The sequence below is a fragment of the Bufo gargarizans genome, chromosome 1, assembly GCF_014858855.1.
Source record: "Bufo gargarizans isolate SCDJY-AF-19 chromosome 1, ASM1485885v1, whole genome shotgun sequence".
NCBI lineage: Eukaryota > Metazoa > Chordata > Amphibia > Anura > Bufonidae > Bufo > Bufo gargarizans.
In genome coordinates, this window is record NC_058080.1 from 295660225 (window position 1) to 296236940 (window position 576716).

At 43.6% G+C, this 576716-nt stretch overlaps 3 protein-coding genes and 1 long non-coding RNA gene across 11 annotated transcripts; 3 read left to right on the forward strand and 1 right to left on the reverse strand.

The window, feature by feature from the left end:
- The first annotated feature begins 130093 nt into the window (after positions 1-130093).
- On the forward strand, positions 130094-382627 carry TMEM150C (transmembrane protein 150C). Of its 5 annotated transcripts, XM_044304729.1 has the most exons (10): positions 130094-130276; positions 206166-206259; positions 297566-297680; positions 362007-362088; positions 365379-365429; positions 369031-369063; positions 370309-370376; positions 372838-372965; positions 377498-377675; positions 378658-382627. In XM_044304729.1, the coding sequence occupies exons 4-10, from the start codon at positions 362009-362011 to the stop codon at positions 378873-378875; spliced, it is 756 nt and encodes a 251-aa protein (XP_044160664.1). In that variant the 5' UTR covers positions 130094-130276; positions 206166-206259; positions 297566-297680; positions 362007-362008; the 3' UTR covers positions 378876-382627. The 5 variants fall into 5 exon arrangements, with proteins under 5 accessions (XP_044160664.1, XP_044160672.1, XP_044160688.1 ...); XM_044304737.1 differs by lacking the exon at positions 206166-206259; XM_044304753.1 differs by lacking the exons at positions 130094-130276; positions 206166-206259 and adding an exon at positions 246967-246996.
- Positions 382628-401735: 19108 nt separating this feature from the next.
- On the forward strand, positions 401736-414686 carry LOC122927334. Its single transcript, XR_006387778.1, has 4 exons — positions 401736-401841; positions 402368-402442; positions 402618-402731; positions 413869-414686. It is a non-coding gene; the product is annotated as an uncharacterized LOC122927334 (long non-coding RNA).
- Positions 414687-480784: 66098 nt separating this feature from the next.
- On the reverse strand, positions 480785-531815 carry ENOPH1 (enolase-phosphatase 1). Of its 3 annotated transcripts, none has more exons than XM_044304782.1 (6): positions 531691-531815; positions 522214-522315; positions 499846-500038; positions 493369-493501; positions 484279-484402; positions 480785-481110 (listed from the first exon to the last, which is right to left on the reverse strand). In XM_044304782.1, exons 2-6 carry the CDS (start codon positions 522245-522247, stop codon positions 480974-480976), a joined length of 621 nt encoding a protein of 206 aa, XP_044160717.1. In that variant the 5' UTR covers positions 522248-522315; positions 531691-531815; the 3' UTR covers positions 480785-480973. The 3 variants fall into 3 exon arrangements, with proteins under 3 accessions (XP_044160717.1, XP_044160709.1, XP_044160726.1); XM_044304774.1 differs by having other exon boundaries at positions 499846-500042; positions 531691-531809; XM_044304791.1 differs by having other exon boundaries at positions 531639-531757.
- Positions 531816-532178: 363 nt separating this feature from the next.
- LOC122945661 (heterogeneous nuclear ribonucleoprotein D-like) lies at positions 532179-536529 on the forward strand. Of its 2 annotated transcripts, XR_006391132.1 has the most exons (9): positions 532179-532336; positions 532638-532806; positions 532881-533042; positions 533398-533529; positions 533615-533723; positions 534915-535079; positions 535291-535382; positions 535734-535837; positions 536277-536529. XR_006391132.1 is itself a non-coding variant. In XM_044304804.1 (8 exons), exons 1-7 carry the CDS (start codon positions 532260-532262, stop codon positions 535359-535361), a joined length of 885 nt encoding a protein of 294 aa, XP_044160739.1. In that variant the 5' UTR covers positions 532179-532259; the 3' UTR covers positions 535362-535382; positions 536277-536529. The 2 variants fall into 2 exon arrangements, 1 of the variants encoding a protein (XP_044160739.1); XM_044304804.1 differs by lacking the exon at positions 535734-535837.
- Positions 536530-576716: the final 40187 nt, after the last annotated feature.

Sequence of the window (576716 nt, forward strand, 5' to 3'; positions counted from 1 at the left end):
AGGGGCCGGTGTCATGCAAATGCGGCGGGGCCGGTGCGGTCACTATACTCCGGCCCCACCGCTCACTCACTGCTTTATTGCCTAAACATTTTATAATAGCTTTCATTGAAGTTCCGATCCCCAGCCCCATCTGTACTACTTACTAAATGTCCTGTAGCAGGCAGAGCAAGGCGGGCGGTTGTAACTCACTGATGTCACGTGCCTGCGCCGCCTACTTAGTTCATAAGGTAGGCGGCGCAGGCACGTGACGCCAGTGAGTTCCAGCCGGCCGGCCGCCCTGCTCTGCCTGCTACAGGACATTTAGTAAGTAGTACAGATGGGGCTGGGGATCGGAACTTCAATGAAAGCGATTTTAAAATGTTTAGGCAATAAAGCAGTGAATGAGCGGTGGGGCCGGAGTACAGTGACTGCATTGGCCCCACTGCATTTGCATGACACCGGCCCCTCCCACAGGTTTAGCTCCCGTATATTAGGGCATCTGTGGATGCCACTATTATGGGGTGGGGGATATGTGGATGGCACTGTTATGGGGGGGGGGATCTGTGGATGGCACTGTTATGGGGGGTGGTCTGTGGATGCCACTATTATGGGGTGGGGGATCTGTGGGTGACACATATATAGCAGTGCCATCCACAGATCCACCCCCTCCCTAACAGTGCCATCCACAGATTCCCCTCCATAACAGTGCCATCCACAGATCACGCTCCCATAACAGTGCCATCCACAGATCATCCCCCCATAACAGTGCCATCCACAGATCACCCTCCCCATAACAGTGCCCCACTGTTATGGGGGGTGGTCTGTGGATGCCACTATTATGGGGTGGGGGATATGTGGATGGCACTGTTATGGGGTGGGGGATCTGTGGGTGACACATATATAGCAGTGCCATCCACAGATTCCCCTCCATAACAGTGCCATCCACAGATCACTCTCCCATAACAGTGCCATCCACAGATCACCCCCCCCCCATAACAGTGCCATCCACAATTCACCCTCCCCATAACAGTGCCATCCACAGATCACCCCCCATAACAGTGCAAACCACAGATCACCCCCATAACAGTGCCATACACAGATCACCCCCCATAACAGTGCCATCCACAGATCACCCCCCATAACAGTGCCATCCACAGATCCCCCTATAACAGTGCCATCCACAGATCACCCTCCCATAACAGTGCCATCCACAGATCACCCCCCCCCATAACAGTGCCATCCACAGATCACCCTCCCCATAACAGTGCCATCCACAGATCACCCCCCATAACAGTGCCAACCACAGATCACCCCCATAACAGTGCCATCCACAGATCACCCCCATAACAGTGCCATCCACAGATCACCCCTCCATAACAGTGCCATCCACAGATCACCTCCATAACAGTGCCATCCACAGATCCCCCCTTAACAGTGCCATCCACAGATCCCCCCATAACAGTGCCATCCACAGATCACCCCCCATAACAGTGCCATCCACAGATCACCCCCCCCATAACAGTGCCATCCACAGATCACCCCCATAACAGTGCCATCCACAGATCACCCCCCATAACAGTGCCATCCACAGATCACCCCCCATAACAGTGCCATCCACAGATCACCCCCCCATAACAGTGCCATCCACAGATCACCCCCCCATAACAATGCCATCCACAGATCCCCCCATAACAGTGCCATCCACAGATCCCCCATAACAGTGCCATCCACAGATCCCCCCCATAACAGTGCCATCCACAGATCACCCCCCATAACAGTGCCAACCACAGATCACCCCCATAACAGTGCCATACACAGATCACCCCCCATAACAGTGCCATCCACAGATCACCCCCCATAACAGTGCCATCCACAGATCCCCCTATAACAGTGCCATCCACAGATCACCCTCCCATAACAGTGCCATCCACAGATCACCCTCCCATAACAGTGCCATCCACAGATCACCCCCCCCATAACAGTGCCATCCACAGATCACCCTCCCCATAACAGTGCCATCCACAGATCACCCCCATAACAGTGCCAACCACAGATCACCCCCATAACAGTGCCATCCACAGATCACACCCATAACAGTGCCATCCACAGATCACACCCATAACAGTGCCATCCACAGATCACCCCCCATAACAGTGCCATCCACAGATCACCCCCCCATAACAGTGCCATCCACAGATCACCCCCCATAACAGTGCCATCCACAGATCCCCCTATAACAGTGCCATCCACAGATCCCCCCATAACAGTGCCATCCACAGATCACCCCCCATAACAGTGTCATCCACAGATCACCCCCCATAACAGTGCCATCCACGGATCACCCCCCATAACAGTGCCATCCACAGATCACCCCCATAACAGTGCCATCCACAGATCACCCCCCCCATAACAATGCCATCCACAGATCACCCCCCATAACAGTGCCATCCACAGATCCCCCCCATAACAGTGTCATCCACAGATCCCCCCCCATAACAGTGCCATCCACAGATCCCCCCATAACAGTGTAATCCACAGATCCCCCCATAACAGTGCCATCCACAGATCCCCCCCCCATAACAGTGCCATCCACAGATCCCCATAGTAGTGTTATGCACAGACCACCATTAGTTCAAAACCCACCAAAAGCACACCTTTTTTTTCTTATTTCCCTCCTCAAAAACCTAGGTGCGTCTTATGGGCCGGTGCGTCTTATAGGGCGAAAAATACGGTATATTGTATATCATCTATTTATTTCTGAATTTTTAAAATTATTTATAGACTCTTTTTATGAATCTTGTTATTAATCTTACACGTCACATATGAAATATATTGTATTATTTATTTATTCATTAACATATAAGGTATTGTAATATTTTTTCTTTGTTCATTATGTATGTTACAATTGAATTAGGGTACTTTGTAGAGGCTTCTTAACTCTGTAATCAAGTATAGTATGGACTTTGTATGACAAACACTTGCAGCAGCTATGGAGGGAACTACTGGATGATACTTTTTAAAACCAGTAGAGGGAGCCTAATCCCTTTGGAGATTTCTTATTTCCCTCACCCGGGTGCAAGCAGGCGATGCGCGGTGCTTCGTTTCGTGCCTCCCATCCGTACGTCTTTACGTCGATTCCGCCGCATCACGTGACTATGTCAAGTTATTGTGGACATTACGACATGATGCCAGATTGGTGGGTGGTCCGACACGGGCCCTCATGCGTCGCGCTGCCGCTTACACAGCCAGGTGATTGGAATTGTAATTTATCGGTGATGCATCCTATTGGTGGGGAAGGGGTTTAAAACATCAGGTTTCACAGTGATGGCGTTACCCCCGGACGAAGGCACGCCGAAACGCATGTCGGGGTTCGCGCCATCCTGGTTTGCACACAGTATCTTGGGTGAGTTCCATGCAGCATTTTCTAGGACTTTTATGTATGGGACTGCATGTGATTTTGCTCCCTGGTACTATCTTACTTCAACCTCCTATTTAACCGGTTTTGATTGTCATTATGAATACTTGACACTTGGAATTGCTGCTGCTGCATCATATATATATTATTTGGGACATGCCCGTATAATAAAAAAAAATATATATTATGTATGATTTTGCAATATACTCTCATATTTATTCTGTGTGCTGCCAGGATGGTGCTTTCTTCTGCCACCTTTCCTTTTAATGTGACATTTGTTTTACATATTTTGTGATTAATAACATACTATACTTTTTATGTGTACATTTTGGGCTCCATTATTTGTTTAAGTCTTTGGGTCAGCTTTATGTAGAGGAACAATTCTTTTTTTCAGATCCTCAGAGAGTTATTTGCCATGAGGTGCCATGTTGAACTTCCAGTGACCTGTATGAGAGAGTGTGAGGCCGATAACAACAAATAACTCTTATAACGAGTCACATGACACTGGGGAGAGAAAATTGCCAATTGGGCACAATTTGGCTATTTTCACTTAGGCATGCACTCACTTTTGTTGCCAGAGGTTTAGACATTAATGGCGGTGTGTTGAGTTATTTTGAAGGCACACCATATTTACACTGTTATACAAGCTGCACACTGACTACTTTACATTGTATCAAAGTGTCAGATCTTCAGTGTTGTCTCATGAAAAGATAAAATAAAATATTTTTATAAAAATGTGAGGTGTGTACTGTATAGGGGGTCATTTACGATCAGAAATACGTCTATATTAGGCATATTTCAGGCGCAGATTGCAGTGCAAAGGTTATTTACGCTGCCATCTGTGACTTTATCCCGCTTACACCAGCTCTAAAATGTGGGCGTGGAGTGGGCGGGGAAGTTGGGCACGTCTCATTCATCATTTACTCTGCCTGTTTTGGGCATAGAAACTGCTCTAAATGTAAACCAGCAAGGAGCTGGCTTACATTTAGACCGGCGCTGGATATGCTGAAGATATGTAGAGGCTGATGACTCTACATAACTTCAGCGGTTCCACCTCCAACACAGGGGCTTATTAAGAATGGCGTCTAAAGTGCCAGTCTTAATAAATTACCCCCATAGGTTTTTTTTAGGTTTTAGCACTTTTCCGAGATAAACTAGTTTTATAGAAAAATATTTAATTTCCTTTTTCATTTCCTTTATTCTCTGAGTTATTGCCTTTTTGAAGGGTAACTGACCTTTTATTTAACTTTATTTTAAGCTATTCAAGACGGTCTATAATTTTCTTTTATTGTACTTTATTTATTTTACAGTTTTAATGACAAAATTCATGCTGTCTATAGCACTTTGGAATCTGTACACTTGTACACTGCTGACCTGTATTAGGAGTACAGATTCCACTGTACTGCAGGCATAGAGGCTACAGTGTGCGATGTACAGGCAGGAGCACACATCACTGCTCCTGCCTGTGCCCACTCTGCTCAGCTAAAGCATAGCGTTTGGTGCAGGGTCTCCTGTTCCTATGTGCTATGCAGAGCTTTTAGCTGAGCAGAGTGGGCACAGGTAGGAGCAGTGATGTGTACTCCATGCCTACATTGCACACTGTAGCCTCTATGCCTGCAGTACAGTGGAATCTGTACTCCTAATACATGTCAGCAGTGTACAAGTGTACTTGTTTTCTTTTACTAGAAAATAGATCTGGCATCATGAACTAAGTAATTTTGATTTAGGTTGACCATTTACAGTATTTGGTCGGAAGCGTTTTAGTAAAAAAATACATTAAGTACTTTATTCAAATGTCTAGTGATATTTAACATGTATGTCTTATCACAAATATAATTACTTAGTAATTTGAGCTCACACTGCTAACAAGTCTTTGCAGGAAACAGATTAGTTACACTAGATATATATATATATTTTTTTTTTTTTTAGTCACTGATATAACCTGAAGTACATCTATAAAAGATTATATTATCAGATGGGACTTTCCAAAGAATTATAGTTCTCCCCCCCCCCCCCTCAAATATAGGTAACCTGACAACTTGCAGGACACAACCCAGATTTACTAGTGGATTTCCAACAAATAAATTACAAATTATAATATCCAGTAAATATATAGATATGCGGTGGATTTGGAAAGTCTTCAGATCCTTTCACTTTTTTTACATTTTATGTTGTGGCCTTCTGCTAAAATGTAAAAAAAAAAAAAAATGTTTTTCCCTATCATTCTGTAGTTCATAATGACAAAGTGACAACAGAATGTTCAAAATCTTTGTTGTTTTATTGAAAAGGTAAAACTAAAACATTGCTGTTACAGACAATGGTTGTGGAACTACAGTGCCAACTAACCGGTTTGACTTTGGGCTAGATCTGAGGGTGTTATCCTGGCAGTCTCCTGGTTTTCACTAGAGATAAACAAACCAGTCGAGATTCGTTTCAGGTCCAGTTCGCCAAATTTCTAAAATGTTTGGTTTGGACCCAAGTCAAAGTTGATCCAATTCAGGGCCGGCCTTTGGGGTGTGCGGGCTGTGCGGCCGCACAGGGCGCCATAGCAACAGGGGCGCCGGGCGGCCGACAGCCCGCAATGTAATATGGGCAGGCGAGGCGGCACTTATGTTTTCTCCCCCCCCCCCCCCTCCTCCTATATTCAGCAGGGGGCGCCCGGCGCCCGTTGCGGTTTAAAAAAAAAAAAGTTACTTATATAAGTTGGGGGCGGCTGGCGGCGCCCCTCATTCTGCGCCGCCTGAGTGGCTGAGGCTGAGCGCTTGCCGCTCTAAAGAATCCTGCGCCTGTTAATGTAGCGTGGCCGAGCTCTGTTAGGTCCGCGGTACAGGAGCTTTTGTTTCCTGTACCCGGCCGGACTGACAGGAAGTGCTCACTTAGTGTGCACTTCCTTTCAGTCCGGCCGGGTACAGGAAACAAATGCTCCTGTACCGCGGACCTAACAGAGCTCGGCCACGCTACACTAGAGGTGGAGGTGGGAGTAGAAAGAGAGTGACAAGGGGGGAGGGGGGAGGAAAGAAAGAGAGTGACAAGGGGGGAGGGGGGAGGAAAGAAAGAGAGTGACAAGGGGGGAGGAAAGAAAGAGAGTGACAAGGGGGGAGGGGGAGGAAAGAAAGAGAGTGACATGGGGGAGGAAAGAAAGAGAGTGACATGGGGGGGGAAAGAAAGAGAGTGACATGGGGGGGGGAAATAATGAGAGTGATGGGGGGGAAATAATGAGAGTGATGGGGGGGGGAAATAATGAGAGTGATGGGGGGGGGGAATAATGAGTGATTGGGGGGAATAATGAGTGATGGGGGGGGAATAATGAGTGATGGGGGGGGGATAATGAGTGATGGGGGGGGGAATAATGAGTGATGGGGGGGAATAATGAGTGATGGGGGGGGGAATAATGAGTGATGGGGGGGGAATAATGAGTGATGGGGGGGGGGAATAATGAGTGATGGGGGGGGGAATAATGAGTGATGGGGGGGGGGAATAATGAGTGATGGGGGGGGGAATAATGAGTGATGGGGGGGGAATAATGAGTGATGGGGGGGGGAATAATGAGTGATGGGGGGGGGGAATAATGAGTGATGGGGGGGGGGAATAATGAGTGATGGGGGGGGGAATAATGAGTGATGGGGGGGGGAATAATGAGTGATGGGGGGGGGAAATAATGAGTGATGGGGGGGGAAATAATGAGTGATGGGGGGGGGGAAATAATGAGTGATGGGGGGGGGAAATAATGAGAGTGATGGGGGGGGAATAATGAGAGTGATGGGGGGGGGGAAATAATGAGAGTGATGGGGGGGGAATAATGAGCGTGACAAGGGAGGGCGGGTGGAATAATGAGAGTGACAAGGGAGAGGGGGGATAATGAGAGTGACAAGGGAAGGGGGGGGGGGAAAGAGTGACAAGAGAGGGAGGGGGGGGGGGAAGAGAGTGACAATGGAGTCCCCAGAGCCAGACTGCAGCCAGAGTCCAGATCATCTATTGTCCTGGCGGTAAGTAGACAATGCAATATGTTTATTATTTAATTGTTTAGTTATTAATACTACATTGGAAACGAATTTTCTCAGCTGGACACCGGCCGACACTGCGCATGCGCTGGGAGCCTCACCAGCGGTTAGGGTAGGGAAAAAGCACTGGCCCGTACGTAATTTTTCCCTTCCCTAACCGCTGGTGAGGCTCCCGATGCATGCGCAGTGTCGGCCGGTGTTCAGCTGAGAACATCCATCCGATCACTGCGCCTGCGCATTGGCCCATAGTTTTTCCCTACCCTAACCGCCGGCGAGGCTCCTGGCGCATGCGCACTCTGCTGTGAAATTTCCCTAACCTGTCGTTGTGCGCCTGCGCGGCACACCTCCTCACGTCATGTCCGGTGCGACCGGAAGTGACGAGGGTAGGGAAATCTCACGAACTAGGGAAGTATAACATTACACCGGCCTTTGGGGTGTGAGGGCTGGTAACTACTTGGTTGGATAGTCAGCCAGCCTATGCCATGATGCCAGCAACAAGCAGTGTTTTTTTTTTTTTGGGGGGGGGGGGGGGGCGCCACAAGGTTATCTCGCACAGGGCGCCTGAACACCTAAGGCCGGCCCTGATCCAATTGCCCTAAGAGTTGATATATAAATAACTCCCTCTAGCCTCTTAAGACTGATAATTTTTAGGAAAGCTTGTATCTCTTTTCATTTACTTTTTATTATTATTTTTTTTCCCCCCTCTCCAAGCAGACCAAAGCAGCAGCCATATAGAAAGTGATGGTAGGTAGACAGACAGGAAGAGTGGCAAGATGGGGCACTGGCAGCAAGGAGAAGTCTATTAATCACATTCAGCCTACCTGGACTGACTAACCCCCTAAACAGTGTTAATCCCTCCTGCAAAAATAAAAATAAAATTTCAACCGTGTGGAAAGTGAGTACACGGAAACTGACCCTCAGGCATTAGTATCATGACTTGGACTGTGACAAAATGTTGTTATTGATACAGTAATCACGTACATTTATGCTGCGCCTTAAAAAAAATGTAACCCTCCCACCCGCAAAATGTATATATATTTTTTTTATCTGTAAGCAATGACGTACAGAACTTTAAAATTTCGACCGTATGGCAACTGAATACATGTTGTAGGAGAGTCCCCGGAATAATAATGGACGGACGATACGTGCCACCAGAGGTCCTGGCCTCGGTGGAGTAAGAACCGGATCATTGCGGTTACAGCGGCGAATGCTGCTGGCGCAGCGTGTCCGGGCCGGTTCTTACTGGGAACAGGTAAAGAGTGGGGGGGTGCCTGTTCCCCACGGCCAGCCCAGGTTTTTGGTGGAGCTGGGCCTTTAAGAACCCAGCCTGCTGATGATGGGGGTGGGGTGTGTCTTGCTGAGCTGGAGATTTTCCACAGACAGAGTGAGTGCTGATGGAGGAGAGTCTGGGCGCAGCACACATTGAAGGATAGCCCTGGGACCTGTGGTGCGACAAGCCAAAGGGGCTCTGGCCTGAGGGAGACAAAGGCAGATAGCCTAGAAGCCTGCAGAACTGCTGTGGTCTGTCCAAAACGAGGTGACTCAAACCTGCTGTTTATTTTCTATGGAAGGACTTTTGTTCTATGCACTATGTGGATATGCACCTGTGTGGTCTGCACATTGCCTGTTATGCCGTTGGTGTGAATAAAGTCACAGTGTATCACAAAGACTGTCTGTGATTGCCTCAATACTGCCGCCGCTACCGTAGCCTACCACGAGCACATCCCCACAATTGGTGGAGGATGCGGGCATTCCTGCAGTGAGGCAGGCCTGAGGCAAAAGTTGTGTTGGACTGCATGTCATATATCAGGCCTGCAAGTTTTATGGTTCCTGACAAGATGGAGGAGGCCATTAAGCACCTGATTCAGAGTAATGTACAGCAGCAACATGCATTGCAGGCTCAGAAGGAAAGACATGATGAGGCTATGTGTGCACAGCAGCAAACAAACACCCTCCTAATGCAGCAGCTGGTAGCCATGCAAGAGTCGGTGCGAACATCCCTGCAAGGAGTTTTAACTGCGACAACCCCGACTGTGTCTACCGCCAGGGACAAAGTCCGATCCGCCCTGAGGAAAATGGGTCCGGGAGATGATATAGAGGCATTCCTGATGGTATTCGAAAGAACCGCGGAGCAAGAGAGGCTGCCGTTGGAGCAGTGGGCTGAGGTGGTGGCGCCTTTTCTGGTGGGGGACGCACAAAAGGCCTATTTTGACCTCAGCTGCGATGAGGCCAAGGACTATGAGAGGCTAAAAGCTGAGGTGTTGGCCAGGTTGGGGGTAAACACCTATGTGCGAGCGCACAGGGTGTATCAGTGGGTGTTTGCCGAGTCCCGACCCGCCCGGTCACAAGCCTATGACTTACTTCACCTAGTAAAAAAATGGCTTCAGCCTGAGATATTGAGCCCTTCTCAGATGGTTGAAAGGGTCGTGGTCGACAGGTTCGTGCGTACCCTCCCGAGAGCCATACAGCGCTGGGTGGGACAAGGCGATCCAGGCAACCTGGAACAACTGGTTAGCCTGGTGGAGAGGTATATGGCCACTCAGGATTTGGGGCGGGACTCAGCGGTACTACCGAAGTCACGTCAGCCCCCGCTGCCGACCCGGGATCCTGAAAAAGGGATCCCACCACATAAGGAGGGGAGTGGATCTCCAGTCCGTGGGAGGAATACCCTGGGGAGGAGGGAGGCTGCGAGGATCAGATGTTGGCATTGTCAGGACTGGGGACATGTGGCATCCAACTGCCCTAGGGCATCCGAACTCATGGACTGCGGGTTCGCTCGCCGGTCCTCTTTTTATGCCCAACCGGTGTATATAGCTGACCCCCTGCTGGCGGCGGACAACCCTCCGGTGTGTGATGTCGTTGTTAATGGACACTCCGTGCAGGCCCTGCTGGACTCTGGGAGCCTGGTAACTCTGGTCCATGAGTCGCTGGTAACGGAAAAACTCCCAGAAAGGCGAACCCTTACCATTGTCTGTATACATGGGGATCGCAGGGAGTATCCCACCACTAAGGTTACCCTGGCAGTGTGTGGAAAGGAGGTACCACATGTCGTCGGGGTGGGGAGACGGCTCCCTTATGCCGCAATATTGGGGAGGGACTTTCCCCTGTTCTGGACTTTGTGGAGGAACGGGTTGCCTACCTATGGGGAAGGAAAATGTCCAGGTCCCGAGCCCGAGGACCCCGAGGCAGGGACCCCAGCTGTAGGGGTCACCGTAGAGGAGGTAGAGTGTAACCCTGACCGGTTTCCCCTAGAAGTATTGGCGGGTGAGACAGTAGAAAGTTCGTCCATCCTGGATCTGGAGGTACCCCGAGAAACCTTCGGGACCGCACAGCTCCAGGATTCGACGTTATTGCGGGCTAGAGAAGGTGTGTCGGTGGTTAATGGTGTTGCCCAGCGTCCCGGCGCCGATACCGTATTTCCTCACCTGGCCTATAACCAGGACCTGTTATATAGGGTAGACAAGGTGAGGCAGGAGGTGGTGGAACAACTGGTGGTGCCCCAGCCTTACCGGCGAATGGTCTTGGATTTAGCGCATGCGCATGTGTTGGGTGGTCATCTGGGGGTTAAGAAAACGCTGGAGCGAATTCTACAACGGTTCTATTGGCCTGGGATATATGAGGAAGTCCGGAGGTTCTGTCAGTCCTGTCCAGTGTGTCAGCTGACTAGCCCCCAACCTCACTATCGCAGTCCACTGGTACCTATGCCCATTATAGAGGTGCCCTTCGAAAGGATCGCCATGGATCTGGTAGATCCTGGGGAATCATCCCAAAGCAATTTAGGACACATTCATGGGAATTAAATCCCAATGTACTGCCGTTAGTATCATCACAGCACCTTTAAATTTTAAAAAGTTTTTCTTTCTTCTCCTTCTCCTGTTTTGTATTAGTTTTATTGAGAGAAATAAATGTTAAGTTTTATTTGACCAGAAACAGGAGCTTTGTAGCCTTAGGCTATTTGAACAATATTATTTCTAAATCCTGGGTCCAAAGGGGTCTATGAAAAAGAATGGATCTGGTAGGCCCCATTATTAAGTCAGCCCGAGGTCACCAACACATCCTGGTAGTGTTAGACTATGCCACTCGCTATCCGGAGGCGGTCCCATTGCGCCATACGTCGGCCAAGGTAATAGCTAAAGAGCTCATGAGTATGTTTGCCCGGGTGGGGATACCAAAGGAGATTCTGACGGACCAGGGGACACCCTTTATGTCCAAAATAACAAAGGAATTGTGTAAGCTATTAAATATTAAACACCTGCACACGTCCGTCTACCATCCCCAAACCGATGGGTTAGTAGAACGGTTTAATAAGACCCTGAAGTCCATGCTAAAAAGAGTCGTGGCTAAGGACGGGAGGGATTGGGACTTACTGTTGCCCTATGTTTTGTTTGCGGTACGGGAGGTGCACCCAGGCGTCCACGGGGTTTTCGCCCTTTGAGTTGTTATATGGGCGACATCCCCGTGGGCTACTGGATATCGCTAAGGAAGCATGGGAGCAACAGTCTACGCCTCATAAAAGTGTGATAGAGCACATAGGGAAAATGCAGGACCGAATAGGGGTCGTGTTGCCGATTGTCCGTGAGCACATGGAAGCGGCACAACTGGGCCAGAGTCGGGTATATAACCGAACCGCCCGGGTAAGGACATTTCACCCGGGGGACCGAGTTCTTGTACTCGTGCCCACGGTCGAGAGTAAATTCTTGGCCCGGTGGCAAGGACCCTATGAAGTTAAGGAGAAGGTGGGCCCAGTTGATTACAGGATATACCAGCCAGGGAGGCGGAAGCCCGAACAGGTATATCATGTGAATCTACTAAAACCTTGGAGAGACAGAGAGAATTTGTTTGCAGACAGCCCGCCCTCTGTCGGGACGTCAGGGAGTGACCCGGGGTCACCAGGTGTTCCGGAGAGCGCCGCTGGGGTGACGATAGGGGACGGACTGTCGACCAAACAAGCACAAGAGGTGAAAGAATTTGTTAGTCTGAATAGGGACGTATTCTCTGACCTTCCTGGACGTACCACCTTGATCGAGCATGACATTGTCACCGAGCCCCGGGTGAAAGTCCGCCTAAGACCATACCGAGTACCGGAGGCTCGGCGACAGGCCATTTCGCAGGAGGTAAGATCGATGCTACGTCTAGGGGTCATAGAAGAGTCAAAGAGCGAGTGGGCTAGCCCGATTGTCCTTATTCCCAAACCGGATGGTTCATTACGGTTCTGTAATGATTTTAGGAAATTGAATGAGGTATCAAAATTTGACGCCTATCCCATGCCTCGGGTAGACGAGTTGATAGAGCGGCTGGGAAAAGCCCGGTATTTTTCGATCCTAGATCTCACGAAGGGCTACTGGCAGGTACCTCTGACGGAGGCGGCAAAGGAGAAGACGGCCTTTGTCACCCCGGAGGGGCTTTTTCAGTATAGGGTGTTGCCTTTTGGGTTGCATGGCGCTCCGGCTACGTTCCAGCGTCTGATGGATGTCGTCCTCAAGCCCCATCACCAGTATACCTCCGCGTATCTGGATGATATAGTCGTGTTTAGCCCAGACTGGGAGGGTCATTTGTCAAAACTTCAGGCAGTGATAGATTCTCTAAGGAAGGCGGGGTTAACTGCCAACCCAAAAAAATGCTCGGTGGGACTAGAGGAAGCTCGCTATTTGGGGTATGTGATTGGACGCGGAGTCATTAGGCCCCAAGTAAATAAAGTTGAAGCAATCCGGAATTGGCCCAGGCCTCGTACGTCCAAGCAAGTACGGTCATTTTTGGGCCTGATTGGGTACTACATGAGGTTCATTCCCCATTTTGCCACCTTGGCAGCCCCGTTAACCGGCCTCTTGAAGGGTAGAAAGTCGGTGATGGTTCGCTGGGGGGAGAAGGAGGCGTTCTCCCGTTTGAAGTCGGCCCTATGTGAGTCCCCAGTTCTGGTGACGCCCAACTTCAAGCGGGAGTTTGTAGTTCAAACAGATGCCTCGGGAGTAGGACTAGGGGCTGTGCTTTCCCAGGAGCTCAACGGGGAAGAGCACCCCGTGGTTTTTCTAAGCCGCAAGCTTACCCCAGCAGAAACCCGGTATAGCATTGTGGAGAGAGAGTGCCTCGCCATCAAGTGGGCACTCGAGTCTCTCAGATATTACCTTCTGGGGAGAAGGTTCCGTCTGGTGACCGACCACTCCCCTCTCCAGTGGATGAGTCGGGCTAAGGAGGGGAGCGCTCGGGTTACCAGGTGGTTCTTGTCCCTCCAGAACTTTAAGTTCACTGTTGAGCACAGGGCCGGCCGCTTACAGGGGAACGCAGATGCCCTGTCCCGGGTACACTGCTGTGCATGTGTTCACCCCCTCAGGCTTGAACAGTATGTTCAAGCCCTCAGGGGTGAACAAAGGGGGGGGATATGTAGGAGAGTCCCCGGAATAATAATGGACGGACGATACGTGCCACCAGAGGTCCTGGCCTCGGTGGAGTAAGAACCGGATCATTGCGGTTACAGCGGCGAATGCTGCTGGCGCAGCGTGTCCGGGCCGGTTCTTACTGGGAACAGGTAAAGAGTGGGGGGGTGCCTGTTCCCCACGGCCAGCCCAGGTTTTTGGTGGAGCTGGGCCTTTAAGAACCCAGCCTGCTGATGATGGGGGTGGGGTGTGTCTTGCTGAGCTGGAGATTTTCCACAGACAGAGTGAGTGCTGATGGAGGAGAGTCTGGGCGCAGCACACATTGAAGGATAGCCCTGGGACCTGTGGTGCGACAAGCCAAAGGGGCTCTGGCCTGAGGGAGACAAAGGCAGATAGCCTAGAAGCCTGCAGAACTGCTGTGGTCTGTCCAAAACAAGGTGACTCAAACCTGCTGTTTATTTTCTATGAAAGGACTTTTGTTCTATGCACTATGTGGATATGCACCTGTGTGGTCTGCACATTGCCTGTTATGCCGTTGGTGTGAATAAAGTCACAGTGTATCACAAAGACTGTCTGTGATTGCCTCAATACTGCCGCCGCTACCGTAGCCTACCACGAGCACATCCCCACAATGTAAACTGACAATTGAGAGGCATTAGTAGCAGCCATACAAAACATGATAATAGGCAGATAGCCAGCATACAGACAGCAACAGTGGCAAGACGGGGCACCGCCAGCAAGGTGAGGTGGCCAGGTCTATACATCGGAATCAGCAGGAGGAATGTTAAAACCCTTCTGAATCCAGGTTATGTTAATTTTGACAAAAGTGATGTTTTGGACACTGGCTGAGGACAACTTGGTCAGTTTGGGTGTCACCACGTCTCCCTCGGCGCTGAAAACCCTCTCCGTGATGACACTCAGAGGCGGGTTGACTCTGTGGGGGGTGGAGGAGGCCCCCCTTTCAGATATGCTGGCGCCAGGTATCTGCTCGCTATTAGGTGTGTACACCGGGTCTAAAGGCATGGCTATCCAGTCATCAGACTGCTTTCAACGATACACCTGTCACCGTGTAAGCAAGTGAGCATACAGATGGACATTCTGGCCAGCGTACCCAAGGTGCCACTACTTTAAAGCTCCGCCCCCCCACTGACACGATTAGGTCTTGGCCGATGCCATCCTCATCATCATCCTCTTGCTCCTTCACCTCCGACTCCCTTCCTCTTGCAGTGTCAGCTCCTCATCCTCACCTTCCTCCTCCATGGTAGATTCCCATTGTGTGTACCCAACAGTTATAGCCATGATACCCTTCTGCATAAGTGTCAGGGTCTCTTCTAAGATAAATATCAAACTTTGTGGCCTCTTCGAAGGGCTTCGACACCCAACAGGCATCTTGAATGAGTTGACACTACCTGATCTCGAAACAAAACACATACTCCTTGCTGCTGAGACTGTCTGGTGCATGACAAAATCGCTCATGGATTTCCGCTGATCATACAGAGACTCGAGCATGTGCAAGTGGCTGAAGTGCTTGGACAGTCTCCTGGACCCATTGTCGCTGACCACGTTGCCCAGTTGGAGTCACTGTGTGACAGGCAGCGGGATGTTTGCTGCTTGATGTACTTGAGCAACTGCTTGCCGATGTGGCTACTCTCTGCCAGGCTAATCAGCTCCAACATGGTATGGCAATGCTTGACCTGACACATAAGGGGTAGTGCAAGGAGGGTTAGTGCAAGTGACTCTGTGCGCAGCTTCTGTTGAGGACGGGAACGTGTCCATGGAGAAGGCGGATAATTGCCTGGTGTGGGAGCCAGGCCGGCACAATCTTGGGGGGGTTAAAAGGACTTGGTCTCATTGCCGGGCTGCTGCCTCGCCACTGCCAGAAAAAAAATTGACCCAGTGGGCTGTGACTGCTAGGCGTTTACAGTGGTTTCCTGGCCACACATACCGTTATCAATGGCTGGCGAACCGGAAAAGGAGGGAACTCCTGCCACGGTGGCTGGCTGCCACCTCTGTTTGCCCACGGGATGGGGGATGCTGCTTCATCTGGTTTAATAGAGCTGTGGTGCCTATGTTTGCCTCCCCATGTTTTATTTTCCTCTTGCACAGCTTGCACCAGGCAAGGCTTTGGTCTTCCGGCAGTGTGGAGAAAAACGCCAGACAGGAAATACTCGCAAAGGGGTAGAGGCAGCTGAGCTGGGTTTAGCTCTGGCATGTTTTGGGCCCAACCCACCCACTGCTTCATCACCAGATCCAAAAGCAGACATGGCCTTGGCTGTTCTTTGGGAGGTATGTGGCCTCTATATTGCTGCCGCCATCACTGTCCTCCTCTGATGCTGCCTCCTACTCAGCACCCTGATCCAGCTCTCAGGTCCTGTCCAGCACACAATCATCATCGGAGTCTTCACCCACCCTTTTGCTTCTTTCTATCAGACTGTGGGATATCATGTTTTTTTTGGCCCCCTCCCCTGCTCTTCCCCAACTGCCACTGCTGCCCCCATGCCAATATTGTCAGACCCCCATGATTAGATACTGATGACCTATCACTCATATAGGGCATAGCAAAAGAGAGTTAGACCAGCACCTCCAAACTATGTATAAAGGGAGTTATGGGCGGATTGGCCATAGACCTTACAGGGAAATTTCCTGGTGGGCCGATGCCCAGGGTGCCACCCAAACCCTTCACTCTGCGGCAGGCCGGGTAATTAAAGCTCTATCCGGGGTAATTAAAGCTGGGAGAATCAGGTACTCATGTACCTGGCCAGCGATCACACATGCCCTCCTGAATTCAACTGCTGTGGCCCACCTCTCACCTCATAAGCCCCTTGCTCCATATTATAGTCAGAGAAAACTGGAGAAGAACAGAAAATGGCATTTATTGATGGCCACCACAGAGGGACAGCTTTTGGGGCAGTATATTGTGCTGCACATTGGTATATGTACCCGGGGGACGGTATTTTGTGCTATGGTATTGCTGGCCCCGCCTACTTTTGCTAATCCCACCTTCTGTCAATTTAGACCCGCCTACAACATGGGGCCACTTTTATGGTTTTCTTTTCCAGGGTCACGCTGAACTATGGCAAGGACTAGAAATAGCAGCACGCTGCTCCATGCACCAAGACACATGCAAACATTGAAAACATGAATAAATGTAAACTGCATTACTGCTATACTTACTATATGGAAATTAGAAGCTCTTTTTCATTCTACATTTTGGAGAGTGGCTTCCCCTATTTACAGCATACACTCCTGCCCATCTGCCTAGTGCTTTTAATCAAAGTATCTAATACTTGGATTTTAAATTTGCCTTAATGTTGTAGGCCAAAAGTCTAAGTGAGGCAAGGTCCTCTTTGTTAGAAGCCTCCTATCTCTGGCAGATATGCTCAACGTATTCTTGATCAAAAATGTGCGTAAAGAGCATCTAATTTTCATATAGTAAGTATAGTAGTAATGTAGCTTACGTTCATTTATGTTTTCAATGTTTGCATGTGTCTTTCTGCATAAAGCAGTGTGCTGCTACTTGTAGTTCTTGTTTGCTATCCATCGGATAAGTCATCAATAATACTCTCAGAAAAAACCTTTAACGGCATTTAGAAAGCATTAGGAAAACTGCTTTACAGCAGCCCCATGGGCCATAGACACAATGGACAGGAGGAGACCTCATTGACTTCTATGAGAGAGTTTTCTAGGCATGCTTTGTGACCTGTGCAGAGGTCAGGAGGGAGCCTATAAGCTGTGATATTATATATTGTGAATGGTGGATCCTGTGTTGTCTGTACACAGAGGTGATATAATGAGACTGTAATAATAAGATAACAGCAGTTAACCCCTTCCCCTAGTACGTCATGGGAACCACTGAGTTCCCGCAATTAGATGTAATAGTACGTCATAGTGATGCAGGGGCCCGGCAGTCCGTGGTAGCTGGGCCTCTGCTGTATCCGCAGACATCGCTGTAAAAGCCGATGCTGGCAGATTAACCCCTTCTATGCCGCAGTCTGCGCTGTACGCGACATAGAAGAGGTTTGTGTCGGCTGAACGATCGCATCGAGTCCCCGCGATGCTGTAGCAGGGACCCGATGTGACACAAGGCAACCCGATGCCGTGCAGAGGCTGCCCAATGCCTTGCATGGCATCGGGAACTGCCTTCTACGGGAGCCGAGGAGATCCAGCCTCAGGCTGGGTCTCCTAGGCAACCTGTTAGTGTATGACACTGAGTCATATAATAACAGGCAAGCATTACAATACAGATGTATTGTAATGCATTGCAGAGGGGATCAGACCCCCAAAAGTGAATGTCATAAATAAAGTAAAGTAAAAAAATTAAAAATGAGTTTTTAATAAAATTAAGAAAGTAATAAAATTAAGAAAGTAAAAAAGAAAAAAAACGCCCCTTTCCCCATATTTTATAATAAAAAACAGGGCAAAATAAAGCAAAACCCCCACACATATTAGGTATCGACGCATCCGTAATGACCGGCTCTATAAATATATCACATGATCCACCCTGTCTGATAAACACCATAAAATAAATAAAATAAAAACTGTGTAAAAAAAAAAGCACTTTTTGTCAGGATGCATGACAAAAAGTGCAACACCAAGTGAACAAAAAGCCCCCCAAAATGGTATAAATAAAACCGTCACCTCATCCCTCAAAAAATGAGCCCCTACGTAAGACAATCGCCCAAAAAATAAAAATAAATATAGCTCTCAGAACATGGAGACACTAAAACATGCGTCACGTTCATAACAACCAGCTCTATAAAAATATTACATGATCAACCACTCAGATGAACACCGTAAAAAAAAAGGTGTAAAAAAAAAGGCAATTTTTGTTACATTACATCACAAAAATTGCAACAGCAAGTGATCAAAAAGGCGTATGCCCCCCAAAATAGTACCAATCAGACCGTCACCTCATGCCGCAAAAAATGAGACCCTACCTAAGAGAATCGGTCAAAAAATAAAAAAGCTATGGCTCTCAGACTATGGAGACACTAAAATATCATTATTTCAGTTTCAAGAATGCTATTATTGTGTAAAACTTAAATAAATAAGAGAAAGTAGACATATTAGGTATTGCCACTTGCGTAACGATCTGCTCTATAAAAAAAAGGCACATGACCTAATCCCTCAGGTAAACGCTATAAAAAAAAAACTGTGCCAAAACATCAATTTTTTGTTACCTTGCCTCACAAAAAACGTAATATAGAGCAATTAAAAATCATATGTACCCCAAAATAGTACCAATAAAACTATCACCTTATCCCATAGTTTCCAAAATGTGGTCACTTTTTTGAGTTTCTACTGTAAGGGTGCATCAGGGGGGCTTCAAATGGGACATGGCATCTAAAAACCAGTTCAGCTAAATTTGCTTTCCAAAAACCATATGGCGTTCCTTTCCTTCTGCATCCTCCCGTGTGCCCGTACAGCAGTTTACGATCACACGTGGGTTGTTTCTGTAAACCGCAGAATCAGGGTAATAAATATAGAGTTTTGTTTGGCTGTTAACCCTTGCTTTGCTACTGGAAAAAATGGATTAAAATGTAAAATCTGCCAAAAAAGTGAAATTCTGAAATTCCATCTCCATTTTCCATCAATTCTTGTGGAACACCTAAAAGGTTAACAAAGTTTGTAAAATCAGTTTTGTATACCTTGAGGGTGTAGTTTATAAAATGGGTCATTTTTGGGTGGTTTCTATTATGTAAGCTCACAAAAGTGACTTCAGACCTGAACTGGTCCTTAAAAAGTGGGTTTTGGAAATTTTCCGAAACATTTCAAGATTTGCTTTCAAACTTCTAAGCCTTGTAACGTCCCCAAAAAATAAAATGTTATTTTAAAAATGATCAAAACATGAAGTAGTCATATGGGGAATGTAAAGCAATTACTATTTTTGAAGGTATTACTATATATTATAAAAGTAGAGACATGTTTCCACATTTTTGGTAAATTTGGTATTTCTTTATGAATAAAGATGATTTTTATTTACTTATTTTTACCACTGTCATGAAGTACGATATGTGAGGAGAAAACAATCTCAGAATGGCCTGTATAAGTAAAAGTGTTTTAAAGTTATCAACACATAAAGTGACACTGGTCATATTTGCAAAAAATGGCCTGGGCAGGAAGGTGAAAACAGGCCCGGGGTTGAAGGGGTTATGTGATCGGTACTGACCAAGAAGAATCTGTCAGGATCTTGCCCGATTCCTCAGGTCGTAGTACCTGATCAGACTGGGATCCGGTATCAGCGGTCAATCGGGACAAGTACTGACACTACACACACTATCGACTTTGATCACCCTGCTTCCTACAATCTACCAGATTGCACGGGAGATCAAATTGTTACCGATTCCTTCTAACAACTACTAAACTTCAGAGATTTGCATTTTAAAGCAAACAGGTAGCTGAAAATTAGGAACTCTAATTGCCTTAAAAAATATTGCTCGTGCTTGGTTAAATAATTGGTTTTAATGAAAATTGAAAGATGTAAAAAACAGAAGCATACAAATATACACAGAACAGTTATTAAAATAAAAGGATGAAAGAAAACTGACGCCTACTTTACTCACACAGAGACTTGCAGCTATCAGGTCCTGAGGCAAGACAAGAAGACACGGATCCTCATTCAATCAGATTGGCCTCAAAATGGGGAACACTGTACAATCTGCTCTGTCCAATTTATGAGAATTGGTCCAGGCAGTCTGTAAACCCACCTTTAGGGTGTGACATATGGGTTGGCTGTGACTTTTATGACCGGTCAGTCACACTAAAATCTGGTCTAAAATGGATTTCTGCCCATAACTCTACACAGGAGAATGCCCGCCCGATAATTGTGGGCTCATTTTTCAGCTCTCAGTATTGGGGTCACAGGGGCACCAAACACGGGGTGTCCACGTGACCCCAATCAGAAGAACGGATTTCCTGAGCCAGGATTTAACATAAGTGGTTGGATTTTGGTATGTGTGGCACTGTCACCTCCTGGCATACCTCAATAATCTTTATTGAGCTGTATTTTCCAGTTATGAGCGGAGTGAGATTTTTGGATTTTCCCACTGACAGCGAGGAATGGAGAGCAGCTTGCCCCCACCCTCCGGAAGCGTGCCCCTATCATAAAGTAATAAACCCCTCTGAAGCTGTCCACTATACAGGCATGTTTACATAAAGTGTCCTGGAGGCTAGTGATCGTTGTCACCTCTGGGTCAGGGACTAAAAAGTTTATGGCGGTGGTCTGGTTTTGGATGTGGGGGAAGATGGAGAGGGAGAGGAGGGACAGTTATTTGTTTGGATAAGGGGGAGCTCCGAGTCTGAGAAGGGACAGTTATTTGTTTGGATAAGGCCTCATGCACACGACCGTTGTGTGCATCCGTGGCCGTTGTGCCGTTTTCAGTTTTTTTCGCGGACCTATTGACTTTCAATGGGTCCGTGGAAAAATCGGAAAATGCACCGTTTTGCAGCCGAGATCGTGATCCGTGTATCCTGTCCGTCAAAAAAATATGACCTGTCCTATTTTTTTGACGGACAACGGTTCACAGACCCATTCAAGTCAATGGGTCCGTAAAAGAACACGGATGCACACAATATTGGCATCCGTGTCCGTGATCCGTGGCCGTAGGTTACTTTCATACAGACGGATCCGAAGATCCGTCTGCATAAAAGTTTTTTCAGAGCTGAGTTTTCTCAGATCCGACAGTATATTCTAACACAGAGGCGTTCCCATAGTGATGGGGACGCTTCTAGTTAGAATATACAACAAACTGTGTACATGACTGCCCCCTGCTGCCTGGCAGCACCCGATCTCTTCTGCACCTGAAGGGGTTAATTGTGCGTATCATAGCCTCCTGTAAGAGATCCGGGGCTGCCAGGCAGCAGGGGGCAGACCCCCCTCCCTCCCCAGTTTAAATTTCATTGGTGGCCAGTGCGGCCCCCCCCTCCCTCCCTCTATTGTAATAATAACATTGGTGGCACAGTGTGCGCCCCCCTTCCTCCCTCTATTGTATTAATACGTTGGTGGCACAGTGTGCGGCCTCCCCCGGCCCCCCCTCCATCCCTCTATTGCATTAATCACATCGGTGGCAGTGTGCGGCCCCCCCCGGCCCCCCCTCCCTCCCTCTATTGCATTAAAAACATTGGTGGCAGTGTGCGGCATCCCCCGGCCCCCCCTCCCTCCCTCCCTCTATTACATTAATCACATTGGTGGCAGTGTGCGGCCTCCCCCGGCCCCCCCCCCTCCCTCCCTCTATTGCATTAATAACATTGGTGGCAATGCGCCGCACAGACCTGTCACTTACCAGTAGGAGGAGCTCCCGGCCGGACACAGACATCGCAGCAGCCAGCAGGTAAGTATGATGCTTCTACTATTGCTAAGTAACCATGGCAACCAGGACTACAGTAGCGTCCTGGTTGCCATGGTTACCGATCGAAGCCCCAGCGATTAAACTGGGACTCAGATCGGAACTCCGCTGCCACCAATGATGGGGGGGGGGGGAGAGAGGGGAGGCCGCACACTGCCACCAATGTTATTAATGCAATAGAGGTGGGGGGGCCGGGGGAGGCCGCACACTGCCACCAATGTTATTAATGCAATAGAGGGAGGGGGGGCCAGGGGAGGCCGCACACTGCCACCAATGTTATTAATGCAATAGAGGGAGGGAGGGGGGGCCGGTGGAGGCCGCACACTGCCACCAATGTTATTAATGCAATAGAGGGAGGGAGGGGGTCGGGGGAGGCCGCACACTGCCACCAATGTTATTAATGCAATAGAGGGAGGGAGGGGGGCCGGGGGAGGCCGCACACTGGCCACTAATGATATTCAAACTGGGGAGGGGGGGGGTCTGCCCCCTGCTGCCTGGCAGCTCCTGATCTCTTACAGGGGGCTATGATACCCACAATTAACCCCTTCAGGTGCGGCACCTGAGGGGTTAATTGTGCTGATCACCACCCCCTGTAAGAGATCGGGTGCTGCCAGGCAGCAGGGGGCAGTCATGTACACAGTTTGTAGTATATTCTAACTAGAAGCGTCCCCATCACCATGGGAACGCCTCTGTGTTAGAATATACTGTCGGATATGAGTTTTCACGATGTAACTCATATCCGACAGTATATTCTAACATAGAGGCGTTCCCATGGTGATGGGGACGCTTCAAGTTAAAATATACCATCGGATTGGAGAAAACTCCGATCCGATGGTATAAAAGAGACTCCAGACTTTACATTAAAAGTCAATGGGGACGGATCTGTTTGCAATTGCACCATATTGTGTCAACGTCAAACGGATCCGTCCCCATTGACTTGCATTGTAATTCAGGACGGATCCGTTTGGCTCCGCACGGCCAGGCAGACACCAAAACGACTTTTTTTTCATGTCCGTGGATCCTCCAAAAATCAAGGAAGACCCACGGACGAAAAAACGGTCACGGATCACGGACCTACAGACCCCGTTTTTGCGGACCGTAAAAAAAAACGGTTGTGTGCATGAGGCCTAAAGGGAAGCTCCGAGTCCCCAGAACACAGGCCAAGCATTCATGCTCAGTGTGCCACAGTGCCTATTATTATTTTTAGTTGCCACTGCAAAAACTGCTGGATTTTATGTTTATTGTTTAAATATAGATAGGGACATGTGCAACACGCCAGACCTGCAGGGTATAGCGAAGTGAGGTCACGGTTATGGGCAATCGAGGGTTGCTCACTGTATTGGAGAACCCTGGGCAGGCATGTGGCAGTGAAGGAGAGGTAGACACGGTTCCTCTGGGGCACACTCTGTATGTAGGGACCAGGCCTGATGGTGGATGAGGTGCCCTGGATGTTACGGGTATTTTGAGTGCCTGGGGCAAGGTCCCTTTAAGGTTCGTGACGCCAGTGCCTGTGACGGTGGCACACCGGTTGATAGTTGGAATAAGTGAGGTACACAGGTGGTATAGTGAACCAAACGTTGCTTTACTTAACAGTCCAACTTTATACATCAAGTGGGTAATGCAGTTCCTTATATCAAGTACTTGACAGGCAGGCCTCAATACAAATACTGGCAGGTATAATTCGGTGCAAGATACTCAGAGGGTAAATCCACAATACACTCAGAATCAGGTTGTACCTTTCCTCAGAAATAGTGTACACTGTTCTTTTAGAACTCCTGTCTGGTTTCAATCCCAAGGCCCGGATGCCTAAATGCTGGCTTAAATCCTTGGTAAATATATATCTTCCTCCCGTATTTAATCCTTGCTTTGCTTTATAGTTCCTCTGCCTATTAGTGTACTTATCTTGGCTGTAAATATCCTTACTTGACTTGAGAATGACTGCAGGTGGGTGCTGTCCTACCACTGGGGTGTCTCAACTGAGCTATCCTTAGCCTCAGGAGCTTCAGGCTGACGAGGTAACTCCTCTAGTCCCCTGGAATACACTCGGTCTCCAAGCAGGCTGTACTTCATCTAGCCCCCTGGTGCAGCTAGAAACCAGGACTATCCAGCTGCATGTCAGGAGGAGGCCCTCAGCATATCTTGGGCTGGTGCCTTCTCACTTCTGTCTCCACAGACTCCTGACTATGACCTCCCCACTCCCTGTCTGGGCCTGGACATTTATACTAGGGGCTCCCTATCTCCCTCTAGTGTCTGGGATGTCTAACTACACCCAACTAGGCCTGCAAAGCATATGACAGGGGAAATATTGCATGTAAAACACACAGTAAATTACATTAAATGCATAGATCAATACAATAGCACTGTCCCTTGTGAGTAGAAGTAACACACTACCCATTCGACCCTTGTGTAGTGCCCACTCCTACCTAGTGGGACACTACATACCCCCACGCTATGACGTTGCCCGTCCTCGGGGCAACATGGAGGGTCCTGCCCAGCTGGATACTGCACCTGTAATAGGAAAACAATGCAAAGCAGGAAAATACATCTACATTTGCGAAAAATACATTATATGTATATATCAGGCAGTTCCACTGGCTAAGGCGCAAGTTCGGTGAAAAGGGGCGTCGTTCTCTTCTCTCAGGATCATGTAAGGGAACAGGGGCGCTGACCTGGCACAGCGTATCAATAAATACCAGGATAGTCCATAATAATACTTTAGGTGCAAATTGTCCATAATAGAACAGTAGAAGAAAAATGTAAAACAATTTAAAAGTTCTTGGAGGCTCAAAGAACAAACATGAGTCCGTACCCAGGTTCCTTTCTTATCTGAAGCAGGTATCAAAGACAGCTAGGTTGGAGGTATAGGATCACAGAGGCTCGCATATAGTGGAGTCCAACTCTGGGCACATTTTCCTTAAAATAGTAGCAAAATCTCAGAGGCTCTTGTACGGTAGAGTCTATCCCTGGGCGCATTCCTTTCAATTTGGGTTGCATAATAAAAGTGACAGCACGTAAAATAGTCCACATTATTTAAATGGCTTACATATAAAAATAAGTGCTGTAATACCCTTAATCAACCTGAAAAGGGGGTTAAAGGGTTAAAGGTGCAACATTCACAAATAGGCACAACTGGGTTTTTCTTCACTCTGAGAAAAGCAGGCAGGGGGTCCTGTAAAACAATATGGCCTTGCTGCACTTGGTATTTCAGTGGTTTGCCGCCTCCACTGAGCCGCGGGTAACTGGCAGCAGCAACAGAGGGCCAAAACAACAAAGGACTCCTGTCCCGGAAAGGGTTAATACACTTTATAGGGTCCCTTGGCAAAAGTAAATCAAATCAAGGGCCTAGCAGGCCAATTCACAGGGGCAAGTCATATCCACTAGGCATCTCAGTGGTGCTCCCTGGCTCCATTTGTATATTGGGCCTGTACTGAGGATCAACAGGCGGATGTGCCCACAACACAGTATTGGGGGGCAACTGCAGCATGAACGGACCCCTAATAGGTATTGGCCCCATAGGCCTAGGGGTAATCAGGGTTGCTGACCGCACCGGTGCAGGCATGACAATTGGAGGTTGCTGCCCTGGCCTGGGTACCGCTGCTGCAAGCGGTCCGGTGGGTTCCTGGACGACTGGCTCTGTGCGCCGGTGCACAGCGTAGGAAGACCTCACCGCAGGTGCTGACACTAAAGAGGGCCGGCTGGAAGGGACAGGTACTCTCACCTCAGACCCGGAGACGTCCGAGTCCTTAAGTCCACTTTCTTTCAGGTCAGGTGGAGTCTGGATCCTGGCGGAGGCAATCTGGCGCAGCTCACGCAGTTTCTTCTCCAGCCGCACGATCTGGTCGTCCAGGCTTTCGGAGTCGGGATCGCTGTCCTCCGCTGTCGCCGCTGGCACTTGTACAGGAGTTGGCGCATCCTGCGCAGCCACTGCAGGTTCAGGTGAGGCGTCCGCTTTTGTTCCTCTTCTGATGTTGTCCAGGGCACCACGGAATCTTTCGGCATCTTGCAGTTCACGGACAGTCTTCTCCCTGCGAGGCAGCTCAGGTGAGGGCCATGGGCTTACCCTCTTCTCCACCACTGTAGGTTGCCAAAAGACGTTCAGGCCAATGAAGGAGCCCCGTTCTTGGAAGGCATGATGGGCCGGTTCTGGAGAGCGCACCGGTTCGCGCTCGCAGCCAGGGTGGTCCTCATCAAGATCCCAGTCCTTTGTTTTCTTTTTAGGACGGGACACGGCAGTGGCGTAGGGGCCTCGCAGGCCCTCGGCAGGGGTGAACTCTACTTCCTCTCCCTCGCGGAGGTTATGCAGATGCTCTGGTAGGTAACTCCGCTTGACGGACCTCCGATTCACGTATAAGTCTCTGCCGGTGATATAGTCTTTGATGAAACCGAAGCCTCGGTCCTTGTCAAAGGCCACAACCAACCCCATTCTCCTTTCCAGGCGGGGTTGGGTGTCAGTGTGGCACTCATGAACGGTCTTTGCCAGTTCTTCATAATATATTTTGGTCTTGGTAGTTTTCTTTATTGCGGTCTCCCGAATCTCTGCCATCAACGCTGACCACTTGAATGAGGGCTGGAAAAAGTCTCTCCAGGAGCCATAGTAGGTCTCCGGTTGCGTCCTCGGTGGCGGGCAGGTGGGTCTCTCCGGTCCCGGAGAGTAGGCCGGAGGAGCGTCCTCTTGCTCTACACCAGTACAGTTCATTTGTAAAAGATCAGGCGCAGACATCCCAGCAGAGCAGTCTTCACTCTTCAACATGCTCGATCCTTCTCTGGAGAGCGACAGGGTGGCGCCAACAATTGCAGACAGATCCTCCCATTGCACTGGGAGGCCGCCCCCCAGGTACTCCAGTATGGGGGAGGCGGAGTCCGTTTCAGCAGACATGCAAATGTCCAGACAGGGCGGTGGCGCCGACATATAGCCTTCCCGCACTTTTCAGCAGAAGGCGCCAATTTTTACCGCCAATTCAGTATGAAGATGACGCAGCAAACAATTCCAGTCAAGCTAAGCGGCCATCTTTGTGCAAAATCGCTGTCTATCCACTGACAGCAAGCGGTGGCTTAAATAAGCAGAAAACAGTCCATACAATACAATCTTCACACCGCAATTATTACAGTTCACTTTGGCCCAGCAATTTTCAATAAAACAATTAGGGCTTGTCACTTTAAGGCAATAAACAGCACACAGTTTTTGTATCCGCAATGGCGCAGGAATGTTCGTATCCTGTTCGTGACGCCAATTTATGCAACACGCCAGACCTGCAGGGTATAGCGAAGTGAGGTCACGGTTATGGGCAATCGAGGGTTGCTCACTGTATTGGAGAACCCTGGGCAGGCATGTGGCAGTGAAGGAGAGGTAGACACGGTTCCTCTGGGGCACACTCTGTATGTAGGGACCAGGCCTGATGGTGGATGAGGTGCCCTGGATGTTACGGGTATTTTGAGTGCCTGGGGCAAGGTCCCTTTAAGGTTCGTGACGCCAGTGCCTGTGACGGTGGCACACCGGTTGATAGTTGGAATAAGTGAGGTACACAGGTGGTATAGTGAACCAAACGTTGCTTTACTTAACAGTCCAACTTTATACATCAAGTGGGTAATGCAGTTCCTTATATCAAGTACTTGACAGGCAGGCCTCAATACAAATACTGGCAGGTATAATTCGGTGCAAGATACTCAGAGGGTAAATCCACAATACACTCAGAATCAGGTTGTACCTTTCCTCAGAAATAGTGTACACTGTTCTTTTAGAACTCCTGTCTGGTTTCAATCCCAAGGCCCGGATGCCTAAATGCTGGCTTAAATCCTTGGTAAATATATATCTTCCTCCCGTATTTAATCCTTGCTTTGCTTTATAGTTCCTCTGCCTATTAGTGTACTTATCTTGGCTGTAAATATCCTTACTTGACTTGAGAATGACTGCAGGTGGGTGCTGTCCTACCACTGGGGTGTCTCAACTGAGCTATCCTTAGCCTCAGGAGCTTCAGGCTGACGAGGTAACTCCTCTAGTCCCCTGGAATACACTCGGTCTCCAAGCAGGCTGTACTTCATCTAGCCCCCTGGTGCAGCTAGAAACCAGGACTATCCAGCTGCATGTCAGGAGGAGATCCTCAGCATATCTTGGGCTGGTGCCTTCTCACTTCTGTCTCCACAGACTCCTGACTATGACCTCCCCACTCCCTGTCTGGGCCTGGACATTTATACTAGGGGCTCCCTATCTCCCTCTAGTGTCTGGGATGTCTAACTACACCCAACTAGGCCTGCAAAGCATATGACAGGGGAAATATTGCATGTAAAACACACAGTAAATTACATTAAATGCATAGATCAATACAATAGCACTGTCCCTTGTGAGTAGAAGTAACACGCTACCCACTCGACCCTTGTGTAGTGCCCACTCCTACCTAGTGGGACACTACACATGGAAAATTAAAACTAACCACTAAAAATTATTTTAAAGAGGACCTTTCATGGGTCCAAACATAAAAAACAGGGATCTAACTGCACTTACTATTTTTTCTGGGCGCCGCTCCCTCCAATGTTAAACATTAAAATGTGATTTAAACAATAGGTCATTTTCTGAAGACACATTCTCAGTAGGAATACATGATACAAACAGCTATGGTTTGTTTCACACTGAAACAGATCCAGTAGGCTATTCCAGCCGGGAACAGCCTGTCGGATCCATCCTTGCTATGCAAACATGCCGAGGAGCTGATCGTGGAAAACTGCTGCATGCAGCGGTATTTGTCCAGATGCTCCTCGGCATTATTGGTGGGTCGCGGCTTGATCTCCTCTGGCCCCCATTATAGTGAATGGGGCAGGACGGAATGACAGAAGCACACGGCTGTGCCCTGCAAGGACGGATCCTACAGGCAGAAACAGCCTGACGGATTTGTGTCACGCAAGTGCAAAACAAGCCTAAACTACTGTTTCAAGACAAAATATATGCAATAGAAAATAGATTAAAAATGATGCAGTAAAAAAAAGATCCAAAAAGCTGTAGTAAGAAAATGAGATGTCTATGAATAACCCGTAGGTAATATGATACATGACATAAGCTGTAGTCTGGTTAATAAGCATAACGACATGGAAATAGCCGACAGAATATAGTTCCTAAAGTGTATACAGAGAGTGACGCCAGGGAAAAGTGTATTTACACTATATTATGTACTGGTAAAACTGAGGTGATGGGTCAAACAAATAGCGCACCCAAAATAGCCGGAGTGGGCATGGAAGCAGTATGTCGGAAGTACAAGAGTTCATATGTCTGACAATGGCATTCTTCTTCATAAAAATGGAGCATATGTAAAGCAAATCAGAGCTGAATTACCACATATGTTTGTTCTATAAGCAGATTTTCAGGTTACTTCCTTACTGGGGCTGATTTATTTCAGGATATCTGTGGAATGTATCTAATTTGCCATGCAACTGCAGCGAGCACCAGAGGATGGGAGTGGTAGTGGCCCTGATGAAGTGTTGTGTCACAGAGTACTCCCTCAAGCCGTTTGTCCCTAGGGACTGGGGCAGTGGAAATGTAGTACTGAAGAATGAGGCCAGAATTAAATGGATAAAAGTATTTTTACTAAGTGCAATGTAAAACTTCAAATATACACCGCCTGTCCAAAAAAAAGTCGCCACCCAAGAAAAGCCTTTAGCTTTGATTACGGCACGCATTCGCTGTGGAATTGTTTCGATAAGCTTATGCAATGTCACAAGATTTATTTCCATCCAGTGTTGCATTAATTTTTCACCCAGATCTTGCATTGATGATGGTAGAGTCTGACTGCTGTGCAAAGCCTTCTCCAGCACATCCCAGAGATTCTCAATGGGGTTAAGGTCTGGACTCTGTGGTGGCCAATCCATGTGTGAAAATGATGTCTCATGCTCCCTGAACCACTCTTTCACAATTTGAGCCCGATGAATCCTGGCATTGTCATCTTGGAATATGCCCGTGCCATCAGGGAAGAAAAAAATCATTGATGGAATAACCTGGTCATTCAGTATGTTCAGGTAGTCAGCTGACCTCATTCTTGGAGCACATACTGTTGCTGAACCTACTGCCCAACTGCAGCAACCCCAGATCATAGCACTGCCCCCACAGACTTGTACAGTAGGCACTAGGCATGATGGGTGCATCACTTCATCTGCCTCTCTTCTTACCCTGATGAGCCCATCATTCTGGACTCATCAGACCACATGACCTTCTTCCATTGCTCCAGAGTCCAATCTTTATGCTCACTAGCAAATTGAAGCCTTTTTTTTCTGGTTTGCCTCACTGATTAGTGGTTTTCTTACGGCTACACAGCTGTTCAGTCCCAATCCCTTGAGTTCCCTTTGCATTGTGCTTGTTAAAATGCTCTTATTTTCACTTTTAAAGAGGGCCTCTCATGGGTCCAAAGAATATAAACTAAGTAGCAGACTACATAGAGCGGCACCAAAGGATCTAAGAGCACTTACTATTATTCCTGGGCAGGGGCGGGCTGGGCCGGGGGGCAGGGAGGCAATTGCCCCCCAGGCCGCCCTAAAAAAACGGCCGCTGGGCCGTCATTAACAAATCATTTTTTTTATTTTATTTTATTCCTCAGGTCCGCACCGCCGATCACCACAGGTGGCGAGGCCCTGGATATAATTGTGGCAGGCAGCAGTGGCAGCGGGCAGTAGGAGATGAGCGCTTCCATTGTGGAAGCGCTCATCTCCATATTCATCTGCATCGCCGTCCTCAGGACAGCGATACAGATGACTGTGCTGTGGGGCAGGGGAGGGAGAGGCGTCTCCCTCCCCTGTTCTTCTGATAGGCCGCAGGCACTAATGCCTGCAGCCTATCAGAGGCTGGCTCAGGCAGCGCGATGACGTCATTATTATCGCGCTGCCTGAGCCGGGCAGCACACAGCAGGGACACAGGCCGGAAGAGGCCTGCATCGCATCGCTGCTGATGAAGGTAAGTATTAGTGTATATTTTTTTTCTTTGCAGGGGGAGCTGGCACTATGGAGGGAGCTGGCACTATGGGGGGAGCTGGCACTATGGGGGGAGCTGGCACTATGGGGGGAGCTGGCACTATAGGGGGGCTGGCACTATAGGGGGAAGAGGGCTGACACTATGGGGGGCTGGCACTATTGGTGATCTGGCACTATGGGGTGAGCTGGCACTATGGGGGGGCTGGCACTATGGGGGGCTGGCACTATGGGGGCTGGCACTATGGGAGGGAGCTGGCACTATGGGGGGGAGCTGGCACTATGGGGGGGAGCTGGCACCATGGGGTTATCTGGGGGCTCTAAAGGGGCTTTTTTTTATTATTGGCACATTATGGGGGCACTATAGGGGTGAGAGGCACCATGGGGCATCTGGTGTCACTATAGGGGCATTATTTGGGAGCACTATGGGGAAGTGGGGGCTCTAAAGGGGCCTTTTTTATTGGCACATTATGGGGGGCACTATGGCATTTGGTGGCACTAAGGGGGCATTTTTTACTGGCACATTATGGGAGGCACTATGGGGGAGTGGAGCACTATTGGGGCATCTAAGAAGGGGCATTTTTTACTGGCACATTATGGGGGAGAGGAGCACTTTAGGGACATCTTCTGAGGGGACTAAGAAGGGGCATTTTTTTACTGGCATATTATGGGGACACTATGGGGAAGGGGGAGAGGAGCACTATGATTTACTGGGGCACTATATAGGGGTATTTTATACTGGCATACATTATGGGGACATTAGCTCAACATGGGCACTAAGCGGGGGTATTTCATGTACTGTCATATTATAGGGAGAATTATTACTACTAGGGGGTATTATGGGGAGCTTTACTACTACTGGGGGGCTATGAGGAACATGATTACTAGTATGGGCACTATAGGGGCACTATTACTACTAAGTGTGCTCTGGCAGAGAATTATTTCTATTGGTGGGATTTTGGGGAGCACTGTTACTTTGGGGGCACCCTGGCATAGTATCAGTTTTGCACAATTATTTTTGGGGGACATTATCTTTATACTATTAGTGTCTGGGCGCAGTTATTTTTTAGAGCACTGTGTGCCAATAATTGTTTCTGCAGTATAGTATTGGGGGTGGCAGGAAAGGGTGTTCAGAAGATGTGTGTGAAGATGATGGAAATGTGGGAAACTAATATCTGTTTGTCAATCTCTGCAGAGACGGGAGATGGCTGAAAAATCATCATGGCGGTCTGGTCTGAATGGAGAAGATGTGGAAAGAGAACGTCTACAACAAAGATGACATCACTGGATGTAAGAGGTATGTAATGCTATGTAGGAGAGGAGATGCTCCGGCTCCTCCCCCTGCCATTTGCAGAAGGAGGATTCAGAGCTGGATGAGGACGGCCAAAGGGGGCAGCAGGCCATGGGCGGGTGGCAGATGGTGGGGGGGGGGACCACAGGCCTTGAGCAGGATCTGGGGAGGGAGGAGAGCGGAGGAGCTTCCTGGCTGTAGCCTGCTGTTGTTTATTGCATAATGTAAAGCAGGCAGGTCTCCCCTCTCCTTATGATGTGTAGAGACAGGCCTCAACTATAGAATTTCAGCTGTACAGTGTTTGTTGGGCGTGGCCTATTATATGTAGGAGGGGCTTTTAATAGTGGGCGGGGCAAAAAATGGGCCACTTGACTGGATTTGCCCCCCAGGACTAAGGCTGCCAGCCCTCCCCTGTAATCCTGGGTAATTTCTCAACATTCAGAGCAAGTGGGAGGAGACGCCAGTGTCTTAGAGCCAGGGAGTTTTTTTTTCACTCTGAGCTCTGCCCTGCTGTCAGGGAGAAGGGGAGACACTGGCGTCTCCTCCTACTTGCTCTGAATGTTGAGAAATTACTGGGGGCCACAGCGGGCAAACGGAGCGGTGCCCAGGAATAATAGTAAGTGCACTTAGATCCTTGGGCGCCGCTCTATGTAGTCTGCTACTTAGTTCATATTCTTTGGACCCATGAAAGGTCCTCTTTAAACATAGCCCTGAGTTCTACTGTTTTTCTTCGATTTTACCAAACGTTTAAGTGATCGCCGATCATGATCATTAAGGATTTTTTTCCAACTACATTCCTTCCTCAAATACGATTGGTCCCCACTATCATTCCAGTTTTTAATAATGCGTTGGACAGTTCTTAACCCAATTTTAGTAGTTTCGGCAATCTCCTTAGATGTTTTCTCTGCTTGATGCATGCCAATGATTTGACCCTTCTCAAACAGACTAACATCTTTTCCACGACCACGAGATGTGTCTTTCAACATGGTTGTATAAGAAATGAGAAGCAACTCATTGCACCAGTTGTGGTTAAATAAATTATTGCCAGCTGAAAGATAATCGCCCATGCAGTAATTATCCAATAGGAGGCTCATAACTATTTGCTTAGTTAAATCCAGGTGGCGACTTTTTTTTGGACTGGCAGTGTATTTGTTAGCAGCTTATTTCAAGTACAGTTCTTTCTAGTACAAGTAAGGAATCTGGAGGCAAGTTTGATTACTGCAGTTTAGCACTTTGTATTACTGGCCTAGTTGTAATTGTCACGCTGGCGGTCCGTGCCCGCCACGGTCTTGCTTTCTTGGGCATTGGGATTGAGATTAGAGCTCTGTGAACTTTCCTTCAGCACTGCGAGAGTTAATGCTGTCCAGGTGCTGGTTAAGTTGCTGGTCAGTCTCCCTATTTAGCTGGGCTGTGGTTCCACCTCCTAACCTGAGCTTTGAGGTTATTCCTCGCTAGTAACCAGTGAAGGCGATCTCTTCTGGATATCCGTGTATCAAACATTGTCTACTGATTCTACTACTTGCTGCCTGCCCCGACCTTGGAACTGTGACCTGGATTATGCTTGTACTCAGCCTGCCTTGACCTTGGAACTGCTATTTGGAATATATGAGCACTCTGCCTTCCCTGACTATTAGACTGTTTTCAGACTACACTTTTGCCTGTATCCTTGGTGCTTTGCACCGGTGACTCTGACCCCTGTGGGTCAGCAGCCAACTACACCAGGACTACTCCAGGAAGTAGCAGCCTGGTTGGTTCCTTGCGGCGAAGTCCAGATCCCTGTACAGGTGTTAAAGGGTGGATACCAACTGCTAGGACAACGCTGATAGGTTTAGCCCAAAGCCAAACTGGTTAGTAGGCACAGCGGGTCCACATCCACTGTCTGTAACAGTAATTTGGTAATGGGTGTCTATCAAATACATTTTCAATGGAGAACCTCTTTAGGAGCAGGAGCTCTGTAGTGTGCTTCCTTCCTCCTCTCTACCCTGACTGGAACTCCCCCTCCTGGCAGGAAGCAGGACCAGTCCATTCCTAACAAGAGGGGAGGAACAGAGTGGTTAGCTCTGTTCTTTACCAACAATAGCCTTCCATTCCTTACGTGAACAAATGGCCCGATAACACATATAAAATACATAACAATATAATAAGATACCAAACTATTTGCAAAATTGTAGTACTCCCAAGTCTAGAGTACTACACATTGACTTGTTGAGATTGTGCTTATATGGAGAAGCCAATCTAAAATATCAGAAGTGTGCAGAGACCGGGCCACAGGGGCAACACGGCAGCTACGGTGGGCCGATTGGGGTAGTAGTTGTTTGCACTCACGGTCAGCAGAGCCTCCCTGGGCCTGCGTGCAGGGATAGGTAAGACAGCACTAAATCCTCTGGGGCACTCTCTAGTACAGGGATCACCATGGTAGTTGAGGTGCCCTTGATGGTATAGGTGTTTAGGGTGTATTTGAGGCTGGGTCCCCAGTTGTCCGTGACGCTAGCACCGTTAGGTGCAAAGGTTGGTGGTGGGAAAGATGAGGAGTTGAACTTTACTTGATCAATTCTTTGTCTTCAGGAAGTCAGTACAGTTAATTTATATGGTAAAGAAATAATATAAATATTGGTTCAGCTGTATTCCTTGTAACAGGCTTGGCAATTGTAACTTTAGGAGTTTTCCCTCTTTCTATATCTGTCTATGCTTTGTCCACACTCTAGCACTCAGGTACTGGATATAAATAATAATAAATAAATAAATATAAATAAACTTTTTAGGCAACTTTCACACTAGCGGCACGGACCTCCGGCAGGATGTTCCGTCGGGTAAACAGGCTGTCGGATTATAGTCAATGGGGACGGATCGGCAGTCCGGAGGCACGCGTTCACTAGCAGCAGGACAGATCAGACAGGCTGTTCACTCGACGGAACAGTCTGCCGGAGGTCCATCCGAGGCACGGTAGCACACGGTGAGAGGCTGCCGGAAAAAAAATACGACGTGCGTGCCTCTGCCCCATTATAGTCAATGGGGATGGAGCAGCAGTCTGGGGGCACACGGTCACTAGCGTCAGGACGGATCCGACAGGCTGTTCACCCGACGGAACAGCCTGCCGGAGGTCCGTGCCGCTAGTGTGAAAGTAGCCTTACTGGTCAGTAGCAATTCACAGGGCGGCTCCCTAATGGCAGGCATCAGTCTTCTGCTCCATTCTTTGGAAAGTATGCTCACTGAAGAATTACGGTCCTCTATGTCCATAGAGGCATGTTGTAAAGGATAATTGTGCGCATTAATAATCCTCCCGGTCACTGTTGCTCGTGAAGTCCATTGGCTAAATTAGCTCCAACCTCCATTAGACTTTCTCTATACCAGACGTAGACTCACTGGTCTGTGCTATGCTGCTTTAATGCTGTTCTTGTTTCCTGTGCCACCTTGACCTGGCCAGAGCCAAGAGGCTGATATGGCAGCTACATGGTGGAAAATACTTCCAGTACTGCTTCTGACTACACTGCCCTCAACTCTTCTCTACCACTACAACAGACATCTACTCACTTCCTTCCTATTAGCATACCCCAGACTTTGGCCCTGATTTATCATACCTTCACTCTAGAATTCTGGCATCAAAAAGTCGCAAAATAGGGCGTTTGCAACTTTTTTGCACTCGCTTGCGCAAAAGTTTGCGACTTTTTGCATGTGTACACCACTCACTCCAGTTTTGTAATATGTATGGGAAAGTGGGCGTGATGAGCTACAGTATGTTAATGAGTTTCACTCCAGATCTATCATTGAGACTTTTTTTAAAAGTCGCAATCTCACTCCAGGAGCAGGGTGGAGTAGGAAAATTGGAGTAACTTCTCTAGACAGAAGTGTTAGGGTTAAGGAAAAGCCAAATTTATCAAACAACATGCAACATTTGATAACTATTGCACAAAGTACTCCAACACTGACGCAAAACTGACATCAAATATTCTCCTAATGATAAATTCCCATATATATATTTATATATATATATATATATATATATATATATATATATAAATAATGCAAGCACCACTTAGGGGCGACTAAATGTAATGAACTCTAACAGCCTGTTAATAGGAATTGCAGCTACATACAGAAATACAATTAATAAACATATACAAAAGTTTGAAGTGCCCACGACCATCACTGAGTGGGACACTGCAAGTGCAGTGTAAAACAAGAGGGATAGGGCAATAACTTGAACCACTGATGAAGCATGAGCTCTTTTCCATACTGCCTCAGACTTCCCTTGCAGCTTAACAGCTTTGCCAAAACTAAAGAAGGATGCAAACTCTATTTGTGACTTTCATAGTGTTTTCTTAACTTATACCATAATTCCAATGAAAGGCTCCTGTATGCCACTGCATAGGGTCCAACTGTAAAAAATGCATGGTCTGCTGTGCTTTCCTATGCTGAAGAACAGGTATACCATCACATAGCACTCTGACGAGGTCAAAAACATACTCTCTGGTGAAAGGAGCATTTTGGATACATTTAATGTATGAATGGGAAGTTTTCTTGGAATATATACTAAACTTTGGGCTCTACGAATTCGTAGCCAAGGCGTAGTTTACAGCATAGGCACAGATTATGCACCGAGCCACACTGACATTCTAATAAAACATCACACATCTATCAATAGGCATCAGAGAAGTAAAAGGGGATCGGAGAGAAAAGAGGTGAAAGTGAGATCAGTCACAGGCCACACTGAGGGGAGAGTGGTAAGTAGAGGAGGTTCAATCCTCTTCTTCATCAACGTCCTGCCTGCCCTACACATTGCAAAGGGTTAAATCCATGATGTAAATCTGCAGAATAAAAGGACATGCACTGCAGGGGAATGATATCTGGCAAAACTGCTACGGCAAGCGCTTTGGATTTACCACCTACAACTCTGTGGCTTTTCTGTGCCATGTGGACATACCATAAAAGATATCCTAAAGAGCATGTCATAAATCAAGATGAAATCCATGAAAATGTTGGTGTAGTCTCCAACTCTCTACAGCTGTCATGGCAAAGTGGGAGGAGTGGTTTCACAACAGCTGTACGGCCAAGCATTAAAGCCCATTAAAGTGTTCGAAAAAGCAGGGGCATAGTGCCTACTTCCATCATTTCCGTAATTTACAAGCTCACACATCTTGAAATTGTCTATGGCTATGAACTGTCACTGGTTCAGAAAAATCATTTTATCGATGTGAGTTCTAGAACCATAAGCTGCTCCACAGGGGGCTGGAGTGACACTACTTTGGTGATATACTAGAAATATATTTGGTAGCCATATGGACAGTGAGTTTATACCATCTCAGTTCTTCCTAGTCCATGAATATAAATCAAGCGTTTACAACTCCTCATACTACATGTTAAAGAATACTACATGTTATAAAAAACTGATCTTTAACCCTTTGAACTCCTTTCAGGATGCTTTAGGGAGGATACTGCGCTCTGCTCATGATCGGGGCATTATCAGTCAAAAGGAATTAAATTGTTTACTTGTTACTTACCACACGATACCCACGTTCTATCTGCTACCCAAAGTGCACAAGCAGCTGTCAACCCCACCAGGCCGTCCCATCGTGGCAGGTAATAACAATATGTGTGAACCCATATGCAGATTAGTTGACCATGTCTTACGACCTCTGGTTGAGAGTCTTCCCTCCTATCTTAAAGATACTGGCGACATTCTGCATAAACTAAACGGCATACAGTTGGAGGAGGACATGCTAAACGTGACCTGTAATGTGGAATCACTATATACCTCCATTTGTCACAAGGATGGAATGACAGCAGTGGCCCAGTTCTTGGCAATGTCGGGTGTTGAAGGTAACTATGCCTCTTTTATTTTGCAGATATTGGATTTTGCTCTTAGTCATCATTTTTTTTATGTTTAAGGGATCCTTCTACCTACAACTCCAGGGAACGGCCATGGGGGTGGCCTGTCCGCCGTCCTATGCTAACCTTTTCCTGGGGTTGTGGGAGAGGGGTCTCTTCCTTACTGACCCTGTCCCCTCCATTGATAGGGTGCACTTGTGAAATCGTTACATCACCGATGTGCTCATGATCTGGCAGGGCACGACCGCTGAATTGGATTCCTTTATGACGAACCTGAACAAGAATCATCTCAACATTCACCTTACATACAAATCTGGTCGAAGTGATATGGATTTCTTGGACATACTTTTACAAGTGGACCAGGGCGGCTACATTTATACTGATCTCCATCGGAAACCCACCTCTGTTAATAGTCTTTTACATGCTGGGTCTTCACACCCAAGGAAACTGATTGAAGGTATCCCTACGGGTCAATATTTGCGATTTAGGCGAATATTCTCCAATGACGATCTCTTTGAAAAGCGAGTGCAGGAACTGACCAAAAGATTTAGGGAGAGGGGCTACACTGAATCTTCATTGAAGAAATACTACTTCAGAGCTAGGCCGAAGGGGACAAAGAATTCCCAGAGGAGTATGGTACGTTTTATTACCACTTTCAATTCAGGCCATAATGCTATGTTGAAATCGTCGAAGAAACATTGGAATATTTTATATATGGATCCGATTTTGAAACATCTACCCCCCAGACCTTCCCTTACTTTCCGACGAGATAGCAATATCCGGGATGCTCTGGTCCACAGCCACTACCAGGGGCCCACCCCTCCCAGATTATTTGGTTCCAAGGGCCCTAAATGGGGCTGTCGTCCATGCGGCAGCTGTGTTGCATGTGCCAACATCCTAACTACGACCTCTTTTACAGATTCCACAGGCCATAAGATCTACCAAATTACTCATACGATCCCCTGCAATACCATTGGGGTGATCTATATTGCAAGCTGTCCGTGAGGTCTTCAATATGTGGGTCTCACCTCACATGAACTGAAGCGCCGGACCAGAGAACATGTTCTGGGGATACAGTCTGCTGCCAATGAGGAGGACGACACCTATCTCAAGACGATTCCACGTCATTTTAAGGCCCACTATGCTTGTGATGGTTCTCTCTTCGTGGGAAGTAGGGGTGGGAATTGGAAACGTATACTAGCCCAACGCGAGGCCAAATGGATTTTCCAACTCAACGCGGTCACTCCTCATGGTCTGAACGAGGGTTTTAGCTTCGCCCCCTTTCTATAATTGCTCCATCATACGTATAGACGTAGGGATTCCTGATTCTTATATATTTATTTTTGGTGTTCCTTTATGTATTGTTTATATGTGTGTGTTCATACACATGTGTGTGTGTACGTCCGGCCGGTATACATACACACATGGTTGCTTTTAGGTCTCATCAATCTGGAGGTATGACCACTTTGCAGGTTGTTACCTGTATGCTTGTATATTTTTGTTTTATCTCTGTGATTCTTGGTTTTTAATTATGATTTTTTTGTTAGTTATCTAGGTGTGGCCGCCCTCTATGCGATCGATTTCTTATCTGATACTAATCCCCCTTTTGGAGAGGACTTTTACGGAGGAACCTATATACAGGGGCCGTTGACTGTACTTGCATTTGCATTTGTATTTTCATGTGTTCCCAACATCTATATAACCATACTATATTATATGTATTGTTATCTGAATTCTTCTATGTCTTTGGTTGTACTAGATCAGTACTTTCACTTACTGTAGATAGTAGATCTGTGTATGTTTCATTGATATGGACTTCTTACTGTTATTATGTCCACTTTGTTACCGTGCTTACCCCTTTACTATGCACTTCTCACACATCCCTTGTGTGTGCGCTTCTGCACACGTGTTCGCGGTGTTGCACTATCGCACACACTCTATTCCTCTTCTTTAACCACTTGTTCCTCTGCACTAGTAGTGTCACCACCAGACATCTGAGAAGCTCTGACAGACGTTCTTCAGAACCTCCTGCTTGAGGTTCCTTTTGTTTTGCTTTCGTTTTCTCATCTCGTTAGCCTCTCTCTGCTGTCATGTAGTTGCACTGATTGCATCCCTTTAAATCCCTTCCCATACTGCATCACTTTGCGGTTTATACAACTTCCTGGAGTGTGTGCATGCTGGATGCTACTACTGAGTCTTCTACAGATAAGTTTGTTCATTCATTTGTGTTTTCCTGTTTGCTGGATCCTAGGTGACCCTGACTCCCTCCGTATTAAGTGTAGGGAGCCGGTGGTCGTGTCCACTCACTATTATAGGGTGTTCAGGTGTCATACAGTCGAGAAACGAGGATATGCAATCATCTACCATAGAGATTTTTGCATAGGCTGAGCAGTAAGGGAGAGAGCCAGGTCTGTTACAGGGCTTACCCTCTGGTTCCTTCGTTTTGGATCCAGTCAGTCGGATCTTAATTTTGTGTCTTCTAGTTTCTGTACACCTTCCGTGACAAGTAGTGTGCAGGGTCACACACACATTTATTCAAACTTGTTTTTTTTTATTTTTTTTCTATTTCTCACGGTTTACATATACACTAACTATTATGCACATCTCATATGGATTTTATACAATATTGTGTTTGCGCTTCACTAGCTTTACCTACAGCACTGTATTGTTTTGGCATCCCGATTTATGCGTTCCACATGGTCATGTGATAATTTTGCGTTCCATGCCTGCGGTAGGCATTTCCGGTATGTCCGATCTTATTATTTTATATCATTATTTTATATCTTTATATACTATTTGCATATAATCTCATAATGATGTTGGTATGCGTATGGTACCATCCCCGTTATTTTATATACACTATACACCTATGCCCCTATGTTGTTATCCCTCCCCTCTCCTCTCCTCTTGAACCGGAAGTGACGCATTGCGTTCCATGACGCGGCGCATTCCTCCTGATGACCGGAAGTGACGCGGTGCGGCCACACATGTCCCTCTTCAGCTGCCCATAGTTTTAATCAACTATCCATCTATAAAAGATCCCTATTACGTAGCTTGACCTACATACACACTTCCCTGAGGAATCTTACACGAAACGTGCGTTGGGGCTCCCTGGTTCACCACCCAGGTATCTATTCTATGGCTTTTCAGTAACAGTTCAGTATATTATCTATGTACTTTGCAATTTGCACTCTGCACTTTATATATTCATGTACTGTATTTGGTTTTAATACTGTGCTGATGGCCCTTGCTGGGTCTATATACTATATACCTATTTTGGGTTATTTATACAGGGAGTGCAGAATTATTAGGCAAATGAGTATTTTGACCACATCATCCTCTTTATACATGTTGTCTTACTCCAAGCTGTATAGGCTCGAAAGCCTACTACCAATTAAGCATATTAGGTGATGTGCATCTCTGTAATGAGAAGGGGTGTGGTCTAATGACATCAACACCCTATATCAGGTGTGCATAATTATTAGGCAACTTCCTTTCCTTTGGCAAAATGGGTCAAAAGAAGGACTTGACAGGCTCAGAAAAGTCCAAAATAGTGAGATATCTTGCAGAGGGATGCAGCACTCTTAAAATTGCAAAGCTTCTGAAGCGTGATCATCGAACAATCAAGCGTTTCATTCAAAATAGTCAACAGGGTCGCAAGAAGCGTGTGGAAAAACCAAGGCGCAAAATAACTGCCCATGAACTGAGAAAAGTCAAGCGTGCAGCTGCCAAGATGCCACTTGCCACCAGTTTGGCCATATTTCAGAGCTGCAACATCACTGGAGTGCCCAAAAGCACAAGGTGTGCAATACTCAGAGACATGGCCAAGGTAAGAAAGGCTGAAAGACGACCACCACTGAACAAGACACACAAGCTGAAACGTCAAGACTGGGCCAAGAAATATCTCAAGACTGATTTTTCTAAGGTTTTATGGACTGATGAAATGAGAGTGAGTCTTGATGGGCCAGATGGATGGGCCCGTGGCTGGATTGGTAAAGGGCAGAGAGCTCCAGTCCGACTCAGACGCCAGCAAGGTGGAGGTGGAGTACTGGTTTGGGCTGGTATCATCAAAGATGAGCTTGTGGGGCCTTTTCGGGTTGAGGATGGAGTCAAGCTCAACTCCCAGTCCTACTGCCAGTTTCTGGAAGACACCTTCTTGAAGCAGTGGTACAGGGAGAAGTCTGCATCCTTCAAGAAAAACATGATTTTCATGCAGGACAATGCTCCATCACACGCGTCCAAGTACTCCACAGCGTGGCTGGCAAGAAAGGGTATAAAAGAAGAAAATCTAATGACATGGCCTCCTTGTTCACCTGATCTGAACCCCATTGAGAACCTGTGGTCCATCATCAAATGTGAGATTTACAAGGAGGGAAAACAGTACACCTCTCTGAACAGTGTCTGGGAGGCTGTGGTTGCTGCTGCACGCAATGTTGATGGTGAACAGATCAAAACACTGACAGAATCCATGGATGGCAGGCTTTTGAGTGTCCTTGCAAAGAAAGGTGGCTATATTGGTCACTGATTTGTTTTTGTTTTGTTTTTGAATGTCAGAAATGTATATTTGTGAATGTTGAGATGTTATATTGGTTTCACTGGTAAAAATAAATAATTGAAATGGGTATATATTTGTTTTTTGTTAAGTTGCCTAATAATTATGCACAGTAATAGTCACCTGCACACACAGATATCCCCCTAAAATAGCTAAAACTAAAAACAAACTAAAAACTACTTCCAAAAATATTCAGCTTTGATATTAATGAGTTTTTTGGGTTCATTGAGAACATGGTTGTTGTTCAATAATAAAATTAATCCTCAAAAATACAACTTGCCTAATAATTCTGCACTCCCTGTATACTATGCTGTATTCTCATGACCCTGCCAATGTGCAGATTACCTAGTGGTGTCCCATTTTTTATCCTGTGTGTTCTCTATTCACCAATGTATTTATATATATATATATCTTTCATTGTATTTTATTGGGTTTTTCGTCTCTTTCTGAGACTATAATAAAGTTTATATTCATTGCTATTTGTGCTAGCCTCTCTCTCCTTTGGTGTTGAACTCCTCATCCAGCTGCGGTTTTATGAAACACTCACAGAAACCTAGGTGGATTATTCTTAATGTCTTAGGTACACAGATATACTTTGAGACCTGAAAAATGCTTGAAATCCTTACTTTAAAGAGTAACATTGTGAAATAACATCCACATGATGCACAGTGCTTAATACTTTCAGATAATAAACATCCAGAATGCCAGATTTTGTCTGGATAGTTATTGAAGAAGATGGGTTGGCACTGCAGTTTGCACATGGTGCACGCGTCCAGGGAAGGTATCCCACTAGTAAATAAAGAAGTAGGACCGGCACTCACTTTCTTGACGATATGAAGAGACTTTTAGTCAAAGCATAATAGCATCATCAGTGACTAGTTTTGGCTCAAGCCTAAGCCTTTTTCAAACTGCAGGAAGCTGTTCCTTGGTGGTGATCGGCCAGCGCCTGTAGAATGCTACCAGGCCTATCACAGGTATGTTCTAATGTAGGCCTGTAGGTAGCAGCACTTCATTGGAATAAACTGAATGTCCTATCAACTAATAGGGAACCCGTCTTATAGAGATCGCCTTGACGTGCGGCAGACGGGCTCAAATAATTTTGTACAAAATGTATAGCACTAGCAATTATTATGCATTTTTGTACTTTATTTGGTTTGCAGAGAGCTGTTACATTGCATGTTTTGTTTTACAGTGTTTTCAGCCATAGCAACGTGCCCCTGTGCATTGGGATGTGCTGACTGACCCCCTTTTCTTTCCTATCAACTAATGTATTGAATTAAATTAGTGTATAGGAAAAGCAATCTGATGATTGTATGTTCAGATCCTCTAGGGGCTTAAAAAAAAGTTTCAAAAGTTTTAAAAAATATAAACAAATGCAAAATATAAAAACTGTAATAACCCCCCTTTGCCCATAATTAAAATAAATATACACCATTTAAAAAAAATCATAGTTACATATCACTTCATTCGAAAATGTCTGTACTATTAAAATATAAAAATATTAATATATTTATTCTATATGGCGAATTCACCTTTTTTTTGTTTAACCTCCCCCAAAAATTTATAAAAAGTGATCAAAAAGTCATATCCACCGCAAAATACAGCTCCATAGACAGAACTATAAAAAAGTTACGGGGCTCCGAATATGACGTTCAAAAGAAAAAAATAATTTCAAAGTAATTTTGTTTTTAATATTAAAACACGAGAAACAATGGCTCGCTAAAGCGATTACAAGCTGTGTTAATTGCCAAAAGGGGTGCTACTAGGTACTAACCATTCAGGCTGCCCAAAGTTTGTATTCCTTTTTTCTTATTTTGTAAATAATAGTAAATAATAACAGTAATTTTGACCAGCGGTGCTCAAACTTTTGAAAGTCAGGGTTAGCTGTTGGCCAATTACTTTACTATTGAAGGTATATGAGCACCTAAACACAGTCCGATCAGTGCTGACAGACTGTAAATGTCTATGTATAGTTTGTAGATATGCCATAAAATATCTAAGACTTAAAAGTGATTTCTTTCTAAAGTGAACGTACAGAAGTAGGCCCAAAGATAACATGATAAACTGGTTTCTTTTAAGCAACTCGGCCAAGTGGAATGAAATTACATTTTGCTGAGTTCATAGTAAAAAAAAACAACTGTATATGATAAAGAAACTTAGAAAAAACTTCTCTAAAACACTTATACAAGCTTTAACAGAGAAGTAAAAGGCGTGCCCCATCCTTACGTCTTGTGAAACAGCCAGCCTCATGCGAAGGGACATGAAGCGTGTAATAGTAATGTCCCATGACAGATCTTAACAGATAAAAGAATATTAAATCTCCTCACCACATAACTATGTAAGAAAGGAAACAGAGTGGAAATTATTGATAGGGTTGCTTTTCTATGCATGAACTTGAGAAGTAACAGTACATATGATCCTTTGAGACACTACATGGTGTTATCTTATAGGTATGTCATTAATCTGTACGAAATTGTACTTTGTACACTATTCTCATCAGTTTCCTCTGAGTGAGATATATCCATCATCAAAAATCTTAAACTATACATATACACTATGCATTTTACATATTGCACAACTGCAAATGTTAGAAAAAAAAAGGAATTATTCGCATGATTCCTACAAAAAAAAGTAAGAGATGTTATTATCATGTCTGACGTGCAGCGCAGAGGGGAGGGAAGAGGAGAACCCTTAGACTAGGGAGAGGGAGGAGTAGTGACCCCTAGCTCGCCTGGCACTGGCACCTGGCTGCACTGATGTTCCTAGACGGGCTGCACACCCGTACACCGATCACGTTCCTTGTCCCTGTCTTACCTTGAAATAAGCCCTAGGTAGTGAGTAGGGCAGTGAGAGCACTTGTCCTCACCACTGACACCTAGGGTAACAACAGGGAAAGGACAAACAACACAAACACCACAAACAATCCCCAAAGGGAGACAACAACTACAGGAGTGAACCGGAGATCCAACAGCTCCACAGCAACAGTTGTCCACCTGAGGTCAAAATAGAAGATCTGGAATGAAGGTCTATATCTGGCAACAAGGGAAGCAGAAAGGGAGAATATATAGTAGCTGGGAGTGGCTGACAAAGAACAGCTGAAAAGAAAAGCTACAGATTCCTAAATGGGACAAAAAGGATCGCAAACCTAAGCAGGAAAACCTGGATCAGAATTAATTCCTACCACTAGGTCATGGAGCGAAATTGCGGAACGAATGCGGACCCAGAATTACAGTTGTGTGAATGCACCCTTAGAGTTTTGGTTAATGGGTGCTACATACCAGCTCCAGTTAAGGACAGGGGTTTAACCTTTAAGGCCTCATGCTCACAGCAGAGGATGTACAGAGGGACAGCCCGAGGTTCTGTATTACATTATTTATGGTCCATTTCTGAGCCACTGTGTTATGGAGCCAAAGTATTTAAACTGTTGTCTCACCATAACAAATTTTAACCTATCCTATTTAAATGGAGTGACAGTCATGTGTAGGGAATTTTGCTTCATTTATTCTCTGTAAGACCAATGGAGTTAGCTGAGTGTTGTATTCCGTCAGTCTACTGGAGCATACATGAGTGACTATAGCTCAATTTTAACAGGAAACTTGAGACCACTGTTCTTGTGATTGGTGAGGTGGCCAACAGGGGGTCTTAAAATGATAAATCCCTTCAGATAGGTGATAAAAAATAACAGAATAAGCAGCACTCTAACAAATGTGGATATATTCAACCAATGCACAAGCAACATTTCAGTTCCTCAATGGAACCATTTTCAAGCCTGTTGAGCAACGGCAACATTACCTGTGCAGTAGGCGAATAAATCCATATTGTTTTAAGACGTTGGAAGTCTGTCGTTCCCATTTAGTTATGTGCTAGAATTGTAGGGTCTGGTGTTCAACTTTCTTGAGGCCTGTACCCATTGAGGCTTTCACTGCTCTGCTCTGTTACAGGATCTTCTGGACAGGTGAGAAGTTGTCATGGTGAGACAACTACAAATTTTCAGTTTTTAATATTTCCTCTTTTTAATTTGATATGTATGAGATCTTGTTCGTCTGCAGGATATATTTCAGTTATAGTGAGTAGAAGTCAAAAATAATATATAAGTCAGTACCAACTATGTATATTCCTCTGATCTTGCTCCTTGGATGCCGTTTAGCAAAGTTCCATTAGGGCAGAGTGATGATCTGTGACTACTGTTTAGCTACAGTGTCTACAAATGGAGTTTGAGGTAGTCTATGACAAACTCATCTCATCATTGGTGCAGCCTGTTCTCTGTCCATCCCTTCAGCTCTGTCTCCTGTGAATAAACTGACTTCCTCAGTAGGAAGTCAGTGCAGGGAGAGCAGATTACATTACAAAGAGGGGAAATGATTATAAAATACAAGCAAACCACCAGTGAAAAAAGAAGATTCTGGGGTAATTGCTGCACCCGGGGAGTCGTTTTCATTCAAACATCATTTTAGATAGAAATACATAAACATTCAATTAATATGGATTTTATTTTGAGGCAAAAAAGAAGAATTTTTTATGATACAATAACCAGTATGAAAAAAAGTGTCTGAAGGGTCTCTCGTAGCCATTTTTATCAGGACATACACGTACAGTGTATGTTGTGATATAGTAAAGTTGGTCTTGCTAGAAACATAATGCTATGTGTATCCAATGAGGTTATCTCTCACCATAGATATTTTACTCCTGGATTTAACCCTTTCTGCCGTATCATGCATCATTCAGCAGAATATTTCCCAAACCAGTGCTGCTTAAGGCATCATTTTGCCCAGCATGCCCTTTTTTTTTTTCATAGAAATGAATGTGACCGTTGGAAATAGCCAATGTGAGAGCTTTACTGTGTATACCAAGGAAAGGTTCATAGCTATTGTGTATGATTTCAGTGGATACTTTGGTTTTATTGGCATTTTTAGCATGGAGAAAGGAATAGTATGGCCGCCCAGCTTGGTTTATTCCCTCTCCTTCCTTTCTATCCAGTTTTGGAACCAATCATAAAGTTTTGTATTAAATGATCAAAAATCTGTATAAAGTAATTGAGGTGCACACTTCAACCTCAGTTATTTTGAAATCTTGTTTTATCTCATATAACTGGGGTTTTATATGTCAGATCTTTTGCAATATAGGCATCAGTCAATTGTACTAACAGATGACAATTGCTCTAGCAGTTTACCGGACTTTGGAAAGTGGAACATATTTATCAGTGTATTGTTTACTGACGTTATTTCAGCCTTAAAAGTGTTGTTTTTTGTTTTTGTTTTTTTTTCACCCCAGCCTGGACTACCTGTGGAGAAATACATACTTACCTGCTTCCCACTACTGCATGGCTCCCCGCCTCTCTTCACTTGTCCTCCGAACCTCATCTGTCTACTTTCAAATGGACGGGGTTATGTGCACCACTTCAGCCAATGACTAGCCTCAGTGGTGATGAGTCACTGAGCGGCATGTGACCCAGCAGTAATGTGCCAATCATCAATGCTGATGCCAGTCATTGGCTGCAGCATCACATGGGACCCTATCTATGTGGAAGTTGACAGACAGGGACTAGAAGACCAGTGAAGATAGGCAGGGAGATGTAATAGAGCAGTAGTCCATTATAGATTTCTCCACAGGTATTTCAGGCTTGGGTGAAAAAAAAAAAAAACTGGAAACCCCCTCTAAGTATCGTTATCACATCAAAAATACTGGTAAAAGGAATATATAATCTGAAATGGCATATTATTTATATGTTTTATTAAAGATCTACTAGAGATATACTCTAGAACACACATTATAGGGTGACATTTCCTGCCTCTGTTACTTGTCAGCTTTGCTGTGTAGGTGGGAATAGAATTAGCAGAGACATTTCATCATCATCACATAATGTGGGCATTTAATAGATGACAGCTCTATTACACTGCAAGAAAATTTAGACTAGAACCTTCAGAATCACAGGTGCATATCCATAAAGCAAACATAATTACAAAAAAAACAAAATGGCTGCACACCGTTATATATGCAAACAATAGAGCTAAGAAATGGGGGTCATTCTAGATAAAAGTGGTACAATACCGACTATAAATGAGTAATGGAAGCTCTTAGCGCACATACGTGTCGGGCCCATCTACCAGGCATCAAGGTTGCTTCCGCAGATGGGTCCCTATCACTAAATATACTGCCTCACTTTTGCACTTTTCTTGCAATATATTGAGGGTAGCACCTCTTTTAGACTGAACACGCCCATCTACCTGGGACTTCTGAGCAGAGTATGTTTGTAGCTGGTTCCTACACTGCCCTGAATATTATAGGCTTAAGTAAGTCCAAAAGTGGCTAGGGCACTGGCTCTGATGGGCGTGCTTTAGCGCTGCCCTAGCCTTTTTACTGGCTAGGGCAGCGCTAAAGCCCGCTCATCAGTGCTGGTGACGTCACTGGGCTTCCTGGCAGCCCCATGGAGAGCCCGGTTCATCACCGGAACTCTTGAAAATGCCTTTGCCCTGCGCGATTAAGCGCAGGGCAAAGGAGAGCATCGGAGCATGAATTGCTCAAATGCTCAAGTCAGGGGGGCTGCCTGAGTGAAAATGGAGGTATGTCCCCTTTAATATATGGTTTATTTGGAATGGATCGGTGCTCTCTGAGAAACCTAAATGTCGGCAAGACTTAAAAAATGGTGGTTGAGTTTATCCTAAACATCTGGCAATTTTTATCAATATTAGCCAGGTTGAGATGGTTAATTTATTTGCCATTTTTTTGTTTGATGATTTATTTATTTTGATGTATTTTGAAGTATAAGTTTAGCACTAAATTGTTGGACATCTTTTATTTGGCTGCCATTGAATGTGTGCAACATATACCAGTGTGGTTTAGCTCAGTGACATTCCATGGCAAGAAACTGCAAAGGTACCTTATAATGAAGTTATTGCCCCTGGATTTTACCATCAATGACATTTTTTTAAGTTTGATGTACAAAGATCACAAAGCTCCTTGCAGGTGTATCTTTCATTACAGTCATATTCTTTTCAAGAAACTTATGTCCGACAGAAGGGAATAGTTTTTATCCCTTAGAAACTTGCTTTTTTAAATGAAGGTACTGTATCACAACTTGATGGCAAGTTAATGTGATATGCCAACACCATCTAAAATTATATTGTTGAAAATTCCCAGTCATAATGGTTCTGCATAGCTTATGAATGCAAGAGAAGTGGAGGAAGGGATATGGTTTTCATAGGAAAAGTAACGTAATGTACTGTAATGACATGCATAAGTCTTATTCTGTGGAATTAAATTATATTTTAAAGGAATTACGGTATCCACTTTGGATTATTCTTTATTATAGAAATATGTCAGCAAGTGTTAATTTTCCCCCAATATACACAGAGAAAAGATCTAAGTAAGGCCAAACATAAAAAGTAACACATCCAATATATTCACTAATATATTGATTTAATTGTAGCTAAAAGTCACAAACGTTCAAAATTACATGGTTGGGTACATGATGAGTACCTTCCCCAGTAGTACAAGCATTACCAAAAATGCAGTAACAGGAACCAGACCAATAAAATAACCTCAATAAACCTGCCTAGGTTTATTACCATAGTGCAATTGTGTTGCATATCCTAAATAAACTGTAAAGCGAACAATACATAAGTAACATCCATTGCAAATCAAAGAAGTATTATACCAATTATTTGAAGTTGGAGGTCCAAGGGTTTGCACTATGCCCTGCTCCGCGTGTATCGCTTCACCAGGGGTTAATGATTACACACATATCTTACTGAGTATATATACAAATGCTATGACAAACCAACCAATAAAGTTAAATCTATTACTAATGATTAGTTACGAACACACAGAGACATAATATGCCTGTGCAGTAAATGGAACATTTCCCCCACAGTACAACTGCAAGTGAAATTAAAGGGGTTGTAATAGCATTTATTATGTAGAGAAAGTTAATACAAGGCACTTACTAATGTATTGCTATTATCCATATTGCTTCTTTTGCTGGCTGGATTCATTTTTTTCGTCACATTATAAACTCGTCTCCATGGTTACATCAGCGATGTGCGTTCCGCATTTTGCGGACCGCACATTGCCAGCACTTAATAGAAAATGCCTATTCTATATAGGACATGTTCTATTTTTTTCGGGATCAGAATTGCTGACCCGGAAGTGCGGATCCGCAAAATGCAGAAATAAATTGCGGATGTGTGAATGAACCCTTAGGGAGAGGCCTGCAAGGAAAGCACACGGTGCTGTGAATACTGAGGACCAGTGAGCAAACTACCTGCTGTGTGAACGTCAGCCTAACAACTGTAGCCTAGGTGAGACAAACTCTTTGTGTTATTAGTTAGTTCCAGACGGAAAGGCTTTTGTTTTGTGATTTGTTTCTGCAATACTGGAAATCCTGGGTTCCACTAAAAAGCATGTGTTGATGTAACCCTCCTGAAATCGGACCCTAAATAAAAGTGACTTGAACTTTATATCATCTGTGCCTCCATGAATGTCCAGAACCGTACGCTGCCCCCCCTTGCAGGCATACAATTGGTGGAGGATGCGTGCATAACGGCAACGTTTACCTCTCTTCGTTTGTTCTCTGCAAGAACTTTTTGCTCCAGTAGATGTCATGGGTAAAGCTCGCTATCGGCCTGCAGGAGTCACGCGCTAATATGGAAGCGGCTATAACCCAATTTGTTAAAGCGCAGGCTGAGGTGAACCTACGACAACAGGAGACGAACCGCCTTTTATCAGAACAAATGGCCTCTCTTACAAAAGCCCTGCCGGTTGTTTCCCAGACCACTCTAACATCTCCCCGGAATCCCAGGAAAATTGTGCAACAGTTGCTACAGAAGTTAACCCCGGTGGACGATATTGAGACATATCTAACCATTTTTGAGCGCACAGCAGAGCGGGAACACCTTCCGGTGGCCGGTTGGGTCGATGTCTTGGCACCTTTCCTATCAGGGGAGCCCCAGAAGGCGTACGATGACCTTGGCCAACAGGAGGTCCGGGACTATACTAAGCTACGAGCGGAAATCCTGGCACGGTTAGGAGTAACCCCTGCTGTCCGGGCCCGGCACGTGTATACCTGGCGCTTTGATGTAACCAAACCTACTCGGTCCCAAATGTTCGACCTGGTTCACGTCACGAAAATGTGGCTGGAACCTGAGACGCGCACAGCAGCCCAAATAACTGAACGGGTCGTAATGGATCAATTTATGACTGCATTACCTAGGACATTACAGCGCTGGGTGGGGCGGGGAGACCCCAAAGACCTGGATGAGCTGGTGAACCTGGTTGATTGGTATCTCACCACGGAAGACTATCTTCGGGATAATGCCTTCCTCTGTGCTTCTTCCAGAAGTGACTGTCCCAAATCTACAGGGGCTACGAGACAGTTCCCAACGGGGGAAGCAGAAAAAATGGCACTGGAGAGTCCCCAACAATTTTCCCCAAGCGTGCCCTGATTTGCTTCTCCGAAACCAGGACCTCCCTAATGTTGGAGGTGTCGGGAAGTGGGGCATGTGGTCGCTAATTGTCCCCTCACTTCCGAACCAATGGAGTGCGAGGCCGGCCAGCGGATGTCCTTGTTTGCTGAACCGGTCTGTGTGGCTTCCCCGGAGGTGAAACTTGAACCCCAGTTCTGCAGTACTACTAGACTCAGAACGTCTCGTAACTTTGGTGCATGCCTCTTATGTAACCAGAGACAAAGTCCAGGGAGAATCCCTGAGTGTGCTGTGTATCCACGGGGATGTTAAGGCATATCCCGTGGCCATGGTGACTTTTGAGACTACCTCTGGCTGTATTGACCATAATGTAGGTGTGGTGGAAAACCTCATGCATAATGCCATCCTCGGGCGTAATTTTCCCTACTTCTGGCAGTTGTGGGAGAGGGGCCAACCCCTTAGAGCTGCAGAGCAGTCATTTGTAGAAGAACTATCTGAGGTTGAGCCGGAATTGTTGCCAAAAGTGCCTGAGGAGAAAAGTTTTCCTTTACAGGTACTGGCAGGAGATGAGGAAGCCTCCTCCTCTGAGCCAGTATTGTCTGACTTAAGAGTATCTAGTGAAAATGTTGGCACTGCGCAATTAAGGAATCCCACCCTTGTACATGCCCGAGAAGGTGTTAAGGTCATCAATGGCGTACCTCAGGAAACAGGGGCTGGTCGACAATTTCCCCATTTTGCCGTGAATAATAATCTTTTTTACCGAGTTACCCAGCGTAGCAGAGAGGTTGTTGAACAGCTCTTGGTGCCTCGATCCTCGACGCATAGTTGTCACTACCAGAGCTTTGAGACGTTCTCACAGCTCTGTGTCTCCACCCCTGTGATGATGTCACTTAGAGTTTGGAGGTGTTCTCACTGTTCTGTTTCTCCGCCCCTGTGATGAGGTCTTTACTCCCAGCTGTCTCTCCTGCGTTTGATTTCCCTGCCTTTAAATCACCCCTCCTCCTATTGCAGGGCGTGGATTATACTTCTCTTTTCAGTTGTAGCTCTGCCTTGAGTATCTTCACTTCTTTAGCTACTAGTTCTCTGGACCTGTGTTCTGCTGCTGCAAGCACTCAGGATATTGCCAGCGGCCCTTGGATCCGTCTTCTCTGCGGCTACAGCTCCATCAGCTAAGTGTGCAGATTTTGTTGTGTACCTGGTGATTTCCTGACTGGATCTGAGGTGGCCACGGTTCCCTCCATATTCTGAGCAGGGCATCGGTGGCCGTGCCCCTTCCACTATTGTAGGGGTTACAGGGCTCATCAGTCTAAGGTACGCGGGCATGCCTCGTTCCACCATTTGGATCCGGGCATGTGCTTTAGCAGCATAGGGAGAGTGTTGAGGGTCTGACAGGGGTCACCCTTTCTCTTCCCTAGTTTGGGTCCGGTCAGTAGCTCTTCTTACTGTGTATGCTCTGGTTACCCTTAAACAGCCGTGACAATAGTCTTAGACCTAGCTCACAGTCATGCTATAGTGGGGCATTTGGGGACAGAAAAAACCCAGGAGAGAATTCTCCGGCGTTTTTTTTGGCCTGTCCCATGTGTCAATTGAGTGCACCCGTGTCTCACTTCAGGAGTCCCCTGGTACCACTACCGATTATCGAAATTCCATTCGAGAGAGTCACTACAGATCTCATAGGGCCGGTAATAAAATCCGCTAGGGGACATCAATATATTTTAGTCGTGGTTGACTATGCCACTCGTTATCTGGAAGCTGTCCCCCTAAGAAACCATTGCCAGAGAGTTATTTTTTATGTTCTCTAGGACTGGAGTCCCCAAGGAGATCCGTACCAATCAGGGAACTACCTTTATGTATGGGGTTATGAAGGATATGTGCAAGCTATTAAAAATTACGCAATTACGCACTTCGGTGTATCACCCACAGACTGATGGCTTAGTCGAAAGATTTAATAAGACGCTAAAACGGATGTTGAAGAAAGCGGTAGAGAGGGATGGCCGAGATTGGGATTGCCTACTACCCTACCTCATGTTCGCAATCCGGGAGGCACCCCAAGCCTCCACAGGGTTTTCCCGATTTTAGTTAGTTTATGGCCGACATCCCCGGGGACTTCTTGACATAGCCAAAGAAACGTGGGAAACCGAGACTACCCCTTTCAAAAGTGTTATTGAGCATATAACCCATATCCAAGCCTCCCAAATTAGGGTGTATAATCGCTCTGCAAGAATTAGGAGTTTCAACCCTGGGGATAGGGTCTTGGTATTAGTTCCTACAGTGGAAAGTAGGTTTCTCGCCAAATGGCAAGGTCCCTATGAGGTAGTGGAAAAAATGAGTGATGTTAACTATAAGATACATCAGCTGGGGAAAAGAAAGCCTTTCCAGGTGTATCATATTAACCTTATTAAACCCTGGAAGGATAGGGAGTTCCTATTGGCAGAAGTTCCCCAAAAAATTTAGAAGGAATCCCACCCCATTCCTCCTGTGAAATGAAAATAGGTAAGACCCTGTCAGGGAAACAACAAGAGGCAAAAGAGTTTTTGCAACACAATCGGGAGAAATTTTCTGATCTACCAGGACAGGACAAACCCATCTAAATAGCCATCAGATTATCACTGAACCCAGTAAGATCGTAAACGTAAAACCTTACCGTATCCCGGAAGCACGTAGGAGGGCTGTGTCAGAGGCGGTAAAGAGAATGTTGGAGTTGGGAGTGATATAAGAAACTAGGAGTGTGTGGACCAGTCCTATTGTCTTAATCCCAAAACCCAATGAGACCTAGAGGTTTTGTAATGACTTTAGGAAGCTTAATGAAATTTCAAAATTCGATGCATACCCCATGCCTAGGGTGGATGAACTAATTGAAAATCTAGGGAGGGCTAGATTCATTACAATCTTAGACCTTACCAAAGGTTATTGGCAGATCCCATTAACACCAGAGGTGAAAGAGAAAACAGCATTCCTTATCCCAGAGGGTTTATTTCAGTATGTGGTAATGCCGTTTGGGTTACACGGGGCTCCAGCTCCTTTCCAGAGATTGATGGCTAGAATCCTGCGACCACATTGAGGATACGCGGCTGCATATCTGGACTATGTGGTCATTTATAGAGTCACTTAAAAAAGGTGCAAAAAGTTCTGGACTCTATAAGTGAGGCAGGGATAACCATCAACCCCAAGAAATGTGCCTTGGGATTAGAGGAAACCAGGTACCTGGGATACATTATTGGCCTGGGATTGATTAAGCCCCAATTGAATAAGGTGGAAGCCATTCAAAACTGGCCCCGACCTCTGACAAAGACACAGGTCAGGGCATTCTTAGGCATCGCTGGGTACTACCGGAGGTTTGTAAAAAATTTAGCCTCCTTTGCAGCCCCCCTAACAGCCCTAACTAAGGGTGGAAAGTTTGTAATGATAAAGTGATCCCCCCAAGCCGAAATGTAATTCCAGACATTGAAGGCTGGCCTCTGTCAACAGCCGGTACTGGTGACCCCGGACTTTACAAAAGAGTTCCTAGTTCAGACGGATGCTTGTGACTCAGGATTAGGGGCGGTGCTGTTCCAAGAGCTAAATGGGGAAGAGCACTCTGTTATGTATTAAAGTAGCAAACTGACCCCAGCAGAGAAAAACTATGCAATAGTTGAAAGGGAATGTTTAGCGGCCAAATGGGCACTGGAATCCCTTAAATATTATTTGTTAGGGAGGAAGTTTAAGTTGCTCTCGGACCATGCCCCCCTAACATGGATGAAACAAAACCAGGAGAGAAATGCCAGAGTCACAAGGTAGTTCCTGTCTCCAAAATTTTAATTTTGTCTTGGAACATAGGCCAGGGAAACTACAGACAAATGCAGATGCATTGTCAAGAGTGCATTGCATGTGGAGAACAGGTACCCAGTCCTCCGGTCTGGAGAAGAGGGGGGGGGGGGGGGGAGATATGTGGTTATGCAGGTGGAATACTGGTGGAAGGAAGGTATATTTCACCTAGATTTCTCACCTGGGTGGAGTAAGTGTAATCCAGGGAGTGCTGTGGACTGAACAAACTTAGTTGTTTAGGCAGGATTCTTTCTGGAAATACGTGGGGCCTGTATTGTGCGGAACAGTTGTTAAGGTTGGTAGAGGGAGCAACCGTTCCCTTCCTTCCAGGCCAGGTTGTTGGTATGCTTTGAAACACCTTAAGGGAGTTAACCTTGTTAGGTTACTATATACAGAGTGCTGTGGCTCACTTAGGGAGAGGCCTGCAAGGACAGCACACGGTGCTGTGAATACTGAGGACCAGTGAGCACTTAATAGAAAATGCCTATTCTATATAGGACATGTTCTATTTTTTTTCGGGATCGGATTTGCGGACCCGGAAGTGTGGATCCGCAATTCCGGATCCGGGCAGCACATCGTGCTGCCCCATAGAAATGAATGGGTCCGCAATTCTGTTCTACAAAATGCGGAAATAAATTGCGGACGTGTGAATGGACCCTTAGGGAGAGGCCTGCAAGGACAGCACACGGTGCTGTGAATACTGAGGACCAGTAAGCTAACTACATGCTGTGTGAACGTCAGCCTAACAACTGTAGCCTAGGTGAGACAAACTCTTTGTTATTAGTTAGTCCCAGACAGGAAGGCTTTTGTTTTGTGATTTGTTTCTGCAATACTGGAAATCCTGGGTTCCACTAAAAAGCATGTGTTGATGTAACCCTCCTGAAATCGGACCCTAAAAAAAAGTGACTTGAACTTTATATCATCTGTGCCTCCGTGAATGTCCAGAACCGTACGCTGCCCCCCCCCCCCTTGCAGGCTTACAATATATGTATATATATTTATATAATACATATATATATATATATATATATAGTTAAGGCTGCGTGCAGCCTGTAATTGTGGGAGAAGTGCCCTCCCCTATTTAAACCCCCTGGTACAAACAGGAGGGCGCCCGTTCTTTGCATGCCTAGTACCTGCGCTGTGATGCCACTTCCGGTCGCTTCTCGTGTTGTCATTTCCGTGTTGTCAGTTGTCGGTCCGAGAAGTTCCCCATTTCCGGTCCGAGAAGGACGAAGCCTGCCACCGGCCGCTCGCTTGTGCCCCTGCTTCAACTACCCCGGCCGGAAGCTCCATGCAGGCTCCCGGCCTCCCGCCGAGGTTCCGGCTGCGGGATCCCGCGTCAGCCACAGTCGCCTCCCCCTCCAGGTACTGGGCCCCTCCGGCACATGCACCACAGGCTAGCACGGCTCGGCCGTCGGAGGCACGGCGTCTCAGGCTAGGATCGGGAGTCTGGCGGCCGTGCTGAGTCCTTCAGTGGTCAGGCTTCTCAGCATTCGGTAAAGGGTTACTGCTGATTAAATTAAGTAGAGATTCTGCATTCTCAGAGGCAAATATAGATGCTTGGTTGGGGCGGCTGGTTGCGGGGGCCCTGGGCGGCAGGACTAGCAGCACAACCACCCCTGTCCTGTCAGCCAGTTCCTGCGGGCGCCGCTTCTCCGCTGCGAGTCGGCGGCTGGTTGTCTGCCTGTTGGCCTGCTGCCCTTGACCCCCGCACTGCTGGACAAAAAAAAAGCCTTTTATTTGCTTTATTGAGGTTAATAAGGAGCTGGTCCCAATCATGTTTCATGGTCATGGGTCTGGCGTTTCCACGGTATCACGCCGGTGGCATGTTCCGGTTCGCCACGTGCTTCTTGATTCAGCCACATTGTGGCGGCCATCCCCTGTATCAGCCAGGTGCCACATCTCCGCGGGTCAACGTGTTCCCTTTATCGCTCAGGTACACCAACCAATTCGCACAGATATCGCAGGTTTCTGTTTGCATTCCCTGGGTAGGTGTTCGGTTTCCCTGAATCGCTCAGGCACTATGTGTTTGCCAAATCACTCAAATGTTACGTGTTTTTGTTTTATTTTTATCCCCTGGTTATTTAGGTATGTGGTATTCCTTGAATCACTCAGGGGTCATATGTTCCCTGAATCGCTCAGGCGTTTTGTTTTCCCTGAATCGCTCAGGTGTTATGCCTTCCCTGAATCGCTCAGGTGTTATGTGTTCCCTGAATCGCTCAGGGGTCATGTGTCCCCTGAGTCACGCAGGTGTCAAGTGTTTCCTGATTCGCTCAGGTGTCATATGTTTCCTGATTCGCTCGGGTGTCATGTGTTCCCTGATTCGCTCAGGTGTCATGTGTTCCCTGATTCGCTCAGGTGTCATGTGTTCCCTGAATCGCTCAGGTGTCATGTGTTCCCTGAATCGCTCAGGTGTTATGTGTTCCCAGAATCGCTCAGGTCCCCTGAATCACTCAGGTGTTATGTGTTCCCTGAATCGTTCAGGTCCCCTGAATCACTCAGGTGTTATGTGTTCCCTGAATCGCTCAGGTCCCCTGAATCACTCAGGTGTTATGTGTTCCCTGAATCGTTCAGGTATGGTGTATTCCCTGAATCGCTCAGGTGCCGTATTTTCCCTGAATCACTAAGGTTCTACGTGTTTCCTGATTCACTCAGGGGCGAGGGGTTACCGGGATCGCGCAGGTCTGATGTAGATCCCGAATCGCTCAGGGGTTATGTATTTCCTGTTTTTCTCAGGTATCCGGTATTCCCTGATTTCACCCGGGGCCCTGTTTCCCTGATCCACTCAGGTGTCCGGCATTTCCTGGGTCGCTCAGGTGTCATATGGTTTCTGTGTCACTCAGGTGTCATGCGTTCTCTGATTCGCTCAGGTATCATGCACTCCCAGATTCGCCAGGTTCATGTGGTCCCTGATTAGCTCAGGCTTCATGCTGTCCCTGATATCACTGAAATGTTATGTGTTCCCCAGATCGCTCTGGTTCAGGTATCCACTGAATTCGCCCAGGTTCAGGGTCCCCTTTTTTCATAGGTTGTCTTCCCAAAAATAGCATTGGTCTGGGTCTCGCAGTTTCCCCCTTCGCTCCATGGGGGACCGGTTGTTCACACCCATCGCCGGGTCTCATTCCAACACAGCTTATTTCTCCACGTAAACAGGGCCTCAGGCCACCAGAACTTCAAGCAAGCCGCTATCGTGTCGCCAGGCTCCTCCTTGTCCAGGTAAGGTCCAGCCAAGAGGCTGTTGTTGCACCCTGGCCCAGCGTTAAGTATGCTTCTTCACGAGCTTCCATTCATAGGTCTCCAGCTCACCACAGAAATTAGTAGCGTGTTTCGTTTCGATTCGGGTAAGTAGCGATCCTCACTCTCTGTTCAAGCCCGTCCTCCTGCGGCTCTCGTTTCTTGCTGTCCGGGGGGGGGGGGGGGAAGAAATTTTTATTCATCTGTTGTTTTTCATACCTTCTCCATACAGTGTAAAGATGTCTCAGGCACCAGAATCAGACGATAGCCTGTCTTTACCCGGGACTTCTGTGTCAGGGCGCGCCAGTAACCCCTCTCTACGGAGCTGGACCATCCCAAAGCTCGTCGCAGAGCTCAACAGGGGGGAATCCGTCATCCCGCTTCCGCGAGGAAGGAGGAGCTGTACCGTCTCCTGATGACAGAGCCGGAGGGCTCCAGCGACCAGCCCTCTCTCTCGTCAATCCAGCTGTCCCTACTGCAGTTGCAGGCTACCATCGGCAGTCTGGCGGGTTCGGTAGCGAATATTCAAACCGGGATGGGGGAATTGGAGTCCCGGCCTCCGGCGGCACCACCTTCCCCAGCCCCTCCTGCCTTGCCTTCTACTTCCCAGGACACGGCACCAGGTACGGTCCGTGCCAGCCCCCAGATTGCTCCCTCGCACTTCATCCCGGAAAATCTGAAAAGGGACATTCTGGCAGGGAGGGACGTCAACCTGGCATCCATTCTCATCGCGTCTCAGGACGTGTCAGAGAATAAGGTGATCAATTGCGGGGAGGTCTCGGTAGTTCTCAGGGCCAAGGACACCCGCCTGAACCGTAAAAACTGTCAATCCCTGAGTTTGTCCTAGTATTCAGCCTCTACCGGGACACCATCTGCGGCGTCCAGCCACACAGGCGTGAGGAACTGGACTCGTACTTGTACCGAGTCACCGACTTGGGGTACAAGTACGGCGGAACCAACTTTTACGACTATCACCGGTCATTTTCGGCCAAGGCAGCCGCTGCCCTCGCCCAGTTTCAATTCATCACGGACTGGGCGAACCTCGACATGGAGTTGTTCTGTCGCCATTTCGCGGGGTTACAGGCTCCAACGTGTGCGGCATGTCAATCCATTCAGCATACTGCCGACTGGTGTCCCAACCTCCCCACCCCGGCCCAGGAAGGTTCCCTGCCAGGCCCCTCTGGCGCCCAGTGGTTCCAGGGTTCTACTGATAAGCTGGGTAGGCCCATCACATATTTGGGACAGAGTCAGGTGTGCAATAACTTAAACGCGGGGGGTTGCGGTTTTAATAGCTGCCGAGCATTGCACATCTGCTCCCTCTGTTTCAGGGCCCATCCCCGCCTCAGCTGCCCGAAGAGACAATGCAAGAACTTATGACTGGCCGACATTAACATCGAGCTCTTGGGCGTCCTATTGCAAGACCACCCCGATCGCCAGTCAGTCCAGTTCCTTCTCGCCGGATTCAAGAGGGGTTTTCACACAGGCTTCATTGCCCTCCCTCAAGTTTCCTGGGAGGGAAGGAACCTGCAGTTGGCTAGTCAAGATCCGGCGGCAGTAGCCACCCTGTTGCAGGACGAGGTTCGGAAGGGTTTTCTGCTGGGCCCGTTCAAGTCCATCCCCTTCGCCACTTGGAGGATAAACCCCATTGGTTTGGTCTCCAAGCAGTCCTCTAATAAAAGGCGTTTGATTTATGACTTGTCGGCTCCACACATGTCACCTATCCCCATCCTTCAACTCCCTGATCCCATCAGAGGAGTTCTCCATGTCTTACGCATCCATCGATGAAGCCATCCAGTACGTCCTGCTGGCCGGGGAAGGGGCTTGGTTGGCCAAGGCCGACATCAGCGGACTGCCTTTAAGCTGCTCCCCATCCTTCCCCAGTTGTGGCAATATTACGGGTTGCATTGGGCGGACAGGTACTATTTTGCCAACCGGCTCACCTTTGGGTCCAAAAGCAGCCTGTGGCTGTTCGACAAGGTTTCGCCTGTGCACTGCATTGGATCCTTGTCCATCACGGGGGTCTGGACATGGTCATCCATTATCTGGATGACTTCCTGATCATCGAGAGGCCCCAAGGCTCCCCCTCGGGGTTGGCGAGCTTGCTCCAGCTTTTCGCCAGTCTCGAGGTTCCCGTGGCGTCTGCCAAGACGGAGGGTCCAGGCACCAGGGTCACCTTCTTGGGCATCACCCTGGTTTCGGTCCGCATGGAGGCCAGCCTCCGTGGCCTCTTCCAGGGTCCTGTCCAAGCGGGAGCTCCAGTCCCTGTTAGGGTCCCTCAACTGTGCCTTCAAGATCATGCCCCAGGGCAGGTCCTTTACTTCCCGGCTCCTCAGTCTCCTCCCGGCAGCCCTGGATCAGGACTCCACCGTCCAACTAGACAGACACGCCATGGCGGATCTCCAGATGTGGCAGGCTTTCCTGGCTGGGCGGAATAGCATCTCCTTGTTTGTACCATCCCCGAATGCGGCGTCCCCAACGGTTTTCACCGACGCCGCGGCCTCCCCGCGTTCGCGGCCATCTTCCATCCGCAGTGGTTGGTCGGCAGTTGGCCGGTGGAACTCATATCCGAGGCTGAGGCTATGAAATCCTCCCCGCTATTGGAGTTGTACCCAATAGTGGCGGCCGCCCACGTATGGGGTCCACTCTGGGCAAACAAATCGCTCATCTTCAGGACAGACAGTCAGGTCCTGGTAGAGGTCATCTCCAAGGGGAGGGCCAAGTCTCTCAAGATCATGTCTCTGCTGTGTAGACTTGTCTGGCTGTCCCTAACGTTCAACTTCCATATCTTCACGTTCCATATTCAGGGGGCGCAGAACGTGGCGGCTGACGCCCTGTCTGGTTTTAATTACGATGTCTTCTTTCAGGAACTCCCAGAGGCAGACCCCGTCGGTGTTCCAGCTCCGCCAGTTCAGCTCCCTCCTGTTGGACTACAGCCCCTGATAGCGACCGCATGGTCGTTAGTCCAGCGTTCGCTAGCCGCCAACACCGCCAGGAACTATGACGCCGGGTTCAGAGTTTACAGGCAGTTCAATGACACCCATCCTCGGGGGGAGGTGGACGAGGTCACGTTTATCATGGCTTTTATAGCCCATTGCCACGCCCACCGCCACCTGTCATTTAACACCATCAAGCTGTATTTGGCCGGCATTCAGCACCATCAGATGCTCGGCGACCCCTCTGCCAAATCCATTTTTTCGAATCAGGCCATCAAAGCCACCCTCAGGGGCATTCAGAAAGTTAGCGCGGCGGTCCAGGTGCGCAGGCAACTAGTGTCAGGCGAGCTTTTCCGCAGATTGTCCGTAGCCCTAGACGGTCTCCCTTTTGGGCACTCAGCGAGCATCATAACCAAAGCAGCCATGTACCTGGGGTTCTATGGGTTTCTTAGACCCGGGGAGTTCTCCTGCGGCGCTGTCAACCGAGCGACCCTGCTCAGGCGACATCTCGCCTGGCATTCGGACCACTTCATTCTGTCCATCCCATCCACCAAGACCAATCAAGCAGGTCCTCACACCGAGGTAGAGTTCTTCCCTACAGCCAACTGTTGGTGTCCCATCAAGGTGCTCAAGGAGCTTCTGGCCTCACTCCAGTCTCCCGCGCTAGACGACCCGTTGCTCCCGATTAACGGTAGGCCCCTTTCTTCGGCCCTGTTTGTCTCCAATATCCGCACCCTGGCGGCAGGGTTGGGGTACAACCCTAGCACGATATCCGGGCACTCCTTTCGCATAGGGGCCGCTTCCGCAGCATCCAGTCATCAGGTACCGGCACACGTCATCCGCAAGATGGGTCGTTGGCGGTCGTCCTGCTACGCAAGGTACATTCCCAATCCGCGGGTTGAGATCTCCAGAGCCTTTTGTTCTTTGGCTTTATAGGTCTCATGATGCTCTAATAAATGCATTGCACCCTACTCCGTGCCAGTTCTCATTTTTGCCCACTTATTTAGGCCTTACCTCGTCACTGGCTCCGGGCACACTCCAGCCAGTTAGGTCAGGGCAGTACAAAGGCTTAGAACCGAAAAAAGAAAGAAGGCCTCACTTTAATACCGTAAATAGGGGCAAACAGAGAACCAATCATATAAACCTATAAATGCTGCTATAAAAACAACCATAGAATGCCCAGTAGAAATATAAATACTTTATTAGATCATCAATGGATCACAAAAATTCATAAAATATTTTTTACACAGATTTGCTATGGAGAATAATCAGCAAAACAGACTGGATGCAATAGTCCCCCCCGTCGGTGCCTCAAACACCCGCCAAGCAGATGAAAAACATGTCAGTGTAATATGCAGTGAGGTGATTCACCAGTAGAAAATGTCAGTGAACATCCACTACAAGTGTCTGTGATATTCAACTCACTGCACAACCCAGGGGAAGATTATTGTATGAAAAAATGCAGCCCAAAAGTAATGATACAATGGAGCACAAAGTCACATGACATCCATCAAATACATCCAGATGCAATCTGCCCATATACAATAAATCAAGGATACCAGGCTGTAAGATCAAACTCCCACACAAAAAAAAATATCCACTGGGGACGTGAACATACCCACAGACATGATGAAGGGTGGAGGCACCGGACACAGGGCTGGAAGGAACCCCGACGCGCGTTTCGCCTCAGCTTCGTCAGGAGCCTCCTGACGAAGCTGAGGCGAAACGCGCGTCGGGGTTCCTTCCAGCCCTGTGTCCGGTGCCTCCACCCTTCATCATGTCTGTGGGTATGTTCACGTCCCCAGTGGATATTTTTTTTTGTGTGGGAGTTTGATCTTACAGCCTGGTATCCTTGATTTATTGTATATGGGCAGATTGCATCTGGATGTATTTGATGGATGTCATGTGACTTTGTGCTCCATTGTATCATTACTTTTGGGCTGCATTTTTTCATACAATAATCTTCCCCTGGGTTGTGCAGTGAGTTGAATATCACAGACACTTGTAGTGGATGTTCACTGACATTTTCTACTGGTGAATCACCTCACTGCATATTACACTGACATGTTTTTCATCTGCTTGGCGGGTGTTTGAGGCACCGACGGGGGGGACTATTGCATCCAGTCTGTTTTGCTGATTATTCTCCATAGCAAATCTGTGTAAAAAATATTTTATGAATTTTTGTGATCCATTGATGATCTAATAAAGTATTTATATTTCTACAGTACATAGGCTTGCCTATTCTGTTCTTCGCTCAGCTCCTACCACAAATATAGATATATATCGATATATATAGATATATATATATATATTCAGTACAGACCAAAAGTTTGGACACACCTTCTCATTCAAAGAGTTTTCTTTATTTTCATGACTATGAAAATTGTAGATTCACACTGAAGGCATCAAAACTATGAATTAACACATGTGGAATTATATACATAACAAAAAAGTGTGAAACAACTGAAAATATGTCATATTCTAGGTTCTTCAAAGTAGCCACCTTTTGCTTTGATTACTGCTTTGCACACTCTTGGCATTCTCTTGATGAGCTTCAAGAGGTAGTCACCTGAAATGGTCTTCCAACAGTCTTGAAGGAGTTCCCAGAGATGTTTAGCACTTGTTGGCCCTTTTGCCTTTACTCTGCGGTCCAGCTCACCCCAAACCATCTCGTTTGGGTTCAGGTCCGGTGACTGTGGAGGCCAGGTCATCTGTGGAGGCCAGGACAGTTGGACCGGAGAAATGTGCATTTGGGGAAGGGGGGGGCCGGGCAGTTACTGGTAGTACCAGTAACTGCCCCCCCCCATACACATTTTTCCAGTCCAACTGACTCCAAACACAAACAGAACCAGGGCCGCAGGGCGGGCTAGTAGTACACTGGGACGGCCCGGACGGGTGAGATGGTGCCGGACTAAGTAAGTCAGTGAGTGGGAAACACTGGGAATGGATCATGGATCATGGAAACGATCCAGTTTAATTAACAACAAAACAATATAAACAATTAATTGTGAACCTACCAGTCAGTGGAAGTTTGGAACTTGGCTGTGGGCTGGCTGCCTTATGACTGTGGGCGGCGGGCCTTCCCTGGCGCTGCTGGCAGAGTCAGACTAGCCTCTGGGCTGTGGCTGACTGGCTGCCAAATGCCAATGGCGCTTACTTTGCTCAATGCCTCCTTAAGTTCAATCCAAGTTCTCTGCTCTGGACGGGGGGGAGCCTGTGGCAACGTACGTCAGCCAGATGCTAGACGTGCCTGTCTGTGCCATGCATGCCACTGCTCCAGTCTCGAATCTCTTAAAGAGACAAGCAGCGGCAGCGCAGCGTAGGCACAGTCAGCGGGCCCTCCACTTGACTCCAGCCCAGTTAGTTTTAATTACCGACCCCTCTCTCCAGACACAGGCACACAATAGAATTATTCAATTAGAGATCATATAGTAGTTGCGGCCGGGCCGGCGCTGGGGGACCCTAAGGAGTCGGGGGCCCGGGGCCAATTGCCCCTTGCCTCTATGGTAGCGCTGGCACTGGTCCTCTTCACTCCAGCAGAATCTTCAGACATGCCCCGTCTACACAGGAGGTGCTGCCTGAGGAGGAGAGAGATCCCAGCAGAGCAGAAGGGTGAAGACAGTCTGTGAGTGAGTCTGCACTGTGAACTGTCTCTTTTCTGTGGGACTGGTGGGGGGTGAGAAGGGAGGGGGGAGGGTGGCAGGAAACTCTTTAAGCTGCTGCTGGATGCTGTAGTAGACTAGCAGCTTCATGCTATTTAGTTCTTTTACTGCCTCATTAAGCAGTTTGCCTCCATGACACCTGTCCCTGCCTCCTACATCCTGTCCTTCTCTTATCTCATCCTCATGGAGCCCCTGCTGTCTCCTTTCCTCCATAATTTATCCAGAGCTCCTGTTCCACCCTCCTATCTCCTATTGAGGAAGGGGCCAGGAAAAGACCCCGAAACACGTTTGGTTGTTTGAAGACCCGCACATCAGCTGATGGACAAACATCTGTCACTTTGGAATTGGACCCCCGTTTATGTGGAACCCTTGATTATAGAAGTTCGACTTTTACCTGGTATAGCCTCGATTTAATTATTCGCTCCCGAAATCGTGATATTCTATTTGAATACTTCCCACTGTTGGAGACAGTTCGTAAGGTAACTGGAGATCGTGAACACAAGGGACCGTAAAATCATCTGAGCCGTTCCAGCTGACAATCTGTAACCAGGTACTGCCACATTCGACATTACTAGCCACGTAGGACACCACTGTGTGCGCAAAAGATACTGCAATCTAACTATTCCACATTAGCAGGTGTAATCACAGCACCCCAGTTAGCGAATGTATACCAAACTGTCGATAATATATATACAATCTAACTGAGAACATTATATGTGTCTTGAATCAGACTGCTATTTTCGAATATCCATTGGCTATTTTCAAACATTCACCGTCTATTCCAATCGGCGAAAGTTTCATTGAATTGTTTACCACCGATAATATACAATCGAATGGGTAACAATTCATGTCATAAAAGACAAAATCACCAATTTTCACCACTGATGGTACATTCTATTAAGTAGATTTTATTGTCATATATTTGTATGGTGATTTTACAACCTCAGCCATTATTTTAGTTCCATATATTTTATTATAGTAGTTGTTACATATTGGGTATATTTTAACTATTATTGTCTTTTAATTACTATATGTTTTAGTTGTCATATCTGCATCTGTGTAATAATAAATTATTTAATAGATACCATTGCCCACATTTGTACGTCTCTCTGTGTGGGCCAAGTGGTGAGTGCTCAGCCTTTATAGCTTTTTGTATTCAATTTTCTATGACTGGGTGAGTCATTAGGCCTATTAGCACCCAGTCCACAGCTATCGTCAGAGTGAGCCACCATACCCTTATAATCTCCTATTACTGCCCTGCACAGACTTCCTGCCACTACTTCTTGTATAATCCCCCTCAGAGCCCCTTCCACATACTTCCTGTGCCCACCCCTCCTGTCCATCCAGGGCCCCGGTCACCTGTCTCACTCCTCTGCCTCTCATTATGGTGGTGTCTAAACTCTATGCACGATAAGGACCTTCCACATCACAGTCACCTAACTGTGCCCCTCACCCACCCTGTTATATGCCCCCTTATACCCTGCATTGTGCCCTCTTACCATACCCTGTACAGTGCCCCTAGTCATTCCCTGTACTGTGCCCTCTTATACCCTTATACCCGGTCACTGTATGATGGTGCTACCCAGTCACTGTATGGCTGTGTTATCCAATAACTGGATGGCCATAACTGTATCCCCTTCCCTGCCCACGCCACCTTTTTTAGACCTGGCATGAGTAGGGAAAAGTTGCAGATTGCAGACCACTAGGAGCAGGTTGTGCGCTCTGTCAGTACATGGCGGCCTCCCCTCTCTGCTCTGCTTTGTACTATTGCTTATTCTGACACTAAGGCTGGGTTCGCATCACATTTTTGCCATCCGTTTAATGTACAGTATACCAAAAACATGCACATTAACAGATGCCTTAGACTGATGCTATACAGTGGCGGCCGTTCACCATAGAGTTCCATAGTAAAAAATAAACATATGTTAACGTACTGAACAAACAGAGAGAAAAACGTGATGTGTACAAAAATTCGCTGTAGGGCCCAGTCAGTTCTAGCTAGTGAGGGCCCCTTACACATTATAATGACCCCCAGTGACCCCCATACAGCATAATGACCCCCAGTGCCCCTCCATACAGTATAACCCCAAGTGTAGGGGCCACTGGGGGGGTCATTATTCTGAATGGGGGGTGACTGGGGGTCATTATTCTGAATGGAGGGCCAATATGGGTTCATTATACTGTGTGCGGGGCCCACTGAGATTTATCACCCAAGGGCCAAAATTAACCTAGAGCTGGCCCTGTAACTATATCACTATGGTTAATAGACAAGGTACTGCATCAGCCTTAGTACTGCATCTGCTTTTAATTTTATGATTTTTACCTAATAAATAGCAAAATACTTCTTGCCTAAACACGTTTCTGAAATGTTCTCCAGACTTCAAGAGAAGCTTAAGCCAATACATATTACAGACATATATCATTTCAGGAAGCAATTTTTTTGTGAATGAATGAACAAAGAGGATTTAAAAAACATAACTCTAGTAATTAAATATGCCTATGTACATGCAGACAAAGAGCCATCATTGCTCCCATTCCAAAAGCAGGAACGGATTGGCCATAAACCTTATAGGGAAATTTCCCGGTGGGCCGATGCCCAGAGGGCCGTCCAAGCCCTTCTCTCAGTTGGGTGCATATTAAAGGGACACTGACAGGCCCAATAAGCATAATTATCTATATATATGCATGCACAGGTCTTCTAATGTGTATTCAAAACATATAAGTATAACCCCTGTCCACCTTATAAATACAGCAAACTCATGTTTTATAACCAGATGTAATCGCTCTTCTTTCTGCGCAAGGGCCGGCGTTTCAGCTTCACTTGTGCCCAGCCAGCTACGCCCCAACCACCGTTTTGAAGCGCCGCCCAGCTCATTAATATTCACTTCGCTGGGCGGCTTCTGCTGTCCTCGACGTTCCGAGATCCCATAGCTTTCTACTGGGCATGCGCGAGATCTCGGAACCTCGGGGACAGCAGAAGCCGCCCAGCTCATCAATATTCACTTCGCTAGGCGGCTTCTGTTGTCCCCAACGTTCCGAGATCCCATAGCTTTCTACTGGGCATGCGCGGGATCTCGGAACCTTGGGGACAGCAGAGGGCGCCCAGCTCATCAATATTCACTTCGCTGGGCGGCTTCTGCTGTCCCCAACGTTCCGAGATCCCGCACATGCCCAGTAGAAAGCTATGGGATCTCAGAACTTCGGGGACAGCAGAAGCCGCCCAGCAAAGTGAATATTGATAAGCTGGGCGGCACTTCAAAACGGCGGTTGGGGACAACATCTGCATGGAGTTTGTATGTTCTCCCCATTTTTGCGTGGGTTTCCTCTGGGTACTCCAGTTTCCTCCCACACTCCACACCTTAGATTGTGTGCCCCATTGGGGACAGTTGGATGCTAATGTCTGTAAGGCTACTTTCACACTCTCATTTGATGCGGATCCGCTCAGATAATACAAACGTCTGCATCCGTTCAGAACAGATCTGTTTGTATTATCTTTAACATAGCCAAGACAGATCTGTTTTGAACACCATTGAAAGTCAAAGGAGGACGGATTTGTTTTCTATTGTGTCATAGAAAGCAGATCCGTTTGGCTCAGTTTCGTCAGACGGACACCAAAATGCTGCAAGCAGTGTTTTGGTATCCGCCTCCAAAGCGGAATGGAGACAGAACGGAGGCAAACTGATGCATTCTGAGCAGACCTTTTTCTATTCAGAATGCATTCGGGCAAAACTTATCAGTTTTGGACCGCTTGTGTGAGCCCTGATCGGATCTCACAAACGGAAAGCCAAAACGCCAGTGTGAAAGTAGCCTAAAACACTGCGGAATATAATAGCGCTATATAAGTGAATAAAATAAATAAATTACTGAAATATTTATAACATTGTAAAAATCTTAACCCTCTGTGCTCACTTTACTATTAGATCATGCAGAAATATATGAAAGAGAGATTTATCTTTTATACTAGAAAGTGCCGAACGTAACTGAAAATACCAAAACCAAGATAAATATATGTATATATTTTCTCTTTGTGCTAACTCCAAAATAAAGAACATATGCCCATTCCCAACCACCTGTGCAAGATAACAAATATTATTATTTTGCCAATACTGATCCCCAACCAATTAATCTAAGGCCTGTAAATAATAATTATGCCAAGGGGGCGTACAACAAAGGGATCCCTTTATCCCCTACCAATCTCTAAGGGTACTTCAGGACTTAGTAAATAACTTCACAGCAACCCTATATTCCTGTTGGGAATTGATTAGTTGGCCGTATTTCAATAATGCAAGGATTGTAATGGATCTCCTGGCACCCTGACCGGGTACATCCGTCTATGGATGCTCCTAGCGCTTCCCGAGGACTCCAAGCACTCCACTTGACACCGTAAGCACTGCAGACCCCACGAACCGCCAAAGCTTGGTTGAGGTCTCACCGTCTCCTACCCACCCTGGACCTACGACAAGGCTCCAGTCTCCAGAGGGTGAACCTCTCCTAAATCCAGAGAGCAGGAACAGCTCTTAGAAGAGCTAGTAGTTATAGCCAGGGGAGTATAGCAAATCTTCAGCGTATAGCAATCCCCAGTGTCGATCAGTTACCCAAACACCAGCCTCAACATGATGAAGGGTAAAACAGGAACTCACTTTATTGGAGATCAACTCAGTATATATACAGTTCAAGAAGTCTAACAACATAACGCAATCAACCATGAACAACATGCAAACAGACATCTTCACCCCCTCCATAATGAATGAATAGGGAGGGAGGAGACACATGTGATGGGATTATCTCCTCAGTGTATCATAAGGTGATCTACTCATCTAGGAGTTGGCTGCTCCTATAATCAGCTACTTAATTCCATCACTAACACACTCAGTGGGAGTCTCAGTGCAGAGTTAACCTTTTTTGTGTTGCTGGATCCACACCATGCACCTTTAATGGGCAATAGGAAATATGTGGCATATACATTCCACACATAAATCAGGGTTCATAGTTCCTTGTAACCTCAAAAGGTCTGAGGGGGTCTCCATAGTTCTGGGTACATAGTCCGTAGGAAGGAGGCTGGCCCTCAGGCTTCTCCAGCAGCCCCAGTGACGGTCCAGTCCGTCACATGGATATTATCATGTGGCGAATTCTTCACCAAAGTTCTACAAAGTGGGCTCGTCTCCCGTTCGTAGTACAGCCATAGCTGTGATGCTGTAAAATAACCCTTGAAACAGGGAAGATTTAATCCTCCCTGTTTCATCAGCTAATAAAAATGCTCCAATTTAAGCCTCACTCGCTTTCTCGCCACAAAGTAGATCATTAATAATTCTCTCAATCAATTTAAAGAATCTGTCTGCAATTCACACTGGGGAGTTCCTAAGAATATGCAGTAGTTGGGGCAAAATCACCATCTTCACCAGGGATAGTCTATCAGCTCTAGATAACAGGAGTCAAAGCCATATCTTTATTTTAGATCTCAATTTTATGATCAATAAGATCAAATGAAGCTGTAAAAAATCTTAGAAGAAAGGGTAATCCCCAAATATTCAAATGAATCAGAGATCCTCAAGTTACTAAACAACTCCATAGTAAGAAGTTCTAATCTGTCTAAAGGCAAAAGAATGGTTTTAGACCAATTGATATCAAGGCCCGAGACCACCAAAAGAGTTAACAACTCGAATAACCCTCAAAAGTGTGGTGTTAGTATGTTGTATATAAAATAGAACATCGTTGGCATATAAAGAAATACGATCTTCTGTTCCCAATGTCCCAAAGAGATAGGCCTAAATAAACTCATATCTAAAGGATCTTTACCTTTTTTTAATATTAATACTATTACAGCCTCTGTCATAGTTGCCGGAAGAGTAACATCCACTATTGTCGCAATAAATACCTTCAGAAGACGGGGGAGAACAACCTTCCTATATTGAGATAAAACTCATATGGGAATCCATCAGAGCCTGGAGAAGAGTTTCCCACACAAGCTTTCAAAGCGGCCTCTAGCTCTTGTAGGGAGAGGTCCGCATCAAGGGATTATCTTTGAATATCTGTAAGGGCTGGAAAAGAGATATAATCCAGATATAAATCAATCGCTTCATCTGAAACACTATTTTCTGATTTATACAGTTCCAGAAAGTATTTCACAAATGTTTCTTTAATACATTCCTGATCTTGAATAATTGTGCTTTCAGAAGAACGAATACTAACTATCTCTTTTTTTGGATCCTGATTAGAGATCACCCTAACCAGCATTTTCCCTGGGCGACATGATTCAGAGAAATATTTTTCTCCCCTAAAAAAAGCCTTTGCTAAGCCTTATCCAGAAAAAAGTCAGAACGAGCCTGGCTTGACCTCTGCATAATTTCCCTAGTTTGTTCTGTATTTTTACTGGAAAACTCATCCATACTGGCTGCCGCTGCTTCTTGCAGATCTCTCTTTCTTGGAATAGCCTTCTTTAAATTGGAGAGGTTACTAATAAACACCACCCCCATAAAGGCCTTAAATGCATCCCATACCAAATATGTCCTTGCTGAATTATAATTGGTATCTCCTGTTTAATCAGTTCATGGTTATCCATTATAAGGATCCAATGGGGATTTAATCTAAATGGAGGCCTATAAATTTGTTTATCATCCAGCATACATAACTCAATAGTGAGAGGTAAATGATCGGATAAAGATAGCCTTATATTTCAGACATTTTATGTATTTCAAATAGTTTTTATTTATCAGGGCTAGATCTATCCTAGACATACTGTATACAAAGGAAAAGAAGCGGAGTGGCACTGCAGTGCTAAGAACACACCCCTTTAATCTCTGGTGTCACGGGCAGGTCAGTAAGGAAAAGATCAAGTGTGCCTGCTGTGTGATTGAGAGCGCTGGCCGGCGGTGCTCTGTCCGACGTGTAACTAGCAAGTTACTTCCAGTGAATGTCGATACAAGTAAGAAAAAAGGACGGCACTCACCCCTTCTTTGCGCTGAATCAAGACTTCTTTATTTGCAGTGGTAAGCGGACACAGACAACGGAATGCAACCAGGTGAATGGGCGACGGCCGTTTCGCACCGAAGTGCTTCCTCTGGCCCGTAATCATGTGCTCAATTCACCTGGTCCTTTTAAAACAATCAGGTGAATGACGTGGAATTGCATGCGCCTGACCGGCATTACACCTTAACGGCGCTTACCGGTGTGCGTCATTGCCAGCCACGTCACAACTGAGTGAGTAAATCACATGTAACAATTAAAAACAATGTTTCAATGCTATAGCCATAGCACACATTGAATGGGCATCAGGTATTTACAGGAATATGCTCATGTCAATCTTATCATTTAACCCTAGGGGTCCCATTGCGTTGGAGCGCAATATCCATCTGCTCTCCCGTCTAAGGAGTTCTTTTTGCTTGTCACCCCCCTGTGGTAAATTGTGCAATATTTCTATGCCTGCAAAGCTAAGCGCTGATCTGTCCCCTGCATGCTCTTCTCTCATATGTTCTATTAAACGCATGCAACCTCTCCCTGAAGACAGTGAATTTAGGTGTTCTCTAATTCTCTCATGAAGGCCCCTAATCGTCTTTCCTATATAAAACCTGCCGCAACTGCATTTCAGGAGGTATACAACATACCTACTTTTGCATGTAATGAGAGAAGTGACCTTATGTTGAACCCCACCAAATTCCAAGACCTTCCATTGGGGGTTAAATTTGCAACAGGAACAATGCCCACACCTGCGGTTGCCTTTTGGGCCCCAGTTTTCCAGCCATGTGGCGTTTTTTTTTTTCTATAAATCTACTGCGGACTAGCTTATCTCGCAAGGTGTGGCATCTCCTGAAGGCTATGATGGGCATCGTACTGCACACCTCTTTTAGAATCTCGTCTCCCTCAAGTATGGACCAATTGTCCCTAATGACCCTCTTGATGAGGGGGGCCATTGGTCCATACTTGAAAGAGAAGACAAAGGGGTGTGCTTCCCCCATGGGGCCCGTCTGTTGCGAGCCTCCATTGTCACTGGGTATAGGGCACATTTGTGGTTTTACTCGTGCGGCCTTCTTCATGGCCTGGTTAAGTAATCTGAGGGGGTACCCCCTTGCCAGCAATCTGTTTTTCAAATCTTGGGCCTGGCGCTGATAGTCAGTCTCAAACTTATTTATGCGCCGTAATCGCACAAACTGGCCGTAGGGTACCGCCCTCTTGACACTTGGATCGTGGTAGCTGGAATAATGTAACAGAGAGTTGGTGGCCGTGGGCTTACGATAGCCCTCGGACACCAACTCACCATCCCTTACTGAGATCTCCACGTCTAGGAACTCCAGACGATCCCCCCAAAATTATATACGTGAATGACATATTCATGTCATTCACCTCATTGAGATATTTTACGAATCTCAGGAAATCTGGTTCCGTCCCTGTCCATATAATCAGTACATCATCGATATACCTAAGATAAGTATGGATATACTGGGCAAAAGGATTTGAGACAGTATATACATATTTGTCTTCAAACTTGGCCAGATATAGGTTTGCAAATGTGCATGATACTGGCGTGCCCATTGCAGTGCCGAACTTCTGCCTGTACCACGCATCCCCAAATCTGAAGGCATTATGCTTCAGAATAAAACCACAATTGTGCCCTATACCCAGTGACAATGGAGGCTCGCAACAGACGGGCCCCATGGGGAAGCACACCCCTTTGTCTTCTCTTTCAAGTATGGACCAATGGCCTCCCTCATCAAGAGGGTCATTAGGGACAATTGGTCCATACTTGAGGGAGACGAGATTTTAAAAGAGGTGTGCAGTACGATGCCCATCATAGCCTTCAGGAGATGCCACACCTTGCGAGATAAGCTAGTCCGCAGTAGATTTATAGAAAAAAAAAACGCCACATGGCTGGAAAACTGGGGCCCAAAAGGCAACCGCAGGTGTGGGCATTGTTCCTGTTGCAAATTTAACCCCCAATGGAAGGTCTTGGAATTTGGTGGGGTTCAACATAAGGTCACTTCTCTCATTACATGCAAAAGTAGGTATGTTGTATACCTCCTGAAATGCAGTTGCGGCAGGTTTTATATAGGAAAGACGATTAGGGGCCTTCATGAGAGAATTAGAGAACACCTAAATTCACTGTCTTCAGGGAGAGGTTGCATGCGTTTAATAGAACATATGAGAGAAGAGCATGCAGGGGACAGCGCAGCGTTAAGTTTTGCAGGCATAGAAATATTGCACAATTTACCACAGGGGGGTGACAAGCAAAAAGAAGTACTTGGGTTGGACGGCACTCCTCTAGAGTCCTTTTTGTACGGTGCTCAGTGGTAATTTAAGACGATATATAGTAAAGGAGACCACGGCACTCGTTTTTCGTATATATGAAAAAATATTTTTATATTTTCATTATTTTCATTTCATGATATTTTTATCTTATTTCATCATTTCATCATTCATAATTTCATTGTTTGTTAGCATCCAGGAATGCATAGACTTGGCCAACGTTTAACATTTCGGTCCTTGTATGGGACCTTGATCACGGCCTTTGTCCGGGCTGCATGTTGCCTGCATCCTCACGCAGGCAACATGCAGCCCGGACAAAGGCCCGTGATCAAGGACCGAAACGTTAAACGTTGGCCAAGTCTATGCATTCCTGGATGCTAACAAACAATGAAATTATGAATGATGAAATAAGATAAAAATATCATGAAATGAAAATAATGAAAATATAAAAATATTTTTTCATATATACGAAAAACGAGTGCCGTGGTCTCCTTTACTATACAAGCAAAAAGAACTCCTTAGACAGGAGAGCAGATGGATATTGCGCTCCAACGCAATGGGACCCCTAGGGTTAAATGATAAGATTGACATGAGCATATTCCTGTAAATACCTGATGCCCATTCAATGTGTGCTACATATGGCTATAGCATTGAAACATTGTTTTTAATTGTTACATGTGATTTACTCACTCAGTTGTGACGTGGCTGGCAATGACGCACACCGGTAAGCGCCGTTAAGGTGTAATGCCGGTCAGGCGCATGCAATTCCACGTCATTCACCTGATTGTTTTAAAAGGACCAGGTGAATTGAGCACATGATTACGGGCCAGAGGAAGCACTTCGGTGCGAAACGGCCGTCGCCCATTCACCTGGTTGCATTCCGTTGTCTGTGTCCGCTCACCACTGCTAATAAAGAAGTCTTGATTCAGCGCAAAGAAGGGGTGAGTGCCGTCCTTTTCTCTATCCTAGACATAGACCTCCCAGATTTACTAACACAGGAATATGCTTGTTTCCCCTTCCCTACATATCCCCATATATCCACAAAGCCAGATTCCTGGCAAAAATGGGACCAGGGAGAACCTTGGTGCAGGATGTACATATCTCTCTTCATGGAAACCCTATCCTTTTCTGGATTAATAACACAATTAAAATCCCCTGTCACAATGACAGGGTATTCAGGCCACTGGTCCATAAAGGTTACTAAACAAATAAAGGGAACCTGTACGGAGGGCAGTATAAAGTAGTGACAGAAATGCTGCATTCAGCGGTGTGTTACAAATCAGCTAAAAGTAAGTGGTTGCTGAGAACGAGCATCTTAATCATTGCAGCCCAGGCCTCAAAAAGAGTCAGATCTACCTGAGAAGAGTCCTGGTTATTCATACTCTCCTGCTCTCCTGCCCATCTGCTGATGATTAGCAGTTCTCTCCTAGAGAGAAAGGGAGAAAAGTAGGTAGAAGCCTGTCACTCATCAGCAGGTGGCAGGAGAGCAGGAATTCATGTATAACCAGGACTCTTCTCAGGTAGATTTGACTCTTTTCCAGGCCTGGGCTGCAAGGATTATGATGCTGGTTCTCAGCAACCACTTACATTTTGCTCATGAGTGACACACCGCTGAAATCAGCATTTCTGTCACTATTTTATGCTGCCCTCAGTATGGTTAGCACAAAGTTGATGACGGGTTCCCTTTAAGTACATGAAGGGAAAAAGGGGGAAGAAGATAGATAAAGACCAAAGTGCATGATTTCCCAAATAGGTTTACATAAAGAAATACACTACGTGCAGAATTATTAGGCAAATGAGTATTTTGACCACATCATCCTCTTTATGCATGTTGTCTTACTCCAAGCTGTATAGGCTCGAAAGCCTACTACCAATTAAGCATATTAGGTGATGTGCATCTCTGTAATGAGAAGGGGTGTGGTCTAATGATATCAACACCCTATATCAGGTGTGCATAATTATTAGGCAACTTCCTTTCCTTTGGCAAAATGGGTCAAAAGAAGGACTTGACAGGCTCAGAAAAGTCAAAAATAGTGAGATATCTTGCAGAGGGATGCAGCACTCTTAAAATTGCAAAGCTTCTGAAGCGTGATCATCGAACAATCAAGCGTTTCATTCAAAATAGTCAACAGGGTCGCAAGAAGCGTGTGGAAAAACCAAGGCGCAAAATAACTGCCCATGAACTGAGAAAAGTCAAGCGTGCAGCTGCCAAGATGCCACTTGCCACCAGTTTGGCCATATTTCAGAGCTGCAACATCACTGGAGTGCCCAAAAGCACAAGGTGTGCAATACTCAGAGACATGGCCAAGGTAAGAAAGGCTGAAAGACGACCACCACTGAACAAGACACACAAGCTGAAACGTCAAGACTGGGCCAAGAAATATCTCAAGACTGATTTTTCTAAGGTTTTATGGACTGATGAAATGAGAGTGAGTCTTGATGGCCAGATGGCTGGATTGGTAAAGGGCAGAGAGCTCCAGTCCGACTCAGACGCCAGCAAGGTGGAGGTGGAGTACTGGTTTGGGCTGGTATCATCAAAGATGAGCTTGTGGGGCCTTTTTGGGTTGAGGATGGAGTCAAGCTCAACTCCCAGTCCTACTGCCAGTTTCTGGAAGACACCTTCTTCAAGCAGTGGTACAGGAAGAAGTCTGCAAGGTAAGAAAAACATGATTTTCATGCAGGACAATGCTCCATCACACGCGTCCAAGTACTCCACAACGTGGCTGGCAAGAAAGGGTATAAAAGAAGAAAATCTAATGACATGGCCTCCTTGTTCACCTGATCTGAACCCCATTGAGAACCTGTGGTCCATCATCAAATGTGAGATTTACAAGGAGGGAAAACAGTACACCTCTCTGAACAGTGTCTGGGAGGCTGTGGTTGCTGCTGCACGCAATGTTGATGGTGAACAGATCAAAACACTGACAGAATCCATGGATGGCAGGCTTTTGAGTGTCCTTGCAAAGAAAGGTGGCTATATTGGTCACTGATTTGTTTTTGTTTTGTTTTTGAATGTCAGAAATGTATATTTGTGAATGTTGAGATGTTATATTGGTTTCACTGGTAAAAATAAATAATTGAAATGGGTATATATTTGTTTTTTGTTAAGTTGCCTAATAATTATGTACAGTAATAGTCACCTGCACACACAGATATCCCACTAAAATAGCTAAAACTAAAAACAAACTAAAAACTACTTCCAAAAATATTCAGCTTTGATATTAATGAGTTTTTTGGGTTCATTGAGAACATGGTTGTTGTTCATTAATAAAATTAATCCTCAAAAATACAACTTGCCTAATAATTCTGCACTCCCTGTACAAATCTCCCCAGCTTGTCGGTGGAGGAGGCCCGGCAGACGAAATCAATCCCTTTATGAATCAATACTGTTACTCCTCTTGAATAGCTTGTAAAAGTGGAATTGTAAGTCTGTATGCCCCATCCCCCACTGAGTCCAGGAATCTCCCCCTCAGTAAAGTGGGTAGTAAAGTGGGTCTCTACTAAGCTAACAATCGCAGGAAGATGTCTCCAAAGCCGATCGCAAACTGCCTGTCTTTTTAGTTTATCGCCAAGTCCCCGAACATTCCAGGTTAAGAGTCTAACCGACAGCAATCAACAACAAAAAATACAGAAAATAAATATATATCCCTCTTCTACCCCCCACAACCGGGGAGACGCGTCGCAACCCACCCCACAAACTACATACCTCCCCCCAACCCACTAACTCTTCATCCGCCACCATCTTAGGACAGATCTCTCAACCCAGGGCACTTTCACACTAGCGTTTAAGTTTTCCGGTATTGATTTCCGTCATAGGGGCTCAATACCAGAAAAAACGCTTCAGTTTTGTCCCCATTGATTGTCGTACAGAGAGAATATCCAGAACATCTAGCTTCTGCCTCTCCATGATCCTTTATATATACCCAACAGTATTATATGTGCTTGTATGTACTTGATTATATTATAGGGAATGTGGGGATTCGCTTTGGTAGGCAGGGTAAGCGGACGCAGTACAGAGGCAAAAAACAAGGTTTAAATCAAAGTTCAGTGTTTATTCACACATAGCCAGAAAACAAGCCAAAAGAAAGTGTTCAGTCTTGGTGCCTGTTCACACCACACAAAGTTCACAGTGCAAAAAGACGTCACCTGGTCAGCAGATGATTTTCACCCAGAGTCCGCAGCAGTCTTTAGTGGCCTGTTTCCCCAGCCTATGGCTCACACAAACAGATCCCTCAGTGTCTCAGACCACAGACTCCTCAGCTCCTCTGTCATGGAGGATAATCCACCACCTGAACATGCTGGCTGGGTTTTTTATATTCCAGCCAAAACCCGGCCTGGAACCGTGGGGAACAGCCACCCACCCTGCTCTTTGGCTGCTCCCAATAAGAACCGGCCCGGATTGGCTTTACAGCCATTCTAACAGTTGAAGTGTCAGATTGCACTACAGACCTGACACTTCAGGAAAAAACCCGGTTCTTACCTCACCGAGGCCAGGAACCTCGGTGACACGTATCTTCCGTCAAAGACGGCTCCTTGTTCCTTCTTACATACCTCCCCCCTTTGTTCAACCCTGAGGGGGGTGAACACTTGCCAGACAGTGTACGCGGGATAGGGCATACGCGTTTCCCTGTAACCTGCCTGCCCTGTGTTCCACGGAAAACTTAAAATTTTGCAAAGATAAGAACCACCTGGTGACCCGAGCATTCCTCTCTTTGGCCTGGCTCATCCATTTCAAAGGGGAGTGGTCGGTCACCAGACGGAACCTTCTCCCCAAAAGGTAGTAGCGGAGAGACTCGAGTGCCCACTTGATGGCCAGGCACTCTCTCTCCACTATACTGTACCTAGTCTCGGCTGGGGTGAGCTTCCGGCTGAGGAAGACAACGTGATGCTCCTCCCCGTCAATATCTTGAGATAGTACAGCACCGAGACCTACCTCAGAGGCATCGGTCTGCACTATAAACTCCCTTTTGAAGTCGGGCGCCACCAAAACCGGGGACCCACACAGGGCCGACTTCAAAGCGGAGAAAGCCTTTTCCGCCTGCTCATTCCAGTGGACCGTCACTGACTTGCGTCCCTTCAAAAGGCCTGTCAATGGTGCGGCGACTGTAGCAAAATTGGGGACAAACCTCATATAGTACCCCACCATACCCAGGAACGATTTTACTTGCCGAGTAGAGACAGGTCGGGGCCAATTCCTAATTGCCTCAATTTTGTTCACCTGAGGTTTGATCACTCCGCGCCCAATGACATACCCCAGGTACTTGGTCTCTTCTAACCCTATCGAGCACTTTTTTGGGTTAGCGGTTAAGCCAGCCTTCCTAAGGGAGTTCACTACAGCCTGGACTTTAGGTAAGTGACTTTCCCAGTCGTTGCTATGGACAACGATATCGTCCAGGTACGCTGAAGCGTATCGACGATGTGGACGGAGTACAATATCCATTAACCTTTGAAACGTGGCGGGAGCGCCATGTAGACCAAAGGGTAATACCTTGTACTGATACAGCCCCTCTGGTGTGACGAAAGCCGTTTTTTCTTTGGCAGCCTCCGTCAAGGGTACCTGCCAGTACCCTTTGGTGAGGTCCAACACAGAAAAATACCGGGCTTGGCCCAACTTTTCAATAAGCTCATCCACTCGGGGCATGGGATACGCGTCAAACTTGGACACCTCATTAAGTTTGCGGAAGTCATTACAAAACCGCAATGTCCCGTCTGGCTTGGGTATTAATACTATCGGACTGGCCCACTCACTTTTTGACTCCTCGATGACACCCAGCTGGAGCATTAGCTGCACTTCCTCCGTGATGGCTTGTCGCCTAGCCTCGGGTACCCGGTAAGGTTTTAACCGGACTTTCGCCTGAGGCTCAGTGACAATGTCATGCCGGATTACGGACGTGCGTCCAGGGAGGTCTGAGAACACATCCGTATTCCGACTAATGAACTCCCTGGCTTCCTGAGCCTGTTTAGAGGAGAGGCTGTCAGCAATTTTCACTGTGACAGCCGCTTCCCCTGCTTCAGACTGAGGGGCCAAAACCGCTTCCCCTAGGAACCCTGGTCGTGGGCTGTCTTCCGTACAGGTTTCCCTTTCCTTCCACGGCTTGAGCAGATTCACATGGTACACCTGCTCCGGCTTTCGCCTCCCTGGCTGGTGTACTTTGTAATCTACTGGTCCAATTTTTTCTAGTACCTCGTAGGGCCCCTGCCACCTAGCTAGGAACTTACTATCTACCGTTGGTGCCAGAACCAACACCCGATCACCCGGGTTAAAGTTTCGGACCCGAGCCTGCCGATTATAGACCCTACTCTGGGCTCGCTGCGCTGCCTCCATATGCTCCCTAACCAGAGGTAACACTGTTTCCATCCGTCCCTGCATCTGGGTGACATACTCAACTACACTTTTGTGCGGTGTGGTTTGTTGTTCCCACGCCTCTTTGGCGATGTCTAATAAACCACGAGGGTGTCTGCCGTATAGTAGTTCGAAGGGCGAGAACCCAGTAGAGGCCTGGGGCACTTCTCGCACTGCGAACATGAGATAGGGCAGAAGAAGGTCCCAGTCCCTCCCATCCTTAGACACCACTCTTTTCAGCATATTTTTTAACGTCTGGTTAAACCTCTCTACCAGGCCATCCGTTTGCGGATGATACACGGATGTCCGTAACTGTTTTATTTGGAGCAACTTACAGAGTTCCCTCATGACCTTGGACATAAATGGGGTCCCTTGGTCAGTTAGAACCTCCTTAGGCAGACCCACTCTAGAAAACATTTCCATTAACTCCTTAGCTATGAGTTTGGCTGACGTATGACGCAATGGCACCGCCTCCGGGTACCGCGTGGCGTAGTCGAGGATGACCAGGATGTGCTGGTGCCCTCTAGCTGACTTCGGTACTGGGCCTATAAGATCCATAGCGATCCGCTCGAAGGGAACCTCAATAATCGGGAGAGGGACCAGAGGACTACGGAAATGTGGCTGGGGGCTGGTTATCTGGCAGGTTGGGCAAGACTTGCAAAACTCTTCTACCTCTCTGAACACACTGGGCCAGTAAAACCGCTGTAAAATCCGGTCCTGCGTTTTCTGCTGGCCCAGGTGTCCCCCAAGAACATGTTGGTGGGCTAATTTCAACACGAGCTTGCGATATGCCTGGGGCACCACCAGCTGTTCAATATGTTCACCCCGTAGTTTATTTACCCGGTACAGCATCTCCTGTTGAACCACAAAACGGGGGAACATAGATTCGGCCCCCAGTTGTTGCGGCTCACCCTCAACTACTACCACATTTTCCCAGGCTCGAGATAGAGTCGGATCCTGGTGTTGTGCTGTACCGAAATTATCCCTAGAGACATTGAGGTCTGCCAGCTCAGGACCCGGCGGCAAATCCTCTACATCTCCCACCATCACACTTAACGGGGTTGTCTCCCCCTCTTCCACCGAAGTGGCGGTCACCCCTACAGCTGGTCCTTCTGACTCCGGTTCCCAAGGTTCTGGCCTCCCCCCTGAGTCAGGCCGCTCTGCTAGGGGTACATCTGTCTCCCGGGTAACTTTCGTATCCGGCCAGAGTGCCGGGAACCCGGGGAAGTCTCTCCCAATGATCAATTCATATGGTAGCTTTGTGGCGACAGCCACCTCATGCATCCACCTGCCGGCCACCATTGACAGAGAGACCCGGACGGTGGGATACTCCTTTAAGTCCCCATGTATGCAAACAACACCGACTTTTCGGCCAGTATACTCAGCCGGCCGCACCAGGGCAGCTCTTACCAGGGACACCAGGCTCCCTGAATCCAGCAGAGCCACCGCCAGAGTGCCCCCCACTTCCACCTGGCACAGGTGGCTATTGTCCATAGTCTCTGAAGTTCCTGTGGCACACAACATCCTGGCATATAATGAGTGGCGGAAGCCATAGTTGGTGTCCATGGGTTCCCCCCGATGGGGACAGTCCGCCCTTATGTGTCCAGGCTCCTGACAACGCCAGCAGACCACCGGGTTTAGGTCGGCAGGGGGTACATCCCGGGCGGGTCTAGCTGGCACCGGCCGCCGGGTCTGGGGCGGAGTTTTCCGGGGTTTGACTGGCCCCCTCCCAAAAGAACCCCCCTGTAGATTTCTGGTGGCCTCATAGCGCTCCACCAGGTCGACCATCTCCAGGGCATTATTCGGAGACACCTGGCCGATCCAGTGCTGGAGAGGGTACGGCAAAGCCCTCCAAAACACATCCGCCAACAGCCGATCCAACATAGCAGTGGGAGTCAACATGTCCGGCTGCAGCCATTTTTGCAAACGGTGCAGCAGATCATAATATTGTGGTCTAGCGGGTTCAGCCGGGTTAAATTCCCACTGATGCACCCTCTGGGGAGATCAAACAATACTTGCTGGGGACCGGACGCTAGGAACGGAGCAACGACCTCAGCCCACTGGTCTCGGGGTAACTTTTCCCTCACGGCCACTTTTTCGAAGACCGCCAGATAGGTCTCGACGTCATCCGAGGGGGTCATCTTCGGAATCGCCGCGCGGACAGCTGTCCGGGCATCGTGGACATTCTGGGACGCTCCTGACGCCTGCAACGCCATCACATGTTGCAATAGCAGCTGGTTCGTTTCTTGTTGCTGCTTGTTAGCCTCCCGCTGCTGCAAGTTAGCCTCCACGAGGGCCTTCACGACCGCCTCCATTTTGTCAGGGGATACGGGTCGTAACCTTGCCGGCTTAATGTAGGACATGCACTTGTGCCCGGATAAACTAAAAAACTTTTCGGCCTTCAGGCCTGCCTCACTGCGTTTGCCCGCATCCGACACCAAATGTGGGGATTCGCTTTGGTAGGCAGGGTAAGCGGACGCAGTACAGAGGCAAAAAACAAGGTTTAAATCAAAGTTCAGTGTTTATTCACACATAGCCAGAAAACAAGCCAAAAGAAAGTGTTCAGTCTTGGTGCCTGTTCACACCACACAAAGTTCACAGTGCAAAAAGACGTCACCTGGTCAGCAGATGATTTTCACCCAGAGTCCGCAGCAGTCTTTAGTGGCCTGTTTCCCCAGCCTATGGCTCACACAAACAGATCCCTCAGTGTCTCAGACCACAGACTCCTCAGCTCCTCTGTCATGGAGGATAATCCACCACCTGAACATGCTGGCTGGGTTTTTTATATTCCAGCCAAAACCCGGCCTGGAACCGTGGGGAACAGCCACCCACCCTGCTCTTTGGCTGCTCCCAATAAGAACCGGCCCGGATTGGCTTTACAGCCATTCTAACAGTTGAAGTGTCAGATTGCACTACAGACCTGACACTTCAGGAAAAAACCCGGTTCTTACCTCACCGAGGCCAGGAACCTCGGTGACACGTATCTTCCGTCAAAGACGGCTCCTTGTTCCTTCTTACAGGACTTATAAACTCACCTAAAGAATTGTTAGGAGCACCATACTAATACGGTGTTGGACCCCCTTTTGCCTTCAGAACTGCCTTAATTCTACGTGGTATTGATTCAACAAGGTGCTGATAGCAGTCTTTAGAAATGTTGGCCCATGTTAATAGGATAGCATCTTGAAGTTGATGGAGATTTGAGAGATGCACATCCAGGGCACGAAGCTCCCGTTCCACCACATCCCAAAGATGCTCTATTGGGTTGAGATCTGGTGACTGTGGGGGCCATTTTAGTACAGTGAACTCATTGCCATGTTCAAGAAACCAATTTGAAATGATTCGAGCTTTGTGACATGGTGCATTATCCTGCTGGAAGTGGCCATCAGAGGATGGGTACATGGTGTCATGAAGGGATGGACATGGTCAGAAACAATGCTCAGGTAGCCCGTCGCATTTAAATGATGGCCAATTGGCACTAAGGGGCCTAAAGTGTGCCCAGAAAACATCCCCCACACCATTACACCACCACCACCAGCCTGCACAGTGGTAACAAGGCATGATGGATACATGTTCTCATTCTGTTTACCCCAAATTCGGACTCTACCATTTGAATTTCTCAACAGAAATCGAGACTCATCAGACCAGGCAACATTTTTCCAGTCTTCAACAGTCCAATTTTGGTGAGCTCGTGCAAATTGTAGCCTCTTTTTCCTATTTGTAGTATAGATGAGTGGTACCCGGTGGGGTCTTCTGCTGTTGTAGCTTACCTTTCTTTCCCATTCTGACATTCAGTTTGGAGTTCAGGAGATTGTCTTGACCAGGACCACAACCCTACATGCATTGAAGCAACTGCCATGTGATTGGTTGACTAGATAATCGCATTAATGAGAAATAGAACAGGTGTTCCTAATAATTCTTTAGGTGAGTGTATGTAGTGGATATTCATACTCAGTGCACTTGTTCATTCCCTACTTGATTGCCTTCATTTCTCCAGTGACCTTGACGCTCCATAATTATTCTTATGTATACCCAATTGTACTATATATACCTGAATATAACTAATTACACAGTTTGGACTTATATACAGAGGACATTTATGCACACTGTACAACCATTCATTCCCAACTTTATTTGCCCTTTTTTCCTCTCCTCTTCTCTGAACCATTTTTACCTGGAGTGATATATGATTGCTAATCCAGCCAGCATATATATGTATACCTTCCCTATTTATATGGAAAAAAGCATCTACCATTTGATTGCGTGTTAATGCTACATCCTCATTATTTTTATTTTTATTATCATTTTGCAATCCAAGATATCCCATGAGATATTGTTTTATATTCCTTCTAGATCCATTGATAAAGGTCATTACCCGACCGAAACGTTGGGGTTTCTTTTATGGCCGGTTACATTGACACTTTCTCTGGATGGAACAAAATGATGTAAAATAAAATGTTATGTATTAAAAGCATCTTCTGAAGAAGAAAAAAATTGGTGTGCCGTGGATTTCTCCTTTGAAATGGGGACAAAACTGAACTGAACAGAACGGAATGCTCCAAAATGCATTCCGTTCCGTGTAGTTGCGTTCCCAGATCGGAGAGCACACCGCAACATGTTGTATTTTGCTTTCCGTCCTGGGATGCGGATGCAAAAAGGATCCGGTATTACCCCAATGCAAGTCAATGGGGGCGGATCCATTTTCTCTGCCACAATCTGCCACAATAGAAAATAGATCCGTCCCCCATTAACTTAAAATGGATGTAATGAAGGATCCGTCTTGGCAATGTTAAAGATATGTTAAAGATAAAATACAACCAAATCTGTTCATAACGGATACAGATGTTTGTATCATCAGTAACAGAAGCGTTTTTGCTGGACCCTGCCGGCTAGTGTGAAAGTACCACCTCTCCTCATCCCCCCACCCACCCACCACAATGAAAAAAGAGAAGAAAAAAAGGATCAGATATTATTCTGATCAAGCCAATCTGCCACAAGATCAGGAGTATCAAAAAACAAGGTCCCAGTATTGAAAATGATCCGCAATTTAGCCAGATAAACAAATGAATACTTGATGTTTTTCTCACAAAGTCGTTTTTTAACCTTGGTATAAGTATCCCCTCTTTTCTTAAATGTCCTTTGAAAAATCAGGAAAAAATGACAATCTATTTCCATTATACAGAATGGGGGAGCACTCCCTTGCCCTTTCTCAAAATCATGTCCCTGTCACGTGAAACAAGGATCTTCGCCAAAAATATCCGCAGGTAACTTCCAGGAGTTGGTTTATCCCCTGGAGCCGAATGGGCCCTTTTCCACATAAAAGAAAAGTGCTCCCTTCCGAGCCTCTCCAGAATTAAGTTCTGTATCGGATCAGCAGGATTGTCCCCTTCCATGCCCTCCGGAAGGCCCACAATTTTGACGTTACATCGCCGAGACCTATCTTCCAAATCAATATCTTTTTTTTTTAAGATATTTCCCTCAGATCTCAAAATAGGGATTTCCATTTTAAAAACGTTGGCTTCCTTCTCCAGGACCGCAACAGTTTTTTCTATAGTAGTTACTCTGTCCCGTATTTCAAAAACGTTGTCTCTTATTGAATTTAGATATCTTTAATTAGCTCTCCATTTTTTTTTTAACCGCACCCAAAATTTCATTCAGTGTTGAGGATTCATCTTTAGTTAGGACATCTGCATTGTCTCTCTCCACCCCCGCCTCCCGAATATAATGATAAAATACGTCTTACATTCTGGATCTGCCTTTTTTTCCTATATCCAAATCATGCGACCCTTTTTGTCCCGCTCTTGTAGTTTCAACCTTAGGGGACTTTAAGAATTGTTCATTTACAAATTTTGGCCGAGTCCGAAAATTTCTGACCTGTTTTAGATGAATTTGAGCAGAATGCCTATTTTGCTTTGGGAGCATTTTTTTTCTTTCCCTTTCCCTCTTTTCCTCCCTTCTTTTTCTTCTCCTCTCCTTGTCCTCCTCCTTTTTTTTTTTTTTACTTTAGTAAATACCAGCTCTTCACACACTGCGACAGTAGAAATGAGATATATATATATATATATGTTATACTTTTTTTTTTCTCTCTTTCTATAAATTCTTAACCTAAGGGTACTTTCAAACTAGCATTATTCTTTTCCGGCATTGAGTTTCGTCCTAGGAGCTCAATACCGGAAAAGAACTGATCAGTTTTTTCCTAATGCATTCTGAATGGAGAGCAATCCGTTCAGGATGCATTAGGATGTCTTCAGTTCAGACTTTTTGACTTTTCAGGACGGAGATCATACCGCAGCATGCTCCAGTTTTATCTCTGTCCAAAATTCCGGAACACCTGCCGGAATGCATTTTTTCCCATTGACATGCATTAATGCCAGATCCGGCTCTGAGTATCTATCAATATTTTTTATCCTTATCTAAAGCATTAAATGAAGTAGATGAAATATACCCGTGAGAAGCCGGGTCCTTCTGCTAGTGTATATATACACAATATATATATATATATATATATATACACAATATATATATATATATATATATATACACACACACATACACACACACACAGAATAACCTCCAAAATACATACTGATAGGGACCTTAGATTGTGAGCCCTGTTGGGGACAACTTGATGCTAATGTCTGTAAAGCGCTGCGGAATGTAGTAGTGCTATACTGTATAAGTGTGTAAAATTATATATATATATATATATATATATATACATACACACAGAGCACACACACACACACATATATATTATAAAAACCATTGACTTGATGGCAGTGAGTCTGAAAGGCATGTATTTTTGCATATTTTAGCAAGAATACAGGGGCCAGACCTATATAGTGCACTGTCAACTATATAAATAGAAAATACATGCGTAGATATCTTCATCCAAGATGACAGATGATATTACATCTGGCTCCTTAGCTACTGAGCTGCTTTCTTTCCTATTAAGTTTCACACATTATACATTATCCAGTCAGTGTCATATATTGCACATAATAAATGTCTAAGATACAAGCTGTATGTGAAGGTCATGTCTAATGCTGTAAATACATATAGACAGCATGCACCAGAGAGGCTGTACATTTGAAGGACAACTCATGAGCGGCAGGATGAAATGAACCTGTGGGAATAAACAATCTGGTAAATCAGATTACAGTGGATACTACAGTGTGCAGGTAAATGTAATGTTTTCTCTCTGTGTACTATACAGATCCTTAGTGATAATTGTAGTCAGAAATATAGCCAATACAATCCGAGATACACACTATACATACTTGTGAATTGCATTAGTTATAGACCCTAAATGAGATGATCATGTTTTCAAAATCTTTAATATCATAAAATTAAATACATTTTGGGGATAAAGCAAAACAGCTTATCATCAAAATGTGTTATAGGCATATGAAAAGCACTAGACTGCAGGTTATACTAAGGGTCAGTTCACACGGCTGATTTCTAAAATACACTTATGGGAGAGGCTTAACTGTGATGAGTGGGTGAAGTGCTTCCCCTGACCTAGCTGGCTGTGTTGTGCCGGAAGCCAGGAGCGAGGGTAAGCCTAGTAGTGGGCAAAATAAACGAGGAGAGCAGAGTAGTGACCAAAAGCCTTCAAAACCACCCAGAGAGCAAGATTACAAAATGCCTGGGAAATCTCAACATGCGGGTTCGGGATGTATCTCGTGAAGCAAGAAGAGCGCCACCTACCCATGCATTTAAACCCGTGCGCCGGGACCCCGTTTTTGATGCTGAGGACGCGGTTCCGGTTCGGAGCGAGTGTCCCGAGACGGCCAGCGGGTTACGACCGAGACCTGAGGCCAGCGTTCTGATGTGGGACACAAAACTGGATTGACGACAGGGGCCCCCCAAGCCAGGGAAGCAGCGGGGCCTCTGGGGAGGCCCTTGCAACGGGGCCAGCAATTGACGCGGGACCATGACTGGGCACCAATCGTTGGAGGTTTTAAAACCTGACCTCCGAGGATGGTCCATGCTGATTGGCCTTCGTGGAAGGGAGCCAGAGGCCACAATGGTCATGGGCCCAGGACAACTGTCGCACCTGCGACCCCTGACGTTTAGGGGAGGTGCTGGTGAACTCACCTGGCCCGAGGAACCCGCAAAACCCGAGATACACGGCTGCCCTAACAATCAAACTAGGAGAGTGGCCAAAAAGGAAATCCATCCAGCGCGGACGAGAGTCGCCCAAACATCTCACGGGAGACAGGCTGCGCGCCACCTACCCGCATGGCGCAGTGCTGTCTCCCCGCTAGGTACAGCTTGATGGGGTTGAATGACAGCCTGAGATTGCGGTGACAGTGGGCTATAAATGCCAGGGTGTAGGAGACATCGTCCAAGCCACCCAGCGGGCGGGACCTGGCGAAACCCTCGTAAACCCTGACACCGGCTTGGTAGCTCCTGATGGTATTGGAGGAGGGAGTGCTGAACCAGGTTCCTGGCGTGAGCAAGGAGGGATACGGGATCGGAACGTAGTACGACTGGTGCCTACGAGAAGGCTTGAGTCGGTCTGGACAACTTACCTGGCTTAGAGGCTACTACCTGTATCGATGTGATGGGTCACCTGACCTTGATCCGAATGTCGCATAAGTGAACGAACAGGACACGTTCCTGAGGGAGCAAATCCTAAGGTTCGGAGGAAAAAGAGAACATAACTGAGGAGGGTGACGGGACTGGGTGAACCAGGAGACAGAAGTAGGTGCGTGCCTGGGCGATCCAGGAGGCAGAGGTAGGTATGAGCCTGGACGAACCAGGAGACAGAGGTAGGTGCATGCCTGGGCGATCCAGGAGGCAGAGGTAGGTGCGTGCCTGGGCGATCCAGGAGGCAGAGGTAGGTGCGTGCCTGGGCGATCCAGGAGGCAGAGGTAGGTGCGTGCCTGGGCGATCCAGGAGGCAGAGGTAGGTGCGTGCCTGGGCGATCCAGGAGGCAGAGGTAGGTGCGTGCCTGGGCGATCCAGGAGGCAGAGGTAGGTATGAGCCTGGGCGATCCAGGAGACAGAAGTAGGTATGAGCCTGGGCGATCCAGGAGACAGAAGTAGGTATGAGCCTGGGCGATCCAGGAGACAGAAGTAGGTGTGAGCCTGGGTGATCCAGGAGACCGAAGTAGGTGTGAGCCTGGGCGATCCAGGAGACAGAAGTAGGTGTGAGCCTGGGTGATCCAGGAGACAGAAGTAGGTGTGAGCCTGGCGAACCAGTAGATGAGACAGCAGCATATAACGTGAAGTACATACATATAACCCATGGCACTGTTGCCACCATAGAATACCTGCTGCGGCACGGCGGGAGTGCGTATGAAATGGCTGGTGATTGGAACCTACCGATTTCATTTTATATATATATATATATATATATATATATATATATGATAAAAAATTGGACTGCACTCCAGACGGTTCCTTATGGTAAAACGAGTAAAGTTTATTCACACATGTGATGGCAGCAAAAAAGCGACGTTTCGGCTCAACATGAGCCTTTCTCAAGCATTGATACAAGTGTACAAACCAACATATATAGGTGAACCAATCAAATCATTAGACATATCCACATAATTGATACTTAGTACAAAACTGTGTATAATTTCATATATAAGTTAAAAAGGGACACATCCCAGTGATCATGAATAAAGTGACTAGTGCTATCAGAAAAACAAATATATAATAAGGCTGGCTATTGCATATAAATACATTTAAGTCCATATAAATACATTTAAGTCCATAAGTATGGCCAGCTATTCCATATTTTTTCATTAGATTTGTTAATCCATTAATTGTGCACATGTGTTACGGGGTACAATGATGAGCTTATACCTGGCGGAATGATGTAGCCCACATATGCCATCATGTTGCTGAGCGCGTCTCTCAGGAGCCATGTCTGGATCGCATACTTGTCATCACTAGGCGTCCTCGCAACTCCAGCTGATTTCAATGCCGTCGATTCCTTGTTACGTAGCAGACGCACATTGATGACTCGTGTCAACTCACGCTAGCTATCCATAGAAGAAGGAGCGCATGCGTGCTCGCATGTTTGAGACTCTATGTCTCCATTTTTATAAAGGGAATTTGGCCAATATACGTTCTCTTTACTGAATTAAAGTTCCTGCATTTATTATCAGGTCACAGTGGATGATTTCCACTCAACTCAGCCACGGGGATCGTTCCCACTTTTCCAAGTCGGAAAAATATCCCCTACATTGCGACCCAATGCTGTGAGCACGTCAGAGCCCCCAGCATCATGGGTCGCATACAAGCTGCAACTCGTGACCAAGAGGGTTCTCCTCAAAACTACATATTATAAGCAGTCAAAATAGCCAATCCATATATTACCATGCCTTGTATGCGATCGAGACATAAATAGCACTCCCCGAGAGAAGAGCACAAACAATTATATCATCAAATGGAAAAAATATATATATATACACTGCGGAACATTGTGGGCTCCTCATCCACCATCAAGGCTCATCATTGCTCTTCCATTTCTTTCCCCGGAATCCCAGTGAACCTGTAACAATACACAAAATTAGTGATAATAGTGACACTCAAAAAAGCCATTAACTTTGTTTTACTGATTTTTGTTAATTTTATAATCTTTTAAATTTTTTGTATATTTTTTATCAATGAACTTATCTTCAGTAAGAGAATACTCGACACAATCTCATCAACAGCGTATCTTAGGCAAACTTATTTCCTCACAGCCCGCCTCCATGTCTATAATCAATATTCAAACCGTTAGGTTGTAGAGTATTAAGAGTTTGAATCCAGAATGATTCTTTCTTTTTGAGTAATAATATGCGATCACCCCCCCTACGAGGCATTTGTATCAGATCAATGATCCAGCATCTTAAGTCCTTTTCACTATGTTGTTTAAGTGAAAAATGCTTTGGTACTGGAAGATCCATCCGGCCCTTTCTAATAGTAAACCTGTGATTGTTGAGCCTAGTCTTCAGGTCAGTCGATGTTTCCCGTGCCTACATTGTGTCAATTGTCAGTTTATTAAGAGATCCAGGTCTTTCACACATCCTAATACTGGTATAGCATATCCCATCAAATTCCATTTATCCTGTGACTCTACTTTTGTAGTGTATGTCCTCTCTTGTCCCTGTCATCTATTGTATGTAGGGGAAACATCGACTGACCTGAAGACTAGGCTCAACAATCACAGGTTTACTATTAGAAAGGGCCACAATGTTCCGCAGTGTATATATATATATATTTTTTCCATTTGATGATATAATTGTTTGTGCTCTTCTCTCGGGGAGTGCTATTTATGTCTCGATCGCATACAAGGCATGGTAATATATGGATTGGCTATTTTGACTGCTTATAATATGTAGTTTTGAGGAGAACCCTCTTGGTCACGAGTTGCAGCTTGTATGCGACCCATGATGCTGGGGGCTCTGACGTGCTCACAGCATTGGGTCGCAATGTAGGGGATAGTTTTCCGACTTGGAAAAGTGGGAACGATCCCCGTGGCTGAGTTGAGTGGAAATCATCCACTGTGACCTGATAATAAATGCAGGAACTTTAATTCAGTAAAGAGAACGTATATTGGCCAAATTCCCTTTATAAAAATGGAGACATAGAGTCTCAAACATGCGAGCACGCATGCGCTCCTTCTTCTATGGATAGCTAGCGTGAGTTGACACGAGTCATCAATGTGCGTCTGCTACGTAACAAGGAATCGACGGCATTGAAATCAGCTGGAGTTGCGAGGACGCCTAGTGATGACAAGTATGCGATCCAGACATGCGCAATGGCTCCTGAGAGACGCGCTCAGCAACATGATGGCATATGTGGGCTACATCATTCCGCCAGGTATAAGCTCATCATTGTACCCCGTAACACATGTGCACAATTAATGGATTAACAAATCTAATGAAAAAATATGGAATAGCTGGCCATACTTATGGACTTAAATGTATTTATATGCAATAGCCAGCCTTATTATATATTTGTTTTTCTGATAGCACTAGTCACTTTATTCATGATCACTGGGATGTGTCCCTTTTTAACTTATATATGAAATTATACACAGTTTTGTACTAAGTATCAATTATGTGGATATGTCTAATGATTTGATTGGTTCACCTATATATGTTGGTTTGTACACTTGTATCAATGCTTGAGAAAGGCTCATGTTGAGCCGAAACGTCGCTTTTTTGCTGCCATCACATGTGTGAATAAACTTTACTCGTTTTACCATAAGGAACCGTCTGGAGTGCAGTCCAATTTTTTATCATATTGAAGGGGGTAAGATCCAGTTGCCGTACTTGGACTTTGCACCCACTAGCTATTGCTTCAAAGGTGGTGCTGCCAGTTATTTTTTTCTGTATATATATATCTATATATATATATATTATTTTTTTTCTTATTCTTTTTTTTGTTTTTGTTTTTGTTTGTGGACATGGGCCGTCGTTGCCCAGGGGCTAGATACCCCTGCTTGCCGCGTGTGGCCTGTTTCGACGGGGGTGCCAGTCTGGGGGCCGTAGACCTAATAGTAAGGCCGACAGATAATTGCAGTGAACGTTTAGTGACAGATGATCGCGTATGGGGTGCGATAAAGACCTAACCTACACCTGGTGAGACCCCAGCTCTCTTCGGCCTCAGAACTAAGGCTAGTGCCCTACCAGACCTAACGGGGACCCAGGAGCCCTCCCCCTGATCCCCTAAGAGTGGGGACGGAGGATAACTTTTTCTTTATCCCACCACGGTACGGCGGGTGTGCGCTTCTGACCGTTTTGGTTGCTGGGTAACCCTGCTGAGTTTTTTTTTTTATGCCCACAATTTATAAAATGGCCGCTTAAAGACATGAACAGTTGTTGCTCAGGAGCTAGACACCCCTGCCTACTTCGTATATGGACTTGTTTGACGTGCGTTACACGCCAAACAAGTCCAGCCAGAGGACGGGACGGGTGAAGCCCTGTGAAGGGGGAGACCCAGATTTGGGAGCAGCTATCGGCGTGCGTTCCACGCTGGAACGCACGCTAACACGATCAACAGAAGCCCGGGACATGGGGCCCGGAGGCTCCTGTAAGGGGGAACCCAGTGGGGACAGAGCCTACCTGCCTTGGAGCCGCCTGGCCGATTAGAGCTGCCGGGCCTGAGTGAGTATTCCGGCGTGCGCTCCACGCTGGAACGCCCGCTGGTCATGTGACCGGAAGCCTAGGCCTGGACGAGGGTTCCGGCGTGCGCTCCACGCTGGAACGCACGGCGGCCTTGCGACTGCGCCCAAGCCAGAGGACGGGACGGGAGAAGCCCTGTGGAGGGGGTGACCAGCAGGCCATACCCTGCCCATCCCGCCGCCGCATGAGCGAGGCGAAGCGCTCGGATCTGGAGCGAATATTGACGTGCGGACACCCCTACCTATACCATATGTGGGGTAGTGGTTTATCTGACGTGTGTTCCATGCTGGAACGCACGCGCCGGCCTCCCCCAGAGCAGGGAGACATGTGAAGATGGCTTGGGGGGGGTTATGTGGTAGCTGTGACATGAGTGGTGGGCTTTGTAGTAGTTGGTTGCGTTATGGTTGGGGGTGAACTGCGGGACGAGCCGTGTGTGGGTAGCGGGGACCGGGTCTGAGAGCAGATATCGGCGTGCGTTCCACGCTGGAACGCACGCCGGACCCGCGACCGGAAGCCTGGAACATGGGGGCCCGGGTCGGAGGGCTCCTGAGAGGGGGAAATACCTTTTGGGGACAGCGCTTACCTGTCCTGAAGCCGCCTGACCGTGGAGAGACCGCCGGGCCTAGAGTGAATTCCGGCGTGCGCTCCATGCTGGAACGCACGCCGACCTCGTGACCGGAAGCCGGAGCCTGTGCCGCTGCTCGGGGAGCCCAGTGTAGGGAACAAGAAGTGCCTGCATACGATACCTTCCCTGGGGAGAAAACTGCGACGTACAAGGCGGCAGCAGCTATGGTACTTCTTATCCAGCGTGTGAACAGAAGCGCCCTGAGGAGCTGGGGGCTGGGGCTTAAGAAGGTAATATGCCCCTCCCACAAATTCAGGCTGACTTTTCAGCCTTCCACGTGTATAAAAAAATCAGCACTCAACCCAAGCAGATTTTTCTGCCTCAAAATTAGGCGTGTTTAAAAAAGCATTTTTCTGCTTTCCATTAATTACAATTGGGAAATCAGTGCTGATTCTTCCCGAAGATAGGGGACGCTGCTTTTTTTTTACACTTGTAAAAACGAAGCAACTGCTGACTCCAATTAAAATGAATGAGAGGCAGTTTACAGGCGTATTATATGTCAAAATACGCACAATAAACAGTCATGTGAATTAACCCTAAGGTAACATGTTTTTATTTTACAACAGGATATAAATATTATGTTTATATTTGTAACTTAAATATCCTTGAAGGATTGGCCCAAGACCACTTAGGCTTGGCGATCACATGTCGTTACTGTCACATCACTCCTGAGGCCTTTGATTGCCCAGTGGGGACGTGGGAGAGAAGGGATTGTGGTGCTGGACCCAGAAGGATTTGGAGAGTTGAGTCCTTTTTTAATCACCTTAGTGACCAGCCTGTTTTGGGCCCCAGTGACCAAGCAATTTTTTTTTTTCAATTTTTTCATCGTCTTCTAAGAGCTACAACTTTTTATATTTCTTCATCGATGTAGCCGTATGAGGGCTTGTCCATTGTGGGACAAGTTGCAGTATTTAATGGTACCATTCTGGGGTAAACATAACTTACTGATTAACCTTTATTAACTCTTTGTGGAGGGGGGATTGGAAAAAAACAGCAACACTTTCACAGAGTTTTTATGTTATAAATTTTGCATTTCATTTTTCAGCATAAATACCATGATAATGTTATTATCTGGATCAGTACAATTATAGCAATATAATGGGTGGAGATATATATATATATGTATAAGTTCAAAAGATGAGGCAGCACTCCAGACGTAAAGTGAAAAAATGATGGACCCTTTATTACCCCTCTGCAACGTTTCAACCGCTCAATGCAGTCTTTATCAAGCATAAAAGATGGTGTCTCACAGGGGTATATATACCCAGAATACATAGCAGCAAATTAAGTGATAATCAATTAATAAATAATATAATTCAAAATCATCCAGAAACATGCGCAGTCTGACTTGGAGGAAGTGGATTTTGGCGCCACTATTCTGTCCCCGCTGAGTGAGTTTTTATCTTTATTAACTATAGCTATTGCTAACACTTATTATTGCTAATTAGTACAATTTACACAGTTTATGGTATATGTTTGTACTAATCATGAATATTATTGATTTGCACATTGGAACACATCATGTAAATGATATTATTGATACAGTGTTCACTATATGAAGATATTGTATTTTTGCACTTGTTCTTATGATTATATTATTTATTAATTGATTACCACTTGATTTGCTGCTATGTATTCTGGGTATATACACTCACCTAAAGAATTATTAGGAACACCATACTAACACAGTGTTGGACCCCCTTTTGCCTTCAGAACTGCCTTAATTCTACGTGGCATTGATTCAACAAGGTGCTGATAGCATTCTTTAGAAATGTTGGCCCATGTTGATAGGATAGCATCTTGCAGTTGATGGAGATTTGAGGGATGCACATCCAGGGCACGAAGCTCCCGTTCCACCACATCCCAAAGATGCTCTATTGGATTGAGATCTGGTGACTGTGGGGGCCATTTTAGTACAGTGAACTCATTGTCATGTTCAAGAAACCAATTTGAAATGATTCGAGCTTTGTTACATGGTGCATTATCCTGCCGGAAGTAGCCATCAGAGGATGGGTACATGGTGGTCATGAAGTGATGGACATGGTCAGAAACAATGCTCAGGTAGCCCGCGGCATTTAAACGATGGCCAATTGGCACTAAGGGGCCTAAAGTGTGCCCAGAAAACATCCCCCACACCATTACACCACCACCACCAGCCTGCACAGTGGTGACAAGGCATGATGGATACATGTTCTCATTCTGTTTACGCCAAATTCGGACTCTACCATTTGAATGTCTCAACAGAAATCGAGACTCATCAGACCAGGCAACATTTTTCCAGTCTTCAACAGTCCAATTTTGGTGAGTTCGTGCAAATTGTAGCCTCTTTTTCCTATTTGTAGTGGAGATGAGTGGTACCCGGTGGGGTCTTCTGCTGTTGTAGCTTACCTTTCTTTCCCATTCTGACATTCAGTTTGGAGTTCAGGAGATTGTCTTGACCAGGACCACAACCCTACATGCATTGAAGCAACTGCCATGTGATTGGTTGACTAGATAATCGCATTAATGAGAAATAGAACAGGTGTTCCTAATAATTCTTTAGGTGAGTGTATACCCCTGTGAGACACCATCTTTTATGCTTGATAAAGACTGCATTGAGCGATTGAAATGTTGCAGAGGGGTAATAAAGGGTCCATAATTTTTTCACTTTACGTCTCGAGTGCTGCCTCATCTTTTGAACGTATGTCTATCTGTTAGCCGTTGAGCCTGCGGCTGGGAGGATTTTGCACCCGTACTACTGGACTAGTGCTGCTGTGTATTTTTTGTTTGATATAGATATACAGGTCCTTCTAAAAAAATTAGCATATTGTGATAAAGTTCATTATTTTCTGCAATGTACTGATAAACATTAGACTTTCATATATTTTAGATTCATTACACACCAACTGAAGTAGTTCAAGCCTTTTATTGTTTTAATATTGATGATTTTGGCATACAGCTCATGAAAACCCAAATTTCCTATCTAAAAAAATTAGCATATTTCATCCGACCAATAAAAGAAAAGTGTTTTTAATACAAAAAAAGTCAACCTTCAAATAATTATGTTCAGTTATGCACTCAATACTTGGTCGGGAATCCTTTTGCAGAAATCACTGCTTCAATGCGGCGTGGCATGGAGGCAATCAGCCTGTGGCACTGCTGAGGTGTTATGGAGGCCCAGGATGCTTCGATAGCTGCCTTAAGCTCATCCAGAGTGTTGGGTCTTGCGTCTCTCAACTTTCTCTTCCCAATATCCCACAGATTCTCTATGGGGTTCAGGTCAGGAGAGTTGGCAGGCCAATTGAGCACAGTAATACCATGGTCAGTAAACCAATTACCAGTGGTTCTGGCACTGTGAGCAGGTGCCAGGTCGTGCTGAAAAATGAAATCTTCATCTCCATAAAGCTTTTCAGCAGATGGAAGCATGAAGTGCTCCAAAATCTCCTGATAGCTAGCTGCATTGACCCTGCCCTTGATAAAACACAGTGGACCAACACCAGCAGCTGACATGGCACCCCAGACCATCACTGACTGTGGGTACTTGACACTGGACTTCAGGCATTTTGGCATTTCCCTCTCCCCAGTATTCCTCCAGACTCTGGCACCTTGATTTCCGAATGACATGCAACAGTCCAGTGCTGCTTCTCTGTAGTCCAGGTCAGGCGCTTCTGCTGCTGTTTCTGGTTCAAAAGTGGCTTGACCTGGGGAATGCGGCACCTGTAGCCCATTTCCTGCACACGCCTGTACACGGTGGCTCTGGATGTTTCTACTCCAGACTCAGTCCACTGCTTCCGCAGGTCCCCCAAGGTCTGGAATCGGTCCTTCTCCACAATCTTCCTCAGGGTCCGGTCACCTCTTCTCGTTGTGCAGCGTTTTCTGCCACACTTTTTCCTTCCCACAGACTTACCACTGAGGTGCCTTGATACAGCACTCTGGGAACAGCCTATTCGTTCAGAAATTTCTTTCTGTGTCTTGCTTGAGGGTGTCAATGATGGCCTTCTGGACAGCAGTCAGGTCGGCAGTCTTACCCATGATTACGGTTTTGAGTAATGAACCAGGCTGGGAGTTTTTAAAAGCCTCAGGAATCTTTTGCAGGTGTTTAGAGTTAATTAGTTGATTCAGGTGATTAGGTTAATAGCTCGTTTAGAGAACCTTTTCATGATATGCTAATTTTTTTAGATAGGAATTTTGGTTTTTCATGAGCTGTATGCCAAAATCATCAATATTAAAACAATAAAAGGCTTGAACTACTTCAGTTGTGTGTAATGAATCTAAAATATATGAAAGTCTAATATTTATCAGTACATTACAGAAAATAATGAACTTTATCACAATATGCTAATTTTTTTAGAAGGACCTGTATCTACAGGTCCTTCTCAAAAAATTAGCATATTGTGATAAAGTTCATTATTTTCTGTAATGTACTGATAAACATTAGACTTATATATATTTTAGATTTATTACACACCAACTGAAGTAGTTCAAGCCTTTTATTGTTTTAATATTGATGATTTTGGCATACAGCTCATAAAAACCCAAATTTCCTATCTAAAAAAATTAGCATATTTCATCCGACCAATAAAAGAAAAGTGTTTTTAATACAAAAAAAAGTCAACCTTCAAATAATTATGTTCAGTTATGCACTCAATACTTGGTCGGGAATCCTTTTGCAGAAATGACTGCTTCAATGCGGCGTGGCATGGAGGCAATCAACCTGTGGCACTGCTGAGGTGTTATGGAGGCCCAGGATGCTTCGATAGCGGCCTTAATCTCATCCAGAGTGTTGGGTCTTGCGTCTCTCAACTTTCTCTTCCCAATATCCCACAGATTCTCTATGGGGTTCAGGTCAGGAGAGTTGGCAGGCAAATTGAGCACAGTAATACCATGGTCAGTAAACCATTTACCAGTGGTTTTGGCACTGTGAGCAGGTGCCAGGTCGTGCTGAAAAATGAAATCTTCATCTCCATAAAGCTTTTCAGCAGATGGAAGCATGAAGTGCTCCAAAATCTCCTGATAGCTAGCTGCATTGACCCTGCCCTTGATAAAACACAGTGGACCAACACCAGCAGCTGACATGGCACCCCAGACCATCACTGACTGTGGGTACTTGACACTGGACTTCAGGCATTTTGGCATTTCCCTCTCCCCAGTCTTCCTCCAGACTCTGGCACCTTGATTTCCGAATAACATGCAACAGTCCAGTGCTGCTTCTCTGTAGCCCAGGTCAGGCGCTTCTGCCGCTGTTTCTGGTTCAAAAGTGGCTTGACCTGGGGAATGCGGCACCTGTAGCCCATTTCCTGCACACGCCTGTACACGGTGGCTCTGGATGTTTCTACTCCAGACTCAGTCCACTGCTTCCGCAGGTCCCCCAAGGTCTGGAATCGGTCCTTCTCCACAATCTTCCTCAGGGTCCGGTCACCTCTTCTCGTTGTGCAGCGTTTTCTGCCACACTTTTTCCTTCCCACAGACTTCCCACTGAGGTGCCTTGATACAGCACTCTGGGAACAGCCTATTCGTTCAGAAATTTCTTTCTGTGTCTTACCCTCTTGCTTGAGGGTGTCAATGATGGCCTTCTTGACAGCAGTCAGGTCGGCAGTCTTACCCATGATTGCGGTTTTGAGTAATGAACCAGGCTGGGAGTTTTTAAAAGCCTCAGGAATATTTTGCAGGTGTTTAGAGTTAATTTGTTGATTCAGATGATTAGGTTAATAGCTTGTTTAGAGAACCTTTTCGTGATATGCTAATTTTTTTAGATAGGAATTTTGGGTTTTCATGAGCTGTATGCCAAAATCATCAATATTAAAACAATAAAAGGCTTGAACTACTTCAGTTGGTGTGTAATGAATCTAAAATATATGAAAGTCTAATGTTTATTAGTACATTACAGAAAATAATTAATTTTATCACAATATGCTAATTTTTTGAGAAGGACCTGTATATATACAGTATACAGTACAGACCAAAAGTTTGGACACACCTTCTCATTCAAAGAGTTTTCTTTATTTTCATGACTATGAAAATTGTAGATTCGCACTGAAGGCATCAAAACTATGAATTAACACATGTGGAATTATATACATAACAAAAAAGTGTGAAACAACAGAAAATATGTCATATTCTAGGTTCTTCAAAGTAGCCACCTTTTGCTTTGATTACTGCTTTGCACACTCTTGGCATTCTCTTGATGAGCTTCAAGAGGTAGTCACCTGAAATGGTTTTCACTTTACAGGTGTGCCCTGTCAGGTTTAATAAGTGGGCCAAGACCAAAAGTCACCTCTGCTGCGGAGGATAAGTTCATCCGAGTCACCAGCCTTAGAAATCGCAGGTTAACAGCAGCTCAGATTAGAGACCAGGTCAATGCCACACAGAGTTCTAGCAGCAGACACAGCTCTAGAACAACTGTTAAGAGGAGACTGTGTGAATCAGGCCTTCATGGTAGAATATCTGCTAGGAAACCACTGCTAAGGACAGGCAACAAGCAGAAGAGACTTGTTTGGGCTAAAGAACACAAGGAATGGACATTAGACCAGTGGAAATCTGTGCTTTGGTCTGATGAGTCCAAATTTGAGCTCTTTGGTTCCAACCACCGTGTCTTTGTGCGAAAAGGTGAACGGATGGACTCTACATGCCTGGTTCCCACCGTGAAGCATGGAGGAGGAGGTGTGATGGTGTGGGGGTGCTTTGCTGGTGACACTGTTGGGGATTTATTCAAAATTGAAGGCATACTGAACCAGCATGGCTACCACAGCATCTTGCAGTGGCATGCTATTCCATCCGGTTTGCGGTTTAGTTGGACCATCATTTCTTTTTCAACAGGACAATGACCCCAAACACACCTCAAGGCTGTGTAAGGGCTATTTGACCATGAAGGAGAGTGATGGGGTGCTGCGCCAGATGCCCTGGCCTCCACAGTCACCGGACCTGAACCCAATCGAGATGGTTTGGGGTGAGCTGGACCGGAGAGTGAAGGCAAAAGGGCCAACAAGTGCTAAGCATCTTTGGGAACTCCTTCAAGACTGTTGGAAGACCATTTCAGGTGACTACCTCTTGAAGCTCATCAAGAGAATGCCAAGAGTGTGCAAAGCAGTAATCAAAGCAAAAGGTGGCTACTTTGAAGAACCTAGAATATGACATATTTTCTGTTGTTTCACACTTTTTTGTTATGTATATAATTCCACATGTGTTAATTCATAGTTTTGATGCCTTCAGTGTGAATCTACAATTTTCATAGTCATGAAAATAAAGAAAACTCTTTGAATGAGAAGGTGTGTCCAAACTTTTGGTCTGTACTGTATATATATATATATATATATATTCAAGGGAAAATGTCGCACCAAAATGAGAAGGGGATCCAAGCAGAAGTGCACCCACTAACAGACAGCACCCAGTCTGATAGAGACAAATAGATAAAAAAGTAGAAGTGGGGCACTCACTTAAAAGTATAGGGATCTTGTGTTTATTGGGGTAATAATAGTAGTAGCAATAAAGCAGTAAAATATCACAATAACTCAGTAAAATGGCATATATTAATATTACATCAAGGTATCAGAATATTCATAAAAGTGGAGCAGAATAAAATTGTGGTACTATCGACAATAGACAATAAATGTAGCTATAATAGGTACAATAAGAAAGCGCAATAAAAAAGCATTAAAAAGTGCTATGATATGTAATTAAATATAGATCCCAATAGATATGAATAAAATTGTAAATTCATATGTCGGCCATAGGGACATTCACTGATTGAATCCTGAGGGATAATTCCATATAGGGCGATTCGTTCCGACAACCAGTCTTTCAAGGTATTCTCAAAGAAGTATATCAAAGTCCCCAGCGTATGCAGCTAATGAATTTTTACTGTGTGTCAGTTTGGCTGCTACTACGCACAGCGGCGTCCCGCTGTAATTGCGATCGCTTTTGAGTGGGGCATACAAGTCCTTACCCGAGACTCCTGGATAACGATTCCTCGACACGGTGCGTTGGTGTGCTGCTCCGGTCTCAAGGATAGGTGTCCTGTTTCGAAAATTCGCGCCAGTTGAAATGTTTGTTGCACGCGGTATGAGTGACCTGCGTGATGTAACACCGATAGTTCCGGTGATGACTTCTGGCGCACAGGGGATAATTTCCAGGTTTCTCGGACTTGTGGACCCACTCGTCCCGGAGGGGGGGGGGATACCAAACGCGTTTCGGGGATTTACAAGGCAGACCCCTTCTTCAGTGGTTGACGACCCCCTGTTCATGTTTCGTTTTTATAAGGCATGAGAAACAAGGAAGATCTGGTTCGGAATCCGAAATTTTAAGGATTAGAGTCATTTTGAAATGGTTGTTTCTTTATGTTCGGCTTATCTATATGTTCGGCTGTTACTTTATTTTCGGCTTATCGTCAGATGTGTCATTCCCATAATCAGATGAATAATATTAGTGCCTCATATAAATAAAGAATATCGAGATAGAATATCAATATAAATCCATATAAACATATATACAATTACGGGATCTTCATCTATAAAAACTTACATAGCTTATACATATTATGACAGTTTCTTTAAATCACAACGAATAAAATCGAATCAAATCAGAATAGTATCATTCTTGCAAATAAATCTGTGCGGTTCTGTTGCGTTTTAATGTACTACGGGTGTTCTGTAGGGAAATAAGATAGTCTTTTCAGTATGTGTTGCTTGTTTGGATACATTCATTATTAATCTAGTTGAAAAGGAAAGCAATACCTAAATATGGTAATCTCGAATTGCAAAGGTTACATTGTGTTTAAATCTCTTTTTAGTAAGATTCTCATTGAGGACACATATGGTCATCCGGGGGCCATGTGGAATGTATATACACAGACAGCAGAATAATTATAAGCAGTCTCCATATATATGCAGAGCTGTCATGTATGGTTCCAATGTTAATTTTGCAAAAAGGCGCACCAATCGTTGCAGATGTTTTAATGCGTCTATGGTGCGTTTTTTAATATGGCCTTTTTTATTTTTATTTTTAGTTTATAGTTTATTAGGGGAATTTTTATATAAAAGGATTTTTTATATATCAGGTTTCTCAGAGTATAAAAAAGAGAAACCTGATATATAAAAAATATATATAAAAAATCCTTTTATATAAAAATTCCCCTAATAAACTATAAACTAAAAATAAAAATAAAAAAGGCCATATTAAAAAACGCACCATAGACGCATTAAAACATCTGCAACGATTGGTGCGCCTTTTTGCAAAATTAACATTGGAACCATACATGACAGCTCTGCATATATATGGAGACTGCTTATAATTATTCTGCTGTCTGTGTATATACATTCCACATGGCCCCCGGATGACCATATGTGTCCTCAATGAGAATCTTACTAAAAAGAGATTTAAACACAATGTAACCTTTGCAATTCGAGATTACCATATTTAGGTATTGCTTTCCTTTTCAACTAGATTAATAATGAATGTATCCAAACAAGCAACACATACTGAAAAGACTATCTTATTTCCCTACAGAACACCCGTAGTACATTAAAACGCAACAGAACCGCACAGATTTATTTGCAAGAATGATACTATTCTGATTTTATTCGATTTTATTCGTTGTGATTTAAAGAAACTGTCATAATATGTATAAGCTATGTAAGTTTTTATAGATGAAGATCCCGTAATTGTATATATGTTTATATGGATTTATATTGATATTCTATCTCGATATTCTTTATTTATATGAGGCACTAATATTATTCATCTGATTATGGGAATGACACATCTGACGATAAGCCGAAAATAAAGTAACAGCCGAACATATAGATAAGCCGAACATAAAGAAACAACCATTTCAAAATGACTCTAATCCTTAAAATTTCGGATTCCGAACCAGATCTTCCTTGTTTCTCATGCCTTATAAAAACGAAACATGAACAGGGGGTCGTCAACCACTGAAGAAGGGGTCTGCCTTGTAAATCCCCGAAACGCGTTTGGTATCCCCCCCCCCTCCGGGACGAGTGGGTCCACAAGTCCGAGAAACCTGGAAATTATCCCCTGTGCGCCAGAAGTTATCACCGGAACTATCGGTGTTACATCACGCAGGTCACTCATACCGCGTGCAACAAACATTTCAACTGGCGCGAATTTTCGAAACAGGACACCTATCCTTGAGACCGGAGCAGCACACCAACGCACCGTGTCGAGGAATCGTTATCCAGGAGTCTCGGGTAAGGACTTGTATGCCCCACTCAAAAGCGATCGCAATTACAGCGGGACGCCGCTGTGCGTAGTAGCAGCCAAACTGACACACAGTAAAAATTCATTAGCTGCATACGCTGGGGACTTTGATATACTTCTTTGAGAATACCTTGAAAGACTGGTTGTCGGAACGAATCGCCCTATATGGAATTATCCCTCAGGATTCAATCAGTGAATGTCCCTATGGCCGACATATGAATTTACAATTTTATTCATATCTATTGGGATCTATATTTAATTACATATCATAGCACTTTTTAATGCTTTTTTATTGCGCTTTCTTATTGTACCTATTATAGCTACATTTATTGTCTATTGTCGATAGTACCACAATTTTATTCTGCTCCACTTTTATGAATATTCTGATACCTTGATGTAATATTAATATATGCCATTTTACTGAGTTATTGTGATATTTTACTGCTTTATTGCTACTACTATTATTACCCCAATAAACACAAGATCCCTATACTTTTAAGTGAGTGCCCCACTTCTACTTTTTTATATATATATATATATATATATATATATATAAATATACAAACCGGATTCCAAAAAAGTTGGGACACTATACAAATCGTGAATAAAAACTGAATGCAATGATGTGGAGGTGCCAACTTCTAATATTTTATTCAGAATAGAACATAAATCACGGAACAAAAGTTTAAACTGAGAAAATGTACCATTTTAAGGGAAAAATATGTTAAATCAGAATTTCATGGTGTCAACAAATCCCCAAAAAGTTGGGACAAGGCCATTTTCACCACTGTGTGGCATCTCCCCTTCTTCTTACAACACTCAACAGACGTCTGGGGACCGAGGAGACCAGTTTCTCAAGTTTAGAAATAGTAATGCTCTCCCATTCTTGTCTAATACAGGTGTCTAACTGTTCAATCGTCTTGGGCCTTCTTTGTTGCACCTTCCTCTTTATGATGCGCCAAATGTTCTCTATAGGTGAAAGATCTGGACTGCATACTGGCCATTTCAGTACCCGGATCCTTCTCCTACGCAGCCATGATGTTGTGATTGATGCAGAATGTGGTCTGGCATTATCTTGTTGAAAAATGCAGGGTCTTCCCTGAAAGAGATGACGTCTGGATGGGAGCATATGTTGTTCTAGAACATTAATATATTTTTCTGCATTGATGGTGCCTTTCCAGACATGCAAGCTGCCCATGCCACACGCACTCATGTGTAGTGTCCCACTAGGTAGGGGTGGGCACTACACATGGGTCAATTGGTGTGCGCGTTGCTCCTGCTCATAAGGAACAGAAATGTTATATTTAATTGTGCATTTTATGTATGTTCTAATGTGTTTTTACATGCAATGTTCCCCTGTATGATGCAATAGCAGGCCTAGTTGGGTGTAGTTAGACATCCCAGACACTAGAGGGAGATAGGGAGCCCCTAGTATAAATGTCCAGGCCCAGACAGGGAGAGTGTGTGCAGAGTCAGGAGTCTGAGAAGACAGAGGTTAGAAAGCCTGCTCCTGACATGCAGCTTGATAGCCCTGGCTGCTAGCTATGATCAGGAGGCTAATGAGGAGATCCAGCCTGCCTGAAGCCAAGAGAGCCTTAGTTAGCTCTGAAGTCACCCCAGTGGCAGGACAGAACCTCCTGGGAGAAATCCACAGTCAATCACCAGCCAAGTGAGGAAACTCCAGGGAAAGATAAGTAACCCTAATGGGCAGATGCAAATAGAAAGGAAAGCAAGGATTTAATTAATACCAGAGGAAGATAGAATAACCAAGGATTTAAGCCACCCTTTAGGCATCCGGGCCTTGGGATAGAAAGCCAGACAGGAGTTCTAGAAAGAACAGTGTACACTAATTCTGAGGAAAGGTACAACCTGCTTCTGAGTGCTTGTGAATTTACCCTCTGCGTATCTTGCATAATTAATACCTGCCATTTTGTGGAGAAAGCCTACTTGTGGAACTGTGATTTGAAAGACTGTGTTACCACCTGCTGTACAAAGTTGGACTGTTCAGTAAAGTAACGTTTGGTTCACTATACTACCTGTGTACCTCCATCATTCCAACTACCAACCGGTGTGCCACCGTCAAAGGCACTGGCGTCACGAATCCAACAGGGACCTTGCCCCAGGCACTCAAAATACCTGTAACATCCAGGGCACCTCATCCACCATCAGGCCTGGTCCCTACATACAGAGTGTGCCCCAGAGGAACCGTGTCTACCTCTCCTTCACTGCCACGCGCCTGCCCAGGGTTCTCCAACACCGTGAGTAACCCTCGATTGCCCATAGCCGTGACCTCACCTCGCTATACCCTGCAGGTCTGGCGTGTTGCACATGCAACCCCATACCATCAGAGATGCAGGCTTCTGAACTGAGCGTTGATAACTTGGGTTGTCCTTGTCCTCTTTGGTCCGGATGACATGGCGTCCCAGATTTCCAAAAAGAACTTCGAATCGTGACTCGTCTGACCACAGAACAGTCTTCCATTTTGCCACACTCCATTTTAAATGATCCCTGGCCCAATAAAAACGCCTGAGCTTGTGGATCTTGCTTAGAAATGGCTTCTTCTTTGCACTGTAGAGTTTCAGCTGACAACGGCGGATGGCACGGTGGATTGTGTTCACTGACAATGGTTTCTGGAAGTATTCCTGAGCCCATTCTGTGATTTCCTTTAAAGTAGCATTCCTGTTTGTGGTGCAGTGTCGTTTAAGGGCCCGGAGATCACGGGCATCCAGTATGGTTTTACGGCCTTGACCCTTACGCACAGAGATTGTTCCAGATTCTCTGAATCTTCGGATGATGTTATGCACAGTTGATGATGATAGATGCAAAGTCTTTGCAATTTTTCGCTGGGTAACACCTTTCTGATATTGCTCCACTATCTTTCTGCGCAACATTGTGGGAATTGGTGATCCTCTACCCATCTTGGCTTCTGAGAGACACTGCCACTCTGAGAAGCTCTTTTTATACCCAATCATGTTGCCAATTGACCTAATTAGTGTTAATTGGTCTTCCAGCTCTTCGTTATGCTCAAATTTACTTTTTCCAGCCTCTTATTGCTACTTGTCCCAACTTTTTGGGGATTTGTTGACACCGTGAAAATTTGAATCAACGTATTTTTCCTTTAAAATGATACATTTACTCGGATTAAACGTTTGATCTGTCATCTGCGTTCTATTACAAATAAAATATTGACATTTGCCATCTCCACATCATTGCATTCAGTTTTTATTCACAATTTGTTTAATGTCCCAACTTTTTGGGAATCCGGTTTGTATATATAGTGGGGATTTGCTCTGGTAGACAGGATTGCGGACGCAGTACAGAGGCAATGACAACGTCTTTAACTTAAGCAGTGCAGTGTTTTATTCACACAGACGTAAAGTGACAAAATAACAAGTTCAAGGAAAAACAGTCACCTTGAGTCTGGTGTTTGTTCACACCAGGCTGCAGCACATAAGTCTTTGAATGAAGCAGTAGTCCACGTGCTTTTGTCCGCAAACAAGGTAGCATGCCTTAATCCCAGCCCAAACTCTCAGGCTCCAACACCGAGCTTGACAGAGCTCCACTGTTAGATGGAGAATAATCCACACAGCTGAACATGCTGGCTGGGTTTTTATATCCCAGCCCAAAACCCGTCCTGGAACCCTGGGGAACAGCCACCCACCCGGCTCTTTGGCCCAGATTAGCTTTACAGCCATACTAACAGCTGAAGTGTCAGCCTGCAATTGCAAAACTGACACTTCAGGAAAAAATCTGGTTCTTACCTCACCGAGGCCAGGAACCTTGGTGACACGTATCTTCAGTCAATGACGGCTCCTTGTCCCTTACAATACATATACACATTTTACACCTTTTGCATAAAAACTTTTCTGAAAAAAGAATTTTTTTTGCATCGCTGCATCTCAAAACCTATAATTTATATTTTTCTTTCTACTGAGTTATTTGAGGGATTGCGTTTTGCAGGATGACTTGTAGTTTTTCTGGTCGTTTTTATTCCTTTTTTTTGTGACTATTAAATGGGTTGTCTCACTTCAACAAATAGCATTTATCATGTAGATAAAGTTAATCCAAGGCACCTACTAATGTATTTTGATTATCCATATTGCTTCCTTTGTTGACTGGATTAATTTTTCCATCACATTATACACTGCTTGTTTCTATCGTTATGACCACCCTGCAATCCATCAGTGGCGGTCGTGCTTACACACTATAGAAAAAACACCAGCCTATGTGTGCTCCCATGGTCATGGCCACCTTAGAGGCTGATGCTTTTTCCTATAGTGTGCAGGCATAACCACCGCTGGAGGATTGTATGGTGGTTGGAACCATGGAAATGAGCAGTGTATAATGTGATGGAAAAATGAATCCAGCCAGCAAAGGAAGCAATATGGCTAATAACTGTTCTGTCTTCATACACGTTCACACAGTGTGCAGTCTGGCATTCAGTATAAACCATCCCTGTCTTCCAGAGGACTGTTTTCTGTAGTCTAACTTTCTTTTTGGTCAACAGGATTGTGAATTGGTAAAACTACAAGAATACAAATTGCTTGTATAAGTATAAGGCATAACATGAATCAGCAGAAGCATAGAACAGCATGTATTATAACATTACATTAAGGCCTCATGCACACGACCGTTGTGGAAAAATCGGAAAATGCACCGTTTTGCAGCCGCATCCGTGATCCGTGTATCCTGTCCGTCCCAAAAATATGACCTGTCCTATTTTTTTGACGGACAACGGTTCACGGACCCATTCAAGTCAATGGGTCCGTGAAAAAACACGGATGCACACAAGATTGGTATCCGTGTCCGTGATCCGTGGCCGTAGGTTACTTTCATACAGACGGATCCGAAGATCCGTCTGCATAAAAGCTTTTTCAGATCTAAGTTTTCACTTCGTGAAAACTCATATCCGACAGTATATTCTAACACAGAGGCGTTCCCATGGTGATGGGGACGCTTCTAGTTAGAATACACTACAAACTGTGTACAAGACTGCCCCCTGCTGCCTGGCAGCACCCGATCTCTTACAGGGGGCTCTGATCCGCACAATTAACCCCTCAGGTGCCGCACCTGAAGGGGTTAATTGTGCGTATCATAGCCCCCTATAAGAGATCCAGGGCTGCCAGGCAGCAGGGGGCAGACCCCCTCTCTCCCCAGTTTAAATTTCATTGGTGGCCAGTGCCGCCCCCCTTTCTCCCTCTATTGTAATAATTTGTTGGTGGCACAGTGTGCGCCCCCCCCCCCCGGCCCCCCCCCTTCCTCCCTCTATTGTAATAATTCGTTGGTGGCACAGTGTGCGCCCCCCCCGTCCCCCCTTCCTCCCTCTATTGTAATAATTCGTTGGTGGCACAGTGTGCGCCTCCCCCGGCCCCTCCTTCCTCCCTCTATTGTAATAATTTGTTGGTGGCACAGTGTGCGCCCCCCATCGGCCCGGTACAATAGTAGAAGCATCATACTTACCTGCTGGCTGCTGCGATGTCTGTGTCCGGCCGGGAGCTCCACCTACTGGTAAGTGACAGGTCTGTGCGGCGCATTGCTAAATGAACTGTCACTTACCAGTAGGAGGAGCTCCCGGCCGGACACAGACATCGCAGCAGCCAGCAGGTAAGTATGATGCTTCTACTATTGTACTATTGCTAAGTAACCATGGCAACCAGGGCTGCAGTAGCGTCCTGGTTGCCATGGTTACCGATCGGAGCCCCAGCGATTAAACTGGGACTCCGATCGGAACTCCGCTGCCACCAATGATCAGGGGGGGAGATGGGAGGCCGCACACTGGCCACCAATGTTGTTAATGCTATAGAGGGAGGGGGGGGCCGATGGGGGGAGCACACTGTGCCACCAACGAATTATTACAATAGAGGGAGGAAGGGGGGGGGCGCACACTGTGCCACCAACGAATTATTACAATAGAGGGAGGAAGGGGGGGGAAGGGGGGGGGCGCACACTGTGCCACCAACAAATTATTACAATAGAGGGAGGAAGGGGGGGCTGGGGGGGGGCGCACACTGTGCCACCAACGAATTATTACAATAGAGGGAGGAAGGGGGGGGCGGGGGGGCCGCACACTGTGCCACCAACCTATTATTACAATAGAGGGAGGGAGGGGGGGGCCGCACTGGCCACCAATGATATTAAAACTGGGGGGGGGGGGGGTCTGCCCCCTGCTGCCTGGCAGCCCTGATCTCTTACAGGGGGATATGATACGTACAATTAACCCCTTCAGGTGCGGCACCTGAGGGGTTAATTGTGCTGATCACGGCCCCCTGTAAGAGATCGGGTGCTGCCAGGCAGCAGGGGGCAGTCATGTACACAGTTTGCAGTATATTCCAACTAGAAGCGTCCCCATCATCATGGGAACGCCTCTGTGTTAGAATATACTGTCGGATATGAGTTTTCACGATCTAACTCATATCCGACAGTATATTCTAACATAGAGGCGTTCCCATGGTGATGGGAACACTTCAAGTTAAAATATACCATCGGATTGGAGAAAACTCCGATCTGATGGTATAAAAGGGACTCCTGACTTTACATTGAAAGTCAATGGGGACGGATCCGTTTGAAATTGCACCATATTGTGTCAACGTCAAACGGATCCGTCCCCATTGACTTGCATTGTAATTCAGGATGGATCCGTTTGGCTCCGCACGGATCCTCCAAAAATCAAGGAAGACCCACGGACGAAAAAATGGTCACGGATCACGGACCTACGGACCCCGTTTTTGCGGACCGTAAAAAAAAACGGTCGTGTGCATGAGGCCTAACACTGAGCATATTTCCAAAATAGCTGCCTATACATAGATTGCATGGCTAGCTAACAGAAATAACTCCCTGAGTGACACTTATACCTAGCTAAACATCTAAACAGCTCTGCATAACATAATGTCCCTGAAACAAGGTAGATCTCACTCACCAGATATACTTGCACAAAGATGGTGGAGTTTAAGAAGGAGAACTGCATGGAACAGCTCTGCTGATGTCCTGTAGTCTGTATATAGACTAAAGACTGGGCTTCTCCTTCCCAGAATTGCTTGCTCTACCCACAATGCCTAACACCTCCCACAAAGCAATAATCTTTATTAACAAGAAAACAACGTGCAATACATTTTTACCACCGCTAGATGGTGCCTTTACCTAATAACTACAGGAATACAGAAATTGCAGCAGAATGAATTAGAAATGAAATTGACATGAGCTGAAATGAATCTCTCTCTCTGCTGGAGGCAGAACAATAACAATACATTAGTAATTGACTTGTATTAACGTTCTCGACATTATAAAAGCCACTTTCTGAAGTGAGACAACCCCTTTAAGGAGAAAACAGCAATTTTGGCATTTTTTTTACACTTTTGCACTCACCATGCACGATAAATTCCATGATAAATGTGTAGTTCGGGTCTTTATGGGTGCAGCGATACCAAATATGTGGAGTGGATTTTACTTTATTTTCCATTGAAAAGCATTTGTATAATAAAAAGATGCATTTTTTTTACTTTTTTTTTAATTGAATAAAACTTTTATTAAATAACTTTTTGTATATATAACTTTTTAAAATTATTTACAAGTCCCACAAGGAGACTTTCACAGGGGATCTTTTGACAGCTTCTATAATACACTGTACTGCTTATGCAGTACAGTCTATTATACTGTCGATGCTATACTGACAGGCATCATAAAGCTGTGCCAGAGAGGCACAGTCTGATGGGCATTCACTGCATGCAAGCCAGCTGCCATGCTAAAACCATGGTACTGATACCTGACAGAAGAAGCTTCCTCCTTCTAAACTGCTTAATTGCTACAGTCGTTATTGGAAGCTGCATCTAAGGGATTAAATGGTCTGGATCAGCGCTTCTGCTGGTCTGGGTTGTTAGAGCAGGAGCCTGACTTTCATGTGAGAGCTGCCCTCCTGCTCTGCACTGCATGGGAGACCCATGCAGCACTTAGACAAGGCTGCTTTAAAAAGGCTGCCAATTAATGACCTCCATAAAATAGGCATATTGGCGGTCAGTAACACTTTAATATAAAATATAAATGGAAAAAGGCGGCTGGCACTCACTATGTGGTTTCACATCAAACAACAATTTATTAGAATCACTATACCGCTAATATGGCAATATAATACATACAATATAAAAGTGGTAATTAAAAAATCCCCTAAAAAATAAATAATAAAATGCAAAGTATCTTATTATATTGAGTCATAAACCGCACCACAAATGACTAAAGTCTCTGTTGGAGAATAAATCGCTCTTTGTCTATTTGGGCAGTAATGTCCACTTTGATACCAATGCTGTCACTTTAAATGCAAAATGTAGCCCAGTCCACAAGCTGTGTGAAATGATGTTGAGGAGTAGTATCACTCACTTTATGTTTCTCTTTCACAGTCCGTATAACAATCTTTTCACTTCCAATTTGGGATATATGATCGATTTCTAGGGTAAATGTTTGTAGCTTACCCTCCCAGACGAATCTCCAGCCGTCTGTTTGTACTGCTTCTGCTCGCTCTCGGCGTCTCCGCTCTCCGGCGTTTGTCACGTGGTGTACCGGAGTTATCGCGGGATTTGAGTGTTTCAGTCCGAGGATCTGATGAGAGCTGCAGAGTAGGTAAAAATGGAGCGCTCCACTTGTAGAAAATAATTCAGATATCGTCGATCATGTAGAGAGCTTGTATAAAGCTTGTTGTTGGCAGGGATATAACGCTAAACGCGTTTCGAGGACTTCAGTCCTCTTCCTCAGTAGCTATATCCCTGTTGTTGAATCCCCTCCTTTTATATCTTCATCAACAATCCACAAAATCTGGACTGGAATCACTTTTCTTCCCATTGCGGTTTTTTGGTGCGATTTTTGGTGCGGTTTTAAAATCGCATATGCGTTTTTTGTGGCATTCAAACCGCAACCTATTTGTTAGTATAAATGTATCACTTCACAGTTCTTCACAAATATAAAATCACAACAGTAATGCTCAATATAAGATAGTATGAAAAAGTATAAGAATATAAAAATATATATAAATATATATATATACTATAAGCTATGTTCCAGGAGATCAATGTTTTAATAAAAAATGATTAAAAACCAACATAGTAAATTATGACAAATATTCATTCATAGAAGGCATCTATATCCTCGAGGGCCTCATCCTCTATGGATTTTCTTTTTATCTTTCTTATAATATTCGTATCAATGTTGGAGAATAACGACATTGGTGGTGTGCACATCAAACAAGAGGAGACCACAGAGCCGATAAACGGCTAGACATGTGATCTCCGCTTGAATAAGGGGCACACCACCCAATCTATAAGAATCCAAAAATCTCCAGTTCTGCATTTAAACCACCTGGCATTAAACTTCCAAAATTGTATATTTGTTTGGATTCTGCTCTAGACATCCGCTCGATATGGTTTCCACCTCTCCAGTGTCTATCAATTTTTTCTAGTGCTACAAATGACAGGCCTGATGGATCTTGTCCGTGGGCTTCTTTAAAGTGCCTTGAGAGTGAGTGTTTATCGTACCCCTTTTTGATATTAGAGATATGTTCCGATATCCTCACTCTCAAGGTCCTTTTTGTACGTCCAATGTATTGTCTTGCACACGGACATTTGACTAAATAGATCACACTCTCTGAGTTACATGTTAAAAATTGTTCGATCTCCCATGTAAAAGAATTCTGTGTGGAGGAAACTGTCTTAACATTCCTAGGGATTTTTGTGGTTTTACAACATATACAATGTCCACATTTGTAAAAACCTTTTAAATTCGTTAATCTCCCAGAGTTTGATGTTATTCTTTTCCTAGTTTTGATCGATGGGGCAACTTTTATCCCTAAATTGGCTGCTCTTGTATATGTTATTAATGGTCTGGCTGGTATTAACCTACCTAGTATTTTATCTTGTAGTAGGTGATGCCAATGTCGTTTAATAATTTCCTCCACCTTTCTTCTCTGTGTTGTATATGGCAGAATAATCCTGAATTGGGAATCCATTTCTTTTGGTTCTACTGTTTTTACAGTTAGTAATGCACTCCTAGGTAATTTCCTAACCTTTTCCAATGCATTTTCTAATAAATTGGTTGGGTATTGTTTCACTAGGAATTTGTCCTTCAGGTGCATTGCTTCCAATTCGAATTGCGCTTCTTCGGTGCAATTCCGTTTCAGCCTACGGAATTGTCCGAAGGGTACATTTAACAGCCAGTTAGGCAAATGACAACTGGAGTGCAAAATAAAAGCATTTCGAGAGGAGGGTTTTTGATATGTCTTGCAGATGTATTTATCCGCTGCCCTCGTAATTGCCAAATCTAAAAATTCTATTTCTGTCATATTGATATTTTGGGTAAAAATTAAATTCAAATTATTGTCATTAAGTCCCATTAAAAAACTATTCAGACTATCTTGATCTCCCTTCCAGATTAAAAGGACATCGTCGATATATCGACGCCAGAGCACCAGGTTACCCCCTCTATGCTGATCAATAGTTTCCTGTTCCCATTGTGCTAGGAACAGGTTTGCATAGCTGGGGGCAAACCTGGTGCCCATGGCTGTTCCTCTAATTTGTAAATAAAAACATCCCTCAAAATAAAAATAATTATGTTGTAAGATGTGTTTAATACCTTCTAAAATAAAATCTGATTGTAAGAAAATGAAAGAACAACAATCAGATTTTATTTTAGAAGGTATTAAACACATCTTACAACATAATTATTTTTATTTTGAGGGATGTTTTTATTTACAAATTAGAGGAACAGCCATGGGCACCAGGTTTGCCCCCAGCTATGCAAACCTGTTCCTAGCACAATGGGAACAGGAAACTATTGATCAGCATAGAGGGGGTAACCTGGTGCTCTGGCGTCGATATATCGACGATGTCCTTTTAATCTGGAAGGGAGATCAAGATAGTCTGAATAGTTTTTTAATGGGACTTAATGACAATAATTTGAATTTAATTTTTACCCAAAATATCAATATGACAGAAATAGAATTTTTAGATTTGGCAATTACGAGGGCAGCGGATAAATACATCTGCAAGACATATCAAAAACCCTCCTCTCGAAATGCTTTTATTTTGCACTCCAGTTGTCATTTGCCTAACTGGCTGTTAAATGTACCCTTCGGACAATTCCGTAGGCTGAAACGGAATTGCACTGAAGAAGCGCAATTCGAATTGGAAGCAATGCACCTGAAGGACAAATTCCTAGTGAAACAATACCCAACCAATTTATTAGAAAATGCATTGGAAAAGGTTAGGAAATTACCTAGGAGTGCATTACTAACTGTAAAAACAGTAGAACCAAAAGAAATGGATTCCCAATTCAGGATTATTCTGCCATATACAACACAGAGAAGAAAGGTGGAGGAAATTATTAAACGACATTGGCATCACCTACTACAAGATAAAATACTAGGTAGGTTAATACCAGCCAGACCATTAATAACATATACAAGAGCAGCCAATTTAGGGATAAAAGTTGCCCCATCGATCAAAACTAGGAAAAGAATAACATCAAACTCTGGGAGATTAACGAATTTAAAAGGTTTTTACAAATGTGGACATTGTATATGTTGTAAAACCACAAAAATCCCTAGGAATGTTAAGACAGTTTCCTCCACACAGAATTCTTTTACATGGGAGATCGAACAATTTTTAACATGTAACTCAGAGAGTGTGATCTATTTAGTCAAATGTCCGTGTGCAAGACAATACATTGGACGTACAAAAAGGACCTTGAGAGTGAGGATATCGGAACATATCTCTAATATCAAAAAGGGGTACGATAAACACTCACTCTCAAGGCACTTTAAAGAAGCCCACGGACAAGATCCATCAGGCCTGTCATTTGTAGCACTAGAAAAAATTGATAGACACTGGAGAGGTGGAAACCATATCGAGCGGATGTCTAGGGCAGAATCCAAACAAATATACAATTTTGGAAGTTTAATGCCAGGTGGTTTAAATGCAGAACTGGAGATTTTTGGATTCTTATAGATTGGGTGGTGTGCCCCTTATTCAAGCGGAGATCACATGTCTAGCCGTTTATCGGCTCTGTGGTCTCCTCTTGTTTGATGTGCACACCACCAATGTCGTTATTCTCCAACATTGATACGAATATTATAAGAAAGATAAAAAGAAAATCCATAGAGGATGAGGCCCTCGAGGATATAGATGCCTTCTATGAATGAATATTTGTCATAATTTTTTAATCATTTTTTATTAAAACATTGATCTCCTGGAACATAGCTTATAGTATATATATATATTTATATATATTTTTATATTCTTATACTTTTTCATACTATCTTATATTGAGCATTACTGTTGTGATTTTATATTTGTGAAGAACTGTGAAGTGATACATTTATACTAACAAATAGGTTGCGGTTTGAATGCCACAAAAAACGCATATGCGATTTTAAAACCGCACCAAAAATCGCACCAAAAAACCGCAATGGGAAGAAAAGTGATTCCAGTCCAGATTTTGTGGATTGTTGATGAAGATATAAAAGGAGGGGATTCAACAACAGGGATATAGCTACTGAGGAAGAGGACTGAAGTCCTCGAAACGCGTTTAGCGTTATATCCCTGCCAACAACAAGCTTTATACAAGCTCTCTACATGATCGACGATATCTGAATTATTTTCTACAAGTGGAGCGCTCCATTTTTTACCTACTCTGCAGCTCTCATCAGATCCTCGGACTGAAACACTCAAATCCCGCGATAACTCCGGTACACCACGTGACAAACGCCGGAGAGCGGAGACGCCGAGAGCGAGCAGAAGCAGTACAAACAGACGGCTGGAGATTCGTCTGGGAGGGTAAGCTACAAACATTTACCCTAGAAATCGATCATATATCCCAAATTGGAAGTGAAAAGATTGTTATACGGACTGTGAAAGAGAAACATAAAGTGAGTGATACTACTCCTCAACATCATTTCACACAGCTTGTGGACTGGGCTACATTTTGCATTTAAAGTGACAGCATTGGTATCAAAGTGGACATTACTGCCCAAATAGACAAAGAGCGATTTATTCTCCAACAGAGACTTTAGTCATTTGTGGTGCGGTTTATGACTCAATATAATAAGATACTTTGCATTTTATTATTTATTTTTTAGGGGATTTTTTAATTACCACTTTTATATTGTATGTATTATATTGCCATATTAGCGGTATAGTGATTCTAATAAATTGTTGTTTGATGTGAAACCACATAGTGAGTGCCAGCCGCCTTTTTCCATTTATTCTACTTTCTTGGACTGTTAGAGTGAGCAGTCTTCTCGGCTAGAGCACCCCTACCACACTGAGGAGGGTGGTGAGCTATCCACATACCTTTGCAGTTTTAATATAAAATATACCTGGCCCTTGGAAATGGGTTAACAGTCTCTGACAACATTTTTAATATTGTATATAATCAATGCCAGTTTTCTTGCATAAGCGACGTTAAATCTGCCAGGCCACATAGGCTTCATTGCCCCCCACTTTTTTGGTGTCACTTTCCTGGCACGGGGGCTTGATAAATTACCCCCATAGTCTTTTAATAAATTGGAATAAAAATAAAGCCTTGCAGTTATCCTAATCTCCTTCACTTACAGGGGTTGTCCCACAAAACAAATTCTACAGTTTTGAAACCAGCACCTGACTCTGAATTATTTTGTAATTGCATGTAATTAAAATTTAGCATAGTCACTGAGTTATTCAATGAAATGTATCTGTATGGCGCCACCTGCTATTTGTTCTCTTTCTTATTTCTTTAAACTGCTAACTGAGATGGCCGCACATGCTCAGTTTCATTCTTCATCTGCCTCCTGAGCTGTGATAGGGAGAGCATGTGCAATGAGCAGGACACCGGTACAGTGGGTCAGCTATGCAGTGGGTCAATATATATGTGTAGTAGTTTGTTACGCCAATTGCAGCTTGCACAGGTACTGTAGCAGGGCCCTTTAAGATGTTATAACTCACGTACCAGGTAAGGAATGCCAGAGGGGGATAATGTCTCTGTATAGCAGATATGGTAGTGTCAACGGTGTCTCTTACCTTGGTACGGCTGGACTCCTGGATCCTGGCTCACTTGCAATAAATTGAGTGTAGTCAGTAGGTGTAATGATGGAATGATTGAGATCCAGACAAGAGATATAATCCAACTTGTCTTTACTTAGGGTCCATTCACACGTCCGTTGTTTCTTTCCTGATCTGTTCTGTTTTTTACTGAACAGATCTGGACCAGATCTGGACCCATTCATTTTCAATGGGTCCTGAAAAAAAATCGGACATTGTGCTGTCCGTTTTTTTCCAGGACCCATTGAAAATGAATGGGTCCAGATCTGGTCCAGATCTGTTTAGCAAAAAACGGAACAGATCAGGAAAGAAACAACGGACGTGTGAATGGACCCTTAAAGGGGTTGTCCGAGTTATGAAAAAAAATAATATAGCACTGAAAATCTGATATATAACTGAGCTAAGCAAGTTTTATGCAAAAAAAAAAAATATTTTTCCTAATTTCCGTGGTTCTTTTCTGGCTCTTTGTTTACATGCAATAACAACAATCTCTGCCCCTCCCCCTGCACTGCTAAGGGAGTGAATACAAGAACTGCCCTGAGTGACATGTCTGCCTGCTGGGAGACTCTGCAGCATGTTGTATGTGGAGGACTACAAGTCCCATCTGTATAATGACACTGCTAAGGGAGTTAATACAAGAGCTGCCCTGAGTGACATGTCTGCCTGCTGGGAGACTCTGCAGCATGTTGTATGTGGAGGACTACAAGTCCCATCTGTATAATGACACTGCTAAGGGAGTGAATACAAGAGCTGCCCTGAGTGACATGTCTGCCTGCTGGGAGACTCTGCAGCATGTTGTATGTGGAGGACTACAAGTCCCATATGTATAATGACACTGCTAAGGGAGTGAATACAAGAGCTGCCCTGAGTGACATGTCTGCCTGCTGGGAGAATCAGCAGCATGTTGTATGTGTAGGACTACAAGTCCCAGCTGTATAATGACACTGCTAAGGGAGTGAATACAAGAGCTGCCCTGAGTGACATGACTGCCTGCTGGGAGAATCAGCAGCATGTTGTATGTGTAGGACTACAAGTCCCAGCTGTATAATGACACTGCTAAGGGAGTGAATACAAGAGCTGCCCTGAGTGACATGTCTGCCTGCTGGGAGACTCTGCAGCATGTTGTATGTGGAGGACTACAAGTCCCACCTGTATAATGACACTGCTAAGGGAGTGAATACAAGAGCTGCCCTGAGTGACATGTCTGCCTGCTGGGAGAATCAGCAGCATGTTGTATGTGTAGGACTACAAGTCCCAGCTGTATAATGACACTGCTAAGGGAGTGGCTACAAGTGCTGCCCTGAGTGACATGTCTGCCTGCTGGGAGACTCTGCAGCATGTTGTATGTGGAGGACTACAAGTCCCAGCTGTATAATGACACTGCTAAGGGAGTGGATACAAGAGCTACCCTGAGTGCTGGGAGACTCTGCAGCATGTTGTATATGTAGGACTACATGTCCCATCTGTATAATGACACTGCTAATACACACAGGATCTTCCCCCTACCTTCTTGTGTAATGCTCTCTCTAGTAGATCAGCTCCAGTGCCCAGAATTGTCCCTGCCTGCAGAGTTGTGCAGCTGAAGGGGTTAAGTATCCTAGCAAAGAGTAGACGGCTCACGGCAGTGAAGGGGGGGCGTGGCCAGCACAGTGACATCTCGTTTACAGGCTTGTAAAGGAACATTATCAGCACAGGGAGAGAAGCTGACATCACAGGTCATGTGACCCTCAGTGAAATCTGAGAAACCAGCCACTGGAGATAAAGTGAGTTAATTGGAAAGCTGTTACATTAGCTTAGTTAGGAACATAGAAGGAATAAAAAAATAACTCGGATAACCCCTTTAATGGCAACAAATATCCAAACGAGTTACAGCAATAGTCTTTTTGGGTCCCAGCAGGTATTGGCAATATGTGGCAGGAATTTATATCTATTCTGCTTCTGATCATATGCCTAGTGAATCTGGCAGGTATTTATCTTCTGCTCTGTCTGTCTTCTGCTTTTAGTGGGCCTGACTAGCTGAGGAGGAATTTGGCTTCTCCTGGACTCTGGATATGTACTCACAGCACTGCTCGCAGGGAATGATGTCGTCCTGGAGATCTGAAGTTCTGAAGGTTGTTGCTTGCTTGTCACCAGCTGAGGTAGATGACTCAGGCTGGGAAGATGGATCCTTGCCTCAGCCGAGGCGGGATCCAGGGTTGGGATCCCTGGTTCTGGGAGCTCCTACCAACACAGCCTGCCCCTGGCAGGGGTGGCTGGTACACTAACTAAACTTCCTCTCCTCCTCATGAGACAGGACATGGGAACGTCCCACTACTGCTCACTAAGGGGAGGCTAGAATGGAATGGACTATTCCAGACTAGATATACTAACCTAGCTATGGTCTGCTACATATTGCTGCCACCTGCTGGCGGACAGGGAAATTACAGCAAATACATAATACAAGCCTGGAAAGTACAGAAACATAGAAACATAGAATGTGTCGGCAGATAAGAACCATTTGGCCCATCTAGTCTGCCCAATATACTAAATACTATGGATAGCCCCTGGCCCTATCTTATATGAAGGATGGCCTTATGCCTATCCCATGCATGCTTAAAATCCTTCACTGTATTTGCAGCTACCACTTCTGCAGGAAGGATATTCCATGCATCCACTACTCTCTCAGTAAAGTAATACTTCCTGATATTACTTTTAAACCTTTGCCCCTCTAATTTAAAACTATGTCCTCTTGTAGCAGTTTTTCTTCTTTTAAATATTCTTTCCTCTTTTACCTTGTTGATTCCCTTTATGTATTTAAAAGTTTCTATCATATCCCCTCTGTCTCGTCTTTCTTCCAAGCTATACATGTTAAGTTCCTTTAATCTTTCCTGGTAAGTTTTATCCTGCAATCCATGTACCAGTTTAGTAGCTCTTCTCTGAACTCTCTCCAAAGTATCAATATCCTTCTGGAGATATGGTCTCCAGTACTGAGCACAATACTCCAAATGAGGTCTCACTAGTGCTCTGTAGAGCGGCATGAGCACCTCCCTCTTTCTACTGGTAATTCCTCTTGCTATACACCCAAGCATTCTGCTAGCATTTCCTGCTGCTCTGTGACATTGTCTGCCTACCTTTAAGTCTTCTGAAATAATGATCCCTAAATCCCTTTCCTCAGATACTGAGGTTAGGACTGTATCACTGATTTTATATTCTGCTCTTGGGTTTTTACGTCCCAGGTGCATTATCTTGCACTTATCAACATTAAATTTTAGTTGCCAGATTTTTGACCATTCCTCTAGTTTTCCTAAGTCCTTTTCCATTTGGTGTATTCCTCCAGGAACATCAACCCTGTTACAAATCTTTGTATCATCAGCAAAAAGACACACCTTACCATTGAGGCCTTCTGCAATTTCGCTGATAAAGATATTAAACAATATGGGTCCCAGAACAGATCCCTGAGGTACCCCACTGGTAACAAGACCTTGGTCTGAATATACTCCATTGACTACAACCCTCTGTTGTCTGTCCCTCAGCCACTGCCTAATCCATTCAACAATATGGGAGTCCAAGCCCAATGACTGCACTTTATTGATAAGCCTTCTATGTGGGACAGTATCAAAAGCCTTACTAAAGTCTAGATAAGCGATGTCTACTGCACCTCCTCCATCTATTATTTTAGTCACCCAATCAAAAAAATCAATAAGATTAGTTTGACATGATCTCCCTGAAGTAAACCCATGCTGTTTTTCATCTTTCAATCCATGGGATTTTAGATGGTCCACAATCCTCTCCTTAAGTATGGTTTCCATTAATTTCCCCACTATTGATGTCAGGCTTACTGGCCTATAGTTGCCCGATTCCTCCTTACTACCTTTCTTGTGAATGGGCACAACATTTGCTAATTTCCAATCTTCTGGGACGACTCCTGTTGCCAGTGATTGGTTAAATAAATCTGTTAATGGTTTTGCTAGTTCACCGCTGAGCTCTTTTAATAGCTTTGGGTGTATCCCATCAGGCCCCTGTGACTTATTTGTATTAATTTTAGACAGTTGACTTAGAACCTCTTCCTCTGTAAAGACACATGCGTCAAAAGATTCATTAGTCTTCTTTCCTAACTGAGGTCCTTCTCCTTCATTTTCCTTTGTAAAAACTGAACAGAAGTATTCATTGAGGCAGTCAGCTAGTTCTTTATCTTCTTCCATATACCTTCCTTCTTTAGTTTTTAATTTGGTAATTCCTTGTTTTAGTTTCCTTTTTTCATTTATGTATCTGAAGAATGCCTTATCGCCTTTTTTCCCTGACTGAGCTAATTTCTCTTCTGCCTGTGCTTTAGAAGCTCTTATAACTTGTTTGGCCTCTCTCTGCCTAATCTTATAAATTTGTCTGTCATCCTCATTTTGTTTTTTTTTTATAATTCCTAAATGCTATCTTTTTGTTTTTAATGATTTTGGCCACTTCTGCTGAGTACCACAGTGGTCTCTTCCTTTTTTTGCTTTTACTGACAAGCCTAATGCAATTTTCTGTTGCCTTCAATAGTGCCACTTTTAAGTAGTCCCATTTCTCCTGGACTCCAATGAAACTGTTCCAGTCTGATAGGGACTCGTGTACCACTAATCTAATTTTAGAAAAGTCAGTTTTTCTAAAATCTAAAACTTTTGTTTTTGTGTGGTGTGACTCAGTCACTGTACTTATAGTAAACCACACTGACTGGTGATCACTAGATCCCAAGCTTTCCCCTACAGTAATATCAGATACCAAATTCCCATTTGTGAATACTAAATCTAAAATGGCCTCCTTCCGGGTTGGCTCCTCCACTACTTGCTGTAGAGATAATCCCAGTAGGGAATTTAGAATATCTGTACTCCTGGCAGAACTAGCTATTTTGGTTTTCCAGTTTACATCTGGAAGATTGAAGTCTCCCATAATGATAACTTCCCCCTTCAATGTCATTTTAGCTATTTCCTCAACTAGTAGATCATCTAATTCTTTGACTTGGCTAGGTGGTCTATATATCACACCTACACGAGTTACCTTATGATTATCAAGCTGCAAGGTAACCCAAACTGACTCCAAATTGTTCTCGCTAACTTGTATCAAATTAGATTTTATGCTATCTTTCACATACAGGGCCACCCCTCCCCCCTTCTTGCCTACTCTGTCTTTCCTGTATAGAGAGAACCCTGGTATTGATGTATCCCAGTCATTACTCCCCTTGAACCACGTCTCAGTAACAGCCACTACATCTATATTCTCAGATGCCATTATAGCCTCAAGTTCATTGATCTTATTCCCTAGACTGCGAGCATTTGTAGACAAGACTCTGAGCTTGTCATTTCTTAACCTTTGTGCTACTGGCCTCTTCTGGCATTGTTCCGGGGGGCAGTCGGACTGCTGGATTATCACTCTTTTGCCCCCCTTTCCTAGTTTAAATGCTTCTTAGCAAATACTTGGAACTGTTCACCGAGGACATTCGTTCCCTTGAGAGAAAGATGCAAACCATCTTTCTTGTACAGTTCTTTTCCATTCCAACAAGAGCTAACATGAGACACAAAGCCAAACCCTTGGTTCAGACACCATTCACCAAGCCATACATTGAATTCCTTAATGCGCATCTTCCTGTCATGCTGAAGGTTCTGCACAGGCAAAACTGCAGAGAATGAAACAGTTGATGCAACCTCCCGTATATCCTTTCCAAGTGTGTGAAAAGCTTCCTTCACCTTTGAAACCTCATTGCATGCCAGATCGTTTGTCCCAAGATGGAGAATAACATCCACTTCCCTTTCCTGCTTTGCTTGCCTAACAATATTTAGGATCCGTCGTCTATCCCTGCTAGCGGTAGCACCAGGGAGACATCTCACAACACCATTCTCCTCAAACTTCACACCTCTTATGATGGAATCGCCCACCAACAGCTGCTTACTATCAATCCTCACCTTCTCCTTTTTGTCTTTGGCTGCAGTCTTGCATACTTTAGGCATGGGAGATGATTGTTTCTCACCCACTGTGCTTGAGCCATCCTCCATGTTGCTCTTGCACTCTGAAAGTGCTGCAAATGAATTATGGAGAGCCACAGACTGTGGGACATGCCTTCTATCCACAACTCTCAGTCTACCAGAACCTACAGTAACCCATCTTCCATTTCTAGGGGGCCTCTGTGGCAGTGGCATTGCAATGTTCTCAGCCTGAGTTTGTTTAGTAGTTAATTTAAAAATCTCATATTTCAAAAAGGTAATTTCCTGCTGCATTATGGAGAGCTGTCTACAGATCAGACAGTATCCAAACCTCTGAAGAGTGGAACCTGAAATAAAAGCATAACAATTCCTGCACAGAACCAGGTCTGCCATTGTAAAGAGGGGAAAGATTTTAAACAAACAAATCTTACTTGTTTAGATTGTATCCACCTCCAGATTACCTCCTGAGTATCTCCTGAATATCTCCAATGCACTTAGACCAGCAGCACTTGAATTAGCAGCAAGCTAATGAAAATGCACAGTTAAATTACACCAGATGACAATACATATACACTTGACATATTGTAACAGGGAGACAGAGTTTTTAGTGGCATACTCTGGGATGTTACACATGGACACGCCCCCTTAGCTGCAGCAGAAAAGACACTCCCTTTGAGCTGCCAGCTTGACATAAATCTAGCAGAGCAATTAATGTGGAGATCTCTGGACCTATGTGCAGTACAGGGCTGGTTATAGCTTTGTTAGAAATTGTCATGTATTATTTGATGTCCAATCTTTATATTAACTATGGGATAACCCTTTTAAGCAAAAGTAACAACTAGAGGTGGCACGAATCCAATTTTTTTATAATCCGAATCCGAAAAGGTTCTCGAATATATTGAATCTTTCGAATCTCGAATCCTAAGAATCCTGTACATAAGAATTATGGGGATCTGTGAATGACACTGTTATGGAGGGGGATCTGTGGATGACACTAATGGGGGGCTCTGTGGATGACACTGTTATGGAGGCATCTGTGGATGACACTGTTATGGAGGGGGATCTGTGGATGACACTGTTATGGAGGGGGATCTGTGGATGACACGGTTATTGAGAGGGATCTGTGCATAACACTTATGGGGGGATCTGTGGATGACACTGTTATGGAGGCATCTGTGGATGACACTGTTATGGAGGGGGATCTGTGGATGACACTGTTATGGAGGGGGATCTGTGGATGACACTGTTATGGAGGGGGATCTGTAGATGACACTTATGGGGGGATCTGTGGATGACACTGTTATGGAGGGGGATCTGTGGATGACACTGCTATGGGGGATCTGTGGATGACACTGTTATAGAGGGGGATCTGTGGATGACACTGCTATGGGGGATCTGTGGATGACACTGCTATGGGGGGATCTGTGGATGACACTGTTATGGAGGGGGATCTGTGGATGACACATACCGTATATAGCATCTTATGCTATATGTGTCATCCACAGATCCTCCTCCTTATAACAGTGTCATCCACAGCTCCCACCCCATAACAGTGTCATCCACAGATCCCCCTCCCTATAACAGTGTCATGCACAGATCCCCCCCACCAGAACAGTGTCATCCACAGATCCCTTTCCTTATAACAGTGTCATCCACAGATCCCACCCCATAACAGTGTCATCCACAGATCCCCCTCCCTGACGCTCACAGGAGTGTACATTTGACAGTCACATTTCTAAACTGTAATCCATCTCCTGCAGTAACTTTAACTTTAAATAAGCGTCCGCTCATCTCTACTAGTACCTTACACCACTCCTCAGCTAGCTTCGGTAACAGGGCTAGGCTACAGCCTACAGGCAGTACGCAGGCGGTGCTCAGTGACGTCACGCACCTGCGCCGCCTAGTGGGAGGAGCAGATCGCCGCCCGCACTGCCTGTTAGTTGTTACCGAGTGAGCGCTGATTTAAAGTTAAAGTTAATGCAGGACCAGGTCAGAGGATACCAATTACAGTTTAGAAGAAATGTACACTCCTGTGAGCTGTCAAAATGAACGGGGGCACATTTCAGTTGGGGGGGCACATGGGGGGGCACAGCATGATGTAGGGGGGGACCCCCTCTTGCCCCCACTTGGCGATGCCACTGGGGAAATAGCAGGCATCTCGGGAGGCGCAGGGACGTGACGTCGCGGCGGGATTTGTCGGATTCGAATTTCGTAAATTATGTCGGGATTCGAGTCCACGAATCCAGGAAAATTCAAGGGATTCGTGGATTCTATGGATTCGTCGTCCCACCTCTAGTAACAACAGAAAAAAGGGACTACAGAGCACTAAGCTCTGAAATGTGTGCAAATAATTTAACTGCATTGGGCTTCACGACCAGACTGTAGTCCCATTCCAGATTTGGTCCCACTCAATGGAATCTAGTGTAAATGTCACACAAGATTTGTGGCTTTTTATTAAAGGACAAGTGTTTTAGGGACAGTCAGTGGTGCACAGACAGTAAGTTACCATAGCCATTTTGGATGAATTGGCAGGCTGAGAATCATTACACGATTAATGAAATCCCAGTGTAGCTCACTCCTTATACAGAAATGAAATACAGTGACATAATCACGACTGACATGACCTACGGATATATCGCATGTCAGCATGGAAAAATAACATTACAAGATTAATTAGAGGAAACATTTCTGTACTTGACAAAAAATAAAGGCACCTTTTACATCAGTATACATTATTTACGCTCAATAATAGTGGATCTAACCGTGACGACGTGCTCTGCAACGTACCTCCTGCTCATGTCAGAAAGATAAGGCAAGCAAAGGAAAGGAAGACGCTGAGAAGACAGGTAAAGGGATGGCAGAAACGGGGACAGACTATTCGTAGAATCTCATTGACCATGCTGCCATAATAAAAATTGATGAAAGGAATATGTTAAAGGTTTTTTTCTAGATAAATAAAAGCTTGGGCAGCTGTGGTAAATGTCATAAAATTTTAAAAAAAGTCATAATTACCACTTTTCTCCCAGCTCCATGCTTCAGTCCTCCTCAACACTGTTTTACTGGATGCAGCTATGATGTTCTGTGCACACCATGTCTTTGCTGAAGCCAATCACTGGCCTCAGCAGTGATATCCTGTATACTGCTGAGATCAATGATTGGCTGCCTGGTGACCTAGTGTGTCACTGCTGCAGCCAGGAAGATGACGTCAACACTGCAGGACAGAAAAGAGGTGAACATGACTTTTTTGTGATTTTACGACATTTATGGGGTCATTTATCAAACTGGTGGAAAATTAAAGGTGGAATCTGATAGGTTGCTATGGGCAACTAAGCCAGTTCTACTTTATACCAGTTTGATAAATGACCCCCTTACTGCTGCTGCCAGAGATTTTATACTGTATATTTTTAAAAACCGCTTTCATTTAAAAAACTTTACATTTAAAGGGGTTGCCTGGGCTACAGATATTGATGACCCTGGGGATCAGCTGTTTTGGGCTGCCGTGGCATAGGAAACTCTAAAAGTGCAGGAGCTGAGGTATATCACCCCAGCATAGCCACTGTACCGTTTATGGAGCTGTGCTCTTTGGGACCTCGCGGTTGCTCGAAGCATCTGATCGGTAGGGGTGCCGACCTGATATTGATGACCGATCCTGAGGATTTTATTTTTCTCATCTACCTTATCTCTGTGTTACATAGTGATTACAGAAAAGAACCTTAAAAAAGGGGAGGTCTTTACAAGTCGCATGGAGTCACCATATGGCAGCATACAGAGTGCCTGGAACCAGTGGTGTACCCTTAATGGAGGCACACCATGTGACTGCTACCTGGTCAGGGGAAGGGGGACCCAGCCTGAACTTCCTCTCTTACAGACATGAACTCGATGAATATTCATACAGCTGCCACTAGGGGGAGCTCAGTGCAAAGAGATTATGTATCAATATATATGCACTGAGCTCCCTCTAGTGGCCACAAGCAGAAGATAATCTGTGACTTAGAGTTGTGTGGTAGAGATTTATCAATGCATTTAAGTCAGTTGTTTGGTGCAAATACATTGAGAAATATGCTGTTCAGACACTGGGTGAGGCCAAGGGTGACTATTCTTTTTATAATTTTTTTAATTAAAATTTCTTCTTCCCAAATAAAAAACGATAAATTTGTCATAACTTGCAGTGTTTGGCTACATGCACATGACCGTTGTGTGTTTTGCGGTCCGCAAATTGCGGATCCGCAAAACACGGATGGCGTCCGTGTGTGTTCCGCAATTTGCGGAACGGCACGGACAGCCACTGATATAACTGCCTATTCTTGTCCGTTTTGCAGGAGTGGGACCCGCACCTACAAGGAGAACAGAGCCAGGGAAAGTTGTGGCTGGAGGAGCCTGGGTTTCATGGGGTCCGTCCACCACCGGGCGCAGCTCCCCACCTCTCTCATTGAAGTAAATGGGAGCGCACCGCGCATGAGCGGCCACCACTCCCATTCATTCTATGGGGTCGACGGAAATAGCCAAGCCAGCTTGGCTATTTTCGGCGGCTCCATAGAAATGAATGGAGGGCGGCTACGCAGTGCACCCTCCTCAACTTTCTCTTCTCCGTTCTCCTTGTAGGTGCGGGTCCCAGAGGTGGGACCTGTACCTATAAGACAATGGGGGCATATCCATTGTCTCTGATGAGAAAGCCTCTTTAATTCCTTCCTGGTTTTGCTTTCCAACACTGCATCAGGAAACCTGAGGGTGTAGCTGTCTCTTTAAAGACATCCCATTACTTCAGTCCTCTGAACAGGATGAATGGAAGGAAAGAAGAAAAGAGAAGAAAGCTTGAGGCGGGACCAGAGAAGATTAATATTCTCGAAGAAAAGGAGGGAAGGGCTGTGAGACCAGGGGACTGGAGGAAGCCTGGAGAATGTAAACACATACTGGAGAGAGTGAAGGAGAGGGAGAGGGCGGCTTGTGGAGAGGAGGAGGAGGACGCACATTGCCTCACACAGTCTCAGGCTGCAGGTAAGAGGACTCCTGACTGCTGCTTCCTGCCATTCACTGCTGGCCTAAGGAAGAGTATGAGCCCGCTCACAGGGCACACCTGGCATGTGCACGGGCAGCAGCAAAGGGACGAGCTACCTGGGCTTCTCGGATGATGCGGAGCTGAGCCTGTCCTATTCGGCAGCGCTAAGTTTGTCACATGTAGCAGATGGAGAGCTGACCTCCGTGCTTCTGGTTGTCAGATTGACTTTGTCACATGTTGCATTTGCCAGGTTGTAAAGAGCAGGGTGAGATGTACATGGCATATTGGTGTTCTAGCAGAGGAGCTGGCTTTCCACAAGACCACACAGGGAAACAGCTCAGCTCTGCTACATCTGTTTTAAACACATGGGTTCCTTCTATTTCTGCACGGTCATGGTTGCTGAATGGAGGAAAGGTATAGGGACACCCCTGCACCTCCACTTTCCTGGTATCTAGGTGTGCCAAATGGGGTATTGCATTGTATTCTGTGCATGTAGACTGGTCAGGCTTGGCATATAGCAGCAATACAGTCCTGCCCGGGAGATGCATTTTCTGCATGGTGGAAATACCAGTGTAATTGTGTATGTCAGGAGTATGGGGGTAACAAGAGTAAGAAAGCTGTGTGATATCATATTCTGAGATGTTATATATATATATATATATATATATATATATATATATATACACACATATGTACAGTAAAGTCCAAAACATTATCTGAATGATAGGAGAATTTATGTGTTGCTTAAAATGTTAAAGGGGGTTGTCCCACCACAAGACACAGGCTAGGTGATCTCTTACTGATCAGTAGGGGTTAGACGGCTGGGGCACCCACTAATGAAAAACATTTGTATGGTGGGACACCACCTTTACATTCCAAGCCCAAGTTCCTTAAAGGTGTTATTGCATCTGGTCAACCCCTGTCCCTATGCCCTATTAGAGCATATGGATGCCAAGAGCGGGGGCATCAACTGGCAGATTTTTCTGGTGATCATAGTGATCTGAAAAGCCGATACCCTGAGATTTGCTCATCACAGGGACTGCTGTATGGGGTTGTCCTGATAAGACCAAGCAGTTGTAAAGTGTACCTTAACCACTTCAGCCCCGCTAGGTGAAACCCCCTTCATGACCAGAGCACTTTTTACACTTCGGCACTACACTACTTTCACCGTTTATTGCTCGGTCATGCAACTTACCACCCAAATGAATTTTACCTCCTTTTCTTCTCACTAATAGAGCTTTCATTGGGTGGTATTTCATTGCTGCTGGCATTTTTACTTTTTTTGTTATTAATCAAAATGTAACGATTTTTTTGCAAAAAAATGACATTTTTCACTTTCAGCTGAAAAATTTTGCAAAAAAAACGACATCCATATATAAATTTTTCGCCAAATTTATTGTTCTACATGTCTTTGATAAAAAAAAAATGTTTGGGCAAAAAAAAAATGGTTTGGGTAAAAGTTATAGCATTTACAAACTATGGTACAAAAATGTGAATTTCCGCTTTTTGAAACAGCTCTGACTTTCTGAGCACCTGTCATGTTTCCTGAGGTTCTACAATGCCCAAACAGTAGAAAACCCCCACAAATGACCCCATTTCGGAAAGTAGACACCCTAAGGTATTCGCTGATGGGCATAGTGAGTTCATAGAACTTTTTATTTTTTGTCACAAGTTAGCGGAAAATGATGATGATTTTATTTTTTTTATTTTTTCTTACAAAGTCTCATATTCCACTAACTTGCGACAAAAAATAAAAAATTCTAGGAACTCACCATGCCCCTCACAGAATACCTTGGGGTGTCTTCTTTCCAAAATGGGGTCACTTGTGGGGTAGTTATACTGCCCTGGCAATTTAGGGGCCCAAATGTGTGAGAAGAACTTTGCAATCAAAATGTGTAAAAAATGACCGGTGAAATCCAAAAGGTGCACTTTGGAATATGTGCCCCTTTGCCCACCTTGGCAGCAAAAAAGTGTGACACATCTGGTATCGCCGTACTCAGGAGAAGTTGGGGAATGTGTTTTGGGGTGTCATTTTACATATACCCATGCTGGGTGAGAAAAATATCTTGGTCAAATGCCAACTTTGTATAAAAAAATGGGAAAAGTTGTCTTTTGCCAAGATATTTCTCTCATCCAGCATGGGTATATGTAAAATGACACCCCAAAACACATTCCCCAACTTCTCCTGAGTATGGCGATACCAGATGTGTCACACTTTTTTGCTGCCAAGGTGGGCAAAGGGGCACATATTCCAAAGTGCACCTTTCAGATTTTGCAGGCCATTTTTTACACATTTTGATTGCAAGGTACTTCTCACACATTTGGGCCCCTAAATTGCCAGAGCAGTATAACTACGCCACAAGTGACCCCATTTTGGAAAGAAGACACCCCAAGGTATTCCGTGAGGGGCACGGCGAGTTCCTAGAATTTTTTATTTTTTGTCACAAGTTAGCGGAAAATGATGATTTTTCTTTTTTTTTATTTTTTCCTTACAAAGTCTCATATTCCACTAACTTGCGACAAAAAATAAAAAATTCTGGGAACTCGCCATGCCCCTCACGGAATACCTTGGGGTGTCTTCTTTCCAAAATGGGGTCACTTGTGGCGTAGTTATACTGCCCTGGCAATTTAGGGGCCCATATGTGTGAGAAGTACTTTGCAATCAAAATCTGTAAAAAATGACCGGTGAAATCCGAAAGGTGCACTTTGGAATATGTGCCCCTTTGCCCACCTTGGCAGCATAAAAGTGTCACACATCTGGTATCGCCGTACTCAGGAGAAGTTGGGGAATGTGTTTTGGGGTGTCATTTTACATATACCCATGCTGGGTGAGAGAAATATCTTGGCAAAAGACAACTTTTCCCATTTTTTTATACAAAGTTGGCATTTGACCAAGATATTTTTCTCACCCAGCATGGGTATATGTAAAATGACACCCCAAAACACATTGCCCAACTTCTCCTGAGTACGGCGATACCAGATGTGTCACACTTTTTTGCTGCCAAGGTGGGCAAAGGGGCACATATTCCAAAGTGCACCTTTCGGATTTTGCAGGGCATTTTCTACACATTTTGATTGAAAAGTTCTTCTCACACATTTGGGCCCCTAAATTGCCAGGGCAGTATAACTACGCCACAAGTGACCCCATTTTGGAAAGAAGACACCCCAAGGTATTCCGTGAGGGGCATGGCGAGTTCCTAGAATTTTTTATTTTTTGTCGCAAGTTAGTGGAATATGAGACTTTGTAAGGAAAAAAGAAAAAAAAAGAAAAATCATCATTTTCCGCTAACTTGTGACAAAAAATAAAAAATTCTAGGAACTCGCCGTGCCCCTCACGGAATACCTTGGGGTGTCTTCTTTCCAAAATGCGGTCACTTGTGGCGTAGTTATACTGCCCTGGCAATTTAGGGGCCCAAATGTGTAAGAAGTACCTTGCAATCAAAATGTGTAAAAAATGGCCTGCGAAATCCGAAAGGTGCCCCTTTGCCCACCTTGGCTGCAAAAAAGTGTCACACATGTGGTATCGCCGTACTCAGGAGAAGTTGGGTAATGTGTTTTGGGGGGTCATTTTACATATACCCATGCTGGGTGAGAGAAATATCTTGGCAAAAGACAACTTTTCCCATTTTTTTTATACAAAGTTGGCATTTGACCAAGATATTTTTCTCACCCAGCATGGGTATATGTAAAATGACACCCCAAAACACATTCCCCAACTTCTCCTGAGTACGGCGATACCACATGTGTGACACTTTTTTGCAGCCAAGGTGGGCAAAGGGGCCCAAATTCCTTTTAGGAGGGCATTTTTAGACATTTGGATCCCAGACTTCTTCTCACACTTTCGGGCCCCTAAAAAGCCAGGGCAGTATAAATACCCCACATGTGACCCCACTTTGGAAAGAAGACACCCCAAGGTATTCAATGAGGGGCATGGCGAGTTCCTAGAATTTTATTTTTTTTGCATAAGTTAGCGGATATTGATTTTTTTTGTTGTTTTTTTCTCACAAAGTCTCACTTTCCGCTAACTTAGGACAAAAATTTCAATCTTTCATGGACTCAATATGCCCCTCACGGAATACCTTGGGGTGTCTTCTTTCCGAAATGGGGTCACATGTGGGGTATTTATACTGCCCTGGCTTTTTAGGGGCCCTAAAGCGTGAGAAGAAGTCTGGAATATAAATGTCTAAAAATGTTTACGCATTTGGATTCCGTGAGGGGTATGGTGCGTCCATGTGAGATTTTATTTTTTGACACAAGTTAGTAGAATATGAGACTTAGTAAGAAAAAACAAAAACAAACAAAAAATTTCCGCTAACTTGTGCCAAAAAAAATGTCTGAATGGAGCCTTACCAGGGGGGGTGATCAATGACAGGGGGGTGATCAATGACAGGGGGGTGATCACCCATATAGACTCCCTGATCACCCCCCTGTCATTGATCACCCCCCCTGTAAGGCTCCATTCAGACATCCGCATGATTTTTTACGGATCCATGGATACATGGATCGGATCCACAGAACGCATGCGGACGTCTGAATGGAGCCTTACAGGGGGGTTATCAATGACAGGGGGTGATCAGGGTAATCAGGGTGATCACCCCCCTGTCACTGATCACCCCCCCTGTAAGGCTCCATTCAGACATCCGCATGATTTTTTACGGATCCATGGATACATGGATCGGATCCACAGAACGCATGCGGACGTCTGAATGGAGCCTTACAGGGGGGTTATCAATGACAGGGGGTGATCAGGGTAATCAGGGTGATCACCCCCCTGTCACTGATCACCCCCCCTGTAAGGCTCCATTCAGACATCCGCATGATTTTTTACGGATCCATGGATACATGGATCGGATCCACAGAACGCATGCGGACGTCTGAATGGAGCCTTACAGGGGGGTTATCAATGACAGGGGGTGATCAGGATGATCACCCCCCTGTCACTGATCACCCCCCCTGTAAGGCTCCATTCAGACATCCGCATGATTTTTTACGGATCCATGGATACATGGATCGGATCCACAGAACGCATGCGGACGTCTGAATGGAGCCTTACAGGGGGGTTATCAATGACAGGGGGTGATCAGGGTAATCAGGGTGATCACCCCCCTGTCACTGATCACCCCCCTGTAAGGCTCCATTCAGACATCCGCATGATTTTTTACGGATCCATGGATACATGGATCGGATCCACAAAACGCATGCGGACGTCTGAATGGAGCCTTACAGGGGGGTTATCAATGACAGGGGGGTGATCAGGGAGTGTATATGGGTGATCACCCGCCTGTCATTGATCACCCCCTGTAAGGCTCCATTCAGACGTCCGCATGTGTTTTGCGGATCCGATCCATGTATCCATGGATCCGTAAAAATCATGCGGACGTCTGAATGGAGCCTTACAGGGGAGTGATCAATGACAGGGGAGTGATCAATGACAGGGGGGTGATCAATGACAGGGGGTGATCAGGGAGTGTATATGGGTGATCACCCGTCTGTCATTGATCACCCCCCTGTAAGGCTCCATTCAGACGTCCGTATGCTTTTTGCGGATCCGATCCATGTATCCGTGGATCCGTAAAAATCATACGGACGTCTGAACGGAGCCTGACAGGGGGGTGATCAATGACAGGGCGGTGATCAATGACAGGGGGGTGATCAGGGAGTTTATATGGGGTGATCATGGGTGATCGGGGGTTTATAAGGGGTTAATAAGTGACGGGGGGGGTGTAGTGTAGTGTGGTGTTTGGTGCGACTGTACTGACCTACCTGAGTCCTCTGGTGGTCGATCCTAACAAAAGGGACCACCAGAGGACCAGGTAGGAGGTATATTAGACGCTGTTATGAAAACAGCGTCTAATATACCTGTTAGGGGTTAAAAAATTCGGATCTCCAGCCTGCCAGCGAACGATCGCCGCTGGCATGCTGGAGATCCACTCGCTTACCTTCCGTTCCTGTGAGCGCGCGCGCCTGTGCGCGCGCGTTCACAGGAAATCTCGGCTCTCGCGGGAGGACGCGTATATGCGTCCACCCAGAAGAGCAGGACCGCCGGCAGGACGCAATCCTGCGTACGGCGGTCCTGAGGTGGTTAAGTAAGGTCGTGTGACATCTTCAGACAAACTATACCTTTGGTGAGCTTAGACTTATACTATGTGTTTTAGGCTTCATGCACACGGCCATTGCCCGGCTGTGGCCGTATTGCAGCCTGCAAACAGCGAGAGCTTCCCTGGTGTTTCTGCCTGTGCCTCCGCACCGCAAAAAAATGGAGCATGTTATTTTTTTTGTGGTGCGGATGGATCACGGACCCATTCTAGTGGAATTGCCCGTGCATCGGGGACCACAAATTGCAGTCCCCAATGCACGGAACGGCCGTGTGCATGAGGCCTTAGGTTCAGAGGTGTTTTCCTATGAATCCATCAAAAGACACCAGTTATGATAAAACCACCAGTGTCTGCAGACAGACTGAAAAGCTTGCAGTCCTGCCAACGTATGGATTATATGCCTTAAAGAGGACCTGTCACTATTCCTGACATGCCTGTATTAATAGCTTCATGCATTCCCCATGTAATAGAATTCTGGAGCATCTATTCTTATGGCTCTATGTTGTGCCATTCCTTTATTATTTCTACTAGAAGTTATGAATGAATTGCTAGCAGTCTGCAGTAAGGGTACAGAGGTAACCAGCTGGGGGAATGTACTTGCACAGACTGACTCTATCCAATCTGTGCTGCAATTTTCAGACTGTGCAGGTACACCCCCCCCCACCCCACCCCCCCCCACCCCCAACTGGTTTGGTTACCACCTCTCTGTACCCTTACTGCAGACTGCTAGCAATTCCTTCATAATTTCTAGTGGAAATAATAAATTAATGGCCCAACATAGAGCCATAAGAATAGATGCTCCAGAATTATTACATGGGGAATGCATCAGGCTATTAAAACAGGAATGTCAGGAGTGGTGGAAGTTCCTCTTTAAAGCCCTGACACATGTAGGTCCCACATCTGTTGTCCTCACCTATTGGGGTCCCTTTACCTTCTTACACTGAGTGTTGTCTAAGGGATCTGTGTTGGACTGCGGTTCCTTGGGCCCACCAAAGGAAATTATTCTCAAGGTCCACCCCCCCATATCATCAATAAAGCCTAATAGGTTTTGAATCAAAGAAATAGACCCTAGAGGCCTGTGATTGGCTTGAAAGGCAGCCAAATGTTTTTTTCTCCTGGACCTTTGGAGCCCATCATGGAATCAGAGCCTGGGCCCACCAGAATATCTGAGAATCCAGTAATTGCTGACTTACACATTAGTGAATGCTACCTGTGATATCTCACTTTCTCCTCCACCACATTGCAGCGTGAGACGATTAGTGATGCATCACCGAGATCTAATACAAGTTTCTGGTCTGGTTGGTGCTGAACATCAGGCATGAAGCCAAGACGTGCTTCTCAGTCAGGACCTCTGAGTGGAGCTCTTTTAATAGTTGATGCTATGTGATGATACCCTGAGTCATGTCTATCCCTACAACATACCTTCATCATTTTTGTCAAGTTGAGGATTAGCGATAGGTACGGGTCTCCAGAAAATGCCCCCAAAGTGAAAAAGAGTGCATTGTGCAAACACGGATACCATTCACTACTATGGGAGTTCCGAAAATAGCCAAGTGTTGGCTCTGCTAATTTCCAGCAGTCCCATAGTGGTAAATCGAGAGGTGGTTGCACATGCCCTCCATTTACTTTTATGGGACTTCCAAAAAAAGGCAAGCGTGCTTCTTCTGCTGTTTTCAGAACACCCATAGATGATAACGGAGAACATGCGCGGTGCGCTCTCCTTCACTTTCAGGGGTCCCTTTTGTAGATAGGAACCGATCCAAGAGGTGGGAACCATCACCTGTCCTAGTGATATGCCACCAATGTTTGAGATGGGTTTAACCATTTGAAGGGGCTTGAGGCCAATACACATAAATTTACAACATTCCCAATTTCTAGAGATATCATATGGTCTAGTAAACGGACATAGACTAAACCGCAACTATGACTACATGTTGTACTAGAGAAATGTAAAATTTGCATAAAATGTGACATTTCTATGGCATAAACTATAGCATAGTTTGAAACTAATTTATGGGTCTCAGTAGCTATTCAAGCTTTTAAAGTGTGGATAAAGACTTGTTTTCTTAGTGTTTTCCTTTTTACCTTTCACAACATACTGTACTCGAAGGGGATGTTCCATTTTAGGGAAGATAAGATTTTTAAATTGACATATTTTCACAAGAATCCAGATTTCCTAGTTTTAGAATTGCCTGTTTGTGCAGAGAAGGTCATAGTTGAAGTTATCCATGATGACATTGTCCATGGTCTGCAGACTGTGGTTTGTGCGTGCTTAGAGTTCTACTAGTGAAGGTGCCTGTACACCTTCAATAGCTTCAGCTGAGCATGCATGTATTTTCAATGGAGAGAGAAAGCATCCAATTCTGCTCTCATTATCTGTTGGGGTAGAGTTGGGAACTCCCCATACTAATTATATTGTAGGATCCGGACACCGTGATGGAATCCAATGGACCATTAAGGGGGGTTCATTGGGCATTGGGCACTGTTTGTATCTGTTGTGTAACGAATTCTTCACAGCTTGAATTCTGTTATTCTACTGTTATGGACGGAACAGAAAATTCTAATTCCGAATGGAATGTGAACTTAGACTAAGTTTGCTTTACCTATGTGTGTGTGTGTGTGCGCATATTGTATATATAGTTTTAAAATGTATAATACCCTCTGTTATGACTTCAGAAGGGAACAACTTAAAGGGGTTCTCCGGGAATTAAGAAAATGAAAATATTTAAATATTACTTCATTATAAATATATTCCCAAATACCTTACATTAGTTATAATGGCTCATTTTGTCTGGGGAGCAATCATTAGGAGAAACAAAATGGCCACTTTTCTATTAGTACATTAAACCTGTCCTAATCACATAGCAGGACAAGTTATTTAACACTGAGGTCAAGAGTTGCCTAATCCTCCTCTCTGCTCTATCTATCAGAGATTATGATCCTCAATACAGATGATAAGATCTTTAGCAGAATCTCTGTTGGAATGGAGTTCCTGAGCAGATGGGGCTGATGAGCAGCAGCACTTGTATGCAGTCTCCATTACCACAGCCTGTCCTGTCTATCCTCTCTGTACTTCCTGTCTCCTCGTGAACTCCATTCCTACAGAGATTCATCTAAATATCATATTAAACTGTATTCAGGATCATAAACCCTTACAAGTAGAGCAGAGAGGAGGATGAGGCAGTTATTTAGGTCAGTCTTGTGAAGTAACCTGTCCTATGTAATTAGGACAGATTTTGTGCGTACTAATAGGACAGTGGCCATTTTGTTTCTCCTAATAATTGCTCCTAAGCCATTATATCTAATGAAAGGTATTTGGGAATATAGTTATAATAAAGTAATATTTACAGTACATATTTTCATTTTCTTAATTTCCAGAGAACCCCTTTAACAACTTTATTTACTGATTAAAGGGGTTGTCCGGGTTCAGATATTTTCAACCAGGCAGCCCCTCTAATGTTAGCATCGGATCATGTCATGCCTCGATGCGCTCCCTTGCCCTGCACTGGATCGCGCAGGGCAAGGGCTTTTTTATTTACAATAATACACTGTTGAGCGGAATTCGGCACTAAAGCCCACCCATCAGTGCCGGTGACGTCACAGGGCTCACTGCTGGGTGGAAGCCTCCGCCTGGCAGCCCTATGTTTGTCATCGGAGCATGAGATGGGTGAAATTCTGGTTATGTCCCCTTTAAATTAGTTGGGCTCCTAGGACTATTCACTTTCTGGAGGCGACTTCCCCAACTGTGAGCTTATTACTTAGGCCCCTTTCACACGAGCGAGTTTTCCGCGCAGGTGCAATGCGTGACGTGAACGCATAGCACCCGCACTGAATCCTGACCCATTCATTTCAATGGGGCTGTGTACATGAGCATTGTTTTTCACGCATCAGTTCTGCGTTGCGTGAAAATCGCAGCATGCTCTATATTCTGTGTTTTTTTCACGCAGCCCTGGCTCCATAGAAGAGAATGGGGCTGCGTGAAAAACGCATTGCATCCGCAAGCAAGTGCGGGTGCGATGCGTTTTTCACTGATGGTTGCTAAGAGATGTTGTTTGTAAACCTTCAAAACGCATCAAAACGCATTGCACCAGCGCGGAAAAACCTGAGCAACTGAGCGCAATCGCAGACAAAACTGACTGAACTTGCTTGCAAAATAGTGCGAGTTTCACTGAACGCACCCTGAACGCATCCGGACCTAATCCGTCACGCTCGTGTGAAAGGGGGCTAAGGGTCCAGCAGATAGGATTTTTGGCAATCAGCTGTTTAACCCTTAGGCTAGTTGCACACTAGCTTCAGAGGTCCGGTAGCTCGACAGCCTGCCGGAACTCTGTGCACTCCAGCATTGCCAGAGGTTTGTAAAACTCCGTCCTGCCCTATTCACAATAATGGGGACCAGCGGAGACCCAGCCGCATCAGTACAGGGTACCCATGTGCTATTCCAGCAGTTAGTAATAGTCCAGGGAGCACGGGCAGGAGCAGCAATGAGCGCTCCTGCCCGTACTCCCTGCGCTGCTGCGGCCCCATTCATAAAATGAGTACTCCGTACACCGCTGACCTGAACTGAGTTTTAGCGCACCAGTGAATGGTGCGCTTTAGGAATGAAAAAGTACGGTAAAAATAGAAAATGAATAAATAAAGTATATAAGAAAAAGTTTTTTTAGGGGGTTAGGAGCAACATATTAAAAGTTAGTATAAAAGTTGAGTTACTCTTTAAAGAGACAACCCCTTTATCTGACAACTCCTATTATGTAACTATGAGGATCAGGTTCTCTTTGCTGTTAAATATATTTGTGTAACAGTCTAAAGAAAACAAAAACCTGTTGTGGTATACTTAGTGTACGCCTATTTATACAATTGAACCAAATATTATGAAGATAGGCGCTAAAACAAAATAACAATAATTTTATTGGGTATTCTGCATTAAAATAAAGGGTGTCCACCTATCAATGCCACGGTCAGCACTGACTGAAATTATAAGCTGTGAAAACCTACATCTGAGTCCAGGATATCAACCCGGAAGGTGTGCAGGTGTCACACACTAAACCCACCAACACAAAGGGGGCTTATTTCACCGTGGGGTCTAACGCAAACAACCCAGGTGAAAAACTATCTGGGAGGATCCGTGGTGCTGTGAAACCACCAACAGACACTCCTAACAGTGAGTGTAAGCGCGCATGCACTCACTGCACCAAGATAGTAACGGTGCAGGATTGTGGCAGAGCATTAACCCTTCCTCCAAAATGGTGTATGGAGAGGGGATTGCACTGACACACACCTATATGTTAACAGCTCAACGCGTTTCCATGCATAAATGCTGCACTTCATCAGGAGCTGTATGCACCATGCTATATCAAAGCCCACAGCCTCTGCAGTGATATTAAGCAGAGGCGGTAGATGACATAAGACAGTGAGGTAACCTGCCTAACACCGAAACCCTCTAGTGTGAGGTACGGTGTTTATAACAACAGACCACCGTCCTGCCGTTGTATCAAAAGCCCACAGCCTCTGCGATGGTGTTAAGCAGAGGCGGTGGATGACATGGAACAGTAAGGTACCCTGCCTGACACCGAGTCCCTCTAGTGTGAGGTACGGTTCTATCAACAACAGACAACTGTCCTGCCTAAAGCTACACACCTCTAGGTTGAGGTGTAGCGTGCTAGTGTGCAATCACATCGGCGCTGTAATGGCCGTTGTTATAAACACTGTACCTCACACTAGAGGGTTTCGGTGTTAGGCAGGTTACCTCACTGTCTTATGTCATCTACCGCCTCTGCTTAATATCACTGCAGAGGCTGTGGGCTTTGATATAGCATGGTGCATACAGCTCCTGATGAAGTGCAGCATTTATGCATGGAAACGCGTTGAGCTGTTAACATATAGGTGTGTGTCAGTGCAATCCCCTCTCCATACACCATTTTGGAGGAAGGGTTAATGCTCTGCCACAATCCTGCACCGTTACTATCTTGGTGCAGTGAGTGCATGCGCGCTTACACTCACTGTTAGGAGTGTCTGTTGGTGGTTTCACAGCACCACGGATCCTCCCAGATAGTTTTTCACCTGGGTTGTTTGCGTTAGACCCCACGGTGAAATAAGCCCCCTTTGTGTTGGTGGGTTTAGTGTGTGACACCTGCACACCTTCCGGGTTGATATCCTGGACGCAGATGTAGGTTTTCACAGCTTATAGTAACAGTCTAAAGAACCTTTAGTGTCCATAAAATAATAAATCTATATAATAAAAGAGCAAGTTGCTTTCATGGAGCAGTAAAACCAGTTTGGCTTGAGATGTGAGATGTTGGCTCCTTCCATGTGATCTGCCATCGTCTTGCATGTGCCTGGCTTCGGTACAGCAGGATCCTCCTCATTGTGCAGTATACAGCACTAAGTTGTTTATCAATGAAAAATAATGAACCTTCTGGGCAAGCTTTCAAATGTTCAATTAAGCCCCATCCAGATTTCCAGCCCAGCCCCTGTGCTTTTAAAGCTTTGCTATGTGGTGCATTTCCTTAATGCACTGCTATCTTCATTCATTAGTTTATCTCTAGGTACAATGAGACTTCTTGTTAATTCATATAATATCTTTTTGAGTGAATATAATGCTAGCTGAGTTGCTTTCCTCTGTGAATTACTTTTAAATGTCATTGTCATGCCAACAATAGAAATTGAGCAGACACAAACTCCTTCAGGCCCCTTGAAGATGAGCGCGAGCGTATCAGGTCCAGATGCGTTGCGAATGCGTTCAGTGAAAAATGCACGATTTCGCAAGCAAGTTCATTCAGTTTTGTATGCGATCGCGGTCAGTTATTTCCGCGCGAGTGCAATACGTTTTGATGCGTTTTTCACGCGCATGATAAAAAACTGAAGGTTTACAAACAACATCTCTTAGCAACCATCTGTGAAAAATGCATCGCATCCGCACTTGCCTGTGGATGGGGCCTGCGTTGCGTGAAAAATACAGGATATAGAACATGCTGCGATTTTCACACAACACACAAGTGATGCGTGAAAACCAACGCTCATGTACACAGACCCATTGAAATGAATGGGTCCAGATTCAGTGCGGGCGCAATGCGTTTGCATCACGCATTGCACCCGCACAGAATACTCTCTCGTGTGAAAGGGGCCTGACCCTTTCATGACCAGGCCCAAAAAAGGGCTGAATGTCCAAGCAACTTTTTGTGATTTTTATTTATTCGACTACCAAAGTAATTGACACTTGGGACTTTTTATTAGAATTTTTTTTAGAGGTTTTTCTTTCTTTTTTAGGTTTAATTTGGAGGAAAATCACTAATTATTATTAAAAAGTAATTATTTTTTTAATTATAGCTTTTTATTTCTAAAATATTAAAACTGACACAAAAATTAATTATTGCAATTGCTTCCCTATTTTGTGACGATCGTTTTCATATATAACATGTATAGGTTTGAGAGAACGGGGCAACGGTTTATGGTAGCGACTGCATTTAAAAATAATAATAATTTTATTTGTATTTTTTTATTTTATTTATTTTTACTTATATTTTTATTTCTTTTTGGCACATAATCTGTCCCCCAGGAGGTCATTGGAAGCCGCTCCTGTCTTCTCCTCAGAGTCACCGCTGTTGTCTGTCAGCCGGGACCCAACCTGCTCCTGCTAGATTGCAAGAGCAGAAGCTTTAATCCCAGCACTGATCAGCGCTGGGATTAAAGCCCTGCCTGCACGTGTATATACAGTTGAAACCAGAAGTTTACACACACTATATAAAAAGACACACGTGCATGTTTTTCTCAATATCTGACGTGAAATCAGAATAAACCTTTCCTGTTTTTGATCAATTAGGATTACCATAATTATTATTATTTGCCAATTGCCAGAATAATGAGACAGAGAGAGAATGTTTTAAGGCATTTTTATTACTTTCTGCATTGTCAAAAGTTTACATACTCTAAGATTACTATGCCTTTAACCCCTTAGTGACCACTAATACGCCTTTTTACTGACGTAAACATTGTTGTTTTTTTTTAGCAGCTGGCTTTAATCAATCATTACATGTACCCAAAATGGTACATTAAAAACTAGAACTTGTCCTGCAAAAAATAAGACCTCATACAAGTACATGAAAAAACACAAAAGTTATAGCTCTTGGAATGTGATTTTAAAAAAATGTGCAAAGGACTGCCCATATGATGATGTCATGTGTTTGGAAGCTTCTGTTAGGTTTGTTGGCAACATCTGAGTTAATTATAGACACACCTGTTGATGTAAATAAATGCACGCCTGAAACACAATGCTTCTTTGTGTAGCATCATGGGGAAGTCTAAAGCAGGCATCCTCAAACTGCGTCCCTCCAGCTGTTGTAAAACTACACACAATGCCCTGCTGTAGGCTGATACCTGTAGGCTGTTCGGGCATGCTGGGAGTTGTAGTTTTGCAACAGCTGGAGGGCCGCAGTTTTAGGATGCCTGGTCTAAAGAAATCAGCGAAGATATCAGGAAGAGAATTGTGGACTTGCACAAGTCTGGCTCAACCTTGGGTGCAATTTCCAGATACCTGAAGGTGCCTTGTTCATCTGTACAAACAATTATACGCAAGTACAAACAAGATGGGAATGTCCAGCCATCATACCGCTCAGAAAGGAGACGGCTTCTGTGTCCCAGAGATGAACATGCTTTGGTCCGACATGTGCATATCAACCCACGAATAAAAGCAAAAGACCTTGTGAGGATGATGGTGGAACTTGGTAAGATTATGTCAATATCCACAGTGAAACAAGTACTGTATCAACATGGGCCGAAAGGCCACTCTGCCAGGCAGAAGCCATTACTCCAAAATAAACATAAAATAGCCAGATTAATGTTTATAAACGCACACAGGAACAAAGACCTACATTTCTGGAGACATGTCCTGTGGTCTGATGAAACTAAAATTGAACTTTTTGGAGGAAAAAGGGAGAAGCTTGGAAGCCGAAGAACCCCATCCCAACTGTGAAACACAGGGGTGGCAGCATCATGTTGTGGGGTTGTTTTGCTGCAGGAGGGACTGGTGCACTTCACAAAATAGATGGCATCATGAGGAAAGAAGATTATGTGGAAATACTGAAGCAACATCTCAAGACATCAGCCAGGAAGTTAAAGCTTGGGCGGAGATGGGTCTTCCAAATGGACAATGACCCGAAGCATACTGCCAAACTGGTTACAAAGTGGCTTAAGGATAACAAAGTCAATGTTTTGGAGTGGCCATCACAAAGCACTGATCTCAATCCTATTAAAAAATTATGGGCAAAGCTGAAAACGCAGGTGCAGGCAAGGCAACCAACAAACATGGCTCAGTTACACCGGTTTTGTCAGGAAGAATGGGCCCAAATTCCGACCAACTATTGTAAGAAGCTTGTGCAAGAATACCTCTCTGTGCACTGCAGGCAGCCAACAGGGTCCCTTTCTCAAAATTGATGTGGGTCCTAGAGGTGGGATCACCATCTGACGGACTTGGATATGCCGTAAAAGTCAGAGTGGGGAATCCCTCTTTAATATATTGGAGAGTTTTATGAACATTATTGCAAGGGAAAGTTGGACATTGCAACCAATCAGATTCTTTTTATTTCTCTAAAAGGCCTTAGAACAAGGAGATCTGAAATTTGATTGGACAGCTTTTTCGTCAATGTGTTACATCAAGAATGACAGTGCTGCATCCAAACATGTCCAGTTGATGATAAGTATTGTATTGAGGATAACGCTTTAATAAATGCACAGAAGAAGTGTCAGTACATAGGGGGAGATTTATCAAAACTGGAGTAAAGTAGAACTGCCTTAGTTGCACATAGCAACCAATCAGATTCCACCTTTTTATTTTCCAAAGGAGCTCTGAAGAATGAAAGGTGGAATCTGATTGGTTGCTATGGGCAACTAAGCCACCTCTACTTTACGCCAGTTTTGATAAATCTCTACTGTAGAATCTTTCCTATCAGAGGCTACATTCATAGAAGATGTGAATAGTGGAAGTAGTTTGTAGCATGTACAGATATAAATTATATGGACTTCATGTCAGCTGAAATTTGCCCTAATTTATTCCTAAGTGTTCACTGATAGTGACATTTATTAAGACTTTACACGCTGGTCTTAATCTCTGCCCTGCTGGCATCAGATGTGCCACAAATATTAACAGGCCCATCTGTGGAGGTCCATGTGCCAGAACAGAAGTCTATGCCAGCAAGAGAGCGGATGTAGATTTCTGGTATAATTTTTGTTTCCTGACACAGATTGTAGTAAATGTGAAGGGCTGGCTGTACCCAGCCCCAAACTACCCATTCCCTGACTTGCACTTTTTGGGACAGTGGCAGGAAAGGTACAAAACCCCCCAAAAGTCACAAAACCTTGCATAAGTGGGCGTGCACCAAACCTTTGACTTTTTAATACCTATTTTGGGCATACAGGGGTTGATAAATGTCTAAGTGTATGAAGTATCACCGTGCCATACTACTTACTACTGTGCCATCAGTCTTTAAAAGAATTAAAGGGGTTCTTCTGGCTACAGATATTGATAGCATATCGATATCAGATCGCCGGGTATCCGAAAGCACCCCCACCAGTCAGCTGGTTCAGGCTTCCCTGATGTCGGGAACTAACAGTGTATGAAGCAGAAGCAGGAATCTCCATATGCTGTGTAGTGTCCATCGCCAGCATGTTGTACTTGAATAGATGAGCTGCAGTACCGGAGCGTGGCCACTACACAATGTACGGCGCTGTCTGCCTCCAGTTCTGTGGAAGCTGAGACAGCTGATCTGAAGCCCAAACAGAGTATTTGTAACCTGGAAAACCCCTTTAAATGTTGCACTATTATACCAGCCAAGACACGTCATGGCTTCTCTTACATGGTACTAGTATTAACAGATCCTTTGTTTTGGAAAGTAATGTAATCTCTTTGTGTTGCCTTTTTGTGTTGTCTTTTTATGGCTTTAAAATCCTAAAGCCAAAAACAAAAAAATCCCATTTGATGCTTTTTTTTTATTCTATGTAAATCTGCAGCCTTTCAGTCTCATGAGGATGTACCTTAATGGCCTGTTAACTTGGCAGATTTTCACTTTGGATGCCACTGACCCTCTCGCCGCATAGCTCTATTGAATGGCGCTATAGAACGAGTGGGCTACCAAAGCGGCTCCAAGTGGCAGCTGTCCACACAGTTCGCCAAGAAAGGACAGGCCCCTACTTGGCACGGTTGCTGCTCAAAACCCTGCTGTTGCCGCCAGAGTTTAGCACCGTGTCTGCACCAAAATTCTGCCAACCAATTCCTCCATGTGAATGGGCCCTTGTAAGCCGTTTTCCACTGACTTGAAAAATGTTGCTAAAAGCTTACACTGCTATAAAATCACAGACTGAGTAGTACTCATCTTATTGATGTCTGCTACGCTGGTTCCCCACTGGTGTCTTCCTGGCCTCCAACATCATGGACATGGTAGCTCAGCAGTGTTGTCTCAGTTTGTCATTTTATAGCACTGTAAACTTTTGGAAACAATTTTCCAGATGCTTGATAAACTCTTTAACTCGATGCCCTTCTGGTTAGCTTAACTATACATAAGTGTTTTCCCTTCAAGCTCAGAAAATGTAAGTGTTCAAGCAGTCGGTAAAGTTGTGAGACTGTCTGTAATGCACACCTGCAAACAATCTGTATGTCACTGGCTGGTGATGAACCATGATTTTCTCCAGAGGCAATCGTTCTAGGGGAGAATACCTCTGTAATATAGCATGTGATACAATGAAACATGATACAATTATTTTCACAAATTCTATATGTGTAAAATCTGTGTCACAAACAACAAACTGGAATGACAGCGAGAGGTGCACAGAGGCGAACCTCTGCGCGGACAGATCTTCTGATTAGAAGAATGGTGCATAGTGATCCATTCTGTACTACAAGTGACATGGGAAGTCACATCCCAAGCCTAGGGCGGCAAATAGTGTCTACATTTACCATCAGAAGGCGTTTGCATGACATTGGGCTAGAAGCCAAACGTCTAGCTACAGGTGTTCCATTTACCTCATGCCATTGCTCTTAAAGGCTATTATGGTGCATAGCCAGACCTCAATGGACGCTAGAGAGAGGTCTATCCTCTTCAGCGATGAGTCCTGCTTTTGTCTTGGACACAATGATAGTTGGCAATTGGTCTGGAGACCATGTGGGCAACACCATGAAGAGGCCTTCACAAGGGAACATTACACTGGTCCTACTCCCAGGAATAAGGTGTTGGGTGGTATGGTAGTCCAACCCCTCTAGTCTTCATTTCAAGTATATGAAAACCTCGATGTTACATTGATCTTGTTGTGGAACTAGTGGTACGGCCATTTCGCCAAAAAGTCCCAGGAGAAGTTTTTCAGCAAGACAATGCCAGGCCACATATTGCTCATGCTACTGAACAGCCTGCGTGGCCTAAACGTGCTACTGTGGCCTGCAGTATGTCCAGACTTGTCTCCCATGCAGCAAATCTCGGACATCGTTGGTTTACAATAACAAAGGGAGCTGCCAGCAGCGGGTCTTGATGATTTGTGTGCCCAACTGCATTTAGTGTGGCAGAACATTCCTAAGACAATCGGTAATAACCTCATTGATAGCATGCCAAATTGTGTAAGGCCTAGTTCACACGACCGTATGGCTTTTATTGTTTTTTGCGGTCCGTTTTTCACGGATCCGTTGTTCCGTTGTGTTTCCGTTTCCTTTCCGTTTTTCCGTTCCGTTTTTCCGTTTGGCATATACAGTATACAGTAATTACATAGAAAAAATTGGGCTGGGCATAACATTTTCAATAGATGATTCAGAAAAAACGGAACGGAAACGGAAGACATACGGATGCATTTCCGTATGTGTTCCGTTTTTTTTGCGGACCCATTGACTTGAATGGAGCCACGACCCGTGATTTACGGCCAAATATAGGACAAGCTCTATCTTTCAACGAAACGGAAATACGGAAACGGAATGCATACGGAACACATTCCGTTTTTTTTGCGGAACCATTGAAATGAATGGTTCTGTATACGGACCATATACGGAACACAAAAAAACGGCCCGTACACCCGCAAAAAAAACATTCGTGTGAACTAGACCTAAGTGCTTGTATTTCTGCACGTGGCAATCATACTCAATACTGAATAAAGCTAGATGTTTTAAATAATTTTTTTCCATTTTTGTTCTATCATTTGCATATCTTTAATATGTCTATTGATCCTGTGATTTCCATTCTTCCATTACTTTTCTTTCTTTGTGTTGCGATTTCAGTGTTGAGGAGTGAACTGAACTGCTTAAATGGGACCTGTCGCCTCTCCTGACATGTCGGTTTTATTAAATGTTTGTATTCTTCATGAAATAAGTATTCTGGAGTATCTTTTGTTAGAACGTTGTGCTATGCCATTCCTTTGTTATTCTTCCCACGAATTTCAGAATAAATTGACAACTGGGTGATTCCAGCTGGGGGTATGTCCCTGCACAGACTGACTCTGCCTAAGTGCTGACAGTGCCAGACTCAGTAGGGACACACCCCTTTAGGAAGGGGCAATGGTAGCACCCAGTTGTCAGTTTATTCTAAAATATTCAAGAGGATTAACAGAGGAACGGCACAACTCAGAGTTAGTGGAAACCATGCTCCATAATTGTGATGTCATGGGGAATACAAGCACTACTAAAGCAGACATGTCAGGAGTCCTATCAGGTCCTCTTTAGGCAGAAGTGCTCTTTTGTGTGTGCTTTTTTTCACAGTTTAGAGAGAGGAACATTCCAGCCTACCCTTGGGAATAGGAGCTGGAATACTATTAGATTAGTCTCCACATGTTCCTCTCTATGATGTCCCAGAGGTCCAATTATTAAGGTCTGGAATTTCCTCTTTGTTGTTCATATTCACTTTTATTTTTGTTTTTCTTCTTTGTTAGTGCTAACAGCTCTCCTTAAAATTGTCACTATAGTCATTTACTGTATGAAGCAGTTAAGCCAGGACACATCCTTTCTGCAAGGGGTCACATACAAGAAATAACAACATATGGTGCTGTGGTTGTTACATTGCCATTTATAAAAATTATTAGTCTATCCAAATGGAAACCATGTGTAACTATGTTTAGTTAGGTCTTCATGCTGCTTCTATAGTGGCAGATATCCTGCAGCACTGTCATCACTCACATCATTCCCTATCCCCATGTGGCTCACAATCGTATTTTGCTATTTCAGACACTTGGGCCATTTTCATGCTAAATCAGGTCATCTACCGTTATGTTTTTGGTGTGTGGAAGGAAACCCCTATAAACATGGAGTGAACATAGAAAGTGGTTGGGATGGAAACCACAACCCCAGGACTGCCAGGCCACTGTGCTGTAGTGCAAGCCATTCAGTGATCAGCCACAAAGTGGAAGCCATATTGCAGTGCCCAAAAAGTAGTACTTCTGCTTCTATGTCATATCTTTCCTTTTATAATAAATGGGTGGATGGTTTCCTGAATATAAGAAATGTTACTCGGCGTATACTAGTTCCTGCACTGGTTCTTTAACTTCTGTGTCTAGACTTTTAGCATGGCAGACAGTCTTGCCAAGGAGGAGTGAGGGGTGGTGACTCAATTAGAGAACCACATCTCCCCTGTGCTATCACAGTAGGGTGGCTGGTCAGGGCTTCTTACGTTACAGTGATACATCGCACTGCTCCTCTGAATGTTTGTCTAGGCCTTCCATGAGAACAATACTGTCAGGTAGGGTAAAAGGGTCTTTACAGAAGGACAATACTTGATTTTCAAAGTCATAGTAGTGACAAAATAAAAATAAAACCTCCCAAAATAAAACAGAAATGTTTTCATATGAATTTTGTATTTTTTATCTAGTAACTATGGGCCAGATTTATCATTACAGTTACATTTTTGGCCAGATTTATCAATGGTCCTTTAATACTGTGATAAATGTGGTTGGATGGTAGCAGTTTATCCTTCAGTAAGCGGCTTTAAAAAAGTCACACGTCTTTACGGAAAAGTCGCATGTTCTATTAAAAAGTCACATAAGATAAGCATGGTCCTCACTGAAGTAAAATTGCGCAATTTTTTGCGACTTTAGTAATAGTAAATCTGTATAGAGATTCATTTGCATAAGAAAACACGCCCACTTTCAGAAAACTGGCGAGTATAGCGCAGAGCCAACAAAAGTCAAAAATGTTTGCATAGTTTTAGCGATTGTGCAAACATTTGCAACTTTTTCACTCCATTATTTTGACTTGAGCTAATGACAAATCTGGCCCTATGTTGCATTTTGAAAGTCTTTTTTACATGTTATATTGCGGCCTTAATAAAAATAAAATTCTCTGCTCTGTCAGGTCAGATGGGGGCCGTCGATGGACAGTCATTTTCAGGTCTCTGATTGGTTTCAAGTCAAGGTTCTGGCTGGGCCACTTAAGGAAATTCAGAGTTGTCCCTAAGGCTGGGTTCAGACCTGAGCGTTTTACAGCGCGTTCCTACGCGCTGTAAAATGCTCAACAGGCAAGAACCAATGATTCCCTATGGGAATGGTTCTCACCTGAGCGTTTTACAGCGCGTACGATCGCGCTGTAAAACGCCCGACGCCCCAAGAAGTACAGGAACTTCTTTGGGGCGTCTTGTCGCGTTCCCGTACATAGACTTCAGCGGGAACGCGCGACAATGGGCGTTCGCTTGTCTCTGTATGCGCGATTGCAAACGCCCGTACAATCGCGCATACAGAGCGTACGTTCAGTACGCTCAAGTCTGAACCCAGCCTCAGCCACTCATGCGTTGTTTTGGCTGTGTGCTTAGTGTCATTGTCTTTTTGGAAGGTAAACCTTCAGCCCAGTCAAGTTTTCATTAAGAATCTTGTTTCTCACAGGTGCTTTTTTAAACTTTCGTGTGTCCTTTACTGAAAGTTTCCCCCATCTGCACACAGGATCTTTGCAGTCAGAGAAACCATAGTGTTCTTGGTCACCTCTTTAAGGCCTCCTGCACACGACCGTATGGCTTTTTCAGTGTTTTGCAGTCAGTTTTTCATGGATCCGTTGTTCCGTATTTTGTTTCCTTTTCCGTTCCATTTTTCCCTTCCGTTTTTCCGTATGGCATATACAGTATACAGTAATTACATAGAAAAAATTGGGCTGGGCATAACATTTTCAATAGATGGTTCCGCAAAAAACGGAACGGAAAAGGAAGACATACGGATGCATTTCCGTATGTGTTCCGTTTTTTTGTGGACCCATTGACTTGAATGGAGCCACGGAACGTGATTTGCGGGCAATAATAGGACATGTTCTATCTTTCAACGGAACGGAAATACGGAAACGGGATGCATACGGAGTACAAAAAACGGCCAGTAAATGGAAAAAAAAAACGGCCGTGTGCCGGAGGCCTAACAAAGGCCTTTCTTCCCTAATTACTGATTAGTCCTGGTTGTTCCAGACATCTTCCATTATTCCATCTTCCAAGAATTATGGAGGTCCCTGTGGTCTTAGGAACTTTTACTTTTTAGAACATGCCCTATCTTTTTGCGGAACGGCCGGATTGCGGACTCATTAAAATGAATGGGTTTGCGATCCGCTGCGGCTGCCCCACGGACGGTGTTCATGCATTGCGGCCCGCAACATAAGAAAATGTAAAACATTTGAAAAGGTCTGCATTGTATCTGTGTGCTGTGAGCTTTGACTGCCGTAATATAGTATTGAGAAATGTGCACATCTGGTTGAAGTATCTGTAATTTGACGCTGTGGACTTGTACCAATGTATTATCTCCAGATGTACAGATGTTCTAGGTATAAGGCCTCTTGCACACGGCCGTTGTGGGCAACGTCCGTGCGGTGGCCGGGACGGATCGAGACCCATTCAATACGGCCACAGCCACACAACGGTCGTGTGCAAGAGGCCTAATGCACAGTCTAGTGGTAATAATGCATGACAGTCTGCCATACAATTTTGAGACCTTGTGATAATGCACCCTCTTCGAAAAAGAGTAAAAGTGGTTTCACATTAGTTTTTTTTTTTTATAAGCAGTGTTTTTTTTTAAATATATGCTGGCCAGTAGTTAATTAGAAAAAGCCCTCCAAACGCTACATTTTCAATCAATATCAATTTGGTGGGGGTCAGACTCCTGGCACCTCTACCAGTCAGCTGTTTGAAAGGAATGCATCATATGGATGAGCACTGCGGCCTCCTCACAGCATATCAAGCATAACACCATACTAAATGGTAAAACACTCGGTAACACTAACATGGAAAAGGATCTAGGAATTTTAATAAACAGCAAACTAAGCTGCAAAAACCAGTGTCAGGCAGCTGCTGCCAAGGCCAACAAGATAATGGGTTGCATCAAAAGGGGCATAGATGCCCGTGATAAGAACATAGTCCTACCACTTTACAAATCATTAGTCAGACCACACATGGAGTACTGTCTACAGTTCTGGGCTCCTGTAAACAAAGCAGACATAGCAGAGCTGGAGAGGGTCCAGAGGAGGGCAACTAAAGTAATAACTGGAATGGGGGGACTACAGTACCCTGAAAGATTATCAAAATTAGGGTTATTCACTTTAGAAAAAAGACGACTGAGGGGAGATCTAATTAATATGTATAAATATATCAGGGGTCAGTACAGAGATCTATCCCATCATCTATTTATCCCCAGGACTGTGACCGTCACAAGGGGACATCCTCTGCGTCTGGAGGAAAGAAGGTTTGTACACAAACATAGAAAAGGATTCTTTACGGTAAGAGCAGTGAGACTATGGAACTCTCTGCCTGAGGAGGTGGTGATGGTGAGTACAATAAAGGAATTCAAGAGGGCCCTGGATGTATTTCTGGAGCTTAATAATATTACAGGCTATAGCTACTAGAGAGGGGTCTTCCTCTGGATCAACTTGCGGGATAACAGGCCAAACTGGATGGACAAATGTCTTTTTTCGGCCTTATGTACTATGTTACTATGTTACTATGTATAGTGGCTATGCTTGGTATTGGGACTGAGCTGCTCATAGGTCATTGGCCTAGGAAGATCCCACAGTTCTCCACGGCCTCTTCCAACAGTTGATTGGCGAGGATGGTGGGAGTTGGACCTCTTCCGATCTGATATCATGAGGATAGACACATCAATAATGTACTCCTGGAAAACCGTTTTGAGACAGTTTCCTGGGATATTTTTTCCCCTTTGCATTTTCTTTCCTTTGGTGAGGTAAAAAAATACTTTTTTAAAAATATAAAAAATATATAAAAATTCAACTCTTTCCCTATAATTAAAATAAAAATAAACAATAAAAAAATAAATGTCATAGGCATTGGCGCATCCATGCCTGCACTATTAAAATATAAATTGATTTCTCCTGTATGGTGAATGCTGTGAACTCCTATAAAATATTTTATAAAAAGTGATCAAAACATGATACACACACCAAAATGGTATCAATAAAAACTACAGATTTCCCCCTACACACCAGATTTCCCCCTACACAGGTCTGTAGACATAACTATAACAAAAAGTTATGGGGTCAGAATATCGTGATAAAAAGAAAAAATAAATTTTTTCCAAAGATTTTTATTTTTTTGTTCAGTATTAATACAAAAGAAAAACTAGGGTCAGTTTTACAGCACATAAAATTGTGGTGGAATTGCGTTTTTTCTGTTCAATTCAACCCAATTTGGAATTACAACTACGTTGTATGCATTATTAAATGATGCCATTAGAAAATACAACTTGTCCCACACAAAAAAACAAACCCCCGTATGGCTAAGTGAAAAATAAAGTTATGGCTCCTGGAAGCCAGAGAGTTAAAAACAAAAACTGAAAATCACAGGGTGCTGAAGGGGTGATAGTGCTATGTTCTATGTTATACATTGCTGTGTTCAAATTCCAGACAAGCAGATGTTTATTTTGTGACAAACAGTTTTACTGTCTGAAATAAACAATAGTCCAAATATTCATTAATCACAACTAGTCATGATATAAGGTTGTGGCTTAAAGTGAGAAAAACCTTAACCGTTTGATATGTATTATATAAAAAGTTTTTGATTGGTAGGGGTCCAGCTCTGAAACTCCAATGGATCACTAAACGAGGAGAGAGAAGTGCTTGCATATCGTGCTCAATAGAAAGTCTGTGGGCCTGCCATCTCCTGCAGTGAGAAGAGAGAGAGTGATATGTGAGTGCTTCACTCTCCACGTTCTAGATATTGGTGGGGGTTTCAGCACTCTATCCCCCACTGATTAAAACTTTTCATATGTTGCTATAAAAGTTCTCCCAGTGCCACTTGTGCCATCCTTCTGTTATTTCTACTAGAGGTTTATGAATGAATTGCCAGCAATCTCTAATAAAGTTCCAGTTGAGTGTTACTATTTGGGGGTGTATCCTTGCACAGTCTGACACTATCCAATCAGCGCTGGCAGTGTCAGACTGTGAATTTCCGCACTCCAACTGGTAATACCCAATTGGAACTTTTTTGGAAGCTACTGGCAATTCATTTATAAACTTTTAGAAGGAATAACAGACAAATAGCATAACATTCAGTTTCAGAACTGTGGGCAGTGCAAGTAGTTCCTAAAACGGGCATGTTAGGAGAGGTGACAGGTCCTCTTTAAGCATTAAAAGGGTTGTCCAGCTTTTTACCCAGGATAGGCCATCACTATCTGATCAATGGGGGTCAAACACCACACACACCAACTTATCAGGATGGGTAGTAACAGTGGGGTCTGCTATAATAAACGTGAGATAGCAAGAGACACAGGGGCGCCATTGCTTTCTCAAACAGCTGATTGGTGGGGGTCCCGGGTGTTGGACCCCCACGATCAGATAATGATTTCCTATCCAGAGAATAAGATCATCAGTATTCTCAGAAACCCTTTTAATTGGAGTACTCAACTGCAATTGCAACCGCGGCATGACCGCACTATGAGGTTGTCCCCTTAAATGTTCGATCTGTGGTTTGGTCCTTCAGGATTCTCAGTTCTTTATAAATACCTAAAGAGAATGAAATGGCAAAATGCCAAAATCCTTATGACAAAGTCCTTGTGGGACTGACTATTTCATTTTTCAGTCTCTTACTTTTCCAGAATAAAGACATGGTTAAACAGAAATAAATACATTTACTAAATTGGGACCCAGTGTGGAAGGCGCAGCACTATGAAGTGCCTTTTGCGCTGTGGCATTAGAAGAATTTTGATATCTCTGACTTTTAGTCTAACCAGACTCTGTCCATTCCTCTAGTGCTGTTCTATGGAAACAGTAGGTTTAAAGAACCTAGAGGTTCAAATAACTTATTTATTAACTTCAACTTTTCTTCATATATAACACTGCCGCCTCTGCAGCAGATAGTCCATGTACATAACACGTGTTGAAAATATATCCCAAAATGGCGGCATGATTAAGATAGTGGTTCAACTGTTCAATCTTGTCATTCAACATAAAATAGTGGATATATTTCTCTCTTCAGTATCTGTACTCTCACTTTAAGTCTTTTAGGCACTTTATGATCTCTCTGAGAGGTATATCTGAGGTCTAACTAATAGCTCTGCTTGCTCAACTTGGTTTGCAGTATGCAATTGCTTATGATCTGGTATGAGCAGTTCGCAGTTTGTATGCAATTTGTATGGAATCTGGTTTGTATGCTTGCAATTTGTATTTGGCAATTTGAACTTGCAATTCAATTTGCAATTGTAAGGTTGCAATTGGTGGAACTATTTTGGCCTCTTGTTCTCATAGAACTAGGCTTTCAGTGGAGTGAATGTCTCTTCAGCTCCTGTCTCTGGTAAATAATGATTCTAGCAGCAGGAGCTGAGGAATTCCCAGACAGGCTGTGTGTGAGGCTGGCTGTGATTGGTGAAAACTCTTGCTGTGTGAGAAGCTGGCTGTGATTGGTCTAGACTTCTGCCCAGCAACAACAGATTAACACTATGCTTTCTGTTGTTTCTGCTGTGTCGTTGAGCTTACTCTACATTACAAAATGAATCTTAAAGGCATATTATTTTTTTCTGCTTCTGTGATCACAAAATATAACAGTAATATGACATCCAAAACATGATGTCACAGTAAATAACTCTGCTTTTGTCTTTAACACATAAACATAGGAACTGTATTAAGGCTATTGGCAGGTCTAGCTGTATACACATATAAGCTATACTAGCAACCTAGGACAGGTCCTAGCTGGCCAGCTACACCCAGAACACAGGTCAAAGCACAGGAATGAAATATCTTTGAAAAAGGCAACAAATCCTCACTGCAGCAGATGGAGTGAAGACGGGCTTATACACTTTCTATTTAGCCCATCTCCTGCATCGAGGAGAGAGTGCAATATGCGAGCATTTCTATCTCCTCATTCTACTAATCATATAAAAGCTTTCTGAAAACTCAGTGACACTTTAAAAGGCACATTTTACTCCAATGCAATATGGGTTAAGATGCTGTTTTTATATAAAATAATCATACAGTGCCTTGCAAAAGTATTCACCCCCTTGACTTTTTTCGTATTTTGTTACATTAAAGCCTTAAGTTCAATGTTTTGTTAATCTGAATTTTATGTGATGATCAGAACACAATAGTCTAAGCTGGTGAAGTCAAATGAGAAAAATATACACTCACCTAAAGAATTATTAGGAACACCATACTAATACGGTGTTGGACCCCCTTTTGCCTTCAGAACTGCCTTAGTTCTACGTGGCATTGATTCAACAAGGTGCTGATAGCATTCTTTAGAAATGTTGGCCCATATTGATAGGATAGTATCTTGCAGTTGATGGAAATTTGAAGAATGCACATCCAGGGCACAAAGCTCCCGTTCCACCACATCCCAAAGATGCTCTATTGGGTTGAGATCTGGTGACTGTGGGGGCCATTTTAGTACAATGAACTCATTGTCATGTTCAAGAAACCAATTTGAAATGATTCGAGCTTTGTGACATGGTGCATTATCCTGCTGGAAGTAGCCATCAGAAGATGGGTACATGGTGGTCATGAAGGGATGGACATGGTCAGAAACAATGCTCAGGTAGCCCGTGGCATTTAAATGATGGCAAATTGGCACTAAGGGGCCTAAAGTGTGCCCAGAAAACATCCCCCACACCATTACACCACCACCACCAGCCTGCACAGTGGTAACAAGGCATGATGGATACATGTTCTCATTCTGTTTACGCCAAATTCGGACTCTACCATTTCAATGTCTCAACAGAAATCGAGACTCATCAGACCAGGCAACATTTTTCCAGTCTTCAACAGTCCAATTTTGGTGAGCTCGTGCAAATTGTAGCCTCTTTTTCCTATTTGTAGTGGAGACGAGTGGTACCCGGTGGGGTCTTCTGCTGTTGTAGCCCATCCGCCTCAAGGTTGTGCGTGTTGTGGCTTCACAAATGCTTTGCTGCATACCTCGGTTGTAACGAGTGGTTATTTCAGTCAGCATTGCTCTTCTATCAGCTTGAATCAGTCAGCCCATTCTCCTCTGACCTCTAGCATCAACAAGGCATTTTCGCCCACAGGACTGCCGCATACTGGATGTTTTTCCCTTTTCACACCATTCTTTGTAAACCCTAGAAATGGTTGTGCGTGAAAATCCCAGTAACTGAGCAGATTGTGAAATACTCAGACCGGCCCGTCTGGCACCAACAACCATGCCACGCTCAAAATTGCTTAAATCACCTTTCTTTCCCATTCTGACATTTAGTTTGGAGTTCAGGAGATTGTCTTGACCAGGACCACAACCCTACATGCATTGAAGCAACTGCCATGTGATTGGTTGACTAGATATTCACATTAATGAGAAATAGAACAGGTGTTCCTAATAATTCTTTAGGTGAGTGTATAAATAATACTATTGTTTAGAAATGGAAAACAGAAAATTAGCATGTGCGTATGTATTCACCCCCTTTGTTAGGCAGCCCATAAAAAGCTCTGGTGCAACCAATTACCTTCAGAAGTCACATCATTAGTGAAATGATGTCCACCTGTGTGCAATCTAAGTGTCACATGATCTGTCATTACATATACACACCTTTTTTGAAAGGCCCCAGAGGCTTCAACACCTAAGCAAGAGGCATCACTAACCAAACACTGCCATGAAGACCAAGGAACTCTCCAAACAAGTAAGGGACAATGTTGTTGAAAAGTAAAAGTCAGGGTTAGGTTATAAGAAAAATATCCAAATCTTTGATGATCCCCAGGAGCACCATCAAATCTATCATAACCAAATGGAAAGAACATGGCACAACAGAAAACTTGCCAAGAGACGACCACCAACCAAAACTTAATGACCGGGCAAGGAGGGCATTAATCAGAGAAGCAGCACAGAGACCTAGGGTAACCCTGGAGGAGCTGCAGAGTCTGGAGTAGCTATACATAGGACGACAATAAGCCGTACACTCTATAGAGTTGGGCTTTATGGCAGAGTGGCCAGAAGAAAGCCATTACTTTCAGCTAAAAACAATAAGGCATGTGGGAGACTTCCAAAATGTATGAAGGAAGGTGCTCTGGTCTGATGAGACTAAAATTTAACTTTTCGGCCATCAAAGAAAATGCTATGTAACATAGTAACATAGTACATAAGGCCGAAAGAAGACATTTGTCCATCCAGTTCGGCCTGTCATCCTACAAGTTGATCCAGAGGAAGGCAAAAAAAAAAAAGCTGTGAAGTAGAAGCCAATTTTCCCCACTTATGGGGAATAAAAAATTCCTTCCCGACTCCAATCAGGCAATCAGAATAACTCTCTGGATCAACGACCCCTCTCTAGTAGCTATAGCCTGTAATATTATTACACTCCAGAAATACATCCAGGCCCCTCTTGAATTCCTTTATTGTACTCACCATCACCACCTCCTCAGGCAGAGAGTTCCATAGTCTCACTGCTCTTACTGTAAAGAATCCTTTTCTATGTTTGTGTACACAGTCACAGTCCTGCGGATAAATAGATGATGGGATAGATCTCTGTACTGACCCCTGATATATTTATACACAGGGCCGTCTTTAATATTGATTGGACCCTGGGCAAAAATTTACTTGGGCCCCCTGGATCCCGCCTTCCCACACCTTAGCAGGCAATCACGCCTCCACCACAACACACACACAAAAAATCCACACATCTGGTAGAGTACAGTGAATGACTGTAAATACTTTCAGTTCTGAAGACTTCAGCGGCTCAGGATCAGTGCTCTGGGCAGCTGGGCTCAGGGATGGAAGTGGGCACCGCTCTGCAGGAAGGAGACCAGGGCTCGGCTCACCCTAGTGTTACAGTGCACCCCAGCACCCCACAGTATGCAGTATAGCACCCTATAGTATACAGCACCACACACAATGCAGTATAGCACCCTATAGTATACAGTACCCCACAGTATATAGTAGAGCAGTATAGCAGCCCACAGTATACAGCACCCCACAGTATACAACACCTCACAGTATAGCAACTCACCGTATACAGCACCCCAAACTATACACAATACAGCCCCCACACTATACAGTACAGCAGTATAGCACTCCACACTATACATCACCCACAGTATACAGTCCCCCACAGTATACAGTACAGCAGTATAGCACTCCACAATATACAGCCCCCCACACTATACAGGCCCCCCCCACACTATACAGGCCTGCCACACAGTATACAGCACCCCACACAGTATACAGCACCCCACTATACAGTAGTTTACAGTATATTAACATAACAGCCCCTGTCACCTTTTTCTGATGTAATCTTCACACAAAAAAAGCTCCATAGTTGACTTCTGCAACACTGCTGGTAGGACCTGTGATGACCTCATAGCCATGTGACCAGTAAAATTGCTAGGATACTAGTCACATGGTGATGATGTCATCTAAGGTCCTAGATCACAACTCTAACACAGTACGATGCCTGAACTCAGTGCAGGCAGGCATGGCATGGCAGCACCCCCTGTGTAGCTGACAGCCTGACACCCGGGGCAGTGGCTAGCAGGGCTCATGAGGCAGCTGCCTTGGGCCCCCCAGGAGCAACTGGGCCCAGGGCAGCTGCCCCTTTTGCCCCTTGGTAAAGACGGCCCTGTTTATACATAGTTATTAGATCTCCCCTCAGTCGTCTTTTTCTGAAGTGAATAACCCTAATTTTGATAATCTTTCAGGGTACTGTAGTTGCCTCATTCCAGTTAATACTTTATGTCTGGTGCAAACCCAACATATCACATCACCCAAAGAACACCATCCCCACAGTAAAACATGGTGGTGGCAGCATCATGCTGTGGGGAAGTTTTTCAGCAGCCGGGACTGGGAAACTGGTCAGAGTTGAGGGAAAGATGGATGGTGCTAAATACAGTGATATTCTTGAGCAAAACCTGTACCACTCTGTGCATGACTTGAAGCTAGGACGGAGGTTCGCCTTCCAGCAGGACAATGACCCCAAACACACTGCTAAGGCAACACTTGAGTGGTTTAAGGGGAAACATGTAAATGTGTTGGAATGGCCTAGTCAAAGTCCAGATCTCAATCCAATAGAAAATCTGTGGTCAGAATTAAAGATTGCTGTTCACAAGCGCAAACCATCCAATTGGAAGGAGCTGAATCAGTTTTGCAAGGAGGAATGGGCAAAAATCCCAGTGTCAAGATGTGGCAACTGGTCATAGAGACTTATCCAAAGCGACTTGGAGCGGTGATTGCCGCAAAAGGTGGCTCTACAAAGTATTGACTTTAGAGGGGTGAATAGTTATGCACATTGACTTTTTCTGTTAGGCTACTTTCACACTAGCGTTCGTCGGTCCGCTCGTGAGCTCCGTTTGAAGGGGCTCACGAGCGGACCCGAACGCAGCCGTCCAGCCCTGATGCAGTCTGAATGGAGCGGATCCGCTCAGACTGCATCAGTCTGGCGGCGTTCAGCCTCCGCTCCGCTCGCCTCCGCACGGACAGGCGGACAGCTGAACGCTGCTTGCAGTGTTCGGGTGTCCGCCTGGCCGTGCGGAGGCGTGCGGATCCGTCCAGACTTACAATGTAAGTCAATGGGGACGGATCCATTTGAAGATGCCACAATATGGCTCAATCTTCAGGCGGATCCGTCCCCCATTGACTTTACATTGAAAGTCTGGACGGATCCGTACAAGGCTATTTTCACACTTAGCTGTTATATGCTAAAATAATGCAGATGGATCCGTTCTGAACGGAGCCTCCGTCTGCATTGTTATGATCGGATCCGTTCAGAACGGATCCGATCGAACGCTAGTGTGAAAGTAGCCTTATTGTGTCCTATTTGTTGTTTGCTTCACAATAAAAAAAAAAACATCTTCAAAGTTGTGGGCATGTTCTGTAAATTAAATGATGCAAATCCTCAAACAACCCATGTTAATTTCAGGTTGTGAGGCACCAAAATACAAAAAAAGTCAAGGGGTGTGTGTGTGAATACTTTTGCAAGGCACTGTTTGTATACTTGTATTCCTAAAAACACAGGCCCAGATTTACTAATCCTAAAGTTGACGTAAACTTAGACAGGCGCTAAGTGCAAAATGCATCTTAGGTCCACCCCTTCCAGTGAAGTACCACTAAATTCCCACTAAACCCAGCCCCTGTTGAGCATGTCGGAAGTGTAGAAACCCAAAATGCACAAATTTTAGACATATTTTTGAAGCACAAAGGGCCTACCCATTCCTTAGTGTCATAATAACACACAGTATATAGGATCTATGGCTATATAGAAATGTCTAATTCTAAGAAAAGTACACATACACCATGAGACTTCGTTTTTTTTTTTCTGGCACAGAGCATTTTGTTAAGTTCCAAAATTCCAGTCCTCTTTTTTTTTGTAATCCAGTTTTTTGCTTGTTTGTCTTTTTTGGCTTTTCGCCACTGGTTTCGAAAAAACTGTGCTTGCAAAGTATTTCAAATTCTCAGAGAAGATCTGTTGAATGTTATTGCAGAATACTTGTAAAATATGGTTTAGGTTTATTTTATATTATGTAAAAGTTGAATGTGTTTCCATGCATCATTTTCACACCAAAAGTCCTGAAATGCTGTCAGTTGCTGTATCTTATAGGGTTTCTAACATTTTTGCTTACATGCTAATGTGTGCTGATGGTAGCAGGCTCTGAACAGAATCTGCCTTCTTCTCCCACTGGCAGCTGACAATATAGCCCCTTCTTACTTGCCTTGCAGTCTTCGCAGCTATACTGCTGGTTCTTCCATGACAAAGTTGCATGTAGAGAAAATCTAGCACATGTGTAAAAATAATTGATAATAAGTCACCAATGTGTACTCCATGTCATCTACCAAAAAACCCCCAAAAACTGCTTACAGGATTAAAAAATTTCATTGTGCACTATTTTTTATACATTTATTGGATTTTCTCTACATTCAAGTTTTTGCATGGCCAAGATAGCATTTTCCACTGCACCATGCATTACATGCGGTTGCGGTGAGCTGAACTGTTTTTTCTAAATGGTACTCCATGAAATGTGCACATCGCTATACACTTTGAACACCAGGTGGCGCCATGCTATGCAAATAAATGTCTGAACTCTTAAAGGAATTTTCTAGTTGTAGCAAGATATCCCCTATTCTCAGGTTAGGGGATAACTTTTAGATCAGTGGGATAGAGGACATTAAAAGGGTATGTCAGTTTATTTGAAGTTATCCCCTTTCCACAAGATAAGGGATAAGTATTCGATCGGTGGGTGTCCTACCACAGGGACCCCCACCGATTATGAGAAGGGGGGCCCTGTAGCCCGTGGAGCTCCCCCTCCCCCCCAAATTAACTGAACAGCTGGTTGGGCATGAATGCAGTTGCTCCATTTATTTCTATAGGAGTTATGGAGATAGCGGAGTACAGCTCTCGACAATCTTCAGAACACCCATAGAATTGAATGAAGAGTCTGTGCACATGTCCAACTTGCTGCTTCATTCTTTTGGGGGGTTCCACTTGCCACAGAGTCTCATAATCAGTGGGGATCCCAGCCGTAGGACCACCTTCAATCTAATAATGATCCCCAATCCTGTGGATAAGGGAATAACTTCACATAACCTGAATATCGCTTTAATATGGTGGACATCGTCCGTCTGGTGAGCAAATCCCATAGGACAAACAGCATAGAGGGCCTAGGTGCTGCAGCCTTATAATGGACGCTAAAATGTACCTGTATTTCAGTCATTTGAGACTGGCTTTACTTGTCTGAAATCGTTTTCAACCTGGGTGAGCTATTCTATCTAAGGAGGTGTGAAGACCTTGGGAATACAATTTTGGGGGATGATATAGGGAACAGACAGGGGTGAGGTGATATCTTGGAAAGAGAGGGCTAAAAAACATTCCGACAGAGGAAACAGCCTTTAATATTTATAGTTATGCAGGTGTTGGATGGCAACTAAATAATCCAGTGGCCAGTGCTAGTCATAAGTTTTAAAGTTTCAGTCTTTTCAGCACTTTATCTGTAAATCATTTTTGGATCTTGGAGGAAATCAGTAAGTGTTCCTGATGATGATATCACCTACTGTGAGAGAAGGTAACACTGTCTGTTGCAGCTCAGTTGGATATGCTTTCTGTTTCAGTCCTTTATCCTATAATTGTTGGAATCCTGTAATGGATCTCCTAGAACCCCGACCGGGGAGTATAGCAAATCTTCAGCGTATAGCAATCCCTCAGTGTCGATCAGTTACCCAAACACCAGCCTCAACTTGGTAAAGGGTAAAAACAGGAACTCTTTATTTGAACACACAACATTGATTTATACACATCTTCCAACAAGGTTACCACCCACAAGGTTTTGTAAAAACAGCCAATAACCACGTACAATACACTCAGACACTCCCACACGAAATCCTCCCCTCTGCCTGTGATGCAATCAACAAAATACAATGAGCATTGTCTGAGACGCAATTAACTAACACACTGGCATTGTCTAAGACGCAATCAACTAAATACAATTACCAATAACACAAAGGCTACAACCCACCTAGAATCCTCCCCTCTGCCTGTGATATAATCATGGTACACCATGGTTAACATAATCATCACAGGCTGGCGAATACACAATAATCTCTCAGGACAAAGGGACATCGCCAATACACAGAGAGACAATGGAACAGACCTCACTACTCAACGTATACAATGTCCCACCCTTTACAATACACATAAACGTGTAACATCACAAAATGGCACGAATTAGACCAGGGGTTCAAGTTAGTACAAGTCCTTTGTGAACATAGGAAGCCTGGCTGATGAGAGGGCCCATAATCCTGGGGCAAGAGGCTAGCAAACAGGCCTCTCCAAAACCCAGTGGCGAGGTTGGTTTTGCCACAAATCCAAATTAAAAAGGGATATGAGCACTCGGGGAAGCTGACACATACATTGGATGTAGTTGTATCAGATTTATCTTTATTTCAAAGACACCTCACAATATATAGGTTCTAAAAAGAAAAACAATCACATGACAAACATGTTGTAAAATTATTTTTATTGTACAATACTATGCAATAACAAATATGCCGCTACACAAGGCAATTTAGATAGTCAGTCAAACATTACACTTTTACAGAATAAAGTTACAATGCCGTGTCGAAAATCTGTTTCTCAGATTTGTGAAATACCAAGGAGCAAGGCATAGCTGCATAACAGTAGATTAGGAACCTTCGTAACCGGGGAAAGGGAGGGAGAAGGAATGGGGGGGGAGGGGATAAGGAAAGGAAGTGGGTTATGAAATTAATTGGAACCCCTCAGGTAACATGAATTATCTTGCTGGAATGTGAAGATATAGCATAAATGTAGCACTGCCCTTAAAAGGAATACGTGGTATAATGAAAGTGTAGGAGGCACCAGGGCTCCACCCAAGATCCCATCATTATAATGGTAGCTAATCTCCCTTTCGCTAATCCTATTGATTAATTTAGGTATCCGAGAAGTTTCTATACTTTTTCCAGGGCCCCCAAACCTTCTAAAATTGATGAGATGCACGGGAGTCAATCACATGACAAACATGACATTTGCGGTTATAAGATATAGATCATAAGACCATACGTAGGTTTCCATTCCCCCCCCCCCCCTTCTCCCCTGCACTTCCTGAGACACAAACAGATACTTCTGCTAAGGAGGAAACTGCGGGGGTGGGGGGGGGGAATGTGGGTGCACCTTATCAGCTGGGAGAACTGACACTCAAAAATAGCTTTTCTTTATTGAAACCAACTCTTTAGAGCAGTGTTCCCCAACCTTTTTTTTGTGCCGGTGACCGTTTCACGCAAAAACTATTTTTCAGCGGACAGGCGGAGGAAGGGGGGTGTCACAGGGATAAATCAAGCACATAAAAAAACAGTCATTTAGGCCCCCACTCAGTGACTTACAGGTGATGTCTCCTCTGGCTGGAGTCATTCTCTTTCCTTTTTTCTCATTCCTGCACAGATCGCTCTGATGACGACAACTTCTCTCAGCATAAGTGAACACACCTATTTAGTATTAATGCCTGCATCTATGCCTCTACTTAGTAATCCTCGCCATTTAAGCCCCAATAGATATAATTTCCCCCCCCCAGCAGTGCCCTATGTACATATAACACCCCCCAGTAGTGCCCTATTCACATATAATTACCTTAGTAGTGTCCTCTTCACATATAATGTCCCTTAGTTGTGGCCTCTTTAAATAGTGACCCCAAGTTATGGCCTCTTTACATATAGTGCCCCCCCAGTAGGGCCTCTTTACATGTAGTGCCTCTTTACATATGATCCCCCCCCCCCAGTGATGTCTCTTTACATAGGATGCCCCTACAGTAGTGCCTCTTTACATATGATGCCCCCCAGTAGTGCCTCTTTACATATAGTGCTCCCCGAGTAGTTCCTTTTTACATATAGTGCCTTTTTACTGTATGATGCCCTCTCCAGTAGGGCCTTTTTATGTATGGGGCCCCTGGTAGTGCCTCTTTACATATAGTACCCCTCCAGTAGTGCCTTTTTACATATAGTGCCCCCATTAAATAATACATCCAACCCCTCCTCCTTGGTGCCCCAGTAGTGTTCAGAACTAAAAAGAAATAAAAAGTACAAAATACTGCCGTCCGTCTGTCTGTGATTCAGGCCTCTTCCAGCCTGCTGCCCCGGCTACCTGCGCTACAGTACAGATGGTCGAAAACATCATTGCAACCTCATGGGCTGTGACCTGGTTGCGATTATATAATCATCACGACCATCCTGCATCGTAGCACTGCCTCATAGGCTGAAGGCCACTATGCCTCAGGCCTAAATGCACGGCACAGGGGCCAATAGTTCCTGTCCCATCTTTTCAACACTGGCGGACTAGTACCAGATGATCCACGGCCCGGTACTGGTTCGCAGCCCGGTGTTTGGGGACCGCTGCATTAGAGCATGCTGCCTCAGCACTAACATGTAATCATTATTAAATAAGACTAGATTTCAACTGTTTATTTCATTTATGCTGCATGGCAGCATCTGGGCAATTATTCCAGTAAAATGACAGACACCATAATGGAAACCTGGTGACCCCCTTTATTCTCAGTCGGGTACCAGTGGTGTTCATCATGCCACAGAGTTAACTGCTTCCTAAAACGAACCAGAAAATGGAACTACAAGTGCAGAAATATGACGGCACCGCTGACAAAAGTTTGAACAGAGCCTTAGACAATTCTGTTAATAATCCTAAACATGTAGTTAGTGTCTAGACGGAAACTTATATGTACATTGGGATAATAATGGTATTCAGTCACCCAGCATGACAACATGCAACTACCATGCTACTCATATTGTATTTCATCATTGTTATTATATTAAAGGGGTTATGCAACCCCAATAATGCCCCCCAAAATGCCCGGTCCCCTCACACAGGTTATACTTACCTCGCTCCCTGGCACCCGCATCGCTATTTTGGGAGACATTATATGGGTTGGATAACCCCTTTAAGGATGGGGGCCCTACTGTCAGGTATTCTAGTTGACTTTCTGAAGTAGTGTCTAACATGTCTTCTACCTGATGCATGCCCATCTCAGAATATGGTGCATGGTACTCAGCAAGTTGTACCTAGGGCTCGCAATCCCTTCTCTGATTAGAGGAGAAATATAAAGCTCAGAATTATGCATTTGAACTTCACCTTCAATGTGTTAATTGATTATCTGCTTAGAATCCTATAGTTTTTTTATTTAATTTTTTTACTGTATTTCTTTAGACTTTTATTATCCTTATTTCTTTAGACTTTTATTATCCTGGCACTTTTCACTGGCCAGGATAAAGCTGGTTACTCAAACAATCATTTGGTAAAAAAGAAAAATTCCCATCTACGAAAAAAAAACAAGTGCTTGGCGTTGAGAACATAATCTTTTTCCAGGAACTAATTTCCCTGGATTTTTTATTTTTTTGGCAGTAACCATGTGAAATAAATAGCATGGTAATTTGTACAATAGTAAAGTGTATGCTTTAAATGTCTAAAGCCATGACAGCAAATATCAATTACATATGTTGTGCGTGTACGTTATTTTATTTTCTCACTCCCCACTAAGAAGTGTTTTTTTGGGGGATTGATGCCTGGGCTATACTAATATGATGTGTGTGCTATGCTAGATATAGAATGTCTTTGTAGTCATCTTCTTTTCTCCACAATCTGCCTAGGTCTCTAAGGTATACAGCACTGAGAGTAAATCTTTATGAAATGCAGCTTGTGTGTAATCTGATTTTAACATGACTGATTTGGCAGCAGAGGCTAAACTGTGTGACCTTGAATGCAGCAAATATTGTCTTGGCTGCTACAGACTAGGACGGCCATGCTGGGGACGGTGTGACTGAGTGATTTCTGTAATGACTTATTTTACAAAATCTCTCCCGCTGTACGTTCTACTTGACCGTTAAGACAATGCACACTTGAATGATAAGTGGTATATATCACACAGTTGGAGCCCTTTTTATCTTACCCAAAACACCAAGTGTAAGTGAAACAGAAAATAAATAAGATTTTATATTTTAAAACGGAGTCACGTCTTGTCTTCTGCACAGAACATCATTGAATTCTCCAGGGCTTACTGGAAAAGATAAAAGTACAAGTATAAAGTATAAGAACAAAAGCAACACTTGATTAAAAATTGTTTTACTAAACACTCAAAATGTCTTTTAAGGGGTATCCTGGTTACATTAATTATCCTCTATCCAAAGGTAGATTGTTGGGAGTCAAACTTCTGACCACCAATCATAAAAATGGTGGCCCACAGGGACCCCTAAAATGAATGGTGCAGCAGGTCAAGCATGCATACCCTCCTCCATTCATCTCTGTGCTGGAGGCACCTCTGCTGATCGGAGGCACGGACAGGAACCACACAGAAGTGACCGGGGAGCACACGGCCGATTCCCGCATATTGCGGACCGCAATACGGCCACAGCCCGGCAAATGGCCGTGTGTATGAGGCCTCAAGGAGAGGGAGGGGTGGCAGAGGGAGCAGACCTCAGTGCACTTAACTGCTCATTTGCATTATAGATTAAATGTACTTTTTCTCCAGAATGAAGCAACTGAAAAGCATAACAAATGAATGCTTTTAATCAGCAGAGTGACACTGAGAAATTAGTCTAATGGAAAGAAAACTGTCAATCATCCTTTGGAGGCAGGAGAAGGGTGGGGCAGCATGCTACATCGGACTCATCTCTCTCAAAGCACTGACACACACTGCTGGCTTTGGAAGGTTAGTGCTCAAAATGTACTGAATGCCATCACCGGAGTGACAGACCGCAGAAATCAGCAGTCTGTCACTGCCGCTAGTGAGGGCATCATACAGGAGCTGACAGGTTCCCTTTAATCACCAAGTCATTTTAGATCTATTTCAATTTTAAAAGAATCTAAATGATGTTAAAGGACGGTTAACCATTGTACCTTGTCTTGTTATGTAACGTAATGCATTCACATTTAATTTTTCACTAGAGGTGTCCTGAACATTGGTTGGACTACCTGAAAGACCTTGTGGGTAACCTGATTTTGATTCCCTTGCATAATATAAATATGGCAGAGAGCCACACTAGCTGTAGCTCTCGACTTTGTAGAAGAGGTTCAGATACATTTCTCATAACTTCAGAATGGTTCGTTAGCGATGCAAATGATAATGCCAAGTAGCTTTGTTTCAAAATGAATATTCAGTCATTGTCTGCTTGAAAAAGCTAGGAAATATTGAAGTGAACATGTTATCTGCTATTATGCTTTGTTGCTTTAGGTTATTTAGTACGGTAGAGGCAAAAAATAATTGATTTCATTTAGCATTCGTTTTTTTTTCTTATTTTGGAAAAAGAAAATCAAGGTTTTTTCTCAGAAAGTAATTGTGCATTTTTAAAGTCTTATTCCAGTAGAAACAATATCCACAAGACTAAGCTATCCCAGAAACTCCTCCATTAATATCCTACTTTCTCTTGAACCTATTTTGTCTCATAATGCAGTTGAAATCTTCTATATGTATTTTCTCTCCTTCTGTCCAGTCCCGTGGCTGTAAGACAACTGGCTGCAGAAGGAAACTCTCTCCTCAGCCCTACCTGCAAAATGTTAAGCCTAGAGCCTTGACTAAGCCCGAGTCATTACCAGCTGTAAATAGAATAGATGAGTAAGAGATTATCTTGTGTTATCACAGAATTTCTACAAAACTATTTGCTTAAAGTGGTTCTCAGAGAATTAAGAAAATGAAAATACTTTAATATTACTTTATTAAAAATATATTCCCAAATACCTTTCATTATTTATAATGACTCGTTTTGTCTGGAGAGCAATCATCAGGGGAAGCAAAATGGCCGCTGTCCCATTAGTTTACACAAAACCTGTCCTGATCACACATGAGGACAAGTTACTTTACAACACTGAGGTAAAGAGCTGCCTCATTCTTCTCCTCATCCTCCTCCTCTCTGCTTGTCAGAAATTATGATCCTGAGTACAGATGATAAGAACTTTAGCTGAATCTCTGGGGAATTTAGTTCATGAGGAGACATGAAGTACAGAGAAGACGGACAGGACAGACTATGGTAATGTGGGGCTGTGGTAATGGAGACTGTGAACAAGTGCTGCTGTTCATTATCCACACCTCACCCTCCTCTCATGTCTCCTCATCATCTCCATTCCCACAGAGATTCACCTGTATTCAGGATCATGATTCCTGACAAGCAGAGCAGAGAGGAGGATGAGGCAGCACTTTGGCTCATTGTGGTGAAGTAACTTGTCCTCCTGTGTGATTAGGACAGGTTTTGTGTGTACTGATAGGACGGTGGCCATTTTATTACTCATAATGAGTGCTCCCTAGACAAAACAAGCCATTCTAAGTAATGAAAGGTATTTAGGAATATATTTATAATAAAGTAATATTTCAGTATTTTCATTTTTTTAATTCTTGGAGAACCCCTTTAAGGGGACACTACCATCAGTTGTTCATCCCTTCTATATTAAGGCCCTATATGAATATTCTATGTAATAATTTTTATTTGTTTTCTGGATATCATTTTTTGTTTGCTTCAATGCCACGATGGAGGGAGCTCTTCCAGTTTGGAGTTGAGTCTCCTCTCGGGGCACAGAGGGACTGGCACCATCAACATCTGACCACTTCAGTATTTGTGGCACTGTCCACAGTCTGTATCTCAGTATCCATGTGTACTTTCTGTTTGCACATACTTGCCATGACTAGGGTTTATTCCTTACTGTAAATGCAGGGCTGTGGAGTCGGTAGATAAATGCTCTGACTCCAACTCCGACTCCTCAGTTTTTGGTACTTCCGACTCCCCGACTCCGACTCCTCTGTATTTAATATGCAAATGTATTTTATACATTACTTGAAGGAAAGAAAGGCAACATACATGTCATTACCACAGAACTACTGGCTAGGAAGCTGCTGCCTTCGCCTTTGTGTGCTGATCTTCTGCTGAAGATAGGGCAGTGGGAGGATCGAGGAAGGGGCAAGGGAAGGGGCATTTATTTTAAAACATGATTTACCTAGTACAGGCATGCTCAACTTGCGGCCCTCCAGCTGTTGCAAAACTACAACTCCCAGCATGCCTGAGCAGCCTACAGCTATCAGCCTACAGCAGGGCATTGTGGGAGTTGTAGTTATACAACAGCTGGAGGGCCGCAGGTTGAGCATGCCTGACCTAGTAGAATCCGATAGTCATGTTTAAAGTTTAAGCTAACAATCTGAGTTTACAAGTTTTTATAGCCTTAGCTGAATGACAGCGGTTTTTCAAATGGTTTACAGCTTCTTGAACTATTGACTATCTATTCCCTTCACTTATACAAGTGTCTAGTCCTGCAAAAAACATATTTACTTAATCAGTTATCAGTGAGAGGCTAGGTTACCCATGGGCCTGTAACAGCGGAACACAACGCAATAGAAATTATAAGTATTGCCGCTCCTTAACTGTGCATTGCGTGCCATATAGAGAAGCATATGAAAAACATGCTTCTTCATGGTCACTTAACGTGTTTGTTTTGCGGTAACGTGACGCACTGCATGCATTGGCCTTTATTCTTACAGTAGAGAAGTACCGTATTTTTCGCAAAAGTGGGGGAAAAATAGCAGTGCGTCTTATGGAGCGAATGCTGCGACCGTCCGGTGAATAGGCTGAGAGGGAGGAGGGGCTAGGGGCCGGCATCTGTTTCTGTAATGGCAGCGGGGCCCGGTGCAGTCACTGTATTCTACTACAGTAACCATATCTAACTTGTGGGTATTGTTAAAGTATTCCAATCATCTTAAATCTAGCGCTCTACTACTTACTACTAACTTCTTGGCTGTCAGGAGGCCAGGTGGGCGCTCGTAGCGTAGCTCACTACGTCACGCACCTGCTCCGTCCACTTTATGAATGAAGCAGGCACCGGGCGCTGCTGCCATTACAAAAAACAGATGCCGGCCCCCATTCACTACACAGAGACACTGTTATGGGGGGGATCTGTGGATGACACATAAGATAAGATGCTATAGATGTGTCATCCACAGATGCCCCCATAACAGTACAATCCACAGATGCCCCAACAATGATCCCCCATAACAGTGCCATCCACAGATGCTCCCATAACAGTGCCATCCACAGATGCCCCCATAATAGTGTCATCCACAGACCACCATTAGTTCAAAACCCACCAAAAGCACACCTTTTGGTTAAAAATATTTTTTTTCTTATTTTCCTCCTCAAAAATCTAGATGCGTCTTATAGGGCGAAAAATACGGTAATTAATTATAACTTTTTGTAAATTGGGATATTTAAACTTGTTTTTTTTTATTTTATTCCAATTTAAATCTAGTAGGAGTTGGAGTTGGTTCATTTTTTGCCGACTCCGACTCCAGGTACCCAAAATTGCCTCCGACTCAGACTCCACAGCCCTGTGTAAATGTCTGTGGATATAGCATCTGCCCAGTACCACGTTATCCTCATCTGGTGATGAATTGACAAGGTGTGCCTAGCAATATTGAGGATGGTCGTACCTTTTCCCCATTGGGACTGATTTAATAGCTGATTGTGTGGCAATACAGCAGAATCTACCCCTTTGATCAGGACCTATGTATATTGCATTCCACATGTGAAGAGGGGGTGATTTAATTCTTACATATAGTGGTCTTTCCTAATTGACTATACCATCATTCTGTCGATACATCCATCTGTTTTATTTGCCCCTGATGAACCCCGGATATGATACCTAACGGGGGAAACCCATCATATACTTCTAGTTTATTGTTCACTGGCTTCTCCACGGACAGGTACTATCTTTACTATCCACGGGATGCTTTCCCTGTTTGCATCCATTGCTGGCGGATTTAGGGACCTAGATTTGGAATTTATCTGGTTATTTCCCTGTGGTACGATGCATTGTTTTAATGTAGTAATAATAAAGGTTATATTTTAAAGGGAACCCTTCACAGGGATTTGATGTATAGAGCTGAGGACATGGGTTGCTAGATGGCCGCTAACACATCCGCAGTACCCAGTCCCCATAGCTCTGTGTGCTTTTATTGTGTAAAAAAAAAGTATTTGACACATATGCAAATTAACCTGAGATGAGTCCTGTCCTTGACTCATCTCACATACAGGACTCATCTCAGGTTAATTTGCAAATGTATCAAATCGTTTTTTTTTACATAATAAAAGCACACGGAGCTTTGGGGCCTGGGTATTGTAGATGTGCTAGCGGCCATCTAGCAACCCATGTCTTCAGCTCTATACACAAAATCCCGGTGACGGGTTCCCTTTAAGGAGGGTTTTGTTATTTGATTTTTATTTTTATTTTTTCTTTGTTAGGACCCTTACTACTACCTACCTTACTGTCAGACTAACAGTTCTGTGATATCATTTTTTGAAGTCACTCCATTTATTCTTCTTGTCCTGGCTGTTTAACTTCCTCCTTTGTTTGAACTTTTAGCATGGCAAACAGTCTTGCTTGACTTTTTCACTGTTCTGTGGGCATCCTTTTCTAGGCCTATCAGCAGAGCTGCCATTTGTTATTCTAAATTCTAAATCTACTATTATACTAAGGGTCCATTCACAAGTCGGCAAAATGGATCCGCATCCGTTTCACAATTTTGTGGAACATGTTCTATTCTTGTCCGCAATTTTCTATGAGAGTGCCGGCCATGTGCAGTCTGCAAAATGCGGAACACACATTGCTGGTCTCCGTGTTTTGAGGATCCGCAAAGCACATACGAATGTGTGAATGGACCCTTACAGATAGCTTACTGCTGCTGTGAGGGAAAGGTGCTAACGATGGATTACCTATCTATACAGGACTTTTATCTCTCCGTCCTGACTGCTACAGAAAGTCAATGTTTAGATTACCAAAATGCAAGAAAAATAATTAAAAAAACTTTCAAAAACGCTTTACGGTAATAAAAACTTTGCTAAAACACCACTAGTTTGCAAAATTGCCACCAAACACGACCATTTTTCAGTGATGATTCCACTACTGATATGTCTCTAATTTGTGTGCTGCCAATTTTTTCAATGTACTAATTGCAAGACTGGTTATCAAAATTACTTCTGGCTCATGGCCAAAGTGTCTTATTTTACATAATAAGTACTTTGCGCTGGTAATTGGGAGGCATGGGAATCTAATAAACGGATCAGATCAGATACCTGCTTGTTGAAATGGTGAAATAAAATAGTTTTTAGGTGAATCCTCTGAAAATTCAAGTGTTCCAACTTAAATTCACAGACCACATCAGCTTCCAAATAGCTGTTATAGCAGCTCACACATGCTTTCTCATTGTCGAATACATTTTGGAAGCACGCAGCAATGAAATGATAATATGCTTTCTTTATTGCTTAAAATGTAATTAGGAAAAAAAGCTTTCTAACACATTTTCAATAGCATGCAGCAATTTAATGAGCCACAAAAAGCTAGTTTATTTTCTACACTAAACACAATTTTAGAGTTTCTATGTGATTATGTATATATTGGTCACTGTAGTGTGCACTCATAATAGTAGATTAAAGTGTTCATTACTTAAAAACTAAATACAGCATTCCAAATGTGCTTCGTAGTAACTGGACCCTAGAGCCATAAAGACTCATTTCCAGTTATATATTCAAAGCTTCTAGTAGAGAAGGAGATAGGCATTAGGTACTCTATCTTATACATTTTTATATTTTTATTAAAAGATCAAGAAACTCTACAACTATCTTTGTTTTAGTGGGCAAAAATTGGCTTTAGCTATAAATTTGCAAAACGGGTGCTGTTTATAACGTACAAACCATGTTCTAGGGCCTACACCTTCTACACCTTACTTTCTTGCTGTTTACCTATAAAAAAAGGTGAAACCAATAATTTGAATTGGATCTGATTTGCAATAAAACTGCATGCTCGCTCTGTGTTTATTCATGTTATGGCCGCTACATGTTTCCACAGTCATACAGTAGTGATCTGGTTGCTTCTGGTTCCTTTTACTGGGAAAAGAATCCAGCACTAAAGCAGCGCTGAGACTCCCTTATTCTCAAGATCATTGCAGTTCCCATGAGATGAACCGCATTAGTGGTTGGCTGGAGACCCACTAGATCGCTTACAGATTTGACTTAGGGTGTTCTTTACTTTAAACACCTAAATGGAGATATGGATTAACCCACAGGAATATCTAGATTGCCATCTCCTTTAGCAACAGTTTATTAGTATGGAAGACTTTTCCAAGGCAGCAGGCAGGAAGGAGCTTGGGTTGAAGTTTGCAGAGTTCAGGGGTCTGGCAGAAGTCAGTGCTGGGACCAGACAGCAGAACAAAGTAGCGGGCACAAGAAGGCTCAATGCCAAATGCAGCAGGAACAAAAACACCTTTTACAGACTCAAAAAACAAGAGGGTCCTTAAAAAGTGACTTTTCTTCACCCATGTGCATAAAAGATGCAGCGTACCAAATGAAAAAGTGTGCAAGAATGTGGTCTGTTGCAGGCCCCCTACGGTAGAGAAGAGCCCCCCAGGAACACAATTACAATGTGATGCAATTTGAACTCCATCCCCCAAGGTGATTTGAAAAAAAGTGTAAAATAAATTTTATAAAGTTATGTTAAAGGGTTTCTACCATCAGAATTTCTGTTATGTAGCTGACATTAGCGATGTCCGTTCTGCCCGCCCCCCTCCTCTTGATTGATGTCCAAGTTCTATGCATCGTTGAGGAAATCCCTCGCCTGCGCCGTCCACTTCTGTATTCGGCGCAGGCACAGTGAGTGAAGGCCACGCTCCTGGTGCCGGCTTCCTCACTGTGACGTAGTCTGTGCAGGCGCAGTGAGGAAGCCGGCACCAGGAACGGGGCCTTCACGCACTACGAATACAGAAGTGAACGGCGCAGGCGTGGGATTTTCTCAACGATGCATGGAACTTGGACATCAATCAAGAGGAGCGGAGCGCGCAGAACGGAGGACCTGGGTGGGATAAAGGGTGAGTAGACCGAGCCTCTAGGTGCTGAATCTATGCCAACATAGCACCTAGAGGCTCATTAGCATATTGTAAAAGTGTGTATTTTAGCAGAACGGCTGCAGGGACAAATGTAAAAAACATACTGTTATGTAGTGCAGACATTAGCGCATCGCTAATGTCAGTCAGCTACATAACAGTAATTCTGATGGTAGAAACTTTTTAAACTCTGTAAAGAAAAAAACTTTTTTTGAGATTAAATTGTAAATTAAATTATGATTAAATTCAAATTTATTACATTTCTCATAACACATCATAATATATACACTTTAAAGTTTAATATACTGTAGTCCTGGAAAATAGTGTTGATCGCGAATATTCTAATCGCTAATTTTTATTGCGAATATTGGCACTTTGAGGGTTCGCGAATATCTAGAATACAGTGCTATATCTTTGTAATCTCCAATATTCTATCTTTTTTTTCATCAGTACCCATGATCCCTCACTGCTTCTTGCTTGTGGTCCAATGAGAAGGCTGCAATATATTTGACTTTAGTAGTGTTGATCGAGAATTTTCGTATCGCAAATTTTTATCGCAAATTTTTCGATTGACAATATTGGCAATCAAGAGAATAATGACTGGAGATCTCGAATTCGTGAATATATGACGAATATTCGCCCAAATATTGGCGATATTCTAATATTGCCCCTGCCGCTCATCATCACTGCTGGAAAATGCGATAAAGTTAAAAGCATAAGTTTAAAGCGTTCTAATATCCTCTTCAAAAGAGTTCATTTTCATGGAATTCTATTTCCGATGTCATTGCCACTAAGGTCACTTTTCCTTTAAACCATTGTAAATGCATTTCATCAAAACTATGATCCCCTGCAGTAGATAAAAGCTTTAAAATACAATTTATATCCATAAGTGCATGCTGGTATTTCCTTCTTGAACAGCTATCTCATCTCAAGTCTGAATGTTTTTATCTTTTCTTTTTGTTCTTAATATTAAGTGTACAGTTTAGCAGATCATGCCCCAGAGCAGTTTCATAAGTCATGCAGTGTCCAAATGCTTGCGGTAAAATGTTCACAATGTGTACTGAAGTGACACGTTTCCCATTTGCTGTCAGTGCCATTGACAGCTTTGAAGTTTTAACATTCGGACATCATAGTTCAATGCACTTTAGCAAAGAAAATAACTTGGGAGTATTACAGCATGACAGATTTTTAAAGTAACCTAAAACGTTCATTTTCCCTATTTTCATCAAAAAGCTATCTGGGAATTACTGTAAGTGTTGAGTCATCTTGAGTAATGTTTTGGTGATTGGTTTTAAATACTCCCTAGAGCATTTAGGGGGAATTTAATATGCAACGTAGTTTACTGGTGTAGAAATGTTGTAACTTTGTCACACTCTGGTTTTGTGGAATTCTTTTTGTATTTTTATGCAGTTCTTGTAAATTTTCAAAAAAGTAGACAGGGCTTAGTGGGATGTGGTAAAAGGTTTGTAAGAAACTTACCTGTCCGGGCTCCATTGGCGCTCTCCTAATCGATGACATAGCTGCAACGGGAGAGACATGCTGCTGCGCTATGCCCCCTGGTGACACAATCTCATCCTTAGCAACAGGAAGCCATGCTGTGTTTCTCCCTGAAGTGTGTGTGTGCTGGGGAAGATTAGCAGTGGTCTGACTGCTCAGCTGCTCTATTACTGTGTGTTAGTGTTTCTGACTGATGGAGCGCCAAGCTATAAACCTATCAGGTTCTGATTCAAGGACTCGGCGTTCTACTTAAAGAGGACCTTTCACCGATCCTGAAATCTGCGATGCGATTGGCCAGCGCTACAGCAGAACAAGGGCAGACTCCGCCTACCATAACTTAGTGACCGAAATCTCCGCCTACCATAACTTAGTGACCGAAGATACCGGAGGGCATAGTGGGAGAACGGAGCGGCGCCCAGGGATAATAGTAAGTGCAGTGAGATTCCCCAGGCGCCGCTCTCCATGTCTGTATACTTAGTTCACAATGTCAGGATCAGTGAAAGGTCCTCTTTAAACCCCTTTCTACACCAGTGCCAGTGATAGTCTCTGACTTGCTAGTTGTGTTCTTTGTTCCTGTGCTTATTGGATTTCTCATTCCTCTGACCCTGGCTTGTCTTCTGACCACTCCTTGTCTCACAGTTAGTACTACGTTGTCCGCCTGGTTCTGATCTTGGCTTGTCTTCTGTCTACTCTCTGTCTATTGTTTGGTACTGCATAGCTTTTACAGGTGAAACTTGAAAAATTTGAATATTGTGTAAAGTTCATTTATTTCAGTAATGCAACTTAAAATCTGCTGTATAAAATGCCAGCCTTAATACATTTCCTCCATTGTGTCTTCTGTTTGTTTTGGTTTGTTTTTTACCAATTTGTTACCACTTTAATGTAAACATATAAGACTCATTACAGGCAAAGCGAGATATTTCAAGCCATTATTTGTTATATTTGGATGATTATGGCTTACAGCTTATAAACCCCCAAAGTCTCAATTTTGAGGTCCCCTTTGCTCAAGGGGTATGGATTAATTAGCTGACTAGAGTGTGACACTTTGAGCCTAGAATATTGAACCTTTTCACAAAATTCAAATTTTAAGCTGCATTAATGCAATTCCTTTTCATTTGCATTACTGAAATAAGTGGACTTTTGCACGATATTCAAATTTTTTGAGTTTCACCTGTACATACAAATCTGGTATTGTATTTGTCTGTCTTTGTTGTTTGTCCGTCTCTGCACTTAAATAGCGTAGGGACCGTCTACCACTTGTGGTCTACCTATTTAGGGCATGTACTGCAAGTAGGTAGGAAAATTGGGCTGGGGTCTAGCCTTTGTCCTAGCTTCATTGTCCTTGTCTGTCCCAGAAACTAGCATAAACTAAAGTGCAAATTTTGATAAATTTTTCTGGCTCACAGATTGCCAGAAGATGTGTCTCTTAATAAATTTGGCAAAACTTACTTCAGTGCTCTTCTGATTAAATCTGCTGTATAAAATGCCAGCCTTAATAAATTTCCTCCATTGTGTCTTCTGTTTGTTTTGGTTTGTTTTTTTTACCAATTTGTTACCACTTTAATGTAAACATTTTTAAATGTTATTTTTGCAGAGCAATGAGTTCCATCATGTATGTTATAGGTTGACCTATAACCTTCCTGTCAATAGAAACAATATAGATAAATAGAAAGTGTTTTTCTGACTTTAAAATATTAATTGGCAATTTACATAAAAGAGAAAATGAGGACTAATGCACACCCACAACACAAAAAAAGTGGAGTAGTTTCAGAGCCTGGTTCCAAACTGATTGATTGACAGGGGTGTTGTGATGTTGATTACCTATCCTACTATTCCTGGAAAATCCCCTTTGCATGCAGAGAAAATATGGCATGGGCTAACAAGCTGAGGCTTCTCCATACATGGTGGATGCCAGTTATGTAATATTGGAACAAAAGAAAAAGATGGTCGGCACTACTCACCACGACCACTTCGAATCAAGATTTGGGAGAGCAAAAATACGGGGGTGCTCAGTGTTGGAAAAACACTGAATTCAAATGCAGAAAAGACAATTTATCCTGATTGCTAAATCTTTATTTATTCATACAAAAGTGAACAATACAGGGAGTCGGGTTACAGCACATGCAGCCAGTCAACCGCCGTTTTGCCTCGTGTGACGCTTTCTCTAATGTAATACAACTGACACCTGGACACAGTGACCAAAAAGGCATAATAAAAACAGTTATTTCAATTTGTCACTACAAAGATTTTTCAAATTATAAGATGGGAAGTTAAATGATGCCATTAAAAATACAACTTGCCCTGCAAACAATTATTTCTTTAACCCAAAATTTTAAATGTTATGGCTCTTGTAAGTCTGGAAGGAAAAAAATGAAAGGTGAAAATTGGCCCGGTACTTAAAAGGGTTGTGCAGAAATGGGGGGATTTAGCCAACCCTCCCCTTTACTGGACCGAAAAGGGAAGATTACTTAAGCTACTTTCACAGTAGTGTTTTTTGCGGATCCATCATGGATCTGCAAAAAACACTTCCGTTACAATAATACAACAGCATGCATCCATCATGAACGGATCCGGTTGTATTATGTCTTCTATAGCCAAGACGGATCCTTCATGAGCACCATTGAGAGTCAATGGGGTATGGATCCGTTTTCTATTGTGCCAGATTGTGTCAGAGAAAACTGATCCGTCCCCTTTGACTTACATTGTGTGTCAGGATGGATCAGTTAAGCTCAGTTTCGTCAAGCGGACATGGAGACTGATCGGAGGCAAACCGATGCATTTTGAGCGGATCCTTTTTATTCAGAATGCATTAGGGAAAAATTTATCCGTTTTGGACCGCTTGTGAGAGCCCTAAACGGATCTCACAAACGGAAAGCCAAAACACGAGTGTGAAAGTAGACTTACCTGCTTCTTGGCGTTGGCTGCCCACTCCTTCTGCTAGGCCTGTACATGCTGCACAGTCATAAGTTGCCAAAGCTGGCGTTTCAGCTGGTCCCATAATTGCTTGATTGACAATAAATCTGGTGACCAGGCAGGTCAAGGAAGTGTTGCAATCTAGCAAAGACGTTCCTGGGAAACCCTTGCTGTGTGTGGGCAAGCATTATCCTGCTTAAAAATGTCAGTTGGAGAGGAGACACATGTGGCCGCAGGATGCCCTGCACATATTGCTGAGCTGATAGTGTCCCTTCATATCACTGCAATGGGTGACCGACTGTCGAATGTGATGGCTCCCCAGATCATCACACCAGCAGTTGCGACAGTGTGTTGCTCCACAGTAAAGGCAGAATTGAAACGCTCACTACCAGGCCTCCATACTGTGGGAACCCAAACAGGCTGGCTGTCAGTGGCAGGACACATAATGGGCTTCATGACACCAAATTTCCTTCTACCAATCACCTGGAAATGGTCTAGACCAGGGGTGCACAACCTACGGCCCGGGGGCCACATGCGGCCCTTGATACCATTCTGTGCGGCCCCCAACCATCTGGTAACAGACATGTATGCCTATGTCTTGTGGCTGCTTACATGTATTTCTGCCATTAGATGGGAGTCCTGGAAGTGTAACTAGACATTAGTGGTATATAATGTGTGTTCAATATGCCATAAGTACAATATTTCAGTTGTTAATACACCTTTAAATTGTAATTTCGGCCCTCGTCATTGGTTCATTCTGGCAATGTGGCCCCCAACCAGGAAACGTTGTGCACCCCTGGTCTAGACAAACCTCCCGACGAAGCCTGGTGAGGCGAAACACGTGTTGAGGTGTCAGTACGTGGGGTGACATTCCAGTCTCTGTACATTATGACTCTGGGTATGCTTTAGACTTATTATGGTCATGTCTATACCTAGGGATGGATATATAAAGATATGAATTGCATATAGGCTGCGGATTAGGACTGATAAACATGTGTACCATTTTATTTTATATCTAGTTTAATACACCTGATATATATATCTAAGGCTATATTCACACTGGCGTTTCTGGGTCCGCTTGTGAGATCCATTCAGGGCTCTCACAAGCGGTCCAAAAGAGATCAGTTCAGCCCCAATGCATTTTTTATTTTATTTTTTTAAAGATTCTTGATTGTTTTATGAGCCAAAAATACTAAATTCCATTACATTTAACTTAAAAATAACAGATAGTCATTCATCACTTCATATAATTGACCCCTAATACCCCCCCCCCCCCTTGATTCACTGCTGCGGGGTCCAACTGTACCCTTGTTGCCACTTGTGATCGTTCCCTAATACCACAAACAGCCGAGCCTTTTAGAGCTGGAAGAGAATATTAAAAACCCACCCTTTCCAGGATTACTCTGATTTTCTTGCTAATCTTCTATAAACGTCGTTGGTGTCTATCCGAGCCCTCCACTCAAAATAGGTAGGGCTGTTTTTTGTGCCCCAATATTTAAGAATCAAGGCCTTTGTGGCCATGAATCTCTCCAAAGAGATTCTAATCTGATAGGGCGTTAAATCAGTAGGGAGGAAAAGACCTAATATTGCCTGCATAAAACAGCGGTTCAATTTAATCGGGTCTGCTATATAGATCTTCATAGATGCTGGTCCAAAATCCACTTATTTCTGGACAATTTCATAGCAAGTGACTTAGACCGGCATTTTCAGCCGAGCACTTCCAACACATATCTGTTCTTTCTCTGTATATTTTGGCGAGGAAGGCAGGGAAGTAGTACAGGCGGTGTACAATCCTAAACAGGATCTATCTATATTTTTGGGATATCAATACTTTTTTTATATTTCGATATACTACATCCCAATCAACAACACTACCTTCGCCTAATTCAACTTCCCAGCCTCCTCTCGCTTTTAATAGTTATTTCCACTTCATCACCACGACGGCTACAAGGAGATTGACCCCTGACCTCTGTAGGGGCAGGAACAGAGAGAGGGTTTAAATCCCCCCCTCCCACCACCAACACCAGTGTTTCCTGTCCCTACAGAGGACAGGGGCAGAGAGAGTCTCCCTGCGGGGAGATGAAGATGTAGCAGAACTTCCTGACACCTACCGGGTGTTCCCCCTGCCCTCCTGCGGTCTCCGTACTAACGCTGGGCAGGGGCGAAGGAGGGAGGCCTCGCTCCATTATTATATGTGAGCCTGCTCCCGGTCGCGATCTCCCGCCGGGCCTGTTTGGCTATCGCCGGGTGCGCGCCTAAGCGCTTCAGGATAACGGCCGTCGTCACTTCCGGGTGCCGAAAGGAAGTGACGTCATTCAGAGGCGTCTCCGAGTTCAAATTTTCGCGCGCAGCAGCGCCGATTGTCAGTGTACCGGAGCCAGTGTGCAGTCATGTCGGCTGAACCCCGCTCCCCTGGAGACCCTTCTGTGCCGCCTGTAGTAAGTCCCCTGTGGGGAAGCGCCTTTTTCCTTACCCTGTACTTGTCTTTACACTGTACCAGGTTACTTGTTCCTCCTCCTCCACATCTCTGGCTTGGGGCTATATCCTGCTGTTAGCATGTGTACTTACCATAGCTAATTAGGGTTGTTCTCCCCAGGTCACTAAGGAGGCTCAGAGAAAGATCAAAAAACAGTCGAAATGTGTGTCCTGCCTCAAACGGCTACCGGACGACTATCGTAAAAAACTCTGTAAGGACTGCATATCTAATGTGATTGCCGAGGAACAGCCTTCTTTCCTTAAAGATCTAAGGTCCATGATCCATGAGGAAGTCAAAACCTCCTTATCTCAGATACCTTTACCCAGGGATGAACCCCCTTCAAAAAGACATAGGGGCCCATCCCCTTCACTATCTGATCCAGAGATTATAGAGGAGGAGGCCTCGTCCTCCAGAACACGGGAGGACGAGGTGGTCTTCTCTGATCTTGAGATTCCAGAATCAGAACAGAGATTCTGCTTCTCCTTGGACGAGATGCCTGACCTATTAAGGGCAGTCCGGGCCACTATGGGGGTCGAAGAAACCCCTAAAGCACACTCAGTCCAGGATGAGATGTTTGGGAGGCTCAGGGTTAAAAAAACCCGTGTATTCCCAATCAATGAGAACATACGGGATATGGTGCTGGACGAGTGGTCCAACCCAGAAAAAAGGTTGGGGGTATCCAGGTCCTTTAGAAACCGGCTGTTGTTTGACACGGACGAAGTTAAAATCTTCAGCGAAACACCAAAAATTGATATCCAGGTGGCAAAGGTCAATAAAAAGACTGCCTTGCCCTTTGAAGACACCTCTCAACTGCGTGATCCCATGGACAGGAAAGCAGATAGCCTCTTAAAAAAATCTTGGGAAGCAGCGATGCTTGTCTTAAAAACAAACATCGCTGCTACCTCAGTGGCAAGATCCATGAAACTGTGGCTAGAGGAACTGGAATCTCGTATCACAGATAATACTCCTAGGGATGAGATCTTGAGATCCCTCCCCCTGTTAAAATCCGCCACAGCATTTATGGCTGACGCCTCAGCGGAATCGGTCAGATTCGCCGCAAAGGACGCGGGACTCTCCAATGCGGCCCGTCGCGCCCTATGGATGAAAAGCTGGTCGGGCGACAACACATCGAAGATGAAGCTTTGCTCCATCCCGTTCTCAGGGGAATACGTCTTTGGGCCCGTCCTAGACCGTATCCTGGAGAAAGCGGCGGACAAGAAAAAGGGATTCCCAGAAGAGAGACCCTACAAAAGGAAATATCCCTTTCGGGCCCCCACTAGCCAGAACAATCCCTTTAAGGGTAAAGGGAAGTCAGGACGCTGGAGTTACCCTAAAGGGGGCAGGGGTAGGATTACCCCCTCCTCCTCCCAGGGTAAACCCTCGGATAAACAATGACGTCAGAGTGGGGGGGAGATTGAAGAACTTCCTGACTCCTTGGGAGTTCATTACTCCGAACCCTTGGGTCCGGGACATCATAAGATCCGGGTACCGGATCGAACTCTCTTCATCTCCCCCAAACCGCTTCATTGTTACCAACCCACATTCCCCCAAAGTACGCGGAAAGATATTGGAAGGAATCCAAAGCCTTCTGGCAACGGACGTAATAATACAGGTCCCGCCAACACAGCAAAAACAAGGTTTCTACTCAAACCTGTTTTTGGTAGAGAAAAAAGAAGGCTCGTTCCGTACGATCATAAATCTGAAAGCCCTGAACAAATTTGTCATCTATCGGAAGTTCAGGATGGAATCCCTGAAATCCCTGATTCCATTGATAAAAAGGAATGCCCTGATGTGCTCAGTAGACCTCCAGGACGCATACTATCACGTCCCAATTCATCCAGAGTCACAAAGGTTCCTGAGGTTCGCCATCCAGGACCACAAGAGGGTAATCCGTCACTACCAGTTTACGGCCCTTCCCTTTGGGATATCATCTGCACCCAGAGTGTTTACAAAGCTGGTAGTGGAGATGATGGCCTTCTTGAGACACAAGGGACTGGTGATCATACCGTACCTGGACGATTTCCTCCTAGTCGGCAACTCAGAGGAAGAACTCAGAACAGACCTGCAGTCCTTTCTGTCCCTTGTCCAGGATCTGGGTTGGTTGGTGAACTTGAAGAAATCAAACCTAGTGCCCTCCAGCACTATCCAGTTCCTGGGCGTTATCCTGGATTCTCAAACACAACGTACCTTCCTTCCGCCAGACAAGGTCAGAAACCTTCAATTAAAGGTCCGACGATTCCAGCACAGGAGGTCCTGTCCTATAAGAGAAGCTATGAGTCTCCTGGGTCTCCTCTCGTCCTGCATCACGTCCGTCCCATGGAGCCAGTCCCACTTCAGATCCCTCCAGTCGTGGATCCTGAGAGCTTGGAACAGACAGCAGGCCTCCTTGGATCAGAAGGTCATGATCCCTCCGGCAGTAAAAACCTCCCTAGATTGGTGGAAGAACACAAGCAATCTGTCCTTGGGGGTCGTTTGGGAGAAAATCCCCTACATTCAGGTGCTTACAGACGCAAGCGAGAAAGGATGGGGAGCGACAGTGGGAGACCGTTGGTTTCAAGGTTCCTGGACCCCAACTATCCGCTCTCAGTCCTCCAATTTCAGGGAACTAGAAGCGGTCTGGAAAGCCCTGAAAACCGCAGAGATACTTCTGAGGGGTCAACATGTAAAGATTCTCTCAGACAACACGACGACGGTGGCGTACCTATCTCACCAGGGAGGCACGAGATCGGAGAAACTGATGTCTATTACAAAGAAGATCTTCAACTGGGCAGAATCCCACGTGAATTCCATCTCCGCAATCCACTTAAAAGGGATACTGAACGTAGAAGCGGACTATCTCAGTCGCCAGTCGATAGACCAGACAGAGTGGTCCTTAAATCCAGAAGTGTTCCAGCTGCTGGCAGGAAGATGGGGCACTCCACAGGTGGATCTATTCGCATCCAAAAGAAACGCAAAGGTACCGACGTTCTGTTCATTAAACCCACGGGACAATCCCTGGGCGTTGGATGCGCTCACAATTCGTTGGGACTGGGATCTCAGTTATGCGTTCCCACCACTGCCTCTACTTCCCAGAGTAATCCAGAAACTCTACCTAGAAGATACGACACTAATCCTGATAGCTCCCTATTGGCCGAAGAGGAGCTGGTTTCCTGCTCTAAGGAATCTGTCAGTAGAGGACCCATGGCCTCTTCCTGCCAGGAGGGACCTGCTTCACCAAGGCCCAATACTACATCCAGACCCAAGCTTCCTCAAATTGTCAGCTTGGATCCTGAGGTCCAGAAGTTGAGGTCACAGGGGCTCTCGGACCAAGTGATAACTACCCTTAAAGCTAGTAGGAAGAAGGTTACCTTCTCAATTTATCTAAAAATTTGGAAGAGATTCTGTACATGGATGGGGAACCCAGCCCCAAACTTAGAGCCGCCCAATTTCTTGAAGATCTTGGACTTCCTCCAGCAGGGACTTGAACTAGGTCTCAGACCCTCTACCCTAAAGGTACAGGTCTCGGCACTAGCCTGCTTCTTTGATCGCGATATAGCCAGTCATCACTGGATCAGGAGATTCATGAAAGCTGCCTCCCGTCTACGTCCCTCTCTAAAATCTAGGATCCCCAACTGGGACCTTAACGTGGTACTCACCGGCCTAACTCTCGCTCCATTCGAACCCCTATCTGATTGTTCTATCAAACATCTATCATTTAAAACCGCTTTCTTGGTGGCCATCACGTCTGCAAGAAGGATAGGCGAGATCCAAGCATTATCGATACAGGAACCCTATCTCCGTATCACCGATGATAGGATTATTCTTAAATTGGATCCGGGGTTCCTGCCTAAAGTCGTATCGGATTTCCACCGAAACCAGGAGATAGTCCTACCCTCCTTTTGCAATAATCCCTCTAACGATAGGGAATCGGACTTCCACTCTCTAGACGTAAGACGCTCTGTCTTGCGGTATCTTGAAGTGTCCAAGGGTTTCCGTAGATCTAATAACCTGTTTGTCCTCTTCTCGGGGAAGAATAAGGGTCTGAAAGCCTCCAGATCCTCTCTAGCACGGTGGATAAAAGACTCCATTTCCATTTCTTACGGGTCCCAAGACCTGTCTTGCCCCTCAAATTTGAGAGCTCACTCTACCCGGGCCATGTCCTCCTCCCAGGCAGAACGGGCCGGAGCTTCCCTTGAAGACATTTGTAAAGCCGCTACGTGGTCTAACATCCACACCTTTACAAAACACTATAGGTTAGACCTATCCAGCTCAGACTTGTCTTTTGGACGGAAAGTCCTTCAGGCGGTCGTCCCCCCCTAAGCTATAATTTTTTATATCTCCTTGTAGCCGTCGTGGTGATGAAGTGGAAAGCCGGAATTAGACTTACCGGTAATTCAATTTCCACGAGATCACCACGACGGCACATATATTCCCTACCCTTCCTTAAGCCTTACCTGGGAGGTTATGAAGTAATACCCTCGGTTTAGTATGTTTTGTTCTCACCACTTTTTTTCTGTCTCTGTAATTTTGGACACACTGGTGTTGGTGGTGGGAGGGGGGGATTTAAACCCTCTCTCTGTTCCTGCCCCTACAGAGGTCAGGGGTCAATCTCCTTGTAGCCGTCGTGGTGATCTCGTGGAAATTGAATTACCGGTAAGTCTAATTCCGGCTTTCTCCTAAACAGTCCCGAAATCTACAATATATTTGAGAGAGAGTAAGTTGTGTATCCCTGAATTTAAAACAATAATCCAAAAAGGAATTTGCCCTAGTGATCAAAAGACTTTTATCCTGCGTGACTATTTTGTGCATATCTATATCTATCTAAGAAGGTGAGATTTGTACCCTTTATTAATTCATCGAAAGGGATAATACTACCATGTGATATTATTTGAGTTAAGCAGTTGATGCCGTGTAAATTCCAATAATTATAATCTTCAATTAACATAAACTCTTTTAAATTGCGATTGTGCCAAAGTGGAGTGAAATGAGTGGGACTACTTACACCCAATATCTTTTTAGTCTTATTCCAAACCCTATCTAACGTATCGCTAATTAAACATAGTTTTTTTTCTTTTCCCCGGGTGCCCAGTCTCCAAAATAGAAAAAATATCTCCATAAGGCCCCTGAAAATCCCTTGACAGGATATTCAGCAGCGTCGCAGACTGATGGTTCCCAATTCCCCCCCCCCCCCCGCCCCATCCACCACTGAGCTGGAATGTAATATCCCTGAAGAAATGGAAGGGAGAGGCCACCGTCTCTCTCAGAGAGATAAAGATATTTTTGCTTAATCCTGACCCTTCCCCTCCCCCAGATTAGCTCATTTAGCAATCTATCTAGCAGCCCGAAAAAGGAATCATCAATCCATATTGGACATGCTGTCAAAGGGTATAGGGCGATAGGGAGGACCACCATCCTAACCAGTGCAATCCTTTCCGCCTGTGACAGGGGCAACTTCTGCCAAGTTTGAATCTTCTCCTTCACCTTATTAATCATAGGGGTTATATTTAGGAGGTTATATCTAGTCAAATCTGCACTAATTCTAATGCCCAGATATCGAATAGAATCGGTAAGGACGAGTGGTCTAATACCTGATACTCCTTCGGGAGGTGTTCGAACAAGGGGGAGGAGTTCAGACTTATCCCAGTTCACTTTATAGCCTGATAGGGAACCGTATTCTTCCAAGATATTCATTACGGGTGGGACGCCTTTCCACCCCTGCCTCAGGAAAACAAGAATATCGTCCGCGTACAGGCTAATTTTATCTTCCTCTCCTCTCCCTCCAAAGCCGACGATCTCTTTAGACTGTTACTGCATGCAAGGGGCTCTAAAGCCAGAGCAAATATTAGAGGTGAAAGGGGACATCCCTGCCTGGTGCCTCGCTGTAGGGGGAACTGTTCTGAATCAATCCCATTTATCTTAATGCTGGCGGTAGACCCAGAGTAGAGCAGCTGTATCCATTTGGTGAAATGTTTGCCAAGGTTCATTCTGTTCAGGGTTCCCCATAGGAAGGGCCACTCCACCCTGTCAAAGGCCTTCTCAGCATCCAGAGACAGGATGGAGCGGTCCTCCTCGTCCCCAACATATATGTTAAGAAAGGCTCTACGGATATTTGATTGTATATTTCGTTTTGGGATGAACCCCGTCTGATCCGGGTGGATCAGACAGTGTATAACCCCCCTCAGCCTATTAGCGAGCAGTTTAGCAAGTATCTTGTAGTCGGTATTGAGTAATGAAATTTGACGATACGATCCAACTTCAGTCTTATCTTTATCCTGCTTCAGGATTAAAGAGATGGAAGCCTCCTTCAAAGAGGGAGGAAGTGAGCCACTCCTCCAAGATTCATTAAGTGTTTGAAGAAGGAGCGGCAATACCGTTTTACAATGTACTCTATATAATTCAAAAGGCAAGCCGTCTCAGCTCGGGGCCGTATTGTTCTTTATACTATCAACCGCGGCCTCCAGCTCTTCAAGAGTGATTGCCCCAATGCATTCTGAATGGATAAGGATCCGTTCAGAATGCATCAATTTGGCTGCGTTTGGTCTCCGTTGCGTTTTTTAGCGCAGCTTGCAGCGTTTTGGTGACGGTCTGATGATGCGGAGCCAAACGGACCCATCCCGACTTACAATGTAAGTCAATGGGGATGGGTCCGGTTTTCACTGACAAAATATGGTGCGAAAACGGATCCGTCCCCCATTGACTTTCAATCATTTTTTTTTTTAATGAATAATGCAAACGCATTTGTTATGAACGGATAGAAGCGTTTGCATTATTGGTGCGGATCCGTCTGTGCAGATACAAGACGGATCTGCAACAAATGCAAGTGTGAAAGTAGTCTAAGTGCCATTACTCATTGAATTTGGCGTATTCCTCTTTTTCAAGGCACACCTGCTTATATCTATGTATAATCTTGGCAACCTTTTACACTGTTGGTGTGTTGCACTGCCCATTAATATCATAGTAGGCCTTCATTGAGAGATATTCGCTCATAGGACAGTGTATTGTTAGAGCCATATTGATGTTGCAATAATGATTCTGATGGACATTGCCTGATAATGTGCCCCATGTATTTTTCTGTATCAAATTGCCATCGTGTCGTCCTTCTTTCTAATGTCTGATCAATATTATGAATTTTGATTAATAAAGATTTCTATATATTTTATGATATTAGTTCCATTGATCCGTTTTTGTGGTGCAATCTATGGTCTATGATCTATGGGTGTTATTTGAGGATTATGAGGTTGTTGTAGGTGTTTAATGGTCTAGACAAAGACAGGGGTATGTAATGAAGGTACTAACTGTGTCTGGATAGTGGACAATAAAGCTGCTCTTGTTTGTCCTGTACACTGGTGGTCTGTCTGGGCCGCGTGGAGCTTGTTCGCTGTGTGTATGTGCCCTCGTGTAACCACTGCTCCCAACACGTCCTAACAGCTAGGTCAGAGAGGTCTAGATGATGGAAAATTTGTCAAAATGATCATCCTGTTTCTCAGTCCAATGATGCGCCGACTCTAAAAGTCTGTCAACTGGGCAAAATGTCTTTGAGTGCATCGTAAAGGCATGTCAAGCAGTCAATGATCTCTCAACAAGAGGTACACAGTATATATAATTAAAGTCACAGCTTAATCTCTGTGTAAAGAAATTGACCGAGAAACTAAAAAAGGACTGCATCAGCATGGCATTACTCCAGGTGCTTTAATAGAAATGAAAAACTGTATCGAACCACAAACTACTTGCTATCAGTGAGAACTAAGCTTTGGGATAGATAAATGGTTTAAAGGGTTTTTGGTACTTTTATTTTGATGGCCTATACTCTGCACCTTACCCGATTAGCTGTTCTACAGAAGAACTGGCACCAGAAGTCAGTGCCAGAACTATGGAGCTCCGTCCATTGTGTACTGGATGCATCTGGTTATTGCAGGGCTGTTCCCATTTACTTTCTTGAGAACAGCGCTGCAGTGACTACAGTGTAGCTCTTTCCACTACACAATAAATGGAGTTGTGTAGTACCAACACTAGGGCTGCACGATATGGGAATTTTGTGCGATTGCAATTAGGGCCCTGAGAATTGCGATAACGGTATGCGATGCAATATTTTAAGGGAATTGTGCTAGAGGTCTATTTGCTTGGATTTTCAAGGCAAAAGCACACACAAATTACTGATAATGCAGAAATGTAGTTATGCTTAACTCAAGAACTGAAATGCACAGTGTTTTTCAAAATAAAACATCTTTTACTAAATTAAATAACATATTTGCATTACTGCAAAAGTACAAAATACAAAACTTGCCATTTTCTTAATAGCACTGCACAGAACAGATAAATAAAATAGCATAAATAAAAGAACATTTGTTCATTAAAATAACGACTTTCCTCCAGCCCCTCCTCCCTCCCCATACTGTAACTGATGTATCGCCGGCCGCGCTGTGCAGCATAGCGGCCGGCGATTACATCCGTGTCAACCACGTAAAAAGTCAACCATCGCTTTTTGGGGGGGAAAAGTTTATCTTATAAAGCAAAAAATATGGTAATATAATTGAAGCATTTTTGGGTCAGCCAATTGGCAATTGCGATATGGCGATTAATTGCGATTGCGATTGCGATTGCTTTGGTGATATATTGTGCAGGCCTAACCAACACCTACTTCTGGTGCCAGAGTTACAGCTGAAATGCTGATAGGCAAGCGTGCGGGGAGGCAGAACTCTGCCTTTCAGATGTAATGTTCCCAATAATTGCCTAATGTAAATGTGCCACCGATCACCTGATGAATGAGCAAAAGTTTGATGGTGCAGTGATTGCATGTTTTATGTCGCAACCATCACCCTCTGTAAACTATTCTGTGCTGTATGGGACAAATCTGTATGGGAACAAACATTAGAAGTGATCATGTGTGCCCATATAGAGGAAATTATTGCTGCATATCAATGCAGCTATCACCTCCTCTCACGATCAGGAACTTCTTGGAAACTTTCCAGATAATTGCCTGTGCTTCAGCCCTTGTAAAAGAGCCTTTAGAGTTCAAGCCAGTCACTGAGAGTTCATGTTAAGATAAGAATAAGATACAGCTGGTACAACTGTTTGCTAGGGTAAGAGGGGGCAGATGTACAGCCAACTACCTATAAATAATTTCAAGATCCCAAGGGGCATTTCCATCAGAAAGGAGTATATTTTAAAGCTTAATACTCATAGGAAACATTTTTTTAAGCATCTTTGCCAGTTTTTTTAAATTCATTTTGGCAGTATTTTGCCATTGAAAATTAAATGCTAAATATTGTCCTTCTGTAGCAGACAGCACTAAGAGATAAAACTCCTATATAGATATTTTACTGCTGCTGTGAGGGAAAGATGTTAAGGATAAAGGCAGATGTGGAATTTAGCATAACAGTATGACAGCTCTATTGATCTCTTGATAGGACAAGATAAAGATGTCCACAGAAGAGAAATACACTATTTAGTGCAGTGTGTGTTGCTTTGAGTCACTCATCCATCTTCCCTCACTGGTCACAGTGAATGGTCTGGGTGAGAAGGTCAAGTGAGGCTGTCATGCTAAAAGTTCAAACAAAGGAGGAAGAGCCAAGACAGGAAGTAGAATACTGTACATGGAGTACCTTCAAATAATTACAGGGCCTTGCAAAAGTATTCACCTTGACTTTTTTTGTGTTTTGTTACATTACAGCCTTAAATTCAATGTTTTGTTAATCTGAATTATATGTGATGGATCAGAACACAATAGTTGGTGAAGTGAAATGAGAAAAATATATAAATAAATAAACTATTGTTTAGAAATTAAAAACAGAAAATAGGCATGTGCGTATGTATTCACTCCCTTTGTTAGGAAACCCATAAAAAGCTCTGGTGCAACCAATTACCTTCAGAAGTCACATAATTAGTGAAATGATGTCCACCTGTGTGCAAGCTAAGTGTCACATGATCTGTCATTACATATACACACCTTTTCGGAAAGGCCCCAGAGGCTGCAACATCTAAGCAAGAGGCATCACTAACCAAACACTGCCATGAAGACCAAGGAACTCTCCAAACAAGTAAGGGACAATGTTGTTGAGAAGTATAAGTCAGGGTTAGGTTATAAAAAAAAATCTTAATCTTTGATGATGCCCAGGAGCACCATCCAATCTATCATAACCAAATGGAAAGAACATGGCACAACAGCAAACCTGCCAAGAGACGGCCGCCCACCAAAACTCATGGACCGGGCAAGGAGGGCATTAATCAGAGAGGCAGCACAGAGACCTAAGGTAACCCCGGAGGAGCTGCAGAGTTCCACAGCAGAGACTGGAGTATTTGTACATAGGACAACATTAAGCTGTACGCTCCATAGAGTTGGGTTTTATGGCAGAGTGGCCAGAAGAAAGCCGATACTTTCAGCAAAAAACAAAAAGGCACGTTGTGAGTTTGCGAAAAGGCATGTGGCAGACTCCCAAAATGTATGGAGGAAGGTGCTTTGGTCTGATGAAACAAAAATTTTACTTTTCGGCCTTCAAAGAAAAGCTATGTCTGGCACAAACCCAACACATCACATCACCCAAAGAACACCATCCCCACAGTGAAACATGTTGGTGGAGGCATCATGCTGTGGGGATGTTTTTCAGCAGCCGGGACTTGGAAACTGGTCAGAGTTGAGGGAAAGATGGATGGTGCTAAATACAGGGATATTCTTGAGCAAAGCCTGTACCACTCTGTGCGTGATTTAAGGCTAGGGTGGAGGTTCATCTTCCAGCAGGACAATGACCCCAAACACACTGCTAAAGCAACACTTGAGTCGTTTTAAGGGGAAACATGTAAATGTGTTGGAATTAGAGTTGAGCGAACACCTGGATGTTCGGGTTCGAGAAGTTCGGCCGAACTTCCCGGAAATGTTCGGGTTCGGGATCCGAACCCGACCCGAACTTCGTCCCGAACCCCATTGAAGTCAATTGGGACCCGAACTTTTCGGCACTTAAAAGGCTGTAAAACAGCCCAGGAAAGAGCTAGAGGGCTGCAAAAGGCAGCAACATGTAGGTAAATCCCCTGCAAACAAATGTGGATAGGGAAATGAATTAAAATAAAAGTAAAATAAATAAAAATTAACCAATATCAATTGGAGAGAGGTCCCATAGCAGAGAATCTGGCTTCACGTCACCCACCACTGTAACAGTCCATTGTCAGATATTTAGTCCCAGGCACCCAGGCAGAGGAGAGAGGTCCCTTAACAGAGAATCTGGCTTCATGTCAGCAGAGAATCAGTCTGCATGTCATAGCAGAGAATTAGGCTTCACGTCAGCCACCACTGTAACAGTCCATTGTCATATATTTAGGCCCACGCACCCAGGCAGAGGAGAGAGGTCCCATAACAGAGAATCTGGCTTCATGTCAGCAGAGAATCAGTCTGCATATCATAGCAGAGAATCAGGCTTCACGTCAGCCACCACTGTAACAGTCCATTGTCATATATTTAGGCCCAGGCACCCAGGCAGAGGAGAGAGGTCCCATAACAGAGAATCTGGCTTCATGTCAGCAGAGAATCAGTCTGCATGTCATAGCAGAGAATCAGGCTTCACGTCAGCCACCACTGTAACAGTCCATTGTCATATATTTAGGCCCAGGCACCCAGGCAGAGGAGAGAGGTCCCGTAACAGAGAATCTGGCTTCATGTCAGCAGAGAATCAGTCTGCATATCATAGCAGAGAATCAGGCTTCACGTCAGCCACCACTGTAACAGTCCATTGTCATATATTTAGGCCCAGGCACCCAGGCAGAGGAGAGAGGTCCCGTAACAGAGAATCTGGCTTCATGTCAGCAGAGAATCAGTCTGCATGTCATAGCAGAGAATCAGGCTTCACGTCAGCCACCACTGTAACAGTCCATTGTCATATATTTAGGCCCACGCACCCAGGCAGAGGAGAGAGGTCCCGTAACAGAGAATCTGGCTTCATGTCAGCAGAGAATCAGTCTGCATGTCATAGCAGAGAATCAGGCTTCACGTCAGCCACCACTGTAACAGTCCATTGTCATATATTTAGGCCCACGCACCCAGGCAGAGGAGAGAGGTCCCGTAACAGAGAATCTGGCTTCATATAAATGAAGAAAGGTCCTGGAGACAGATCGAGTTCCTCTATGGCTCCTCTTTATTTGTCACATATAGTAGACAGACATAACCACCACATACACGGTATATCGTTAACGCGTTTCGGGTGAGTACCCTTAGTCGTAAAACAGGAGCAGAGAATCAGGCTTCACGTCACCCAACATTGGAACAGTCCATTGGCATATATTTAGGCCCCGGCACCCAGACAGAGGAGAGGTTCATTCAACTTTGGGTTGCCTCGCAATCTAATGGTAAAATGAAAATAAAAATAGGATTGAATGAGGAAGTGCCCTGGAGTACAATAATATATGGTTAAGGGGAGGTAGTTAATGTCTAATCTGCACAAGGGATGGACAGGTCCTGTGGGATCCATGCCTGGTTCATTTTTATGAACGTCAGCTTGTCCACATTGGCTGTAGACAGGCGGCTGCGTTTGTCTGTAATGACGCCCCCATACACGTTCAGACAAAACGCTGGCCGCCAGGCAGGCCAGCACCTCCAAGGCATAAAAGGCTAGCTCTGGCCACGTGGACAATTTAGAGACCCAGAAGTTGAATGGGGCCGAACCATCAGTCAGTACGTGGAGGGGTGTGCATACGTACTGTTCCACCATGTTAGTGAAATGTTGCCTCCTGCTAACACGTTGCGTATCAGGTGGTGGTGCAGTTAGCTGTGGCGTGTTGACAAAACTTTTCCACATCTCTGCCATGCTAACCCTGCCCTCAGAGGAGCTGACCGTGACACAGCTGCCTTGGCGACCTCTTGCTCCTCCTCTGCCTTGGCCTTGGGCTTCCACTTGTTCCCCTGTGACATTTGGGAATGCTCTCAGTAGCGCGTCTACCAACGTGTGCTTGTACTCGCGCATCTTCCTATCACGCTCCACTGCAGGAAGTAAGGTGGGCACATTGTCTTTGTACCGTGGATCCAGCAGGGTGGCAACCCAGTAGTCCGCACACGTTAAAATGTGGGCAACTCTGCTGTCGTTGCGCAGGCACTGCAGCATGTAGTCGCTCATGTGTGCCAGGCTTCCCAGGGGTAAGGACAAGCTGTCCTCTGTGGGAGGCGTATCGTCATCGTCCTGCGTTTCCCCCCAGCCACGCACCAGTGATGGGCCCGAGCTGCGTTGGGTGCCACCCCGCTGTGACCATGCTTCATCCTCATCCTCCTCCACCTCCTCCTCGTCCTCCAGTAGTGGGCCCTGGCTGGCCACATTTGTACCTGGCCTCTGCTGTTGCAAAAAACCTCCCTCTGAGTCACTTCGAAGAGACTGGCCTGAAAGTGCTAAAAATGACCCCTCTTCCTCCTCCTCCTCCTCCTGGGCCACCTCCTCTTCCATCGCGATCCTAAGTGTTTTCTCAAGGAGACATAGAAGTGGTATTGTAACGCTGATAACGGCGTCATCGCCACTGGCCATGTTGGTGGAGTACTCGAAACAGCGCAACAGGGCACACAGGTCTCGCATGGAGGCCCAGTCATTGGTGGTAAAGTGGTGCTGTTCCGCAGTGCGACTGACCCGTGCGTGCTGCAGCTGAAACTTCACTATGGCCTGCTGCTGCTCGCACAGTCTGTCCAGCATGTGCAAGGTGGAGTTCCACCTGGTGGGCACGTCGCATATGAGGCGGTGAGCAGGAAGGCCGAAGTTACGCTGTAGCGCAGACAGGCGAGCAGCGGCAGGATGTGAACGCCGGAAGCGCGAACAGACGGCCCGCACTTTATGCAGCAGCTCTGACATGTCGGGGTAGTTGTGAATGAACTTCTGCACCACCAAATTCAGCACATGCGCCAAGCAAGGGATGTGCGTCAAACCGGCTAGTCCCAGAGCTGCAACGAGATTTCGCCCATTATCGCACACCACCAGGCCGGGCTTGAGGCTCACCGGCAGCAACCACTCGTCGGTCTGTTGTTCTATACCACGCCACAACTCCTGTGCGGTGTGGGGCCTGTCCCCCAAACATATGAGTTTCAGAATGGCCTGCTGACGTTTACCCCGGGCTGTGCTGAAGTTGGTGGTAAAGCTGTGTGGCTGACTGGATGAGCAGGTGGAAGAAGAGGAGGAGGAAGCTGAGTAAGAGGAGGTGGCAACAGGAGGCAAAGAATGTTGCCCTGCGATCCTTGGCGGCGGAAGGACGTGCGCCAAACAGCTCTCCGCCTGGGGCCCAGCTGCCACTACATTTACCCAGTGTGCAGTTAGGGAGATATAGCGTCCCTGGCCGTGCTTACTGGTCCACGTATCTGTGGTTAGGTGGACCTTGCCACAGATGGCGTTGCGCAGTGCACACTTGATTTTATCGGATACTTGGTTGTGCTGGGAAGGCACGGCTCTCTTGGAGAAGTAGTGACGGCTGGGAACAACATACTGAGCTGTTTGAAGCTGTTTGAAGCAAGCGACATGAGCTGTTTGAAGCTGTCTGTGTCCACCAGCCTAAATGACAGCATTTCATAGGCCAGTAGTTTAGAAATGCTGGCATTCAGGGCCAGGGATCGAGGGTGGCTAGGTGGGAATTTACGCTTTCTCTTAAATGTTTGTGAGATGGAGAGCTGAACGCTGCCGTGTGACATGGTTGAGATGCTTGGTGACGGAGGTGGTGGTGTTGGTGGTACATCCCCTGTTTGCTGGGCGGCAGGTGCCAACGTTCCTCCAGAGATGGAGGAAGAGGCCGAGGCAGCAGCAGCAGAAGAGGCCGAGGCGGCAGCAGCAGAAGAGGTAGCAGGGGGAGCCTGAGTGACTTCCTTGTTTTTAAGGTGTTTACTCCACTGCAGTTCATGCTTTGCATGCAGGTGCCTGGTCATGCAGGTTGTGCTCAGGTTCAGAACGTTAATGCCTCGCTTCAGGCTCTGATGGCACAGCGTGCAAACCACTCGGGTCTTGTCATCAGCACATTGTTTGAAGAAGTGCCATGCCAGGGAACTCCTTGAAGCTGCCTTTGGGGTGCTCGGTCCCAGATGGCAGCGGTCAGTAGCAGGCGGAGTCTCTTGGCGGCGGGTGTTCTGCTTTTGCCCACTGCTCCCTCTTTTGCTACGCTGTTGGCTCGGTCTCACCACTGCCTATTCCTCCGAACTGTGAAAGTCAGTGGCACGACCTTCATTCCATGTGGGGTCTAGGACCTCATCGTCCCCTGCATCGTCTTCCACCCAGTCTTGATCCCTGACCTCCTGTTCAGTCTGCGCACTGCATAAAGACGCAGCAGTTGGCACCTGTGTTTCGTTATCATCAGAGACATGCTGAGGTGGTATTCCCATGTCCTCATCATCAGGAAACATAAGTGGTTGTGCGTCAGTGCATTCTATGTCTTCCACCGCTGGGGAGGGGCTAGGTGGATGCCCTTGGGAAACCCTGCCAGCGGAGTCTTCAAACAGCATAAGAGACTGCTGCATAACTTGAGGCTCAGACAGTTTCCCTGGTATGCATGGGGGTGATGTGACAGACTGATGGGCTTGGTTTTCAGGCGCCATCTGTGCGCTTTCTGCAGAAGACTGGGTGGGAGATAATGTGAACGTGCTGGATCCACTGTCGGCCACCCAATTGACTAATGCCTGTACCTGCTCAGGCCTTACCATCCTTAGAACGGCATTGGGCCCCACCAAATATCGCTGTAAATTATGGCGGCTACTGGGACCTGAGGTAGTTGGTACACTAGGACGTGTGGCTGTGGCAGAACGGCCACGTCCTCTCCCAGCACCAGAGGGTCCACTAACACCACCACGACCATGTCCGCGTCCGCGTCCTTTACTAGATGTTTTCCTCATTGTTATCGTTCACCACAACAACAAAAATATTATTTGGCCCAATGTATTGAATTCAAATTCAGGCCTTTTTTTACAGAAACCTAACACTATCTGGCTATCTATTTAGGTACCGTATTACACTAATACAGGCACAGCAGTAACCACAGATTTAGCTGACTATAAATTTGAGGCCTATTATTTAGGCGCTGGGTGACAGGTATACGTTTACAGACAGAATTAGACTGGGATATGCACAGTAGCGTGTGTGTGAAGTTATTGAGAATGACCCTATCTGCACCTTGAATCTAATATACCCTTTTAGGGATAAATTTAAAGTAGGCCTGATACAGCAGAAACCACTAATTTAGAGAATTGCTAAATTGGGAATTGTATTTCAACCCAGAACAAAAACTGTGCTTTGACGGACACTAAATAACTTGCCCAGCTACAGCAATAACCACAGATTTAGCTGACTATAAATTTGAGGCCTATTATTTAGGCGCTGGGTGACAGGTATACGTTTACAGACAGAATTAGACTGGAATATGCACAGTAGCGTGTGTGTGAAGTTATTGAGAATGACCCTATGTGCACCTTGAATCTTATATACCCTTTTAGGGATAGATTTAAAGTAGGTCTGATACAGCAGAAACCACTAAATTAGGAAATTGCTAAATTGGGAATTGTATTTCAACACAGAACAAAAACTGTGCTTTGACGGACACTAAATAACTTGACCAGCTACAGCAATAATGACAGATTTGGATGACTATACATTTTAGGCCTATTATTTAGGCGCTGGGTGACAGGTATACGTTTACGGACAGAATTAGACTGGGATATGGCCAAAAAATAACCACACTATTGATGGTTAAATGCACTTGGTGTGACAGCTTGACCCTGATGTAGGATATAGCAAAAAAACAGCCACACTATTGAGGGTTAAATGCACTTGGTGACAGCTTGCCCCTGATGTAGTATATGGCCAAAAAATAACCACACTATTGATGGTTAAATGCACTTGGTGTGACAGCTTCACACTGATGTAGGATATAGCCAAAAAACAACCACACTATTGAGGGTTAAATGCACTTGGTGACAGCTTGCCCCTGATGTAGTATATGGCCAAAAAATAACCACACTATTGATGGTTAAATGCACTTGGTGTGACAGCTTCACCCTGATGTAGGATATAGCCAAAAAACAACCACACTATTGAGGGTTAAATGCACTTGGTGACAGCTTGCCCCTGATGTAGTATATGGCCAAAAAATAACCACACTATTGAGGGTTAAATGCACTTGGTGACAGCTTGCCCCTGATGTAGTATATGGCCAAAAAATAACCACACTATTGATGGTTAAATGCACTTGGTGTGACAGCTTCACCCTGATGTAGGATATAGCCAAAAAACAACCACACTATTGAGGGTTAAATGCACTTGGTGACAGCTTGCCCCTGATGTAGTATATGGCCAAAAAATAACCACACTATTGATGGTTAAATGCACTTGGTGTGACAGCTTCACCCTGATGTAGGATATAGCCAAAAAACAACCACACTATTGAGGGTTAAATGCACTTGGTGACAGCTTGCCCCTGATGTAGTATATGGCCAAAAAATAACCACACTATTGATGGTTAAATGCACTTGGTGTGACAGCTTCACCCTGATGTAGGATATAGCCAAAAAACAACCACACTATTTAGGGTTAAATGCACTTGGTGACAGCTTGCCCCTGATGTACTATATGGCCAAAAAATAACCACACTATTGATGGTTAAATGCACTTGGTGTGACAGCTTCACCCTGATGTAGGATATAGCCAAAAAACAACCACACTATTGAGGGTTAAATGCACTTGGTGTCAGCTTGCCCCTGATGTAGTATATGGCCAAAACATAACCACACTATTGATGGTTAAATGCACTTGGTGTGACAGCTTCACCCTGATGTAGGATATAGCCAAAAAAAACACACTATTGAGGGTTAAATGCACTTGGTGACAGCTTGCCCCTGATGTAGTATATGGCCAAAAAATAACCACACTATTGATGGTTAAATGCACTTGGTGTGACAGCTTGACCCTGATGTAGGATATAGCAAAAAAACAGCCACACTATTGAGGGTTAAATGCACTTGGTGACAGCTTGCCCCTGATGTAGTATATGGCCAAAAAATAACCACACTATTGATGGTTAAATGCACTTGGTGTGACAGCTTCACCCTGATGTAGGATATAGCCAAAAAACAACCACACTATTGAGGGTTAAATGCACTTGGTGACAGCTTGCCCCTGATGTAGTATATGGCCAAAAAATAACCACACTATTGATGGTTAAATGCACTTGGTGTGACAGCTTCACCCTGATGTAGGATATAGCCAAAAAAAACACACTATTGAGGGTTAAATGCACTTGGTGACAGCTTGCCCCTGATGTAGTATATGGCCAAAAAATAACCACACTATTGATGGTTAAATGCACTTGGTGTGACAGCTTCACCCTGATGTAGGATATAGCCAAAAAACAACCACACTATTGATGGTTAAATGCACTTGGTGTGACAGCTTGACCCTGATGTAGGATATAGCCAAAAAATAACCACACTATTGATGGTTAAATGCACTTGGTGTGACAGCTTGACCCTGATGTAGGATATAGCCAAAAAACAGCCACACTATTGAGGGTTAAATGCACTTGGTGACAGCTTGCCCCTGATGTAGTATATGGCCAAAAAATAACCACACTATTGATGGTTAAATGCACTTGGTGTGACAGCTTCACCCTGATGTAGGATATAGCCAAAAAACAACCACACTATTGAGGGTTAAATGCACTTGGTGACAGCTTGCCCCTGATGTAGTATATGGCCAAAAAATAACCACACTATTGATGGTTAAATGCACTTGGTGTGACAGCTTCACCCTGATGTAGGATATAGCCAAAAAACAACCACACTATTGAGGGTTAAATGCACTTGGTGACAGCTTGCCCCTGATGTAGTATATAGCCAAAAAATAACCACACTATTGATGGTTAAATGCACTTGGTGTGACAGCTTGACCCTGATGTAGGATATAGCCAAAAAACAACCACACTATTTAGGGTTAAATGCACTTGGTGACAGCTTGCCCCTGATGTACTATATGGCCAAAAAATAACCACACTATTGATGGTTAAATGCACTTGGTGTGACAGCTTCACCCTGATGTAGGATATAGCCAAAAAACAACCACACTATTGAGGGTTAAATGCACTTGGTGTCAGCTTGCCCCTGATGTAGTATATGGCCAAAAAATAACCACACTATTGATGGTTAAATGCACTTGGTGTGACAGCTTCACCCTGATGTAGGATATAGCCAAAAAAACACACTATTGAGGGTTAAATGCACTTGGTGGCAGCTTGCCCCTGATGTAGTATATGGCCAAAAAATAACCACACTATTGATGGTTAAATGCACTTGGTGTGACAGCTTCACCCTGATATAGGATATAGCAAAAAAACAACCACACTATTGATTGTTAAATGCACTTGGTGTGACAGCTTGACCCTGATGTAGGATATAGCCAAAAAATAACCACACTATTGATGGTTAAATGCACTTGGTGTGACAGCTTCACCCTGATGTAGGATATAGCCAAAAAACAACCACACTATTGAGGGTTAAATGCACTTGGTGACAGCTTGCCCCTGATGTAGTATATGGCCAAAAAATAACCACACTATTGATGGTTAAATGCACTTGGTGTGACAGCTTCACCCTGATGTAGGATATAGCCAAAAAACAACCACACTATTGAGGGTTAAATGCACTTGGTGACAGCTTGCCCCTGATGTAGTATATGGCCAAAAAATAACCACACTATTGATGGTTAAATGCACTTGGTGTGACAGCTTCACCCTGATGTAGGATATAGCCAAAAAACAACCACACTATTGAGGGTTAAATGCACTTGGTGTGACAGCTTGACCCTGATGTAGGATATAGCCAAAAAATAACCACACTATTGATGGTTAAATGCACTTGGTGTGACAGCTTCACCCTGATGTAGGATATAGCCAAAAAACAACCACACTATTGAGGGTTAAATGCACTTGGTGACAGCTTGCCCCTGATGTAGTATATGGCCAAAAAATAACCACACTATTGATGGTTAAATGCACTTGGTGTGACAGCTTCACCCTGATGTAGGATATAGCCAAAAAACAACCACACTATTGAGGGTTAAATGCACTTGGTGACAGCTTGCCCCTGATGTAGTATATGGCCAAAAAATAACCACACTATTGATGGTTAAATGCACTTGGTGTGACAGCTTCAACCTGATGTAGGATATAGCCAAAAAACACCCACACTATTGAGGGTTAAATGCACTTGTTTACAGCTTGCCCCTGATGTATTATATAGCCAAAAAATAACCACACTATTGATGGTTAAATGCACTTGGTGTGACAGCTTCACCCTGATGTAGGATATAGCCAAAAAACAACCACACTATTGAGGGTTAAATGCACTTGGTGACAGCTTGCCCCTGATGTAGTATATGGCCAAAAAATAACCACACTATTGATGGTTAAATGCACTTGGTGTGACAGCTTCACCCTGATGTAGGATATAGCCAAAAAACAACCACACTATTGAGGGTTAAATGTACTTGGTGGCAGCTTGTGCTGGCGCACCACAAGACACAAAATGTCCGCCGATCACCCCAGAAAAAAGTGAATGAAAAACGCTCTGGGCAGCCTAAAAACAGTGAGCAATTGAATAGCAGCAGTTCAATCATCCACAGCTGCAGATCGATCACTGAATGAAGTCTTTTGGAGGAGTTAATCACTGCCTAATCTCGCCCTAACGTTGCAGCTGCAACCTCTCCCTACACTGATCAGAGCAGAGTGACATGTGGCGCTACGCGACTCCAGCTTAAATAGAGGCTGGGTCACATGTTGCACTGGCCAATCACAGCCATGCCAATAGTAGGAATGGCTGTGACGGCCTCTTGGGGCAAGTAGTATGACGCTTGTTAATTGGCTGCTTTGCAGCCTTTCAAAAAGCGCCAAGAAAGCGCCGAACACCGAACCTGAACCCGGACTTTTACGAAAATGTCCGGGTTCGGGTCCGTGTCACGGACACCCCAAAATTCGGTACGAACCCGAACTATACAGTTCGGGTTCGCTCATCCCTAGTTGGAATAGCTTAGTCAAAGCCCAGATCTCAATCCAATAGATAATCTCTGGTCAGACTTATAGATTGCTGTTCACAAGCACAAACTATCTAACTTGAAGGAGCTGGAGCAGTTTAGCAAAAAGGAATGGGCAAAAATCCCAGTGGTATGATGTGGCAAGCTCATAGAGACTTAACCAAAGCGACTTGGAGCTGTGATTGCCGCAAAAGGTGGCTCTACAAAGTATTGACTTTAGGGGGGTGAATAGTTATGCATATTGACTTTTTCTGTTATTTTGACCTATTTGTTGTTTGCTTCACAATAAAAAAAATATTCATCTTCAAAGCTGTGGGCATGTTCTGTAAATTAAATTATGCAAATCCTCAAACAATCTATGCTAATTCCAGGTTGTGAGGCACCAAAATACGAAAAAAGTCAAGGGGGTGAATACTTTTGCAAGGCACTGTATGTCCAGAAAACCATCCAACATTATTTTTTTTTGTTAAAAAAAAAAAAAAAGAAATTGCATAGAATAGTCTGGTAATATGTGATAACAAATGTTGATGCTAGTGCTCCTCTAAGACTGATAAACTTCATACCAAGATATCCTGTGGTCATTGACTGATTAATAATACACATTGGGATGAAACTTATTTTCCACGCCCTTGTGAAGGACATGAGGTGTGCACTAAATGCTTAGTTAAAAAACTTGTCCAGATGGACTACACATGGGATCAGATGGACTACACATGAGAAGGAGAGGGCTAGAGCTGGGGCAGCTGCATGCCATCAAATCCTTGCCCTCTTGCAGTGACCAGTTGCCTCACAAGCATTTTTATAATATACAAAAACAGTCCATGGCGCTCTGATATGTATAAGTAGGTGCAGAAGGGTCCACTCCATATGATAGCAGATAGAACTTCGCACACAGCAATAGTCCTAAATGCTGTGATTTATTTGGGGCTATCCACACGTGACAATTCAGTCTGGAGGACCTTTATCAAGTACTGATTGCTGTTGGTCGAGAGAGGAAGATATAAAGGCACTTGAGTTAGTATGGAACTGGAAGGAATTCAACCTCCGTTGCCATGGTACAGGCTCTTGTTCTTTGTGCTACCTTTGTAATATCTTTTTGCCATTTTCACATATTTTTCCTGTTTATGAGCTCCTTGTAATTATTGTGTTGCCTTCTTTTGACAGATCTGTTTGTGTTATTACTTAGTACCTTCAGTGAATAACTGTGTGCTGCTGTGACTGGGCTGTGGGTGTCAGTAACACCTTATGAATACTAAATGTAAGTACAATATATTCATGCTATTGAGCTTACTTGAATGTTCATGGGTTAATGTATGTTGATTGCTCGGCTGTTTCCATAAAAAAGCACATATGCAGTCACATAAGGATGGAAGGTCACGGCAGGTCTCAGAGGTCCAGAAATGGTACCCAGATTTATCAGACCTTTATGGTATATCATTTGAAGAGGAAATATGCTTTAACTACATAGTCAGTGTTCATTGAAGACAGCATTTCACATTGTGTGATCACTCTGCTATATAGTAGATTGTCTATTTTTTTTTATTAAAGAAGCCCTCAGTTTTTTGTTTAGTTTTTTTTGTGTGGGGGGGGATTTTATATATATTACTCACCACCGACATTCTAACAGTGTCATTTATTGCACCCTTACCCAGTTGCATTCATACATTTTGAACCTTTTCATTATGGGAACCTGGTTATGTGGTCTCCAGTCTGACCGCTTACTCTAATGTGTAAACAGGAACTTGGTCTCTCTCCTGTGGCTGACTTCCTGTGAACTACAGCATGACATCATCACCAATCAAATCCCTCCTGGCACCGCAGGCCCCTCCCCACCATCCACGTTCCTCTGTATGTCAATGTATTCTGTTGAAGATATAATTTCTCCCTTCTTTAAAGAGCAGGAGTGCAGATATATAGTACTTAAGTGTATACAGTGACTAGCTGCAGTTATATAAAACCCCTGACTCACACTGCCTGTCTGTACTATCTGTGTGTACTGACTCTCCAGTGTAGTTTTATGTGATGTCCTGAAAGCTGACAAAGGAGAGAGAGATGACAGGGCAGAGAGGGGAGACGGGCGCAAGCTGCATCACATAGGACAGTGATGGCGAACCTATGGCACGGGTGCCAGAGGCGGCACTCAGAGCCCTCTCTGTGGGCACCTGCGCCTTGGAAAAAGTCTATGGCGTACCAATATGCTTTAGACTTTTCCTGCCATTCATCAGCACAGGACGCACTATGAACAGCACAGGCAGCACACTGAATGTAGGCTATTAAGCTATTATAGCTAAATGATAAAGTACATGGAAGATATACTATATTGGTATTCAGATTAAATTGCCGTGCTGGCACTTTGCGATAAATAAGTGGGTATTTGGTTGCAGTTTGGGCACTCGGTCTCTAAAAGGTTCACCATCACTGACATAGGAGAACATGGAAACTTTGCAGTGTGAATGGACAACTGCTCTGTGTGACTGATCTGTCATGGCTGCCCTCAGAGGACACAGACCAGTGCAATGTGGTGAGACCCAGTTCCCTCTGTCTCTGCAAAGCCAAGCATGATCGGATATGCAGGATTCATTAGGAAAACCATATGTGAGGGGAGAAGGAATCAAGATGGCAGGCAACCCACAAATTACACATGAAATAAAACAGTTATACACAAGATATACACAACAGCCTTTATCTTATTTTTTAATAATGGCGTATCCTGCACTATATGCTTCTTTGATATATTCACCAAAAATGTACATTTATGTTGTATGCAGGAGTGGCTTTTTGCATTCAGACAGGCATGTGTGACTAAATGATTGTGTATGGAACCTCTCACGATCGTGCACATGCAGTCCTGTCTGTGGGCAGCATGGACAGAGCAGGATAAGGCTACTTTCACACTAGCATTTTTTGCAGATCGTCATGGATCTGCAAAAACACTTCTGTTACAATAATACAACTGCATGCATCTGTCATGAACGGATCCGGTTGTATTATGTCTTATATAGCCAAGACGGATCCTTTATGAGCACCATTGAAAGTCAATGGGGGACAAATCAGTCACTATTGTTTCAGAGAAAACGGATCTGTCCCCATTGACTTACATTGTGTGTCATGACGGATCCGGCTTTTCTCCGCACCACATCGTGGACAGAAAAACGCTGCATGCAGTGTTATTCTGTCTGCGATGGGTACTCAACCAAACTGAACGGAATGCATTTTGGAGCATTTTGTTTTGTTTAGTTCAGTTGTATCCTTATTGACAATGAATGGGGACAAAACTGAAGGGTTTTCTTCCGCTATTAAGATCCTATGACGGATCTCAATAGCGGAAATAAGAGCACTAGTGTGAAAGTAGCCTAAGCTGAGAAGGTTGATGCATAGTTTTGTTGGCAAAAATTCCTTATTACTAGTATTTTATTCATTTAAGTCCCTGTTTTTTCTATTCTTAGCAGTCCAACACGCGGTTTTGCTTAGTGACTGACCGCTATCTATGTATACATAGTCATACAGCGAAGGTTGGCCATTATTAAGTTGAACCACCCACTGGACTCGTAAGAATAAAGTAGGGATTTAAATGGGCTGTGCCATGATTAAAGGTTATCCCCTATCCACAAGATAGGGCGCAACTAACTAATCGATTCTGAGAACAGGGGTCTTGTTCCCCCCTCTGACTGGAGCAGTAAGTCAAGCAAACACCCAACCACTCCATTGGTTCTCTATGGGGCCGCCAGAGATAGCCCAATACAGCGCTCAGCTATCTCTGGCAGTCTCATAGAGAATGAATGGAGTGGCAGGGGACATGCTTGATCTGCCACTCCCATCAGAACAGGGGAATAGTACCCCACTCCCCAGGATCAGTGGGGGTCCCAGGAGTCGGGCCCTGACTTATTAGTTATCCCCAATCCTAGAACCCCTGTGGGTTATTTTTTTTTTGTGTGTTTGTGATTTACTTTGGGTTATTTTGATTTCACTATTGTGGTTGTTTCCCAGTGGTTCTATTCATATCTGGCGATGGCATGTGCGTAGGATATATGCATACAGCAAGTTCTAGACTTAGATGTTATTACTGGAATTATCCAGTGTAGATTACATTGCTGTACCGATTTACTTTTATTTGGTATGGATGGTTAACCCCATACTAGCCCTGCTATTATCAGCTTTACCACCTTCTCTTCTATTGAAGCTTTTTATTTGTACTATCATTGTATATTTATTATATAGGTATAATACATTATATGGCTCAGTGGTTAGCACTGGTGTCTTGCAGCACTGTGGTCTTAGGTTTGACAACATCTGCATGGAGTTTGTATGTTCTCCCTGTGCTTGTGTGGGTTTCCTCCAGGTCCTCCAGTTTCCTCCTACACTCCAAAGACATACTGATAGGGAACTTAGATTGTGATCCTCATTGGGGACAGTTGGATGCTAATGTCTGTAAAGCGCTGCGGAATATAGTAGTGCTATATAAGTGCATAAAATAAATAAATATGCTGTTTTAAATTTTTGAGAATGCCATAGTTTTTTCGGTTGACTTTATAGGTTTTGCTAACTGCCTTACATAGGATGAGTACCTCTAGCACTATCAGAATTATTCTTTCATTTTCAAATATTGCAGCTTAGGACTGGAGTGAGGCTGATTGCAGTCATGGGTAGCTGTAAGGACACTGAAGCTTACATAGAAGTCAATGTAAGCACCTCCGTCCTTACAGAAAGGCACAAGGACATGGTTGATAGCAGACCAACTTAGTAGTAGGTTTAGTAAGTAACGTGAGCTATAGACGTGCTCACACTAGTTGAGACTTCTACAATACCTGCATCTATAATTAGATTTACTACAAAAATAGTGGTTTATAAGTCTACTTTCACACTGGCGTTTTGGCTTTCCGTTTGTGAGAGCCGTTCAGGGCTCTCACAAGCGGTCCAAAATGGATCAGTTTGCATTGGAAAAGGATCAGCTCAGAATGCATCAGTTTGCATCAGTTCAGTCTCCATTCCGCTCTGATGTAACTGAGCCAAACAAATCCGTCCTGGCACACAATGTAAGTCAATGGGGACGGATCCGTTTTCACTGACACAATGTGGAACATAAAGATAATACAAACGGATCCGTTCTGAACGGATGCCGACGGTTGTACTATCTGACGGATCCGCACAAAACGCGAGTGTGAAAGTAGCCTAAGCCCCAGGCACAGAATATCTCACAGCAGTTCCAGATGACTGTAAAAATTAATTCTATGGGCATTAATCTCTGCTCCTAATTTGTGTACCTTGTCAAATATTCAGATTTACGTTTAGGCTTATGTAGCCTTAGTTGGGGGGGGGGGGGGGGTATGAGTAATATCCCTCCCACAACAGACTCTTGCGCTGACCTGTGTGTATAATGGGACCTGGAGCCTTTGCTGAATGGAGTGGGAACATAAATGAAGTATATCAGTGCCTCCACCCAGTATAGAGCCTCTGTATAAGGGTCCATTCACACGTCCATAGTGTATTGCGGATCCACAATACACCCGGCCAGAACCCACATAGAACTGCCTATTCTTGTACGCAATTGTGGACAAGAATAGGACACGTTCTATTTTTTCCCAGAGCCGCGGACCGGAAGGATCGGGGGCGCGCTCTGGAAATGTGGATGCGGACAGCACACTGTGTGCTGTCCACATCCATTCTTGCCCCATAGAGAATGAATGGGTCCGCACCCGTTCCGCAATTTGTGGAACAGATGTGGACCCATTCTGCGAACGTGTGAATGGACCCTTACAGAGAGGATCTCTTCCTGGGACTTGCCTATGAAATATAGCTAGTAGCCTTAAAGGATAACTGTCATGTTTTCATCAAAATAATCTATTTAAGCATATGTTACTGCTGCAGCAGCATAATGCATAAAGCAATCTTTAGTTTCTTCACATACCACTGTTTTCCGTAAGTTGTTCCCTTAGTTACAGCTGTTTAAACATTTACAATATGATAACCTTCTCAAGATGGCTCCTCTGCCAGTTCTCTGAGGCCAAAACTGCTTTCCCTCACTTCCCATACATACTTGCTGTAGCCAGCAGCTCCCTGCCAGCCAATCAGATTGGATTACTGAGAGATACGCCTCCTCACGCTGAAGCCTAATGCAGGCATGCAGTGTAAAGGACCGCCCCTCTGTCTTCTGTTTATACTAAAAGGAAGACAGAAAAGCCCTAGCAATGGTATTTTAAGGGAGCAATGGAAAGGGACAGAGGAAATTAATAAAAGCTGTTATTATAAGATAATTACAGATCTCTTGACAATCATTGACAGACTAACTCAGGTATACATGCCTAGCTCTAATAAACTAGCAAATAAAATAAAAAATGACAGTTAGGCCCCTTTCACACGGGCGAGATTTCCGCACAAAGAGGAGCATGCTGCGATTTTCACGTAAGGCATAAGTGATACGTGAAAATCACCGCTCATGTGCACAGCCCCATAGAAATGAATGGGTCCGGATTCAGTGCGGGTGCAATGCGTGAGTTGAACGCATTGCACCCGCACTGAATCCGGACCCATTCATTTCTATGGGGCTGTGCACATGAGCGGTGATTTTCACGCATCACTTATGCGTTGCGTGAAAATCGAAGCATGCTCCTCTTTGTGCGTTATAAGGGAAAATAATAGCATTCTGAATACAGAATGCATAGTAAAATAGGGCTGAAGGGGTTAAAAAAAAATAAAAAAATATTTGAACTCACCTTAATCCACTTGTTCGCACAGCCGGCATCTCTTCTGTCTTCTTTCTTCAGGACCTGGGTAAAGAACCTGTGGTGACGTCAATACGCTCATCACCATGGTGATGGATCATGTGAATGACCATGTGATGAGCGTAGTGACGTCATCAAAGGTCCTTTTCCTCACAGATGAAGACAGAAGAGATGCCGGCTGCGCGAACAAGTGTATTAAGGTGAGTTAAAACATTTTTTATTTTTTTTTAACCCCTCCAGCCCTATTTTACTATGCATTCTGTATTCAGAATGCTATTATTTTCCCTCATAACCATGTTATAAGTGTAACAGGGTTCCGAAGGTGCACTCGGTCTCCCATTATCCGCAGACGTGCTGCTTAGCTTCGGGAGCGAGGATCTGTGCTTGACCTCGTTCCCAGGGCGGCTTTGCTAGCTGGGAGGTTCCCTGCTCCTAAGTCTGCCTTGAGCGCCGAGCTGATCACTCTGTGCTCGACTGGTTGGTCTGTCGGTCATGTGACGCTGGCCACGTCACATGACCCTCACTCCCCCCTATAAATACAGGCAGCCTGCTGGCCACAGGTTGCCTATTAATTTAGGTTCCACCTGTGATGTTGTATTTCCTGGCGTACTTACCTCCTGCTGTTTCCTGACGATCCTCTGCCTGCTCCTTGTGTACTTTGCTGCTTTCCTGGTATTCTGACCCCGGCCTCCTCCTGACGATCCTCTGCTTACTCCTTTTGTACTTCACGACTCTCCTGGTATTTATGACCCCGGCTTCTCCTGACTATTCTCTGCTTGCTCCATTTGTACTTTGTAGCTTTCCTGGTATTGACTCGGTCCGTTCACGTTCTGTTGTTTGTCTGTCTGTCATCCCTGCACTTAGTTCAAGCTAGGGATTGCCATCCAGTTGTCCCCTGTCATTAGGACTCGCGAGGCAAGTAGGCAGGGCCAGGGGTAAGGGTGGAGCGCAGTGGTCACTTCCCTCCCCCCTGTGTGTGTGTGTACGCGACCGTTACAATAAGGGAAAATAATACAATCTACACAACCTTGAACCCAAACCTGAACTTCTGTGAAGAATTTCGGGTCTGGGTACCACAGTCAGTTTTTTATCACGCGCGTGCAAAACACATTGCACCATGGTCACATTTCACACGGCATCTGAAGGGTAAAATAGCTGCACGTGCGAGCGGGTGCCATGTTTAGGGACCGGACTTCCGCCGTACATATACGGCGGAGGTCCTTAAGGGGTTAAGTTATATACCCGGATATATATATATATATCAGAAAGAGTCCTGTGCACGATACCTCCAGGCAACAGAAGAGACAAACCAGGTGCAGGGGTCCCTGTGGATGACTGTAGATCCAGGATTCGTCCAGGAGATGACAGACAGCTGATCAGGAGATGACAATAATGAAAAGATTTCTCCCAGGCAGTAAACAGAGCAACAACAACAGTAGTAGATGCAAGCCTAACTACCCTAACACGGAGTCCTTAACCTGCCAACTAATCTACCAGTGCAACCAGGCTTCTAGTTGGCCGTCGGAAGCCTAACCTATCACTACCCTGAACTATATACTGCCACTGGCCTTAGACTCCTAGAGACCTAATATGTGTCCTCACTGCAGCTCTGTCCCTCATGGTTCTGACTGTGTTTACAAAACAAACCTTGTACTGAATCTCTGGGGTTTCTGAAGCCAAGCAGCAGGGGCAGAGAGGCTAAATACACTATATCTTAGTTGTAGTAGCAGTTCCCTACACTTATTTCACATGAACTGTACAGAATGAGTCAGGGTCTGTTCAGGGAAAAACTGATGGTTTTGTACACAAATTGAATCAGTTTTGTCTGTAACTGCATTCAGTGTTTCAGCTTTTTCCATGTCGATGCAATCAGTTTTTCATGTGTTTTTTAACACGTGTGAAGAAAAACTGAAGAATAACACTCAACATCTAGCAACGATCAGAGAAAAATGGATTGCATACAGATGCCTTCTGTTTTTAATGCAACCCCCAATCATTTCTATGGAGCCAGGGCTGGAGTAAAAACATACGATATATAACATGGCGCAAATACAGATCCATTGAAATGAATGGGTCAAGATTCAGTATGTATGCTGTCCTTTCACAACACGCAGAAAACTCATGTGAAACAGGCCTTAAAGGACAAACAAGAAAGAATTTTCATCCTGAAACAGGAAAATACTTAGACAGGTATGTTCCATTAGGTGTACTAATATATAACATGAGAAAAACAAAGTACACCCTCTATGGTTTTTAGGACATCATTTAAAAAACATCTGATCCTTAAAATTCAGTCTTAAAATTAGGTAATTATAACCTCAGATGAACAACACACAATAGACTCCACCATGTCATTATTTATTCAGCAAAAGTTAAGCGCAAAATGGAAAAGCCATGTGTGAAAAACTAAGTGCACCACATGACTCAAAAGCTTGTAGAACCACCTTTCGCAGCAATAACTCGTAGTCATTGTTTTCTGTATGACTTTATCAGTCTCATATCATTCTGGGGAATCTTTGGCCCAGTCTTATTTACAACCTTGCTTGAGTTAATTGAGGTTTGTGGGCATTTTTTTATGCACAGCTCTCTTAAAGGGGTTATCTTGAAGAGAATGACCTATCCTCAGGATAGCGAAAAAACAGAAAGATGACAGCAGCATATCCAAATGAGAGTCCTTTATTCACCGAACTTCCATGTACAAATAACTGCAACGTTTCGGCTACACAGTAGCCTTTATCAAGCATAATGTCAAACATTGATACCAAACTTATATAGTGCCAATAATACCACCCCCTAATCAAAGGGAACCAATAGAATTAAATTCCATATTCACACAACACCCACCAATTTATTATCATCCAATATAATACTTCATCTTCATCTAATGATAATACATCCACTAAAATTGGTGACACGTGCGTTACCTCATGGTGATAGGTAGTAACCGGGAACTTCACTGCATGCACTACCCTCATTTGGATATGCTGCTGTCATCAGTATTTTCGCTGATCTGTTGACCATTGAGGATTGGTGGTTTGGACAAGCTGTTGCATTCCGAGGGAGTCATATAAGGTGCATGGTGCTGCTCTAAATTATTTGTTACTACTATCCTCAGGATAGGTAATCAATATCAGATCAGTGGGTGTGGAACCACTGCGTTAACCAACAACTTTCACTTTGGATTAATCCTAAGGTTGTTATCCTGGGACTCCCCTGGTTTTCAACCTCTATGTCCTATACATGAATCTGGACTTTGCTGCAGGGAAGCTACCAGGCCGCTTCCTTTTGGAGTAGTCCCTGTGTGGTTGACAGTTGATCCAGAGACACCCATGCAGCACACCAATAGGTCAGGCAAAACCGTAGTCAGGGACTGGCCGAGGTCAGGGCAGGCATACTACGTGCTAATCCATGAAAAAAGTCCAAGGTCAGGGCAGGCAGCAAAGGGTCAGTACGGTAATCAGGCACAGGTCAGGTCAGGGTCCGGAGAGTCATAAACAGTAAACAGAAATTCATACAGGGGCAAAGAATCGAGTAGCACACTTTCACAGGGACTAGCAAGCTAGAGAACCTATAGCACAGGCATCTCTCCCTATGAAAAAGTCCTCTAAGCACCCTCAGGTGTCCAGCCAGTGGCTGGTAAAAATTGGTGTGCGTGCATGCAGCAGGTGTTCTGTACATGTGTTATTCTACTTATTAGGGTCTGCAGGAGGTGACAGGCTCTCTTTAATTTTTAACACACAGCTTCTGCATTTTGACCTTGTTTTTGTTAAATAGTGATACATTGTAATTTGCCGTGATGTTGTTCATTATTAATTTTAATACCTTCTAATGACCGGATGTTTTTTATTATGACCTGTTTGAGAACAAAGAGTAAATAAGGCTGTGGATCAGCCAGATCATCACTAACAGACATTCTTGGGAAACGCTCGCTCATCGGGTAATCACATCTTTTATGTGGTCACTAAAATTATCATTTGTAGACCGCAGAATGCGCTGTCTAATCACGCTCTGCCACCGATAAATAATGATTCTGTATGGGGATGAGCGTAACCATACTGTGGCGGTGATCACTCCATGTGAATGCAGTGGTCTCATTCACTGACAAGCAGGCAGTTGTCGGGAAGGAACGCTTCCTTCCCAACAACCATTTGCTGAATCTTGCAGTGTAATACAGCCGGTACTCTCAAAATCAGACTTAGCCGGGCCAATTATTAAATGCTTTACTATTTATCTTAATGGCCTGCATGGCCAGCCATATCCTGACCCTCAACTATTGACTGATTTCTGGGAGTCTCAGAAGCCAGAGCTGCAATGTTCACCTGTATTTATAATGTAATTATCATCTGTGTGACCCCATCACTAAAGACAAGTGGCGGAAGCACTTCGCTCAATGCTCTGCCAATTCGGTTGTGCTCCATTCCAGACCAAACAATGTACAGGCTCATAGTAAGTGTATGAGCCAATACACCTCTAGCCACGCTCTCCGAAGAGAGCCGAGCAGAGCCATTCGGGACCTTAGTGGCACAACTCATCTGAGTGCTTCTCGATAATGAAATGGCTGTTCCACTTTGATACATCGTTTTAGTTGTAGATGAAAAGATGCTTTGTAAGACATGTGACTCGGGTCATACTTTAGAATGCCTCTTGAACGGACTATTTTCTTTTTAAGAACCTTTAAAAATGACAGTCAGAATTAAAATGTGGCAATTTTACATTCGTAAATAGCGCTAATATTTAACTGTGTTGACACTCTGTAATCATATTACAAACTGACATACCTAAATCTAAACACCAAGGAGCTGTCTTTCACAAAGTGAAAATGCATTGCTATACTTCAATTTACTGCTGAAATTGCTTTGGCTCTTGAAGCAGAACTCTTCATTTATCTTGATTTTCCAGGGACAACTGAAACCATTTATATTGAATTCCCTGATTTCTACACGTAAGACTGGATACTTTGTACTAGATTTTTATAGATTACAATAAATAAGCCAAAAAAAAAAAACACTTATGATTAGTACTGGTGAATGGAAGTCTGCTTGTACGCCGAGATTTAAGGGACAATGTCAACATATACTATGTGGACAGTTGGACTGAGATTTGGTCACTGTGCATGCCATTGTAGTATATTGAACTTTTTACCCAAGGACACATCTGGATTTGATTTAACGTTTAACATGGCCCTATTTAACATGGCCCTATAAATGATTTAATTCAGACGATAAAGGAATACATATGATAAAGGACAATATTCTTTTAGTTGACCATTTACAACTGCATTCCTGCAGTTCATACTAAATGCTCACCTTATTGTTTGCATGGTGCAGCAGTAATCAAGCTTTAAGGGAAATGTGTCACAAAAAATGTTAAAACCAGATAGTAACACATCCTTTTTTTCTATCTGTTTTTATTTTTTGATTGTAGATTTTTTTCACTGTATTTCCACAACATTATTATGGGGGCGGACATCTTGCCTGAGCTGTTCTTAACAGCATTTACACAGCATTAAAAAAATGCTTTACGGCAGCCCCATGGGCAATAGACACGGCGGTCAGGAAGGGACCCTATTGACTTCTAAGGAGAGTTTTATTGACCGCTCTGTGCAGAGGACATTGTACAAGGAAAGAATAGATAAGCTCTGACAATCACCCATTGTAAATGGTGGATCCTGTCTTATCTATACACAAAGGTGATATCATTACAGGCAGGATTAGTATGAGATAGCTGCAGTAAAGTGATCTGTACAGACCAAGAAGTGGCGTCAATTATTAGGCTTCGTGGCCAGTGTGAAAACTGCAGAATTTGTAAAAAAAAATTGCAAATTTCCAAGTTACAATTTCTCTACTTCTATAATACATAGTAATACCTCCAAAAATAGTTATTACTTTACATTCCCCATGAAGTATGTTTGGATCATTTTGGGAATGATATTATATTTTTTGGGGATGTTACAAGGCTTAGAAGTTTAGAAGAAAATCTTGAATTTTTTCAGAAATTTTCAAAAACCCAATTTTTAGGGACCAGTTCAGGTCTGAAGTCACTTTGCGAGACTTACATAATAGAAACCACCCAAAAATGACCCCCATTCTATAAACTACACCTCTCAAGGTATTCAAAACTGATTTTACAAATGTTGTTAACCCTTTAGGTGTTCCACAAGAATTCATGGAAAATAGAGATACAATTTCAAAATTTCACTTTTTGGGCAGATTTTCCATTTTAATAATTTTTCTGTATTGGAATGCATTGGCTGTATGAGTAATACTGTGTGTATTACTCATACAGCTTCCGGCCTGTGAGATCCAGGGGGCTGGATCTCACAGGCTCGTCACCGGAAGGCAGCACGATGCCTTCCTTAGACATCGCGCTGCCTTCTATGCCATCGGGTCCCCCCCACAGCCGCATGGGGACCCGATGGCACCGCCCGCCACAGCAACCGCAGGTAAAAGCCGCAAACCGCAGGTCTGAATTAAGGACTCGGCAAACATGGCGTACTGGTACGTCCTAAGTCCCTAAGGGGTTAAATATAAAGTGATATGGAAAATTAAAAATAACATCATCAAAAATTATTTTAAATATTTCAAAAAGTGATTTAAACAGCAGGTCATTTTCTGATGACACATTCCCTTTAACCATTCAGTTTTGGCATGCAATTGCCTACAGTAGTTTCAGATTAAAAGGAGCAGATCTTTGGTGTGGTATTCTTCTCCAGTAGCTCATTCACGTTAAAGTTTGATGTGTTGTGCATTTTTCTATGTAGTCCTTTAACCACTTCCAGACCGGGCCATTTACCCCCTTCCTGACCTGGCCTAATTTTGCAAATCTGACATGTATAACTTTATGAGGTAATAACTTATCCAAGCCATCCAGAGATTGTTTTCTCCTGACTCATTGTACTTCATGTTAATGGTAAATTGGAGTCAATATGTTTTACCTTTTTATTTATAAAAACAAATCCAAAAGTTAAAGTTAAAGAATTTGAAAAAATTCACTGTTTTCTAAATTTGAATCTCTCTGCTTTTAAGACAGATAGTGATGCCTCATAAAATATTCATAAATTAACATTCCCGATATGTCTACTTTTATGTTGGCATAATTTTGGTAATGTAATTTTATTTTTTAGGACGGTAGAAAGTTTATAACTTTAGAAATTTCCAAAGTCAACTTTTTTAAGGATCAGTTCGGTTCTGAAGTCACTTTGCGGGGCTTACATAATAGAACCAACCCATAAATGACCATATATTTTAGAAACAAAACCTCTCAAACTATTCAAAACTGGTTTCATAAATGTTGCTATCCCTTTAGGTATTCCACAGGAATTAAAGCAAAATAGAGGTGAAATTTCTAAATGTAACTTTTTTTTGCAGATTTTCCATTTTAATAAAAAAAATTCCTAGAACAGATCAAGGTTTAAAAACAAAACAAACCTCGATATTTATTACCTTGATTCTGCAATTTGCAGAAACACCACATATGTGCTCATATACTGCTGGGCACATGACAGGGCACATAAGGCAAGGAATGCCAATTGTTTTTTTGGAGGGCAGATTTTGCTGGAATGGTCTTTGGGCACCATGTTGCATTTGAAGAGACCCTGATGTATCCCCACAGTGAAAACCCCCAAAAAGTGACAAAATTTTGAAAACTACACCACCCAAGGAATTTTTAAGGGCTGTAGAAAGCACTTCACTCAACAGGTGTTTCATATACCCTGCCTGTCCAAAAAAAAGGTCGCCACCAAAACAAAAAGGTCACACACTCTAATATTTTGTTGGACCACCTTTAGCTTTGATTACGGCACGCATTCGCTGTGGAATTGTTTCGATAAGCTTCTGCAATGTCACAAGATTTATTTCCATCCAGTGTTGCATTAATTTTTTTATCAAGATCTTGCATTGATGATGGTAGAGTCTGACTGCTGTGCAAAGCCTTCTCCAGCACATCCCAAAGTTTCTCAATGGGATTAAGGTCTGGACACTGTGGTGGCCAATACATGTGTGAAAATGATGTCTCATGCTCCCTGAACCACTCTTTCACAATTTAAGCCCGATGAATCCTGGCATTATTATCTTGGCATATGCCCGTGCCATCAGGGAAGAAAAAATCCATTGATGGAATAACCTGGTCATTCAGTATGTTCAGGTAGTGAGCTGACCTCATTCTTGGAGCACATACTGTTGCTGAACCTAGACCTGACCAACTGTAGCAACCCCAGATCATAGCACTGCCCGCACAGGCTTGTACAGTAGGCACTAGACATGATGGGTGCATCACTTCATCTGCCTATCTTCTTACCCTGATGTGCCCATCACTCTGGAACAGGGTAAATCTGGACTCATCAGACCACATGACCTTCTTCCATTGCTCCAGAGTCCAATCTTTATGCTCCCTAGCAAATTTAAGCCTTTTTTTCTGGTTTGCTTCACTGATTAGTGGTTTTCTTACAGCTATACAGCTGTTCAGTCCAAATCCCTTGAGTTCCCTTCACATCGTGCGTGTGGAAATGCTCTTACTTTCACTATTAAACATAGCCCTGAGTTCTACTATTGTGTTTCTTCGATTTGATTTCACCAAACGTTTAAGTGATCGCCGATCACGATCATTCAGGATTTTTTCCCGCCACATTTCTTCCTCGAATACGATGGGTCCCCACTATCCTTCCAGTTTTTTATAATGCGCTGGACAGTTCTTAACCCAATTTTTGTAGTTTCTGCAATCTCCTTAGATGTTTTCTCTGATTGATGCAACCCAATGATTTGACCCTTCTCAAACAGACTAACATCTTTTCCACGACCATGAGATGTGTCTTCCGACATGGTTGTTTAAGAAATGAGAAGCAACTCATTGCACCAGTTGGGGTTAAATAACTTATTGCCAGCTGAAAGATAATCAGCCATGCAGTAATTATTCAATAGGAGGCTCATAATTATTTGCTTAGTTAAATCCAGGTGGCGACTTTTATTTTGGACAGGCAGTGTAATTTTTAATACTTGGGTGTGAAAATAAAATGTTTTTTTTTTTACAAGACAATGGTGCTTAGGCCCTAACTTTCTTCTTCACGAAAGATAACAGGAGAATATCCCCCACAATTTGCTACACACTTTCTCCTGAATACAGTAACACCACAATTATGGTCGTAAACTGTTATTTGGGCATACGACAGAGCTCTGAAGGGAAGGAACGGCATCTGGATTTTGTAACATAGAATTTTCTATCGTTTTTAAGAGCAATAATTTTTTTTATTATTTTGTTGATCAAGCTGCATGGGGGCTTATTCTGTGCGGGACAAGCTTTAGTTTTTATTGCCACCATTTTGGGGTACATTTGGCTTTCTGGGTGCTTTTTATCTCATATTTTGGGAGGTGCAGTCACAAAAAAGCAGTTTTGTGTCATTTTTCTATATTTTCTTTTTTTACACTGTTCACTTGATTGGGTAGATCATGTGATATTTTTCTAGATCCGGTCGACGATTCCAAATATTTCTAGTTTTATTTAATTTTTACGTTTTACACAATAAAAACATTTTTAGAAAAAAAATCATGTTTTTGTGTTGCCATTTTCTTAACCACTTGGCGCCACGCTAACGCCGAAAGGCGTCATTGCGGCGGCTCTCCCAGGCTACGCTAACGCCAATAGGCGTCATCTCGCGTGAGCCGAGATTTCCTGTGAACGCGCGCACACAGGCGCGCGCGCTCACAGGAACGGAAGGTAAGCGAGTGGATCTCCAGCCTGCCAGCGGCGATCGTTCGCTGGCAGGCTGGAGATGTGATTTTTTTAACCCCTAACAGGTATATTAGACGCTGTTCTGATAACAGCGTCTAATATACGTGCTACCTGGTCCTCTGGTGGTCCCTTTTGTTTGGATCGACCACCAGAGGACACAGGCAGCTCAGTAAAGTAGCACCAAACACCACTACACTACACTACACCCCCCCTGTCACTTATTAACCCTTTATGAACCACTGATCAGCCCATATAGACTCCCTGATCACCCCCCTGTCATTGATCACCGCCCTGTCATTGATCACCCCCCTGTCAGGCTCCATTCAGAGGTCCGTATGATTTTTACGGATCCACGGATACATGGATCGGATCCGCAAAACGCATACGGACGTCTGAATGGAGCCTTACAGGGGGGTGATCAATGACAAGGGGGTGATCACGCATATAGACTTCCTGATCACTTCCCTGTCATTGATCACCCCCCTGTAAGGCTCCATTCAGACGTCCGTATGATTTTTACGGATCCACTGATACATGGATCGGATCCGCAAAACACATGCGGACGTCTGAATGGAGCCTTACAGGGGGGTGATCAATGACAGAGGAGTGATCACCCATATAGACTCCCTGATCACCTCCGTCATTGATCACCCCCCTGTAAGGCTCCATTCAGACGTCCGTATGATTTTTACGGATCCACGGATACATGGATCGGATCCGCAAAACACATACGGACGTCTGAATGGAGCCTTACAGGGGGGTGATCAGGGAGTCTATATGGGATGATCACCCCCCTGTAAGGCTCCATTCAGACGTCTGCATGTGTTTTACGGATCCACGCATTCATGGATCGGATCCGCAAAACGCATACGGACGTCTGAATGGAGCCTTACAGGGGGGTGATCAGTGACAGGGGGGTGATCACCCCATATACACTCCCTGATCACCTCCTGTCATTGATCACCCCCCTGTCATTGATCACCCCCCTGTAAGGCTCCATTCAGACGCCCGTATGTGTTTTACGGATCCACGCATCCATGGATCGGATCCGTAAAACGCATACGGACGGCTGAATGGAGCCTTACAGGGGGGTGATCAGGGAGTCTATATGGGATGATCACCCCCCTGTAAGGCTCCATCCAGACGTCTGCATGTGTTTTACGGATCCACGCATCCATGGATCGGATCCGCAAAACGCATACGGACGTCTGAATGGAGCCTTACAGGGGGGTGATCACCCCATATACACTCCCTGATCACCCCCCTGTCATTGATCACCCCCATGTAAGGCTCCATTCAGACGTCCGTATGTGTTTTGCGGATCCGATCCATGTATCCGTGGATCCGTAAAAAACATGGACGTCTGAATGGAGCCTTTCAGAGGGGTGATCAGTGACAGGGGGGTGATCACCCCATATACACTCCCTGATCACCCCCCTGTCATTGATCGCCCCCCTGTAAGGCTCCATTCAGAATTTTTTTTGGCCCAAGTTAGCGGAAATATATATATATATTTTTTTTCTTACAAAGTCTCATATTCCACTAACTTGTGTCAAAAAATAAAATCTCACATGAACTCGCCATACCCCTCACGGAATCCAAATGCGTAACATTTTTTAGACATTTATATTCCAGACTTCTTCTCACTCTTTAGGGCCCCTAAAATGCCAGGGCAGTATAAATACCCCACATGTGACCCCATTTCGGAAAGAAGACACCCCAAGGTATTCCGTGAGGGGCATATTGAGTCCATGAAAGATTCACATTTTTGTCCCAAGTTAGCGGAAAGGGAGACTTTGTGAGAAAAAAAATAAAATAAAAAATTTACGCTAACTTGTGCCCAAAAAAAATTTTTCTATGAACTCGCCATGCCCCTCATTGAATACCTTGGGGTGTCTTCTTTCCAAAATGGGGTCACATGTGGGGTATTTATACTGACCTGGCATTATAGGGGCCCGAAACCATGAGAAGAAGTCTGGGATCCAAATGTCTAAAAATGCCCCCCTAAAAGGAATTTGGGCCCCTTTGCGCATCTAGGCTGCAAAAAAGTGTGACACATCTGGTATCGCCGTACTCAGGAGAAGTTGAGGAATGTGTTTTGGGGTGTCATTTTACATATACCCATGCTGGGTGAGATAAATATCTTGGTCAAATGCCAACTTTGTATAAAAAAATGGGAAAAGTTGTCTTTTGCAGAGATATTTCTCTCACCCAGCATGGGTATATGTAAAATGACACCCCAAAACACATTCCCCAACTTCTCCTGAGTACGGCGATACCAGATGTGTGACACTTTTTTGCCGCCAAGGTGGGCAAAGGGGCACATATTCCAAAGTGCACCTTTCGGATTTCACAGGCCATTTTTTACACATTTTGATTTCAAACTACTTGCCACACATTAGGGCCCCTAGAATGCCAGGGCAGTATAACTACCCCACAAGTGACCCCATTTTGGAAAGAAGACACCCCAAGGTATTCCGTGAGGGGCATGGCGAGTTCCTAGAATTTTTTATTTTTTGTCACAAGTTAGCGGAAAATGATGATTTTTTTTTTCTTTTCTTTTTTTCTTACAAAGTCTCATATTCCACTAACTTGTGACAAAAAATAAAAAATTCCAGGAACTCGCCATGCCCCTCACGGAATACCTTGGGGTGTCTTCTTTCCAAAATGTGGTCACTTGTGGGGTAGTTATACTGCCCTGGCAATTTAGGGGCCCTAATGTGTGCGAAGTAGTTTGAAATCAAAATCTGTAAAAAATGGCCGGTAAAATCCTAAAGGTGCTCTTTGGAATGTGGGCCCCTTTGCCCACCTAGGCTGCAAAAAAGTGTCACACATCTGGTATCGCCGTACTCAGGAGAAGTTGGGCAATGTGTTTTGGGGTGTCATTTTACATATACCCATGCTGGGTGAGATAAATATCTTGGTCAAATGCCAACTTTGTATAAAAAAATGGGAAAAGTTGTCTTTTGCAGAGATATTTCTCTCACCCAGCATGGGTATATGTAAAATGACACCCCAAAACACATTCCCCAACTTCTCCTGAGTACGGCGATACCAGATGTGTGACACTTTTTTGCCGCCTAGGTGGGCAAAGGGGCACATATTCCAAAGAGCACCTTTCGGATTTCACAGGTAATTTTTTACACATTTTGATTTCAAACTACTTGCCACACATTAGGGCCCCTAGAATGCCAGGGCAGTATAACTTCCCCACAAGTGACCCCATTTTGGAAAGAAGACACCCCAAGGTATTTCGTGATGGGCATAGTGAGTTCATGGAAGTTTTTATTTTTTGTCACAAGTTAGTGGAATATGAGACTTTGTAAGAAAACAAATAAAAAAAAAAAAAATCATAATTTTCCGCTAACTTGTGACAAAAAATAAAAAGTTCTATGAACTCACTATGCCCATCAGCGAATACCTTAGGGTGTCTACTTTCCGAAATGGGGTCATTTGTGGGGGTTTTCTACTGTCTGGGCATTGTAGAACCTCAGGAAACATGACAGGTGCTCAAAAAGTCAGAGCTGCTTCAAAAAGCGGAAATTCACATTTTTGTACCATAGTTTGTAAACGCTATAACTTTTACCCAAACAATTTTTTTTTTACCCAAACATTTTTTTTTTATCAAAGACACGTAGAACAATAAATTTAGCGAAAAATTTATATATGGATGTCGTTTTTTTTGCAAAATTTTACAACTGAAAGTGAAAAATGTCATTTTTTTGCAAAAAAATCGTTACATTTCGATTAATAACAAAAAAAGTAAAAATGTCAGCAGCAATGAAATACCACCAAATGAAAGCTCTATTAGTGAGAAGAAAAGGAGGTAAAATTAATTTGGGTGGTAAGTTGCATGACCGAGCAATAAACCGCTAAAGTTGTGGAGTGCCGATGTGTAAAAAAGGGCCTGGTCACTAGGGGGGTATAAACCTGTGGTCCTTAAGTGGTTAAAGCCATATTTTTTTTTCATTTTTTCTGGCTATAGACTTGTGTGAAGGCTTGTTTTACTTTTACTCTTGAATGATCGCTGAGTAGTGGCCCTTGTTTCCACATTGGGAAAACGAGAATAAGGCTGAGGCTACACGATGACATGTGTAGCCCTAGCCTTATTCTTGTTTTCCCAATTGTGCGACAATAAGTAATCTTGGATGGATTTTTTGCTACTGTCCTGTCCCAGTATGTTGCAGTGCGACACCATAGACTATCATTATAAAAAATTGTCGCGCAACAAGCAGATTGTCAACTGGTATGTTTTAAGCAACAAACGTGAAGAACCTTTGGGAATGTCTTCTGAAAAGATTTGTACATCAGAATTAAAATGATACTGTCTATTTATAAAAAGACAATGTTAAATAATATAAGTTTTATTCAAAATGAAATACAATTTAGATATACTGGAACTTTTAAGCTGAGAGTAATACTTAAACTGTGAGATAATTAAACAATAGTTTTTTAAACAATTAAAAAAAGCATCTTATATTGGCAGTTTCTCCAGCTCCGTTCTCATTGGCACTGATCCTGTCCTCCTGTTGCTGCTTGTTTATAAACTGCAGTAATTATGTGCTAGTATATTGTACATGACTTCTGCAGCCATTCACTGTCCTCAGCAGTCTTGCTCTGAGGACAGTCCTTGACTGCAGTGGTGAAGTTCTGCATTAGCTGCAGTAGTGAACACCTGCATGTCATTATGCGCATCACAGCTAGAGCAGATCAGCACTGCAGAGATTTTTATGATAAGCTATTGCAGGGCTTGTCTAAGATTTTTAATTATCTCGGACAGCCACCTCTTGGCTGCGAGGGGTGTTTGGACATTGTGCACCTTTGGAAGCCAGAACAATATTTGTCGTTTTGACATTAAAACCTAATTGACAAAATAAAAAAATTATACTATCCCCCAAATACCTGTATATGTTCTGAAAGTAGATACTTGGCAGATTGTCAAAATGCGCTTCAGCAGTTTATACACACAGACACCTTCATGAAAATTTGCATAAAATTTAAATTTTTCATACAAATAGGATAAAAATTGATATTAGTGGGTAATAGTTTACCCCAAACAAAAAAGTTATATGGACCACACCTTTTAATAATAAAAGTTCAGTACGAGTTCATACATGGTAAATGTGATAATTCAGTTGCTCACTGACTGTGCAATATGGATAGAGGTGCTCAGAAACCGTATAGACAATAAATTGGAAAAATATAGTTGTGATGGCACACTCTCATCTATTTACTCAGTTAGGAGCTCACCGATAGGTGTATATGTATATTGGAAAATAGGATAATTCAGTGGCTCACTGTGCAATATGGATAGAGATGGATGAGTTCATACATACCACTTAGTCTTAAAGTTACATGCACTTCTGTTAGGGCACACCACACAAGACACCACCTTTCACCACTCACACCTTAGCTAAGTCTATATGCTCAATACCCTGTGGGTTGATACAAAAGGCTGTCCCCAGTACAAAGCTGCCTTCAGTACTCTATCCTATGGAACTCCACCCTTATCTGCTGGGACTCCAATGTATGCTAGGACTATTTCGACCACAACTACAGCCAAGCCAATATACTGCTGTACCAACAGTAGATTACAATAAATCATATAATCGGGTTCCATCAACAGGACAACACTGCAGCTATTAAATGTAGTGATTTAACAACAGTGCATACAAGTTACAGATACAGACAGAACAGTGCAAACAGGTAAAAGTAATTACATAAAAAACTAAACACTAAAGATGTACTCCTGCCAGTGGGATGTGGCATTCAGTTGCTTGTCTGTTATTTCTTGGCACCACCCACAACTCTCTTCCCACATGACCAGATGTTTTTTTTTTTTTAAACACACCCTATATTTCCTTTGCCCAATCATATTGTTAACACAGAATGATATCTGATGTGTCCTGCCCTGCAACCGATCCATTTGGGGATCAGAGCTAAATGGATTTGAGGCTCATCTTCACTCTCTTCAAACTAAGGCAAGATGGTGCCTGACAATCCCATAATCCTCCACTCCCTTTCCCAGCCTCAGAGAGAAATGTGAGGACATAAAACAGCAACTGTTCATCACTGGACAACACACTACAATTCAGCTATTAAATGGTTTTTCCAATACTTATATAACTGATGACCTATCCTCAGGATAGGTCATCAGTATCTGGTGGGGGTCTGACACCAGGGACCCCCGCTGATCATCTGTTTGAGAAGGCAGTGGCGTTCACAGTAGTGCCACGGCCTTCTCTGAGGTTTTCCTAGGCCAGTGACCACACATTTATCAGTCACATGCCCTAGGAGCTGCTTAGCTCTATTCAAATGAATGGGGCTGAGCCCGATACCAAGCCCAGCCGCTATACAATTTATTTTGCTGTGCTTGGTAAGCTGTGAGAAGGCAGCGGCTCACAGGAGAGCTGGTGCATTCTTAAACAGCTGATCGACAGGGGTCCTGGGTCTCAGACCCCCACTGATCAGATACTGATTACCTGTCCACAGGATAGGTCATCAGTTCTAAAGTCTTAGAAAACACTTTGAAATCATTGAAACATTAAGCATGGATATAGGAAGCACAAAGAGTCAAATACAAATGTCTTATGCTCCTCCCAACTTCATAAAATCTCTTTTGGTGAAGAGACCATGGAACTTTCCCTGAAAATAAGTCTCCATACAACCGCTGGGTCATTTCAATGAGAAATAGTACCCTGCTCTGTACTGACAAAAGGCAAGAACCCTGAACCATCTGTCTACAAATGGATCGCTCTTCCACTTGGAGGAGCCTTTTGGTTTGGCTTGAGTTAATTTGCATATTCAAGAACATGAAAGATGATTGAGTAGAAATAGTGATGTTATCTGTAATGTCTCCAGGCTTCATTTCTGCTAAATACCTGATCAAACAAATTAATTCCCCTTTAAAGGAGAGGCTGCGGCACTCTGAGTGCTTAGGGCTCTTCTTTGGCCAGTGATGTCACCATACATCGTCAAGTGGTCTAGTTCCAGCTGAGTCCCATTCAAGTGAATGGGGCTGAGCTGCAATACAAAGCACAGCCACTATATAATGTACGGTGCCATGCTTGGTAAGCTGTGAAGAGACTGCTGCACTAACGGAAGCTCCGGTGAGAGCAGTGGCCTCTTCAAACAGGTGATTGGCGGGGTCCTTGAGTCGTCCCCCGGCGATCTGATATTGATGACCTATTCTGTTCGTAGGCCATCAATATTAAATTCCTAGGTTTTCTGTCTAAGCCTTTTAACTTGCTGAAGGGGACCCGACAGGGCTGCCCACTATCACCCCTTCTTTTCAATTTGGCTTTGGAACCGCTAAATAGAGAGCTGTGCAGCTCTAATGTTTTTGATGGAATCAAGGTGGGGAATACTCAGGTGAGAGCAGTGTTGTTTGCAGACGATGTCATATTGTTTTTGCCCAAACCAAGGGAACATTTAGGGAGAGTGTTCGAGTTGTTGAGGAGTTTTGGGAGTTACTCTGGGTATACTATCAATGTCTCCAAATGTGAGCTGTTACCCCTAACACATGGGGACAAATGTTCTTACATTAAATCTTCAGGATTCGGTATTTCTCAGGCAGCGTCGCAAATCACCTATTTGGGAATCAAAATACGGAAATCCCCGCATTTCATTTATCAACTGAACTATCCTCCCCTAATAGCCAAAACAAAAAATTACCTGAATAGATGGCAAAATTTGCCCTTGTCGCTGATTGGCCGTTGTCACCTGGTTAAGATGATGGGAATGGTGAAATTACCGCACCCTCTACAGACCATTCCTGTTCTCCTGCGCCATGCAGACACTAAAGGGTTAGAGAGTAAGTTTATACGCTTTATCTGGAATGGAAAGAAACCTAGAATTTCCTTGAGCAAGTTAAAACTGCGGAAAGAACACGGAGGCCTTAATTTCCCAGATATTAGGGGTTATAATATAACATGTCTTAGTAGACATATATTGCACTGGTTTAACAGCACGTCTTTCTATTCCATTCTTAATATAGAGAGGCAGTTGGCTGCGCCTTGGGATCTGATGGCTTTGCTACATACTAGATTACCTAAACTCCCATGGGTGGCAAGACGATCAATAATCCTAAGGGATATCATCATAACATTGAAAATTGTTTGGTCTATCATATCAGTTCTCTAGACATCTCCCCCTACACAATAACCCTGGGTTCATACCACAACAAAGTGAAAAATCCTTTAGATATTGGGCAACAAAGGGAGTAGTGAAAATGGGAGACCTCTTTCATGAACGGGAACCCAGGTGGGCTACTGCAGCGGAAGTGGCGGATAGATGGATTTTGGAAAGCCCAAGTTTATTCCCTTATATGCAAGTGAGGAGTTATGGGAGAAGGCTAGGTAATGACGTATCCAAAGAATTACGAAATAATACATTTGATACTTTTATAGAGAACAAAAAAGTAAAACGTCCATTTCAGTATTATATAGTGTTTTGAGAGATTTGTGGGAAGACTCTATTTCTGAAGGGTTATTTAAAAAATTGGGCAATATACTGGACATTGATGATGTACAACCGGTGGTACGATCAGGCATTATTGCTTTAAAATAAGGCAGTACAAAATGAGAGGATGAGAGAAACACAGTTTAAGATTTTTCACCATGGTTTTAATTTACCTGTGACAGCGGCAAAGTCAGACAGAATCACAGCTTGTCCCAAATGTAACTCCCCAAAAACAGATCTATTCCATGGTCTATGGAGTTGCCCGAAGTTGGGAGAGTTTTGGAAGCAGGTGACCCTAATTTTGAAACAAACATGCAACCGTCGAACAGATTTAACACCGACACTAGCTGTACTTCAGGCAGAAGTCAAGGGGGAATCTAGGGTTAGGGGAGGGGAAGAAGAATCAGGACTCACTGTGTTGGGGCATAAGGTGGTTCTACAGGCCAAACGATGCTTGTTATTGAGGTGGCTTGACCTAGAGATACCGAATGCTGAAATGTTACTCAATCAACTACGGCAAATGATCCACTTAGAATGGTTAGACGCCCTTACTAGAAAAGAAGTCCTAGGGAAAAAACTTTATAAGACTTGGAGAAAGTTTATTTTGGAGCATATTCCAGATTTTTAATACAGTACATTGATGTAGCCATTCCAACTGCCTTCATGGTACCTACTAGAGGATCTAAAGGGTCAATTAGGTAGATTGAAAATATGAGGTTGAGGATTGCCCTATCTTGAACGAGATCAGTGATTAGGAAGTCATGTCTATGTGGAAGAGGTAGATCAGGTGAGCGGGTGGGATATCTAGAGAGGTGCGGGGTAGAGGGGATCCGAGGGGGAAAGGGGGGAGGGAAAGGAGGGGAATAAATATGTTTAAAAATTATTTTGTCATGCTGCCAGATTGTATTATCCAACTTGTACTGACAATACTGAACCGTATAATGCATTGGATATGTGATCTTTTCCGAATGTAGTGTTGCACTTACCACTCTGTGACATGACAATAATAAAATATTGTTTAAAAAAAAATATATCAAATTCCTGGATAACCTCTTTAACCTTCAAATCTTATCACTGAGATGCAGTAGCACTTATGTGTGCACACAGTCTTTTATTCTATTATGATCCATGGACCTGTTCATGGACCTGTTACTACAATAGCTGCTATGACATGAAAACTATAGTGTATGGGCCCTGAAATCATTAGTTCTCAGATTTTTTTATTTTTTATTATTTCATTGTACATACTGTTGGAGCCTTGAAAATGTCTTGGCCATGTATTATTATTATTATTATTATTATTTATTATTTAAGCGCCATTCATTCCATAGCGCTGTACATATGATAAGCGGTGCACATACATAACAGACAATTGTACTAATCATAAACAAGATGAGTTACAAACTGGTACAGAAGGAGAGAGGGCCCTGCCCGTGAGGGCTTACAATCTACATGGTATGGGAGAAGGACACAGTAGGTGCGGGTTGGGTTGGTCATGGCGGTATAGAGGCAGCAGGGTCACTGGTTGTAGGCTTGTCTGAAGAGGTGGGTTTTCAGGTTTCTTTTGTAGGATTCCACTGTAGGTGAGAGTCTGATATGTTGGGGTAGCGAGTTCCAGAGAATGGGGGATGCACGGGAGAAATCTTGGAGTCGATTGTGGGAAGAGGCGATAAGAGGAGAGGAGAGAAGGAGGTCTTGTGAGGATCGGAGAGTGCGTGTGGGGATGTATCGGGAAAGTAGCTCAGAGATGTAGGGAGGGGACAGGTTATGGACGGCCTTGTATGTGTTTGTCAGTACTTTGAAGTGGATTCGTTGGGCAATGGGGAGCCAGTGAAGGGATTGGCAGAGGGGAGAGGCAGAGGAGTAATAAGGTGAGAGGTGGATTAGTCGGGCAGCGGAGTTGAGGATAGATTGGAGGGGTGCGAGGGTGCTAGATGGAAGGCCACAGAGGAGAATGTTGCAGTAGTCTAGGCGGGAGATAATGAGGGCATGTACGAGCATTTTCGCAGATTCAAAGTTAAGGAAAGCACGGATGCGGGAGATGTTTTTGAGTTGGAGGCGGCAGGTGGTGGAAAGGGCTTGGATGTGCGGTCGGAAGGAAAGGGCAGAATCTAAGGTCACTCCAAGGCAGCGGGCTTTTTTGACTGGGGATAATGTGCAGCCATTGATCGTGATAGATAGGTCTGTTGGGGGGGTTGAACAAGATGGGGGAAAGATTATGAATTCTGTCTTATCCATGTTAAGTTTAAGAAAGCGAGAGGCGAAGAAGGATGATATAGAAGATAGACATTGTGGGATTCTTGATAGTAAGGTGGTGATGTCTGGACCAGAAAGGTAGATTTGTGTGTCATCAGCATAGGAGTGATACTGAAAGCCATGGGACTCTATGAGCTGTCCCAGGCCAAAAGTGTAGATTGAGAAGAGCAGGGGTCCAAGGACAGAGCCTTGCGGGACACCAACAGAGAGGGCATGAGACGAGGAGGTGGTGCGGGAGTGGGAGACGCTAAACGTCCGGTCTGTGAGGTATGATGTGATCCAGGAGAGAGCCAGGTCAGTGATGCCAAGAGATGAGAGAGTTTGCAACAGAAGGGTGTGGTCAACAGTGTCGAAGGCAGAGGACAGGTCAAGGAGAAGGAGGACAGAGTATTGTTTCTTCGTTTTGGCTGTCAGTAGGTCATTGGTGACTTCTGTAAGGGCAGTCTCGGTCGAGTGGTGGGTTCGGAAGCCGGATTGTAGGCGGTCAAAGAGGGAGCAAGAGGAGAGGTGGGAGGACAGTTCAGAATGGACATGTTGTTCAAGTAGCTTTGAGGCATACGGAAGAAGTGATATGGGGCGATAACTGGACAAGGAAGATGGGTCAAGTGAAGGCTTTTTGAGGATGGGTGTAATATATTTGTATGTATACAAATAACGTTACCCAAAGTGGCAGAGGAAGAGTTCCAAGCCTACATTACAGTACATCTCATACAGGGCAAATGTGTTCACTTGTCACAAGCACCCACCTGGAATTAGTCTGAGATCAGAAAGCTGATATGAATCTTTCAGGGTATGTTTGGACTGCATTCACAGTGCATATTTGGCATTTACGCCAAGAAAGTATATACATCAGACATAACCATAGGTCCCTATATACTTGATAGAGGCCAAAAGAGTGAGCTTTTGGCCTCCTAGGACTGAAATACATTTGTGTACCTTTTTTCTGTGTGGTATACTTATTTTTTTAACAAGAGAACCTTTTGGTTGATATACACTATACCATGGAAGCCTATATAGAGGTGTCCACACTAGGAGAATAGCCGAAGGTTGACCAGCCCCAAACATTGTGTATCTTTGGGATCCGACCAAGTGTGGTTTACAGTATGACATTTTTAAAAGGTCTTAACTGGCCCACCTTCACCCGCCTCTTAGTCATGTGACAGGATGTTGGCTAGTTAAATGGAAAAATTGGAAGTTTTTATGGCATAATCCTAATTTGAGCCAAAACTTCTTGTAGGTATCTCTAAAAATGATCATATGACTGGCAAGTTTTGCAGGATATTTTAATCAACCCAGGCATACCAAACACATATATTAAATGTTAATCCTTACAACCAATATGTAATTCGGTAGGTTTCCTAAGGCCGAAAATCCTGGCGTTTGAGACCAAAGTAATTTATAATAAAACATGAATTATGACAAGGCTGCTTTTGAAGTGTATCTTCTGGTCTATGGATATATACAGCAATATTCACTAGCATTGGATGGGCTGGAGACATGCCATCTGTGGCATGCATTTATTGCATTAGCACCTATACATTAAACTGAAAAGCAGCCCAATTTGGGCTAATGTCTGCAAATCACTAATTGCCTCCCAGTCTACAACATCATGTTCTCATCTGTTCCAGGAAGATGCTATCAGAGCTCATAACTAGGGATGAGCGAATCGACTATGGATGAAACATCCAAAGTCGATTCACATAAAACTTTGTTCCAATACTGTACGAAGCAGTATTAGAATGTATTGGCTCCAATGAGCCGAAGTTATCTCGCAAGACTTCGCATAATAACTTCATAAATTAATTTGTACTGTAAAAAAACATTTCCCAAACTTGGGTTCGGTTCCAAATGTTTTTTTACAGTAGAAATGAATTACGCTTTTACGTGAAGTCTCGCGACACTTTGTAAAGTAATAACTTCCTCTCATCGTAGCCAATACATTTTAATACTGTACGGAGCTCCTGCTCCGTGCAGTATTGGAACAAAGTTTTATGCGAATCAACTTCGGATGTTTCATCTGAAGTCGATTCGCTCATCCCTACTCATAACACTATATGTGATCACCCAGTAGTTGTCATGTGAATTGTAATGGTCAGTCAATTTTGTGGGTGAAAATAATAGAGCCACTTAACAATCCATTTAAAAAAAAATAGCTTTGCATGCTGCCACAGTTTTTGACTGCATCACAGCTGTGTGTTTGCCACCTAGTGTGGCCCTACCCTCAAGGTGGATTTAGACGCACCAATAATCGTCCAGATTGTCAGGATCAACCACTTCTACGAACGGTTGTTCCTGATCATCTGGCCGTCTAAATGTGCTGACCTGATGGACCAGAGAAACGAGGTGATCCTGTTGTTCATGTAGACACCACCGATCATGGCTTCTGGGCAGCAAATCATGATGTCTAAACAGTGATCTGCTGCTCAGAAGCCATGATTCTGTATGAGGAAAAGGGATCGATATAGCGGTCCCTCGTCCTCATACAGTGAAGGAGATCACTGCATGTAAATGAGTTGCCTCCTTCACTGAACAAGCAGCCGACTGTGGAGATTTTTATTTTGTATTATTGTTTACTTTTTTCCCACCAGCGGGCTTCAACACCCAATAACCTGATTGCTTGTATAATACAATGCACTACTTCTCTACTGCAGTACATTATGCCTGCCAGTGTCAGGTAACAGGACTTAATTGGTGCACTAAATGGTGGACGCCATTGTTAGGTCCACAGCTGCCAAAGCATCCTATTGACACCCCAGAATTTCAATGCATTGGGTGATGGAGTGACAGAGGGAGCTTCCTCCCATGTTCACTATTGACTGTGGCATATAAGGAGTCTATTACAGTTGACACCTGCTGCTGATGGCGCAAACCCAGCTCCTGAGCCCATACAATCACCATGCCATACAGGAAGGATAGGCTTAAAGGGCATCTGTCAGCAGATTTGTACCTATGATACTGTCTGACCTGTTGCATGTGCGCTTGGCAGCTGAAGGCATCTGTGTTAGTCCCATGTTCATATGTGCCCGCATCGCTGAGAAAAATTATGTTTTATTATATGTAAATGAGCCTTTAGGAGCGATGGGGGCATTGTTGTTACACCTAAAGGCTCAGCTCTCTCTTCAACTGCAACTCTCTTGATTGAGAGGGTCAGGCAGTGAAAACCTGATCACACCTTCCCCTGCCAAAGTGCAGAGGGCGCAGCAGTTGCAGAGAGCCTTGTAGGGCTAACTCAGCTGTGAATGTAATGACACCTTTCACTTAGTTTCTTCTTTTTTTAGAAAAATAACTTTGAATCCGTATGCCAATCTGCAGTTAAGTGCACTGAGGGAAGGCCCAGCTTGCTGCATAGCCATGTTTCCTGGCCTTGTCACTAAAGGAAGGGGAGGGGCTTGCATAGGAAGAAGGAGGAGCAAGGGTGCACAGAGTGGCTTGGGTCCACCCTCAGTGCACTAAACTGCTCATTTGCGTATGGATTTCAGTGAATTTCTTGTTGACAGACTCGCTTTAAACATCCATAATAATCAGATTATTTCTCATTCTTTTTCTGACAAAGATCAAGTATTCAACAAGGCATTAATACACTTATATGGTAGGGACTGCTGGTGGTACTGGTCCATCGGTAGGGGTGACTATGAACAGGATTGTGGGCCTTCTATTTTTAAGGTATCCTATTAAAAGTTATATTTTGCTACTGCCCGTTTTATTAATTTGTCCTGTACACTGCGGTAGTCTGCTTGGACTGCATTGGTCCGTAAAGCAGAACAGCTTTAGGCTGTATGTTTATTGATTGAAAAGATCAAGTATTCCCAGCTGTACTGCACTAAAGTACAGACAGTTAACTAGGCCGCTATAACTATACATTAAAATGGCTTTGTTTATTGAGTCCATGTCAACTTAATGCATTCAGTGAGTACACCCCGCCAGCACACTCCTCTTTGTAGTCATTTCTTTCTGAGTGTAACCACAGTTAGGTTTTCATTGTTGATTTCTTCCAACAGCAACCATCTCAGAGCTGACACTGTGTTTTTCTCCAGGTACTGCTTTGCAGCTGTAGACTCATTAAATGTGTGAACACTGACACTTTGTTTTTGCCATTTCTGTTTTCTTTTCTTTTTCTTCATCGTTTGGAATCCTAGATTTCTGTTCATTTAAAGAGGAGTGCTCCGGACATGACTATTTTAGTAAATACTTGTATTCCTGATGAAATAACAAATCTAGAGCATTTTTTCTTAGGCTACTTTCACACTAGCGTTTTTTGCGGCTCCGTCATGGTTCTGCAAAAATGCTTCCGTTACAAAATTACAACAGCATGCATCCGTCATGAAAACGGATCCGTCCCCATTGACTTACATTGTGTGTCAGAACGGATCCGTTCGGCTCAGTTTCGTCAGACGGACACCAAAACGCTGCAAGCAGCCTTTTGGTGTTCGCTTCCAAAGCGGAATGGAGACTGATCGGAGGCAAACTGATGCATTCTGAGCGGATCCTTTTCTATTCAGAATGCATTAGGGAAAAACTGATCTCAGAAACGGAAATCCGAAACGCTAGTGTGAAAGTAGCCTTAGGCCTCTTTCACACAGGCGTTGCGGGAAAAGGTGCGGGTGCGTTGCGGGAACAGGCACGATTTTTCGGCGTGAGTGCAAAACATTGTAATGCATTTTGCACGCGCGTGAGAAAAATTGGCATGTTTGGTACCCAAACCCGAACTTCTTCACAGAAGTTCGGGCTTGGGGTTGGTGTTCTGTAGAGTGTATTATTTTCCCATATAACATGGTTATAAGGGAGAATAATAGCATTCTGAATACATAGTACAAATAGCGCTGGAGGGGTTAAAAAAAATAAAAAAATAATTTAACTCACCTTAATCCACTTGATCGCGCAGCCGGCATCTCTTCTGTCTTCTTATTTGTTGTGTGCAGGTAAAGGACCTGTGGTGACGTCACTCCGGTCATCACATGGTCCATCATATATTTTACCTGATTTACATGATATTTTACCATGGTGATGGATCATGTGATGACTGGAGTGACGTCACCACAGGTCCTTTACCTGCACACAGCAAAGAAAGAAGACAGAAGAGATGCCGGCTGCGCGATCAAGTGGATTAAGGTGAGTTAAATTATTTTTAAAAACATTTTTAACCCCTCCAGCCCTATTGTACTATGCATTCTGTATTCAGAATGCTATTATTTTCCTTTATAACCATGTTATAAGGGAAATAATAATGATCGGGTCTCCATCCCGATCGTCTCCTAGCAACCGTGCGTGAAAATTGCACCGCATCCGCACTTGCTTGCAGATGCTTGCGATTTTTTTTTATGCAGCCCCATTCACTTCTATGGGGCCTGCGTTGCGTGTAAAACGCACAAAATAGAGCATGCTGCGATTTTCACGCAACGCACAAGTGATGCGTGAAAATCACCGCTCATGTGAACAGCCCCATAGAAATGAATGGGTCCTGATTCAGTGCGGGTGCAATGCGTTCAACTCGCGCATTGCACCCGCGCGGAAAACTCGCCTTTGTGAAAGGGGCCTTACAGTTCTGAGTCGTGGTATTCCTCTTCTTATTACTTCTAGAAATGTATGATTTTTCCAGGTGGGGTCGTTTTGCTATACTGTCTATCTGAATCCAACCAGTACTGACAGTGCTAAACTGTTTGGGCACATGTCCCTTTGAAAAGGAGCACGGTACACCCATTTGTCAGTGTCCTACATTTGTCTTGATATCTTTGACAAATATTTAGCATTCCTGGTATAGTGCATATTAAAGAGCTCATGTCAGCAGCATCAGTCCTATTAAACCATGCATACGGCCTGGCCTGTTAGGATTGATCTTCCTCATTAAAAGGATACTTGTCTTCTGAAAATTGGTTGTGCTGTTTTGTGTCTGTGTCCTGTGCCCGCTGCTGCCCAGCTCCTCCTTGTGGGCACAGGCACTGCGCTACTTACCTAGCCGGCTCTCTCAGTCAGCCAGCTGTCTGGGTCCACTTGCCCTCTCTCTCAGCCAACGGTGGTCTCAGCTGCTGATGTCTTCTGCAGGCTGCAGCCTGTGTTCTCTGTGTCGGCCTCCGGGCCTCTCCTAGAGGGTGCACGCACGCTAGTTCCCAGCCTCTTAAAAGGCCAGCATCCAAATCCTTCCCCAGCCTATAGATGGCTACCTCTGGGTATTTAAGGCACCTTCCCCAGTGACAAGGTACTTGAGCTTTAGGCCTCATGCGCACGACCGTTCAGTTTTTTGCGCTCCTCAAATTCGAAAAACACGGAAGCCGCTCGTGTGCCTTCCGCAATTTGCGGAACAGAAAAGGCGGGCCATTAAAGAAATGCCTATGAATAGGACATGTTATATTTTTTTTGTGGGGCTACGTAACGAAGCAACGGACGCGGACAGCACACGGAGTGCTGTCTGCATCTTTTGCAGCCCCATTGAAGTGAATGGGTCCGCACCCGAGCCGCAAAAACTGCGGCTCGGATGCGGACCAGAACAACGGTCGTGTGCCTGAGGCTTTAAGTTCATAGTCTCTACTTAACCAGTGAAGGTGCATTAGTCTGTCTGATTGCCTATGTACTGAAATTTTGCCTGGCCTTCGATTCTGATTCTCCACAGCATGTTTCCTGTTTTGCCCTATTGCCATCTGCCCTGACATCGATCTTGTTACTCAGATATGTTTGGTCTGTGCCTGCCCTGATCTTGCCCTGTCCCCTGAATATTAATATTGCCTAACATAGTACATAAGGCCGAAAAAAGACATTTGTCCATCCAGTTCGGCCTGTCATCCTGCAAGTTGATCCAGAGGAAGGCAAAAAAAAACTGAGGTAGAAGCCAATTTTCCCCACTTTAGGGGAATAAAAAATTCCTTCCCGACTCCAATCAGGCAATTAGAATAACTCCCTGGATCAACGACCCCTCTCTAGTAGCTATAGCCTGTAATATTATTACACTACAGAAATACATCCAGGCCCCTCTTGAATTCCTTTATTGTACTCACCATCACCACCTCCTCAGGCAGAGAGTTCCAACCCTTCAGTGCGTTACACAAGTGCCTCTAAACCCTGTGGGTTGGCCGCCCACTACATTGGAAATCTCTCAAGAGGTAGCAGCTTGGTTGCTCCCCTGCAACAAAGACCAGATCCCTGTATAAGGGTTCAAAGGTGAAAAACAGGGGACCGCCAGGATAACACTCTTAAAGTTGGCCCAAAGCCAAGCCGGTTAATTCTAAATGCAGGACACAAGATTTTTTTGCTATTGGCATTTTCTCAGGAGTTTTTCCATCTGCTATTCTATAGGAAAAAATGGATTAAAAAACACAATTCAGACATATGTTAACCCCTCGAGGACACAGCTAATTTTTACCTTAAGGAAGGAGCCAAATTTAGCAAATCTGACGTGTGAGTTTATGTGGCAATAACTTTGAAATGCTTTTACTTATCCAAACCATTCTGAGATTTTCTCGTGAAACGTCGTACTGTGTGAGTGGTACATATGAGTCAATGTGTTTCACTTTTTATTACTGTATAAAAGAAAAGACAAAATTTACGGACAATTTTGAAAACTCTGCTATTTTCTAAATCTGAATTACTCTGCTTTAAGATGGATAGTGATACCTCATAAAATAGTCATTAATTGACATTCACCATGTCTACTTTATCATTTTATAAATTTCATTTGATGCTAGAAGGCTTAGAACTTTAGAAGCTATTTTTAAGAATTTTTCTAAAACCCACTTTTTTAAGGACTAATTTGTTTATGTCACTTTGTGGGGCTTGCATAATAGAAACCCGCCATTAATGACCCATTTTAGAAACTATACTCCTCAAATTATTTAAAACTAATTTTACAAACTTTGTTAACTGTTTACATGTTTCACAAGAATTAAAGGAATATAGAGGTGACATTTGAAAATGTCATTTTTTTATTTATTTTTTGCAGATTTTCCATTTTAATCCATGTTTTTCTTCAAAGGCAGCAAGGGATAACAGCAAAACAAACCTAAACATTTATTACCCTGATTCTGTGGTTTACAGAAACACCCCATTTGTGGTCATATACTGATGTATGGGCACACTGCAGGGATCAGATGGGAAGAAGCACCATATGGTTTTTGGACCGCAGATTTTGTTGGAATGGTTTTTGGGCAACATGTCACATTTGAAGAAACCCTAAGGTACCTCTACAGTGGAAACCACAAAAAAGTGACCCCATTTTGGAAACTACACCCTCAAGGAATTTATTGAAGGGTGTACTGACTGACCCAATAGGCGCTTACAATTTAGAAACACGTGGCTGTGAAAATTTAAAATTTAATTTCCTCCAATAAAATGTTGCATAAGCCCCCCATTTTTCATTTTCACAAGGAGTAACAGGTTAAAAAGCACCACAAATTTTGTTAAGCATCTCCTGAACACGGCAACACCCCATGTGTGGTCGTAAACTGCAGTTTTGGCACAAGGCAGGGATCAGAAGGGAAGGAGCGCTATTATGGTCTTTGGAGGGCAGATTTTGCTGGAATGTTTTTCGGGCACCATGTCACATTCAAAGAGACCCATAGAGTGGAAACCCCCAAAAAGTGACTCGATTTTGGAAACTACACCCCTCAATAAATTTATTGAATGGTGTACTGACCACTTTGAACCCACAGGCATTTCATAGAACTTAAATAGATTTTTACCAATAAAATGTTGCTTTAGACCCCACAATGTGTTACACAATTTTCATAGAATATGGCAGAACACCATATGTTGTCATAAACTACTGTTTGGGCACACCGCAGGAGTCAGAAGGGAAAGATCACAATATGTTTTTGGAAGGTAGTTTTTGCTGGAATGGTTTCCGGGAACCATGTTGAATTTGTAAAGACTGAGGTATCTCTACAGTAGAAACCCTCCAAAAGTGACCCTATTGGCTGCTGGTGTGGTACCCCTGAGAACAATTATTGGCTGCTGAGGAACGCAGCACCTGATGGCTGCAGCCCATCACTGTCCTCAGCTGTAGACCACAGCATACAAACAGCGACTGGGAGTTCCAGATCAGCACCAAAGAGAAAGGCATTGGAGAAACAGTTATGTTATGCTTTTTTTTATTTTAAGACACTGTAGGGGTTGTCTGAGACATTTGATTGTCTGGGACAACCCCTTTAAGGTTGGGTTCACATGGGGTCTGCTTTTTTTTTATGCATTTTTTTGCAGTAAACACACAAGTTCCAGATATTAGCTGAAGGTCTATGGGAAATATGAACCAAAGCGAGTTAAACCACGGCACTCAAATGTAGCAGTGGATATTATTTATTCCATCCAAAATTATTTTAACAAGGAGCCATTGGCCAACGTTTCGGTCTATCCTCGACCTTGTTCACAGCCATAGATGTGGCTGCCAGGAGTTTAAGTTGGATGATGGCGTAGATAATATTCACTGCTACATTTGAGTGCCGTGGTTTAACTCGCTTTGGTTCTACATTATACTTACCACTGAGCACCACCCACGACGACTAAGAGTGACGACCAATTAGCTTTCATTTATGGGAAACATGAAAGGCTGTAGCTGATTTTTTCAGGCGTTTTTACAACATCTTCTCTACAGGTGAAAAACACCATGAAGAAAACATTAGCGCAAAAAAATTCTGGTAAAGCAGTTGCAAAAAATGTGTGTCTAAGGACCCTAATACAGATCTCTTAGCTGCCATAAAGGCTCATTGGCCAATTGTGTTGAGATATTCTCCCCTAGAAGTAATGCTTCTATGGGAAAATACCTCCGCACATAGGTCTGATGCCACAGTTTTCTTGCTGTGGTGTTCCATATGGTATCAAGAGGCATATGAAAGTACAGTAGAAGCCTCATGTTGCTCTATAGCAGTCTTATTATGGCCCTACAAGATGGTCATATATGACCATATACATGTGCCTTAGACTGTTAAATGTTGTATGGAATATTACTTATCCTCATATTCACTGCTTTACAGGGTTGCTGTTTCTGTGCCTTCTTTTAAGCACAGTTGGTATACATTTGCAAGAAAAAGTATGTGAACCCTTTGGAATTATATGGATTTTTGCACAAATTGGTCATAAAATGTGATCTGATCTTCATCTAAGTCACAACAATAGACAATCATAGTCTGCTTAAACTAATAACACACAAAGAATTAAATGTTACCATGTTTTTATTGAACACACCATGTAAACATTCACAGTGCAGGTGGAAAAAGTATGTGAACCCTTGGATTTAATAACTGGTTGAACCTCATTTGGCAGCAATAACTTCAACCAAACGTTTCTTGTAGTTGCAGATCAGACGTGCACAACGATCAGGAGTAATTCTTGACCATTCCTCTTTACAGAACTGTTTCAGTTCAGCAATATTCTTGGGATGTCTGGTGTGAATCGCTTTCTTGAGGTCATGCCACAGCATCTCAATCGGGTTGAGGTCAGGACTCTGACTGGGCCACGCAAGAAGGCGTATTTTCTTCTGTTTAAGCCATTCTGTTGTTGATTTACTTATATGCTTTGGGTTGCTGTCCTGTTGCAACACCCATCTTCTGTTGAGCTTCAGCTGGTGGACAGATGGCCTTAAGTTCTCCTGTAAAATGTCTTGATAAACTTGGGAATTCATTTTTCCTTCGATGATAGCAATCCGTCCAGGCCCTGACGCAGCAAAGCAGCCCCAAACCATGATGCCCCCACCACCATACTTCACAGTTGGGATGAGGTTTTGATGTTGGTGTGCTGTGCCTCTTTTTCTCCACACATAGTGTTGTGTGTTTCTTCCAAACAACTCAACTTTGGTTTCATCTGTCCACAGAATATTTTGCCAGTACTGCTGTGGAACATCCAGGTGCTCTTGTGCAAACTGTAAACGTGCAACAATGTTTTTTTTGGACAGCAGTGGCTTCCTCTGTGGTATCCTCCCATGAAATCCATTCTTGTTTAGTGTTTTACGTATCGTAGATTCGCTAACAGGGATGTTAGCATATGCCAAAGACTTTTGTAAGTCTTTAGCTGACACTCTAGGATTCTTCTTCACCTCATTGAGCAGTCTGTGCTGTGCTCTTGCAGTCATCTTTACAGGACGGCCACTCCTAGGGAGAGTAGCAGCAGTGCTGAACTTTCTCCATTTATAGACTATTTGTCTTACTGTGGACTGATGAACAGCAAGGCTTTTGGAGATACTTTTATAACCTTTTCCAGCTTTATGCAAGTCAACAATTCTTAATTGTAGGTCTTCTGAGAGCTCTTTTGTGCGAGGCATCATTCACATCAGGCAATGCTTCTTGTGAACAGCAAACCCAGAACTGGTGTGTGTTTTTTATAGGGCAGGGCAGCTGTAACCAACACCTCCAATCTCATCCCATTGATTTGACTCCAGTTGGCTGACACCTCACTCCAATTAGCTCCTGAAGATGTCATTAGTCTAAGGGTTCACATACTTTTTCCACCTGCACTGTGAATGTTTACATGGTGTGTTCAATAAAAACATGGTAACATTTATTTGTGTGTTATTAGTTTAAGCAGACTGTGATTGTCTATTGTTGTGACTTAGATGAAGATCAGATCACATTTTATGACCAATTTGTGCAGAAATCTATATCATTCCAAAGGGTTCACATACTTTTTCTTGCAACTGTAGTTGTCTAGTCACAGCACAGGAGTTCGGTTTGTGAAATTAAAAGCACTTTTCTAACTAGTCTTGTAGCTGCATAGGCTCAAAGAAGACGCCTGCTGGGTTGCACAGCTTGCCACAGTTGTTTTTAGCCCTGATGAGAAATAATCATACCATTAAAATATTCATCTGAACAGTTAATGTCTTAAAATCCTTGTATATTCAATGTTGAAAGATTGTTTAATGTGTATTTCCAGTGATTAGAAGAAAAAGGTTCATGGTATGCGCCTCAGGGTTTACAATGAAACAGCCATACTTCTCTGTTACAAATCTGATTTGCTCTATTACCTCATATGGTTTGTTTTCATCAAGGACGATGTGATGTGAGTGAATGCTAATTTTCTGATCACCTATAAACAAGCATTTGCTTGTTTGTCAGGTAATCGGCAGCACCATTTACACACGTTAATTATAAAGAACGGGAGTTTGAATGAATACTTTCCAATAATTGCCCTGATCCTTGTCTTGTGTAAAAAGACCTAAAGCGTGAAAATCTTAAAGCTCACATGGCTTAGGCCTCTTTCACATTAGTTCTGGTAGGCTGAGATGGAACATCTGGCAATGGTATTTGTCCAGCCAAATCCCAGCATATTTACCAGGTAGCGGCCTCATCTACGCCAGACCCTATTATAGTCAATGGTGCTGGCGGGCATTCCGGTAACATCCGGCAACGCTGGACCCGGAGAGTTGCAGCCTGCTGGAAATAATAAATGCCGGCAGTGTGAAACAGGCCTAAGTTTACAACAAACCATACGGATTCAAAAACAGTCAAGCCTTCATTCTTCCTTGAAGGCAGGCTTTAATGCTGAGCACTTACCAATGAGCCTATATATATGCAATAGATGACGTGGAGAGGAACAGAATAATGCCCCTTTCACACCAGCAATACGGATTGTGTCAATGTCTGTTCAGGAAAAAACTAATGGTTTTGCACACAAGTTCAATCCGTTTTTTTTCTGTGATTGCGTTCAGTGTTTCCAGATTCTCTATCCGAATTGCATGGGTTTTTCACAAGCGGGAAGAAAAACTGAAGAACAGCAATCTACATCTCCTAGTAACCATCAGAGAAAAACGTATTTCATCCATTTTTCACGTAAGCCCTATTCATTTCTGTGGAGCCAGAGCCGTGTGAAAAATGCACAACAGAACATGCTGCAATTTTTACTGAATGCAGAAATTATGAGTGGAAAACAATGCTCATGTACAGACCCATTGAAATGAATGGGTCAGGATTCAGACTGGATGCTATGCATTCACTACACACATCGCATCCGCACAGAAAACTTGTTCATGTGAAATAGTCCTTAAAAAGTCATGTCTGGTAATGCATGAGGTAGGAGTAAGAACTGCCGTGATAAAAGTCAGCAGCGCATTAAGGAGGCGGATGAGACCAAATAGTTTCTCAGTATCAGCATTATTTCTTATGTAACAGAAATCATAGCAAATGCATTTTTCTCCTATGGAAATATAATTGTATAGCAGAGAGCTAAAAAAAAAAAAATTATGCTTTATAAAAGCATCTTTGAACCAGTGGAATAGATTGTCTTCTTTACCACAATCATGAAAATAAATGATCCTTAAAGGATTTTCCAGGATTAAGATGCTTTTTAACAAATATGCTTATGTAGTTGCTTACTTTATGTACATGCTTTTTCCCCGATTTCTCCATGTAAACAAATCACTCTGGTTTGTTTCCTTTCTGTATGTAGCACTTCCTGTTGCTGTAACCAACCAAACCCATGATGCACTTCTCATTTCTCTGCCACAGCTACAGCACCTCCCCAGCTAGTTTATAGCTCCTCCCACCCAGCTACATAGACACTCCCCTATCACTGCCCCTAACAACACCCAGCTAGTTTATAGCTCCTCCCACCCAGCTACATAGACACTCCCCTATCACTGCCCCTAACAACACCCAGCTAGTTTATAGCTCCTCCTACCCAGCTACATAGACACTCCCCTATCACTGCCCCTGCTTTGACACGCCCATGAACATAACATCACAGGAGATAAGAGCTGTATGGACATGGTCATATGATCACAGTCGAAAATAGAAGATAGGAGCCATAATGATGCGACTACAGGGCGACGCTGGCTGTGGCTGGGATCGCAGGGGTATTGCAGTGTAGCGGTGTCCCATAGAAATGAATCGAGTTGCATGTGTGCTGTAATTGTGACCCTTAAATTGCAAAAAATCAGAGTTTTGGCAATTCAGGGGTCTCAGTTGTGGCACACCTTCATCTCACAGTACCACCCCATTCATTTCTATGGGACCACAGCTACACTGCGATGTCCCTGCGATCCTGCTACTAGTGTAGCTGTACCCTAAAGGTAAAAGAGAGACATATTAACAGCTACTTGTATAAAGAATTTTTTAAAAGGATGTTGATGCAAACGAAAAAAAAACTTTAAATCAGAGCTGGATCAGGAGAAGTGTATTCAGTGCTAGCGTTTAGTCTTCCTAGAGCTTGCTGATGAGAGCAGCTCTGTGGTTATTTTTTATTTTTTCTTCTTTTATTAATTATTTAATTGGACATGATCAGGAGATATTTTGGCCTCTGAAAGTTCACGAAAAATGTGACCAGTCACTGACAGCAAGCAGAACTATTCAGAACTGATAAAGTTGTTGTAGTTCAAACCCATTCAAGTAAATTGATTTCACCTATGCAAGGGGTGGTTTTTGAATGTCAGATTTAAACCTATTTTACAGCTTTTGCGCCTTGCTCGTCATTTTTATGTTTTGTGAAGCGTGGCATAGCTAGATTACGTGTTTGACACATATAATAATTGGGACTTAAAAATTGCTGTGTTTTGTACACTGCTTCGTAGGCATAACATTTCTGGGTGGAATTTATCATTTGGAGCATTTTATACCATTTTCTGGCATGCATTTTCCCCTCTCTGGCATAAAATTATGCAGCAAATTGATCACACATCGTGCAACATTTTAATACATTTGGTGTACTGGAAAAAATGACATAAAAAATGCCTCCCCTAAAGTGTATTAAAAAGTTACCCGAGAGTCCCCTTTGGCCATGGATTTCAATATATGAATGTGATGTGGCGCAGTTGCTTCAGACAACCTATAGATGGTGCTATGACAAGTTGTACTGGACATCACTGCCATAGGGAATTTCAATACGATCTCTCGCAGCAGGGAACACATCTCACATAATATTCTGCAAGAAAGGTAGGTGCATGTGTTTGTGCACATTTATACAGTATGTGTGTTGGTCATGCTGCCTTTCAGTCTGTGTGTCTGCATGTAAGTAGACACACACATTATATACTGTACACACTTAAAGTGTAACTGTCATTTTTTTATTTATTTGCTAGTTAATTAGAGCTAGGCATGTATACCTGAGTTAGTCTGTCAATTTTTGTCAAAAGATCTGCAATTACCTTATAATAACAGCTTTCATTAATGTCTCCTGTCCCTTTCCACTGCTTCCTTAAAAGACCGTTGCTATGGCTCATCTGTCTTTGGCTAGGAAGACAGATAGACGGAGGGACGGTCCTTCACACTGCATGCCTGCATTAGGCTTCAGTGTGAGGAGGCGTGTCTCAGTAATCCAATCTGATTGGCTGGCAGGAAGCTGCTGGCTACAGCAAGTGTGTATGGGAAGTGAGGGAAAGCAGTTTTGGCCTCAGAGAACTGGCAGAGGAGACATCTTAAGAAGGTCCTCATATTGTAGAGGTTAAAAAAGCCGTAACTAAGGGAAAAACTCAAAGAAAACTGTGGTATGTGAAGAAACTAAAGATTTCTTTATACATAATGCTGCAGCAGTAGTAACATATGGTAAAATATATTTTTTTATGAAAACATGGTAGTAACACTTTAAACACACAAGCGGGTGTGTTTGCATGTGCCATATCAGTTTGTATGAGTGAGCTAGGCTTGACCCTGATAAGATTCTCTTATGGTACGGCCACACGGTTGTATTGGTCCTTTATGGTTTCTTTCCTCTAATGATCCACTCCTGATTAGCACACCTGTACACGTTACAGAATACATTTGTTTGTTTTTTTTCAGTGTGGAAAAACCACACCGTATTATGGAACCAGCAAAGTGTATGATATTGCACAAATCTCATGTACACTTTGCAGATTTTTTCTGTGTGGAAATTTAAATCTTCATTGCGACTGTCAAAATCCGTGGCATGTCATTTATTTTTACAGTTACAGCTGCGGAAATGTCCATAAATCCACACGGAAATTCATGCAGATTTACCCGCGTGCAGGTGGCCTTATGGCTTCAGGAAACCTGACCGTGTGGACATTCCCTTATAATTAAAATGTGATTGTCATTCGGATTTTCAGATAAACTTTGTGACAATCAGAATGTCACCTCATTTCTACAGAGATTATAATTCTGTAGTCTATAGTCTACCACTGCTCTTTCACATTGCAATCATTACTTGAGCTCCAGGTCCTTAAATGGACAGCAATATAGCAGTAGGTAGCCTGAGATGATGGACAAAATGCTGACCATTGAAAAGATGTAACTCTACATTGGAGCATCACATAGAAGAACTTGCCATTAGAATTGCATAGTGGTATATTTCACTTCTAGTAAATGGAACTCTTTTACAGAGTATATCATCAATTAACACAACCTACAGACAATGCTGTGGTTTCCACATCCGCAGCATGGGTTTTGCCATGTCTATTGTCTCATCAATCATGTGCGCAGACCTCAGCAGGGGCCACGTACGCAAGCTCATGCTGCAAAGTCTGCTGTCCTAGTTTATATTCAGTGTAGCACATAAATACATACAGCAAATATGTGGTACGCGACACCATCATAGTAAATATGTATGGTATAATGTAAGGAATGCATAAACTGTTCATGTAATTTAAAGGGGTTCTCCAGGAATTATTTAAATCGACCACCAGCACCCTGCCCTAGAATGTGAGTGTCACGGTCCCTCAGGTGACTGATGTCAGGAGATCAAGAAGACTGGCTGAGCGTAGAGGAATCTAACAGCCTCCTTGATTTCTCTTGATTCAGTATTGACATGGTTAATGACCACTTCCCTTTTCTCAGCTGTTGCTCAGTGGTCATCACTTCTACCCTTTATAGTCTGACCCCTCCATTCTGACTATGCGGTAGATAGCCTAATTTGGCTTTGGCTGAGCTGGTGTGAGGTCGTCTCTGGTGGTCCTGCTCGTCCCAGAAGTTAAGTGTCTCGTTTGTTTGTGTTTGTATTATTCCCTGTTGTTTGTATCTGGGCCTGAGACAGAGACTTCCTTTTGTCCATCTGGGGAGGAATGGGTCTCTGGTTCTAACCTTATTCCAGGGCCTTATAGGGAAATAAGGGCCTAGGTATCCTGCATATGAATATTCCTACCTTCAAGGTCTGTTCATATTGATAGGTAGTTAGGGCCCGGATCAGGGTTGTTTAGGAGGTGACCTGTTCCTTCCCTAGTTTCCAGGCCCAGTTACTGTTCCCCTTCCCTCCTGTGTTGAGTATGGTCGTTTCCCCCCACACTGATCGTGACAGTGAGCAGGACTTACAGAACTGCCTAGTGGAGTGAAGTGGGGGGTACTCAACACACATTACGCTCTGGCACTGGTATATACTTGATATTGGTGAGTGTTCCTGTCAAGCTGCTCAGCCATGATGACATATCATAGACAGGATCGCATCATTACCATCTATTGTACAGCAATGTAGTGAATGATTGTGAGCCAAAACCTGGTGTGGCTCAAAAACGCAGGACAGTAACATATCTTTCCATTATTCCTTATCTCTGAGTAGGCCCCACTCCTGGTTTTGGCTCACAATCACTGATGGATATGACTGACCAAAACGTGTGAATTAATCGAGACGAGTATGATTTGTATGTATACTGCTTAAGCAGGCTGATTTACAGACCATTTTGATTTATATGAATTGATTCTCTCATCTGTATTTTCAGAGATTTAGATTAGGGCAAGCATAGATTAGACAGTCTCAAAATGTGCCAGATTTATCTGGCGGACATTTATTTGGCTAGTCTAACCTTATAGTTGTCTTACTTTGAACAAATTTTGCATTATAAATCTGGTCCAATTTTAGTGCACAACTTAAGCCATGGCCCCTTTCCTCCAAATGCACACTCACTTCCCATTAAGCCACACCTTATCTGCACATGACTCTTGGCTGTTTTGCGGTCCGCAAATTGCAGATCCACAAAGCACGGATACCGGCCATGTGCATTGCGCACTTTGTGAAACGAAACAGCTGGCCACTAAAAAAGAGTCCTATCGTTGTCCATAATGCGGACAGTAATAGGACATGTTTTATTTTGTTGCGGAACGGCCATGTGGACATACGGACATGGAATGCACATGGAGTCATTTCTGTTTTTTGCGCCCCATTGTAGTGAATGGTTTCGCAGAAAATCCGTAACTGGCACGGGAATAAAATACGTTCGTGTGCATGAGCCCTAAATGTGGTGTAAGACATGTGCACCAGAATTCTGACTCAAAGTTAGGTGGAATTCTGTCGCATTTTCAACAGTAAGGCCCCTTTTACATGAGCGTGACGGATTAGGTCCGGATGCGTTCAGGGTGCGTTCAGTGAAACTCGCACCATTTTGCAAGCAAGTTCAGTCAGTTTTGTCTGTGATTGCATTCAGTTGTTCAGTTTTTTCCGCGCGGGTGCAATGCGTTTTGATGCGTTTTTCACGCGCGTGATAAAAAAACTGAAGGTTTACAAACAACATCTCTTAGCAACCATCAGTGAAAAACGCATCGCACCCGCACTTGCTTGCGGATGCAATGCGTTTTTCACACAGACCCATTCACGTCTATGGAGCCAGGGCTGCGTGAAAAAGGCAGAATATAGAACATGCTGAGATTTTCACGCAACGCAGAACTGATGCGTGAAAAACAAAGCTCATGTACACAGACCCATTGAAATGAATGGGTCAGGATTCAGTGCGGGTGCTATGCGTTCACGTCACGCATTGCACTCGCGCGGAAAACTCGCTCGTGTGAAAGGGGCCTAAATGTGCCCCAATGTTTATGGCTTCTATACTGCGTGTCTCCATACATTTCTACCAATCGATACAACAGAACAGAAAATGCGTCCTGAAAATGTGCAGAGTGACGGTGCACTGCCTGTTGCAGTGAATCAGCTCTCTCTGGCCTCATTGTGTTGCGCACAATACGGATGTGGTCTGTGTTGCATCCGCATTCTTTGTGGACCTATTGACTTTAATGGGTACGGGGTCCGCATTTTGCAGACAAGTATTGGATATATTCTATGTTTTCGCAGAACACACATACAGATAGCACATGGATCATCCGTGTGCTTTCCGCATCCGTATATCCGTTCCGCAAGGAGATAGACTGTGTCTGCAAAATGAAAAAAAAAAAAATGAGTTCACAAATAAAATGCAGACAGCACATGGACCTCATCTGTATTTTGTAGATCCGCGATTTGCAGACCATAAAACGCATACGGCCGTGTGCATGAGGCCTTTTTCTGAGCTGCAGTAACCAGACATAGCCCTATTTGTGACATGTGCTTTTCATATTCTGTCCATTAAAGGATTCGCTGGTATGTCAGCACACAAAGACATCATTTGAAGCAAATAGAGACCATCTGCAGTGTAGTAAATAAGAAGAGGATGTGTGGTCAGCCCATCATAAATGGATGTGGTTAATGCAAGTAATGTCAAACAGCTGGCAGAGAGTGATCAGAAGTGGCACTTACAGCTGTACAGGTCAAGCACATGCCAGGCCAAAACCAACTACTATGACAAGTTGTGGTGTATAAGTTACATTACATCCGGCACTAATACATTCCTATGGAAAAAAATGCATTCAGGCAAGTCTTCAGTTTTTTTTCGCCGGAGATAAAACCATAGCATGCTACGTTTTTCTCTTTTGCCTGATCAGTCAAAACGACTGAACTGAAGACATCCTGATGCATCCTGAACGGATTACTCTCCATTCAGAATGCATGGGGATATGCCTGATCAGTTATTTTCCGGTATAGAGCCCCTGTAACGAAACTCTATGCCGGAAAATAAAAACGCTAATGTGAAAGTAGCCTAAGGCTACTTTCACACTTGCGGCAGTGTGATCCGGCGGGCAGTTCCGTCGTTGGAACTGCCCGCCGGAACCGCCGATTTAGATGTGACTGAAAGCATTTGTGAGACGGATCAGAATGCGGATCCGTCTCACAAATGCATTGCAAGAACGGATCCGTCTCTCCGCTTGTCATGCGGACAGACGGATCCGTCTTTTATTTATTTTTCACATTTTTACTGGTCTGCGCATGCGAAGGCCGGAAGGACAGATTCGGCATTCCGGTATTCTGAATGCCGAAATCCGGCACTAATACATTCCTTTGGGGAAAAATGCCAGATCCGGCATTCAGGCAAGTCTTTTTTTTTGCCGGAGATAGAAACCGTAGCATGCTATGGTTTTCTCTTTTGCCTGATCAGTCAAAATGACTGAACTGAAGACGTCCTGATGCATCCTGAACGGATTAGGCTGGTTTCACACGGGCGTTGCGGAAAAATGTGCGGGTGCGTTGCGGAAACACCCGCGATTTTTCCGCGCGAGTGCAAAACATTGTCATGCGTTTTGCACTCGCGTGAGAAAAATCGCGCATGTTTGGTACCCAAACCCGAACTTCTTCAAAGAAGTTCGGGCTTGGGATTGATGTTCTGTAGATTCTATTATTTTCCCTTATAACATGGTTATAAGGGAAAATAATAGCATTCTGAATACAGAATGCTTAGTATAATAGCGCTGGAAGGGTTAAAAAAATAATAAAAACGTTAACTCACCTTATCCCCATGATCGTGTAGTTCCCGGTCGGTCTGTTCTTTAGCTGTGGGCTTGGGCTGAATGACCTTTGGTGATGTCAGATCACATGCTCCAATCACATGGTCCATCACCATGGTGATGGAGCATGTGATCTGACATCACCACAGGTCCTTTAGTCACAGCTAAAGAAGAGACCGACCGGGAACTAGGCGATCATGGGGATAAGGTGAGTTAACTTTTTTATTTTTTTTAACCCTCCCAGCACTATTATACTAAGCATTCTGTAGTCAGAATGCTATTATTTTCCCTTATAACCATGTTATAAGGGAAAATAATACAGTGAATAGACTGTCACCTAGAACCCATGCGTGGAAATCGCACCGCATCCGCACTTGCTTGCGGATGCTTGCGATTTTCACGCAACCCCATTCATTTCTATGGGACCTGCGTTACGTGAAAAACGCAGAATATAGAACATGCTGCGATTTTCACGCAACGCATAAGTGTTGCGTGAAAATCACCGCTCATGTGCACAGCCCCATAGAAATGAATGGGTCAGGATTCAGTGCGGGTGCAATGCGTTCAACTCACGCATCGCACCCGCACGGAAATCTCGCCCGTGTGAAAGGGGCCTTACTCTCCATTCAGAATGCATGGGGATAAAACTGATCAGTTCTTTTCCGGTATAGAGCCCCTGTGACGGAACTTTATGCCGGAAAAGAAAAATGCTAGTGTGAAAGTAGCCTTAGCAGGTGAGCCACACAAGTACTTCTAGATACATTTTGTGGGTCAAGTTTATTTCAAAAAGAAACTTCAACCAAAATGTTTAATTTCCATACCGTTTTAATATTATGGTATATCTATGGGTTACCTATTACCTAGATTTCGGGTTATGTATGTGAAGGGGTTATGACATGAAAGGTATTACTATGGAATGAATATGGCCTTTCATGAAGTATTAGTGTAAAAAAAAGTTTTAATTTATTTATTAAAATGTATTATTTATTTTATAGCTTTTTTATGTGCATTACATTTTCCTCTTTGGTGGTGCTCTTTGCCGTTTCTCCTGTGGACAATATTCTTTGTTCATCTTCTCCTGCATTCAGCGGTGGACTAGGCATACTTAGTAGCTTTCCTGCTGCCTGCCTCCTCACAGTGGTGGGGTAGTGGCAGTGAGGACACCTTTCTTTCATGTGTCCTTCTTCTGAATTCAAAAAAGATACAGCTATAGCTCTCTCTAGACAGCCATAGTGCGGTTTATTAGTGGAATTGCTGAGGCTGTGTGTGAGGGATAATTTTCGGTGCAGGGGAGAAAGGGATTACTAACAGTTGGCCTCAATGCAATTATAAAACTCTCTATTTATATATCGCCAACATATTCCACAGCACTTTACAATCAGAGGGTTCATGTACAAACATAATTATACATTATATAATAACAGTAAACAATAAAAAGAGCTCACAATCTATAAGGAAGTAGGGGTGGCACAAAAGATAAAAAGTGCTTGTGTTGTACAATGGTCCAGCGATCTTAAAACAAAAAAAAAGGAGTACATAGAGAGCGGCATGAGCCACTCACCAGCCAGTATCTTTAGTGCATTTTACTGCAGGGGCTGTGGTGGATACTGTTGGGTATGTGATGAGCTGCTACCTACCCACAGAAAAGGAAGAGACAAGTTCCCAGGATGTGTGGGTAAAAAAATAGAATCCAGATGAAAATTACACAGGAGAGTAGCGTTTTTTGCACTCATATAGCAAAAATATTTGTATGTATCCAGATATTTTAATAATGTTTGATTAATAGGAAAAAAAGGAAAGCTTTTTTATATGAGCTAAACCAGAGACTCCTTCAAAAGTGGAAGAGACCTATCTGTTTTGAAGTTCTTGTCCCTCACAAGTACAGAGCAGATGTTTGGCTTAAACGGGTTCTCTGGTTAATACGAAAATGAAAATACTGAAATATTACTTTATTATAAATAGATTCTCAAATACCTTTCACTAGTTATAATGTCTCGTTATGTCTAGGGAGAAATCATCAGGGGAAATAAAATGGCCGCTGTCTTATTCGTACACACAAACCCTGTCCTAATTACACAGCAGGACAAGTTACTTCACAAACACTGAGGAAAATAGCTGCCTCATCCTCCTCTCCTACTAGTCAGGGATTATGATCCTGAATACAATTTTTAGGATCTTCAGCTGAATCTCTGTAGGAATGGCGTTCAGGAGGAGACATGAAGTACAGAGGGTGGGGATTTGGTAATGAGCAGCAGCACTTGTATGCAGTCTCCATTACCACAGTCTGTCCACACTTTGTGTCTCCTCATGAACTCCATTCCAACAGAGATTCAGCTGAAGATCTTATCAGCTGTATTTAGGATCATAATCCATAAAAAAGCAGAGCTGAGGATGAGGCAGCTCTTTAGATCAGTGTTGTGAAGTAATCTGTCCTGCTGTGTGATTAGAAAAGATTTTCTGTCTACTAATAGGACAACAGCCATTTTATTTCTCCTAATGATTGCCCCCCAGACAAAATAAGCCATTATAACTAATAAAAAGGTATTTGGGAATATATTTATAATAAAATAATATTTAACCCTTAGGATAACTGAGTTTTTTATTTTTTTTTTCGTTTTCATTATTTTCCGTGAGCGATAACTTTTTTTATACTTCCAGCCACATAGCTGTATGAGGGCTTATTTTCTGTGGGACAAGTTGTACTTTCTAATACCACCATTAATTATGGCATAAAATGTAGTGCTAAGCGGGAAAAAAATTCCAAATGGGGTGGAATTGAAAAAAAAACGCAATCCCACCACCGCTTTACGGTTTTTGTTCCCACAGCGTTTTGTTTATGGCAAAACTGACCCATGCCCTTCATTCTCAGGGTTAGTATGATTACAGCGTTTACCCATATGTATAGGTTTTTTATGTGTAAATAGTGTAAAAATAAATTTTAACTTTCAACAACAAAAAAATTATCACCATATTTTGACCCCCATAACTTTTTTATACTTATGTCCACTGAGCTGTTTAGGGGCTAATTTTTTGCAGGACAATTCATAGTTTTTATTGATACCATTTTGGGGTTTGCATGACTTTTGGATCACATTTTATTTCAGTTTTTGGGTAAGAGAAGCAATTACCATTTTGACCCTTTGTTCCGTTACACCATTTGCCGTATTGGATTTTTTATTTTTTTTTAGATTTTAATATTATGGGCATTTTTGGTCGCGGCGTAACCCAGGATGTTTATATTTATTGTTATTTATTTTTATTTTTTTATTATACTGAAAGGGGGGTGATTTAAACTTTTATATTTTTTTATTTTTTATATATATTTTTTTACAGATTATCTTATAAATGTTTTAGAATCTTTCATTTTGACCTATAAGTGATAAAAAAAATTACAATTTCTTTGCATTTTGCTAATTTCCTATGCTGGCCTAAATAAGAATTGCAGCATTAATGCTCTGAATTTCTTCATAGAGATTCAGAGCATTCAGCGCATGTACTGAAGTCCCGATTGGTCGCACAGGGCTTCAGTTTTTGCGCATTCGGGTGCCGTGATCTCACTTGATCACGGCATCTATAGCATTTGATTACTGTGAGCAGAGACTTGCCGGCCATGACGCCCGCTGTGCGCGCAAGCTGGCATGTACGGTGCTGGTAGCAAAAGGGTTAAGTATTTTCATTTTCTTAATTCCTGGAGAACCCCTTTAACGAGATGTGAGTCACAGCCCAGTGGGGTATTGCTTCTCATTGAGGAGATAGGTCTATTTTGAGTCAATGCTCTATGGAAATATATGCAAATTTAGCTTTCATCCAAAATAAAGGAAACTTCCCCCCTTCATCTCATGAACTAATGAAATGAGCAAGAAGTTGTATTTGCCAGTGTCTGTTCCTAAATGAAGAAATAGCGATAGTTCAAATTTCTGAGTAATCCAGACCACCATATATATAGTATTATAGTAAATTTCTCTTGCCTCAGTAGAGCAAATAGTACTAAAACAACTGTTTTCATTAAACAAAGTACATTTAGTGAAGTGCTATGTGTAATAGCGGCTGCTGTACGCCGCTGTTCTCCCACTTACCGTCGTGGTCCTGGGTTCTGTGCTCAGCGGTTATCCTTCCATCCACCGCTGCAGTCCTTGGCTCTGTCGCTGTCGTGCTGTGGTTCAGAGGATTCCGCTCCACAGGTTCCACTCAGCCCTGGCCACAGCATGCTTGCTGCTGGTTTCTTGTTACACTGCCCGAGGGGCGGCGCGCATCACTCCCTTGGCTGCATGGGTTGGCTCATATGACCTCGCTGACCAACCCAGGCTTTCCTGCAGGTACCAAAGTGGCTCAGCCCCCTTCCCAGATGACACAGTGTCAAGGTCCTTGTGTTTGCTAAGCTCCTGATACTCACGTGTGCTCCTGACTTATACCTTGATCCTGGATTCTGCTACTCGTCTAATCCCTGTCTGCTTGCCTCCTGTTGCCGTCCCCGATTTCCTGACCTGTTCCTGTGCAGCCTTCCCTGACCTTTGCCTGTCTGACTACGCCTCTGCCTAATCCTTCGGTCCTGCGCTGTTGCTCCTGGTAACGACCCCATCTGCCTGATGATGCTTGTACTTCTGGTACCTTCTCAGGTACCTCCTGGTCTGCCTGGACCAGCTGGCTCATGTGCCTACCCTCCTCAAGAGGTAGCGACCTGGTGTTCCCCACCATCAGGGGTATTGTGAAGAATCAAGGGGTACACTTAGACAATGCCCTTAGAGGAGTTGGGACACTTGGCACAGTGGGTTCACACCCGCTAGTTTGTGACAGTACACTGAGGCTATGGACCCCGCTGGTCACTCCAAGCCTGTCATTCAGGAATTGTTACATGAAGTGAGGCGTCAGAGCGAATGTCAGGACGGCATGATGCAGTTCATGCAAAATGTTGCTGCTCGTCTGGATGCCATCTCTTCTCCAGCTACTGCAGGGTCACCAGTCGCTGCTACTCCTGCAATTCCCACACCGGTGATTCCAAATTTGTGTGCCGCTGCTGTGCAACTCCCTCTGCCATCCCGCTATGGTGGAGATCCAAAAACCTGTCATGGATTCCTGAACCAGTGCCTGATCCACTTTGAGTTGCATGGGCAGAAGTTTCCCACTGAGCGGTCTAAGGTTACCTTCGTTGTGTCCCTGCTGTCTGATGAGGCCCTTGCTTGGGCAAATCCTATGTGGGAACATGGAGGTCCAGAGACCACTAATCTGCATTCTTTCCTGGCTACCTTCCGGCTGGTCTTTGAAGAGACCAGCCGCACGTCATCCGCTGCATCAGCTCTGCTGCCTCTACGACAGGGTCCCTCGTCTGTGGGTCAGTACGCCATAAAGTTTTGTACCCTTGCTGCTGAACTTGCATGGAACAGTGAGGCTCAACTGGTGCTGTTCTGGGAGGGCCTTTCTGACTGGATTAATTAGGAATTAGCTGGTCGCGACCGTCCGTCTACTCTGAATGACCTAATCTCCTTGGCCACAAGGATAGATATGCGTTTCAGGGAACAATCTAAGGAGGTCGCATACACCAGAAGACCACCTCGTTTGGCTCCATCCTTCCAGAGGCCGGTCCTTCCTCTAGCGTCCACTCCATGTAAAGAGCCCATGAAAATAGAGCACCTTTGATTGTCTGACCAGGAACGTTTATGCCGCCAAGCAGAGAACCTGTGTCTGTATTGTGGAGGCCAGGGCCACTTTGTGCGTAAGTGCTAACAGAGGCCGGGAAACGCCAATGTCTAGGATCAGTTAAAGAGGTGGTCCTAGACAAGGAGAAGTCCTCTCCAAAACTTTCTGTTCCAGTGACTCTCTCGCACCAGGGAGTCACACTGTCTGTGCCTGCATTCCTGGACTCTGGGTCAGCTGGTAATTTTATTCAGCAAGCTCTGGTCCATCAGTACCGGCTTCCTACCATCTGTCTAGAAAGGCCTCTGTCAGTAGCTTCCGTAAATGGATTACCACTCCCTGAATTCTTAAATGATCTCCTTTTATCTGCTGCCAGCCTCCGTGAATCCAGTTATCCTTGGTCTCCCCTGGCTGCGTCAGCACACTCCAGTTGTGGACTGCAGGGCCGGCTCCAGGATCATGTGGGCCCTTGGGCGATAAAGTCTCAGTGGGCCCCCTTACACAGTGGTAACTCTCTGAGTACAGATAATACAGTAGATATCACCTGCAGTCCTATGTAACAGCATAGATAACATAGTCATGGCTATCTGAGTACAGAAAATGTAGTAGTGTTGCCTGCAGTCCTATGTAAAACCACAGATAACACTAGTGCTGATAATGTGATAGTGTTACCTGTAGTCCTATGTAAACCACAGATAACACTAGTGTAGATCATGTAGTAGATCCATGTTGGCGGTGCTGCCTCCTCTTCCATCTTCATCTTGCCCCGCACAGAATGTATTGATGCAGCTGTGTCAAGACAAAGGGAACACTGTGGCAATGGTGATGGTTAGACACACACAGGGACAGACACACACACACACACACACACACACACACACACACAGAGGGACAGACACACACACAAACAGGGGGACAGACACAGACACACACACACAGGGACGGACAGACACACACACAGGGACAGACACACACACACAGGGACAGACACACACACACTCACAGGGGGACAGACACACACACAAACAGGGGGACAGACACACACACACACACAGAGGGACAGACACGCACACAAACAGGGGGACACACACAGGGACAGACGCACACACACAGGGACAGACACACACACACAGGGACAGACACACACAGGGACGGACAGACACACACACAGGGACGGACAGACACACACACAGGGACAGACACACACACACACACAGGGACAGACACACACACACAGGGACAGACACACACACACACACACACAGGGACAGACACACACACACACACACAGGGACAGACACACACACACACACACAGGGACAGACACACACACACACAGGGACAGACACACACACACACAGGGACAGACACACACACACAGACAGGGACAGACGCACACACACAGACAGGGACAGACGCACACACACAGACAGGGACAGACGCACACACACAGACAGGGACAGACGCACACACACAGACAGGGACAGACGCACACACACAGACAGGGACAGACGCACACACACAGACAGGGACAGACGCACACACACAGACAGGGACAGACGCACACACACAGACAGGGACAGACGCACACACACAGACAGGGACAGACGCACACACACAGACAGGGACAGACGCACACACACAGACAGGGACAGACGCACACACACAGACAGGGACAGACGCACACACACAGACAGGGACAGACGCACACACACAGACAGGGACAGACGCACACACACAGACAGGGACAGACGCACACACACAGACAGGGACAGACGCACACACACAGACAGGGACAGACGCACACACACAGACAGGGACAGACGCACACACACAGACAGGGACAGACGCACACACACAGACAGGGACAGACGCACACACACAGACAGGGACAGACGCACACACACAGACAGGGACAGACGCACACACACAGGGACAGACACCTGTGCAATCATCAACCAACTTCTATCTAAAAGGGAATTCCACCTTTAGTTATGCTCCAACCTTATGTTACCTTATAATATGACTCCCACTGATTCCCAGTACTGAGAGGACATGGACTAAGGTTTAAAAGGGAATTATCATGTACCAGAAGGTGGTCTAAACCGTAACCCATTAGGCACTGGCTAGACTGTGGTATGGAGTCTAAGCAATGCCTCAGGCCTCATGCACACTGCCGTTATGCGTCCGTTCCGCGCATTGGGGACCACAATTTGTGGTCCCCAATGCACTGGCAACGTCCATGCGGCGGCCAGGACAGATTGAGACCCATTCAACCTGAATGGGTCCATGATCCGTCCACACCGCAAAAAAAATAGAACATGTTCTATTTTTTTGCGGTGCGGAGGCACGGACGGAAATACCACAGAAGCACTCCGTAGTGCTTCCCATTGAGCGATTGCGGACCCATTCAAGTGAATAGGTCCGCATCCGTGATGCACACGGCCGGTGTGCGTGAGGCCATAGACACAGAAAGGGGCACACACAGGGACAGACAGACACACACATCATGGCCCTCAGAATACACCCAGATCTGTATGATAAACCCCCTTAATTGCACCAGATTCCACTCCACTTGAACCCCACTGCCCCTGAGTGCTCCACATGCCCACTCATATATGAGCTCCATATGCTTCCCCTCACGAAGTTCTGGTACTCCGGCAGCACATCCTACCTCACTCTGCAACTTGCAGGCACACACAGCCCCTCCTCCTTCCACAAGCTGCTGCTGCCATCAGGGTTTGTCATGTGACCATGAAGGAGCATGTGATCAGTGATGTCACAGACCTCTTTCTAACAACTGCATTATAGCATAGGATCGATCATCTACCGAAACAACTCCATCTACCCTGTTCTGAGTTTTGGGGCCACTTACCCCAGCAGTGCACATGGCGAAAATTGTCTGCATTGCTGGGGTAAGCTGCCCTAGAATTCAAAACAGGCAGGACACAGCTGCAGGAGTGAGCGGGCACAGTGGGCCCCCCCAGGAGCAGGGGGCCCTGGCACTTGCCCGGGTTTGCCGGGTGGTGGCGCCGGCCCTGGTGGACTGGCACTCCGGTCAGATTTTGCGTTGGGGATCAGCCTGTCACTCCACCTGCTTATCAGAGGTCCGGCCTGCTTCCAAGAATCTCGAGAGGGGGTTTATCCGGAAATCTACTTCCCCAGCCGATGCCAGGTTCTTCTTTGTGCAGAAAACAGATGGATCATTAAAGCCTTGTATCTACTATCGTGGTCTGAATAAGGTCACAGTCAAAAATCTATACCCTCTTTCGCTATTCTCCGAACTCTTTGACAGGTTCCGGAGAGCTAGGGTCTTCACTAAACTCGACCTGCGCAGCGCATACAATCTTATCCGTATCCGAAAGGGCGATAAATGGACTACTGCTTTCAACACTTGTGATGGACACTATGAGTTTCTCGTCATGCCTTTCGGCCTGTGCAATGCTCCCGCTGTATTCCAGGGGTTGGTAAACTATATCTTCCGGGATCTGCTCTATATCTGTGTGATAGTTTACCTGGACGATATACTGGTCTACTCTCCAGATCTGACCACTCACCGGAAGCATGTACGTTTAGTTTTACAGCGGTTGAGAGAGAATCGACTTTAGGCCAAACTCGAGAAATGCATCTTTGAAAAATCTACCATACCGTTTCTCTGATACATCATCTCAGATGCCAGGTTGCAGATGGATCCTGAAAAATTTAACACAGTAATGGCCGTGCCCACAGGGCCTTCATGCTATACAGCGCTTCCTTGGACGCGCTAATTTCTATCGTCAGTTCATCCCGAATTTTTCATCCCTTACATTTCTGATCTCCGCTCTTACTAAGAAAGGGGTGAATGTAAAAAGTCTGGACTCCTGAGGCAGAGGCCGCCTTTGTCCAATTAAAGAGGTCCTTTGCTTCTGCACATATTCTGCGTCATCCCGATGTCTCCCAACAACTCTTTTTAGAAGTGGACGCCGCCTCCATAGGAGCCAGTGCTGTTTTACTACAGAAAGGTTACAAGGGCAAGATGTTTACATGTGGGTCCTCCACCAAGCTCTTCTCACCTGATGAGAGGAATTACTGTATAGGAGACAGAGAAATTCTGGACATAAAACTTGCCTTGGAGGAGTGGCGTTATCTATTAGAGGGGGCCCGACATCCAGTGATAATCTTCACTAATCACAAGAACCTCATATATCTGCAGACTGCCCAGCATTTGAACCCTCATCAAGCCATGTGGGCTCTCTTCTTATACCGTTTTGATTTTGAGCTGCACTTTTGCCCGGCTGAGAAGAACATCAAGGCGGGTGCGCTGTCTAGGTCATTTGACTTCTCTGACCAGCAGAAGAAGCCTCAGTATATTGTAGATCCTACCCGATTGATTACAGTGGCTCCTGTCTTGATAAAAGACATCCCTCTCGGGAAGACATGCATGCCATCTGCCAAGAGGAGACGTATTTTAGTTTGGGGGCACAACTCCAAACTGGCCGGTCACCCAGGGATCCGCAAAAACCACAGAACTTGTGTCTCATCACTACTGGTGGCCCACATTGTCCAAGGATGTGCGTGATTATGTCTCTGCCTGCACCGTCTGTGCTCAAAATAAAGTCTCCAGAATCAAACCACCTGGGCTGTTGTTACCTCTACCTGTTCCTGATGCTCCATGGCAACACATCTGCCGGATGTACAGCTATTTGGGTGGTTGTGGATCGCTTCTCCAAGATGGCGCACTTCGTTCCCTTGGCTGGATTTCCCTGGGCTGCGGAACTTGCTAAACTGTTCGTGAAACAAATATTCAGTTTGTATGGTTTACCTGGGCATATTGTTTCTGATCGTGGAGTCCAGTTTACCTCCAAGCTCTGGAGAGCTCTCTGCCGACTGCTAGAGATCGACCTGGACTTTTCTTCCGGTTATCATCCCCAGACCTACGGGCAGGTTGAGAGGGTCAATCAGATATTGGAGAACTATCTCTGGCATTTTGTTTCTGCTTAACACGACAACTGGGTGCAATTGCTACCTTGGGCAGAGTTCTCCTATAATAACCGCACTAGTGAGTCTACTGGATCCTCTCCTTTCTTTGTCGTTTTTGGACGACATCCTCGTACGCCTCTCCCTGTCCATATATCTTCTGGGGTACCAGCAGCGGATTCTTCTCCAATATCTGAAGATTCAGAGGGAACATTCGACGTCAAGGACATCTTGGATTTCATGAAGCGTGGCAAGAAGACTTACTATCTGGTGGACTGGAAGGGCTTCGGTCCTGAGGAGAGGTCTTGGGGGCCAGAGGAGAATATAAAGAGGTTTTTGTCCCATTGTCAAGAAGAGGGGGTGTAAGGGGGGGTACTGTAACAGCAGCTGCTGTACGCCGCTGTTCCCCCGCTTACCGCCGTGGTCCTGGCGCCGTGCCGTGATCATTCCTTCCACTGCTGCAGTCCTGGGCTTTGTCGCTGTGGTGCAGAGGATTCCGCTCCACAGGTTTCACTGAGTCCTGGCCACAGCATGCTTGCTGCTGGTTTCTTGTTACACTGCCCTAGGGGCGGTGTGTATCACTCCCTGGGCTGCATGGGTTGGGTTATGTGACCTCGCTGACCAACCCAGGCTTTCCTGCAGGTACCAAAGTGGCTCAGCCCCCTTCCCAGATGCGTCAGTGTCAAGATCCTTGTATTTTCTAAGCTCCTGATACTCATGTGTGCTCCTGACTTATACTTTGTTCTTGGATTCTGCTACTCGTCTGATCCCTGTCTGCTTGCCTTGACTCTCCTGTTGCTGACCTCGATTTCCTGACCTGTTCCTGTGCCGCCTGCCCGACCTTTTGCCTGTCTGACTATGCCTCTGCCTAATCCTTCGGTCCTGTGCTGTTGCTTCTGGTAACGACCCCGCCTGCCTGACAACGCTTGTACTTCTGTTACCTTCTCAGGTACCTCCTGGTCCGCCTGGACCAGCTGCCTCATGTGCCTACCCTCCTCAAGAGGGAGTGACCTGGTGTTCCCCTCGGGAAAGTCTATCCCCACCATCTGGGGTACTGTGAAGAATCGAGGGGTACACTTAGACAATGCCCTTAGAGGAGGTGGGACACGTGGCACAGTGGGTTCACACCCGCTGGTTCGTGACACTATGAAAGAATAAGATTTTCAGTATTCATTTGTCTCATGAAATATTTCTCACACTGATACACTTTACAAATAATGATGTCAGATCAGCAAACCATTGCTGAAATACCCTTCTTTCCCAATTTATAATAACCAACACATGTTCTGGCTTTGGAATAATTGTTTTTATAGGATGCTTCATTTAATTTTCTGGAAGAATAGTTTTGAAATACTTATGCAATGCCACTAATCTGAAAGTGAATGTAAATCATTAGATGTACAATACAAGCCTCATGTCTGGACTGCAAGTGAGAGAGAAATGTAGTCATCAGCTTACCCGTACTTCCTCAGAGGTTGGAGTCTCACAGCAGCAGTTATAGATATAGATACCTGTATTCTTAGCCAGCATGCACCTAAGATTCTTCTGCATACAAACATCCTACAGATCCATGGACCAGAAGCTTCTTTAGGTCTCATGCACATAACCCTAATTTTCATCCATGTGCTATCTGCTTTTTTTTTTGCTGATAGCACACTGACCCATTCATTTCTTTGAGGTAATGCACATATCCCTATTTTTGCGTGTCTGTGTGGCCGTTTTGCATCTTATAAAACATGTCCTAGTCTTGTCCCTTTTGCATACAAGAATCGGCCTTTCTATTGATAGAAGTGAGAGAAAAGTGGAATTCACACAGGTAAGAAAAGCTCATGCTCATGCAGAAGTGTTATTTGCTACTGGTGTTTTTGTTATTTAGGTGTCTTTTTTGGCTTTCTGGCTTCTTCTTAGAAATGCAGCATGCTGGAGCTCTTGGTGGGTTTTTCAACACCTTCTCTCTAGGGGAAAAAAGCCATGAAGAAATGCTAGTGGTCAGACACAGCGAGGGACATTTATCAAGACTAGCGTTCCCATATACCAGTCTTGATCCCTCTGCACTAGAGTGAGATGTGAATAGTTTAGGCACCTGCACATGACCATATCCGTTTTTGTTGTCTGCAAATTTCAGATCCACCAAACACATATTCTGGCCGATTGCATGCCACTATTTTTTTTTCCTTTCCTGCAGAAATGTCCTATCATTGTCTGCAAAATAGAAAAGAATAGAGCATGTTCTTGTTTTTTTTTTTTTTTTTTCTGGTGCCGTGGAACAGACTTAAAGGCAATATACACCAGTTTTATTGATTTTTTTTTTTACTATTGCATTGTACTCATTTAGAGCTAAAAATATTTTTTTTATTGGTCTTTATTAAAAATATGGCATCCTTTTGTTCTTTACAGAGCTGACATGCTCTAGTAGCACTCTTTGGATTTTCTTTCTTTTCAGTCTGACCAGGAGCAGGCGACTCCTTATCTCTGCTCTCTGACATTATGAACACCCACTCAATATAGCTCAGTTCTTATCTTACAATGATAAGAATGTGGCTTAAAAAAAGTATTTATGACCTTTTAGTAGTTTAGAGATAAAACAGCTAGAAAAACAGTTAACCCTTTGTGACAGAACAGCTCAATATTCTTAATAAAGGCCAACTGAAAAAGCCAAAAATGAGTAACATAAAATTATAAAAAAGTTGCCTCCAATGGTGTACATAGCGTTTAAAGGGGTTCTCCAGGAATGAAAAAAAATGAAAATCCTTAAATATTTTATAATAAATATATTCACAGATACATTTCATTACTTAGAATGGCTTGTTTTGTCTAGGGAGCAATCATTAGGAGAAATAAAATGTCCACCGTCCTATTAGCACACACAAAACCTGTACTAATTACACAGGAGGACAAGTTACTTCAGCACAATGCTTGTCAGGAATCATGATCCTGAATACAGGTGAATATCTGTGGGAATGGAGATGAGAAGACACGAGAGGAGGTGGGGATGTGGCTAATGAGCAGCAGCATTTGTTTTCAGTCTCCATTACCACAGCCCCACATTACCACAGTCTGTCCTGTCCATCCTCTCTGTACTTCATGTCTCCTCATGAACTAAATTCCACAGAGATTCAGCTAAAGTTCTTATCATCTGTATTTAGGATCATAAACCCTGACCAGTAGGAGAGGAGGATGAGGCAGCTCTTTACCTCAGTTTTGTAAAGTAACTTGTCCTCATGTGTGATCAGGACAGGTTTTGTGTAAACAAATGGGACAGCGGCCATTTTGTTTCCCCTGATGATTGCTCCGCAGACAAAACGAGCCATTATAAATAATGAAAGGTATTTGAGAATATATTTACAATAAAGTAATATTTCAGTATTTTTATTTTCTTAATGCCCAGAGAACCCCTTTAAGGATGCGGACAGTACACGGGTGAGCCCTTTTGAAGAGGCAGATGCCTCTTAAGAAATTAAGCGCATCTCTGACACTCCATACACTCAAACTTAAATCTACTCCAGCTAGTGCTGCTGTATACTTCAGCTATAACTTACGTCAGTTGCGATAAGCCCCACCCCTTTCTCACCACTTTAGAAAAGTGGCAAGAAACTTCAGGTCGCAAATTATTACGCACATATGATATTGACATGCACCATAATTTGCAACTTTTTTATGCCACTATTATATCACAAAGTCATTAGTAAATGCCCCGCATTGTGTGGTAAAAATGCCTGAAAAAAAAAGAAAAGAAAGAAAGAAAAAAACAGCAAGAAGCACAGGTGCAAAAGAACCAAACCCTTGAGCTTTTTCTTTCTTTTTTTTAAGGCAAAAACACCAGAGCCAAATTCACACCCGTAAGCAACCTTTGAATATGTGTACTCATGTTTTTTTTAAATAAAAAACCCAGCTTTTTTCGTCAGGATTATTTTTTTTCTTGGTAGGGGGATGGCGAGAAACGTTTTGGCCAGAATTTACAAGTTAGCCAGTAGTAAATTATGAAATACACTACAAACACTGTGGGGGGGGGAGGGGGGATTTATCAAACTGGTGTAAAGGAAAACTGGCTGAGTTGCCAACAGCAACGATCAGATTCCACCTTTTATTTTCCAAAGGAGCTCTAAAAAATGAAAGGTGCAATCTCATTGGTTGCTATGGGCAACTAAGCCAGTTTTAATTTACACCAGTTTTTATAAATCTCCCTTTGAGTTTTGTAGTGGCATTTTAAGACCGCAAATTGAGGATCTGCAAAGCATGGATCACGGAATGTGCAGTCCACATTTTGCGGATCAGTATGTTCTGAAATGCCTATTCTTGTCTGAAAAACTGACACAAAGTAAGAAAAACTGGCAAAAGTAAGACATGTTCTATTTATTTTTTGTGGGGACACGGAACCGATGTGCGTATGTGAACAGTCCCTATCATTTGTGGTCCAATTGAAATGAATGGGTTTGCATCTGATTTTCAAAAAATGCAGATTGTATGCGGACTGAAAATATGGTTGTGTGTATGAGGCCTAATGATGTTTGTTGGTTCCTTGGTGTTTTTTTACAAATCACGTCATACTCTGTGTTCTTTCAGGCTTTTTCCAGTAGACTTTTAAATATGATTGGATGCGGGCTGAAAATGGAGTATGATTGGTGTCTATGGGCGACTAAGACAGTTTTGCTTTTTACCAGTTTTGATAAATCTCCCCCCAAGTGTCTATAGTCTGGAATGTAAACCGCAGTGCCATTATAATGGGTTTACTTTTAAGCAGTTTAGGCAATATTGCTTCAAAAAGGTTGCCCTGCCCTTTACAAGTGATGGCTAGAGATGAGCGAATTTCAGCTTCATTTACTGGTAAAAGGTGAATTGCGTTATGGATTCCGTTACCACGGACCATAATGCAATACTATGACGGAATGCATAACGGAGTTGGGTTGTTTTTGGTGCATGTACATGGATTTCTGCATGTCACAGTGATACGAATGGGACACTCACAGAAATTTCTGCAACAAATCTCCTGCAAGTGAACATACACTATATACAGTATAAAGGCCATCACTAGAGATGAACGAATTTCATATTTAGAAATTCGTTCACCCTTAGTTTACGGGTAAAAGAGGCATTCCGTTATTCATTCCGTCATAATAGAAGTTTATGGGCTGCAAAACGGATCCATCCCGTTTCCGTTATGGAGGAGAGGGCTCCCCTGCATAACGGAAACAGGATGGATCCGTTTTGCAGCCTATAAACTTCTATTATGATGGAATGAATAACGGAATGCCTCTTTTACCCGTAAACTAAGGCCCCTTTCACACGGGCGAGTTTTCCGTGCGAGTGCGATCCGTGCGGCGAACGTATGGCACCTGCACTAAATCCTGACCCATTCATTTCTATGGGGCTGTGCACATGAGCGTTGTTTTTAACGCATCACTTGTGCGTTCAGTTGAAATCGCAGCATGCTCTATATTGTCCGATTTCGACGTGACGCAGGCCCCATAGAAATGAATGGGGTGTGTGAAAATCGGATGGCATCCGCAAGCAAGTACGGATGCCGTGCGATTTGCACGCACGGTTGCTAGGAGACGATCTTGATGGAGACCTGATCATTATTATTTTCCCTTATAACATGGTTATAAGGGAAAATAATAGCATTCTGAATATAGAATGCATAGTAAACCAGCGCTAGAGGGGTTAAAAAAAGAAAAAATTATTTAACTCACCTTAGTCCACTTGATCACGAAGCCCGGCATCTCCTTGTGTCTCCTCTGCGCTGAGCGGCTGAACAGGACCTGGGGTGAGCTGCTGCATTAAATATCGGTTAAGGACCTTCGATGACGTCACTCCGGTCATCACATGGTCTTTTACCATGGTGAATCACCATGGTAAAAGATCATGTGACGTACCATTTGATGACCGGAGTGACGTCATCGAAGGTCCTTAACCTGTATTTAATGGAGCAGCTCACCCCAGGTCCTGTTCAGCCGCTCAGCGCAGAGGAGACACAAGGAGATGCCGGGCTTCGTGATCAAGTGGACTAAGGTGAGTTAAATTTTTTTAATTTTTTTTAACCCCTCTAGCGCTGGTTTACTATGCATTCTGTATTCAGAATGCTATTATTTTCCCTTATAACCATGTTATAAGGGAAAATAATACAATCTTCAGAACATCAATCCCAAGCCCGAACTTCTATGAAGAAGTTCGGGTTTGGGTACCAAACATGCGCGATTTTTCTCACGCGAGTGCAACGCATGACAATGTTTTGCACTCGCACTGGAAAATCGCGCATTTTCCCGCAACGCACCCGGCTCTTATCCGGGCAAAAAAAATGACGCCCGTGTGAAAGAGGCCTAAGGGTGAACGAATTTCTAAATATTTCAGTGGTATAAATATCTTCTAACTTTAAACATACCCACAGGGACCCCTCAGAGCAAGCTCTTTTTAGGGAGAAAACATTTCTGTTTTGTTTGTTCATTGCTTGTGTAACTTCAGATAAGTAGTAGCTTTGCATGACACATCATGTCTTACCATGCCCAGCAGTGTTTATGGCGTTTCCCTATCATTTCTTTTCATAAATACATGGGGACCGTGACAGTGATGATAACTGAGGCCATGCTTGATATGTATGAAGAAATGATGTTTTTAGATATTGCACGGGAGGTTCCTCAAAGGGCTAAACCAGCTTTTCTCTGTACACTGGGAATCACCTAATTCTCCACTTAAGTTTCTGAAAAAAAAGCTGCACATTTGTCATGTAGATTGAATGAATTCACACTTGGAAGCTTTGTTGCACAACAAGCATGAGGATTTACAGAAATCTTCGTGATTGCTACCAACTAACATTCTGATCAATTAAAATTACTTTCAGATGCAGATCCTGCCGTGTGTGAACCTCCCCTCACATTGCTGTGTCTACATAAACTAGTGGTTTACATATAAACCAATGCAGCTCCACTAAATGGAAACTCAGTACACAGTGGGCAGAGCCTTCTGCCAGGAGTCACACCCCTACCGATATGATGACCGGTCATCAATATGTAAGGCTAGTTGCAGACTAGTGTCAGAGATCTGACAGGCTGTTTCGGCAGGGAACAGACGGCTGGACCTCTGTGCGCTGCGGCACTGCCAGAGGTTTGTAAGGCTGTGTTCAACCCCATTCACTATAATGCGTACAGCGGTTTTCTTCCGGCCGATTCTCGGCATATTTGTCGTAATGCGGCTGAATCTCCACCGTAAATAGGGTCGGAGTGTGCAGAGATCTGGTCGGCTGTTCCCTGCCGAAACAGCCTGTTGGATCTCTGATGCTAGTGTGAAAATACCCTAAGTCTCTTTTAATTCTCGCGTGTAAAACATCAGTCTTAATAAATGTCCCCCAAAGTACCTATGCTTTTGAAATGCAGAGGGAAATTGGAGTACCTGAAGGAAAGCCAACACAGGGAAAACATACAAACTCCATACAGATGTTATCTGTACTTCAACCCACGAATCCAGTTCTGGTTGCTTACACTTACATTATATGAACAAAAGTATTTGGATACCCACACATTACTCCTACACAAACTTTTTTGACATCCCATTCTAATTACATAAGCATTAATATGGAGTTGATCCAGCCTTTGGAGCTAAAACAGCTTTCACTGTTTCTTGGAAGTTGTTTTACAAGATTTCAGAGTGTGACTGTGGGAATTTGAGGTCAGACACTCATCTTGATGAGAGGGGCTGGCTTGCAATCTCCATTTCAGCTCACCTAAAAAGTGGGGATGAAGTTACCACCAGTCAAGTTCTTCCACACCAAATTCACTCAACCATGCCTTTATGGACCACGTGTGTGCTTGGTGAGGTAAACGCTGACTAAGGCGCTCTATCCCCAAGCATAGATAGTACGCCCCAAATCCTGACTTAGGCCTCTCACCCAGTTAAGCTAGTACTTTGCTCTGTACTGATGAGGGGCAATCACCCTGAAACATCTGTCTGCAGATGAGGTGCTGGCTTATTTAATATACGAGACATGTCTCAAGGCCTATTTAAAGGATTGAACATTGACTTATAGGATAGCTGCCTTACATCTGGTAGCATTAGAAGCAGAGCTTGTTAAGACCTCATTTCTATTCCCGTCTTCCCAGAATTCCAAAGGAGCATGTATTGCCTATAAGTCTGCTCACACTGACTAAGGTGCTCTCTCCCTAAGGAGAGATAGTACCCCCGAAATCTTGGTGAGGTAAGGCTTTCATGGAGCTACTCAGCCATGGAAACTCATGCAGTAAAGCTCCTGGCCCAGAGTTTTCGGCCGATTTTAATGCTAGAAGAAGTTTTGAACTCTGCAGTTATTGAGTGGGGACTTTTATGCAGTATGTGCCTCAGTACTCAGTGACCCTGCTCTGTAACTTCATTTTTTTTGCCACTTTGTGGCTAAATTGCTGTGGTTCCTAAACCCTTCCACTTTGTAATACTACCATTCACAGAAAAGAAATTTCACAAATTGACCTCTTGCAATGGTGGCTTCCTATTACAGTACCACTCGAATTCAGTGAGATCTTTATGGCGTGACAATGCAATGGGGTGTGGCTTACGTTGTGAGATTGTATACCACTATTGTGCCAGAATTTGATGCCATTTGTAGAACCAAAGCCAGTAATTAATCCAGCTGGAAGGAGTAGTATAAGTCCTTTCTTTTCCCATTCCTTGTGAATCCACTTGTTATGGCGGCACTTCGTGTCTGCTGCTGTACCATGATCATACGCACCACATCTCTCACCGTATGCCATCGGGGTCCTGAGGTTCCGGCCCTATAGGCCTCTTGCTGTAGGCCTCAGCTTGCTCCTGCTGGCAAAGTTCCTCCATCTGTTTTTAGGGCATGTGTCCTAATTTGTTCCAGCCTATGGCTGGATATCTGTGGGTGTCTGAGCTTCAGGTTATCTAGCGTGCTAGTACCAAGTTAAGGTGGGCTCTTCTGGTTGTCTGCCTGTGTAATGAACTCTGCCAACCACACTGGGACTATTGCAAGACGTAACGGCCTGGTGGCTCCCCCACAGTGAAGTCCACATCCCTATATAGGGGTTAAAGGGTAAATACCAGGGAACGGTCAGAATAATACCCTTAGGTCTAGCCCTAAGTCAAAGTGGGTGGTTGTTTCAAATCGCCCCTTTTCCCAATTTTACATATATAAATAAAGAATAAAACAAGAAATATATCGGGTATTGCTGCGTCCAAAAATGTCAGGACTATTAAAATATAAAAATATTTTTACTGCGCGGTGAACACAATAATGGAAAAAAAAAAACACACAATTTCCCAATTTTTTGATTACCTTGTCCCTCTCCAAAAAATTGAATAATAGTGATCAAAGTCATATGTACCTCAAAAATGGTACCAATAAAAACTACAGAAAACAGGCCCTCCTACAGCCCTGTAGATCGAGTTCAGGCTGTCAAAAAATGATAGTGCAAAGACAATTTTTTTTTTCTAAGGTTTTTATTTTTTTAAAGTAGTAAAACAAAACAAAACTATACAAATTTGTTATCGCCGCATTCCTATCGACCTGCAGAACAAGGGTGTATTTTTTAGTGAACAGTGAATGGTGTAATATCAAAACCCCAAAAACCTTTCCTGAATTGTGAGTTTTTTTCAATTTGATCCCACAAAGAAGTTTTTTCAGTTTTTTCAATGTAATTCATGGTAAATTAAGTGGTGACAGTAAAAAAATATAACTTATCCTGCAAAAATAATATGGCCATATGAATGAAAAATGTTAAAAGTTATGGCTATTGGAATGTGGTGAAGAAAAAATTAAAATGGGCCCAGTACTTCAGCACTTTGCTGCTGTACAACTCAACTGTAATCTGGGGCAGAAAATCCACAATGTATCTGCTATGTGTGAATATACTCTAATTCATCCATTTGTTGAGTGCTTGAGAAGCTGAAAGCTTTGATGAGAAACACTGGGGAGGTTGGACAGTTGCTTTTTGGCAATGAAAGAGCACAATCAGATATTGGAATATTCAAAGAATACAGGAACTCGGTGGTGGACTTGATGATATAGTGAGGAGCTACGTCGCGCGCCCCCTCCCCTCCTCCTACCTCGCTATGGTGAACCTTGGCGTCCACATGTAACGGTGCCGCTCTTAAGTTGAAGGTGCTGCCGGGCTGCCAGTGGTTAGCAGAGGTGCTCCCCTTTTGAGTCGGCTCTCTCTGGACTCGGGAGGTTGCGGGCTCTTGCTGACTTTCTCTGTCTCCTCCACTCTACTCCCGACAGGATCGGAGGATTTGGCTGTCTGTGTCTTCCGTCTCCTTCTGCCTCAATGTTAGCTCCTGTCTCCTGCCTCCATGAATAAGCTATTGCTTCTATGAGCCCTTAATGTGCCTCCCTGACCCCATTGCCGTTTGTCAGGTATATATATGTTCATAAATGTCTTCAGCTCGTTCTGTTTGTGACACATCTGATGTTGCCATCAAGTATGTATTGGGACTGATCTAGATGAACTGCTGCTGAATTTTCTCAACCTGCATGGAAAACTTGAACGGTTTATATTGAGACTATTATTTGTTTTTCTTTTCTTTGGTCTGTGTTTTTTTTCTCTTCTTCCTCTCTTGCTTCTTAACCTCTTTTGGAGGATTGAATTATAGCTGAATTGGAGGGAGGGAGGGAAGGGATAGAGAGGAAAGAGAAAAAAAGAGGTAGGGGAAAGGGGGAAGAAAATGGCCCCTATGCAAAATAAACGTTCAGCGGAACATTCGTTTAAAAAAACTGGGCAGAAAACACTAGAATCTGCAAAAATAGACCAGTTTTTAGTCTCCAAAACGTAATGACAAGAGCAGGACAAAAAGGGATGGCTGATCTAAATGGTAAAAAAAATGCCGGATTTAAAGTGAGCGAAGTAATGGAGGAGGATCTTCTGAATGAAGAGGTGAAGAGGGAAGAGCTAAATTATTAATCTATTGTGGAGCCTGCCCCATTAAAATAAATCTTGGCTGCGGTAAAAAAAATTGAGATTTAATACAAAATTTTTCAACGCAGCTCGGGGTAATTCAGACAGACGTGGTCCTGATAAGGCATGATGTTACAAAGATTCGGGACAGAGTCACAACTATAGAAAAAAATGCGGGAGCTCTGGAGAATGAAGCTAATATCTAAATCTGAAATTTCCACATTGAGAATGGAGGCTAACATTCTTAAAAAGGAGGTGGTGGATCTGGAGGACAGGTCTAGGAGATGTAATTTGAGAATTTTGGGTCTACCTGAAGGCTCTGAAGAAAAAAATCTTGCCGAAATGATACAGACCTTAATACAGGAAAAGTTTGGGAAGGAACATTTTTCCCCTCTGTTTCTGGTGGAAAGGGCACACCGGGTTCCAGGGGGCAAACCTTTCCCTGGGAGGCAGCCACGGATACTCTTGGTGAAGATAGTGACATTACAAGACAGAGATATGGTTTTGAGAAAGGCAAGGGAATGTCCTCCTATTGTATAAAATGGAAGTAAGTTGCTTTTCTTTCCGGATTTCTCTAAAGAGATCCAGGAAAAGAGACGCAGCTTTTTGGCTGCAAAAAAACGTTTACAGGAAAAGGACATTAAATATGAATTTGTCTATCCAGCAAAACTGCGAATAATATTCAATGGGGAAGCTCATTTTTTTGATACCTCAGATTCTGCTATAGACTGGCTGGATCGGAATAATATTTAAGCAGTTTTCTTCATGATTACTTTTTCTTTTTCTCCCTTTTCTACTTTAGATGGCGGTGGTAGAGGAGGAGGGGTGGTCTTAGGTGAGAGATCTGTGCAGTGATGTGGCAGATCAGGACGTGTGGGAGGGAGGGTTGTGGGATGGGTTGCGATGCATCTCCTAAGATGGTGGGGTTGGGGGCGGGGTTTTGGAATATATCTATATTATGGGAATCTGTTGGCAGGTTTGATGACAGAATTTTTACATGGAATGTGCGAGGTCTTGGCGATAAGATCAAAAGACAGGTGGTTTTTGACCAGGTCCAGAGACATTTACCAGCGATTGTTTGCTTGCTTGAGACTCATGCTACTGAGGATTCGGTTTTGCGACTCGGTAGGGGATGGGCTGCGCAGACTTACCAGTCTACCTTTACTAGTTACTCCAGAGGTGTTACAGTTTTGATTCATAGGGGGATTGATTTTGTCTGCGAGGCATCCTCTATCAATAAACAGGGGAGGTTTGTTTTTCTCTATGGGAAACTCTCTGGGACATTGTGTATTCTGGCTTTTGTTTATATCCCCCCTTTCCTTTTCTTTATACGTACTCAACCCAGAAATAGATGGGATCTCTTTGGGGGGAGATGCTTACACTCCAGCCACCCCTTGGCACGTTTTTGTCTGGAAGAAGGTTATGTGGATGTATGGGAATGGGTTGGAAAAGGGAAAAGAGCTTACTCTTGTATAAGTAAATCTGGAAATTCCATGTCTAGGATAGACTTCGTTATTGGACCATGTATCCCTATCTCTTGAATTAACCATGGGAGGCAATGATTATAAAGTAATACCTTTTATTTAGACTGAAACCCTATTGGATTTTTATAATGGATAAGGATACTCATGAACTGGTGAAACAGGAGATAGGGTCTGTGACGATCCCTACTCTCGGGTCACGTCACGGGGGTGAATTATACTAGTGAGCTCATCACTTTACCACATAAATTCCCACCCACCTATTCTAGATGATGGCATTATGCTAACCTACTCCCCTAGATTCTAACACCCCAATATTTTCTATCGCAATTGCTGCCACCACCTATACTATAAGGCAATAGGGGCCTATACTCACATATTCTCTGAACCCAAAATTAACACTGTAACATGAGTTATCTATATGGGACCTAAAATCCTCTGAAACACTACTGGTAACGTTATTCCATCCGAAAGAGCAAGTTCTATAAGACAACAAGGAAGGGACTTATCAATTTTTACATTTAATACACAATAGTGCAGTGCAATACAAACAGAAAGTGTCAGATAAAAGATAAAAAAACAAAAATATACATACAATAACAATGCAGTAAACAGATAAAATAAAAGGGATAAAACTAAGATGCAGCAGTTATATTCCGGCTATGGGGACATCTGAGGATACAGGCAGTCACTCCAAACAATGTGGATTCCCAAATGGTTGACAATTACCTGTTCCCAACCACCCATTTTTTCCCCCTCCTCAGCCGAGAGGTAGGCTATGATGGAACCTCCCTCCTTTCGGTCCGGCCTTCTGGGACGTCTGATATTATTCAGGTTTTTGCCCCCAAATGGCTGACTGATGTGGCAATATGAATCATGGCAATTTCTCACCATATGACAGGGACTGCGGGTACAGATAATATCCCATAATCTGAGTCGCCTCGTCCCATTCACGCAGACACCAAATATGATCGGGTTATGATTTCCAGAAGGCCAGATCCTGAATACCGAGAAATGCCTCAAGTCCAGTATGGTGTGTCTAGAGTAGACTCTCCCCGATGCCCATGTCAGGCTGAACACAATTACTAGGGTTTTGAGGATGTGGGTGTTATGAGGTCAGAGTTATGGCTTCTGATATTATTTCATCCACCTACTGAATGGCTTAGACCACCTGCTGGGTTAGCAGCCACCATGTCTGGGGTTGCCTTGCATTTTTAGTGCCCTTTTCCAGGTCTTTATTAGTATGCCCATATGGCCTGTAAGTAGCAGGTCAGTGCTAAATGGAGTTTCCTCTGAAAATGTGGAGTGTCTCACCTTTTTGCAGACTGGTTGGCATCTAGAGGCACAATTTGCATAAGTCCTTAAAAGACACTGACATACAATCAGTTATTGATAATGCAAGTTTAGGAAAATCTATCTATCTGTCTATCTACCTCAGATTTCGTTACAGGGTGCTCTTAGGATAGTAATGATAACACAACCAGAGTCCAACTGGCATGGGATGCATTTAAAGCCTTTATGAGGGGAATTTTTGTTAGTAATATTTCAAATCTAAAAAAAGGATACGGTAAGAAGGAGGGGGGGGGGTTAAAAAACAAAAAGCTGCGTTAGTTGCCATGAATGAGTTCTCTAGGAATAAAACACCAGGAAATAGGGAAATTATGCAGGATGCAAGCCAGGAGTATGCTGACTTTCTCTTGGAAAAGGCCCAGCAGAGACTTCATACTTGGACTCTATTTCTCTCCCAGTTCTTACCGATACTCGGAGGGAGTTTCTAGATTTGGTTCTCTCTTTAGAGGAGCTAGAGGCTGCACTGAAGGGATGTTCGGGAAATTCTTCCCCTGAGTCAGATGGACTCCCATATGTAAATACGGGGAGATTATCCTCCCTCGTTTATTGAGGGTGTTTTCAGGATCATTTGAGTAGGGCAGCCTTCCAGAATCAATGACAGACGCTGCAATAATATTAACATTGAAAAAGAGGAAGGACCCCCTTGATATGGGATAATAAGGATACTAATTATAATTTGCATCGTTTGTTTGCTAATATACAGTCCCCCGGGGAGGGGGGGGGGGGGTCGCTCGTTCCATTCTGTCTTTAGACACCTCTAAGGCGTTTGACAGGGTGGAGTAGGGGATTCCTTTTGGAAGGTTTTGGGTAGGATGGGATTTGGTATTATATTTATACATTTGATTAAGCTTCTGTATAAATCTCCTATTGCAAGATTGAATATTAATAGGAGCTTGACAGAGAGCTTCTATTTGAGCAGAGGTACCCCTCACGGTTGTCCACTCTCCCCATTGCTATTAGATATTTATATTGAGCCCCTCGCTGCTAGAGTCAGGCAGGACTTCGGGATTGAGGGATTTGGCATACTAGGAGTAGAGGATCGCATCTCTCTATATGCGGATGACATGTTGTTTTTTTATAAATTATACTAATGCCTAACTCCCCAAACTTATTGAAATAGCCTTTGATGCAGTCTCGGGCTTTGATATCAATTGGTCAAATACAACGCTTATGCCTGTGGATAGACCTGAATATTCTATTGAGGGGCCCTGATTCATTTGAATATTTGGGCATGATTATATCCCCTAAAGTTGAAGGATTTCTACATCTAAATCTGATTCAAAAGTGACAGTATGGCTTCGACTTCCTTTATCCAGAGCTGACAGAATATCCCTGGTTAAAATGGTGATATTACCCTAACTCCTCTATATTCTAAGGAATTCCCCATTGTGGATTGAGGATACATTTTTTAAGTTAATAGAGAGAATTATTAATGATCTGCTGTGATGAAGAAAGCGGGTGAGGCTCAAATTGGAATACCTCTATAAGTCGATGGAACAGAGAGGGCTGAACCTTCCCTATTTTAAGGGCTATTTTTTTGTTTCACAGCTATGGCTTTATAACCACTGGGAGGAAAGTCCATTTTCTTGGAATTTGTTAAGTAGATCTACATATGATAATATGTTTACATTATTAGAATATGGGTTATTATCCAGAGTTCATCAGGATTATAGGGAATCTAGAAAGTTATTTATTAAGACGTGGAGCACTATTAGAGGTTGGTTGGGAATAAAGGGATCTCTCCACTGTACTCCCCTCTGGCATAATTTCTATCTACAGGAGTTGGATGATCTAGCTGAAGATAAATACTGGCAAAAAAACAATATTCTGTATGTTGCACAAGTGGTGAGATAATGGAGATATACTTCCTTTTTTGGAGTTGACACAAAAAGAGCATATAGTTAATGTATCTTGCTTTAGATATTTACAGTAATGTTCGGCACTTTTTAGTCTAAAGGGGAAATTTTTGTTACAGATAGATACTTTTAAACCTTGAATCATTTGATGGGAAATTTGGGGCAGAAGTTTAAAATTTCTCAACTTTTATAAATTGCTTCTTGAAGCACTATTTAATGATATACGTTCCCCCAGACAAAAGGTTTGGGGATCTGCTTTAAGGATCCAACCAGATGATTGGGGGAAAATAATGACTAACTTAAGATTAGTGTCACACAATTTTATCATGTTTTGGTTCAATTTAATATCATACATAGAATATATGTCACACCAGTATGTCACACCAGTATGGCTTAATAAATGTGGGTTGAGAAGTATGTCTAATTGTCCACGGTGTGATTTACCTGGGGCTGATTATTTACACATGTTTTGGTCTTGTACACAACTAACAGAATATTGGGAGGCAATAGATAAACGTATTACTCAAAAACTGAAAATAGTGATTCCATATATGGTGGAATCTTGGATCCTGGGTGATTTTTCCCATTTTTTATTGTGATAACTATGAAAGAATTCCCCAGATTAAAATTCTTTTTTTTGGCGAGACTTTTAATCACGCAAGGTTGGTTTTCATGAAATACTCCTAGTGTTTATATATGGTTACATCTGGTTAATAAGATTAAGGGCTCATGCACACGACCATTGTTGTTTTGCGGTCTGTTTTTCACAGATCCGTTGTTTTGTATCTGAGGTTTTTTTTTCCTCTGACTACTCCTCTTCCATTCCGTTATTTCACAAAACATATCCGTATGGTTTCCGTTTGTATGCGATCCGTTTTTTGCGGATTGGAAACGGAAACAGTAACTTATTAATCACCAAACACATGAGCAATATGGGCTGGGCATAGCATTTATACAGTATGGATCCACAAAATACGGATGACATACGGATGGGTTCTGTGTGCGTTTCGTATTTTTTGCGGACCCATTGACTTGAATGGTGACTCAGACCGTGATTTGCGTACAATAATAGGACATGCACTACTTTTTTGCGGAATGGAAATACGGAAACGGAATGCACACTGAGTACCTTCCATTGTTTTTTCGGACCCATTGAAGTTAATGGTTCTGCATACGGTCCGCAACAAAAACCGGAACGGAAGCGGAAAGAAAATACGTTCGTGTGCATGAGCCTTAGGAGATATGAAAAAATCTTATACAAAAAAAGAAATTTTTAGGAGAAATGGAATAAGATATGGGGGATTTTTTGGAAGTCATAAGTCTTCCTGCTTTCACCCCACCGTCATCCCTGTTTTGTCCTTGTCATCGGAGGGGATAGGAGACGCATCACAAGGGGAAAAAAAGATATTGGAATACTAAAAGAGAAACTGAACTAAATGTGGTTTAAAGAAAAATGTATTCAGTCTCTGTGCATCATGTGTTTCTTGTTACGTGGAAAGTATGACTAGATGACTTGTGCTTACTTACCTCAGATCTATTCACATTGAAATTATGTCAACAATAGTGTTCATTAAGTTGCCAAGTGCACAGATTTGGAATAAATGCAGACTTTATTTTCATTGCAAAAAAAACAGTTTAGTCTCTGGAGAGAAGTGGATTATGTACTTCCCAGCTCATTACCGTAAATCTGCCTTTTTTTTAGGTTTTGACTCAGTTCAGATGTGATATAAAAAAGAAGATAATTCACATAATGACTGATTATGTTGATGGTAAACTGGATTTTATCAGGTGGCATAGAATTAGCTTTTGTTTCTTCCTTAGTTTTTTTTCTAACGTTTAAAGGGGTTGAGAAAGTTAATACATAGTAACATACCCAGTTTAGGGAAAAAAATATTCCCTTTCGACACCAATCAGAATAACTCTCTGGATCAGCAACCCCTCTCTAATAACTATAGCCTGTAATATTATTACACTCCAGAAATACAGCCAGGCCCGTCTTGAATTCCTTTATTGTACTCACCATCACCACCTCCTCAGGCAGAGTGTTCCTGCTCTTACCGTAAAGAATCCTTTTCTATGTTTGTGTACAAACCTTCTTTCCTCCAGACGCAGAGGATGTCACCTCGTCACAGTCCTGGGGATAAATAGATGATGGGAGAGATCTTTGTACTGACCCCTGATATATTTATACATAGTTATTAGATCTCCTCTTAGTCATCTTTTTTCTAAAGTGAATAAACCTGATTTTGATAATCTTTCTGGGTACTGTAGTCCACCCATTCCAGTTATTACTTTAGTTGCCCTCCTCTGAACCCTCTCCATCTTTGCTATGTCTGCCTTGTTTACAGGAGCCCAGAACTGTACACAGTACTCCTTGTGTGGTCTGACTAGCGATTTGTAAAGTGGTAGGACTATGTTCTTATCACGGGCATCTGTGCTCCTTTTTGATGCAACCCATTATCTTATTGGCCTTGGCAGCAGCTGCCTGACACTGGTTTCTACAGCTCAGTTTGCTGTTCACTAAAATTCCTAGGTCCTTTTCCATGTCGGTGTTACCTAGTATCTGTAGCAGTATACTGTCCTCTTCTGTGTTACTTTACACAGTTTAGTTTCGTTGGCAAAAATTGATATTTTACTGTGCAAACTGTGAGGTATATGGATTATTATTTGTCAGCCATGTTCTCACACCAGCCATCTGCTGTCTGATAGAAGAGGGAAGAGCACCGCAGGGGGTCCTGGCTTCAAACAAGCCACTCGCTTACACATAGCACCTACTCCAGACAGCCAGGAACCCAGCTAATGGAACAGGAAAACCTCTCTGCAGGGAATCTAAGCCATTCACCAAATTATCAGACATCATGGAACAGGCGATCCATAAGGAATTATGACTAGCCCGTCCATCACAGACATAAACCAGATACATATTTGTGTCCCTGTGGCCATGATGAACAGGCCTGTGGTCATAGGACTCTACTGGTAGCCGGAACCCAGGTGGATCCATGGGTCCCAGAACCATCTCCCTGTGACCTTCTGGTCTGGAGCTATGAGCCCTAATGGGTTTTGTGGGTCCTTGGCTGCCAACACCAGAAAAGGAGGAGTGGACCCCTCCCAGAGACAGGGAGAGGAGGGGCCGGCTACAGTTCAAAAAGCCCATGTAAGCCAGCAGGCGTGTCTTTTCTCTGAAGGGGGGGTCACATCATGCCATGTGTTTAGAGGGACCTGGCCTCCCATATGACTACAGCTAAGAACTCATCACAACCCAAAGGACTCATCCATCTGGTAAACTGACTTTTTGCTCTGTTTAATCCTGTGTGTACCATACTACCTGTATTTGCAACCTCAGACCACTGTATACAGTCAGGTCCATAAATATTGGGACATCAACACAATTCTAACATTTTTGGCTCTATGCACCACCACAATAGATTTGAAATGAAACAAACAAGATGTGCTTTAACTGCAGACTGTCAGCTTTAATTAAGGCTACTTTCACACTAGCGTTCGATCGGATCCGTTCTGAACGGATCCGATCATATTAATGCAGACGGAGGCTCCGTTCAGAACGGATCCGTCTGCATTAAATTGGCAAAAAAAAGCTGTGTGAAATTAGCCTGAGCGGATCCGTCCAGACTTTTACATTGAAAGTCAATGGGGGACGGATCCGTTTGAAGATTGAGCCATATTGTGGCATCTTCAAACGGATCCGTCCCCATTGACTTACATTGTAAGTCTGGACGGATCCGCACGCCTCCGCACGGCGAGGCGGACACCCGAACGCTGCAAGCAGCGTTCAGGTGTCCGCCTGCTGAGCGGAGCGGAGGCTGAACGCCGCCAGACTGATGCAGTCTGAGCGGATCCGCATCCATTCAGACTGCATCAGGGCTGGACGGAAGCGTTCGGGTCCGCTCGTGAGCCCCTTCAAACGGAGCTCACGAGCGGACAGCCGAACGCTAGTGTGAAAGTAGCCTTAAGGGTATTTTCAGGTGAACGGTGTAGGAATTCCAACAGTTTGCATATGTGCCTCCCACTTGTTAAGGGACCAAAAGTAATGGGACAGAATAATAATCATAAATCAAGCTTTCACTTTTTAATACTTGGTTGCAAATCCTTTGCAGTCAATTACAGCCTGAAGTCTGGAACGCATAGACATCACCCGATGCTGGGTTTCATCCCTGGTGATGCTCTGCCAGGCCTCTAATGCAACTGTCTTCAGTTCCTGCTTGTTCTTGGGGAATTTTCCCTTCAGTTTTGTCTTCAGCAAGTGAAATGCATCCTCAATCGGATTCAGGTCAAGTGATTGACTTGGCCATTGCATAACATTCTACTTCTTTCCCTTAAAAAACTCTTTGGTTGCTTTTGCAGTATGCTTTAGGTCATTGTCCATATGCACTGTGAAGCGCCGTCCAATGAGTTCTGAAGCATTTGGCTAAATATGAGCAGATGATATTTCCCAAAACACTTCAGAATTCATCCTGCTGCTTTTGTCAGCAGTCACATCATCAATAAATACAAGAGAACCATTTCCTTAGGCAGCCGTACATGCCCATGCCATGACACTACCACCACCATGCTTCACTGATGAGGTGGCATGCTTAGGATCATGAGCAGTTCCTTTCCTTCTCCACACTCTTCTCTTCCCATCACTCTGGTACAAGTTGATCTTGGTCTCATCTGTCCATAGGATGTTGTTCCAGAACTGTAAAGGCTTTTTTAAATGTCGTTTGGCAAACTCTAATCTGGCCTTCCTGTTTTTGAGGCTCACCAATGGTTTACATCTTGTGGTGAACCCTCTGTATTTCACTCTGATGAAGTCTTCTCTTGATTGTTGAATTTGACACACATACATCTACCTCCTGGAGAGTGTTCTTGATCTGGCCAATTATTGTGAAGGGTGTTTTCTTCACCAGGGAAAGAATTCTTCAGTCATCCACCACAGTTGTTTTCCGTGGTCTTCTGGTTCTTTTGGTGTTGCTGAGCTCACCGGTGCGTTCCTTCTTTTTAAGAACGTTGTTTTGGCCACGCCTAATGTTTTTGCTATCTCTCTGATGGGTTTGTTTTGTTTTTTCAGCCTAATGATGGCTTGCTTCACTGGTAGTGACAGCTCTTTGGATCTCATCTTGAGAGTTGACAACAACAGATTCCAAATGCAAATAGCACACTTGAAATGAACTCTGGACCTTTTATCTTCTGATTGTATTTGGGATAATGAGGGAATAACACACACCTGGCCATGGAACAGCTGAGAAGCCAATTGTCCCATTACTTTTGGTCCGTTAACAAGTAGGAGGCACATATGCAAAATATTGTAATTCCTATACCGTTCACCTGATTTGAGTGTAAATGGCCTCAAATTAAAGCTGACAGTCTGCAGTTAAAGCACATCTTGTTTGTTTCATTTCAAATCCAATGTGGTGGTGTATAGAGCCAAAAATGTTAGAATTGTGTTGATGTCCCAATATTTATGGACCTGACTGTATATTCTTTGTGTGTATAGTATTATTTCTAGTGAGCCCTTAAGGCGATTAAATATATAATCTAATCTTGTGCTGTCATGTATCTCGATAACGATTCACCGCGTCCGTGGTTCGGCCTTGTTATACGCTACTGCGGGATGGTTTCTCACCCTATATAATCCTGTTAGCGGACCGGGCTTATATCAAACGAGAAACTGGTGGCAGTATACCCGGGCTGAGGAAGCGCTGTTTCACTGGGGCAGTGAAAAGGCTCCCTCAGCTACTTGCCTCTCTGTGCCCATGTGGACAGGAGGAGTCTGAACACTGTACCAAGCTGACCTTACCTGCTCCTCAGGGATGGCGTAACGTCACGCCTTGGTAACCAGTGAGTATACTGTATCTCGCTGGCTCTACGTATTTGTCACACAAGCCTTCTACAAGATCATTAATAAATATATTGAAGAAAATAGGGCCCAATACTGACCCCTGTGGTACTTCACTAGTGACAGTGACCCAATTTAAGTGTGTACCGTTAATAACCACCCTTTGTTTTATATAATTGAGCCAGTTACTTACCCACATACAGACATTTTCTTCCAGTCCAAGCATTCTCATTTTATATACTAACCTTTTATGTGGTACAGTTTCAAATGCTTTGGCGAAGTCAAGATATACGACATCCATTGATTCGCCGGGGTCAAGTATAGAAGTTAACTCCTCATAGAAACGAATTAAATTAGTTTGACATGACCGATCTCTCATGAAGCCACACTGATATGGTGTTATTTGCTTATTTTATATGAGGTACTCCAAGATAGCATCTCTTAGAAAACCTTCAAACAGTTTACCCACAACAGATGTTAAACTCACCGGCCTATAGTTTCCGGGCTCTGTTTTTGGACCCTTTTTTAATATTGGCACACTTGCTATGCGCCAATCCTGTGGAACATTCCCTGTCAGTATAGAATCCTTAAATATCAGAAATAAGGTTCTGACTATGACATTACTTAATTCTCTTAGGATATGGAGGTGTATGTCATCTGGTCCCTGCGATTTGTCTATTTTAATATTTTTAAGACGCCGCTGTACTTCTTCCTGGGTTAGACAGGGCACTTTTAATGGGGAATTTACTTTTACATTCTGCATTTCATCTGACAGTTTATTTTCCTCGGTGAATACAGTGGAAAAAGAATATGTAATAGCTTTGCTTTCTCCTCATCACTCTCTGCAACTCCCCCTTATCAATCTGTAAAGGGCCATCACCTTCAGATATATACTTTTTACCATTTATATAATTCAACATTTTAGGGTTAGTTTTACTCTCTTTGGCAATTAATCTCTCGGTCTCTAGTTTGGCTGCTTTTATTTGTCTTTTATATATTTTATTTTTGTCCATGTAGTTTTTTTTTAATGCTTTCTCGCTATCCTCCTGTTTTAGTGATTTAAATGCTTTCTTTTTGTCATTTATTGCTTTCTTTACATTTCTATTTATCTGCATTGTTTTTTAATTGTTCCTTAACCTTTTATACCCATAAGGTATTTACCTCTCACAATTAGATTTTAGGATGCTTTTAAAAATATCCCATTTTGTGGCTGTATTTTTATTTTTTAGGACTTTTTCCCAGTTAGTTAGGCCTATTGCGTCTCTTAGTTGGCAAAATTTTGCTTTTTTGAAGTATTTTTTGGTATGTTTGTTCCTCCCTGAAGAAACACTGTTTTGAATGACAATTGAAAGGTTATAACTTTATGGTCACTATTTCCCCGGTGTCCCCAAACCTGCACATCTGTTGTTCTCTCAGGTCTATTGGTTAATACTAAATCTAGTGTGGTCGTCTCTCTAGTTGGGTCCTGAACCAGTTGGGAAAGGTAATTGTCTTTGGTTATTGCCAAGAACCTGTTTCCTTAATGAGATCTATAGCAGTTTCCCAGTCTATATCTTGGTAGTTGAAATCCCCCATAATAACAACCTCATTATGATTTGCTGCCTCATTTATTTCGTTTACTGGTAGATTTTCTATGGACTCTAGTATATTATGTGGTTTATAATAAACTCCTATTAGTATTTTATTATTGTTTTTGCCTCCATGTATTTCTACCCACAGCGACTCCACATGTTCATGTCCCTCACTTATATCTTCCCTGAATGTGGGCTTTAGACAGGACTTTACATAAAGGCAGACCCCTCCCACTCTCTAGTTTTGACGATCCTTTCTAAACAGACTGTAACCTTGTACATTAACTGCCCAGTCATAGCTATCATCCAGCCATGTCACAGTTATTCCCACTATGTCATAGTTCTCCTCACAGTTCTCCTCACACATCACTAATTCCAGTTCACCAGTTTTATTAGTCAGGCTCCTGACATTAGTGTACATACAATTACTAATGTATTGTGATTGTCCATATTGCTTCCTATGCTGTCTTGATTCATTTTTCTATTGCATTGTACACTGCTCATTTCCAGGGACTACAACCACTTTATAATCCAGCAGTGGTGGCTGTGCTTACAAACTACAGGAAAAGGCCTATGCACACTCCCAGCCACCAGAGAGACCAGAGCTTTTTTTATTATAGTGTGCAAGCATGGCTACCGCTGCTGGGTTGGAGGATGGGCATAACCATGGAAATGAGAACTGTATAATGAGATGAAAAAAGGAATCAAGCCAGCAAAGGAGGCAATATGGACAATCACAATACATTAGTAAGTGTCTTGTATTAAATTTACCTACATGATAAATGCCATTTGCTGATGTTAGACAACCGCTCTAAAGCCTCTTTCACATGTCAGTGAATCGCAGACGTGTGCTATGAGTTTGTAAAAACCATGAACACAACATGGATGCCATCCTTGTTTAGTCTGTGGTTTTCATGGGCCATTGCTAGGAGATGCTCTGAAAGCAAATTTTCAGTCTAGCCATGTCCATGGAATACGGATAACCCATGAAGGGCAAAAAATACAGACCACACACATATCCTTCATCGACATTTTTACTGGTGAGCCATTGACCTTCTTGTCACAGATTTCACCACGGATGTGTGAATGAACCTTAACCACTTCAACCCCGCTAGATAAAACCCCCTTAATGACCAGGCCACTTTTTACACTTCTGCACTACACTACTTTCACCGTTTATCGCTCGGTCATGCAACTTACCACCCAAATGAATTTTACCTCCTTTTCTTCTCACTAATAGAGCTTTCATTTGGTGGTATTTCATTGCTGCTGACATTTTTACTTTTTTTGTTATTAATCGAAATGTAACGATTTTTTTGCAAAAAAATGTCATTTTTCACTTTCAGCAGTAAAATTTAGCAAAAAAAACGACATCCATATATAAATTTTTCACTAAATTTATTGTTCTACATGTCTTTGATAAAAAAAAAAATGTTTGGGCAAAAAAAAATGGTTTGGGTAAAAGTTATAGCGTTTACAAACTATGGTACAAAAATGTGAATTTCCGCTTTTTGAAGCAGCTCTGACTTTCTGAGCACCTGTCATGATTCCTGAGGTTCTACAATGCCCAAACAGTAGAAAAAACCCACAAATGACCCCATTTCGGAAAGTAGACACCCTAAGATATTCGCTGATGGGCATAGTGAGTTCATAGAACTTTTTATTTTTTGTCACAAGTTAGCGGAAAATGATGATTTTTTTTTTTTGATTTTTTTCTTACAAAGTCTCATATTCCACTAACTTGCGACAAAAAATAAAAAATTCTAGGAACTCGCCATGCCCCTCACGGAATACCTTGGGGTGTCTTCTTTCCAAAATGGGGTCACTTGTGGCGTAGTTATACTGCCCTGGCAATTTAGGGGCCCATATGTGTGAGAAGTACTTTGCAATCAAAATGTGTAAAAAATGGCCTGCGAAATCCGAAAGGTGCACTTTGGAATATGTGCCCCTTTGCCCACCTTGGCTGCAAAAAAGTGTCACACATCTGGTATCGCCGTACTCAGGAGAAGTAGGGCAATGTGTTTTGGGGTGTCATTTTACATATAACCATGCTGGGTGAGAGAAATATCTTGGCAAAAGACAACTTTTCCAATTTTTTTATACAAAGTTGGCATTTGACCAAGATATTTTTCTCACCCAGCATGGGTATATGTAAAATGACACCCCAAAACACATTCCCCACCTTTTCCTGAGTACAGCGATACCAGATGTGTGACACTTTTTTGCAGCCAAGGTGGGCAAAGGGGCACATATTCCAAAGTGCACCTTTCGGATTTTACAGGCCATTTTTTACACATTTTGATTGCAAAGTACTTCTCACACATTTGGGCCCCTAAATTGCCAGGGCAGTATAACTACCCCACAAGTGACCCCATTTTGGAAAGAAGACACCCCAAGGTATTCCATGAGGGGCACGGCGAGTTCCTAGAATTTTTTATTTTTTGTCACAAGTTAGCGGAAAATGATGATTTTTTTCTTTTTTTTTCTTTTTTCCTTACAAAGTCTCATATTCCACTAACTTGCGGAAAAAAATAAAAAATTCTAGGAACTCGCCATGCCCCTCACAGAATACCTTGGGGTGTCTTCTTTCCAAAATGGGGTCACTTGTGGCGTAGTTATACTGCCCTGGCATTCTAGGGGCCCTAATGTGTGGTAAGTAGTTTGAAATCAAAATGTGTAAAAAATGACCTGTGAAATCCTAAAGGGGCTCTTTGGAATGTGTGCCCCTTTGCCCACCTAGGCGGCAAAAAAATGTCACACATGTGGTATCGCCGTACTCAGGAGAAGTAGGGCAATGTGTTTTGGGGTGTCATTTTACATATACCCATGCTGGGTGAGAGAAATATCTTGGCAAAAGACAACTTTTCCCATTTTTTTTATACAAAATGACATATTTCTCACCCAGCATGGGTATATGTAAAATGACACCCCAAAACACATTGCCCAACTTCTCCTGAGTACGGCGATACCAGATGTGTGACACTTTTTTGCAGCCTAGATGCGCAAAGCGGCCCAAATTCCTTTTAGGAGGGCATTTTTAGACATTTGGATCCCAGACTTCTTCTCACGCTTTCGGGCCCCTAAAAAGCCAGGGCAGTATAAATACCCCACATGTGACCCCATTTTGGAAAGAAGACACCCCAAGGTATTCAATGAGGGGCATGGCGAGTTCATAGAATTTTTTATTTTTTTTTGGCACAAGTTAGCGGAAATTAATTATTATTTTTTTTCTCACAAAGTCTCCCTTTCCGCTAACTTGGGACAAAAATTTCAATCTTTCATGGACTCAATATGCCCCTCACGGAATACCTTGGGGTGTCTTCTTTCCGAAATGGGGTCACATGTGGGGTATTTATACTGCCCTGGCATTTTAGGGGCCCTAAAGCGCGAGAAGAAGTCTGGAATATAAATGTCTAAAAAATTTTACGCATTTGGATTCCGTGAGGGGTATGGTGAGTTCATGTGAGATTTTATTTTTTGACACAAGTTAGTGGAATATGAGACTTAGTAAGAAAAAAAAAAAAAAAATTCCGCTAACTTGGGCCAAAAAAAATGTCTGAATGGAGCCTTACAGGGGGGTGATCAATGACAGGGGGGTGATCAGGGAGTCTATATGGGGTGATCACCACCCTGTCATTGATTACCCCCCTGTCATTGATCACCCCCCTGTCATTGATCACCCCCCTGTAAGGCTCCATTCAGACGTCCATATGATTTTTACGGATCCACGGATACATGGATCGGATCCGCAAAACGCATACGGTCGTCTGAATGGAGCCTTACAGGGGGGTGATCAATGACAGGGGGGGTGATCAATGACAGGGGGGTGATCAGGAAGTCTATATGCGTGATCACCTGCTTGTCATTGATCACCCCCCTGTAAGGCTCCATTCAGACGTCCGTATGTGTTTTGCGGATCCGATCATGTATCCGTGGATCTGTAAAAATCATACGGACATCTGAATGGAGCCTTACAGGGGGGTGATCAATGACAGGGGGTTGATCAATGACAGGGGGTGATCAGGGAATCTATATGCGTGATCACCCCCCTGTCATTGATCACCCCCCTGTAAGGCTCCATTCAGACGTCCGTATGTGTTTTGCGGATCCGATTATGTATCCGTGGATCTGTAAAAATCATACGGACATCTGAATGGAGCCTTACAAGGGGGTGATCAATGACAGGGGGTGATCAGGGAATCTATATGCGTGATCACCTCCTTGTCATTGATCACCCCCCTGTAAGGCTCCATTCAGACGTCCGTGTGTGTTTTGCAGATCCGATCCATGTATCCGTGGATCTGTAAAAATCATACGGACATCTGAATGGAGCCTTACAGGGGGGTGATCAATGACAGGGGGTGATCAGGGAATCTATATGGGTGATCACCCCCCTGTAAGGCTCCATTCAGACGTCCGTATGTGTTTTGCGGATCCGATCCATGTATCCGTGGATCCGTAAAAATCATACGGACGTCTGAATGGAGCCTGACAGGGGTGTGATCAATGACAGGGGTGTGATCAATGACAGGGGTGTGATCAATGACAGGGGGGTGATCAATGACAGAGGGTGATCAATGACAGGGGGGTGATCAGGGAGTCTATATGGGGTGATCATGGGTGATCAGGGGTTCATAAGGGGTTAATAAGTGACAGGGGGGTGTAGTGTAGTGTTTTGTGGTACTTTACACAGCTGCCTGTGTCCTCTGGTGGTCGATCCAAACAAAAGGGACCACCAGAGAACCAGGTAGCAGGTATATTAGACGCTGTTATCAAAACAGCGTCTAATATACCTGTTAGGGGTTAAAAAAAATCTCGCCGCTGGCAGGCTAGAGATCCACTCGCTTACCTTCTGTTCCTGTGAGCGCGCGCGCCTGTGTGCGCGCGTTCACAGGAAATCTCGGCCCTCGCGAGATGACGCGTATATGCGTCACTCTGCGCAGGGCTGCCGCCTCCGGACCGCACATCTGCGTTAGGCGGTCCGGAGACGGTTAAAGAAGTTTAAGGGTTATGGACACCTTTGGAGACCATTTTTGTTTGTGATTGCAGTTTACTTATTTTTGGCTAAAAATCATATTTTCAATTGGCCTTTATTAAAAAATATTGAGCCATTCTGTTACAAATGGTTAACAGTTTTTCTAGCTGTGTGACTGGTATTTTCACTTTGTGCCAGTAATCTAACAAGTCCTTATCTCTCAACTACTAAGAGGTCATAAACACTTATTTAAGCCACATTCTTATCAGTATGATAAGGATTGAGCTTTGATGAGTGTTTATAATGTCAGAGAGCAGAGATAAGGAGCCTGTTTGCTCCCCAGATAACGGAAAAGACAGAAAATCCACAGGCTGCTGCTAGAGCATCTTGGCTATGTACACAAAAAAAGATTACATTTTTTTAAATAAATACCAATTAAAAAAAATATTATAAGCTCAAAATAAGTACAATGCAATAATAAATAAATAAAAATTGCCCCTGAAGGTGTACATAGTCTTTAAGTGAATAGGAGCAGCCCTGAAATAACCAACTCCGGGGGTGCTACACAGTTGATGGGGCTTTAAAGCTCCGGTTTCCAAACACTGGGAGTGCCAGTCAGACCTCCGCCAATCCAATATTAATTACCTATGTGAAGGATAGGTTATCAGTAGTTAAGTCCTGTTACTTCTGTAACTATCATTCTTTCACCTGCATCTCTAAAGCAGGCCTGTCACCATATTAAAAAAAGGGCCAAATAGCAAACTTCCCCTAGCATGGCATTGTTTATTGTATCTACCTCCATTTGCCGTTCTTGAGATATGTCTCTCTAAACTTATGGCATCATCTCTTCAAGGAAAGGTTTATTTTCCACTCTGATGCAGTTAAATCATCATGGACAGCTTTAGAGTGGCCTGCTGCAGAGTGATGTTGAAAGAAATATATATATATATATATATATATATATATATATATATATATAGCGAATATACCACCCTGTATGCTAACTTAATCTGGAGCATCTTCTCTCTCAGACCAGATTGAGTTTTTACTGCTGTTGCACACAGGACCTGAAGCCCAACCAGAAGTTAATGTACAACATGGTCTTTTAATGTTTGCTATATCTCATGAGATGACTGCAGCATGCGGCTCCATGATGATCAGACAAAGTCAAAGTTTGGAAGCATCTTCCTCTTGCAGAGAAGCAAAGTGGTTGACTCCTCACTTAAATTTGCATATTGGGTGCCGTAAGTAAAGGTGGAATATCTCAAGAAGCTACAGTACTTCACCAAATTTTCAGCAAATCGAGCTTTGGATTTGGTCAGGATTATAAGGTTCCTCAAGGCTGAGAAATATTGGCAAATCCTTTATCCATCGCACAATACCATCAGGGAGGCATCTGATTGGCTCAAAATTTATTGTGCAGCAGGACACCAACCCTAAACATACAGCCAATGTCATTAAGAACTACTTCAGTGTAAAGAAGAACAAGGAGTCCTGGAAGTGTTGATATGACCCCCACAGAGCACTGATCTTAAAATAATTGATATCGTCTGGGATTACATGAGAAGACAGAAGGATTTGGGCAAGCCTACATCCACAGATGGCTTGTCATTGGTCGGCTAGAACATGGCTTTTTATTAAATTTCACCTGACGACCAATCATTTTGGTTGAAATTGGCTGTTTTGATCAACTTTAGACTAATGTGTATAGTCACCATTAGAAATCCAACATCCAATAGGTCACAGCAGGAGTGCCTTGGTGAAATTCAGAAATGGCACTCCATAACAGGGTTCCTAATATAATTTTATCCCAGGGTCTGCCTGTACTGCTGAATAACCTGTGTAGATGAAATGACTGTCTTAAAAGTCAGTAATGTTGGTGGCTTTTACTTACAGCCTCAGTATAGACCTATAATTACTACTAAATTCAGATTTTTTTCTTTACCTGTACTCAATAAAGAAGTCTGTTTTCTCTGTGCTACAAAAAGGATATATATTGTGTTGAAATGTTATAACAAATCTATCAGTCTTTGATCTCTCAATGCCGAGCTTCCATTTTGACCTTTAAATTACTCTTCTGAGCATACTCGTGATTAACCTTTGTCAAATATACCAGCCATGAGATTAGGCTTTTCAATTTTTTTTTATTTTTTTGTTTTATCTTCCAAGCGAATGAAAAATGCAGAAATAAAGCTGTCTTGTGTGGATTTAACTGATTTTATTGTACAAATGATTCATGCTCAGGTGAACAGGGGAAATATGCTATAGTCGGTTGTAATCTGCAGGCAGAACCTGTTCCTTAGTCTTTTACCTGTTCTACAATGATTTCTATTGTTTTTCTACTGTAGTTTCTCTTTATGGGATATATGGCCATAATGTATTGCACAGGTATTATATATTAGTGGCATCAGTGAACCTTGAATATACTGTATTTTGTAAACCTAGGAGTATAGGTTACAGTTTTAGTTGAAGATCACCTCATTCCCTTTATATTTAAGTGAATATAAAGCTTTACTTTCAATAATGCAACATTTGTAATATCAAACACAAAAACTGCACTCCTAAAAATAAAACAATGTAAGCTCTGTAAGCTTTGAGCTCTAAATGAAGCAGCTATCTTCCCCTCTCTCTCCCAGCTGGAAGTCTCAGCACGGTCCCAAGTACCATTCAGCTTCAGAGGAGACTGCCTCAGAGATGGTGACTGACAGGTAGCATAGCAAAGTGATGCAGGACAATGGTCTGTGTCTGCAAGCTCTGAGGAATCATGCTGTAAAACTCAGTTAATACACAGTGGAGCTGCCCATTATAGTCAGTATTGTCATTTTTTTGTAGAAAAGGTACCATTCTTCTGTTTTCTGTGCTTGGATTATGCCACAGGTATTATAATTAGGGATGAGCGAACTTCATATTTTGAAGTACGTGTTTGGGTTGTGGTGTATGCTAAATTGTGTTATTGAGTCCGTCACCACGGACCATAACGCAATTCCATGACGCAATGCATAACGGAATTCCTTTAGAGGCATTCCGTCATTCATTCCGTCATAATAGAAGTCTATGGCCTGCATAAAGGATCTGTTATAATGTATGCTGGAAAGATCGCCATTTACAGTACCTCTTTTCTATGCTGGCTTCACATTTTTTGAAGAATCAGGCCAGAAATAAACCCCATTGGGTACAGCTTGATGCTAATGTCTGCAAAGCGCTGCGGACTATAGTAGCGCTATATAAGTGCATAAATAAAATAAATAAATAAAATAAATAAAGTCTCTCTTTACTCAGTGCAAACAATAGCTTGTAGTATATCCATCAGTAGTTTGTACAAAGTGCAGTCTCTGTCCTAGATGATGAGATATGGTGGTTGGATGAGTGGCAGTTAATGGTACCTCAGATATACTATCTCACTGATAACTCTCTGTTGCACTTCTGGCAAAAAGCTGTAAACTGGTACTTGTGGATTTAAATGCACACTGTACAATGCAGGCTAGGAGTCTGACTTGGACAGTATCTAGGTGATGGGTGTCTAACTCTATTCCCTTACCTGCAGCAGGGTCTGTAAAGCAGTGGCTTGCTGGTCACTCTACTGACTATTAACACTGTAGCTTTTGGGAGTAGTGGAGGAGTGGTCTCACAGGAGAATTGGATCTCTCCTCCATACAGTCTATACTAGAACTACCCCTCCTTTCAGAAAGCAGGACCAGCCCACTCCTACCAAGATGGAGGAACAGAGTAGTTAACCCTGTCCCTGCCAACATTATCTCTTCATGCTGGTATACTTATATAACATAACAATATATACCATAACATTTTCAGATAACCCCAGGTTTAGGATACTGCACATACAGTTCCTATGCAGAGCTAACCTTGCCTGCCTTGTAGTAAATACATGAATAATTTCTGGTAATTTGTCATTGCAAATAGGTCACAATTTCATCATTAATATGATCAATAAGACTTTTTTGAATTCTAAACAGTTTATCAGAGTTACTACAAAGAAAGGCACTTGCTGTACAAGACAGTCCATTGATTTCAATGCATTTTACAGATGCTTAGCAGGATAAGCAGGATAACTTGAGGCTTTTGGGCACAAAATCAAAATCTACAAGGGTACAGTCCTATACAGTGGCCAGGCTAAGGCTTTGCAAGTCTGTGCAGTTTTCGAACTGACTGGTGCAAATTCTGGCTATGCACCACATATACAGTGGCAAGAAAAAGTATGTGAACCCTTTGGAATGATATGGATTTCTGCACAAATTAATCATACAATGTGATCTGATCTTCATCTAAGTCACAACAATAGACAATCACAGTCTGCTTAAACTAATAACACACAAATAATTAAATGTTACCATGTTTTTATTGAACACACCATGTAAACATTCACAGTGCAGGTGGAAAAAGTATGTGAACCCTTGGATTTAATAACTGATTGAACCTCCTTTGGCAGCCATAACTTCAACCAAACGTTTCCTGTAGTTGCAGATCAGACGTGCACAATGGTCAGGAGTAATTCATGACCATTCCTCTTTACAGAACTGTTTCAGTTCAGCAATATTCTTGGGATGTCTCGTGTGAATCGCTTTCTTGAGGTCATGCCACAGCATCTCAATCGGGTTGAGGTCAGGACTCTGACTGGGCCACTCCAGAAGGTGTATTTTCTTCTGTTTAAGCCATTCTGTTGTTGATTTACTTCTATGCTTTGGGTGGTTGTCCTATTGCAAAACCCATCTTCTGTTGAGATTCAGCTGGTGGACAGATGGCCTTAAGTTCTCCTGTAAAATGTCTTGATAAACTTTGGAATTCATTTTTCCTCTGATGATAGCAATCCATCCAGGCCCTGACACAGAAAAGCAGCCCCAAACCACGATGCCCCCACCACCATACTTCACAGTTGGGATGAGGTTTTGATGTTGGTGTGCTGTGCCTCTCTTTCTCCACACATAGTGTTGTGTGTTTCTTCCAAACAACTCAACTTTGGTTTCATCTGTCCACAGAATATTTTGCCAGTCCTGCTGTGGAACATCCAGGTGCTCTTGTGCAAACTGTAAATGTGCAGCAATGTTTTTTTTTTTTGGACAGCGGTGGCTTCCTCTGTGGTATCCTCCCAGGAAATCCATTCTTGTTTAGCGTTTTACGTATCGTAGATTTGCTAACAGGGATGTTAGCATATGCCAGAGGCTTTTGTAAGTCTTTAGCTGACACTCTAGAAGTCTTCTTCACCTCATTGAGCAGTCTGCGCTGTGCTCTTGCAGTCATCTTTTCAGGACGACCACTCCTAGGGAGAGTAGCAGCAGTGCTGAACTTTCTCCATTTATAGACAATTTGTCTTACCGTGGACTAATGAACAGCAAGGCTTTTGGAGATACTTTTATAACCCTTTCCAGCTTTATTCAAGTCAACAATTCTTAATGGTAGGTCTTCTGAGAGCTCCTTTGTGTGAGGCATTATTCACATCAGGCAATGCTTCTTGTGAAAAGCAAACCCACAACTGGTGTGTGTTTTTATAGGGCAGGGCAGCTGTAACCAACACCTCCAATCTCATCCCATTGATTGGACTGCAGTTGGCTGACACCTCACTCCAATTAGCTCTTGGAGATGTCATTAGTTTAGGGGTTCACATACTTTTTCCACCTGCACTGTGAATGTTTACATGGTGTGTTCAATAAAAACATAGTAACATTTAATTCTTTAAGTAGTTAACATTTAATTCTAGTTTAAGCAGACTGTGATTGTCTATTGTTGTGACTTAGATAAAGATCAGATCACATTTTATGACCAATTTGTGCAGAAATCAATATCATTCCAAAGACTTCACATACTTTTTCTTGCAACTGTAGTGACACCCTGTGTGAAGATAGTAAATGACCCCTCCTAAAATGTTGGTTATTAGTCCTGTCATATATTCTGACTGTTTGCCACATGTGAATTTTTGTATTCTCAGCCAAAATGGGATTGGATCAGAATTCAAAGTTTTCATTTATCCACATCATCACTTTTGCATCCAGTCAAGGTTTTGACTTGAAAAAAAGAAATGTGGGCCAGACAAGCCCGGCTACGGCTTTATGTGACGCTTTGTTTTTGCAGAATCTTGCTGCAGATTTGTGCTATTTTATAGTAAAAAACGAATGTTGCTATTGCTTTTAAGCCATCATCTGTCAGTGAGTAGATTATAAAATAGGCGTTTTACTATCCATCCTAATGGCACCTTCACAGCCAAATAAATTAATGACAACACTGCAGTTAACATTTCGAGGAATATAAAATGGATGTCCAATTACCAGCTGAAGATTTGCGATATTAGTGCATAAAGATTCAACTGGGGATAACAAGGTAGAATATTTCTCAGAGCGATCAGCTGCAGTATTAATCATAAATGACTAACAAAAGAACATACTGCCTTATTAATGTATTCTTATTTCTTTTAAGGTGATTGCCTCTGTGATTATTAGGACATTTTATCCGTCTACTGCCAATTCCAGAACAAAGTGTTCCACTTCTCCATTGTCCATTGTAAGCCTATAGGTCAGCTATTCACCAAAAGGTATGTTGGCAGTATACATGCTTATTATGTTTTTCATGAACACGTGAAAAAAAGTAATGTTGATATGTCTTTTGCCAAATAAAAAAACTACATAAAGGGGTATTATTAACAGCTCTACTATATGCCATCGATGTCAGATAGGTGTGGGCCCTCGGAGGGCATGGAGAGCAGACACGCATGTGCAATCATGCTCCGTTCTCTGGTATGGGAGTTCTGAAAATAGCCAAGTGCTGGCTCAGCTATTTTTCGGGGAGTCCCATGGCGGTGAATTGAGAGGTGGCCACACTTGCGGGACTTGCTCTCCATTTACCGCTATGGGACTTCTGAAAACAGCCAAAAGCGATCACCTGGCTGTTTTTGGAACTTGCATATCAATGAATGGAGAGTAAGCCACACATGCACTGTGTGCTCTCCTTCAGTTTGGGGACCCATTCTGGAGATAGGAGCTATCTGATATTGATGGCATATTCCAGTGATATGCCATCCATGCCCCAGGTGGAAATACCCCTTAAAATATTTTATATAACTGCATTCCTAAAGATGGTATTTTCCTGCTATTTATTTTAAGCAGCACTTGTTGCTTAGCTATTTTTAAGCTCGGTTCTCTTTGGTCAGTGCTTTGAGGTGTGACTACAGCTTCCCTACCGTGCCTTAAGGAAGTGTTAGGTAGTCTAAGACACACCTCCTGCCTTATCATTGATTCAGGCTGCTGGTCTGTCCCTCCTTCTGCCTCTTCAGAATAGCTGTTGTGTATAACATACAGGTCCTTTAAAAAAAAATTAGCATATTGTGATAAAGTTCATTATTTTCTGTAATGTACTGATAAACATTAGACTTTCATATATTTTAGATTCATTACACACCAACTGAAGTAGTTCAAGCCTTTTATTGTTTTAATATTGATGATTTTGGCATACAGCTCATGAAAACCCAAATTTCCTATCTAAAAAAATTAGCATATCATGAAAAGGTTCTCTAAACGAGCTATTAACCTAATCATCTGAATCAACTAATTAACTCTAAACACCTGCAAAAGATTCCTGAGGCTTTTAAAAACTCCCAGCCTGGTTCATTACTCAAAACCGCAATCATGGGTAAGACTGCCGACCTGACTGCTGTCCAGAAGGCCATCATTGTCACCCTCAAGCAAGAGGGTAAGACACAGAAAGAAATTTCTGAACGAATAGGCTGTTCCCAGAGTGCTGTATCAAGGCACCTCAGTGGGAAGTCTGTGGGAAGGAAAAAGTGTGGCAGAAAACGCTGCACAACGAGAAGAGGTGACCGGACCCTGAGGAAGATTGTGGAGAAGGACCGATTCCAGACCTTGGGGGACCTGCGGAAGCAGTGGACTGAGTCTGGAGTAGAGACAACCAGAGCCAATGTGTACAGGCGTGTGCAGGAAATGGGCTACAGGTGCCGCATTCCCCAGGTCAAGCCACTTTTGAACCAGAAACAGTGGCAGAAGCGCCTGACCTGGGCTACAGAGAAGCAGCACTGGACTGTTGCATGTCATTCGGAAATCAAGGTGCCAGAGTCTGGAGGAAGACTGGGGAGAGGGAAATGCCAAAATGCCTGAAGTCCAGTGTCAAGTACCCACAGTCAGTGATGGTCTGGGGTGCCATGTCAGCTGCTGGTGTTGGTCCACTGTGTTTTATCAAGGGCAGGGTCAATGCAGCTAGCTATCAGGAGATTTTGGAGCACTTCATGCTTCCATCTGCTGAAAAGCTTTATGGAGATGAAGATTTCATTTTTCAGCATGACCTGGCACCTGCTCACAGTGCCAAAACCACTGGTAAATGGTTTACTGACCATGGTATTACTGTGCTCAATTGGCCTGCCAACTCTCCTGACCTGAACCCCATAGAGAATCTGTGGGATATTGGGAAGAGAAAGTTGAGAGACGCCAGACCCAACACTCTGGATGAGCTTAAGGCCGCTATCGAAGCATCCTGGGCCTCCATAACACCTCAGCAGTGCCACAGGCTGATTGCCTCCATGCCACGCCGCATTGAAGCAGTCATTTCTGCAAAAGGATTCCCGACCAAGTATTGAGTGCATAACTGAACATAATTATTTGAAGGTTGACTTTTTTTGTATTAAAAACACTTTTCTTTTATTGGTCGGATGAAATATGCTAATTTTTTTAGATAGGAAATTTGGGTTTTTATGAGCTGTATGCCAAAATCATCAATATTAAAACAATAAAAGGCTTGAACTACTTCAGTTGTGTGTAATGAATCTAAAATATATGAAAGTCTAATGTTTATCAGTACATTACAGATAATAATGAACTTTATCACAATATGCTAATTTTTTTAGAAGGACCTGTACAAGTTTATTACAGGGTGTTTGCATGGAACACTGATTTTTATTATAGCGACTACAGTTGACCACTAAATCAACAGTGAGAAAAAGCAGATGTCAGGAAATTGTCACACATACACTGTGGAAAATGGGCCTTAGTAAAAGGGAGGATGTATTCCTGGAGATTCCCTTTAAAGCCCTTGATTAATCTTTTTTTTTTTTTTAAGGCTAATCAATTTTCAGATAAAGTTATACAAATAAAAGAGTACTAGGAAACAATCTATCAGGAGTCTGTCTAACAGGGTATGTACATAGAAGATAATATAGAATTGTAAATGTGTCACCACAAGGGAGGAAATGCACATACTAAAAACATGACCTCCAATCTGTGTTTGAAATAGAGGTAAAAATTCCCTGAATGTAGGAGGTGGGCAAACAAGGAAAGAATGAACGAAGAGTAGCTAATAACTTGAGAACAAGGTACGGTAAAATCTACATTCAAATGTACAGTGTTAAAAAAGATAGCAGTGATCTTAACAAAGCAACTAAAAGCACAAAATCATTAGAACTTTTATTTCCATAAATGCAAATGCACTGGAATTCTATTCAATTCTTGATCACAACAATAATAAAATGTATCCAGTTAGTGTTAATCCTTTACAGTAAACAAAAAGGAATATTAAGCTGTTAAAAAAAAAAAATAACAGCTCTAGCATTTTTCTGTAAAAATGTAAAAATTTAAGGGGCATTTATTAACATGTATATGCTACAATATAGGAGTGTATCAGTTGCAGTTTTGTCTGAAGTGGTGAGAAAAGGCGTGCGCCTTGGATGGGGAAGTGGGCGGGCTGGTAGGCCCAGGATATTTATCATTCTCCACTCCAGTTATGGGTTAACTCTACACCAGCAAAGTAGCTGATGTAGATGTAAGTCTGGCACACAGCCTGCCAGAGGAAGCACCAAACTTATGTAGAGGCCTGTGCCTCTACGTAACTTTGGCGAATCCTTCAGCAGCACAGAGGGACTTAAGACTAGAGAGGAAAATGTTGGTCTTCATGTATAAACTAAAAAAATATTTGAGGTTTCACTTTACCTTGAATTACTGAACTAATATTAAGTGGCATAACCACTGTTTCTGAGAACTGCTTGGTATCTGTGTTGCATGGAGTCAACCAATTCTGGCAATACACAGGTATTGCAGTCCAGGAAAATTGACCTACATTCAACAGTTCTTCAACATTTTTGGGTTTTGCCACAAAAGACTCATTTTTATGTCATCCCACAAGTTCTCTGTGGGATTGAGGTCAGGTGATTGGGCTCGTCACTCCATTACCTCCATCCTGCTTGTCTGTAACCAAGATGTTGTTCACTTACTGGTGTGTTTTGGGTCATTGTCTTGTTGGAACACCCATTTCAAGTGCATTTCTTCTTCGGCATAGGGCAGCATGATCTCCTCAAGTATTTTGATATATTCAAATTGATCTATGATCCCTCTGATGCGATAAATAGGCCCAACACTATGGTATGATAAATATCCCCATATCATGCTTTTTTGCACCGCCATGCTTTATTGTCTTTACAGTGTGCTGTGGCTTGAATTCAGTGCCCGGGGGTCATCAGACATACTGTCTGAATCCACTAGACCCAAAAAGAACAACTTAAATTTCAGCAGTCCACCGTTTCTCTTTTTGCCAGACATTGTGTTACATGGCAAATTCCAACCTATTCAGGATGTTTTTTTCCAGTTTCATTCACTTGCATCTGCATATGCAGGATCCATCCTCATATAGTGAGCAGAAAATATTTCACGCCCTGCACGCCAGGTGGAGCTGCTGGCTGAGCGTCCTGACGCTCTGGAGTCCTGAGGTGAGCATTGGCTAAGCCTTTGCCATTTTTGCTATTCTTCGATTCATTCAAACAGTAGTTCCCCGCTTTCTTCTGCATATTTCCGGTTTTGGTTGACGCTTCAAGGCATTTAAGATAATTTTATAAGCTGCTCCACTTCTCTATATGTTTTTCCCTCTCCAATAAACTTTTTAATTAAAGTATGTTCTTCATCAGAACAGTGTCTGGAATTACTCATATTCCCCAGTATTTCAGAAGAAAATGCACTATTACCAACATGTGTGATATTTGCCACCCTTCGTCCTTAAATAAGGGCCAAAATGAATACCTCAGAATGAATGACTTCACCAATTTATTCCCTACTGCTATTATTTTGAATTGGCCTCTTTCAATGAATGATTCAATTACTCACAATGAGCGACATGCATGTCCAAATTTTTAGGTCTTTTTTTTTCCTATTACTCTACTGCACTTACAACTAAACAATTTGCAATCTAGAAATATCACTTCTACAAAAAAGCGATTTATCAGATGAATGATGTTAGACTGCTATTTTTTTTAAACAATTCTGTATACAATTGCAATGCAGAATATGCAAAATCAGAAGATATGCTTACTTGATTTTTCCTGATCCATGGCTCAATTATATAGTTTTAAGTTTTCTGAAACATTCCTGGGACTAAATTTCAATATGTTCCCAAATCTATGACTGGAGAAGAGGTTAACCTAAAAGTATTTGGGAAACCATGAAAAAGTTTACACAAACTGCTGTGCAACAATCAAGTCTGAACCGCAGCAATTCAACTCTGACCTAAAGAAGTTACTGCAAGAGACACACGAGCTCAACAGCTAATAAAAGTGTATAAGAAAAATACATCTATAAAGTAAATATGTGTTCAAGGGTGGTAAGTTAATGCAAATAACACGGGAGGACCTCTCGAACAAAGTGCTATCCACAGGACGTTCATAAAAGTGACAGCCAGAGGAACCACATAACAGTCATAGCTTGAAGGCTGCTGTCTCTGGTTGCAGGAATGTAACCACATTGACTGTGGTCTGGTGGTTAACGGTAGGCAAAGGTCACTCAGTGCATGTGAAGAACATCTTCTTCAACTAAAGATAACTTGACATGCCCACAAAATTCTCACATTTATCACTTCCAATATGCTGTCACGAGGGTGTCAAGAGCCACGTCTGACTCCGTTATACCCGTGGTCAGGAAGTCGCAGCGGGTGGCTGCGCGCTCTATGTCTAAAGATCACGCTGTTTCTTAATGATAGTTTTCTGTGTTTGCCTTACTATCCTTTTTGTCTTACTCAGGGATCTGTAGCTTCTCCTCCTCAGCTGTTTCTTGTCTGTCACTCCCAATCTCCTTATATTCTCCTCTCTCACTTCTCTGGTTGCCAGATATAGAGCTTCCTGCCTGGACTTCTATACTGACCCACTGGAGATGTGAATCCTGGTTGTTGTTCCAGAGTGTTACCTTCCGGATCCCTGTTGGGCTTTTTGTTGTCGCCCACCTGGGATTATATGTTGTCTGTATTGTCTGTCCTCCCCTTGGTGTTTTCCTTTAGAGTTAGTGGTACGGACTAGTGTTCCCACCGCCCTATTCACTATCTAGGGCTCATCTTAGGGAAAGCCAGGGTTTTTAACCCGTCTAGGGACGTCAGGGCAGTCAGGTGCCAGCCTCAAGGTGAGATAGGGGTCACCACCTTTCCCTCTCCCTTGGACAGAGCCTCCCCTTTTCCCTCCCGTTGTGTCACGTATGTGATAGGCACGCCGGTCGTGATATTATATCTGGCCCTTATTTTTTGGGGGGGGGGGAATTCTTTTTTTTTTTTTTTTTTTTCTCTCTCTATTTAGAATCCATTATGGATCCTATTGCTGCTTTGGCAAAACAACTTCAAGGCCTGTCTTTGGAGGTGGCAGGATTGAAGGCGTCGGTCCTCCAACAGCAGCAAATGCAGCAGACCGCAAGCCCAGCGGTTGCTATGAGTAACCAGGTTGTTGCAGAACCCAAGGTTATTCTTCCTGCCAGATTTTCTGGGGGAAGGGACAAGTTTGTGATGTTCCGTGAGGCCTGTAAATTATATTTTAAGCTGCGCCCTTACTCCTCTGGTAATGAAGAACAGCGGGTGGGGATTATTATTTCCCTGCTTCAAGGGGACCCGCAATCCTGGGCGTTCTCTTTACCCCCTGGTTCCCAGGCTCTGCGGTCAGTGGATGAATTTTTTGGGGCCTTGGGTCTCATATATGATGACCCTGACCGAGTCGCCCTGGCTGAATCGAAGTTACGGAGACTCCTACAGGGAGATCGGCCAGCAGAGGAATATTGCTCAGAGTTCCGTAGGTGGGCTACGGATACTCAGTGGAACGACCCGGCTCTCAGGAGTCAGTTCTGCTCTGAGTTATCCGAAAGGGTTAAGTATGCGCTTGCGCTGTATGAGACTCCCCTTTCCCTTGATGCTGTTATGTCCCTCTCTATCAGAATAGATAGACGTCTTAGGGAGAGATTGAAAATTCCTGAGCAATTGGTAACCTCTCCCAAGCAGCAGTTAGTCTGTACTGACCTAGACAAGCCAATGCAGCTAGGAGGAACTACTCGTCAGGTCCATCCTCCTGAGGCTCGCCGTAGGCGTGGGGCTTGTTTTTGTCTGTGGGGAAAGGGGTCATTTCATTAATGTCTGTCCTTCCTTTCTCAAAAACAAAAGACCGTCGGAACCACTAACCCCAGGCTGTGCGGAGAATGTCAGCCGGGGGGTATACGTTTCCTCCATACGAACATCTCAATTTCTGTTGCCAGCGGTTATTGGTTTTTGGTGTTAAGACGGAGACTATTTCTTTCTTTCTAGACAGTGGAGCAGGGGTAAATTTGATTGATGCCCATTTTGCCCGCACTATGGGTTTGTCTCTCTGTACGCTGCAGAGACCTATTCCCATATTCGCTATTGATTCTGCTCCTCTGTCTCAGAGAAACCTCACTCACATTGTCCATATCTTACACCTTCGGGTAGGGGACCACCATAATGAGTGTCTTTCATGTTATGTTCTGGAGGGCCTTCCCTCTCCTGTGGTATTGGGTCTTCCCTGGTTGGTAGCGCACAATCCTGTAGTGGATTGGCAGGCCAGGGAGATATTGGAGTGGAGTGAGCATTGCAGAGAAAATTGCTTAAATAGCAATTGCTTAGTCGCCTCCATAGCTACCCTACCTACATTTATTTCGGACTTTGAGGACGTTTTTTCTGAAAAGGGTTGTCACAAGTTACCACCTCACCGTCCTTATGATTGCCCATTTAACCTGATTCCCGGTGCAAAATTACCCAAGACCAGGTTATATAATCTTTCGGGTCTCGAGAGACAAGCCATTAAAGATTATATCTCCGAGAGTCTGGCTAAGGGACACATCAGACCCTCTTCTTCACCCGTGGCTGCAGGGTTTTTCTTTGTTAAAAAGAAAGATGGGGGCCTGTGTCCTTGCCTAGATTTCCGCGAGCTAAACCGGATAACCATCCGAGACCCATACCCTCTTCCTCTCATTCCTGACCTGTTTAATCAGATTGCGGGTGCTAAGTGGTTCTCCAAACTTGATCTTAGGGGGGCCTACAATCTGATTCGTATCAAGGAAGGGGATGAGTGGAAGACAGCTTTTAACACCCCTGAGGGGCATTATGAAAATTTAGTCATGCCTTTCGGTCTGACCAATGCTCCTGCTGTCTTCCAACATTTCGTTAATGATATTTTTAGTCATCTTATCGGCAGGTTTGTGGTGATATACCTAGATGATATCTTAATTTATTCGGCTGATCTGAAAACACATGAAGTACATGTCAGACAGGTACTGCAGGTCCTACGAACGAATAAATTATATGCGAAAATTGAAAAGTGTGTCTTCGCCGTTCAGGAAATACAGTTCCTAGAACATCTATTATCTGCTTCAGGTTTCCGTATGGATCCTAGGAAGGTCCAGGCAATTTTGGATTGGGATCTTCCTGAGAACCTTAAAGCTCTACAACGGTTTTTGGGTTTCGCAAATTTCGATAGAAAGTTCATTAAAAATAATTCAGTGATCGTCAAACCCCTTACTGACATGACTAGGAAGGGGACTGATTTTTCTAAATGGTCTGACGCCGCTAAAATTGCATTTTCCTCTCTAAGGCCTCTTTCACACGACCGTTTTTTTTTTTCCGTTTTGCGGGCCGTTTTTTGCGGTCCGTATACGGTCCGTATACGGAACCATTCATTTCAATGGTTCCGCAAAAAAAACGGAATGTACTCCGTGTGCATTCCGTTTCCGTATTTCCGTTTTTCCGTTCCGTTTAAAGATAGAACATGTCCTATATTTGGCCGCAAATCACGTTCCGTGGCTCCATTAAAGTCTATGGGTCCGCAAAAAAACGGAATGCATACGGAAATGCATCCGTATGTCTTCCGTATCCGTTCCGTTTTTTGCGGAACCATCTATTGAAAATGTTATGCCCAGCCCAATTTTTAATATGAAATTACTGTATACTGTATTTGCCATACGGAAAAACGGAACGGAACAACGGAACGGAAACGGAACCACAACGGAAGCAAAAAACGGAACAACGGATCCGTGAAAAACGGACCGCAAAACACTGAAATGGACATACTGTCGTGTGAAAGAGGCCTTAGGCCTAGTTCACACGAACGTTTTTTTTGCGGGTGTACGGGCCGTTTTTTTGTGTTCCGTATACGGTCCGTATACGGAACCATTCATTTCAATGGTTCCGCAAAAAAAACGGAATGTGTTCCGTATGCCTTCCGTTTCCGTTTTTCCGTTTTTCCGTTCCGTTGAAAGATAGAGCTTGTCCTATATTTGGCCGTAAATCACGGGTCGTGGCTCCATTCAAGTCAATGGATCCGCAAAAAAAACGGAACACATACGGAAATGCATCCGTATGTCTTCCGTTTCCGTTCCGTTTTTTCTGAACCATCTATTGAAAATGTTATGGCCAGCCCAATTTTTCCTATGTAATTACTGTAAACTGTACATGGCATACGGAAAAACGGAACGGAACAACGGAACGGAAACGGAAACACAACGGAACTCAAAAACGGAACAACGGATCCGTGAAAAACGGACCGCAAAAAACTATAAAAGGCCTCTTTCACACGACAGTATGTCCATTTCAGTGTTTTGCGGTCCGTTTTTCACGGATCCGTTGTTCCGTTTTTTGCTTCCGTTGTGGTTCCGTTTCCGTTCCGTTGTTCCGTTCCGTTTTTCCGTATGGCAAATACAGTATACAGTAATTTCATATAAAAAATTGGGCTGGGCATAACATTTTCAATAGATGGTTCCGCAAAAAACGGAACGGATACGGAAGACATACGGATGCATTTCCGTATGCATTCCGTTTTTTTGCGGACCCATAGACTTTAATGGAGCCACGGAACGTGATTTGCGGCCAAATATAGGACATGTTCTATCTTTAAACGGAACGGAAAAACGGAAATACGGAAACGGAATGCACACGGAGTACATTCCGTTTTTTTTGCGGAACCATTGAAATGAATGGTTCCGTATACGGACCGTATACGGACCGCAAAAAACGGCCCGCAAAACGGAAAAAAAAAACGGTCGTGTGAAAGAGGCCAAAGCCATACGTTCGTGTGAACTAGGCCTAAGGCCTAGTTCACACGAACGTTTTTTTTGCGGGTGTACGGGCCGTTTTTTTGTGTTCCGTATACGGTCCGTATACGGAACCATTCATTTCAATGGTTCCGCAAAAAAAACGGAATGTGTTCCGTATGCCTTCCGTTTCCGTTTTTCCGTTCCGTTGAAAGATAGAGCTTGTCCTATATTTGGCCGTAAATCACGGGTCGTGGCTCCATTCAAGTCAATGGATCCGCAAAAAAAACGGAACACATACGGAAATGCATCCGTATGTCTTCCGTTTCCGTTCCGTTTTTTCTGAACCATCTATTGAAAATGTTATGGCCAGCCCAATTTTTCCTATGTAATTACTGTAAACTGTACATGGCATACGGAAAAACGGAACGGAACAACGGAACGGAAACGGAAACACAACGGAACTCAAAAACGGAACAACGGATCCGTGAAAAACGGACCGCAAAAAACTATAAAAGCCATACGTTCGTGTGAACTAGGCCTAAGGCCTCTTTCACACTACAGTTTTTTGCGTTCCGTATACGGTCCGTTTTTTGCGTTCCGTATACGGTCCGTATACGGAACCATTCATTTCAATGGTTCCGCAAAAAAACAGAATGTGTTCCGTATGCATTCCGTTTCCGTATTTCCGTTTTTCCGTTCCGTTGAAAAGATAGAACATGTCCTATATTTGGCTGCAAATCACAGTCCGTGGCTCCATTCAAGTCAATGGGTCCGCAAAAAAAACGGAACACATACGGAAATGCATCCGTATGTCTTCCGTTTCCGTTCCGTTTTTTGCGGAACCATCTATTGAAAATGTTATGCCCAGCCCAATTTTTTATATGAAATTACTGTATACTGTATTTGCCATACGGAAAAACGGAACGGAACAACGGAACGGAAACGGAACCACAACGGAAGCAAAAAACGGAACAACGGATCCGTGAAAAACGGAACGCAAAACACTGAATTCAACATACTGTAGTGTGAAAGAGGCCTAAAAGAGAGATTTACTTCGGCACCTGTTCTAATTCAACCCGATGTCTCCCAGCCTTTTATTGTTGAAGTAGATGCGTTAGAGGTGGGAGTGGGGGCTGTACTGTCTCAGGGTCCGTCTCCTGGCAAATGGCGTCCTTGCGCTTTCTTTTCCCCAAAATTATCTACAGCTGAGAAAAACTATGATATTGGAAATAGGGAACTATTAGCGATTAAACTAGCGTTTGAAGAATGGCGTCACTTCTTAGAGGGAGCAATCCACCCCGTCACGGTGATTACGGATCACAAAAACCTTCTGTACCTCGAATCGGCTAAGCGTCTCACCCCTAGACAAGCTAGGTGGTCGCTATTTTTTTACCAGGTTTAACTTTGTCATCACCTATCGTCCTGGAGCAAAAAATACCAAGGCAGACGCATTATCTCGTAGTTTCCCTGGAGGGGGTAATGTTAGTGATCCGTTACCCATTTTACAAAGAGGGGTGGTTGTCTCTGCTGTACACTCTGTTCTGGAGGGGAAGGTGTTAAGAGGCCCAGGGGGACGCCCCGGTCTCTTGCCCCTCAGAGAAATTGTTTGTACCGTTAAACCTGCGTCTCGAATTATTAAAGGAACATCATAATTCGGCACTTGCTGGGCACCCGGGTAGTAAAGCAACCTTGGAGCTATTGTCTCGTCGTTTTTGGTGGCCAAGGTTGCGTCAGGATGTAATGGATTTTGTGTCTACTTGTTCTACTTGTGCACGCGCGAAAGTCTCTCATACACGTCCTGCAGGGTCTTTATTGCCACTTGTCATTCCCAATAGGCCATGGACACATCTGTCAATAGATTTCATCACTGACTTACTGTTGTCTGCAGGTAAAACGGTTATCTTGGTTGTAGTAGACAGGTTTAGCAAAATGGTACACTTCATTGCGTTACCCGCACTTCCTAATGCTAAGACTCTTGCTCAGGTGTTCATCAGTGAAATCGTGAAGCTTCACGGGGTCCCTTCCGATGTGGTTTCGGATCGGGAAACCCAATTTATTTCTAAGTTTTGGAAAGCTTTTTGTTCCCGTTTGGGGGTACACTTATCTTTTTCCTCAGCTTTCCATCCTCAGTAGAATGGACAGACTGAGCGTACCAACCAAAACCTTGAGACATATCTAAGGTGTTTTGTGTCTGAAAATCAAGAGGTGTGGTCATCATATTTACCGTTAGCCGAGTTTGCCATAAATAATCGCCGTCAGGAATCCACTGGCAAGTCACCATTTCTTGGTGCATATGGTTTTCATCCCCAATTCTGTACTTTCAAAGAGGGGGGGGGCTCTTCTGGGGTTCCCGAAGAGGAACGGTTTTCTTCATCTCTTTCATCTGTATGGCAGAAGGTGCAAGCTAACTTGAAAAATATGGGAGGTAAATATAAATGCATGGCTGATAAGAAACGGTCGCCAGGTCCGGACCTAGGAGTGAATGACTATGTGTGGTTATCTACTAGGAATATTAAGTTGAAGGTTCCCTCTTGGAAACTGGGTCCTAGGTTCATTGGTCCTTACAAAATAGTGGCCGTCATTAACCCCGTGGCTTTTCGCCTGGAGCTACCTCAGACTTTTAAGATCCATAACGTCTTCCATAAGTCGTTACTCAAGAAGTATGTTCCACCTCTAGAACCATCACCACTGCTACCCCCTCCTGTTATTGTGGATAGTAATCTGGAGTTTCAAATATCCAAAATTGTTGATTTTCGTCTGGTCCGCCGCTCTCTTCGGTATCTGGTGCATTGGAGGGGTTACGGCCCCGAGGAAAGAATGTAGGTTCCAGCGTCAGAGGTAAACGCCAACAGGTTAGTTCAGGCTTTCCATGCCTCTCATCCTGAGAGACCTGGTCCTGAGTGTCCGGAGGCCCCTCGTAGAAAGGGGGGTACTGTCACGAGGGTGTCAAGAGCCACGTCTGACTCCGTTATACCTGGGGTCAGGAAGTCGCCGCGGGTGGCTGCGCGCTCTATGTCTAAAGATCATGCTGTTTCTTAATAGTTTTCTGTGTTTGCCTTACTATCCTTTTTGTCTCACTCAGGGATCCGTAGCTTCTCCTCCTCAGCTGTTTCTTGTCTGTCACTCCCAATCTCCTTATATTCTCCTCTCTCACTTCTCTGGTTGCCAGATATAGAGCTTCCTGCCTGGACTTCTATACTGACCCACTGGAGCTGTGAATCCTGGTTGTTGTTCCAGAGTGTTACCCTCCGGATCCCTGTTGGGCTTTTTGTTGTCGCCCACCTGGGATTATATGTTGTCTGTATTGTCTGTCCTCCCCTTGGTGTTTTCCTTTAGAGTTAGTGGTGCGGACTAGTGTTCCCACTGCCCTATTCACTATCTAGGGCTCATCTTAGGGAAAGCCAGGGTTTTAGGCACGTGATCGGCGTACGGGTGAGGAACCCGTCTAGGGACGTCAGGGCAGTCAGGTGCCAGCCTTAAGGTGAGATAGGGGTCACCACCTTTCCCTCTCCCTTGGACAGAGCCTTCCCTTTTCCCTCCCTTTATGTCACATATGTGATAGGCACGCCAGTCGTGATATATGCATTGAATTTGTTACCCATACTTTATGTATTATTTTAACCTCGTGCAACTGGTTAATCCTCAGAAGCAATGAAGGTACTTACGGTACCTAAAAACTGTACGATGGTTGATATATTTGTACCTTTTTTATTTTTGCGAAAATATTTCCATTCCTGTAAAATATTTGCAGCTTGGCATTTTTAAATGTTCTGCTTCAAATTGTAGAAATCCAACTCATTTCTGCCACAGGATAAAAAAGGATTAGCTGTACAGTAGTTGGTAGTAGGAGCAGCTGCCCACTGTCTCCTGCTGTGTCTGTAGAATAGTCAGGAGTTATATAAATCCCCATGGTGGCTCATGGCAAATATAGCAATAATCTCGGTCCAGAACAAACATACAAAAGCAGAATTTCCCAGATGGTGAATAAAATTTGAATTTTATTGTGTCCATTAAAAAAACTGGCAGATATTATCACAGCTATGCACACTCCAGTGACCAGGCATCATTTCACTTAAAAATTACCCAGCGATTCCTGAATCATAGCTCACAAAAAGCTGCATTATGGAGGCCAAGTAATTTATGTGTAGGATCAAAAAGAAAACTAATTGTTTATGGCTATGAATCTATAAAGCTGCTAGTACACTACTAATACAAGGCCTATTACTGTATGTCCAAAGCTACATATAACATATCCAATTAACCCGTTTGAGACCAGGCCATTTACCCCCTCCCTGACCAGGGCCATTTTATTTTGTTTTTTTAGTATATGCATCTTCAAAATCTTCAAAAAAGCCATGACTTCTATTCCATTCGGTTATGTAATCAGTTTTTGTGCGTTTTTGTGATATATGGGACTTTATTTTTATATAGTTTTTTTCAGCATTTCTTTTTTATTGCTGATTTATCCTGTAACTGGGGCTGAAATATTAGCCCCAGTTGCAGAGAGAATACGACCCTCAGAGAGGCTGTATAAGGCTGTACACATCTCTGTAAGACCCAGCACCTGTGCAGATACCTGGTTCCCGTCAATCACATGATCGATACGACTGTAGCAAGAAGAGGCACTGCCACTTCATGATCTGTAGACAGAGCACTTATGAAGCACTCACTTATTTCATACAAACTGGTTAAATTCAAATGTGTGGGTAACTGATTTGAATGGCCTCCAAACCTGCCAAATACAGAGCAAGTACGGTAGTTATGTCAGATTTTTATATATATTTATATATAGCAGATGTGTTATAACGTCCATGTGTTTTAAGTTTACTAAGTTGTAGAATGGATTAGAGATGAGCAAACTTCCTGAAATTTGTTTTGGTTCTGATTCAGAGCTGTGTGTGCTTGATGTGCATACCGCACTGCAGTGTGCTTGTATGTGTATATCATGATCATGGAGAGTAAAAAAAAGCATGATGAGACACTACAGAGCAATGACAGGAAACACATTTTCTTAACTAGCTACCTTTAGGCCTCTTTCACACGGGCGTCATGTTTTTTGCCCGGATAAGAGGCGGGTGCGTTGCGGGAAAATGCGCGATTTTTCCGCGCAAGTGCAAAACATTGTCATGCGTTTTGCACTCGCGTGAGAAAAATCGCGCATGTTTGGTACCCAGACCCGAACTTCTTCACAGAAGTTCGGGCTTGGGATTGATGTTCTGAAGATTGTATTATTTTCCCTTATAACATGGTTATAAGGGAAAATAATAGCATTCTGAATACAGAATGCTTAGTATAATAGTGCTGGAAGGGTTAAAAATAATAAAAAAGTTAACTCACCTTCTCCTCTTGTTCGCGTAGAGGCCGGTCTGTTCTTTAGCTGTGGACTGAATGACCTGAGGTGATGTCAGATCACATGCTCCAATCACATGGTCCATCACCATGGTGATGGAGCATGTGATCTGACGTCATCAAAGGTCCTTCAGCCCACAGCTAAAGAACAGACCGGCCTCTACGCGAACAAGAGGAGAAGGTGAGTTAACTTTTTTATTATTTTTAACCCTTCCAGCACTATTATACTAAGCATTCTGTATTCAGAATGCTATTATTTTCCCTTATAACCATGTTATAAGGGAAAATAATACAGTGAATAGACTGTCACCTAGAACCCATGCGTGAAAATCGCACCGCATCCGCACTTGCTTGCGGATGCATGCGATTTTCACGCAACCCCATTCATTTCTATAGGGCCTGCGTTACGTGAAAAACGCACAAAGAGGAGCATGCTGCGATTTTCACGCAACGCACAAGTGATGCGTGAAAATCACCGCTCGTGTGCACAGTCTCATAGAAATGAATGGGTCAAGATTCAGTGCAGGTGCAATGCGTTCACCGCACGCATCGCACCCGCACGGAAAACTCGCCCGTGTGAAAGGGGCCTTAATGAGGTGACCCTATTTCTGTATGTTTCAATGGTCAGCAGATGACACATTAAAGGGAACCTGTCACCGGGATTTTGTGTATAGAGCTGAGGACATGGGTTGCTAGATGGCCGCTAGCACATCCGCCATTCCCAGTCCCCATAGATTTAAAAAGTAGAAAATATTTTTTAAATTTTCTGTTTACCCGTGTGTCTTATAGTCTGAAAAATATGCTTTGTGATTAAGGTTGGTGTGTTGGGGTGATTTATCTTAATAATAAATTGAGCACTGTCTCTTTAAATGCTGCAGCTCTCAGTAAAATAGGCTTCCAGCATGCCCAAGGCATTCACAATGACACACTGACTCCTGTCCTGTCTCTAAAACCTATCATTGTCAAAGAATCATAAAATCTGACTAGCTATCGTCTTCTCTTCACTGTGAAAGAACCATTCTGACGGTGTTATAAGATCTTTTTCTTGTATCTAACATATGTGTTTTCCCTCTAATGTAAAAGCCCAGAAAAACATGTCAGATCCTGGCTGGGACCTTATATGGTGTCTATGATACCACTGACATAACACGTCGTGATTAGCCCGCCAGGATGGGGCCATGTGAAACATTTTTCCTGGACAAATGTTTAAAACTTCAAATTTTTTGAAAACCACATTTTTGGGGAAATTCGTAAAATCTTCAACTTGTTTAGAATCTATTTGCTCATCTCTACAATGGATCCAATGTCATGGCTTCCATTATTGCACTTCTTTGAACAATAAGCCAATATATGGTTATTCTTGGTACATGTTTCCTTTAAATAGCGCTTGGCTTCAGAATAAAACACAGCAAACAGGTCATAATTGTAAATAGGTTGGACACAAAATGTGAAATGTAGCTGAGCTGCTACAGAATAAAAATCTTACATTATTGCTGTAGGAGACCGAGCAGACCTAAACCTGTATTTTATTCCCAAGGAAAGTGCAGCATATGTAGGCAAAATGGCAGTAAGCTTCTTCATTTATTATGTCCAGGCTGTAAAATCTTGAGTTTACTGTCCCAAGTACATCGTTTCGCTATCAAGGTTGTTAAAAAAGAGATAACAGTATCTTCTTTTTATTTTAGACATTCATAGAGAGGCGAGTATCTGATCTAATATTCTGAGATTACGTGTTCCTGGTTGAGTATTCAAACTAAAAGATTTATAGAAAGGATAGTAAAAATAAAGGATTATATTCATTAAATAAGTTTATGATGGTCGAAATTATTAAGAATGAGCCTAACAGTGTACGAGATCATTTTTCTCCATATGGGAACACAAGGCATCTGTGAAAAGACAGTTTTTGCTCTTACCTACATGTTGGTCGCAGAAAAAAAAACGCATACACTTTTTTGTATTTTCATTTTATGGAGTCAAAATATAACTATAAATTGTAGACACCAGAGCATTACTTATTAACCACAATAATCTTGTCTGACTCATACATGTGGGTACAAAAGGGTACAGAATTATTTATTAAATACAAGTACATTAAATAATATTTGAAGGAGGAAGTCCGTGAAATGCGTTAGCAGCATATAGTTTAGATATGCTATTATTGTCTAGTAAGTGGATGTACGAGCCTTAAGACCCCCACCAAAACCATTGTGCTTTTTTTTTTCTGAAACAATTCCATTTTCAACAGGGACAGAGTGATGCATACCAGGGGGTATGCAAGGGGGCAACAAATTGTTGCCGATGACTATAGTGGATTGGGCACAAAAGATAAACAGGATAATACTTATTATGGTGCATGTCTTGTGACTAGACCTTTAAAATTGTTTTCCAGCTTCCTAGTGTATAGGGGGCACAGAGATACCACAGAAAGTGTCAAGCTAGCAGATTTGAACTGGAGAGACACATAGTACCTGTACTTCGGTGAGACTTCATACACAGATGTAAATTATGATAAATGTACATGTAAAGAACAATTATGGGAATACAAAATGATCCACTGGCTAGAACACAATACCTTTCTGCCTCCATACTGTAGCATATGCAAGTGAAAGGCCCCAAGGTACTGCCTTTTACGGTAGGCCCCTCCATAGTTTAACTACAGTAACTATAAAAAAAAATCCTATATTGAAGTACAAATTGCTTTTCATCCACACATATATTTATACATGTAAATAAGATAAGGCATCTTTACTTCCAAGCTGAACAAACCTGATTGTTCTCAAGCCTCTCATTATAGGAAAACCCTAAAATCCCATTAAAGGCGTTTTCCAGGACTCCTATATTATTGACCCATCCTCAAGATGGGTCATAACTATCTGCTCCTTTGGGGTCTGACTTCCAGCATCCCATCAATCAGCTGTTTGAAGGGGCTGCCGGGCTCTGGTAAGCATTGTGGTCTCCTCGCAGCTAACCAAGCACAGCGCCATATGTTGTATAGTGGCTTGTGCTTGGTAATGCTTGCTATTGCAGCTCAGGCCTATATTGCATTACTGGCCTAGAATAGCGCCTTGGCCTCTCCAAATAGCTGATCGGCGGGCGTGTCGGGTGTTAGGACCTCCACTAGTCAGAGAAAATAGTTTGAAAACCACATCAAGTAATATAGACACCTGCCTTTGAGCCCTTCCCAGCTCTTCTGCAAACTCATTTCTACCAAGTCAGAACCTCCTTTCATCACTGAACACTGTTATTTGCCATTGACCTTATCAAGGTGAGCAGGAGACCTGGAGAGTGTCTGCTGCCATCATGCATAATGCAGAGCCACACAGGACCAACTCCAGGTGTCATGGTGTGGGGGCCCGTTGGCTGCCATGGCTGCTCCCCTCTGGTATTCATGTAGAAAACATTGATCTTGCTTCATTTAATTGATTTTTCTTGTGTCCATTCACTTTGCATTTTGCAAATAAGTTATTAGCCCTTCTATGTTTGAAAGCATTCTTACTTTGCAGCATATTTCCCACACCTGCCTAAAACTTTTCACATGCCTCATTTATCAAAACTGTCTAAAAGAAAGAACATCTTTGTTGTCCATGGCAACCAATCGTAAACTGGAAACCAATCTGGTAACCATGGCAACAATCTCTGGTAAAATGAAAATTGCTTTGTGACTAATTGTTTTGGGCAAAAATTAATTACAATTACATCTGCCCCATTATGTCTATCTATAAATTAAAGGGGCTCTAACTAGATTCACCCTTTTACTGCACCTGTATTAGGACAATATATTCCAAATATTCATGTTGTCCTAAAAATACCCATCACTGTGGCCAACTGTTCACTTGGTGCTAATCACTGAGCTTGGTTTTGGTACTGTGTCTTGCTACTATGGTTGGTTCTGAAACCGTACCAGGTAGTAAAGTTGGTTCTGCTACTATATCTATACACTATACTTGAGTCTGATACTGTACCTGTATACTGAGCCTTGATCTGTTACTACCTCTACATGCAAGACTTGTTTCTGTTGCCTTATGCATGTGCTAGGCTTAGTTCTGGCACCATATCTATGCTCTAAACCTAAAACTTTCTAATTAAAATCAGTATCATTTTTCTTTCTCCATAATAATGTAATAATTGCCATAGTTTAAGAAGTATGGTCACTATACATAGAGCATTTTATTTTCCTAAATAACTTGCAATTGGCTGTGGCACTGTCCCATATACACTTACTAGGTGTATTTAAGTATGTGTATCTACTGTTTGTACTGAATGTTCACATATAGCTATATAAATAATACTTTAGTGTAATTTAGCATGTGTACATAATTATGTATGTATAATTTATTATACACATAGTGTGGCCTATACTGGACGAAGGACCCATACTTCTCATACAGCCCTACTAATCATGTAGACGACATAAATTTAGACAGGCTGTCTAGGCCTACATCAGATTTATTACAGTAGCTGAGGCGGAATGATAAATTTGCTGCATGGTAAGACACAGTTTGGTCAAACTTTATACCACCTATTGTTTGTCTCAGTAGCCAGAACTGTGGGGCAAATCTGGGGCTCCCCTTTCTCACAAAGGCACAGACCTTTCCAGTAAGTCATGCTACTTGCTGTTCTAGGTATAGGATAGTTTCTATAGACCTAGTTGCATCAAATTTGATCCACATTTCAGACCCAAGTCATGCCAACATTAATAAATGCGGGCAGTGGCGACTCTAGGAACAATATATAGGGGGGGCACAAAGATACCACAGTCAAAAATGGGGGGGCAAAAACAAAATAAGTATATAGAAATAAGATTACAAAATACTAGAGAGTTGCGGTATGCAGGGATACATTTATAATAAAACAATTTACTTACAAAAGAAGCTATTCAGTCGTCTGCTGTGCCGTCCTCTGCTTGCTTCCGCGGATTCTTTCCCCTTCTTTCTGTCTCTCGTCAGTGCACAGGCGCACTGTTATGGTGGATCTGTGGAAGACACACTGTTATGGGGGCATCTGTGGATGACACATTATGCCTCTCATTAGCCCTCATTATGCCTCTCATTAGCCCCCATATCAGCCCTTATGCCTCATTAGCCCCCATTATTCTTCATATTAGCCCCATTATGCCTCATTAGCCCACATTATGCCTCATTAGCCCACATTATGCCTCTAATTAGCCCCCATTATGCCTCTTATTAGCCCCCATATGCCTTCAATTAGCCCCCATATGCCTCCTATTAGCCCCCATATGCCTCCTATTAGCCCCCATATGCCTCCTATTAGCCCCCAATTAGCCCCCATATGCCTCCAATTAACCCCATATGCCTCCAATTAGCCCCATAGACCCCATATGCCTCCAATTAGCCCCCATATGGCTCCAATTAGCCCCCATATGCCTCCAATTAGCCCCAATTAGCCCCCATATGCCTCCTATTAGCCCCCAATTAGCCCCTATATGCCTCCAATTAGCCCCTATATGCCTCCAATTAGCCCCCATATGCCTCCAATTAGCCCCCATATGCCTCCAATTAACCCCCATATGCCTCCAATTAGCCCCATAGACCCCATATGCCTCCAATTAGCCCCCATATGCCTCCAATTAGCCACCAATTAGCCCCCATATGCCTCCTATTAGCCCCCAATTAGCCCCTATATGCCTCCAATTAGCCCCTATATGCCTCCAATTAGCCCCCATATGCCTCCAATTAGCCCCATAGACCCCATATGCCTCCAATTAGCCCCTATATGCCTCCAATTAGCCCCCATATGCCTCCAATTAGCCCCATAGACCCCATATGCCTCCAATTAGCCCCCATATGCCTCCTATTAGCCCCCATATGCCTCCTATTAGCCCCATATGCCTCCTTTTAGCCCCCAAATATGCCTCCTATTAGCCCCCAAATATGCCTCCAATTAGCCCCCAAATATGCCTCCAAATGCCCCCATATGCCTCCAATTAGCCCCCAAATATGCTTCCAATTAGCCCCCAAATATGCCTCCAATTAGCCCCATATGCGTCTAAATGCCCCCATATGCCTCCTATTAGCCCCATATGCCTCCTATTAGCCCCCAGCAGCCACATTTTTTATAAAATAAAATAAAAAAACACTTACCTCTCCTGCTCCTGGACGGACGCCGCCTGCCATTTTCTCCCTCCTCAGTCGACTGTGCTCTAAACTGGCGCGCACAGCGTGAGGTCACAGAGCGACCTCACGCTGTGCGCAGCCCTGCACAGCCGACAGCCGAGGACCAGGAAGTGGTGAGTACAGAGCGTTCACCACTTCCTGGTTCTTCGGTACTAATGAGCGCTTCCATAATGGAAGCGCTCATTAGTATTCACTCAGGGGAATCAGCGGGGGGGCACCCGGGGGGGCAAGGAACAACATAGGGGGGGCAATTGCCCCCCCTCGCCCCCCTCTAGCGACGCCACTAAATGCGGGCCACTGTGTCCCATTGCTGGAACCTACAGCCATCAACTATAATCTGCATAGAAACCTGGCAGTAAATGTGCCACTACTGTGGAAATTACTCCTTACACAGTTCTTATTGAACTCATTATGCTGTTCACATAATGCACAGATGTGCTGGGTTGGACTGGCCCACCAGAGTACCAGAGGATTCTGTGGTGAGCCCACGCTCTGACACCATAATGGACCTCAAAAATTCAGAAAAATTGAGTCAATCAGTTGTCATTATGGTCTTTTTCATTGCATGGGCTACAGGAACCCCAGTCTGACACCGAAGGACACTCTTTGTGTCCATTAATCATTATAAATTGGGATCCTGAATGTTAAACCGCCACCTATTTAACAACTCAAGACTTTCTAACAAAAACATATTGAAATGTTTGATGAAGGTTGGATTTATATTTCACGACTTTTTGTCCAGCCGAAAGCTGGCATTTATGGGGATCAATGGGGATCTGGCGGTTCCTGGCATTGTATGGTTGTACCGGTGAACTCCGGCAGAACAGTATGATGGATTTCTAAAGGCTGATGTGAATGTAGCCTCAGCTAAACTATAGAAGTTCTGTCGGGCAGTGTGACACACTTGACTTCAGTAATCTGCTGTAGTTTAGAAATATTGTACATTAGTAGGTAATATAGGATTGGTGCATACACTAACCTATATTACAATATGTTACCTAAATCTGAAATTACAAGGCATGTTTGGCTGTTAATCCTTAGAGGTTTTAAAAAGCTACACTATAAGAAATTTTGTTTCATTAGAATCAACTTTATTAATCCTTAATTATGCGTTCTGTAGCATTTTCAAGGCAGTGGAACATTTGACTCAAACTCTACAATCACATTTTGGAACAGTTGCAGAAAGAGGCAGTCATGAAAGTAAAAAGATGTCAGTCAGCCTCTGTGCTTAGTTATAATATTACAAGCAAAGTTGAATATTTTTTATTTTATTTCCCTTGATTTTGAACAGCAGTCTGACCTGTCAGGTAATAGTCAGTTAGATGTAGGCCTCATCATTTAGTTTAGCATTTTCAAATTTATACCAGATTCCCATCAATCAAGGCAACAATAATTCAGACAAAAAAATAAAATAAGCAAAATATCTGATTTGTGCCATCAGTTGCCACCTTTATGGAGTCAGTTGGTTAGACGTCTGCCCTAATAAAACACGAGCTGTCATAGTCAACTGTTGAGTTCTTTATTGTCTATAACACGAAACCTTAAAGGGAACCCGTCACCATAAAAATGCGAAGTAATCTAACAGTACCAGGAGGAGCTGAGCAGATTGATATATAGTTTTATAGGAAAAGATTCAGTATAACTTGTATTTTATACACTTAAATTCCTGATCATTCTGGGCTTTAAAGTCCACGAGGCGGTCCGATCAGTGATTGACAGTTACCTCTGTATACGCAGTCAGAGAGGACAGGCTGTCCATCACTGAGGAATTTAAATTATTAAAATACTGGTTATACCGAATCTTTTTCCACAAAACTATATATGAATCTGCTCAGCTCCTCCTGCTCTATAACATGAGATCAAACACCATGCTCAACGTGATATTTTCCCTTTAAAAACAACAGGCTACAGAAACCTCACTGGGCAATGTCAGAGTGAAGAATGCGTAAAAATTATTTATTCCCAGTTGCAACATTCATGATTGAATTCCAAAACTGTAGAAGCTGACATTGAATATCCACCCTGAAAAACATTTTGTTTAAAGGGGTTGTCCAGGTTCAGAGCTGAACACCGGACATATCCGCTTCTTCGCCCAGGCAGCCCCTCTGACATGAGCATCAGAGTATTTTATGCTCTGCCTTGCCCTGCCTTGCCCTGCACTGTATCGTTCAGGGCAAGGGCTTTTTTATATACAATATTTACACTGCTAGGCGGATCACTGTTCGTGGTGACATCACAGGCACTAATGGGCAGGCTTAAGCCCTGCCCTAGCCATTTTACAGGCTAGGGCAGCGCTACAGCCTGCCCATTATGGCCTAGCAGAGACCTGGTACGTCACCGGATCTAATAAAAAAGCATGAAATGCTCCGATGCTCAGCTGCCTAGGTGAAAACTCTGTGCTAAATTATTTCTTAATTCAAGTCTCAATTGTGGTTGTGGCCAGAGCTACAAATACCATGCGTGTACACGTAGGAACAGGTTTATTAAGACTGGTATTTCATACCTTAGAATAGTCTAGTGGAGTACCATAGGGTTCAGTTTGGGGCCCTTTAATATATTTATCAGTGCTCTTGTAGAGGGATTGCATGGTAAAATATAATTTTTTTGCTGACGATACTAAACTGTAATTAACACAACAGCAGGCAATATACTGCTCCTGATGGATCGGAGGTTTGGGCAGAGAAGTGGTAAATGAGGTTTAAAGGGGTTGTTTCACTTCAGCAAATAGCATGTATTATGTAGAGAAGGTTAATTATTACAAGCCACTTACTAATGTATTGTAGTTGTCCATATTGCTTCCTGTCCTGTCTTGATTAATTTTTTCATCACATTATACACTGCTCGTTTCCATAGTTATGACCACCCTGTAATAATAATAATAATAATCTTTATATAGCGCCAACATATTTCTTAGCGCTTTACAGTTTGGGGGTTCATGTACAAACAGTCATAAATAACATAGCAACAGACATGTCAATAATTACAAGAGGAAGGAGGACCCTGCTCACAAGAGCCTATAATCTACGAGGAGATAGGGGTGACACAAAAGGTAGAAGTGCTTGTTTTGTACAATGGTCCAGCCATCTTGGGAGAATAGGGGAGCAGATATAAAGCTGCATGAGCTGGTCAGCAGCCAATATATAAAGTGCTTCTGGGTGCGATGGAGGAGTTTGGCGGAAGATCAGGTTCAGGAAATGATAAATGGGCTATATGGACAGGAATTAGATCAAGGGATGTGCCTAAAACTGTGTATGTTGTGTTTTAGCTGGATTTCTTGGGGTAGAGCATTCTAGAGAACTGGTGCGGCTCGGGAGAAGTCTTGGAACCGGGAGTGAGAACGTTCGGCTTATGGTGAATCGTAAGTGAGTCGTAAATCGTTTGCGTAGTTTAGAGCACGGGAAGGGCGGTAGACTAAGATGAGGGAGGAGATGTAAGGGGGTGCAGCACTGTGGAGAGCTTTGTGGGTGAGGACAAGCAGTTTAAATTGGATTCTATAGTGTATGGGCAACCAGTGCAATGAGTGGCACAGGGCGGAGGCATCGGAGTAGCAGGTAGATGATAGGTGATCCTGGCTGCTGCATTAAGAATAGATTGGGAAGGGGAAAGTCTGGTGAGGGACAAACCAATTAATAGTGAGTTACAGTAATAGAGGCAGGAATGGATCAGGGCAACAATGAGAGTTTTTGTTGTTTCCATAGTGAGAAAGAGGCGGATTCTAGAGATATTTTTTAGGTGCAGGCGACATGAGCGGGAGAAAGATTGAATATAGGGGGTGAAAGAAAGATCAGTGTCAAACATCACCCCAAGGCAGCGGGCGTACGGCCTAGGAGTGATGATGGTGTTGCACACTGCAATCCATCAGTGGTGGCTGTGCTTGCACACTATAGGAAAAAGCACTGTAGTGCGGGTCCGCTTTTGCGCAACTTCGTAGCTGACATTCACCTCTCACATTAATGGCTGGTCACTTATGTGCAATGGTGCCATTTGTCCATTTATACCACAACAGCACGCAAACAGTTCCATAAACTGCCCAGTTTCAAAAATATGTCCAACCTTGACTTCTGCTCCATCCCCATTGACTAAAATGGGGGCGGGGCAGAGTTCCGGCGGAGGCACGATGAGAGGCTGCCGGAATAAAACTACGACATGTTCGACATTTATTCCGGCAGCTTCTCGCCGTGCCTCCGCTGGAACTCTGCACCGCCCCCATTATAGTCAATGGGAACGGAGCGGCAGTCCGGGGGCACGCGGTCACTAGCGGCAGGACGGATCCAACAGGCTGTTCACCCGACGAAACATCCTGCCAGAGGTCCGTGTCGCTAGTGTGAAAGTAGCCTTACCTAAAATAGGTTTGAGATAACGGCAAGTCTGAGGGGTCACTTGATCCACATCTATTGACAATGTATGATCCAGAAAAGAAATAGAATATTTATGCAATTGATAAGTAAAAAACAGACCAAAAGGACTGTTATTTAGATACTCATTATATCCCTGTATGGCTGCCACATCGTCCACCCATATGACCAATGTAGCAGCCATACCAGGATAAGCAATCTAAAAAAAGGATTGCAGTCAGTGAACCAAGCAACAAATAAATTGGGGGAGAATTTTCATTCCTATCGATGCCACAGTTTGCTGTTCATAAAAATGGATATTCAATTGCAATCAAAAGGGATTCAATGAGGTCATCGACCTACCCTGAATATTTAACGTAAATGAAAATAAACTTACGGAGTTTAATGCTAGATACCACATTCCCAAAGAGACAACATTTTTGAACAGATTTTTCTCGTATTTGTTTTTTCTTTTGTATTTTTGTACATTTGTTACCAGTTTTATTAATTGCACATGATAAATAGGGGTGGGATGATGCGTTCACTTAAATACTACTCATGTTTGTATTCAGGCTTATCTATGGACTGGGGAGACCATGCTCAGAGGGATCGGAAACACGTCAGATGGTGTGCTTCCTCTGCACTTGGACATAAAGTATCGCATTGGAATGGAATAAATGTTACATTTTATTAAATTTTTCTGGAGTGCTGGATTTGCTCTCTTTTTTTTTTTTTTTATATCCTACAGATAAGCCTTGATTTTTATTTACGGGAATGGGCCTTCACATTTATCTTCTATTAATTATTGTCCAAAAAAGTACTTTGAAACCAACAACACTATGTTGGTAAAAGGCACAGCTGAATTAATAGAGACATCCCTAGTTTCTCATAAAGGAATAGCATGTTTTAGAAGTCAGGAAGTAGCTTTTAGAATTTGGCAGTGCTGCTTATGTGTATACCAGTAATTGTAGTTACAGCTGTTTTTTTTATTCTGCTTTGAAATAATCCTCGATAAAAAAAAGAATTGATGATTCATTTCCTAAACATGGTCCCAAGATAAAATTATCAGGATAAATGTCAAGGTGCAAGTCTTATTTATGTAAGGCACTATTGTTTTAGGGAAATGCCTGGTGGTTCTTATCCTTTTATACTCAGTACAACAACAGCTTTATCATTCCTCTGCAGAATTAGTAAAGGGAAATATTTCTCAGGTTCAAACATAATAAGATGACTAACGAAGCTTGAATTTATTACAAGAATGGTGTGGACTGCAATTTTAATACAAGACTAGACTTCTGTAACAGGTTTACTATACAAATGCCACATTTTAGTGCTGTTTTGTCATTTTATCATACTTCTACACCCCATTCTTTTTCTCCTACATCATAATCTTTGGCACTTGCCTATACCGCTGGTGAGTTTCGGTGGTCTACTGCTTTGTGGATGAGTTAATATTACTCATTGACCCTTTCACTTCACGACATGCTAACCTTTGACCGGGGAAGATTGAGCTGATCAGGAATTTCATGAACTGACTTGTGTCAGACCGGAAATTTTTGGTCACTGTGTTATGGCAGTATTGCATTTTTTTGTGTTCTTTATGCAGCCCCCTTTGAGGCTGGTCACTGTCATGGCCTGCTGTTGGCTGCACACACACCCTCACCTGACAGCAGACCCATGTAATGGGACCTTTACATAAAGTTCAATACCCCTGTCCTAAAGGGATGGTGTGTAAAGTGCTGGTCAGTTCTACAATAAAATAGAAATGTGTATATGGCACAACAATAAAGCATGGGTTATGCAGCACAATTTAAAGCATATATAATCTAGACATTATTATAAAAAATTATCACTACTTACAGTAATAATAAAACATGGAAAGTATAGCTTTGTTCTTAGAGTTTATGACTTCCTACTTCCTTGGAAATTCTTCCAGCGTTATTTAACGTGTCGCTTTAGATTAGTTAGGTACAGAGGAGCTATGAGTTGTATCTGTTGTCGCTATTATTTCTATGATTGGAAAAGGATTAATATATCCCAGCCAGTAATCTGATGTTTCTGTGCATGAATTTCAGCATTTTCAGTGAGTTGATTTCAGTACATAAATTATTCACACAGATAAATAAAAAACAAACTTACTTGCGTCACTGACTACGGATGGCTGTTTCAGCGCACAGCTCTTTTATGTTGCTTCTTGTTTCCCAGTACATTTAATATTTATAGCAGAAGGCTCAAAAAGTGAAGCGAAAAGCTCTCATAATGTATGTGAGCTGATGTCTGCTTTGTTTGACCACGATGTGTAGTCAATAACAGATCCTAACTTGGGGCTTGAAAACCCTATCTTGGTTCTCCAGACTCATATTTTCTTTAATGACTTAGAAGAGATAGAGCTCCTAGATTTCATATTGTTTCAAATAAAAATCAGTCCAGTAAAAGCTTATCACGAAGGGCAAAGTTCTATGGAAATACTTGGAGAACACAGATTTATTATATATAGAAGTAATAGTGTGTACCTATAAAGGATCAATTCTGAATGGAAATACGCTTTGAGAACAAAATGATTAATATGCTCATTTCAACTACAGAGCCGTGGCATGTGGCCGTTTGACCATTAGCCCTATTAAATGAGTCTAAATTAGTGTTGATCGAGTAGAACAATTTTGGGATGCTCGGGTGCTCTACAGAGCACCAGAGCACAATGGAAGTCAATAGGAGAATCCGAGCTTTAAACAAGGCACTCCCTGCTCTTAAGAGGTGAGGGTGTTTGGTTCATAGGAAAAGTTTAGAAATTGATGGAAACACCACAAAAAAATGGTTTGGGAACAGCATGAGGAGGATGTCTGGGTGCATCTTGGACTCCCAGTAGTACGCCACTTTTACAGACTGACAATAATACGCACAAAACCGAAGATAAAATAAATTTTAGAGGAAAAATTGTTAGGAAACATTCTTTCATGTATATTTACTTGTATATAAAGTGCAAGTGCTGCCAAAAATTACAAGGAAGAGGCCCTTCGATACAACCTGTATATCGCATAAAGGAGGGCCTCATTCACATTGTGGTACAATAGTTCAGGTAGTGGGACTTCTACACTCATAAAGCCTATGCACTAAGTGAAAGGGCTGCCAAAAATTACAAGGAACCGCCACTACAATACACCCTTTATTACACATAAAGGAGGGCATCATACACACCTTTGAAAAATTATGATTGATGGCCTGCTGGTGACCCTCAAAAACATTCCTCTGGTGTAGTAGAGAAGTCAGAGGCAATCCAGGCCTTGTTCATTTTGATAAGAGTCAACCTGTCAGCATTTTCAGTTGACAGGCGGATGCGCTTATCAGTTATTATGCCCCCAGCAGCACTAAATACCCGCTTAGACAAAACGCTGGTGGCAGGGCAGGCCAGCACCTCGAATGCATAGAGTGCCAGTTTGTGCCACGTGTCCAGTTTGGACACCCAATAGTTGTAAGGCACAGAGGGATCACTGAGGACGCTGATACGGTCTGCTATGTACTCCTTCACCATCTTCCAAAACTTTTCCCTCCTGGTGACACTAGGCCGCGCATCAGGGTGAGGGGTGCTGGCGAGGTGTCCTGAAACTGTCCCAGGCCTTGGAGAGTGTTTCCCTGCCTCTGGAACACTGTGTGTGTTACCCTCGTCTCCGCTCCTCGGTTGCCCAAGGAACTAGGTACTCTGCCGCCAGCGTTGTCAGCTGGAAATTTTTGGAGCAATTTTTCCACAAGGACATTCTGGTATTTCACCATTTTGCTCGTCCTCTCTACCACAGGAATGAGAGATGACAAGTTCTCTTTGTAGCGGGGGTCGAGAAGTGTGAACAACCAGTAATCAGTGTTGGCCAAAATGCGTATAACGCGTGGGTCACTGGAAAGTCAGCATAACATAAAGTCAGCGCAGGCAATGTCGCTGTCAGCAGCGGCCAAACAATTGCGCTGAATGTCACGGATATTTAGGATGTGCAAATGTTATACAGGAGATGTAGCGCAGGTAATGTCGCTGTCACCAGCGGCAAAACAATTGTGCTGAATGTAACAGATATTTAGGATGCGCAAATGTAGCAACAGATGTAGCAGAGGTTGTGACACTGTCAGCAGTGGCCAAACAATTGCACGCAATTTAGCGCAGGTGGCCAGATAAAACAAGTCCTTAAAAGGACTTTTGGGTCTCTAACACCTTTCAACAGTAAACCCTGCCTAAAAAAAAAAACTATTCCTGTCCCTACACGATCAGTCCTTTCTGCTGCAGCTCTCCCTTACTAAGACTGAGCCGAACCACGTGTCATCGGGTGCTATATAGCATCCGCTTACGCGTTCTGGCCAGCCAATCATTATAATGCCAGTAACCAACATGGCTACAGCATTACATTGAGTGCCAGTACTTCCCCGCACGTTTATTGGCTGCATAGCAGCCAAAAAGCGTGTGGGGAGGAGACTCGAACACCGCGATGTGCCGAGCATTACGATGCCCGAGTCAAAAGGGTGTTCGGCCGAGCATGCTTGCCCAACACTAGTCTAAATCCATGCCATTGAAAAGCAGAATTCCATGGGTCAGCCAGGAATATCTGCTGTGGATTCCACTGTGCATTTTTCGGGTGCCATGTGAACATACTATAGTATAGAATGATACATATGTATAATAAAGGTTATTACAACAACTACCAATTAATGGCATATCCATATGATTTATGTTAAGTGCCTGACCAAAGGGTCCCTGCTGGTCCCCCTCTTATTAGGAGAAGAGGGAATTTGTGACCCCATTGTTCTAGCAAATATGGAACAAAAGCCTCAAAAGTCTCTATAGAATGAAGGAGACAGCAAAGCAGGGCCGTCTTTACCAAGGGGCAAAAGGGGCAGCTGCCCAGGGCCCAGTTGCTCCTGGGGGCCCAAGACAGCTGCCTCTTAAGCCCTGCTAGCTACTGCCCCGGGTGTCAAGCTGGCACTGAGTCCAGGCATCATGATCGTACTGTGTTAACGTTTTGATCTAGGACCTTAATGACATCATCACCATGTGACCAGTAACCTAGCAATTACTGGTCACATGGCTATGAGGTCATCACAGGTCCTGTGGAGTGTTGCACAAGTTAACTGTGGAGCTTTTTTGTGTGAAGATTACATCAGAAAAAGGTGACAGGGGCTGTTATGTTAATATACCTTAAACTACTGTATAGTGGGGTGCTGTATACTGTGTGGGGGCCTGTATACTGTGTGGGGCTGTATATTGTGTGGGGCTGTATACTGTGTGGGACTGTATACTGTGTTGGGGCTGTATACTCTGTGGTGGTCTGTATACTGTGGGGGGCCTGTATAGTGGGGGGGGGGGCTGTATAGTGTGGGGGGCCTGTATAGTGGGGGGGGCTGTATAGTGGGGGGGGGCTATACTGCTGTACTGTATACTGTGGGGGTCTGTATAATGTATACTGTGGCTGCGGTATAGTGTGAAGTGCTATACTGCTGTACTGTATAGTGTGGGGGGCTGTATTGTGTATAGTTTGGGGTGCTGTATACAGTGAGGCGTTGTATACTGTGAGGTGTATACTGTGGCGTGCTGTATACTGTGGGCTGCTATACTGCTCTACTATATACTGTGGGGTACTGTATAGTGTGGGGTGCTATACTGCATACTGTGTGGTGCTGTATACTATAGGGTGCTATACTGCATACTGTGGGGTGCTGGGGTGCACTGTAACACTAGGGTTAGCCGAGCCCTGGTCTCCTTCCTGCAGAGCGGTGCCCACTTCCAGCCTGAGCCCAGCTGCCCAGAGCACTGATCCTGAGCCGCTGGAGTCTTCAGAACTGGAAGTATTTACAGTCATTCACTGGACTCTACCAGATGTGTGGATTTTTTGTGTGTGTGTTGTGGTGGAGGGCGTGATTGCCTGCTAAGGTGTGGGAAGGCGGGATCCAGCGGGCCCAAGTAAATTTTTGCCCAGGGTCCAATCAATATTAAAGACGGCCCTGCAGCAAAGTGAGAGTGTTTGACTGTTCTAGTATTTCCTAAAAGTCCTGTACAAGCCCATAGACTTCAATCTAGCCACTAAATGTGTCATGACAGCCAATATTGAACAGTGTACATTGTGCCTCATAGACTTGTTTCCAGCTGCATAATGACTCTGGCCCATGGGGATCTATAATATACAGTAGGGTCCCATCTAAAAAAGGTCACTTTGCCATTGTAGATAGGTACACATGATTTTGACACCAATCAAAAATATAGGGCTTAAAAATATAATTAAGTGTATGTATATTATAAATCTCCTACATCTCCAACAAAAAAATATAATACACAGAATCAGGCTATATAAAAGTATAACATTTCGTGGACAGAACTGGTGGTCTGTATAGTATAAACACCTTCTCCCTATAACATCATAGATACACATTCATGTACCAGTGCCATATACATTATATTAACAGCAGGCAAAGCACCCCCACTGTAAATACGTCATGGCAAGTTACAATATGCACAGGTATATACCAGAGAGAAGGTAATTCTAGTAGTGTACAATATACCGACCAGTATGGCCCCGTAACCCGACGCGCGTTTCGCTTCTTGCCTCCTCTGAAAATATATCTGGGCCATGTGACATCATGTTCATCGGTCACATGGCCTATGGACAGCTCAGGCCCATTCAAGTGAGTGGGGCTGAGCTGTGATACCAAGCACAGCTGCTATTAAATGGATGGCGCTGTGCTTAGTAAGCTGCAAGGATGCCACAGTGCTCACCAGAGCTTTGGTAAGCATTGCAACTTCCTCAAACAGTTGATTTATGGGGTGCCAGGAGTAAGACCCCTGCAGATCTCATATTGATGACCTGTCCTGAGGATAAGCCATCAATATGAAAATCCCAGAAAACCCTTTTAATCTATGAAACTCAAAGAATGTGCAAAATTTTTATTCTCCTAGGAAACTTATGACAATGAAAGCAAATTTCAAGTCATACATTCCAAAGTGTTTCACTGAATGCCCTGACCCAAATTTAGTTTGCAGTCTAATGTCAGCTACAGTAATTAAATTAATTAACACAAAAGAGGACAATGTACAGTTACAGATGGATCTGGATAGATTGGAGGTTTGGGCAGAGAAGTGTCAGATGAGGTTTATCACTGATAAATGAACATGGGAAGGGAAAGTACAAGTCACCAGTATATACTAAATGGTAAAACACTGGGTAACACTAACATGAAAAAGAACTTAGGAATTTTAGTGGACAGCAAACATAAAGAGGTTGTCTGGATTCAGAGCTGAACCTGGACACATCCCCTTCTTCACCCAGGCAGCCCCTTTGCTCTCCCTTGCCCTGTGCTGAATCGCGCAGGGCAAGGGCTTTTTCTGCAGATCTGGTGATGTACCAGGTCTCTGCTAGGCGGAAGCCTCCGTATAGCGCTGCCCTAGCCTGTAAAACAGGCAGATTAACAGACTGAACTGGATGGATATCTTGTATATCAGCTCATGGCAAACCCATTATCCTGCTTGTAGGCTTACTCTACGATGTCTAATAGTAAATATCACCTCCTCTATCACTGCACTAAGAAATACAGGGACCCAGGGTATCAAAAGAATATATATCAGTGTACAAACCCCTAGGCTAAATTATAACTTTTAGTTTGAGTCAGTGGTGCCGGAAAGATAGATAGGTTGGAATGAGCCTCTGTCTGCCCCTAGAGTAGCTCTGTACTGCCCCTGCCTAAAGACAGAGCACCCACCTTGACAAGGGCGACCCCACATCTCGGTAGTTAAACCCTATTAAAATCTGACAGGACCCTTCCCTTTTAATTCAAAGTCATACCAACACATTTCCCCATAAATTTGTTCATCAGAGAACTTGTGGATTGGTATTCATAAAGTACGATGTTGACACCTTTGATATAGGGCGCCCTATATCAGAGGTGTCAACATCATACTTTATGAATACCAATCCATAAGTCCCCAGAGTTTAATAATAGTGTTTAGCCACCGAGAAGTGGGGTCGCCCTTCTTAGCAGCTAGTTTTCCAGATTAGGCTCCACGTGACTGGTGGAAGAAAGTGGCCTAGGAAGTTTCCCACTTGGCCATATAAGGATGCCTAGGGGGTCAATCTGAATAAGAGTCAACAATAATATTATAAATAGCCAAAATCAGCCCCTTAGTGAAGGTGGTTGGCCTGCATAGTTTCTCAAACGTAGTGGATAGAGATACAGATGTCTCCCCAAATAAAGTAAAGAGATAATGTTTAATCTAAAGGTAATGATAGTAAGCCCTAACAGGAAAATTTAAAATAGAACATAATGTATAAAAGCATAGGGGTTCTAGAGTCGTATGGTCTTTCTGCAGAATAACAATAGGAATAATTTCAAAGAGATAGATTAACTTTGGTGAGATGGTCATCTTGACAGAGGAATGTGGCCAGATAGCGAAAGTAGTAAAGCATTCCATCTGTCAAATGCTTTTTCAAATGTCCATTCATTCCCCCATTCCTCTGTTCTTATTGTATATATATTGCTGTTTCTTCATATATTCTTGCAGTACGCCTGATGAAGAGACTGGTGATGTCTCGAAAGCTCGCTATGTAACATCATTACTTCTATTTTTGTTAGCCATTAAAAGGTATCAAACCTGCAATACTCTTAGTTTAGTGCTCTCATTAAGAGAAACAAAATATCTGTCAAGGAGACATTGAATCTCAGCAAACAAAGGTGGAAAATTGTAGGCATATAAAGTATTATATGTGAGTGTCAAATTTACTGCCAGATAATGGAAAGACATTCTTTCTTAGAGTGGTTTCACATCATGTTTTTGCCAAGTGGATACGTTAAATGGATGCCTCAGTCAGATGCCATACAGTGGCATCTTTTCCCCATAGAGTTTCATTGTAAAAAAAAAATATATATATATATACATTTGTTTTAAGATGGTGTCAAGCATGTGTGGCGGCAACCAGATAAGGGGTACAAAGACAAATGTGTCTTGCCTACAGTCAAGCATGGTGGTGGGAGTGTCATGGTTTATGGCTGCTTGAGCACTGCCGGCTGTGGGGAGCTACAGTTCATTGAGGGAACCATGAATGCCGCCAACATGTGCTGTGACATACTGAAGCAGAGCATGATCCCCTCCCTTCGGAAACTAGGCCGCAGAGCAGTATTCCAACATAATAACAACCACAAACACACCTCCAAGACAACCATTACCTTGCCAAAGAAACTGAGGGTAAAGGTGCTGGACTGGCCAAGCCTGTCTTCAGACCTAAACCCTATTGAGCATTTGTGGGGCATTCTCAAACGGAAGGTGGAGGAGCGCAAAGTCTCTAACATCCACCTGCTCCTTGATGTCGTCATAGAGGAGTGGAAGAGGATTCCATTAGCAACCTGCGAAGCTTTAGTAAACTCCATGCCCAACAGTGCTGGAAGATAATGGTAGCCACACAAAGTATTGACACTTTGGGCACAATTTGGCAATTTTCACTTAGGGGTGTACTCACTTTTGTAGCCAACGGTTTAGACCTTAATGCCTGTGTGGAGTTATACAAGCTGCACACTACTTTACATTGTATCAAATTGTCAGATCTTCAGTGTTGTCTCATGAAAAGATATAATAAAACATTTACAAAAATGTGAGGGGTGTACTCACTTTTGTGACATTGCTAGTACCCAATCAGAATCATTGTTTGCCAACAGTAGAGGCTGATTGCTCGCAAACTAAACTTTTTGCTAATTTATCAGGAAGTTGGTGGCACATTTACACTGCCAGATAATCACTAAAGAGTATAGATGAGTGAATTTATGAAAAGTTTGATTCGGCTAATTTGCAAAATTTTTTAAAAAAATTTGCTTTATGACTTCGTCACGAAGCACATATTTTTGTAAGTAGCGGGTGTAATGACAGGGAGCTGCGATAGCGCCGCCTCCGTCATTGTACCCTTTAGATGCCGCGTTCATACATGATCGAGGCATCTGAATGTAAAAACTGTGTGAAATTAACATTTAAAAAAAATTACATCAAACTTACCGCCTCTATTTGCTTGCAACGGGTCGGCCGCTGACATCTTGCTTGAAGATCTAAAGTGGAATCTCGCGATGCGCGAGATTACGTCATCACGCCGGCTGGCGCACGAGATTTTGTCCAAGATCTTCAATCAAGATGGTGGCTTATAGTTTTTTTACACTATTTTAGGTTAAATCGATTTATTAGCTAACCTGAAGCACAAGGAAATTCGGATTTGAGGAGAATCAAATTTATCCTGAAATTCAGATCGAATTCCACATCGTGGGATTAGATTCACTCATCTCTACTAACGAGCGTTCCTATGAATCCTATCTGTAGGAGTCTTGGCCCATATAAAGGGTTCTAAAGTCAGTGGTAAGTTGGAGACATTTCATCATCTGTCCATTTTATCAGACAAAGACATGATAAAATATCCTCATAAAACTGCTGCAAGGAGTAGATCTGTCCCCTCTGTATTGACATTGGAGAATTATATAACATCCACCAGGATCAGAAATAGAGGAGACCATCGGTACAGGGCAATGTTGTGCTATAAGAATTGCAAACCCTGCTCATTTCACACCTAGAAGCAAGGTGGACTGTAGGAAAGTATTTAAGAGCTTAATTAAATGTGCCTATGGATTCTAAGTGGATTTCTTGGAGAAAGGCAATATCCACTTTCAAAATTATCATCTCATTTAGTGTCATGTGCCTTTTTACATTGGAGTTGAGGTCTTTGACATTAAGGAGACACGTCTTATCAAATTGGAAAATGTCAGGATCATAATTTAGACTCAGGATGGGAGCTTAAAGGGTCACCCAGATTTTAACATCAACCCCCCACTATGCTACTTTGAGCCACAAGGTTACACTAAATCTTCCCCTAGCTATCTGACATCCACATGTAAGGAATATTAGCTGCCACCACTTGTCATATTAAGTGGACAAGATGCCTAAATCTAAGTAACTCACAATTACCCACTCCAGCCCACCAGTCTCTCTAGCATTCACAGGGTTACTACACCAATGTACTTCTTCAGTGGTTGATAACTAATTTAGAACACAAGAAGGCTCTTATTAAAGTGAAGTTTTAATATCTAAAGGACAATGCATACAAATGGTAATATACAATGACCTACAAATACAATGCAGCAAATAACAGTTTGAAAATAGAAGGGATAAAGAAACAGAACTTACCGGTAATATGTAATAAGACAGAAGTCCAGTTGCCTGGGGTAGGAGGAAAGTCATCCAGTTCATCAAGCAATGACATTTACACCTTAAGAAGGTCTGCAGCTGCCCCCCTGCCTGTGAGGTCAGGACTCATGCTAGTGGGTATGCTAATGTCCTTTACAACCAAGTTTTATGTAGTCAATGCTTGGCGCACCATCTGTCCACTAAGATACATTTTCCTGTGGGTATCATAGCGACATCATACCACTTTCATCAAACCTATTATAATGTTCCGCACATGTGCATATCAAACATGGAGGGATTAGAGGCAGTATGGGGTGCGTTATTTAAGTACCACCTCTTGCAGAACCCTTGTTGAGGTGACGTTCACACAGGTAATGCCGGTGGATGGCCTAGTTCCAATCTTGAGCAACACACTGCCAGTATTTCTTTGATGAATCTTCATCTGTATGGTTTTTGATACATGACCCCTACTGCAGGTCATGATATCGTCTACCTGATGTTTTGAATGGCTCCAACAGGACTAGGGTTGAGAGGACATGTCAAATGCGACAATAGTGTTTATGATGGGTAATATATTTTCTGAGTGAAGTTGTTCTGCTCCCCTGGTTTTGTTTAGGCTACTTTCACACTAGCGTTCGGGCGGATCCGTTCTGAACGGATCCGCCCATAATAATGCAGACGGAGGCTCCGTTCAGAACGGATCCGTCTGCATTATATTAGCTAAAAAAAGCTAAGTGTGAAAATAGCCTGGGACGGATCCGTCCAGACTTTCAATGTAAAGTCAATGGGGGACGGATCCGCTTGAAGATTGAGCCACATTGTGGCATCTTCAAACGGATCCGTCCCCATTGACTTACATTGTAAGTCTGGACGGATCCGCACGCCTCCGCACGGCCAGGCGGACACCCGAACGCTGCAAGCAGCGTTCAGCTGTCCGCCTGTCCGTGCGGAGGCGAGCGGAGCGGAGGCTGAACGCCGCCAGACTGATGCAGTCTGAGCGGATCCGCCTCCATTCAGACTGCATCAGGGCTGGACGGCTGCGTTCGGGTCCGCTCGTGAGCTCCTTCAAACGGAGCTCACGAACGGAAACCCGAACGCTAGTGTGAAAGCAGCCTTAGACAGACCTTGTGATTTTATGACCAGCCACAAGCTCTCTGATATCTACAAATGATTGTGCTATCTAAATCACCACAGAAAATAAAAACATAATGATAATGGAAATACTAATGAAGTCTCACCTGCTGGAAATGTACAGGTCACATTCTCACAGGGAGAGCAAACAGAACCCAACTTATCTGCCATATAATGTCCGCCTGCAATGTTCGCAAACAACTCTCTTAATGCAAAGGGAAAAGGAGAGAAGCAAAATGGGAGGGGAAGACAGAAGACACCGTATACATACATTACATATACACCAATGAACAACATATTTAAACATCCAAGAGATAGGCTCTTGGAGAAGGGCAAAAAACTGGTAGACTGCACACCTCTAATAAGAGGGGTGAACAGATAGTGAACACTTAAGATAGGGGTTAGTGACTGTAATTTAATTAATTTAGTGAACTTTTAAAGAGTAACTAAACCTTTATATAAACTTGTAATATGTGCTCCCTAATGTTCAAATAAAACTATCTCTAATATACATTTTATTAATCCATTTTGTATTTTTACTACACTTTTCCCTGCCTAAAGCGCAGTGCGCTTAAAACTCAGTTCTCCATACACCACTGACAGCACAGTGGTGTACAGAGTACACATGTTATCAATGGGGCCGCAGCAGCGCTGTGAGTACGGGCAGGAGCAGCAATATGCTAACTACTGGCTTAACACATGGGTACTACACACTAGAAATAAAAACACACATACGCCAGAAATAAAAAAAACAGGAGAGCAATACAAGACCAAATCACCAGAAGCCAGAAAATGAAGTCACAATACCAGATCCAGAAGACCACAGCCAAAGTAAGCGCAATACCACAAAGAAACAGCAGGGGGAGGGGAACACAAATTCATCAGCATCTGTACACTGCAGATGCCGGCCTTTATACTTGGAAAATGCAGCTCAAGCCTGCGTACCTGCCTGGTCAGAGGAGCTGCCACCAGTGCTGCCCGGGAGCCCCATCGCAAATCCTCATTGGCCAGAGGCTTCGAGGGCCAGCCCGCACTCCTGGTTCCCCCAGCAACCAGACGCTGCTGCGGCACAGAGGCGGTAGCAGCCAGGAGAACCGTGACACATAAATTTCAGCTTTACACGTCTGAAACAAGTGTTTGAAAGTCAGCCAAAGTGGGCAGTTTTTTTTTTAAGTACTTGCGTATGGATTTAGAGCCCTGAGGAGATGTAGTAATGGCTGAATCAGCATCTGAGGGGGAGTCTGATTGGACACCCCATTCATATTGAGGGGTAGCCAAATTAGACAGTGATGAGGTCTCTCCCAGTGAGTCCTCTGGTGGGGCTGCCAGGCAGATGGTACAGGGAGCGGGGTAGATGGTGGTTCTCCTTTTGCTATGGTTTCACTGGAAGAGAAGCAGGTGACATGGTGCTAACCAGAGGACACATGGTGTAAGGTCTAGTAGAGAGTCCGTAGGGGTTCAGAAGGTTCTGCAGGTATAAGTCAAGTCTGTAGTCCTGGTCTGACTTTGGAGGTTGAATGGAATAGACCAGAACCAGATGTCTGAGAGGCTCCCCAAAACTCGAAGGAGGGTTGCAAGAGAACAGTAGGTAACCATCCAAAGTATGCAGAGCCGGTGTTGAAGAGGTTTTAATAAGTGCAGCCATTTATTTTTTTCCTCCATAGGAGCAAGGTTAGGAGACAGCAATCTCTATAATTAAGCAGCAGTAAACAGAAGCTCCCAAATTAAGTGGTCATCTATCTCAAGGTCCAAACATGCCCCACTTTTCCCTATGTAATAGAGACATATGAAAGGTTTTGAATGGTGGGAGTCTGAGTGCTGAGACCACTACTGATTTGTAGAACGGGGAATAGATACATGCGTATCGCGCTGTCTCGTCTGTCTGCATAACACAGGCTCCGTAGAAGTCTATTGGCCCATCTCGATTGGATACTCAGTAGCAAGGGAGATAGAGCACGATGTGCGTATGCTTCTGTCTCATTCTAGAGATCGAATGGGTCTCAGCACTCAGACATCACCAATCTATCTGACATATCAAAAGTTTTTTGAAAGGTTAGTGACTCTTTAGATTTATATATTTTACACTTTGCATAGAGAATTAACCTACAGAAAAAGTTGACTAATTTGTAAATACATTATTATTATGTTTGCATTCATAATTCTGCAGGCTGCAGAGCTGAAATCTTCAACAAGCATTCCCTTTGGGCTCAATGTCTGGATAAGCTACTCTGATGATTTGATACTGTATTTTAAAAAGGTTAGCCTTTGTACCACTGTACCAGGCAATTCCACAATCTTTTGTTGGAAAGTTCTAACCATGCCTCCTATCAGTTCATTTTTCTCTATTGAGTTACTGGTTATTAAGTAGATGTACATTACAAATTCAGTCCAATAGACATTACAATAAGCATGTATCCCAAACCATTATAACAATAACCATGTCTACCAAAGTTACTGTAGATAACGGCAAAGTCTCTTCTCCGTATTTGTAACCAGTATATTATGGTCACATTTTATTGCACCTAATGGTTTTAGTTGTTTCTGTACAATTCCTGTACCATGCACAAGCATAATAACAATAACATATTTCATCTTTATTTTATGCTTGTCTTCATCTGAGAATAAAAATATATATTTTTTAAATAATAATATAGTAGTTTTTGGTGTGTTTTTCGTATTATGTCTGTTCCCATGGCATCAGTTGTAACAGTGGTTGAGATGTAAGTAATTCTACATTTCTACATACTGAAAAACTGTTACAATGCTGATAAGTGGGCACAGACTGTGATTTTATTGCTGTGTCTATTATAGAATTATATAGAGACTAAGACTAAAAAAAGTAAGTCTGTGGGTTGACACAATACTACCCTGTTCAATCCCCTTCCCATCACTGTTCTGGTCGGTCCCTTCCATTCTATGTTCACTGTTCCTGCAGTGATGACATGTGATACATTCATGTCACCTATGAAACAAATCTTTGGCTTCAGCAGTCTTGTGCCCCACATGCTAGCATCTCCACTGGGGTCAGTGACTGGCTGCAGTGGTCATATGCATATATGGAATGTTATCACTGCATGACAAGTCAGCATAGACCAGTAGGGAACCTTAGGGCAGCTGCTCTGGAGTGGAAGAAGATTGAAGAAGTTTTTTTTTATTTATCAACATTCCTGCTCTTATAAAAATTCATTTTTGATCCTGATAACACCTTAAAATTTTGCTGATCAAATTATGTAATGTATTGAAAAGGAAAATAGGCCAGGTAATATGGTAACAGATAGTTAAGATCATTTAATAGCAGGAATATTTTCTATGTGTTCACGTTGGATGGATATGGCTGTTTCAAAGGGTCCCTTAAGAATAAGATGATTACAAGTGTTCCTCTGCTGTGACCCCTCATTGATCAGCTGTAATCTCTGAGGAAACTTGGTGGTAATTGTTCAGTTTCCGTGCAGCGCCACCTCTGGAAAAATGTGGTATTACACAGTGTCCATTCAGATCAATGTGTTGTCTGTGTAAAGTTGGCCATACACATTCAATAGCTGTCAACTGAAGGATCATTTATTCAACAGCTTTCAGTCCCAACTCCCCCATACACATACACGTTCAGTTTAGCCGAATGTGTGTTAAATGGAAAGAGAGAGAAGAAACCTGCTAATAGACACTTTTGGGGATGGCTTATTTCACGGGATAGCAAAAGAAGCAGAAGAAAATATTTACTTTGCCCGATCTAAAAGAGTCGTTAGCTTCGCCCACACATTAGACAATACACTAATGTGTATAGGGGCTTTTACTCAAGTTAGACACCCTAAGGTTTCAAAGAGTGCAAGAGAATTCCTCTATTACAATTCCCTAATAGTGTATATGATAATGTTTTCACTAGACAACTCCTTTAACTTCTTCCTGACCGTCTATGAGAGATGCAATCTAATGATTGCTTGTTCAAGTTTTCTGTAGGCGAACTATTAAAAAGTGTAAAAAGTTTTAAAAATATAAAAAAATATAAGAATTTGAATACCCCCTTTCCCCAAAATGAAAATAAAAATACTTTACAATTAAAAACACAAAAATACAATACAATAAAAAAATAAGATTATAAGCATCACCATATGCGAAAATGCCTGTGTCTATTAAAATATAAAAATATGTAAGTGAATAACATAATGGAAAAAAACATCAAAATCAACAATTCTCCATTTTCTTGTCACTTAACCTGCCCCCAAAAATGTAATAAAAAGTCATACACACTCCAAAATAGTATTGATAAAAACTAAAGATCGTCCCACAAAAAATGGGCTCTACACAGCTACATACACATCATTTTTAGCTGGGCCCTACACAGCTACATACACATATTTTTTTTCAGTATTAAGACACAAGAAAAAATATACCTACATAGAATGAGAATGAAAGTACCAGGAAACACTGTAAAAGCAAAACCCATAAAACTGTGGCGAAATTGTTTTATTTTTAAAAATTCCACCCCATTCGAAATTCTTTCCCGCTTCCCAGCACATTGTATGCAACCGTAAATGGTGCCATTAGAAAGTATAACTTGTCCTGCAAAAAGTCCCATACGGCTATGAGAATGGAAAATTTAAAAAGTTATGGCTCTGGGAAGGCTGGGCGTAAAATATGAAAAAACGCAAAATGGCCTGGTCCCGAAGGAGTTAAGCTTTCCATAGACACTTCACACGGCATGTATGGCTTGGCTTATTGCACGTTATAATCTTACGTTTCTAGGCAAAGTTCTCTGTCCTTGGGACAAAGACAATTTCATCATTGGCTTTCTACTGGGCTCCCAACAGCCAGATTGGCAATAGGCGATCTGCAGTCTATGATTGCATTGCTCTGCCAGACCATCTGTCTCCTCTCAAGGAGCTAAAAGCAGAACAACTTGTAATTTTAACACTGAAAAGTAAAAACTAATGTTGCACATGTATTTAATTATGGAGGTTGCTAATAGTATTATGGCAAGATGTTGTCTTTGTGAATAGGTTATGTGAGCCATGCATTGTTGCTGCTTTCAATGAATGTGATATTTCAGTGGTTGGGATTTAGTAGTGCTCCAAAGTATCTATTATGAAGAGCTGATATTATACTGCTGGAGAAATCAGATGTGAATTTAAGAACAGAGGAGTCCACCATTAGTAATCAGGTGGGGGGAGAAGCTTGCAATAAGGTTCCCTATTGTTATCTTCAAGCTGCAGAAAGCCCTACTGTGCCTCTCCATATGATGTAAATGAAAGTTGTTAGAACACGTATTTCTGCAGTTCATGATTATACTCGATCTCAGACTATTGGACTTGTTTGTCTTCAAGAAGGAAGTTTAAGGTTAGCAAGAGGTTATTTAACATGTTTCCTGTTATCAAGACTTGTTCAGACTGCACTAGATGAATACATAATTTGAAGTATTGTCTGCCTTTGTTCCCACACCTCTGGTAAGTTCTGGCTGGTTAACTTGGACTGACTTGCTATGTGTGTGTATAGATTGGAATCTTTACATTTTCCTCAAAAACCTTGTATTCTGTCTCTTAAATACCCCTCTAGTTTAATTTAGTTGGGTCTTTGCCATATAATGCCACCAGTCCTCAACATAATCCTGCTCCTATATCAAGAGGGCTCAGTTGGTCCATCCATGCTTGTTTGTTTTTTAGGAAATCCCTAAAAACTGGTGGTTTTTTTCCAACATAGTTACCATATTTCCTGAACCATAAAGTGCACCTGACCATAAGACCCACCTATCCTTTAGAGGAGGGAAAAATATGAATGAACTTGCCTCTACTGCTCCGGACGGCGCTGCCACCTGCAGACCCAGCAGGCTCTTCCTTCACTCACTGCTCCCTGGTCTTCTCCCAGAACCACGCTGACCCAGCACAGTGTGCGGAGCCAGCAGAAGACCAGGGAGTGGTGAGTACAGCCAGCACTTGGAGAACTGTATTCACCAATCCTACTGTGTACTAGTGAGTGCATCCATAATGGAACCTCTCATTGGTATTCACTGCATAAAACACACTGCCATTTCCCCCACTTTTGGGGGAATAAAGTACGTCTTATAGTGAGGGAAATATGGTCAATTCTGTCCTGTCATATCTTTTTGTATATGTCAGATAGGTTAAGTCTGTTATTATTCCAGTAGTCCGTGGCTTCTAGCTCAGCAGCAAAACTACTCAATGTCTCTAAATGAATGCAATATGCTGAAGGATGATACCACTAACATGTTATCTAACTGTAACGTGCTATAGTAATCTGTATGTCAGGGCAGGCAGTATGTCTAGAATAACCTTAACGTTGAATAGTACCCTATTATATGAAACATATACATACAACACAGTTCTATTATGGTCAAAATGTGTCAGGCTAAAGATTTTCCTTAAAGGAAAGTGTTTTAACTTATGTGACCTTATACGTGGAATCAAACTGAAGTTGTCTACATTTCTGGCACTGATCACAAAGGCACATTTAGGTCCACAACGTTCATTGAGCATGCATACATTAGTTCAGGTGCCACATTATTGAGGTCCTCAAAGCATGCCTTGTGGAAAAAAAAGTGACAACCACTGCTGCTAGGCTACACAATTTGTTGTCTATTTTTTTTAATATCCAACAAAAAATCCCTTGTGTCTGCTTTTTTGGGGGGGGGGGGATTGTTTACTTATCCTAAACATTAGATCACTTAAATAGGAAGGAGCCATCCCATTGAAGTGAATGGAACAGCTGAGACGTAATTACACGGCTCACCACTGCAGTTGCGATGGTGAGCAGGTAAACAGTGAAGAGAAGGCAGAGCTTGTATGAGGGCTTCTCACTCTTCAAACAGCTGATCAGCGGGGGTGTCGGGGTCGGCCCCCTGCTGATCTGATATTGATGACCCATCCTGGGGATAGATCATCAATATAAAAAAAGTAGACAATCCCTTTAAAGGTTTGTTTGCCTCAGTATACTGCATGTGTGGTAGTTACCTGATAACCTTCTTTTTCTCATTGGTGGTTTAGTAATCTGTACTTGATAATTTTTCTGTCCTTGCAATAATAGAAACCAGCTTCCAATGCTCTCACTTCCTGGTGAACCTGTGATAGACTTCTGTTTGTGCACAACAGTAGATCCGAGGAGGCGGAGCTGCTGGGGGAGGGACAGAATAGTACCCTGAAGCAATGATGAGACAGGAGGTGTGTCTTAGGCTACCTCAGTCTCCCGGTAGGCATTGTCACTAAACTATAGTCACAGATCACAACTTTGTCATAACGGAGCTAAACTAAAAAGCAGCCAAGCAGCATGAGCTAAGGAAAATAAGGTAATCATTCTCTTTAGGTAGAGATGTACATATAATTTTGAGCTGCTGACTGATAGTTACTTTAAAGGGGTTTTCCATGAATAACGATATTTTAAGTGATGCTCGCAGCCTGCCTCTGCTATTGAAAGATTGATACTTACTGTGCTCCCCGCTGCTTCAGTCCTGCATGCTAGATCCCATGAATTCATGTGAAAGTGGCCTTAGTATGTGAAGTGATGCTGCTGTCCATTCATAATATGAATAGTAGCTGTACAATTTCTGTTAATTTTGTCCTGTGACCTTGCTGCATTTTGTGACTCTTTTAACATTGGTAGCCTGGTGAAAACAACAATGGGAGGTCCAGTTGTTACCCTAGGCTGTCCCAACAAGAAAACAAGTTTGATGGCTCTGAAACAGGATTCTGTCCCGGAGCCATCCCCTACCCTAAATGCACACAAGTAGAGCTCCCTTACAAAACCAAAATAAAAGAGAGAGCCCCCCAGTGAAACTAAAATGGCTGATGGCCAGTCATTGAAACCAGTAGGGCCTCCTACCTGTAAAGCATGACAAAGAAATAGCTTCTTCCCACACTTGGCATCTAGTTATATAGTGTCTGCCTCCACCAGGTCTGCCGCTCTAGACAGTGACAACGTCTTTCATACTGAGCCCCGAGTACTCCCAGGGTGATAATCTTTTAGATGCACTTTGGGCAATGGTATTTTCCATAGCACTGGAACAATCATTGTCTGAAGACTGCAATTAAACATAAATTGAACAAACTTCACAAAGCTGGCAGTGCTTACCTTCAGGACCCTTGGCACAATTTTGTCCAGTCCAGCTGATTTGCCCATCTTAACCTTCTGCAACTCTCTTTTTACCATCTGAGTAGTAACTTTTATATTTTCACATTACTTTATCCCTCTTTCCACTCCACATACTCCTTTCTCCCCAAACTCAACACTGACCACTTTATCCACAGGGCTAAATAACCCAGGACTATTAAAATAGTTACTTAACTAATTTAGCCAATTAATATCCATATCCCCATCTCCTGCTTTACCTTAAAACCAGTTATTTACTCTTATACTGGCCCACATTGCCCTGATGTTATTGTTCACCAGCCTACTTCCCAACTTCTTCCTGTACATCTCCTTACCTTCCCTCAACTCTCAACTTAGGTGTTTAGACATTTATGTTATACACCATGGACTATCAGAAAATAGACAAGCATGTTTGCGTCCTGATCGCCGGGGGCCATATAGATGGCACTGCGGGCTGCATGTGGTTCCCTGGTTGCAGGTTGTGCCCTATTGGAAACTGTAAAAATTTGGGATGTCATGTGAAAAATCTCAGCGAAGGTGGCATTTACTTCAAGAAAGGATCCAATGAATGATTGATTGAAAATTGTGAAATGAGCATCAACTTACCAGATATCAAGTACTTAGAAAAGCTTCAAGGAACCAAATGAAGAGTGCTGCCTTTAATGCTTCTCTATTTCCGCAACCTCTGAAATTCTATCCAGACGTTTATTGACTTTACATTATATGAATGGACAGTAATGCATAATGCAGCAGTTGCCTCTTATATTTGATCAATTATTTGCTACATTATTATTTCTATTCTTCCTCTTTTCTGTCAGTTCTCATGCTTGTCCTAGTCACCTATATGTATGGATTATTTGATATGACATCAGATAATCATGCTTCCATAATTGAAATATATACTCTTATACTTTTTAACCTTACATTACCTTTTTAACAGTCCAGTAGCATTCAGGGAATAGACAGACATTTCTCCAATCTGTCATAGTTGTGCAGCTTCTACTCAACTTTTGAGTCTATCATCACATTGGGGCAAATCTGCACAGTATACATCAGCTTTATATACCTCTCCAGTTTCTTATGTGTCCCTCTTCAAAGCAAACCCATAAACTGGTTACCTATTACTCGAATTTTACAGTTCAACCAGATGCAAGTACATTTCCTCCCTAATCTTTATTTCCTATCTTTTTTTAACTTCTGATCGGAAAATAATCTTCATGTGTGCTTGTTTCCTTCCTCTGGAGCACTCTCACACATGCCACCAGAATCCCCAGGACGTGACCTTTCTCAAAATACTCAACCATTTATATTGGCATACAAGGGTTCTGGATAATAACTAATCGTCTAAATTTTAGCCACCTAAATGTAAGTGTGCCCAAAAGAAAATTGCCTGAACCAGATAATTTTGGTGGGACCAGCTGACAATCTAATGTGTATGAGTGACCAGATCCTGGAATTCCATTTTTGGTCCTTTGCTCCTGAGGGAGTTTATTTGTTGCCAGAGGTAACTAGCAGTGGTGTATGCCTTTCTGCAAACATGCAAGATGGTTCTCTTTATTGGTGCATCATATCTAGACATTGAGATAGGTTTACTCAGCCAGCTAAATTTCTGACAGACTTATGTTCTGATAATTCAAAAACAATCCTTAGTACTGTATATATCAAAGGGAGAAACAGAACTGGATCGCACATCCACAATGCTAAGCTTACATCTAATTAAACTCGCTTCTCAGCGCAATATTAAAGTGTACAACCCCCTATATTGCTTGATGTACACTAATGCCTCTTGTAATGCCTGTATTGCGCTGAGAAGCGAGTTTAATTCGATCTAAGCATAGCATTTTGGATGTGCGATCCAGTTCTGTTTTTCTCCCCTTGATATATGCATGTTGAATCTTTCTTCTTTATTTTTTTAATTTAATTTTATTTATCTTTTCTACATCCATATAAAACACATTGCACCAACAACAAGCAAAAAATGTTAACAATTAGTAGTTTCTATTCATTTCTATTTTCTTTCTCCCCTTTACCTTCCCTCCCCCTCGTTCCCCCCTCCCTTTACCATACCCTCCCACCCCTAAAGGGAATGAAGGAGGGGGGCTTGGAAAAAAAAAAAAAAAAAACACATGGCAGATGTCAACCCTGAAGTATCCAATTTTCCCACACTTGGTCGAGATTTAATGACCCTTTAGAATTATTATTCATTACACGTTCTTCTTTAATTAAATTATCTATTGCTTTTCTCCACTGTCCCACCATCGGTGGGTCCGCCTTTATCCATTTTCTGAGAATAAGGAGTCTGGCCTGAAATAGTACTTTATTCAAGACCAATCGTATTTTTTTGTTCAAATTCAAGTGTTCAGTTGCCCCTAGAATACAAATTACCGGATCCCTGGGCAACCGAACCTTCAGGAGCAAATACACGGTTTCCATTATTTCTGTCCAGTATCTATATAGCTTGGGGCATCTCCAAAAACAATGTATCAAATCTGCTCTCTCCTCCCCGCATCTTGAACACTTATCTGTTTCTCTCACTCCCATTCTTTTCAATATCCATGGAGATCGATGAAGTCTATGCACTATGAAAAATTGTGAGATCTTATGTGAACCCCTGTCCGAGATTGTCGCATAATTCCTAAGGGCATCTCTCCATTTTTCTTCCGTAAAGGAGTCTAGATCTTTCTCCCATCTTTTCTCAGCAAGCATTATAGTCCTTTTTCTCTTTACCTCCATCAGAACCTTATATCTCCTTGCAGTTATTCCTCCTCCTTCTATTTCTGCTGTAAACTTATCCAACTTATCTGATTTTTCCCTTCTATACTTGTCTTCCTGTACCACTGTCCGCAATGCATTCCTAAGCTGGAAATATTTATACATATCACTGTGGGGGATCCCAAATTCCGACACCATTTTGTTGAAGTCCTTCAGCTTATCCTCTTCAAAGATCTGATCTAAATATTTCACTCCTTTTTTTCCCCAATCTATATAATCCCTTATTGTTTCTAATTCCTTTAAATTGAAATTTTTCCATATCAGTGTATATTTCAAAAACCCTTTAATCTCCAATATCTTCTTAATTTCCCCCCATACGTATTCTATTAAATTTAATATCCTATTTTCAGTATTTTTTTCCCCAAAAAAACCTGATTCCAACACCTCTAAGTGATTACATTCTTTTTTCCATCCCCATTTATTTAATTCTTGTCTACCCACCTGACTATCTAAACTACCCTTTATATTCCCGTATTGTGTTATTAAAAAATAAAAAAACAAATTAGGGACCGCTAATCCTCCCTCCTGCACTGGAAGCTGAAGGACTTCCTTCTTTATCCGAGGGATCGCACCCTTCCAAATAAAATCCCCCATTAATCTATCAAATAGTTTGAAAATGTTCTGCGGTATTCTCACTGGGGCATTTTGTAATACATAGAGTATCTTCGGGAGGAGGACCATTTTTATTAGATTTACTCTACCTTGTATTGACATTGGTAGTCTTTTCCATATGTGTATTTTAGTTCTTAATTCTTTTATTAAGGGAAGGACATTTAGTTCTTCATATTCTTCTATATTTCTAGAGATTTGTATCCCGAGGTATTTAAAATTTTCATTTTTTTTAAGAACGTGTACCCGTGTATCTCCCTGTAATTGTCCATCTCCTAATAATAACATGTGTGATTTCCCCCAGTTAATGTTTAAACCAGAAAAAAAACCAAACTTATCTATTGTCTCCATCACTTTATTAAACTGATCCCCAGTGTTTTGCAAAAAAAGTAAAATATCATCCGCGTACATTAACACCTTTTCTTCCCCACCCACATATTGAAAACTTTCAATCTCCCTATCATTTCTTATTATATTTGCCAAAGGTTCAATTGCAATAGCAAATAAAAGGGGGGAGAGAGGGCATCCCTGCCTTGTGCCACGAGATAGGGCAAACGGCAGGGACAAGCTTCCATCCACAACCACTCTAGCCCTAGGGTTACAATATATTAACTGTATCCACCCTATAAATCCCTCCCCTATGCCAAACCTCCTTAATACTGCCCATAGATACTCCCATTCAATACAATCAAAAGCCTTTTGGGCATCCAATGAAAGTATCGCTTTCTCCCCTGCATCTGATCTATTAGCTTCAATGTTGAGAAATAACCTTCTTATATTGGAGTATATTGTTCTACCCGGTATAAATCCTGTTTGGTCTTTATTTATTATTACTTTGATAACCCTTGAGAGCCTATCAGCCAAAACTTTCGCCAAAATTTTGACATCCGTGTTCAGCAGGGATATGGGCCTATATGAACCAGGATCTGTTTGTTCTTTTCCTTTTTTTGGAATTAGTGTAATAATTGCTTCCTTCATGGAATTAGGTAAATCGCCTAATTTTCGGGCCTCATCCAATGTTGTTTTTAGTTCTGATACCAAAACCTGAGAGAAGGTTTTGTATATTTCAAAAGGAAGTCCATCTCCTCCTGGAGCCTTCTCGAGTTTAACCTTCCCCAGAGCCAGATTTATTTCTGCCACCGTTATTTCTTTCTCCAGATATTCTCTTTGCATCTCAGATATCCTACTAAAAGCAATCTTATCTAAATATGAATCTAACTCTTGTTTTGAGTATTGCACCCTGGACTTATATAGCTCTAGGAAATACTCCCGAAACACATTTTTAATGCCTTCAGGTATAGTGGTTAATTTACCCGTTTTATCTTTAATTGCGCCGATCCATGATTTCCCTTTTTGATTCTTCACTATATCTGCTAGGATTTTACCAACCTTTTCACCCTCCGAGGCTACCTGGATCCCTTGAAAAAGCAATTCTTTCCTACTTTTTTCTAATTGATATATCTTCAACTTTTCTTGTTCTTCCTCCCATACTCTCTTGTTAACTACAGTAGGGTACCTCATACATGTCATTCCTGCCTCTTGCAATTTTTCCTCCAGTACCTTCCCGTTTTTCCTAGTACTTTTTTTCCAATAATCTACTTTTTTAAACAGTATTCCCCTCAAAAAGGCCTTGAAAGTGTCCCAAACCACCAGTCTACTGACAGAACCGTTATTTTCCATAAAAAAAAGTTTTAACTCCTCAGTTATACTCTCCTTATCCGAGATCAATAATAACCAATGGGGGTTGAACTTGAACAACGGCAAAATATTTTTTTTATTCAAATCCAGCTCAATTACCATTGCATTATGATCTGACAAGGCCATAGGTGTATACTTTATCGTGATCCTATTTTGGGACATTAAATTTTTATTTCCAAAAGTCATATCTATTCTCGACCAAGTTTGGTGTGTTTTTGAATAACAAGAGTACATAACTTCATCCGGGTTCTGGACCCGCCATACATCTACCCAATTAAATTCATGAACTAATTTACATAAGTCTACATTTTGTGCTCCTCCCCCTCTACCAGACATCCTATCCCTGAGTGGATCCATAACCGCATTGTAATCGCCTACCGCAATCAACATACATTCCTGTTTATTCAACATAAATCTATACAGTAGATACAAAACATCTGATTTATATGGTGGTGGAATATATATATTTGCGATCACAGTTTTAATCCCTTCTACATAGCAATGTAAGAAGAGGTATCTGCCATAGCTGTCCGCCTCACATGCCAGACCTTCAAACTTGACTTTGTTATGGATCAAAATTGAGACCCCTCTAGAATAGGTAGTATATACCGAGTGGTATCCCGCCACCATCCATCTCCTCTCTAGCCATCTTACTGATCCCTTATCCAAATGTGTCTCCTGGAGGCAGATGATGGCTGGCAGAAACCTCTTCATCCACTCAAGGATAGCATATCTTTTAACTGTCTCACGGAGCCCTCTCACATTCAATGAAAGGATCTTAACCATCTAACCGAGGGGGAGGAGCAAAAAAAAAATATAAAAATAAAAAATTCCACGTCCCCCCTACCCCATCCCATATCCACCCTCCCATCTATATAGTCCCCCTTTCTGCTAACCAGCAGTCCGGGCGGCTCCTTAACTTAGCATATTGGCTCCTATCCCCTCCCCCCCCCCCCCAGCCTCAAAGTCCCTCTCCATCCGCCCATTCACTAACTTCCGCCGGAGTCTGAAAAAATACAACTTTACCATTATGTTCCACCCTTAATTTTGCCGGAAAAAGTAGGCTATATTTTATACCTGCCTCCCTTAATCTTTTCTTGACCGATATAAATTCTCTTCTTTGTACGTTGGTACTAAATGAATAGTCTGGGAATAGTTTAACCTTTACCCCCTGTATATAGTATCTTTCCGAGGTTCTAGCGTCGGCTAATATTCCATCTCGATCTTTAGATAATAAACATTTCACCAATATCGGTCTAGGAAAATCCCCTGGCACCCTATTTTTTGTGGGGACCCTGTGTGCTCTTTCGATAGAAAATAAGGGGGAGAGAGTACCTTCTTTAATATTTTCTTTTAACCATTTTTCCATAAATTCAGTACAATTTTCTCCCTCCGCTCGCTCTGGGACCCCCACACATCTTATATTAGACCTTCTAGCTCTATCCTCCTGGTCTACCAATTTTTGTTCCATCTTAACATTTTTTTGTTTTAAGAGATCCACTTCTTTCTCTAATTTATACACAACTTTCTCTAGGGTGGGAATCCTTTTTTCCATCTCCTGCAGACGCTGCCTTACTTTTTCCATCTCAGCTCGTATAACCATAACGTCTGTTTGCACTGTCCCAAGCTGGGTTACTAAATTACCCATTAAATTTTCCATCCGTGAGACCGTGCCAAGTATATCCTGCACCATTTTTACATCTGTTTCTGTATATGTCACTGGTGTCCCCCTCTCCCCCTCCGCTAGCGTCACATGTGTCGGACCCTGCAAACTAGCATCCGCATTTTTTTCTTTTTGTGGGGATCTAGCCCCAGGTGAATTTGGGACCAGATATTTATTTAAACCCAATTGTTTAGACCCACTTTCTAAGCCTGATGCTGATCGCCTGGCGGCACTCCCCGTAGGGCCACGCTGTTCCTCCCTTTTTTTTGATGGCATTTTAAATTCTCTTCCCCCTTTCTCTGTTTCTTCCTCTATAGCTTCCTCTCTTCTCTATCCTTTCCTCCAAAGGCAAAAAAAGTCTATAATATTAATCCGACTTTGCAGAAAAACACAAAAAAACAAAAGAAAAATAAATAATAAATAAATAGATCCCTCCAATAATTAGGGCTCAAGGCCCGACAACCATACATATACTAAGTGCAGTCAATTAGTTGGTTAGACAGTCAATAATATTGCTCAAAACCTTAATCCGGAAGGAAAGAGAAAAAATAATAATAATAACGAAGTTAAAGCGCAGGCCTAAGTCCAGACATATATGGAGTGCCGTCAGTTAGTTTATTAGTTCAGGGAAGTCCAATGTCACTGTTCTGGCTTAAGATCCTATGGGGATAAGGTTTTTCCCTCCAAAGTTGTTAAGGATTATACTCCAAAATCCAAACCCCCTCACTCTTTTTCTCTCCACATTCAATTGCAGGTATCACTGCTAGCTATTGTTTAATCTGCGGCGTACTCAAATTAAACTCCCGTATTTGCAGCCATAATGGCAAATAAACCATCTTTCAGCTGCAGTCACAGGGGCATTACACGGCCACGGCAGACACCTGTACACGATGGCCAAATGAAGATCACAATGAAAAACCTGTGCCCCCCACTGTCAGTTTCTTCTATAGATCTTTATCCAAAAAACCTGGGGGGGGCGACCCTTCTGGTACTACAGTTCAATTCGGCCACTCCACCGAGAGCCCACAGGGGTTCCCAGGGTTCAACAGAACAAAACAGAACCTCAAAAACAGACGATTACACCCTCAGGCGTCGTCTCTATAGAGTCCAGTCACCCACAGACATCGTTCAGCCGGCGCTCTCCTTTAGTAATGAAAATTAGTGTGCATGCCTTAATCCGACTCCACCGGGCTTCAGCACACCTGCAGTTATTCTCAATCCTCCCCCACGATGTGGGTACTGGGAGTAACTCACCACCCGGCACTTCTTGGTAGCGCAGGACAAGGTTCAGAGTCCAGGCATCCACATCGGCACTTCTTGGTAGCGCAGGACAAGGTTCAGAGTCCAGGCATCCACATCGGCATCTCAGACAGTTTTAGGGCGGCCTCGGCATTCCAGCAGACTCACGGAGGTCAGATGTCCCGAGCAGCAAACAAGCGGCAGGCGGCCAGCGTGCAGGGGAGGGCGAGGGGGGCGGAGCCCTAGCGTCTCACATCAGACGCTCTCATGCGTCATTCCTTATGGGGTTTGTCTACCCATGCTTTCTTCTTTATTACTGGTATCAGTACTCCTCCCATTCGGCACAGATGGTTTTATTTTCGCAGAAGTCTGCATATAAGTGGTAATTGACCTGCAGTTCCTGATAGCAATGGACATGTTGTGTTAGACAACTGTTCACATAGTGTAGTACTAGGTGGTGGCCTTTGTTTTTGTGGCGCTGGGGTGGTGGGACCCAGTGCCATGGGTGGCATTGTCGGACAGCAGGGTTGCTGTTTGACTCCTGGGTCCCGTCGCCTACTAGGGCAGTGCCACTTTGTCACAGCATTGTGCTGCGCCTTTTTGTCAGAGTAGGTCCCACTCAAAGAGGCGACCTTGGCGTGGTGAGTGGGCTTATGCCTTTTGATCAAAATGTACACTATTGCCTCTTGTACAGCATGTAATATGAGGGGCTCTACATTTCAATATTGCGCTGAGAAGCGAGTTTAATTAGATCTAAGCATAGCATTGTGCATGCGCGATCCAGTTCTGTTTTTCTCCCCTTGATATAATCATTAGTACTGTTCATGAGCACTTTGAGAAATAGTCCAAACTGAAACTAATCCTTCTATTTCCCAAGAAGTCATGCAGTGGCTGTAGTTATAAGGTTTATTTTTGCATCTAATGTAACCAATATTTTATTGTCCATACTTGTAATGATTACTATTATCATCAGACATTTAGGATGGCTCATATAAAGCAGGTGGCACAATCTGCCGGCAGGGACCACATGCAGCCCACAGCCATCAGGACACAAACAAGCTTGTCTATTTTCTGATAGTCGACAGTGTATAACATAAATGTCTCAAATGTGTGGCATCCCAAGGAGAAGGAGGTAGAGAGGTGGCCATATATGGGTGCAGCTCTCTTCATTTCTCTTTCCATGACTCCATAAACTACATTGGAGCTAGTCATGTGTGGTCACCTTGTCTTCTCTTCCCTGAAATGATAACCCCCAGCTTAGAAAGGAGCTGTAGGACTATGGACAGGAGAATACTTTTTTTAAATGTTGCACATATGTGGACAGGGGTTAGGTTGGATTCTAGGCTGGATAACCCCTTCAAAGATGCTCTCCCACCAGTATGGGGTATTCGTTTTAACTTAATATTCATAGAAAACCATTTGTATTAAAAAAAAAAAAACTTTTTTTTTTAGAATTGTTGCTTGCTTTTCACTTCTATCAGGTCCAGTGCTCTTTTTGAGATTTAGATAGTTATAGCTCCTCTGTATATCCAGTTTTTTACATTAGCATTTATTGGTAATTCCATCCCCTAATAATCAAACACCAGTCACTATTGAGGCTTCTACATCTTTCATAAAGTTCTACTTTATTTTTTCTTGGAAAGCTGTGTGACAACTCCTATATTAAAACTCCCTCAGGAGTTGTCACTCAGCTTCCTCACATTCCTGAATATCAATGACAAAATTCGTAATGCGTTTTTCTCACAGGGATTCAAAGCGCGGGGAAAGTTGTGTGACCAGGGTGACTCCCTGAGAAGTCAGTGGCTGCCATATAGGTGCTCAACCCCAACAAAAAAACAACACTAGGGTCAGTTTCATAGGAAGCCAATTTGCCTATTTTTGGAGTGTGGGAAGAAACCAGAATACCCGGCAGAAACCCACGCAAACATGGGGAGAACATACAAAATCCATGCAGATGTTTTCCTTGGTTGCATTCGAAGGCACCAGTGCTAACAACTGAGCCGCCGATTGAGCAGGAATAGAAGATGTATTTATATAACTATAAAGAATTGAAAATTAGAAGCCTAAAAAAGACGGTTGAGAACCCTGTAGATGCAGTAATCGGTGCTGGCCTGGGTGTGAAACCTGCTCTGCCACACTGTTGCGTTGGCTGCCCTGCTGAAGGAGGCACTACCAATAGCCTGGCACACAATGTTTCCTGTGCAGCCACACTGGTCACACTGACTTCACCTGCTGAAGGGGGCACCACCAGTGGCCTGGCACACAAGATGACCTATGCAACCACACTGGTCACATTGACTTCCCATGCTGAAGGGTGCACCACCAGTAGCCTGGCACACAAGATGACCTTGTGCAACCACACTGGTCACACTGACTTACCCTGCTGAAGGGGGCACCACCAATAGCCTAGCACACATGATGACCTGTGTAGCCACACTGGTTGCATTGGTTGCCCCTGCTGACAGTGGTGCCACCAATGGCTTGGCACCTTAGACTTGCTATCGCCTCACATTTTTATATTAAGTATAAATCTGTATTTTTAACATTGTATTCAGTTGATACTAGATTACTTATAGCTGATAACTGTCTCATTGTTATTTTTGTATTTGAACACTGTATAATGGTATTTCCTTCAGCATGAAGTGGCACTTCTACTTAGGTACTGTACATTGTATAATTTTGCAGTGTATAGCATTGCTATTTTGGTAACTTTATGGAAGGGCTATTTATCCACCATACTGCATGTGCTTGTAATAAGGCACTGTATATTATAGTTATCTGTACACTGAATAAAGGCATGCCATATGGGGGCGCTAACAAAACCTACTGTAGAGGACACTGTCTAGATTTTTATAACATGATAAAAGAGACAATGTCAAGAGCTTATACTTTGGAGGGAAAGTTCCTTAACCAATGTCTTACCCTAGTTTTACCCAGCCTTCTACAATGTGGCTTATATTAACACAGACCTATGAGAAAATGTCAAGGACCTCACACATTTGAGAGATGTAAGAAATATGGAAATGATTTAGAAGTGCGTAGCATTAATAAACCGTTTCCGCATGCCCTGGCAGATTTGAATGTACCATTCATTTCCCCATTTCCAGCTATGATGATGCATTGTTATGTTAATATCATATCCGCTGATGAGGCTACATTTCTGTTCTCATAACTGCAATGTAACACATCTGTTGTTCATATCTGGCTACATTAAAGAGCTAAAAAATATCATTAATATATTTTCACTGAATCACAGTATCTTCAGTTAAGTTCGGCACTTTCTAGTGTACAAGAAAAATAGTTTTTTGATATTGATACAAAGGACCAGGTCGTGATCTCAGCAGTTGGATCCCTACTGATCAGACACTTTGTTGATAACTTTAAATATTAGACCTTCACATTTAATGAACCATGTTACTGTGTCAGTTAGACATGATCAGACCACTGTTTGTATTCAGTGTCAGCAAGCAGAGAAGCAGAGGAGCAGTGTGGCAGCTGACAAACAAAAATGGCAGTGAAAGTGGTTGGCAAGTAGAATGAAGTACCATGAGAAGAACTGAAACACCCAGGCCCAGATATAGTAATGTGTGCATAAAATCTGTGTAAAAAGTGGTGCATATTGGGGTAATTTTGTCACAGTTTGCTCTTTATTCTGACTTGCCTGGTAAGTGAGGGGCGCTTAGCAAGATGGGGCATGTCCTAAGATACACCATTTTGTGCAAACATTGCAGTACAATTCTGGCATAAAAGTTTGTAAGCCAGCCAATAGTTGGTAAAGAGTTGGACAAAAATGTCTGTCCCTGCATCAGATTTATCATCCAGCCTTAGCCCCTAATGGTGGTTTACACCATATACGGGATTAGTAAATCTGTGCCAAAGTATATTCAAAAGTTAGATATTTTTATAATACTTAAAGGGAACCTGTCACCAGTTTTATGGTGTCCTAACTAAGGGCAACATAAATAAGTGACTGATTCGCTTAGCAAAATGCTGGGTCACTTTCTTTAATTGACCCGGTCAATCTGCCATTATCTTGTATTGAAAAGCTCCAGCTGATAATGATGAGTCCTGAATATTCATGAGCTCCTGACTCTCTCCGCCTACCTGCTGCTGAGTGACAGTTTGTTTCCATAGGAATCAGCAGCAGGTGGGCAGGGGAGTGGCTATAGCTCTGAATTAAATATACGCTGGACTCAATGACATCACGCTGGACTCGAATCAGCTCATTAGCATGCGGCATGTGGCATCTTTGTATGTATATTATGAGGTAACCATCTGTCACACCAGTAAGTGAATACATCTAAGGTACTTTTTAGTAGTTAATGTTTGTATATAATTAGTTCGATTATAATCAAATATCCACATGACAGGTTCCTTTTAAGTATGTTATATTTACCTAAAGTTAAATCTCCTCTCCATGTATACATGACACTGTGATCACTGGTGAGGAGTATGGAAGAAGCATTCGGGCTCATGAATACAGTGAGCTTATTTTTGGTGCTTTTTGGGTCAATCATACAGTAGATGTGTTCCTATAACAGTGCAACATATTATGGTGACGGATGTGATTTAGGGTAGTTTCACACTAGCATTAAACTCTTCCTACCGGAACAGCTTGACGGAGTTCATCGTATCTTACAATGGTGCCGGGATTCAGCTGGACAGGTGTTTTTTTCCGGCCGAATCCGGCACTAATGCTGGTAACTGGCTAGATCCCCGCCAGGTCCCATTATAGTCAGTGGGCTCCGGGGGGAACAAGCAGTATTTGGCTATGCCACATACAATGAACTCCAGTAGCCTGTCCTCTGCTGGATTTTAGCACTAGTGTGAAACTTGCCTTAAAGGGCATCTGTCAGTAGATTTGTATCTATGAAACTGGCTGACCTGTTACATGTGCGCTTGGCAGCTGAAGGCATCTGTGCTGGTCCCATGTTCATATGTGCCCGTATCGCTGAGAAAAATTATGTTTTACTGTATGCAAACGATCCTGTAGGAGCAATGGGGGTGTTACTGTTACACCTAGAGGCTCAGCTCTCTCTGCAACTGCCACGCCCTCTGCACTTTGATTCACAGGGCCAGGTTGTGAAAACATCATCACACCTTTCCCTGTCAATCAAAGTGCAGAGGGTGCAGCAGTTGCAGAGAGAGCAGAGCCTCTAGGTGTAACAGTAATGCCGTTGTTACTCCTAGAGATTAATTTGCATATATTAAAGCATCATTTTTCTCAGTGATGTGGGCACATATAAACATGGGACCAACACAGATGCCTTCAGCTGCCAAGTGCACATGTAACAGGTAAGCCAGTTTCTTTAAAGGGCTTGTGTCACTTCAGCAAAGTGGCATTTATCATGTAGATAAAGTAAATCCAAGGCACTTACTAATGTATTGTGACTGTCCATATTCCTTCCTTTGCTGGCTGGATTCATTTTTCCATCACATTATACAGTCGTGGCCAAAAGTTTTGAGAATTACATAAATATTGGAAATTGGAAAAGTTGCTGCTTAAGTTTTTATAATAGCAATTTGCATATACTCCAGAATGTTATGAAGAGTGATCAAATAGTCCTTCTTTGCCATGAAAATTAACTTAATCCCAAAAAAAACTTTCCACTGCATTTCATTGCTGTCATTAAAGGACCTGCTAAGATTGTACCTCAATCAACAATTTATAGGATCATCAAGAACTTCAAGGAAAGAGGTTCAATTCTTGTTAAGAAGGCTTCAGGGCGTCCAAGAAAGTCCAGCAAGCGCCAGGATCGTCTCCTAAAGAGGATTCAGCTGCGGGATCGGAGTACCACCAGTGCAGAGCTTGCTCAGGAATGGCAGCAGGCAGGTGTGAGCGCATCTGCACGCACAGTGAGGCGAAGACTTTTGGAAGATGGCCTGGTGTCAAAAAGGACAGCAAAGAAGCCACTTCTCTCCAAAAAAAACATCAGGGACAGATTGATCTTCTGCAGAAAATATGGTGAATTGACTGCTGAGGACTGGGGCAAAGTCATGTTCTCCGATGAAGACCATTCATGTGTGGGGTTGCTTCTCATCCAAGGGAGTGGGCTCACTCACAATTTTGCCCAAAAACACAGCCATGAATAAAGAATGGTACCAAAACACCCTCCAACAGCAACTTCTTCCAACAATCCAACAACAGTTTGGTGAAGAACAATGCATTTTCCAGCACGATGGAGCACCGTGCCATAAGGCAAAAGTGATAACTAAGTGGCTATGGGACCAAAACGTTGACATTTTGGGTCCATGGCCTGGAAACTCCCCAGATCTTAATCCCATTGAAAACCTGTGGTCAATCCTCAAGAGGCGGGTGGACAAACAAAAACCCACTAATTCTGACAAACTCCAAGAAGTGATTATGAAAGAATGGGTTGCTATCAGTCAGGAATTGGCCCAGAAGTTGATTGAGAGCATGCCCAGTCGAATTGCAGAGGTCCTGAAAAAGAAGGGCCAACACTGCAAATACCAACTCTTTGCATAAATGTCATGTCATTGTCGATAAAAGCCTTTGAAACGTATGAAGTGCGTGTAATTATATTTCACTACATCACAGAAACAACTGAAACAAAGATCTAAAAGCAGTTTAGCAGCAAACTTTGTGAAAACTAATATTTGTGTCATTCTCAAAACTTTTGGCCACGACTGTACACTGCTGTTTTTCATGGTTATGACCACCCTGCAATCCAGCAGTGGTGGTCATGCTTACACACTATAGGAAAAAGCACCAACCTCTCTGGTGGTCGGGACCGTGGGAGTGTGCATAGTGTGCAAGCACGGCCACTGCTGATGGATTACAGGGTGGTCGTAACCATGGAAGTGAGCAGTGTATAATGAGATGGAAAAATGAATCCAGCCAGCAAAGGAAGCAATATGGATAATAACAATACATTAGTAAGTGTCTTGTATTAACTTTCTCTACATAATAAATGCTATTTATCCAGTATATGATAGGCACTCCTCTCTCTGGATTGTATGTAAACCAACAGATATTTATTAGAATACAATTATATCAATAAAAAATAAAATAATAAAATGCATATAGAATCAATAAACCATGATTGAATACTATGTAAGTGAATATTGCATACTGTAGTTGTTTTAAAGTATAAAATGGTATAGATACAGCGAGGAACAGAAGTATTTAAACACCCTGCGATTTTGCAAGTTCTCCCGCTTAGAAATCATGGAGGGGTCTGAAATTCACATTGTAGGTGCATTCCCACTCTGAGAGACAGAATAGAAAAAAAAATCTGGAAATCACATTGTATAATTTTCAAAGAATTTATTTGTCTTGCACTGCTGAACATAAGTATTTGAACACCTGAGAAACAGCAAGAATTCTGGCTCTCAAAGACCTGTTACTGTGCCTTTAAATATTCCACCTCTACTCCACTCATTAATCTAACTTAGTAGCACCTGTCCGAGCTCTTTAAAGACACGTGTCCACCCCACAGTCAGTCAGACGCCATCTACTACCATGGGCAAGACCAAAGAGCTTTCAAAAGACACCAGAGATAAAATTGTGGACCTACACAAGGCTGAAAAGGGCTACGGGGCAATTGTCAAGCAGCTTGGTAAAAATAGATCAACTGTTGGAGCAATTGTTAGAAAATGGAAGAGGCTAAAGACGACTGTCAGTCTCCCTCGGACTGGGGCTCCATGCAAGATCTCACCTCGTGGGGTATCACTGATGATAAGAAAGGTGGGGAATCAGCCCAGAACTACAAGGGAGGAGCTGGTCAATGACATGAAGAGAGCTGGGACCACAGTTTCAAAGGTCACTGTCGGTAGAACTCTACGCGTCATGGTTTCAAATCATGCATTGCACGGAAGGTTCCCCTGCTCAAGTCATCACATGTCCAGGCCCGTCTGAAGTTTGCCAATGACCATCTGGATGACCCAGAGGAGGCATGGGAGAAAGTCATGTGGTCAGATGAGACCAAAGTAGAACTTTTTGGTCTAAACTTCACTCGTCGTGTTTGGAGGAAAAAGGATGAGTTGCATCCCAAGAACACCATCCCTACTGTGAAGCATGGGGGCTGGTAACATCATGCTTTGGGGCAGGGGCGTAGCTAGAAATGACTGGGCCCCATAGCAAAAAAAATTATGGGCCCCCCCTCCCGGATCTCCCACCCCCACATACCTATTGGACCTCCCACCCCTTCCAGAGCTCCCACCCAAACACCCCTCCAGGACCTCCCACCCCAACATCCCCCCAAGTGTCATCCACAGATCCCCCCCTTAAGTGTCGTCCACAGATTCCCCCCCCCTTCAGTGTCGTCCACAGATCCCCCCTTTAGTGTTCTCCACAGATCCCCCCTTTAGTGTCGTCCACAGATCCCCCCTTTAATGTCGTCCACAGATCCCCCCTTTAGTGTCGTCCACAGATCCCCCCTTTAGTGTCGTCCACAGATCCCCCCTTTAGTGTCGTCCACAGATCCCCCCTTTAGTGTCGTCCACAGATCCCCCCTTTAGTGTCGTCCACAGATCCCCCTTTAGTGTCGTCCACAGATCCCCCCTTTAGTGTCGTCCACAGATCCCCCCTTTAGTGTCGTCCACAGATCCCCCCTTTAGTGTCGTCCACAGATCCCCCCTTTAGTGTCGTCCACAGATCCCCCCTTTAGTGTCGTCCACAGATCCCCCCTTTAGTGTCGTCCACAGATCCCCCTTTAGTGTCGTCCACAGATCCCCCCCTTTAGTGTCGTCCACAGATCCCCCCTTTAGTGTCGTCCACAGATCCCCCCTTTAGTGTCGTCCACAGATCCCCCTTTAGTGTCGTCCACAGATCCCCCCTTTAGTGTCGTCCACAGATCCCCCCTTTAGTGTCCTCCACAGATCCCCCCTTTAGTGTCCTCCACAGATCCCCCCTTTAGTGTCCTCCACAGATCCCCCCTTCAGTGTCCTCCACAGATCCCCCCCCCCTTCAGTGTCCTCCACAGATCCCCCCCCCTTCAGTGTCCTCCACAGATCCCCCCCCTTCAGTGTCCTCCACAGATCCCCCCCCCTTTCAGTGTCCTCCACAGATCCCCCCCCAGTGTCCTCCACAGATCCCCCCCCCCGTGTCCTCCACAGATCCCCCCTTCACTGGCCTACCTCATCTTCTGCTCGTGCAGCAGTGCGCCTCGGGCCCGCCTACTCCAGTCCTGACCTGACTACTCCTCTGCTTCCTTGGCTTCCCCCCCAGCCAGGCCCGAGCCGCGGACCGCCCAAGCCCCGCCCACTACAGCCGCGGCCCGCCCAAGCCCCGCCCACCTGGCTGCCCGGCTGTGTAAAAAAAATAAAAAAATAATAATAATTAATGCAGTCCGGGACGGGCCCCCAGTGGCGTAGGGCCCCATAGCCACTGCTATGGTTGCTATGGCTATCCCTACGCCACTGCTTTGGGGGTGCTTTTCTGCAAAGGGGACAGGACGACTGCACTGTATTAAAGAGAGGATGTATGGGGCCATTCATTGTGACATTTTGAGCAACAACCCATTGAAGATGGGTCGTGGCTGGGTCTTCCCACATGACAACGACCTGAAGCACACAGTCAGGATAACCAAGGACTGGCTCCATAAGAAGCAAATCAAGAGAACATCTTTGGAGGGAGCTGAAACTCTGTGTTGCTCAGTGACAGCCCCGAAACCTGACAGATCTAGAGGAGATCTGTGTGGAGGAGTGGGCCAAAATCCCTGTTGCAGTGTGTGCAAAGCTGTTCAAGAACTACTGGAAACGTTTGACCTCTGTAATTGCAAACAAAGGCTTCTGTAACAAATCTTAACACTGATTTTCTCAGGTGTTCAAATACTTATGTTCAGCAGTGCAAGACAAATACATTATTAAAAAATCATATAATGTGATTTCCAGTCTCTCAGAGTGGGAATGCACCTACAATGTGAATTTCAAATACTTCTGTTCCACACTGTATATCACACCTATTTCATAATCTTGGGGCCCCAAATATTTATTTTATTTAAATTTTTATTTATATTATTGTATTCTAATAAATATCTGTTGGTTTACATACAATCCAGAGAGAGGAGTGCCTTTCATATGCTAGACATATTCATTACTACTACACACTGGCATTGGGTGGTCCAGTGGACAGTGAATCCCCCAATATCCAAAGCACTAACATGAGAGCCTCCTGACCTACTGATATAATATATGCTATTTGCTGAAGTGAGACAACCCCATTAAGTACTGCCAACTGGAAGGAATTAAAGTGTCATAAATAAGATAAACTGAAAAAAAGCTAAAACTTTTTTAGATGCTGTTGGGGGAAATTATGTCAACTATTATTATTAGAAAAAAAATAATCTGATTTGATAAATATATATTATGTAATGGAAAAATAGTTATTTTTTTCTAAATCATCATAACATTTTTCTTTTGTTTAGATATGGATGCCAAGCAATGCAGCCTGTGGATGTTTCTACCTCTGGTTATGTCTCTTTTCACTACAGTTGGTTTATGGATAGTGTAAGTATATATAGTTTGGCTACTGATTTGGATATCTCATATCTTTTCTTTCACGTAGACTTTACGTGGGCGTCTGTCACCCCACTAAAGTCTTTATTTTATTTTTTGGGGTACTTATAATCCCTATACTGCGATATATCAATACATAATGTTATTAATCATTTTGGTTCAGTAGATAATGCAAAAAACTGACTTTTATCATATGCAAATTACCTGTCTACCATCAAGTAGGGTGGTTACTTGCTGGTAGCAGCCGCATCCTCCTTTCATAAAGACGCCCCCTCCTCATGTTTATTGACAGGGCCAGCGAACGCGCTCGTCCTCTGCTGGCCCTGTCTGCATTCAAAATCTGGCACCTGCGCCGTACCTGTCTTCAGTCGGTGCAGGCACACTGAGGGGAGGACGCTTACTCGGCCACTCCTTCCTCAGTGCGCCTGCGCCTGGTGTAGATGTGACGTCATCGGCGCAGGCGCATTGAGGATGGCGCGGCCGAGCGAGTGTCCTCCCCTCAATGCGCCTGCGCCGACTGAAGACAGGTACGGCACAGGTGCCAGATTTTGAATGCAGACAGGGCCAGCCAGAGGACAAGCTGTGAACAGCACAACTAAGATCTATTAAAGTGAAAATGCTTATGTTTCACTGTCAGGAGCACTATGGCCCCTTCATTTTAGAAAATGATGGAAGTCCGAGCTGTCAGATTTCAACAGATCAGCAATTTATGTCGTAACCTAGCCACATGCTTTCACTTACTTCTGTGGAAAAATGCTCTTAGCATTTATCATGGTAGTGTAAGAGTTCAATGGATGTATTCAAAACCATTTGCTTTATTGTATTTGGTGTCTTCAGGGACCAATGTGGGCTGAAGGAGGATGTCTGTCCCTGTTACACAGCATCCATCAACTTGATAAAAGGCCATTTGTGTCTGAATCATCAATTTCTGTTTGTGCAACTTAGGGCTCATGCACACGAACTTATATTCTTTCCGTGTCCGATCCGTGTTTTTTTGCGGACCGTATACAGAGCCATTCATTTCAATGGGTCTGCAAAAAAAGTTATTCCGTGTGCATTCTGTTTCCGTATGTCCGTATGGCTACATGCACACGACCGTTGTTTTGGTCCGCATCCAAGCTGCAGTTTTTGCGGCTTGGATGCGGATCCATTCACTGCAATGGGGCCACAAAAGATGCAGACAGCATTCCGTGTGCTGTCCGCATCCGTTGCTCCATTCCATGGTCCGCAAAAAAAATATAACCTGTCCTGTTCTTGTCCGTTTTGCGGACAAGAATAGACAGTTATATCAATGGCTGTCCGTGCCGTTCTGCAAATTGAGGAATGCCGTGTTTTGCGGATCCGCAATTTGCAGACCGCAAAACACACAACGGTCGTGTGCATGAGACCTATTTCTGTTCCTCACAAAAAATAGAACATGTCCTATTATTGTCCGCATTACAGACAAGGTTAGGACTGTTCTATCAGGGGCCAGCTGCTCCATTCCGCAAAATACGGAATGCACACGGACGTCCTCTATATTTTTTGCAGATTGCAAAATACATACTGCTGTGTCCACATCACGTTTTTCTCCCACAGTTAACATATACACATGATGTATATGTTAAACGGATGCCCTGGATGGATGCCACACAGTGCCATTTATCACTGTAAGTAGTGTTGAGCGAAGTTATGGAAAATTCGATTCGCTGCTTCGCCGAATTTTACCAAAAAATTGCTTTGTGACTAATTACTTCAAGTCATGAAGCACATGTCTTTGTGCCGCTCCCCTGTCATTGTGCGCCTCAGATGCCATGTTCATCGCTGATCGTGGCATCTGACATAAGTCTGTAATAAAAATAAATAAAATCATACTTACCTCATGCAGCCCACTGCCATCTTGATTGGAAATCCACTGCAAAATCTTACGCAGCCTGTGATGACGTCATCAGGCCGGTGGGCAGCGTGGTGACGTCATACATCACCGTGCACAGAATTTTACATAGAATCTTCAATCAAGATGGCAAAGGCAGGCTCTGTGCTCAAATGGATGAGGTAAAGATTTTTTTATATTTTACTGACATTTAAGGGAAAAACAGATACTTACCACAAAATACGAGGAAATTTAGCTTTGCGGCTAATCGAATTTTACCTTAAATTCGTATCGTCGTCCACTTCGCGAACTTCGATTCGCTCAATGCTAACCATAAGGTTCCATTGTAAAAAATATATATATCTGTTTAAGGGCAGGTTCACATCTGAGTTATTGAATAAGTTCCGTTATAACAAAAGACTACTTTTTCTGTCATGTTTAATGGAAACAAACGGAACCAGTATTTGGCCCCATAGGGTTTCATATGAATAGCGATGAGGGGCCTGGGCACCGTCCGCTTGAACGCCATCCCTGGGCACCTTCAGACAAAATTTGCATATTGAATAATTTTTTATATTTTTTTATAAGCGACGGACAGCTAAACAGTAAGTAGCATTCACATATGGGGACTATATGCGGATAATGGAGTTAGTGTTATATAATGGTCAGTATAGGTGAAAGACTCCTTTTAAATGGCTGCCATTTTGCATTCCATCCTAGAATTTCGTTATATTTCGTTATCATTCTGCTATAATGGAATTCAATAACGCCGAGGCGAACCTGCCCTAACGTACATTTTTTGTTGAACTCTGCAGGATGGAAATTTGTGTACTACACTGTACACTTTTGCATCCTTTTTTTCCCAATGTATATGTTAAAACGTGGGACAAAAATATTATTTGAACGCAGCCTGAGGCTACATGCACACGAACGTTGTTTGTTTCCGTGTCCGTTACATTATTTTTTTTTTGCAGATAGGATGCGGATCCATTCATTTAAATGGGTCCACAAAAAACACAGACAGCACACCATGTGCTGTCCGCATCAGTATGTCCGTAACGTTGCTCTGCAAAAAAAATAGTGCATGTCCTATTTTTTTCTAGTTTGCAGACAAAGATAGGCATTATTACAATAAATCCGCCCAAAAAATGGATCCGCAAAAAAAACGGAACGTCATCTTTTTTTGCGGATCCGCAATTTGCGGACGGCAAAACACATACGGTCGTGTGCATGTAGCCTTACTTGCATACCAGTTTCCGTGTGCTCTCCGGATTACTTGGAGCCGCTAACAGTGGATGCACCCGGACGTGCACCATATTTCATACAAATGATAGAGAGAAAAAATTGTTGGCTGCAGGCAATGGTCAATGAGTTCTTAATATTACTGATACAGTGGAATTTAAATGTTCACTTTGATTTTCTGTCGCAGGTACTTCATTGCTATAGAAGATAATAAGATTTTTCCTTTGACCCTAGACAGGTAAGTACATTAGCTTAAGATTTGCTAATGTGTGTGTGTACCTATAATGCCTTTAATCCAGGCTCTAGTATTAAGTTAAAAACTATGCTTATATGAAGTATTAACCCCTTTAGGATGCCTATTTTTTCTTGCTCTCCTTCCAAGGGCCATAACTTTATGTTACCGTTGACATTGTTGTTTTTTTGTATTTTTTTGTGGCACAAGTACTTTTTAATGGCACCATTTAACACCTTCCCTATCACAACACTAAGCGCAGTGAGTTGACTCAGTGCTGTAATAGTCCTTAAGTAGTTAATGTTCCATATAATTTATTACAAAACTGCAAAAAATTGAAATTCCACCATTGTTATTTGAGTTTTGTTAATTTGGGGGTTTACAGCATTCACTATATAGTAAAAATGACGAGACAACCTCATTCTGCGCATTCAATTATGATGATACCAAATTGATATAGTTTCTATTATATTTTACTACTAGTGAATAAATAAAGCAAAAAAGTTTCAAACATTAAAATCCTTTTCTAGAAAGAAATTGTGTTGTGCTGCCATATTCTGATACCCATGACTTTTTTATTTCACCAGAGGTATACGAGGGCTCTTTCTTTCGAGGGGAACTGTAGTATTTATGGCATTGAGTGTTTTTTTTTTTCACGTTCACCGTATGTGATAAATAACATGGTATTTGAATATTTTGGATATTTAGATGTGGCTATACCAATAATATTTATATATTTTTATATCAGAAGTTGGAAATGGGGGGTGTTTTAATTTTTATAAGCTTTTTCTATAAACATTTCTTTTTCAATTTTCCTTGAGGATTGAACTTGCGATTGTTTGTATCATTTGTAGCAGGAAATTTAATAGGAGCCATAACATGGCAGACCTGGGGCCCTCAGCAGCTATAGCAACCGATTGCGGTGGTGCTGATTAGAGGACAGAGGGCGTGTCCTCCTGTCTAAACACTCAGATGCTACAGTCAATATTAGCCACCACATCTGAGGAGGTTAAGAGGCTGGGATCAGAGTTATCTCCCATCTCAGCTGCTGCAGGCAGGTCTCAGATGAGGCCTCATTCACACGACCATGTTTTTGGTACTGGTTAATAAAGGTATCCTTTTTTCTAGTGATATTAAAACATCTGATTACATTTTTGATAGGTAACAATACATTTTTATAAAACTGCAAAAGTGAAGCACAAACTAGCAAGCTACCACAAAGAAACAAACTACCGTATTTTCTTTGTTATTCTTTTCTAAGTAAGTCTTTACTTTTTGAGGTTGAAGGAAACGTAGATTATTGAAGGGGTTCTCCAGGATTTATATATATTGATTCCCTATCCCCAGGACAGGTCATTAATATTAGATTAGCAGGGGTCCGACTCCGAGGAGCAGGGGTCCGACTCCGACTCCATGAGCACTTAGACCTCGTGATGTCACGGTCATTGGTCACATGGCCTTGGTGCAGCTTAGCCCCATTCAAATGAATAGGGCTAAGCTCCATTGCCAAGCACAGCCTGTATTCAGTGTGTGACGCTGTGCTTGATAAGCTGCGAGTAGGCCGCTGCGCTCACCGGGAGTCAGACCCCGCCAATCTTATATTGATGACCTATCTTGAGGATAGCAATATGTAAATCCGGGAGGACCCTTTAAACTGCTAACAGCATTTTTATAAGTGAAGGGGAGAGCAGTGCAGACATAGCTAGAGTGATGGTCAATCAGGTTACATGATCGAGGAATTTATTGTTACATAAGTTTTCACGCCCATGGTGCCAAATCCAAAAGAACCCAGGAAGAGGTCCCTTTCATGTTTACTGCTTTGGGCTCTCTGCACCGAATACTTCCCAGGCCTTACATCTGATTGACAGCTCTGACGCTGGGTTCAGACCTGAGCGTTTGGGATGTCGCGCTCTGTATGCGCGATTGTACGGGCGTTTGCAATCGCGCATACAGAGACAAGCGAACGCCCATTGTCGCGCGTTCCCAGAAGTCTATGTACGGGAACGCACGAAAAGACGCCCCAAAGAAGCTCATGTACTTCTTGGGGCGTCGGGCGTTTTACAGCGCGATCGTACGCGCTGTAAAATGCTCAGGTGAGAACCATTCCCATAGGGAATCATTGGTTCTTGCCTGTTGAGCGTTTTACAGCGCGTAGGAACGCGCTGTAAAATGCTCAGGTCTGAACCCAGCCTAAGAGTCTCCTGATGGGAGGCTAGAGATGCAGAGGGGTGAGGCAGAAAAGCACTCAGTGCATAGAGCCCAGGGCACTGAACATGAAGGGAGCACCTCCTAGCCACTTGTGGGATGGAAACTTTGATTTCTCAATTATGTAACATGAATGATCACTCTAGGTATGTCTGCACTATCACCTATATAGTGCTGTCGGCAGTTTAAAGTGCTTAACACTGCTGATAGTTCTGATTTAAATAAAACACTGCTTTTCCAACCCCCTGTCAATCAATTATTTGAGGGGAGCCAATAATAATCGTATATAGAGCATATGGCCGGGACATCTTATCGAGAGACCACCCTTTTAAATTGAGGAGAGGGGTGGGCGGAATAAAAGATTTAATGTAAATTATTCACTTATTAAAATAAGTGAATATAGCAAGTCATAAAACCTTACGATGGCAGATAATATTATTATATTTAATCACTCAGATAAAAAGTTTTAACAGTTGCAAAAGTAGTGAATTTTAACCGCTTAAGGACCGGGCCCTTTTTTGTTTTTGCATTTTAATTTTTTCCTCCCCACATTCCAATAGCCATAACTTTTTTTATTTTTCCATTGATATAAGGGATTATTTTTTGCAGGATAAGTTGTATTTTTAATGGCACCTTTTAATTTACCATGTCTTATATTGGAAAACAGGAAAAAAAAAATATATATTTATGGGGTGAAATTGAAAACACCCAGAAATCCGACAAGGTTTTGGGGGTTTTGCTTATTATGGCGTTCATTGTGCACTAAAAATAACATGAAGTCCTTATTATGTGGGTAAATACCAAATTTGTGTAGCTTATATTTTAATAGTCCAGGCATTTTCAGACATGGCGATACCTGTTATGTTTATTAATTCTTTTTATATGTAAAATTGGGAAAGGGGTGTGATTTGAGTTTTTAAATCTGCCTCCACAGATGCTGCGGTACAGGTGTGTCACTGTGGTTCAAGGGGTTATGGTATTACCTAAGACTGCCTATACACAATGTGACCTGCAGCGGGATTTGCATGCAGATCTGCACTAATTGCTGTGCTGCACCAGTACTTCTACTTTGTTTTAAATAGCATATACAGACATGTCACAGCAAGTACAGATGCGGCTCAGCAATTAGCAGCCATCCACATGCAGATCCAGCTGCCAGGCTACATTATATACCGTCAGCCCTACTTAGATTTCCATATCAGTTGGAATGTACCAATACAGGTTTTTTTTTGCCAGTAATTTCAGTTCCTTCAATTCCTAAATTCTAGTCATTAATGCCACAGGAAGTCTGTATTTCATGAAATAGTTGAATTCTTGCTTTGCTAAAATCTTGGCAACCAGAATAACAATTTATGTCAGAATAATTTTAACTCCAGCCTTACTTTCTGCCTTTTCTTTTAAGACTAGATCTACCAAGAAGGCCTCCTTATATAAGGTAAATATTCTCAAGTTTATTGCATGGTAGAACCATAGTACATATTACTTGTATCATGCTATAAGGCCTCATGCACACGACCGTATTTTGTTTCCGTGTCCGTTGCGTTTTTTTAGCGGATAGGATGCGGACCCATTTATTTCAAAGGGTCCGCAAAAAACGCGGACAGCACACCGTGTGCTCTCCGCATCAGTATGTCCGTTCTGTTGCTCTGCCAAAAAAATAGTGCATGTCCTATTTTTTTCTAGTTTGCGGACAAGGATAGTCATTGTTACAATGGATCCGCAAAAAAACGGATCCGCAAAAAAAACTGATGCCATACGGAACGTCATCCTTTTTTTTTTGCGGACCACAAAACACATACGGTCGTGTGCATGTAGCCTAACTGTGAGAACCATGGTACATATGACTTGTATCCATTATAAAGTTTATAACATGGGAGAACCGTGGTACATATGATTTGTATCAGTTATAATGTTTATAGCATGGTAGAACCGTGGTACATATGACTTGTATCAGTTATAATGTTTATAGCATGGAAGGACTGTGGTACATGTGGCTTGTATCCATTATAAAGTTTATAACGTGGGAGAACCGTGGTACATATGATTTGTATCAGTTATAATGTTTATAGCATGGTAGAACCGTGGTACATATGACTTGTATCAGTTATAATGTTTATAGCATGGAAGGACTGTGGTACATGTGGCTTGTATCCATTATAAAGTTTATAACATGGGATAACCGTGGTACATATGACTTGTATCAGTTTTAATGTTTATAGCATGGTAGAACCGTGGTACATATGACTTGTATAAGTTATAATGTTTATAGCATGGAAGGACTGTGGTACATGTGGCTTGTATCCATTATAAAGTTTATAACATGGGAGAACCGTGGTACATATGACTTGTATCAGTTATAATGTTTATAGCATGGAAGGACTGTGGTACATGTGGCTTGTATCCATTATAACGTTTATAACATGGGATAACCGTGGTACATATGATTTGTATCAGTTATAATGTTTATAGCATGGTAGAACCGTGGTACATATGACTTGTATAAGTTATAATGTTTATAGCATGGAAGGACTGTGGTACATGTGGCTTGTATCCATTATAAAGTTTATAACATGGGAGAACCGTGGTACATATGACTTGTATCAGTTATGTTTATAGCATGGGAGAGCCATGGCATATATATGATGTATTAATTAAAACGATCTGTTCTGTATTTTTAAAGTGTTGCAGGTGATGTGCCCCCCGCAAGCTGTGTGTTTAGTCAAGTCATGAATATGGCAGCTTTTCTAGGTAGGTGGCGTTAAAAGTGTGGTTTGGGAGGTGGTGAAATATAATGAAATACATATAACATTAAGAACAGTGTAAAGTATACAATAATCAAAATTTATATTGATGTTCTATATAAAAATGAGACAATTGTAAATTATAATTTTTTTGCGTTTTGATGGAATGTTCATCATTTTCTACTGTAAAAAAAACTAGACATTCTGTTTGGAATTTTTAAGGGACGTTCCAATTTGAAGATCTATAAATTCTAGTTTTGCTATGGTCTGGTTCATTTTGACATGTCTGGGGCCCCAAACACATTATGTCTGTGGGATACTGTCATACCTCCAAGTTCCTTCCGGTCACACCTCTAAGCTCCATCTCCTGTGTATTGCTAAGCCCTGTCCCTTCACATCACTAAGCTTCACTCACTCGCCCTGCTAAGCCTCGCTCTTAGCTTAGCAGTGCAGCCTGGGTATTTCTCCTACTGCTCCACAGATGGGAAGTGTACACCTTGGCCCCTGTGTAGCTGAACCAAATACACAAGTGGTATATCCACCCCATTAGTTGTTTTCGGCAGCTAACCGCTTGTGAGCAGCAGAGTCCCCTTGATCTCCAGGGGACCCAAGCATTTGCTTAGTTTGTGTGGTGGTATAGTCCACCCCTTGTTCTTTGTAGTAAGGCTGTCAAAGCAAAGACATTTTATTGGACCCAGAGCAGTGGCTTAACTATATTGGTTGCAGCTGTCGCAGTTAACACTGCGTCCACAAGCCAAGCAGGCTCCACAGGTCCCTTTCACCCCACTAAGGCTGACTGTACTTCTTTAATGTCTGGCTATCTGTGTGTATCATTAATCTTTTGGTGCACTGAAATGCTGGTGTGGAGAAGGTGGAAAAGATTTTGTCTGGGGCTACACAACAACACGAAGATCCAATGTCACATTTTGACATCAGATCTATTGATTGTCAATGGGGTCCTGATGCAACATACATCACACTGCAACAGTTGCACAAAATCCAGCACTGTTAGATTTTTGGTCTCAGGGCACAAGCCGCACATGACTTTGCTATCACAGACCACAATGCAAGTCACGCACGACTAACAATGCAAGTCACACACGACTAGGACTTTTCTGTGATTGATTTATATTTTTACAGCAAAGTCACATCTCTAAGGCTGGGTTTACATCATGTTTTTGCCTTCCGTTTAATGTATACAAAAAACATATATGTTAACGGTTGCCTCATACTGATACCATAGAGAGGCATCTGTTCACCATAGAGTTCCATTGTAAATTTTTTTATAAAAACTAACGTTAATGTCTACTTTTTTTTTTACTGGACTCGGCTACACTTTTGTATCCTTCTTTTCTTCAATGTATACATTAAACAATGGCAAAAACATATGAGCTCATCCTAAAACAGTTATGCGACAGCAAGTTGCAGTCAAGTCTCACACATTTGACTGTTGCATGATAAATGTTGCTTTGTAGCTCCAAACTGCCGGATATTCCCTAATCTCAGAAATGAGATCATTACCTTTTTAATGGCAAAAGTCACAGCATAGAGTCAAGCTAGGAAAGCTGTGGAGAAGAATGCAGACAGGTGGCTGCACGGGTATAGTCCATATCTGAACCTACAGCCTAAGTAAGAGTAGATGTAACCGCACTGTACTAACATTTCAATTTGTAGATTACCGTATCTGGTGATTGCACTATAGAGAGGTATACTTCCATGCATAGAGCTCAGCCATTGTATCCAAGCCTGCTATATACTGCTGTCTTCAGTATATACATACTTTTGAAGAGAAGGGAGTCAAACCATGTGTCTTGAGGCTTGTGCCCCTGATTGCTTAAAAGGTACAGAAAGACTTCAGCTGACGAGTGTGGTGCAAGTTGCACAGGACGCCCCGGCAAATATTTAGCACTGGGCCTATGAGCCTTTCGTTATGCCCCTGACCCAAAAGCTATTAAACACATTGAATTACAGTGGCAGTGACTTTCCTTTTTGGGCACTGACATTTTCTAGATTTGTAACGAGTCAAGGCAGACCTTGCACATATACAGTTGAGAGTAAGTAAATCTAGCCTCATTCATGGAGCTCACTAGGAATTCTATATCCCTCATAAAAGCATGTACATTTTTACTAAAGGAGTTATTCCATGAGTGGAAATGAAAATCAGCCATCATATAGTACATGATAGTCTCTTTCTAAAAAAAAAAAACAGAACCAGTCCTGTACCTCACATGGATCCAGAGATCTGCCCATTTATTGGGAAAAGGGAACAAATCCTATGAAGCTCCACAGATACAAGGGTCAAATGTGTCACTGCTTTAGATCGTTTCTGCCGCTTTCACGTGTAGTAGTGCAGTGCAGGCATGATGTTATTTTACAATTCATATGATTCTGGCAATAGATGAATGGATGTTAATGGATTACATTGGAAGCCAGAGAGCAAGATAATAGCAAGATGTCTTTTCTTTCAGCCTTAATTATTGCTGTCCTGCGTTTCATACAACTGAAGCCAAAGACAATCAGCCCTTGGCTAAGCATCAGCGGACTTATTGCCTTATGCCTGACGTCGTTTGGAATGACTTTGCTGGGCAACTTTCAGGTACTTGATGGCCAACGTCTTTGTTTCCGTGACTTTTTTTAAACCTTTTTGGAATCTATCACATAAAATTCATCTGAATTATCAAGAATGTATTCAAAGTCTTAAATTCATAGTCTTCTGGAATGATATTTCTTGTAATATTGAAAACAAGGAAACGAGAGAGCCTGAAGCAGATGGTGAGAACACCATAAATAGGTAGATATAAACATACTTTATGCCAAACTATACAAAAGGTACCATACTGCCTTAAGACAATTAAAAATGTACACAAGGTATACAGAAAGTGAACAAGGGAGGACTTACAATAAGTACCCACTCCCATCCCCCCCTCATGATAGAAAGACCAACAAAAAGAAACAGTTCTCAGTCCCTAGTAAAGTCAATAATAATAAATGTGAGAATCGATAATAATGAAAATGAATATCACCAGAAAATGTAGTAATGGAGGAGTAGTCTTAGCTCCAGTGCTTCACAGTTACCTATCCCTAGGTGTTTAACCACTTCATTACTGCAGTATTTACCTCCTTCCTTACCAGGCCAATTTTTCTATTTTATTAATGGGCCTTTCTAACTGCAAATAACTATTACATTTTTGAGCCAACCTACGTGTATGTGATAATATTTTTCATGGGGCACCTTTCTTTTGTGCCATTAGATGACAGATATAATACTTTCAAAAGATATTAAAGGAAAAACTGTGAAAATTTTAAAAAAAAGTTACAAAAGATCTCAAGACAAAACTTTTCTAAAACCATTACCCTATGTTTGTACTGTGCAAATGGACACTGTGTCGCAATCACAAGATTTCAAAGGACTGGAGGGCATTTTGCATTTTGGTAGCTTATTTTTTTCTATTGCTGGTTCTATGACACCGTCCTTCCAGAACAGATGCTGGAGAGCGCCAAAAATAGATTAAAAACTCCTTCAAAGTTGCTATTTTTTATGGTATTATTCTTAGGCAAATTTAGACATTTTAAGCTTTTGACTTAAAAACAAAACAAAAAAAAACAAGACATATGTTTGTACATTTTAGGCCTCATGCACACGACAGTATTGCTTTTTCAGTGTTTTGCGGTCCGTTTTTTACGGATCCGTTGTTACGTTTTTTGTTTCCGTTGTGCTTCCGTTTCCTTTCCGTTTTTCCGTTCCGTTTTTCCGTATGCCATATACAGTATACAGTAATTACATAGAAAAAATTGGGCTGGGCATAACATTTTCAATAGATGGTTCAGCAAAAACGGAACGGATACGGAAGACATACGGATGCATTTCCGTATGTGTTCAGTTTTTTTGGCGGACCCATTGACTTGAATGGAGCCACGGACCGTGATTTGCGGACAAGAATAGGACATGTTCTATCTTTTCACGGCACGGAAATACTGAAATACTGAAACGGAATGCACACTGAGACACTTCAGTATTTTTTGCTGAACCATTGAAATGAATGGTTCAGTATATGTTCCGCATACTGAGCTAAAAAAACGTCCAGTATACTGAACGCAAAATACTGTCGTGTGCATGAGCCCTTACACACAGAAAAAAAACCTCTATCCTAAAAATAGCTCAAACTAATACCTATATTTTAAAGATTTTTTATGAAAGAAAAAGGAAAGGTGTAGGTTTGTATATTTTAGACACAAAGTCCACTATACTATTGCTAAAACTGATGTAATGGGTACAGCCAACTTAAGTGGACCATTAGAGGTACTCTTCCATGATAGGAACCACGCCTGACTTGTCTGTTATAGTAGATAGTTGTATGAAATGACAATTCTGGAGCATTAATTCCTATTACTGTGCCATTCCTCTTTGATTCCTACTAGAAATTTATGAATAAGGGTACCATGGGGAATGCAAGTAGTTAATAAAACACATGTCCGGACATGTGACAGGGCAGCTTTAAAGGGATCGTATATGCTCCCTACCTCAGAATTTTACCAGCTTGAAATTATATTACGATTGACTTTAGGTTTGTACAGGGTAGCCCGCCTCCAGCGATAGCAGGACAAGATGAATTAACCACAATTAACAAATGATGCTGAAAGAGGTCCCCGTTCATGTCTATACATCTTTGGGCAGGTCGGATTACGTTGTGTTGTAGAAATATTGATAGTTGTAATCAGCTTGCATCAAAGTTTATGTAAGGAAAAGGGTAAATCCCTTTTCCCTCAGCTGCAGTCAGAGACAGACCCAAGTGCTACCATCTTGATTGAATTCTTGCTGAGCACTCCTCCCTCCCGCCTTGCTCAGTCTGAGTCTTTTATTTACTAACAAAAGGTGTAAAAGGGGCTGGCCCAAGACAAGGATACAGGAAGTGAGGGCATATCAAAGGACAGGGAGGGGCAATCAATGTGGCTGGCCAGACAATGCACACACCCCATCCCTGTATAAGGAAGGATGAGTCATGCCCATTGCCCGACCAGCCAGGTGGCCGCCCACCCCCCATCACTGTCGGCATGGACCTCATTCAATACTGCTCCAAAGTGATCAGTATCTAATAAAGATCATTCTACTGGTTCTCATAGGTTTGAGATTATCTGCGAGACATTGCTACGGCTATTGTCAGTATACGGTACGAGTATACCGACAAGGCAGATATGCATGTCTTAAAAGCAGATATGTATCCAGAAATGGATAGCGAAGCCGCAGCAGAGGTATATCTCTCATTATGCAGACTTCACTTCTCTAATGTGTATAGACATTTGAAGGGAAGAAGCCCAGTGCTTGCACTTAGTGCTCACAAACCAGCAAACGCCCCCCTACACACTGAAAAGACGTCTCCAAGCTCATGAGAAGGTTTTCATACTGACGGTTTTACCACTGGTCCCGATTCAGCCAAAGTACCCTCTGCTAGAGCGTTCTTTGGCTAAATCCGACACAGGGAGACAGATGACAATCTATAAAAACACACACACATCCTAAAGTAAAATGTCCGCATAATAAAATTTCCACAAGAGTTGGCACATACCACTTGTGATGCTGCGGATGGTGTTTGTGATGTTTTCCTTGAGTTCATCTAGGGGATGTGGATGGTTAGCTGACACTTTCTGAGACTGAGAAAATTGGATGAGGACAAGCCTGGAGAATGTGGTGGCCATAACCCCTTGCTCACAGTTCGCTCCTCTGTAAACAGTACATAAACCCGTGTCAGGGGATTCCGTGAGGTTTGGCATATTGCCCCATCTTATTGGAAAAAGCAGGACATTTTTTTTCTTCTGGTGTAAGGCTACTTTCACACTAGTGTTTCTATTTTACGGTTTTGAGATCCATCATAGGCTCCAAAATGCATTCCGCTCGTTCTCATACCAGAGAGCAAACCGCAGCATGCTGCGGTTTGCTTTCCGTCCTGAAATGCGGAGCAAGACGGATCCTTCATGACCCATAATGCAAGCTAATGGGGACGGATCAGTTTTCTCTTACACAATCTGACGCAATGGAACACGGATCCATCCCACATTTACTTTCAATGGAGTTCATGACTGATCCGTCTTGGCTATGGTAAAGATAATACAACCGTATCTGTTTATAACAGATGCAGATGGTTGTATTATTATTAACGGAAGCGTTTTTTCTGAGCCCTGCCGGATCCAGCAAAAGCACTAGTGTGAAAGTAGCCTTAATTTATTGTAAAACTGTTCAAAGATGTCCAGGTAAGGGTGCATTCACATCAAAGTTTAGCTTTCCATTCTTTTGATCCATAAGAGGAAGAGAGAGTGAAAAAAAACAAGATGCAGTAAAAAAAAACTGATCCTGTTGCATCAGTTGTCATCCATTTGAGCCATGTCCATCTGAGATGCAGGACTTTTTTTCCCTGTCTAAAAAACAGATCCAGAAATGGCTCAAACGGATGAAAACTGATACAACAGGGTCCGTTTTTTTTTTATAGGATCCTGTTTTTTTTTCTCTCTCTCTCTTCTGCTGACGGATCCGAAGAATGGAAAGCTAAATGGTGATGTGAACTCAACCTAAATTATGCTGCTCACTAAATGCCAATTTTCTGGTCGTGAAGTGGTGTTTCGTGAGTCAAATGGGATTTTCAGCGGACCAGTACTTTGTATTCTGGGAATTTACGTGACCTGATAAATTAAACCAATCTTCGTCCGTCATGAAGTACAGCAATGGGTCCAAATGTCTATAAGCAATCCTAGTCAGCAACTAGGTCCAGTAATTTACAGTTTAGCTTTGTCAGACTCTTTCAGATCCTGCACACACATTATTCGGCACGGTTGAAGGCAGGCTGCTTTTTCGTCAGCCACCCTGTATTTTCATCCACTTATTGAAATCTTTAATCCTTCTGTTTCCAGACTAAATATGTGCATACCATTTACATACAGTACATGCAACAATGGTAGATTACAAGTCTAGTTTTTATTTTGAGCAAACTAATTTGTGTAATAAATTAAAGATTGTATATTCAATGTGAATTATTCTGTTCAATGCAGATTGTTATTGAGAATATGTGATTTTTATCCTCTCTTTCTAAAGGCAATTACTGAAGTTTAATGTTCAGATGTTTTTCTTCCTTTTACCAGTTAAAGAGCAATGAACTTATCCATAATGTTGGCACATCGATGACCTTTGGATTTGGCACAATAGCCTGCTGGATTCAGTCCATCCTGACCTTCAAAATAAACATAAAGAATGAAGGGAAAAAAACTGGAATCCCCAGAGTTATATTATCTGCCACAATAACACTCTGCGTTATCATCTGTATCCTTTCCAATCACACGGACAATGCATTGTGCGTGATGTGTGTACAGTATGTGTGTGTTCCTGCAGAGCTGATGCCAAGTGCACAGTGGAAGACACATGCCCAGATTTACTAATCCTATAAATGGCGTAAGCTTAGATACAGGGGCTCAGGCTGGATGATGAATCTGGTGCAGGTGTAGACAATTTTCTCTAACACTATATTATGGGCTTACTTTGAAATAGAATCTTACACCAGAATTGTTGAGCAGTTTGGTGCAAAAAGGGAATGGCCCTTTCCAGTGAAGCTCCACCACTTTCTGATAAGCTCAAACTCCTTTTTGATAAAGTCAGACAAAAGTGTTGAAATTTTAGGCTTGGACCGGATCCAAAGAACTCTGGCAGAGTCTAAGTTCTCCAGATCTGGCATAGCCGGACCCCGTTGACTATAGTGGGATGAGGAGGGGATCGCGCCACTCTCCAGCATATGAGCCGGGATTCAGATGGACAAAAATTGTTGCTTGCAACACTATCTGGCTCTACCAGATCCAAGGAACTTTGGCAGGGTGTTCTCTGCCAGAACAGCCTGCTGGATTCCTATGCCTCATTTGTAAAGTAGCCTAAGGCAGTCTGAAGTATAATATCTGACACAATGCACCACGAGATGCCTATGTCCTACACTATGCACCATCGGCTTTATGCTATCAAAATTCCACTCCACTTTTTAGACCGCCTTTGAGCTAGTATAGTTCGTGAGCACAAGATGCACTAAAAACTCTCTAAGACTGCAACTAAAGAAGGTAAAAATTTGGCAGAAAATTGACTCAGTCGTGTCTAGCATGTCTCAATGGGAACAAATTCTTGTTGTATGCACAAATTCTGCCACAAATAAACTTTTAGGTGCACATATTGTACATTAATATATCTCCCCGAGGGTGCAAACAATGGTTCCTAACTATTGTACATTTTTGATTCTCAGATTTCCTTTACATCAACTTTGCAGATTTTATCTTCGAGTGGAAGAAACTTAACATCTACGCACCAAGAGTTCAGTGGGTCCTTGTCATGTGTTTTATAACCTTTTTTGGCACTTTGGCTGTAGAGTTTAGACACTGCAGGTTTGAAATTATTTGTGTTGAGAACCAGCAGCACCAAGAGATCTTAAACAGCTTGTCTGAAAACATGTCTGATGTCTCTGAGTATCAAACTGACCAATTGTAATATGAACCCACCCAAGACTAACAAAAGAATATGGACAATATGGAGTCTTGTTTCTACAACTGATATGAAATGTGAAATAACTAAAGACTATAAAAGACAATTTACTTGGTTCTAATGCATCAGTGTTACCCAAATGATTTTTTGAGAGAATTCTATTTTGGTCTTGGAAAATCAAGTTGCTTCAATTATTGTTTGAAACAGTAAAGAGAACCCAATAGCAAGGTTGGAACAATAATTCTTATGGGGAAATGGCATACCTACCAAAAAAGCTTGGTACACCACTGTTATGGAACTTGTAAAGGGTCGAGGCCTGCTGCCATACTTATCCTTTCCCTCCCCATCCTCCTTAGTCTGGAGTCTCTTATCTCAATAACTGGGGCCAGAAAGTCACCTTGTGCTTGGCTCACACCTCCATATTGCATTACAATGTCAATCTTGCGTTGCTCTAGACACCTTTTGCTGTTAGTGCACATAGTTTGACACCTGTAAGTAATGATGGTGTTAGACTCAGTTCATGTTTCTCTTGGAGGCTTTTTTAGGAGCCTCCATCATAAATTCCTTTATTTATTTGTCCTGTCGTAATGATGGACACCATGACTGAAACTCTATAGACCTATTCATCATTAAGTCAATGGGTTCAGTCATCTGCCATTGCTGTCCATCAAAGGACAGATCCAGCACTCCATTACTTTTATTTTTCTGCCCCTTTGATGGAGCAGAAAATAAACATTTTAGTGGAAATGTAAACAGAACCTACCAGAGCATTTCCAACTTTTTTTTTTTGTTAACCATGAAATTTATAACGGCAATGAAGGCTACTTCACATCCATCACATGGTGGTCCCTCTGCAAACTTACTCCCCATGTATAGGATGCCATCAATCACATGCCATACATTTCTAGCCCCTTTAACTAATTATGGGGTATTTATTGGCTGTGGTTTAGGACAGATACCAAGTTGAGGATTTAAGTGTCCATTTTGAACCTGCACTACAATATTAACAGCTTTTAACTGAATGACTTGCTTTGATTGTCCAGGATTTTCATAAATTAAGACTAATATGTGCAAGTAGATTAACAGCTTACCTGCTCACAGACTATAAGCAAAAACAATGTGATTTAACATAATGTATTACAGGAAATGCTTTCCTTGTTCTCTGGGAACGCCATGTTCTAGAATGTTAATGGCAGTGTTACACGCTGGTGGAATTGCCGATATTCTGCTATTTCTAAGATGGAAATCATGTTTTACTTTATTATAGCAGGCACTCTTACAGGAAACAGTACATATAGTTACAGTCTAACAAATTGCTAGATGTGAAGGAGCTGTGCTTTCTTCGGTTTAAGTCGTGAGGTTGCTGTTTTTGCCCTCTATTTGTGGAGATATATGTTATTGTTAGACCTAAGCTGCATAATTAATTTTAAGTCGTGATTTGGAAAGTTTATATGTGCTGCCTTTTCCTAGAAAATGACAAAATTGTATTAAATTAATTAATTAATATTAAATTCATATTTTTTTGTAATGTTATGACAAAGTCTATAAGTCAGTGGAGTCCATTGGGGCCCAGTGGTATGTCATGCTGTGAATGAGGCAGTGCATTGTGAACATACATAGCTTGCTAGAAGTAGTCCTATAAAATACATTCAAGCTCAGACAGGAACCCACTGGGAGGTAAATCACAGGCATTTTACATCAAGTATGACATAGCACGTTATACTGCTTTGAGCTAATGAATGTAGCGTATTCTAGTTTACTTCCTTAACATTGGTATACCCCATTAAAGAGTATGATCATCGAATTATCCATCTCCACTGGGCAGCACTAATTTCCAAAGAAACCAATTCATTGTGTGGCACAACTGTGCTACTAAAAATTACTCATACAGCTTAGGTATTATGCTTTTTTTTTTTTACACTAACTTTAAATATCCAAATGGCAGCTTTAACATAGGAGATATTTTATATTAACATATTGTATATTTGCATAAAATATATAAGTGCTAAAGGCATATATACTGTATAGCCATTAGAGTTCTACTGCACATCCAGGCAGCTAACATGTCCATGCTAGTTTCAGTATTCTGCAAGATAATTATTTGTATTGTATACACTCTAAAAAAAATCTCACGTAAAAGTTAGCCATAAAGTGTTGCATTGTGTAGTGGGTAGTGATTTTCTTAATTTTTCATTATTTTATGACTTAGGTATTTTATTTTCCTGCAGAAAAGTAAAATCTACTGGTTTTATCCCTTTAAAGGGGATGTCCCTTTAAGAGAATCAACCTAAAAGGGGTTGGCTCACCTGGAACATTGGTGGCATATTGCTAGGATATGCCACCAGTGTCAGTATCCCACCTCTGAGACCAGTACCTATCTCTGGAACAAAGCTCCCAAAGAGAAAGAGCGCACTGTGAACGAGTGCCTGTCCTCCATTCGTTTCTATTGGAGCACTGAAAATTGGAGAGCATTTTTGGAAGACCCATAGAAATTAACGGAGAGCGCACTGCTCAAATACGGGCACCACTGCATTCACTCCTATGGAATTTGCCGAAATAGGCTAGCCAGTGCTCAGCCATTTTCAGCACTCCCACAGAAATGAATGGAGGTCGGTCACACATACATACGCAGTGCTCACTCGTTCTTTTTGGGGGCCCCCTTCTAGAGATAAGTGCGGGTCCCAGACGTGGTCCCACACCTATCTGACATTGGTGGCATATCCTCGCGATATGCCACCAATGTTCTAGGTGAGACAACCCCTTTAACTCTCTCATTCCAATGAATTAGCTTTAGGACTCATGCACTTAGCCATTACTATGGATCTCTGGATAGCTCTGATAGTTTGCTATGGGACCATAGACACTCAGAAAATTATGCTCATTTGTACGATTATTATTCACATTTTGTTTAGCTTAATCTTCTCTAAATGTCAAGCTGATTCATCCTGAAGATGAAACGTAAAAGGATTGTCTCGTAACCTCCTAATAGGGCATATGGTTGTCATAGAGGAGGGTTCCCTACTCATGACTACTTTTCGGGCAGGTTCATCCATGTTTTATATGGACAGCCATTCATTTGGAAATGTCTGACTAGAGGTGGCTTACTCTCACGGTAACAGCTGATCACCAGTGGTTAGAGAAGTTGGACATGCTCCCCTGGATTCTATTAAAAATAAAATGGGTTGCCTACTGAGACAGTTCCTTTGAAGAGAATCTTGCACCCCCCGATATATCTGTTTTAGTAACTACTTGCATTCCCCATGAAATAGGGATTCAGGAGCATCCTTCCTTTACCTCATTTCTTCTGTTATGCCTCTTGAATAATTATGAATACATTAACAACTGGATGTTAATATTCCCCTTATCAAATGGGTGAGTCTGACATTCTCATTGATTGGAGAGCGTCACAGTATAGCAACATACCCCCAACTGCACAACAACCATTTGTCAATTTATTCATAAATTTCTAGGAGGAATAACAGAGGAATAGCACAGTGCACAGCTATGAGAAAAGATGCTCCAAATTAGCTTTTTAATGAAGAACACAAGTATTCACTAAGATGGTTATCTCAATAGACATCAGAACGTGTCAGAATGACCCAAATCCAGGCTCAGGCATAGTAAGTGTTACACTCATATGTGGGAGGAAAACACCACACCAAGCATAGGAGGGAAAGGTGATACCGGAATAAGGCCTGGAAACTAGGGAAGGAAGATGGACACCTCCTAGAGAAAACCCTAACTCCAGTCCTGACAGACTACCAGTATAAACAGGCCCCAAAGGTAGAAAAGTTCATACACCGTATACCTAGAATCCTATCTCACCCTATAGGACCTTGGAACTAATGTCAGGACTGAGTCTACCTGTTCCTCCAAATGGAAGGACGAACAGGAGTCTCCCTCAGGCCTTATGACAAACAGCAGGGAAAGGCAACACACACATATATATAAACAAAATACAAAAAAGAAAGGAAACACTTATCTTAAATGAAGCTTTGGTAGCACCAGGAGCTCAGCCGAGAACCAACCACAAGCTAACCACAAGTTCAACAGAAGCTATAAACTGCATAGCATAGTGGGAGAAACAGCAATAAATAGAGAAGGTAAAATGACCACAATAGCCACACCTGGGGAAAGAAGCTGTGGCAAGCACCAGAAACAACACAGACGTCATTTGATCCAAAAGGAAAACATGTCAGATCAAGCCACATGTTGCCAGTCTCACAGATCTCCAGCCACCTGTCGCGGGAAAGTCTGAATGTCTCGGTATGTCCCTGACAGTAAGGCTGATTGGTTAGTACCTGCCGTTGCAGTCACTCAGTATCTTAGTGGTATATGTGAGTATTCTAGAGTAATTGTGCCACGTAGCATAAGGTGTCCTGTGGTGGAGATTCTGTACATTTTCATCTAAATTGTATAGAGACTGCAGTAAGTTTTCTAACGGCACCTCATCCTGATTACGCAGTGTAGAACACAGCCGACTTTACATGCTCCATACTACCCCCTGTGTCATGCGTTACACGACTCTGCTGTGTACATGACCACTTACACACATCAATATATCTACCTACTAATACAGGAAATAGCAGATTTGCCACTAGTGAGCGATGACCTGTTGGAGCCATAATAGTTGTCACCAGCTTTGATTTAAGATAGAGTAAGAAATTTCAGCTTGAAGAGGATAACACATATTCAAAGTATTAAAAAAAAAAATTTACTAGGGGGTGTTCTTGACAAAACCAATTTTAAACCAGTCATTAACATGTCTTATGTTCTATAGATCCTTCACTCAAATGCATACACAGGTGGCTATTAAACACTGTACAGTAAAATATAGTCTTATTTTATATATACATTAGATTATGGACAAAATATAGAAATGCATTTTGAAATTTATAAGAAGCACAATAATTTTTATTTTTATTTTAAATGTATCATGTTAAACTGTGAAAGTTTACATTTAGGACACTAATTTTTGTGCAGCTGAATTTCTGTGATGATTTTTTACACTCTAATATTATTGTCTGTCATAGTTTTTTCTTTATTTTGCACAATCACATTGGACGGTGTAGCATATAACATTTGTAATATACATCACATTATGATGCCCTCGCCAATTTTTATGAAAAGAGGGCATGGTGTGGGCGGGGCCACCAGCCCTGGCTCATTCAACATTATTCACTCCAGAAAGTGCCGTAGATTTCTTTCGAGGTACATGGACTGTCGGAGGAGCCATGTAAGTGCACCTTGTCATAAGTTACATGGCTCCTTCAGCAGCACATTCCTTATCAGATGACTCAAGGCCTGTGTGTTTACCAAAAGTATAGAGATATATATATACACACACCGATAATCCATAGTACTGGAGGAGATTTCCTGTACTTTAATATTGGTGACTTGTATCTAATGAGCGGGTCTGATACCCTGCTGATCAAATGTTCTGCAGTAGATGTGTTGCCTCCTGCACTGGGGCTATACAGCTCTACACAGGCTGGTCATTAACTTCAAAGGTAGCTGCAGAACAGCTGGTCAGCAGGAGTGTAGGGCACCAAACCCCTGCCGATCAGGTATTGATGGTCTATCCTGAGAACAGGTCATCGATAATAAAGTACTGGAATACCCCTTAAAATCCCCCGCCTAATGTTGTGTGTTATAAAGCTAAAACAACTAAGACTGTCAAGGCATAGACTGCACAAGACATCTGAAAATGTCCTGTGGTTTCTGGCTCAAAGACATTAGCCGCAGAACCTTTAAGTCTTCTAAGTTGTGGGGTTCTGCCTCCATGGATGGGACTTGCTTTAGTTATGGCCGATTGTTGGTGTGTATAGATTGTGTCTATCTATCTGTCCGCTCTATCTGATCATCTATCTATCTCCTATCTATCCTTCCTATCTGTGTCTATCTATCTAATCGATCATTTCTATCTATCTATCTATTATGTATCTCTCATATCTATCTAAAGATCCTTCCTATCTATCTGATCTATTTATCTATCATCTATCTAATACAGTTGTAATATATAAATGTAGTCAACTACGCTTTTCATTACAGTTATGTCACATATATCTCAGCAAAAGTTGTGCCCAGAAGTATACTACATACATAGTGTACCAGAAATGTTTGGGAAAGCCACTTTCATGGCCATATCCAGCTATGGTTACAGACAGAAAACAAATCCAGTGTGTAGTGATGGTGGAGTCATAAATCTTGTGCCCATTCTTCCAGCTAAAGTAAATTAGCAAGAAGTAGTGGAGGCTTCCCTGTTCTCTGCCTTAGGCCTCATGCACACAACAGTTGTTTTTTGTGTCCGCAAATTATGCGTCCGCCCAAAAAAAAGATGCGGCATCTGTTTTTTTGGGAGGATCTGTTTTTTTCCACAGATCCCTTGTAATAAATGCCTATCCTTGTCCGCAAATGTGAAAAAAGTAGGACATGCACTATATTTTTGCTGAAGGGAAACACGGACAACGGATGAACTATCAGCATTTTTTTGCTGACCCATTGAAATGAATGGGACCCCATCCTATCTGCAAAAAAAACGGAAAGGAAGCCGAGAAAAACATCTGTCGTGTGCATGAGGCCTTAAGGAAAGTATGCCAGTCTGGTATGTACAGTAGATCTATAGTGAAGCTGCACAGAACTGCATGCCCTTTCATTGGTGGGAGGGTGTAAAATATTTTGCACAGAGGTCCAAGGAGCATTAAACTACCCCTCTGTAATAACACAGTTATTAGTACAACTCAGACATAACAAATGGGCTTTAAAGGATAACTGTCACACTTAGACCCTAATTTCAATTTTCATATATGTAGTTACTAATAACATGATATTCCAGAATCAGTTACTATTAGACTGACTTACCCCATATTTAATAACATTCAGCCCTTAGCAACCAGTCTGCATAAACTGCAATTTCACTATTCAGTTAAGATGGCCGTCACTGCCCTCACCCTGAGGCTAATCCCGCCTGCCCTCACTAGCCAGTAACAATAGCCCCCCAAAAGTGTCAGTAACCAGAGCCCTCCCCCAAAGGGGTCCTCTTACCACATTGTGCTTTCATTTATACACTGAGCAGACGGCAGATCTCCCTTCCCTGGTCTGCGCTGCTCCAACTCTGCATTCTCCAGCTCTGCTGAGTGAGGGAGTGTCTGCCAAGCGCAGGGACAGGGAGAAGTGCACACAGCCCACTCTGCTGGGGAGGACCTGGCTTTAATAATTTACTTACAGTCCATGGCTGTCAGGAATGTGACCTTGCACGCTGTGTGCTTCTGCGTCCTCCGTCCATCAACACATAGACGGACCATGCCTAGCAACCCTATTTTAAGCACAGGTAAAAGTAGGCAGTACAGGGAACTAAACTGTGGAATTAAGGGGTAATTGAGTACATAGTGAAAAGTTGAAATAGGGCCACCAAGGAGATATTAATCACCACAATCCAATACTCCCAAAAAAATATATATGACAGTTATACTTTAAGTATATTTTCAGAATCCGAACAACATAACCTGAACATCTCCAGACAGATGAGGAAAAGCACAATTTTAACCACTTCCTGCAGATTTTTCAGAACCCCAAATGTGTGCCCCCTGTTACAATCATTTTTCCTAAGCTCTTGCTTCAGTTGAGTCATTTTGATACATTTGTATTTTGCTTTTTATTTTCCTGTGAAGTTCAAAAAGCTCAAAGCTAGAATTTTTTTTTGCAAGAGATGTATAATGGAGTCTTAGCGCCACCAAGTGATCAAACTAATAGATGAATTTAGTGGGTAAACTGTGAAACACTGGGGTTTCTATATATAAAATTGTAGATTTTTTTCTGATTTAACTGACAGTTAAAGGGGTTTAATGGGAGTAGAATATTGTTGACCTATTCTCAGGTCATTAATATCTGATCATTGTGGGGTCCAACACCCCGCACCTCCACCAACCAGCTGTTTGAAGAAGCAATAGCCCCCTCACAGACTACCAAGCACAGCGTCGTCCATTTCATAGTGGCTGCATATGGTATTGCATAGAATACTAGAATGAGACTGAGCTGCTCCTATCCCATGTGACCGATGAATCTGATGTCACTGGCCTAAGAAGAGGCTGCAGCGTACATCCTTAAACTGGTTGTCAGACCCCCACAATTAGATTTTGATGACCTATCTGTGCATTTGATATTAATGACTCCTCAGGACTGGTCATCAATATCAGATTGTCGGGGGTCCCAGGAGTCACAATCAGCTGTTTGAAGATGACACAGCATTCTGTAAGCAGTTAAAGGCTATGTACACCTTCAGGGTAAACATTTTTATGATTGCATGTTACTCATTTTTGGCTAAAAATCTTTTTTCAATTGGTGTTTACTAAAAATAGTGAGCTGTTCTTTCACAAAAGATTACCAGTTTTTCAACCTGTGACTGGTACTTTCACTATCACTTTGTGACCAACCTTATCTCTAAACTACCAAGAGGTCATAAACACTTATTTAAGCTACATTCAGTAAGATAAGAACTGAGCTATAATGAGTGTTTATAATGTCAGAGAGCAGAGATAAGGAGTCCGTCTGCTCCTGGTCTGATGGAAAATCCACAGGCAGCTCTGTACTGGAAAAAAGGACTCAATTTTCCTAATAAAGACCAATAAAAAAATAAAAAAAATTAACCCCAAAGGTGTACATAGCCTTTAAGGCCCCTTTACAAGGGGCGATACAGCAGCAGATTGTCGAGAAGAAAGCGTTCCTTCCCAACAAGGAAGGGATCTCCTCCACAGTATGGAGAGGAGTGATCACTAATGTCATCGCTTATCCCCATTCAGACTCATTGTTTGCCGGCAGCCGATCGTATTTACACAGCACAATCTGCTGCGGGCGACAACGATTTTTGCGTCCACGTGAATGATCTATTACACGATGAATGAGCGTTTCACTCGTTTGTCGGGTAATCACTGGCGCTTTTACACCGCCACCTAATTGCTAACAAACGTTCTTATAAATGCTCTTTAGTGATTATCTTCCAAATTCTCAGTCCATGTAAAGGGCCCTTTAGGCCTTTTCCTTGGCACAGTTCAGTTTTATACAAGTGAATGGGGCTGAGCTGCAATACCAAGCACAGCCGCTATACAATGTACATTGCTGCTGTTGGTAAGCTGTTAAGACACCACAGAGATCACCAGAGCTCCAGTGACCGCAGCAGCCTCTTCAAACAGCTGAGCGGCAGGGGTGCTGGGTTGGAGCCCCCCCAATCAGATATTGATGACCTATCCTGAGAATAGGACAGTAATATCAAATTCCTAAATAACCCCTTTAAAGCAAGTGCATGCAATACCAAGTGCACTTAAAATACAAGTCAAGCAATAGTAGCAGCCATACTGTGTGTGGCGCAAATCCTGGCTACCAAGAGTCAGACTGCTCATTCTAAAACTTCTTTTACAGTATGGAAGGGGTGGGAAGGTTGATAAGTTAGCTGGCAAGAACAACTGCCATGAATGAGTCAGGAATCTGATGCACAGAAAAAATGTCCTGTCATTTTTTTTTTAAATAGATGTTGTTAAAAGGGTCTCCAGGACTAGAAAAAGATGGCTGCTTTCTTCCAAAAACCGTACCATACCCAGGTTGTGGGTGGTATTACAGCTCATCCCCATTGACTTCAATACCAGACACAACCCAAGGACAATTGATGGTGCTGTTTTTGAAAGAAAGCAGCCATGTTTTTCTAATCTTGGAGAACACCTTTAAAATGTTGCATATAGTGGGCCTCTGGTCTTGTTGCCTATTGCAACCAGTTTTTCCATTTGAATAAAAAAAAAAATTAAAGGTGATATTTGGTTGCTGTGGGCAAAGAATCCATGAGGCTTAGGCTACTTTCACACTAGCATTTTTGCTGGATCCGGCAGGGTCCAGCAAAAACGTTTCCGTTACTGATAATACAACATGAAGGGATCCGGTTGTATTATCTTTAACATACCCAAGATGGATCCGTCATGAACTCTATTGAAAGTCAGTTGGGGACGGATCAGTTTTCTATTGTGTCAGATAAAACGGATCCGTCTTTCTCCGCATCCCAGGACAGAAAGCAAACCGCAGCATGCTGCGGTTTGCTCTCCGGTATGAGAACAGAATGCATTTTGGAGCATTCCGTTCTGTTCAGTTACATTTTGTCCCCATTGACAATGAATGGGGACAAAACTGAAGCGTTTTTTTTACTGGTATTGAGACCCTATGATGGCTCTCATAGTCGTAAAATATTAACGTTAGTGTGAAAGTAGCCTTAGGCCTCTTGCACACGACTGTATGTATTTTGCGGTCCACAAAAAACAGATCCACAAAAATACGGATGACATCCATGTGCATTCCGTATTTTGCAGAACGGAACAGCTGCCCCCTAATAGAACAGTACTATCCTTGTCGGTAATGCGGACAATAATAGGACATGTTCTATTTTTTTGCGGAACGGAAATACGTACATACGGAAACAGAATGCACACGGAGTAACTTCCATTTTTTTGTGGACCCATTGAAGTGAATGATTCCATATACGGTCCGCAAAAAAAACGGAATGACACGGAAAGAAAATACGTTCGTGTGCAAGAGGCCTTAGTCAGTGTTGGAAGCCTTGTTTGCCAGATTAGGCTTTATTACTATATTACACAGAGGTACTTACATATCTTGCCACATTTTTTATTATTTGTGGTGAATATTGATTTGTATTGCTTGTACTCTTTTGTTGTAAATATTTTAAATACTTTCTTTTTTATATTTTTATAGTTTACAGCATTGTTGCAACATGTTATTTTATATTCTCATATTGATTATGAATTGTCATTCGGAATGTCATTTAATAAGTGTTTGAACACTTCTCGATATTATTCAGCTATACAATAAAATAAAATTTCTTGACAATCTGCCTTTATAGTGTTATATGTAGTCTGTGTCTATGCTATTTTCAGTTTTAAATTAAAATATATATTTCAGTTATTGAAAGCATAAAGAAAAAAACACTACAGAAAAAGGATACAAGAAGACAAAATGGCTTAATTTTGCAGGGTACACTTATCTATTTTCTTGATAATACAGAACCCACCACAATTATTTTATATAGTAGTAACAGTCCTGTTCACTTGTCCTTTCACAAAACCTTTGACATTACATAGTGACAGGTCAGAGGTTTTGATTAGTGGGGGTCAGCAGGGCAGCTGTAACCAAAGGGCGAATGGTGCAACTGCAAAGGGCCCAGGCTCACCAGCACGTGACTCTTGCCTCCCAACCATGCCGGATCTGGCAGGACGGATGGGAGGATGCGGCATGTCCTAAAGTGACATCATTGTCCCTGCTGCACTGAGCATGCAAAAGAAAAAGCTGGCAAGAATGCGCTCCGTTCATCAGTGGAGCGGGGCTAGGTGAGTAGTACTCACTTTATTAATACTACAGTGGATTCACTATTGGAGCACTAAGGGGGCAGCATTATTGTGAGGGGCATTAAATCTTAAGGGTACTAAAGGAACAGCAATATTGTGAGGGGGCCACTTAGGGAGCATAACTAATGTGAGGGGGCACTGAGGAGGCATAACTACTGTAAGGGGGCAGTAAGGGTCATAACTGCTGTGTGAGGGCACTAAGGGGGCATATTTAATGTGAGGGGGCACAAAAGTGGCATAACTACTGTGATGGGGCACTAAGGGACATAAACTCCTGTGTGGGGGCGCTAAGGGGGAATATCTACTGTGTGGAAGCACTATGGATAGCATAACTCCTGTGTAGAGGCACTAAGGAAAAATTGGGTCATGAAGGGGGCATAGATAATCTGATGGGGCACTTGTAACATAGTTTATAAGGCTGACAAAATACATCTGTCCGTTCAGTTCGGCCTGTTATCCTGCAAGTTGATCCAGAGGAAAGCAAAAAAAAAAAAAAAAGTGTGAGGTAGAAACTAATTTTCCTCACTTTAGGGGGAATAAAATTCCTTCCCGAATCCAATCAGAATAACTCCTTGGACCAACGACCCCTCTCTAGTAGCTATAGCCTGTAATATTATTACACTCCAGAAATACATCCAGGCCCCTCTTGAACTCTTTTAGTGAACTCACCATCACCACCTCCTCAGGCAGAGAGTTCCATAGTCTCACTGCTCTCACCGTAAAGAATCCTCTTCTATGTTTGTGTACAAACCTTTTTTCCTCCAGACGCAGATGTCCCCTTGTCACAGTCACAATAAGGAAGCATACTTACAGTGTGGTGGCACTAAGGGAGCATTCTACTATGTTGGGTCACTAAAGGGGGCCCACCAATGTATTAAAACGGCCCTGCCTTTTTTTGTTTTCACACTTTCCCAATTTCCATATCCCACTGTTATTAAAAAAGCTTACACATGGGATAGAGCAGATGTAGACACTCTTAGCAGGTGGATTATTTACATATCCAGCATTACTATACCTTTGAAATAAAGCCGTGTACACTTTCTAACTTAAAAAATATCAAGCACGGTTTACATTGTGTGTGAACTTGTGGATGCATAATGCATGGACTAGTCAACATTGGTAGCGACAGTAAGACTTCTTGCAAATTTGTGTTTATTCATCAATATAAAAACATAGCGGAGCTAAGCTACCAGTATAAGAATCAGTGCAAGCATAGCGCCAGTTAATAGAGAAGATATATGAAATACGTAACAACAGGGACTATTTACAAAGTCGACAAAAAATATCCAATCAGAAGGTAGAGAATAGAGGGATTGCTCACCTGCAAATTTAAAAAATGTTTGGAAAACCCTTTCAAGAGGTGTAGGAAGTGAATGACTGGGGTGGTAAAGTCTATCTTCCTATAGGATTGGAAGAATATCCTTGTGTCCCATATGGTTTTAGCATGTGCATGTTTCCTTGGTTCCCAACTGGCTAGCTCTTCCTTGCTACATACTGTCATTTTTTGGATGGTGGTTCAAGGGATCTCTAAATAGGAATAGTAAGGATTTTGCTACTTTCAATGATGCGGATAGCAAAAAAAAAATTCTTTGTACTTTGATCATAAATCATGAATACTTGCTCATGCTGCAGTTTGTTTGGTTCTATCCAGACCATGTGGCTTCTACCGCTGGCAACCTTTCTTCTAGCAGGCATCTTACACAAAACAAACAACAAAGAGTGCACACCAGACAATATGTGCCGAAGCCAATTACTGGCGAAATGTACTTGAACAAGTAGGTGAAAAAGTAATAAATATTCCACCATTCTGGAGCCAACTGTTGCTAGTAATAAATTGGAATGGTCTTACCAGTTAGTAGTAGCTGCTTGAAGTCCTCCAATAACTGATATTGCCCCAAACAACTATCTACAAAGGGGCCAGGATGGATAAAACTTGCCTTAGTATGTCCTGCCAAGGTTAGTACACCCTAATGACTTAATAAAAACTGAGTCATCGGCCTGACAAGGCCAGTCACCTCTGAAGCCTCTTCCTAGTGTGAATGCCCTGGACGTCCCTACCTTAGGGTGAAAATAATGTCCCTATGGGTAGGGTGAACATAGAAAACGTGCCAATGCGTTTCGTCCAATCATTTATGCCCCACCAGGCTCATCAGGGGAACGAGAGGCTATTGGTGTGCCTAAACACTTATAAGGGATAAGCCACAGATGACACACCAAGAGGGGAGAACAGAATGGTAATTCATCCAAAAACAAACAGAGAGGGAGGGATAAAGGACTTAGCCAACATCGTAAATGATATCTGCTTTGGTGATATCACTGGGGCTGCTGGAGGAGAGGAGGGACACGCGCCTTTTCTTCAGGTACTTGAGCGGGTATGGCAGCACTCCACGCTTTCTCTACTCTGCACATTTCAGATCGCCATGCGTGCTCACTGCACAACAGTGGATTTGCCAAAAAATTTCACTGCTTTTGGGAAACAACTACATGGTTTCCCTCTTGCGATATGCTCTGTTATAGGGGGTTGGCTACCCACTTTATGCTTCCCTCTCTGTTTTGTTTTTTGGATGCATTACCATTTTGTCCTCCCCTCATCTGTGGCTTAACCCCTGTAAATGTTTAGGCACACCAACAGCCCCTCGTCCTCTGAGTCTGGGGCACAAAGCAAAGGACGAAAGTTTTCTAAGTTCACCCTACCCATAGGGACATTATTATCACCCTGAGGTAGGGACGTCCAGGGCCTCCACAATAGGGAGAGGTTCCGTACAGGCCGCCCTTTTCAGAGTGATGCCTCCATATATAGACAGACAGATGATTATTATTGTACCATTATTTTCATTTCAGATAACTATGCTATATCCAAAACAGTATGCAAAAATCTGTGGATGTCATCAAGGACACAGATTTTAAGGGTAAGTACAATATTGAACCCTGAAGATGCCACGTTCATCACTGATCGCGGGATCTGACATCAATAGTAAAGCATTATAGTGGTTGCTAAAAAAAAAAATGTCATTGTTAAATTGTACTTGCCTCCATCTATTTGCTCGTGACGAGGCCACTGCTGCCAGATTGCTTCAAGATCCAGTGCAAAATCTCACACAGTGTGTGATGATGTCATCATGAACGAGATTTTGCGTGAGATCTTCAAACAAGATGGCCGCGGCAGCCTCTTTGTGCTCAAATGTATGAGGTAAGTATGATTTCAGGGAAAATCGATTCGTTGTCACAAAGTACAAGGAAATTCGGCTTCGCAACTAATCTAACTTTTCCTGAAATTCGGATCTCTGTTAACTTCAATTTGATAAACACTAGATATAACACGTGCTATAATATTAAATATAAATGTATTACAAACTCCAAAACAACAATGCCACACATTTCAAAGTATGCAGCAAATCTTTATTGGTTAATCCAAAAAAGGACATACATAGCAACAATGATAATATGATGACAGATAAAAACTCCATGCGAGAAGTGCTGAGATGTAGCGTTAGCCCCCCCCCCCCCCCCCCCCACACACACAAAACACCAGAGTCAGATAATTAATGTGATGCAACAATCCTAGCAAGGACTAGAAGGTGTAATAGATAGGGAAATCATAGGTGTTAGGCATATCCAAATGATTGTCTGTTGGCTCCCCAAAAAGAGCTCAAAGGCATAACAGCATGAGCAAACGCCACAATGTGCATTCAATTATAGGGGCCAATACACCTATGTAACCCGCCTATACAGTACCCTGTAAGGTCCCTTTCACACGGGCGAGATTTCCACACGGGTGCAATGCGTGAGTTGAACGCATTGCACCCGCACTGAATCACGACCCATTCATTTCTATGGGACTGTTCACATGAGCGGTGATTTTCACGCATCACTTGTGCGTTGCGTGAAAATCGCAGCTACCTCTATTTCATGCGTTTTTCACGCAATGCAGGCCCCATAGAAGTGAATGGGGCTGCGTGAAAATCGCAAGCATCCGCAAGCAAGTGCGGATGCGGTGCGATTTTCACGCACGGTTGCTAGGTGACGATCGGGATGGGGGCCCGATCTTTATTATTTTCCCTTATAACATGGTTATAAGGGAAAATAATAGCATTCTGAATACAGAATGCACAGTACAATAGGGCTGGAGGGGTTCTTTGCTGTGTACAGGAAAAGGACCTGTGGTGACGTCACTCCGGTCATCACATGATCCATCACAATGGTAAAAGATCATGTGATGGACCATGTGATCACTGGAGTGACGTCACCACAGGTCCTTTTCCTGTACACAGCAAAGAAGAGATGTCGGCTGCGCGATCAAGTGGATTAAGGTGAGTTAAATTATTTTTTATTTTTTTATAACCCTTCTAGCGCTGTTTTACTATGCATTCTGTATCCAGAATGCTATTATTTTCCCTTATAACCATGTTATAAGGGAAAATAATACAATCTACAGAACACCGATCCCAAGCCCGAACTTCTGTGAAGAAGTTCGGGTTTGGGTACCAAACATGCCGATTTTTCTCACGCGAGTGCAAAACGCATTACAATGTTTTGCACTCACGGGGAAAAATCGCGCATGTTCCCGCAATGCACCCGCACCTTTTCCCGCAACGCCCGTGTGAAAGAGGCCTAATACATGGTAAGAAAAAGAAAAATGCGCTGAGTATACCAAGTATATAATAGTCTCAAGTGAGGGCAAATTCAAAATACATGCATAAAATAAAGTGCTAAACCACCATTGCATACACTGGAAGTCCCGGAGCAAACAATGATAAGGCATAAAATTCTGACTAGGTAGAGGGGGCAAAAGCCTGACGTACTTTTCACGAATGCGCTTCCTCTGGGGGCGTGTCATACCATCCCCTATCTCTTGTGCAGTTATCATAATTTCCCAATCTAGGGATCCTCAATAACTCCTTACACACCAATTGAACAAAAAGTTCAATATTTGGGAATAACGAAAGGTGTGGGAATTAATTTGATTTGGGTATTAACCCACAGGGGAACTCACCGAATTTGTCCAAAGTGTCCTGTTCTTCCAAAAGTGCTGTCAATGTAGTCAGGGCCTCTTGTTCTATAGCTGTTGGAAAATTTTAATCTCGTTTCTGATTAAAAATCTTCTTGAATATAAGTTTGCATGTGAAGAGATGTAAATCTTTTACTATTGAAAATGATTTGTTGGTGAGAATGACAGTCCCTTCCCCAGGATGGATAATTGGTCATGGGTAAGATTATGCTCAGATAAATTAATTACCTGTAAGGTACCTGGGACTGTCTCCTGACGTCTCTTCCCTGCTGGTTGTTGTGATTCACCATATATACGTTTATTGAATCTATTCGGGTATCTTCTTCCTCCCTGAGCTGGGGTATTGCCGCCCTCACTTCAAGATGTAGTTGATGAGACAGATGCTGATCTTAATCTCATTTTTGGGTCCCTACTCTTCCATTGGTATACCTTATCATTCTCCATATCAAGAAGATCACGTTGACATTTTTTTGCCTTGATTGTCTTAATCTGCTTTTCCCAGTTCAAGAATGTCTCCTCCATTTCGTTCTTAAACGTTTCCGATTCACCAGAGGAGAATTTTTGTGTTAATTGATGTTCTATAGTTGTAATATCAACTTCCAACTGTGCCATAGTTTGAGTATTGAGCGCAATAATTTACTGCATCAGGTTCAGTGAGCATACATTACATGCTCCTTCCCATTTCTTGCAGTATTCCTCGTCCTCTCTACCATAGGATGGAAAGGTCTGCACCGGTAGTCCCCTAGGGATTAGGCCCTTCTGGATATATTTTTCCAATCTTGCTTTATTCCACCAGGTTTTCATGCGTTTATGCAATACATTTTTTAGCCCCAACATCAGATCCCTCATGCTCCTCTTAGATGGATCATCTCTACACCCAGCACCGCCTGCAAAGCCTGTATCCACCTGGGATGACCAGGTCAGATCATGTGATCGAAAATCCATGTTCACACTACGAAGGAATTCTTCTATAAAAATACAGAAATATAATAAAAAATAACATAACATATGTGTGGGGCCCTAACCGAAAACTCCAAAACAACAATGCCACACATTTCAAAGTATACAGCAAATCTTTATTAGTTAATCCAAAAAAGGACATACATAGCAACAATGATAATATGATTACAGATAAAAACTCCATGCGAGAAGTGCTGAGATGTAGAGTAAGCCTCCCCCCACAAAACATGAGTCAGATAATTAATGTAATGCTACAATCCTAGCAAGGACTAGAAGCAGAGGCGTACATAGGAATCACTGGGCCCCATAGCAAAAATCTGAATTGGGCCCCTTAACCCCGCCCACTACCCACCATGGCCCCTCCCACTTCCTGACTTTGCTCCTCCCATGCCACACCCCCATTAAATAAATTTATACATGACCTACAGAAACTGTTAGGGGTTTCCTGGGGGTGACCTGTCACATGGGATATCTGCTGCAGCCTGCAGGTCTCCTTATTTGGGGTGCCATGTTAGGCTACTTTCACACTTGCGTTCGGGTCTCCGCTTGTGAGTTCCGTTTGAAGGCTCTCACAAGCGGCACCGAACGGATCCGTCCAGCCCTAATGCATTCTGAGTGGATGCGGATCCGCTCAGAATGCATCAGTATGGCTCCGTCTGTCCTCCGCTCAGCAGGCGGACACTTAAACGCTGCTTGCAGCGTTCGGGTGTCCGCCTGGCCGTGCGGAGGCAAACGGATCTGTCCAGACTTACAATGTAAGTCAATGGGGACGGATCCGTTTGAAGTTGACACAGTATGGCTCAATTTTCAAACGGATCCGTCCCCCATTGACTTTCAATGTAAAGTCAAAACGGATCCGTTTGCACTATCATGAACAAAAAAAAAAAAATGTTTTTTTTTTTTTTGTTCATGTTAATGCAAACGGATCCGTTCTGAACGGATCTAAGCGTTTGCATTATAGGTGCGGATCCGTCTGTGCAGACACCAGACGGATCCGCTCTGAACGCAAGCGTGAAAGTAGCCTTAAAGGGAATCTGTCACTAGCAATTTACCCCCAATTTTTTTATCATGAATCCATGTTTAACAGAGTACCTGTTTTCCATCTGTCTTGTTCTTTTGATTGTGAGTCTTGTCATGTCTTCAAAAAATCGATTCTTATGATATGTAAATGAAGCTGTAAGGAGCCCAGAGGGGCGTTATTCTTTCTCCACGGTGCCCAGGAACGCCCCTCTGAAGTGCCGTGCCCGGCTAAGTTTGAAAACTAATAACGCCTCCAAGTTCATCTAAATCGCCTCCCAGAGGCGCGGCTAAGTGCTCAACACCCCCCCTCCTCAGTGCCGCGCTCTGCGGCAAACACCCCGATCCTCCTCTCGCCGGCATCCCAAATCCCGCGCAGGCGCAGTGCCGTCAGTCATCTTATCATAGCGCAGGCAATCGCCGGCACTGCACCTGCGCGGGATTTGGGATGCCAGCGAGAGGAGGATCAGATTTGGGAGGCAATTTAGATGAACTTGGAGGCGTTATTAGTTTTCAAATTTAGCCGGGCACGGCACTTCAGAGGGGCGTTCCTGGGCACAGTGGAGAAAGAATAACGCCCCTCTGGGCTCCTTACAGCGTCATTTACATATCATAAGAATCGATTTTTTGAAGAAATGACAAGACTCACAATCCAAAGAACAAGACAGATGGAAAAAAGGTACTCATGGATCCATGTTTAATAAAGTACCTTTTTTCCATCTGTGTTCTTCTTTTCCGTGTCAGTCTTGTCCTTTCTTCTAAAAATCGATTCTTAGGACATGCAAATGACGCTGTAAGGACTGGAGCCCAGAGGGGCGTTTTTCTTTCTCCACGGTGCCCCTCTGATTAGTGCCGTGCCCGCCTAAATATGAAAACTACTAACGCCTCCATCATTTAGCTGAATCGCCTCCCAGAGGCGCGGCTAAGTCCTCAACACCCGCCCCCCTCCTCAGCGCCGCGCTCTGCAAACACCCGATCCTCCTCTCGTCGGCGTCCCAAATCCCGCGCAGGCGCAGTGCCGGCGATTGCCTGCGCTCTGATAATACGGCTGAGGGCAACAGCTTCAACATCGTCACTGGGCTCGGCGCATGCCCAGTGACGATGTTGAAGCTGTTGCCCTCAGCCGTATTATCAGAGCGCAGGCGCAGGCAATCGCCGGCACTGCGCCTGCGCGGGATTTGGGACGCCGACGAGAGGCGGATCGGGTGTTTCAGAGCGCAGCGCTAAGGAGGGGGGCGGGTGTTGAGGACTTAGCCGCGCCTCTGGGAGGCGATTCAGCTAAACATGGGGGGGGGGGGCCCTAGGGAGAAAAGCAGCCGCATAGCCGGCTGCAGGTCATCAGTGGGCGGGGCCTTATCTGCGCTACGGGCCCCCCAGTGCCGCGGGCCCCATAGCAGTGGCGTGGTCTGCCTCTATGGGCGGTACGCCACTGACTAGAAGGTATAATAGACAGAGAATCCTGGGTTAGCTATCATGTGGAGCTATGCTGCCCATTTCCAATATGGCGCATATTGTCTGGTTCTAGGCAGTGACATATATTCGTGCCTAGGAAAAATGCAGCTATCGCGCTAGTAGGCGTGTCACCCACTTTTAAATCTAATCATGTGATTATGTCATGTGACAGCAGTCACGTGACCACAATGGTAGTATTGCCAGATTTGATCGCTACTCGGTTATACTGATATCAATAAAAAGTGGCCGTTCCTGCACAGGTGTCCTTAGAGCCTCATTATTGGGAGGGGTCAGGGCCGGCGCTACCATAAGGCAGACCAAGCGGCCACCTTAGGGCGCGCCCTGCGCAGGGCGGAAGAATGGATGAATCTTTTTTTTTTTTTTTTTTTTTTTTTTTTATATGACTGACTTGACTTACTTATTTGAACCTGCCGCGGCGGCCGCGGCACTCGTCAAGTAGTCAGGGACTCTAGTCTCAGGGCAACATCAACCCCCCCCCCCCAGCCTGTGTGCGACAGTGCGAGTGCGGCTGTGTTGGGCCGCCCGGCCGGACCCGTAGTCAGGGCAAGTGCAACATAGCAGCAGCAGCAGCTAGGCAGGCACTCCAGGCAGAGCTAGACGATCACAGACAGTCACAGATGAATGATAGATAGTCATTCATCATTGGCTCAGCAGCGCGCCGCTCTGGCTGCCACTGGCATTGCCAGGCTGTGGCTGCTGCAGGCAGTGAGGAAGGAGCCGCCGAGCTAAGGCTCATGCATCGCAGGGCTCCGGGAATGCCCGATTTGCACTCAGGCGTGTGAAGCAGATGGAGGCACCGGGGTCGGCATGGGAGTGATGAGCTGCCCCTGGCTCAGCGCCCTGCTGTTGCCCTTTTTGCACCTGGCACTGGGTAAGTGGCCCCGCACAGGGCGCTATGTGCAGCCCGTACTTTAACTGTCCTGCCACTGCTGGAAATAGAGATAACTATCAGCCTCTTTATATGTCCTGCACCCCAAAGTGTGCGCACCCCTGGATCTCCCTGTGCCCATACCGAATACATGTCAGTAACCTGTGCCTGTGTGGGTGACCCCTACATGCCTGTACCCCTGCATACATCTGTGTGCACCCCTACATGCCTGTACCCCTGCATATGTCTGTGTGCACCCCTACATGCCTGTACCCCTGCATACGTCTGTGTGCACCCCTACATGCCTGTACGCCTGCATACGTCTGTGTGCACCCCTACATGCCTGTACCCCTGCATACGTCTGTGTGCACCCCTACATGCCTGTACCCCTGCATACGTCTGTGTGCACCCCTACATGCCTGTACGCCTGCATACGTCTGTGTGCACCCCTACATGCCTGTACGCCTGCATACGTCTGTGTGCACCCCTACATGCCTGTACCCCTGCATACGTCTGTGTGCACCCCTACATGCCTGTACGCCTGCATACGTCTGTGTGCACCCCTACATGCCTGTACCCCTGCATACGTCTGTGTGCACCCCTACATGCCTGTACGCCTGCATACGTCTGTGTGCACCCCTACATGCCTGTACGCCTGCATACGTCTGTGTGCACCCCTACATGCCTGTACGCCTGCATACGTCTGTGTGCACCCCTACATGCCTGTACGCCTGCATACGTCTGTGTGCACCCCTACATGCCTGACATGGGTCGCTGATGGCTGACATGGGTCGCTGATGGCTGACATGGGTCGCTGATGGCTGACATGGGTCGCTGATGGCTGACATGGGTCGCTAATGGCTGACATGGGTCGCTGATGGCTGACATGGGTCGCTGATGGCTGACATGGGTCGCTGATGGCTGACATGGGTCGCTGATGGCTGACATGGGGGTCTGATCTGAGGTCTGATTAACATTGGGGGTCTGATTGCTGGTCTGACCTGAGGTGGGCGCCCCCCTTCGCAGGTGAGCTGCGAGGGGGGGGCGCCAAAATGTAGCTTCGCTTGTGTTGGCAAAAATCCTTGCACCGGCCCTGGGAGGGGTATATATAGGAGAGATAGGGGATGGGATGACGCACACCCTGAGGAAGCGTGTTTGTGTAAAGTACGTCAGGCTGGTCAGTATTTTATGCCTTATCATTGTTTGCTCCTGGACTTCCAGTGTATGCAATGGTGGTTTTGCACTTTATTTTATGCATGTATATTGAATTTCCCCTCACTTAAACTATTATATACTCGGTATACTCAGCGCATTTTTCTTTTTCTCACCACGTATTACAGGGCACTGTATAGGCGGGTTACATAGGGTTATTGGCCCCTATAATTGAATGCACATTGTGGCGTTTGCTCATGCTGTTATGCCTTTGAGCTCTTTTTGGGGAGCCAACAGACAATCATTTGGATATGCCTAACACCTATGATTTCCCTATCTATTACACCTTCTAGTCCTTGCTAGGATTGTTGCATCACATTAATTATCTGACTATGTTTTGTGTGGGGGGGGGGGCTAACGCTACATCTCAGCACTTCTCGCATTGAGTTTTTATCTGTCATCATATTATTGTTGCTATGTATGGATTAACCAATAAAGATTTGCTGTATACTTTAAAAAGTGTGGCATTGTTGCTTTGGAGTTTTTGGTTAGGGTCCCACACATATGTTATATTTTATTATTATATTTGTGAATGTATAAATGTATTACACACAGGCCTCATATAGTAATACTAATGGAGACAGCCACCAATCAGATCACTGTTATCTCCATTGTCAACCAATCAGAAGCAGGCATCTGATGGGTTGCAAATTGTTTGCACTAGATGCTGCTGCACGCTATAGAGGGCCCAGACCATACTGGAGCAGCTCAGAGATTTCTGTCAATGGAAATCTCCAACACAGCGATCAACACAGAGACACTGACATCATGTAATAATAAGGAAAGACAGAGATTAGACGTTTCCGAGTCGGACAATGGTCAGTAATTACTTCTTTCTTATCGATTTCTCGGGTGAAGACCACTGTGGTAAGTATATTTTATACCAGGTTTCAGCTTCATGTGATTATTATTTTGTATAACATTGGAAGGTTATAACACAGGTGTATTTCCCCAGGATAAATGGTGCAAACGTATACCATCTGTAGGACCTGCATTGAGGAGAAGGTTGTCTGTGTCGGGGCCCTTCAAAAAACTAAGGTATGGTATAAGATTTCTATTATAGGTCAGAGAAAGTAGGATTACATTAGATTACATAGTTATGGACTTTTACCATCCATGCATGTGCCTATTATACAGAGGTGAGCAGCACTACACTGTACAGTACACCCGCTGACTATTATATGATGTCTCCTCTTTTTCACAGACTATTTGGAGAGATGCAGCTACCTGTGCACCTCCAACAGATGTTTTAGTAAAGTCGAAGCTTCTATTCTTACCTCTAAATTCATATAGTATATCAGTACAAATATAGGTCCCCACTTAATATCCCAATCGCTTCCAATAGTCCATAGTTCATGGCAGAAAATAAGACTTCCTGAAGCGAGAGTACATTTACATTAATATGATTCAGTCCATAAACAGACCACTAAGGTGATCTGTGGCAGCCTGTACAGGATATTGTCCATGTTCTAGTGACAGAGGGGCGATAGATATTCGCACATGATTATTATATTTATTCTGATTATAAAGTGTCTCATATTTCATTTCTTTCTTATTTTATCAGATCTGAAAACTGGACTGTCCTGCTCTCCTTGTAAAGCCCAAAAGTCTCATCTAGCAGAAACAGTAAGCGGTGGAGGTGAGGGGATAGCATAATATAACCAGTTACTATCAGTCCCCTCTAAGATGCTCATATTTCCTATTAGATTTAATAGAGGTTGCAATGTTATTAAGACAACCCTTTTAAATGCAGGCTGGAATATCTACACAATTACTTCTATAATATCTTCTTTCATTTTCCTTTTTTTTTTCAGAGAGAATTATAAAAGTTAGAGGATGAAGACCTAATCCTGGACTGTAGCTTTGAATGGTTTGTGATGCTGGAGGACTCCTATAAGAACGTGTTTATCATGGATATTCCCAAGAAAGTAAGTGTGAAACTGGGATATTGTTCAAATTAAGTTATACGACAATCATGTTAAGGCAGCCTCGCCCTACACTTCCTGATGTGCTTGGCATCACAGCGCCTGAGCCGCCACTTACAATAATTCTCTCATACCAATATTTGTGGCCAGCATCATCACCATCATGTTGATTGCTGGCATATAGTAGGTAGCATTTATATGATACTCTATGGAGCACATATATTATTGCTGCTTAATATTTACACACTGTAAACTTAGTCCAAGCAGTCACAAGATGCGCCAGATTTATCACAGTGCTGAAGGCTCATTACAAGGCCAGACGTTATAATGTAGCAAGAAAACATCAGAGGATCTGTGCACACATTTCATTCAGAGCTCGCATGTAAATGGCAGATATCAAATAACTGATTTATTTTAGTTTTTTTCAGCATCTGCATGTTCTGGAGGAGGAAAATGAAAAAAAGCCAGTGTACAGGCAAACAGTCAAGCACCATCTCCCTTCCATTTCCTTCCCCTTCTTCCCCTAATACCACTCCATAAAAATAATAAAAAATAATAATATTTCCAAAATAAAATGTATAAATAATCTTCTCTTCCCCATTTCTTCCCTCCCCTTTACCCCCCCCCCCCCCAGACCACCATGATGATTTATTTCAGCTGTATGGCCGATTTACAATTTTTTCATAGCTTCTCTTACCCCTAAAAACTGAATAAAAAGTGATCAAAAAGACACACACACACTCAAAAATGGAATGAATGAAAACTATAGATCATCCCTCAAAAAATGAGCCACCACACAGCTCAGTAGACATAACTATAAAAAAAAGTTATGGTGCTCAGAATATGGTGATGTAAAAATATATTTTCTTTAAGTTTTAATAAAAATTCTCAGTATTTAAACATATAAAACCTATACATGTGTGGTATTGTTGTAATTGTACTGACCGAGAGAATAAAGGGCACAGGTCAGTTTTGCCACATAAGGAACGCTGTAGGGAAAAAACCTGTAAAACTGTTGAGGAATTGCGTTGTTTTTTTTCAATTCTACCCAATTTGGAATTATTTTCCTACTACCAACTACATTGAATGCCATATTAAATGGTGGCATTAGAAAGTGCAACTTGACCCGCAAAAATCAAGCTCTGATATGGATATGTGAATGGAAAAATAAAAATGTTATGGCTCCAGGAAGACGGAAGAAAAATGAAAATGCAAAAACAAAAAAACCTTGGGTATCCTAAGCGGATATGAACCTTAAAAAAAAATTATAATTATGATATGTCATAGAGACATATCAAAAGTTAAGATTGGTGGGGGTCTGACAGGTGAGACCACCAATGAAATCTAGAACAAGGGGAGAATAGTGTGCGCATAAGGCTCTCTCCTCTCTGCAGAATACAGAATCCAGGTGGGGCCACAGACTTTTATGGAACTCGTCTCAAACAGCACAGAAAGAGAGTGCGATATACATGCTCTTCTCTTCACTCATTCTAGATATCGTGGGGGTCTCAGAACTAAGATCTAAACTTTTGATATATCTCTATGGCATAAAAAAAACGTTTTTTGAACAATTATTGACCCTTTAACCCTTTTTGGGAAGTAGCAACAGCTTTGGTGGTATTTTGAATAAAACATATGTAATCTTAGAACGTGAAGAAGTAATGGGTTTTTCTAAAAGCCGAAAAAACGTATCCCTATTTTTGGAGCAGTTTCATGTTTGTTATAATGTGCAAGGTAGGGTTCTCAGCAACAGCAGTGCAGCATAGAACATAACGGACAAGGCAGGAGTTGTACAGCTGTGTAGGAGGAGGAGGAGTTGCAGCAGCAGTACAGTGTTGAGCAGGCATCCTCAAACTGCGGCCCTCCAGCTGTTGCAAAACTACAACTCCCAGCATGCCCGAACAGCCTACAGGTATCAACCTACAGCAGGGCATTGTGAGAGTTGTAGTTTTACAACAGCTGGAGGGCCGCAGTTTGAGGATGCCTGGTGTTGAATATAATGGATGAGGCAGGAGTCATACAGCTGTGTAGGAGGAGGAGGAGTTGCAGCAGCAGTACAGTGTTGAACATAATGGATGAGGCAGGAGTTGTACAGCTGTGTAGGAGGAGGAGTTGCAGCAGCAGTACAGTGTTGAACATAATGGATGAGGCAGGAGTTGTACAGCTGTGTAGGAGGAGTTGCAGCAGCAGTACAGTGTTGAACATAATGGATGAGGCAGGAGTTGTACAGCTGTGTAGGAGGAGGAGGAGTTGCAGCAGCAGTACAGTATTGAACATAATGGATGAGGCAGGAGATGTCCAACTGTGTAGTGGCAGTTGTATCTGCAGCAGCACAATAAGGAACATGATGGACAAGGCAAATGTGCATCTGTATAGCGTTAGTATAAGCAGGAGTTTATTGTTTGCTGCACACACATTCTGTTATGGATGACTAACGATGGAGCTGAGGAGGAGGAGTTGGAGCAGGAGAAGCAGTTGCTGATATTGCTGACGGTGAAGATAACAACAATGACCATTTACTGTGGTTGTGGCCTGACTACTAGAATGACGATATGGAGGAGGAGGGTGGTCTTGCTTACATTGCTGGTCAGTTCAATTTTCCGATGTGAGCATGTGATGCAGTTTTATGTGCTGAAGCAGAGCTGTTGTTTCTACATTTGTGTCTAAATGTCCATATCTTATACACACCCTACAGAACTTGCACACTGTGATGGTTTTTGGCAGCCAGTAACGTAGAGAAAAATGTCAACATGGGAGATGCTTGCACGCTGCCTCCACCACCTGCTCTGATGTCCTCAACTCCTTGTCACCCTGATCTAGTACCCAATCATTGTCATCACTCTGGACACTTTTCTCAGATGCCATTGAAAGTTAATTCTCTTTACTTAACGCGTTAACCATCAAGTTTAGCTCGGCTGCATCTGTATTATAGCACGGTCGTTTGAATGCAACCTTAGCAACTTTGGTGCTGTCTCTTGGGTTAGTTAAGACAGGGGTAGCAGAAAAATGCTTTTACCAGGTGTCAAATTAACTGGTATGGAGAAGGAGGGAGATGAAGTTACTGAACACTGCCTCAAAGCCACATTGTCAGACTCCACATCATTCTGCTGAAACTGAGATGATGAGCAAGCCATCAAGTCCCCAGTGTCATTTGCTTCCTCTGTATTAATAATCTGTTGACTGCTAGAGAGGAGAAACAACTATTGCACAGGTGTTTCATTTTACATTACCCCATCCATTGCTACTCTGTTTTCCTTCATAAAGAGGTTTACAAATAAAATGTCTAGTAAACGACAATCAGAAGTCAAACAGTCTATCCACTAAAAGGATCTCACCATAATGTAGAATATGTCAGGCTGCTCAATGACAGGATTTATTTAAATAACTATAAGGCTTCTTTCACACAAGGGCGTCGCGTGTGAGGCCCGGATAGGATGCAGGTGCGTCGCAGGAAAATGCGCGATTTTTCCACATGAGTGCAAATCGTTTTAATGCGTTTTGTAAGCGCGTGAGAAAAATCTCCATGTTTGGTACCCAGACCTGAACCAGTACTTCTTCACAGAAGTTCATGTGATGGACCATGTGATGAGAGCAGTGACGTCACCAAAGGTCCTTTTCTCCCAGGTCATCAAAGAAGAAGAAAGAAGAGAAGCTTGGCAGCGTGAACAAGTGGATGAGGTGAGTTTTATTTTTTTATTTTTTTTTATTTAACCCCTCCATCCCTAATTTACTTAGCATTCTGTATTAAGAATGCTATTATTTTCCCTTATAACCATGTTATAAGGGAAAATAATAAAGATCAGGTCCCCTTCCCGATTATCTCCTAGCAACCATGCGTGAAAATTGCACCGCATCCGCACTTGCTTGCTTGTATAATTGTAGTGCATCAGGCATAGGCCTCATGCACACGACCGTTGTTTGTTTCCGCGTCCGTGCCACCGATTTTAGTGTTGAAAATGCGGATAGAGCACCATTTGTTTTCCGCGTCCGTGGTCTGTGATTCCAGTCCATCAAAAAAATATAACCTATAACCTGTCCTATTCTTGTCCGTGAAGAATGGTTAATGGACCCATTCAAGTCAATGGGACCGCTAAATAGCGCGGATGTACCACGGAAGCCATCGGTAGAAACCACCCAAAAAATGACCCCATTCTAGGAACTACGCCCCTCAAGGTATTCAAAACTGATTTTACCAACTTTGTTAACCCTTTAGGTGTTTCACAAGAATGAATGGAAATTAAAGATACAATTTAAAAATTTAACTTTTTTTTGGCACCGTTTTTTTATTTACAACATTCATCTGACAAGTTAGATCATGTGTTTTTTTTATAGAGCAGGTTGTCACGGACGCGGCGATACCCAATATGTATACAATTTTTTTATTTATGTAAGTTTTACACAATGATTTCATTTATCTTAGGTAGGGTCTCATATTTTGTGGGATGAGATGACGGTTTGATTGGAACTATTTTGGGGTGCATATGACTTTTTGATCGCTTGCTATTACACATTTTGTGACGTAAGATGACAAAAAATTGTTTTTTTTACACCGTTTTTCTTTTTCTGTTTTTTACGGTGTTCACCTGAGGTGTTAGGTCAAGTGATATTTTTATAGAGCCGGTCGATACGGACGCGTTGATACATAATATGTATACTTTTATTTTATTTATGTACGTTTTACACAATAATATCATTTTTGAAACAAAAAAAAAATCATGTTATAGTGTCTCCATAGTCTGAAACCCATAGTTTTTTTTTATTTTTTGGGTCATTGTTTCATGTAGGGGTTCATTTTTTGCAGGATGAGGTGACTGTTTGATTGGTACTATTTTGGCGTATATGCAACTTTTTTGATCACTTTTATTACCTCATAGTTTTTTATTTTTATGGCGTTCACCGTGCGGGGAAAGTAACATGACCGTTTTATAGATCAAGTCGTTACGGACGCGGCGATACCTAATATGTGTAGTGTATTTTACTTTTTTAATTTTTAGTCAGTGATAAATGTGTTTTTTTTATCTTTACTTTACTTTACCCAGACCCACTTGGTTCTTGAAGATCCAGTGGGTCTGATGTCTGTATAATACAGTACAGTACACTATATAGGGAATTGTACTGTATTTTACTTGCACTTTGTATGAACAGATCTATGCCTTTAGCACAGATCTGTTCAGCACCATGGACAGCAGGATGCCTGAGAAGGAGTCCTGTTGCCATGGGAACCTTCCTCGTCTGCCACAACTGAGCAGACGGGGAAGGGGAAGGAGGCGGGCTCCCTCCCTCTGTGACACCATCCTGTCTGGGGGCTGCAAAGGCACAGCAGCCCCCCCGATGGGAGAGGGAGGGAGCTCCCTTACTGTTAACCTCTTCCATACAGCGGTCCGTACGGACCGCGGTATGGAAAGGGTTAAACGGCTGACATCACAGCACAGATGTCAGCCTTTTATACCAGAGTGTCAGCAAATGTGCTGACACTCTGGTATACCCACTGGACGCCAATGAATATCCAAGAGGAGGCGGGCGGGGGATCGCGATCCCGCCTGCCGCACCGCCCGCCTCCCGCACCGCCCGCACCGCCTGCAATCCTTCCTATGCACCACCCGCCAGCATAAAATCATTCAGGGGTGCAGGGGGGGTGAAAAAATCTTTATTTTCGGCATTTTAAAGTTTCTGATCCCCGCGGTCAGGGACCGCAGGGATCAGAAACTGCAGGAAGCGCTGCAAACCGCAGGTCTGAATTTCTCTATTTCTGAATGGACGTTCCAGAACATCCATTCAGAAACTGCAGCTGCACCCTAATCGTGCAGCTGCTGATCTGGTTGCCCGCTGTCAGTGACAGCAGGGCAACCCAGAGAGAAGGCAGGGACAGTGCCCAGGTGTCCCTGCCTTCTGGATCGCTGCATACACAGCGCTCGCCGAGCACTGTGTATACAGAGCAGGAAGCGCTATGCGCTTCATGTTCCGGACAGGCGGTCATGTGATCGCCGGGACCGGATAGTGCAGGAGCTATGAGGTATTTCAGAGACCTCGATCAGCCCTGCACTGAGGCTGTACAGCACTGTATTGCGCTGTACAGCCTCTCTGGGTGGGTGTATTTCTCCTGTAACTGGGGCTACTATGTCAGCCCCAGTTACAGGAGAAATCAGCAGTGAAAAAAAAAAAAAGAGTGAAGTAAATGTCCCCCAGAGGTCTTGTATGACCTTATGGGGTCCGAAAAGTGTAAAATAAAAAATAAAATAAAAGTGTTACAAAAATAAAATAAAAGGTTTCACATGTAAAAAAAATTCCCAAGTAAGGAATAAAAAAAAAGTAAAAAATAGAAAAAATGTAATAAAATAGACATATTTGGTATTGCCGCGTCCATGACGGTCGGCTCTATAAATATTTCACATGATCGACCCAGTCCGATTAACACCATAAAAAAATAATAATAAATAACTGTCAAAAAAAGCCATTTTTGTCACCTTACATCACAAAAAGTGCAACACCAAGTGATCAAAAAGCGTATGTCCGACAAAATGGTACCAATAAAACCGTCGCCTTATCCCGCAAAAATGAGCCCCTACATAAGAAAATCTCTCAAAAAATAAATAAAAACTATAGCTCTCAGAACATGGAGACACTAAAGCATAATTTTTTTTGGTTTCTAAAATGCTATTATTGTGTTAAAGCGAAATAAATAAAAAAAAGTATACATATTAGGTATTGCCATGTCCGTAACAACCAGCTCTATAAAAATATCACATGACCTAACCCCTCGGGTGAACACCATAAAAAAAAAATGTGTCAAAACAAGCAATTTTTGTCACCTTACATCACAAAAAGTGCAACACCAAGTGATCAAAAAGGCGTATGTCCCACAAAATGGTACCAATAAAACCTCATCCCGCAAAAAATGAGCCCCTACATAAGAAAATCTCTAAAAAATAAAAATAAAACTATAGCTTTCAGAACATGGACACATTAAAACATATTTTTTTTGTTTCAAAAATGCTATTATTGTGTAAAACTTAAATAAATAAATAAAAGTATACATATTAGGTATCGCCACATCCGTAACAATCAGCTCTATAAAAATGTTAATTGACCGAACCCCTCAGGTGAACGCTGTAAAAATAAATAAATAAAAAAACAATTTTTTTGTCACCTTGCCCCATAAAGTGTTATAATGAATTATCAAAAAATCATATGTACCCAAAAATAGTACCAATAAAACTGGCACCTTATCCCCTAGTTTCCAAAATTGGGGCACTTCTTGGGAGTTTCTACTGTAAGGGTGCATCAGGGGGGCTTCAAATGGGACATGGCATCTAAAAACCATGTTGAGTTCCTTTTCTTCTGTGCCCTGCCGTGTGCCCATACAGCAGTTTATGACCATATGTGGGGTGTTTCTGTAAACCGCAGAATCTGGGTAATAAATATTGAGTTTTGTTTGGCTGTTAACCATCGATGTGTTAAAGAAAAAATTGGATTAAAATGGAAAATCTGCCAAAAAAGTGAAATTAAAAAATTTGATCTTCATTTTCCTTTAATTCTTGTGGAACGCCTAAAGGGTTAACAAAGTTTGTAAAATCGGTTTTAAGTAACTTGAGGGGTGTAGTTTCTACAATGGGGTCATTTATGGGGGTATCCACAATGCAGGCCCCACAAAGTGACTTCAGACCTGAACTGGTCCTTAAAAAGAGGGTTTGGGCAATTTTCTTAAATTTGAAAAATTGCTTCTAAACTTCTAAGACTTCTAACGTCCTAAAAAAATAAAATTAAATTTCCAAAATGATGCCAACATAAAGTAGACATATAGGGAATGTTAAGTAATAAATATTTTATGAGGTATCACTTTTTGTTTTAAAAGAGAAAGCAGAGAAATTGAAATTTAGAAAATTGCAAATTTTTCCAAATTTTTGGTAAATTTGGGATTTTATCATAAATAAAGGTGAAATATATTGATTCAAATTTATGACTATCATGAAGTACAATGTGTGACGAGAAAACAATCTCAGAATGACTTGGATAAGTAAAGGCGTTCCAAAGTTATTACCACATAAAGGCCTGGTTAGGAAGGGGGCAAATGGCCCAGATGGGAAGTGGTTAAAAAAGGCTACGGCCCGTTGCAGATGAGCGTTCATCCCGCAGCGAGTCTACTATGGAACTTCCGCACTGACCTTCCATCACTGACGGGGTCACATACCATTTAATACATTTATGATGCTCTGTTAACCCTTTACACTTCTGTAATTTATAGTAGAACCCTGGCATAATAATGCTGGAAGTCTGATCCCATACATTCATGAACTGTTAAGGGTTACCTACCATCATAAATCAATAGAATGCTATGTGACCACGGCAGTGCTGGGAGGTCATGGCGGAAGCTCCGTTGCGGATTTGCTGCGTCAGGAACGCACCTTTGCAAGGGCCCTAATCTATTTTTGGGGTAAATTTCCCTCATAACATGGTTAGAGTAGAAAATCATAGCTTTTCAAATATATAATGTTTTTAATTTAATGTGTATTGCTGTTTTATATAACTATATGTGGAAAAAACAACACTTTAACTTGATTGCGTAGACGGTCTATTCTTTTAGCTTATTCTTGGAGAACTTTGCAAAGGACATTCATTGAGATAATTGCGCTCACCACCTGGTGAGTGGAATTATGTCAACAAAGGTTGTTTGTCAGCTCTTCAAAGAAGAAGTATGATGACGATGTAGGATGCCTCATCAAGTGGTTGTTTTTTTTATGTATCCCTTCACTGCACATTGTAGTAAGCAGTCTGTTTTAAGAATGCAATTATTGAACCTTCTAACCCTGTTATAAGGTGAAAATAATGAAATAGAGCCTACATGGAAACCAAACCCCAACTTCTTTAGTGAAGATGTCAGTATTTTGGGGTCTGGCTCAAACATATAGTTTCTTAACAAGGAAACACAATCGCAGTCCAAACACACCTAAATTGCGTGGCCACTCACACGACTTACCACCAATGCACCCGGGAATCATCTGGCCCCAATGCGCAAAACCAGTGTGAATCCTGCCAATCTTTAAATGACTGGTTCCAAACAGGGGCGTACATAGAAATCACTGGGCCCCATAACAAGAATCTGAATTGGGCCCCCTAACCCTGCCCACCTCCTGGTCCATCCCACCTCCTGTCCTGGCTCCACCCTCATTTGCCAATAAACAAATGTATACATACGTTCGTACGTATTCATACTGACCCAGAGAATGAAGGGCACAGGTCAGTTTTGTGGCAAAGGGAATGCCGTAGGAACAAAACCCTGTGGTATCTGACTCTGTGGGACTCCTGTGGATATTCCATAAAATTTTTATCTGCAGTCCTATGTAACACCACAAATAACACAGTGATAACTCTCTGAATACAGATAACACAGTGCTCTCTGATTACCGAAAATGTAGTAGTGTTACCTGCAGTCCTATGTAAAACCACAGATAACACTAGTGTAGATCATGTGGTAGTGTTACCTGTGTCCTTAGTGTGCCTCCCTGTCCCTCTCCCACTGACTCCATGCTGGCGTCTCTGCCTCCTTTTCCTTCTTCTTTCTCTTGCCCCGCACAGAACATCCTGATGCAGCTGCGTCAAGACATAGGAACACTGTGGGCGTGGGGATGGTAACACAAACACAGACACAGGGACAGACACACACACATACATACAATAAATATGATTATATCACACATCACTGCTGCTGCCTGTCTGCTTCGGTAAAGCCGGGCATAGATGGGCTATGTCAGGTTTTAGCAGAGTGGGCACAGGACAGTGGACACAGGGCACGATATGTATGTGAGCACAGCTGAACGAGTGCAAGGCAGGAGCCCGCATACACATTGCACCTCCTTCCTGTGTCCACTGTGCTAAAGCCAGACATAGGCCATCCCCCACATCTTAACCCCTTTGCTACCAGCACCATTTTGTCATCACTTCTCTTACCCCAAACCCTTTTAACTCCTTTCTGCTGATGCTGGGTGTGCACATAGCCACCAATCATATCCCCCCCCCCCCAAAGGTGACTGATGTGTTGGTGGGTTGGGGGAATATTATTGGTGGCTATGTGTACACTCAGCATCAGCATCAAGGAGTTAGAAGGGTTATCCAACCCCTAATGCCCCCCAAATGCTCTTGGTGGAGGAGTAGGAGGAAAGCACACTGTCCTCTATGAGCCCCCCGAGTCCTCTATGAGCCTCTAAGAGCCCCTCCAACCCCTAATGCCCCCCAAAATGCTCAGGACAGTTTGCTTTCCTCCTACTACTCCACCCCCCTTTTGGGCATTTTGGGGGGGGGCATTAAGGGTTGGGGGGCTCATAGAGGACTCGGGGGGGGGGGACTCAGAGAGAACAGTGTGCTTGTCTCCTACTCCTCCCCCCTGGGCATTTTTGGGGTAATGGGGGAATTAGGGGGGCTCATGGCTCATAGAAGATTCAGGGGGGCTCATACAGGACAGAGTAGGAGGAAAGCAGGTTAATACAAAACGGGGGTGGGGGGACGGTCCCGTCGATCAAAGACAAGTGCCGTGCCACAGTGAGTGTACAGTACTGGCTAAAAAAAATGGAGGGGGCGGGGCTGTGCTGTGCTGTGGGCCCCATAGCAACGGCGTGGTCTGCCTATATTGGCGGTACACCACTGGTTCCAAACTATTTCAAAGAATGACAATCTACTTCTGCCTTTTGTGAGATACAACATGGAAGCTCAACGTGCGTCCTTCCAGCTGTTGCAAACGTGCAGCTCCCACCATGCACTTTGGTAGGCTGATAGATGTAGCTTGTCTGGGAATGATGTGAGTAGGACTTTAGCAACAGCTTGATGGCTGCAGGTTGAGCTGGCTAGATATACATGGACTTGAAATCAGCACTTGGTTAGCTCCAAGATGTGTCAAAGCAGGCTTTGGATTTTTGCGTTGGATATTTGCACAGTGTCCCAAGCAACAGTCCCAAAATAGTTGGTTCATGCTAGGTGTACTTAATGTTTAAAGGTGTAACTTTATGATTAGGCTCCCGTTTGAAATAAATGCTGCCTCACCTTATACAATAGGCGTACAGCAGTTTGTTTGCAGTAAGGATTTAGTGGGTTTGTTAAGAATATTTGACCAATACATTAATATATTGTTTGTTTAAATTAATCTATACAGTACTGTGGACAGCCTGGAAGAACCGGAGGACTCCGATGTTGGTGGAGATGAAACTCCACTTGTGTTTTCACCCGAACCAAGTCCGGCACCCACGCCAGCTGCAGAGCCCTCTCAACCGGCCATGCCAAGTGGAGTGCAGACAGAAGGGAGTCCTCAGACATCACCGTAGCGTCCTGCCAGGACAAGGAGGAGTGGCCACCAGTCTTCCTCTGGGCTAGTAACTAGGGAAATGATTGATGCCCGGGTTATTGAGTTCCTAGCCAAGAGGAGGAGTGAGTGCCAAGAGGAAGCATTGCGCCCTTATTGCGTGGTGAACCAAAATCAAGACATAATTTATGTGTAGCCGGAGTGGCAATAGTCTTTGAACTGTTTTCTGTGGAAAACCCAGGAGATATACTCTCCCAATTAAATCATTTGCGTCTGCAAAACATGCTGCAACACTCCCACCATGCCACCAGCTACCTACCACAACCACCCCATGGCCAACCTAGTTCTGGCCATCCTTTTCGCTGGTCCACAGATCCAAAACAAGCAGCAGCCCATTCTTCTTCTGTGGGCCCTTTTCCATCAGAGGCCCAACGACCTGAGGCACGACAGGCCATCACATTTTCTAAACCCGGCCCGTTCAGTCGGGAATTGTTCGATTTGTGAAAAAATATGAATATACTGCAATAAGTATTTCTGTTCTTTTATGATCATTTTTGGAATACCAGATTCATGTGTATTATTGGTTTCTTTGTCAACTTTAAGAATAGTGGGTCTCCCTAAAAATTTAAAAAAAGAAACAGCCCTCTACACACAAATCAACCTTTTTGGTTGTGAAGAATGAATTAAGATTATATAGTAAAAACTAATGGGGGCCACGACAAAGATGTGTCTGTACCTAGATCAATATAACATCATATTATTCAAAAAAAAACTACAGAATTTTTACCAAAAATAAAAAGTTGGAGTCTAATATAAATAACCGACTGGTCTTTACATTATCCAACTTTGTATGGAATAATATGTTTGCACCAAACAATCTGATGTTCTAGGGATCCATGTGGAAGGCAATATTTACAGTGTGTGATGTTATTGCTTGTGAGACACATTCTAAAATTACAAATTAGTTCTACGTAACAGAGATACACACCATACTTCAAGTAATATCACTTTATTTTTAAACATTTCATAGGAAAAATCATAATCTTTACTTGAGGTATTAGAAGGATTTTGGAACCATATACCAAAAAGAATAAATATGTTTATCAAAGAGTACTTTCATAAACATATTTTTCCATGATATTTTCCTTTAATAATTTTCGGGTCCCAAAAACCTCAGCCCGCAAGCCTACGTCAAGTGTCCTCATTCTCTTGGGAATCCCTACACTCAACTACAACATAAATTCAATTAGCTATCTGACAAAATAGTGAGCACAGGAGAAATTTAACACTGCCATAAATAGCGTCCATCTGCCATGGCAAGGACCCCTCTGGGCTGAAAAAGCAGTCTGCATAGAGTTCACGAACTGCAATGCCTGCAGTCCCAGGTCGTCTATGCAGGGTCCTATCCAATCCCTAAACTGCTGACGACAGAAAATCTTCCATGTCAACAGAAGAGGAAGCCTCGTGAATCCTGGTGAAATTGTGTAGAACAACACAACCTTGAATCACCAGAGTAGCATTCTCCGGATCCATCACTATGGATGACAAAAACACCCTCCAGACATCAAGAGGAAGCCTCCTGACATCAAAACCACGCTTTGGGAAGGGCCGCATAACATGGTGAGTCAATGGAGACCCTTCATCCGCCACGATGACAAATGGAGCCGGCAGACCTGCATATCCGGGCAGTCTTCTGGACTCGGGCAGGGCAAGCTGGTTGGCATGAAGTTGCTCACCCATTCTAGAAGCACTAAAGATGCGAGCATCCGCAGTGCTTCCATAGGAACCCTATATCAACCATTATAAACCGGTAGTTACTGTCAGCAACAGCCATAAGCACTACCGAAAAATATTGTTTATAATTGAAAAAACGTGTCCCTGAGTGTGGCGGCTTCTTCACACGGATGTGCTTGCCATCCATTGCCCCGATACAGTTTGGAAACTGGGAAGAAATATTGAAGCCCTCAGCAATCCGAACCCAATCATCCGCCTTGGGCTGTGGCATCACCGTCTCTCGGAGTTGATGCCATGGCAAGTGTGACGCACAATCTGAGAAATTGTTGAGGTTCCCAATAGAAACTCAAAATGCAGGGATGCAAAAGAGTTGCCAGTTGCAAGGAATCTGTAGAGGGGAAAAAAAAACTGTAAGCAGCTAAAAAAAAGGAACATACAATACATGATTCCTCTAATGTTTTATAAGACACGTGTTTAAACAATGTCCATTCATAAATAACAACATTTCCAATATGATTTTGTGTGTATGAACAAAACACTAGCAGCAATTGGGGTGCTATGTTACCCCAACTGTGCTTACGCCATTTCCCTGCAGAATGTATGGCCAAATTAAGGATGATTTAAACAGTCTGCATGATGATTAAGTTAGGCAAACCCAAAAGGAAAACCTGTTTTAAATACACGACTACCTTTCATCTTGCCATCTTAGGTCTCAGGGATTTACAAAAAGTTTTTTTTAAAAAGGTCATTGATACATACATATTATGGACAAAGAAAGGTAACTTCTAAAATCATTAGCACATGTGTAACACCAGCCATTTTCGCTAACATGGTCCTCATGACAGAAGCACTGCACATTACTGTTTGAACTATAAAAGTACAATACTGCTTACCTCAACGTGACGATGAGCCTTTCCTCAGGAGTAATGCTGCGCCTCATATTGGTATCCATAAAGGTAAGGACAATACGTAGAGACGACAGCAAGCTATCAAATGTAGACACTGACATCCGACAGAACGAAAAGAACTTCTCTGGATGCTGACAAAGATCTTGGTAGCGTTGGGAAACAATGAGATGCACCCAAAATCGCCGCCTTTTAATCGGTTCCTCGTCCAACAAAAGGGAGCGCTGTCCCCATCTACGAGAAATAAGCCAGTGCAGTATGACCTCTCCCTCAGAGTCATCCGCCATGGTGAACCCAAGACGCAAACTGTGAATCAAAGATCAGCAAAGCCAACAACACTCTGTACCCTGTAAAGACTACAGAAAATTGCCACCAAACACTCAGGTGAATAGCATTATATACCTGTATCCTGGGTGGGGATAATAAAATTACATTTTTTTTCCTTCCTTTTTTATTTGTGGTTCGCGGTTAGCGGTCCGCCAAAAAACGGAAGACACACGGGAACACAACGGAAACAAAAAAGGCAACGGGCAACGGAACAACTGATCACCAATTTGCGGGACTGAAACAAACAATGGTCGTGTGCATGAGGCCATAGTCTGAACAACAGAAATCATGTAATTAACGTTGAAAAATATTTCTGAATTTTAAAAAAAAGGTCACTTGGACAGAGTCCCATAATTGCTATATTACTGTGATGCAGAACAATATGTCTGGCAAACGCTTAACAACAAAATGTATTTAACTTTGAAAAATGTTTGAAAGAAACAATCGCTTGGACAGTCAAGTATACTTGTTGTTTAACCCCTTCACGTCTGCAATCTGTATATATACGTGATAGCTGCACATACCCCGTGCAGCTACCACGTATATAAACGTTCTGGCAGCTCTTTAATCCAAGCGCTGCAAAGCGCTTGGATTAAAGCTTCTGCTACTGCCCTGCTGCCGTCACGGACAGCATACAGTGCAGAAATGCCGGCAAGGGACCAATCAGAGTGGTCCCTTGCCGGCAATCGATCCGATTGGTTAGTCTGTGCAGACTAACCAATCGGATCGCGTCAGTGTTAAAATGCCGGTTTCAGGCTCTGATCTGCGCTCTGCAGATCAGAGCCTGAAATCGGTAATGTGTCCTGAAGCCCCCGATCTGTGCCCCCTTGAAGCCCCCGATCTGTGCTCCTTGTTCTTGATCTGCCCCCCGATGCGGTCCGCCCCTTCTGCCGCGATCTGTGCCCCCTTCTTGTCATTATTCTTATGCTGACCCCCCGATACGGTCCGCCCCCTCCTGCCCCCATCTGTAAGTAAAATGCTGTCCCCCTATCCCCGTTTCCAGCGCTCTCCGCTGTCCCCTGCCCCCGATGCGGTCCCCCTTGTGTGTGTGATGGCGGCGGCTCCATTCCTGAGCCGCCGCCATCAGCAGCATGTGTCTGCTCTATGCTGACACTGCTGTAACCCCATAGATGCCGCAGTAGCGGCATCCATGAGGTTAATAGAGGGAGGGGGCTCCCTCTCTCTCAACCATCAGGGCTGCTGCGATCGCAGCGCCCGATGGTTGCCATGGCAACCGGACGCTTTGCAAAGGCGTCCGGTTGCCATGGTATAGGCGTCCAGTGCTGCCACCTACAGGCATCTGATTGTATTTTACTTTGCAATGCAAGAGCATTGCAAAGTATAGTACAACCATCAGCCTCAATGGATCTTCAAGATCCAAGAGGGAACTGATAAAAAAAAAAGTGAAAATAATAAAAGTAAAAAAATAAAAAATAAAAATGTAAAAAATAAATTTACTTTTCCTATAAAAAAAAACAAAAAAACAAACAAAAACCACACATATTAGGTGTCACCGCGTCCGTAACGACCATCTCTATAAATATATCACATCATCAACCCCGTCCAATAAACACCATAAAAAATAAAAAATAAAAACGGTGTAAAAAATAAGCCATTTTTGTCATCTTACATCACAAAAAGTGCAACACCAAGCGATCAAAAAAGGCGACTATACCCCAAAATAGTACCAATCAAACCGTTACCTCATCCCGCAAAAAATGAGCCCATATTTAAGACAATCACCCAAAAAATAAAAAAGCTATGGCTCTCAGACTATAGAGACACTAAAACATCATTTTTTTGGTTTCAGAAATGCTATTATTGTGTAAAACTTAAATAAATAAGAAAAAGTATACATATTGGGTATTGCCACGTCCGTAACGATCTGCTCTATAAAGCTGTCACATTACCTAACCCCTCAGATGAACGCTGTAAAAAAAACTAAAAAAACTGTTCCAAAACAGCCAATTTTTTGGCCACCTTGTCCCATAAAGTGTAATAATGAATGATCAAAAAATCCTATGTACCCAAAAATGGTACCAATAAAAACTTCAACTCTTTCTGCAAAAAATGAGCCACTGCACAAGACGATCGGTATAAAAATAAAAAACATATGGCGTTCAGAAAACCAATCCAGCAAAATCTGCCTTCCAAAAACCATACAGTGTTCCTTTCCTTCTGCGCCCTGCCGTGTGCCCGTACATCAGTTTACGACCACATGTGGGTGTGTCTGTAAACCGCAGAATCAGAGTAATAAATATTGAGTTTTGTTTGGCTGTTAACCCTTAATGTGTTAAAGAAAAAAATGTAATAAAATAGAAAATCTGCTAAAAAAGTGAGATTTAGAAATTTCATCTCCATTTTCCTTTAATTCTTGTGGAACACCTAAAGGGTTAATAACGTTTGTAAAATTGGTTTTAAGTAACTTGAGGGGTGTAGTTTCTACAATGGGGTCATTTATGGGGGGTTTCCACTATGTAAGCCCCACAAAGTGACTTCAGACCTGCACTGGTCCTTAAAAAGTGGGTTTTGGAAATTTTCTTAAAAATGTTAAGAATTGCTTCTAAACTTCTAAACCTTGTAATGTCCTAAACAATTTAAAGAACGTTTCCAAAATGATGCCAACATAAAGTAGACATGTGGGGAATGTTATGTAATACATTTTTTATGAGGTAACACTTTCTGTTTTAGAAGCAGAGAAATTGAAATTTAGAAAATTGCTAATTTTTACAATTTTTTGGTAAATTTGGGATTTTTTCCAAAAAAAAGGAGATATATATTGACTCAAATTTATGACTGTCATGAAGTACAATGTGTCACGAGAAAACAATCTCAGAATGGCGTGGATAAGTAAAAGTGTTCCAAAGCTATTACCACTTAAAGTGACGCATGTCACATTTGTAAATTTTGACCTGGACACTGGGGCATCAATGACCCTTGGTCATGAAAGGGTTAACTGTGATGCAAACCAATATCTCAAAAACAACATTTTTTTTTAACTAACTGAAATTTTAATATTTTTTTTTTAACTGGTCAATTGGACAGAGTCCTGCACACCATAACTCAGTGTCGGACTGGGTTGCCTAGGGCCGCCAGTATAATTTATTTTGGGGGCCCTCCATTGGGATACATTCAAATATTTCCTGCTCCCACAGCTGCAGACGGCAGCAAGGCGCTACAAGATGATTGATTATGAGGGTCCCTACAGCGACTTTGAGAAGATGGGTCACTGGGAAAAGAGGATATTGGCAGGGCCAGTGCAAGGATTTTTGCCGCCCTAGGCAAAGATCCATATTCTGCCGCCCCCTCATGTCACTCACTCACTGACAGACACACACACTGACAGACAGACACGCACTCAGACACTCACTGAATGACGTACACAGAAACTCACTGTGTTTGAGCACCGAGAGATGGGTTTGAATCCTTTGAGCACTGCCTTATAACACCCCCTATGCTCTGCACACGCCCCCCCCCCCCCCCCGATTGACATGGCTAGACTGAGAGCAGAGCTGTGTTCTAGTATCTACATATTATATACACTATGTACTATAGCTTTACCACAGTGATATATGTTCAGAAAGCTAATCTACATATTACTGCTTTATTCATAAGCACAATATATGATTACAAAGACACCAGTAATCATCAGGGGCGGGGGGGCAGAGCTAGCCACAGAGCTGTCTAGAAGCGCTTCCCTGCAGCTCCTGCCTCAAGTCAAAAAATCCACTACCACCCGGCTAGCTAAACCCCCTTTTAAGACTCCATTATAGAGTATCTGCCATCCGCACACTCAGGGGAGGCAGAATCTGCTGCCACAAAGGCTCCAGTGCCACTTCAATAAGTACGAACTACCTCACGGTGGAGCCGAGGGCAAAATTTTCTCCTCAACCCTGGTGAGTGTGCCTCTGGATTGCACCGCTGGTTGGATGCCCAGTCCTGTGACCTTGCAGGCCTTCCCATCTTCAAGAGCCGACATCACCCTGCCCAAGACTAGAGATTCAGCTCCGCACCTATCAGAGCTTACTGCAGGCATATGTATGCATATAGCCTGAAAGAGCAGCCATATTGAGACATCAGAGACTGCTGCTAGCTGGAGTCCACAACCAGGAGGCTCCCCACAAACCTTCTATAACTGGAGCCACTACACTCAAGTCAGAAGCTCTGACCATACACTTAGAGGAGGAGCTCTCCCACCAGACAACTAGCAAGGTGGTGATGTTACAGCACCAGGACCACCAAACATCTTTTTATCTCCTAATAATGAAAAGCCATGATTAGGTTATTGGGGAATTCCCTCGGGTCCGATATTCTCTCCCCATTATCCTCACACTCCCCTACCCTACCTAGTTACCATAACCCCTGCTAAAAATGACACAGAGCCGAATATTGGAATTAAATGGCCACAGCAGCCTTTTATTAATACAAACATAACATGTAACATATACAGTGGGATGCGAAAGTTTGGACAACCTTGTTAATCGTCATGATTTTCCTGTATAAATCGTTGGTTGTTACTATAAAAAATGTCAGTTAAATATATCATATAGGAGACACACACAGTGATATTTGAGAAGTGAAATGAAGTTTATTGGATTTACAGAAAGTGTGCTATAATTGTTTAAACAAAATTAGGCAGGTGCATAAATTTGGGCACTGTTGTCATTTTATTGATTCCAAAACCTTTAGAACTCAAATTGGCTTGGTAAGCTCAGTGACCCCTGACCTACATGCACAGGTGAATCCAATTATGAGAAAGAGTATTTAAGGCGGTCAGTTGTAAGTTTTCTCAAAACAACAATGATCTGAAGACAAAGATTGTTCACCATCATGGTTTAGGGGAAGGATACAGAAAGCTGTCTCAGAGATTTCCGCAGTCTGTTTCCACAGTTAGGAACATATTGAGGAAAAGGAAGACCACAGGCTCAGTTCAAGTTAAGGCTCGAATTGTCAGACCAAGAAAAATCTCGGATAGACAGAAGCAACGAATGGTGAGAGTCAGAGTCAACCCACAGACCAGCACCAAAGACCTACAACATCATCTTGCTGCAGATGGAGTCACTGTGCATCATTCAACCATTCGGCGCACTTTACACAAGGAGATGCTGTATGCGAGAGTGATGCAGAGGAAGCCTTTTCTCCGCCCACAGCACAAAAAGTGCCGCTTTTCGGTGGGCTAAAGCACATTTGGCCAAGCCAGCTTCATTTTGGAATAAGGTGCTGTGGACTGATAAAACTAAAATTGAGTTATTTGGCCATAACAAGGGGCGTTATGCATGGAGGAAAAAGAACACAGCATTCCAAGAAAAACACCTGCTACCTACAGTAAAATATGGTGGTGGTTCCATCATGCTTTGGGGCTGTGTGGCCAGTGCAGGGACTGAGAATCTTGTCAAAGTTGAGGGACGCATGGATTCCACTCAGTATCAGCAGATTCTGGAGACCAATGTCCAAGAATCAGTGACAAAGCTGGATCTTTCAACAAGACAACGACCCTAAACACTCACTGCTCAAAATCCACTAAGGCATTTATGCAGAGGAACAAGTACAACATTATGGAATGGCCATCTCAGTCCCCAGACCTGAATATAATTAAAAATCTGTGGTGTGACTTAAAGAGAGCTGTCTATGCTCGGAAGCCATCAAACCTGAATGAACTAAAGATGTTTTGTAAAGAGGAATGGTCCAAAATACCTTCAACCAGAAACCAGACTCTCATTGGAACCTACAGGAAGCGTTTAGAGGCTGTAATTTCTGCAAAAGGAGGATCTACTAAATATTGATTTAATTTCTTTTTTGTGGTGCCCAAATTTATGCACCAGCCTAATTTTGTTTAAACAATTATAGCACACTTTCTGTAAATCCAATAAACTTCATTTCACTTCTCAAATATCACTGTGTGTGTCTCCTATACGATATATTTAACTGACATTTTTTATCGTAACAACCAACAATTTATACAGGAAAATCATGACGATTAACAAGGTTGCCCAAACTTTCGCATCCCACTGTATGTATTAAGCAAATATATTCCTGCATTTGTGGGAGGGGAGGCTAATTACAAGGCCAATTATACGCACCTGTGGGCCCAGGCTGGCTGATTACTAGACTATTTATAGGCACCTGTGGGCCCAGGCTGACGCTGATTCAGCTGATTTCACCCACCCACCCACACCATCTTACAGTCACTTCACATTAGGGTGGCCCCCTTTAGGCTGCCCTACCACGGCAGTTATGGCATAACTCCACTGCTGGTTGTAGATAGGGTTAGATAGGTTAGGTTCACCTTTCTGACAGCTGATCCGACCACAAATATACCTAGACCTCACGAAGGAGGTCCTAGAAGCCCCAATTCCAACTGGTGCACCAGACACCCGGCTCAATCCACCTTGCCTCCAGCCGTATCACTCCAGCTCGGAGACACTGAGTGATGGACACCCCACTGAAACAACCAACTTTCCAACCCTAGTAGTGCAGCCCCACCAATTGAGGCCCTCCCATCCACAAACACCAAGCCCTACCACCGTCTTCCAGGACCTCCTACCGCCTGACTGCTATGACAAAAAACCCAGTCCCCAAAAACTCTCCCAATAATAACCTACCCAAACCCCTTCTGCCCCCCCCCCCTCGCAGCTACCCAAAAAGGGGGAGGGTGGGTGAGAGCTTTTTCTACCTAAAATGGCGCCTGGGTTCCCGCTTCACTCCCTTAAAAACCCTACAGCTCCACCCCTTTTCCTTAACCCAACCTCCTCCCCACTTAACCTCACACTGCCCTCATCTAGCCTGCGACTTCCCCTGACGTCCCCTCGTCCCCAAAACCTATCATGGCAGCCTCCCTTTAGCCTGTCGCTCTAGTACAGCTGCACTGGAGGAAGACTATTTAACATAGTCCACACCTCCCTTCTACATTACATATGAGAGGCAGGAGGCGAAATAGCAATGAGGGGGGGGGGGGGGAGGAATACACGGATGAATAGAGACTGCTGTGACATATAGCCTGACATATACCCCAAAAAAACAATTCCAAGATTCTGAAGGTACCAATAAATATCATATTAAAACTTACATTAACTGTAATACATCAGGAATTATATACATTATTGAATGCGAGGAATGCCGGCTAATATATGTGGGTTGTTCAACCAGAAAATTTAAAGTGAGGCTGTTGGAGCACATTAATTATATATTAAATCCTGCATATGTTAATATCTCAAGTGCGGCAAAACACTTTATCACGGCTCATAATAGAAGTCTATCTTCATTTACAGCCTATGCTATAGAAAGAGTGTTTTTGCCCACAAGAGGCGGAGATTTCAAAAAGCTTGTATATCAAAGAGAAGCTTTCTGGATTTTAAAACTAAATTCCAGAAGCCCTGCAGGACTAAACCAGAGAAAGGAACTTATGTATATTTACTGATAGCATTAACAACTACACCATGTTGCAACTTTGAAGGATATTATTGTATAGCCTAATTGAACTAAAATGGATTGCACCCAGCAGATACAGAGGAGTGTTCAGACAGGGCGTTTCCAGATGCAGAGGAGTGTTCAGCCAGAGCGTTTTTAGATGCAGAGGAGTGTTCAGACAGAGCTTCTTTAGATGCAGAGGAGTGTTCAGACAGAGCTTTTTCAGATTTTTTCATATATTTGTTCATTTTTTATATCTCGTGACTGCACTCTTATTTCTCTCCTTCCTACCTGCTGGATGCAATAATATTATAGAATGTTTGTTCATAATGGCTCATTTTGGATTTTAATTTTTAATTCTGAATGTGTTTTTGTGCACTTAAATTTCTGTTAGCACTTTTAATTACAACACCTGAGATAACCAGCACCGCCCTGCTAGTTTAATGGGGGAGGGATTTCTGTGTTCACCTCTCTATATATACACTGTGTTGGAAATTTACTGTGGAGGTCATGATTAAGAACCATCTGGTTCGAAACATGTAGACCGTACTGGGGCTTATTTTTGGAGGTTTCTATCACCGCTGTACATTTGGTTTGTGGAATAAACGTCAAGCAAGAAAAACAAGGTGCTGGATCTTTCTTCCTTTCCGTTCAAGTTTATATGCTTGGGTCTCATCCCATCCGTGCACTCTTAAAACTGTTGATGCAGGTGAGCTGGACTTTTACTATTATTTATATAGCCTGGCAGCCTGGCAGCGATTGTGGGACCCACAAGGCAGTGTGGTTGGAAATTACATAACCCAGTTTCAGAAATGTAAACATTCCGTGGGGAAGAAGAAGTGCTGAAAATATTGAAAACCAACAGGGGGACATTGAAACTGCTAGATAAGGTGATATTGCATGTTTAAAAAATGTGTTTGATCCTGGACAACCCCTTTAAGTATGGGGCTGTATCTCATTTTTAATCCTCTGCCGCCATCTAGTGTCCTCTTTAGAATTACACCTCCTGTACTTTATGCGAAAAACATCTTTTCTTATTTAGTGACCTCCAGCTCCACCTATTTCATCTTCAGTGTATCTACCTACAGGACTGATCTTTCTACTAGCTGACAAACACTGAAGATACAATGACCCCTCCTTAGAAATGTGATTAAAACATACACTTTTAATGACCAACATCTTTAATAATGCAATCAACGCATAACTAATGGTGAAAATAGGCAAGCAAGTGCTGCCCATAATTATTCATACCCCTGGCAAATTTTGACTTAAAGTTACTTTTATTCAATCAGCAAGTAATTTTTTGACAGGAAATGACATAGGTGTCTCCCAAAAGATAATAAGACGATGTACAAGAGGTATTATTGTGGGGGGAAAAAACATTTCTCAGCTTTTATTTACATTTGAGCAAAAAATACAGGATGTCACTGTGGAAAATCTCAGAGGACGTGGTCGGAAGCCAAACGTGACACCTGTGCTGGACAGTAGGGTAGTTTCAAAGGTGAAAAAGAATCCAGTACTATGCCTTTCCCCCCACAAAACCTCCTCATCTTCTCCATCCAGTCCCTGTAATATATATAACATCTGAAGAACACAGAAATGCTTCCCTTAACAAGAGCCTTTTTTTTTCCACAAAAACTATCCAGAATCATCCAGACAGTAATGGAAGAGCTCTTTGAAATTAAAAGAGATGTTCGCCAGATAGGCAATAGTTGACTCATTGGATATGACACAAGCCGACATAATATTATTCACTAAAGTGACCTCAGACAACATTTCCAGCTGCCAAGTGCACCTAAATAGACTTTATGACTATATAGAAGACCAAGACAACCGAGGACGCAGAAACAATATGAGGTTTAGGGGGATACCAGAAATCTTTGCTAATGAGGTGTCTTTCAAAGCAGTAACAACAATTTGCCTAAAACTATTAGGCCCAGACTACGTTGAACCAATTGTGATCGAAAGAGCTCACAGGGCACTTCGCCCAGTACCCCGGCACACCAACCCCCCCAGAGATATAATATGCAGATTCCTCAACTTTCAACAAAAGGAACTAATAATGTCAAAAGCAAGAGAAGCTAACAATATGAAGGTCACCATTTTTCGAGATCTTGCGCCTGTAAGAAAGAAAGCGCCGGAAAAAAGAAAGCGCCGGAAAAACTGTGCGCTGCATAGGCACATATGACATCAAACATCAAGAGGTCAGCAATATTCTGAAGAAATATTGGAACATTTTAAGAATGGATGAGGATATACAGAAAGTGATCACACAATATCCCACAATCACTTATAGAAGAGGACCAAACCTCAGAGAACAGCTTGTACATAGTCATTTCCAGTGGAATTATCAACAAACAGAAAAAAACACATGGCTCACCACAAAAGGATCTTACCCATGCGGAGATTGCCAATTCTGCAGTAAAATGCAAGCTTGTAAAGAATTTGAAAATCCAGTTGATCACAAAAAGTATAAAATTTCCCAGTATATAAACTGTAAGACAACAGGGGTGGTCTATGCCATACAATGTAGCTGCCCCAAAATACACGTGGGAAAAACAATACAACAACTCCGCAGGAGAGTATCAAAACACTTTAGTGACATCAACCTCAAAACAGAGACTACACTATCTAGACATATACAAGCTGTACATGGCGGTAAAAGCGGCAGTTTAAAAATATGGGGGATAACTAAAATGAAATCTGGCCCGAGACAAGGCGACATAGACAAAAAACTACAGCAAGAAGAAACCCGCTGGATATACAGATTAAAGAGCCTATCACCACAAGGCCTAAATGAAGGCTTCACTTACGCATCATTCCAGTAAAAATTGTAAAAATTAATTTAAAGACCAAGTAATTGAATAAATCATACTTATACTTAAAAGAAACAAAATTTGACCTTCTTTAATCAAAACACAGAGCGGTGGCGAAAAATAAATAAACTAATCACAAATTATTAAAAAAACTCATTTGAAAAAAGTAAAATACCTCCCATTGGATCTGGAATTGTAAATACATCTATAAGGCAAATAAATAATAAAAATCATAATCATAAGGCAAATAAATAATAAAAATAAAAATACATTGGTTCATATAATAGATTTATAAGGTAAATAAATAACAAAATTATCGTTATATATAACATCAAAATTATAATAGTCAAAATCATTAAATATCCACAAATAATTTAGAAAGGGGCACTTACACTTAAAAAGCAAATTATAAATATGATCACTCCAGTTAAAATAATTTAAAATAAACAAATAATCAATAAAAAATAAAAAAATGTAAAAAACTTAAGCACAAAAATAAAAGTTAAAGTAATAATATATTAACAAAGGAATGCACATATTTTAAAAATAAAAATATCATAATAAATTACATATTAACACCATATTAATATTAATGAAGTTACACAAACACAGCTCCCTGTTATATATTAGTAAATAGATAAATAGATAATATGTTATATACTAAAAAAATATATAAACAATACAAAAAAATCCCCCAACTTTTTTTAATACAAAAAAATATATATATTAAAAAGCACTCATCAATAATAAATAATAAAAAATACATACAAACAAAGAATCTAGTTAATATAGAATATAATAAAAAAAAATAGAACATCTGACTTAGTACAGGACTAATAAATTAGAAAAAAACAATAAATAACTAATAATTAAGCAACAAAGAAAATAATAAAAAATGTATAATAAACAAAAGGTATTCTATGTATAGATTAACTTAATCCACAAGTTTGATAGACAGATGCAGAATTTATAATCATGTCAAATCAATTTATATATATATATATATGCAGTATTTACTATCATGCTAAACAAATATATATACAGTGTTTAATCTTAATAATAAAAAATAGCAGTAATCAAATTTCATTATGTAATCAGCGATGAACCCCTTATTCAGCCAACACATTACTTATAGAATGACAGTGCTATACATATCCATAATGTAATCACTATAGATCGCAAGTCCTTCAGAATAGTAATGAGTTAAGTCATAGGCAGAAAGTCGGATCACGGATCTAAGTCCTAAGACATGCGCGTGACCACAAGAAGTATCGCGAGAAGATACGCGTCAGGACTAGCTGGACCAACCAGCCACTTAGAGCAAAGGTAACAAGGACTCATTATACTACGATCTCAGCGGTTGGTCAGTATACTAACACGTCATCAAATGGGAGGCTATAAATAACCCAGCCACGTCCGAACTCTGTACAGACTGCCCGATCCCCTGAAGACGCCATGTATATGGCGAAACATGTCGGAGGGCAGCATTTAGGGTTTTAGACTTTAGTGCATCCCAGTGTGCAATTCCATCTGGCCAGTCAACAGGCAGCTAAGACAGCTAGGGTGCCGCAATAATAAATTATAGTAGCTCACAGAAAGAGCAGTGCTGACCAAATTAGGCAGCAAACACAGCAGATGATCGCTGCCAGTAATAGCCAGAAGGAACGGCAACAGTGTCACAGAATCAGTGATAGCCGATGAATCACTAACAGGAAGCAGACAAAATAATTGCAGAAGCTACAAAATAGCAGCATATACACCAATATATGTAACCATATAGCTATTGGCAATTGAGTGTTGCAACTATATGGCCATAGCCAAAGAAGCCTGACAAGTAGTAGCAAGCAGGCAGCTGAATAGTGAACTCAAACTGCCTCAGATCTTCAACATCTGCAATAACCAACAGTCCACAGTAATAAGGTCACTAATGCAGCACTCATATAGCCATTAGAAATAGTTATCAACGGCCAGCCATAAGAGAATATCTGCAATTAATACACTGCTACTGTAATAATAGTGTGAAAAGCTAACAAATCAAATAAAAATTGCACACACTGGAGCACTGGAGATAGTTTTAATTTAGCAGGTTAGATATCAATAAAATATTCACCATTTATTTTTGAAAAAGCAACTAATAAAAGTTAAATTTTAAATAAATAAAAACACATAATATGCACCTGTCAAGAGTAGGCAATCAATAGTCTATGACTAAATGTAAATATAACTTGCGCCTGTAACTCTCCGTAAACGCAAAATGCTCAAGCCGCTCACCGACCTTCTCAAGCAAAAGAGAATGCCATTTCGCTGGTTATTCCCTTTTGGGATGCTGAGATCCCTTCAAAGCTGCAAGCTAGTGATCAGGTCACCTGGAGACCTAAAAGAAATCTACTCTGCATTGGACATTCAAGATCTGGATATCCCAGACTGGTCAAATGCCACAGATATGACTACTATGAAATAGAACTATATGAAATAACCCCATCGACCCCCTGGGAGATAGTAGGCTCGAACCGCCCAACCAAATCCAAGAAGAAAACTAATAGGACCCCAAGATGTCTTATCTCAGAAGCAGAATGATCAAATACCGCACTCTCAGAAAATACATCCGTTTCTCTGACTCCCAACTCTGGACTAGCTGACGTCCTCATGATATCTAAATATCAAGTTATTTGAGATCTTAATCTCTGCTTGCCTTATCGTTTATATCTAACAATGTTTAATTTTAGCTTACATGACAAGCTCAAAGTTACATTTCTTTCAAAATGTTGATTGCATATAATATGCACTATTTTTCTATAGTTGGTCTGTTTAGACAAATGTTCTCTTTACCTGACCTCAAGTGGCCTCTCACTTCGGTCTTATTCAGGGGCTTTCACCCTCGTAAGGTCCTATGTAGTATTATTTTGTGCCTGCTCATACTCTTTTCTCATTAGAGATGTAATACCTATATGTTCAGAAATATTAAAACCCTCTTCCCGGCTGCTGTTCCTGGGACGTAATCCCTCCAACAATCCTCCTTTCCAGAGACCTGAGAAAATTCCCTCTGCTCTATCTGGAGATTGTCAACTGGTATGTTTACCAGCACTTCATACTCACACACTTTAGACCACCAAGATGACCCTAAGTAAAATAGTATCATATAATGTTAGGGGCTTCAAATCTCCCACTAAGCGAGGTCAGATTATACACCATTTTCATAAAGAGAGAGTACAGATATGCTTCATAAAGAAAACACAAGGAAGCATACCCCACCCTCACACGTACAAAATACCCTACTTGGTACCATAGCCACTCCCAATCACCAGTGAGTAGGGGTGTAAGCATTGGTATTCACAAGGACATACAGTTAGACATCAAAGATATAAAAACTGACGATCAGGGTAGGTTCCGTCTCATGAAAGGCTCTATAGACAATCAACTATTCACATTATGAAACCTGTATGCCCTGAATTCTACCCAACACTTATGGCTAGAAGAGACCTTTAAGAAAATAGGGAGGGCATCCTGATTTTGACCGGTGATTTGAATGTCTCACTGTAACCACCTTTAGATTCATCAACAGGTTCCTCCTCCATTCCCTCTAACACACTTATGAAAATGAAACTCCTCTTTCACAACTCATTCCTTATAGATGCCTGGAGATCTCTACATCCTTCCCAAAAAGACTATACTCACTTTTAAAAACCAAACTAATCAACAAAGAAAAAATATCTGGAGATTAAATGAAACCCTCTTTAGCCATAAACTAGTAAAGGATTAAATAAACATTCGCCTTAATCAATGCTTGGTTGAGAATGTCTCCTTAGCTATCTCCCCCATCTACTCTGGGAATCCCACAAAGCAGTAGTCAGGGGTGAATTAATTGCCCTAGCAGCCCTTATCAAGAAACAAAAAAACAAAGGAAGCTGAGGAGATATTCGGACAAATTAAAATACTTGAATTAGCGCATAGAAACTCCTCTAACAACTCTTAATTGGCACAACTTACCAAACTCAGAGAACATCTCAAATCACTTCTAAATTCCTATTCAGCTAAGCTAGACCTCTCAAAAGTTTTTTGCCCATGGTAATAAACCTTCTAGATTTTTATTATCAAAGATGAGACACAAAAAACATAAAGCTAGACTCTCATCTATTAGAGACAATACTAAGGGAATTAAGTAATGTCATAGCCAGACCCTTATTTCTGATATTTGCAGACTCTATACTGACAGGGAATGTCCCACAGGATTGGCGTATGGCAAATGTGGTGGCAATATTCAAAAAGGGGCCAAAAACAGAGCCTGGAAACTATAGGCCGATAAGTTTAACATCTGTTGTGGGTAAACTGTTTTGAAGGTTTTTTGAGAGATGCTATCTTAGAGCATCTCAACGGAAATAAGCAAATAACGCCATATCAGCATGGCTTCGTGAGGGATCGGTCATGCCAAACTAATTTAATCAGTTTCTTAGAGGAGGTAAGTTCTAGACTTGACAGCGGCGAATCAATGGATGTCGTATATCTGGACTTCTCCAAAGCATTTGACACTGTACCACACAAAAAGTTAGTATATAAAATGAGAATGCTCGGACTGGGAGGAAACGTCTGTAAGGGGATAAGTAACTGGCTCAATGATAGAAAACAGAGGGTGGTTATTAACGGTACACACTCAGATTTGGTCACTGTCACTAGTGGGGTACATCAGGGGTCAGTATTGGGCCCTATTCTCTTCAATATATTTATTAATGATCTTGTAGAAGGCTTGCATAGTAAAGTATAAATTTTCGCAGATAACACTAAACTGTGTAAAGTAATTTACACTGAAGAGGACAGTATACTACTACAGAGGGATCTGGATAGATTGGAGGCTTGGGCAGATAAGTGGCAGATGAGGTTTAACACTGATAAATGTAAAGTTATGCACATGGGAAGGAAAAATGCAAGTCACCCGTACATACTAAATGGTAAAACACTCGGTAACACTGACATGGAAAAGGATTTAGGAATTTTAATAAACGGCAAACTAAGCTGCAAAAACCAGTGTCAGGCAGCTGCTGCCAAGGCCAATAAGATAATGGGTTGCATCAGAAGGGGCATAGATGCCCGTGATAAGAACATAGTCCTACCACTTTACAAATCGCTAGTCAGACCACACATGGAGTACTGTGTACAGTTCTGGGCTCCTGTAAACAAGGCAGACATAGCAGAGCTGGAGAAGGTCCAGAGGAGGGCAACTAAAGTAATAACTGGAATGGGGTAACTACAGTACCCTGAAAGATTATCAAAATTAGGGTTATTCACTTTAGAAAAAAGACAACTGAGGGGAGATCTAATTAATATGTATAAATATATCAGGGGTCAGTACAGAGATCTATCCCATCATCTATTTATCCCCAGGACTGTGACTGTGACGAGGGGACATCCTCTGCGTCTGGAGGAAAGAAGGTTTGTACACAAACATAGAAGAGGATTCTTTACGGTAAGAGCAGTGAGACTCTGGAACTCTCTGCCTGAGGAGGTGGTGATGGTGAGTGCAATAATGGAATTCAAGAGGGGCCTGGGTGTATTTCTGGAGCGTAATAATATTACAGGCTATAGCTACTAGAGAGGGGTCGTTGATCCAGGGAGTTATTCTGATTGCCTGATTGGAGTCGGGAAGGAATTTTTTATTCCCCTAAAGTGGGGAAAATTAGCTTCTACCTCACAGGGTTTTTTTTTTTTTTTGCCTTCCTCTGGATCAACTTGCAGGATAACAGGCCAAACTGGACCTGGACTATACAGATGACCAACAGATTGCCAAAGCCTTCCATCAATTTTATAGCTCTCTCTATAGCCTGAACGTACTTGATGACCTAGATACCGTCAACAAATGGGCCCAGTCCTTCGTCTCCTTTCTACAATCACTCCATCTGCCAAAAATAAACACAGAACAGGCCGATACCTATTACTCTCCCTGAATTAGAAAAAGCTATAAGCACTAGTTCAATAGGTAAACCCGCAGGCCCAGAAAGATTGTGTGTATTACACCACATTCCAGAAACTCCTGACCCCTCATCTCCTGAATTCTATGAACTATGCCCTACAAGGCAATCACTTCCTATGCCAGACGGTTTCTGCACATATCACTCTAATACACAAACAAGGGAAAGATCCCACCAACTGTGCAAGCTCTCGCCCAATCTCCTTGCTAAATCTAGATGTGAAACTATACGCCAAAATCCTCACACTTAGGCTACAACCCCTACTCCCTAATTTGATCCACTCAGATAAAACAGGGTTTGTCTCAGGCAGAGAGGGTAGAGATAATGCATACAAAATAATTAATGCGATTTCTCTTTCCCAGAAATATCAACAACCATTATTATTATTAGGAACTGATGCAGAAAACGCCTTTGACAGGGTCTACTGGTCATACATGGAAATCACTTCAGCCAAATTTAGCACTGAGAAGAGTTGACAATTTGGAAAAGAGTTTGCTGCTGACTGAGCAAGCACTTTATTGGGTAGATGTGGGGGAGGATGTTAGCGACGGGGCTCTGGAAAGTGAGGTAGCTAGCTGAATAACAGAAAGCGGGATAGAGAGGAGAGTGCCAGGGAGGCTAGCCCTGGTCTGACACACACCAACAAGTTTGCAAGTTTGGCAGATGAGGGGGATGTCAGTCCAGGGACGGCACTGCTGCAGCCGGACCCTTCCTCTGCCAGTCAGTGGAATGTCGGCTTCAATAAGCAGGGGACCAGGAGAGCAGGGCAGGCCAGACAGGTGCTGGTAGTGGGAGACTCAATTATTAGGGGTACAGATAAGGCGATCTGTCACAAAGACCCAGATCATCGAACGGTGTGTTGTCTTCCTGGCGCTCGATTTTGACATATCGCAGATCGGGTTGACAGATTACTGGGAGGGGCTGGAGAAGATCCAGCAGTCATAGTCCATATTAAAACGAATGACAAAGTTAGAAGTATGTGGAGCATCCTTAAAAATGATTTTAGGGATTTAGGTCACAAGCTTAGGGCAAGGACCTCAAAGCTAGTGTTTTCCGAAATACTACCTGTACCACGAGCCACAAAAGAAAGGCAGCAGGAGATTAGTGAGGTTAACACGTGGCTCAAGAACTGGTGTAGGAAGGAGGGGTTTGGGTTCATATCGCAGATATAAAAAAAAAACAGTTTCCTAGGGCTCATCCAGGAGACAGCGCCCCCCTCTCCTCCCCTATCACCCCTCCCCCTTAAGTCTCTTATCCCTTCCTTCCCTACTCTCTGTAGTTACGGATTTCTAGTGTTCTACTAGTTCTACAGGTGAAACTCGAAAAATTAGAATATCGTGCAAAGTTCATTTATTTCAGTAATGCAACGTAAAAGGTGAAACTAACATATGAGACAGACGCATTACATGCAAAGTGAGATATTTCAGGCATTTATTTGTTATAATTTGGATGGTTATGGCTTACAGCTTATGAAACCCCAAAGTCACATTTTTGAGGTCCCCTTTGCTCAGGGGGTATGGATTAATTAACTGACTAGACTGTGACACTTTGAGCCTAGAATATTGAACCTTTTCACAAAATTCTAATTTTAAGCTGCATTAATGCAATTCCTTTTAATTTGCATTACTGAAATTTTTCGAGTTTCACCTGTAGAGTGTCGAGACCTGTTACAACGAAATTTCCGTAACACCGCTTACTTTAATTGAGCATTGTAACAATTGATTAATGTACCAATTTGCACTATTTTTGGCTTTATTCTGCCGTGATGACATTATGCACTGACACCATGAGTTTATTTCCTCTGTTGCGCTGTTTGTTCTACCTTACTTTGAAAACAATAAACAGATTTTGAAAAGAAAGAAAGAAAGACACGAGTAATATGTGTTAGCTTATAAGCATAGAAAAACATCTTTCTCTGTGTGTTAATGCTATAAGCTTGGTCTTAAGTGCATGGTTTTGCATGAACAGATCCCAGGTTTGAATCCTGGGAGAGACATAAACTTATTTTTCAGTTATTTTTTTTTCTTTCTCATTTAACCCATAATAAAAGTCTATACAACTATAATAATAATAATTATACTATAACAACAATAAAAGGCCTTACTATATTGAGTGGTTTTTTTTTTAAACCTGAAAACTATTACTGGTTTAATCACAGGCGCAATATATGATTATAAAGAAACCATCAATATTTATTAGTTTTTTAAACTTAAAAACATTATTCTCAATCAATATCAGGGGCATAGTTAAAGGCTCATTGACCCTGGTGCAAGAGTTCAGCTTGCCCCCCCCTGTCCCCCCCCCCCCCCCCCCCCCCCCGTCTCCCTTCACTCAATGCTGGTGCACCTAGTTTTTCTGCTGCCCAAGGCAAATATTGAAATGTCCCCCCCCCCTTCCCTCCAGTCCTACTGTTAAAGGGGTTGTCTTCTTTTTACTACTGATGACCTATCCTCAGGATAGGTCATCAATATCAGATCAGCCGGGGTCCTCCACCACCCCCGACGATCAGCTATTTGAAGAGAGGGCAGCGCTCGTATGAGAGCTGCTTTCTCTGTTCTGTTCACCTGCTCACCGTAGCATTTGCAGTAATGAGCAGGTAAACAGAGCAGAGAAGTCAGCGCTCATACAAAAAAAAAATAAACTAAAGCAGACAACCCCTTTAAAGACATACTTGGAAAACATTACATACAGCGCTACAGAACATACCGGTTCATGCAGCGCCACATACCTCTTACATCCAGTGACTTCTCTTCTGATGTAGATATTCTCTTTCCTCTTCTTCTCCTGTCAGACCAGACCTCCATGGTGACTTTCAGGCATGGTCAGACCTCAGATAAGAGCCCCATTAGACCTCCAGACCCCCATATCCGACCTCCAGAACCCCATTAGACCCCTAGACCCCCATATCTGACCCCCATTAGACCTCCAGACCCCCAGTCAGACCTCTCCAGACCCCCAGTCAGACATCCACCCCCCCCATTAGACCACTTCAGACCCCCAGTCAGACTTCCAGACCCCCCATTAGACCTCTCTAGACCCCCCATTAGACCTCAATATCAGACCTCAGATCAGACTGTAAAATAATAAGGTAACTTACCTCTCCTGCTTTCACTCTCCTTGTCCTGGCTGTCTTCTCTTCTCAGGACCTGCGCTGCAGCCAGCTGACCTCCTGCAGCGTCAGGTCAGAGTGCACACTGTCAGTCCTGACGCTGCAGGCAGCCAGGACACAGCATTGCAGGCCCTGAGAAGAGCAAGCAGGAGGAGGGGTAAGTACTGTACAGCGCTTCTCTCCCCCTCCTCATGCAGACTAGTGAGCGCTTCCATTATGGAAACGCTCGCTAGTATTCCCTTTATAAGATGCACTGCATTTTATAAAGGGAAAAGTACAGTACCACTGGCAAGGTGGGCCCTCAGGGCCCCCCTGGCTTAGAGGCCCGATCGCAACCGTGACCGCTGCGACCCCTATAGTTACGCCAGTGCTCAATATGATAAGGAAATAGGCGGTCATTTATTATTTGTTTTATGCCACTTTGTCGTGTATTAAGGTCGCAAATTTCGTTGCAACAGTGTTTTGTGAAAAAATCTGTGCCTTTACCCCGCTCACTGCATTTTTCTGAAGTGGCAGAACGAAGTGGCGTGGGCAAGGACGAGAGCGGGCGCCTAGCCCATCTCATTCAACATTTTCAATAGTAGTTTATGTCGTGAAAAATGGCCTTAAGCTACGCCAGCAAGTGAGCTGGCGTAAACTGAAACATGTTGCGTAGCTGGCGGCAGCAAGATCCGAAGTTATGTAGAGGCCTGTGCCTCTATATAACTTTGGCACATCCACTGGCAGTGTAAGGACCGGCATATAAATCGCTAGTCTTAATAAATGAGCCCCATAAACTTTTATCATGGGTTAAAAGTAGAAGAAAAAAGCCTGAATGATTCTCTCAGAATTCAAACCTGGAATCTCTACATGCAAAACCATGTACTTACCATCAAACTATAGCATTACCACATAGAGAAGCATGTTTGTTCTATGCCTTTAAGCTAACACATATTACTGGTGTTTTTATAATCATGTATTGTGAATACAGAAGTAATATGTAGTACTGTAAATAAAGCAGTGATATGTAGTACTGTGAATAAAGCAGTGATATGTAGATTAGCTTTCTAAGCATATCTCAATGTGGTAAAGCTATAGTACATAGTGTATATAATATGTAGATACTAGGACACAGCTCTGCCCTCAGCATGTCTAGCCCTGTCAATCAAGGGGAGAGGGAGTGTGCAGAGCACAGGGGGGTTTACAAGGGAGTGCTCAAAGGATTCAGCTCCGTCTCCTGGTTCTCGAAACATCTAATTTGCGTACGAATTAAAATGCAGATTTCTCTGCAGCTGTTTAGCATACAGACAAACGAAAGGTACAATTTTAACCCTTTCAGGACCGGGTCATTTTACACCTTTCTGCCTAGGCCATTTTTTGCAAATCTGACATGTGTCACTTTATGTGGTAATAACTTTAAAACACTTTCATTTATCCAGGCCATTCTGAGATCGTTTTTTCCTCACATATTGTACTTCATGACAGTGGTAAAACATTTTTTTTATAATAAAATACCAAATTTACCCAAAATTTTGAAAAATTTGCAGATTTCAATTTCTCTACTTTTATAATAGATAGTAATAACTCCAAAAATAGTTATTACTTTACATTTCCCATATGCCTTCTTCACGTTTGGATCATTTTGTGAATGCCATTTTATTTTTTGGGGATGTTAGAAGGGTTAGAAGTTTAGAAGCAAATCTGGAAATTTTTCTGAAAATTTCCAAAACCCACTTTTTAAGGACCAGTTCAGGTCTGAAGTCACTTTGTGAGGCTTACATAATAGAAACCACACACAAATGACACAATTTTAGAAAATACACTCCTCAAGGTATTCAAAACTGATTTTACAAACTTTGCTAACCCTTTAGGTGTTCCACAAAAATTTATGGAAAATGGAGATGAAATTTCAGAATTTCACTTTTTTTGGCAGATTTTCTTTAATCATTTTTTTCCGCTAACAAAGCAAGGGTTAACAACCAAACAAAACTCAATATTTATTGCCCTGATTCTGTAGTTTACAGAAACACCCCATATGTGGTCGTAAACTGCTGTACGGACACACGGAAGGGCACAGAAGGAAAGGAATGCCATATGGTTTTTGGAAGGCAGATTTCACTGGGATAATTTTAAGCTGCCACGTCACATTTAAAGACCCCCTGATTCATGCTAGAGTAGAAACTCCCCAAAAATGACCCCATTTTGGAAACTATGGGATAAGGTGGCAGATTTGTTGGTAGTATTTTAGGGTACATATGATTTTTGGTTGCTCTATATTACACTTTTTGTGAAGTAAGGTAACAAAAAATAGCTTTTTTGGCACAGTTTTTATTTTTTGTTATTTACAGTGTTCATCTGAAAGGTTAGATAATGTGGTATTTCTATAGAGCAGGTTGTTACGGATGCAACAATACCAAATATGATTTTTTTTAGTGTCTCCATTTTATTTTTATTTTTTACGGTATTCACCTGAGGGGTCAGGTCATGTGGTATTTTTATACAGCAGGTTCTTATGGACACGGCGATACCTAATATGTATACTTACTTTTATTTATTGAAGTTTTACACAATAACAGCATTTAAAAAAAACAAACATGTTTTTGTGTCCATAGTGTCATATTCTTAGAGCCATAGTTTATTTTGTTTTTTTTGGGCGATTGTCTTAAGTAGGGTCTATTTTGGGGGGGATGAGATGATGGTTTGATTGGTATGATTTTGGGGTGCTTATGACTTTATCGCTTGCTATTACACTTTTTGTGATGTAAGGTGACAAAAAAATGGCTTTTTGACACCGTTTTTATTTTTTTATCATGTTCACCTGAGGGGTTAGGTAATGTGATCTTTTTATAGAGCAGGTCGTTACAGATGTGGCAATACCAAAATGTTTTATTTTTTTTAGTATCTCTAGTGTCTAGTGGTATTTTTATACAGCAGGTTCTTATGGACACGGCGATACCTAATATGTATACTGACCATCATCGGGCGTTAAGGGGTTGATCAGCATGATTTGTATTTATTTATTTATTGCACTTATATATTGCTACTATATTCAGCATCGCTTTACAGACATTTTCATCGGGCTGTCCCCAATGGGGCTCACAATCTAAGTTGAGCCCTTACCAGCCAGTGCCATAGCCACCGGGTTTCTGCTGTTTCGAACAGCAGAGGTTTAGGCTAATGTCTATGATCAGCATTAATGCAGATTTCAGACATTTAACCCTTCAGATGCCGTGGTTGAATATGACCATGGCATCTGAAGTCTGAAAACCTGGAAGTGCTCCCCAGTGATTGGGGAGCTGTGTGTTAGCTCTGATGAGCTGGGTCTCGCTGAAGAAACCTAGCGTACCAAAGCTGTAGTTCCTATTGAGGCCTGCAGGTGGCAGGGCTCCATAGGATAGCAGCAAATAGGGCTTAAAATGCAGTGCTATTGCAGTGCATTGTAAGCTAAAAGTGACATGAACACCACATATTGTAGCATACTAGTGAGAGCTAAAAAAAAAAAAGTAAAAAAGAAAAGTTTTAAAAGTAAAATGAAAAAATATCAAATCACTCCCATTTCCTCAGAATTAAAATAAAAATAAACAATAAAAAACATAAACATCATAGGCATTACCATGTCCCAAAATGGCCAAACTAAATGGATTTATCCTGTACGATGAACGCCATAAGACAACAATAAGTAAAAATGGCCGATTCAACATTTTTTCATCGCTTCACTCCTCCCCCCCCAAAAAAAAGAGCTTGGACAGTGAGCTCTTGACTTTGATGGATATAAATAATGATTGGTTCCCTGAGTCTTATCTCCTTAATGCCTCTGGGTGATTAGACAAATATACTGATGACCTATCCCAAGTATAAAATACTCAGAACTTACCAATCACATTGGGAGACTGGCATTTTTAGTTCTTATTTCTTACCAGCACCCGATTAGAATATCTGAATTTGGTTTAGTGTTTAAAGGTAGTCTGTCAGCAGTTTTTACCATGCTAAACTGCTGATAGTACTAGGCAGGAGCTGGGGAGAGCAGTCCAAACATGTCTTTTGTGGATCTTTTTTTCATAAAGAGTAATGATAATATGAACCTTTATTTTGCCAGTGGGGGATAAAGGGGTAATGTCCAGGTTCAGAGGGAACATAACCCCTTTAAGGCCTCATGCACACGACCGTTGTTTTGGTCCGCATCCGAGCCGCCGTTTTTGTGGCTCGGATGCAGACCAGTGATGTCCCAAACTATTCGCCGGCGAACAGTTCCTGGCGAACATAGCTTGTTCGCGTTCGCCACGGCGGGTGAACATATGCGATGTTCGGTTCGCCCCCTATACATCATCATTGAGTAAACTTTGACCCTCTACCTCACAGTCAGCAGACACATTCCAGCCAATCAGCAGCAGACCCTTCCTCCCAGACCCTCCCACCTCCTGGACAGCATCCATTTTAGATTCATTCGGAAGCTGCATTCTCAGTGAGAGGAGGGACAGTGCTGCTGTTGCTGATTCAATAGGGAAAGCGTTAGCTAGGGCATTGTTCTGTGTCCATAGACTCATCTGCTGTAAGGACAGCGTCCAGACAGCACCCCAAAAAGCCCTTTTCAGGGCTGGTACATCAGTGTGCTTTTTTTTTATTTTATATCCATATATATATATATATATATATATACATATATATATTGCAGTTGCCTGGCTGCCCGTGTGTGAGAGGCTGCAGGCTCAGTCACAGACAGCACTGTGTGCACACCATTCATACAGGGTGTGCCAGAAAATACCTCCCAGATAAAAAAAAAATTATATTTAATATTTTTCTGTGATATAATCCCAGTTGCAAGCCAGTGTGTTTCAGGCCCACACAGACTGTATTGTGGCCACTTGCTAGTGGCTAGGCCTCCACTCATACCGTTACAGGGTGTCACTCACTCAAATACCTTGCAGATAAAAAAAATTATATTTAATATTTTTCTGTGATATAATCACACTTGCAAGCCCGTGTGTGTCAGGCCCACACAGACTGTACTGTGCCCACTGCCCACCATTTATATAGGGTGGCACAGTACCTTGCACGCATAGTACCACTTATCTAAAAAAAAAGATGACAGGCAGAGGCAGGCCACCCCGCAGGGGCCGTCGTGGTTGTGGTGCTGTGATTTCCACTGGCCCTGGAATAATGCGCAGTGTTCAGAGGCCACGTACCCTGAACCCAAAAAATTTGGAGAAAATAGTTGACTGGCTTACACAGGACACCCAATCTTCAACAGCTTCCGCTAAGAACCTTGACGCACCATCCTCCTCCAGCTCAGCTTTGGTCACCTGCTCTCAAGTTATTACTCTCTCGCCCACCGCCACCACCACCACTACCACCACAGCCACCACAGCCACTTCACTTGATCCCTCAGAGGAGCTATTTACACATAAGTTGGATGAAATTAGTGATGCGCAACCATTATTGCCAGAGGATGTAGATAACAGGTATATGTCTCAGTTAGGCAGCATTACACACATGGACGTACAGTGTGATGATGATGATGTTGTACCCGCTGCTGCTTCCTTTGCTGAGGTGTCAAATACAAGTGAAGTGATTGATGATGACAATGTGTCCGTGGATGCCACGTGGGTGCCTGCTCAAAGAGAAGAAGAAGAGGGGGAAAGTTCAGAAGGGGAGACAGAGAGAAGGAGGAGACGAGTTGGAAGCAGGGGGAGGTCGTCGCAAGGAGCTAGTGGCACAGTCAGACAGCATGTATTGGCACCCGGGGTCAGCCAGACAGCACGCCAATCAACGCATGCTGTTGCCACCACCAGAATGCTGTCATTGCAAAGCTCAGCAGTGTGGCATTTTTTTTGTGTGTCTGCCTCTGATAACAGCAATGCCATTTGCAACCTGTGCCAAAAGAAACTGAGTCGTGGGAAGTCCAACACCCACCTCGGTACAACTGCTTTCCGAAGGCACATGATCTCACATCACAAACGCCAATGGGATAAACACATGAGTACAAGCAGCACGCAAACTCAAAGCCACCATCCTCCTCCTGGTCCAGCATCTTCAGCCACGTCAACCACTGCTGTCCTCCTTGCCCCCTCTCAACCACCCGCCACTCCGCCTCTCGCCTTCAGCAGTTCCATCTCATCTGCCCACAGTCAGGTGTCTGTAAAGCAAATGTTTGAGTGTAAGAAGCCAATGTCACAGAGTCACCCCCTTGCCCGGCGTCTGACAGCTGGCTTGACGGAACTCTTAGCCCGCCAGCTTTTACCATACCAGCTGGTGGAGTCTGAGGCCTTCAAAAAATTTGTCGCTATTGGGACACCACAGTGGAAGGTACCCGGACGAATTTTTTTTCAAAAAAGGCAATCCCAAACCTTTATTCAGTGATTAAAAAGGAAGTCATGGCATCTCTGGCATACAGTGTTGGGGCAAGGGTCCATCTGACCACTGATACCTGGTCTGCAAAGCACGGTCAGGGCAGGCATATCACCTACACTGCGCCTTGGGTCAACCTGCTGACGGCTGCCAAGCATGGAATGCGTGGCTCTGCAGCGGAGTTAGTAACACCGCCACGACTTGCAGGCAGGCCTACTGCCACCTCCTCTACTCCTCCTACTCCATCCTCTTCCATAACCTCCTCAGCTGAGTCCTCTTCTGCTGCGGCGTCTGGCTGCACATCAACTGAATCCCCCCAGCTCCCCAGGGGCTATTCCACATCCCGGATACGACAGTGTCACGCTGTCTTGGGGTTGACTTGCCTAAAAGCAGAGAGCCACACCGGACCAGCACTCCTGTCCGCCCTGAATGCACAGGTGGATCAGTGGCTGACCCCCCACCAACTGGAAATCGGCAAAGTGGTATGTGACAATGGAAGCAATTTGTTGGCGGCATTGAATTTGGGCAAGTTGTCACATGTGCCGTGCATGGCACATGTGTTGAATCTCATCGTACAACGCTTTGTGTCTAAGTACCCAGGCTTACAGGACGTCCTCAAGCAGACCAGGAAGGTGTGTGGCCATTTCAGGCGTTCCTACACGGCCATGGCGCACTTTTCAGACATTCAGCGCCGAAACAACATGCCAGTGAGGCGCTTGATTTGCGACAGCCCGACACATTGGAATTCAACACTCCTAATGTTCGACCGCCTGCTCCAACAAGAAAAAGCCATCAACGAGTATTTGTATGACCGGGGTGCTAGGACAGCCTCTGCGGAGCTGGGAATTTTTTTGCCACGTTACTGGACGCTCATGCGCAATGCCTGTAGGCTCATGCGTCCTTTTGAGGAGGTGACAAACCTAGTCAACGCTGGAAGAGGAGTATGAGGAAGAGGAGTCAAAGGAGAAATGTGGCTTTGAGGAGGAGGAAGACCAACCACAGCAGGCATCCCAGGGTGCTCGTTGTTGTCACCTATCTGGGACCCGTGGTGTTGTACGTGGCTGGGGGGAAGAACAGACCATCAATGACATCAGTGAGGACGAGGAACGGGAAATGAGTAGCTCGGCATCCAACCTTTTGCAAATGGGGTCTTTCATGCTGTCATGTCTGTTGAGGGACCCTCGTATAAAAAGGATGAAGGAGAACGATCTGTACTGGGTGGCCACGCTACTAGACCCCCGGTAAAAGCAGAAAGTGGCGGAAATGTTACCAAATTACTGAAAGTCAGAAAGGATGCAGCACTTCAAAACCAAACTAAAAAATGTGCTTTACACAGCTTATAAGGGGGATGTCACAGCACAACAGGAATCTAACAGGGGAAGAGGTTAATGTAATCATCCTCCTACCACGACCACGGCGGCAAGTACAGGACGCTTTACAGATGTGTTGTTGATGGAGGACATGCGGAGCTTTTTCAGTCCTACACATCGCCACAGCCCTTTGGGATCCAGCCTTAGAGAACGACTCGACCGACAGGTAGCAGACTACCTCGCCTTAACTGCAGATATCGACACTCTGAGGAGCGATGAACCCCTTGACTACTGGGTGTGCAGGCTTGACCTGTGACCTGAACTGTCCCAGTTTGCAATAGAACTTCTGGCCTGCCCCGCTTCAAGTGTCCTGTCAGAAAGGACCTTCAGTGCAGCAGGAGGCATTGTCACTAACAAAAGAAGTCTCCACGGTCAAAAAAGCGTTGATTACCTCACCTTCATTAAGATGAATGAGGCATGGATCCCGAAGGGACTGACAGTGGGGGATACGTTTGACTAACAAAAGGCCTGATGACATGCCTCAGCCTCAAAATGGTCCCCACGCTGCTGTATTTAATGTCTGCATACCGGATGACTTTCATGAATTCTCCGCCACCAACTAGGGTTCAAGCCGCAATGTTTTAGTCACCTTTCTGCCTGGAAAACATTGATTTTTCCGGCCGCAGCTACAGCAGCGACTGCAACAATACCTCATTTTTCAGACATGTGTACATGCCTAATTTTTATGGCCTCTAGTGCTGCACTGTGGCTGCAAAAACAAAGTAAAAAAAAAGGCACATACATGTGTCAATTCCCCTTCGTGATCGGTACCTTGTTTTGGTGAAGGGGCTTGCGTATCACAATGAAACGATCATCACCTCAATGTTGCCACACCCCAGATAAGGCCGTTGCTTCATTATGATCAGACTAAAAGTGATCGGCTGGATAATTTTTCATAGAAAAAACATTATTTTTCTTTTTTTTTTAAGTTGTATGGGTTTTTAATACATAAAATAAAAAAATCATAATAAAGTCTCTTAATAGTTTATTAGAAATAATGCAGACAATTTAAATCCCATAAATTCCAATACAAAGCAAGTACAGAGCTCAGAACAAAATTATTTCAGGATGTCGTTAATTCGACAATGATTAATCAATTCGACATACGTCCCCGGATAGGGGACGTAACAGGGATTAAACTGATAGGAATAGTACTAGTTAAGACACCACTCATATAGGGTGTCACAGCACATTGCTCCGTGCACGCGCAGTGCCCCAACTTGGGAGTAAGAGGACCGACCAAGCTGCTTTTTCCATCTCTCTGATTATTACACTGTGAACTAAGTATACAGACCTGTAGAGCGGCGCCCGGGGATCTCACTGCACTTACTATTATCCCCGGGCGCCGCTCCGTTCTCCTGCTATACCCCCCCCGGTATCTCCGCTAAGTTATAGTAGGCGGAGTCTGCCCTTGTTCTTCTGTAGCGCTGGCCAATCACATTGCAGAGCTCACAGCCTGGGAGAAAATAACCTCCCAGGCTGTGAGCTCTGCGCTACGATTGGCCAGCGCTAGAGCAGAACAAGGGCAGACTCCGCCTACCATAACTTAGAGACTGAAATCTCCGCCTACTATAACTTAGTGAGCAGAGATACCGGAGGGCATAGTGGGAGAACGGAGCGGAGCCCGGGGATAATAGTAAGTGCAGTGAGATCCCCGGGCGCCGCTCTACATGTCTGTATACTTAGTTCACATGGTCATAATCGGTGAAAGGTCCTCTTTAAATAAAGGTGTCTTAATATTTTGTTTTTTATATCCTATTGATCATGGATTTTTAGTCAAGGTTCTTTGTGCTTTGTCTGATTCAACTATGATCTTTTTTTCATGATATTCCTCTTTAGGTTCTCCTGAACTATTCACCTTCCAGTGTTTCCATAGCAATTAATCACTACTTGTTTCCACGACAACGACTCACTGCTCTGAGAGCCCTCACCACCCCATAATTCTTGCTGCCGTTGATAACAGTATTCCTTGTCACTTTCACCACCAGGAAGAATCACTGAAATGAATGGGCGCAGGAAACCTCACAGCTTCTCTTCAAAGTGACTACCAACAGGTCGTTTATAAAAGTGCAAAATGCATTTGCAGCAAAGTAATTACATTTTTGCTTCTTTTTGTTAAAAGACGTAAAGTCCCAGATATGTCCTGGGAATTAAAGACGAGGCCGTTTGCAGCAGGTTCTAGTGTAGTACAGGCTTGCAAAAAATATTCATAAATGGAATAAATGATTCAAAGATGGTTTTCTATGACATAGCGTTAAAACCACAGGCAAAGTGAATACCATGGATAATCTGTAGTACTCAAATATGCAATATAAATAAGAAAAAGCAGTGCTTCATGTGCAGGATCCTACTACAGGTAGAGTGGTAGATATAGGTAATACTTCTAGAGCAACTGCAGCCAGTATTCCGAAAAGTGGAAGATTCGGGATGTGTTTTCTGGCACAGCCTTATGGCTCATGCACACGACCAATTTTATTTATTTTTTGGTCCGCAAATTGCGGATCTGCATAACAGATTCCAGCTGTGAACATTCCTCATTTTGCGGAATGGAACGTCTTGCCCTCTACAGAACAGTCCTATCCTTGTCCGTAAAACGGCCAAGAATAGGACATTTCTTTGCAGGTCCCCATTGAAGTGAATTCATCTGCATCTGACCAGCAAAAAATCCAGATCAGATGCGGACAAAAACCAATGTTGTGCGCATGAGCCCTTACAAGGAGCACATTTTCACATTCCCTCATTAAAGTCACACAACCGTAAATTTATTTCCACATTCGATCCACTGACCCCTTCTTCAAGTGAAATTAACAGAATGCTTAGATACATACAGTCACTTTTAATCCTCTAGTGACCAGCCTGTTTTGGGCCTTAGTTACCAGCAATTTTTTGCATTTTTTTTTAAATTCAACGAGCTATAATATTTTTATTTTTCCATCGATATAGACATATAAGGGCTTGTTTTTCTTTTTCGCAAGAAAAGTTGTAGTTTTTAATGGCACCATTTTGGGGTACACATAGCTCATTGATTAAATTTGATTAATCTTTCTGGGGGATGGGGGGGAAAAAAACTGCATTCAGTTTTTATGTTATACATTTTCTAACGTTCACTGTGTGGCATAATTAACATGATAACATGATAATTAATATGATAACACTATTCTTTGGGTCAGGATTATTGGAGCAGATCCAGGCCATAAAGCTGTAAATAAGGCGGTAGCCTAGCCTAAGGCCCCTTAGTGGCTGCCATAAGAAGGTATATTGGCGGTTATAAGGGGTTAAAAGTTAATTGGCGGTAAAATAGATACGAGGGAGTCAAAAGTTAAAAACCACATAAATAAAATGTACATTTGTGAGAAATCTGGAGAGTCAGCTTTGCATTCTGTGTTGCCTAGGAGTGTATGATATACAGGTCCTTCTCAAAAAATTAGCATATTGTGATAAAGTTCATTATTTTCTGTAATGTACTGATAAACATTAGACTTTCATATATTTTAGATTCATTACACACCAACTGAAGTAGTTCAAGCCTTTTATTGTTTTAATATTGATGATTTTGGCATACAGCTCATGAAAACCCAAAATTCCTATCTCAAAAAATTAGCATATCATGAAAAGGTTCTCTAAACGAGCTATTAACCTAATCATCTGAATCAACTAATTAACTCTAAACACCTGCAAAAGATTCCTGAGGCTTTTAAAAACTCCCAGCCTGGTTCATTACTCAAAACCGCAATCATGGGTAAGACTGCCGACCTGACTGCTGTCCTGAAGGCCATCATTGACACCCTCAAGCAAGAGGGTAAGACACAGAAAGACATTTCTGAACGAATAGGCTGTTCCCAGAGTGCTGTATCAAGGCACCTCAGTGGGAAGTCTGTGGGAAGGAAAAAGTGTGGCAGAAAACGCTGCACAACGAGAAGAGGTGACCGGACCCTGAGGAAGATTGTGGAGAAGGACCGATTCCAGACCTTGGGGGACCTGCGGAAGCAGTGGACTGAGTCTGGAGTAGAAACATCCAGAGCCACCGTGTACAGGCGTGTGCAGGAAATGGGCTACAGGTGCCGCATTCCCCAGGTCAAGCCACTTTTGAACCAGAAACAGCGGCAGAAGCGCCTGACCTGGGCTACAGAGAAGCAGCACTGGACTGTTGCATGTCATTCGGAAATCAAGGTGCCAGAGTCTGGAGGAAGACTGGGGAGAGGGAAATGCCAAAATGCCTGAAGTCCAGTGTCAAGTACCCACAGTCAGTGATGGTCTGGGGTGCCATGTCAGCTGCTCGTGTTGGTCCACTGTGTTTTATCAAGGGCAGGGTCAATGCAGCTAGCTATCAGGAGATTTTGGAGCACTTTATGCCTCCATCTGTTGAAAAGCTTTATGGAGATGAAGATGTCATTTTTCAGCACGACCTGGCACCTGCTCACAGTGCAAAAACCACTGGTAAATGGTTTACTGACCATGGTATTACTGTGCTCAATTGGCCTGCCAACTCTCCTGACCTGAACCCCATAGAGAATCTGTGGGATATTGGGAAGAGAAAGTTGAGAGACGCAAGACCCAACACTCTGGATGAGCTTAAGGCCGCTATCGAAGCATCCTGGGCCTCCATAACACCTCAGCAGTGCCACAGGCTGATTGCCTCCATGCCACGCCGCATTGAAGCAGTGATTTCTGCAAAAGGATTCCCCACCAAGTATTGAGTGCAGAACTGAACATAATTATTTGAAGGTTGACCTTTTTTTGTATTAAAAACACTTTTCTTTTATTGGTCGGATGAAATATGCTAATTTTTTTAGATAGGAAATTTGGGTTTTCATGAGCTGTATGCCAAAATCATCAATATTAAAACAATAAAAGGCTTGAACTACTTCAGTTGGTGTGTAATGAATCTAAAATATATGAAAGTCTAATGTTTATCAGTACATTACAGAAAATAATGAACTTTATCACAATATGCTAATTTTTTGAGAAGGACCTGTACATGGCTTACTGGGAAACTTGGTGGGGCAGTAAGGCCCATACTAATATTTGCTATGGGGCCCTATGAGATCTGTGTATGCCCCTGGTACCCAGCATTCCTCTGATCAGAAAATAAGAGAAGCAAATTTCTTAGCATTGTTGCTTAACTTTCCCATAGTTGATAAAATGGAGGGGCATCACAAAGCATTAGTGGAAAGAGTAAACATTGCTTAGGCTACTTTCACACAATATTTTCCGGTATTGAGGTCCGTCATAGGGTCTTAATACCGTGAAAAAGCGCTTCCGTTTTGTCCCCATTCATTGTCAATGAGGACAAAATGTAACTGAACAGAACGTAATGCTTAAAAATGCATTCTGTTCCGTTCTCATACAAGAGAGCAAACCGCAGCATGCTGCGGTTTGCTTTCCGTCATGGGATGCGGAGCAAGACGGATCCGTCATGACCCACAATGCAAGTCAATGGGGATAGATCCGTTTTCTCTGTCACAATCTGACACAATAGAAAACGGATCCGTCCCCCATTGACTTTCAATGCAGTTCATGACTGATCCATTTTGGCTATGTTAAAGATAATACACCCGGATCCATTTATAACAGATGTAGACGGTTGTATTATCAGTAGAGTTGAGCGAACACCTGGATGTTCGGGTTCGAGAAGTTCGGCCGAACTTCCCGAAAATGTTTGGGTTCGGGATCCGAACCCGATCCGAACTTCGTCCCGAACCCGAACCCCATTGAAGTCAATGGGGACCCGAACTTTTCGGCACTAAAAAGGCTGTAAAACAGCCCAGGAAAGGGCTAGAGGGCTGCAAAAGGCAGCAACATGTAGGTAAATCCCCTGCAAACAAATGTGGATAGGGAAATGAATTAAAATAAAAATTAAATAAATAAAAATTAACCAAAATCAATTGGAGAGAGGTCCCATAGCAGAGAATCTGGCTTCCCGTCACCCACCACTGGAACAGTCCATTCTCAGATATTTAGGCCCCGGAACCCAGGCAGAGGAGAGAGGTCCCGTAACAGACAATTTGGCTTCATGTCAGCAGAGAATCAGTCTTCATGTCATAGCAGAGAATCAGGCTTCACGTCAGCCACCAATGCAACAGTCCATTGGCATATATTTTGGCCCAGCACCCAGGCAGAGGAGAGAGGTCCCGTAACAGAGAATCTGGCTTCATGTCAGCAGAGAATTAGTCTGCATGTCATAGCAGAGAATGAGGCTTCACGTCAGCCACCACTGCAACAGTCCATTGGCATATATTTAGGCCCAGCACCCAGGCAGAGGAGAGAGGTCCCGTAACAGACAATCTGGCTTCATGTCAGCAGAGAATCAGTCTGCATGTCATAGCAGAGAATCAGGCTTCACGTCACCCACCACTGCAACAGTCCATTGTCATAAGTTTAGGCCAAGCACCCAGGCAGAGGAGAGAGGTCCCGTAACAGACAATCTGGCTTCATGTCAGCAGAGAATCAGTCTTCATATCATAGCAGAGAATCAGGCTTCACGTCACCCACCACTGTAAGAGTCCATTTTCATAAATTTAGGCCCAGCACCCAGGCAGAGGAGAGAGGTCCCGTAACAGAGGATCTGGCTTCATGTCAGCAGAGAATCATTCTGCATGTCATAGCAGAGAATCAGGCTTCACGTCACCCAACATTGGAACAGTCCATTGGCATATATTTAGGCCCCGGCACCCAGACAGAGGAGAGGTTCATTCAACTTTGGGTAGCCTCGCAATATAATGGTAAAATGAAAATAAAAATAGGATTGAATGAGGAAGTGCCCTGGAGTCCAATAATATATGGTTAAGGGGAGGTAGTTAATGTCTAATCTGGACAAGGGACGGACAGATCCTGTGGGATCCATGCCTGGTTCATTTTTATGAACGTCAGCTTGTCCACATTGGCTGTAGACAGGCGGCTGCGTTTGTCTGTAATGACGCCCCCTGCCGTGCTGAATACACGTTCAGACAAAACGCTGGCCGCCGGGCAGGCCAGCACCTCCAAGGCATAAAAGGCTAGCTCTGGCCACGTGGACAATTTAGAGACCCAGAAGTTGAATGGGGCCGAACCATCAGTCAGTACGTGGAGGGGTGTGCACATGTACTGTTCCACCATGTTAGTGAAATGTTGCCTCCTGCTAACACGTTGCGTATCAGGTGGTGGTGCAGTTAGCTGTGGCGTGTTGACAAAAGTTTTCCACATCTCTGCCATGCTAACCCTGCCCTCAAAGGAGCTGGCATTGACACAGCTGCCTTGGCGACCTCTTGCTCCTCCTCTGCCTTGGCCTTGGGCTTCCACTTGTTCCCCTGTGACATTTGGGAATGCTCTCAGTAGCGCGTCTACCAACGTGCGCTTGTACTCGCGCATCTTCCTATCACGCTCCAGTGCAGGAAGTAAGGTGGGCACATTGTCTTTGTAGCGTGGATCCAGCAGGGTGGCAACCCAGTAGTCCGCACAGGTTAAAATGTGGGCAACTCTGCTGTCGTTGCGCAGGCACTGCAGCATGTAGTCGCTCATGTGTGCCAGGCTGCCCAGGGGTAAGGACAAGCTGTCCTCTGTGGGAGGCGTATCGTCATCGTCCTGCCTTTCCCCCCAGCCACGCACCAGTGATGGACCCGAGCTGCGTTGGGTGCCACCCCGCTGTGACCATGCTTCATCCTCATCCTCCTCCACCTCCTCCTCATCCTCCTCGTCCTCCAGTAGTGGGCCCTGTCTGGCCACATTTGTACCTGGCCTCTGCTGTTGCCAAAAACCTCCCTCTGAGTCACTTCGAAGAGACTGGCCTGAAAGTGCTAAAAATGACCCCTCTTCCTCCTCCTCCTCCTCCTCCTCCTGGGCCACCTCCTCTTGCATCATCGCCCTAAGTGTTTTCTCAAGGAGACATAGAAGTGGTATTGTAACGCTGATAACGGCGTCATCGCCACTGGCCATGTTGGTGGAGTACTCGAAACAGCGCAACAGGGCACACAGGTCTCGCATGGAGGCCCAGTCATTGGTGGTGAAGTGGTGCTGTTCTGTAGTGCGACTGACCCGTGCGTGCTGCAGCTGAAACTCCACTATGGCCTGCTGCTGCTCGCACAGTCTGTCCAGCATGTGCAAGGTGGAGTTCCACCTGGTGGGCACGTCGCATATGAGGCGGTGAGCGGGAAGGCCGAAGTTACGCTGTAGCGCAGACAGGCGAGCAGCAGCAGGATGTGAACGCCGGAAGCGCGAACAGACGGCCCGCACTTTATGCAGCAGCTCTGACATGTCGGGGTAGTTGTGAATGAACTTCTGCACCACCAAATTCAGCACATGCGCCAAGCAAGGGATGTGCGTCAAATTGGCTAGTCCCAGAGCTGCAACGAGATTTCGCCCATTATCACACACCACCAGGCCGGGCTTGAGGCTCACCGGCAGCAACCACTCGTCGGTCTGTTGTTCTATACCCCGCCACAACTCCTGTGCGGTGTGGGGCCTGTCCCCCAAACATATGAGTTTCAGAATGGCCTGCTGACGTTTACCCCGGGCTGTGCTGAAGTTGGTGGTGAAGGTGTGTGGCTGACTGGATGAGCAGGTGGAAGAAGAGGAGGAGGAAGCCGAGAAGGAGGAGGTGGCAACAGGAGGCAAAGAATGTTGCCCTGCGATCCTTGGCGGTGGAAGGACGTGCGCCAAACAGCTCTCCGCCTGGGGCCCAGCTGCCACTACATTTACCCAGTGTGCAGTTAGGGAGATATAGCGTCCCTGGCCGTGCTTACTGGTCCACGTATCTGTGGTTAGGTGGACCTTGCCACAGATGGCGTTGCGCAGTGCACACTTGATTTTATCGGATACTTGGTTGTGCAGGGAAGGCACGGCTCTCTTGGAGAAGTAGTGGCGGCTGGGAACAACATACTGTGGGACAGCAAGCGACATGAGCTGTTTGAAGCTGTCTGTGTCCACCAGCCTAAATGACAGCATTTCATAGGCCAGTAGTTTAGAAATGCTGGCATTCAGGGCCAGGGATCGAGGGTGGCTAGGTGGGAATTTACGCTTTCTCTCAAATGTTTGTGAGATGGAGAGCTGAACGCTGCCGTGTGACATGGTTGAGACGCTTGGTGACGGAGGTGGTGGTGGTGGTGTTGGTGGTACATCCCCTGTTTGCTGGGCGGCAGGTGCCAACGTTCCTCCAGAGGCGGAGGAAGAGGCCGAGGCGGCAGCAGCAGAAGAGGCCGAGGCGGCAGCAGCAGAAGAGGTAGCAGGGGGAGCCTGAGTGACTTCCTTGGTTTTAAGGTGTTTACTCCACTGCAGTTCATGCTTTGCATGCAGGTGCCTGGTCATGCAGGTTGTGCTCAGGTTCAGAACGTTAATGCCTCGCTTCAGGCTCTGATGGCACAGCGTGCAAACCACTCGGGTCTTGTCGTCAGCACATTGTTTGAAGAAGTGCCATGCCAGGGAACTCCTTGAAGCTGCCTTTGGGGTGCTCGGTCCCAGATGGCGGCAGTCAGTAGCAGGCGGAGTCTCTTGGCGGCGGGTGTTCTGCTTTTGCCCACTGCTCCCTCTTTTGCTACGCTGTTGGCTCGGTCTCACCACTGCCTCTTCCTCCGAACTGTGAAAGTCAGTGGCACGACCTTCATTCCATGTGGGGTCTAGGACCTCATCGTCCCCTGCATCGTCTTCCACCCAGTCTTGATCCCTGACCTCCTGTTCAGTCTGCACACTGCAGAAAGATGCAGCAGTTGGCACCTGTGTTTCGTCATCATCAGAGACATGCTGAGGTGGTATTCCCATGTCCTCATCATCAGGAAACATAAGTGGTTGTGCGTCAGTGCATTCTATGTCTTTCACCGCAGGGGAAGGGCTAGGTGGATGCCCTTGGGAAACCCTGCCAGCGGAGTCTTCAAACAGCATAAGAGACTGCTGCATAACTTGAGGCTGAGACAGTTTCCCTGGTATGCATGGGGGTGATGTGACAGACTGATGGGGTTGGTTTTCAGGCGCCATCTGTGCGCTTTCTGCAGAAGACTGGGTGGGAGATAATGTGAACGTGCTGGATCCACTGTCGGCCACCCAATTGACTAATGCCTGTACCTTAGAACGGCATTGGGCCCCACCATATATCGCTGTAAATTCTGGCGGCTACTGGGACCTGAGGTAGTTGGTACACTAGGACGTGTGGATGTGGCAGAACGGCCACGTCCTCTCCCAGCACCAGAGGGTCCACTAACACCACCACGACCATGTCCACGTCCGCGTCCCTTACTAGATGTTTTCCTCATTGTTATGGTTCACCACAACAACAAAAATATTATTTGGCCCAATGTATTGTATTCAAATTCAGCGGGATATAAATTTGAGGCCTAGTATTTAGGCGCTGGGTGACCGGTATGGATTTACTAACAGAATTGGACTTGGAAATGCACAGTAGCGTGTGTGTGAAGTTATTCTGAATGACCCTATGTGCACCTTGAATATTATATACCCTTTTAGGGATAGATTTCAAATAGCTCTGATATAGCAGAAACCACTAAATTATGAAATTGCTAAATTGGGAATTGTATTTCAACCCAGAACAAAAAATGTGCTTTGACGGACACTAAATAACTTTCCCAGCCACAACAGGACAGCGGTCACGAGAGATTTAGCGGGATATAAATTTGAGGCCTAGTATTTAGGCGCTGGGTGACCGGTATGGATTTAGTGACAGAATTAGACTGGGATATGCACAGTAGCGTGTGTGTGTGAAGTTATTCTGAATGACCCTATGTGCACCTTGAATATTATATACCCTTTTAGGGATAGATTTCAAATAGCTCTGATATAGCAGAAACCACTAAATTATGAAATTGCTAAATTGGGAATTGTATTTCAACCCAGAACAAAAAATGTGCTTTGACGGACACTAAATAACTTTCCCAGCCACAACAGGACAGCGGTAACGAGAGATTTAGCGGGATATAAATTTGAGGCCTAGTATTTAGGCGCTGGGTGACCGGTATGGATTTAGTGACAGAATTAGACTGGGATATGCACAGTAGCGTGTGTGTGTGAAGTTATTCTGAATGACCCTATGTGCACCTTGAATATTATATACCCTTTTAGGGATAGATTTCAAATAGCTCTGATATAGCAGAAACCACTAAATTATGAAATTGCTAAATTGGGAATTGTATTTCAACCCAGAACAAAAAATGTGCTTTGACGGACACTAAATAACTTTCCCAGCCAAAACAGGACAGCGGTAACGAGAGATTTAGCGGGATATAAATTTGAGGCCTAGTATTTAGGCGCTGGGTGACCGGTATGGATTTAGTGACAGAATTAGACTGGGATATGGCCAAAAAATAACCACACTATTGCTGGTTAAATGCACTTGGTGACGGGCGCAGCTTGCCCCTGATGTAGTATATGGCCAAAAAATGAACAGACTATTGCTGGTTAAATGCACTTGGTGTCACAGCTTGACCAACCACACTACTGAGGGTTAAATGCACTTGGTGACGGGCGCAGCTTGCCCCTGATGTAGTATATGGCCAAAAAATGAATAGACTATTGCTGGTTAAATGCACTTGGTGACAGGCGCAGCTTGCCCCTGATTTAGTATATGGCCAAAAAATGAACAGACTATTGCTGGTTAAATGCACTTGGTGTGATAGCTTGACCAACCACACTACTGAGGGTTAAATGCACTTGGTGACGGGCGCAGCTTGCCCCTGATGTAGTATATGGCCAAAAAATAAACAGACTATTGCTGGTTAAATGCACTTGGTGTGACAGCTTCACCCTGATGTAGGCTTTAGCCAAAAAACAACCACACCATTGAGGGTTAAATGCACTTGGTGACAGCTTGCCCCTGATGTAGTATATGGCCAAAAAATAAACAGACTATTGCTGGTTAAATGCACTTGGTGTGACAGCTTCACCCTGATGTAGGCTTTAGCCAAAAAACAACCACACCATTGAGGGTTAAATGCACTTGGTGACAGCTTGCCCCTGATGTAGTATATGGCCAAAAAATAAACAGACTATTGCTGGTTAAATGCACTTGGTGTGACAGCTTCACCCTGATGTAGGCTTTAGCCAAAAAACAACCACACCATTGAGGGTTAAATGCACTTGGTCGCAGCTTGTGCTGGCGCACCACAAGACACAAAATGGCCGCCGATCACCCCAGAAAAATGTGACTGACAAACGGTCTGGGCAGCCTAAAAACAGTGAGCAATTGAGTATCAGCAGCTCAATGATCCACAGCTGCAGATCGATCAATAATCAAGTCCTTTGGAGGAGTTAATCTGCCTAATCTCGCCCTACTGTCGCAGCCGCAACCTCTCCCTACGCTAATCAGAGCAGAGTGACGGGCGGCGCTATGTGACTCCAGCTTAAATAGAGGCTGGGTCACATGGTGCTCTGGCCAATCACAGCCATGCCAATAGTAGGCATGGCTGTGATGGCCTCTTGGGGCAAGTAGTATGACGCTTGTTGATTGGCTGCTTTGCAGCCTTTCAAAAAGCGCCAAGAAAGCGTCACAAAAGCGCCAAGAAAGCGACGAACACCGAACCCGAACCCGGACTTTTACGAAAATGTCCGGGTTCGGGTCCGTGTCACGGACACCCCAAAATTCGGTACGAACCCGAACTATACAGTTCGAGTTCGCTCATCCCTAATTATCAGTAATGGAAGTGTTTTTGCTGAACCCTACCGGATCCAGCAAAAACGCTAGTGTGAAAGTAGCCTTAGCAGCAGAGCTGAGCTTTCCCAGAACCAGCAAGAACCGCCACTCAGCAAAAGTAGAGCAATGTAAGGCCTTATTTATTGTACTAGAGCTGTATATATTGTGCTTTATGTGATATGTTGGGCCTATATATACATACACAAAATAACGCTCCCCAATTCTACAAGTAGAATGAAGCACGATCCAATATTGCCAAAAACTCCAAAATAAAGACTGCATGTTATTAATAATTTCATTTTTATTTAAAGATATTTAAAGGTCAAATTGCAATAAAAAACATGTATAAGCAGCATAAGGAACAACAAGTCAGCTAGATATCATAACACCCTGGCTCCTATAAAGTGCATAGTGCAATATTACTATCTCTGGTGCCAATTGGCATCCAACATTAAATCTTCAGGGAATGGCCCTAATAAGAACCATAAAAAGCACCATAAGTGCCAAGATCACAAAATCACAAAAATACACAATCAAATATTGCCATGAAATATACATACATTACAGGTACTGCTCTGACCCTAGGGAGATGACTGCACCCCAAAGTACGTTTTGCCCAGCTTCTTCCTGCCCCAGGCTTATTTCACATTAGCGTTAGCATTGTGCGGCAGGCTGTTCTGGCAGGAACAATACTAATGCTAATGTGAAAGAAGCCTCAACTATAAGAAGATATCAATGTGTTTGTTAAATATGGTAACAGGATTGTACAACACAAATAGCAAATGATAAACTAATATACTAGGACATTAGGTAAGCAAAAACACAATGCAACAGCACTTTAAAAAAAAAAAAAAAATATATATATATATATATATATATATACATACATATACAGGGAGTGCAGAATTATTAGGCAAGTTGTATTTTTGAGGATTAATTTTATTATTGAACAACAACCATGTTCTCAATGAACCCAAAAAACTCATTAATATCAAAGCTGAATATTTTTGGAAGTAGTTTTTAGTTTGTTTTTAGTTTTAGCTATTTTAGGGGGATATCTGTGTGTGCAGGTGACTATTACTGTACATAGTTATTAGGCAACTTAACAAAAAACAAATATATACCCATTTCAATTATTTATTTTTACCAGTGAAACCAATATAACATCTCAACATTCACAAATATACATTTCTGACATTCAAAAACAAAACAAAAACAAATCAGTGACCAATATAGCCACCTTTGTTTGCAAGGACACTCAAAAGCCTGCCATCCATGGATTCTGTCAGTGTTTTGATCTGTTCACCATCAACATTGCGTGCAGCAGCAACCACAGCCTCCCAGACACTGTTCAGAGAGGTGTACTGTTTTCCCTCCTTGTAAATCTCACATTTGATGATGGACCACAGGTTCTCAATGGGGTTCAGATCAGGTGAACAAGGAGGCCATGTCATTAGATTTTCTTCTTTTATACCCTTTCTTGCCAGCCACGTTGTGGAGTACTTGGACGCGTGTGATGGAGCATTGTCCTGCATGAAAATCATGTTTTTCTTACCTTGCAGACTTCTTCCTGTACCACTGCTTGAAAAAGGTGTCTTCCAGAAACTGGCAGTAGGACTGGGAGTTGAGCTTGACTCCATCCTCAACCCAAAAAGGCCCCACAAGCTCATCTTTGATGATACCAGCCCAAACCAGTACTCCACCTCCACCTCCACCTTGCTGGCGTCTGAGTCGGACTGGAGCTCTCTGCCCTTTACCAATCCAGCCATCTGGCCCATCAAGACTCACTCTCATTTCATCAGTCCATAAAACCTTAGAAAAATCAGTCTTGAGATATTTCTTGGCCCAGTCTTGACGTTTCAGCTTGTGTGTCTTGTTCAGTGGTGGTCGTCTTTCAGCCTTTCTTACCTTGGCCATGTCTCTGAGTATTGCACACCTTGTGCTTTTGGCCACTCCAGTGATGTTGCAGCTCTGAAATATGGCCAAACTGGTGGCAAGTGGCATCTTGGCAGCTGCACGCTTGACTTTTCTCAGTTCATGGGCAGTTATTTTGCGCCTTGGTTTTTCCACACGCTTCTTGCGACCCTGTTGACTATTTTGAATGAAACGCTTGATTGTTCGATGATCACGCTTCAGAAGCTTTGCAATTTTAAGAGTGCTGCATCCCTCTGCAAGATATCTCACTATTTTTGACTTTTCTGAGCCTGTCAAGTCCTTCTTTTGACCCATTTTGCCAAAGTAAAGGAAGTTGCCTAATAATTATGCACACCTGATATAGGGTGTTGATGTCATTAGACCACACCCCTTCTCATTACAGAGATGCACATCACCTAATATGCTTAATTGGTAGTAGGCTTTCGAGCCTATACAGCTTGGAGTAAGACAACATGCATAAAGAGGATGATGTGGTCAAAATACTCATTTGCCTAATAATTCTGCAAGTAGTGTATATATATATATATACATAGTAAATGTAACTAATGCTATATTCACTGTAGAAATGAAGATGAGGTACTTAGCAAATATATTTTAAGCAAACTCATTTGTGCCCATCTACCACAGCAAGGAGACCTCTTTTAGATGGGACCCTCTCCTCGTGCCAGATGACCTCAAATGAATTCATGGACAGAAGATTCCACTACTGCACTAATTAAAAACAACCTTGGAAAGATGGTTGGTTAGGGTGCAAGACCAAAATGAAGGCAACAAGTAGGGTTCCATTTCAAAGAGGTCACCTTGTTGTAGTAGATAGGCACAAATAATATTTGTCAAAATATATTAGCTAAGTACCTCATATTCATTTATATAGTAAAAACAGCATTAGTAAAAGGCATAATCCATATAATCAATGTTTTGAGGGAGTTGTTGCATTGTGTTTTTACTTTTATATTTTCAGCGACAGCGGCATGCACCTGCGCATTTATCTTTTTTTATAGGATGCTGCCTAACTTTGTCTTTTGTTTTTGCAATAGGGCCATTAGGTATATGAAAAATAGTGTTCTAGATTACATTGGGTAATATACTCCTTGCAATCGGAAAGTGGCAAGAACGGTAACATATATTGTAAATAATAAATAATATATATTACATATTTTGTATATTTTTGTTGTAATAGTAATTAAACTAAAATACCTAATTTAGATTGAGTCTCCAATGGCAAATGTGTAGATTTTTGTAGAAATACAAAAGTAGTATCTATGCCACTAGGAGTACTAATAAATGATCCCGTCACTCACGCTTCTCCATTTCATTATACTTTTATTTCCACAACATAAACTTTTACATTAGGATATGTTTTGGGGCATCATGAGCCTTTTTCAACTATAGAAAAAGGCTCAGGATGGGCCAAAAAGTGTCCTAATGTAATGGTTTAGGTTGTAGAAATAAAAGTATATTGAAATGGAGAAATGTGAGTCCGTGGATCATTTGTTACCGCAAAAAAAAGATCAAGAATGCATCCCTTCCATGTGCACTGTCAGCCACAACTGCCAAGCAAACTCTTCTCTTGCTACCTAGGAGTGCTCAGGCTCAGAACATCTTATCAGATGAAAAATACCATGAAGTCATGCTAGAATATCTGTTTCCTGATGGAGAAAAGACTATACAGCCTAATCCAACAAGACCATATGGATCAAATCCTGAGTAAAGATGAGAAAGGCTTTCTTATTATTCCTTTCCCTACCAAATCATACACTGACGAGCAAAAGGGTAAGGTAACAATGTTTTGACTTTCAGGCTCCATATCTTACCATCCACTACAGTTTCGAACGTGAGACTACCATAATTTTATAGACAATCATCTTGGCTATCTTATGCATAAATTGGGCTTGCAGCTATTTAGCATATGATTAGTTATGTAGATTATTTTTTCTTTGTGTACTACAAATTGCAACCTGTTCTTACATTCCCTAATAGCTCAGTGTGTTATTAGGTTGATTCCCAAGTGAAAGGTCACTGGTTCGAATCCAGGAGCAACCATGAAGAAGATTTCCCAAGAAAAGAGAAACAGCATCATCCAGTTCATTGATAGTGGTATCTTGGCCAAGAAAATTGCCAAACTGCATCATGTGAGTGGCATGACAGTTAGAAGGATACAAAATGAAGTCCGTCCATCCATTCCAAAGCGTAGAGGTGGACGTCCAGGCAAAATATCAGAGTCAACAAGTTGGCTCATCACAAGGTCTATCAGTTCTGGCGTGAGAAACACTTATGCTTAGAAATAGTGAGATCACAGACGTCCATGTGACGTGCATTACACAACTCTAGAATGGTGATTACACAACTCTGGAATTGTGGCCCGAAAAAATGGTGAAGAAGCCTCGACTTCAATATTATCATAAGAAGCGTCGGCTCGAGTTTGCAAAGTAGAAGATTGGAAACAGGTGATTTGAAGCGATGAGACAAACGTCAATAGACTGGGCTCTGACGGGTGCAAATGGGTCTGGAAGAAACAATGGAAAAGGGGGCTAATGGATTGAGACATTGAAGGAAATGTCAGGTTTGGTGGAGAAAGCCTGATGATATGGGGTTGTTTCACAGCCAAAGGCACTGGATACTTGAACAGGATCGATGGTGGTCTCAATGCTGAGCTATATGTGAGGATTCGTACACTAGTATTATGGGTATGAAAAGGACAACATAGTGTTCCAGCAGGATAATGACCCTAAGCATACGTCAAGAGTGACAATGAAGTAGAGGTGCTGGATTGGCCCCAACAGTCCCCAGACCTAAACACAATACTTGTTGGTAGAGTTGAAGAAAAAGCTGCATTCGTACCCAAGTGAGTCGACCAGTATGCACCAAAATTGGGAATGTGTAGAAGAGACCTAGGAACAGATTTTGGTTGAGACATGCTTGAATCTGATCGAGAGCATGCCCAGAAGAATCTCAGGCAGTGTTTTAAGCCAAAGGTGAAATAATAAAATATGAAAAATTAAAATTTAGAATTTTAGGAGCAAAACAGTAACAATGCAGTTACATGACAAGAACCTGCATAACTAATCATATACAATATAGTTGCAAGTCCAACTTATGTATGAGATAGACAAGTTAATTGTCTATAAAATTATGGTAGTCTCACGTTCGAAGCTGTAATGGATGGTGAGATATGGAGCCTGAAAGTGAAATGTTCAAAACATTGTTACCTTTGTGCTCATCAGTGTATTTGTACCACTTTCAAAAAATTCACAAAACTATTACTAATCCTCCTGGCCACCCTTTAATGTCAAATACCAATTTAGCGACCAGTCATTTATCCCACTTCACGGATTTATACTCACGGCAATATGTCATCAGTCTCCTGAGTTATCTAAAAGACCCAGGCCAACTAATTGCTTGGGAGCATGACCTATTACTTATCACTATGGATGTAACATCCCTGTACTTAAATATCAAACATGAGTTAGGTATAAAATGTGTGGAAACTTATCTACTAAAAGACATACCATTTGAGCAAAAAATGAAAAGAAAAAACCCTCACTCAATGACATTTAGAATATATCATCTATCACTATCACAAGAAAATGTACCACCAGGACCCTAAATATGAGTACAGATATGGGTACATGGCTAGCTCCAACATCTGCAAACCTCTTTATGAGGGCCTTTGAAAAGAAACACAGATGACAAAATAGGAAATTTAAAGAAAACATAGTGATATACAGAAGATACCTTGATAATTTATTCCTAATACAGAGATGCAATGTCAACTCTGCGAAAGATTTTTGCACATCAATTAATGCTAATAATTGAAGCATAAACTCCACAGAATGCTATAATAAAGAAACAATACAATTTCTAGATGTTTGGTTACACATCAGGACAATATCAGGACAGCTGATCGGCAGGAGTCCCGGGTGTCGGACCCCCGCCGATCAGATATTGATGATCTATCCAGAGGATAGATCATCAGTTTTAAAAAAACTGCAGAACCCCTTTAAACCTTTGCTGAACAGGCAAAAGTCCTAAACCGTCATTTTCAGAAAAACTGGTGAAAGATGCCTTTCAGAAAACACAGATTGAGCCAAATGGGCTGCTTTGAACCCTCTAAGAAGAAAAATAAGTAAAAACCAAGGAGTTATGTTACATATTCGAACAATACTACTCTCAAGTCTATACATGGAAACACTGACCATTGCTGGTGCTGCTCCAAGAGGAGTTTCTTAAACATGCCCTTCCTCCTTTATCAAAGTCTTCTCATCAAATGCAGAAGAGCACCAACAAGTAGCTCCCAGGGCTAAATGTAGTGTCCAGGACCACACAGGAGTTTCATAACAGACATAACGATCACCATCCTAACTTAAGGGTCCATTCACATGGCGAACACAGCCAAAATTCTGTCTGCAGCCACATAGTGTCTGCCTCTCTTTATTTTCAATGGTAGGCAATGCTGCAGTTCACAGGCCGGAGGTTTAATGCCGCGAACACACCAAGGACTGACATATCTCTTCTTGGTGCATTGTCTGGACAAACGCTGCTTGAAGCGACAGCGGGTGTCTGCTGACAGTTTAACTCCTTTCAATGGAGCTAAGTTGCATGCAGGCCTATGGCATTCAAAGTGCACAACTATGCAGGTTTCTGCTGCAGTAGGTAGTGGATTTTGACAGCAGCAAAATCCGCAGTGTGAATGGGCCCTAAAAAGGGCCTTTTAACCCCTTCCCTACAGATGACGTACTATTACGTCATAGAAGTCAGTGTGTTCCCTCATCTTGACGTAATAGTACTCTGGTCACCGCGCTGCTTTGTGCGGGGACCAGAATAAGATGACATCTTATCTGAGGGTGAGCAGGAGTTTTTCCGCCCCTCTGCAGCCCCGATTGCTGCGATTGGCCGGTTACTAAAGACCGGCCCATCGCACCGCCGGCGATGGTATGGTGCTGCAGGGGGGCTTGGATACATCAGCCCATGTCACCTCCTAGGTCAGGGAGGGACACCAGACACCGGTGTCCCCTCCCAGCGCTGCGATTGGCTGGAACAACGCTCCAGTCAATGGCAGCGCTATTCTACAATTAGCCAATCTGTGGTGCTGCTGGTGGCTGGAACGGAGGTGATTGGGGCTGATTACATCAGCCCACATAACCTCTGAGGTCAGGGAGGGGACATCAGACACTGGCGTTCCCTCCCAGCGCTGCGATTGGCTGGAACAACGCTCCAGCCAATGGCAGCGCTATGCAGCTGAAAGAACAGTTGGTGCCTTTCTGTTCCCCACTGTGCTGCTGGTTGTCAGATGGGACTTGTGGTACTACCACATAAATCAGTGCTTTTTACTAAAGAAGAAGTGGTGTTGCCGTATTCAGGGGAAATGGGTTAAAAAATGTGGGGTGCATTTTGTCCTGTTACCCCTTGTAAAAGTTAAAAATGTGAGTGTAAAGCAACTTTTTCTGAAAAAAAAAGTAATTTTTAATTTTCACAGCCAAGTGTTTCCTAATTCTGTGAAAAGCCTGATGGGTCAAAGTGCTCACAAGTCACTACACACCTTGAAATATTCTTTGAGGGGTGTCGTTTCCAGAATGGGGCCACTTTTTGAGGGTTTCCACTCTAGGGGTACTTTAGAGTGTGTTCAATTACGAGATGGGGCCTGTCAATTTTTCCAGTGAAATCTGCCTTCCAGAAGCCATTTGGTGCTCCTTTCCTTCCGACCCCTGTGGTATGCCCATATAGCAGTATACAAGCACATATAGGGTATTGCTGTAATCAGGAGAAAATGGGCAACAAATTAGGGTGTTCATTTTCACCCCTTGTGAAAGTGAAAAATTTGGGCCTAAAATCACTTTTTCTAGAATAAAATTGAATGTTTCATTTTCACAGTCAAATGTTTCCTTATTCTATGAAACACCTTTGGGTCTAAGTGCTCACTACATGCCTTGAAAGATTCCTTGAGGGGTGTAGTTTCCAGAATGGGATCACTTTTTCAGATTTATTATGGTAGGGGTGCATCAGGGTGTCTTCAATAGTGACATGGCGCCTGAAAATTATTCCAGTGAAATCTGCGCTCCAAAATCCATATGTTGCTCTTTGCACCCTGTGCCCTGCCGTGTTCCCATACAGCAGTTCACGGCCACAAATTAGGTGTTTCTATAAACTGCAGAATCAGGGTAATAGATATTGACTTTTGTTTGGATGTCAACCCTTGTTGTGTTACAGGAAAATATATATGAAAATGGAAAATCTGTCTAAAAAAGCTAAATTTAGATTTTTCATCTTCTTTTCATTTTATTCTTGTGAAACACCCAAAGGGTTAACAAAGTTTGTTAAATCAGTTTTGAATAACTTGAGTAGTGTAGTTTCTAAAATGGGGTTATTTATTGTCAGTTTATATCATCTAAACCCCTAAAAGTGACTTAATAACTGAATTGGTTCTGGAAAATTAACAATTTGCATCTAAATTTCAAAGCCATCTGACATCTTAAAAAAATAAAATTACATTTACAAAATGATGCCAACATAAAGTAGACATATGGGGAATGATGATTGATACTATTGTATTAGGTATTACTATGTCTTAAATGTAGAACATTTCAAAAATAGTGAATTTTTCTGTATTTTCTGTAAATTGTGAAGGAAAAAAATATATTGACTCAAATTTATCACTTACATAAAGTACAATGTGTCACGAGAAAACCATCTCAGATAAGTAAAAGCATTCCAAAGTTATTACCACATAAAGTGACACAGGTCAGATTAGCAAAAATAGGCCTGGGCAGGAAGGTGAAAACAGGCCTAGGGTAGAAGGGGTTAAAATGCAGTCTATCTATATATTGTTTACAAGAACATAACAGAAACAGCCATATTATCAAAATGACCCCCTTGACTATAACCCCCTACAATAGGTTTGAAGCTCTGCAGATTTTTTTTTTTTTATGTACAGTTGCAGTTAAATATTCCTGAACCCCCAATCTTTGCTAACATATTAAAAAGAAAAACTAAAATAGACATAAGTATTCAGACCCTCTAGGGTGCCTTCACTCATGGCAGACTTTTGTTACAGAAAATTTCTGCAACTGAAAATCTGTTCCATTCACCTAAATAGGGCTTGCAGAAATCCATGGAACCTATTTTCAGTTGCAGATCTTTTCTTCAACAAAATCTGCTGCACGTGAAAAATCTGCTGCACCCTTACTCAATACTTAGTTGAAGCACCTTTAGCAGGCCAGCTTTTACCACCTTGAATCTTCTTGGGTATGATGCCACAAGCTTTGCATACCTGGATGTGAAGATTTTCTCCATTCTTCTCTGTAGATCTTCTCAAGCTCCGTCAGGTTGAATGGGGACTGTCGATGCACAGCCATTTTCAGGTTTCTCCAGAGATGTTCAGGACATTCACAGAGTTGTCCCTAAGCAACCCCTATTTTGTCTTGGCTGTGTGCTTAGGGTCACTGTCCTGTTGGAGTCTGAGGTCCAGTGCACTCTGGATCAAGTTTTAATTAAAGAGGTTCTCTAAGATTTACATATTGATGACCTATCCTCAGGATTCGTCATCAAAATAAGATAGTTGGGGTCAAACGCCTGGCTCACTGGCTGATCAGATGTTTGAGGAGGCCACACCGCTCCAGTGAGCGTCACTGCCTCCTCGCAGATTACCAAGCACAGTGCTGTAAATTATATAGTGGCTGTGCTTGGTATTGCAGTGCTTGGCCTAGTAAGAGGCCTAAGTGCTCACGGAATGCTGCTATATTGTAAATAGAGATTTTCTATGCTTAGAAAGCTAATACATATTGTTGGTTTATGTAGTATGTAGCACAGAAAACCGCTATTCTCAATATAGTAAGGTTATAACCTTTTATTATGGGTTAAATGAGGGGGGAAAAAAATAACTTTAATTCAGTCCTGGGATTTGAATCGGGGACATCAACATGCAAGGCTGTAGCCTTATCATATAGAGAAGTGTTTTTTTATACTTAGAAAGCTAACACATATTACTGGTGTCTTTATAATCATATACTGTAGATGTGAATAAACCAGTAATATGTATTAGTATATTAGTATTGTATATGATATGCACATGCTATGACACAGCTCTGCCCTCAGCATGCTGATGTCTAGCCCTGTCAAGCAAGAGGAGGGGGTGTGCATAGCACAGGGGTGTTATATAGTGCTTCAAGGATTCAGCTCTGCCTCCAACGTGCTCATTTGCATATGAATACAACACTGATACCTCTGCAGCTGTTTAATATACAGGTGAAACTCGAAAAAATTAAAATATTGTGCAAAGTTCATTTATTTCAGTAATGCAACTTAAAAGGTGAAACTAATATAAGAGACAGACGCATTACATGCAAAGCGAGATATTTCAAGCCTTTATTTGTTATAATTTGGATGATTATGGCTTACAGCTTATGAAAACCCCAAAGTCACAATCTCAGGTCCCCTTTGCTCAGGGGGTATGGATTAATTAACTAACTAGAGTGTGACACTTTGAGCCTAGAATATGGAACCTTTTCACAATATTCTAATTTTAAGTTGCATTAATGCAACTCCTTTTAAGTTGCATTACTGAAATAAATGGACTTTTGCACAATATTCACATTTTTTGAGTTTCACCTGTACAAACAAAAGAAAGACATTTTAATCAACATGATCAACTCTACCCTGCAGTATATCTGGTTTAATAGGGTTGATCATGCTTACAGAGGGTCTTTAAAAGTCTGTGTGTCTATGCATTATAATGATTTTTACCTGAAGAAGGGGCCAGTATGGTCTTGAAATGTGAAACAAAACAAAAGTATTTCTTTTTTTGAATCAGATCATTTTTATTAAAGGTTTTACATACAGCCAATTATTCAGATTAACTGTACATTATATGACAATAGGATATCAATACAGTAAAATCAATCATACTTTATCCAAATCAGCACGTCAATAACACTGCATCAAATAAACCTTTATTAAATCTCCCAGTTCCCCCCAACTCCCTTCCCACCTCCCCCTCTCCGTGTGGTCATCTCCCTTGACATGGACAAAAGAGCTCCAATTCTCTTACATCTTAACTTCCAAATATGCATCAATCTCTGAGACTTCCCACCCAGGTCCAGCCAGCCACACCTGCCATTGCTTCTTAAACTTCTGTACAGTGCCTGTTTTAATATAGATACCACTCTCCATGGATATCATATGATTGACCATATTTATCCACTCTAATTTAGACGGAGAGATCGGCTGTATCCCGTGTTTTGCAATGGATTTACGTGCAATGTACAATAATTTAGCAATTGCTAATTTATAATCATTGGTGGTTGTTAGGTCCTCTACATACCCAAGATACCCCACCAGTGGAGTCTTTGGTAAAATAACAAACAAAAGTATTTCTAACTTCAATATGAAAGACAGTGACAATCTACTCCTTCTAAGACTGCACCAGAAAACAAATTCCCAAATTTGTCCTGGAGTGGGACACACTGGACAACACGTGAACACTCAGTTTGAAATTGATGTGTTGGAAGCAGGATAATAATGAGTAAGCGTAAGGATCTGCGTGACTTGTCAGGTGTTCCCAGTTTATAGTAGTACCCACCAAAAATGGTCCAAGGAAGTATAACCAGTGAACCAGTGGCAGGGTTATGGGGACCCAAGGCTAATTGATGTAATGTATTTAGGGAGACGGGGCAGGCACATCCAGTACAATCCCACAGAACTACTGAGCTGAAACAGTGAATGCTGGCTAAGATACAAAGACGTCAAAAGATTTATCCACACTAGCTCTCCCATACACCACTCTTGACCCCCTGTGTGTCTAATTTAAGGCAGATGGAGCTTAATAAATTAGTTGCATTTTTTGGCCCTTTGTGTGACAGAAACTCAAATTTAAGGACAGGTACAGTCTGGCATGGATTTGAGCTATAAATTATGGCATATATTATAGTATATCTGGTCGGTCATGGATGCTTTCCCTCGGCCTAGCCCCACGCCTTACCTTTAGAAAAGTGGTGAGAAGCTCAAAAAGTCACACATTATGGCGCAAATATCAGGTGCACCATAATGTGCAACTTATAAAGCTCAGTTTACAGCTTGCTGAATATCGGCTGTGTAGCCACAGACCCAATAGAGTTCCCATGTGAAGCCTTGTCTACCACTGACAGCACCTAGACGGAGCACATGAATCAGAACTGAACCATGAGGCAATGGAAGAAGGTAGTCTATTCTGATTAATCACATGGATGTCACCAGGATGCACTATAGGAACAGACAAGCTGGTGGAGGCAGGGTGATGGTCTGGGCAATTTTCTGCTGGTAAACCCTAGGTCCTGTCATATATGTGGATGTTACACTGACATGTACCATCCAACCTCTTCTTGGGAACGGTATTCCATAATGGCAGTTGGATAATGCACCCTGCAAAATGTGTTCGACTTGATAAAAGAGATCACTGTGTTGACTCATCACACAAGACGCAAAGGGAGCAGTTCAGCAGCATGGCCTGCTATTAGCTGCACTTCACCGTCGCAGGATGCTGTGATCCGCATGATGGGGAGATGCAGCGAGGGCCATCCCCTTATCAGTGACCTCCCTCCCACAGCATCCCATCCCCATAACAGTGACCTCCACGGCAACCTGCCCCCTTAACAATGAGCCCCACAGCAGCCCACCTCCTTAACATTGACCTCCACAGCACCCCTTCCCCTTAAAATGTAACCTCCATAACACCCCGCCCCCTTAACAGTCACCTCCACAGCGCCCCGGCCCTATGGAAACCTAGTGTAAAACTGTCAAGACAGAAGGACCTGCAAGCTTCTATTGGCCAATAAGGTTCTTGTGACACTGTGTACGGCAGTTAGGATATGAGTGAAAGACCTGTGAGCTTCTATTGACTAATAAGGGTCATGTGATTATGCCATATTTGCATTCTTTGGGAATATCTCAAGAATGTTATGTCCTAGAAAGCTGAGACCCAGTCTATAGGGATAACCATCACAGGAGATAACCTTTTGGGTTCATGTGTAACAGTATCTGCTCCAGAAGGCAGACAAAAAGGTAGCAGAAGGCATAACCTAACTAGGTTACCTATTCCTGAGCAGTGAGGCAGAGGGGTTTGGCTTGAGAGATTTGTGCTCATGTAATAAGATAGTTCTATGCCAGTTATTGAATTTTCAACCTGGTTCTTGTGTGTCCTAGATTACTGTGCACTTTGTGAGTATTCCTGCTTGCTACAGTGTTTGAGCTAGGACTGTTTAGTGGCTATTCTCCTGCCTTTGCCTCTCTTGGTTCTGACTAGGCTTGTGTCTGTTATTGCTACTAGATGATGTTTTGGCTTTGAAGTTTGTCCGCTCTATTTTTGACCCAGGCTACTATGAAGACTTGACATGTCTACTTCACCTGCCAGCAGCTACCCGGTGAATGCAAGATAGGATTTCACACCACCTGCAAGGACCGATCAGGGTTAACTTGTTAGGTTCCTGAGTGGGATTACCCTTATTGGGGCAGCTATTCCACTGTAGGCAGGGCCCCTTTAGTTGCTCCCGGTAAAGTTTGCCAGCTATTGGTGAACCGGGCAGCTACACCCAAGTCTGACAGTGAATGAATGACATGTTACATGTATCCCGTTGGTTCTGTCACACCGGGTCACCAGAATAGGTCTTCATTTGTTTAATACAGTATACTGAACTGTGCAATTACATAATGTCCTGTAATTCCAAACCTAGGGGGTTAATATTATTAATGGTATATGTGCTACTGGTAGGCTGGTACTTTGTATATACTGGGCTTTTCGCTTTGATTTTGGCACTGAGACAGTCTGCTCTGGTGTGAGAGCTTTCCTAGTATTAGAATAAGCGAGTGATTGGATAGAAGCAGAACATCATCATGTTTTGCTGCAGCACAGCACTCAGCTTGTGATTAGGTCGCCATTCTCGCAGGGCTGCCTGCGGTACACTGAATGGCCTTTAATAAAGAAATGAGAGGCTTTCTCACAGATTGCAACAGCCATTGACCTACTTTACAATAATTTACGTGATGAAGTACAAGCGCCTTCCTTGGATTTGAATACTGTGCACATGTATCTTCTCTGGCCTTTAATCATTTTCTCAATGGTTGCATCTGGCGTTACGTTGATTAAGAAAATATATAAATAATAAATCAGCAGATTAAGATGCACTAATTCAGTAAAAAATGTGATAGAACTGAACTTACATACAGTGCATAGCAAATGACTGCAATCATACTATTACAGATAAACGCGGGGTCACTGTCCTTTTTTGGACATATCAAACTGTTCCATATTCATTCCAGCAAAATTGTTATCCAATAAAAATAAAAATAAATGATAGAAAAAATATGTAATTCATCATCACAGAAGAATATTTAGTTATCCTGATGCAGCCATTTTCTGCTTATTCATTTTCCCTTTTTAGTCCCTGCCTTCCACAAGACATAAAGTTTTTAATTTTTTGTTCACACAGCCAAATGAGAGCTTGAAGGCACTATTAAATATTCCATACGATGTATTGAGTTACTGGAAAAAACACTGTATATTCCTGCGTATAAGACTACTTTTTAACACATGAAAATCTTCTCAAAAGTCGGGGGTCGTCTTGTACGCCGGGTGTCGTCTCATATGCCGGTATACAGCATACTGAAACTTACTTCCTAGCAAGACTGGAGAAGCTGTCCTTCTCCAGCTTCAGGGACAGGCGCCCTCTAGCTGAGCCACCGTGTGCTGCATCCCGGCCAGCCGCTCCTGAAGCAGCCCCCTCTTCCTGCTCTCAGTGGTTTTCTCATGCCGGCAGTATCACATTGAGTACTACCGCTCAGATCGTCTTGAAGACAGGGAGGGCTGGGCAGGCAGGGAGAGCTGACCCACCCAATCCAAGCAGGCTTTGTATTCAGTGTGCACAGAAAATACCGGTACATCGCTTGCTGTGATTGGCTGGTTGTTGTATACTGGGTTGGATTGGCGATTCTGAGGGAAGGCAGGGGGGGAGCAGGAGCATCTGCACTTCAGCCAATTCTAATGTTGGCGGATCTCTAATGAAGTTTGGTGTGCATCTTATCTGTGGTGAAAAAACAGTCTATATGGGGAGCAGATACATGTGGTGGTGAACACAGTACAGCACCAGTATCTGTACCTGTACATACAGTACAGCACCAGTATCTGTACCTGTACATACAGTACAACACCAGTATCTGTACCTGTACATACAGTACAGCACCAGTATCTGTACCTGTACATACAGTACAGCACCAGTATCTGCATCAGTTCATACAGTATAGCGCCAGTACATACAGTACAGTATACAAATGGCTAACAGTCAAGACCCCATCATGGCTCTACCAGCAAGAAGAAAGAAATATGAAGCCAGTTTCAAATTTAAAGTTGTAAACTTTGCCATGGAACATAATAACTGCGCTGCTGCAAGACAATATGGAGTAACAGAAAAGATGGTTTGCGACTGGAAGGCAAATTAAAAGCATTAAAGAGTATGCCAAGGGGTAAGTGTGCATTAAGGAGAGGCACCCCACATTGGCCAGAACTCGAAAAACATGTAGCAGACATGGTGAATGAGCATCGCCAAAACGGTTATGTAGTGACACAAAATAAAATACGTTTCTTTGCACTTCAGTGGGCCAAATCTAACCCAGACCACAGCAACAGATTTAAGGCCACTGCATCCTGGTGTACTAGATTCTTGGAAAGGCATAGTATGGTACTGAGGCAAAAGACGAAAATTGCACAACAATTACCAGCAGATCTTGATGCCAAAGTAAATGTTGTTGGAGGGGTAGTCTTATACGGCGAGTATAGCCCAAACCCTATATTTCAACTGGAAAAGTTGGGGGTCGTCTTATACGCCCAGTCGTCTTATACGCCGGAATATACGGTATATAATTAAGGTAGAATTGGAAAAAAATGCAATTCAGACTTTTTTTCAGGGTTTTGTCTCAGTATTTACTGTGTGGTCAGTATGATTACAGATATACTACATTTATTAAGTTTTTTTCCTAGGTTAATAAGTTTAAAGAAATAATAAAAACAACAACAACTTTGGGGCACATTTATTAAGACCGGCGTTTTAGACACTTCACTTTTTTAGACCTGGCGTGAGCAGGGAAAAGTTGCAGATTGCAGTGCAAAGGCGCCAGAAATACGCCTAATATATTTCTGTTTAATGAATGACCCCCTTTAATTTTTCTTTGCATTGCCATATCCCTGTGATGGCTAACCTCCGGCACTCCAGCTGTGTTAATACTATGACTCCCAAGATGCACAATTGCTTGGCTGTGCACAGAACTCCATAGAAATGAATAGAGCATGCTGGGAGTCGTAGTTTCACCACAGCTGTAGTGCCGGAGGTTAGCCATCACTGCCATGTCCCGACACCCATAGCTTTTTTATATTTTCTTCTATGAATTTGTATAAGGGCCCTTTTTGTGGGGAGCCGTACTGTAGCTGTCTGCTCTTACTAAAGCCATCAAAAAGTATCAGCAGATTCTACATAACTAGCAAGTGTGACCATGAATGCCATATGTTGGTTGGACCTTTAAGCTACTTTCACACCAGTGTTTTTGCTGGATCAGGCAGGATTCAGCAAAAACGCTTCTGTTACTGATAATACAACCGTCTGCATCCATTATGAATGGATCCGTTTGTATTATCTTTAACATAGCCAAGACGGATCCGTCATGAACTTCTTGAAAGTCAATGGGGGACGGATCCGTTTTCTATTGTGTCAGAGTTAAACAGATCCGTCCCCATCGACTTGCATTGTGGGTCATGACGGTCAGTCTCTCCACATCCTATGACGGAAAGCAAACTACAACATGTTGATGTTTGCTCTCCGGTCTGGGAACGCAACCAAACGGAACGGAATGCATTTTGGAGCATTGCGTTCTGTTCAGTTACGTTTTGTCCCCATTGACAATGAATGCGGACAAAACGGAAGCGTTTTTCTCCGGTATTCTCCCTATGACGGATCCCAATACTGGAAAATACAAATGCTAGTTTGAAAGTAGCCTTACAAAACCGTGCTCAATGCTATAAATAAATTAAAGCTGGCTTACTCCTAAGGGTACAACCACACGATCAGATTTTTTTATGCAGTTTGGGAAAACAAAATCAGGAGTGGTTTAAAAAAGGAGAGAAATGATATGGGACAGCTACATCTGGTTTTGACTTCCAAAGTTGCATCAGGAAACCTAAACTTGTGGCCATACCCTAAGATCGTTATCTAAATGGCCGCCACGATTTCTGGAGTACTCTCTGTTTGGTGACAGCTGACCTAGGTGGGTCATGAGACACTGGTGCATGACACCAATGGGACAGGCAAAATCATACTCAATGGGCAATCCAAGGTCAGGGCAGGCATAGTACATTCAAGCCGGATAACAGGCCAAAGATGAGGGCAGGCAGCATAGGTTCAGTACAATAACAGTCCGAGGTCAGGGCAGACAGAACAGGTACAATATGGATAAACAAGCAGAAGTCAGGCATGGGAGATAAGACAGTAACAAACACCTTCACAGTGTTTAGCAAGCAAGGGAACGTTATTGCTCAGGCACCTTCCCGCTGTGGAAGGTTCCTTAAATACCCTTGGAATGATAGCCATAGGCTGGGGCAGATTAGGATGCACATGCTGCCCAAAGCCAGAGGGAGTGTTGCACCCTAAGAGAAGACAGCGGCACCACAGGCAAGGAGAAAGAGGCATGGAGTGGACAGGCAGAACACTTCTTCGGTTGCCTTGTCAGTGAGAAAGGAGCAATATATATATATATATATATATATATATATATATATATATATATATATATATATACAGTCCTGATCAAAAGTTTAAGACCACTTGAAAAATGGCAAAAAATCATATTTTACATTGTTGGATCTTAACAAGGTTCCAAGTAGAGCTTCAACATGCAACAAGAAGAAATGAGAGTGAGACAAAACATTTATGGAGCATTCAATTATTCAAAAATAATGATTAAACTGAAACAGGCTGTTTTTCAGCTGATCCAAATTTTAGGACCACATGCCTTTAAAAGACCAAATCTGTGCAAAGATGTGGATTCATTGTCATTTTCTGTCAGGTAGTCACACGTTGTGATGGCAAAGGCAAAAAAACTCTCCCTTTTTGAACGTGGTTGGGTTATTGAACTGCATAAGCAGGGTCTCTCACAGCGCGCCATCACTGCTGAGGTGGGACGCAGTAAGACAGTCATTTGGAATTTCTGAAATGATCCTGAGGGTTATGGAACAAAACAAAAAAGTGGAAGACCCAAAAAAATGTCATCAGCACTGAGCCGGAGGATCCAATTGGCTGTCTGTCAAGACACTGGATGAACCTCTAGCCCAAATTAAGGCCCTTACTGGTGCTGACTGCAGCCCCATAACCATCAGACGGCATCTGAGACTGAAGGGCTTCAAAAACAAAAAACGCCTTCAAAGACCTCGTCTCCTTGAACGCCACAGAACTGCTCGTTTGGACTTTGGAAGAGAGCACCAAACATGGGACATTCAAAGGTGGAAGAAAGTTTTATTCTCTCATGAGAATTTTTTTTACCTTGATGGTCCTGATTGTTTCCAACATTACTTGCATGACAAGCAGATCCCACCTGAGATGTTTTCTACGCGCCACAGTGGAGGGGGCGCCATAATGGTCTGGAATGCTTTTTCCTTCAGTGGAACAATGGAGCTTCAGGAAGTGCAGGGGCGTCAAACGGCCGCTGGCTATGTCCAGATGTTGCAAAGAGCATTCCTCATGACTGAGGGCCCTCGTCTGTGTGGTAACGACTGGGTTTTTCAACAGGACAACTCTACAGTACACAATGCCCGCAGAGGACAAGGGACTTCTTCCAGGAGAATAACATCACTCTTTTGGCCCATCCTGCATGATCCCCTGATCTAAATCCAATTGAGAACCTTTGGGGAAGGATGGCAAGGGAAGTTTACAAAAATGGACAACAGTTCCAGACAGTAGATGGCCTTTGTGCGGCTGTCTTCACCACTTCGAGAAATGTTCCCACTCACCTCATGGAAATGCTTGCATCAAGCATGCCAAAACGAATTTTGGAAGTGATAAACAATAACGGGGGAGCTACTCATTACTGAGTTCATGTTTGGAAGTTGGATTTCTCTTTTGGGGGGTTTAGTGTTTTTTTTTGGAGGTGTGGTCCTAAACTTTTGATCAGCTGAAAAACAGCCTGTTTCAGTTTATTTGTTGTTTTCATTAAATTGAATGCTCAAAAAATGTTTTGTCTCACTCCCATTTCTTCTTGTTACATGTTGAAGCTCTAATTGGAACCTTTTTAAGATCCAGCCATGCTAAATAGGATTTTTTGCAATTTTTCAAGTGGTCTTAAACTTTTGATCAGGACTGTATATCTATATATATATATATATATATATATATATATATATACACACACACACACACACACACACAGTTATATAATAAATATATGTATACAGCAAATTTTGAATATATACAGTACATATTTAGATACATATATTGCAAAATATATACATATATATTTATAATGCACATAATGTTGTGATTTACATGCATAAACCAAAGGAAGCTAATTTATACTTGCTCTGCTTGATTTGAAAAGATGGAGAAACTATGTGGCTAAGTTTTAGTCCAGATAAAAGTAGACACAGTTTTTTCTTACTTTATTTAGAAGATAAAACAAGAGAGAGCTGTCTATCTGTGTACCAGGTTTATCATCCAGCCCGAGTCATTGTGATAAATTTGGTGCAGCTCTAGCCAGGCTGTCTAAGCTTACACCATTACTATAGTTATTAAATCAGATTCATTGTTCCAGAAGCCTTGTGGTTTGTTCAGAGAAACTTATCATATAGTACATGATAATACCTTTCTAGCAAAGCCAGAACCAGCCCTGTACCACACATGGGTCCAGAGATCTCCATATTCACTGCTCCAGTTGCTTTGCTACATTATCTTCAGCCTGGCAGCTCAGGGGCGTGTCCTTTCTGCTGCAGCTCTCTCCCTGTAACTGCCACAGCTTCTAACAGAACATATGGCTGGTGGCAATTAAAGGGAACCTGTCACCAGTTTTATGGTGTCCTAAGGGCAACATAAATAAGTGACTGATTCTCTTAGCAAAATGCTGGCTCACTTTTTTTAATTGACCCAGTCAATCTGCCAACATCTTGTATTGAAAAGCTCCCGCTCATAATGATGAGTCCTGAATATTCATGAGCTCCTGACTCTCCCCGCCCACCTGCTGCTGATGGACAGTTTTTTTCCATATGAATCAGCAGCAGGTGGGCAGGGGAGTGGTTATATCTCTGAATTAAATAAATGCTGGACTCAAATCAGCTCATTAGCATTGCGGCATCTTTGTGTGTATATTATGAGGTAACCATCTGTCACACCAGTAAGTGAATACAGCTAAGGTACTTTTTAGTAGTTAATGATTGTATATAATTAGTTAGATTATAATCAAATATCCACATGACAGGTTCCTTTTAAAGATTGAAACGAAGCATGTTCGACCAGCTAAGCGAGGACGAAAAATAAAGAAAAAGAACAACAGCAGGTGGCGCTATACGGATACATTTTATTGAATAACTGTCTATACTAAATTTTTTATTACATGTAATTACAAAAGTATTCAGTTCCAGGTGCTGGTTTAAAATATGTAGAATATGTTTTATGACAACCCCTTTAACCCATGCTGCCATATTCTTTTTTAGAAAGAATTGGCTTTTTCCTGGAAACTCTTCCAAGTAAGCTATACTTGTTCAGTTTCATGAACTTTAACATACCACATGAGGCCTAAATAGATGTAGCTGTAGAGTTTTTTTTGTAATTTCTCTGAGCATTGCATTGTCTGACCTTGGGGTGAATTTGCTGGGGCGTCCACTCCTGGAAATGCTGTCTACGGTCTTGAATCTTTCTCACTTTAGAATGATGGGCTTCAAATTGATTGGGAATAGCCTTATAACCCTTTACAGATTGATGGGGAGCAATCTACCAAACACTGCCTGCGCATTTCCAGTTCAACTGAGGGCATCAGCTTCAACTGTTTCACTGTGCAGGCGCCGAGCCCAGTGACATTTTTGGTGCATGCCCAGTGAAACAGTCGAGTTGAACTGGTAGAGCGCAGGCAGTGTTCGGCGCTGCGTCTGTTGGCTTTGCTGAAGGGAAAGTGTGTGCGGGTTTATCGGCTGCTAGTAACGTGGGGTGGGGTTGGGGCAGCAATGGTACTACTGGGGGCGTAATGTATGAGCAAAGGAGAGGCGTGCTTGGGCTCTAGGGGGCCGGGCTGGGCACCTTTGATTGAAAATAATGCCGCTCTGGTCACCTTAATGCCCAGTTATCATATGGACAAAAGTGGATTTTATGAAGATCTAATACCAGCTCCAAGGAAATAGAAAATCATATGGAAAGAAGGTATGAAGTACTTTAAGGACATATCCTTCTGTTTAATATTGATTGTCTAGGTGACAGATTCCCTTTAATTTGGCTGAGTTTTTGTAAATAATGATGGTGTCATTTGTCATGTGTGGTTGTTCATCTGAGTCTCCAGTTACCTAATCGTAAGACCCAGGACCAGTAGTTTTTTCGTTCCACAGAATTCAAAAGGGGTATACTTTGTTTTTCCCCATGACTGTATATGCAAATGTTCTTGTTGTGACGCCCCAAATTGCACTCTCAGTGTTACATAGACAAATTGTATTACCAATAACTAGAATTTGGATTACATTTTGTCTTTTAATGGTGCACTGCCTGTAAATGTAAAACAAACTCTGCATATGTCGGCTGACATAAAAAAGAACAAAACAGTGCCAACAGCTAGCTTTAGTATATGGCCTGACTTTGTGCAGCTCAGTTTTGTTAAGTTGTTGTTCTACAAATCTACATAGCGAACCTCCATAAGTAGAGTGGTCACTGGTGGAGGGGCTGCACCTCCTGGAGATGTAATAGTTAGGGGTGAGCGAATCAACTTTGGATGAAACATAAGTCGATTCACATAAAACTTTGTTAGAATACTGTAGGGAGTGATTGCTCCGTACAGTATTAGAATGTATTGGCTCCTATGAGCCAAACTTATTGCTTTGCAAAGTCTCGCAAGATTTCGGATAATAACTTCAGAAATTAATTTCTACTGTTAAAAACCTTTTACCGAACTCTGTTTCTGTTCCAAGTGGTACCTTGGAATCGAACCCGGTAAAAGTGTTTTTTACAGTAGAAATTAATTTATGAAGTTATTATGCGAAGACTCGGGTGAGACTTTGCAAAGTAATAACTTCGGCTCATAGGAGCCAATACATTCTAATACTGTATGGAGCGCTCACTCCCTACAGTATTCTAACAAAGTTTTATGTGAATCAACTTCGGATGCTTATTCTGAAGTCGATTCGCTCATCCCTAGTAATAGTCTATGAAACTTTTCTATGGGTCATTTCAGGTGTCATTTCAGTCTTTAATAATAATTGGACCCTGGGTAAGAATTTACTTGGGCCCCCTGGATCCCGCCTTCACACACCCTAGCATGCAATCACGCCCTCCACCACAGCACACAGTGAATAGGTCTGCATCCAAGCCGCCAAAACGGCGGCTGGGATGCGGACCCAAACAACGGCCGTGTGCATGAGGCCTAAGCACATGCAGTCTCAGGAGTGGTTCACACCACACCCCCGCCTTGCAGCCTCACAGGAGTACAGAACCAGTATCTGCACACGTATGTATGGCATAATTGGGATGCACATCACACATGACATGACACACGTCTTTACCAGGCTGCAGGCCAGCAGACACATTATTATTGCCACATGTGTCACATGCCACTACTGACTGTACAGCTGTTCAGAGTTCAGACAGTTCACAGTTCCACTTCCTTCAGAAAAGCGAACCTGCCGTGAACTCCAGCGACTTACAGATAGAGGCAGTGACGTTGCTATGGCTGGTGTCACCCTTTTCTCAGGGGGCCCTCATGGAGTGTCACATGGTGTGGTCTGGTCATTTTTACTAAGGAATATAGTTTAACCATTTATGTGCAAAAGAGAAAATAAGAAGTCAGCTCCAATCAGATATCTGCACATAGACCAAGACTCTTGGTCTATGTGCAGATATCTGATTGGAGCTGACTTAGTGACTTCTTATTTTCTCTTTTGCACAAAAATGGTTAAACTATATTCCTTAGTAAAAATGACCAGACCACACCACATCATGAGGGCCCCCCTGAGCAAAGATTAGTAAATGTGGCCGGCCGGGTAGCCCCAGGCCAGGCCACAGTTCAGCAGACAGAGAGAGCCCAACCCCTTATGTCTCCCGTCTCTATAATAATCCCCCTAATGGGGTTATTTAAATTACTGGTGGATTATTAGAGACACGGGAGACATAAGGGATTCTCTGTCTGCTGAACTGTGGCCTGGGGCCACCACTGGCCACCTTTACTAATCTTTGCTCAGGGGGGCCCTCATGGTGTGGTGTGGACTGGTCATTTTTACTAATGAATATAGTTTAACCGTTTATGTGCAAAAGAGAAAAAAAGAGGTCACTATGTCCACACCATGAGGGCCCCCTGAGCAAAGATTAGTAAATGTGGCCCTAGGCCACAGTTCAGCAGCAGACAGAGAGAACCCAACCCAACCCCTTATGTCTCCTGGGGCCGACTGTCTCTATAATAATCCCCCACTAATTTATGAATGGATCTGGGGTTAATTATTAATTTGGTGACCTGACCGGTTTCTAATATAAAACAAAGCTTTTTGCTTTACCCAACGAGTCCTCCCCTCCTGGCAGTGGCAGGTCTGGTCTGGCTGTGTAAGGTAAGGTGAGTGAGTCACTGGTGGTCTGGTCACTTGAGGCAGTGACTCACCACCCAATCCCTTTAGCTTCGGACTGGAGGCGGAGACTTAGTCCCTGCTGCTGGCTGCTCCGCCGTGGCGCCACTCACCAGGCTGTGGTGAGTCACACACCCCCTTTTATCACGTGACAGCGGGGCGCCGACGTGCTTGCTAACTAAGCAGCGCAGTTGTAAGTTGTTCTGAAGACTGCTGCGCTGCTGCCTGCTGCATAAAATTAGTGAATGGATGGGAGTCGGGACTCGGGAAATGGAGCTCCCTTGGGCCCCCAGGAGCAACTGGGCCCGGGGCATCTGCCCCTTTTGCCCTGCGGCAAAGACGGCCCTGGTGCCATACAGCACACATACACCAAGACTGTATATACAGACGATACTGGACAGAAGTCTGTGCCTCCAATATGGCTGCTCTATGGGGGAAAAAAAAAAACGACAAAAAAAACACAACAACAAAAAACAGCTTCAATATTTTACATTATTTTGCTTCTACAGACTTATATGTATTTACTAAAACTAAAATTAAATATTCAAGACATTCCTTTTAATCTTCAGCCATGACATTATCATTTAAAATCAGGCAATATACTAGCTTCTATCTAGAATTAGAGTGGAGAAAAGAATTTTGATCATGATGTCTGAGGTATCCTAGGTCATAGGCAGTTGAAGCTGATGAAACGATGGTATAAGATGGTACTCTGACTTCTCTTCATCTGTCAGAGCAGCGTTTCCAGGCCTTACTGCTAGAGCCACGTGCACACCTGCTGTCCTTGCAGCCTCTGCCTCTGCATTAACATAGAATATGTTAGGACAGGCAAGAAACATAATAACCATTAGCATGAGAATTACAACATTAACCCTCTCCTTGCCAAGGACAAATCTCTTATGTCCTTGATACTGATGGCTGGATCTCAGGCCTTGTTTTAAAGCTGACAATCTAACCAATACATCACGCTTTACAGCTGTTAGAAATCAGCCCCTGTGAGAGCTACATATACCTGCAACTCTTACTCCCAATCCAATTTCTGAAGGCTATATCTCAGGCTGTAAGGAGGCTAAGGAAGGCTTCTTGGTCTTGTTTTAAAGCGTAAAATTGCTCACCTCTGTAGTTGCTACACAGTTTAAGATACCCCTTCAAACAGCTATGATCTCAGCCAGTGTGCAGGAGGAAAGACAAAGATACTCTCTACTTGTGTAACTGTACATTTCCAAGACGGAGGAGAGAGTAACATGGACTTTTGTGCATGTTATCAATCCCCCTTCAGACAGCATACTTGCTCTCTGATTTTAACGCATGAAGGCTGATTTTTGTTTCAGAAAAGGAGTGAGTAGAATCTAATCTCCCTTTGTGTTCAATTAGGCCTTTTATTGACGCCATGACCCAGACATTTACCAGTATCTGCATCACAGTGCCAAATAAGTTGCACCACTCCCACCACAAACATCTTTGGAGTAAAATACGTAGAACATTTCTCTAGCAATACCCTTTACACGCTGCAGTAATAGCGGTAACAATTATCACTATAGAAGAATATCTAATATATTTATGACAGATGGAAACGATTTTCATCAGTCAGAAAATACATTTTCGCTCGCTGACGGTCACAATACATTCTGTGCATCAGTTATGCACGTTCGGCATTCATTTGAGCCATTTCCGTCTGAGATCCCTTTTTTCAGCATTGTTTCGTATGCAGTACTTTTTTTTCTGTCTAAATAAAACGTATCTCGGAAATAGCTCAAACAGATGCCAAAAGTGCATAACTGATGCACAGGATCTGTTTTTTTTTTACAGGATCCTTATTTTTTTCTTTGACGGATCAGAAAAATAACGGTGATGTAAACTCTCACTTATAGCTCTCTGACTGATTTTCAAATGAACTGCAGGAGGTTTAGGTGTCATGTCTACAATACGTGAGCAATTCAGTGATGGCCAGTTTGCAGTGTTTGCCAGCGAACACATGCGAGCTGCCATCTTAACTCACAAGTCAGGCAATGCACAGGTAAGCCCTTACCTGTGCCTGTGCGCGAGCCGGTCTGAAACAAATACGGTCACCGGGAGAAGGCAGTATTGAGAACAGCCCGATAAAGACCCCTGGCGGCTGTTCTCGGAACTGCCTGCTCCCAGTGACCGCATTTGTTTCAGACCGGCTCGCGCACAGGCACAGGTAAGGGCTTACCTGTGCATTGCCGGATTTGTGAGTTAAGATGGCAGCTCGCATGTGTTCGCTGGCCATCACTGTTCGCCATATCATACTCCTCTGAAAGCAGCCTTAGTTAATGTATTATATCAGGTTTAGGGATTTAGAATCAAGATTAGTTTGTATAAGGATATGGAAAATGATATTCTATCTAATTTCCAGTACTTCCCTCCAAAAGTTGGGTGGTATATTCCAGTAGTTTTTGCATTTCATTAACACATGCAAGCACATGTATGGTATATATGAACTCCTCACATCTTAGTTTTTTAAGACTATATTTTATTTGCATAAGTACGCATTTTAGTTGCAGGTTTTAATTTCGTCCAATTTGTGTATAATCACTGTTGGCTGCAATGTGTATTCATTATTAGGTTGTATTTTTATACACAGTATGTTGTGCGCTCTAAGAAAACAGATTTTGGTAACATGGCAGCTGTTTGTTGTGTATAATATACAAGATGATGACATATATTGCATGGCCATGCATGGAGAGGTGCTGCCGATTATCGGCCATCTTTCATCCTGATGAAAGAAGCCAATCAGCCGATGAAAGAGCGTTTGCTCGTTCATCAGATGATCAATTACAGGAATTATCAGGAATAAGCTTTTGTATCCTTGATAATTGGCTGAAACTGTGCAGTCTAATGGGGCCTTAAGGCTATGAAAGAGACGACTATACACTGAATGCATACTGCTAGCATATGTCATCCATATGAGATCACTTCTGGTTAGAACGCCGGGAGCCTCACCAAACACAAAAGTGGTCATACCCCCTACTACAGCAGTGCCAACTGATATTTTTCATTTTTAAAAGTGTATGAATATAAATTGCTCTGTAATATTCACTATTCAATGTGATCCCTGAGCTAAATTACAGATTAAAATATATTATTCAAATACAGTGTATGAAATAAAAATGACTATCTTTCACTTAGGTGAGGTGCGTTCTAAATGACTTTATGACATCCGATGAGGCCTATTTCACAGCAGTTGTCAGGAGCATACACAGGAAACCAAGTCCCGGAATAATGTAATAGTATTTCAAGTTAATTTTCTATAACATGGAAGGGTCTATCCAAACTATTTCATCCATTTCAGTAATCTTTTAAAAATGGACCTCATAAAGGAATACCACTGATGACGTATGTATTCGGTCGACATGACAGTTCACAGTGTTTCAATGCAGAAAAAAACGATTCCATTCATTTCAATGCTGGAAATGTGACATGGCATGACAGATGGAAACACTGATGTGAAAAGTTTCCATCAGTAACATCAGTTATTGGTTCTTGTGCTTAGGGCTGTAGTAAACGATTATTTTAGAAATTAAGTATTTTACCGATTATCTTTTACTATTAATCGAGTACTCTAATAAGAAAAAAAGAATAGACTGTTTTCCTTTATAAAAACTCATCAGACCCCCTGCGATCAGTCTCCAACACCCTTCGTTCCCCCTGTGTGATCAGCTCAAGTGCATCAGCTCCCACCTGTTCCATCAGCTCCGTTCCCCCAGTGCCTTCAGCTCTCCCCCACCCCAGTGCCATCAGCTTGCGCCCTTTGTGGCATCGCTCCGTGGTCACATGACACAAACGAATCCTCGATGCAAACATTTTGAATCGAGGATTTTTTAGTCAAATTACTGGATTCAATCGAGTAATCGCTTCAGCCCTACTTGTGCGTCATCCATAGTTAAAAAACGGAAAAGGTAACACAAGGTATGAGGATATACAAATAAATAGCCATATTGCTTACCTTTAGTAATGTCTGTGAGGAAAAGAATATTCCCAGTGGAGCACCCAATTTTTTCAGCAATTCTTTTATAACTCTCACTTTCCACTTTAGATCCAACGGTAGTATCAAAATGGCCATGAAACAGCTGAAAAATATGTGACACGAGATTAACTAAAGGCAACTGGTAGGTTTGTAAGAAGAGAATGTTGCTCATGCGAGAATACACTGTATTTTAATCCCTTCCTGACAGAAGCCATACATATACAGGACCCCATCCTAAAATCCGCCATGCAGGAGCTGACCCCTTGAGATCAGTAGCAGGTGTCAGCTGTAACAGCCGTGACTAGATGACACTAGAACATGACACTGTTGCCCAGATGAGACTAATGGCCCCTTTACACTGCTCAATGGTGCAGACGATTGTCCTTCTCGACACTGCTTATCAGGGAAAGAGGCAGCTGCTATTACATGCAGTGATCTCCTCCACAGTATGGAGAGAAGGGATTGCTAATGCATTGCTCATCCCCATACAGAATCATTGTTTGATGGCAGCAGAGTGCTGCTTAGACGGCAAAGTCTGCTGCTGGCAAACGATGATTTAAAAGACTGCAAGAACAATCATACTACCCGATAAATGAGCATAATCAACGGTACCTTTACAACATCAGATTTTCGCTAACAAGCGTTTGTTCGTAACATCGTGCAGTTTAAAGGGGACTTAACAAATGAATCAACACTGTGAACTGCAAGATAATTTTTTTAGGCATAAAACACGTAAAGTAATAAAGGACCCATATTGCAAGAGTCCACAGGGTTGGCGCCCAACACGCTTTTCAGCCCAAAGCCTTCATCTGGAAGAGGCACTCACACCTCGCAACCCTCCATTTTAATGTCAGTAAACCAATAAAATCTGCACTGACAAATGTGGCTCCTCTCACTATATTTATCAGTGACACATTTTACCCAAACCTTTGCTCCCCACTTAGTTTATATACTGTGCATAGTATCGGGCCTGGCATTTGTGATAGCTTGGTTATGGCTCTGGGCTCAGAGTGCATACTCATCAACTATCTATGTTCTGAGATGCCAATGCCTATAGTGACATCACGTGGCAGCTTGTGCGTCTGGGTCTGACGCCACAAAACGCAACTGCAGGACACATTAGAGGCATATACACATGGAGCATGGCACCACATCTAGTGAACCAGGTACTTTTATTCCAGCGCGGAATCTATTGGTTACCCGACAACCTAAATGCAGCGTTGTGATGTGTGTGCGCCACTCCCAGAAAACCTTTTGACCCGAAACATGCAGCAGGGTGGACGCCATCTCTATAGTCTCCTGCAATGTAGGCTTGTGATTCATTCAAGAATGTAAAAAATATATATAGTACACTCTAGGTACGAGTCTTATGTGATAAAGGATAAAACATTAAAAAATATAAGACTTGGAGTGACCTAAACAGTTTTTGCGTCTTTTATGCGTTTAATATGAAAGTCTTCTATATATGTTTTTTTTTGCGCTTCATTTATGCCTGAAAAAGTGTATTGCACTTTGGTTCACAATACTGAATATTATTCATCTGGGGTAGCCTGTCATGTGTCCTACTGTTGTGCACTGTAAGTCGTACTATAGACCTCGGTAGTCAGAATCTGTGGCTCCTCCTGCTGCTGTGCCTATACTGTGCATCGGTAGAAAGGTGCCATCAGCAGTGGGGGGAGCCGCAGCTCATGAATACTGAGGACTACACAGCGCTGCTGCAGATAAATAGGGTTTTAGTGATGAAACTAGTTTATGCTGCGCAGGCAGCATACACCTAGTGGCAGATTCCCTTGCCGCCAACATATGCTCCATTATGAATGAAATGATGGAGTGTGGCGGAAAGAACGATCTTCCTTGTGGGATTTCAGCAGATTTTAGTAATGAAAGAGGTCACTTTCCTATACTTTTCCCCCACCTCTGTCATAATGTAGTAAAAGGTCACATATGGATAGTACTGATATACATTGCTTTTGTAGCAGTTTCTGCTTTTCCATGAGAATAAGGCAATAGGTGAAAAGTACCAGTCATGTGTTAATACATAAGGCTACACCTATGTTTAGCCCCCTGTTGTGTGCATATCCTGATGCGCTTGATCCGTCCACATTCGATTTTTACACTAGAATAGCTTGGGCTTTCTCAGTCATTTATAACCCCTTGTGCCCATGGCAATTTTAATGTAAATGAAAGCAATTTATCATGCCCAACAGCTCAGATGGCCAATTCAATAAAATGTGAACAGCACTGTTTTATAAGAACTGACTGGCTATGTTATTGAATATTAAAGAAGAACTTCCCCAAAAACTTTATTCTCTGGCCGATTAGAAAGGTACAGGATGAAAATTGTAGTGAAGGTAGTTTTCTTATTGGTGACTGTAGTTGTGAGTTTTCCTCTCCCTTCTGACTGACACAGTTAGGGCTGCCTGTTTCACACGAGCGGATGCCGTGCATGTCACCCGCTGCGTGAAAGACAGCCAAGCCCCGCTCTGGACAGCAGAGACACGGAGCATTAACATGGTAATGGATCATGTGACGAGCGTAGTGACGTCATCAAAGGTCCTATTCCTCACAAAAGAAGACAGAAGAAATGCCGGCTGCGCGAACAAGTGGATTAAGGGGAGTTACGTTTTTTTTTATATTTTTTTTAACCCCTCCAGCCCTATTGTACTATGCATTCTGTATTCAGAATGCTATTATTTTCCCTTATAACCATGTTATAAGGGAAAATAATACAATCTACACAACCTTGAACCCAAACCTGAACTTATGTGAAGAAGTTCGGGTCTGGGTACCACATTGCACCCGCGCGATAAAAACTGAACAACAAGTCAAAACTGACTGCAATTGCGTACCTACTCGCACAGGTTTGCCGCAATGCACCGGACCTAATCCGGACACGCTCGTCTGCAAGGGGCCTTAGGATACTTTCACACTAGTGGCAAGGAACTCCGGCAAGCTGTTCCAGTGGGTGAACAGCCTGTCGAATCTGTGCTGCCGCTACTGCACGCGTGCCCCTGGACTGCCGCTCCGGCCCCATTGACTATAATAGGGGCGGGCCGGAGTTCCAGCGGCAGCACGGCAAACATGCTGAGAGGCAGCCGGAATAAAACTAGCCGCTAGTGTAAAACTACCCTTAAAGGGATTCTGTCACCTCTTTTTTCCTATAGAGATGCGGACATGCACGGCTAGATCACCGCTAGCATGTCCGCAATATACCTGTCCCATAGCAGGACGCAGAAGGAATGTTTTTTGGAGAGCAGATTTCACAGGGATAATTTTAAGTTGCCATGTCCCATTTGAAGCCCCTCTGATGCACCCATAGAGTAGAAACTCCAAAAAAGTGACCCCATTTTGGAAACTACGGGAGAAGATGGCAATTTTATTGGTACTATTTTAGGGTACATATAATTTTTGGTTGCTCTATATTTAAAAAAAATAGCAGTTTTGGCACAGTTGTTTTTTTTTGTTATTTACAATGTTCATCTGACATAGATTATGTGCTATTTTTATAGAGCATGTTGTTCCAGACGCAACAATACCAAATATGACAGCTTTGGTTGTTTGTTTCAGTTTTACATAATAAAGAATTTTGGAAAAAATATATTTTTGTCTCCATTATCTGAAAGTCATATATATTTTTTTAGGTGACCCTTTTATGTAGGGGCTAATTTTTTTCGGGATGAGATGACTGTTTTATTGGTACTATTTTGGGGTGCATATGACTTGGTATTACACTTTGTGTGATGTAGGGTGACAAAAAAAAAATAATGACATTTGACACAGTTTTTATTTAATTATTTTACAATGTCCATCTGAGGGGTTAGGTCATGTGATATTTTAATAGACCTGGTTGTTATGGACACGGCGATACCTACTATGTCTACTTATTAGCATTTTTGAAACAAAAAAAATCATGTTTTAGTGTCTCCATATTCTGAGAGCCATAGTTTTTTTAATTTTTTGCCCAATTGTTTTATGTAGGGGCTCATTTTTTGCGGGATGAGGTGACTGATTGATTGGCACTATTTTGGGGGGCATAAGGCTTTTTGATCGCTTGGTGTTGCACTTTTTGTGATGTAAGGTTACAAAAAAATGATAGTTTTAGCACAATTATTATTATTCAGGTGAGGGGACGGATCAGGCAATATTTTTATAGAGCCGGTCGTTGCGGCAATAGACCAATATGTCTGGTTTTCTTATATATATATATATATATCAAAGAAAATCCGCAGCACTCCTTGAAGTATAAAAAAATGTGTAGTTTTATTCACACATGTCAAAATAAGACAACGTTTCGGTTCTCTCACAGAACCTTTCTCAAGTCAAGTGAACATAAAAGTGCATAGTGCAAAAATAAATACATCTCTACAACATGACCCAATCCATTATTGGCCAATAGAGTACTAGTGCACTCCCATTCATGGGTGGGCTACAATTCATATAATTAACTCCATCTGTTAACATACACACCAACGACAGTCAGGGCATGTCAGTGATACATTCAATAATAATCCACCATCATATGTGTATACAAGTGCGTATAATAAAGTGAACAGTGCAATTTAAAAAGACCTTGACTGTATTACCGTGCCGCAGGCTTGATAGTGGATCACAACAGTATGGGGAGAAGGCGTCTTTGCTTGTGTCGGAGCGCGCCACTCATCCGCGTCCACTGCTCCTTACTGCGCATGTATCCAACCCCCTTCCTTGACGCAGCATATAACAGTCATGCGTCGCCACTAGGGTGGAAACCAACGTGATGACGCACAGCCGATCATGTCTGAGCGCTACGCACATACAGAGTGTGCGTCAGCACGCAGTCAAATCGTCCGCGCCCCTCCACGAGTCCATGTCCACCATCTTACTTCAGGCACTATTTTTGGGCAATATTATTATGCCTCCATATAACCCCATACTTATTTCGTCCCTATCCAATGCCCGGCACAGGCAGGAGTCAAGGTAATAATCAATACATACAAATATATATTTAGCTTAGACAGATCATTGTAGCTTCCATTTAATTCACCATATACAGAGAGCAGACAACATCAGACTATAAGTCCTGTAGACTGGGTATCTAGCTAACCATTCCTCCTGTCACCCTAAATTCTACATTTAACCCTTTAGGTTTCAGGGTATCCAGCCGAAAGATCCACCTTAGCTCAGTTTTCTTTAGTTTACTTAATCGATCCCCTCCTCTATCCAGTGGTTTAACATGGTCTATAAATCATAAATTTCAAATCGCTTTCTTTATGGTTTTTTTCAGCAAAATGCTTTGATACGGGCAAATCTCTTCTTTTATTCCTGATAGATTGTCTATGGTTATTCAACCTAGTTTTTAGATCGCAAGTGGTTTCACCAACATATAATTTTTTACAAGGGCACCATAGTACATATATCACCCATGACGAATCACAGGTGAGATAATGTCTTATGTCAAAGGTCTCGCCCGTGTCTGGATGTGCGAACACCGATCCCTTGGCCATCTGTTTACAGTTCACACATCCCAGACACGGGAAAGAGCCCGTGCGCCTTGTTTTAAGAAACGTCTGTCTCAATTGTCCTTTGTCTGGTACTTTGGAGTGTACTACCTTATCCCTGATGTTCCCTGCTCTTCTATATGCCATCATAGGCGAATTTTTAAAGGCAGCAATATTAGGGTGTCCACTGCTCAATAAACCCCAATGTCGCCTCACTATCTTTTCAATATCGGGACTCAACTCATTATATGATGATACGAACGGCAATCTGTCACTAGTCTGTCTTTGTTTCGGGGTCAACAACTCATCTCTAGGGATTTTTTTTAGCCCTTTCCGCATGTCTTTTTTACTAACCTTCTAGGGTACCCCCGGTCTATAAAGGATTGTTCCATGTTTTTCATTGCTGAACTCATATTCTCATCTTTGTCAACTATTCTCCGTACTCAAAGCATTTGACTAAACGGCAGAGAATCTACCATCCTTCTTGGATGCCCACTAGTAAAATGCAACAATGTGTTCTTATCTGTGGCCTTACTATTTAAATCCATATGTACCTGTTCATCCTCAATGTATACTTGTGTATCCAAGTATTGCACCCGGTCAGTCGATGTCTAAGCTAAATATATATTTGCATGTATTGATTATTACCTTGACTCCTGCCTGTGCCGGGCATTGGATAGGGACGAAATAAGTATGGGGTTATATGGAGGCATAATAATATTGCCCAAAAATAGTGCCTGAAGTAAGATGGTGGACATGGACTCGTGGAGGGGCGCGGACGATTTGACTGCGTGCTGACGCACACTCTGTATGTGCGTAGCGCTCAGACATGATCGGCTGTGCGTCATCACGTTGGTTTCCACCCTAGTGGCGACGCATGACTGTTATATGCTGCGTCAAGGAAGGGGGTTGGATACATGCGCAGTAAGGAGCAGTGGACGCGGATGAGTGGCGCGCTCCGACACAAGCAAAGACGCCTTCTCCCCATACTGTTGTGATCCACTATCAAGCCTGCGGCACGGTAATACAGTCAAGGTCTTTTTAAATTGCACTGTTCACTTTATTATACGCACTTGTATACACATATGATGGTGGATTATTATTGAATGTATCACTGACATGCCCTGACTGTCGTTGGTGTGTATGTTAACAGATGGAGTTAATTATATGAATTGTAGCCCACCCACGAATGGGAGTGCACTAGTACTCTATTGGCCAATAATGGATTGGGTCATGTTGTAGAGATGTATTTATTTTTGCACTATGCACTTTTATGTTCACTTGACTTGAAAAAGGTCCTGTGAGAGAACCGAAACGTTGTCTTTGCTGACATGTGTGAATAAATTACACACTTTTTTTTACTTGAAGGAGTGCTGCGGATTTTCTTTGTCTACTGATTTCGTCCTATATCGAAGGACCACCGCGGGCACCCATACAGCTACATCTGCATTTGAAGGAGTGCTGCCTGACCTTTTCCATGAATATATATATATATATATATATATATATATATATAAAAGGAAAACAATGGCGGCACCGGAATACAAAAAGGGTGCTATGTCCAGGGATGTAGCAGCTTACCCCATCAATAGGAAACGAAAAAAGGACAGCACTCCAAGTAAAAGTGATGATGATTTAAATCATCATCACTTTTACTTGGAGTGCTGTCCCTTTTTTCGTTTCCTATATATATATATATATATATATATATATATATTATATTTTTTTTTTTTACAATTTTATGTGTTTTATTTGGGGAATTTTTTAATTCTGAAAAACATATATATATTTTTTACTTTCTATTTTTGTCCCACTATGGGAATTCAACTTCTGGGGGTCTAAACCCCTCTGCAATGCATTACAATGCAACCTGTATTGTAATGCATTGGCTGACAGCTTTTATGCTGACAGTATACCTATGAGACCCAGCCTGGGGCTGGATATCACAGGCTTCCGTAGAAGGCAAGCCCCGATGCCTATGGAAGGCATTGGGCTGCCTTCTCTGCCATAGAGTCCCTGTCACTGCAGCGCAGGGACCCGATGGAGATGCTGAGGGAACCTGTACCCTCCCGCAAACCCTCTGCATGCAGCGGTCAGCTTTGACCGTGGCATACAAGGGGTTAATACACCAGCATTGGTGTTTTCACCCATGCTGGCGTATGCAGCAGCGGCCCGGCTGATAGTGACTGCCGGGTACGTGCCGCTGATTTGGCAGGAGCAGCTCCTGCACCCGCCGATCAGCCCGATCCTTAAGTCACGTCCACCAGTGCTGTACATGTACGGCAAGGGTCCTTAAGGGGTTAATATATGCAAATGAGCCTCTAGAAGCAATGGGGGCGTTGCTGTTACACCTAGAGACTCTGCTCTCTCTGTAACTGCCTTTGATTGACAGGACCAGGCAGTGTAAATGTGATGACGCCTGCCTGGCCCTTTCAAATCAAACTACAGAGGATGCGGCAGTTGCAGAGGGAGCAGAGCCTCTAGGAGTAACGGCAACGCCCCCATTTCTCCAAGAAGCTCATTTGCATATATTAAAACATAATTTTTCTCAGTAATGCGGGCACATATGAACATGGGACCAACACAGTTGCCTTCAGCTGTCAAACACTCATTTAACAGGTCAGACAGTTTCATAGGTACAAATCTGCTGACAGATGCCCTTTAACTCTCAAACGGACACAGCGTCTTATGTGTGGATAGTCAGCTTCTCTATTCATTCCTATGATACAATGAGGCTCTCACACAGTGCAAATGAAACTTGTTTTCCTTGTCCCATAGGAGTATGACATCATGAAACTGGTATATTAGGGTTAACAGCAGTCACACATGATCTTAGGGTTAAGACTTTTTGTAAACCTTAAAAGGCTGCTATATATCTTGTACATCTGTATATCTTGTCTCCCGCTGTAAAAAATATAGAAAGTGTACTACGCAGTATTCATTATTTTTATTTTATTTTTATTGAATAAGCTTAGTATTGAATACAATAGTTTACTACTCTATTCCACAACATAGATGTTTACCAGCATATACCAACCCTGTTTTGGCCTTTGTTGTGTGAATGGAGCTCTATGGATATGTTTTGCATATAGGCCGAGAAGATTCCCCATGTATATGCTAAACGGTTAATTGTAATCTGAACAGAACATTATGCAGTGACCAGACGAGTCACCTGGCAGCCTATGACATTGGTTTACAGCATAAACTATGCAGACAAAGGCAACTTGCTAGTAATTATCAGTAGGACAACCAATACCGCCAGTCTCATGATAACTCAAGTATCATAACATCAAGGACATTGTGAGTCCTACGCCAAACACTTATCTGCGGAGAGGGGATAAGTGTCCGATTGGAAGGGGACTGACCTTTGGGGCTATGGCCGAAAATGAAATTAGGGGATCTTTGTTACCCTGTTTTAAGGGAGCGGTGGTCATACATTTGTGCTCTTGTGATTGGCAGGGGACCCAGCAGTCAGATCAGACACTCATGCCCTACCCATAGGGTAAGGGATTTGTTTGTTATTGGACAACCCTTATAAGATGTATTACAGGCTAAATATCCTAATTTAGGTATAAATGGGTGTTATATGTACCTCAAGGAGATCACCTTCAATTGAGTAACCAAATAAGAGTTTCTGTGCTTCAACACTTCCAGAGGAAAATATATACAGCTTCAGGTTTGCTTCTTTCCACTTTTTCAGAGCTGGCACCACGTCATCATATACCCTACAATCAAATGGAAGATTGTGTCATACAGTTGTGCTAAAACCCGAGAAAAAGGAGCAAATTTCTGTCCTGCTAAATACGGTTTCCCCTTCTATCGCCTTCAAATTCCAATATATATCACACTACAGTAGCAAGAGATACACTAGATTTGCTTTCCTGTTAAAACATTTATTCAAACCTTGATTTAAGCTGAGTGACTACCAATACATGTTTTTACAATCACACCAATACTTATGCTAAGCCACAGCCATTTTACAGCAGGTAAGTGTTGCAAGGTCGTCCCGTGCCCGGAGGAGGGCGGCTTGGTTGTCTAAAGACAGCTAGGCTCCTGCGCTAACAGCCAGGGTGCCAGTCGTTTAAGCTCTTCGATGTCACTGTGAACAGCAACCGTGGCATCTAAGTGACTTGAAACAGAGGGAGCTCCCTCAGTCACCCATGAGTCCTTCCCATGGGACCATGGGGTGGAGATGGTTGATATGGCAGCCGGAGGTAATAATCGCCTTTGGGTCTGTCATCTACAGAAATCTAATAGGAAACACCGGAGGCAGAGTTTAATTGGCTGTTAGTGTGAAATAACAGGTATGACAAAGTGCTTTTCCTAAGTTTTCTAAAACTAAATTAATTAAAAAGGTTACAAAAAAAGTCCCAAGTGGGAAAAAAAAAAACAAAAACATTCACATGTCCGCAAAATGGGTCCGGGTCCGTTCCGCAACATTGTGGAACGGATCCAGACCCATTCATTTTCAATAGGGCCGCAAAAGATGCGCAGACACGGACAAGAAAAGGCATTTCTATTTAAAGTGCCAGCCATGCCATGTGCGGCCCGCAAAACACTTGCGGACGTGTGAATGGACCCTAGAAAGAAAATATAAAAAAAATCAACACATACAATTTATTACATCAGTAATGATCATACACTCATCAACATGGAAATTGTTGTACCAAGAAGGACAAGCTGTAAATTGAGGAAGTAGCAGGTGCCGCTAACATCTGCAGACAAAGACATTGTACATTTGGTATCACTCTACGGACTCACTGAATAAAAATATTGTGTTATTCTAAATGTAGAAAAGGGGAAAAAAACAACCTACGAAACAGTGCCAGAAATGATCAGAAAATCATATGTACCCTTAAAATGGTAATACTAAAAGCTACAACTAGTTGTGCAAAAATTATGACCACAGGGTGGTGAGAAAGAGACCAAAAATGCCATAAAGGCCCAAATCACAGAGGAGAGATATTTATAGACTAATTTATTGGAAAAATGAAGCACTTAGGGTGAAATGGAAATTACGCATTTTATCCCAAACCTCTATGGAGCATCATTTGACTGTAGAGCTCAGCGGTGTCCCGATAGACTAAATGTAATATTTATCAATGGAAGGGGTGGGGGGAGGATTCATGAAACAAAAATCTAATAAACATGAACTGCAGCTCCACATAATGTGTTACCCAGCTTTCCTGGGACCTTGAATGACCAATCTGCTTTGTCACAGTACGGAGGATTTGTCACGAGGATTCTTGCTCATATTTTCCAGACTCCTGGCTGGCACATCCAGCTAGGCATTCTACAGTATTGAGGATTTACCAGTTCATGGATAGGTTGATCTGGCAGTCTGCAGTATGGGATAGTGGGGTAACAACCTCTTTGGGGTAGTGACTGACGCATATTGGTTACATGAAACACAAACAATTTTGCTCTGGTATATTATGTGAATCTATCATAGGGTTCCAGGGCAACATAGTCTGCTGTCACCAATGCAGCTGAATAGTGTTGTCACCCATCTTTCCAGGTCCCTGATCAGCAAGTTAGTCTAGCTCAGTGGTCGGCAAAGTGCGGCTCGCGAGCCACAAGCGGCTCTTTTTATCCTTGAATGCAGCTCTTTGGTGCGGGCTGGCGGGTGGGTGGCCGTGCAGCCATATCGCGCCGCTCAAGCTTGCAAAATGTCCGTCATGCGCCTCCTGCCCAGTCTGTCTGCTCCTTCCACTTTATGAATGAAGCAGGCAGGCGGGGCAGGAGGCGCATGACGGAGGGTGAGATGTCATAAGTACGTCACCCACAGTAATCCCCCATAAGTGCGTCATCCACAGATATCCCCCATAAGTGCGTCATCCACAGATATCCCCCATAAGGCGTCATCCACAGAAATCCCCCATAAGTGCGTCATCCACAGATATCCCCCAAAAGTGCGTCACCCACAGTAATCCCCCATAAATGCGTCATCCACAGATATCCCCCATAAATGCGTCATCCACAGATATCCCCCATAAATGCGTCATCCACAGATATCCCCCATAAATGCCTTTCACAGAAATCCCCCATAAGTGCGTCATCTACAGATATCCCCCATAAGTGCGTCATCTACAGATATCCCCCATAAGAGTGTCATCCACAGATATCCCCCATAAGTGCGTCATACACAGATATCCCCCATAAGTGCGTCATCCACAGATATCCCCCATAAGTGCGTCATCCACAGATATCCCCCATAAGTGCGTCATCCACAGATATCCCCCATAAGTGCGTCATCCACAGATATCCCCCATAAGTGCGTCATCCACAGATATCCCCCATAAGGCGTCATCCACAGATATCCCCCATAAGTGCGTCATCCACAGATATCCCCCATAAGTGCGTCATCCACATTACATCCACATCTGCAGACAAGTTTAATAAAAGTAAAAAATGATAAAGATAAAATGAAATAATAATCAAGATCCAAATAAAATAAAGTACATATAAAAGTATGTAAAAACACACTCTGGGCTCATGCCCACGAATGTAAGGGCACCGTGCCTGTGCTGCGGACCGCAAATAGCAGACCGCAATGCACGGACACAGACCATGGGGCAGCTGCATGAGGATCGCAGACCCATTCACTTGAATCAGGTTCGCGATCCGCATCCGACTGCCCGCACCGCAAAAAATGAGCGCATGCTGAAGTGAATGGGTCCACGATGCGGGCTGCACACGGCCGTGTGCAGCCCGCATCATGGACCCATTCACTTCAATGGGTCCAGGATCCGGGATATGAGTGCTACAGTGTGCTTCCGTGGTGCTTCTGGCTGTGCCTCCACACCGCCAGAAGCACCACGGAAGCACTCTGTAGCACTCATATCCCGGATCCTGGACCCATTGAAGTGAATGGGTCCTTGATGCGGGCTGCACACGGCCAGTGCCCGTGTATTGCGGACCCGCCGTATGCGGCCTGCAATATGGTAACGGCGGGCACACGGTCGTGTGCATGAGCCCTAATAGTCCTCACTGGTACTGTTGACACAATATTTTAGGTTTTAAAAATGTGGCTCTCGAAAGAAATTTCAGTCGTGGTTTTGGCGATATTTGGCTCAGTTGACAAAAAAGTTTGCCCACCACTGGTCTAGCTATATGATGTATTTATCACGTCATAACTAGGTACATTTCAACCTTGTCCACCCACAGCAGCCAATGGACGAATTAATTTTAAAGTAATACCTTTGTTAACCCACTAATTTTTCGGCCATTGGCTGCCACCGCACTGCCCAAGTGGAAACCCAGTCTAAAACTGTTCTTATCGATAGAAAATGAATAAGACCACATGGGACCAGATGTAGCAGCCACCCGAAAGTAGCACGAAACTCGTGCGGCCATGCTAGTTACAACTGTATTCTATTGGGCCGATACAAATTGTCAATCGTTCCTTACTGTTAAAGGGGTTGTTCGGGTTCAGAACTGAACCCGGACATACCCATAATCTCACTGAGGCAGCCCCTTCCCCGACTTGAGCATCGGAGCAGTTCATGCTCCGATGTTCTCCCTTGCCCTGCGCAGAGCAAGGGCTCTTTTATTTACTATAACATACTGCTGGGCAGAGGTTTCCGTACGTCAGTGTGTTCGGTGACATCACAGGCTCTGATGGGCGCGCTTTAGCGCTGCCCTAGCGGTTTTACAGGCGAGGACAGCGCTAAAGCCTGCCCATCAGTGACGTAACCGGGCTCACTGCTGGGTGGAAGCCTCCGCCTGGCAGCCCCATGGAGAGCCCGGTATGTCACCGGAACTCCAAAAAATGCCTTTGCCCTGCGCGATTCAGCGCAGAGCAAAGAAGAGCATCGGAGCATGAACTGGGTGAAATTCTGGGTATGTCCGGGTTCAGCTCTGAACCCGGACAACCCCTTTAAAGAGGTTCTCTGGGCTACAGATGTTGATGAGCTATATTTAGGATAGCTCATGAATATCAGCTTGGTGGAGGTCCAACACTTATATAAGGAGCCGAAACAGAAGGCTCCATACACTGTTTAGTTTCTGGCGCCGGCATATAGAAATTCAGCTCCCATTCACTTGAATGGGAGTTTAGCTGCAGTACCGTGGCACAGCTACTACATAGTGTATCAGGCCGTTTGCCTCCAGTTCCCTACACTCTACAGCATTCAATGCCATGGTTGCCCAAAACAGAAAATTAGTGAGGGTGCTGAGTGTCGAACCCCCAACAAGTTGATATTCATGACCTATCATGAGCATTGATCATTAATATCTGTAACCTGGAGAACCTTTTTAATAGTTGTTAAAGGTTTTTGAAGCTAAAATCAGTAGTGAGTTCCAAAATGGAAGTACTACCTGTCATTTATACACTGCCTGTCCAAAAAAAAAAAAAGTCGCCACCTGGATTTAACTAAGCAAATAGTCACGAGCCTCCATTGGATAATTACTGCATGGGCGATTATCTTTAACCCCAACTGATGCAATGAGTTGCTTCTCATTTCTTAAACAACCATGTCGAAAGACATCTCATGGTCGTGGAAAAGATGTTAGTCTGTTTGAGAAGGGTCAAATCATTGGCATGCATCAAGCAGAGAAAAAAAATCTAAGGAGATTGCAGAAACTACTAAAATTGGGTTAAGAACTGTCTAACGCATTATTAAAAACTGGAAGGATAGTGGGGACCCATCGTATTCGAGGAAGAAATGTGGTGGGGAAAAAATCCTGAATGATCGTGATCGGCGATCACTTAAACATTTGGTGAAATCAAATCGAAGAAAAACAACAGTAGAACTCAGGGCTATGTTTAATAGTGAAAGTAAGAGCATTTCCACACGCACAATGCGAAGGGAATTCAAGGGATTGGGACTGAACAGCTGTGTAGCCGTATGAAAACCACTAATCAGTGAGGAAAACCAGAAAAAAAGGCTTCCATTTGCTAGGGAGCATAAAGATTGGACTCTGGAGCAATGGAAGAAGGTCATGTGGTCTGATGAGTCCAGATTTACCCTGTTCCAGAGTGATGGGCGCATCAGGGTAAAAAGAGAGGCGGTTGATGCACCCATCATGCCTAGTGCCTACTGTACAAGCCTGTGGGGCAGTGCTATGATCTGGGGTTGCTGAAGTTGGTCAGGTCTAGGTACAGTATGTGCTCCAAGAATGAGGTTAGTTGACTACCTGAACATACTGAATGACCAGGATATTCCATCAATGGATTTTTTCTTCCCTGATGGCACGGGCATATTCCAAGATGACAATGCCAGGATTCATCGGGCTCAAATTGTGAAAGTGGTTCAGGGAGCATAAGACATCATTTTCACACATGGATTGGCCACCACAGAGTCCAGACCTTAACCCAAAATTAGAATTATTTTTTTGGCGGCCTTTTTTGGGGGGGGGGGACAGGCCATGTACCTTCTCTCCCTATTTGGTCCATTTGAGTTCAAAAACTGCATTAAAAAACCTGAACAAAACCTGATAAAATCATGCTTATAATCACTATACTGAACATACTCTATTTGGACAGGCAGTGATGTGAGGGATTACAATCTGTGTACAGAGCTGAGGAAGGCCTCATAAACCATAGATCCGCAAAATACATCCACCCTCTGTGTGCAATCCGCATTTTTCTCACTCCCATCACTAGAAATGCCTATTCCTGTTTGCGACATGGACAAGAATAGGACATGTTCTATCATTTGCAGAACGTACACACAGATGCAGACAGCACATGGATGACATCTGTGTGGTTTCCGTTTCTTTTGTGGACCCACGGAAATGAATGGGTCCATGTGCAATCTGCAGAAAATGTGGATCAGATACAGATACAAATACAGTCGTGTGCATGAGGCCTAACCATGTTACCTCTTGGCTTTCACAGACTCCTGAATTATGAACATTAAGGAATACATTCAAAATTAAACTTACAAATTAGCTTAAAAAAAGATGTGTATTGCTACCAAGACAATACGGATCAATGATAGACCAAGAGAACATTTTCAGTAACTTGAATATTGATGCAAGGAAAAACTTGGAGATACTAAGCTCAACATTAAGACGGTGCAGGTATGTATCTAAAACACATTAAAAAATAACACACAACACTTACTCTCCCTTCACTTTTCCAGTAGCATATGCAGATCTCCACATGTGGCCCTGGAGCTGCTTAAGAGCTGTGGTCTTCCTATTCAGCGACATCTGCCAACGAACATTATCAACCACACCTCTGATAACCTGTAACTCAGCTTCATGATCTGTACTGCTGGGGATGGGCACAAATCCTTCCAGTCCACTGTCTTTTTCTGCCTTACCAGTAAAAGGACAAAGAGAAGCAACACATATGTTAAAGTTATATTTATTTGCAAAGTGAAACCATATAAAGGCTTGATATGTACAGTCATGTGAAAAAATTAGGACACCCTTTGAAAGCATGTGTTTTTTTGTAACATTTTTAATAAAAGGTTATTTCATCTCCGTTTCAACAATACAGAGAGATTAAAGTAATCCAACTAAACAAAGAAAACTGAAGAAAAGTCTTTTCAAGATCTTCTGTAAATGTCATTCTACAAAAATGCCTATTCTAACTGAGGAAAAAGATAGGACACCCTCACATGTATTCCCTCTTAAATTGGCTCAGATCTCACACAGGTATATCACACCAGGTGCACATAATTAGTAGATCGTTACTCTGCATGTTGAATGAGGCTTGCCCTATTTAAACCTCAGACATTTAGTTTGGTGTGCTCCTGACTGTTGAAGTGAGAGTGAGCACCATGGTGAGAGCAAAAGAGCTGTCAGAGGACTTCAGAAAAAAGATTGTAGCAGCCTATGAGTCTGGGAAGGGATTTAAAAAGATCTCAAAAGATTTTGAAATCAGCCATTCCACTGTCCGGAAGATAGTCTACAAGTGGAGGGCTTTCAAAACAACTGCCAACATGCCCAGGACTGGTCGCCCCAGCAAGTTCACCCCAAGAGCAGATCGCAAGATGCTAAAAGAGGTCTCCAAAAACCCTAAAGTGTCATCTCGAGAACTACAGCAGGCTCTGGCTACTGTTGATGTAGAAGTACATGCCTCTACAATCAGAAAGAGACTGTACAAGTTTAACTTGCATGGGAGGTGTGCAAGGAGGAAACCTTTGCTTTCCAAGAGAAACATCGAGGCCAGACTGACATTTGCCAGAGATAAAGTTGACAAAGACCAGGACTTCTGGAATAATGTTCTTTGGACAGATGAGTCCAAAATTGAATTATTTGGACACAACAGCAGAGGACATGTTTGGCGTAAACCAAACACAGCATTCCAAGAAAAGAACCTCATACCAACTGTGAAGCATGGAGGTGGAAGTGTCATGGTTTGGGGCTGCTTTGCTGCAGCAGGACCTGGTCAGCTCACCATCATAGAATCCACGATGAATTCTACTGTGTATCAGAAGGTGCTTGAAGAACATGTGAGACCATCAGTTAGAAAATTAAAGCTGAAGCGGAACTGGACCATGCAACATGACAATGACCCAAAACATACTAGTAAATCAACCAAAGATTGGCTGAAAAAGAAGAAATGGAGAGTCCTGGAATGGCCAAGTCAAAGTCCAGATTTGAATCCCATTGAGATGCTGTGGGGTGACTTGAAAAGGGCTGTACGTGCAAGAAACCCCTCAAACATCTCACAGCTGAAAAAGTTCTGCATTGAGGAGTGGGGTAAAATTTCCTCAGACCGATGTCGAAGACTGGTAGATGGCTACAAGAACCGTCTCACTGCAGTTATTTCAGCCAAAGGAGGTAACACTCGCTATTAGGGGCAAGGTTGTCCTATCTTTTTCCTCAGTTAGAATAGGCATTTTTGTAGAATGACATTTACAGAAGATCTTGAAAAGACTTTTCTTCAGTTTTCTTTGTTTAGTTGGATTACTTTAATCTCTCTGTATTGTTGAAACGGAGATGAAATAACCTTTTATTAAAAATGTTACAAAAAACCACATGCTTTCAAAGGGTGTCCTAATTTTTTCACATGACTGTATGTGATGGCGTGAATAAAACAAAATGCAACCACAGGTTATGCAGTGGTCAGGTACAATCTACCATTTATGGGACCTGGCAGACTATGACAAGATAGCTAATGTTGGTAAAGTGGCTCTTTACAAATCAGAATCCGCCTTGGGATGTAACAAGAGAATATAGCCAAGTCAGATATCCACCTGTAGACAGCTGTTTTGGGATGCTTGCCCCTTGTCAGTATGGAGTAGGATTCTGGCTGGCTGGGTCTATGCTTTGAATGCAGCTTCGGCAGGGTGCAGAATCTCCTTAAAGAGACCTGTATGGAGACTTACTGGAAGCACTCCATGGTATTGGAGACTTATTGGCAATGCCCCATGGGAAACTAATATGAAAGGGAGCAATCTTGCCACTCCATACGAGTCAAAATCTGACTTTCCAACAAGCCTTGGGATTTGACAGGGGAATATAGCCAAGTCAGATATCCATCCATAGACAGCTGTTTAGGGTGCTTGCCACGTCACTACAGAGTAGGATTCTGTGATTACAGATGGGTATCTGGCTTGTCTGTATATTACCTTGTCAAATCCCAAGGCTTGTTGGAAAGTTGGATTTGACTCATAGGGAGTCTCTTCCACAAAGTGGCACTAGCAAGATCATTCTGTTTCTTGGGAGATACCTCTTTGCATATTTATTTCCCATAGAGAACAAACAATGCGTCTTCATACCTTGGAGCACTGCCAATAAGTCTCCTTACAGGACTGCTCTCTTTAAGGAGATCCTGCACCCTGCCTAAGCTGCACTCAAGGCATTGCACTGATGAGGGGAAAGCCCCAGAAACAGCTGTCTACAGATGGGTATCTGGCTTGTCTGTATATTACCTTGTCAAATCCCAAGGCTTGTTGGAAAGTTGGATTTGACTCATAGGGAGTCTCTTCCACAAAGTGGCACTAGCAAGATGGTTCTGTGTCTTGGGAGATACCTCTTTGCATATTTATTTCCCATGGAGAACAAACAATGCGTCTTCATACCTTGGAGCACTGCCAATAAGTCTCCTTACAGGACTGCTCTCTTTAAGGAGATCCTGCGCCCTGCCTAAGCTGCACTCAAGGCATTGCACTGATGAGGGGAAAGCCCCAGAAACAGCTGTCTACAGATGGGTATCTGGCTTGTCTGTATATTACCTTGTCAAATCCCAAGGCTTGTTGGAAAGTTGGATTTGACTCTTAGGGAGTCTCTTCCACAAAGTGGCACTAGCAAGATGGTTCTGTTTCTTGGGAGATACTTCTTTGCATATTATTTCCCATGGGGCATTGCCAATAAGTCTCCATACTATGGTGTACTTCCAGTATGTCTCCATACGGGACTGGTCTCTTTAAGGAGATTCAGCATGATGTTGAAGGAAAAGAGGTTGTAGAGGAGAGTTATTTACTGTCCAATGAATCCTACTGTCTGTGAGCCACTCATCTGTCACCACTACTAAAACTGCCAGCCATGTGAAGGGGTTGTATTGACTCTACAGTAGCAAAATGGCACAGCATTTTTTAAATGAACAATACTTAGAAAGTTATTTCATTTTGACTTTAGGAAACAAAACAAGAGAAAAAAATCTGCACAAAAGGTGTCCATAACATTTTACAGGGGTTGTCTTACAAATGGCATTTTACAAGGCACTTACTAATGTATTGTGATTGTCCATATTGCCTGCTTTACTGATACATTTTTCCATCACATTATAAACGGCTCATTTCCAGGGTTTACGGCCACTGCTGCAGCAAAGATACGAGGTGGCCTGTATAGAAACTACTGTGCTTCCGTGCCTATGTGCGATCCCACAGTCTCAACTACCAAAGAGGCCAGTGCCTTTTACCTATACTGTGCAAACACGACCACCGCTGCTGGATTGCAGGACGGTCTTAACCCCTGGAAACAAGCAGTGTATAATGAGATGGAAAAATTAACCAAGCCAGCAAAGGAGACAATATGGACAATCACATACATTTAATACAATATTAACCCCTTCTGGCAGGCAGGGACAGGGATAAACCTCCCTAGCATCGCGGGTGACGCTAGGGAGGCTTGCCCTCTGTCTGCCATTGGCTGCTCCCCCCCAACACAGGAAGTTTTCATCAGTGCACGGGGAGAAGCAGCAGCAGGGGTGCGGGGACCAGGAGCGGCGCAGGGAGTGGGGACCCAGGTAAGTATATTCAGTGCCGGGGGAACATTTTATAGGATTGGATAACCCCTTTAACCACTTCAACCCCTGCTAGCTAAAACGCCCTTAATGACCAGGCCACTTTTTACACTTCGGCACTACACTACTTTCACCGTTTATTGCTCGGTCATGCAACTTACCACCCAAATGAATTTTACCTCCTTTTCTTCTCACTAATAGAGCTTTCATTTGGTGGTATTTCATTGCTGCTGACATTTTAACTTTTTTTGTTATTAATCAAAATGTAACGATTTTTTTGCAAAGAAATGAAATTTTAGACTTCCAGTTGCAAAATTTTGCAAAAAAAACGACATCCATATATAAATTTTCCGCTAAATTTATTGTTCTACATGTCTTTGATTAATAAAAAAATTTTGGGTAAAAAAAAAAAATGGTTTGGGTAAAAGTTATAGCATTTACAAACTATGGTACAAAAATGTGAATTTCCGCTTTTTGAAGCAGCTCTGACTTTCTGAGCACCTGTCATGTTTCCTGAGGTTCTACAATGCCCAGACAGTAGAAAAACCCCACAAATGACCCCATTTCGGAAAGTAGACACCCTAAGGTATTCGCTGATGGGCATAGTGAGTTCATAGAACTTTTTATTTTTTGTCACAAGTTAGCGGAAAATGGTGATTTTTATTTTATTTTATTTTTTTCTTACAAAGTCTCATATTCCACTAACTTGTGACAAAAAATAAAAACTTCCATGAACTCACTATGCCCATCACAAAATACCTTGGGGTGTCTTCTTTCCAAAATGGGGTCACTTGTGGGGTAGTTATACTGCCCTGGCATTCTAGGGGCCCAGATGTGTGAGAAGAAGTTTGCAATCAAAATCTGTAAAAAATGACCGGTGAAATCCGAAAGGTGCACTTTGGAATGTGTGCCCCTTTGCCCACCTAGGCTACAAAAAAGTGCCACACATCTGGTATCGCCGTACTCAGGAGAAGTTGGGGAATGTGTTTTGGGGTGTCATTTTACATATACCCATGCTGGGTGAGATAAATATCTTGGTCAAATGCCAACTTTGTATAAAAAAATGGGAAAAGTTGTCTTTTGCCGAGATATTTCTCTCACCCAGCATGGGTATATGTAAAATGACACCCCAAAACACATTCCCCAACTTCTCCTGAGTACGGCGATACCAGATGTGTGGCACTTTTTTGTAGCCTAGGTGGGCAAAGGGGCACACATTCCAAAGTGCACCTTTCGGATTTCACCGGTCATTTTTTACAGATTTTGATTGCAAACTTCTTCTCACACATCTGGGCCCCTAGAATGCCAGGGCAGTATAACTACGCCACAAGTGACCCCATTTTGGAAAGAAGACACCACAAGGTATTCCGTGAGGGGCACAGCGAGTTCCTAGAATTTTTTATTTTTTGTCACAAGTTAGTGGAAAATGATGATTTTTTCTTTATTTTTATTTTTCTTACAAAGTCTCATATTCCACTAACTTGTGACAAAAAATAAAAACTTCCATGAACTCACTATGCCCATCACAAAATATCTTGGGGTGTCTTCTTTCCAAAATGGGGTCACTTGTGGGGTAGTTATACTGCCCTGGCATTCTAGGGGCCCAGATGTGTGAGAAGAAGTTTGCAATCAAAATCTGTAAAAAATGACCGGTGAAATCCGAAAGGTGCACTTTGGAATGTGTGCCCCTTTGCCCACCTAGGCTACAAAAAAGTGTCACACATCTGGTATCGCCGTACTCAGGAGAAGTTGGGGAATGTGTTTTGGGGTGTCATTTTACATATACCCATGCTGGGTGAGATAAATATCTTGGTCAAATGCCAACTTTGTATAAAAAAATGGGAAAAGTTGTCTTTTGCCGAGATATTTCTCTCACCCAGCATGGGTATATGTAAAATGACACCCCAAAACACATTCCCCAACTTCTCCTGAGTACGGCGATACCAGATGTCTGACACTTTTTTGCAGCCAAGGTGGGCAAAGGGGCACATATTCCAAAGTGCACCTTTCAGATTTCGCAGGCCATTTTTTACACATTTTGACTGCAAGGTACTTCTCACGCATTTGGGCCCCTAGAATGCCAGGGCAGTATAACTACGCCACAAGTGACCCCATTTTGGAAAGAAGACACCACAAGGTATTCCGTGAGGGGCACAGCGAGTTCCTAGAATTTTTTATTTTTTGTCACAAGTTAGCGGAAAATGATGATTTTTTCTTTATTTTTATTTTTCTTACAAAGTCTCATATTCCACTAACTTGTGACAAAAAATAAAAACTTCCATGAACTCACTATGCCCATCACAAAATACCTTGGGGTGTCTTCTTTCCAAAATGGGGTCACTTGTGGGGTAGTTATACTGCCCTGGCATTCTAGGGGCCCAAATGCGTGAGAAGTACTTTGCAATCAAAATGTGTAAAAAATGGCCTGCGAAATCCGAAAGGTGCACTTTGGAATATGTGCCCCTTTGCCCACCTTGACTGCAAAAAAGTGTCACACATGTGGTATCGCCATACTCAGGAGAAGTTGGGGAATGTGTTTTGGGGTGTCATTTTACATATACCCATGCTGGGTGAGATAAATATCTTGGTCAAATGCCAACTTTGTATAAAAAAATGGGAAAAGTTGTCTTTTGCCGAGATATTTCTCTCACCCAGCATGGGTATATGTAAAATGACACCCCAAAACACATTCCCCAACTTCTCCTGAGTACGGCGATACCAGATGTGTGACACTTTTTTGCAGACTAGATGCGCAAAGCGGCCCAAATTCCTTTTAGGAGGGCATTTTTAGACATTTGGATCCCAGACTTCTTCTCACGCTTTAGGGCCCCTAAAAAGCCAGGGCAGTATAAATACCCCACATGTGACCCCATTATGGAAAGAAGACACCCCAAGGTATTCAATGAGGGGCATGGCGAGTTCATAGAAATTATTTTTTTTTGCATAAGTTAGCGGAAATTGATTTTTATTTTTATTTTTTTCTCACAAAGTCTCACTTTCCGCTAACTTGGGACAAAAATTTCAATCTTTCATGGACTCAATATGCCCCTCACGGAATACCTTGGGGTGTCTTCTTTCCGAAATGGGGTCACATGTGGGGTATTTATACTGCCCTGGCTTTTTAGGGGCCCTAAAGCGTGAGAAGTAGTCTGGAATACAAATGTCTAAAAATGTTTACGCATTTGGATTCCGTGAGGGGTATGGTGAGTTCATGTGAGATTTTATTTTTTGACACAAGTTAGTGGAATATGAGACTTTGTAAGAAAAAACAAACCAAAAAATATATATATATATTTCCGCTAACTTGGGCCAAAAAAATGTCTGAATGGAGCCTTACAGGGGGGTGATCAATGACAGGGGGGTGATCACCCATATAGACTCCCTGATCACCCCCCTGTCATTGATCACCCCCCTGTCATTGATCACCCCCTTGTAAGGCACCATTCAGACGTCCGTATGATTTTTACGGATCCATGGATCGGATCCGCAAAACACATGCGGACGTCTGAATGGAGCCTTACGGGGGGGTGATCAATGACAGGGGGTGATCAGGGAGTGTATATGGGTTATCACCCCTCTGTCATTGATCACCCCCCTGTAAGGCTCCATTCAGACGTCCGCATGTGTTTTGCGGATCCGATCCATGTATCCGTAAAAATCATACGGACGTCTGAATGGAGCCTTACAGGGGGGTGATCAATGACAGGGGGGTGATCAATGACAGGGAAGTGATCAGGAAGTCTATATGCGTGATCACCCCCTTGTCATTGATCACCCCCCTGTAAGGCTCCATTCAGACGTCCGTATGCGTTTTGCGGATCCGATCCGTGGATCCGTAAAAATCATACGGACGTCTGAATGGAGCCTTACAGGGGGGTGATCAATGACAGGGGGTGATCAGGGAGTGTATATGGGTGATCACCCCTCTGTCATTGATCACCCCCCTGTAAGGCTCCATTCAGACGTCCGCATGTGTTTTGCGGATCCGATCCATGTATCCATGGATCTGTAAAAATCATACGGACGTCTGAATAGAGCCTTACAGGGGGGTGATCAATGACAGGGGGTGATCAATGACAGGGGGTGATCAGGGAGTGTATATGGGTGATCACCCCTCTGTCATTGATCACCCCCCTGTAAGGCTCCATTCAGACGTCCGCATGTGTTTTGCGGATCCGATCCATGTATCCATGGATCCGTAAAAATCATACGGACGTCTGAATGGAGCCTTACAGGGGGGTGATCAATGACAGGGGGGTGATCAGGGAGTCTGTATGGGGTGATCAGTGGTTCATAAAGGGTTAATAAGTGACAGGGGGGGGGGGTGTAGTGTAGTGTAGTGGTGTTTGGTGCTACTTTAGTGAGCTGCCTGAGTCCTCTGGTGGTCGATCCAAACAAAAGGGACCACCAGAGGACCAGGTAGCAGGTATATTAGACGCTGTTATCAAAACAGCGTCTAATATACCTGTTAGGGGTTAAAAAAATCACATCTCCAGCCTGCCAGCGAGCGATCGCCGCTGGCAGGCTGGAGATCCACTCGCTTACCTTCCGTTCCTGTGAGCGCGCGCGCCTGTGTGCGCGCGTTCACAGGAAATCTCGGCTCTCGCGGGAGGACGCGTATATGCGTCCACCCAGAAGAGCAGGGCCGCCGGCAGGATGCAATCCTGCGTACGGCGGTCCTGAGCAGGTTAACATTCCCCATATGTCTACTTTATGTTGGCATCATTTTGTAAATGTCATTTTATTTTTTAGAACTTTAGAAGGCTTAGAATTTTAGAAGCAATTCTTAAAGGGATTCTGTCACCTCGTTTTAGGTTACAGAGCTGCGGACATGCACTGCTAGATCGCCGCTAGCATGTCCACAATATACCTGTCCCATAATGGTGTGTCCTTTTATTGTGTTAAAAAAATGATTTTATAGATATGTAAATGACCCTGGTAAGGAGCCCAAGGGGCTGTACTAACCTTCTTGGTGCCCAGCCATGCCCCCCTGTGTCCTCCGACTCTCCTCCTTGCTCACAGTTAGATTGCTGTAATCTCGCGATGCGAGAGCTCACTCATGCACAGTGCTGGTATAGTGTTCCTTCCCTGTGCTGGCATCAGCCTCAGGGAAGGAACTGCGCATGCGCGAGCTAGCACATCGCGAGATTGTGAGCAAGGAGGAGATTCCTGGATGCAGGCGGTGCTGGGCTCCTTCACAGGGGGGCATGGCTGAGCTCCAAGAAGGTTTGTGCAGCCCCTTGGGCTCCTTACCAGGGTCATTTACACATATATATATATATATATATATAAAAAATAATTTTTTTAACACAATAACACAGCTTTATGGGACAGGTATATTGCGGACATGCTAGCGGCGATCTAGCCATGCATGTCCGCAGCTCTGTAAGCTAAAACGAGGTGACAGAATCTCTTTAAAATGTTAAGAACATTTCCAAAATCCACTTTTAAGGACCAGTTCAGTTCTGAAAAGTCACTTTGTGAGGCTTACATAGTAGAAACCTCCCATAACAACCCCATTTTAGAAACTAAACCCCTCAAGTTATTTAAAGGGTTTCTACCACTTCGGTGTCACTTATTTAGCTGTCAGACACTAGCGATCCGCTAGTGTCTGCTCTGGCCAACCATCCTAATATAATTGCTTTTGGGGCAGCCGTTTTGATAAAAAAACTACTTTTATTAATATGCTAATGAGCCTCTAGGTGCTATGGGGGCGTCATTAGCACCTAGAGGCTCCGTCTACCTTCAGAAACTGCCGCCGCCCAGCGCGTCCCTCCAGCCCGCCCATCTCCTCCTGAATGCGATCCTCCTTGTGAGCGCCTGTATTCGGCGCATGCGCAGTGAATGTCTGACAGCTTCCCTGCTCAGACATCTCCACTGCGCCTGTTCCTCGGAGCACTATGGCGTCATCGCGCAGGCGCAGTGGAGATGTCTGAGCAAGGAAGCGGTCAGACATTCACTGCGCATGCGCAGAATACATACGCTAACAAGGAGGATCGCATTCAGGAGGAGATGGGCGGGCTGGAGGGACGCGCTCGGCGGCGGCAGTTTCTGAAGGTAGACGGAGCCTCTAGGTGCTAATGACGCCCCCATAGCACCTAGAGGCTCATTAGCATATTAATAAAAGTAGTTTTTTTATCAAAACGGCTGCCCCAAAAGCAATTATATTAGGATGGTTGGCCAGAGCAGACACTAGCGGATCGCTAGTGTCTGACAGCTAAATATGTGACACCGAAGTGGTAGAAACCCTTTAAAACAGATTTTACAAAATGTGCTAACCCTTTAGGTGTTCCACAAGAATTAAAGGAAAATGGAGATGACATTTCTAAATTTCACTTTTTTGGCAGATTTTAAATTTTAATCCATTTTTTTCTGTAACACATCAAGGGTTAACAGCCAAACAAAGCCCAATATCTATTACCCTGCTTCTGCAGGTTACAGAAACACTCCACATGTGGTGGTAAACTGCTGCATGGGCACACGGCAGGGCGCAGAAGGAAAGGAGCGCTGTATGGTTTTTGAAAGGCAGATTTTGTTGGACTGGTTTTTAGAAACCATGTTCCATTTGAAGCCCCCTTACAGTAGAAACTCCCAAAAAGTTACCCCATTTTGGAAACTACGGGATAAGGTCACAGTTTTGTTGGTTTTATTTTGGGGTTCATATGGTTTTTGATCGCTCAATATTCGTTTTTTGTGAGGCAAGGTAACAAAAATAAAAAATATGGGTGTTCTGGCAGTTTTAATTTTTTGTTTTTTACACTGTTCCTCTGACAGGGTAGATTATGTGCTATTTTTATAGAACAGGTTGTTACGGATGCAACGATATCAAATATGTCTACTTTCTTTAGTTGTTTGTTTCAGCTTTACATAATAAAGCATTTTTGAAAAAAAAATTATGTTTTTGTGTCATTTTATGAACATATTTTTTTATTTTACTGCCGATCGTCTTGTGCAGGGGCTCGTTTTTTCAGGTACATATGATTTTTTGATCATTCAATATTACATTTTATAGGGCTGTTTATTTTTATTTTTTTAAACAGCATTCACCTGTGGGGGTAGGTCATGTGATATTTTTATAGAGCAGCTCGTTATGTACATGGCAAAACCTAATATATATAAACTGTTTCTTATTTAAATTTTACACAATAAGGGCATTTTTGAAACAAAAAAAGAATGATGTTTTAGGCCTCTTTCACACGGGCGTCAGTTTTTTTGCCCGGATAAGAGCCGGGTGCGTTGCGGGAAAATGCGCGAGTGCAAAACATTGTCATGCGTTGCACTCGCGTGAGAAAAATCGCGCATGTTTGGTACCCAAACCCGAACTTCTTCATAGAAGTTCGGGCTTGGGATTGATGTTCTGAAGATTGTATTATTTTCCCTTATAACATGGTTAGAAGGGAAAATAATAGCATTCTGAATACAGAATGCATAGTAAAACAGCGCTAGAGGGGTTAAAAAAAAAAAAAATCATTTAACTCACCTTAGTCCACTTGCTCGCGAAGCCCGGCATATCCTTGTGTCTCCGCTGCTGATGAACAGGACCTGTGGTGAGCTGCTCCATTAAATACAGGTTAAGGACCTTCGATGACGTCACTCCGGTCATCACATGGTACGTCACATGATCTTTTACCATGGTGATTCACCATGGTAAAAGACCATGTGATGACCGGAGTGACGTCATCGAAGGTCCTTAAGCTCTATTTAACCACCTCCCGACCGCTGTACGCACCGATGCGTCCGGGAGGTGGTTGTTTAGTTCCTCCTGGACGCATCGGCGCGTCCTCTCGCGAGACGCGAGATTACGTCACAGCCGGCCCGCGCATGCGCATCGCGGGCCGGCATTTCGCAGAAGACTATTTAGTCAGCAGCCTGCCGGCCACGATCATTGGCTGGCAGGCTGCTGATTTTTTAAAAAACCAATCAGCAGCCATATAACCCCACATATTAGTAAATATGATGGGGTTATATGGCTGCTGTGCTCCTCTGCTCCTTCTTTTGGTCGGTTGGTTCCAGCAGAGGAGCAGAGGAGAACATCATTACTGTGAGTACCCACCACACCACATTTAGCCCCCAGATCACCCCAATTAACCCTTTGATCACCCCTTTTATCCCCCCCTGTCAATCACTAGTGAAAGGAAAAAAGTGATCAGTGCAAACTGTCACTTTTTTTTTTCACTGTTATTGACCGTTAGGTTTTAGGTATAGTTTAGGTCCCTTGGTTAGGTAGTTAGCGATCAGTTAGCGCCCAGCCCACCGCACCCCGTTATTCGCTGATTAGCGTATCGCTAATCAGCATTTGTACTTTTATAGTATCTGAAAGTGATCAAAACTGATCACGGTCAGATCTATAATAGTACTAGTGTCACTTTAGTTCGCCCTCCACCCAAAACGCAGTGTTTGCCCGATCAGGCCTGATCGGTCGCCCACACGTGCGTTTGCCCACGCCCGCCCCACCGCAGTGCCAAAAAAATTTTTTTTTTTTGATCACTGCACATTCACTTTACACGCACTGCGGCGATAATTATCAACCGCAGCAGCCTCCGGTACTTCGCTAGCCTCCCATTTGTAAGACAGGCTTGCTTTTTTTTTCTTGGGTAGTCTCAGGGAATACCCCGAAATTTAGTTGCCCACATGTCTAACAGGGGGTATTCTTCTGAAGAGGCCTACAGGCTTCTGACCCAGTCGGATGAGGAGTGGGAACCCTCATCTGATGAATCCAGCGGGTCAGAATACGAACCTGTAGAAAGCAGTGGCTCTCTGACCCAAAGTTCGGACGAGGAGGCTGAGGTCCCTGATAGCACCAGGCGTACCCGGCCCCGTGTCGCTAGACCGCAGGTTGCGCAGGATCCGCTTCAAGAGCAGCAGAGTGGGGCTGGTGCTGTCGGATTACGTGGTGAGGCATACACCAGCAGCCCAGCCCTTCCTGGACCTAGTACCAGCACTGCCGTACAACCTGGTGAAGTAGCGAGCACCAGAAGGGCAGTTGAAGCTGGTACGGTGGCACGTGCAGTAGTGACCCCGTCGCAGCCACCGCAAAGACGTGCCCGTAGAGCCCCTAGAATCCTAGAGGTGCTGGCAAACCCTGATTGGCAGTCCCCAACTTCAGCCGCACCCGTAGTTTTCCCTTTCACCGCCCAGTCTGGAGTTCGGGTTGAGACAGCTCAGATCGATTCGGCCCTGGGATTTTTTGAGCTGTTCTTGACTGCGGAGCTTTTAGACTTAGTTGTGGCAGAGACAAACCGGTATGCCACACAATTTATCACCGCTAACCCGGAAAGCTTTTATGCCCAGCCTTTCCGGTGGAAACCAGTCCAAGTTTCCGAATTTAAAACTTTTCTGGGCCTCCTCCTCAACATGGGCCTGACAAAAAAGCATGAATTGAGGTCATATTGGTCCACGAACCCGATTCATCACATGCCCATGTTCTCTGCTGCTATGTCCAGGACACGATTTGAGGTCATCCTGCGTTTCCTGCACTTTAGCGACAACACCGCCTCCCGTCCCAGGGGCCACCCTGCTTTTGACCGGCTCCACAAAATTCGGCCCCTCATAGACCATTTCAACCTGAAATTTGCAGATATTTATACCCCAGAGCAAAACATCTGCATAGACGAGTCCCTAATACATTTTACCGGGCGCCTTGGCTTCAAACAATACATCCCAAGCAAGCGCGCCCGGTATGGGGTCAAATTGTATAAGCTCTGTGAAAGGGCCACAGGCTATACCCACAAATTTCGGGTCTATGAGGGAAAAGATCAGACCCTGGAGCCGGTCGGTTGCCCTGACTACCTGGGGAGCAGTGGGAAGACAGTTTGGGACTTGGTGTCACCCTTATTCGGCAAGGGGTACCATCTTTATGTGGACAATTTCTACACAAGTGTGGCCCTCTTTAGGCATTTGTTTCTAGAACGGATTGGCGCCTGTGGTACCGCGCGAACTAGTCGCGCGGGCTTCCCCCAACGGCTCGTTAGCACCCGTCTTGCAAGGGGGCAGAGGGCCGCACTGTGTAACGAAGAACTGCTCGCGGTGAAATGGAGAGACAAGCGTGACGTTTACATGCTCTCCTCCATTCACGCAGACACGACAATACAAATTGAGCGAGCAACCCGTGTCATTGAAAAGCCCCTCTCAGTCCACGACTATAACCTCCACATGGGAGGGGTCGACTTCAATGACCAGATGTTGGCTCCGTATTTAGTTTCCCGACGCACCAGACGCTGGTATAAGAAGGTGTCTGTATATTTAATTCAATTGGCTCTGTACAATAGTTTTGTTCTCTACAGTAAGGCTGGGAGAACTGGATCCTTCCTCAAATTTCAGGAAGAGATCATCGCGAACCTCCTGTATCCAGGAGGTTCCGTGGCCCCATCCACCAGTGTAGTTAGCCGTCTACACGAGCGACACTTCCCCAGTGTCGTTGCTGGTACCTCAAACCGACCGCCACCCCGAAAAAAATGTTGTGTCTGTAGCAGGAGTGGAATAAGGCGTGACACCCGCTATTTCTGTCCTGACTGTCCCGACCACCCTGCCCTATGCTTAGGGGAGTGTTTCCGAAAGTACCACACACAGGTACACCTAGCATAGGGATCACATCTCACCAGGATAGGCACACAGGGCTATTAGGGCCCATTCACTCACAGCTGCTGCAAACGTCTCCTTTCACATGGGACAAAGTGCATAACGCACTTCGCCACATCTTTGGGCGATTTGCGCTTTGCACATTGACCCATGGGGAAGGAGAGGTTTGTTCTATAAAGGTTAAAAAAAAAAAAAAAAAAAAAAAAACAGGTTAATGTTTAGTTCCAAAAGTTAAAGTTACATGTTCTGTTCCAAAGTTAATAAAATTATTGCGTTGCGGCCTGGTTTTTTCTTTTTTTTTTGTCTTTTTACCTTCCAGGTGGACCAACCGATCTACTAGCTGCAGCACCGATGTGCATTCTGACAGAAGCATTGCGCATTACAGAAGAAAAACTCTCCACTCTACTCTCCAGATCACATCTCACCACCTGTGCACTTGACCCGATCCCATCCCACCTCATCCCTAACCTCACCACAGTGTTTATCCCAGCCCTAACTCATCTCTTCAATCTATCACTAAACTCTGGTGTCTTCCCCTCTGCTTTTAAACATGCTACCATTACACCCATCCTCAAAAAGCCTTCACTTAACCCATCTTCCCTGTCCAGTTATCGCCCCATATCACTTCTTCCGTATGCCTCAAAGCTACTTGAACAACATGTCCATTCTGAACTGTCCTCCCACCTCTCCTCTTGCTCCCTCTTTGACCGCCTACAATCCGGCTTCCGAACCCACCACTCGACCGAGACTGCCCTTACCAAAGTCACCAATGACCTACTGACAGCCAAAACCAAGAAACAATACTCTGTCCTCCTTCTCCTTGACCTGTCCTCTGCCTTCGACACTGTTGACCACACCCTTCTGTTGCAAACTCTCTCATCTCTTGGCATCACTGACCTGGCTCTCTCCTGGATCACATCATACCTCACAGACCGGACGTTTAGCGTCTCCCACTCCCGCACCACCTCCTCGTCTCATGCCCTCTCTGTTGGTGTCCCGCAAGGCTCTGTCCTAGGACCCCTGCTCTTCTCAATCTACACTTTTGGCCTGGGACAGCTCATAGAGTCCCATGGCTTTCAGTATCACTCCTATGCTGATGACACACAAATCTACCTTTCTGGTCCAGACATCACCACCTTACTATCAAGAATCCCACAATGTCTATCTTCTATATCATCCTTCTTCGCCTCTCGCTTTCTTAAACTTAACATGGATAAGACAGAATTCATAATCTTTCCCCCATCTTGTTCAACCCCCCCAACAGACCTATCTATCACGATCAATGGCTGCACATTATCCCCAGTCAAAAAAGCCTGCTGCCTTGGAGTGACCTTAGATTCTGCCCTTTCCTTCCGACCGCACATCCAAGCCCTTTCCACCACCTGCCGCCTCCAACTCAAAAACATCTCCCGCATCCGTGCTTTCCTTAACTTTGAATCTGCGAAAATGCTCGTACATGCCCTCATTATCTCCCGCCTAGACTACTGCAACATTCTCCTCTGTGGCCTTCCATCTAGCACCCTCGCACCCCTCCAATCTATCCTCAACTCCGCTGCCCGACTAATCCACCTCTCACCTTATTACTCCTCTGCCTCTCCCCTCTGCCAATCCCTTCACTGGCTCCCCATTGCCCAACGAATCCACTTCAAAGTACTGACAAACACATACAAGGCCGTCCATAACCTGTCCCCTCCCTACATCTCTGAGCTACTTTCCCGATACATCCCCACACGCACTCTCCGATCCTCACAAGACCTCCTTCTCTCCTCTCCTCTTATCGCCTCTTCCCACAATCGACTCCAAGATTTCTCCCGTGCATCCCCCATACTCTGGAACTCGCTACCCCAACATATCAGACTCTCACCTACAGTGGAATCCTACAAAAGAAACCTGAAAACCCACCTCTTCAGACAAGCCTACAACCAATGACCCTGCTGCCTCTATACCGCCATGACCAACTCAACCCGCACCTACTGTGTCCTTCTCCCATACCATGTAGATTGTAAGCCCTCACGGGCAGGGCCCTCTCTCCTTCTGTACGAGTTTGTAACTCATCTTGTTTATGATTAGTACAATTGTCTGTTATGTATGTGCACCGCTTATCTATGTACAGCGCTATGGAATGAATGGCGCTTAAATAATAAATAATAATAATAATAATTACACGCAAGTCAGTGTATGCGGCGCTGCAAGACGGGATTTTCTCCTCTGCAGTGACAGATACGTTTGCCGAGGCATACGAGCTGAGGAGGAGGCGGCGTTCCTATGCTTTGGCAAGCACTTTGTATATATATATATATATATATATATATAAAAAAAAATCCCGGCAATGATTTATTCATCCACATCGATTGATGCGAATGGAGAAATCTGGTTTGCCAGGGCATACGAGCTAAGTGGGTATGGATGTAGGGCGGAGCTCCTATGTCCTGGCAGACGCCTTTCCCCTCCATTTTTTTTTTTTGGTAGAGATTTTTTCATCCACATTGATCGATGCGAATGAAGAAATCTGTGCCGTTAATTTTTTTCTTTCAGCCCAGAGGCTGAACGGAAAAAAAAATCTCATTACCTGTATGCTCAATATAAGGAGAATAGCAGAAACTCCTAATGCTGGCCATACATGTAATGATTGCGGAGACCCTCAAATGCCAGGGCAGTACAAACACCCCACAACTGACCCCATTTTGGAAAGAAGACACCCCAAGGTATTTGCTGAGGGGCATATTGAGTCCATGAAAGATTGAAATTTTTGTCCTAAGTTAGCGGAAAGTGAGACTTTGTGAGAAAAAACAAAAAAAAATCAATTTCCGCTAACTTATGCGAAAAAAAAAAAAATTCTAGGAACTTGCCAGGCCCCTCATTGGATACCTTGGGGTGTCTTCTTTCCAAAGTGGGGTCACATGTGGGGTATTTATACTGCCCTGGCTTTTTAGGGGCCCTAAAGCGTGAGAAGAAGTCTGGGATCCAAATGTCTAAAAATGCCCTCCTAAAAGGAATTTGGGCCCCTTTGCGCATCTAGGCTGCAAAAAAGTGTTACACATCTGGTATCGCCGTACTCAGGAGAAGTTGGGGAATGTGTTTTGGGGTGTCATTTTACATATACCCATGCTGGGTGAGAAAAATATCTTGGTCAAATGCCAACTTTGTATAAAAAAATGGGAAAAGTTGTCGTTTGCCAAGATATTTCTCTCACCCAGCATGGGTATATGTAAAATGGCACCCCAAAACACATTCCCCAACTTCTCCTGAGTACGGCGATACCAGATGTGTCACACTTTTTTGCTGCCAAGGTGGGCAAAGGGGCACATATTCCAAAGTGCACCTTTCGGATTTTGCAGGCCATTTTATACACATTTTGATTGCAAAGTACTTCTCACACATATGGGCCCCTAAATTGCCAGGGCAGTATAACTACCCCACAAGTGACCCCATTTTGGAAAGAAGACACCCCAAGGTGTTCTGTGAGGGGCATGGTGAGTTCCTAGAATTTTTTATTTTTTGTCGCAAGTTAGTGGAATATGAGACTTTGTAAGAAAAAAAAAAAAAAAAAACATCATCATTTTCCGCTAACTTGTGACAAAAAATAAAAAATTCTAGGAACTCGCCATGCCCCTCACGGAATACCTTAGGGTGTCTTCTTTCCAAAATGGGGTCACTTGTGGCGTAGTTATACTGCCCTGGCAATTTAGGGGCCCAAATGTGTGAGAAGTACCTTGCAATCAAAATGTGTAAAAAATGCCCTGCAAAATCCGAAAGGTGCACTTTGGAATATGTGCCCCTTTGCCCACCTTGGCAGCAAAAAAGTGTGACACATCTGGTATCGCCGTACTCAGGAGAAGTTGGGGAATGTGTTTTGGGGTGTCATTTTACATATACCCATGCTGGGTGAGAGAAATATCTTGGCAAAAGACAACTTTTCCCATTTTTTTATACAAAGTTGGCATTTGACCAAGATATTTTTCTCACCCAGCATGGGTATATGTAAAATGACACCCCAAAACACATTCCCCAACTTCTCCTGAGTACGGCGATACCAGATGTGTGACACTTTTTTGATGCCAAGGTGGGCAAAGGGGCGCATATTCCAAAGTGCACCTTTCGTATTTCACCGGTCATTTTTTACAGATTTTGATTGCAAAGTACTTCTCACACATTTGGGCCCCTAAATTGCCAGGGCAGTATAACTACCCCACAAGTGACCCCATTTTGGAAAGAAGACACCCCAAGGTATTCTGTGAGGGGCATGGTGAGTTCCTAGAATTTTTTATTTTTTGTCGCAAGTTAGTGGAATATGAGACTTTGTAAGAAAAAAAAAAAAAAAAAAATCATCATCATTTTCCGCTAACTTGTGACAAAAAATAAAAAGTTCTATGAACTCACTATGCCCATCAGCGAATACCTTAGGGTGTCTACTTTCCGAAATGGGGTCATTTGTGGGGTAGTTATACTGTTTGGGCATTGTAGAACCTCAGGAAACATGACAGGTGCTCAGAAAATCAGAGCCGTTTCAAAAAGCGGAAATTCACATTTTTGTACCATAGTTTGTAAATGCTATAACTTTTACCCAAACCATTTTTTTTTTTGCCCAAACATTTTTTTTTTATCAAAGACATGTAGAACTATAAATTTAGCGAAAAATTTATATATGGATGTCGTTTTTTTTGCAAAATTTCACAGCTGAAAGTGAAAAATGTCATTTTTTTGCACAAAAATCGTTATATTTTGATTAATAACAAAAAAAGTAAAAATGTCAGCAGCAATAAAATACCACCAAATGAAAGCTCCATTAGTGAGAAGAAAAGGAGGTAAAATTCATTTGGGTGGTAAGTTGCATGACCGAGCGATAAACGGTGAAAGGAGTGTAGTGCCGAAGTGTAAAAAGTGGCCTGGTCATGAAGGGGGTTTCACCTAGCGGGGCTGAAGTGGTTAATGGAGCAGCTCACCCCAGGTCCTGTTCATCAGCAGCGGAGACAGAAGGAGATGCCGGGCTTCGCGAGCAAGTGGACTAAGGTGAGTTAAATTATTTATTTATTTATTTTAACCCCTCTAGCGCTGTTTTACTATGCATTCTGTATTCAGAATGCTATTATTTTCCCTTATAACAATGTTATAAGGGAAAATAATAATGATCGGGTCTCCATCCCGATGGTCTCCTAGCAACCGTGCGTGCAAATCGCACGGCATCCGTACTTGCTTGCGGATGCCAAACGATTTTCACGCACCCCATTCACTTCATGGGGCCTGCGTCACGTCAAAATCGGATAATATAGAGCATGCTGCGATTTCAACTGAACGCACAAGTGATGCGTTAAAAAACATCGCTCATGTGCACAGCCCCATAGAAATGAATGGGTCAGGATTTAGTGCGGGTGCCATACGTTCGCCGCACGGATCGCACCCGCACGGAAAACTCGCCCGTGTGAAAGGGGCCTTAGGCCTCTTTCACACGGGCGTCATGTTTTTTGCCCGGATAAGAGGCGGGTGCGTTGCGGGAAAATGCGCGATTTTTCCGCGCGAGTGCAAAACATTGTCATGCGTTTTGCACTCGCGTGAGAAAAATCGCGCATGTTTGGTACCCAGACCCGAACTTCTTCACAGAAGTTCGGGCTTGGGATTGATGTTCTGAAGATTGTATTATTTTCCCTTATAACATGGTTATAAGGGAAAATAATAGCATTCTGAATACAGAATGCTTAGTATAATAGCGCTGGAGGGGTTAAAAATAATAAAAAAGTTAACTCACCTTCTCCTCTTGTTCGCGTAGATGCCGGTCTGTTCTTTAGCTGTGGGCTGAATGACCTGAGGTGATGTCAGATCACATGCTCCAATCACATGGTCCATCACCATGGTGATGGAGCATGTGATCTGATATCACCACAGGTCCTTTAGCCCACAGATAAAGAACAGACCGGCATCTACGCGAACAAGAGGAGAAGGTGAGTTAACTTTTTTATTATTTTTAACCCTTCTAGCACTATTATACTAAGCATTCTGTATTCAGAATGCTATTATTTTCCCTTATAACCATGTTATAAGGGAAAATAATACAGTGAATAGACTGTCACCTAGAACCCATGCGTGAAAATCGCACCGCATCCGCACTTGCTTGCGGATGCATGCGATTTTCACGCAACCCCATTCATTTCTATAGGGCCTGCGTTACGTAAAAAACGCACAAAGAGGAGCATGCTGCGATTTTCACGCAACGCACAAGTGATGCGTGAAAATCACCGCTCGTGTGCACAGTCTCATAGAAATGAATGGGTCAGGATTCAGTGCGGGTGCAGTGCGTTCACCGCACGCATCGCACCCGCACGGAAAACTCGCCCGTGTGAAAGGGGCCTTAGTGTCTCCATAGTTTTTTTTTGGCCGATTGTCTTATGTAGGGGCTCATTTTTTGCAGGATGAGGTGACTGCTTGATTGGTACTATTTTGTGGTGCGAATGACATTTTGATCGCTTGGTATTACACTTTTTGTGATGTAAGGTGACAAAAAATTGCTTTTTTGCCATTTTGTTTCTTTTTTTTTTACGGTGTTTATCTGACGAGGTAGATTATGTAAAATATTTATAGATCTGGTAGTTATGCATGCGGCGATACCTAATAGGTGTGTTTTTTTCTATTTTTTATTATAAAATCAGGGGAAAGGGCCGTTTTTGCTCTTGTTTTACTTTATTAAACTTAATTTTTTATTATTAAAAACACATTTAGTATTTTTATTTTTTTTACCTTTTTTTAGTCCCACTCTGGGACAACTTTTGGGGGTCTAATCCCCTCTGCAATGCATTACAATAAATCTGTATTGTAATGCATTGCCTGTTAGTGTAAAACAGGTTGTCTAGGAGACCCAGCATTGGGCTGGATCTTGTAGGCCTCCGTGCCTTCTCACCCATTGGGTCCCGTCACCCCAGAGCGGGCACCTGATGGAATCCCTCACCCGCTTTGTCTACATGATAAATGCAATTTGCTGAAGTGAGACAACCCCTTTAACTCAATGTAAAAAACTTGTAGTTTTAATTTTGGCGACCAAAAGAATGGTAATTTCCTCCATAATAGTAATTACTGTTAAAAGTGAAAGAAAGGAGTTCTTCTCCTCCTCCTTGTCTCCCCAATTCTTTTCCCTCCCTATTGTTTCCTCTTGGTTCGTTATTCAATAGTGCCTAGTTCCTGGCACTACGTTTTTTTATGCAGCTCCAGAATATATTAATTAAGTAATTTGAACGGATGTCACAGTTTTTTTCAACTTTTTGCATAGCTATTCTGAACTGTCGGGAAGCTCATGTATATTGCACATGTTTTTTCTCTAGTGCTATGTTATACCATATTTTATGCATTATGTCGATCTTTGCTGGATTGTATTTCCACTTATATACTTTGCAATAATTGTGACATGACTCATATTCTGTATTTCGAAATAAAAAGAAGAAAGAAAGAAAGACCATCCTATAAATAAAATCTCACATCACAAAACATGGGATTTAGGCTACTTTCACAATTGCGGTAGCCTTTTCCGGCAGGCTGTTCTGTCGCGGGGACAGCCTGCCGGATCCGTGCTACCACAAGTCCACCGCACTGGCGGAGGTGTGTTCCGGACTCATTCACCATAATGAAGGGGGGCCGGAGGTCCGGCCGCAGTATGGCAGACATGCACTTTTTATTGCATTTTAACATTTGGAAGGTAAGAATCCAGCCATATAAAGAGTAAGATTGAACCTGTAATCTTAGCTGCCGAACATCTTCCTGACATTCCTCCTCGTGCCAGTGCTTGTGCAAGTATTCTTCAACATTGTCCTGTATGTAAGGGAACAAGATGTCCTAAGGGGAAAAAAACAAGTCATTTACCACAAAACACACATTCACAGTAGTTTTCTAGCATCTGCCAGGACTGTCACTGGTGCACTTATTATATATTATATTGCAGCTCCTGCCTATGCCCCCCGAGGTTGGCTAAATGCTGCTCCCTATAACCATGTGCTATGTCTGGATTAGCTGAGCGGAGTGGGCTCCTGAGTGTGCCTGCTTCCCTAAGCTAAAAGCTGACATGCAGGACTCTTAGCACAGGTAGGAGCCCGCTCCACTAATCCTAGCATAGCGCATTGTTACAGGGTACCCATGTGTACCCATTGTTACAGGGTACCCATGTGCTATGTCAGGATTAGCTGAGTGGGCTCCTGAGTGTGCCTGCTTCCCTAAGCTAAAAGCTGACATGCAGGACTCTTAGCACAGGTAGGAGCCCGCTCCACTAATCCTGGCATAGCGCATTGTTACAGGGTACCCATGTGCTATGTCAGGATTAGCTGAGCGGGCTCCTGAGTGTGCCTGCTTCCCTAAGCTAAAAGCTGACATGCAGGACTCTTAGCACAGGTAGGAGCCCGCTCCACTAATCCTGGCATAGCGCATTGTTACAGGGTACCCATGTGCTATGTCAGGATTAGCTGAGCGGGCTCCTGAGTGTGCCTGCTTTCCTAAACTAAAAGCTGACATGCAGGACTCTTAGCACAGGTAGGAGCCCGCTCCACTAATCCTGGCATAGCGCATTGTTACAGGGTACCCATGTGCTATGTCAGGATTAGCTGAGCGGAGTGGGCTCCTGAGTGTGCCTGCTTCCCTAAGCTAAAAGCTGACATGCAGGACTCTTAGCACAGGTAGGAGCCCGCTCCACTAATCCTGGCATAGCGCATTGTTACAGGGTACCCATGTGCTATGTCAGGATTAGCTGAGCGGAGTGGGCTCCTGAGTGTGCCTGCTTCCCTAAACTAAAAGCCGACATGCAGGACTCTTAGCACAGGTAGGAGCCCGCTCCACTAATCCTAGCATAGCGCATTGTTACAGGGTACCCATGTGCTATGTCAGGATTAGCCGAGTGGGCTCCTGAGTGTGCCTGCTTTCCTAAACTAAAAGCTGACATGCAGGACTCTTAGCACAGGTAGGAGCCCGCTCCACTAATCCTGGCATAGCGCATTGTTACAGGGTACCCATGTGCTATGCCAGGATTTGGTAAACCTCTGGGGGGCACAGGCAGAAGCAGCAATGTGTGTTCCTGCCCGTACTTTCAGCGCTATGGCCCCATTCCTAAAAATGCAGTCTGTAATCCGTACACCGCTGAGAAGTCAGCAGTGTGGAGAATAGTGAATTTAAAGGGGTTATCCGAGAGTATAAAAAGCCTCCCCATATGCCGCTGCCCCACCTGCCATTGGCTGCCATGGTGATGAGTCTAGTCTGTCTGCACGGATATGGTTCCTCTGCTGGATTTCTGACACTGTGAATGTAGCCTACGGGAGAACTGACAGGGAAAAGGACACTCCCAGATCACTATAGAGCTCATCAGCCTGCTCATACCATATTATTACACAAGACACACATGCCAATTTACATGGATCCTAAGGGAAAGTAAATGACAGTCTAATGATTTGCAATGAAAGCAGAATATAACAATTAGGTTTGTACAGTTGGTAAATATCACTGGGATCCTGCAATAAAGACAAGACGACTGGGAATTTCAACAGCTTTAGGTTTCGTGCACACCAGCGTATTTTGCGTTCCGTATACAGGCCGTTTTCTGAGTTCCGCATACGGAACCATTCATTTTAATGGGTCTGCAAAAGATGCAGACAGCACTCCATGTGCTGTCCTGTCCGCATCCGTTGCCCCGCAAAAATTATCCGTTTTGCGGACAAGAATAGGCATCTTTATAGTAGGCCTCCTGTTCCGTTCCGCAAATTGCGGAAGGCACACTGGGCGCCATACGTGTTTTGCGGATCTGGTCGTGTGAACGAGCCCTTACTCGACTCCCATAGTCTAAAGCAGGCATCCTCAAACTGCGGCCCTCCAGCTGTTGTAAAACTACAACTCCCACAATGCCCTGCTGTAGCCTGATACCTGTAAGCTGTTCGGGCATGCTGGGAGTTGTAGTTTTGCAACAGCTGGAGGGCCGCAGTTTGAGGATGCCTGGTCTAAAGCTTCCTTACTTGTGAGTATTTCTCGGTATTATGTTCCCCTAAGTAATTAGTCAAGGCACTGGGTGGCCTTCAGCAATATTCAGGGACAGATGGCACTACAAAAGGACTGATTCTCCTGCACATAGGACTGACAGATTTCAGTGTGTGACCAGAATCTCCTATCTGGCTCATCCTATATATTGATGGGAGTTGTCTGCTTTAGACTGAATTCACACAAAGCGTTTTAACCCATTTTGCTGGGCAGTTTCAATGGGGTCACTGGGATTAAAAAAATAATAATTCACAGGGACATACCAAAAGTTTAATCGGTGGTGGGCTTACAGGGAGTGCAGAATTATTAGGCAAGTTGTATTTTTGAGGATTAATTTTATTATTGAACAACAACCATGTTCTCGATGAACCCAAAAAACTCATTAATATCAAAGCTGAATATTTTTGGAAGTAGTTTTTAGTTTGTTTTTAGTTTTAGCTATTTTAGGGGGATATCTGTGTGTGCAGGTGACTATTACTGTGCATAATTATTAGGCAACTTAACAAAAAACAAATATATACCCATTTCAATTATTAATTTTTACCAGTGAAACCAATATAACATCTCAGCATTCACAAATATACATTTCTGACATTCAAAAACAAAACAAAAACAAAATCAGTGACCAATATAGCCACCTTTCTTTGCAAGGACACTCAAAAGCCTGACATCCATGGATTCTGTCAGTGTTTTGATCTGTTCACCATCAACATTGCGTGCAGCAGCAACCACAGCCTCCCAGACACTGTTCAGAGAGGTGTACTGTTTTCCCTCCTTGTAAATCTCACATTTGATGATGGACCACAGGTTCTCAATGGGGTTCAGATCAGGTGAACAAGGAGGCCATGTCATTAGATTTTCTTCTTTTATACCCTTTCTTGCCAGCCACGCTGTGGAGTACATGGACGTGTGTGATGGAGCATTGTCCTGCCTGCATGAAAATCATGTTTTTCTTGAAGGATGCAGACTTCTTCCTGTACCACTGCTTGAAGAAGGTGTCTTCCAGAAACTGGCAGTAGGACTGGGAGTTGAGCTTGACTCCATCCTCAACCCGAAAAGGCCCCACAAGCTCATCTTTGATGATACCAGCCCAAACCAGTACTCCACCTCCACCTTGCTGGCGTCTGATTCGGACTGGAGCTCTCTGCCCTTTACCAATCCAGCCACGGGCCCATCCATCTGGCCCATCAAGACTCACTCTCATTTCATCAGTCCATAAAACCTTAGAAAAATCAGTCTTGAGATATTTCTTGGCCCAGTCTTGACGTTTCAGCTTGTGTGTCTTGTTCAGTGGTGGTCGTCTTTTAGCCTTTCTTACCTTGGCCATGTCTCTGAGTATTGCACACCTTGTGCTTTTGGGCACTCCAGTGATGTTGCAGCTCTGAAATATGGCCAAACTGGTGGCAAGTGGCATCTTGGCAGCTGCACGCTTGACTTTTCTCAGTTCATGGGCAGTTATTTTGCGCCTTGGTTTTTCCACACGCTTCTTGCGACCCTGTTGACTATTTTGAATGAAACGCTTGATTGTTCGATGATCACGCTTCAGAAGCTTTGCAATTTTAAGAGTGCTGCATCCCTCTGCAAGATATCTCACTATTTTTGACTTTTCTGAGCCTGTCAAGTCCTTCTTTTGACCCATTTTGCCAAAGGAAAGGAAGTTGCCAAATAATTATGCACACCTGATATAGGGTGTTGATGTCATTAGACCACACCCCTTCTCATTACAGAGATGCACATCACCTAATATGCTTAATTGGTAGTAGGCTTTCGAGCCTATACAGCTTGGAGTAAGACAACATGCATAAAGAGGATGATGTGGTCAAAATACTCATTTGCCTAATAATTCTGCACTCCCTGTAGTGCCGAGACCCCCCAGTGATAGCTAGACTTAGCAAACAGAGGTGCTTGAATATCTCTCTCCTCGCTGCAGAGGATGGATTTGAGAAGGCCCATAGACTTTTTATTGAGCCTGTCTCCGGCAGTGAGGAGAGAGTGCAATACACAGCATGGTGGCTCAGTGGGAGAGAGTGCAATACACAGCATGGTGGCTCAGTGGGAGAGAGTGCAATACACAGCATGGTGGCTCAGTGGGAGAGAGTGCAATACACAGCATGGTGACTCAGTGGGAGAGAGTGCAATACACAGCATGGTGGCTCAGTGGGAGAGAGTGCAATACACAGCATGGTGGCTCAGTGGGAGAGAGTGCAATACACAGCATGGTGGCTCAGTGGGAGAGAGTGCAATACACAGCATGGTGGCTCAGTGGGAGAGAGTGCAATACACAGCATGGTGGCTCAGTGGGAGAGAGTGCAATACACAGCATGGTGGCTCAGTGGTTAGTGCTTGTACCTTGAAGCACTGCATGGAGTTTTTATGTTCTCCCTGTGTTTGGGTGGGTTTCCTCCAGGTACTCCGGTTTCCTCCCACAGTCCAAAGCCATACTGATGGGGACCTTAGATTGTGGGCTCCACTGGGGACAATTTTGAGCAATGATAATGTCTGTTGAATATGTCGGTGCTATATAAGTGCAAGCGATTCTCTCGCCTTGTTCTAGGGATCAGTGAGCACCTCAACACTCCAACCCCCACCAATCAAAACTTCTGCTGTGTAGCTATGAAAAGTCAGCGACCCTTTAAATATTGTGACGTCAAGATACATAGCGTTTTAGTTTGAGTGTTTTTGGGGTCAGTAGCATTTGGTATGGTGCTTTTTTTTTTTTACATTTTTCCCATAAGCTTTACTATTGGATGTCAAAAAGACTCCAGCACCTCCACCTCTACATGCGGCAGAAGACCGCTCTTCCAGCACCTCCACCTCTACATGCGGCAGAAGACCGCTCTTCCAGCACCTCCACCTCTACATGCGGCAGAAGACCGCTCTTCCAGCACCTCCACCTCTACATGCGGCAGAAGACCGCTCTTCCAGCACCTCCACCTCTACATGCGGCAGAAGACCGCTCTTCCAGCACCTCCACATGCGGCAGAAGACCACTCTTCCAGCACCTCCACATGCGGCAGAAGACCGCTCTTCCAGCACCTCCACCTCTACATGCGGCAGAAGACCGCTCTTCCAGCACCTCCACCTCTACATGCGGCAGAAGACCGCTCTTCCAGCACCTCCACATGCGGCAGAAGACCGCTCTTCCAGCACCTCCACCTGCGGCAGAAGACCGCTCTTCCAGCACCTCCACCTCTACATGCGGCAGAAGACCGCTCTTCCAGCACCTCCACCTCTACATGCGGCAGAAGACCATTTGTTAGCTATCTATGCATATTATTTTATTTTTCATTTATGTTTTTATTCATGATTTTATGAAAAATGCATTAAAAAAGCATACGCTTTTTTTGTTTGCAACTACTCCGCACCAGGATTTAGATGGACCATCTACCCATCATCCAATGACACGATTGAGTATAAATAGGTTGTACTTCCTGCTTGCTAAACACCACTACTGAGGAAGGCGAGGCACCCCGAAACACATATAGTTTGGTCGGAGTAGCAAGTAATATACCGTCATGGACTGTACCGCATTTGGTTCATAAGAAGGCTTTTTAATAGCGTACTTCTTGATGACCCAGGAACAACAAACATTCTCTTGTGCATTGGCCCATCTGGTAATGCAGAACTAAGTTTTCAATTCCTCCTAGCTACGATCCCCTGACTACGGACTGCAATCACGTGAACGCATATAGTCACGTGAAAAACCGGCATGTCACGTGGGACGCCAGGATCGAAAGACCCCACGGGACGCCATAGTGAGTCCGGACGATTGAGAAAGAGAAAATACCCGGCAATTACCCTCCTACCTGGCGGTAATGTATAGCGCCAGTCCAGGCACTTGACTATTGCTGAATCATCAAATGGTAATGTATTACGTCTGTACCATACAACTCCGCTGAAAGATGGTCGCATTCTATTGGCTTGGGTACATCCATTTTACAAGAGAGAATGTCTGGATGGCATGTTTTCATCTTATCAACTTTTATATGCATATTGCATGAGCTAGTCCGTGGGTCATATCACAGGTGCTACAGATTAAAGTGACTTTCCCGGATCCACCTACGTATGGGATCCCTGTGCATTGTGTCCCCAGATTAGGTGTCACATCATCTATCCTGATCCATAGGGACCTACTAGCCACTCATTTCTATTGAACAGAACTTTATGTGTGGTGCTATTTTATTTTATTTTTATCCTGTTATTATTATGTGCCTTACCTAGGTTTTATTGTTGTCTAATAAATAATTTTAATTTTACACTCACTTTGTTGTCTGGGGCCCCATGATATTTGTGTGCCCCTCCATACAATATATTGGATGTCAAAAATGTCTGTAAAAACGTCTACATTTTGCCAAATAAGTAACCAAACACGCGTAAAAACTCTATAAAAAAAGTGTCTTAAAGCAATAAAAACCATGAAGGAGCCCTATGTGCTGCATAAAACAGAGGGGTCCTTCCATCTGCTGTAAGCGGACAGTCAGCGCATACAGTACACTACATACTCCCTTGTGTCACTTGTCTGCTTCCCTTGGAGAGGACCGCTGAAAGCAAGAGGCATCAGCAAATAATAGGTAGGGAGCGCCCAAACCTTACAACCCCTTTAATTCGGTTTTCCAGGCCACTCACTTTGACACTGGGTGCGGAGTGGCGTAACTGCTTAGTTGGGTTACAGAGGCCAATGAGTATCATGTACAGGTACTATTCTAATGGGACCTGGGTGACAGAGTATGCCAGGACAACCCCTTTAGCCTGCCCATACATATAAGGAAGGTATCTGCTTACCATTCGGCTTGGGCTACGCTGCAACTTTTTGTAGGGCGACTGATTGACTAACTATTGAGCTACAGCTGCGTTCCACAAGACTGCATTTAACTGAATACATTCATTTGGACTGAGGCTACTTTCACACTGGCGTTTTGGTTTCCGTTTATGAGATCCGTTCAGGACTCTCACAAGCGGTCCAAAACGGATAAGGATCCGCTCAGAATGCATCAGTTTGCCTCCGTTCCATCTCCATTCCGCTTTGGAGGCGGACACCAAAACACCGCTTGTCTGATAAAACTGAGCCAAACACAATGTTAGTCAATGGGGACGGATTCGTTTTCTCTGACACAATAGAAAATGGATCCGTCCTCCATTGACTTTCAATGGTGTTCAAGACGGATCCGTCTTGGCCATGTTAAAGAAAGATAATACAAACGGATCCGTTCTGAACGGACACAGACGGCTGTGTTATCTGAACGGATCTGTCCATGACGGATCCGCACAAAACGCGAGTGTGTAAGTAGACTGAGTTGTAGTTCAATAATCAGTCGCGCTACAATACGTGGCAGTGTAGCCCGAGCCTTATTCAACTGACCGATATGTTCCCCAGAAACAGCGCAGTAAGAGAAGAAGCAGTAACGGTCAACCCTCATGCTCACACCTTCACCATGTGCAGAAACCCTAAAATTTAGTAGTACCACCAGCACTCCTGGTCTGTACCGCCAGGGAGAAGAGGGTGGTGGCCAGAACCCAGCAATGCATTGTGAATTTCCTTAGGCCCCTTTCACACGGGCGAGTTTTCCGCGTGGGTGCAATGCGTGAGGTGAATGCATTGCACCCGCACTGAATCCGGACCTATTCATTTATATGGGGCTGTGCACACGAGCAGTGATTCTCACACATCACTTGTGCGTTGTGTGAAAATCGCAGCATGCTCTATATTGTGCGTTTTTTCACGCAACGCAGGCCCCATAGAAGTGAATGGGACTGCGTGAAAATCGCAAGCAAGTGTGAATGCGGTGCGATTTTCACGCACGGTTGCTAGGAGACGATCGGGATGGGGACCCGATCATTATTATTTTCCCTTATAACATGGTTAATAATAGCTTGATCGCGCAGCCCGACTTCTCTTCTGTCTTCGGGACCTGGGTAAAGGACCTGTGATGACGTCACTGCGCTCATCACATCAATCACTGTGGTAAAAGATCATGTGATGGACCATGTGATGAGCACAGTGCCGTCATCACAGGTCCTTTACCAAGGTCCTGAAGAAAGAAGACAGAAGAGAAGCCGGGCTGCTCGATCAAGTGGATTAAGGCGAGTTAAATTATTTTATTTTTTAACCCCTCCAGCGCTATTGTACTTTGCATTCTGTATTAAGAATGCTATTATTTTGTTATAAGGGAAAATAATACAATCTACAGAACACCTAACCCAAACTTCTGTGAAGAAGTTCGGGTTTGGGTACCAAACATGCAGATTTTTCTCACGCGCGTGCAAAACGCATTACAATGTTTTGCACTCGCGCAGAAACAAATTGCATTTTCCCGCAACGCACCCGCCTCTTATCCGAGCAAAAAACATGACGCCCGTGTGAAAGAGGCCTTAGAATTTGGTTCTGAGTCATGGCAATGACACAGAACTTTCTGTCTCCACAGCAGAGACTTTCTCTTCAATGGGTTATCAAACCCTTTACAACTGAAGACCTATACTCAGAGAAGGTTGTTACCACCTGATTGTTGGGGGTCCGACACCCCGCTGATCAGCTGTTCTGTGGATGGAACTGGTTACTGTAGCACCGCTCCCATTCACCTCACAGTGGGTAGCACTGCAAGTAATCAGCTCTATCCACTACTATCTGTATAAGGGCTCATGCACACAAGAGTAATGGCTCAGTGCCCATGCTGCGGGCCGCAGTGGTCCGCAATGCATGGGCACTGGCCATGTGCACTCCATTTGTGGATGGGTCTGCCACAGTTATGGAGAGGCCTGTTCCTCTTTATAACTTCGCCGGACCCTCCGCCAGCGATAGGGCTTTTTTTAAATACTGGCATCTAAAACGCTGGTCTTGATAAACGTGCCCCAGAGGCAGCATGTGTATGGCCAGCTTTCTTTTCAGAGAATCCAATGAATATGTCTGCCACAGATCCTGGAAGTATTGTCAGATCCGTGGACCAGATTTCCATCAGACCAAATTGATCTTTAGGGCACTTGGCCTGAAAACACACCTGCGGTTTTTGAAGCAGTATTTTCAGGTAAAGCCAGAAGTGGATCCAGCAGGAAGGAGAAGTCCTTCCTTTATGGTTCTGATTCCTTCCCAGTCCCCTTCTGGCTTTGACTACATGAAGCCATTGTGAAAAGCGCTGAGGGGGAAATCACCGTACCGGTTACAATGGAGACACAGCTATGGGATCAATGGAGGACGGGCCGCTTTACCTTCACAAACGTGATGGGGGTGGTGGTGCCCTCGATATCTAGCAGGATGGCAGTGACAGAGGGAGGTACGGGAAGCGGCACCATCTTTCCTCGTGCACACCGCTCGGTACAGGGCGGAAGCCGCAGTGGAAGAGGGGGAGGGGACGCCCCGCCATAATAACCGGAGGGGACCTACATGACGCCGCACTTATTACACACTTTATTCTGGCTGTGGGGCCCGTCATGCTCCATACTGTTATTCATAAGCGCAATATATGTCAGTGATTTTTACACACGGCCCCAGCGCCATTTTCCTTTCGCCATGCTGTTCACAAGCCACCATTGTCTGCCTTCTTCCTGAGGTGGCGCAGCTCACAGTTGGGAGCACTTCCGGCCACCGTGCGTTCCACCGCCTCTACAGCCAATAGCGACAGAGCGTCCTCACGTGACGTCACGAGGAACGCGCGATGTCATTGGCTCCGACTCGGAGTATATAAATAGAGGGCGTGCACTGAGCTGATCTTTTCAGTTGGTGACTGCCGTGCGTTCGCTTGTTGGTGTTATCGTGCGCGTAATCGGCCAGCTGAATCATGAGTGGAGTGGAACCTATGGACCAGTACTCCGAGGGCTCGAAGATCAACGCCAGCAAGAATCTGCAGGATGAAGGGTAAGGAGGCCATTAGAATCAAGACGGAGAACGAGGGGGGAGGGGTGCTGTTGCATCCTATGGGTGGCTGATTGGTCGGAAAGCTATGTTGTCTGTTCACGAGTTGTCCACCGGGGGGCGCTGTTGCGCGTCGGTTTATGGTGATCAGGTGCCAGCGTAATTAGCGGCTCGGCAGACTTTTTTCATTGGTTGTGATGTCAGCAGTGGCCGTTATGGATGTGTGCCAAGGCTGGCCACATAATCAATGTAAAGAGGCTGGTAATGAATGGGTTATCTCTGATCTGGGAATTTGTTCTTCCAGGAAGATGTTCATCGGAGGCTTGAGCTGGGACACCAGTAAGAAGGATCTGATGGAATACCTCTCCCGATTTGGAGAAGTTTTAGACTGCACCATCAAGACCGACCCTGTTACTGGCCGCTCACGGGGCTTTGGCTTTGTCCTCTTCAAGGATGCGATAAGTGTGGATAGGGTAAGATCTCCTGCGTGTGCTGCTGCTATTCATGATTGATTGCTTGGCGAGGACTCATCATGTGTATTTTGTAGGTGTTGGAGACCAAGGAACACAAGCTTGATGGAAAACTCATTGACCCTAAAAGAGCAAAGGCCTTAAAGGGGAAGGAGCCTCCTAAGAAAGTGTTTGTTGGTGGCCTGAGCCCAGACACGACGGAGGAGCAGATCAGAGATTATTTTGGAGGCTTTGGAGACGTAAGTAGATTGCCTTTCAAGCCCAATACCTTCCAGATTCATACCCTTGGACCTTAACCTGAAGGGGTTGTCTTTTATTGTATCTACATGCACGAATTGTCATTAAAGGGGTTTTCTATCTTTGGGGGTCTTGATGTGTATGGAAGTGATGAGCTCACTCCACAATGTTAACGCTGCCTTCTTCTGGTGCTGAAACTATTGCCGAACAGCTGATCGCCAGGGGGTCAGACCTTTGCCAGTCAAAGTGATGGCCTATCCTGAAAAGGTTAAGACGGACAACCCCGCTGATGTTGGTGAATCTCCCATTTGCCTCTGTATAATGACTTGTAGCTGAGCCTTTGTCATCTTTTTCCAGATTGAAAGCGTTGAACTTCCAACAGACCCCAAAACTAACGAGAGGAGAGGGTTTTGCTTTATTACATATGTGTATGAAGAGCCAGTGAAGAAGCTTTTGGAAAGCAGATACCACCAAATTGGTTCAGGAAAGGTGGGTTTGGAATAATGCTAAGTCTCTCTAAAACATACATATACCCTTGAAAACTGGCCACTTACAGGGATTTATTTTATTTTAGTGTGAAATCAAAGTTGCACAACCCAAAGAACTCTACAGACAACAGCAGCAGCAAGGAGGAAGAGGGGCATCAAATGGTCGCGGAGGTGGACGAGGGAGAGGCAGAGGAGGTACGTGGTATAGAATTGATCCTTGAATACTATATTGAATGGCAATGCAGTGATTTGCGGCAGCCATGATGTGCTGTTAACCAGAACATCACCGCAGCAGTCTGGAAACGAGCAGCACCACAGATTGATGCTGGAGAAAGGTGGGAGTAGAAGACCATTGCTTATTTTAGGCTATTGCAGGGCTTTTCTGATATTTTTCATAATCGCGGACAACCCTATTAATGGAGATCTAATGCTCTAGAGGGGTATTGGAGTAGCACTCTGCTGCTCCAGTAAACGGTGGGTTGTTTTGGCTGCCATTTCCCCTATATATGACATAAGGTTAATCCACGGCACTCCAATTCATGTGCAAATTTTTTACATTTTATTTTGTTTACAGATTATCATTGTATACATCCAGAGTAAATAGTATGTAGCCACATAAATCATAGTTCCCGGACGTTTCGGTCGAATGTGACCTTCCTCAGCGGGAAATTAGTGGCGGTGCAATAGGTATGCCGCTGGATGTCTAGTGTCATACCTATTGCACCGCCACTAAAAGGTAGGCCGAGGAAGGTCGCATTCGGCCGAAACGTCTGGGAACTAGGATTTATGTGGCTACATACTAATTATTTACTCTGGATGTATACAATGATGATCTGTAAACAAAATGTGAAAATTTGCACATGAATTGGAGTGCCATGGATTAACCTTATATCTGTTCTACAACTCTCACAGGCACCCACAGTGGATTTATGGTGTGCGGAGTACACATCTCTTCAATCCCCTATATAGCACATCACTGATGATGGCTGACTTGCTGTCTCCATCCCCCTTGTCTACTGCACAAACTCCACATCACACATTTGGCCTGTGTGCCGCCCTATGTGTAGCTGCTTCCAAGTGAGGCGTGCACGCACCATGAAAGCCCCTGTTCGTCCACAGGTGCAGGGTGTGAGTTGAGACAGCGCTGGATGAATAAGGGATTTTACATGGCAATGCACATATAGGACAGCACACTGAAGGCAGAGAAGCATTGTCTATACTGCCCGGACAACCAACGCTTGTGGAGTCTATGCAGCAGAAGATAGCCAAGTAGCAAACTCCTTTAAAGCTGACCTCTCGATTAGCGTGGTCTTTTTATAGTGCCTGCCCTGTCCAGTGAATGTGTAAAATCACCTGCTGATTTATTAAATGTGAATTCTGTTTAAGGCCAAGGACAAAGCTGGAATCAAGGGTACAATAATTACTATGATCAAGGATATGGAAACTACAGCAGCGGCGCCTACAGTGATCCTAGCTACAGTAACTATGGCGGATATGACTATTACGGAAGCTATAGTGGTTACAGCAACCCAAGTTACACAGACTACAGTGGTGAGTGGGTTAATATACATAGCGTGATAGCTCAGGCGGCTGAACTCCTATTGAAAATGATGGTAGGCAGTTTCAGCGCAGTTGTCCTGCAGTTTTCTGCTCTGAAACCCATGCCAAAAATCCAACGCGTGAACCTACCGTTGTGATCTCTGGCTGACTTGGGCCATAAGGAACCATAAACGTTATTCAAATTGCTGTTACTTAAATGCAGGTCAACAAAGTACATACGGAAAAGCGTCAAGAGGAGGTGGCAACCACCAGAACAACTACCAGCCATACTGAGGTCTAGGAGCTTCACATAAGGTGTGTATGAAGGAATTTCTGGACGGCTTACACATTTTGGCAGCTATACTTTAAAATAAAGATAACTTAAACAGTGTGTGGCCTCCTTTTTAATAAAAATGTATTTGCTTTGTAAATTGTATGGCTTTTATAGAGCTTTAACTTAAAGACGTGACCTTTAATTGTTTTTCCCTGGTAAATTTATACAGATAACATTTTTTAATTTCTGGCCTTTATGCCAGTCTCTATGGAATAAGTAAGCAATTTTTTAGTAAAATAAATACCAGGTAAAGTACTGAAATGGGTACAACTAAAGGTAAAGAAGAATGTTGTCTTCTAACTCTGACATTATACCTTGTTTGTACCCGCCAGCGGGAACTTCATTGCAGGCCGTGTGTCACCCTGACCACGTCTATCTCTGGGGTCGCACGTTGTGGGCAGAGCGCAAGGCGTACACCAGAAACCGCTGTCCTGTGGTATGGTCTCTTCCAACTTCATGTACCAGATTAAACTGAGGGGAAAACCACTTCACTTTGGCTTCTTTATCTTCTCTAAGTCTTTTTGTTAACGTTCAATTAAAATTTTTTACAGGAGTTTAAAGAGTTAGATGCCTCCTTTTACAGCTTAATTTTGGCTTTGGTTAAATGTTGTGCCTCCTAGGATTTAATGCTTGCTGCTTTTCTTTATAGCTAATAGTGAAGTCTGCAGAGGAACTTAATAAAGTGAGGGTGACATGTTGGCAAGGTCACATGCACATAAAGTAAATGCCACTTCATAGCGGACACCTTGGAAATTAGAGGGGGTAAAAGGTCTTGCCAAGAGAGGAGGATGTCCCTGTGATTTTACTAGAGGATTAATTGTGTAAAGGAGTGCTGCCACCATTGCTGGGGTGTAATGCCTTTCTTTCTCTTATAGGAGCGGAGGACTGGCAACACAAGTCATCCAGGCTGGCGATAGATCTACACATATGTGTGAGGACTTGTGTACAAGGCACGGTGGTGTCTTGCTGTAAATATTACCCCCCACCACCTTTTTTTATGGCTTATTTCCCCATCTGTATACAGTGCTTTTATGTTCATCCACTTGTGTGTAAAACTATTTGTAACCATAAATTGTGACTTTCACTGCATCCAGTGTTTGCCATTTGTAATAAAAGGTTAAAAAACTTGCCTGTGGTTAGTGTAAACGGTCTCTAATCTCATGTTACAGGTAAAGTGAATAAAACACACACACACACATCAGGGTGAATAGGACTTCACACTCTACCTGCTGCCCTGTGCATAGTACACACAGCAGCAGGGAGAGGAGTAGTGTCCGGGCTGCCATGGTATTACAGGATTACACTGCTGGGGCTCCGATCAGAAGCTGCCACCAATGATTTTAATGCTGGGGAGGGTGCACTACGCCACCAATGATTAACAGCCAGCGGCAGAAACACATTGCCAGTACCCGACCTCTATGACGGGAAGCTGCAATCAGCGGCAGTTGCCGCACCTGAGGGGTTAACTGCCACGGATCGCAGCGCCCTGTCAGAGGTTGGGTGCCGGCAATTTGTTTTTGCTGCCTGTATTTGTAATGTATGCATTAGTGGCAGCGGCACAGGGGGGAGGGAGAGGCTGCTTCCTTTTCCCTGTGCTGCTGAGGGAACATGCATGTTCTCTTATACAGCCTGGTGTCGATTGGGCATCAAATTCGATACCTGAAACAACCCTACTTCACACATGGCTGCATAAATACTATATCCTATGTGGTTGAAAAGTGTTAACTATCAAGCAAATGAGCTCTTGGCAAGCTCTGCCTGTAATGCTACCAGATGTCAGGCAGCTATCCTGGAAGTCAATGTTCAACCCTTTTATATAGGTGTTAAGACAGGACACTGATTATTAAGCCAGCCCCTCATCTCCAGGCAGCTGTTTTGGGGTGATTGCCCCTCATCAGAGCAGAGAGAACTGGATGAGAGGTCTAAGTAAGGATTCGGGGGCAACATCTCGCCTTAATCGGCATGTGGAGACTTGTGGGCGCAAGATGCTCCTCTGGAATTCTGGGAAGAAATGACCTTAAATTTGGCATTTGAGGCAGCACTTTAAGAGCTCATTTGCTTCCCTTTGTAACCAGAATTCCAGAGGAGCCTCTTGTGGCCTATGAGTCTCCTGTCGATTAAGGAGAGAGTATGCGCCGCGCCCCCCCTCAAAAATAGCAACATGGCAACCAATCACATTCAATGTCTTATTTTCCAAACCATGAAAGGTGGAATCTTATTAAATGCTTTGGACAACTGGGTGTTTTCCTTTAATCTCCCCCAATGCATTGTAGGGCTAACCCAGCTGAATGTAATGTTACCTTTCACTGAGTGATCCATTGTTTCATGGGATCAGATGCTAAAACAAATATAATAAACACAAACATTGGATAAATAATGCTATGGTATATTTATGGGTTACCAATAAACATTTTAGTACTATAGTAATTACAACTTTACCAGAATAAAGCCAAGTGCTCAGTTTTAGCTGACTCGAGCCCACAACTAGTGCACAATGCATAATCATATAAGACCTAGTCTGTCCACCTTAAACGGGTTGGCCACTTTCTGACTACTGTTGACCAATGTGTTTGTGAGATAATATGGCACTTTCTAATATAGTCTTTGAAATTCTATACCATTTTCTATAGATTTCATACTGTATGCCCCCTTGTTTGCCAAGTCTTTTGTACTGTCCACACAGAGGTCCTGTCCATAAAATGGCTGCTGATGGAGGGTCATGTGAATAGGCAAATCACCTCCATGTGATATCGCCCCCATTCAAATACACTGCACTTGTTCTGTTTAGTGCGGCGTATCTGAATGGAGATGATTTGCCTGGTCACATGACCCTCCATCAGCAGCCATTTTGTGGATAGGACCTCTTTGTGGACTTGGGGGAGATTTATTAAACTGGTGTAAAGTAGAACTGTCTTAGTTCTCTCTAGCAACCAGATTCCACCTTTCATTTTGGACCGCTCCTTTGGCCAACTGAGCCAGTTCTACTTTATGCCAGTTTGGTAAATGACCCAGTTTGTGTACCTTATGAAATATAGAAAATGATGCAGAATTTTAACAAGGGCTATTTTGGTCTCATAACCATCTTATTTACACATTGGTCAACAATACCCAGAAAGTTGCTAACCCCTTTAAAGTGAGCGTTTAACCAGTACTACCGTGATGGTAAGGGCTGTTTCACACGAGCGGATGCTGTCCGTGCGTGTCATCTCCTGCGTGAAAGAGCCAAGCCCCGCATTGGACAGCAGAGACAGAGCATTAACATGATTGATAATGCTTCGTGCCTCTGTGACCTTTTTACTACAAAACCAGTGACAACTTTATCTTACTGTGATTTTGCAGTAAAAAGATTAGAGAGGCTCCGTGTGTCTGCTGTCCAGTGCGGGGCTTGGCTGTCTTTCACGCAGAGGATGACACACATGTGAAACAGCCCTAAGGGAGGGGGCTGCTCCGCATCTTCTCCTCAAGTGGACCCAGGCTCCACTGAAGCACAGACCTAAATCGAGGACTCTTTCCGCCAAAATGCTGCTCTACAACATTACAACCGAATGCATCCATCATGAACGGATCCGGTTGTATTATGTCTTATATTGCCACAACTAATCCATCATGAACACCATTGAAAGTCAATGGGGGACTGATCGGTCCCCATTGACTTACATTGTGTGTAAGGACGGATCCGTCTACTTGCAGCGTTATATTGTCTGTGATGGGAGCGCAACCAAACGGAATGGAATGCATTCTGTTCCCCCGTTCAGTTCATTGACAATGAATGGGGACAAAACTAAAGCGTTTTCCAACGCTGTTGAGATACTATGACATATCTCAATAGCAGAATTGAAAACTCTAGTGTGAAAGTAGCCTTAGGCCCCTGTCACACGAGCGAGAATTCTGTGCGGGTGCAATGCGTGAGGTGAACGCGTTGCACCCGCACTGAATCTGGACCCATTCGCTTCAATGGGGCTGTTCAGATGAGCAGTGATTTTCACGCATCACTTGTGTGTTGCGTGAAAATCTCAGCATGTTCTATATTCTGCGTTTTTCATGCAACGCAGGCCCCATAGAAATGAATGGGTCTGCGTAAAAATAGCAAGCGGATGCGGTGCGATTTTTCACGCATGGTTGCTAGGAGATGATGGGGATGAGCATCCCCATTAAAGTCTAATCGCTATTATTTTCCCTTTTAACATGGTTATAAGGGAAAATAATAGAATTCTTAATACAGAATGCTTAGTAAAATGTCCATTGAAGGGTTAAAAATAAATTAACTCACCTTTTCCACTTGTTCGCGCAGCAGGCATAGTCTTTTCAGGACCTGCAAAAGGTCCTTTCCCTTACGTCCTAACCAGCAGCACAAGTGGGGAGTTCTCCTCTTAGAAACTGGTATTTTTTTTATCTGTCCTGTGGACAGCTATTAAGAGTTCGCCACTTTCGGGTATGTGCCCCTTTTTTCCTATTTCGGCCGGGATGCGGCCTCTGCAGTTAGATGGGGGGGGGGCACTTCTGGCTGCCCGCACCATACCCGGAAGTGCGTCCGATGATGTGTGTCGTCCGCTGTTGTTTTGTGCTGCGCTTTGCCACAGAACTTTGCCACCAGATTCTATTCTATAATCGGGGGTGGGGGGGCAGCCTTCTGTTTTATTTTTATTAATAAATAAAGTAGTGACAGTGGTCACTTCTGGAGGGGTGGGGGCGGAGCTATGCTAGGGGGAGGGTCTGTCAGCTATAAAATCATAGCAGACGCCAGACTCTCCCTTTCTGCTTGCAGTGAATCCATACTAAACTACTTCTCAAAGTTGTTTTGCAGATGGCGTCTCCCAATGTTGACCAGCATGGGAAATTCTCCCATAAACAGAAGCACCTAAACTGTGAGATGCCGATGCCAGATTCCTATGAATATAATAGGTGTCCTTCATGCCGTCCTCCTCCAACGCAACCCACGATGGGTGATGTGTTCGGCTGGATGAAATAATTTATGGGTAATTCCATTATGGAAATCAAGAGTGCTCTTTCTTCTAGGAGGGCCAGAGTTTCATCGCCAGGTCCTGTACCTATGGCTGAAGACATCATTTCGATAGAAGACCAGTTCCAGGCGAATGGTCAGTGAACGTTTTCACCCAGATCACTCTTCGGTGGGGTGTGGGGGAAAATAATAGCATTCTTAAAACAGAATACATAGTACAATAGGGCTGGAGGGGTTAAAAAAATAAAATAATAATAATTTAACTCACCCTAATCTACTTGTTCGCGCAGCCCGGCTTCTCTTCTGCCTTCATCTGTGAGGAAAAGGACCTGTGCTGACGTCACTGCGCTCATCACATGGTCCATCACAAGATCCAGCACCATCCCGATCATCTCCTAGCAACAGTGCGTGAAAATCGCACCGCATCCGCACTTGGTTGCGGATGCTTGCAATTTTTACGCAGCCCCATTCACTTCTATGGGGCCTACGTTGCGTGAAAAATGCACAAAATAGAGCATGCTGCGAATTTCACGCAACGCACAAGTCATGCGTGAAAATCACCGCTCGTGTGCATAGCCCCATAGAAATATACGGGTCCGGATTCAGTGCGGGTGCAATGCGTTCACCTCACGCATTGCACTCGCGCGGAAAACTCGCCCGTGTGAAAGGGGCCTAAGCCTTGTAACGTCTCAAAAAATTAAATTGTATTCCTAAAATGATCCAAACATGAAGTAGACATATGGGGAATGTAAAATAATAACTATTTTTGGAGGTATTACTATCTATTATAAAAGTAGAGAAATTGAAATTTGCTAATTTTTCTATTTTTTTGTAAATGTGGTATTTTTAAAAAAAATAAAAATGCATTTTTTTTACTCTATTTTACCAGTGTCATGAAGTACAATATGTGACTTAAAAACAATCTCAGAATGGCCTGGATAAGTAAAAGCATTTTAAAGTCATCACCACATAAATTGACAGTGGTCAGATTTGTAAAAAATGACCTGGTCCTTAAGGTGAAAATGAGCCCAGTCCCTAAGGGGTTAATGGCCCTGCTAGCCTTACATTCTGGTGAACAAGTACAGAACTGTGTAAATGTTAAGGCTGGCAAAGTGCTTTCAAAAATCCAGGGTGGCCTGTGAAAAATGAACCCACCTCCAATATCTAAATCCCAAACTGCCCAACAGTAAATCTGTCTTAGTTGCCCATAGCAACCAATCAGAGCTCAGCTTTCAGTTCCTACAGGGCTCTGATTGGTTGCTATGGACGACTAAGACAGATCTACTATTAGGCAGTTCGATTTGGATATATTGGAGGCGGGCCACTTTTTTGTGGAAAACAGATCAAGTCTCTCAAAACGTTGTAGGGTACTTATCGGCGCTGCAGATCCACCGCGTGACGTGGGTGCTTTACGAGGAACCACCATTTAGTTTTATGCTTTTATAATTCACTTTCCTGTGAGTATAATAAAAACCCTTGGAATTCTATCTTTGTGGAACTTCACTGTTTTGCGTCAAATTTTCATTACAGCGGTTTGAATGTCCTTCGGTGCATCGACCCCTGAATCTTATTGTGTGGCTGCATTGTGAAGAGCTTGGAAATCCGATATACTTTTTCGTGGGCCACCCTGTAGAAGTGTTACTAGTTAATTTTTTTTTATCAATTAACGAAATGCAATGTGAATGAACAAAATCTAAATAAATTCTTCTAGGTACACTTGCAAACTGTTTTTGAAGGAACTCGGCAGGGAGGTTGTTCTTGGGATAACCACAGATAATTCTGTGGATGTAGGCTTGCTTAAATCGTTCAGTCTCTTCATGTAATCCCAGACAGACTTGATGATGTTGAGATCAGGCCTCCTTTTTCTTCCTTATGTTGAAGATAGTTCTCAATGACATCGGCTATAATTTTGGGGTCATTGCTGCAGAATAAATTTGGAGAGAATCAGACGCCTCCCTGATTGCAGGGTTGCCAACCTAAGGGCTCATGCACACAAACATGTGCCGCCGGTTGTGTGCATTGGGGACTGCAAATTGCGATCCCTAATGCACAGGCAGCGTCCATGTGGCTGGCCGTCCACACCGCACAAAACTAGCACAAGTTCTATTTTTTTGCGGTGTGGAGGCACAGATATAAAACCCATGCCTTCGTGCCGCACCACACCTTTTGGATTCAGGACCCATTCAATTTCTCCAAAAATCACAGACAGACAAATTGGAAAACTATACTGAACGATGATTAATATATAAGTAATACATGTTTATAGGTCAGGTACTAATAATGAGCACATTGCCAGCACTTACTGATGGCTCCAAAATGCTGATAATACCAAAGTGACCTGCTCAAACACTAATATTTTCATGGACACTGGAAAAAAAAGTATAATATTTTTACGGACTGTCCAGAAATTTCTGGATGGTTGGCAATCCTGGTATTCCATGATGGCTAATAATCTTTAACCCCTTAAGGACCCCCGCCGTACACGTACATGTACGGCGGGCTGATCAGGCGGGTGCAGGAGCTGCGCCTGCCCGATCAGCGGCACGGACCAGGCAGTCACTGACAGCCTGGCACCGGCTGTATACGCCGGCATCGGTGAAAACACCGATGCCAACGCATTAACCCGGTCAAAGCTAACTGTGGCATGTGGAGGGTACGTGTGCCCTCCGCATCTCCATCAGGTCCCCGCGCTGCAGTGGCGGAGACCTGATGGCAGAGAAGGCAAGCTTGATGCCTTCAATAGGCATCGGGGCTTGTCTTCTACGGAAGCCTGTGAGATCCAGCCCTTAGGGCTCGTTCACATGAACGTGTTTTAAGCCTGTGCTGTGGACCGCAAATTGCACCGGGCACCGTCCGCAATACGGCAACAGGCATCACACGTTCGTGTAAAGGAGCCCTTAGGCTGAGTCTCACAGGTAGGCTGTCAGCATAAAAGCTGACAGCCAATGCATTACAATATAGGTTGTATTGTAATGCATTCCAGAAGGGATCAGACCCCAGAAGTTGAAGTCACAGAGTGGAACAAAAATAAAGAGTAAAAAAAAAAAGTTTAAGAAAGTGTTTTTCATAATAAAAAAAAATAGTTTCAAGCATAAAATTGTAAAAAAATAGAAAAAAAAGGAAAATCAGACATATTGGGTATTGCCGCATCTGTAACGGCCAGCTCTATAAAATAAATAAATATGTATATATATATATATATATATATATATATATATATATATTAAAAACTGCTAAAATAATCATTTTTTCATCACCAGACATCACTAAAAGTGCATTACCAAACAAACAAAATGGCATAGTTTTATTCCGGCCGCCTCTCGGCATGTTTGCCGTGCTGCCGCCGGAACTCCAGCCCGCCCTTATTATAGTCAATGGGGCCGGAGCGGAAATCCGGCGGCACACGTGCACTAGCGGCAGCACGGATCTGGCAGGCTGTTCACCGTATGAAAGTAGCCTTAGTTAAAGCATTTTAAAGTTATCACCACATAAAGTAATTTGCAAAAAATGGCCTGGTCTTTAAGGTGAAAAATGGCGGGGTCCTAAAGGAGTTAATCCGGCCAAATTCCTAGCTCCATTTGCTGAAATGCAGCCTCAAACTTAGGCCTCATACACACAAACGTATTTTGTTTTTATGCCCTTTCCGTTTTTTGCGGATAGGATGCAAACCCATTAATTTCAATGGGTCTGCAAAAAATGCTGTCTGTATCCGTATGTTCGTTCGGTAGCCCCGCAAAAAAGATAGAACATGTCCTTTTTTTGTCCATTTTGCGGACAAAGATAGGCATTGTTACAATGGATTAGCAAAAAATACGGATGCCAAACAGATGTCATCCGAAAAACTCATACAGTTGTGTGAATGAAGTCTTACAAGGAACCTCCGACTTGCTTCACTGTTGCCTGTGAACACTCATTTCGCTCTCCAGCCCTACTGCCAGCCCCTCCTCCTTCTTGATTGACTGGGTTAGGTTTTCAACATGGCCATCTCGCCTGGCCTTGTCAATCAAAGAGAGAGGTACAGTTAGCTATGTTAATTGAGTATAAGCCAGATTTACCAACTGCAACTTTAAGTGCAATCTTACTTTTAAGTGCAAAAAAAATCCCTAGAAAAGTGTTCTTTGTTCAAATACACTCAATTTATCAGATGTGAGATGTTTGGTAAATGTGATGTAAATTGCAGCTACAAACTCAAGAAAATCAGTTAAAGGGGTTATCGAGTTCAGGAAATGTTTTTTTTACAGTTGTGCTCGGATCGGGTCATGTAAGACACACCCTACCTAACTCTAGCAGCAGGATTATGCCGGAACTGCTGTAGAAGGGCAGCCTAAAGGGGGCAACCCTAATATGAAGTTCCCTAAGAAAAAGGGGGGGGGTTTCGGGAGGGCTGTAATGCCGACGTACTGCACCTGTGGCTGTGTGCCTGCAGGTATAAATAGGCTGTAGGGGCCTGCCTCCCCTCACAAACACGGCATTTGTATTGCCTAACACTTGTGCTCGGTTCGGCTCATGTAAGACACACCCTACCTAACTCTACCTAATAGCAGCAGGATTATGCTGGAACTGCTGTAGAAGGGCAGCCTAAAGGGGCCAAAAATAACAGACCATAGATATAGCAAAGGTATCTTTATGATATACAAACCGGATTCCAAAAAAGTTGGGACACTATACAAATCGTGAATAAAAACTGAATGCAATGATGTGGAGGTGCCAACTTCTAATATTTTATTCAGAATAGAACATAAATCACGGAACAAAAGTTTAAACTGAGAAAATGTACAATTTTAAGGGAAAAATATGTTGAATCAGAATTTCATGGTGTCAACAAATCCCAAAAAAGTTGGGACAAGGCCATTTTCACCACTGTGTGGCATCTCCCCTTCTTCTTACAACATTCACCAGACGTCTGGGGACCGAGGACACCAGTTTCTCAAGTTTAGAAATAGGAATGCTCTCCCATTCTTGTCTAATACAGGCCTCTAACTGTTCAATCGTCTTGGGCCTTCTTTGTTGCACCTTCCTCTTTATGATGCGCCAAATGTTCTCTATAGGTGAAAGATCTGGACTGCAGACTGGCCATTTCAGTACCCGGATCCTTCTCCTATGCAGCCATGATGTTGTGATTGATGCAGAATGTGGTCTGGCATTATCTTGTTGAAAAATGCAGGGTCTTCCCTGAAAGAGATGACGTCTGGATGGGAGCATATGTTGTTCTAGAACCTGAATATATTTTTCTGCATTGATGGTGCCTTTCCAGACATGCAAGCTGCCCATGCCACACGCACTCATGCAACCCCATACCATCAGAGATGCAGGCTTCTGAACTGAGCATGGTAACAACTTGGGTTGTCCTTGTCCTCTTTGGTCCGGATGACATGGCGTCCCAGATTTCCAAAAAGAACTTTGAATCGTGACTCGTCTGACCACAGAACAGTCTTCCATTTTGCCACACTCCATTTTAAATGATCCCTGGCCCAGTGAAAACGCCTGAGCTTGTGGATCTTGCTTAGAAATGGCTTCTTCTTTGCACTGTAGAGTTTCAGCTGGCAACGTCGGATGGCACGTTGGATTGTGTTCACTAACAATGGTTTCTGGAAGTATTCCTGAGCCCATTCTGCGATTTCCTTTACAGTAGCATTCCTGTTTGTGGTGCAGTGTCGTTTAAGGGCCCGAAGATCACGGGCATCCAGTATGGTTTTACGGCCTTGACCCTTACGCACAGAGATTGTTCCAGATTCTCTGAATCTTCGGATGATGTTATGCACAGTTGATGATGATAGATGCAAAGTCTTTGCAATTTTTCGCTGGGTAACACCTTTCTGATATTGCTCCACTATCTTTCTGCGCAACATTGTGGGAATTGGTGATCCTCTACCCATCTTGGCTTCTGAGAGACACTGCCACTCTGAGAAGCTCTTTTTATACCCAATCATGTTGCCAATTGACCTAATTAGTGTTAATTGGTCTTCCAGCTCTTCGTTATGCTCAAATTAACTTTTTCCAGCCTCTTATTGCTACTTGTCCCAACTTTTTGGGGATTTGTTGACACCGTGAAAATTAGAATCAACGTATTTTTCCTTTAAAATGATACATTTACTCGGATTAAACGTTTGATCTGTCATCTACGTTCTATTACAAATAAAATATTGACATTTGCCATCTGCACATCATTGCATTCAGTTTTTATTCACAATTTGTTTAGTGTCCCAACTTTTTTGGAATCCGGTTTGTATAATTACATAACCAAATCTTGAAAAGCAAGTGACAATTCATGATGAGGATTGAGAATATAATGAGTATAGCAAGCAGAACTCCATCGACCCATTTTTTTAATGATATGGCTGCTCCGAAGCAGCTGAAGCTGCGCCAATATGGAAAGAGTGACCAGTAATAGACAAAGGGTTAACTCGCTAATTGGCTAACAATATGCGGATGAACTTGAGGAACGTATTGATATTCAAGGGAGCATCTTCCAACCTGAGCTAGGGGGAATCCGCTGGCTCCGCTTTGATAAACTGCAACCACTAATGCAATACCCTCACCGGGCACCATTTATTACCGGTGGCAAAATACTTGACAATTACAGGTTCCCCTGGGCCGGGTCATCTTAGAGGCTAATAAGGTAAGAATATAGCAAGAGCTACTCCAGCGCAGCTGACTCTTGCGTAAGCAATTTAAAGATGTGCTAGTGCAGGAAAACTCACCCGGCCTGAGGAACCCATAGAAAGCCAAGTACATGGCTGTTTTAATTAGGCTGATGTGCCGACCAAGCGGTTTATTCTGCAACATGTCTGATAAAGACCTAAACATGCTACCAGTAAAAGGCTGTCGAGTGGGTTGTTTCTTGACGGACACCTTCTGAATACCCTTTAATAAGGCCTTAACGGGATGGGCTGAGAATAGAGACAGTTGGTCGGGATACTGGCAATACCAATAATGTTGAATACCAGCCAGGTACAGTTTAATAGTGCTATGGGCCAAGTGTAGATGAGAGTGGCAAAAGACAATAAATGCGAGTATGTAAGTTATAGGCCCCTCTCCCGCAGGGGGGTATGTATGTTGAAATCTACCAAACAATTGCCAGGCCGTTTTAGAAGTCCTAAGGGTATTGGTAGACAATGACTTGGCCATAAAGCTTCTGGCTACAGCGAGATGTGCCCCCTAATGCATCAGCAACTGGAAATGATGAGGAGTTGGCGTCGGCAAACGATCTGCGCCCAGAAAAACCTGAAAAAATAGTTGAATATTAAACCGGGACAGAGCATCCGCTGTAACATTACGCTGCCCACTGATGTGCGTGCAAACGAAGTGAAAATTATGTTGTAAAGACAGCCAAATGAACTTCCTCACAAATGACATTATCTGTTTTGACCCCAATCTACCCTTCATAAGGATGTCAACCACTGTTGCATTGTCGGACAGAAACAACACTGTACGGTTCATCCACTGTTCACCCCAAACGTACGCAGCCCCCACTATAGGATACATTTCAAACAACGGGGAACACTGCGAGAAGCCTGGGATAGTCGCAATCTCTGGGGGCCAAGAACCAGCAAACCAATGCTTATCATAGATGGCGGCAAAACCTACCGCTGGAGATGCATCTGTATACACCACCGGGGATTGATTAGAAACCACCGGAATAAAGAGCGAGACTCCATTCCATTGTGACAGAAACCTATCCCACATTAACAAATCCGCAAGGGCCTCCTGATCCAAATAAACTGGACTGTCTTGACTAGGAGCACCAGGGAGCAATACCAGGAGTCTAGAAATAAAGGACCTTCCTTGGGGAATGAAGTGCATAGCGAAATTGAGCATACCTAAGAGAGACTGGAGATTCGCTTTGGTAGTAACCCGGAACTGTACCAATCTATGTAATTACAGTCACACAATGCATTTATTATGCATCATTATATTCTTTTGTATTTTTTTGTATCATTCATTATTATGCTTTGTATATTTAATATTTAAGAGAGGTGCATATAACTTATGTTACATTTTGCGCAGATGGCCAATTTATATAATGCGGCGTATGTTATTGTTCTCCTCCCCTGTGGTGTGTGCGCGTGGTGCACGGCGCTGCCCCCGGCGCCTCTCGCCTGTGCGTCCTCATGCCGTCATCATCCGATCATGTGGCCTCGTCACGTGATGTGGACGTGTAGGCGGGACACCGGCCGGGAGGTGGCTGGGCACGGTTTGATTGGAGCCCCGTGTGCCCCAGGTGGGGACAAGTACATACAATCAACATCCGATTAGTGGAGAGAGCATGTAAATAGGTGATTCACATTGATGGCGTTACCCCCGGACGAAGGCACGACGAAACGCGCGTTGGGGTAACGCCATCCTGGGTGATATAGCACACAGTCTTTTTCTGGTGAGTCTCTGCCTCCTTTTTTACCTATACGGCATTAGATTCAGGCTATTTGATACCTGGCTACTATTGGGGTTTGCCTCTATCTGGTTTATGCTGCACTTGCATGCAACCCCTGTTCATTTTGCCGTGTAGGTATCTTTTTGATTGTTGACTCAACCGATACCCATGTTTTATTTTTGGTCAATGGCTGGTCACTGTACCATATATATATATATTTCATTGATCATCATGTTTTACATTTGACATGTGTGCTATCCCAGGGGGGGTGTTCTTTTCTCTGCTTCTTTTCATTTTTTAACGGTATATCATTTATCGCTTTATATTTTAATCATGTCATAATAAAATTATATATTTTTATACCCGGTACTATGATGAGCTCTGTTTCCTTGTTTTCTCGCCTGTGCCAATCTATGTACGACCTCCCTGATCCTATCTAATTTGTCTGGCGGGAGACTAGCTTGCACCTAAACAGTATCTAAACAAATACCCAGAAATGTAATTGACGTACTAGTACCTTCGACCTTGTGCGGAGCTATCGGAACCCTAAGATCTTCGAACAGCGCTCAATACCTGTAAGTCTAGAGGCTCCTGTAACAGCGGCTCAATCAAGAGAAAGTCATCTAGGTAATGAATGACATGGTTAACACGAAAGGTGTTTGACAAAAGCCATAGGTCTGATAGAATGGGGAGTAGCTTAAAAGAATCTGTAATATCTGCTTTAGATAACCAGGCTCCTTTACCCAACCTAAGTATGACCTGAATAGCCTCATCAATGGACGCATACTTCATGGAAAATTCTTCTGAGGGGATCAATGAATTCAAACTGGGTATGGGTAAGGAATGTGGGGCCGACAAGTCATAAATCAATCTCTTTTTATTCGAAAATTTGCTGGACACTACCCCAACTGGATTAATCCTCCAACAATCAAAAGGGGGCTGCTTCAATAGGCCAATTAAATAACCCCTATCTAACTCCGTTTGAATTAACTGAGAAATAGCTTTGGGGTCTTTGAATGACGATAATAAATTCTTGCACTCATGTGGGGACTGAGGGAGGGCGAGCATACCTGTGTGAAAGCCGTTGAGTACAAACTGAACCCAACCTGGGTCTGGATGAGCGGCTAACAAACAAGTAAGGAGTTCCACATTCACCATGCTTAGTCACGCAGGAATTTTGCCCTTTTGAGGGCATGCAACTCGGGGGCTGGCCCTAAAGCAAATGGCACATAAATGCAACAATCTGTACTGGCTGTAGTGGCACGCAGAAAAGTTATAATTATTACAAATTTGCGACTTGCCTAGATATTTGATTGGCCGACCCAACTTATCCACTCCAGAGACCACCCTGCTAACTGATGGGTCTGGAACCGCAGCAGGCTGGACAGGTTCCGTTGTGTGACTAGTATTGGATCACCAGCCGGCAGTATGAGTGTAGGAGTTACATACCGTACAGGTTGGGGCCTTAAGACCCGCAAAATGGTGACAAAATAGCTCTGTGTCAAGGATGGACCAGTCGACCGTATGCTGACACTGTGCAAGAGCGGCTGCTGCCTTAGCCGAAAATGAGCGGTAATAGTCATAGAAGGCACTACCAGCATATTTATACCCCAAGTCTACGACTTTATACATATAGAGGTCTAACTCCTCCCTCCTAAGTGGGCTAAGCGTACAAACTACATCCCGATACAAGCTAAAAGCCAAAACAAATTCAGCAATATTGAGCTTCCTATTCAATCTAACGTCCCTAGACCTCACCGCAAGTTATGGTTTTGTTATCTGGGACCTCATGAGTAGCTATGAGAAGAGATGCCAGATTGACATCTCTCCCTGCAAGGATGTCTTGTCGTATGCTGGCAGGTATGAAATGAGATGGTGCAATAACGGGAGTAGGACTGGACCCACCAGGAGCATTAAACTGAGGAATGGTGGCTATTGCCTGTGTCTGCCCCATCAAGCCAGAAGCAGTACTGGCTTTGACTGTGTCCAGTCTAGCCTGAATGTCAGACATTGAAGAAGCCATTGAAGTTAATGACAGCATGTAGCTGAGTTAGTGACGTCTGGATGGTATTCATGGAAACCACTTCCTGGCTTGGTGAAGCAGAATCTGTAGAGAGAAGACTGTAAAGCTCTGCCTTTCTAGCTGAGGCTGAGAACGGAATTCCTCTTTTAGACAATTCTGCCTTCAACTTCGGGATGGTCCATGACCTCAAAGAAGGTATACTGTCTCGTACTAATTGTAGATCACCACTGTCGCGAGAGGAGGACGAGCCCTTGGCGAGAAACTTTTTTTTATTTTGTTTTTACATATGCCTTAATGGAAATGCCATGACAGTGGGCCCGACTGCAGGTACCAACTACCCCCATACGTGAACTGTAGAACTACTAGAAGTGCCAATAGGAAGTGTAGTGCCTGAGGACAAGGTGGAAAAATGGCGCACCCGTGATAAAAAACACAGCCTAACCCCCTGCCCAGCAGCATGCGTCAATAGTATGCAAACAAGGCCCCTACCATACCTACCTTTGATTACAGGTAGACAAGATAGTGATAGGACTGCAGCACACACCTAGTGTAGCTGACTGTACTACGGAAATTAAGGAAAAACCAACTTACTATGCGAAAGTAACAGTCAAGTAACCCCCCCTATCATAACCAAGCCAGAAAACGCACCATTATATAATACACCAATTATTAATAAATTAGCATAGCTTTATATATATATATATATATATATATATACACACTCACCTAAAGAACTATTAGGAACACCATACTAATACGGTGTTGGACCCCCTTTTGCCTTCAGAACTGCCTTAATTCTACGTGGCATTGATTCAACAAGGTGCTGATAGCATTCTTTAGAAATGTTGGCCCATATTGATAGGATAGCATCTTGCAGTTGATGGAGATTTGAGGGATGCACATCCAGGGCACGAATCTCCCGTTCCACCACATCCCAAAGATGCTCTATTGGGTTGAGATCTGGTGACTGTGGGGGTCATTTTAGTACAGTGAACTCATTGTCATGTTCAAGAAACCAATTTGAAATGATTTGAGCTTTGTGACATGGTGCATTATCCTGCTGGAAGTAGCCATTAGAGGATGGGTACATGGTGGTCATGAAGGGATGGACATGGTCAGAAACAATGCTCAGGTAGCCTGTGGCATTTAAACGATGGCCAATTGGCACTAAGGGGCCTAAAGTGTGCCCAGAAAACATCCCCCACACCATTACACCACCACCACCAGCCTGCACAGTGGTAACAAGGCATGATGGATACATGTTCTCATTTTGTTTACGCCAAATTCGGACTCTACCATTTGAATGTCTCAACAGAAATCGAGACTCATCAGACCAGGCAACATTTTTCCAGTCTTCAACAGTCCAATTTTGGTGAGCTCGTACAAATTGTAGCCTCTTTTTCCTATCTGTAGTGGAGATGACTGGTACCCGGTGGGGTCTTCTGCTGTTGTAGCCCATCCGCCTCAAGGTTGTGCATGTTGTGGCTTCACAAATGCTTTGCTGCATACCTCGGTTGTAACGAGTGGTTATTTCAGTCAACGTTGCTTTTCTATCAGCTTGAATCAGTCGGCCCAATCTCCTCTGACCTCTAGCATCCACAAGTCATTTTTGCCCACAGGACTACCGCATACTGGATGATTTTTACCTTTTCACACCATTCTTTGTAAACCCTAGAGATGGTTGTGCGTAAAAAATCCCAGTAACTGAGCAGTAAATTGCTTAAAGGGCTTCTGTCAGCCCACTAAACCCTTTTTTTTTTTTTGGTTAATATTAATCCCTACACTGCAAGCTCCCTGTACATATGCTAAATATTAATTTTCGTTCAGTAGATATTGTTAAAAATCAAGTTTTATCATATGTAAATTACCTTGCTACCAGCAAGTAGGGCGGCTACTTGCTGGTAGCAGCCGCATCCTCCTCTCATCATGACGCCCCCTCCGCCGTTTGATTGACAGGGCCAGGGAACGGGTTCGTTCTCTGCTGGCCCTGTTCAAATTCAAAATATCGCGCCTGCGCCGTACCTTTCTTTAATCGGTGCAGGCGCACTGAGAGGCGGCCTCTCTCCCGGCCGTTCCATCCTCAATGCGCCTGCGCCGGGTGTAGATGTGACGTCATCGGCGCAGGCGCATTGAGGATGGAGCGGCCGGGAGAGAGGCCGCCTCTCAGTGCGCCTGCGCCGATGACGTCACATCCACACCCGGCGCAGGCGCATTGAGGATGGAGCGGCCGGGAGAGAGGCCGCCTCTCAGTGCGCCTGCACCGATTAAAGAAAGGTACGGCGCAGGCGCGATATTTTGAATTCGAACAGGGCCAGCAGAGAACGAACCCGTTCCCTGGCCCTGCCAATCAAACGGCGGATGGGGCGTCATGATGAGAGGAGGATGCGGCTGCTACCAGCAAGTAGCCGCCCTACTTGCTGGTAGCAAGGTAAAAAAAAAAAAAAGGGTTTAGTGGGCTGACAGAAGCCCTTTAAATCACCTATCTTTCCCATTCTGACATTCAGTTTGGAGTTCAGGAGATTGTCTTGACCAGGACCACACCCCTACATGCATTGAAGCAACTGCCATGTGATTGGTTGACTAGATAAAAGCATTAATGAGAAATAGAACAGGTGTTCCTAATAATTCTTTAGGTGAGTGTATATATATATATTTTTTTTAAATCAAAACGGAATTGTGGGCCTAGAGCATCCCAAAAGCCCCCCCCCCCCCCCCCCCCCCGCCCAATCCCCCCAGCAACAACCAGCAAAACATAACGAGCAGCACTTGGATGTGCTGGCGAAGCTGCTGAGCTGTGCAGCGAAAAAATGACCAGCAGATGGCGCCCGCACACCCCGACCGCTGCAACACGCACTGGGAAGGCCCAAGCACGCTCGAGACAGGTACAAAAAAGAAAGTAGCCACCGCCAACCCTGCAAGCCCCAGCAGCCTTTGTCTTACCAGGAGTAGCAGCGCCTTGCTGTGGATAAACGCCTCACCACCGAACCGCCACTAGCGCACCCAGAATCCGATGGTGACCCAGCCGAACCGGAAGTGCTTGTAACGCCGACGTACCGTACCTGTGGCTGTGTGCCTGCAAGTATAAGTACGCTGTAGGGGCCTGCCTCCCCTCTCACAAACAAGGCAATTGTATTGCCTAACACTATAAATCAATTTCTGAAGTTATTATGCGAAGTCTCGTGAGACTTAACAAAGTAATAACTTCGGCTTATTGGAGCCAATAAATTATAATACTGTACGGAGCGCTCGCTCCGTACAGTATTGAAACAGAGTTTTATGCAAATCGACTTTGGATGTTTTATCCGAAGTTGATTCGCTCATCCCTAAATAGAACCAACCCATAAATGACCCCATTTTAGAAACGACACCCCTCAAACTATTCAAAACTGGTTTTAGAAATGTTGTTAACCCTTTAGGTATTCCATAGGAATTAAAGCAAAAATGTCAAAATTTCTTTTTTTTGTACAGATTTTCTATTTTAATAATTTTTTTCCTGGAACACATGAAGGGTTAACAACAAAACAAACCTCAATATTTATTACCGCGATTCTGAAGTTTACAGAAACACCCCATATGTGGTTGTATACTGCTGTATGGGTACACCGCAGGCCACAGAAGGCAAGGAGCGCCATATGGTTTTTGGAGGGCAGATTTTGCTGGAATGGTCTTTGGGCACCATGTTGCATTTGAAGAGACCCTGAGGTATCCCCACAGTGAAACCCCCCAAAAAGTGACCCTATTTTGTAAACTACACCACCCAAGGAATTTTAAAAGGGGGTGGCGAGCACTTCACTCAACAGGTGTTTCATAGAAATTTTAATACTTGGGTGTGAAAATGAAAAATGAATTATTTTTTTACAAGAAAATAGTGCTTTAGGCCCAAACTTTCTTATTCACAAAAGATAAATGAGTATTACAGTGGAAGTCTCCATGACAGCACACTCGGAGATTGACTTCCTCTGATAGGACAAGAAAACACACAGAGGTTTAAAAACCCCACCCCTACCCCTCATCGCCAGTGTATTTTAACGGAGACCAGGATAAAGGGTAAAACCCAAAGAAATTTATAGAAAATAAAAGGGTGATTGACCTCAACCCGATTGAAACGCTGTGGCATTACCTCAAGAAAGCAATTCACACCAGACATCCCAAGAATATTGCTGAACTGAAACAGTTCTGTAAAGAGGAATGGTCAAGAATTACTCCTGACCGTTGTGCACATCTGATCTGCAACTACAGGAAACGTTTGGTTGAAGCTATTTCTGCCAAAGGAGGTTCAACCAGTTATTAAATCCAAAGGTTCACATACTTTTTCCACCTACACTGTGAATGTTTACATGGTGTGTTCAATAAAAACATGATAACATTTAATTCTCTGTGTGTTATTATTTTAAGCAGACTGCGATTGTCTATTGTTGTGATCACATTTTATGACCAATTTGTGCAGAAATCCTTATCATTCCAAAGGGTTCACATACTTTTTCTTGCAACTGTGTGTGCTGTCATGAAGACTTCCAGGAAATCGGATTACCAGAGAGTGTAATACTAATTTCTCCAGTCATCTCCATGACAGCACACTCTGAGAACTAGCAAAGTGAAAACAACTCAGGGAGGGACCATAACACCCAGGGCCATGTCCTCATTGGCAAATACATCAATCCTATAATGTTTGGTAAAAGTATGGGCCCTCTTCCAAGTGGCCGCCCAGCAAATCTGCTCTAGGGAGGCAGAGGCCCTTTCGGCCCAGGAGGTAGACACTGCTCTCACTGAATGGGCTCTGAGAGAAGGAGGAGGCTCTTTACCAGAGGCTGTATATGCTTCTGTAATAGCACTCGTTATCCACCGGGATATGGAGCTCTTAGCTGCTTTCCTACCTCTATTAGGGCCAAAAAACTGCACAATTTTAGCCTATCTGCAGCTTTTAAAAACCTAGAAACCCAGGGGACATCATAAAGACTAGTGATATAGAGGGCACCCAGGGCAGGCACCTGCACCCTTAGAGTGTTTGGGGAGAGACCTATATCCAACCCATCCTGGAGAAAATCCAGAATAAGAGGGATATTGGGAGTGGACTGGTTAAACCTGCCCTCCCAGGAGGCAAACTTTTTCCACATCTTAAGAGTTCAGTAACCAGGCTGAAAGTTTGAGAAGCTTCTGGGCCAAAGGGGGACCACCAGGATTAGGGTACACTTCTCGGTCTCAAATTTCTGCAGGACCTTCTGGATCATCGGGATTGGTGTAAAGGCATAGACGAGACCCGATGTCCAATCCTGGGTGAAGGAACCTTGTGGTTTTTCTTTGAGGCGAACAGATCCAGACTCGGACTGCTGTCTGAGAAAGAGACCTTTTGCCTGGATCTAGTCTCTGCTGTAAGGGATTTTAGATTTTTTTCTGCCCACGAGAATATCTGTCTTTAGAGACTGCTTAGATGACTGTGCCTTATACCCCCTTGATGACGGATGAAAACCACTGCTCTGGTTTCTTGACTGGGTCTGTGTTGCTTTGAGACCTTCCCATATTGCCCAAAGCTCCCTGTAATTGACATCCTTCCCTGAGATTCGGACCAAGTCCCCTGGAAGGAATTTTCGGCTGCTAGGGCGCCCCAGCCCCAGGAGCTGGCATCTGTTGGCAATAAGAAAATTTCCTCCTGGTTCCAGCAGACCCCCGCCTGTAGATTCTTGTCTCTGAGCCACCACTGTAAAGAGTTTTTTATGTCCCTAGGTAGGTATATCTTCTGGTCCAGAGTTAGCTGAGACCTGTTACATTTCCTGAGGATCAGATCTTGCAGGGGTCTCATGTGGTGTTGAGCCCAGGCAAACGAGAGACGACCCCAGCATTTTCATGCCTTCTCTGACTGTGCAAACCTGACCTCTCAGGAATTGTTGGATTTTGACCTTCAGATCCTTGACCTTTGGGGAGAGTAGTAAAGATTTCTGGAGGATGGAATCTAGAAGGATGCCCAGAAAACTCCCCGATTGGCTGGAAGAAGGCTGGACTTCTCCCAATTGACTATCCAGCCAAGATTCTGAAGATGAGAAAGGACCATTTGAATATGTGACTGTAGCAGATCTGTACTTTCTGCTATGACTAACAGATCGTCCAGATATGAAACTATTAGTATTCCCTTCCGGCTTAAGGAGGCCACTACTTCTGCCATGACTGGGAGTGGCAGAAGATATTTCGAAAGGAAGGCAGTTGAACTGATAATGATGAACCCTTCCTTCCAGTTGGATTGAGGGTGGATCAGGATGTGGAAGTAAGCATCCTTGAGGTCTATTGCGGCCATCATAGCCCCCTTCTTGAAGAGTTTCACTGCAGACCTTACTGTTTCCATTTTGAATCTGCGGTAGGTAATATGTTTGTTCAGTGGCTTTACATTTATTATAGTCCTGAACTTACCACTTGTTTTTTTAACTAAAAATAAAGGGGAATAGTGATCCCCTTCCTACTTCCCAGCTGGGAACACATTCTATTGCCCCAGGCATAATAACTCTCTTATGCCACCGGACAGAAAGGACATTTGGGATAAGGGGAGCCGGGTTAAGGTGAATTTTTGTAAGGGAAGATAGTTCTATTGCATAACCTTCTCTTATAATGTTGACAATAAAAGGGTCTGCGATGACACGCTCCCAGGTATCTATGAAGGAGCTGAGTCTTCCCCGAACCCTGATGGCGTCATTGCTTGGAGGAGGAAGGGGGAAGGGTCCCCTTTATTGGGATTGAAGAGGAAATTTTTCCCTTTCCCTCCTTTTGTATAGCTCCACCTCCCTAATTTTCCCTCAATCTGTTTTGGTATTCTGAGGTTGTGGTTTGTTACGAAAAAACTGCCTCCTGTTTTTAGATCTGTCTTCGGGAAAACCTTTTTTGCGGTCGGTGGCGTTTTCTAGAATTCTATCCAAGTCAGGACCGAATACATACTGGCCATGGAACGGAAGAGAGATCAGTTTGTTCTTGGACATCATATCCCCCAACCAGGTCTTCAGCCAAAAGACTCTTCTGATTGTATTCGACAGAACCGCCGTATGGGCAGATAGTCTTACAGATTCTACTGAGGCATCTGCTAGGAAGCTAGTGGCCATCTTTAATAGGGGAAGGCTGTCCAAGATCTTTTCCCTTTGAGTTTTAACCTAACTGCTCCAGCCATACCTTCAGGGTACAGGCCACGCATGTCGCTGCTACCCAGGGCCGGCGCTACCCTAGAGGCAAGGGGGGCAATTGCCCCTGGGCCCCTGACTCCTTAGGGGCCCCCAGCGCCGGCCCGGCCGCAATAACTACCATCTATAATTCTATTGTGTGCCCCGGTCTGGAGATGGCACCGCGCCGCCGTAATGTAACTAACTGGACTGGAGTGGAGGGGGCCCCCCACCGGGCGCCGGCAGCCGCTGTGCCTGCGCTGCTTGTCTCTTTAAGAGATTCGAGACTGGAGCAGCAGCATGCACGGCACAGGCAGGCACGTCTAGCGTCTGGCTGATGTTGCCACAGGCTCCCCCCCCCCCCCCCCCGCCCAGAGCAGAGAACTTGGATTGAAGAAGGAGCAAGCAAGCGCCATTGGCAGCCAGCCACAGCCCAGTCTGACTCTGCCAGCACCAGGGAAGGCCCGCGGCCCGCCGCCCACAGTCAGAAGGCAGCCAGCCAAGTTCCAACTTCCAAGAATCCAAGTGTACAGTCTACAGAAGTCAGTCACAGACCAGTTACAGTTACTGTCTCTGTCTGGTAGGTATATTGTTGTTAATTAAACTGGATCGGATCCATGATCCATCCATTCCCAGGCAGTTTCCCACTCACTGACTTACTTAGTCCCAGGCACCATATCACCCGTCCGGGCCGTCCCAGTGTACTACTAGCCCGCCCTGCGGCCCTGGTTCTGTTTGTGTTTGGAGTCAGTTGGACTGGAGAAATGTGCATTGGGGGGGGCAGTTACTGTTAGGTTGGTAGATTAAACTGGATCGGATCCATCTCACCCGTGCCAGTATACTAGCCATTTGTTTACAATACGGGACGTTAAAGTCAGCAAGTGTCATGTGGGGGGGCCCCTTATTGTTTTCCGCCCCAGGGCCCCATTTCACCTAGAACCGGCCCTGCTGCTACCCCAGGTTTTAAAAGGGCTGCCATAGCTTCCCATGTCTTCTTAAGAAGACTCTCCACCTTCCTGTCCATAGGGTACTTCAGCTGCGCGGCATTCTCAAAAGGAAGGACCATACGTTTTGCGACCTTTGCCACAGAAGCATCGACTCTAGGGATGGACTCCCAGTCTGTGCAATCTGCATCGTCAAAGGGATACCGCCTCTTAATGCCACAGGGAATGAAGGAACCCTTCTCAGGGTTGTCCCATTCCGCTTTAATCAGCTTCTGTACGTTATCCGGCACCGGAAACACAGACCTCTGTCTTTCCCCTAGACCCCCGAATATCACCTCCTGAACGGTTCTTCGCTTCCTAGGAATTTCCATCCTGATCATGGCCCTTATAGCTCTGATTAAGGGTACTTTCAAATTTGCGGTAGAGGATTCCAGCAGGTAGTTCCGTCACCTGAACTGACTGCTGGATCCGTCAAAACGCATGCAAACTGATGGCATGTGTCATACGGATCTGGATCAGGACCTGAGCCGTATGACAAATGCATTGAAATGCTGGATCCATCTCTTCGGTGTTATCTGAAAACAGGGATCTGGCAAATTTTTTGTAGTCTGAGCATGCGCAGACTGCAATGCCGGATCCATTTTGTCGGAACACTTGGGGCCAGATCCGGCATTAATGCATGTCAATGGAAAAAAATGCCGGATCCGGCATTCCGGCAAGTGTTCCGGAATTTTGGACAGATATAAAACAGCAGCATGCTGCGGTATTATCGCCGTCCTGAAAAGTCAAAAAGACTGAACTGAAGATATCCTGATGCATCTTGAACGGAATGCTCTCCATTCAGAATGCATTAGTATAAAACTGATCAGTTCTTTTCCGGTATTGAGCCCCTAGGATTGAACTCAATGCCGGAAAAGAATAACGCTAGTGTGAAAGTACCAGAACTCTTCGATGTCTGCAGGATTAAACAGAAATCTCCTGTATTTGTTATCTACATCAGACTCCTGGGTCATATCTAAGGCTACTTTCACACCTGCGTTCGGTGCGGATCCGTCTTGTATCTGCACATACGGATCCGCACCGATAATGCAAACGCTTGTATCCGTTCAGAACGGATCCGTTTGCATTATTCTTAAAAAAAAAAAGTCTAAGTCAAAACGGATCCTTACATTGAAAGTCAATGGGGGACTGATCGATTTTCAATTGCACCATATTGTGTCAGTGAAAACGGATCCGTCCCCATTGACTAGTTAGTCAGGACGGATCCGTCTGCAAGCAGCGTTTTGGTGTCCGCCTCAAAAGCGGAACGGAGATCAAATGCAGCCAAACTGATGCATTCTGAACGGATCCTTATCCATTAAGAATGCATTGGGGCTGAACTGATCCGTTTTTGGGCTGAAACGTATCTCACAAGCGGACCTAGAAATGCCAGTGTGAAAGTAGCCTAAGATCTCACTTTCCAAAAGATCAGGATTTACTGAATCGGAATCCCTTCCCACACTATTAAGATCTCTAGAAGTGAAGGGGGAGGGGGCCTGGGGGCAGGGGAAGCTTCCCTCCTTTGTGAGGCCAGGGCTGATTGAACCTTCTCCCTAACCATAGACTTGATGTCTTCCAACAGGCTAGAGGACTCAGATTTCACAACTGATGCAGTACACTCTTTGCACAGCGGTTTAGACCCAGAAGAGGGCAGACGCTTTAAACAGAAGCCGCACTTCCTAGTCTTAACTTTAACAGAGGAGGAAGACTCCTTTTCTCCCTGAAATATATAAGAAAGAGAAGGGTCAACCACTACAGGGTAAGATATCGCATGAAGAGTGCCTGACACAGGCTACTCACTGGACCCTGGGTAGTGGGGGGCTCCGATCCTGAGGCTGGTGTGGTAAGGGTACTCATGCTGAACAGGACCCATCCACCAGGAACGCCAGAGGCACGACAGGGGTGAAGATCCACTGGGTGCCATTTCACAGCCGACATTGCCCTCTTTTTATCCACTAGGCATGCGCCACGAGCGCCTGCGTGATGTCATGACGCGAGCCACGCCTCCCATGCATCTGACGTCATCACCTGGTGACTGGAGGGAAGTGCGTCCTAGCGTCGCTCCAGCTGCCATTACTACTCCGCATCTAGTCCTCCTGGACCGCCGCAGGAGGGAACTTCGCCGGGGCCACCATAGTTCACCAGGGGTCCGGGCACAGAGCACACTCGAGGTGGAAGAGCCAAATCCGCCGGAACCGATCTCCGGTCTGTAAAGAAAACGTCCTGAAGAACGCTACTGCCAGGAACCCCATAGAGCTCCCAGCACCTCTGGATCTTCCTTCCCTGGCAGGACAGGAAAAAACACTGGCGATGAGGGGTAGGGGTGGGTTTTTAACCTCTCTGTGTGTTTTCCTGTCCTACTAGAGGAAGTCAATCTCCGAGTGTGCTGTCATGGAGACGACTGGGGAACAGGAGAATATCCACCCACATTTTGCTACCCATTTTCTTCTGAATACAGTAAGACCCCAATTGTGGTCGTAAACTGTTATTTGGGGATACGCCAGGGCTCAGAAGGGAAGGAGCAGCGTCTGGATTTTCTAACATGGAATTTTCTGTCATGGTTTTTAAGAGCAATAACTTTATTTTTAGTTGAATGAGCTGCGTGAGGGCTTATTTTGTGTGAGACAAGCTGTAGTTTTTATTGGCACAATTTTGGGGTACATTTGGCTTTCTGGTTGCTTTTTATCTCATTTTGAGGTAAAGTCACAAAAAAGCTGTTTGGTGTCATTTTTCTATATATTTTTTTTACACCGTTCACTTGATGGGGTAGATCATGTGATATTTTTATAGATCCAGCCATAACAGATGCAACGATGACAAATATGTAAATTTTTTCTTTATTTTTTACATTTTACACAATAAAAACATTCAAAATCATGTTTTTGTGTTGCCATTTTCTTAGAGCCATTTTTTTTTTACTTTACTGGCTATAGTCTTCTGTGATGGCTTGTTTTTTGCAGGACGAGGTGACGATTTTATTGCTATCATTTTGGGATACATACGACTTTTTTATTTAATATTATGTTTTTTGTGAGGTGATGTGACTAAAAAAAGCTGTTTTGGCATAATTTTTATTTGTTTTTTTACACCGTTCACTTGATGGGGTAAATCATGTGATATTTCTGTACCATTTTGGGGTACGTATGACTTTTTGATTGATTTGGGAGGTGAGCTTACTAAAATATCTGTTTTGGAACAATGTTTATTTTTTTTTTATTTTTTTTACGGCATTCACCTGATGGAGTAGATCATATGATATTATTTTAGAGCCGGTCGTTGCGGACGCAGTGATACCAAATATTTATCTTGAATTTTTTATTTTTCTTCTATTTTTTAAATTTTTTAAATAATGGATTTGGATTTTTTTTTACTATTGATTTCTTCTGTGACTAGGGCTGACATAGTAGCCCCAGTTACAGAGGAAATACAGCCTCAGTGCAGGGCTAATCGTGGTCTGTGGAAGACCCGACAGTCCCTGCACTCCCCAGGCCCCGGCGGTCACATGACCACCATGCCAGGACAGGAAGCAACAGATTGCTTCCTCAGCTGTATACACTTTGAGCGCTGTGTATACAGCGATCTACAAGACAGGGACAACCACGAACGTTCCTTGCCTCCTCTCTGGGGTGCGATTAGTGTGCAGCTGCCATCTCTAAAAGGACATTCCATAACGTCCATTCAGAGATAAACCCGACCGCCCAGTGGCGTAGCGTGGGTTGCCAGCACCCGGGACAAGCCAAGATTTGCACTCCAACCTGTGGCTATGCCCCTTTTTGCAGATAATGTAGTAGATATCACTTGCAGTCATACGTAACACCACAGATAACAAAGTGATAACTCTCTGAGTACAGATAATGTAGTAGATGGGTGTGAGCCCCCCAGAATTCAGAACACACACAGTGCGACCTGAAGTCTGGGGCCAGGCTACTACAGTGTGGGCCAAATTCTATATCCACCCTCCTATCACTACAGAACATACAGGGTAATACAGCACCACATACCTCTTACATCCAGTGATGTCTCCTTTGATGTAGATGTTCTCTTTCCTCATCTTCTCCTTTCAGACCAGACCACCAGTTTCCAGCCATTTCTCGTCTCTGCAGTTTTACAAACAAAATCTCAGTTTACTACTTTTCCATCATCCTCCCATCTTCTGGACAAATCATCCTACCACTCCAAATACTGTGATGCTGTGCTCCCCAATACTATACTGCAGAAACAGATAAACCCCCTGATAATACTAGTGCCACACAGATAATGCCCCCTTCAAAAACTATTGGCACACACTGCCCTAAAATAACTGTGCCCAGCAAATAGTGCCCCTGACACTAACAGTGTAAACATAACATCCCCCAAAAATAATTGTGGTAAGCTAAAACTGTGCCGAGGTGTCCCCACAGTAATAGTGCTCCCAAAAGTCCCACCAATAGTAATAATTCTCTGTTAGAGAACACATGGTAGTAATATTGCTCCTACAGTACCCCCAACATGTCCCCACAGTGCCCCAAAAGTAATAATGCTCCCATAGTGCCCATAATAGTAATCATGTTCCCCATAAACCCCCAGAAGTAATATAGCCCATCATAATTCCCCCCAGTAGTAATAATTCTCCTTATAATGTGCCAGTGCAAAAAATACCCCCTTTTAATGCCTCCAGTTGAGCTAATGTCCCCATAGTGCCCCATAATGTGCCAGTATAAAATACCCCTATATAGTGCCCCCATAATGTGCCAGTATAAAATGCCCCTATATAGTGCCCCCAGTAAATGCCCCCATAGTGCTCCTCTCCCCCTTCCTCCTAGTGCCCCCCATAAAAAATGCCACATATATAGTGCCCCAGTAGATGCCCTCAGTGTCCCCCATAATTTGAAAGTATAAAATACCCCTTTCTTAGTACCCCCCATAGATGACTCCATAGTACGCCTCTCTCCCCTTCCCCATAGTACCCAACATAATGTGCCCCAGTATAAAATACCCCTATACAGAGCCCCCCATATAAAATACCCCTTCTTTGTGGCCTCAGTAGAAGCAGATCCCACTTACAGCAGCAGCGCTGGAGCTCCTCCCACTGAAGGTCTTTACTCAGTGAGTAGCAGATACAGTATAATTGCCGTCTTCTCCTCCTCCTATGGCCGTTTTGAGGCTGGGATCTGCAGTACTGCACACCACTTGTTCTCTGACCCCCCCATAGTAGGTTAGCGATTAACCCCTCCACTGCTGTCCCTGGATGGCACAGAGGGGTGATGGCACCTACTTCTCAAGGTGGTTGTGTGTGTGTGTATGTATATATATATATATATATATATATATATATACATACATACATACATACATACATACATACACACACACAGTATATATGTCCAAATATATGGTGAGTGCATATGTAAGTCTGTCCATGTATGTTGTGAGTGCGTCCATGTATGTGGTGAGTGTGTGTGTGAGTGCGTCCATGTACAGTCGTGGCCAAAAGTTTTGAGAATGACACAAATATTAGTTTTCACAAAGTTTGCTGCTAAACTGCTTTTAGATCTTTGTTTCAGTTGTTTCTGTGATGTAGTGAAATATAATTACACGCACTTCATACGTTTCAAAGGCTTTTATCGACAATTACTTGACATTTATGCCTCTTGAGGATTGACCACAAGTTCCCAATGGGATTAAGATCTGGGGAGTTTCCAGGCCATGGACCCAAAATGTCAACGTTTTGGTCCCCAAGCCACTTAGTTAGCACTTTTGCCTTATGGCACGGTGCTCCATCGTGCTGGAAAATGCATTGTTCTTCACCAAACTGTTGTTGGATTGTTGGCAGAAGTTGCTGTTGGAGGGTGTTTTGGTACCATTCTTTATTCATGGCTGTGTTTTTGGGCAAAATTGTGAGTGAGCCCACTCCCTTGGATGAGAAGCAACCCCACACATCAATGGTCTCAGGATGCTTTACTATTGGCATGACACAGGACTGATGGTAGCGCTCACCTTTTCTTCTCCGGACAAGCCTTTTTCCTGATGCCCCAAACAATCGGAAAGAGGCTTCATCAGAGAATATGACTTTGCCCCAGTCCTCAGCAGTCCATTCACCATATTTTCTGCAGAAGATCAATCTGTCCCTGATGTTTTTTTTTGGAGAGCAGTGGCTTCTTTGCTGCCCTTCTTGACACCAGGCCATCTTCCAAAAGTCTTCGCCTCATTGTGCGTGCAGATGCGCTCACACCTGCCTGCTGCCATTCCTGAGCAAGCTCTGCATTGGTGGCACTCCGATCCCGCAGCTGAATCCTCTTTAGGAGACGATCCTGGCGCTTGCTGTTTTTTCTTGGACGCCCTGAAGCCTTCTTAACAAGAGTTGAACCTCTTTTCTTGAAGTTCTTGATGATCCTATAAATTGTTGAGTGAGGTGCAATCTTAGTAGCCACAATATCCTTGCCTGTGAAGCCATTTTTATGCAACGCAATGATGGCTGCAGACGTTTCTTTGCAGGTCACCATGGTTAACAATGGAAGAACAAGGATTTCAAGCATCACCCTCCTTTTAACAGGTCAAGTCTGCTATTTTAACCCAATCAGCCTGACATAATGATCTCCAGCATTGTGCTCGTCAACATTCTCACCTGAGTCAACAAGACGATTACTGAAATGATCTCAGCAGGTCCTTTAATGACAGCAATGAAATGCAGTGGAAAGTTTTTTTTGGGATTAAGTTAATTTTCATGGCAAAGAAGGACTATGCAATTCATCTGATCACTCTTCATAACATTCTGGAGTATATGCAAATTACTATTATAAAAACTTAAGCAGCAACTTTTCCAATTTCCAATATTTATGTAATTCTCAAAACTTTTGGCCACGACTGTATGTGGTGAGTGTGTGTATGAGTGCGTCTATGTATGTGGTGAGTGTGTGTATGAGTGCGTCTATGTATGTGGTGAGTGTGTGTATGAGTGCATCTATGTATGTAGTGAGTGCGTGTATGAATGCGTCCATGTATGTGGTGATTGTGTGTATGAGTGTGTCCATGTATGTGGTGAGTGTGTGTATGAGTGCGTCTATGTATGTAGTGAGTGCGTGTATGAGCGCGTCCATGTATGTGGTGAGTGTGTGTATGAGTGCGTCCATGTATGTGGTGAGTGCCTGTATGAGTGCGTCAATGTATGTAGTGAGTGCCTGTATAAGTGTGTCCATGTATGTGGTGAGTGCCTGTATGCGTGTGTCCATGTACTGTATGTGGTGAGTGCGTGTATGAGTGCGTCCATTAAGTTGGGGAGGGGCCCTACACAAAAATGTGCTGTGGGGACCAGTCAGTTCTAGCTACGCCCCTGTAAAATAGCCCTTCTTTGTGTCCTCAGTAGATGACCCCAATAATGTGCCATTAAGAAGGGGTATTTTACAGGGGCGTAGCTAGAACTGACTGGTCCCGACAGCACATTTTTGTGCCACCCAATAATGTGCTAGTAAAAAGTGCCACCAATAATATACCAGTAAGAAGTGCCCCCACAGTGCTCCCCCATAATGTGCCCCCATAGATGCCCCCCAATCATGTGCCAGTAATAAATGCCCCTATAGATGCCCCCCAATCATGTGCCAGTAACAAGTGCCCCCATAGATGCCCCCAATCATGTGCCAGTAACAAGTGCCCCCATAGATGCCCCCCAATCATGTGCCAGTAAGTAGAACCATATAAAAAAATAAACATACTTACCTCCATCAGTCTGGCAGCGATGCAATGCAGGCCTCTCTCGGCCTGTGTCTCACGCTGCATGGCATGAAGCCATCGCGCCGCCTGCACTGGCCTCTGATAGGCTGCCATCAGAGGAAGGGAGATGCCTCTCCCCTGCAGCACATCTATCTGTATCGCTGTCCTGAGTACGGCAATACAGATGACTATGGAGATGAGCTCTTACACAATGGAAGCGCTCATCTCCCTGTGCCCTGCCGTCGCCTCCCCCACTTGTCACCAGGGCTGAGCGGCCTGGGCGATCGCCTCACTTTGCCTAAATGGCGGTGCAGCCCTGCTAGAGCCCCCTGGAATTTTGCGTCCCCCCCCCCACACACACACACACACACACACACACTACGCCACTGCGACTGCACAGGATGTTTATAGTCAATGGGCAGTCGGGAAGTGGTTAACATAAAAATGTGATTTAATAATAAGTAATTTTCTGATAATTCATGCCCTTCAACCTCAATATTCCCGATTATTTTGTTCTTGGAGATACAGGCTGTCTTTTCTAACCTCTTCTCACTCACGCTGAGTTGAGCATGCATGTATATGGGAGGCGGTCCAGGAGAGATTATATGACGGGCCTTAGCCCTATTCAAGGATGTGAGAGTAAAGATTTAGGCCTCATGCACGCTCAGTACCCTTATTGTGGACCATAAGCGGCAGGTCTGCAATATATACGGGCAACGGACGTTTGGACTCCGTGCTGACCTGAAAGTCTTCGTGATCCGCAAGATACCACCAGATAGGTAGATAGGTAGAACTTTACCTATCTTTTGTGGAGCAGAGGCACACAGAAACCAATTACATTCCACCTTTCACTTTGCAAAGGTAGCTCTGAAAAATGAAAGATGGAATTTGATTGGTTGCAGTGGGCACTATTCACTGTGTAGAAGCCCAGGCTGCTCTGCCTCATTTCATTGTTACTCCGCCCCAGCCTCTGCTGACGCCCGCCCTCCTATTCCCTTGCGTCATCCTTCGGTCCGGCCGAGATCCTTCACCTGCGCACTGCCTCACCATGTCCCGGCGAGGCAGTGCACAGGCGCAGGATCTCCGCAGGACCTAGGGATGATAGAAGATAATAGGAGGACGGGCAAAGGAAGAGGCTGGGGAGGAGTAACAATAGCGTTTTTCTTTTCCGGCACGGAGTTCCGTCCTAGGGGCTCTATACCGGAAAAGAACTGATCAGTTTTATCCCCATGAATTCTGAATTGAGAGCAATCAGTTTAGGATGCATCAGGATGTCTTCAGTTCAGTCTTGTTTACTGAATCGGCCAAAAAACAACTGAACACTTGTCTGAATGCCTATGCATTTTTTTCCATAGGAATGTATTAGTGCATTCAAAATAACGGAATGCCAGATCCGTCCTTCCGATGCGCAGACTGAAAAAAAGGTAAAAAATAAATAAATGCCGGATCCGTTTTTCCGGATGATCCGGCATTTCAATGCATTTGTAAGACGGATCAGGCATTTTTCAGACTAAACAGGATCCTGATCAGTCTTACGAATACCATCAGTTGGCATGCGTTTTGCCGGATCCGGTAGACAGTTCCGGCAACGGAACTGCTTGCCGGATCACTCTGCCGCAAGTGTGAAAATAGCCTTAAGGCTACATTCACACGACCGTATGTGTTTTGCGGTTCGCAAATTGCGGATCTGCAAAACACAGATACCGGCCGTGTGAATGTAGCTGGCCCCATGATAGAAATGCCTATTCTTGTCCGCGATCTTTTTTGCGGTGCCGCGGAATGGATCTACGGATGCGGACATTGTGTGCTGTCCGCATCTTTTGCGGCCCCATTGAAATGAATGGGTCCGCACCCGTTCCGCAAAATTGCGGAACGGATGCGGAGCCAGAAATACGGTCGTGTGAATGTACCCTAAAAAGGCAGACCAGCCTGAGCTCCTACACACTGAATAACGCCCTTGGGCACTTGCAAGTGCTCATTTGCATATGAACTAAACGTCGTTTTTCCAGCTTCTGCAAGTCTAAAGAAAATAACAAAGGTACCATTACATTCAGGTATAGCTGTGCTACAGGACAATGTAAGCACTGTATATGCTCATATTGTGGTGACAGACTCCCTTTAACAGACTTTTCTTTCACTGTCGTGTGCATGTAGCACAAATGTGTTTTTGGTCTGCATCCCATCTACATTCAGTTCAATGGACAGCACACCGTGTACTGTCTGCATCCATATTTCCATTCCGTGACACCCGCTAAAATATAGAACATGGCCTATTCTTCTCCGCTTTACAGACAAGGATAGGACAACTCTATTATGGCCCAGAAGTTCCATTGCGCAAAATGTGGAACGCACACAACCAATATCCGTGTTTTGCGACTGCTTCGATCCCTGCTGATCAGCAGGCGTCCAAGTATCATAGCATATGACACATCTGGAATACCACTTACAGCACCAAGATTAATAGACATTGCAGCAAAATGAGGGGACTCTTACTGTGAACCACATCAAGGTGATTGCTGGGACATGCTGTACTTCCTGACGTCACTGCTGCAGCCAACCACCAGCTGCACGGTCATATATCTACAAACAGCATGGCAGAGGCAGACTGGCCATAGAGAAATTTCCCAATGGGCTAATGTCCAGGGAGCTGCCCAAGCCTTCCTCGTGGTCGCCGGCCAGGTATATATGATCTGATGCTTTCAGCATTAATTAATGTAGGAGCATCAGGCCAGCGCCTGCAGGTGTCCTCCTGAATTCGACTGTATTGCTGTTCTCAGGACGATGATACAGTTTCATACTGTGGAGCAAGCGGCAGTATATTGTGCTGTCCTGTAGAATTTGGTTCTGCTGGGGTAGAATATTGTTCTGCACTGTGGCATTTGGTTATGCTGGGAAATTGTATTGTGTGGCACTGTGGTATTTGGTTTTTCCCTTATCGTCCTCGGCAGCACAGAATGGGTTAACGTTGACCTCTTTAGTTTCCTAGGACCGCCCACCTAGATTTAAACAATCAAACAATTAGTCAATCACATAATCAGTCCACCTATAAAGGTCTGGTGAATGCAACTGCCCCTTGTATTTTTTTTATGTCCTCATTTCTGAGGAATCTGCCCACCTGTCTGGTGTGTGAAGATCGGCCACCTATGCCGTGGGGTGTGTCCCAGGCTCCAGGCCAAGTGTCCAGCACTGCCACGGGTGTGTCCTTGGCGCTGGCACTATGCCGCATCCACGATGCGCGCTCCGGCAGGAGGTCCTCCATTGCGGTCTGCTAAGCCGCTTCCCTGCCGTGGATTCGCGCGTGGCGCCCGACGCTGTCATCCCCAGCATGCCGCTCCTTCCATCAGGAGGCCGCCCCATGCCGCACTTCCGGGTTCGGGCAGCGTCTGACGTCATCAGTCAGCGCGCCCTCTGGGGCCAATGGGGAGCCGCAGGAGCGGCTGACGTCACCAGGCGGCGTCCAGGGCGCCGGATTCGAATATTTAAAGTGGATGCAGGCTGGAGCAAGCTGCCATAAGTGCCTGGCAGCCGAGCTTCTGTGAATTTAAGGTATTGTGTCAGCTGGGGTCCCTTCTGACTAGTTTGCCTTGCTGGTTTTTTGCTCATGATATGTCTGTTTTGTCTGTTCCAGATGTCTGGGCTTCCTGGTTCAGGGAGAAAGAAGGATAAGAAGCACAGACACAGATATTGCCTGTCATGTGAGCAGCCCCTACCTGATGAGCAGCGAGAGGACTACTGTGACAACTGTGCTGCGGCTGATTCTGTCCATTCTCATAGATCGTCTGGATCCAAGAGGTCTAGTAGGAAGCAGTCCCGCTGCATTTCTTGCATTCAGCCCTTACCTGAGGATTCGCGGTCCAATATCTGCGCTTCCTGTACTCAGCCGGAGGTCGAGTCTGACGCAGAGTCCAGAAGGCTAATGAGCCTCTTTAAGTCCTTTCTGACAAAGCAGAAACAGAAGGCCAAAAAGAAAAAAGCGCGATCCTGTCTCCTCATCCTCTGACGAGTCTCTGACGGCTGAGAGCGAATATTCAGACTCCGATTGGGAAGTCTCTAAAATGGAGGAAAATTTCCTTTTTGATAGGAAGAATGCGAATCGCTTAATTAAAGAAGTAAAAGGAATAATGGAGACTAAGGAAGACCCTGTCGCTGCACAGGACAAGGAGAGTCTCTTCTATTTTCCAAAGAAAAAAGCTTCAGTCCTCCCAAGCCATCCAGTGCTGGACTCCATATTCCAGAAGGAATGTAAAGGTCCCCTGAAAAAGATGGATCCTGGCTCAAGGTTCCGCTCGGTCTATAAAATCGACTCCTCTGAGTCCTCAAGCTGGGAGGCTCCCTCCAGAGTTGATCCTGCGGTAACAAGGCTGGCTAAAAGGTCCTTTTTTCCTGCAGATGACTCCGCATTGCTGAGGGATCCGATGGACAGAAAAGCGGATAACTTGTTAAAGAGACTGCATTCTTACTTGGCCACGTTAAGTAAGGCAGCCATGGCCGCAGTACCAGTGGCTCGGGCCCTCAGAATCTGGCTAAGTCACCTAGGAAGGGACATTGAGGACGGAGTCTCCAGAGAAGACCTGCTTCTTCAACTGCCGTCCCTTAAAATGGCCGCTGAATTTTTGTGCGACTTTCCAGTGGATTCGCTGAGATTCCTGGCTAAAGATATGGCTCTCTCAAATTCAATAAGAAGAAGCTTGTGGCTCAAGCTATGGGCAGGAGATGTTGCCTCTAAGACCAACCTCTGCGCTTTACCCTTTGAGCCTGGGAGATTGTTCGGCTCTCAGCTAGACAAGCTGTTAGAATCCAATTCGGATGAGAAATCCCTGAAGTTCCCTCAGTTTAAGACCAAGAATCGTCCGAGGAATTTTCGTCCCTTTGGCAGGCAGCCTTACCGCAGAACAGGCTATCGTGGGCGATCTAGCAGAGGCCGGTCGGACAGAAGAATCCTTCCCAGTTCTGCTGAAAAAGCGAGAGGAAAGGAAGACATCAGTAAAAGCTCCAAGACTGATTTCTGACGTCGAAAGCCAGTCTGTAGGAGGGCGCTTATCCTACTTCTACAACAACTGGGAGAGAATCACTACAGACAAATGGGTTCTGGATCTAGTAAGAGACGGATACTCGCTAGAGTTTCTTCATCAGCCAAGAAGCAGATTTCTGTATCAAAGAGAAGATCCTCGTTTAGATCACCTGGTGGACCAATTTCTAAAGAAAGGAGCTTTAGAACGGGTACCAAGAGGTCAAGAAAAAAAGGGAGTCTACTCCAGGTTGTTTCTAGTCCCAAAAGCAAGCGGGGATTGGCGTCTCGTTATAGACCTCAGATACCTGAATCATTTTCTGAAAAAAAATCCATTTCAAGATGGAAACATTAAGATCGGTGGTGTCCACTCTTCAGCGAGATCAGTTCATGGCCTCCCTGGACCTGGAGGACGCCTACCTGCATGTACCCATAAGAGCTTCCTCAAGGAAATTCCTAAGAGTAGCCGTCAGGAGAGCAGGGAAAATCCTGCACTTTCAATTCAGAGCATTGCCCTTCGGGCTGACATCCGCGCCCAGAATCTTTACCAAGATATCAGTGGTGGCAGCAGTACATCTACGCTTACAGGCCATTCAAGTCTACCCTTACTTGGACGACTGGCTAGTAGCAGCAGCAACGGAGGAACAGCTACAACTTCATCTCCGTACAGTCATCTTTCTTCTCCAGTCCCTCGGTTTCATAATGAGTTGGAAGAAATCTCAGCTCTCCCCTACGACGTCAAAAAGATTCTTGGGGATGGTGATAGACACCCGCTGCATGAAAGTTTTCCTTCCTTCAGACAAGAGTCAGAAGATCAGAGAGGAAGTGAGAACCTTGAGATCCATTCACAAGCCATCTGTACGCAGAGTAATGAAGACCTTGGGTCATCTGACTTCTACCATAGATGCGGTCCCCTTGGCGAAGATCCATATGCGAGACCTTCAATGGAATATGATACAGGCAAGACGCACCAGTCATTGCGACTTGGAGAGAAGAGTCAGCCTGAGGCCATCCGTTATTCAGAGTCTGGACTGGTGGTTGCAGACGGAGAAGCTCACAGTAGGAAAATCGTTTCAGTATCTGTCGCCGATAGTAATCACCACGGATGCGTCAGCCAGAGGCTGGGGAGCTCATGTACAGAACAGATGGATCCAAGGGAAATGGTCTCCCCAGGATCTGCAACAGTCCTCAAACTTCAAGGAGATGAAGGCTGTTCTGGAATCGCTGGTCCATTTTCAGACTCTCCTGGAAGGAAAATCGGTGCTGGTTCGCTCAGACAACCTCTCCACTGTGTTCTACCTGAACAAACAGGGAGGAACGAGGAGCCCGTCCTTAATGAAGTTATGCAAACGGATTTTCACCTGGGCAGAATCACATCTTTTGCAATTAAGAGCGATTCATATAAGAGGCTGTTACAATATACAAGCGGATCGTCTGAGTCGGATGACAGTCAGTCCGAGCGAGTGGGGTTTGAATCCGATTTACTTCAAGCAAATCATAGCCAGATGGGGTTGTCCAACCTGGGATCTGATGGCCTCCAGACAAAATCGGAAACTCCAGAAGTTCTGTTCCCTGAGCAAGCACGACGGGCCGACAGTGGTAGACGCCTTCTCGATGTCTTGGAGTCACCTATTCGTCTACCTATTTCCACCAGTACCCCTCATACCGAGGGTTCTACAGAAGATTGCGGTAGAAAGACCCAAAGTAATATTAATAGCACCATTTTGGCCCCGGAGGTCATGGTTTCCTCTTCTTCTCCAGCTGTCCGAAGGGAACTATTGGAAGCTTCCATGTGCCCCCGACCTTCTTCTCCAGCAGGGGCTATTTCATCAGAACCTAGACAGGTTACACCTCACGGCCTGGATGTTGAGAGAAGCAGATTAGAAGAAGAGGGCCTACCAGCTTCGGTCATTGACACACTAATGAATTCCCGCAAGCGTTCTACCAACGTGAAATATGCCAAAGTATTGGGAAAATTCCGGTCTTGGTTGTCGGGGAAAGGATATGCGGAAATAACCATCTCCAGTATTCTTCAGTTCCTTCAAGAAGGATTTGATATGGGCTTGAAGCCGAATACCTTAAAATCCCAGATGACTGCCATTAATATCTTGACAGAGAATAAATATCTATTCCATCCTCTGATAGTCAGATTCTTCAAGGCCTTGAAGAGGCTGAGACCGGTGGTCACGAACCATTTCCTGTGTGGGACCTATCCCTAGTACTAAGGGGACTCACAAAGCCACCCTTTGAACCGTTGGAACAGGTGGACATCAGATATCTCTCCTGCAAAGTCCTGTTTCTTGTAGCCATTACTTTGGCGAAAAGATTGGGGGAACTACGAGCGTTATCTTCCAGACATCCGTATATACGAATCCTTCCCGATGGGATATTGATTAGGACTATGCCTTCTTTTCAACCAAAGGTTCCTTCCACTATGAATATTAATAGGGAAGCCTTCTTGCCTACATTTTTCCAAATCCGGCGGATGAAGAACAGGAGCAATTACATATGCTGGATGTAAAAAGAGCAGTGGAAACATATTTGCGAAGAACGGAAGAGTTCCGGTTAGACGAAAGTCTTTTTTTGCTTTATTCTGGACCGAGAAGAGGGCGAACGCCATCCAAAGATTCTCTCGCCCGGTGGATAAAGAACACCATCACAGAAACCTACTTGTCAGAGGGGGAAACTCCACCACTTTCCATCAAGGCTCATTCCACAAGATCGACAGCAGCCTCTTGGGCGGAATATGGGCAGGTGTCTATACAAGAAATCTGCAGCGCAGCCTCCTGGTCCACTCCTTCCACCTTCGCAAAGCATTATCGCCTTGACATCGAGTCCAGGAGCTCAGCCTTTGGCACAGGCATTCTAAGTTCGGTTTCGGTATAATCCCCCCCTTTGGAATCTATAAAAATCCCATTCTGTGCTGCCGAGGACGATAAGGGAAAGTAGAAAATTGGTACCTGGAATTTTACTTTCCTTGAGTCCGAAGGCAGCACAGGCGTACCCTCCCTAATAAATTGTATTTTGTTCTGCAACTGTGTGGATCTATTTTTTTAATACAAGGGGCAGTTGCATTCACCAGACCTTTATAGGTGGACTGATTATGTGATTGACTAATTGTTTGATTGTTTAAATCTAGGTGGGCGGTCCTAGGAAACTAAAGAGGTCAACGTTAACCCATTCTGTGCTGCCTTTGGACTCAAGGAAAGTAAAATTCCAGGTACCAATTTTCTACTCTCTGGGGCAGTATATTGTGCTGTGCTGTGGTATTTGGTTCTGCTGGGGCAGTATATTGTGCTGCACTGTGGTATTTGTTTCTGCTAGGGCAGTATATTGTGCTGCCCTGTGGTATTTGGTTCTGCTGGGGTAGTATATTGTGCTGCACTGTTGTATTTGGTTCTGCTGGGGTGGTATTTTGTATTGCACTGTGGTATTTGGTTTTGCAGGGGCGGTATATTGTGCTGCCCTGTGGTATTTGGTTTTGCAGCGGCAGTATATTTTTCTTCCCTGTGGTATTTGGTTTTGCAGAGGCAGTATATTGTGCTGCCCTGTGGTATTTGGTTTTGCAGGAGCAGTATATTGTTCTTCCCTGTGGTATTTGGTTTTGCAGAGGCAGTTTATTGTGCTGCCCTGTGGTATTTGGTTTTGCAGAGGCAGTATATTGTGCTGCACTGTGGGATTTTGTTCTGCTGGGGTAGTATATTGTGCTGCGCTGTGGTATTTGGTTCTGCTGGGGCAGTATATTATGCTGCCCTGTGGTATTTGGTTCTGATGGGGTGGTATTTAGTGCTGCAGTGTAGTATTTGGTTTTGCAGAGGCAGTATACTGTGCTGCACTGTGGTATTTTGCTCTGGTGGGGCAGTACAGGTCCTTCTCCAAAAATTAGCATATTGTGATAAAGTTCATTATTTTCTGTAATGTACTGATAAACATTAGACTTTCATATATTTTAGATTCATTACACACAACTGAAGTAGTTCAAGCCTTTTATTGTTTTAATATTGATGATTTTGGCATACAGCTCATGAAAACCCCAAATTCCTATCTAAAAAAATTAGCATATCATGAAAACGTTCTCTAAACGAGCTATTAACCTAATCATCTGAATCAACTAATTAACTCTAAACACCTGCAAAAGATTCCTGAGGCTTTTTAAAAACTCCCAGCCTGGTTCATTACTCAAAACCGCAATCATGGGTAAGACTGCCGACCTGACTGCTGTCCAGAAGGCCATCATTGACACCCTCAAGCAAGAGGGTAAGACACAGAAAGAAATTTCTGAAGGAATAGGCTGTTCCCAGAGTGCTGTATCAAGGCACCTCAGTGGGAAAGTCTGTGGGAAGGAAAAAGTGTGGCAGAAAACGCTGCACAACGAGAAGAGGTGACCGGACCCTGAGGAAGATTGTGGAGAAGGACCGATTCCAGACCTTGGGGGACCTGCGGAAGCAGTGGACTGAGTCTGGAGTAGAAACATCCAAAGCCACCGTGTACAGGCGTGTGCAGTAAATGGGCTACAGGTGCCGCATTCCCCAGGTCAAGCCACTTTTGAACCAGAAACAGCGGCAGAAGCGCCTGACCTGGGCTACAGAGAAGCAGCACTGGACTGTTGCTCAGTGGTCCAAAGTGCTTTTTTCAGATGAAAGCAAATTTTGCATGTCATTCGGAAATCAAGGTGCCAGAGTCTGGAGGAAGACTGGGGAGAGGGAAATGCCAAAATGCCTGAAGTCCAGTGTCAAGTACCCACAGTCAGTGATGGTCTGGGGTGCCATGTCAGCTGCTGGTGTTGGTCCACTGTGTTTTATCAAGGGCAGGGTCAATGCAGCTAGCTATCAGGAGATTTTGGAGCACTTCATGCTTCCATCTGCTGAAAAGCTTTATGGAGATGAAGATTTCATTTTTCAGCACGACCTGGCACCTGCTCACAGTGCCAAAACCACTGGTAAATGGTTTACTGACCATGGTATTACTGTGCTCAATTGGCCTGCCAACTCTCCTGACCTGAACCCCATAGAGAATCTCTGGGATATTGGGAAGAGAAAGTTGAGAGATGCAAGACCCAACACTCTGGATGAGCTTAAGGCCGCTATCGAAGCATCCTGGGCCTCCATAACACCTCAGCAGTGCCACAGGCTGATTGCCTCCATGCCACGC

What these genes read in the sequence shown, in the direction of transcription:
- TMEM150C (XM_044304729.1), top strand. Translation starts at nt 362,009, where the DNA reads ATGGATGCCAAGCAATGCAGCCTGTGGATGTTTCTACCTCTGGTTATG. An exon ending in ACAGTTGGTTTATGGATAGT is followed by an intron (nt 362,089 to 365,378) that starts GTAAGTATATAT and finishes TTTCTGTCGCAG; the next exon opens with GTACTTCATTGCTATAGAAG. An exon ending in AACACTCTGCGTTATCATCT is followed by an intron (nt 377,676 to 378,657) that starts GTATCCTTTCCA and finishes TCAACTTTGCAG; the next exon opens with ATTTTATCTTCGAGTGGAAG.
- ENOPH1 (XM_044304774.1), bottom strand. Translation starts at nt 531,774, where the DNA reads ATGGTGCCGCTTCCCGTACCTCCCTCTGTCACTGCCATCCTGCTAGAT. An exon ending in CCCCCATCACGTTTGTGAAG is followed by an intron (nt 522,316 to 531,690) that starts GTAAAGCGGCCC and finishes TTTTCCCCTTAG; the next exon opens with GACATCTTGTTCCCTTACAT. An exon ending in CCTCACAGACATTACTAAAG is followed by an intron (nt 481,111 to 484,278) that starts GTAAGCAATATG and finishes ATGTTAATGCAG; the next exon opens with AGGCAGAGGCTGCAAGGACA.
- LOC122945661 (XM_044304804.1), top strand. Translation starts at nt 532,260, where the DNA reads ATGAGTGGAGTGGAACCTATGGACCAGTACTCCGAGGGCTCGAAGATC. An exon ending in ATGCGATAAGTGTGGATAGG is followed by an intron (nt 532,807 to 532,880) that starts GTAAGATCTCCT and finishes TGTATTTTGTAG; the next exon opens with GTGTTGGAGACCAAGGAACA. An exon ending in ATTTTGGAGGCTTTGGAGAC is followed by an intron (nt 533,043 to 533,397) that starts GTAAGTAGATTG and finishes ATCTTTTTCCAG; the next exon opens with ATTGAAAGCGTTGAACTTCC.